Here is a 434,472-nt window from a genome sequence, read left to right on the forward strand (position 1 = left end):
CTTTCTCAGAAATATTCAGGAAATGGTTTAGACCACTTGGACCACCCACAAAAGCCATCTGTGCGTGGGAGGAGCAGAAACATCCATGCAGGTGCTGATAGCATTACTCAGAACCGTGGAGTGCAGCAGAATCAGACCAAAAGGACTCTAGAAAGGAAGCTGCATTCTCCTTCCTGCCGTGGATGAGAAGGTACAGCTTTATCATAATCTGCAACTAAATCCAGGGAAATGCTCCCCAAACAGCATGTGGTTAATAGTACATACTCTGAAGCCTAGGTTCAAACCCCAGCTCTGCCACAAATGAGCTGTGTGACCTTGAAGGAGTTCCTTAATAGCTCTGTTTCAATTTCCCCATCTGTAAAAGCTGGGTTAATATTAGCACTTTTGCTGCTATTGCTGTGAAAATCAGAGGAGTTGATTTACACAGAATACTCAGGACATAGTATCCTCAGGCTGGTGCCTGGTATGCTCTAAAAGTGTTTTCTGTCTTAATATTGCTGCTGACATTATTATTTTGAGGAACATGAGCTTTGAAGTGGGACAGCCATGGCTCATATCATGGCTTTGCCTTGTACTAAAAGCCATCTTGGGCAAGTTACCTGATCTAGCTGACGTCTCAGTTTCCCCATCTCTAAAATAGGAGTGATAATATTCCCTTCCTCGTGTTGCTGCTGTGAGAACTGATCATACGTGTAGGGTGTGGACTGGGGTGTGCCTGGCGCATGGCACACGCTCCCCAAATGGTCATCATTGTTCCTGAGTTGAAATGCATTCAGCCCTATGAACCACATGCGGTTATTAATACTTACTACAGCCCCTCCAAACTTCAAGATCATGACCCGAGCTGAAACCCAGAGTCAGACGCTTAACTGACTGAGCTACCCAGGCAATCCATTACTTGGATTTTTAACTCCAAGCCCTGAGCATCTACATGTTCAACACTGGAAAGAGACATGAGCTATCTGCCAGTTTCCAGGAAGAGTGCAATTGGCGACAAGTCAAACCCTACAAGATAGACTAAGGAGGATACTGCATGTAGTACCTCTAAGGTGGCTGGGTTTGCTTGCAGTGAGCAACCAATTACTTGAAAAATCTGGGGGAAGGCAGAGCAGTTAAGATCCGCAGAGTAGTGAGAGGTAGCGCCCTAGGAGAAAATATCAACTCCATATGGGATTGGAGAAGCATCTGTATTGGGCAAGCTCTTCTTCAGTCCCAACAGTCCTACTGGGTGAGATTCAGTGGGTGTCACGGTGAGCCAAAGAAGGAAGTTTTTTACTTCCTTGCTTTTTTAACTTCAAGCACTGCTGTGTGTTAGCATATGGCATCTCCGATGTGTGAATGAACTGTAATTTGTATTTGTGATTTCTACAGCTAGAAGTGATCTATTTAGGAAAGAAACACAAAACAAAACAGATGCCGAATAGGATAAAGGCGTGGGTGTTTTTAAAGGGGCTAGCCTTTGGGGTCCTAGAACACAAGCTCTGACATTCAGGTGCTCCCTTGCTGAAGGCATCCCAAGCCATCTATCTCCGCAGGTCTGCCTCAACGCTTGGCAGGAGCGGTAATGAAGCAAGGCAGAGTCTCTACTGTCTCATGCTTTGCTGGTATCAACAGATGACATCATCTCTTACGAGTTCCCATTTTCTAATAATGGAAATCAGACTTGGAAAATCAAGATGACTCAGAATCAGCTATTTATTCATTCAAACCCTTCTCCCATCTGTAAACTTATACAACCAACTCTTCGACCTTAAAAATTATTTTATTTCTAAAGAGTATGCAGTAGTGAAGTGGTATAAAAGGGGGAGAGGATAATATAGCCAGAAATATATATCCAGAATGCCCTTGCTCTCATCTGCAACCTCTCTGTCTAAACAACATTCTTTGTCAGAGTTTCCTATTTCTATGGAGGTGTCCTGGCTGTTCAGACCTGTTGACTTTTTTTTTTTTTTTAATCTGGAAATGATCGTTCCTCATCATGTGAGAGTACGTACTTAAAAATAATGCTCTCAAGACGCCTGGTGGCTCAGTCAGTTAAGCATATGACTTGGGCTCAGGTCATGATCTCACGGTTTGTGGGTTTGAACCCCACATTGGACTCTGTGTTGACAGCTCAGGGCCTGGAGCCTGCTTTAAATTCTGTGTCTCCCCCCTCGCTCTGCCCCTCCCTTGCTTGCATTCTGTCTCTCTCTCAAAAATAAATAAACATGAAACATTTAAAAAAATTAACACGCTCTACACTTTTGGAGAATTAGAAAGAGACAGTGTGGCCTGGATAATTTCCCCTGTTAAATTAATTAAACAAGGAGGCCATTAGATTGAGGTAACTAATGCCTTAGCAGCCGATGCAAGCAGACTGAAACTTAAGTCTATAAATGCCTCAAGGTTAAGAAATCAAAATCTAAGACACCCAATCACAAACAATGAACGAGTCTTTCCCAAATAAAGCAACTCCTTAAGCTATAGTCAATCAAACATTTCCTGATTCACCCCTGAGTCTTCTGTTATAAAAGTCTTGCCCCTCACTTCTGTGGGTGGAGATCCCCCTAAACACTTCCAGTTTGGTACCACAGATTGGAATTGATGTTGTCTCACACAAACTCTTAAAGAATTTTAGTATGCCTCAGTTTATCTTTTAGCATCCCCAAAAAATGGGAGGGAGGGAAGGTGAAGAAGACCATAGAATAGTGGGTGTCTCTAGCCTGACCCTCTCTATTCCACGGCCAGAGACAGCATCCACTGAAACAGAGTGAATGTAGTGTTAGCATCCTCCATGGTGGATAGCACCCATTTCCACCAGCGGTGTCTAAATATTCATGCATTCATTCATTCATTCATTCATTCAAGAAATGCCATCCTAGGCACTAGACAATGATGACAAATCAGACCTGGCTGCTCCTCTGTAGTAAACAGAAAGGTCCCTCAGTGTCACATATCCCAGAACAGGTCCTACATTCCCAGGCACTCGACAATCATTGTTACTGTCTGTGGTAAGCATGTGTGACTCTTTCTTGGCAGTTCAGCTTCTGAAGTGTTCTTCAATATTAAGGGCTGCTCCTCTTGATATGTCTTGGTGGGAAGCAAGCACCACTTTCCAATATCAGAGTCGCAGTTTCCTAGCCTCCCTTGCAGCTTGAATGAGGACAATTACAAGGCCCTGCCAGCCACAAGCATTCATGCTGAGCTGTGACTTAGGAGCAGGGATGTCAGCCCTGGCATCCAGCCTAATCCTTGGGGAGGCAGCCCTGAGGGTGAATTCTAGGGACTGTCACAATGACGAAGTGGTACAAGCAGTAGAGTCTTTTTAGGACCAGATCTGCTGTGATTTGGGAGGTTTACCTGGCCACATGGCCTCTAGCTCAGCTCTCTGCTGCTCCTGAAAATTCCAACAGTGGCCCAATATTTTAATACATTTTGCTCTGCTTAAATTATCCAGGCTTGGTTTCTGGGGCTTGTACTAAGCTCCTGACAGCTGTGTCCCCTCAGAGGGGACTCCACAGCATTGCTACCACAAGCACCTGAGAGCACAGAAGGGCTGGGGATCTGAAATGTGTAAGAAACCGGCTCTCTGCAATGCAGGGCTCCCCCTGGCCTCCTACTTCCCGTGCTATCACTGTTGGTTAACCATAACACATCATCACGCTTCAAGTTATGTAATTTTAAATGTTGGAGCTGCATTTTTGAAGCTGACTTTTGGAATTCCTGTTGATCCAGCAATCCCATTTCCAGGAATCAATGCTGGACAAATCAGCAATTGTTTCCCTTTAAGCATGTTCATGATAACGTTGTTGATAAAAACATCAGAGGGGCGCCTGGGTGGCGCAGTCGGTTAAGCGTCCGACTTCAGCCAGGTCACGATCTCGCGGTCCGTGAGTTCGAGCCCCGCGTCAGGCTCTGGGCTGATGGCTCGGAGCCTGGAGCCTGTTTCCGATTCTGTGTCTCCCTCTCTCTCTGCCCCTCCCCCGTTCATGCTCTGTCTCTCTCTGTCCCAAAAATAAATAAAAAACGTTGAAAAAAAAAAAAAAACATCAGAAACAACCCAAATGTGCATTGACACTAAAAATAATGTTTTCTTTAAAAAAATTTTTTTTAATGCTTATTTTTATTTTTGAGAGAGAGAGAGAGTCAGAGAAAGAGGGAGACACAGAATCCAAGGCAGGCTCCAGGCTCCGAGCTGTCAGCACAGAGCACGACATGGGGCTCGAACCCACGAACCATGAGATCATGACCTGAGCTGAAGTCGGACCCTTAACCGATTGATCCACCCAGGCACCCCAAAATAATGTTTTCAAAGAGCATTTGAGGTCAAAAATGGATACAAAACTTTATATAAAGTGGGACCCCCAATTCTCTGTAAAACTCTTGCTTTATATGGATGCTATATGTCCTTGAAGATGATAGATCTAAATACCGATCACCATTATCTCCACATTGAGACATGGCAGGTATTTTTTAAGTCTTTCAAAGGCTAGAAAACACCTAGGTACTATTTATTCTGCAGATACATTTTATTTTATTTGCTCTGAGTAATTTACAAATTTTCTGCAATGAGTGTGCACTAGTTTTTGCCTTAAGTAAAAGTATTAAAAACATAAACTATATAAATATAAATTAAGATAAATTAATACAGTTGGAATTCTGATTTTTCACTGAGTCTACTGCCCCACTCATATTTGTAAGTTAGCGAGGTTCTGCCCGATTGGCAACAGTGTGTCTAAATGATTCGAGTACAATAGGGAGTTTCAATATAGCCTACCTCTTATGTATTGTGAACAACCCTCACTTTCTCCCCCAAAGGCAACAAGACAGAATTCTGGCCTGTGAGGAACAGGACACATTATGAATTTTTAAAATCGTATGTTAAGGCAGAGAATGACAAGATAATGCCAGGTGACAGATGAGAAATACATACTTAAAGTCTATAGGAATTCAAGAAAAGTTTGCTCACTCCAATTGAATGGCTGGACATTTTCCTGAATTTGGGGGAACTTTTACCTTTAAGACAGTGGTGCTCACTTTTTGGCTCCAGAAATTCTTTATATGCTTAAGAATTATTAAAGGCATCAAAGAGCTCTTATTTGTGTGGGTTCTATATATAGTTATTTACCCGATTAGAAACTAAAACAAAAATTTAAAAAAATATTCATTTATCAAATAATTTTAAAATAGCAATATTAAACCCAACTACATGGTAACATAAAGAACGTATTTTTGTGAAAATAACTATTCTTTAAAACAAAAAAAAAACTAGTGATAAGAATGGTATTAACATTTTTCAACTCTCTTTAACGTCTGGTTTAATAAAAGACAGCTGGGTCCTCATATCTGCTTCTGTATTCAGTCTCTTGGGACATGTTTGTTTGTGTTGAAATATATGAATAAAATCCAGCTTTATACACATATACAGTTGGAAAAAGAAGAAGTATAGCCTTTTCAGAATAATTACGGGTATTTTTTTTCCTTTGATAAAACACGTCTCAACAAGTAGTAATTTCTTAAAGGTTTAGGTGCAGTGTGGAATCTGAATCGAGTGTTTATTCTGTCTGATAATAAAACCCACTGGTTTACATGTACTTTCAAATGGATCTTTTAGGGGCACCTGGGTGTCTCAGTTGGTTAAGTGTCCAACTTCGGCTTAGGTCATGATCTCTCAGATCGTGGGTTTGTGCCCTGATCAGGCTCTGGGCTGAAGCTCAGAGCCTGGAGCCTGCTTCCGATTCTGTGTCTCCCTCTCTCTCTGCCCCTCCCCCGCTCATGCTCTGTCTCTCAAAATTAAATAAACGTTAAAATTTTTTTAATTAAATGTTTCTTTTTAAATTTTTTAATGTTTATTTATTTTTGACACAGAGAGAGAGACAGAGCATGAACGGGGGAGCGGCAGAGAGAGAGGGAGACACAGAATCGGAAGTAGGCTCCAGGCTCTGAGCTGTCAGCACAGAGCCCAACGCGGGGCTCGAACTCACAGACCAAGATCACGACCTGAGCCGAAGTCGGACGCTCAACCGACAGAGCCACCTAGGCGCCCCTTTAATTAAATGTTTTTTAAAAATCACATTTACTAAAAATTACCATAGATCTCCTCAAAAAAGTTTTCAATGACTAGGAATCTGTCAAGTTTGCAATATCATTAACAACTTTTCCAAAATTCTAATTTGTGCTGGAAAGCTCAAATTTTGTCTTTAGCAGCATATGTGGCCAGTTGTTTTCCTTGAAGTGACAGATACAGTTCATTTCTGAGAAAAATGTTAGCTGAATCTCCAAATCTGGATAAATAGAATTTGCCCACCAGTTATTCTTTCAAATAAAAAAGCTGTTCCATGAAAAACGTGACAACTCGACTCATAGTTCAGTGGTACAAACATCTTTCCTCCAGACCATCGCTGAATATCAATAAGCAGCAGAAATGCTTTCTGCATAGTTCCTACTTCATCACACGGAACGTTAAAAAGATGTGTACTCAACGGTCAAGATTAAATAAAATTAGTAATTTTTGTTTCATTAAGAACATTTTTATATGAAACTTTTTTTTTTTCCCTACAAGCGGATGGTGAGGACACACAACAATTACTCTTTCATTTTGACTCACCAGTGCTTTTGCACCATCAGGGAGGATGTTCATAGAGTGAAAAAGGCAATCAGCATCTTAGCATTACTATGAAAGTAATTTTGACCTCAGGACCCTGCAAAAGAGTCTTAGGGATCCCCCAGGGTCAATAGACACACTTTGCAAACTGTTCTAAACCATGAAGGAAACTAGGGCTTTCATAGGTCATCCTGAAATAAGTGCCCACAGATGTTGGCCAGTTAGTGAGGGGACAGAGGCAGAGAGAGAAGTAGTGGCCAAGCTATGGAAGTCCTTACGTACCAGGGAGCAGAGCTTAGACGTCATCCTGTGGACAGCTGGGAAACTTTAATACCGTAGCTATCATGTGCCTGGCATTTCCCCTACAGTGTTGAATTTATACTTCCACATTAACTCTAGAGGCAAGTATTATCATCTTCATTTGGTGGAAAAGGAAGCTGAGGCTCAGAGAAGTCAAGAAACTTGCCTACCTCACACAGCTAGCAAAAGTAAAGGAGCCCAGGTAGAAGGGACTGCAAGGCTCACACAAACGTCTTCCATTTCAAACTTCCTCCCCGCGCACATTTTTCAGCTCTGCTGGGTAGGATCCTGGAATGCGTATGGTCCTAAAACATCTAATCTGCCATGAAACACCCTGGCTGTAAATCTTGTGTATTTCCTCTGGGTTCCCTAAGGGCAAGAGTCAAGTCTATTTATATGCCCAGCACATTATGGTCACTTAATAAATCTTTAACCATAAAGGTAGTGATTTTTATGGAGCCAACTCCACCCAGATCCCTTTCGGCTTTTCCTGAGTTTAAACTGCACAGGCCAGAATAAGAGAATTTTTTTTCCCCCAAGAGGAATTTGGAGGCCCATGTTTCCTGAACCTGACTATGGCCTTCAGTGATCATGACAGCTGCCCCTGCACAGCCATTACTGAGTATTTGTAAGATAAGCGAAGCTTGCCTACTTCGCCTTCCCACATCTTGGAGGGGCTGAGTATTATTGTGGAAGGAGAACGGGCTTTGGAGCAGTCTGACCTGGATTCAAATCCCATTTCCACGAGTGACAAACTGTGTAACCGTGGGCAGCTAATAGAACCCTTCCAACCTCTGCTTGCTGATCAAAAACATGACCAGAATAGTGTCTTCTTCGGAAAGTTGTTGAGAAGGTGAACTGAAATGGCATAAGGAAATCACTGCTCTGGGTGTCTTCTCTTTCCTCGGCATCTCCAGGTTGGTCCCACGGAGCCCTCCTGTAGCCCCTGAGGGTCCCAGGGCTTTCCCCGAGTCAGGCAGGCCTGGCCAGGACTCACCCATCTCACTCCCTCGACAAACTGCCCCCTTCGATCGATACCGTCTGTCTTCCTTCCTTAGATTGGTGTCCTCAGCAGCTAGTGCTCTAGAAATTATCTAGTAAACTAATGAAAACAACAAATCCCAAACCTGTATTTCATCCCAATAGGAATTCTAAAAGGTATTTCTAATTGCAGAAAGTATGAATGGGGTCGCTCGTCAAATAATTTGGGGAGACACTGAAGACTAAACCCCCTTCTTTATATGGCGTGGTTTAGCCTGTTCATGGTTCCAAGGAGTCCCACAGAGAAAGAAACCTGTGTAACATCAGATAACAGCCACGCAAATTATGTGCGCTGCTGGAGGCCTTTTCCTGATTATCATCCACCCCACCCTCAAGAAACGTTTTCCCTTAATATTATTTTGAGAAGCACTATTTTACTCTCAAGGCTACGATTCCCTAATGATGGCATCGTGGGCATCAGGCATCTCCATGTAGACTAGGACACATTGGCCCCTACCTGGGGAGGTCTGTAAGCACAAAACTCTAAAGGCTGGTATGGGTAGGAACTAACTTTGATCTGAGGCGAATTCAAATCTAATACCTAAACCGCTACAGCACTTTGCAGCTTACAAAGCATTTAAAAAATATATGACCTCATTCAAACATGTTATCTCAGCTTATCCCTAACAAAGCCTTTATGGAGCAGTCAAGATGTGGTTCTCTCCCTTTCTAGGTTATGAAGTTAGGGCTCAGAGAGCTGAAATGAGCCAGGAAATCTCACGACTGAGACGCAACACAGACTCTGGTGGGACTCCTGGGCCAGAGCCGCACGGGAGAGGCCAGAACAACGACAACAAATGGGGGAGGGGAGAAGGAGAGAAAGGACAAAGGCAGTTGACTCTTACGTCGTCCACTCTACGGTTGTGCACTGCGTCCACGTGTCTGTCTACCTCAGCAACTGCTTCTTCACCAACAACATTGCTCTTGTCTCAGGAGGCCCATGCAGAAGAGAAAGCCGGGACTCAAGAACTGCCAAAGACCCACCAAAGGTGAGGCCTGGCAGTGGCACTGGAGAGGGCTCCACCTCCCACACCCTCCCAGCTGCCAGCCTGGCAGGGAGACAGCACCTCCAAACCACCCCTCTTCCTTCCCCATCTTTACAGCATTTTTCCAGCCTCCCATTCGCCTTGGCCAGTGGACACGGGCCAGGGGACCGTCAGCCAGAACCGTGTGAATCCCACACGTCAGACCCAGTGTCTCTGATTCAAATGTTAGGTGTCCTCTTCCAGGTCACCTTCCCTCTTCCCAGAAGCCAAGAGAGGGGGAGAAGAGAGAGAAGGAAGAAAGAAGAAGTTGGAAAAAAGATTTTGAAAGTAATGACTTGTAGATTAGACTCCTTTTCTTTTGGGCTCAAGGGCATTTTCTGGGTTTTGTAAACTCTTCCTGCTAAGAGCTCCATGATGTCATCTTCTGCTCCAAATGCTTTCTTGCATTAGCTGTCACAACTCTTAAGGTGCTCTTCTCTCTTTAGTGGTCTCTGGAGCACTGTCACCTAGTAGAATCAACTGTTGCGAAGGTAATGAAGACAAACACTGCTCTTCTGACATGGAAATTCTTTTTTTTTTTTTGTTTTGTTTTGTTTTGCATTTATTTATTTTTGAGAGACAGAGAGAGACAGTGTGAGCAGGGGAGGGGCAGAGAGAGAGGGAGACACAGAATCCGAAGCAGGCTCCAGGCTCTGAGCTGTCAGCACAGAGCCCAATGCGGAGCTCTAACCCACGAACCGTGAGATCATGACCTGAACCGAAGTTGGACGCTTAACCAACTGAGCCACCCAAGCGCCCCTAACATGGAAATTCTAATGTGTGGTATCCCTGAAAATAAACGACACTGGTTATAGGCACTGCTGTGTTTGGGTGCTGGCCCAGAAACCTCCCATTCCTGGGAAGAGAGATTTCCCAATAAACGTCATCTTCCTTCTGTGTTAACAACACCATGCTTTTCTTTTCTGATTCTCTTGACAAGAACCTTTTGGATTTCTTTCCCAAGAATCAGGATTAGGACAGTTAGAAAAGATTTTGGAAAGTTATCAGTGCAGCTCAAGTTCACATTTTTAGGAAGCAGGGAGGGACTTTTTCTTTTTTTCTTTGTGTCTGGGATGAGAAAGCAGTTGCCTACACAGCAGTTAATAAAATGGTATTTCTCACTACAGAAATAAGTCAGATGCCTACATTAATCAAAGAATATCTAAAGTTAAGAATACTGAAAAATTATTTGTTGTTAATTTCTCCCCTTCCTACTGCAAGTTTTATAAAAAGTATTCACTATACCAAACTTCCATTCATTTCCACATTCCAAGAAATTTGCTTTGAAATCAAAGAGATGTTATCTTTTCTTAAAAGATTTTATTTTTAAATAATCTCTATGCCCAACGTGGGGTTAAGATTGATAACCCTGAGATCAAGAGTCACACACACCACCAACTAAGTCAGCCAGGTGCCCTGAAATGTGTCATTTTTATTTTAGGTATATCTTAGTTCCATGGGTGATGCTAATAATAGAACACAAAAGAGCTGAAGTTTTTTATCTCTGTTTTTTTTCTTTTTTTCCCCTCAATTAATTTTTAAAAATTTCTATTTTTGAGAGAGGGTGAGAGTGCACGTGAGTGGGGAAGGGGCAGAGAGACAGGGGGACAGAGGATCAGAAGTGGGCTCTGTGCTGACAGCAGAGAGCCTGATGTCGGGCTTGATTTCATGAACTGTGAGATCACAGTCTGAGCCGAAGTCAGGTGCTTAACCGACTGAATCATCCAGGCGCCCCTCCCTCAATTAATTTTTTTTTAATATTTTTTTAACGTTTTATTCATTTTTGAGACAGGGAGAGACAGAGCATGAACAGGGGAGGGTCAGAGAGAGGGAGACACAGAATCTGAAACAGGTTCCAGGCTCTGAGCTGTCAGCACAGAGCCCGACGCGCGGCTCGAACTCACGGACTGTGAGATCATGACCTGAGCTGAAGTCGGCCGCTTAACCGACTGAGCCACCCAGGCGCCCCAATTTTTATGAGGAATTGTATTAGTTTGCTAGGGCTGCCATAACAAAGTAGCACAGATTGGTTGGCTTAAACAACAGAAAGTTCTTGTATCACAGTTTTGGGAGCCCAAAGTCCAAGATCAAAATGTCAGCAGGGCTGACTTCTTCTGAGGCCTCTCTCCTTGGTTTGTGGATGGCCATTTTCTCCCTGTGTCTTCACTTGATCTTCCCGTCGTGTGTGTCTGTGTCCTAATTTCCTCTTCTTATAAGGACACCAGTTATTTTGGATTAGACCAACTTCTGATGACCTTATTTTAACTTAATTACCTCTTTAAAGATTCTATATCCAAACATAGTCCTATTATGAGGTATTAGGGGTTAGAATTTCAACATACGAATTTGGGAGGAACACAATCCACTCCTTGGTCCTAGGAGGTCTTGTGGGTGACAGCATAATGGATAATGGAATGAGAAATGGCAGAAGCAACTATATGAAGAAGCATAAGAACTAGCTTCCAGTCCCAGGATGGTTATTTACTGGTTTTAAGACCTTGTGCAATTTTCTTACCTTCTCTGCCTATCTGATCTCTCAAAGTCAAGTGAAGAGACAGAAAATGCACGTAATGATTTCTGAGGTACTAGACAAATCCATCAACTTGTCACGGTTGGATAGTAATCCAAGGAGAGGCAGAAGCAATAACACACTGCACTGATTTCTTGGTGGCCTGAGGGAGAAGTTTGCACCTCAATCAAAGGTACCATGGGAAACCAGTTCCCTGTTTCTTCCAAATGAACACCAAAGGAAAGTCATTGTAATGCTTTACACGAATGCCCAATCATAGTCAACAAAATCTTCAACAAAATATGCAAAATCTGATTCTGCACATCCTTGGGTAGCTCAAAAATGGCAAAGGACATGGAACACATTTAAGAATGTAAGAAAATGAAATTTCATTTAACTTTACATTTTTTTGTTTTTGCTTTTTATTTTATTTTTGATAGAGACGGAGCATGAGTGGGGGAGGGGCATAGGGAGAAGAACACAGAATCTGAAGCAGGCTGCAGGCTCTGAGCTGTTAGCACAGAGCCCAACGTGGGGCTCGAACCCACAAACCGTGAGATCATGACTTGAGCTGAAGTCAGATGCTTAACCGACTGAGCCCCCCAGCTGCCCCATCATTCAACTTTAACCTAAAAGTCAGTAAGTAAGGGGTAGTGAAAAGCAAATAAACTGTGATCTGGAGCAACCACCTCAGGGGAATTCCTACGAAGGCTTGAATCTCCTGTGTATTTCATTGAGATACCTGTATATATATTGAAATCCCTATCTGACTTGAAACAGTGTGTGAGACCTGCAAGGTGAGACCTGCAGAGTGAGTGCAGCTCCCAGAGGGGCCCACCTTCTCCTGAAGAGTTGCACCCTGGACCCCTCTCTCGACAGTGCTTACAAATGGAAAGCTATGAGTGCTTTAGATAGTCACAGAGTTTTCACCCACCTGTCTCTGTTGACCTTCACATCAACCCTCCATGACGGGCTGCACAACTTACACCATTGTCCAGACCAGGAACAAAACCCAAGCCCTGTGTCCACTATGACCTCATTGCCCTGCAGGAAGGATCCCAGTTCATGAGCATGTGAGTCAAGACCTTGACATTCTGCAAGAAGGAAAAGGGGCTGAGTGCTTGCAACCTTGGCTTTCCTGGATGCTGCTCCCAGCTGTCCACGGTTTAGACGCCCTAATCAGGCCATCTTGCTGGAAATGCTCCATGCTCCAGAACTGTCCCTCGTCTCTGCCCCCTTTATCAAAGTTTGTTGACTACTTATAACATGCCAGGCACTGGACTAGGCACTGAATAGGAAGATGGACAGATCTAGATGAAGTTATTTCAAGAGCTCACAGTGGTGGGAGAGACAAACCAGTAAATAAATCTCTTCTCCATCCCATGAATGCCACGTGGGCAGGGTCCTGAGCGATACGGATGAAGCACAGAGAAGATGGATGGGTGAAGAGTAATCAGAGGTCAAGGGTGGGGCAGGAGATGGAAGCATCCAGCAGGAGGTTGTACTTAAGCCTAGACTTGAAGGCCCATGGAGGCAGGCTAACAAGGGGAAAGGTGATCCAGAATCAGTTAGGAAACATCAAGTTGTTTGGCGGGTTGGGGTGGGGGCGAGCCTAAGGATTGATGTAAATGGAGGAGTCTGGGAGAAGATAAGTCATAAGGCTGAAGGTACCTTGAGAAACTGAAAGTAAACTGAAAGTCAGAGAGTCCAATCAGACAGCCCAGTCACTCATCCTGGTAGCATGATTCCAGACAAACTGATTATCTTCACCATGCCGCAGTCTCCTCATTGTGCAATGAGAATTATGATATGTCTACCTCATGGGGGTAGTTGTGTACATTGCCTGAAGTCTCCAGTGCAAAATCTGTGGTACATGAGGTCTTAGTAAATGCCATTCATTAGCATTATTGTTATTATTATCATCATCATCATCATCATTAAAGGAGTGACCTGGTAAACTTTGTGTTCTAGAAAATCTACTGGTTATTCTCTACTTGCCCCCACCAAATCCGCAGTCTTTCTTTCCCTGCTCATTTCTGTCCTGGGAGGCTAGCTCCCAAACCCTGCACTCCCATGCTCCCTTGCCTGCTGGCTTCTTGCTGATTGAGCCAGTAGCTAGCACAAGCAGGAGTTTGCAGAGCCAGAGAAGAGAGAGGCCGGGGTATTTCTTTCCACAGCTCCTCCTAATGCAGGGCAGCTGTTCCGGTCATGGCTGTGACTCTGCACATCTTGGATGGGCTTCCCTACAAGCAGAGGCTGAGGCAAGAACGTGGGTTCCAGAGATTTTTTTCCAAAGCTGATTCCAGAACTGAAGGAGCAGGGAGGGCTGGACAGGCGAGGGGGAGAAATGAGCCGAGAGCATGAATGGGATCACAGCTGTGAGTAACTGGCAGGGGGCCTCTTCGGGGACCTCTGAGAGGTACAGAACACCTCTGGGGATTTCTGTCAGAGGGCGGAGGCTTCAGCATTCATCCAGGAGCTCCTGGGCCCGGCCCAGTCTGCTGGGTGCCCCCGGGGAATCGACTCCCCTGTGCTTTCCAGCAGCACTGCAAGCAAGGCAAGCAGGTGCAATTGCTGAGAAGATCCTTCAAAATAAATCAGAAACACACTTGCCTCCATTCCAGGGGAGAGCTGTCAGGGTGAGGCGGCAGCTGCAGCTGAAGTAGCAGAGAGAGAGGTTGTGACAGGGACACGGGAGCATTCTCTGTATGTCCCAAACACGCTTCCTCACCTAGAGCTGGGCCACTCCCTCCTCTGCAGCTCAAGTCCTCCCTTCTTCCTAGTCTGGCCCTTTAGGCCTAGAAAAGTTTTCCCACCATGCTAATCTCTGTGCCCACACCCCTGTGCATGCCCTGGGCCCTGGCTCCACTTCTGTAAATACTTCCTTCATGAAAGTCCTTCCATTGGACCCACTGAGTATGATTCTGTTTCCTTCTGCATCCCGCCGCCCCCCCCCCACAACCCCGACAGACAGATTATTCTGGCTGTGAAACTAAGGTTGTCGGCATGAGGTGGCGAGGGACAGGGTCAGTTAGGTCATGTTTCTCTGTCATCCTTGCTGAAGATGATAAGATGTGAAACTCAACCAAGGCAGAGGGTGAAGGGGTGGCATGGAGTTAACACGCACCTTCCCGTAGGCCCTGCAGGGGGAGGCCTGGCTGACCTGAGAAACCATCCATGCTGATCAGGCCCTACCAAGGAGCCCCCACCTGGCCTATGGGCACTGAAACATGAGCCACCCAAAGACTTTGACGTTAGAGCAGACCTCTAATAGTGGATTTCAGAGATGACAAAAGACAGGAAAGTCTGTGGCGACAGCACTGTGTTCATCTTTGTATCCTTTCTCCTCAAATCCCAACCGCAGTCCCTGACCCTCCGCACCTGCAGGCAGACAGCAGATGTTTGCTGAATAAATCTCCATTTCTAGTGTTGCTGTTGTCCTCGTATCTGTCAGTAGCTATCTTGTAATACAAGGTTACTTTTATGGGCTGAATGTTTGTGTCCCCACCCCCCAAACTCATATGTTGAAGCCTTAACCCCAAGGTTAATGTATTTGGAGGTGGGGCTTTTGGGAGGTAATTAGGTTTAGATGAGGTCACAGGGTGGGGCCCTCCTGATGCAATTAGTGCCTTCTAAAAGAAGAGGAAGAGAGATCAGAACTCTCCTTCTCTCTCTCTCTCTCTCTCTCTCTTTCTCTCTCTCTGCCTAAAAGGTGGCTGTCTACAAGGCAGAAAGAGGGTCTCACAGAGAGCAGAACTTGCTGGCACCCTGAACTTGGACTTCTAGTCTCCGTAACAGTGATAAATAAGTGTATTTTTTTTAAACCACCCGGTCTGTGGTATTTTGTTATAGCAGCCGAGCTGACTAATACAGTAACCAAGGCAGAAATATATGTGCCATTTCATTGTATCTGAATGATTTGTCATATTATTCATCCTTTATGTAAACCTAACATGAAGCCATAGGATGGCTCCTATTAGCTTACAGAACACAATAGGAAAATGAGACCTTTCTGATGTCTGAGAGTTTGGGGCAGTGGTTCTGATGGCTGAGGACAACCAACCAGGGGCCAAGCACGCCCACCTCTTGAAGGGAGCTGCTGGGCTGTGAATGCAGGACACGCTGAGCAAAGGTGAGGCCAAGTCTGCCAGCATCGTGTCACTCAACGAGCATTTCCAGGTTGTAAGAGAGACAATAAAGACTTCTTTCAGAGCCCAGAGAGCCAGTAGACAGAGAGGACTGTTTTGCTGAAGATGTGGATATCTGTACGTTTTCCTCCCCCACGGAGGTAGAGAGGAATTCTTCCCGTATACCTAAAGCTGTGTGAGAGGCAGCTCTGGAGAACCCCTCACAAAGCCTGACAGCCGTCCCTTAGTGTTGGAAGGATATGAGCACTGAAATCTGATCCTCACCTTCCTTCCCATTCCACCCCCCCCCCCCCCACCCCCCCCCCACCCCCCCGGCTCCTTCTTTGCTCGTAGTTGTGCCAACAGCCCAGGACCTACACCCAGGGCTCCCCCAGCTCACTTGCAAGTAGTCTGGACCTGCAGAGCAGGAAGCGGCTCCGAGCACAGGCTGGGGGCCAGTGCGTCAACCCCGGTTCCGCCCCGCACCAGCTGGGGAACCTCAACTTCTCTGTGCCTCACTTTCCTCGTCTGCAACATGAGAATGCTAGTGGTCCCTACATCGTAGAGCTGCAGGCAGCATTCGGTGAACACCACACAAGTGGGTTTGTTAAGCGGGTGAGGCCTCTGGTCCTTATCGCTGCCCTAGTCCCCGAGGTCCAGGGGGAATATGAAACGCTGAGAAAGCACAGCGTCTCCCTTCAAAAGAAGCCTCGATGACAGGATCTTCTCCCCTGCGTCCCCCGCCCCCACGGCCCTGTTCTCATAGCTCTCCTCAGGAGAGTGTTAGAGGGATTTTGTAGCTATTTTCCCATCACTCTACTTAGAGAAAACAAAATCTATTTCCTTACAACTAATAACAGCCACCCTGTGAGGGAAGGAGGGGATATGGAAACACAAAGTCTGCTAACAGAGTCTGAAATCAGTCTCCTAAGTGTGTCAGGTGCTGGGCAGATGCAAAGAAGCGTGAGGTGCATGTTGGGTAGCATGGAGTTTACAGACGAGAAGGGGACACAATTCCAACAATACCGCTAAGATGCAATACAAGGCCACATGCAATTCAGTGCTAAATTGTGTCAGGCCTGGAGGTGCCCGAGAAAGAGGTTCCATGATGCCTGAAGCGGCCTAAAGGCCACATCCTGGCCATGACGCATGTCACCTAGTCAAGGAAACCAAGAGCATCCTGATTAGGTTTCTTCTTTCCCAGAGGATGTTGATCCTGGCCGTGTCAGGTCACTAGATGTGACGCACATCTTTTGGCTGGGGATTACCAAAATTTCAAAATCCATGACTTGAACGTTGACCAGCTTTGATAGCTCGTGGGTGTTTCCTTCTGACCGTGTCCCTCCGCCCCCCAGCCACCACCACTGGCCTGGTGCTCCTTTGAGGTCAGCGTGGATGAAAGATTCACCTCCCTGCGTTCACCTCCTTGGCGGGGATCTGCCCGAGCATGAGCAGAGCCGTTCAGAGGGTGAGGGAAAGAGGCCAGGCCTGCCAGACGCCCCCTCAGGTCTCTGCTTCCTTCCTTAGAGAGAGCATGTGCTTTGGAGCATTAATTTAGCCGCAGGGACCTCATCATGTGCCAGAAGTGATGCCCCCAGAGGAAATGGAAGTGTTTTGCATGGCAGCCTGCCACAGCATTCAGCTGCAAGAGGGGAGTGGCTCTCTTTGGCAACACCATGATGGCTGCCTCCTTCAGGACCATGCACTCATCACCCCAACTGCAGGGACTGCTAGCTACTGACGGCTCACCGCTGAGGCCCTCTTCAGGAATTGCCTTCTGCCAAAGAATTCAGGCTATCCTCTGGGAGCAGCCTGCATCCAAAGACTGGTCAATATGGGAGACAGAGTCCCATGCCGCTAGCCTCTTGTTGGGGCAGCCGTGAGGGACCATCCCAGCTCTAGAGCTCCCTTTAGGACCAGCTCAGGCCAAATGCGCCACAGTTCAGCTTCTCCCTTTGCCCAGTCTGGCTTCCCTCACCCCCCAACAGCAGCTTTTCCAAAGTACTCTCTAGTAAACCTGTGTGCACGGTACAGAGGCTCAGAGTCCATTTCTGGGAGATTCCAACCTGCACGCGTGTGACCCCCTGGAGCCTCTCTAAACCCCCTCTGCAGCCAGGCTTGGCTCCAGTGAGGATGAGGAAGTGTCCTCCAAGCGTCATCGGGACTTTTTTCTACCTCTAGGTCCACAAGACCTTGGCAGGGCTGATTCAGGGCTGGGACAGCCCGGGGCAGGATATAGGCCAGAGTTCCTTTTATTGATCACCGCCGGTAGTGTCTTGTTTTGACATCATACTGTCTCTTAATGCTTAAGCACCTTCCTTTATGACAGCCTGAACCCTTCCAGGGGCAGCTCCCTGAATTCCCATCACAGGCCTACAGAGCTCCGGAGTTCGACTCTCTGGTGTCTGAAACAAAATGCCAAGACCTGCAAAGTCCAAAGTCGCCATGTGCTCAAGGAGCCAGCCCTGCATCCTCAAAGGTTCAGGACATCATCCTAGCCCTGCACTGCAGCCGCACCCCAGCCCCATCTCAGCTTCTCACTGGCCGTGAGGGCCTGGACACGTCACCTACCTTCACTAAGCCCTAGTTTTCTCCTTTGTGGAGCAGGGCTAATGAAGAGCACCTGATCTGTAAGCACTTTGCAGAATCATCTAGTTCAATGCCTACTGAGGGCAGGAATTCCCCTTGAAGTACGTGGTGGGCCAGCTTCTGCTTGACTGCTCCCTGGCACCCCACCGTCTCACAAGGCCTCTCAGTGTATTGCTGCCTGCTCTAGTTCTTAGAAAGTTCTTCCTTATAACAAACGGGAACTTACCGCCCTAGACTCTACCACTGACCCTAGTGTTGACTTAGACACTATACAAAGTAACGTTTAAGTTTTGTTCTATATGAAAAACCCTCAAACATTACTCCCTTTCCCTACGAACCACCAAACACCATGTTTCTCTTTTCAGGCTAAACTTTCCCGGTCCCCTTTTCCCATAAATTCCAGATTCCCCATCATCCTGGTTATTTCCCTCCAGGAAACTTTCAGTTTCCTCTTTAAATGTAGAGCCTAGAATGGAATCCAATATTTACGATGCTATCTGGATAATAATTCCATTCATACATTTAAAATAATATTCAACTTACGGCAATTTAATTTACAACTATCTTTTCAAGAAGATGTTTGTTATATTTAATATACCATGCTGCCCCAACCTTAGTGATTTTCTTAGACTCATCGGGTTTAAATGGATTAGCATGCTTCTGGCTGCAGTGATAGAGTACCCAACTAACAGTGACTTAAGTAATAAAAATCTTTAATTATTTCACAAAATGGGATGGCTAATCAGAGATTGTTGATTTTTGTTTGATGAGGGGCTCAACAATGTCCATCACAGACACTGACTTTGGTCTGCATGGTAGTGAGACCACTGTTGCACTTCTAAGTGGCATATTTGCATAATCACATTAAAGGCAACAGAAAGAATCAGGCTTTCTTACCCCTCGCCCCTCTCTATCAGGGAACAAAATCCTTCTCAGAAATTACCCACCTTATTTCCACACATGTCTTATTGGCTATAACTTGCCCTATGCCTGATACTAAACTGATCACAGGTAAAGGGAATTAGGAACCCATATTTGACTGATACCAATCAAGGTATATCCTCCTTCTACCGCCCTACCCACTGATTTGGGGGATGGCCCTTTCTTCCCAGAACACGCTGCCTGAGGAAGAAGTATAGGCACTCAAAAGCATCTGTCGTGGTATCCTAGGATACAAAATCACTTTAAAGTTAATGCTACCTAGGGGCGCCTGGGTGGCTCAGTCCGTTGAGCATCTGACTTCTGCTCAGGTCATGATCTCACAGCTCATGGGTTTGAGCTTGGCGTTGGGTTCTGTGCTGACAGCTCAGAGCCTGGAGCCTCCTTCAGATTCTGTGTCTCCCTCTCTCTCTGCCCCTCCTCTGCTCGTACTCTGTCTCTCTCTCCCTCTCCCTCAAAAATAAATCAGGGTTAAAAAAAAATTAAAGTTAATGTTACCTAACCACCTCTGCAATGATCAAAGTTTCAACGCTTTACTTAAATAAATAGGGATGCTATTTTCCAAGAAACTATTAGACAGTTTATTCTTTAAGTTATTCTTTATGATTTAATTCTAAAGTTTTCTCTGTTTTCCTTGGGTCATCCACCTTTTTTCCAAAAAGTGGCCATTCCAATAGTTTAAAAACTTTTTTCTCCCAAGTTAAACATACCCAATCCTCTCTTCAGTCTTCATCATTTGGTTTTGAAAACTTGCACAATGCTATTCATTCTTCTACAAATGCCCTCCAATTTTTCTGCTTGGTGCTCACTGCATTCGTGCTTCCAGCATGGTTTAATTAGTGTAGTATAGAACCAAACTATTGCTTCTCTTGTTTTAATTTAAGTTAATCTAGTTCTAGTTGCAACAGTAATGTATATGTACTGCAAAAATAATTTAATAATTCTGGTGAGCTTTTGAAGATCACTATACGATACTATCCTCTTTCAAGTATCTTCTTCCCTAATCTACCCAGAATCTACCCATATCTTCCATTTCTTATTCAACTTCACACCAGTATCATTCCTCTTCAAAGCCAGCTCCCAAAGCCAAGATAAGATCCCGTATGTGTTTCCAGAAACAGTGTGAGCCCCAGATTTGGGAGCATTCTCCAAAAGCTGTGGATTTCTACCCTCAGTTAATTTTTCTCCCTTTGGAAATTTGGGAATTACCTTCCCTGTTTTAGATTCTATTTTTCTATTAATACAGCCCAAGATCACATCGGCTTTTTAGGCACCACATGTTTCAAGACCTCCCTCATTACATTTTTTTGATTCCCTGTGAGCGTATTATTGATAACCAGGATTCTGTGGGCGGCCATTCAGCAAAATCTCCTCCTTCCTGTAAAGTTTTTCTGTAGGCCAAGTACAAGACCTTTATTTACGACTATAACATTTCATCTTCTTGGATTTGACCCATTGTCTAACAAAAAGGTCTTTGGATACTGATTCTGTCACCCAACGATTTTCAGTATCTCTCTCTTAACAAACTCTAGAAACTGCTGTGAAGAATGTTCTGTAAATGTCAGACAGTAATATGAGTCATGGCTGCTGCCAGAATTTCAGACAATTTCACACTACATTTGTAGCTAAGCCTTTCAAACTCATGACCAAAGACGGCTGCTTTTTCTGCACCTTCTTCTCCACTTTGCCTACGTGTGTCGTGTGAAACTTTCCAGGAATTTAAAGACCATGGGTCTTCCGGGAATTTGGAAAAGAGAAATGACCACAATTCCAGGTGCCCAGATGTCTTGCCTGTATGCTGTTGCCTACTTGTCTTCTGTGTGCTTCCCTTGGTGAAGGCTTTGTTTCCGGGGGCATTTCCGTCAGCCCAGCTACAGTCCAAGTGCCCTTCTCCAGCTCCTTTCTGTAGCTTTCAATTTCCTGCTCTCCCAGACCCAAAGACCCTGTAATAGGCTTAATTGTGGCCCCCAAAGATATCAGGTCCTAATCTCTGGAACCTGAATGTTAACATACATGGCAGAAAAAAAATCTTTGCAGATGTGATTAAGTTCAGGATGAGGAGATGGAGATATTATTCTGGATTATCTGGGTGGGCTTGTAATGCAATCACAAGTATCCATCTATGAAGGAGACAGAGGAAGATCTTACTACACAGAGGCAGAAGAGAAGAAGGCAATGTGACCACAGAGGCAGAGACTGGAGTGCTGTGACCACAAGCCAGGGAATACTGCTAGCCATCCAAGTCATAAAAGACAAGGAACAGATTCCTCCTTAGAACTTGTAGATCCTGCCAATACCTTGATGCCAAGCTAGTGAAATTGATTTCAGATTTCAGGTCTCCAGAGCAGTGAAAGAATAAATTTCTGTCGTGTAATCTACTACTAAGTGTGTGTTAATTCATTAGAGTAGCTATGGGAAACTAGTACAGACCCTAAGGGCCCCTCTAGGAAATGCTCAAGTCCTGATCCTTTCTCCCCACTACAGGTCTGTCAGAGCTCCTTCTGCAGCCGCCATGTCCTAGGTTGCTCTTTCTTTCTTTCTTTCTTTCTTTCTTTCTTTCTTTCTTTTTCTTTCTTTCTTCTTTCTTTCTTGTTTATTTATTTTGAGAGAGAGAGAGAGAGTGGGGGAGGAGCAGAGAGAGAGAGGGAGAGAGAGAGAATCCCAAGCAGGCTCCATGCTGTCAGCTTGACACCTGATGCAGGGCTCCAACTCACAAACTGTGAAATCACCTGAGCCAAAGTCAGACACTTAACCAACAAAGAGTTTCATGGCTTCAGAAAGAAGAAAAAGAGCACTTCTTCCCAGAGTGATCAAGGGTATAAAGTCAGTATGTAAGCTAAAATTCCAACAGGTAGAATAGAGGTGTGTGTGTGTGGGTGTGTGTGTGTATGAGTGGGACACTCACACACCCACACACCCACACACACACACACACACACACACACACACATACATACTCCTCTATTCTATCTGTTGGAATTTTAGCTTTCTTCTTTCTGAAGCCATGAAACTCCTTGTTTGTTCTCTTATTAAGGCATTCCTATTACAGTTAACCTGGTTTTTGCCTCTCAGTATTATAAGCTCATAGGTCCCATGAGACTTTGTGTCCCTAGACACCTTCTCCATAGTTGGCCCTCAGTAGAGGTGAGACCTGGGTGTCAGTAGCCTGATGGTGGTCCTTCAAGACCCCTAGCTTTCCTGGCTTCAGCACCCTTTAGGATTTATTCAAGATGGACTTAAACTCCAATCTCACAAACAGTGGGAAGAGATGTGGGAAGATGTGAGGTAGGAAAGGCTGATGGTTCCTGATTGCTCTGAATTCCACTCCCTCTCCTGTGTTTCTCCTTGAGTACATCTCTTTTCTATATAACATCTCCCATTGTGCCTCTGAGGCACAATGTCTTTTCCCAAAAGGACAATTAATACAAGGTTGTGTATTCAGGAAACTTTTTCTGAAAGTTTGAAGGGAAAGGGAGTGATCAGTTATGTCCTAGTCTCACACAGCACAATGTAAACTTGAAGAAATACCAGCCATGCCTCTCCTTTAAAAACCTTTGGTCAAGACCACCAACCAAGGATGTCTGCAGGGCGGCCTCTCTGAGTACTGTCTAGGCCTCTGCTGTTTCCCTGCCCCTCAATATCTCTAAGTGAAATTTCTTATTCTCAGTCATGCCAAGAAATTGAGCAACCTCAAGCCTCTTCCTAAGCCTAGCCTCCAGCATATAACTTTGCCAACAGTCAGTTGAACAGGCTGTTGGATCCAGGACTCCACCCATAAGCATCAGAGCAGACGTTTGAAATTATAATTTGTCATTTTTTTCACAGACCACTTCGAATTCTTGGGCTGGGATGACCTCTCTCCAACCACCCTGCCCCCAACAAAGAGGCAGAGGGAACAGCCTGTTTATGCTTCGCAGCATTATTGGTTGATTAATGAATATGGGCTGTTCAAGCAGTCGACCTTTTGGGACTGGTTTTACTTTACCAAGAGATAATGACCCACGAGAAAATCTCACTGTTCCTTAATCTGAGTGGGCTGGTTTTCTTTGAAGTTTAATCAGAGAAAAAGGAAAGGAACTAATACAAAACAAAGCCCCCAAAGCCTTGGATTCTTGGGTTTTTGAGTCATCTGTGCAATACTTTCCTTCACTTCACAGGAAGGGAGAGAAAGAGCAAGAAAGTGTATTGGTTTCCTAGGGCCTCTGTAACAAAGCATCACAGACTGGGTGGCTTAAAACAGTGGAAATGTATTTGTCCAGTTCTGTAGGCCATAAGTCCAAAATCACAATGTTAGGAAGGCCTTGGTTCCTTCTGGGGGCTCTGGGAGTGAAGTCGTTCAACGCCTCTTGCCTAGGTTCTGCTGGTTTGCTGGCAATCCTCAGCATACCTGGGATCTACACCCTATTTCCATTCTGAGGTTCAGGGCATGTGAATTTGGGGTGGAGGGGCCACTGTCAGCCTAGCACAGAAAGGAATGGGCTGTAGGCATGGTTGGGGAACTGCAGAAGCTCTCTTCATTCCTACCCACGGGGCTCATCTTGAGCATGTATTTCAGAAGCAGGGTGGTTTCGACTCCTGCTCTCAGTAATAGCATCCTTGTGCTCCTGTGACCCCAACCTCTCACCTTATGAGTCTCTCCCCTCTCCTTACCTCTGACTCCTCACCTTTAAAATGGGGTGATAGTAGTCCTTACTTCAAAGATTTGTTGTGAAGATCACGTTCAATAATCAATGTGGAGTGCTTGGAACCGTTTTTGGCACATGGTTTGTGCTCAATAAACGTTACCAGCTGCCTGTATTTTCTGAGTGCTTTTTGCTTATAGGGGCCATCGGATGCGTTAGGGACAAAAAATTACCCAGCCAAAGCTTCCGCCCCAAAGGTACTTGCCAACTTATAGTGGAAACTTTAACAAGATAAATAACCATATAAATTTGTATAAACTAATGTGAGTGGTGAGTGGGTCAGCTGGCAATTGAGAAGGAAGACAGTTGTAGCATGACCCCTTTGGAGACAGAATTCACTGAAGCTTTTTCTATAAGGAGCAATGTTCTTCAGGGCTTATGGGTACACTCGAACAACATGGGGCATTTGTGCAGAACACTGCAATCCAACCAGCGCTTCCTCATAGATGCCTTGAGCAATCCTCACGATGACCTTATGCAACAGGCAAGGCGAATTTCATTACAACTGGAGAAAACTTTGAGTCAAAGAGGTTAATAAGTGATTTCTTTGAGGTCACCGAGCAGATCCAGGTATCAAATTCAGTGCTCTTTGCCTGATGCAGCAAATGACAGGTGGTCACACTCTGGGCCAGTTGACCAGTTGGTCAGCTGCATTAAAGGAGGAGACACTACAGGCTCCAGGATCACTGCATCTCCTGACAATGACAAAGATGACAATGAGGATGTGGTGTCTTGATTTATGTCTGTTCTGGATTTCAAAAGTGGTTTGGGAATTGCTGAGAAAACTAAAAACTAGATTTCAAACTGAACTTGGCTGCTCATCTGTTATTTGATAAAAGGTGGTTGTTTGGTCAGATAAAATATTTAATGCTGAGTGCGTCCTGACATTGGGAAAGGAGACTGTTAATCGTTTTACCTGACTTTGCCTCATGGAGCTTTGCCTGAAAAGTCAAGTGCAAATGACTCTGAACAACAGATGGCCTTCCCAGGAAGTTCTTCCTTCAGATTTGAGGACCAACACTTCTTACAATTTTAACTTTAAGCTCCTTTATATTTAGCCTTTCTAATTGTTTAATATCTGTAAATAAGCTTTTATCTCCCCCCTTTTTGAATTTAAATTTTAGTTAACATACAGTGCAATATCATTTTCAGAAGTAGAATTGAGTGATTCATCACTTACATATAACACCCAGTGTTTATCACAAGTGCCCTCCTTAGTACCCATCACCATCTATCCCATTCCCCACCCACACTCCCCTCCAGTAACCTGTAGTTTATTCTCTATTACTAAAGGTTTCTTGTTGGGAGATTGCCCTGGATTATCTGGAAGATCCTTAAATGCAATCACAAGTGTCCTTAGAAGACAGAGGCAGAAGATTTGACAAACATAGAAAGGTAATGTGACCACAGAGAAAGTTTGGAGGGAGGTAGCCACAGTCACCGGGAGCTGGAAGGAAGGGACAGATTCTCTTCTGGAGCTGCCAGAGGTAGCTGACACTTTGGTTTCAGGGTTACCATAATGTTAGTAGAAGCAGGCTTTGGGGAGTTACACACCTTTGGGACTGAATCCATAACACTGAAAGACAAAGAGATGGGTGTGTGTCTAACATTCATTATGGGTTTGTTTTTGTTTTTGTTTTGTTTTGCTTTTTGCTTTCCTGAAGAATTATATTTACACTCCCCAAGCTAGCCTACTTTGGGTCAATCCCTGGGTCTACCATTTTCTAGAATATTTAACCTGGTTCAAAACTACCCAGTTCCTCATAGCAAACTATGCTAAGCCCTAATCAATCCTAGGTGGCACAATTCAGAAAATAACTTATGGAAACTCATATAAATAAACTTTTAAAAGTATGAGGGACACTGCTTTTCATTTTTAAAAAGGAGGGTTGAAGGGGCACCCAGGTGGCTCTATCTGTTAAGGGACCATCTCTTGATATCAGTTCAGGTCATGATGTCAAGGTCGTGAGACTGAACCCCAAGTCAGGCCCCGAGCTGAGTGTGGAGCTTGCTTGGGTTCCTCTCTTTTCCTCTCCCTTTGACCCTCCCCCACTCACACACACTGTCCCCCCCTCAAAAAAAGGAGGATTGTCATGTAAACATAAGAATCCTTCCATAATGTACTAAGCCTGTCCACATAGATTTAAGTTCCACCTCCTTTACTTTGGCAATTATGTTTATTTTCCTTCATAAAATATGAGTAATAATATCTGCTTCTTAGATGTTAAATGAAAGATGCAATAAGGCAATATATAAAGACAGCAGTGTTTGATCTTTTACTTGTGGACAATCCAATGTTAGATTTTGTTATAGGTCTTGGGATCAGTGGCTGTGGTACACTGTTTATCAAATTCATAACAAACCACAAAAGACCCCAAATACGCAAAGCAATCCTGAGAGAGAGGAACAAAACTGGAGGCATCACACTTCCTTTTTTCAAACTATGTTACAAAGCCCTAATAATCAAAACAGTCTCGTACTGACATAAAAACAAGGAAATAGACCAGTGGAACAGAATTGAAAACCTAGAAATAAACCTTTCATATGTAGTCAACTAATATTTGACAAGGGAGCCAAGAATACTCAATGGAGAAAAGACCGTCTCTTCAATAAATGGTGCTGGAAAAATTGGATAATCACACACAAAAGAATGAAACCAGACTCTTGTTTTACACCACTCACAAATAATTTGAAATGGATGAAAGACTTAAATGTAAGAACTGAAACCATAAAACCCCTAGAAGGAAGTTTTTTCCTAGAAGAAAACTTCCTTGACATTGGTCTTGGCAATGATTTTTTGGATACGTTACAGAAAGCACAAGCAACAAAAGCAAAAATCGGCAAGTGGACCACATAGAACTAAAAAGCTTCTGCAAAGCAGCAGAAACAATCAACAAAATGAAAAGGCAACCTACAGAATGGAAGAAAATATTTGCACACCACCTCTCTGATAAGAGGTTAACATCCAAAATATATTAGGAACTCATATAACTCAATACGTTCTTAACAAGAGTTTTCTTAAAGGGAGGCAACAGATCTCCTCTCTTTGTGCCCTTCGCTGCCACCAGCAGGGTCAGCAGGCGCAAGTTGCCTTGGCAACTTTGGAGCAATGGTCGTCAGCTTCAAGACTTAGTGCAGCCAACAGAACTCTACCTGGCTCCGCTCCCTTCCCTGGGACCATTTATAGGTGCGTGGAGTCAGGTGGTTTGCAGAGCCGACCTGAGGAATTAAAGAGTTGGAAGAACCCAAAACAGGGGAGCAAAAACAGTGTGAGAAGAAAGCTGCCCCGATAGGAGCCTTTTGCCCTCCGTGGTAGTTTGGCTCCATCTCCCTCCACATCCACAGGAAAGCAATGTCCTGATGAAACACTTTAGGAAGACTGCCAGCGTCCAAACATCCGTCTCCAAGGCAGCAGGAGATGAGCTCAAAGCGAACCACTTAAAGAACGGCAGACAGGATCTTTCGAACACCACACAGATGCACCAATGACCCCCGTTCCTCTTCTTTGGCAGCTTCTTAATTAACAACCCTTTTAGTGAATTCAGTTGTGTGCAAGTCGTGGGCACATTTAATGAATTTTCAGTAATGATTTTTATAAAGCTAACATGAGAAATTAAATGAGAAACCTCTGCCCAAGCTTTTCATTTACAGCAATTAGCAAATGTCAGCCAAGCCGCCTGTGTGATTTACAGGGTCTAAGGACCCGATCCTCCTTTTCCCTGCTGGGTTTGCCCAGATAATTGGAACCTCTACAGGGAAGTTTTTTATTGAGAGGCTGATAGAACCACAGTGTCTCGCAGAGATAATTCAGCATTTTCATGCAGTTAGATGGAAAAAAGTTACAACTTTATTTTCACTAGCCTCAAATGGATATTTAGCATTTCCTTTCATTATAAAGATTGGCAAGTGACAGGACTCACAATAATCCCTAGAACTTTTTTTTTTACCAGTTAAGTTGAAGATATTTTCATAACAACGATAGTTGCTACTGATATCTTGAAATAGCATTTACTAACATCATTACTTCTAAAATAAGATAATTAATAGGCCCACCACTAGATCTGATTTAATGCATTAGCAAAGAAGCACCTATGTTATTATGTCACAAATTTGTTTTTTAAGCAGGTAGATAACTATTTCGAAATAATTATGGTCTGCTTTGTAACCCCATGAATTTTACTTTATGTGTTTAAGCATCTTATTCTGAGGTGACTGGGTGGCTCAGTCTGGTAAGTTCCCAACCCTTGGTTTCAGCTCAGGTCATGATCTCAGGGTCATGGGATCAAGCCCCACATTGGGTTCCATGTGGTCAGCACAGAGCCTCCCTGGGATTCCAAATCTCCCTCTCTTTCTGCCCCTCCCCACTCATGCTCATGATCTCTCTCTCTCTCTCTCTCTCAAAATAAATAAATAAACATTAAAACAAAAGGAATCTTATTCTGACAAAGGGACCATAGGCTTCACAAGGCCGCCACGGGTTCCATGGCACAAGTAAATTTAAGGCCCTCATAGCAGGAGGCCTCATCCCTGGTCCTCCTGCCCATCAACAGCACACCTTTCTTCTCTCATCCTCATCTGCAACCCCTTTTTGTCCTTCTCTTAGGTGCCCCAATTCCTCCCACCCCAGACACTACCCTGATTAGGGTAACCCTTTTCTGAAAACCATTCCTGAAACATAAACTAAAAGTATAGGCATTGCTTGATTAAGCCTGTAAAATGTGGTCCCGAACAGGATTGAGAGAATGTTCATCTGGCGCTCTCAAGTACCCAAAATGCTTTCTAAGTGCAAAAGAATGAGGCCATGTGGGTGGAACAGCAGGCAGAGGGTTCATGCGAGGGCGGAGGCCAGCCCCTCTTCCGGACGCTCTTGGGGTCAGTCCCCCACTAGGCTGAGAGGCCTGTGTCTACTTAAGCCAGCTGCAGAGTTCCTCGTAAGTCCCACGCCTTAACTGCCACACAGATGCACCATCCTGAGATGCAGCACTCGTGGGAGGCCTTTGGGTTCATTTTCAGCATGAGTGCCCTGGACCGCTGATCTTGTACACGACAACTTACCAGATTAAAAAAGCCAATGTACAGAAATATATTGCCTTTATGGTCAAAAGGTGGCTGACTCGTCAAAAAGGTGTCCCCGGCTCGTAGGGCCAAAATTCTCTAAGAGGCTCCTTGGCATTAAAACTAAGTTTTTAGATCCTGTTTCCCTACTTGCCTTTCTTTTTTCTCCTCTCTCTCCCTTTCCCCTGCCACCTCCCTGGCTCTCTTCAAGGTTGCAATTTGGGGCCTTTGCTGAAAGGGTTGCCTTCACTGGGGTTTATTCTTTGTTTCATAAAAGAAATGAGTTTTCAGAGGATGCCTAGGCCTGGACTTGATGAAACAGGAACAAGTGGGCGAAAAGCCCGGGGACGTAAAATGCAACAGAAGCTCTCATGGGCTTTGGGGCTTTGGGGCTGTGAGACACATGGGGCTGGAGACCAGCCCACTTAACCATTTATGAGAGAGGGGTCTGGCATCTTGGGACCCTTATGGTCCCCCAGAGGGGTTCTGCCTTGGGCACAAGGGAGCTGTTGCCTGAAGACCACATTTTATTTCATATCCCATTGTAAGTATAGAACAAGACTTTGCAGGGACTGACAAAGGGAGGCCTCAGCAAACCTCAGTTACAAGAAAAGGACAATATCCACTATTATTATGATGCTAGGAAGAAATAATGGAGGTAAAAAAAGAAAGTGCCCAGAGAAGTAGAATTTTTCTGCTCAAGTAGATTGTGCTTTTACATATATTTTTAAAAACACATTCTTTATGTTTGGCAAACTCATTCTCAAAACCAGTGGTGTCCAAGAGTTTTAGGTGATTCACCGACAGCAGTTAAAGGTCCCCATGCTTACAGTGAATAAAGTACTGGGTGAAGTTTACCCTGAGTTTAAAATTTTTTTTAATGTTTATTTATTTTTGAGAGAGACAGAGCATGAGTGGGAAAGGAGCAGAGAGAGAGAGGGAGACACAGAACCCGAAATAGGCTCCAGGCTCTGAGCTGTCAGCACAGTGCCCGATGCAGGGCTCGAACTCACGAACCGTGAGATAATGACCTGAGCCAAAGTCGGATGCTCAACTGACTGAGCCACCCAGGCGCCCCTACCCTGAGTTTTAGATTCTAGCCAATGGGGTCCAGAATGTAAGGTAAATCAGAGTCAGATGATTTTAAAACCTAATCAGGAGAATGAACTGGTTTAACTAGTAATGGGGAGCCATTGTACATTCTTGAGCAGAGGAGTGATATGAAGTACCAGTTGGGAGAGTAAACTTGGCAGGAGACAGCAAGCTGAATTGAAGGGACAAGAAACTGCAGTCACAATGGTTAAATAATGACTCCAATACTCCAGTATAAGGAGCTTCCTCTTCCTTGCCTGAGAGCTGGACCAGCCAAGATAAACTTCTGAAGTAGATGAATATTTTTATTTCTTACCCATCATCTCTTAGCCCCAGGGTATTGAGCACTCTCATGCTACTGTAAGAACTTTGATAAGACACACAGGGACATGTCCTATACCATAAAAGAGTCCCACCTTCAAATGTGCTCCCCTACCCTGTCAGAATTCTGTTGCTCCACAAGGGCAAAATGAGATTGACCTCTTGCCTCCAACCTGAGATTGACAGAGACTTGTACTTTCAAAAGAGAATTCAAGTCCATATCAATGGATCTGCAGTCAGTGACCTCTCATGCCGAATGACCTCAGATAGTCACAGAGGAGTTATATTCTTGGCAGGCAGCCTGGCCAGGACTTCCTCCACAAGGTGATGCCTGTGAGCTCATCCTGCACGTCATGGCTTCTTCCCTTCCTTTCCCGGAATTTCTGGCTTCTCTGACAGCTCATACATTCAGGGAAGGCACAGCCTTTAACTTGGAGAAGGCTGGTGCCCCATTTGCCATAATGAAAGCTGGGCTTTGCTGGGAGAGGAAGTCTTGTACCTGAAACAGGTTAGCATGAGCCCCAGTGGCTGGCATCATAGCTTCAGAGAGAGAAAAAAGCAAGAGGAGAGGCCGGGGCAGGGGGGTGGTTAGTCTCCCCAGGTTCTTGCCACCATCTAGAACCTTCTTCTCATTACAAAAATGAGGTCCTTTCAGCTATAACGTTCTAGGAATCATTGGATTTCTTAAGGTAAGCTAACTAGGGTCATTGTGGGTCACCTCCTGTCACAGCTAAAGGTAAAATTGAGCAATTAAGCTGTCACCTCTAAGGAGTTGTCTCCTGGGGCCATTGATCAGCCAAATGGTTAATAAATTTTGAGTATCTCTTCTATTGACTGGTGAATCTTACCAAAAAAAAAAAAATTAAAAGCTCAGCTTCCCGCCCATTGGGCTTTCACAGTCTGTCTGGGATACCAGAATCAGGGATGTGGAGCTACTTATCTAAAGGCAAGTGCCATGTAATGGAGTCTTGAGTCCATGAAGGCTCAGTCACCAGGACACAAAGGACCATCTAGATACGAATCGGGTTGATCTGTAAAGTTCTCATGAAGGACAAGGTCTCAGGCTGGGGTCTCTTTCCCTTTACTCTCCATCTACCAGTGGGCAGCATGAGATTTGGGGGGAAAGTTGGGGGAGCAGCCTCATACCAGCCACCACAGGATTATTTCCCCCTCAGCTGCCATCTAACCATGTCCGGTGGTTGCACAGGCACCCCCATGACTCCCCTTTTTCCATCAGAGCCTCTGGGGATCACCCATTTCCCTGCACACTCTGAGAAGCACCCAGGGCGGCCTCAGGCCACCGTGGAGCTAAAGAAAGGCAAGTCCAACCTTGTGCATTACAGAGTTTCTCTAAAATGACTCTCTCTGTCCCATGGCTGATGCTGTGGTTGGGGCTTTTTAATGGGCCCATAAACTATCTTTATAGCTGTTCTTGTTTGTTTTGAAAACATTGTAGTTATCAGCAGGATCCTGAAAGAGTTTCATTTCACTCTTCAAGTGGGCCCTATTTTTGGCCTGGTGAGTTGGAGAGCAGAGCGTCTTCATGAAAGAGAAAAGAAGGCAAAAAGAAATGGCTTTTCTAAAAACATTTATGTAGTGCTGTAAGCAAACCAGTGTCAAAGGTGGGTGTTCCCCTAAGGATACAATGGAGGCCAAAGGCAGGAGACAGCCCCTTCGTGGGTTCACAGGGCCCTGCCCTCACAAGGCCCCGTGCTTGGATCATGCGGGCAGCCACCATCTTCAAATCTTAACAAGTCTAGAAGATGGGGCTCTGTATTTTCATTTTGTACTGAATCCTGCAATTTATGCAGTCAGCTCTGGCCAGTTGGTCTGTTTTCTGGGAAGTTCTTCCTTATGTTCTCAGAGGACGAGGAGGGAGCTCAAGGGAGGAAATGGCCGCCTCAGATGTAAGAGTACAAGCCAAAATTTCTTGGGGCAAATCTGGCTCCAGTCTCACCTGCCAGCCATGTTCCATTTTGAACTGGCTGGTGTCCTCTGGGAAAATAAATCTGTCCTAGAGTAGAAGTTATGTTCCATTTTGAACTGGCTGGCATCTTCCGGGAAAATAAATCTGTCCTAGAGCAGAAGTTTTTGTTTGGCCAAAGGGTGTCCACAATGAGTACAAGAACTCCGATGAACGATGTTGGCCCCTCAGGTAGCAGGAGGTTTCTTGGAAACCCCGGAATTGGGCTGGGCTGAGGAGCCATATTTATTTCCTACAGCTGCTTTAACAACTTCCTACAAACTGGGAGGCTCAATACAACACAGACTTATTCTCTTATAGTTCTGGATACCAGAAGTTTGCACTCAGTCTTAGGGGGCCAAAATCAAGGTGTCTGAGGGCTCTGGAAGCGAATCCGATCTTTGCTGTTTCCGATTTCTGGTGGCCAGCAAGTCTTGACTCATCGTGTGGCCTCATCATCCCCGCCTCTGTCTCCATGGTCATATTGTCCCCCCCCCTTCTTTATTAAATTTTCCTCTGCCCCCCTCCAATAAGGACACTTATAGATTACATTTAGGGCCCATCGGGATAATCCAGGATAATGGTCCACTTCAAGATCCGTTATTTAATCACTTCTGCAAAATCGCTTTTGCCATATAGGGTAAGGTTCACAAGTTGTGGGGTTTCAGATGGGGCCATTATTCTGGCTACCACAGGGGCAGTTAGAGAAGCTGGTGCTCAGTTGAGGAGCTTAGGGGGTTTTCCTCCCTGCAACTCTCCCGGATCTGAATTCCAGAGGGATCCAGCAGCCGATCACCTCTGCAGCGGCATCTCAGGGGAAGCACAAGTAGAGAGAGGAAGGAGGAGGATGAGAGGAGGGCCCCCAGGACCTTGCTGTGTGCCTAGCTGGTTAATACAATAAATCAATTTGAGTCATGGCATGTATAATCTTAAAACTTAGTTTGACCCAGAGAAGAGACGAATAAAATGATTTCATGTCATGGAGAGGCCCATGAGGAGACATTGAGTTAGGCCCTAGGGATAAACCATATAAATTTACCAGTAGACAAGGGTGGACCACCAGAACCAAAAAGAGCAGCTTGAGCCCTATACAAAGCAGGGAGATGGCCTAAAATGAGCTCCACAAGGATGGGTCTGCCTCCGTTCTGCCGCAGAACATGACTGAGGCCAGAGCAAGGCAGGAGGGAAATGGGAACAGGTAGCCAGTTGTCTCAAAGGCTGCTGCTTGACTGCCTCCAACTGTGGACAGTTTACACACCAGGGAAAATGGCCTCAAATTATCACCAGCAATGAAAAACATAGGTAATATTAGTCCCTTGGAAATGGGCCTGGCATTGTTGGTGGAATTTGGCATGAATCAGGTGCTGTGCAGAGCCAGCCCGAAGCACCCATGAGGGGTATGGAGTTTCTCCTTTGTTTTTCTTGTCCCCTAAGAGCCCCTCCTAATCCCCACCTTGCCTCATCAAAGTCCCCCAACACTCAACTTGCTGTGCCCGATGCTGTCCCCATCTTTAGGGTTCTATCAGCAAGGGTTCCGGGAACAGCAGAAGAAAAACAAATTTCTAGAAGAAAAAGTGAGCAACATGTTAAAAACCAAATAAGTGATGCCCCTACTCTGTATCAAAATCCAGAAGGAAATGAGCTTTTTGCAGGGGGTGGTACTTGGATGTTACCTTGAATGGTGAGCCAGACTTAGGCAGAGGATGTGGTGGTAGATGGGAGGGCTAGAATCAGGGCCACCTATGGGGCCACAGGGCCACCATAGTCTGGTCTCAAAGGGACAAGGCCCTAAACTGAGGTGATGGCAATAAGAACAAAGGGCAATGAAAATAGGGGTAATATGGCCAAAAAGAGGGCTATCCACCCGCCCACCACCCAGACGTATTCTCTTGGCCTTCCCCGTCCAAATAACAGCACCTCTGTGCCCAAACCCAGTGGTCGTCCATGGTTCCTTTCTCTTTCACTCCGAGCCCTGTAGCTAAGCACCGTCAGCTCTATTTTCCAAACGCACCCTGAATCATGTAACTTCTAATTAGCTTCCAGAGTTACTGAGACAGACTGCTTTAGATGTATGAAATCACTCCCTTCTTCTCAAAAGACCCCACAAGTTAAACTCTATGTCCTTATCTTACCGACAAAGACATTGGGACACAGAGAGCTCACACAGTAGCAGAACTGGGGCAAGACCCATTATGCCAAGCCCTCTCCACCTCCTGTGACTGGTTAAAGTAAGGGTACAGGTCTAGTCGTGAACATGGAAATCGGCTCGGGATGCATTGCCAAGTGAGAAAATAAGACTTCCATGCACGTGTGTGCAAGCACACATCTACCTTTGAAGAAATGGTGTGTTCCTACGTGCAGAGAAAATAGTGTAAGACAATACCAACAAAACAGTGACATTAAAATGGGAGAGTAGGTACGTTCTGCGGTTGTTTTATACCTTTATTTTTAATTCCTACAGTAACCTCGAATAGGTCTTTGCTCCAATTCCTCCTTCTCAGTGAGGCTTCACCAACACCCTCACACCCACCCTCACACTCACCCCCTCCTACTCCTGCTTTATCTTTCTCTGTGGCACTTACCAGCATCCAATATGCCATACATTTTACCTCATTATTTTAGTAATTTTCTGTCTCTCTCCTCTAGAATATGAGCTCCATGAGGGTGAGATTGTCTGTTTTGTTCACTTCTATAGTCCTAGACCTTAGAACAGATAAGCCATAGCAAGCACTCAGTCTGTTGAATGACTGAATGACTGAATGAAAGAAATAGTTGAGCTGAAAGAAAAAGCTTGTCATATTTATAAGCAAACATCACAGACAACCTCTGCTCCTAAGGCAGACCCAGACAGGCGACTCGCTCCGGTGTTCCTGTGACTCTGGTGTTCCCACCAGCTTCCTCCTGAGGGTGCTGCTGCTGGTGGGCAGCCAGCCATTTGCCGGGTGGCCTGCAGTGTACCTGCCTTCCTGTTCTCTGCTGCATGTACAGAGCCTGCAGCCCCCGGAAATCTCATTCCCAGCCAGCTTCGTGTAACTTTGCTCCCTGTCCTTGGTGGAAGTGGTCCAGCTCTCTTCTGGGCCACAGTGAACGGCGGGTCAGGATACTGTCAACAAAGCCAGGTGCTAACTGCTCCCTGCTCAGTAGCTATGTTCAAAACAGCTCAACTCCCAGGCCTGAGAGTCCTCTGTGCCATCTGTGCACATCCTTCCAGAGACATGAGAGAGAAAGACATACAGTCCCCAAGGCCATTGCATTCGGGACAGTCGAGGAACTGAAATCTCCCTTCTTGCGACACAGCGAGGGGACGTTCCTGGTGCCATGAGGTTAACATTTCGGTTTTATAACCAACTGGGGAAAAACCTGGAGGATTGTTACTTTTTGAATCTCCTGGGAGACTGATGTTGTTGGTGTGTATGTGAGTGTTTTCACTTTGACTTTTTAAGATTGTTAGAATACCATTATATAACGTCAAAGAGAATCTATCAAGCATGATCCCACCATCCTAACATTATGCTTCTCAGTTTTCAAAGTTCAATCCTGGCCTGTAGGTACATAGCGTCATGACAGTCACAGTCTACACACAGGTTGGCACTCTGCTTTAAAAATTGTTCTTGGGCGCCTGGGTGGCTCAGTCGGCTAAGCGTCCTACTTCAGCTCAGGTCACGATCTTGCAGTTCGTGGGTTCGAGCCCCGCGTTGGGCTCTGTGCTGACAGCTCAGAGCCTGCAGCCTGTTTCAGATTCTGTGTCTCCCTCTCTCTCTGACCCTCCCCCCTTCATGCTCTATCTCTCTCTGTCTCAAAAATAAATAAACGTTAAAAAATTTTTTTTTAATTGTTCTTTATAAAAGAGTATGCTTAAGACTTCATAAGGCTGGGAATGCAAGCCAGTGCAGCCACTCTGGAAAACAGTTTGGAGGTTCCTCAAAAAATTAAAAATAGAACTACCCTACGACCCAGCAATTGCATTACTAGGTATTATTCAAGGGATACAGGTGTGCTGTTTCAAAGGGACACATGCACCCCCATGTTTATAGCAGCACTAGCAACAATAGCCAAAGTATGGAAAGAGCCCAAATGGCCATCGATGGATGAATGGATAAAGAAGAGTGGTATATATATATACAATGGAGTATTACTCGGCAATCAAAAAGAATGAAATCTTGTCATTTGCAACTACATGGATGGAACTAGAGGGTATTATGCTAAGAGAAATTAGAGAAAGACAAATACCATATGACTTCATTCATATGGGTATTTTAAAAGACAAAACAGATGAACATAAGGGAAGGGAAACAAAAATAATATAAAAACAGGGAGGGGGACAAAACAAAAGAGACTCTTAAGTATGGAGAAAAACAGAGGGTTACTGGAGGGGGTGTGGGAGGGGGAATGGGCCAAATGGGTAAGGAGCATTAAGGAATCTACCTCTGAAATCATTCTTGCACTAGATGTTAACTAATTTGGATATAAATTTTTAAAAATAAAATTAAAAAAATTAATTAAAAAAGAGAAGGAAAAAAAGAAAGAAAGAAGAGAAAACCAAAAAAAAAAACCAAAAGCAAACCTTCATAAGGCTAGAGGCGCTTGGGTGGCTCAGTCAGTTGAGCATCCATCTCTTGGTTTTGGCTCATGGTTTTGTGGGTTTGAGCCCCGTGCCGGGCTCGTGCTGACAGTGTGGAGCCTGCTTGGGCTTCTCCATCTCTCTGCCCCTCCCCTACTAGGGCCATCTCTGTCTCTACACAAATAAATAAGCTTTAAAAAAAAAAAAAACTTCATAAGTCTAGTTATTAAAGCCTGTATTATATTCTTAAAAATTTTTTTTAATTATTTTATTTTATTTTTGAGAGAAAGAGAGACAGTGTGAGCAGGAGAGCGACAGAGAGAGAGGGAGACACAGAATTGAAAGCAAGCCCCAGGCCCTGAGCTGTCAGCACAGACCCCAAACAGGGCTCAAACTCACAAGCAGTGAGATCATGACCTGAGCTGAAGTCGGACGCTTAACCGACTGAGCCACCCAGGTGCCCTGTATTTTTTAAGCGGTATGGGATGAGAGGGGCACCTGGGTGGCTCACTCCCTTGAGGGTCCGACTTCGGGTCAGGTCATGATCTCACAGTTCGTGGGCTTGAGCCCTGCATCAGGCTCTGTGCTGACAGCTCAGAGTTGGAGCCCACTTCAGACTCTGTGTCTCCTTCTCTCTCTGCCCCTCCCCAGCTCACACTCTGTCTCTCTCTCTCTCAAAAATAAATTAAAAAAACATTGAAAGGTATGGGATGAGAGAAGACAGGAGAGAATCCCTAAAACATCGAGTGGCCACACACTGCTGCTGGGGCCACTCCATCCCATGCTCACCAAATGCACTAGCTCCACGGTTTGCAAACCTTGGGTTTTGTCACCTCTTCACACTCTTAAACATGATTAAGGACCTCAAAGAACCTTCACGTGTGTGGGCTATAATGTTTACCGAGTTAGAAATTAAAACTGCGAAAAGTTCTAAATGCTTATTTCTACTTATTGAATATAATAGTAACAATTCCATGTTGTCATAAATACTGTATTTTTATGAAAAAGTAACTATACTCTCCAAAACAAGGGGAAATTTAGTGACAGGACTGGAATTGTTTTGCATTTTTGCAAATTTCTGTAAAGTCTGGCTTAATAAAAGACATCTGGATTCTCTAACTTCTGCATTCAATCTGTTGTAATATGTTGCTTTGGTTGCAGTATATGAAGAAAACCCAGCCTCTTACAGATGCGGAATCAGAAAAGAGGGGACTATTTTAATAGCTTTTTCAAATAATTGCAGATGTTGTCTGTTACCCAAAACTTGACAAGTGGGAGTTCATTAAAGATTAGTTGTAATGTGCAATCTGAAACGGTATCAGTGAACTTTTTGTATCTGCTACATTAAAATCTATTTGTCTATCTTACACTTGGAATGGATCTTTTATTCATGCCGGATTTTGAAACATCATGCGTGGGTCATTTGGGAAATATCCGTTCACTGAGATATACAGAGCTTCCTAATGTTGACGCATTTTATTATAAAGTATTTAAAAAATCACATTTGTTCATATCACCACTGACTTATCAGAGAAGTCTTTAAGTGTTGGGAAGCTTTCAAGCTCATAGTGTGAACAAAAGCTTCCCAAAAATCTATCTTTTGCTTAAAATCTTAAATCTTATTATTAGCAACACACGATATTAGTTGTTTTCCTCAAACTAAGAGACTCACTCGATTCACTTTGGAAAAAGTATCTGCCAGGTACTCTAACCTGAATTGTCATAGCTCGTCAGTCCCTCTGTCAAGTAAAAATGGTGTTCCATGAAAAATGTTGTTATTTCAGCTTGTAACTCAAACAACTGCAATGTGCTTTTTTTTTTTCTTTTTATGACAATCAGTGTACTTAGGTCTGCAGCAGAAATGCTTTATGGATACTTGCTCATGGCCTCACACATAATATTAAAAAGATGTTCTTAGGTGAAGCTGACTTTTTTTTTTTTAATTTTGTTTTAATGTTTATTTATTTTTGAGACAGAGAGAGACAGAGCATGAACGGGAGAGGGTCAGAGAGAGGGAGACACAGAATCTGAAACAGGCTCCAGGCTCTGAGCGGTCAGCACAGAACCCGACGCGGGGCTTGAACTCACGGACCGCAAGATCATGACCTGAGCCGAAGTCGGACGCTTAACCGACTGAGCCACCCAGGCGCCCCGAAGCTGACTTTTTTTTAATTGTGATTGTGTGCTGGTAAAATACATGGTTTTAATACCACACTGTGTTAAAGCGTAAAGCCAATGCTTTCATTCATGTGATGGTGCCAGCACTTTGTTCCCTATTGCTTTTGCCCCATTGGGTAAAAGATGCAAATAACATCATAGTACTATTATTATGAAGATAGTTTCAGCTTGCAAACCTCCCAGAAGTGCTCCAGAGACCCCCAAGGTCTGTGGATCATGCCTTGAGAACTGCTGCCTTAGGAAAAGTGAGATGTACCCCTCTGGGCAGAACAATACTTGATACAGTGTGTTGGCATCAGACCCCTATCTGGAGTAAGTTGGCTGAACACGTGTGAGTCACAGACTCTTTTAACACTTGACTCCACGCCACCCTGTAAGAGAACCAAGTTGTCTTTGCCTCCTTTTCCCTAGGTCACACCCTTTTCTTAACCCTCCGGTCTTACCAATCTGGTGGTGAGAAGAAGCTCCTAAAGATATCCTAAAGAAAAGACTTGTCCTTCAGGCCTGCAGCAGAGTCCCCCAAACTACTTACTCCCTCCCCTAGGCTACAGTTTGGTCTGGCTAGGTTTTCCCAGGACAGGGGATTTTCCCAAGAGGGAACAGCTCTCAGCTTGCCTAATCACCCCCCTACCTAAGGCCAAAAGGATTAAAAAGGGGAAAAAAAGGATGGAACAGTTAAAAACTTTTCCTTCTTACCCCAGATGCGTCCCCTATGAGCTTTGTCCAGCAACGTGCCCTAAACCTCTATTAGAATGCAGAAGGGGATAAGGGGAACTTAAAGCTCTCCCCATTTGTATTTAGTGAGTGCCACTCATACTAACAATACAACAACTAACAATTGTTGTGGGATGCTTCTGCTGCTTCTAATGGTTCACAATTATAATAACGCAGCAATAAACACCCCCAAATATATAGTTATTCACCTTCGGAATTCTTTCTTAAGGTTAATCATTCTACCTCTCGGTTTTAGCCAGTATACGCCTAGCATCTGGCAGGACAACATTTTTATATTATGGCATTTGGTTGGATACTTGGGAACCCTATGACTTATGTGCACCATTCCTTGATTCCAAAAAGAAGAGCTGTCCAGTTTCTATAGAAAGTGTTAGTAATACAAGTGGTATTAGCGAACAGATATTTAGTTGCTAAGACAAGGAGAATCAATGTAATGTTGGGGGGCAGGATCCAGACAATATGACATAGTCATATGCTATGGAAGGTTCTGAGGTTCTCTGCAAATTGGACTTTGTAATGAGGTAGGTGGGCAAGGAGTTAAAATATCAGATTTGAAAAAAATATCAGATTTGAAGGTTAAAACAATTTATCCTACAATTTATCCTACAGACAGAATCTAGTATAGTGGTTTACAGATATGATTTTAAAGTCACACGTGTCTAGATTCCGTTTCCAGCTTTACAAATTGGAAAAGTGACCTAAACTGTCTGAGCCTTGGTTTCTTGCCTCCAAAATGTAAAGTGTAAATGTTACACACTGACAGTGTTCCTATGTCCTTGGACTTCCTTTTGGGTTTGGACATTGGGAACACCAGCTGATGAGAAGGGAAAAGGAGAGTAGAAGTTCTCTTCTCTCATCGACAAAACATCACTACTCTTCTCCGGGCGTCTGCTCTACAATACTCCCTTCCTTCCCAGGTTCCAGTAACCTCTCCTTCCCCAGTCCCTTGGGCCTTAGAGATGCGCACCACTGTGCTTACTGCTAACCCCAGGATCCTTGGAGAGAGAGACAGGTAGGCAAGTCGTAGTGGGAAGCCCGCCGTCCCAGAGATCCTTCCAACATGGTAGATCAGAAATCCAAACAAGTAAGTCAGAGGTGGAGGCAAACACAATGGTCACTTGTCGCTAGGAAGCAGTGGATCCAAACTTTCATGGAAAACAGTGCAATGCTATACAGATGAAGGAACCATAAAGTGAGCATGAAACTGAGATAAGTTTACAGTCTGGTTAGGAGCTCCTTATTCCGTTTCGGCTGAAACAGGAAGCTGCTCTACCACTTATCATGCTGCAGAGTAAGAAAGGCAACTAATAAGTCGCAGGGGTGAAAGGTACAGCACAGAGACTGCAGTTGATGGTATTGTAATAGTGCTGCAGGCTGAGAGTTGGTAGCCACACTTGTGGAGAGCACAGCATAACACACAGACTTGTCAACCAGAAAGCAATGTAACGTTGTGTGCCAACTATACTTCGGTTAAAAAAAAAAACAAGTAAGAAAGGAAAATGGCAGCATCTGGTTGGAAAAGGAACAAAGGGGAGTACAGATGGCTAGTTCTGACAGAAGTGTTAGAGCACTTGTCATGTTCCTTGAGTCCAGTGGTTCGGATCACTTTCACAAGTCCTACTACATGGGGAAAACCATAGCCCTCTCTTTTTCTCCCTTCACTGTGGAGCTGAGTTTCTTGACTGGGCTATCCATGCTATCAAACCAACTAAATTCCAATCTTCTCCGGTCCTGGTGCCAGGCTCTGTCTCAGCCCAGATGAGCATGGCATTAAGGCGAACGCTCCACAGGAGGGAAACTGGATAGCTCCCCCTTCTCCCTGAAGCTGGTAAGGACTGGGCGGGTGCTTCTCATGTTCCTGTTGTGAAATGGAACGTACAAACAGGGGATGTGATTCATGTCTCTAGACACATAGTATTCCTGACAGCTAATCAGGAAATGCCTTTTTATGTCTGGTCTTGTAAAGTCTCTTCAAAAGTTTGATAGAGACTACGTGGGAGCCATCATTTTAAAGTGAGCACTTGTTATCTCTTCAAACACTGATGCCACATACTCACCGCGTCAGGTTCTGAGAAAACTTTATGTTGCCCTTCCCTTCCTCTGCACAATCACGCTGGCCCACCCCCATCAGCACCAACACACACACACACACACACACACACACACACACACACACAAATTCTTTGGAAGAAATGTCACACAACATGAGGCATACTTCAGACTGAAGTATGTTGTTTGCTTTCAAGGCGGAATAGCAGTTTCCTTTAATTTGTATAAAATAGAACTATTTATAAGGCTTATAAGAACAAATAAATCCAGCTCTCATCTGGTGAGATGGGAGAGGAGGGAAGGAAGAGGGAGATAGGTGGGGAGAAGAGTTATTTATAAATCATGTACATGTAACAACTTGAATTGAGGCTTCCCCAAAAGCAAACAAAAACTGCCCCTCTATCAGAGAAGCCAAGTTTATTATTTTATTTCATTAATTTACTTAATTATTCATTTTGCAAGGAGGCACCTTATTTAACAAAAGGACTTGATGTCAAGGAATGCAAGATCTTCATGGAAAGATTACGGAGTTCACAATTTACTGGTGGTAACAGTTTTCTGGGAACAATTCTTTGGACATCTTAACAAAAATGAAAGTGTGTATTTTAATGAACCTAGGCCAAGGGACGCTATGAATACAAATCCTTTCCAGGGTCAAAGGAGATCAAGATTTTTGCTCAACAAGTAAATAGTGTTTGACTGGTTGATTAATAAAGACCTATTTTGAATTCTTCAAGATTTAACAAGACAACAAATTGGACTTGTTTAGAATTCTCTTTTGGACCAGCAAGAACATGTTGGCATACCTCCCCCATGGAAAGCAGGGTGGGAAACCCTCCTTCTACCCATTTCCAGACTTCTGAACCCCCAGCCTGGAGTCATACACAGCTCAGGACATACGAAGAAAGCTTCTAATTTCAGAGACATTTACTCAAAGCCTTGCCTATTATCAGAAGGGGAGATCTAGGAGCTTTTTGTAAAACTCAATATCCATAACACCCCCCGCCCCCTGCCAGCAAATGAAAAGGTACATTTTGCTTCTTTAATTAGAGAGGAAGTTTTTATTTCCTTTTAGTGAACCTCCACTCAGGATGTTTAAATGACCAGAATGCACACATGACTCTTCTCTCCATCTGTCCCCTGTCCCCTTTATTGAACATGATGGAAACAAATGGAGTCATCCTTGTCTCATCCACTCTAGTTGCTCACCAAGTCTGGCTGGTCCTTCTCTGGAAGGGTGATTCAACTCTCTGTCTCTCATCTCAGTCCTTGGCATTTTGCACAAGCATGTTTTAATAGCTCTCTTCTCTTCGTCCCTTCCTTTACTCCTGAAGTCTTCACCTTCCTAACACTCTTCTTTCATTTGTTAATGCCCTCCTCAACTACCAAGAGGTCCTTTGCTTCCAGATTGAGTCTTAATTCCTCTTCAGAGCTCTCAAGACTTCCTCATTCTTCCTCAAACTTCTCATTATCTACAACTACTGTTATCAACTACTTCCTAGACCTCTCTCCTCTGGTTAGATCAGTTTCCTCTTCCACTGGCTGGCCTTCCTTCTGCCTACTTTCTTTTTCTCCCTGGACCTCCCATCCATGGACATTCCTTACCTCTCTCTGTGGAGCACATGTCCTCATCAAAGTGCCACTTCTTGATTACTTCTTATTCATATTCTCCCTTTCTTGGAGCTCCCACAACACATAGAGTTTGTAGTGTTCAGTTTAGCCCTTAATTTGACACACCTATGGACCATTTTCAAAATGCTCCATTTTGTGAGTCTTGTCTTCCACTAATATAATAAAATTTTCTCTTTTTTTTCCCTTTTCAGTTTTTTATTTAAATTCTAGTTAGTTAACATACAGTGCAATATTGGTTTTAGGAGCAGAATTCAATAATTCATCACTTACATACAGCACCCAGTGCTCATCATAACAAGTGCCCTAATACCCATCACCCATCTAGCCCATCCCCCATCCACCTCCTTCCATCAATGCTCAGTTTGTTCTCCATCTTTAAGAGTCTCTTATGGTTTGTTCCCCCTTTTTTTCCGTCCCCGATATGTTCATTTGTTTCTTAAATTCCGCATATGAGTGAAATCATAAGGTATTTGTCTTTTTTTGACTAACTTCCATGTCACTGCAACTGGTAAGATTTCATTCTTTTTGATGGCTGAGAAATACTCCAATATATATATATGTATATATACACATCTTCTTTATCCATTCATCAGTCAATGGACATTTGGGCCTTACTGTAATTGGTTACTCTTGATAATGCTTCTATTAACATCAGGGTGCATTGTGCCCCTTCAAATCTGTATTTTTGCATCCTTTGGGTAAATACCTAGTAGTAAATTGCTGGATCATAGAGTAGTTCTATTTTTAACTTTTTGAGGAAAATCTATACTGTTTACCACAGTGGCTGCACCAGTTTGCATTCCCACCAACAGTGCAAGAGGGTTCCCCTTTCTCTGCATCCTCGCCAACCTCTCTTGTTTCTTCTGTTGTTGATTTTAGCCATTCTGACAGGTGTGAGGTGATATCTCATTGTGGCTTAGATTTGTATTTCCTTGACAATGGACTCTGCTTTGTACCCCAGAGGCTAGCTTTTATGGATTGATTCAGTCTGGCTCCCTTGTACTGTGGATTCCAGTTGGGTTCAGCCACAGGGGGCTCCAGCAGGAAGCACCAACATCCAGGAACGGGTATTGTAATATCAGGACAGTGCAATAACAGTGACAATGTTCCTCCACTGAAAGCCACAGCTACTGCTGCGGCTCCCCTACAGGCAAATCTGTACTTGCTTTCCATTCTGGTGACACCCCGTGGCCTCAGGTGGCTCCTCAGTATTTCCAGGTCTGGGGTGCTTCACTGTCCCTTGTTAGTGTCCCCTAGTCGTGCCCACTTTTCCAAGTAGTCTCTTTATTAAATTCTTCTCAACTTGAGAATGCATGTGTTTCTTGCCAACGCAGTTTATGAGATAACCAAGATGGGACATGACCCAGTGATAGACCCACGATTGCTGCTTTGTACTTTCACACCCTAGCAGGCCACCTCCACAGATCAGGCTGGCCAGTTCTCAGTGCTCCAGGCCACAAAGCTCAGATTCTGGAGGTAGTGACTCACTGGCGACTGCCTCCTGCTGTAAGAAAAGAGCAAACCTCTTCCCAGGCCATTGTCCATTCAGAGCGTTCTGTTGTTATTGTTGTTATTCCTTGTTGTTGACCAAAACTTTTTAATTTACAACTTTAAGATGCAGTCTAAAGTCTGTAATTGCTTGAAACTCTCCCCTGGGGCAAGAGTGGGGGTGTGCTTGCCTACCTGGGACCAGTGGGAACAGAGCAGATGTGAGTGGAGGACCAGAAGCAGCTGCTAGAGTCCCCCCCTGTCATCACTCAGATCCATTCATGCGTCTGTCTTGTCACTGAGTGTTCAAGGTGGCTGGTCACAATTTGCAAGAAAAACCATTTATAACAGACATATGACTGAGACAGGCTACAGTATCTTCTACTGCGGTGAAGACCTAAGGCTCTGATTCTGCTGTTATTATCTGGTTCCTCTACCCCTGCTCTGGGTTCTCCTGAGCCTCAGCCAGTCTTTCCGCTGGTTCAGGCTGTGTGCCTAAGCTGCACCTTCATCCCTGAGGGGTCTAGCCTCCAGGTGTCTATGTCCTCATTAGGCTGTGGTTGCTGCAATTGCCCCATTCACAGTACAAATGCATCAGGGCAGGGAGGGGGCACCCCAGATGTCCTCTGAGGTCTTCACCTATTTCTTCCTGTTCCCACTATGCAGAAGTAAGCCTGTTCCTTTGGATAATCAGGGTCAATTATCCCTGCCAGTATGAAAACTTTTTAAATTTTTTGACTTGCTGGGACACCTCAGTGGCTCAGTCAGTTAAGGGTCTGACTGTTGATTTTGGCTTAGGTCATGATCTCACAGTTCATGAGTTCGAGCCCTGCATCTGACTTTGACTGACTTTGACTGACTTTGGTCTGACTTTGACCAAGTTACTTATCATCCCAGTGCCTTGGTTCCCTTATCTAAAGATAATAATAGTATCTACTATATAGGGTCATATTGAAGACTAAATGGGAGGTCCTAAAGTGTGTAGAATAGAATCAGCCAAAGTGAGCAGTCAGTGGTGAATATTCTCCTTTGGGATCTACATTCAGACCACAAAAACTATTGTGGAACTTCACATGATGGAGCCCAGGGAAAGTAGATCCTTGGCAGTTTTCAAGTTCAACTAGGTTGAATGCTGCAAGTTAAGGGCCAAAGACACAACGTTATCTTCCTTTGCAACTAAAGTGATTGGCCTCCCAGAGAAGAAGAAGGGAGAATGACATGGGCAAATTACTGTTTCTTAAGAAATATGAATTCCCGTGGTCGGACAAGTTCCACAACTTTAAAGTTCCTCGACTTATCACTGATTTTAATTCCTTTCCATCTTCCCATCACACAGCCATGTAGTCTGAGTCAAAGCTATACAAGAGATGGAGGTCAGAAGACCTGAGTTTGAGTCCCTGCTCTGCCATCAGCTCATTATCACACATTGAGTCCTTTTCTCACCCTGTCTAGACCTCAATTCTCCCATCTATAAAATTCTTACCCTCATTCATTATCTTACTGATTAACTAAGATAGCGTGTATATGTGAAGAATTTTTAAAGTTTAAGATGCTATTTAAAATGAGTTTAGGGTGGGGCGCCTAGGTGACTCAGTCAGTTAAATGTCTGACTTCGGCCTCAGGTCATGATCTCACAGTTCATAAGTTCAAACCCCACTTCGGGCTCTCTGCTGTCAGCATGGAGTTGCTTCAGATTGTCCCCTTTTCTCTCTTCCCCACCCTCTCTAGTGCGCTCTCTCTCTCTCTTTCTTTCAAAAATAAACATTAAAAATTTACATTAATTAATTAACAAAATGAGTTTATATTAAAAATAATTGCCAACCCTGCAAGAAGTAGAATCTGGGCCTTGAAAGAGTTTTTGGAGAAGTACAACTATGGGAATCACCTTTCACATGAGACTCTCGCTTTTGCTCTGGTCCCTGACACCTGAGCTGGCTAAACCTTTGGTCTCCCTTCTCGCCTGCAGCCCCCTCCCCCAGGCGCTGTCCAGATCTCCGTCCCCTCACTCTGGCCACTGACCCTGTTCATGTGTTTGTACCCTGCATTTGGTATATCGCCCTGGGAGTATCTTGTGTCACATCCCAGCACTGCTTCCCCCTTGAGGCTCCAACTTCAGCCTCTGATTTGGGCTTGAACGTCTGGCTGTCCTCCTACCTAAACTCTTCTCCCTTTGTCCAGCCGTCCATATGAGGACAATGACTCAGCTGTTAAGCATTTTTTTTTAGAAATATAGATAAGAAATATTAAGGAGAGAGTATGATTTTTAGCCAGCTCACTTGAGCCCCAGAGTCTAATTTTCAAATTACAAAAAAGAAAATAAATATTTGATTTATTAAAAGATGGGGTAGAATGCAATTCATAAGTCACATTCTTTTTTTAAAAAAAATTTTTAATGTTTATATAATTTTGAGAGAGAGAAACAAAGTGCGATTGGGGGGAGGGGCTGAAACAGAGTGAGACGTAGAATCTGAAGTACCCATAAGTGACATTCTGCCAGCCACAACCGCTAGCACTTCACTTCTCTTCCAGGGCATCTGGACATATCACACAAAGGGAGCCCATGCGTCAAGGAAGAGAAAACTCAAATCACAATAAAAACTCATATATTTGAAATTGATTCTGAATCAGCAAAATAAGATCTCGTGCAAAAAGCGTGCGCCTGGGTGCCTGGCACATATGGGGGCTCAATAATATTTGGGCTTTTTAAAATGTTTATTTATTTTTGAGGGGGGGAGGGCAGAATGGAGGGGGGGCAGAGGATCCAAAGCAGGCCCTGCACTGACAGCACAGAGCCAGTTATTGGTCTCGAACCCACGAACTATGAGATCATGACCTAAGCTGAGGTCAGATGCTTAACCGAATGAGCCACCCAGGCACCCCAATAATGTATCCCAATATGTAATATGTAATTTTTAGCATAAGCTTCATTGATAATTATTTACAGTATGGGCCTAAATAAAGGGCTTCACCTCCCTGGGGAACCAATTTCTTTATTTATATAATGTGAGCCTCTCTGTGGTCCCTTTCAGAGCTGAACTTCTCTTTGGTATAACTGGACCAAAGTTCACAACTGCACCACCAAAGTCACAGAGATTTTCTTCAGTTCTCCGCTTAAATGTCTTCTTGTCAGACAGAGCTTTCATGATAATTCTATATCAAATAGTGTCTCCCTCCCTCCCCTGTCACTTTCTATCCTGACTCTGTTTACTTTTCCTCGTAGCACTGTCACGTATTTACTCATTATTTGTTTATTGTCTGTCTCCTGCCACTGGAGCTTAAGTGCCTTCAGAGTAGAGATTTGATCTGTTGTGTCCACAGCCGTATCCCAGCACCTCGAACAACACCTGCCGCATAGGATACATACTCATTGAATTAATGCATGATCTAAGCAAGCTACAAAGAATATAACTGGGGAAAGAATATGTACCCTACTTAAGAAATTGAACTTTTCAAGTGCTTTTGACTCTGTTTCAGGATTATTCATTTGCTTTGAAATTAATGTAGCTAGCTTCAAACTACTCACCTCCCTTCTCAAAACCAAATCCCCCGAGACCATTTCCCAGGGAATGCTTTGCAGGCCTAGTTCTGATTATTCTACATCTTGAAGGTAATCTAATTACACACATTTGAAACTATTAAAATTTAGTTTCATTTGTTCAGGCTGGCTTTCCTTGATTATATTCCAAATTCACAAGTTTGGTAGCAGATCATTTACGGCCCCAAGCTAGGCTTCTATACCATTGGAGGACATGTTCTAGAACATAGTGTTGAGTGCTTCAGGTCTGCTCTGAGACTTACTGTATTTGAATCCTGGCTTTGTTACTTATTACCTGTGTGATTTGGAGCAAGTTATTTAGCCTCTCTGTCTCCTTTCACCATCTGTAAAATGGGGATAAATACTCTGTTTTTTTTCTCCAGTAGCCTTTGCCATTCTCTATCTGCTCTGCGTCTTGGGAGGCTGATCCCTAAAGACTTCAGCCCATAGGCTCCCTTCTGTTAGGCCATAGGGAGGCCCTGGGAAGGAGATTTGAAGACAGCAAGTAAGGAGGTTGGAGTATCTGTCCTCCATGCTATCCCTCCTTACCAGGTTGTGGGCAGAGGCTGTCTTCCTTGACCATGGCCACAGCACCTAATAGGTAGCCTGTCTGCCACGGCTAAAGATGTCACCCCATTCTGGTGACCTTGTCCTTTCTCCTTGTTCCCTCCAGCCTGGGACATTAACAGTTTCCTGTTCTTGCAGGTTCCAGGTGTATCCACATTCTTTAAAGATCCCCTTAATCCTATCTATACCTTTAATGAAGTAGTCCCTTCATTGAAATCTCTTCAGTTAATCTTTTGAGTTGTGCTTTCCATTTTCTTTCAAAACTTGACCAAAAAAGCAGCATGAATGCACTGTTGGGCATTAAATGAGTAAATACACGTAAAACAACTAGAACATCGCCTGACACACTGTAAGTTCTCAGTTCATGTTAATGATCATTATCCGCATAACTAGACGAGGGAAGATTATACAAGGCCATGTACGTGAAATTATTGTTCAGAACTGACTTACATCTGTCTGGTGGGAAAAAAACTGGCATGGTACACAGGCTCTTGTGTATGACCTTGAGCAAGTTAAGAAACCTCTCAGAGGTTCCTGGTTGCGGTGAGAATGGTAGAAGGTGATGCGCATGACAAAGAGAGGCCCGGTGGAGGCTAACTGTAGGCGCTCATGGATGTTAATCAAATGCGGGGCTAGTGCCAGCTTCACAGGGTCCAATCTGTACTTTGAAGGAGCCTCACGTTTGGTTTAACGCTTTATGGTTCCCATTGGGAATTCTTAATAATTTTTGCACAAGGGCTCCTGCATTTTCATTTTGTACTGGTTCCACAAATTATGTAGTCAGGCAGGGAGAGAGGGTTTACTTTATTTGTCAAATCACTGATGTTACTCTGTAATTGACACTTTTTTTTTTTGTATCAAACGTGGATTCACCAATATCTATAGGGAGGAAAATGAGGCTCTGAAAAGGTAGCATCTGGTGTTGAGACTGTATTAATCAATTAACAAATGTCTGCCAAAGAGCTCGTGTGTGTTAGACCCTGTGCCAATACCTCTTTGAACCTAAAATTTCCTGCTCTGTAGTTCCAAGCTGAGCTGATTGACGTGTGACAGGATGGAATTGCCCTTGCCATGAACCTTTCAGTCATATCTGTGGTTTGAGTCTCAGGAAAGAAATTGTTTCTTATTTCATCACGGAACTGTGGCTTGGATTTGGACAGTGAATCATAGAAACACAATCGGATGAACTGGGGGTTAAAATCCTCCAATTAAAGGATCTTAAAGTCCTGAAACATCATACCAAATTTGGTATGACTTGAGGAATGATGCCTAACTTTTCCAGCATCCCAAGGCTACAAAATTGAAAATACAAAGAAACACCCAGAACTCCTACTTCCTCAAGGTGACACTTTGTACCCCCTAGGGTGCCATGGCCCTGATGGAGGGTGGGGTAAAAACAGTTCATTGATGTGTCCACTTAAGGAAAAAATGACTCTGCCAGGAGTCAGGGAAGGCCGAACTGCTTCCAATGCATCCTGATGGAGCCTAACGATATGTGCAACCCTTGGAAAAGCTCTTTACTCACTCCAGAAGTAGAGATGCATCCTGAATGAAAGACACCTTCCAAACGACAGACTCAGTCAGCCCATGCTAATTTCTCAGGTGAGAGAAGAAAGGCTAAGAAACAGTCTTATATGTTTGGCTGGAATTAAAAGGGGTTAAATGGAGCAGAATCTAGCAGCATGGCTTTGTGGTAAGAGATAGGTTTTACTTTCTTAAAAACGAACCATTAAATGAGAGCGCTTCTCTCTTACATTAACACACATGCACACACACACTCGCATACACACACACACACACACACACACACACACAGCCAATGTGCCTACCTTTACACTAGTTAATGCCATATCCAAGAAACAAAGAAGTGAGAGAATTAGGGGAAATATGGGGAGTGGGAAATGGGGAGCTGATAGAGAATGTAGCTTACTATTTGTATAAGTGTTTCTAAAAACAAAGAAGTTAGTATTAATCTATATGATTTATAAATTCTCCGGGTTGTTTTTCCAGTAGGCTATGGGTTATTCAAGGTCAATACTCGATACAGAGTTGGTCTCCATATGGATTTAGGCTGGAGAAATAAATGTAATGCAATGATATTTTCAATTTTCCACGAACAGGACTGAAATCAGTATGTAACATCTTTTCCCCTCCAAATAGCCTTGGATATTCTGATACAACTGAATAAAGATGTCAAAGGAGAGCTCAGAGACACCAAGTGTGATATGTTCTGGGCTTCAAACTCTACAGGGCTGTCTCTAGATGGCAACCAGGAGATATATCTAAGTAAGCTCATGTAGTTTGTTATCTTAAACAACTTGGGGAGGCGGTACTGAGAGAAAAAAGGACCCAACCCAGCTACCAATCATGGAGCATCAGCCTTGGAAAACCGCAAAGGCAGACAGGAGTGGGGAAGCTCTCATGGACAAAAGGTCAATGGTGACTCAAAAAGGCAGCCTTATCCACGTGGCTATGGCTAAATGCTGTTTACTGCCAGAGTTTTCAGGTGGCGGTTGTGGTTTCTGTAATATACAATGAGAGATGAGTGTGATTACTCCATACACTAACAAATCATCTGATGATAAAGAGTGAAATAAATATTTTTTGAGTGAATGTCGTTGAGTAGGCAGGGCTAAGAGAATTCACATGTTCATTATTAAAAATACTAATCTGTCACTACAGGTTAATTCTTGTCATAAAGACTAGAATATCCCAACTGGGCTGGAAGCTAGGGATCCTAAATCTACCTTTCCTGGGGGGTGCAGTGGTTCTTGCCCTCCTTGTCAACCTACTGTTTTCTCTTTCTTTTTTTAATGTTTATTCATTTTTTGAGAGACAGAGAGAGACAGAGTGCAAACAGGGGAGGGGTAGAGAGAGAAGGAGACACAGAATCAGAAGCAGGTTCCAGGCTCTGAGCTGTCAGTCCAGAACCTGATGTGGGGCTTGAACTCATGAACTGAGAGATCATGACCTGAGCTGAAAGTCGGACACTTAACCAACTGAGCCACCCAGGCGCCCCTCATCCTACTGTTCTTTATTTACTTCCCCCTCTTAATTTCTCTTCCTTCTCCCTTTCTGAGAGAGGAGCTAGTGACAGAGTCAGGGTTAAAGTTTATTTTACCTGAAAGTCAAAGAGGAGGCAGAAAGACCTGCTCTATCTCCTCATTTCTTTTCTTTCCTCCCTGATCTATCAACTCCTATCCCTACGATCTCCATCTTCTCCAATACTTCAGTGTCCATCTTCTCCTTCATATCCGCTTGTTTGTCCATCCCTAGCTCTTCTCCTCGAGTTGTTTCATCACACTCAATGTAGGTATTGTTGATTAAGCTAAACAAAGTCATATGAACAGGCACATTTCATGTTCTCCAACAGATTGGATATTATTTGATTAATGGTAATATTTAAACATATTTTTGCTACCACTCTTCTGTTCTGACATTCAGGGATACAGTCCTTAGTCTCCCATATTATTTCCAAACTCAAATGCTAGAGTTTCTGTCATCAGGGTGTTTCAGCATATTTTTCTCCATTTGTCATAAGCTATTGTTGCCCAAAAACAGAAACAACAAGCACTATGGAAGTTGAAAAGAAGGAGAAATTGCTGAGAGCGGGGAAGCTTGTAGAAGAATTTCTATCGAAAGGCAAACTTGAGTTGACCTTTAAAAATGCATAGGGTCCAAGTCGGCCAAGAAGAAGGACAGTATTTTAGGTAGAAGAAACGATGGGAAACAAGGAACAAGCCAGAAATGTGTAAGGTGTGAGAGGAGGAAAGAAAGGAGAAGGATGTGAATGAAGTTCCATGCAGGGCAGCAGAGGGAGATAAAGATGAAAACCACATATGATGGCTAACCTGTGGATAGTGTTGAATATCAAGCCAAAAGCTTGGACTTTACCTTTATCTAGGCTGAAATGGTTTTGGATACAAATAACAGAAAGCTACTCAAAGTAGTGTAAGCCAAATGGAGTGAGTTAACCTAAAAGCAAAGAGACCTGGAGGAACTCTACAGCCAAGTGGGAAACTGGGTCTCTGCAAGGCCTGGAACCAGGAATTAAAAGGTTTCAGGAGCTAGTGCCACAGGCTTCCTAGTTTGGATCCCTCAACCCCATTCCAGTCATGTCCTTTCTCACCTCAGTTTCTCTCTGCATATCTTTCTCATCCTTTCCCCTCTGCAAAACAGATTTTTTTGTTCCCCGTGAATATATAAGACAATCCACCCCATAACTTACACATTTATAGCTCCTTAGTTCTAAGTTTACCAGCAGAAGCTACCAGCATCTTTGACTTCCAATCCAAAATTTCTGTGAAGGAGAATCTGTGTGTCCACTCCTGGTACAATGAAAGAATTGATGCCATATGGGATTATCATAACTTCTGGGACTCATCTCCGGGATAAAGGAACTCTTGGAGAAGGGATATAGGACTATAGCCCAGGCAGATACTTTAAAGGTTGTTTTCAATAGTTTTAGAGTCACATGAATGTTTTGGAGGTAAAGGAAGAAATAATGAAAGTGATGTTAGGAAGCTTCACCAGGGAGCAGAATGGGTTAGAAGGGAATGTTCTGGAGGCAGGAAGACCAAAGAGGAGCTATGTGAATCAAAGAATTGAAAGCTTGAAATAATGTGGCTATGGTCAACCTGACAACTATTATCTAGAAAAATATAGTTGGTCCGACAAATATAACTGCATTAGTCATGAGAGAGACGTTTCTTATTTCATAGCTCAGAGCTAGGCTTGAGTATATATAAACTATATAATACTTATATGCTGGCAGTTGATCTGTCTTTATCCAGTGGTTGCCCAACTTTCTGCTTTGAAGTTAGAATTTGGGGTAGCCTAAATTAGTAGGGGGAGACTCATAAAATGGAGTAGTTTTTTGCTGTCCTATTCTAACTACTACCTAGGACTTTATAAATTCTCATTCCCTGAAGCTGGTCAAAATTTGTTTTTCATCTGTTGCTAGTTAATTTGATTGGTTAGCTGAGGTCATAGTCATCAGTCTACACCCCTACATGGACATTCAGCTTCATTCTGTCCCTTGACCACTAACCATATCCTCATGAGGCCCCATCACCATGTCCAGTTATGGGAAGGCTGGGAGAACAGAGACCAAAGCCCTACCCTGGCATTCAAAAATAAGTGAAAAAAAGCCCTACCCTGGCATTTGAAAAAAAAAAAAAGTAAAAAAAAAAAAAAATGACCTGCTACTCCTTGCGTTTATGACAGTCAACAGGATGATTCTCTATGGTGTTCTGGTCCTCAGTGTTAAATGTTATGGCTACATCTCCTATCTTTAGACTTGCTTTCACTCTCAATAGAAAAACACGGCTACAGTACCTTTCTTGTGTGTTTTTAACAACTCTGTTAGGACAGGAAACCCCAGTCAAGTGACTTAAACAAACAAACAAAAAAAAAATCGTACAGCCTTATACATCAAGAAGGCCAAAGGCAGGGCAGTGTATTAGCTTACAAAGACTACGGCAGTAACAAAGCACCACAGACTAGGTGGTTTAAATAACAGATATTTTCTTTCTCACAGTCCTGAAGGCTGGAAGTCTGAGCTCAAAGGTGTCGATGGTATGGTTTCCTCTGAGGGCTCTCTCTTTGGCTTGCACATGAGTGCCTTCTATTTGTGCATGCATTCCTGGTGTTTCTTTCCATATGTCCTAATCTCCTCTTCTCACAAAGACACTAGTCAGATTGAATTAGGGCCCGCTCATATGACTAATCTGACCTTAGTTACCTCTTGAAAGGCCCTAACTCCCAATGTAGTCATATTGAAAGGTACTGGGGATTAAGACATCATCATACAAATTTTGGAGACCACTCACTCCCTAACAGGTAGCTCCGTGGTTGGTGAATTCAGTGTTTCAGTTCTAACCTCAGACCCCCAGGGTTGTGCCATCTGTCAGCTCAGTTATGCTCAACATGTGGGTTTCATCCTCGGGCCAGCCCCCCCCCCAACCCATGTTGTAAAGTGACTGTTACAGTTCCGGGCATCACATCCAGATGTGATAATGCCTAGTAGAACAACAAATTGTCTCTCCCTGTACAATCCTGTACAGTCCTTTCCAAAAGAACCCAATGTAGGCATCTCTTTCTTTCCTCACTGGCCAGAGAGGCCAGTGCTCACCTGCAAGAGAAAGAGACTGCCATGACTTGAGCTGATCACAGTTCACACCCCGAGACTGGGGCCAGCCTTCCTGGGAGCACAGGGTTGTTTTTGCAAAAGGAAGACACTCGCACAAAATCAGGGTCCTGTGAAGAAAAAGGAAGGGGATAAATGGAAACCAACAATGTCTGCTGCAATAGTTTGCCCCCTTGCCTCCCATGGACTGTGTTCCTGAATTTCAAGCATGACTATAGACCCTGGTGATTGCTCATCTAGGAGCACCAGGTAAAACCGATCTTTGCACCTGGAATAAAGAGCCCTGTTAATAAATAGCAGTTTCCCGGGGCTGACTGATTAGGAGTGGGCAGATTTCTCCAGCTTATGCCTTCTCTTCCTTCTGCCCATGACACCAACCCAAGTTTAGCATTGTCTTTTTGACACGACCAGCATCTTCTACTCAACTAGCAATCCAGATCTCAGTTGTTGTGTAGCAGTTGTAACAGACCTCTCCCTAGGCAGCCTTTTGGCAAATACGTACTACTGAGAACAAGAGCAACAGGAGAAGAGAATGGGGATCACTCAGCACAAACTCATCACCAATATTAAGAAAATAACTTGAAAGCTAAGTCATGCAATGATAGGTTACTAGTTGGAACGTCCTTTACATGTGCTGCTTAACATAGGGCAGGTATCAATATGATTCAGAAATTATTCCTTTACTGTTGATAATTTAATCAAACTTAGGAGGGCTTTCTACTTTCTTGTTACTTTCATTTTTTGTCTGCATCAAGAAAGAAGAATCTGGTTCTGCTGTGCTTTTTCCCCAGACCATGCAAGAACAACTTAAAAATCTAATATTTGCAATGAAAAACACACTATTTTTAATCTCCCATGTGTCTCTTATTCTTTTACAATTCAGTTTATTTGAGCTAGAAATGACTTTGCTTCCAAGAAATGAAGATTTTTTTGTTTTAGTTTTCAGTGAACAAACAGCAATCTGTAAATAAGTAATTTCTATTTAATATCATCAAATTCTTTCTGAATTTGAGCTTGCTATGTCCTTGATCACTTATTTAAAATCACTTTCCCTACCCAGTTCTCCTTCAGCAAATAACTGCTAACCAGGGCTTGAATTCCTCTCTATGTACCTATATATATATATATATATAGAGAGAGAGAGAGAGAGAGAGAGAGAGTTTTTCACCCATGTCAACCAATCACAACCTTAGTCTTCTGCTTTAGGCATTTGTCTCTGATCAGCACAGAGCAGAGAGATGAAAGAGCCCTTTCTTTGGAATGAATCGAGCCAGGAAATGTCAAAGAGAGTAGATCACAAGAAGCATGGTCACTGCCCTGGTGGCTGGTGAATCACATGGAGAGAAAGAGAGAGAGAGCGAGAGCGAGAGGGAGAAAGAGAGAAGCCAAGACATTAAGGGATCTGGGAACTAATTCATGGGTTTAAGCAATCAAAGAAATTAGCCTTGAGAAGGAATAAAAACCTTGATAACCTTTAGGTGTTTTTCATGAAGTAAAAAAGCCAATGACAATAACAATAGTAACAGCTAAATTTTCCTGAGGGCTTATTCAGATGAAGGCTTCAAAGAAGTAAATTATGCAGGATCATGAAAAACAAACATAGCCATCTGAAACCAGAATGAATGGGCTCCAGGGTAGGTTAGTGCCCCTGGGAGATTCAAATGCAATCCGGCTGCTCACATGTCAATAATGCCCTAGAAAGGACTTACCTCTTGCTGTGGGATGTGGGACTAAATGGTTTCTAATTTTCCTTCATGCTGAATCCATGGTCCCTTAACATCTAGGAAAGCTATTTGATTCATGGCATTTTCTTTTTTTTTTTTAATTTTGTTTTTAATGTTTATTTTTATTTTTGAGAGAGAGTGCAAGCAGGGGAGGGGCAGAGAGAGAGGGAGACACAGAATCTGAAGCAGGCTCCAGGCTCCCAGCTGTAAGCACAGAGCCCGACGTGGGGCTCGAACCCACGAACCGTGAGATCATGACCTGAGCCGAAGTTGGACGCTCAACCGACTGAGCCACCCAGGCGCCCCGATTCATGGCATTTTCTTAAAAAAAAAATTAATCCAAGCCCGCCCCTCTCCATCTCCTAGTCATCCCATGCCCAGCACTGACAGCTGGAAGGGGGAAGATGGCTCAATGGACAGTCCATTCCCCCAGACACATAGACCTTTCTCCACTGGCAAAATGCCCAAAGTCTGTCCCGAGTGAGCCTTGCTACTCCACCCTCAGCACCAAGATCAGGCTTCATAAATAACCTCCTTAAATCTTATGGGTTTTCCTGAGTTTCACAGACTGGCCTCCAATCTGTTATTTTTTGAAAAATAAGTGCTACTTAATCTCAGGATATGTGCTGTGCTTCTTAGTGATCCGCTCTATAGTTTTATGTGATAGCTAGTTGGAACAGAAATGTGCCAAATTAATGAACAGAGTGGTTGTATGACTGGTGATTATAAAACTAAATTGAAAGAGTAACAGAAGAATGGCCTGGAAAAGACTCTTACCTGGGCCCGGAATAGCCAGGTCGGGATGACTTCATGGGTTATTTCACTTCTAATTTCTAGATTGCTTGATAATTTCAATAAAGATGGTGCTGGGTAATTACCGAGTCAGCCGCACAATTGAGTTACAGCCTTTACGACGTGTACAGTGGAGAGGGGCGGTGAGTCACATTTTATTGCAGAGCACTTATGTCTGATAGAGCTTCAACCCATCCCACCCTGAAAAAGTCAAGCACGAAGGAAAAATATCCCCAAGATACAGCAGAAGGAAAATGATAGAAGGAGAAGGACAGAGAGAATATCATCTTTATCTCCAAGCACTGATTTGCCCCCAAATTATTCTTAACCTATCTACAAATGCTTTAGACAGCAAAGATCATCTCAAAACATGAAACCTATTGTTGACCTCATTTAATGAGATATAGCAAGGCATCTTTTTCTCTTTTTTAAACCGCCAACTTGTATTGGCTGAATCTTGTGTGAGATCTCTCAGTTGTGAGCAAATGCATAAAAATAGCTTTCCACTCTGTAGTTGGGTATGAGCCAATTAATGAGAACAAGGAAATGACTCAGTGGAGAGTCTGAGATGCTCTATATTTTAGAATTCACATTATCCCCCCCCCCCACCACCACCACATGCTCATTTAAGAATGAGCAAGACCTTAAAAAAGTATATGATGTTTCCCTCACATGGATACCTATGATCCACAGAGTTTCCCAAAGAGAGAAACATGTCCGGTGACAAAGACGCACAAGCAGAGTGAATGCTTCCCCATACAAACCACACTTTCTAACTATTCATTGCTCCAGAATTCTTTTTCAATGCCCCTTGAAGTGTTTTTTATTCTGCAAATGAGAGAGCCTCTGGAGGTGATAATTTGAATTTAATGCCTCTCTTTAAACATTTCTTGGGTTTTGATTAGTGAGCTGAGAGCTACTAATTTCCCCTTCAACAAAAGGGGCGAATTCTAGCCCAAAACATCTGTCAATAGCCGGAGCGGTGAGACAAAGAAAGGGGTGAAGTTGGTGATAAGGATGCTCCATCGTGTTCAAGAAAGCAACACTGGGAATTCGGAACAACGCATCTTGAACCTGCGTGTCCCTGGTGTGTTCTACACAGAGCACAAAGCTGTACCGTGACTGGGTTTACAAAGGATAGAACTGGGTATCTTATTCAAGACAGGTAGTAATCTAGAAGCTAAAACTATATAGCAGCACTTTCCTTTTTGAGCATGAGAAGAAAAGACTTTCTTCATCTTAACCACGCAGCAAACCTCAATTAAATATGACAGGCAGGGAGAGAAATCAGACCATTGGGAAGAAAATGAAAATAAACAGGGTTTGGTGGAAAAAACAAGGAGGAAAGCTAAGCAAAAATCACAAATGCGAAAAGAAATGTGTTGGAGCTGTTACAAAGAAAACTAAAAGGAGACGTGTGAGTAAGCTCTAAAAGCAAAGAAAATTAATGTGGGCGAGCAACTGGAAACAGAAAACAGGGATATGCACAGGAGAAGGAGAAAAAAGAGATGATAGCAAGAAAATAACGTATGCTATTACTAATGATAAATGGCCAATTCATATTTAATGCGTTTAAAAAGAATAAGCCATTGTACCCTGGGAATTCTCAGACTGCCCACTCCAGAGGTTGTATAATCCATTGCATTTTTGTGTAGGAAAGTAAACAAACCACAGACCCAAACCGCTAGTCGCTAGAAAAGACTGCCTACCACGCTCGCGGGTTATGGTTCTTCCTGACATTAGAGAGTATTCCTGGAGTATCATCCATAAGGCACAGGGGAGATTTATCTTTAAATGATGTTGCACATCACACCCATTTACTAGAAACACCTCATGTGATCTATAATTTTTAAGAATTCAGATTCTCTTCTGTATCTATCACAACCATAGTGTAATAATAAAATCTTTGTTGATTAAAAATAAATAAATAAATGTGAGGGCTCCCACAATTGACTGAACCTCCAAATTCCAGCTTTACTTCTGGTAGATTTACTGGCGTTTCCCTCATATTGATTTGTTTCCAGAAGCTCAGATGCAGGCCTGCTTTGTGGAAAAGGATTATACATGAATCCCTAAAGAGAAATCTGATTCCAAAAGAGACATGGAGATTAGGAGGCTCGGTGTTTATAAGTATGAACGACATCTGAGCTGGAATTTTTATTTACAAAGGAAGCTGAAGTTCAAGGAGCTCACTTTTGAATGGTCAGAACTACCATACAACCTGTGCTTCTCCAGTGGACAAAAAAGAAAAGCTGGAAGGGGAGAGGCGCATGGAATCCAAACCAACCAATGACTACTGACGACTGAATAAAGAACAACAACAAAAAAACAACCCACAAAGGCTCGTTTTGTTGTGTTTTGTTTTTCAAATTACAGGACATGGGTTTAGTGCAGTTTTTATAAATCTTTGATTCAGCACCATGTGATCGCGCTGTTACGTATAAGTAGAAGGTGCAATTATAGGCAAATAAAATATCTGAGCAACCTCTTGGCAGTAATCTCTTTAGGATAATTTTCACCCCACACTAGTTGCCTAGACTACAAATCATAAAATGACTGCCATGTACACCTCCGTTCTATTGACCCTTTGCAATTCTAGAAATTCCATGAGAGTCCAGAAGGAGCCTCTTTTGGGTGTGAATCACTACCTCCCACCCAGTCACAAAACCCAGGCTCTATAGGACTCTAAAAACACTTCCCAAGTTCACATATACTGCTGATGGGAATGGAGATTGGTACAACAGTCTTGCAAGGAAATTAGACAAGCATCTTTCAATATGTTCATATCTTTATTAATTTTTTTAAGTTTATTTATTTTTGAGAGAGAGAGAGAGACAGAACACGAGCAGGGGAGGGGCAGAGAGAGGGAGATACAGAATCTGAAACAGGCTCCATGCTCGAGCTGTCAGCACAGAGCCTGACGCGGGGCTCAAACTCACAAACCGGGAGATCGTGACCTGAACTGAAGTCGGACACCTAACCGACTGAGCCACCAGGCGCCCCGATATGTTCATATCTTTTACTCAGATAACTCGCTTCCAGAAAACTATTCTAAAACAGTAGACATGGGTGATTGCAAAAATTTAGCTACACACCTGTTCATCACAGAACTGTATAAAGTAGCAAGAAATGAAAATTAATCTAAATATCAAGCCAGAGGTTAGTTCAATAAACTATAAATGTGATTGCAATCATGGTAGATTTATTGTGATACAGTGGTGGAATATCTAATGGCATGCGATTGTATTCTCAAAATATTAAATGAAAATAAAAATTAAAATTAAAAGAAAACAAAATGAAATGAAAATAAAAATAACTATATGTGTGTATGTGTGTATATATATATATATATATATGTATATGTTAAAACGTTAATAATGGGGTACTTGGTCAGAATGGCTAAAATTAACAACTCAGGAAACATCAGATGTTGGCAAGGATGCAGAGAAAGAGGAACCCTTTTGCACTGCTGGTGAAAATGCAAACTGGTGCAGATAAACAGATAAAGATGTCATATCTCTCTCTCTCTCTCTCTCTATACACACACACACACACATTCATATATATACATATATGCATATACATATATATACATATACATACACATACATATATACATACATATACATATTTATACACACACACATATATGCACACACACAATGGAGTATTACTTGGCAATCAAAAAGAATGAAATCTTACCATTTGCAACAACGTGGATGGAACTAGAGGGTATTATGTTAAGCAAAATTAGTCAGAGAAAGACAAATATCATATGACTTCACTTACATGGGGAATTAAAGATACAGATGAACATAAAGGAAGGGAAGCAAAAATAATATAAAAACAGGAAGGGGGACAAAACGTAAGAGACTCTTAAATATAGAGAACAAACTGAAGGTTGCTGGAGGGGTTGTGGGTAGAGGGATGGGCTACATAGGAAAGGGGCATTCAAGAGGACACTTGTTGGGAGGAGCACTGGGTTTTATGTGTGGGGGATGAATCACTGGATTCTAGTCCTGAAATCATTATTGCACTATACGCTAACTAACTTGGATGTAAATTTAAATTAATTAATTAATTAATTAAAATAAATAGATAAATAATGGCGGTGCCTGGGTGGCTCAGTCGGTTAAGTGTCTGACTCTTGATTTCCATTCAGGTCATGATCTCACAGTTTTGTGAGTTCAAGCCCCATGTCAGGCTCTGCACTGACAGCATGGAGCCTGCTTGGAATTCTCTCTCGCCCTCTCTCTCTGCTCCAACCCCCCCTAAACTAAATTTTTAAAAATGTTAATAATGATCACCTCTTGGGAGTGAGACCATGGGTGATTTTTAAATTTTTTTCTGCTCATCAGTAATGAAATGTGTTTCTCAATGAATATTGTTTTATACTAAATAAAAATGTTAGGATTAAAAAAATCAAAATTCTTTCTAAAATAAAAGAGTTTTTTAAAAGTTCCAAAAGATTGTAGCCTATTGGATATTGAACATGCTTCCCATATGACCATGCCAACACTCCCTTAAGTAGGTTAAGTAGGTATGTGGGAAGAAGGTCCCAAATGAGACTAGTATTATATTCCTGGAGGCACTTCATATTTCCCTCACATTTGGGGTAGGAGCACCAGGCATCTACCTCATTGGCTTCAACTAAGCTGGAACCTTCTGCCAGGGGCTGGGCAGTGCCTTCTGCCTTTGCTGAGGACTAGAGGCTCTGTGGCCCCTGTGCTGTCCTGACCCTACACTTTTTTGGATCTGTCAGGAGTAGGTTGGCCTATCTCCAAGTTTTGGGGGAGACCTAAAACCTTGGAAGCACTCTAATCTGGCAGGATTACTATCTCTGAGGCTAATATCCTGCAGTACCAAGTAGGACCAGCTGCTTAATTTGAGAGACAAACACAAAGTGAGAAAGAAGAGCCCCTTGTTCAAACCTTAAGAATCTCAAGATGGCAACCACAAAGGATTCACCAAGAGCTTGGGGATCCTGGGCCACTATTCAAGTCGCACACCCAAGAGGCTGGCATCAGCCTCCTTTTTATTTCTTATCAAGTCTGTTCATCTGTAAAGTATGAACAAGTTAGTTTGTTCTTGACTCTGAAAATGGGACCCAGAAAGGGAGGCATTTAAACAGGGCCAAGATGACTCTCAAGCTAACATAATTTGTCTTCTGATATCCGAGGACCAAATTCTGTACCATCAGGTTGTAACAATGGCCACGCTGTTCCAGAGCGTGTCTGTTTGAATGGGGCGGGGTGTGGTCAGGGGCAAGGAAAACCTCACAACTATCAGATCAGCTTCCTTTTTCCCCCTAGAATGGCCAGGCTTAGGTTTCACACATCCTTGAGATAACAGCAGCTAACTTCCAATTATTGAGTAGCTTATCATCTAGTAGGAGGATTATCTTGGTCAATTCATTAACAAGCCAATTAGAAATTTGATACCAGGAATTTAGTGGTGATTAGGGCTCAAAAGTAATATGTAATTAGCATTTTCTCTTCCTCTAACGTGAACATTTCTGAAAACTCTACTAAAATGCTCTCACAAAGCATGGCAGTGGTGGAAAGCAGGTATTGTGGAGTCTGAAATCATGGTTTTAGTTCCTCTGTTATTGATACTCTGGGTGGCCTGGAAGAAGCCCTTTGATTGCTCTGGGCCTTGGTCTCCTCAGTTGTCAGCAAAGATAATGATATTCACAGAGTTGGTGGGAGAATAAAGAAAATAATATGAAGAACTTTGTAAACTGATTTTTAAAAAAGATTATACATACATCATAATTATTAGTGAGTTCTTACACTAAATAGTAGCTATTGGGACCTGCAACAAAAGGGAAGTGATCAGGTACTAAATACATATCCTGTTTTCTTCTGGAAGGAGATAGGTTACTTTCCTGTATCTAGGCTCACATTGTACATCGGTACAAAATGTTTCTTTAAAAAGGAAAATATCATCCCTTGTATCTTTCTGCCAAAGGTATAGGACAGTCTTTTGAATTGGACAAGCCTAATAACCCCTCCACTTGAAACACCATGATAATAAACCATGAGTTAGAGGAAAGATTGCCTGCCCATAGCTGTAGCTCATTTATTTTAAGTGATGTTTTATGCTTCCAACTGCATTGAAATAGAAGGCTTTGAGGATGACCTTGAGATACAACTTAATTTATACTCTGCGTAATTTTCACAGACACCTTTCCCAAGTGTAAACCTACATAACACACGCTCAGACCCCATGCGCAAATTATCCTTGGGTCACTGAGGTGGTATTAAAGGAGGGGGCTTTGTGCTTTTGTCAACACTTTGAAACCTATGGAAGAAAACAAATCTGTTCCTGTTTCAGGTGAACTGGACAGGTTCCACTGCTTTTGACTGGAATCTAATAAACTCCACATCAAAATGCTAGTGATCTAAAGAGGATCAAAAACTGATTTGGACCCTCCATGTCTGGGGGAATCCGCACCGGAGAAAAAATAACAGAGATCTTCGTGAGGGAAACTTCAGAAACCTTTCCTGAAAAAACACTTGAGTCTTCAGCAGGTTGTGAACTGTACTCATACATATGTAACTCCGTGCAGTCAAGCCTTTTGATCCTGTTTTACAGAGTTAGTCAATTTCACGATGAAAACAACATTGTGATGGTGATGAGGCAAGGGCTTTGGGACGTCTGGTCAATTGGGACACAGTTTGGGATTCCCAGCCACTCTGAAATGGTTTCCCCCTCTGTAATACGGGGGTCTTTTCTTCACTGACAGCTCCACGGGTTGTGAAGTTCAAGCAAGATCGATAATTCAAATGTGTTTTGCAAACTGTGAATATAGGCACACTGAGGAGGGCAGAGTCTCACGTTTGATGACTGCAATGGCATAATGCATGTAAAAGCAATTGAAATTCCTCTTAAGGTGAACTATATTTCTAGACCTTAGTGTTTCTAATAATAAGTATCAGAAGAACATATTTTCGAATCCTAGGTTTATGTAATATCCTGTCTTAAGAACCACAAGAGAAGCCAGAAAAAGAAGAGTGAGCTTGAGCCACACTTGGAATCAATTATCTGAAACACACAGTGGAGAGAGATCCAGAATACATGTCGCTGCTAGTGACTGGGCTGAGCAGTGCCATACAGACGCCACAACTGGATTTACAAAAGGGCAGCCCTCCATGGCAGTAACATTTTCCATTGGCTCACATTTATCGCTTGACACTCGAAGTTCTCATAACGTACTAGACCCTGGTTAAAGCACACTCCTTTCAAAAAACAAACCAACAAGCAAACAAACAAAAAACTCGTCCAAATGCAGACGAGAGTGATGAATAATGGTTCTAGGAGCAGGAGGATCCTCCAGGATTTAGAGTCAGATCCTGAAAGAGAGGGAGCGAGTTTTGCTGGGGCCTGAAAGACAAAGGGCCAAATAACTTGAGGGACTCGGTTGCTCAACAAGGATTTATGGACTTCCTACTACGTGCCAGCTCCGTGCTAAGGACGCTATGCTGTTCAAAATAAAAATCCCTCTCCTCACGACCCGACGTTCTGGTAGGGAAAATGGAACAATAAACCGGGAAAAATAAATAAAAGAAAGACTTGCAAACCCCGCAGATAATGACTGGGAAAGGGTTGCCACATCTGACTGGGTGGTCTGGGCAGGGGCATTGGGGGGGGGGGGGCTGAGACTGGAGGGATGACAATGGGGAGACATGGGCAGTGCTAGTCCAGACAGAGGGAACAGTGAGTGCCCAGGCCCTGAGGGGGGAAGGTGTGGCACGCTCAGGGAAGAGACAGAGGCCACTGGCGAGAGCCCAGGGAACTAGGAAGAGACTGTGTGAGGTGATGTGCAGGGGAAGTGAGTGGCCAGATGTTACAGGGCCTTGCAGGCTGAGATAAGGAGTCTGAGCGTGATTCTGAGTGTGATGGGTACTACTGAAATGTCTGAAGCAGGAAATTGCTTGATGGCATTCAGAGATGACTTCAGCTTTGGTGGTTGGGCAGGAGAGGTGACTGCAGGGAGGGGAGGATGCAGAGAGACTGGTGGGGGGCCCCGGGAGCCCAAGTGAGCATGGACACGGAGGGGTAGGACTCCTCAGGAGTCAGCCCAGCCACATGGCCGTTGAGGCCGGCTCTGCGCTGAAACCATTAGCCTGTTTGAATCTACTGTGCTGTCTCTACTGGCTGCCCAGTCTGCGACTCAGAGCCTCCACCCCAGGAATACCCTTTTCCTGACAATCTCCTGCCAACTGTATCATTTGGCCACATGCGTCTGGAAGAGATGATGGCCAAGAGAAGCCATTAACAAAAGAGGCTCCTGGTGAGAGACGACAAGGGGCCACGCACCCCTCCCTGGGGCCGTGTCCTTGGCACGACTCTGCACTGACAGAGACTCAGGAGCAACCCCCTCATCACATCCATTCGTTATTTTTACCTTCCTTTTCGAGGTTACGGATGGAAACTATTAAAGTTAGAGAAATGGCTGAAATAGTTTTTCCGCAGTCATGAAATTAAGTCCATACAAAAGCTCCAAGACTATTCGGCAGCCCCAAAGCTCACCGGGGCGGTGAGCCTGTACCTATTTGCTATGAATACATACGTGGGGATGGCTCTTTAAATTGATTGCTCACTGCGCCCAGAAATAAAAAATTCCCACTTGTCACTGATCTCTTACAAAATTTGGAAGAAGCTGCCTTCCTTTGTGTGCAGGATTCACATAAAACCCTTCTCATTCCTTTGTTCTCTCCGTGTTTGGTTGTAATTAAGTGTTTCATTCTTGAGGTTTTTGATCCACAGAGTCTCCATACAGAAGAAGAGTTACTAGAGACTGCGTTTTGCCTTTTCGAAACAGGGGAGCAGTCCCCCCACCCATCTCTGTCTGAGCATTAAATCTCAGGTGCCTCGAGTTGGACGGGGTCCCACTTTCTCATCCTTTGATATCTTTCCAGTATCCCAGTGTGTGAGACTCCAAAACCAGGAAAACTGTATTGTAAGTTTCTGAATTACTGCTGTTTGTTTATTTGATTGGCATCTATCACGAGTGCTTCTTTCTTCGACTTTCCTAGGTTGGGATAGACCCTGGACGGTAAAGCGGTGCATGGAGAGAAGAGTATTGTGAGAAAACCAAATATCCGAAGGGACTTATTTTTGGAAGTTTTGGAAATAGAGGGGAAGATGAGAGGCACTCACGAAGAAGAGCAGGAATTAAGATAATCTGGAAGAGGTTGAGGATTTCTCTCATTTAAGGAAACAGGATATCGCAATGACATGAGTTGGGTTTTGTGACTCTTGGCTGGGAGATAATAAAACGCAGTTGAGTTAGTTCAGAGCAAGTGGGTCCTGCCTCCCCTACAGGTTGGGGTGGGTCACCTATGCTGGTCCCTTGCTCAAGCTAATCCCATAAATATGGCAAGAAGACCTCCAAAGGGGGTGATTGGAAAGATGATACAGACCATTTAAATTAATACATCATGGCCCCAAATTAGGATAGAAAGTGAACTTGGGCAATCATTTAAGTGGTATGACTTTAGGGAAAAGCAGTCTGGCTCAAAAATGTCCTCAAATCAGCCCAGAATTCTTATCAAGATCCTCTTCTGTGAGTTAGCCCCTTCCCACCTCCTTAGAAAAAGGCATGACATATCTGGGGTGAATAAACACGATACCATTATTACTCAGTAGAATTTTAATATGACTTGGTTTCCCATATCAAGGGCATGAGGAAGAATGCAAGCAAGAGGGACAGTGCATTCTGACATTTTGATATGATTCAGGGGGATGGTCAGAGAGTGGTTTGCTGCAGGAGAGGACCTGGGACAGACAGGGGTTATCCCACTCAGAACTTTGCACACTGCTGGCCTGAAAGGTAAACTCTCTCCTAGGACTCACAAATCAATCATTAAGCATTTACTGAGGACCTACTATGTGCCAGACAGTGTGCAATGTTCTGTGGACCCAGAGTTATCAAAGATAACATTCCTTGGGTAAACAGACGATTAGGACACCACCCATCTTCCCAACTCTGCATTCAGTGACATTGTGATGATATACGCAGCATGCTGTGGGAACACCAGGTGGGGTGCTCAGCCCAACTCTGAAGAAGGAGCGAAAGATAACTAGGAAAGACCGAGGTGGTGGTAGCTGAGTCAAATTACTTTCTGTGTTACGAGATTAATTTCACTGCTTCTAAAATGCACTCTTCTCTACATTGTAACACCTCTGAAACTAGGATTCTTCTTATAATCCGTAGTAGCTCGTGGAGACATAGTAGCTATGGGCCAGGCAAGCTACAATGACATTAATTGTCATCACACCCACGGGAAGAAACTTGCTCATTTTGACATCAGTTCATTTGAGTTATTTTCAACATTTAATGTGGAGTTTAACTGCTGTTCAAAATGTCTTCAAGAGGGGCACCTGGGTGGCTCAGTCTGTTACTCATCTGACTTTGGCTCAGGTCATGATCTCCCGGTTTGTGGGTTCGAGTCCCGCATCGAGTTCTGTGCTGACAGCTCAGAGCCTGGAGGCTCCTTCGGATTCTGTGTCTCCCTCTCTCTCTGCCCCTCCCCTGCTCATGCTCTGTCTCTCTCTGCCTCTCAAAAATGAATAAATACTAAACAAATTTAAAAATAAAATAAAATGTCTTCAAGAAATTACATAGGATTTCGTGTTACAGCCGAAAGGTATTGTCTACACAGAAAAGTAGGGGAGCAGAGTGAAAGCCCAGACGCTGATATTAAGAAAGTAGATCTTCATCATTAGAAGAATGTCTGCAGCTCTGTGTTTGCTCACAAAGCAGTATTTTCCTAGATTCAAGAAGACACCCACAAGAAAATGAAGCTGTGTTACATTTTGTTGCTAAGATACTGAAGAAAGAATTGCCTACCACACACTTAGCAACACAGCTACCAGGAGGAATAGTTGCTAAGCCCAGACAAGAAAGTGTCAAAGGAGCAGCGGCCAGCGGGACTGGCAGAGGACTGGCCTTAAAGCATTATGGTATAGTTTAAAAAGTAGTGTTTTTCCCTTTTTTGTGAGACATAAAGTAGCCAATCAACAGTGTCTTAATTTAATATAGTACAGGATTTGGATGCAAGAACAGGAAACGTTCACTTAGCCTAAGCCCAATGTAGTGATGAGGTACAGCCAGTTCATACGCGCTCACGAAGGGCAAATATATGTGCATGTCTCCCCAGCTCTTCATTTGGTAACCTCGTGATAGCATGAAATAGGCCACAGTGGGAGTAGTTACACCCTAGGAATTGGCAAACACTAAAAATCAGGGCTTTGTTGTTTGTTTCTTTGTTTGTTTTTGTTTGTTTTTAGGGGGCTGGTTTACCAGAACACCTCTGCCAAAGGGGGAATCTGTGGATCACACAGGAGTATCTCATGGAAGCTAAGGATTTGGAACCAGGTGATATAAAGGTTATCAGGAACAACGTGAACTTCTTTCTGTATTTTCCTCAGTCTCTCCAGATTCTTATCTGTTCTCAGATCTACACAGCTCTTCATTTTCCTCTCTCCAGATTTCAAGGCCGTCTCTGGTCAAATCAGGTTTGGGTAAATTCATGCAGTATATAGACCCACCTTTTCTAGAGCAACGGCTAGGGTAGGTTTTTGAGAAAAATGATGAGCATCTCAGGCTCATTCTTAAAAAAAAGTTAGGGTGCAAAAAAGTAAATTGGAAAGTTGTTCCAAGCAGTGGTAACTGCTTTTCGAGTTGTTACAGCAAAAAGTAGAAACCCGGCATGACAAGGGATGAGGCTGAAGAGAGGGGCAAAGGACAGGGGTGAGGGCCTCATGCATCATGTTGACGGCCTTAGAGTTTGTTCTGCATACGACAGGGCTTCAAAGTCCAAAAGTATCAAGTCTGGGAAAACTGAAGTCTAGATGGTTCCAATAGACATACAGGGTCCTGAGAGGCGTCAGGCCGTGATGGGAAGGGCGCTGACAAGACAGTCAAAGTGTTGAGTTGTAGATGTGCCCATTGATTGCTTTCTTTCATGGCTTAGGCCTCAGTTTCTTCATCTACAAAGTGGAGATAAGTAATACCTACTTACTGACTATCTAAGGAGGCGTTGGGAAGACAAATGACATAATCTGTGTGGAAACCCTTTTAGGACTGTCAGACATGGTTTCAGCATAAGGTACTTACTCATCTGTAAAATGAGGGGGTTGGCCTCGATGGGATCTAATGTTCTTCTAGTTCTAAAGCTCTACAACTCTATTATTATCCTTATTATCTGACAATCATGCTAAAATTATGGGTTTTATGGATCTGAAACACCCTTCTCTCATCTTGCCAAGAAAACTTAATGTGAGGCTCGTAGCCTGGGAAATGCCACTTCCTAGGTGGTTGTTTCCACAGAAACACCAATAACCATAAAGTTGTGCAGGAATGTGAACCGTCTGGGTTTGAACAGGAAGAGGAAATTGATGTATAAGCCAGGAACAGAACCAAACCCCTAAAAAAGAATAGAATTTCTCTCTGTACATTACATGTAAGTATGTAACCTAATCCCCCAGCTGATAACTCTCTGCTTTTTAAAATACTGTACATGATACTACCATGGAAATGCTGAATGATTTTAAAGTGGTTTTAGAATACTGTGATAAAACACAGAGCTTTCGAACGATGAGGTCTAGAGATTTTTTCATTCCTAAATTGCCCTTCAGCCATGGTGGTTAGTGTTCAGTGACTCTCTTGTGTTTTAGAAAGGAAAGAGGGAACACAATCCTCTTTCTAGAAATATATCATCAGCGGTGGAGCAGTAACGATCGAATCGTTGCTGATGTTCACAGACGGCTTCCTGTGTGTCAGATCCTGGCGCGAGCGCTCTACTCACATCTTCTCATTTCATCCTCACAAAATCCCTAATGAGGCAGGCTCTCTTCTTGGCCCCATTATATAGACGAGAAATGGAGTCTCAGGGACGCCAATGGACTTACTCTGGGTCCCACAGCCAGTAGGCGGTAGCACTGGGATTCAAAGCCACAGGGCCTGGCTCCAGACTTCATCCTGTCATCACCTATGCTAGCTTGGCTCTGGCTGCTTACTATGATGTCCTAAAAACAGTTTTTCCAAAGCAAAAGATAACATGACATGTATTGCGGGGTGGTTGGGAAAGGATCTCATTAGAGACAGAGGCTCTGTGATACTTCACTGACAACAGTTAAGAATGAATAATATGTTGAACATTTTCCTCGGCACGTAAAAATGGTCCGTGTTTCCCAGAATGGCCAGGCTAAAACATCAGACGCATCCCGTGTCGGGAAAGGCTCAGACTTTCAAAATGCCTTTTGTCTCATAAATACATAGGAGGCCTCCTTACCCAAGCTAGCAAGGATTTGGAGAGGAGGCGGGAATTCTCCATCCCAATCTTGGTCTCTCCTTAGCAGTTGACTAAGGCATCAACTGCAGCTCTTTCCTCCCACAGTTTAGGTCACAAAACCATGGACAGTGAATGAGACCCTGAGCAAAGGATTCTCTTCCCATCTTCCACGCAAAACCCTTCAATCAAATGTCTTCTTTTTCTCTTGTACATTTAAACAGACTTTAAAAATACACTTAGAGAAAACCAAAAAAAAAAAAAAAAAAAAAAAAAAGGCATGAGATTCTCCTTTTCTTTGGTTAGCCATAAATGTTTGTGAGGCATAAAAGCCCATGGTAGGGAGGGAGATAATAAGGCAGCTCAGTAATATACTACTGCTATTTCTAGAACATAATTACCAAGGAAAGCAATCAAGTGGCATGCATTTATTGAGCATTTACTAAGCACCCGGCTGTGTGGGGTAGAAAATAAGGGCGGTAAGGTCTTAATGAACAGATCCCTGGGAACTAAACATGGTAAAAGCAAAGAAGCAAACAAAATTTCTGTGTAAACTGTGAAAGCAAAGCTACCTAAGGGTAGGAAAAAACAAAACATTAAAGGGATGGAGAATTGTAAGGCTGTTCCTCTCTTGCCAAGACTTTGGGGGCCTTTTTCTCCTCAGGAGAGAAATCTCCTCCCCCAAATTCTCTCCACTTTCTCTCTCACGCAGAGGACTGTGTATGGCTCCCTGCATCCCTGGCAAGGTTCTGAGTGCAGAGCCCCCTAATGAGCTCTACTCCAGCCAGCATTCATACAGGTTCTGTCACTCTGCTCCTGCCCCGGCCTGGCCAGGCACAGTAGGGTATGACCACCAGTCATTCACACTGATGTATGCATTGGCCAGTGATGATTCAGACAAAACCCATTCACACTAAAATGGAACTCTACTGTGCTTTTGCACTTGAAAGCTGTTTCCTCCAGTTGGGGAAGTGGAGTTTCAGATACCACTAAGCGGGTTTTAGGAGGAAGAAGGGGAGCCTAAAATCACCTCAGTTCTGCTTATCTAGCTGGGCTTGGAAGTCTCAGCTCAAATGTCCCTTCTTCAAGGAACCCTTCTGTGGCATCGGGTCTAATGTTGGTCCCGTTATGTTATGCTGTTTTGTTTTATTCACAGTGCTTACTATTATTGTAAATTATCTTGTTTATTTCTCTACTGGTTTGTTTGTTTGTTTGTTTGTTTGTTTGTTTGTTTTGAGGGGGGGCACAAGTGAGCAAGGGAGAGAATGAGAATCTCACGAGGGGCAGAGAGGGAGAGAGAGAGAGAAGCGGGGCTCACCCGAAGCAGGGGCTAGAACTATGAACTGTGAGTTCATGATCTGAGCCAAAGTCTGATGCTTAGTTGACTGAACCACCCAGGCACCCTGTTAATTTCTCTATTGTATGTTACCCTGCACTTTCCTCTAAGTCCCATGGGAGATGAGATCTCAGTTTTTTTTCTACTCTGTCCCCAGCACCTGACACACTGGCTAGTACATAACACGTTATCAGAGTATCATGGTTGAGTGAATGAATGAGTGAGTGAACAGCTGAGTAAATGAATATGTTTGACCACCTGATTTAGTTCCTCAGGAGTGGCTGATAGGACATATGCAGGCAGCTGGTATTTGAACCAAGAGTACCCCTTGGGAAAAGGAGAGTCTCTTCAATAAAATAAGTTTAGGGAAAACTAGGTAACCACATACAGAGAAGACTGGAACTGGACTCTTACTGTGTACCACTCATAAAAATTAACTCAAAACAAACTAAAGATTGGGGCGCCTGGGTGGCTCAGTCAGTCAACTTTCCACCTTCGGCTCAGGTCACGATCTCACAGCTTGTGAGTTCAAGCCCCGCTTCAGGCTCTGTGCTGACATCTCAGAGCCTGGAGCCTGCTTTGGAGTCTATGTCTCCCTCTTTCTCTGCCCCTCTTCTGCTCATTCTCTCCCTCTCTCTCCCCCACGCCCCCCCCCCCAACTCTTTCTCTCAAAAATAAATAAACATTAAAATTAAAAAAAAAAAAGAATTAAAGATTAAAATGTAAGACTCAGGGTGCCTGCGTGGCTCAGTCAGTTAAGCATCCAACTTTGGTTCAGGTCATGATCTCACGGCTTGTGAGTTTGAGCCCCACGTCAGGCTCTGTGCTGACAGCTCAGACAGAGCCTGAAGCCTGCTTCAGATTTTTTGTCTCCCTCTCTCTCTCTGTCCCTCCACTTCTCACACATTCTCTCTCTCTCTCTCTCAAATACAAATGAACATAAAAAAATAAAACATAAATAAATATAAGACTCAAGACTGTAGAACTAGAAAAAAAAATAAGGAGAAAAGCCTCTTGACGTGGATCTTGGCAATAATTTTTTTGGACAGGACACCAAAAGAAGAGGCAAAAGTCAAAAGCAAAAATCGACAAGTGGGACTACATCAAACTAAAAAGCTTCTGCACAGCAAATAATCAACAAAATTAAAAGACAATCTACTGAATGAAAGAAAATATTTGCAAACTACATGTCTGTAAGAGGTAAAATATCCAAAATATAAGGAACCCATACAACTAAACACCAAAAAAACCCCCCAAACAACCTGATTTTTTTTTTTTAAAATGGACTGAGGAACTGAATAGACATGTAGTGAATCATTATGTTGTACATCTAAAGTTAATATAATGTTACACGTCAATTATACCTCAATTTAAAAAAAAGCATACAAGTGGCCAACAGCTGTATGAACAGGTACTCACTAATGTCACTAACCATCAGGGAAATGTTAATCAAAACAACAATGAGATACTACCTAACACCTGTTAGAATGGCTACTATCAAAAAGACAAGTGATAACAAGTGTAGGCAAAGATGTGGAGAAAACGAAAACCCTCGTGCCCTATTGCTGGGACTGTAAGTTGGTACAGCCACCATAGAAAACAGTATAGAGTTACTGAAGATCTTCAAAAAATTATAAACAGAACTACCATATGATCAAGTAATGCTACTTCTGGGCATATGTTCAAAGGAAATGAGAACAGAATCCTGGAAATATAGCTGCACCCCCCACGTTCATTGCATCATTATTCACAATAGCCATGACATGCAAACAACCTAAGTGTCCATCAAGAGATAAGTGGATGAAGAAGATCTGGTTTATATACATATGCAGTGGAATATTATTCAGCCATGAGAAAGAAGGAAATCCTGCCATATGCAACAACATGGATGAATCTCAAGGCCGTTACGCTAAGTCAAATGACTCAGACAGAGAAAGACAAATATTATGGAATTGCATACCTGTGGAATCTAAAAAAGCCAAACTCACAGAAACAGAGTAGTGGGGTGGGAAGCAGTGGGGTGGGAAGGTGGGGGAATGGGGAGAGGTTGGTCAAAGGGTATAAGTTAGAAGAAGAATAAGTTCTAGAGATCTAATATGGAATGGGGAGAGGTTGGTCAAAGGGTATAAGTTAGAAGAAGAATAAGTTCTAGAGATCTAATATACTGCATGGTGATTGTAGTTAATAATACTGTATTATATACTTGAGAGTTTATATGAGTAGATCTTGTATGTTCTCACCACAAAAAAGAAATGGTAATTATATGACACGATGGAGGTGTTAGCTAAAGCTATGGTGACAATCATTTTGCAATATGTAAATACATCAAATCACTATGTTGTAGCCCTTAAACTTACAAAGTGTTGTGTCAGTTATATTCCAATAAAGCTTGGGAAAAGTGATTGGCAGGGGTTGGAGATCTGAAGGGTTGCATGCTGGTCTCTGTGCCTCAGACCAGGAGTGGGCAAACTATAGGCCAGCTTGTTTCAATACATAAAAGTGTAGTGTAACACAGCCACACCCATTAGTTTACACATTGTGTAAGGCCACATTTGAGCTCCAATGACAGAGTTGAGTAGAGAGAGACCATATGGACCACAATGTAAAAATATGTACAATCTGGCCCTTTACAAAAAGTTTGCTGACCCCCACCTAGATTTGCCCTAGGGGAGTTAAACTGAGGCTGTTAGATCCCCAATTTGTGAGCTCTTGGGGATGAAGGAGGTACTGCCTCTTTGTTATTAGTAAATGTTTCTCCCCCTTTATTAATATGCACTATCTCAAAATACAATTTTAAATAAAAAGTGTTTTTTACTTAAAATTTTTAAAGTAGAATGCCTAAAGACAATCTGTTTATTGTATTACTCAAGATAGGCCTGGGGCACTTGGGTGGCTCAGTCAGATGAACATCAGACTCTTGATTTCTGCTCAGATCATGATCTCACGATTTGTGGGTTTGAGCCCCACATCAGGTTCTGAAGCTGACAGTGTGGAGACTGCTTGGGATTCTCTCACTCCCTTGCCCTCCCTCCCTGGCATGTTCTGTCTCCTTCTCTCTCAAAAATAAATAAATAAACTTAAAATTTTGGGGGGGGGGGCGGCGCCTGGGTGGCTCAGTCGGTTAAGCATCCAATTTCGGCTCAGGTCATGATCTTGTAGTTTGTGAGTTCGAGCCCCACGCTGGGCTCTGTGCTGACAGCTCACAGCCTGGAGCCTGTTTCAGATTCTGTGTCTCCCTCTCTCTCTGCCCCTCCCCACTCATATTCTGTCTCAGAAATAAACATTAAAATTTTTTTAAATTTTTTTAAATTTTTTTAAATCATAGGCCAGGTTGTGCTATAGTTAACAAACCTGAAAACCTCAACAGTTTAAAACAACCAAGTTCATCTCCCACTATTACATGTCCCATGTGAGTTGGCAGGGGCTCTTTACATTGTAGTCACTCAAGAACCCAAGGCTGATGGAGGTGCATCTCCACTCTACCTCCATGATTTCCAAAAACAGGGGTGGGGGTGTGAGGGAGGAGAATACAGTGAATCATACACAGGATTCTGAGGTTCCCACCTGGAAGTGACACAGGCCGCTTCCATTCACATTCCGTTACTCGGAGCAAGGCTCATGGCCACATCTCAGTCCACCAGAGTGAGGATATATAATCTTCCCACAGGAGTGGGCGTTGAATATTTGTGGGAACTTTATAACTGCTATCTATAATTGTTCTTTAAGTACTTGAGTTAAGGAAAAAAGTAGTGGGTTAGGATTAGGACCATAGATTCTAATCCCAGGTAGAATTGGACCCACAGGAATTAAAGCGAGAATGAGGGGCCCCTTTCCTGAGTCCCCACCCCCTGAGGTGCCTTGAGAAACCACAGGCTCCAAGTCCCACTGTTTAAAAAAAAGGAAACCCTGGAATTTGACATAGGCTGCAATATTCTATTAGAGATGTTATTAACTTTAACGTTTAAAACTCTATTGAGACCAAAATAGTCCAGCTAATCATATCCAAACAGTACTCAGGAATTTAGAACTTTTTGAGTTGCTTTACGTTTGTCTATAACTCTCAAGGCTAAAAAAGCTCTTTGGATGTCTAACTGCAGTGGGAGTGTTCTGCATTCCTCCACACACTGCAGCGTGCCTTTGGTGCACAGCGTAAGAAATGTTTGTCTCCTGAAGTTTCCATATCTGGGGTGGGGAACTGTCTGGCCTGGGCTTTCAACATCTTATTCATCTCACTCCTAGGAATCACTGCAAGCCCCAAGAGCCAAAAAAAAAAAAAAAAAAGAAAAGAAAAGAAAGAAAGAAAAGAGAGAAAGAAATGAAAGAAAGAAAAGAAAAAAGAAAATGGGAAAGAAAAGAAAAAAGAAAAGAGAAAAGAAAAGAAAGAAAGGTGAGAAAGAAATGAAAGAAAGAGAGAAAGAAAGAAAGAAAGAAAGAAAAGAAAATGGAAGAAAAGAAAAGAAAAGAAGAAAAGAAAAAGTGAACGTTTGTGGTATGGATGGTGTAGGAAGCATAGATCATGACACGGCTGGGGAAAATCAATCTTCTGCCCCACGGGAGGCCTGAGTTAGAAAAAGAACACAAGGAGGAATTCTATGGAAAGAGAGCAGGGAGATCTTCTTTAGTGCTCCGGCCCAGGACTGAACTTGGTTCCGGTCAGTCAGCCAAGGTGACTGACGGGCTGCATCACCAAGCAACACGTGGGCATCCTGGAGGAGTCGGAAGGGAGAGCATCAGTCCATTTGGACCACGTGGTATCAGTTATCCAGTTGGTTGATTCTGACCCAGAAAAAGCAAAAGCTTCATATTCAATGACAAAAAACAGAGCCTTCTGATGAGTATTGCCAGCGGAGGGAAGGGGGTACTTACTGAAGGGAGAGAAGCGGGCTTAGTTCACCCTGGCTGTCATAGCAAAATACCGTGGACGGGGTGGCTTAACAGAAATTTCTTTTCTCAGTTTTGGAAGCAGGAAGTCCAAGATCCAGGTGCTGGCAGGATTGGTTTCTGCTGAGGCGTCTCTCCTTAGCATGCAGACGGTCTGTCTGCCTCTGCACACGGTTGTGTCTCTGTGTGTGCATTTCCCTGGTGTATCTCTGCACCCTGATCATCTCTCACTATACGGACAGTATTCAGGTTGGGTTAGGGCCCACCCTAACTTACTTATCTCTTTAAAGTCCTGTTTCCAAAAACAGTCATATTTTGAGGAACTAGGGGTTAGGATGTCACCATATGAATACAGGGGAGACAAAATTCAGCCTAGAACATGGACTCTTAGAGCATATTAGAAAACTTGAAACTCCTCACTCTGTTCATATCAACAATGAATATCAAGTATAACTGCCCTGAACTTCCTGTCCTTCACAAAATCTCCTCTGGCAGCTCCTCCCAACACTCTGTGTGTGTGTGTGTGTGTGTATGTGTGTCTGTGTGTGTGTGTGTGTGTGTGTGTGTGTGACTTTGATGTTTTGCTCAAAAAACATGCCAAAAAGCAAGGGTGCAAAATGCATCTAGAGATTAGCACACAGTGTCATCTAACCTGAGTTTTCCTTTCCAGGAACTTGTGCACTTGAATAGTGTTTTTTTAAATGTTTATTTATTTTAGTTTTGTGAGAGAAAGAGCATGCAAGCAAGGTAGGGGCAGAGACAAAAGAGAGAGAATCCCAAGCAGGCCCCACACTCAGTGCAGAACCTGACACGGGGCTCAGTCTCATGACCGTGAGATCATGACCTGAGCCGAAATCAAGAGTTGGACACTCTACTGACTGAGCCACCCAGGGACCCTGCACCTGAATAATTTTTTTAAATGCTGCCAATGTGACAAAATGTAGGCGCAGCAGTTTCTATAATTTTTATGACCATCGAGATCTGTTCGATATAGAGACAGGCACTGAAGATCCCCTGAAGAGGCTTAGGAGTTCCCAGAGTATGAAGATACCTTCCCACATTCTATTGAAAATGCCTTTATGTTGTCCCTTGTCTTGGATGACAGTTTAGCAGGGTATACAATTCCAAGGTGATTTATTTTCTCTCAGCACTTTGAATTGTTCCCCTGGATTCTGGCTTCTCTTGTTGCTGTTGAGAAGACTGGTATCTAATTGTTGTTCCTTTTTTGGCTTATGTTCTCTCCTTTCTCTCTAGTTCTTTTTATGATCTGTCTTTAGCTTTCTAAAGTCCTCATTATAATGTTTGTAGTAATGGACTTATTTTTATTATCTTGCTTGGGATTTGATGTTCTCCAATCTGAGAAATCATGTCTCTCACCAATTTATGTTTTTCAGTTTTGCTTTGAATATTGCCTTTACTTCCCTCTGTCTATTATCTCCTTCTGGAACTCTAATTAAATATATTTTTAATATCTACATCTTTCTCCATAGCTCTTAGCCTCAGTTACATACCTTCCATACTTTTATTTCTCTGTATAGCATTACAAGGTGATTCTTCAGCTTTTTCTTCCAATTTGTTAATTCATTCCTTAGCTGTGGCTCAGCTGTCATTTAATCCATGCTTTGCATTTTATTTAAAATTTTTTTTTTAAATATGAAATTTATTGTCAAATTGGTTTCCATACAACACTCAGTGCTCATCCCAACAGGTGCCCTCCTCAATACCCATCACCCACCCCCCCCACCCCCATCAACCCTCAGTTTATTCTCAGTTTTTAACAGTCTCTTATGTTTTGGCTTCCTCCCTCTCTAACCTCTTTTTTTTTTTTCTTCCCCTCCCCCATGGTCTTCTGTTAAGTTTCTCAGGATCCACATAAGAGTGAAAACATATGGTATCTGTCTTTATGACTTATTTCACTTAGCAGAATACTCTCCAGTTCCATCCATGTTGCTATAAATGACCAGATTTCATTCTTTCTCATTGCCAAATAGTATTCCATTGTATATATAAACCACATCTTCTTTATCCATTCATCAGTTGATGGACATTTAGGTTTCTTCCATAATTTGGCTATTGTTGAAAGTGCTGCTATAAACATTGGGGTACAAGCACCCTTATGCATCAGCACTCCTGTATCCCTTGGGTGAATTCCTAGCAGTGCTATTGCTGGGTCATAGGGTAGATCTATTTTTAATTTTTTGAGGAACCTCCACACTGTTTTCCAGAGCGGCTGCACCAGTTTGCATTCCCACCAACAGTGCAAGAGGGTTCCTGTTTCTCCACATCTTCACCAGCATCTATAGTCTCCTGATTTGTTCATTTTAGCTACTCTGACTGGTGTGAGGTGGTATCTGAGTGTGGTTTTGATTTGTATTTCCCTGATGGGGAGCGACGTTGAGCATCTTTTCATGTGCCTGTTGGCCATCTGGATGTCTTCTTTAGAGAAGTGTCTATTCATGTTTTCTCCCCATTTCTTCACTGGATTATTTGTTTTTTGGGTGTGGAGTTTGGTGAGCTCTTTATAGATTTTGGATACCAGCCCTTTGTCCGATATGTCATTTGCAAATATCTTTTCCCATTCCATTCGTTGCCTTTTAGTTTTGTTGATTGTTTCTTTGCAGTGCAGAAGCTTTTTATCTTCATGAGGTCCCAGTAGTTCATTTTTGCTTTTAATTCCCTTGCCTTTGGGGGTGTGTCAAGTAAGAAATTGCTGCAGCTGACATCCTTTGCATTTTAAATCTCAATTTCTATAGTTTACATTTCTAGAAATTCCGTTTGGTTATTTGCAAAACTTCCCATTTATTCTTGATAGTCTTTTGTTCATGTCTTATGTCTATAATTTTCTCTGTTTCTTTGCAAATACTTCAAACATACTTATTTCACATCTTGTATTAGATGATATTACACCCCGGGTTGTTATAGTCTAATTATGTTCTCTTTTATTCTGCTGAGCCCAATTTATGATGGCCTAATTTCTCATGTGTTTCTAATTTTTTTTAAATTTTTGGTTCATATAAGGCTCCTCTTAAATGCAGGAGCCCTGAGGAGTCTGGATTGAAGGTGCATTCCTCCATACACCTGGTGCCTTGGGGTATTATGAACTTGAAATACTTTTAAGATAATTTTTCTACCTGGGGATTCCCAGACCCTATAAGTAGAGTAAATACTTAACCTCTGTGAGGCTAGGCTTGGAATTATAAATTCTCAGGAAAGACTTTTGGTTGCTGTTTTGTTTTTCATCCCTTTGACCAAGGCCTGAGACAAACACATTTTCTTGTTGGGTTTCTTTTGCCAAAGGATGAACTCTTTTCCCAGCCCAACTTTTTCCTTGAGAGTATAGATGTTTGAGACCCCCAGCTTTTTTCAGGAACTCAGTTCTCATTCCCACAGGACTTTAGTTCCCCCATAAAGAACGGAACTCCCTGGATCAACTCATGCCCCCAAAGCAGCTCTATGCTTCAGGGTTTGCTGACCACTCTGGTTTCAACTTTTTTCTTACCTCCTGTGAATCTCATTTACTTTCTTATAAGTTTAACTGTGCTTTTAACCAAACATTTGGTATTATTATCCAGTGCTTTTGTGTTTTTGTAGGGGAACATTTTCCAGAATTTCCAGTCAGCTCTTTTGCTGAGGCAGAAATGTGTTCCTGGGCTCTGCAGGCTGGGGCTTCTGTAACCCCTGAGGACTTCTTCAGTTGTCTGTGAGGCAGTGGTGTTCTTGCTTCAGTTTAGTGGGACAGAGAGCCTCTTCTCTTTTCCTTTCTAATCCAGGTGAGACTCCAATAACCCATGGAAATATTGTATTGTTTGCTATAAGCAATTGCATTGTAGCAAACAGGTCATGGGGCTGAGACTCAGAAAACCCAAAACTGGCTTCTCATTTTGGCACTGTCCCTTTGACAAATCCCTAAAACTCTCTGTAATTTGTTGTTTTTTTCAATCTACAAATAGGAGAGTATTTACTTACTTATTTTTTTTGTAATTGGGACGTAAAATGGGATAAGTGGCTATAAAAGTCCTCTGTTAACTCTAAAGGTGGTATCAGGGCAAGCCACTCTGAGGGAAAAGTACAGTAGCAAGTTCACCTTCTAAAGGAGAATGCACTGGTGTGCCTTCTGGGGTGCATCGTCTGTGCTCCTGGGGTAGCAGCTGCCTAATTAGGAATTCAGACTCAATTTGCAAGGACTAAAAATACACTTTTTAAAAGTAAACTAGTACATAATATATACCAATCTCTTCCTTCCACTTATAAACAATGCAATACCACAGTAAAAAGCAAGCGTTGAAAGAAAACAAACTCTTGAATACAAATTGTGTATTCTTGCACCTTGGGAGTTCAGCTCCTCTAAACATCTGTGTTCACTTAGTTCAATTTCTCAGTCTTTGAGATTCTTTGAGCTCTTTTCACAGCACCTGAGATCCTCAAGGCTGGACTCATTAGAAAAACACCTTCATAAGTGCACCTGCCTGTCTATCTCACCTTGACTGTGGAAGCCCACTCTGAACATCGTTAAGCTCCCTCTATTGCTGCCACACTGTCTTCTCATAGTGACCTCTTTGGAAAGAGCAGTGACATCCTGTGGATGGCAGTGGGTACCCCTACCTTCACTCCCACTGTTTACATCTGTCTCCTCACTTTTTAGCCCAAAAGCGTTTGTTCTGTTTTTCAGTGTGATTCCTCGGACCAGCAGCATCACTGGGAATTTGCTAGAAGTGCAGAATCTCAAGTCTTTCTTCCGACCTATGGAATCAGAATCTGCTTTTTCAAGAGATACCGGGGATTCACATGCACATTAAAGCTTGAAAAGCACAAATTTAAAAATCATCATGCTAGGGGAGCCTGGGTGACTCAGTAGGTTAAGCATCCAACGTTGGATCAGGTCATGATCTCACCATCCATGAGTTCGAGCCCTGTGTCAGGCCCTATGCTGACAGCTCAGACTGGAGCCTGCTTCAGATTCTATGTCTCCCTCTCTCTCTGCCCCTTCCCTGCTCATACTCTGTCTCTGTTGTCTCTCTCTTAAAAATAAAATAAAAACATAAAAAAAAAATTTAATCATCATACTGAAAGAACATTTTAAATCAATAATTTGGTAGCTTATTGTATGTAAGAGTCACTTGGAATGTTCCTTAAACATGCAGTTTTCCTTTTTTTAATGTTTCTTTATTTTGAGAGAGAGAGAGTGTGGAGGGGGGGGGCAGAGAGAGAGGGGGAGAGAGAATCCCAAGCAGGCTCCACGCTGTCAGTGCAGAGCCTAACTCGGGGCTCAATCCCATGAACCATGAGATCATGACCTGAGCTGAAATCAAGAGTCAGATGCTTAACCAACTGAGCCACCCAAGCGCCCCAAACATGCAGACTTTCTGACTGACCCACTGGAAATAGAGTCATAATTTCTGTGGACGAATCCATAAATCACACTTGGAGAAACATACTTTCAAACAAAGTATAGTGTCTGTATTATGATTTGCATAATTTGGAGGTGTTTTTAGCATATTAGTGAGATTCACCTTTCTCTTGTCCAGGTGTGAGTCCATTAAACTTCATTTTCACACCTTTCAGAAACCCCTTAAAGTATTCCTTAAACAAGACTCCTCCATGTCAAACTTCTTCCTCAGGTCTTTTCAAGGGCAAATGTAGCCATCTGACTCCTTCTGCCTAACCGGTGTCTTAACCTCTGACTCCAGTTACGTACTCTTGCTGAAGATGGTCCCAGTACACATCAGATCGCCTGACAAAGAAGTGAGTGGACATCCTCTTGATATAGTCCTTTTGCCTTAACTCTGTACCTGCTAAAGGAGAGGAGGAAAGAGAATGGTGTTTAAAAACATGAAGACAGGGGTGCCTGGGTGGCTTGGTCGGTTAAGAGTCTGACTTAGGCTCAGGTCCTGGTCTCACAGCTCGTGATTTTGAGACCCACATTGGGCTCTGTGCTGACAGCTCTGAGCCTGGAGTCTGCTTTGGATTCTTTGTCTCCCTCTTTTCTCTGCCCCACCCCGCTTGCTCTCTGTCTCTCTCTGTCTCTCAAAAATGAATAAACATTTTTTAAAAATATAAAACGTGAAGACAATCTTTTAAAAATAGCTAATTTCATCAGATCCCTGTCACTTGATTTTCTACCATCTCCCTACAATCAGACTCTGCTCCCAAATTGTGCTCCCAGCTGAACATTCAGGTTGGGTTCAAGTTCCAGCCCTGGTGGTTTCTTACTTTGTGACCTTGGGCAAGTTTCTTAACCTTTCCTAACCTATTTCTTCATCTCTAAATGGAAATCAGAGTATCTACCCCTTGAGGTTGTTGTAAGAATTTTCAGAGTTAGTGATTGCAAAGTATTTGGCCTACATTTGCTGCAGAATAAGCATTGATCAATTTTTTTAGATGTTTATATATTTTTGAGGGAGAGAGGGGGACAGAGGATCTGAAGTGGGCCTTGTGCTGACAAAGCACAGAGTCTGTGATTCGAAATTATGAACTGCAAGATCACGACCTGAGCCAAAGTCAGACGCTTAACTGACTGAGACACCCAGGTGCCCCAGCATTGATCAATTTTAACATATTATCAAAAGATGCTTTGGAGATGGCTAGATGCCCACCTTCAGTGGTCTGGTACTTTGGTGGTTCCCAATGTACTATGATTCCTGGCATATATGTTTTTGTGTAGTTCCTTCCCATTTTGACTCTGGTCTTGGCCATGTGATTAGCTTCGGCCAATGGGACTATGGCCAATGGGACTATGATGTAAGTGGAGGCTTAATAGGCCCTTGCACATTGAGGCTCATCTTCTTGGGACACTCTTTCTTGGAACCAAGCCAACCATCCATGCGGAAGCCCAAAGAACCATGAGAAGAACTGAGGTCTCAGCCAAGATTCCTTACTGAAATCCAGCTAGGGACCAACACTAACTATTTGCTGTAGGAATGAGGCCATTTTATACCTTTTGGCCATCCTGGTACCCCAGCCTATACCACATGAAGCAAATGAACCACCTGGTCAGCCCACAGAATCATGAGAAACAATATATTGTTTTTGTTTTAAGACACTAAGTTTTGAGCTTGTTTATTTTACAGCAACAGATAAATGAAATATCCATTCTCCCCATTTTCCTATTAGTCAGACCCCAATTTCATTTTGTGTACAATGCACCCAGCTATATTTCCTTCCCTTCCTTTAGGATGGGAGTGGCCATGTGACACAGTTTGGCCAATAAAATTGAGATGTTGGTTGGGGCTTTCAGAAAATTTCCCTATAGAGCAGACTCTACTGGCTGTCTACTCTTTCCCTTCTTCCTGCCTGAACACAGAATGGATGCTGTAAGTGGACAAGCTGTCCTCTAATAATGAGGGAAAACCTAGAGAACCACAAAGGCCTCAGACCTAACCACCTTGAACCACTGATCTGAAAGCAAGCGAGTTTGCAAAATATGAGGAAAACATGCCCCTATTGTGTGAAAGCCACCATTATCTCGTAATAGGCATTGTTATCACTAGAACAGGCAGCTGATTATGACGCCGACGGTGTTTCAATCCCAACATTATTTAGTAACATGGAAGCTGCATAGCACAATCAATGTCAAGCCAGGCTGCATGTTGTAATAGGAACCTCTGTGGGTACGGATGAGTTACTTATATTTTGGTTCCCATAACACACTGCTTCCTAATATTTAAGCAGAACAGAATGTCTCACATTTTCAAAGGCACTGTTTTCCAGGCAACATGGCTTGGCAGAGCCACAGAATAGTGTCAAAGAACTAGAAAGCAACATGGTGACTCTGTCCATGTAGGTCTATAGACCATCTCTCCAAATAGGTTGGAAGTTCCTTGAAGACAGAAAACATCTCCTGTTTTTTCTTTCTTGGTGTGTTCAGTGCTATGCCTTACAGTTTAGTTGACAAAGTTTTCATATAACTTTCACTTTCACTTAACAGAGCGGGGCGCCTGGGTGGCTCAGTCGGTTAAGCGTCCGACTTTGGCTCAGGTCATGATCCTATAGTTCATGGGTTCCAGCCCTGCGTCAGGCTTTGTGCTGATAGCTCAGAGCCTGGAACCTGGTTTGGATTCTGTGCCTCCCTCTCTCTGCCCCTCCCCCACTTGATGGTGGGCACGCACTCTCCCTCAAAAATAGATAAACATTAACAAAAATTTTAGGGGCGCCTGGGTGGCTCAGTCGGTTAAGTGTCCGACTTCGGCTCAGGTCATGATCTCGCAGTCTGTGAGTTCGAGCCCCGCGTCGGGCTCTGTGCTGACCGCTCAGAGCCTGGGGCCTGTTTCAGATTCTGTGTCTCCCTCTCTCTCTGACCCTCCCCCGTTCATGCTCTGTCTCTCTCTGTCTCAAAAATAAATAAAAACGTTTAAAAAAAAAAATTTAAAAAAAAAAAAAAAAAAAAAAAAAAAAAAAAAAACAAAAATTTTAAAAAAGAGACTTAGCAAATAGTACCCTAGAAATGTTTAAACTACAGGCTTTGGCATTAAAAAAAATTTTTTTTAATGTTTTTATTTATTTTTGAGACAGAGACAGAGCATGAGCAGGGGAGGAGCAGAAAGAGAGGGAGACACAGACTGGGAAGCAGGCTCCAGGCTCTGAGCTGTCAGCACAGAGCCTGACATGGGGCTCGAATCACCGAGTGCGAGATTGTGACCTGAGCCGAAGTCAGACACTTAACTGACTGAGCCACCCAGGCACCCTGCAGGTTATGACATTTTTAATAACAGTTGAGTTGATTTTGATATATGCCACTATTTTATTTTCCTCAGGCCTCTATGAATCTCTTACTTTTCTCCATGTAGGTAATAATTATCGATATTATTTTTTTAGCTCTTGCTCTGTGCCAGGTACTGTTGTACGTGTTTCATATGTATTAATTATTTAAGCTACAAGATAACCCAAGAGGCAGGTACTAATACTACTCCCAGTTGGCCAATGAAGAAACCGAGGCTAAGAAAGATTAATTGACGTGCCCCAAATTGCACAGCTTGGAAGTGGAGAAGCCAGGGTTCCAACCAGAGTATTTCTTCTTTGTTTTTGTTTTTAAAAATTCCTTCAATTCTCATTGTTACTCCATGTTTAAGAACAAAGAGAAAATAAAAAGAGGCCAATCATGACTTCTGCCCAGTAGGGGACAGTTGCTTCTGGCTGGAGAAACCCATTCCCCAGGCCACACTGGGAGGATTCCTGCCCCAATACAGATCCTCTGTTCTCACTGGTTCGTCCACAGAAGTGGCCTCACACACTTCTAAAATTTCTTCAAGGTGCACTTACCTATAAACTTGAATCCTTTTCTGCCCCTCCGAATCACACATGCAAGTAAAAATGCTCTGACTTGGAACAGAAGGCAGTTAGGTCAGTGAAAGAGCATCAGGATAAAAAGAAACACACTGAATGTTCTCATAATTCATATTTCTTAATATGAGTGAGTTATGTTGGATGTGAATGGAGAGTCCTCTTAAAGCCAAAGTTTAAATAAAAACGTTTTAAAATACTTTCCAGAAGCCCACAAAGCAAATATGAGACCCACTCAGACCTTCACCTCCCTCTCTTCGTCCCAGAGCCCTGGGTCTCTTGGTGGCAAATTTCCCAGACTAAGTCAGTGCCAACTGAGTCTTCTGGTTCTCTCAAATGGCCTCCCAAACCACTTCCTTTTAATGTAATTCTAAAGAACAAACTCCCCTCTGGTTGGCCAACAGTGACCTCGATATCCTTAACACCAGAACTCTGCCCTCCTCCCTTTTATTGGTCTATTATTGTGAAGCCAATTTGTCTTCTTGGCATTTGTGTTCTAAAGGTTCTAGGAATCCTTTGGAGGAAGTCACCATGGCCCTTTTCTGGCTTCTGCTTTTGCTGGCTTCTGTGGATTCTGTGGACCTTCCCTGTCCCACTTCATCTCTGTTGAAGGAATATTTCCACGGTGATCTCTCTGGCTCCCCCAATTCTGTCCCTCTCCTCTCTTCTGGTATATCACAGGACAGTCCAAAACATTTTCATGGTCTGAATCTTGTTCTGAAACTCAAGCAGGAAGTCTAGAACAATAAATTACAGGGCTGTCTTTGAAATAGAAGCCAAAGGAAGAATGATAATTTTACCTTATAAGAACCTCCATCCTGAATGTGAGAAACCTGCTTGAGGTGCATATTTTTGGATAGTTGAGGAATTTGTATTAAGGCAAAACAAACAAAGGACTTGTGGAATTTTGTTAAATATCTTCACAGCAGTGTAGTCATATATCTTAAGTACTAACAGTCTGCTGTGCAAAATGAATCTTAAAAATGTGTTCACTTGCAGAGTTGAAAGACCAATTTCGAAAACAAGAATCTAGTTCGTGTAGTCTACTGAGGATTTTAAAGAGAAGAAACACAAATGGAAAAGTGAAAATGACTAACAGAAGTTAAATGACTACAAAGCCTTTGAAACACACAAGCAAGAAGCCTTAACAGATGCAAAATAACTCATCAGCCAGAGTCATACACAGGTTTATTATGGGTGCACTATTCGGATAAGGAAGGAGCATGAATTAAAATGTCTCACGGGCAGGGGTTGATCTCAATGAAGAAGACAAAAATTTCAGAGCTCAGGTTTAATGCTGTAACAGAAAACAAGTGCACTGGGCCAAGAAAAACAGTGGCTTGGTTGAGAACCACTCTGTCGAGAAATCCTTCTGGAGCACTGATTCCTGTAAGGCCCACTGCCAGAGCCACCCCACCTTCTTCACCCAATGTCTTCTTTGCTTGCAATGCTAAACCAAGAACCAGGTGCTCCAGGCATGGCTGCAACAGCCCATAAAGCCCAGCCCCACTTTATGATAATCTAGGGAGAGAGTATAAAATACCAACGCCTGGGCCCCACACCAGACCACTTTAATCAGTATCCTAGGGCATGGGGCCAAGGCAATTGGTGATCTTTAAAGGCAGGTGGTTCTAACAGGCTGCCAAGATTGTGACCCACCGTCGACGAAGGAGAAAAGGTACACACGTCACAGCTGTAGATTTACATCCCGTAACACTGCTTCTGCCTGGGGAGCTCTGTGAACATTTTTTCGCTTAGATTTCTGGCAACAAAGTAATTGCCTTCTCAATTTTCTCGAATTCCCGTGATACCCTCCTCCACTACCTTACTGGGAGAACATTTTCTGTCATTTCTAACACGTCTAATGACATTTTCTGTCATTTCTGCACGGCAGACCCACCATCCTGGCAGCATGATGGCTATTTGGAGCATCATAAAATGGAGAAAGGAGAGGCCACTAAGATTGAGCTTTTGGTGGCTGTTGCCTGTTGTAAGGTTAATCTCACCCGGGTTCCAGTCCTTTTATCCACCAGGCCTTTGCCAGAACCGGGAGAAGTCATAAGATCGATACAGAAGTGCTTTATAAGTCAGTGTGGCCTGAAGGCAATATGGGGTAGTGGTTAGGAGGACCACTCTGGAGTCGGGTATCTCAAACTTTGATTTTTGCTGCCTCTATTTCTGGCTCTATGATTTGGGCAGTTTACCGGATCTGTTTGAAACTCAGTTTCTGCGTCTTGTAAAAATAGGATGATACCCCATCCAAGTTGCTACATTAAGAAAAACTTTGCATCTATTAAATTCTCGATCTATATTAGGTCTTAAGATGACAGTATTGTATAGCAGTCAAGAGTGAAGCCTCTAGAGCCAGATTGCCCTAATTTGAATCTCAACATTGCCACCAGCTGTGTGACTTTAGGCACGTTACTTAATCCCTCTGTGCTCCAGTTCCCTCAAGTGCCAAAAGGGATAATAATGGCACTTATAGGGTTGATGTACCGGGAAAAGAGCTATCAACAGAGATTCCTTTTTACCTAAGAAACTTATCTCCATGAGAGGGCAACCTTGTTCTCAAAAAGTCTCCTCTCATCTTCCTGCTAGTGGTCTTCCTGTCTTTTGTGTCCTCAGTCCCCTACCCCTCTCCTTGGCTCATAGAAGCCTCATGTTGCCCGGCTGTCTTAGAATTTCATGTCTGTGTGGATTCTCTGGATGTCCAAAAATAAATGTGATTTTTCTCCTGTTAATCTGTCGCATGTCAATTTGATTCTTAGTCCAGCTAGAAGGACTTTGAAGAGCAGAGAGAATTCTTTCTCCCCAACATAAAGATTAAATGACCTAACATTAGGGTGGCCTGCCATCTCAGTTTGCTCAGGACTGTTCCAATTTATGCTTTTTGTCCTAGTAGCTTGGCTGGTTTAGAATTTGCCTGCCCCCTTTCATTCTCAAAAGTGTCAAAAGTGTCCCAGATTGAATAATTAAGTATATGGCCACAGTGGTTATGTATATACCGCTTAGCAAAAAGCCTCATATGGAGCGATTGGTAAATATGTCTTAGATGCTAATAATTAACCCCTGTGGCAGTTTTATCCAATAGAAATAAAATGTAAGCTACATAGTAATTTTTAACTTTCTAGTTAACCACATTTTAAAAAGAAAAAAGTGGGGTGCCCATGTGACTCAGTGGGTTCAGCATCCAGTTCGTGGTTTCAGCTCAGGTCATGATCTCATGGTCATGGGACTGAGCCCCAAGATGGGCTCTGCCCTGGGTGTGAAGCCTGCTTGGGATCCTCCTTCTCTCTCTGCCCTTCTCCCTCCTCTCTCTCTCTTTCAAAATAAAATAACCTTAAAAAAGTAAAATCTTAAGGGACACCTTAAGGGTGGCTCAGTTGGTTGAGCATCAGACTCTTGATTTCAGTTCAGGTCATAAAACTGGGGTCATAGGATTGAGCCCCTTGTTGGGCTCCATGCTAAGCGTTGAGCCTGCTTGGGATTCTCTCTTTCGATATGTAATTAATATAAACATTATTAGTGAGATGGGACGCCTCGGTGCCTCAGTTGGTTAAGAGTCCAACTCTTGATTTTGGCTCAGGTCATGGTCTCATGGTTCATGAGTTCGAGCCCTATCTTGGGCTCTGAGCTGATGGCAAGGAACCTGCTTGGGATTCTCTCTCTCCCCCTCTCTCTGCCATTCCCCCTCAAAATAAATAAATAAACCTTTTTTTAAAATGTTAAAAAATTATTAGTGAGATACTTTTCATTTTTTTTCTCATCCTACATCTTTGAAATCTGTTGTATATTTTGCATGCACAGCACAACATAATTTGGGCTAATGACATTTCAAGTGCTGAGTGTTTGTGGTCTACTTTATTGCTATGGTCTTACTGAATTATTAAGATGCTTTATTAAAGTTATCTTATTAATTCTCCCATGTCACAATTTCCTATTCAGAAACATCCCTAAGAAAATACAAAAAAGTGGTTTTTCTATGAATATATAGGGTCTTTTCTGTAGATTCTCTCCCTCCAACCTTTTGATTGTGTTTTTGTTCCATTCTCTGGACTGGGGCCAATATCGCCACATTCCTGTAAATCATGCTGTTTCTAACTAGACCCAGAAGTGCAGTCAGATCCCAACCAAATGCCAAATAAAGCAAAGGGTTACTTTTTGGCTCTGCTGTGATGCCTATCTCTATTTCTCCTATTAGGGACAGTTTCTTGTTACCCCAACTAGCCTTGGTTTCCCAGACTTAAGACGTTCCCAATCCGGGGAGAAACAATACTGATAAGCAAGGGAGCAAGAAATAAGGAATGTGACATTTTTTAATCTCAAAAATGAAAATTTGACCCTACCAATCAATGAATTTCATGGATCCTGGATGGCAACCCTCTCAGGAGTCTGGAATCTTGTCGGTATGAGACTGACCTGCTAAAACAATTAGAGAATGATGCTTTGCCATAGAGTGTAACAACAAAATAGCTTGCAATGGCTCTTCAAATTAAGAGAATGGGCTCAGGATGTTAGATCTGAAAAACTTCTCAGAGGCCATGTATTTCAGTGTTCTTTTTTTACTGATTTGGGAAGTGGGGCCAAGAGAGATTCAAACATTTGGTGAAGTTCAAATGGCAAGTTAGGAACATGGTCTCTGTTCTTATTACACTACAGTTACCTTGATTTGGCAGTAACACCCCTATTAAAATTCAACATGTTGTTCTTCCCAAAGGGGTTTTACCCACTTTTTATGCAGTTTAGATGATCATTTTATCCTTACTGCCTTCTCAAACCTTTTCACATGGGCCTGCTCTCCATTAAAGGGCATATTCAATGTACCCTAAATGAGGTAGCATTTCTAAAAGGCCTGGGCAAAGAGCACACAAACCCCCACCAATGAGAAGTTTCTGTTTCAAACCATACTTGACCATCAATTCCTCTGCAGATGGCAGAACTTCAGCTGTGGTCTGAATCAGGTGTTTGAATTTTCAGGGGCAGGAGGGATCTGGAAAAGGATCTTGGCATATCAGCCTAACTATGAGTCCTTCCCTCCACAGCAACCCCACACCAGAGTTGGACTTGCTGATGTCTGAGGGTGAGGTTATATGCTAAGGAGAATAAGCATGCAAGCCACCCACAGGAGCCACAGAGCTGACATAGGCAGGCGCACTCAGAGGTAAGTGGCTGGGGTGCTGCATTGTGGTGTAAAAGAAAAATAATTGTTTAATGTTGTTCGATATTAACTTCTTCGACTTGTCAACTGTTCCTGCAGGATACATACACATGTTTGCTTTCCAAGGGGGCATGGTATACCCTGTACCATATTCCTAAAGCCCACCTTTTCAGCTGTCTCTGAAGGAGACTGATCTGCTAAAAGCAGAACAAAAAGCCCACAAGTGGCAGGGTCTGTCTCCCCCGCTCTCCTACAGTACACCTGAAGTGTGAACCGTAATGAAAAACCGTATTGTAGAAATTGCCAGCACTAAACAAACAAAACGTTTGCCGGTTCGCATTTCTCTTAGAGTGTCATTTTATTCACGAGGGGTAAAGGACAGGAAGAGGAGTGTGTGTCTTGCTTTAAACAGGCTATTCATCACTTTTCGAAAGAATCTCTGATGTATGATTTAGGAAGACCATGCTGCAGTTACTTCACAGTTCATAGTTGCTTCCTATGTGATAAGTTACCTGTTAAAGCTAAAGAAGGCTGTTCCCTTGGGGGGCGGGGAAGACAAATTCTAAAGTCTAGACCATCAAGATACAGCCGAGACGTTAAAAACTGAACTATGCTGGGGTGAATTTCACTTCCGTTGGAATTAATCTTTTTTTCTTGAAGTTCAAATGACTTACAGTGGATCCCACAAGAAAGGGCTCGTGTCATTTATTCTAGAAGGCTTCCTGCCCCGCGTTAAGGAGGCAGAGTTAACCTGGGGAAGGGAGGGGCTATGGTGAATAAAGACTTTCTAAGCCGTAGCTGGTTAGCCAGACTAGGATGAATGGAAAAGCAGCCCCAAATTAATGAGTAGGTGGAGAGCCCTGAAATCCTTGGAATTACAGGAGGAGGCCATTAAGATTCAAACGCCAGTTTTAGCCGGCTGGAGAAGGGAGAGACGCTGCGGGGATGGGGCGGTAAGACCCTCCCTCGGAGCATCCCGGACACCGCTCTGAGGACGTCCCCCACTCGTGCCTCTCCGTTCAGGCGGTAGATTTCTCCTAACTCCCGAGCCGAGCAACCCTTCACGCCTGTAGTTTTCTCTTGCCACCTGATGAGCGTTAGCAGTCACTCCAGCCAGTCCAGAGAATGAGCGGATTCTAGTTCCCTTTCTGTTCAGTAACTCTGGAAAATATACCCGATTGGACTGTGGTTAAGTGGGCGCTTGGATCGGTGACTTTTGGAACAGCCCCACGACCACAGACGACTTTGGAGGTTGGCCAGAAATGAATACTATTCGGGATCTCACGCGTCCCAAACCCGGGGGTGCGAGCACGGGTGTTTCCCAGTAAGTTCAGGTGACGGTGATGATGATGGGACACGTCCGCGGTGAAGGGGCCACGATCCCGGGAAAACGAAAAGTCCGCAGGGAACGGCCGCAGCACCCCCCGCGGGTCCCGGCCGCAGCGCGGGGCCGGGTCACCTGACTCGCGGAATTTGGGGCCGCGCGGGGTGGAAGGGGAGGGGAGAGGCGAGCACCTCCCTTCTCGCTCCCGCTGGATCCAGGTCGGCGGGGGCCGGCGCCGGGCGGCCACGTGGTGGTGCTGCCGCTGCCCCCGCCCCGCCGGCCCAGCCCGGGAGCCGTGGCGCCCACTGACCCCCGCAGCGGGGGAGGAGGAGGGACCGAGGCGCAGGAAGCCGAGCAGGAAGCGAGCCCGGCGGCCGCGTTTTCCTGGGGAAGCGGCGGGCCGAGTGGCGCAGCCAGCGCGGCCCGGGAGCTGCCGCCGCCGCCTGGATGGGGTGAGTGCGCGGCGCCGCGAGTCGGGAGGCTCTTCCCGGAGCGGGGAGCCGGCTCGCGGCCCCGCCTTTGTGTCTGGGGCTCCGGCGAGGGACGGCGCGCCCGGTGGAGCGGCTTAGCGGGGTGGCAGCGAGGGTCCCGCCACCACTCCCTTGTCTGCCGCCGGCCGCCCGCTGTCTGCAGAGGGAGAGGAGGATGTGGGGATCCGAGTGAGCGGGGAGAACGGGCCAAGTTGGGAGCGGGCTTTGCTGCTGCCTGCCCCCCACCGCCCCTCGCAGGCCGGCAGCTGCGAGGCGCGGGGCCGGGCGGGCCGAGGGAGCGCGGGCGAGAATGAATGGCCAGCCCTGCAGGGCGTCCTGGGGGGGCGGCGAGTCGGCACCCTGTCCCACCTGCCTGGTGGCCCCGCGCCCCCACCCTCCCCCACCCTCCCCCACCCCCCGGGTCCTCGCTTCTGGGCTCGACCCGCCTCGGCGCTGAACTTGGAGGAGCTGGGTGGGAGGAAGGTGCAAGCTGGAGATTCTGGATGGCTCCGGCGACCGAGGCTCCGCTATTGTTCCTTTTCCGACTCTAGGGAGCCCTTTGGCTGGCCCAGGGGTGCAGGCGAAGCTACGCCGGGCCTGCTAGAGCCCCTCGCTCCTCGTGTCCTTTTCCCCGCGGCAGCTTCTAGGAGGGCCGGGAGGCGGGATGCTGGAGTTCGGGCGCACACGGGGCGACAGCTGGGACTTCGGGCGAGGGGCGCTCGCCCGCCATCTGTCCCCACCTCTGCCCAGGTGGGTGGGTACCCACTCTAACCTGCCTTCCCTTCGCTGCGGGCTTGAGCAGGTTTGTGTCCGCGCTTAAGTTTCTGCAGTTTTTAGGGTTCGTCTGCTGCCTTCTGGTTCACGCTCTCCTTTTCGTGTGGACCTCTCCCCTTTTGTGGGGTGGGGGTGGGGTCCCGGAGCCCGGGGAGGCAGCAGACTGAACGGATGGAGCCCAGTGTGAAGTGGAGAAGTTATAAGTGACCTCCCAGGGGTTGGGGCCTGGGCTGTCTGTCCAGGCTTGCGCTTCTCCAGGGAACCCAGTCAGCGCAACTTTATTTCCAATGGTCCGGGCATATCTGGGGGCTCAAGGCCGCCCACCAAGACCAGCTGCTTCCCGTGGCCGCAGGTTCCCAGGTGATTTGGCAGGGTCTCGGCTCTCCTTCCGCGAGAGGAGAATGCTAAGCTGGCTGGGATGCGGACGTTGCCAGTTCTCTGGAGAATGTGATCTCAAGACTGTAAGGGCCTGGCAGGGGGAGGAACTGGTCTTTCCATCAGTAGGACTCAGCAGATGCTGCTCTCAGGGCCTCACCTTGTGGTTTGCACAAAGTTGGAGAAGGGCGAGTTCATCACAGGGAGGATTTTGGTTGCCCTGGCCCCCACCTGTTCACAGGTGTGGCTGGGAGTTTTATTACTGATGGATGTCATCTGATCATCTTTTCTTAATGATGCCTAACCAGTGTCATTTTTTTCCTCCATGGCCTTTTGTAAGATAGTAGACTTTAATGTGAGAAAACTTATCCAGTTCTTATAATTTTCAACCAGTGTTTGCATAACAGTTGCATTGGGAAAGGTGGTCCTGTGCTGGGAGATCCCAGGTTTTTTCCTCTCCATTCTTTGAGATGCTTCATTAACTCATTCATTCATTAATTTATTGTATCCTTTACACACCTTAGACTTGTTTTATGACTCTTTTTTGGGGGGGGGGGTGGTGATGGTGGTTGTAACCCTGTTGTGAAAAATCTTATTGCTATTTGTGAAATTGAATAGAAAGAGTGGGTGCTGGGCCATGGGGACTAAATAGGGGCATGATTGTGCCCCTGACGTTGAAGCACTGTCTCCAGGCCACCGCTTCCCAAATCCTCTTTGAGGCAGGCACACTTAGTGTCACTGACATTTTAAAGGTGAAGAAACTGAGGTTTGGAGGTTAAGGAAACTTGGCTTGCAGTCAATGGAATATGATGGAGGAGCTTTGTCTCTCTTCTTTTTTCCTTTCAATATAAAACTAAGTAGGAAATATTTCACACATAAAAAACGGCCACTACTTATGTTTGAAAGTTGCTGATATGTCCATTATTTGTTTCATATCGCCGCCAATAAAACTGCAACTGAAGTGTTTTATCCACTCTTCCTCCACTTCCTCCTCTTCGGGTGACCACTAAAGTGAAGTTAGATACGTAGTTTCCAAGCACGTTTTGGTATTTCTGTATATTATATGTCCATAAGCAATATCTGTGAGCTTGTGTATTTAAAATTTTACATAAATGGCATAAGTCTATGTACACACCCCTTGCATTTTTAAGTGTCATTATGTGTTGAGGTCCATGTAACTCTTATTGAGCTGCTACAGAGAATTCCAGCATAGAAATAAATGGTAGTACACTAATCCCTTGCAAAGAGAAAATTAGAATGTTTCCAGTTTTTCACCGTTACACTTTTTCTACTAAGGGCAGTTGATCTGTTTCCACTTTTTTTTTTTTTTTTTTTTTTTTTTTTTTTAAGTGTAAGGAACAGTGCTATTATAAACTATTAGAGACCGGTTTCTGTTCTACACCTATCCCATGAATTGCTGGGTGATCGGGTCTAGGTAATGCTGCATTTATTATTTCATTCCTCACCAAAAATTTAGGGTGTACATAGGGTCTCTCTTATCTGTTGAGTGAAAAAAGTGAATTTGATCTATTTTCAGCTCTAAGATTCTTAGTTAGATTATTTTCTTTTTTATAATTTCATTTTTTTGAGGAGGAACAGAGCCTCTTAATTATAAAGTTGAAGTCGGAGACAGACTGTGGTGCTGAGTTTGGGATACTTGTTCCAAAGGCTTTTCTCAGGCGTCACCAGTGGTGTAACCTTGGATTACCCACTCAAGCTTCTCTTCCTCATTTCTTCAAGCTTGGTAAGATTAAGTAGTTTTAGCAGGCATTTGCAAAGGCATGTTCTTGCTCTAAGAGTTTATGAAAATGTGTTGACATTTTGCCCCAAATTGTAACCCCTTAATCTGGAAGCAATTTAAGGCATTTAAACACTTGGGCTTCCTCATTATCCCTCCAAATTGCCAGGCACATTCCTGCCTCAGCGCTCGCATTTGCTGTCCCACTGTCTAGACCACCCTTCTAGATCCTCTCCGTGGCTGTGCCCTTCAGTACCCCAGGTCTTCACTCAGGTGTGTGTCACATCAGCTCCCAGCATGCCCTGCCCCTCTTCTGTCTTTTTTTTTTTTTTTTTCTCCATGGCGCTTAACACCTTCTAGCTTGCCATATATTTTGGTACATATTCGTCTAATTAGGAGAACACAAGCTCTGCAAAGGCACGGATCTTGTGTCTTTTGTTGCTGCTGTATCCTTAGTGCCTAGAGCAGTGTTGACAAATAGTAGGTACTCAAATGTTTGGATGAATGGATATAATGCTCTTTGTAGGTTTTTCTACTTAGAATTTCTCTTTTAGTACATTGTGGATATCCTTAATGGTGCTGGTGGTTCCACAGCTGTAACTGAGTCCCCCAAGATGTGCTAAGATAAAAAAATATATACATCTTAGAAAGAAAGTACTCTATTTAAATCTGTGTGATTTATCCTACAGAGTACTTGTCTTCCTATTTTTTTCTGCCAACATTTGCCTAAACCTGAGTTCAGATGAAAACGTAAGTAACATTTGGAAGCACACCCATCTTTGCTTTTCTTGCTAACTTAGCTTTCCAACATTTTAAATGTGGAAGACTGACTCTCCTATCCACACAGCATCTGTACAGACAGCCCAGGAATGGTCTCAATGCCAACTACACTGAATTTCCAAGAATAGAAAGTGTGTTTTTCTGAATTGTTTGTGGAGGGTATACTCATCATCGCTAACTACATTCATGGTGAATTTTTGTTGGGGGGGAGGGAGATGACCTTCATCTGAAGATCCAAAACCAACCAATATATAGTAGGGTACCTAGAAATACTTTTAAAATTGTCACATCATAAAATCCTTAATTTTATTATAAACACTGTTCTAGTGTCATGCTTTATTTTGCTAGAAGCCAACTGAATTTTCTCTACCTTGCATGATGAATATAGGAGCTGACAAAACAAAACTAAATATATCAAAGGCCTCTTGGGTATATTTTAAGTGGGTGATAGAGAAAAGGAGTCTAGGGTTTTTTTTTTCCTGTTAACTATATGGGTATATGATACTGATGGTATCCTTTACAAAAAAATAACTAGTGTATCGAAGTACAACCATTGTAGCCTCTGTAATAAAATGATACTGGAAGAAATCAGTTTATTATGGACCCAGATAGGGTTACACTTCAAGCTGAAAACTGTAAGCATACAATAATTTGATTAGTCTCAAGATGCTACATGATTTAGAAATTTCTTCCTTTTGGGTTACTACCCATGAGCTGAAAAGTGTAGGTGGTTTAATGAAGGAGAAAGGTTGTGTTTTTGTTTTAATTTTTTGTAATGTTTATTTTTGAGAGAGAGAGAGCCAGAGCATGAGCAGGGGAGGGGCAGAGAGATGGAGACAGAATCTGAAGCAGGCTCCAGTCTCTGAGCTGTCAGCACAGAACCCGACGCGGGGCTTGAACTCCTGAACCAGGAGATAATGACCTGAGCCAAAGTCTCTTAACCAACTGAGCCACCCAGGCGCCCCACAAGAGGATTGTTAATCAACCATCAGTTTCCCAACTCCAGCCATCTACAGTGAACAAAAAACTAGTCTTCAACATCAGACTCACTGATCGGTATCAGTAAATTTAGTCAGTATTTTAATAAGTAACTTTATAGACTTAACCATGTATTTTAAAACAAATTCTATTTGAATGAAAAAGTCTGCCTCATTCTTCAGTTTTATATTCCATGTGTCCAGTAGCATATCTGTCACATAGTAGGTGATTAACATTTATTGAATTACACACACACACACGCGCACACACACACACACTCATGCACAGGTGTGCATAAAGCCTTTCATGGAGGTCATCAGATATTTAGCTGTCCTAGTCTAGAATTTAATAATCAAGAAGAGTGGAGATAGCAAAACGCAGGTTGAGGTTCAGAAGATGCAGGTCTCCTTTCTCCCCACACAAAGCCATTTCACCTCTCTAAGCCTTTGTTTTCTCCCCTGTGTTCAAGAAACATGTCCACCGTTCAGAAAAGTCTGTGCATTGTGTTTTGACTGCTACTCTAGTGGGTTATGTGTGGTGGGTCACCTCCTCTAACCTCACCTGCTCTCTAGTCCAATTTCTTCTGTAGTGAATGGTGTTCATTGGATATACATTGTTGTGCTATGTAAATACCATGACCGTTCGTCACCACAGAATCTGCTTGTGAGAAAAGTTGGTTGTAGTCTAAGAAGTTTACTTGTACGGTGGGAGAAAACATAGACTATTTTTATTTTCTCCTTAGATTGATATTTGCTGAACACCAAAGTTTATTATCAAGTAAGCTAACATAAGCAATTCATCCTCTACTTATCAATTTTCCCTCACAATCATTATATTTTTTATACCGCAACTCAACTTTTCTTATCCCTGTTAGGCATGGCGATTTGTAACAACAAAATTGGTCTTCTCTTTGCTTTTTTCTTTATGATTTCTAGATGAGTTTGGTTTGCTAAATCTGGAATGTTTTTTTTTTTATAATAATGTCCTTTAAGTTTATTCATTTTGAAAGAGTGTGTGGGGGAGAGGCAGAGAGGGAGAGAGAGAATCCCAAGCAGGCTCAGTGTGCATGTGGAGTCCGATGTGGGGCTTGAACTCAGGAACTGTGAGTCATGACTGGAGCTGAAATCAAGAGTGTGATGCTTTACTGACTGAGCCACTGACGTGCCCCTGTTTTTTTCATCTTAAAGTGTAAATGACTACAAAACAGCCACAAAGGCATCTATGAGACTGTTCACTACATCTGTCCAGTTCTTTTGTTGGTGGCAGTGATGGAAAGTCAGAAAAAGGAACTCTGGCAGAGTGTGCTGGTAATGAATGTAAGGCTGAACAGCTTCCCTTTGCTCTAGGGCAGCACAGAGGAAAATGTTTTCCTCCAAGAGGAGTCCATTTTGCAAACCAGAAAAGGCCACTTAGCAGTGATTTCTTTTTTTTTTTTTAATTTTTTTTTCAATGTTTTTTATTTATTTTCGGGACAGAGAGAGACAGAGCATGAACGGGGGAGGGGCAGAGAGAGAGAGAGACACAGAATCGGAAACAGGCTCCAGGCTCCGAGCCATCAGCCCAGAGCCTGACGCGGGGCTCGAACTCACGGACCGCGAGATCGTGACCTGGCTGAAGTCGGACGCTTAACCGACTGCGCCACCCAGGCGCCCATGATTTCTAAATGTGTTGTACACAATTGCAAATCTGATACAGGTTTTGGACCATTTTTCCTAGGGAGAGTTTCACCTATATACAGGGATGCTGTACATTCATAATCTTTGTCGGTCTCAAGAGCATGGAACTCCCTGCATTAAGTACATTTATGAACCTCTTTGGACTCCCCAGATTAAAAGCCCAAGATCTAAGGGCCCCCAGGTGGCTCAGTTGGTTAAGCATCCAACTTTGGCTCAGGTTGTGATCTCGTGGTTGTGAGTTCAAGCCCCGCGTTGGGCTCTGAGCTGACCAGGCAGAGCCTGCTTGGGATTCTCTCTCTCTTCCTCTCTCTCTCTGCTCCTCCCCCACTTGTGCTCTCTCCTCTTTCTCTCAAAATAAATAAACTTAAAAAAAAAAAAAAAGCAAAACTCTCAAGATCTGTTGAAAGCACCTGGAAAACCACTATCGAATTTGTGCTGTTTACCTTTAGCAGCTACCTCTTAGGGATCAAGAGCATAATTACAAGGGTTTATTTTCTATCATGTGCCACTATCCCCAGACCTGATAACCTGTCATACGTGAGTGGAAAGAATTACACCTTCAGTCAGAAAACCAGTCACTGGTTGCTATGCCGACCAGTTGACATGCCACTGACCATTTTTAGGAACTGTTTGGACTGGATGCAATAAAATGCTATTCAGAAGTAATGAGTGGATCAGTAGTCTGACTATATCACAGAGCTCTGATGAATTCTAAGGAGGGTCTTGAGTTTCTTGCCCCAAGGACCACCTGTTTCTTGGTCTAGTGTTGGGTCTGGATGGTCTTCTGCTTTCCGGGGGCAGCACCTCCCTCCCTTGCTGTGGCAGTATGGAACTAAGATGTCCCTGGGCCACACCTAACAACTCCCCAGCTCACAGGATAAATCTTTGCTCAGTCCAGTGGAGGAAATGTTCCCAACACACTGTCTGCTCATCCTGGCCTCCCAGCCTGATGGGGCTTCCTCCAGAAAACCTGAGGAAGACAGGGAGCTGACCCTCAGCTGGCTGCCTGCGCTCCCAGAGAGTCGTCCTTCTGTGGGAGGTAGCAGACACCGGAGCAGATACTGCCATTGTTAGCCCCATGCAGGGAGCTTATTCTGTCACTGTTCACCTTAGGTGACATCATCAGTCTCTTCAGTCAAAATTGGGCCAAAGGGGATAACATACCTGCCTGTTACAGGGCAAGCGATGCAGCCTCTATGAGTCAGTTTAATTGAATTGAGCTCCTTCGGTGCACCAGGCACTGTACTCCTGGCTGTTGGCTTTTCGAGGTCCAGGCTGGTCTTCTTCATTGTCACATGGACTGTGAGCAGTCCATGTTGATAGAATCACTGAGTGTTAGAAGATTCGTACGTGAAGGATGATACCTGCCTTCAAGGGGCTTACGGTTTTAACCAGGTTAACCCATTTGCAATCGACTATAGTACAGGGCAGACTACGGTTGGGATAAAGTGGTGGGGGAACTCCTTCCACAGCTGGATTGGGGGCTGGGGAAGTGAAATGACCCCTTAGAAGGTGGCACATTAAGAGGTAGAGCCAGATGAACCTCCATTCTGGCTGCTCATAGCACAGGGCTTCTAAATGTTGTACTTTTGTCTCTGTGATGTGGACCGTGACCTTAGGAGTCCTATATGTAGCTAATTACTTGATGTCCATGAAGAAGACTGGTGTAGACTTGGACAACCTGGTTTGGATTCCGGTGGGAATCCCGGGAGGCAGATGGCATTGAGCAGGGACATGAAGGTCAGAAGGTACCAGAACCCAGTCCCTTAGCATACTGCTGAGCAAGAATCACCTGAACAAATATTTGTCAAGCTTTTCCAGTGAGTTAACTTCTGTGCTGAGTCTCTTAATTGGACAAGACTGCTCATTTAACTTGACCATCTCCTCCTATGAAAGTTGACATGTTGGTGATTGATCATTTTTCAAAAATGGAGAGCACTAACTTGCCCTGGATGATTATGACCGGTAGTCACTTCACTGCTTGGCGTGGTCTCTTCCCGGCCACCCAGAGGATGTGGGAACTTGTGAGCCAAAGCTTTCTGGACAGTGGGTTGCCTTTTCCTTCTGTAGAAGGCAGCCAAAATTAAAATGCAAGCTAGGGCCTGGGCATAAACATATGCTGGGGCCCTAGGAAGCATCGAAGGGGCCCTGAGGTCCTGGGTCAGCCTTGTCAGGAGATCCTCACGCAGGGCTGGGTGGTGGTGAGTAGCCATTCTCTCCAGTTGAATCTTCTTTCAGGGCCACCCAATCCACATTTACGATGGGGGCAATGCTTTGAATGCTCTCAGAACCTTCTTGATCTTTGTATTTGTGAACTTAGATTGGAGAAGGGCGTGTGGGGAAGAGGTGAAGCTATATTCTGTCTCTCTCCTGATTAAACAAAAGTTTCACATTTCCTTCCTGTGAGCTTTTTGTAAGTTGGGAAAAACTATTTATTTTTTTTATTTTTTATTTTAATTTTTTTTTTTAACGTTTATTTATTGAGACAGAGAGAGACAGAGCATGAACGGGGGAGGGTCAGAGAGAGAGGGAGACACAGAATCTGAAACAGGCTCCAGGCTCTGAGCAGTCAGCCCAGAGCCCGACGCGGGGCTCGAACTCACGGACTGTGAGATCGTGACCTGAGCCCAAGTCGGACGCTTAACCGACTGAGCCACCCAGGCGCCCCGGGAAAAACTATTTAAAATATAGGCAGAGAAACTATGACCAATCCTGTATACCGTTCAGGATTTCCTAGGAGATCTTTTAAGAAGAAACTCCTTTCTGCCACTAACCCCCATTCAGCAATCTTGACCAAATCCTCTAATTAGTTTCTTTCTGTGTTATACCACTTTATACCATGTTTGGTGTGCCCTTTGTTTACTTTCTCTATTATTTTCCTCCAGAGCCACCGAAAGCCAGAAAGAGATTTTCTCAAAATGACTCCTCTCCTTGCCTGTCTCGGGGCCAATCTGTTGATGGCTGTGTTGCTGTTAGTGTCTTGTTTGGCAACAAGCTTGCTTTCTTCCTCTTCTTTAAAACCGCTCCTGATTATTTTAAGTGCATACCCCTTGGAACAAAGCGCATTTTATTCTCATTACCTGACAAGCGGGTGTTTATATCCAAGGTGGCAAGGGAAAACAGAAAGAGTGGCTCACCCTATCCTGGTGATATCTGCTTCAAGCTCGGGTGGCCGCCTGCCGGGGGTTGCGGGTGCTTCAAATAACAAATAACACCTGTACTCTCTGCCCCATTCCTGTCTGGTTGGGCAATGTGTTTTAGGATTCCACTTTTTAAAAAAAAATTTTTTAATGTTTTATTTATTTTTGAGACAGAGACAGAGCATGAGCAGGGGAGGGTCAGAGAGAGAGGGAGACACAGAATCCAAAACAGGCTCCAGGCTCTGAGCTGTCAGCCCAGAGCCCGATGTGGGGCTCGAACTCACGGACCGCGAGATCATGACCCGAGCCAAAGTTGGACGCCCAACAGACTGAGCCACCCAGGCGCCCCTAGGATTCCACTTTGATTATACTCTTGGTGCTTTTAATTCTGAAGAATTGCAATATTTCATTTTTTATACCTTGGCAAGAGCTGTTACACAGGATATTAGAATAATTTCTTAAGGAGCAGAAATGCTGGAATCACAGGGACGCATCTAAGTATCTAGAAGTTCTGCTTTTGCAAATTGTTACCAAAACATGGAAACCTCCACCCAAATCTGTAGTTTCCCAGCTCAGTGGAGTATAAAGATAGCCACGTCACTGGTCTGTAATCGTCTTTACACTTTCACTGTTACTGACTTGGTATCTTTAGCAAAGCTATATGGAAAAGGGATTTTTGACTGGTGAGTTCCTTAAATTTTCTTGTCACACATATGCTCTGCAAATGAAGAAGACAAAGAAGTAAAAATGCTACCCTCCCCTGGAATGAGGCAGGGGTGTGTGAGTGAGGGCAAACAGCCAGAAGAATGCCTTTTTCAAGTTGCTCCACTCAGACTTCTTAGAAGGAGCTCCGTATGTGGCAGCAGCAGATCTGAGCACTGTTCCATCTTTAAAGGCAACTATTTTTTTTTTTTTTAAGTAGTAAAAAGGTTGGTCTGTTGGCCAGACTTTGTTGTTGTTGTTGTTGTTGTTTGACAGTTATTATTAGTGCTGCATTTCATATGCAGCCCCGTGACCTGTTTTGGGCCTGGAAGCTGAGTTTAAATCCAACTTCCTTCATTTATAAACTGTGCCACTTTGGCAAAATCAACTTTCTGGATGGCAGTTTCCTAATCTGATGACAGCATCTAATTCCTAAGTGGTAAAAGCATTAAATGAGAAAATACTCACTTATAATTAAATAGTCAAAAAACATTTTTTTGCAAAGTAAAATAAACTTTTGCAAGGTAATCATTTAAGTAAATGACCACTTGTGGCTGTTACTCTAATTGCTAATGTTAATCATGTTCTTTATCAACCTACCTTTAATTTGTTTTTAAATGTTTGTTTATTTTTGAGAGAGAGACAAGCGTGGGGGGCGGGTGGGCAGAGAGAGAGAGAGAGAGAGAGAGAAAATTGGAAGCAACCTCCAGGCTCTGAGCTGTCAGCACAGAGCCAGATGCTGGGCTCGAACTCCTGAACTGTGAGATCATGACCTGAGCCGAAGTCGGACGCTTAACCAGCTGAGCCACCCAGGTGCCCCTTTATCACCTACCTTGAAAGAAGTGCTGGTAGACTGACCATTATGATTCTACCTGCCGCTGTTCTAACTGCCATAGCAACAGAGAGGGGTTGCTTCATCTCTGCTTTGCGTCTTCTGTGTGTTTTTCCTTGTACTTCCTCCTTCCTTTAGTCCTGCTCTTGTCACACCACCAGGTGTGAAGATATATTTCCGTCTGTAGTGACCAGTCTTCTTCCAAATTGCATCAACAAGTTCCTCAAGTTCCACAAGACAACTCGTGCTGTTTCGGTCCTAATCCAGGCACAGAACCGTAACATTGCGGTGAAAGCGAAGTCAGTGGCACTTAGAACAAACTGATGAGGAAGTGAAATTCCCTATGGAAGGCTTTGGAAAATCGTCCAGCTGTTGCTAGACAAAAATCTATGTTCTGAACCGCATGGAACAGAGTACCGGTTGAGTGTGTGCAGAGGTCCGTCCGGCAGTCTGGAGTGAAGTGAAGCAGTTGGACCATCTTTCTTCCTCCTGCATGTGACAGAGTGAATCTTTTAATGTACAGCATTCTTTTTTTTTTTTTTTTTTTAACGTTTATTCATCTTTGGGACAGAGGGAGACAGAGCATGAGAGCATGAACGGGGGAGGGGCAGAGAGAGAGGGAGACACAGAATTGGAAGCAGGCTCCAGGCTCTGAGCCATCAGCCCAGAGCCCGACGCGGGGCTCGAACCCACGGACCGCAAGATCGTGACCTGAGCTGAAGTCGGACGCTTAACCGACTGAGCCACCCAGGCGCCCCAGTACAGCATTCTTTATCATGAACTTGGAGTATTGGCCAGACCTGAGTTGTATGAGTTTATGGTATTAAGTGCACCTTAAACGTGACATGGTAACATAGACATTTTCTGCCTGCCTTAGTAGTAGCAATAAGGTGCTGCTGTCACTGAGTGGATGTGCCATCGCAGTCTTTTGAAGGGAAAATCTTCAGTCCTCGCTACCTAACAGAAACATAAACGAGCCACAAATACAAGCCACGTAGGTCATTTTGAGTTTTCTAGTAGCAAAGGAAGCAAATGAAATTAATTGTAATGATATATTTTATTTGACCTGGTGTGTCCAGAATGTTATCAATATGCATTCAATGTAAAACTTACTGATGATATAGTTGACATTTGTTTTTCCTAGTGAGTCCTTGAAATGTGTTGTGTGTTTTCCACTTACAGGGCACACCAGTGTGCACTAGTCTCATTTCAGATGCTCGGTAGTCACATGTATTGGACAGCACTGATCTAACACTATGTCATTTTGTGGATCCTGTGACCTTAGCACACCTGACACCTGGAATGCCTTCAGTAAACACATTTCAGCTTCCCTGTGTCTTTACCCAGTTATCTGGGATTTTGCCCTTAGCTTTCAGCATTTCTTTAGAGGTAAATCAAAAACTGATTACATGTGCTATAATGGATATTGTGTGTTGGGTGTACAAATCTGTATGTCTGTGCTTCTGTGCAAGTGCATTGATCTACATAGACCTTTATTTTTTTTATTTTGTTTATTTTTTTCCCCTCTTGTAGGCAGGATGGTGTATGAGCCACATTTCTACATCCCCTATGTACTTGGCCGGTAGTTGGGATTCAGTGCCTAAGAATAAATAAAACAGCATAGGTTTCTTCTTTTTCTCCTTAAATTGCAAGCTCTTGCCTAGCCATGATATTTTTACCCTGTAAACCCTCCTGGTGTCACATATAAGGCATGTTGGTCTGTGGATGTCTGGGGCGTGGGGGGAAAAATGTTTCATCTTTGTTACCGTTAATGGAAGTGTTCCCATCTTTCATGTGAAAGCTGTTTGCTTCTTATCCCTAAACACAGAAAGTGGTCGGAAATTGATAGAAGGGCCAGGGTTTCACATTCAGTTAATAGTTTGTCTTCACTAGGCAGGTGGTTCTAGGGCCCCCATCTGGCACAGGCACGGAACAGGCTGGGGCTTCTAATGGGAAAAGGTTGGAGAGGCTCTCCTTGCACGCTGCCAGGGCAGGGGTGTGGCAGATCCAGGCTCGCATAGCCCCTGGGGTATGGTGCCTTGATTGAGCCACCCCATTCGGCTTCTCTTCCAGATGTCTTGTTTAGAATAAATTGGGGTGACTGGCAGCATGTTTGCATATTCCATCTTCAGCAATATTCAAGGATTAACTGCCTGGAGGATTATCCTTGCGCCCCGAGGCCTCCCGGTCCAGCTGAGCCGCCCCAGCGCCCTGCTCCTTTCCCCTTGTTCCCACCTATCCTCAAGGTTTTCCTTATTCCTCCTTAGCCTCAGCTCCGAGCAGCTTCCCGGTCCCCCTCCCCAGTCCCCCTCCCCAGTCCCCCTCCCCAGTCCCCCTCCCCAGTCCTCCTCCCCAGTCCTCCTCCCCAGTCCCCCTCCCCAGTCCCCCTCCCCAGTCCCCCTCAGCTCTGTGCAGCCAGGTCCCCCGTGGAGCAGAGGAGGTCAGGTGCACCTCATTGGCAGCACGGGGTCCCTCTTGGACCCAGCTGTTACGGTGGCTTTTTATTTCATGAGGGTTTTAAAATAGTCTAATGCTATTCGTGTCCAGTTAATTGTGATTCTTTTCGTTGTTGGCTGGTTCCTGTAGAAGAGTCAAAGAGCAGCACAGCCTTTCGGAATGGAAATAGCCCAAAGACCCACGCTGGGCCTGCTGCAGAGGTCTTCTGGGGTGATTGCAGTGTTGGAGGTGAATACAGCATGGAGTACATGGGGTGGGGGTGGGCCAGGGCCTGCTGCCTGGGGCAGAATACACCAGGGAGCAGCTGACAGCCAAAGGAATGAATGATAAAATTGCTCTTCCTTACCTGTGGGTTCAACAGGGGACGTTGTAGGTCATCTGTTGTGTTCAGCCCAGTTTGACTCCAAAGAGTGTGTATTTCGCTTCTGGAGGTCCCTGAAGTGAATTTAGCTCCTGACTTCAGAAAGGAGGTGATCAGACAGAAATGTTGAAGTTCTAGGTCCCCTTTTACTGTGGCATCCAAGATGACAGCCTGAGCAAGATCCACTATGAGGATTTGTCTCTTTGACAGACACCCAGCTTGGGCTACAAGGAGAGTGTCCTGACTCATGTGACCCCAAATCCTGTGCTCAAAGGGTAGAAGCCCCTTCAGGCCCTCAGGGATCCCTGGACCCAGGCCCTGGACCCAGGGCCCTTTTTGGTTCTTTTCTCAAACCAGCTCTCTGTACCCGGCTGGGGCTGCTGCCAGGCCCATGCTTTCCCATTTCTCCACCAGAGAGGAAGGTCTCTCCCTCCTTCTCTGTTACCCCCTTTCATTCCCTTCCTGTCTCCCTTCCTTTTCCTCCCTCTTCTCTCCCTCCCCTGTCCCCTACCTCTACCCTCCTCCTGAAATCCCAGGGAGAATCTCCTAGTAGCCTTGCTGAAGACACATTCCCATCTCTCAGGGAGCACCCATGGTCAGGATACAGCCAGGTCGGAGGAGGGTGGCACCTTGGAGGGATGTTTTTTTTTTTTTTTTTTTTAAAGGAGGTGGGGTGCGGTTGTCAGAAGAAGGCAGGGCACTGCAGCATGCAAGGTAACCCCATTATGTCAAAGGAAATGAGCCCTGCCTTCAAGTGAGCAGCCCCCGCTACCCCTGTTGGACCGAGATGAGGAACATTCTTTTTTGAATGCACAATGTTCAAGTAATGTCCAAACATGACCATTGGGCAGCAGAAATAATTTTTGTGTTCTGCATCTACCCTCTAGTCCTGCTCCTGGGCCCTAAGACATGGAATCTGCGTTATTAACATATTTTTCCCTTGTTCTGAAAAGTATTTGAGGCCCTGGATATATGGGTAAAGAAATTGAGCAGTCCAAACAAAACCATTGTGATCTCTGTAATGACATTTCCAACATTCCAGAATGTGGAGTCCAAGTCCTCCCCATTTTGAAACTAAGAGAACCGATGAAATCTGCGGTAAGCCAATGTTTGACAATTAAGTTTTTCTAGCGTAAAAACAAGAATTAAATATAACCATAAATGGAACCCTACCCTCTCACTTCCTCTAAAGACATTTTTCACTACCTAACTTGGCAGATGGCCCCCTTTTTCACTTTATGTATTTGATAGTTAAAAAACTGGCTTCATTGACCCATGAGTATATTTCATAAAATTTACCAATTTTAACCTACAGTTTAATAATTTTGGAAGCTTATTGTTGTACAGCCATTACCAGAATCCAGTTTTAAAACCTTTCCCTCACCCCAAAAAGATCCCTCATGCCCATTTGCAATCTGTTACCACTTCCAGCCCCAGGCAACCACTAAGCCACTTGGTCTCTATAAATTTGCCTTTTTTAGACATGTCCTACAAATGGAACCTTATAATGTGTGGTCTTCTATGTCTGACCATCACTTAGCACAATGGTTTTGAGTTCCATCCATGGTGCAACATGTGCTGATACTTTGTTCCTTTTTAGTACTCGACAGTATTATTCCTTCGTGTTGGAATGCCATACTTTGTTTACCTGGCTGATAGCTATTTCAGTAGTTTCCACTTGTTGTGCAATTATGAATACTGCTATCAACATTTGTGTACAAATCTTTGTGCGGACATATGTTTTCATTTCTCTTGGCAAGATCCCGCAGGAGTGGAATTGCTGGGTTGTATGGTAAGTTTATATTTAGCTTCGTAAAAACTGCTTTCCATGGTGGCTTTTTGTTTTCCACATTTTATATGTTCACCAGTAATGTTTGAGTATTGGATGGAGATTATATATATATAAAAGTTTATTTTGAGAGAGAAAGAGAGCGGGGGAGAGGCCGAGAGGGAGAGAAAGAGAATCCCAAGTAGGTTCTGCATGGTCAGCACAGAGCCCACTGTGGGGCTCGATCTCCCCAAAGAGAGACCATGACCAGAGCCGAAATCAAGAGCCAGACACTTAACTGACTGAGCCACCCAGGTGCCCCCTGGATCTGTATTTTTAAACTCAATTGGTTCTTTTGGGTTTCAAGATGGGTGAGGCCAAAGGAGTAGACTGAGAGGAAGAAGCTTAAGTTCATGGCACACGTGCCTTGCCATTTCGACTTGATTATTAGCTCTGCGCGGGGCATCTTTTTTTTTTTTTTTTTTTTTTCTGGAAAGATGAACACAGCAGTATGTTTAGACGGTGTTATTGACATCAACATCAAAGATCAAGAAAATGCAGAATTGGAAAGGCATTTTGGGGATCTAAAAATAGTCTCAACATGAGGGATAATCACATGGAATTTCTTAGTCTTAGGATGATTTTTGTATTCCAGAAGTAGTTTGTCTTGATTAAGCCCGTGCTTTTTAAATTGGATGGATTTAGGGCATGAGGTAACCTTGGGGCTTTTCTTTGGTAGGCTTATTGGAGCATGTGAGTAGCAGATTTGACAGACGAGATAGTAATGTTGCCAGAGCACTGGCCACTTTTGTATCTGTGCTGCTGGCCCCGACTGATTCATGGACCTAGATCGGTTCTGGTTGATGGCAGGTTCTATTTTTAAGGAAGAATGATGTATTTGTTTCACAAGAGAAGTGTCGTCCTCTGGATAAAGGCAAGTTGTGAATTTATTGAAGGAGATTAATGTTCTCAAGAGAGTTTTATCACATGATTACTATGATATGCTATCTGAAAGACGTTTACAATTTAAAAAGAATGCGGTCATTTATTTTCTTGGGGGAAAAAAGTGAAATATTAGAGTATTTTAGAAAGGATCCACTGCCAAAATGAAACTATTGCTTTTGTCTTTTTTCCCCCTAAACTTTCTCTTCCTTATCATTTGAGTAATCATTTAACAAGCCTGCACCTTAGTTCGTAAGAAAGAATACTATATGAAAGCACCTAGCCGGTAATTAATGCCCAGTAAAAGTTGCTTGTTTGCTCATTCATTTATTTATTCATATGTATCTGGTTTGCTGAATAAATATGCCTCCTAAGATGTAATCATAAAGCAGCTTTCTTTAATGTCCCTTCACCATGGGTAGTTACAAAATACTTTTAAGATGGACTTTCTTAGCAACTTTCAAATATGCAACACGATGTTATTAACTATAGTCCCCATGCTGTACCTTATGTCCTCAACAACTTATTTTAGAACTGGAAGTTTGACCCTGGTTTGACTTGTTGATCCCCTTCGCCCATTTCACCCACCCTTCACCCCTGCTAAATACCCTTAATTTAGAACTTAGAATGTTGAACTTAAATAATAATAAAAAGTTCAACTATGATTTAAAAGAAAAGATCTCTTTCCTCACTTTCTCCTGGTGGCTCGCTGCTTCATCTAGCTGTCAGGGCTGCTGGTCTCCCCAGGGTTTCCGTGGCAAAACTGGGGGTAGAGTGGGCACAGTAGGGGGAGATCAGTGTCTGGTTCATCCCAGAGAAAGAGCCTCTCCAGTCGCCACACACATTGATCCTGTTAGACTCCAGATGTAAGGGCTTCAAGAGTTCTTTTTTTGGCTAAATCCTTTGAAAATCTGCATCTTATACTGGCCACTTGCTTTGGAATGAAATATCTTTTGTATCTTTGTGTTTCCAACTTAGCACTTAGTGCCCATGCATTCATTCATTCCTCCACCATTCATTTGCTCAGCCATAGTGAACGTTGAGTGTTGACTATGGAGAGAGTCTTGCTGAAGTTAGAGTTGAAGGCTTGGACCCGTTTGGGATGAAGTTAGAGTTGAAGGCTTGGACCCGTTTGGGATGGACTTTTTCCTTATTGAGAAGCTCCTTGACTAGAAGTGGTAGAATCTCATGCAAAGTAACAGAGCAGGCATGTTGATCTGGGGGGACTCCTTGGCCTGACCCATAGCTCTCTCCTATGGGGCTGGTAAAATCTCTATTCTGAGAACTTGCCCCCAGGGTTCTACCTGATGGTCCTTGCTCTCTGTTGACTCTTACATTCCTTTATTCAAAATGGGTGGTTCTCATGGCTGAGCTCAAGTATGTAGCTGGGGAGGTGCTGGATATGGAGTGTGACCCAGAGAAGAGGGCAGGCAGGACAGAAAAAAGGGCAACCTAGTAAGACTTCATTGACCAAATGGTTTTTTGTTGTTGTTTGTTTGTTTGTTTTACTTTAGTGCTTTCTTATGTACATGGTGAAATCTAATCATATTGCCTTTCCTCGGATCCCAGTGCAGCTAACCCAGTGCCTTTGGGACCAAAGAGAGCTTTGCTGAGGTCAAAGGTGAAGTCTGTTGGCTAGTCAGGCGCCTAACCTATGTCTTTGTTCCACACATACATTTGCGAAACATTTACTGATTGTATGCTGATGGCCAGTGTCCAAGTGGAAGCAAAATGAAAATCCTACTGGGAAAACCCTCCACCCTAAAATAAGTAAGCAGCCTGAGATGCACATTTTCAAATTTGCTGAAAACTGGTAATGGGACTCTTGCACCCCTCACTCACGTCCAGGTTGTAAAAGGGTCGGAGCTTGTGGAGATTGGGGGAAGGTCCTTCTTTGGAAGGAGCCATGCAATGATTCCCACCATGCCTACGCAACCCCCTGAGAGAAGCTTCTAGGACTGCTTAAAGAGATCAGACCAGTGTCTGACCTTTGCCTAGAAAATCTAAGGTGGACATGCCCCGTCTTGTGGGAAAGGTTAGACAAGATGGCCTTTCTTCATGAGGTTGCCCAAATCCTGAGTTTCCTTTAAGGCCAGTTACATCCCTACCCCTGCTGTAAAGACTTCTCTGATTTTTCCCAGGCCTCTAAGATTTCCACTCTTTGAATTCCTGCAGTATTTGACACCTAATTATTAGCTGTCACTCCCTTGGTCAGTTTTGAGTCCTCCATCGTGTCTGCTGAGAGTTCTCATAACCTAAACGTATGTTTAAAATCCTATCTTACTGAGATAAGAACATGTCAGCTGTGGATAAAATCAGGTGACGGGGAACAGGACTTACTGACCTCTGGTTCCCATTTGATGTTCTTTATTCCAGAAATAGTGACCTAGTCCTGGACACAGGCAGAGACTTGCAGCTTCTAACCCCAGGAGCAGTTCGGATAGCATGAGGTGCTGTGTTGTCAGCGTCAACTTACTGGGAAAGTTGATCTGGAGAGACCTTTTGCAGAATGTATTTGTTTTGCCAGATTGAGAGAATTGAGTGTTTATACAGCTTTTGGTTAAAATTCCATCTTTGTTGCAGAGAGATTATTGTCTGAGGAAACAAGTACTTAAGGGAGAAGAGGTAGGTGCTGGCCAGGAGAGAAGTATTTTAATTTTAGTTCCTTACATTTGTTTCAATGCATTGTTCAGTGCTGGGGATTTTAAGCCCAGTGTTCCTCAGAAAACCCCCTGAGGCCCATCTGGGGTGTGCATTAGTGTTGCAGTGTTGCTAAGGATTCATAGAAGTATCTCCACATTCCATGATGGGAGGAATAATTAGGCACAAGACATTGTTATTTATTCTGCTTCTCTAATGTTGCAGTGATTCAGAGGGAACGATTTTAAACCACTGCCCTTGAACCCTATGGTATGGTGCCTTAGATGCGGATGTATTCTTGGGATCCAGGAAAACATACATGTGTGTCCAGCTGCCAGTTGCCTTTGCGAGTTAATATTGCTCCTGGTGGCCATGGGTAGCCAGCTAGCTGCTCTTGTAGGATTTCAAATATAGAGGGCTCCCTTCCACACCCTCATGCTGCACACCCCAGTATTGTGAAAGATTCAGACACATTCAGTGAACACATACCTACTTGTATAATGTCTCCAGTTTATTAAAAAAAAATTTTTTTAACATCTATTTATTTTTGAGAGAGGCAGAGCATGAGTGAGGAAGGAGCAGAGAGAAAGGGAGACACAGATTCCGAACCAGGCTCCAGGCTCTGAGCTGTCAGTACAGACTCTGGGCTTGAACTCACAAATCGTGAGATCATGACCTGAGCCGAAGTCAGATTAGATGCTTGACTGAGCCACCCAGGCGCCCCTCTAGTTTATTTTTTTAATGAAAGTGTCAGTTATAGGTATAATATCACTGAGTCTAGGACAGTGTTTCCCCAATCTCGTTGAGCATCCAAATCACCCGAGGAGTTTAAAAAAAAATTACAGATTTCTGAGTCTCACTTGTGATTATGGAAATAGAATACTGGCTGGGGCTCCAAGAGGACTCTCCTATGCTGATGTAATTGGCAACATCGCCTTATGAAATAATCCCTGGGTCATATGTGGGGGTGGGAGTGAGTGGGAGTAGACGTAGCTGGAAAATAGAGGAACGTCTTTCTGACCACTTCAGTTGGGTGGGTTGTGGTAGAGAAATAGCTAAATAAAGAACATCTAGGAGCAGCCACATTTTAGTGTTATGGGTATTGCTGGTTAACCCTTGTTCCTTTCAAGTTCTCTTTCAGTTCAGTCCAGAGATTTCTAACCTGGAATTTTCCTAACTCTAAGGATTGGAGAAGGTAGTGGAGATTAGTAAGGTGTGCTTTGTTGAGATAGAACTCACAGTCTTTTCTGTTAACCCACTTGAAGTGTATAATTGAATGGTATGTTCACAGGTTATGGAGGCATCATGACAACAGATTTAGAAGATTTCATCTCCCTAAAAGGAAACTCCATATTTGTTCTGAGTTATTTTTAATAAAGAAGTCTAACATTCATAATAAAGCTCTATAGGCTCATACCAAGGTTTCTTGATTCAGGCTAGAATTAGCAGATAAAGGTACCTCCGGTTAAGCTTTGATTGAGAGCTTTAAAGGGAACATGGATTAATCCTGTTTGTTGGATGCAGTCTTTCAGATGAGAAGGTAGTAAGTCTGTGTGTCCCTGCACTGTTCGTCCTCATCAGTTGACTTGATGTGATTTGATGACTGGTGATAGCGATGGGAGCCATGTTCCAGTGACAAGCAAATGTTAGTAAACGAATATTTCTGCTTGGTGAGTGGGATGTGCTTTATTCTTGAAACGGGAGTACTTACAGTTTTTCCCATATATGTGTCACATGTCACCTGCTTTTTGTACTATCCAAATTAGGCTGGTGCACAGTTAATTAAGGTTCACTGCAGCCCTTTTGAAGTAAGTCATCTTGATTAAGTGACTTGTCCAAGGACGGCCATCAGTGTAGCCTAGATCTACTGATAGATATCACTTGTGCTCAAGATAGGCTATAACCCAATCTGAGCTTTGGAAGTCTGGATTTGGGAATTGGAGCAGTAAGATTCCAGCTGACCCAAGGAAGGCAAGTCCCTGATTTACTTGTGGGTCTTCTTGGGGAAGAGAAGGTGCTGGGGCAGACAGAACCCAGCACCCTGTCAGGGGCAGGTTACTTCTCATTAGTCATGACTTCCAGATGTTAGATCCTCTTGTGAATACCAGGAAGACAGTGACCTATTACTATCATTACCCCCTCTCCCCAGCTACAGTTCCTGTGTCTAAAATTACTATTCTGTAGGCTTCCAGAACCTCTTTACCCTTGATCCCTATCTCTATCATCTGGAAGTTGTACCTATGGACCACCCAGCTATCACACACCCAGACCCATGACTCCAGGAAGACATTCATTTCACAGCTAATATCTGCCTGCCTCTGGGAATTTTTGGAATTAAGTGCTTTATTTACTTAATCCTCCTCAAATAAGAGTTTGCATGTTCTCATTGCCATGCTAAAAAAAAAAAAAAAAAAGTCAAAGAAAAACACACAAGAAAAAGCACAACACCCACAAAAAACTTAATGAGCTCAAATAATAGTCTTACCCACCATTGCCTAAGACATTGTGTTCCAGAACTGAAGGAATGCTTTGGGTGGTTCCACCTTGGTGGGCTACACAGTTTATGGCCTTTGAAAACCTTGTCTTCCCTTTCTCCCTTTCCTCTTGCATAGATTTGGCTTCTTTCCTTGGTTATTAGCACTTCACCCAAAGGTGGAAGGAATTGAACTCAAAGGATGACTGCCATTTTCGGGAGAACCGTGAGCCAGTGGCAGTTGGGGAATATCTGATTATCGTTATTTCTACTTGGATTCATCAAAAGGTGGTTTGCACTGACGCGAAAAAGCGTTGTTAAATGATGCAGCATAACTTTGATGAGTGTATTCCCTGCCTCATCTACCTTACTTCAAGATTCTCGGGGCGCCTGGGTGGCTCGGTCGGTTAAGCGTCCGACTTTGGCTCAGGTCATGATCTCACGGTCCGTGAGTTCGAGCCCCGTGTCGGGCTCTGTGCTGACAGCTCAGAGCCTGGAGCCTGTTTCAGATTCTGTGTCTCCTTCTCTCTCTGCCCCTCCCCTGTTCATGCTCTGTCTCTCTGTGTCTCAAAAATAAATAAACATTAAAAAAAAAAAATTTTTTTTTTAAATTAAAAAAAAAAAAAAAAGATTCTCAAAGCTCCGGGTGCCTGGGTGGCTCAGTCGGTGAAACATCCAACTAGGGCTCAGGCCTTGATATCATGGTTTGTGGGTTTGAGTCCCACCCTGGGGTTCTGCACTGCAGGTGTGGACCCTGCTCGGGATTCTCTCTCTTCTTTTCTCTCTGCCCCTTCCCTTCTCACAAGTACAAGCGCATGCTTGTTCCCCACCCCCCTAGAAAAAAAAAAAGATTCTCAAACCTTACCGAGCAAAAGATTCAACCAAGGACATGCCTGAGCCCTGCTTCCTGAGGTTCAGTTTCCATAGGATGTGGACTAGGATCTGGCCTTTAGCAAATTGTCCCCATGTCCTTGTGATTCAGATTAATGAGGAGCCAGTGGTGAGAAACACTGTCCAGGAGTTTGCACTTTGCTTTTCAGGTACCAGCCCAGCCTGTGGCTAAATACTTGGCAATTAACAAGGGCTAATTATAGCGTGTATGGTTTCCAAGGTAACACACATTCAGTCACTCCTGCCCAGGCCGGGAAGATTGGAAGAGACCACGGTGAGGCTGCAGTAATGGTGTGGCCTCCAGATTAATGTCACTGAAGGGCTTTCTGATGACTGGGCTTTTGTGCCCTTCATCCAAAGGCCCTGCTTAATGACAGCAGCGAAAATGAAAGTAAACAATGTTTGAAGCCAGAGAGTCGCTGGACAACTTCTGGAGGCAGTGATGAAGATACAAGGAAGGAGGAGTACAGCCATTCAGTGGCTTGGTTTTTTTCCCTTTGTTGCTTCAAATCCGTTTAGTCCAGAATGATAAGGGCAATAGAGGAACAGAGATGGCTTTGAAAGGCTTTTGAAAAATAATGTCCAACAAGGGTAAACATGGGACCGCTCTTCCTTCGTGCCCAAATGGACAGTACTGCTAAGGTTCATCTGTTCTCACTTTGTCAGGTGAGGCTCAAAGTTACATTTAGAGAGTGCTTGCTATGTGTTGGGAACTTGCACGCAGATTTTCTTGCCCTTTTGACCTAAATGCAAAGGTTCCACACTCTGTAATTTTCCAGTTTTAAGGGTGAAAGAGACAAAGTCTGTACCGTATTTTAGCACAGGATTCTGCTTTTGGGTTTTAGTTTTAAAGCTACAGGGCAGTGGGAAAAGCGTTCAACTACTGCTCTGATTCTCAATTCCATCATAAGCAGGATTTTGGCCGGTGACAAGTTTCCTGACTTCTCTGTGGCTCCACTGCTACCTCTGAAACATGAGGCACTTAGCCTGGATCAATAGTCTTCACTTTTGAAGGGTGACAACTCCTTGCAGGATCTGATGAAAACTAGGAACTGTCTTCCCTGGGAAAAAAAACAAAAAGTACATATATAATACTTTAAAAAAATCACGTTCACTTTGCAGGGGACCCCAGAATTCCTAAATGAGGGGATTTCTTAAGACTCTGCCAGCTCAAACTTGGAATTGCTGGGTCCCACCAGGACCTTGGGGGTGGGGGAAGGGAGCCTTTTTCATTGTTTAGAGCAGCTTCCTGCAGAATGAGGTATTTGAAGAGGGAGGTTTTGTTGTTCCTGGCATTTTTTTTTTTTACTAACTGCCTTGTGCGTGCATTTAGGAGGAAAGAAGAAACCACACTGAGAAAAATAAATATGGAATGAATGGCATCTGGAATATGAACTGTTTTCCTTCTCATTCTTTTTACTATAGTGGCCCTTCAAAAGGAGGTGGATGGTAGGATTAAAACATGAACAGCACGTATAGGAACTCATGCTGCACGCAGATACTGTATTTTGTACAATGACAGTTAAACTTGTTCTGTTAACGTTTTGGAAGTTGGGATAAAACTTAGATTCGGTTAACTTGAAAATGTCCGAAGCTTCTAGAGACTATATCGTGAGTGAAACAACACATTCTTTACTACTTCTTAGGTTCTAATTCTGAACACCTTTCTAACTCAACCCCAGTGGCCCATGGCCAAAAAGCTGTAATCCTAGCAGGAGGGAATATCTGTAGTGTTTATCTGGAAACCTAAATAGTTAATTTCTTTCTTTTATTCATTCTCTGCTTAGGTGTTGAAAATCTCTAGAGCTTTGGAAAGCTGAATGGACTAAACATGAAGAGCTTGAAAGCCAAGTTCAGGAAGAGCGACGTAAGTATGCTGCGTGACTCACTGTCTGCCTACTCCACTCTCACTCTCCTGAGGCGGCAGGAACAGCCCTCCATTCCTACCTTGATAAGGCACTGGGTTAATCAACTACAGGAGCCAGGAACACTCTGGGCCTCAACTCAGCGTGGCTTTTGTGAATGGCATGCTCTAGGTTCTTTGCTGTTTGTGCGAACAGCTTTCAAGAATGACTTCTTTATTCCTGGCGTCTGTGCCTTGTAGAGAAAGGAAGAGTCAAATTAAATATCTTAAAGAAAAGAATCAGTAAAAACCTCAGCATTTCCAAAGTCCCCCGAATCTGATTCGGAATGCCATTTTTGGAGGAAGCTAGTCTCGTGGGAGTAGTTAAGGAATGACATATTAGCTTGGTTCATCTTTGGCCTTAGGAAACTTTTTTTTTTTTTTTTTTTTTTTACTCTGTTAAGGCTTTTGTGGTAAAACAACACCTTTACTCCCCCTGAATTCTTGGGGTTCTCACTCATTTGTTATCCATCATAAAAGATTTTGGATTGGAGGAACCAGTTATGATGTCAGGATTATGAAACAAAGTCTCCCACAGGAGAAACTGGAGAGGATTATACACATGATATCTTAACAAATGGTCTTCTCATAAACCCTGCTGGGACTCCGGTCTTGTACTAGCTGAACTCCCATCCTTTGGGCAGAATTATTGAATGGGAGAAGCTCATGGAAGAGTCTCAGGTGGAAGCCCAGATGTGTCACCCTTACAATGGGCTTGCGTGGCTATCCTTTCCCATGAGGTAATTAAGGTGAACCTGGATTTTATTGTTTTGCCGTGAGTTCTAAGACAGCTTGGCACACGTGCATTTTTCCAGTAAATGGAGGCTGCATCTTTTGTGGCTCACATGTTAAATGCATACACCTCCTTTTGGCTGAAGCTTATCTTTTGAGGCTGCATCTTGACATGTAACTTACTGCCCTGATAAAGTCCAGACTGGTCGAGATGCTTGTGGGATGGTTGCAAATTTTTGTCTCGCTTAGAGGTTAGAGGCAGAAAGGGATTTTAAGAAAAAGTTGGGTTTCACCTTAAGTGAAAGTAACTTAAGTGGAACTTAGACAATGTGAAGTGACTTGGCCAGAAGCATCCAATTTGTCTTTGGCCACTGAGAGCCTCGGTTGTCGTCGGTCTTCCTTAGCCCTTTGCCCCTGTTACTCCCCTGAGAAACCCACTTCAGCCTCCTCATCTGCTGGCCCTATGATACTACGGCCTACAGATCTCATCTGGCTTTCAGTGAGAACAAAAAGGCAATTAGATGGAGAGTGTTGCCCAGATATGGATGGGTTAGTACATTGTGTGACCAGGTTAACAAATGTCTTTTCCATTCTAGGGGAATTTGGGTAGCTTCCATTTATACAGTTGAGATTATTTTAGCAAAATTTAATCAGTCTAGAGTTCCATGATATATGAACTGGGGTAGGGGGAAGTGATAGACACATAAACTTTTGGTTTAAAAAATTAAAAACTGGCGTCAGTTGGGAGTGTGTTGCTGGAATCTAGTTTTTAAATAAAAATGGAACTGTTGCAGTGATTAAAAAAACACAATAATAACACTATTAAAAGCTTCTGGGATTTGGCAGCAGAAAGACTGTGATTTTGGAAGTTAGTGCTAAGAGAAGAAATGTTAGAGGAGCAGCTTGGACGAGTGAGCAAAGGAAATTGTTACCATGGGGCCAGACAATATCGGATTGCTTTTGACATTTGATCAGAACATCAAATTTTGGGTCTGTTTGTCCATTTGTCAATCAGCCGTGTGATAATAACTGTTAGGAAGTAATTTACTCTATATCAGGTACCATCCAAAGCTCATTGTGTGAAATTCATTGAATCTTGCCACAAACCTTATGTGGTAGGTATTACACTTAGATTCATTTTACAGATGGAAAAACTGAGACCTAGAGAGGTATGGTAACTTGTCTGGGTTCTTAGAGCTCTACTTTGTACAATCAGTTTTTCTGACATCGGAACCCAGTTACAGAGCACAGGCTTTCTAAAAGGAAATTTGGATGGAGATTTGACCTTGAAAACCATTTCATCCAGTCAGCAGTTTGGAAAGTGACTTTGGACCTAGGCTGGTGACTTTGTGCAAGTCTCTTACCTTTCCTGACCCTCAGGTTCCACACCCAAAAAGTGGAGAAAATAACATTAGCCTTCCAAAGTTGTTGTGAAGGTTCTATGTGCTAATGTATGTAAAACACATTAATCTTAGGGCCTGGCATTCAGGAGATGATTGTTAGATACTTCCTTCTCTTAATCAGAAATCCATGATCAAAAGTAGGGTTTGAAAAGTGTCTATAGCCAGGAGGGCAGAATAATCTGATAATAGCTGCTGCCTCTGAGGAGGGAAACTGAGAGCTGGGGGTAGCTGGGGGAGGTCGGCTTGCTTTGCAATGTGTGCCTTTTGGTTTGAATTTTTTTGGTATTGTGTATGTTCACATGCATGTCACTTATTACATGAAAAACAGGTTTTAAACTGTTCAGTTAAATAAGCTGAACTGTAATCTTTACCTAAAGTGAGTGGTCTTTCTGAAATAACCATCCTAAACCATCAGCCATCAAATTTTCCTTCTTGTCTTTGTGTGAGTCTGAAAGGAGAAGGGGGAAGAAAGAGTTCTTTGTATTTCTGGGGGGTAGGAAGAAGAGGGACAGCAGATCATGTTCATGCTTTCATAAAGAGAAGGCAGGTGACCCACTGGTATGATCACGTTTCAGCCAGCCTGTGTCTGGGAGGTCTACAGCCAGATCAGTTTGAGGCCACTGAGAGCAAAACCCAGGAGTGAAAAAGGACAAGAGTGACCCAAAGGAGACCCCTGTGGTTGCCTTTAAGGTCACTGTGCTGCTCCGGGACCATCATGCCGGTAGAGATTTAATCCAAGTTCCTTTCTGGAACACTTGACTCATATGGCTACCAAATCAAGGTCAGGTTTATGTGAGTATAATAGGGGGATGAGCCCAATTCTGTGGGCTGTGGTTAGATTCTGTCATTGTCTGGTTGCTTTAGTCCCTAAACATACTTGGGAGCCTACCGTAACCCACAGAGGCTGAAGAGAATCATGAAGCTAAACCCCTGCCCTTCGGTAGATGACATTTTTCATTTGACATGTGTAACTTTATTTTGGGTATCCTTAAACTTGGGTTAGATACTAGAGAGCATATAGGAGAAATGTGAGGTATGATTCTTTAATAAGCTCACAAACCAGGATGGGAGGAGAAAACTTACATGCAGGAAATAACTAAGGCAAAATACACATCATATATACAATAGAGAGTAAAGGGGTGACACAACCAGTTGTTAAATTGTGGGGTCTGGACGATTCATGCTATCGATTTTCAGAGGGGTGAATCACTGGAAATGGGAAAAATTGGGAGAGCTTAACAGGTAGAGCTTTTTCTGGTCCTTGAGGCTGGGTAGGATTTGGAATACTGGATGGGAGAGGAGGGGAGGGTCATGCACGGGAGTCTGCCACTAGCTCAGTTTCAAAAACTTGCCCTTGACATGCAAAATAGTAATACTTGAAGAGCCCAGCAGAGTGCCCACGCCATGACTCGAGTCTTTTAATAAAAACACTATGAATTTTCATTCTAGTTTTAAAAATGGATATACTTGACTTTTATGCTTATAAAATGAGCACAGAGCTTTAAATCATCATTATTTATATCTTTTATGACTACAGTCTGAAAGTGGCTTCTTTACCTCTTTACATATTTGCAGCAACTAGCATGTGGTTCCACATGGAAAAATGAGCTGTCATCATGAGAAATGAGGCCAAGAAGGTTGGGATTTCCCTTTGTTAATAAAAATGCTCAGGCTTCTGGAATTTCTTTGCGAATGCCAATTTTTAGTGCCTTGAGTGAAATGGGTGGAGGTTGAAGGATGGGAAATGGGATTGAAAGATCTTTGTAACAAAGCTTGAGAAATGCCTCTCAAACACGATTGAGGCCTTCAGAGTTTACTCTGTGGGTGTGTGTTTAATTTTATGTAAGATTTGTTCCCAATTATGTTTTTCATTGTAATAGGGAAGCAGCGGACATTCCATTAAAAAAAAAAAATCAAGGCAATTCAAAATGGCTGGCTCCATGAGATATTAAATTAGCGGTACTTTTTAGGTAGTAGCTACTAATGATGGCAGCTTTCAGCCAAAGAAATGCACACACCCTGTGAATCTTGAGGAACCAGACACATCCTGCTCAGACAGGAGTTTGAATTTGTTGCCTGTTGAGAGAGCTGCTCTTGTGAAGGTCGATAATCGCCATCTCTGCCAAGGTATTTTTTCAAGGAGTGTTTGGTCATTTGCAATAAGTTTTTACAGATGCCCAAGTCTCTCTTCCACACCACGCACACACACACACACACACACACACACACACACACACACCCCATGGGAGTATTTAAAATCCAAGTCTCTGTTGACAGAGGAACCTTGGCCAAATCTACCGTAAAGCTAAGTCTCTTTTTTTTAATACACATAATGTCAAAATACATCAGAGATACATCAGAGATGATCTTTTTTTGGGTTGGAGGTATGAGACTCTCATAAACTTCTGGGGAGAAATTCAGTCAGGTTTGTGTCATAGTACATATTTTCCAGGTCTTGTCAGCCCTTCCTAATGGGGAATCTGCCTGCTGCCTGATTTCACCTTGTATTAGTTTCCTAGGATTGCTGTAAACACAGACCCAGTGGCTTAAACAACTGAAATGTATTTCCTCACAGTTCTGGAGGCTGGAAGTTTGAGCTCAAGGTGTTGGCAGGGCCCCTTCCTGGGAGGGCCGTGAGGGCAAATCTGTTCCAAGCTCTCCTGGCTTCTCCTGGTTTTCTGGCCATCACTGGCTTGTGGACACGCTACCTGATCTCCGTCTTCCTCTTCACGTGCCCGTTCTCCCTGGTGTGTCTCAGTGTCCAAGTTTCCCTTTTTTATGAGGACACGATCCTATTGGATTAGAGCCCACTCTAATGACCTCCTTTTGATTTGATTACCTCTGTAAAGACCCTGTCTCTAGATCGGGTCCTATTCTGACTGACTTCAGACTTCAACTTATCAGTTCTGGTGGGGGTTTGGGGAAGTGGGGGGAATGGAACACAGTTGAACCCAAAGTGTACTTCCTGGCTTTTCCATCCCAGAGAAGTTTCTCGGAAGCCTTGCCCCAATCCCCCCAACACTCCCCCCATGCCCCGCCCACCTCAGGATGCATGCTTATGACTTTAGTGCCATAGTTTCTTTATCTTGTGGACTATTTTCAGTGTCTAATAGAGGCCAGAGTATCACAGTTTTTTAGTCTGCCTAGTACATAATATGAGTAGCCAGAGTAAACGCATATCGATTTCTGACCTACAGCAGAAAGGAGGAGGAGAGGCCTCATTTATCACCTGCTGACTACATGCCAGGCACTGTACCAAGCTCGTCACCTGCTCTTTATCACGTCATGCTTACCAGACTTTTTCCAGTAAAGACCATTGTTATAATAACATTTTACAGAGAGAGAAATTAAGGTAGGGGAGTGAAGTAGCTTGCTCAAAGTCACACATCTGATCAATGGCAGAGAGATACACACCCCGGTTTTCCTTGCCACCAGAGCTTGCCCTGTCACCCGCTGCACACGCTTGCTGACATGGGGCATTCTCATTCCTAAATTCCAAAGCTTTAAACTGCACGAGATAAATTCTGTTCTACTGCCCTAAGCACAAAGACCCAGGCAATGACTGCATTGTATGAACGCTCCCGATAGTGGCAGAGCTCACCAACGTTAGTGTTATTCCCGTGGCAGAGGAGGGTCTGGCAAGATCTTGGGTTGTTTGTTTCCTGGGAGGCAAAATACACTTCGACCTTAACTTTTAAAGCAAGAGAGAATAGATGCTACTTCTGCTCTTCCCCTGGAGCAGATAAAAACGTCTATACCTAAAAAACAAAACAAAAAAGTGTATTTCTAAACAGAGCCTCATTGCTGGCTACTTGGATCCCAGCTTTATTTAGTTATCCCTGACAGTAAGTCCAGGAACTCTTGGTTAAACCTGATCCATTCCAGATGCAGCTGGAGACGAGTATGAAACTCAGAACCTGGCCCCTCCACTTGGGGAAATCTGATAGTCTACACAAGCAGTGAATCATCTAGGTTATTACTTCTTATCACTTTATTCTGAATTAATTACCTAATCATTTGGAACTCTTGCTGACCTCAGTGTTTTGTGTGTGACAAATTCTTGTATGTACCTTCTCCTTGGGAATGAAGTGTAGGAATTCCTTCTGAGTTCATCCCATGGTGCTTTTCAGTTGAGTTTCCACCCAAAGATGTTTTCTGTATAGAGGTGGTTGTTTCCATTTATTACTGCACCAGGTGTCTGCATTAGCTAAAGGCCCAACATATCTATAAAGGTGACGTGACTAGCCTTGACTTTCCTTTTGTTTGAGTCCCTACCTCCTTTTAAATAAGGAGAGTCAGCATGTTGTGATCAACTTGGTTGTCGAATTATTAGGGTGGTTTTGCGTTAATGAAAAATATTTTAACTTTTTGGCAAGTACTGTCTGAAAGGGTTTCATTTTTATTTTCTTGGGAGGCCAAATGATCTGATGGTCTCTAACTCCTGCCTTTCCCCTGGGCTATTCCATAGGCTAACGGCTGAGAAATGGAGAGATTTATAATGTGGGAATAGAACAAGGAAAGCTCTGAAGAACCACATGTTCTTCTTGGATGGGCTTATTCTGAGATGTATTTCCCAGTGCTGAGGATGTTGCCATGGCAGTTTTCAAACTGGGGCTGCTTTTTTGGTGGGGTTTTTCATGGGAGTCCACATGACTTCATGGAAGTACCCATTCTTCTCCGTTTCATAAGTGAGAAGCCGCAGGGTCCTCTATGAGGTCCAGTAGACATATTTATTATGGTATGGGATAAGCTGTTATAACAAATACCCTGAAGTCAAATAAGATAGAAATTTTTTGTTTTGATGTTTATTTATTTTTGAGAGAGTGTGAACGGGAGAGGGGTGGGGAGGCGTTGGGGGCAGAGGATCTGAAGCGGGCTCCGCTTTGGAACAAATCTAATTTGTTTGTCATTTGACAGGAGTGAGCCTGACACGGGGCTAGAACTCATGAACCGTGAAATCATGACCTGAGCTGAAGCTGGACGCTCAGCTGACTGAGCCACCCAAGCACCCCTAGAAATTGTTTTCTTAAGTTAAAGTTTTAATCACTCAAGGGCCAGCTCAAGGATAGCTCTGCTCCATAGATGCATCGGGGACCCAGATCCTTCTATGATGTCCTTTTGCCACTGTCCACAGCTGCATTGTGCACTGCAGTAGCCAGTGGCCACACGTGGCCCTTGAGCATTTGAGATGTGGCTAGTTCAAATTGAGATATAGTATTCTGTAACTATAAAATACATACCAGACTTCAAAGGCTTAGTACCAGAAAAGGAATGTAAAATATTACTATTTTTGTCATCATTAGACATTGAAGTGCTAATATTCTGGACATATTGGATTAAGTAAACATTCATTTCCCCTGTTTTATTTTTTAAATATGAGTCCTAGATACTTTATTTTTTTTATTTTCAGAGAGCGTGTGCAGCAAGGGAGGGGGCAGAGGGAGAGAGAGAGAATCTCACGCTGAGTGTGGAGCCTGATGGTGGGCTCAATCCTGAGATCATGATCTAACCTGAAAGCAAGAGTCAGACGCCCAACCAACCGAGCCACCCAGGCACCCCAAATATGGCTCCTTAGAAAGTTGAAAGTCTTGCCTTATAATTCTTTTGGACTGTGCTGGTCTATGTTGCTCTTCATGTTGCATAGTCTTTTTTCTGTCTCCTTAAGACTTGAGTAGAGAGAAATGGAACACAAGCATTTTTCTTCTGAAAGGCTGTGATCCTGAAGGTGTACAAATCCGTGCCCTCACATGGAACCGTCCAGAGCTTAGTCACATGCCTCTACCTAGCTGCAGGGGAGGCAGGAAACCTTTCCTCTAGCTAGGCATCCACCAAACCAGCTAAATCCAGAGAGGTGAAAAGGGAATGGACCCTGGAGAAGATGAATTCAGTGCTGTGGTTGAGTTGCCTGCCCCCACTCTCCCCCCTCCCAAATATATATTGAAGTTCTCACCTTCAGTATCTCAGAATGTGACCTTATTTGGAAATAGCATCTTTACAGAGGTAATCAAATTATATTAAAGAAAAAATGAGGTCGTTAAGGTAAGCCATGATTCAGTATGACTGGCGTCCTTATAAAAAGCAGAAATCTGGACATACAGACCGATGTGCACAGAGGGAAAACTGAAGGACACAGGGAGAATGCCTTGCATAGATGAAGGCAGAGGTTGGATGGTGTCTAAAAGTCAAGAAGTGCCAGAGATTGCCAGCAAACCACCCCAAGTGAGGAAAGAGGCATGAACAGATTCACCTTTACAGCCCTCAGAAGGAGCTGACCCTGTGGGAACCTTGATCTCTAGCCTCCAGGACTGTAAGACAACAGATTTCCGTTCAGTTTGGGGTACCTTTTTGTGGCAGCCCTAGAAAGCGAATATACTCAGCCGCAGGTGATATCCACCGTGAGCCTCCATTTGGGAGTTGGATGATAAAGTGTGCCAAATGTTCTTAGCTTTGATTACTTCTACCCCAGGAGGGAATAGGGGCTGCTCTTTGCCAATTCCCCATTGTCCTGTTGGTGCAAGACTGTTGCAACATGCTGTTTCAGTAAAATTAAATGCCTTTTCCAGGTTAGAAACGGAAATTGCCCCTGAGTGTTGCAACTGGTGACATTAGGTTATCAATCAGGCTTTTTCTTTTGAGTCTAGTAATATGTTGTGTGACCTGCCTTGATAAAATGTGGGATTAACAGGGGCCTGATTAAGTATACCATTTTACAGCCATCATTCTGGGATTGTTTACACAGATAGGTCTCTGTCGAGACCTGATCCATACCTTCATAGGAAAGTTTGGGAATGACGTTAGCCTACAATTACACGTTATAAACTTAGTTTTAGGTTATACCGAGTGCATGCATTCATTCAGTCGACATGCAATTTATGAACCTGTGAAATCTGAGGATTCTTGCGTCAGTTAATTTCCTCTTACCATGTATGCCACTCTGAGTCTCAAATTGTGGGGCTTAGAATTCTGAGTGAATTAGATTTGTTCCAAAGGAACTTAAAATAGTGGCATTTCCATTTCCCAGGCATATAGCTTTCTTGACATAACCTAAGATCATATTTTTTCTGCAGCCATGTCCCCCTCTTGATTCATACCTGTTTTTTTTTTTTTTTTTATTCTTTTCTACTTTTGCTTGCAGAGCCCTGTCTTTCTCTTCATGTGCTTGTTCTGTTGGATGTTTGAACCCAAATTCAGGGCACTGTATTTATCCTAGTTAAATTTTATTTTGTTTGATACATCTGTTTCTCTAGTTTTTGCATCATTTTAAATTCGGGTTCTTAGAATCACAGAGTCATCTACAAACTTGTTAGGCATGCCTATTTAATCTAGTCATTATAGTATTGAATAACTAGCTCTGCCTTCAGAGATATATATTATATAGATATATAGTTATATTTTATTTCTAGAATCAGATACCCAATAATGTGGATTAAGGCATTGTCGTTGTCCATTTGGAAGGATGTCAATTTGTGTGTTTTATGTGTATACATATACATGGGTGCTATATATGTGATAACTGTTGACAGCCTTCCAAATGGACAATGCCTTAATACACATTCTGTGGGGTCTGAGTATAGTTGACCCGTTGTACTATTTCTTAGTCCTGCTTTCTGTCTTGTCCCAGTTTTGTCTCTTACTGCCTACATGCTATTAGGCAAGTTATACAATCTCTCTGATCTTAGGTTTTCTTATCTGTAAGCCAGAGTGATGCAGCACCTCCCTTAGCATCATCATGAGGATTAGGATAAAATCTGGTCCACTGTAGCTGATATTAGTTGACCCAGTGCCTAATACAGTGCCTGGCATTAGTAGCTCCTCAGTAATGTGGGATGAATGCATGGTCTCAAAAGTTTACTCTCTAGGCAACACTGTGACTGATGTGCATGAAGCATTACAGCGGTACAAGGCTTGTGTCATTTACAAGGAGTGCAGGTGATAAATACCATAGGAGTTTCACAGAGGAGATGAATTTGGGGTTGGGCTTCTTGACTGGGTAGGTTAGGATTACCAGAGGAAACCAGTACTGGTGGGACTCTGGGGGAGGGGGGGAGGGGTGGGCCTAAATGAAGAGGGAGATGAACACGGACAAAGAACGGGAAATAAAGTCAGATGATGGGAGGGATGGACGGCATAGCACTGAAAACTGGGGGTGGGTGGGTGAAACTAAAGAATGAGGTTTAATGACTTTGGGCAAAAGGACAAAGGGGGTTTTGAGAGACCAACCAGAGAAAAGGGCCAGGACTAAGGCCAAGGCTGGGATGAAGACTGCTGTGGGGAGGGGGGGAGGGATGTGGTACTTTGTGTGGGTGTAGATGAAGAGCAGGGAGGAAATCTGGATTCCTGTTAATACACCAGGGCCACACCCTGTTCTGGGCATGCCAGCCAAGTGTAAGTGCCTCTCCTCTCCTGAGAAATCTAGTGTGGGCTTATTATTGTACTTGTGTTTCACTAAGCAGTTTGGTGGGAAGAGATGGTAGGAAACTTTGAAAAAAAAAAAAAAATCTGGGGCACCTGGGTTGGCTCATTTGCTTGAGCATCCGATTTCAGCTCAGGTCATTATCTCTCAGTTTGTGAGTTCGAGCCCCGCATTGACCTCTGCTGTGGGCGCAGTGCCTGCTTCGGATCCTCTGTCCCCCTCTCTCTCTGCCTCTCCCCCACTTGCACGGTCTGTCTCCAAAATAAATATAAAAAAATTAGAATCTACTTGATTTAAAAAGAAATGGAGGGGCGCCTCGGTGGCTCCATCGGTTGAGCGTCTGACTTTAGCTCGGGTCGTGATCTCACGGTTCACAGATTCAGGCCCGCGTCAGGCTCTGCGCTGACAGCTCAGAGCCTGGAACCTGCTTCGGATTCTGTGTCTCCCCCTTTCACTGCCCCTCTCCTGCTCGTGTTCTCTCTCTCTCTCTCTCAAAAATAAACATTTAAATTTTTTTTTAAATATTGAGACTATTTACATAACATTAAAATGCACTTCTGTGTCAGGCATTATCTAAGCAACGTAACAAATTGTGATTTATTCCTCTTTATTAGAGAACTAGCATTTTTATCGCAACTTTACAGACGAGAAAACTGTGACATAGTGACTTGCTGTGTTAGTTTGCTAGCACTGCCATACCAAAGTAAAACAAAGTAGTACAAACAGAGTGGCTTAAGCACTAAAGATGTATCGTTGCACAGTTCTGGGGGATAGACAGCGGAGATCAAGGTGTTGTGAGGAGGTGTGAGGCTTGAGGGAGAATCTGTTCCCTGCTTCCGGTGGCTTACTGGCAGTCTTTGCTTTTTCCTTGGCTGACCTCTGCCTTCGTCTTCTCATGGAGCATTCCCTCTTTTTGTCTCTCTGTCCAAACATGTGCTTTTTATAAGGACACCAGTCGTTTTGGGTTAGTGTCCCACCTTCCTCCAGAATGGCTTCATCTTCACTAATTACCTCGGCCACAGACCGATTTCTGAGCCATTGTGAGGCATGTTGGTTAAGTGTTAGGACTTCAACATGCATTATGGGATTCAACCCATAATTCAGTTAAACCATAATTCAGTTCAACTTCTGGCACTAGTCAAATCACAGAGGTGAAGTAGGAGCCAAGACTCGTGCCTGGGGACTCTGGATCCAGAAGTCCTACCTGCCTGCAGTGTCTGTGGTTGCTGCTGTGCCCAAGCCTCTGCCCTCAGGGACGCAAAACACGATTCCAGCCCATCAAGTAAAGGCCTGTAATTGGATTTCAGATTCTCCTTTGCAATTTTCCGGTGACAGCTGACAGGTGATAATCATGGGTAAACTTTGACCAAAACATGTTCCAGTGAAGCCAGCTAGCCAGATGCACAGGACTGGTTTGAAAGCCTTTGGTGCCAGAGATAAGAGCTGGGTGGAGAACATGGAAAGCAAAGTGGTTAGACCTGTTTTTGGGAGGTTGGGCATTGGAGAGGAGGCTCTCAGAGGCAGACTGGACCCTGAGACTCACAGAATGTTTGTATCGTTTTCTGATGTGAAAATAACAAAGAGCACTGCGTAGACCAGGTTGGCTATGCTTGTACACAGCTGTCCCAGTGGTGGCTCTGGCGTTGTGACAGGTGTCGGGGTGCTGTGACAGGTGTCAGGGCCCTGGCTGTGCTCTGGGAATAGTGGGAAGGGGGGTGGTTTCATAGGCTCTGGTGAGGGTTCAGCGAGCGGTGGGAGTCTGGTACTGTAGATTCCTGCCTTTTTGAGTGTTATTTGTAAAGTCACGTCTGCCCTTCCCCCACAGTGAACATGTGGATTTGAGTGGCAGGTGGCAGTCTGGGTCACGATAGGATGAGATCATGGTCCCTGCTTAGTCTGCAGCATCTAGACTAGTTCCGGGCACCAGGCACTGTGTTGAGTGAATGAGTAAGGGTGGCATGAAAATACAGTTCATCGTCACCCCTCATTCGTCTGCCCCCTCTTCACTAAGTATTTACTATTCTCCCATGCCCTGGACTGAAAACAAAAGGACAGCAGGATTTTCCAGATGGGTACCCTTTAGCGTGATCTGAATGTCCTCTCTGCTGCTTTTGATTGTGTTATGTGACATTAAGGAGCATTATGGGAAGGCCAGGCTTGTTAGATACAACCCACTCTTGTACTCGCTTTGCATCCAAACTGTGAAATGATTTTGTATCCAAGGCTCCTTAGCTCACGTGCTTTGAGAGCCACATGACCAAGACCAGTCATGAGCTTTGGTGTAGGCTAACTAGCCTGTGTTTCACAGGCAAAAATTATCCACATTGAGACCCAAGTGTTATTAAGAACAGGCCTACTTGTTACCGGAAACAAAACAGCGTTTGTGCCCCGGTTATGATGGGGCAGCTGTCCCAACCTCATTGAAAGGATGCTGGGATTCTTATTCCATTTTTATGGGTCAGTGACTCAATCTGTGTGTCATTTTGCTATCGTTTGTCAAAAAGATTCTGGCCAACTTGTTCCTAGTTTTGAAAGAATTCTTCAGAATGGTCCAGTAAGCCTTGGAGACAGACACAGGTCTCATGTTTAGGCCCCGGGTCGAATGTAGTGACTATTCCTTATCTTTGAGATTCTGATACTTTCAGGCCCATTGTGAACCCTGTTTATACATTTCACTTTTCTACCACAAACCCGTGTTTTGTTTACAGTACTATTGGGTTAGCCCTTGTTACAATTTTTGGCCTGCTTAACGGAAGCTAGGTGAAGGAAGTAATCTAAAAAATGGAGTTTTTTGGGGCACCTGGGTGGCTCAGTCGGTTGAGCGTCCGACTTCAGGTCAGGTCACGATCTCGTGGTCCACCAGTTCGAGCCCCGCATCCGGCTCTGGGCTGATGGCTCAGAGCCTGGAGCCTGCTTCCGATTCTGTGTCTCCCTCTCTCTCTGCCCCTCCCCCATTCATGCTCTCTCTCTCTGTCTCAAGAATAAATAAACGTTAAAAAAAAAAAATGGAGTTTTTTGTAGTACTGTACTACAAGGAAAAAATGGAGAGTAACACATATGTTGCAGAAGTAGGCAAATTAGGGGCGCCTGGGTGGCTCAGTCAGTTGAGCCTCCGACTTCGGCTCAGGTCATGATCTCATGGTTCGTGAGTTCGAGCCCCACGTCAGGCTCTGTGCTGACAGCTCAGAGCCTGGAGCCTGCTTCGGATTCTGTGTCTCCCTCTCTCTCTGACCCTCCCCCATTCATGCTCTGTCTGTCTCTGTCTCAAAAATAAATAAACATTAAAAAAAAATTAAAAAAGAAGTAGGCAAATTATTCTGTATCCATAGAGAGGAATGTTCTAGAGTCCTTAAAAATGTTAAGCTTAAAAAATTATGTAGCAGCTGGGAAAGTGCATATGAGAAATTAAGTGAAGAGAGGTTCAAGTTACAAAATTACATGACATAATTAAAAGAAGTGAAAAACATGCATTTGGTACGTATCAGCACTTCTACTTAGAGGAACACTGAGGACATAGGGATGGGCAAAAATATTTAGTTTTAAGGATATTCAGCAGGACGATACTTTTAAATCTATAAAAACTGGAAATCTATTAAAACAGTGTCATATGTTACTATTAAGGGACAAAAACATTAAGTGCTAAACACATTTGTGATGTTTGAAAACTTTTAATGTTTTTCTCTTCCTGGAAAAAAATCTGGAGGATATGAACAGGGACAAGAGGTTTCCAAGGGCAGATCCATTGTGGGGAGCCTACAGTTTATACAAAAATATAAGGGAGTCCTTGTTTTAAGAAATACCAAAAGATTTTGTGTCTGTCTCTCTGGCTCTGTGAGCATATTTCTAGGCCTTGGAAGAACCCATACACGTGTGGGGGCCCTGAGGTTTCAGCATGAGTTAGCTTGGAATAAAAAGGTCTCTGGGCCCTAGGTCTACATTTTTGCATCTTCTGACCTGAAGGTAAGAGGAAGCTACAACCTGTGACTCCAGCACATCTCTGCTCCCAGCAGTGACTTTCCGGCCCTTTGCTAATGTTGTCGTAAGCCTAGTAGATTGCCCTAATGAAGAAGGTTAGGAGAATCTGTGGTGGTTCTTTTCTTCACCTCATTTAAGTACATTTATCTTTCTTATAGTTCAGTGGTTCTCCAAGCACGATGCCAAGACCATCAGTGATCTTGGGGAATTGGCAGAAATTCTTGGGTTCATCCCAGGTCTACCTAATGCTGGGAGTAGGGCCCAGGGAAGCTCTCCCCACCCCCTGCCAGGCCACCCTGGTACAAACTGAAGATTAGGTGTAATCTGGCTCCATAAATTGTCAGCCTCACTGTTCAGCGCAGTCACCTGGAAAGCTTTGTCACAGCTGGTCAGTGGGATCCACTCCCGGGCACTTAGTCCTAAGAGAGAAAGTTGTGTGTGTTACTGTAAGGGTTTTTAGATCATGACGTTTTCATTAAAAATGGAGAGCCATGCAGATGCATGCTCCCAACTGTCTTCTCCTGACCTCTCTTAGGGGGAGGCAGGATCCAGAATTACTTGACTGGCTGGGCTGCATTTTGTGAACCAAAGCCAGGAAATATTAACCTAAGGGTTAATTTCATTCATTAGTTAGTCTCAAATTCTCTGTGCCCCACTTAACTATCTCTGACTTCCCTGAGCCTGTTTCCTAGTTAGTAAAAATGGGTATTTTAGAAAAATAGGTCCCTTATAGGGTATTGTGAAGAATAAATAAGACAGAAATGCACACAATCTTCACTTTTCTTTCCCAATATTTTCTATCCCCAGTTATAGATCTCCTGTATCAAATTTGGTTTTTTAGGAGATAGTATTTGTTCCATTTCTGTATTCCATAAGCTGAAGTTCATAAAGGTTTTGGATAATGAAGAAATTATTTTTATTTTCCTGTGGATTGACTTTGAGTTTGTTTTATTGCCTGACTTGTGTGAGAAGTTGGAAACAGAAATGACTCCGTGAGGGTAGGAGACTTTGCCTGTCCACTCTTGTGGCCACCTACACATGCATGTGTCGAGCGCTTGAAATGTAGCTTGCATGACCAATAAAGTAATTTTATTTACTTGGATAAACTTAAATTTTAAAATCATTAACTCAGATGTTGGAAAACTTGTTTTTTTATGTTTGGAACAACTGGAGTATGAATGTTTTAATCTGGATTTCATGAAATTTAATTACATGTTAAGTGTTTCTGATAAAAATGTAGTACCAGAATGGAGATGTACTTCCTATAAATGTGCATGATTTTGAAGATGTGGGATGAAAAAAATGTAAACTATCCCATTAATAGTTTTCATGTTGATTTCATGCTGAAATGCTACTATTTTGGTTTTGTAGGGTTACATAAATATAATTTCAGGTTTCTTTTTAATTTTTAAAAATGTGGCTATCAAAAAATAGAAAATGTGGCTTACATTAGATTTCTCTTGGATAGTGCTGTATTAGACCCTGACAAGAAAACAAAGCTGAAAACGCACACCTCACATCTATAAGACTGGAAGTGAAAGGATATTGATCACCTAAGTTATCTCTCCCTCAGCACTGTCCGGCCCTTGTCTTTATGCTTGGGACGTGGCCAGCCCACTTAGGTTCTTTGCCTGTGGAACCAATTTATGACCACTTTGTTTTTTCCTTCTGATGTGTGCAAACCACCTCTGTATTTGAATAAGTGATATCCGACCATTTACCGTCGAAACTTAAGAATTTGAGCTGTGGCTGCTGGTTGAACAACACTAACTTCAATGTGGAGCATCCCAATGAAATGCATTTTTTTAAATGTGATTTTGGCCTTTGTGGTTTTTTTTTCTGTTAAGTGTTCTTGTAGCATAGGAATGTAATTGTTCCGCCCCACTGTGTTTCTCTGTCCATACAAGGGAGTTACCATTCTTGGAACTCAGATTTATAACCACTTCCTTATTTTTGTTATGCCTCCTAATATACTTTTAAAGAGGGACTTGACCTTCACATAATTCATACTTTTCCTTGAAATGTTGGATCGCCCACCTCAGCAGCCTTGGTTTTGTATGACCCATGGAATGAGTATGTCTTCCCATATTAAAAGTTACCCATTAAACTGGACACAATGAGATTTCTGATAAGGTAAACATAAATATAATGTCACTTAAGGATTTTTTTTTCCTGCTTTTATGATTTTCCCCATATTTGGTGGGCCCTTACTCAAAATATCTCAGGCTGAGTAATGGATTGGAGGCTGATATTTAGACACTATGTTGACATTTTATTTTTTTAACTTTATTTATTTATTTTGAGAGAGAAAGAGAGAGTGAGAGGGTGCATGCACACAGCTAGGGGAGGGACAGAGGGAAGGAGAGTCAGAATCCCAAGCAGACTCTGCACCATCAACACAGAGCCTGATGTGGGGCTCGAACTCACAAACTGTGAGATCATGACCTGAGCTGAGATCAAGAGTCGGAAGCTTAACCTAAGCCATCCGGGTGCCCCAAAGACACTATTCACATTTTAAAGATGATACTTGAGGCATGGAGTTCTGGATTTGTGGAAGGAGTTTTTCATTTCAGAATACCATTGCATTGGTGTTGGGCCTGTTGTCCATTATGCTGTATCACAAAGTACTGGTAAACTTTTTTTCCTGATTTATGCCTTGTACTCTCTTGCTGGCTCCCATTACAGCAGGAGTGCTTTTCTCAGCTTGAAAGGCCGGGTTATCTGTGCCATCTCACGGGCACAGAGGTCATGCTTGTGTCCCTCTGGATATGCAACATATGGTTCTTTGACCTTGAACTTTGGGCTGTGGATTGCATTTCATGAGAAGTATCCTCTTCCCACTGCAGAAAACTTTTCATGTTCTTAACAAGAGGCGGTAACTCAGTCAAGACCTCTAGCTTTCAGCACCCCCCATCAATTACAGCATATTAAGACATGATAAATATGTAAAACATGAGGCCAGAGAGGCAAAGAGGCTGGCTCAATGTCTTACTTTTTCTTCCGGATGGCGTCAAGACTTGGCAGGCGATTTTGTGGACAGAACAGCGGGCTGCGTTTACTGACCTTGGCTTTGCCAGTACATGTGTGAGGCTCCTGCAAGTCCGTGCCCCTCCTTGGGCTTCCGCATGGGTAAAATAAGATGCTCTCCAAAGTCTCATTAAGCTTTAAAGTTCTGTGTTTCCTGTTCAGGCCTCTTTCCAACCCCCTCTGCTCCCATCCATCTCTGTGTCCACTGGTAATTGCTTCTGTAATGGAGTCCGAACGCAGTACATTTATTTTTACTGGAGTTGTGCAAAGTCCCACGGGCATCTGGAAAAAAGAATGCACTTCTTAATTGGAGCATGTTCAAGGCTCCCTCCGACTCAAAGTGTATCCTCTTCTTCCTCTTGCCCATGACATTTCTTGTAATCTCCATTGGTTAAGGACAAACAAGGAGGAAAGAATGTGATCCTATTGTATATAGTGGCTATAATGACCTTCTTTGAAATATGCAGGGCTTTTTTTCACGTTTCCTTAAGCACAAAGCAGAGCTGTAGACAGGAAATCTGTCTCTGACCTTATGTCCAAGGGGAAAATCAAAGCTTTGAACAAATGTCAAGAGAAGAGAGATTGAGGCAGGAAGAGAGAGAGGAAGGAAGAAGAAAAAGGCTCTTGATGTCTTCTTTGTCTACTGTATTTATGAATTTTTGTTTCTGAAGTGGAGGAAGGAAAAGTTAGCTTGTCAAGAAATTAGGTGGTATAAAAAAAGCTAAGCTGCCCTCTGAGTTTTACATACATGTAATTGAAGATATAATTTAATATACTCTTCAGAACCATATTTAAAGTAACAAAACAGCTAAGAAAGAAATTTCAGTGTTTGTAAGCAGTCTGCAGAGTTCTGACCATATAATCATGTCAGCTGTTGAACAACTATCAAGTAATTACCTTACCCTTTTTACCAAAACAGAAAAAGTTTTCTTAAATTTACTTAAAACATATTTCATTGGTGGTGGGTATTTTTGGATGTAGATATTTTGCCAAGTTAAAATAGTGAAAATATCAGTTGCCTTTTTTTTTTTTAAACTACAATAAAATTTTACTTTCTATTAAAACCTTGGAGGGGTAGGATTGATATAAATGACAATTATGCCACAGATAAAATTAGGTGCCTGAGAACCTGTGTGGAGTCATCGCCCATCAAATAGTGATGTTATTCCTATAGAAATTTGATTTCTAAAGTCAACTTTCAAAGACAATGGATACTTAATGTCAACTTCACAGAGGATGGGTTTTCCTAGTATTTTGGAGTTGGAGGGTTTTCTCTCCCATCTATTGTTTGGAAAAAAACCAAAAACCTTTACCCCTATAAACTTGGCAGTTGTTCTTAACTCCCTCTGCACATTAAAATTACCTGGGGAGTTAAAAAAAAACAACAACAAACTATTACTGTTCTTCATCCCACCCACTCCCAAACCAACTGAATTCATATTCTGAAGAGGAGTGTGGCCTGGGTATTTTTAAAATTTTTTTAATGTTTATTTTTGAGAGAGAGAGCGCGCGAGAAGTGGAGGATGGGCAGAGAGAAAGGGAGACACAGAATCCTAAGCAGGTTCCAGGCTCTGGGCTCGAACCCACAAACCATGAGATCAGGACCTGAGCCAAAGTCGGACAGTCAACCGACTGAGCCACCCAGGCTCCCCCTGGCCTGGGTAATTTTAAGGCTTCTGTGAAGATTGTCCTGAGTAGAAAGTGTTTAGAACCAGGTTAACAAGCAGTCATGTAGTAAGGAAGCAACGTTGTGGATAGTCCCTGATCTTCGAGGCAACAGAATACCCGACCTTGTCATTAATAATAAGTGAAGGAACCTGGGTTTCAAACCATCCCGGAGAAAAGTGCAATGTGAAGCCTGGCTTAAAGGCAGTTTAAATTATTTTCACGTGGTCCTGCATTTGTGGTTCTTTTGTTCTCCACTCAGTTGTATAGGCAAATAGCTTCACTCTTAAACTGAGGTTATTGAATTTGACCTTGGTGAGGAAATGCATCCCCACTAACCAACTGTATTCACTTACTAGGGCTGAAATAACAAAGTGCCGTAAACTGGGTGGGGGCTTAGATGCAACAATAATGTCTTGTCTCGCAGTTCTGGAGGCTAGACGTCTGAAGGCAAGATGGCGGCAGGGCCATGTTCCCTCTGAAGCCTATCTTCCTTGCTCCCCCCTACCTTCCAATAGCCTGCGGCCATCTTTAGCAGCCTGGCTTGCAGCACCACGGCTCCAGGCTCCAGTCCTCCGTCTTCAAGTCGGCTGGCTTCCCTCCACGTGTGTCTGTCTCTGTCCGAATTTCCCATTTTAAGAAGGACACCAGTCATTGGACTGAGGCCTACCCTCATTTTAACTCTATTTCCTCTGCAAAGACCCTATTTCCATATAAGGTACTTTCTGAGGTACTGGAGGTTAGGACTTCCTATCTTTTTTGGAGAACATAATTCAGAACATAACCCCAGTAGGTGAAAAGGAATCTCCCTTTAATACACTTCATTCTTTTATTCGTGACATTCCAAGGATTAATTCCTCACTCATAAGGAAACATCAGACCAAATATAAGTTTGGAATCTTTTTCATCCATGGAAAGTTCATGCCAGATAGAAGCGGTTTCTGGTATCATTAAGCCCTCTTCTCCCCCCACCAGATTTTCTCAGTATTAGCCTGGGTGAGGGAGCGAATGAAGTCAAAATCCCCTGCAGTCCTAGGGTTCATCCATCACATTTGTCCTTAGGTCCCCTGGGTTTCAAAGCTGCTAGGATGGTTAGAATACAGGTAACTAACATGTCCTCAGTTCCTTAGTTTGGAGGCAGAACGAACATGGAGCCTGCTTAAGATACTCTCTTTCCCTCCCTCCCTCATCATTCTCTGCCTCTACGCTGCCCGGGGCACTTTCTCAAATAATATAATAAAAATCAGGGGCGCCTGGGTGGCTCAGTCAGTTGAGCTGCCAACTTCGGCTCAGGTCATGATCTCGCGGTCCGTGAGTTCGAGCCCTGCGTCCGGCTCTGTGCTGACAGCTCAGAGCCTGGAGCCTGTTTCAGATTCTGTGTCTCCCTCTCTCTGACCCTCCCCCGTTCATGCTCTGTCTCTCTCTGTCTCAAAAATAAATAAATGTTAAAAAAAAAAAAATCATCCTAAAGCTTTCTGTAAGGAAATGGGCTGATTTTACATGATCGGATTTGTTCATGTGACAGAGATGGCCGGTTAAAACACTTTGTTGCTTGATTCATAATTGTTTTTGTAATTTCTTTATGGTGAAGCACCCTTGGTCCCTTCCCACAGGGCAGGCCCTCTGACAGAAGTTCCCCCAGTATGAGAAAGAACTTCCGTGTCTCTGACTGACTGCCTCTGAGGCCCCAAGTCTCAGGAATTTGCTGAGACGGCCAAGTTGGTTGGAAGATTGGATTTCATTGTTTCCCATACTTGCTCGATGATAAGAATCACCTAGGGTACTTGCTAAAAACAGGGATCCCCGGGTCCTCTCCCTGGAGATTCTGGTTCAGTAGGTCTGGGTGGAGCCTGGGAATCTATATTTCAGTGAGAATCTCCTCCCACCCTTTCACCACCCATCCCTTGCAGGTGATTCTTATCAATGAATGGGCTTGGGAGACATTGGGCTAAATAACTTCTGACCAGCATTTGAAGGTAGTAGGAGTCTAACGTCTTTTTCCTTCCTTATGGCAGAGATTACTAGTAGACTGCCCAATATCCTTCCTCCTGGTCTTTCTTAGTGATAGAACTCCACTTAAAAAATTGGAGATGCAGCATACTCAGCTAAAAGACCACACTTCCCAGTCTTCTTTGAGCTGGTTTCAGCTGTGTGACCAGGTCCTCGTCAACAAGAAGTGACGTGGAGGACTGGAGAAGGGCTCTAGAAAGACTTTTATCACTCTGCTGAAAGCTACACATTTTTTGCCTATTCCATCATTATCTTTTTCCCCCACTGGGATGAGTACTTGATGGTTAGCATTCCAGCTGCTATTTTGGGCCCTGAGGTAATCTTTTTTTTTTTTTTTTAAGGTTATTTATTTTGAGAGAGAGAGAGAGAGAACTAACACAAGTACAAGCGGAGGAGGGGTAGAGAGAGAGGGAGAGAGAGATTTCCAAGCAGGCTCTGCACTGACAGTGGGAGCCCAATGCAAGGTTCAAACTCAAGAACCAAGAGATCATGACCAGATCCCAAGTTGGACACTGAACTGACTGAGCCACCCAGGCGCCCCTAGGCCCTGAGGTGATCTTAAAGATGGAAGCCTTGTGTTAGGTTGATGGAACAGATAGACGGAGCACTGATCTCAGGTGTCCTTGGGGCTGTCCTGTCAGCTCTGGGCTCCTCTCAAACTGTATGTAGAGACTTCTATCTTGTTTAAGCCACTGTTATTTTGGGTTTTCTTCCATGTACAAACTTAATCCTTATTGATATAACTCTACGTTTGGAACTTTACATTTCCTTTAAGCTAAGGTTTTATTATTAATCGAGTCACCTAATTTCTCTATGTCTTCAAAGTAGATTTCCTGATGCTAAAACCTACCTTTCTTCCCCCAAGAGTATAATTTGGAGTTTATACCTAAGGACCCTCTCAGTTCTAATAAGCTGGAACAAGCAAGTCCCTTAATGGGAAGAATAAATTGGGTCCCTTGTATCCTTAGTGTCTCACAGTAACTGAAGAAAAGGAGATTTCAGTTGATTTCATGCACAGAGGAAGGAATGGAATGTTGAGTAACAAGTAGAGGGGATTGGAGGAAAGCAAGACAGTGAGATTTTCCCTTCTTTTTCATTTCCTACTTACAAGTCTGTGTATTGAGGGAGTGCAGTTGTAATGATGTGTTGAAAATGTACTATAAAATATAAAATGTCTTATATATGCGATTTGCTGTGCACTTAGTTATGCATAGGGTGTTGCTTCAGATACTTTAGGTTGATTTCTCCAAGTGGCACTGCTGTATATTAACAGATTTATAAGCAAGAAAAGTTTTCCTTCTCAAATAAGTTTAGAAAATGTCCTGCTTAGGTTTCTTTATTATGGGACTTCTCAGTGCCTTTGAGATGTTAATGTACACTGTAAATGTCTAAGAAAGGATAAGATTGTGTGTGTGTGTGTGGGGGGGGGTGGTATAATTTTTTTACTATAAAACCCTGGGGTGTGTACTTTGAGGAACAGAAAACCTTGGAGAAATGCAGCTTTGTTGGGGGAATCACATAAATATTGTAAGAATATATATTTAATACCTATTAGATGCAAGTTCCTGGATCCATTCATAAAAATGGAGACCTGGTTCTTCAGAGAACTTGTACTTTTCACTGAGGATACAGGACATTTGCATGTGGAATAATTAATATTCAAGACAGAATCCAAGTACTGTATAAATGATATAAAGTACATGCTTTAAAGGTTCAGAGGAGGGGCACCTTGGGTGGCTCAATCAGTTAAGTGTCCAACTTTTGGTTTCTGGCTCGGGTCATTATCTCACGATTCATGAGTTCAAGCCCCGCGTCAGGCTGTGCGGAGCCTGCTTGGGACTCTGTCTCTCTCAAAATAAATAAACTTAAAAAAAAAAAAAAAAGGTTCAGAGGGATGCATAATCCCTGCAAAATGGATTTTCAGATAAATTGAATAAGCATTTTTGAGTGTCTTCAGTGAGTACTCCAGAAGATGCTAAGGTGAGCAATCTCCCATCCCTGTGTCCTGAGAGGCTAGAATGTAGGCGGTGATGGTGATAGTTCAGGATGGGGAAAATGGTAACACAGAATGAAATTGGAGAAAGAGGCAATGGTGAAGAGGTTCTAAGAAAAGGAGGGGTTAGGGAGGGGAAGGACAGATTGACAAAAGGAAGAATCTTGTAAGATGGGGAGAATTCTGAGAGAGGTGTGGCTGAGGTCATTCTTGATAGTCAACTCTAGCCTTCCCAAAGGTGTGGAGGTGGAACGCGTGAGATGTGCTGCCTGTGGTCCACTCTATCTCTAATGACGTGGCCTTGTGGGAAAATAGGGGAGGAAACTGATTTGGGGGCATCTAGGTCCATGACTCCTGGATGAAGTGATTATATTTAATTTCTTTAGGGAATCATTAAAGGCTTCTAAGTGACCCACCTGGGTGCTTGCCTCCAGGAAATTGATCGCAAGGGCTGTGTAGGTGACTTGGAGTGCGTTAGGTCTGGCCATGGGAGAATGGGCTAGCCGGTGGTTATTTAGGTGAGAAGGGATAAAAGACTAAAGGAAAAGAAGGCCACACATGGACAGAAAGGACCTGGTAGATTCAAGAGGCATGTTCAAAGTGGACTTGGAAACTTTTTGGACATCCAGATGAGAGAGAAAGAAAAGACGATGGGTAGTTTTATTAGAGGCGGGCGAATGATAAGAGTCAAGAGGAGGAAAGTTAATTCTTTGGTAAGTTAGGGATGGCAGAAGAGGGTTTGACTGTGGTTTTTGCCTTAAAGAAGGGGCAGTGAATGTAGCAATTGAGGCTGATAGATTTTGGCCACAAGTCCTGTAGCACACTTGGCTTTGTGACTTAACATCTCTGTGCCTGCCTTTTGGGCCATCATGAGGGTTAAAGGACATGATGCGTGGATTTTGGTGCACCTGAACTCTGGCTGCTGATTTCTATTTCTGTTTCTATTCATGAGAGAAGGGGGCTTATGTGAATGCATTTTCTTCTACAAATAAATAAAACATCTGCAAAGACACAGCAAAGAGTGACTTTGTAACATTGGCATTAAAAAAATAAAACTTTTAAAAAGGAAGATCCTCAGGCTTGACTTCTTTTTTCATCAATTAACTGTTTAATATTTTCATCTTCTCTGGGTATAATTTCCTGACGTAATGCTATTCTGATCTACATTGTCCTATTTGAGTTTTCTTTTGTCTTTTTTTTTTTTTTTTTTTTTTTTTGAAAGCGGTCATGAGCAGGGGAGGGGCAGAGAGAGAGAAAGAGCCACAGAATCTGAAGCAGGCTCCAGGCTCTGAGCTGTCAGCACAGAGCCCAATGCGGAGCTCTAACCCACAAACTGTGAGATCATGACCTGAGCCGAAGTCAGATACTTAACCGACTGAGCCACCCAAGCGCCCCGAGTTTTCTTTTTCTTCTTCTTCTTTTTTTTTTTTTTTTAAGTTTATTTATTTATTTAGAGAGAGCACTCACAAGCAGGAGAGGAACAGAGAGAGAGAGAGGGGCGGAGAGAGAGAGAGAGAGAGAGAGAATATACTAAGCAGACGCCACACTGTCAGTGCACAGCTCGAAGCGGGGCTCAAACTCACTGTGAAATCATGACCTGAGCTGAAATCGAGTCAGACGCTTAACCGACTGAGCCACCCAGGTGCCCCTTATTTTCTTTTTGAATAAGGAGTTATGGTTCTGTTAAAACTGTGAATTCTTCAAATAGATTTCTAAGTTTCAACTATAAAGATGCTATTTCAGATTTTTCTTATCATTTTAAACCATCTAATGTCATTTTAGATCTCTACTTTATGCTTTCTGTTCCTCGACCCATTGTATTTAGAATAGCCGTTAAGTCACATTAAACGCAAATGAGATTTTCAAAATAACTTCATGTTTTTAGCGAGGAAACCATGCAAATGTGGCAATGGGTTAACTGGGATGGGGAAGTGGAGGGAACACAATTAAGTGTATTGCACCTTTTACTGGGCATTCCAGCCAGGAAGGGAGAGTGATTTTCTATTTGATTTTTAGGGCTGAGTGGTTTCACTTCTTGCTGGACTCAAGGTCATATGATCTCGATCATATGTTGACATAAGTTAGAAACACTGACCTAACTGTAATTACCGGGACAGGAAAGAAGGCAAGAACTCCCAGCTTTAAAACCTAGTAATATATAATAATAATTAGCCATCTTTTGTTGAGTGCAAGAGTAGAGGTTTTGAATTTGCAATTGGAAATACTATTCCAAATACCTTCTGGCATTGTCAGAAATTCTTTGCCCCAGGATTCTGTTTTTCAGGTAATGTTTCTGTCCTACTCTCTGATAAGGGGTAGGATGGTGTGCTGATTCTATTAAGATTAGAAGTGCAACAACCCAACCTGGAAAACAACAGCTGTGCTGAAAGTGTAATGAAAGTCAGTTCTGACCATCAGAGAAAGGGTGGATCCGAGAAGGGGACCTTAGGACCATGAAAACTCTCCTGACATCTTCCCGCAAGACAGCGGTTTTGTTGGGGTTGGGGGTTATTTGGGTTAACCAGGGATAAAGAAGAATTTTTTTTAAGTAATACTCAGGTATTCTAATAGGTGCTTCTATATAGCACTTCTATATTTTTGCGGCCAAAGTGGTGTTCTTCCATTTTACGGGAGAAACTGAGACTCAAGTTAAATCTTTCCCCCAAGGTCATGCAGTTCAGGTAGGTGGCAGAGTTGGGATTTGACCCTACCCTCTCTATTTCAAATGGCCTAATATCTGTCACGTCAGCAAAGCCTACTAGTTTTATCTTCAGAAGAGGTCCCCAAACTGTCTCTCATTGTCCTGTTGGCACCTGGTCCAGGCAACACCTGTCTCTTACTGAGATTCGGCTCGCTGCTTCTCCTCTTGTTCCTGGTGGCTGCGTCGATAGATCCTTTCTGTCAGTTCTGTGGCCAGAGTCCTTCAGTGGCTTCCCAGACCAGGTCCAAAAGCAACCCCTCCCTGCTCAGCCCCCTCTGGCCTCAGGTGGTGTGCTTGCTCAGTAAACAATCTCATTTGCATTTCCTTGAGCCCCCCCCCCCCCCCAGCCCTTCTTAGCCTCAGGGCCTTTCCTGGCTATTCCCAGCCTGGAAGGCTCTTCCCCACCCTTCTTCAGGGCCCCCTTTCCTCAGACCCTAGAGAAGTCTTTCTCGATGCTCCTGCTTCCCAATATAAAATTCTCCTGTCCCTTCTTTTTCTCACTTTGACTTATTAAGTGTGTATTACTCTTGACATAATACCTGTTTGTTTATGATATATTTGTGTACGTCCTGTTTCCTCCCCTAGAGCAGCCGCCCTATGAGGACATAGGCTTTGGCAAGTTCACTGCCAAATCCCTGGCCTAGCACATAAGCCAGGCTCAGTAAATCCTTGTTGAATGAATGAATAAATGGATGAATGAATCACAGTTACCTCACTTAATAAATTAAGGATGTTTTCATCAGTCTCCCCAGAATTCTTATGAGGCCAGACACTTTAAAGGAAATGAGGATTTTTTAAAAAAGGACTTCCTGGTGCAAATTTATGTATCTGTATGCAGTATTTGGGTAGTTGCAATACAGTACAAGAAAAACAACCGTATTTCCTGTCCTCTAGGAATTTGAAATCCATGAAGAACGATGACCTTAGAGAGGCCTGATAACATACATCTGGAGTTTGGGGCAAAAGATGAGACCAATAGTCAACTATTCTGTATTATAGGAAAGGCAAAGGTTTTAGAGGATAAGTATGGGTGGATTCACATGGCCCCATCTTTTGAGATAAGTGGGAATTTGGATATGATAATCTAGGTGAGGCAGAGAGGCTCCTTGGCTGGGACCAGTTCCATTGGGAACATCCCCTGGTATATCCTGGGTCGGCATTTCTGCACCCATTCAGAAAAGACTCTGAGGAAGGTCAGCAGTTTTTATCATGTGGATAGCTAATTATAAATTTGGGGTTAGTTTCTTAAAATATCTTTTCTCCCACTTTTAGTACCCTTCCACTTCCTCCTCCTGCTTTCTACATCCTTTCTTTTTAAAAGGAAAGAGAGAAAGCCTGGTGAGACTGGATATCCATGAGAGCTGTTCTCTTCAGCCTTCCTTCAAGGTTGGGAGATTGGTGAGGTTCTAGGGAAGAATGGGGGACCCTCAGGCTAAAGGCTTCTCCTCCTCCTATGCCCAACCATAGATTTCTTGTCATGGGTGCAGTGCTTCCTCTCTAGGGTCGGGAGAAATGTTCTCTGACTGCCCGTGGCCGATATGTGACTCTTAAAGTCGTACATTTATTGTGTGGGTGTAATGGATTCTACTTGTGCACTTAATAAGATGAAAGACATTTCTTTCACTTATGAATTAAACCCTGGTTAATTGGTGGGTCATTTTGAGACTATATATTTTAGAGTTACCAAAAAGAGTATCTTTACACTGTTCACATGCCTAAAATTAGTAAGGCTCAAGAGTTTTAAAAGCACATTTCTTCTTTTCTTCTTTCCCCATTTAACCAGAGCTGAACAGCTTGCAAATAGAAAACATAGACTTAAAAAATCTAGATGTAATTTCACTGTAGTTTTGTGAGTGGGAATTTCTTAGTTGTTTTGACATAAACCAACTTTAGTGGACATTGTAATTTCCTTCCGTTTTCTCCCCCCCCCCCCCATTTGGGGAAGAAAAAAATCCTTGTGGAATGCAGTGATTTAAGAGCTTGGTGGTGGCAGGAGAGGAGCCTGGGGGTGGTCACGTGGTGGGACTTGCATCCCCAAGGCAAGGCTTCCCCCGTGAATGTGAGAGCAAAGGCCTCCGGTGGAGTTGTCAGTCTTTTGTTGAAGGAGGCTTTTCTAGGAGGTGAAGTACCAGCATTCTTGCCTCTTTAGCCCAGATCTGAGCTGCACTGGTTCCCATTTCTCAGGGAGGGCAGTGAACTTGCTCCGCGTTCCTGATGGTTAATGAAGTTGTTCCCAAATCTATCACCACTTCCTCCCAGCCCATGGGAAGTGAATGCTTGCTTAGTAGGATATCCTGAAGGACAGAGGCAGGGCAGGGAGAGGACAGAGAAAGGCTCATTCTTCTCTGCTCGTCATCCCTGTCACTTGCTGCCCTGTGTGCAAAGTAGAGTGGAAAGGCACATACATCACCATTAGCTAAAGACAAATGCTGGCTGATGCACACTGGGAAGAGCAATTAGCAAATTAATGAATTATGGCTGAGGGGACCTCTCCTCTCAAAGCCACTATTTAAGAGTGATCCCTTGGTAACCACCTTTATTAAATACACACAGATGGAATGTTGGTCATTCACAAGTGTTTTCCTGTGGTAACACAGTTATCCAACCTACCAGGCAGAACGTTAATCACACACAAGGAGGTGTATAGTCTGTGATTCCCAACATTTTTAAGCGTGAAAACCCTGTTCTAATATACATACATAAATTTCACGGACCTTTAACTTCTAGGAACTATTTTATTATTATCTGTTGATTGAGAGGATATATAATCAATACCGAGATCAATAATATGTGAAATGAATTTGAATTGTTATTTTGGAATTTACTGTATTTGAAAATTGTGTGTGGCAGGGGGCATGTTACACATAGTGACTAGTGCTCATGGACTATTGGAGTTTTTTCATTCCGCACCAAATTGAAGTCCTCCTCCCACCCCCCCCTCCGCTTCCAAACACTAGGACCAACGCCCCCAGGGTGGGCTCTGCTGGGAGAGCAGAAGACTGAGTTTTAGAGTCAGGTGTCAGATAATGGGTTCACACTTCCAACCCTGCTACTTTCTGGATGATCCTGGGTAAGTTACTAAAACTTTCAGTGCCTCTGCTTTCTCATCTTTAAATGGACATCACATGGGGCGCCTGGGTGGCTCAGTCGGTTAAGCGTCTGACTTCAGCTCAGGTCACGATCTCACGGTCCGCGAGTTCAAGCCCTGCGTCGGGCTCTGGGCTGATGGCTCGGAGCCTGGAGCCTGCTTCCAATTCTGTGTCTCCCTCTCTCTCTGCCCCTCCCCCTGTTCATGCTCTGTCTCTCTCTGTCTCAAAAATAAATAAACGTTAAAAAAAAAAAATTAAAAAAAAAAATAAATGGACATCACAGTTAAATCTCATAGGACTTTGGAGGAATTGAAGTTTTGAAGTTTTCTTGTACCACACAGGGTATGTGGCACAGGGAAGGTGGCACGTAAATGTTTGTGGTTCCCCTCCTGCGTGCGCTTCCTTATCTCCAGGACAGATCCAAGGCCAAAAATGTATAAAACCACATAATTTTTTTTGCGTCTGGGTATTAACTTGGGCTATAATGTGCATTCCAGTTACTAGGTCTGTTTAACAAGTCACAATTAAAGTTAGTGGCACAAAACAAACATTTATTACACTCACAAATTTTCTGGATGGGGTGCACAGGGACAGCTTGTCTCTGATCCATGACGTGGGACTTCATCTGGGAAGCCTTGAGGCCTGGTGGCTCATTCGCTCATTGTCTGGGGGTGGATGCTCGCCCTTGTCCTCACCTAAGACCTTTGCCGAGGCTTTTGGCCAAAACATTGCTCTCTCTCCATGTGGCCTGGGCTTCCTTGCAGTGTGATAACTGGGTTCTAAGAGAAGCATCTTGAGAGAGAACCAAACAGAAACTGTGTCACCCTTTATGATCAAGCCTGGAAGTTGCATGGTGTCACTTCTGCCAGATTCCATCACTTGAAAGTCCTACCAGGTGAGGAGAAATGAACTCTGCCTCTTGATGCAGGTGGCAAAGTCCTGGAAGAGCAGATGGGACCAGAAATCTTGCAGGGCCATTTTTGGAAGACATAATGTGCCACAATATATGAGCGGTCTGTAAGTTTATAGGCAGAGAAGCTTCTAGAGTGTACTAGCACTAGTGTTCCCTGGGTTATTGCAGTAGCGTGCCAGGAGGTGCACTTACCAAAAGCCAAGACCTTAACCAAAAGGCCTGGGATGCAGGACTTTGAACTCTGTCCCAGGAAAGGTATCACTTTGCAGCTTTGAACTAGATCCTGCGTTTTCATCTAAAAGTCACTGAAATGTCTGGCTGTCAGTGGCTTGTTGGTAACTCAACTCAAAGGTGCAGGACACACACAGGAAGACAAAGACTGGCTCTTTCCTTCGTCTAGTGCTAGAATCTTCTTTCGTGACAAAAGCTCTGTTACTTATATCCCACCTTGCCCCCCTTAATAAAAAGTCATCAATTATATTTTTTCCTGAGATTTATTTTTGACTCTGATTGTTCCAGAAAAGTTGTAGTGTTTGGAAGGTCACCTCTGGAGAAGAATAACCAACTTCTCTGGGATCAGAGTTCTTCTGGTGTTATCACTCTCATGTTTCCCAGTAAATAATCCTTTCTCTACCACTTCTCCCTCAGCTGGTTTGAAGTGAGATCTCCTTAAAGCTGAACAAACTAAGCTCTTAGGCAGATGAGCCAAAAAAGCAAGTGTAGAGAAAGAGTGAACACAGGATTTAAAAAATACATATATATCACATAGTTCAGTTATGTGTGAAGCAGAATGTTTAAGGGAGGTATGGTGGGGTGATGAGGCTCTAGTTGTTGATCAGTAATATGGAATGGGGTTAGCCTGTAAAACGTTCGAGTGCTTCCAGACTCTGCAAGTCACTTTTGAATGACTGTCTCAGATTTTAAATCTGTCAGATAAAAATCATAGTACTTCTACGAGGTCTCACCAGGCTCTGTGGGGTGCATGAGGGGTAACCGAGACAGAGAGTCTTTGGAAATATCCATGTGCCGTTCACGTGTAAATTCTGGCATTTTTGTTTTTAGTCAGAGGTGGGACTCTGACATGGTGCGGTGTCATTCAGAGAAGGGACAGAGACCTGCCTTCCCAGCCTTCTCCTTTCTATTTCTTGTCATTTTCTTCTGTCCTTTCTCTCACCTGTTTTCTGTTTTCTTCTTGGTCTTCCCGCTGCCTTGCCTTTTTTCTCTCTTTTCTAAGGCCCACAGTGTCCCTTGGATTCCTGCAGATCATTGCCTGTCAGATCTGGAGAACTGAACAGCTGGTGGTCAAAACTACGTCTTTAATCTATATTTATAAGGATTTTACATCATGCCCGGCTCTGGGCTTAAAGAGGGGTTTGGCAGCTGGTTTCATGGTTACTGGCCAGCCTGTGGGGAGGGTCATGAAGCAGGCTCAAATAAGTCCCTGCTGCACCTGAGCAGGACGCAAAATATTGCCCATGTGACAAATCAGGGCCTCATATTCAAAATGTCTGTCTTTATGCCTTGGATTTGTGGCCATTATTTAAATCACCTCTTATTTTCTCTGCCAATCTAAGTATCTTTGTATGTTTTTTCTTGATGCTTTTCTTTTAATGTTTATTTCTTTTGGGAGAGAGTGAGCGAGTGAGCACGCGAGCGTGTGAGTGTGCATCCCAAGGAGGCCCCGTGCTATGAGAGCAGAGCCCCATGTGGGGCTCGATCTTATGGACTGTGAAATCATGACCGAAGTTGAAATCCAGAACTCAGATGCTTAACCGACTGAGCCACCCAGGTGCCCCTCTCCTGGACACTTCTGACTGCTCTAGAGGAAGCTAGAGCACCTTTAGGTGCCCCCTCCCCAAAGTGACTTTCATGCATGCCGTGCAGCCTATATAGTAAATCAGATTTTTCCAACTAGACGCTCTGTTATGGGCTAAATTTTACACCCCCTGCTAATTCATATGTTGAAGCCCGCCCACCCCCAGTAGTTCTGAAGGTGACTGTATTAGGACCTTTGAAAGGGTGAGTAGGTTAAAATGAAGCCTTTAGCCTGGGCCCTAACCCAGTCTGACTGGTTTCAGAAATTTGGACACATGAAGAGACAGCAGGGGTACACAGGCATATAGAAAAGACCATGGCGGACACCGTGAAAAGGTGGCCATTGCAAGCCACGGAGAGGAGCCTCCGAAGAAACCAAACCTGATGGCTTCTTAATCTTGGATTTTTCAGCCTCCAGAACTGAAAGAAAATTTATTGGTTAAGCCACCCAGTCTATAGAATTTATGGCAGCTTTAGTAAACATGCCCTAGAATTTTAATGGAAGTTTGTAAAGCCATGTTTATAGGATGTGGAAACAACCAGATAAATACAAACTTAATTTTACTTTTATAGGTCAGCTATACAGGGTAGTGATGATCTGTAGTAGTTATGGCTCTCTAGAGGACCAGAACCAATAACACCTCTTCCTCTCCATCTGCCTATCTAGAGATTGTTTTCATTTTTTTCTATTAAAAAGAATTTTTTTTAAGGTTTATTTTTGAGAGAGACAGACAGAGTGTGAGTGGAGGAGGGTCGGAGAGATCCAGAGACACAGAATCTGAAGCAGGCTCCAGGCTCTGAGCTGTCAGCATAGAGCCCAACGCAGGACCTGAACCCACAAGTTGTGAGATCATGACCCGAGCTGAATTCAGACACTTAACCAACTGAGTCATCCAGGTGCCCCTGCCTATCGAGAGATTCTAACCGATTGGTTAACACACTTATGGGACTGGCAAGTCCAAAATCTACAGGGCAGGCCAGCAGTCTGGAAAAACAGGTTAGAGTTATTACATTTTTTAAAATATTTATTTTGAGAGAGGGAGGGAGGGAGGGGGGAGAGGCAGGGACAGAGAGAGAAGAAGATACAGAATCTGAAGCAGGCTCCAGACTCTGAGCTGTCAGCAGAGCCCGACGTGAGGCTGGAACTCATGAACCGTGAGATCATGACCTGAGCTGAAGTCAGATGCTCAACGTACTGAGCCACCCAGGCTCCCCGTGGAGTTATTACGTTTTCAAGTCTGGTGTCAGAATTCGTCTTGGGGAGCATCCCAGTCTTTTCTTTTGTGGTCTTCAGTTTATTGGATGAAGCCCATCCATATTCTGGAGAGTAATCTGCTTCAAAATCTGCTGATTTAAATGTTGATCACATCCAAGAAATACCTTCACAGCAATATCTAGACTGGTATTTGACTAAATATGTGGGCGCCAGAGCCTAGCCAACTCGACACATACAGTTAACCATCGCATGGTGTTAATGCAAATGTGGTAGGCTGGGCTCACTTCATAAGTAAAAAAAGTGGGATTTTAGAAGGTGATTTGATAAAAGCTCACTTTCAAATAGAGGTATTAATAATAATCATGTGCTTTTACATATATAGCCTTTCTTGATGCTTTCAACCAACCTTTTGTTTTAATAAATGAGTGAATTGAACACACATTCAATCATAGTGTACTCATTACCTCTACATTTCTGTTGATGGTACAAGCATTAAACATGACGTCAAGTGTGGACTCCATTGTATTTACACAATGCTTCAGAATTTCAACACGTCCTACACTTGTTCATAAATCACTTGCTCTATGCTTTTTTGCCTGCGTATCTTCAGCAGAATATAGAAGAACGATGAGACCTATAGTTTAGTTTTTTTGGGGGGGGTGGGGGGGTGGATTTTGCATCATAATCCTACTTTGCTACCGTGGGAATTCCTGCATAAAAATCTAGGACTGTAGTTGAGGTAATGTTTGAATTTTACTTTTCTTCTGTTACTTCTGTCCATTTGATTGAAGCTTAGAAAAGTAGCCATCTATTAAATTGAAGCTCCCTTTCTGAGGCAGGAGGCTATGGCTGAATGGTGAGGTGGGGTCTCCTAGGTAACCAAACTTAGGCAGCACAAATGCCCTCCTTTTAAAAGGGCCTGGGTCTATTTAAAACGTGTTGGTAACTGTTAAAGAAGAAACCATTAAACCACCCCTCCCCCCACCATCTTCATTGTGATTTAAATCAATCCCTACTACTTTTCATTCTTGTGCAAAACTAATTAACACACTAATTATTTAGAGTGCTTTAAAACCAGGTGACAGGGCTCCCCTTTCTCTAGAAGGTATTGACATTTTTCTTTAGGAGCAAATGGAAATATATTTATGGGTAGTTTGCAAAAGGATTCAAATCATTTAGAAATAACACCACTTTTTTGAAACTCTGTTTACTATCAGTGTCTGTGATTTAGGGATCATGGAAATAAATTTTGGATTTATGTAAACCAAGTAGCTTCCTAAGAATATAAGACCTGAATTACTTAATGCAGATTACTTAAAGGAACTAGAAGAAAATGGAATTGAATATTCATTATATCTTTGAAAGAAGGAAGGCATTCTGAGCCTAGAAGCAATAGAAAGAATCACAAAGTACACTTAAATTAGCTTAAATTCACCGGGTATTAGATGGACATGAGGGCACACTGCCCCTCCCCACCTCCCATTAGTAGGCAAAGAACAGACCCAGAGAATATTTGTGAGAAAAATGGCCATCAGTCTTTATTATTGTCAACCCATCAACTCAATTCAAAACAATCAGAGGACACCCAAAGACGATTCACAGCCAGTAACTGAACACGTTGAATGTGTTCTCAACTTGCCAGTAATCAAACCCTGTAGGTTAAAATCAAATGCCAAAAACAATATGGTCAAAGAAATGTGAGATCTGATCAGATATTTGATGATATTAAATTATTCTTAAAAGTCTTAGGTGTAGTAACGGTATTTTTAAAAAATCCTTATCTTTTAGGGATATACACTGGAATATTGAGAAATGAAATTATATGATGTCTGGAATTTGCTTCAAAGTTGTCTAGGTTGGGAAGGAAGGGAAATGAATGAAGGCATAGATGCAGACAAGGGAGAAGGACATAAGCTGGTATTTGTTAAGGCTGGGTGATGTTTACATGGGGATTCATTATATTCTTTTCTGTTTTTTAGTTTGAATTTAAAAAAAAAAAACATTTGTAATTTTTTATAATAAAAAGTTAAAAAACCCAAAGATCAAACTAACTTGAAACAAGAGGAAACCACACATTATGTGCTTTCTAATGGAAGTACCCAGCCCCTCCCATGAAGTATTTATTGCTGCCCCCAAATTGAATTTAGAGGAAATAAGGACATAGAGGAACATGTTAAATGTTCTAGTGGTATTCAGTTAGTATAAACTCTGTAGGTCAGTGACCTCATTTCTGAACTAGTAAATTAAAGAAAAACATGGTAGGAGGGGAGGAGAATTTACAAATTAAGAGACTTGAAGGGACAGAACCACCATTTACAATGCAGAAAACTTGTTTGTATTTTGAGTCCAAAAAACCAAAAAAAATTTGAGATGATGGGGACTTTGGATGTTTGCTGCATTTAGGCATTGCCCTAATTTTCTAAGATATGATATGGTATTGTGTTCATGTTCTAAAACAAAGTTCTTACTGTGTAGAGCCATGCTGAAATATTTATTGAAGCTGTGTTATGTGGTCTGGGATTGACCATAGAGGATCTGGGGAAGGAAGTATTTAGGGTGGGAATATAAATGAAATGAGACAGCCATCAGTTGGTAGTCATTGAGGAGGATGATAAGTTACTTTCTTTACTCTTGGATATGTTTAAATATTTCCATAATATTAAAAAAAACTGCGTGCTTTTGCCCGTTGTTATATTACTGTGAACATTTTCTACAGGATGATACCCAGTGGCCTTGCACTTTTCTAGTGTGCTTTGTGGAAAACAGTCTTATCGAAGATAGTTTTGAGAATGATACGCACAAATATGTTTCTGGCTGTGTGCTTTATAGCCCCTTCCTGAAAATAACTTAAATGCTAAGCAACAAAAGAATGTTAATTTTTTCCAAATAACTTATGGAATTTTTTATGTCTTATAAAATGACAAGTTATTGCCCTACAAAGTTGTTTTTAATTATATGAGTAAAAGAAAACAGGACAAAAGTCAGTTTACTGGAAAAGAAATACTTGGGAAAGTTGACCAACAGGAAATAAAGCTCAATGTTTAACTTTGTTTTTAGGAGAGTATCAAATTATGGATATGGATGTTCCTCATCTCTTTCTATAGTTTTCGGTTGTTATATTTTGTTTTTAAAATCTTATGGGGCGCCTGGGTGGCTCAGTCTGTTGGTTGTCCGACTTCAGCTCAGGTCATGATTTCGCAGTCCCTGAGTTAGAGCCCTGCGTTGGGCTCCGTGCTGACGGCTCAGAGCCTGGAGCCTGCTTTGGACTCTGTGTCTCCCTCTCTCTCTGCCCCTCCCCCGCTCATGCTCTGTCTCTCTCACTCTCAAAAATGAATAAATGTTAAAAGAAAAAAAAATCTTAAGCATAGGGGTGCCTGGGTGGCTCAGTCGGTTGAGCATCCGACTTAGGCTCAGGTCATGATCTTGCGGTGAGTTCAAGACCTGCGTCGGGCTCTGTGCTGACAGCTCAGACCCTGGAGCCTGCTACAGATTCTGTGTCTCCTCCTCACTCTGCCCCTCCCATGCTCATGCTCATCTCTCTCTGTCTCTCAATAATAAATAAATGTTAATAAAAAAAAGTTAAATCTCAAACATAAAAATATGTAATGTTGTAGATTGAGACAATATACCCACATGTATTTAAACTACATTATTTATCTTCACCTAAAACAAGCATATTTTGTTAAAGTAATATTTGTGGGGTTATTTTATATTTTAAGTGAATGGTCAGTTATTTTGCAATTGTATGCTCCAGATAAACTCTTGTAGGACACACTTTATTTGCATATTTATACATTTACTTATTTATTTTAGAACACGTGAGAGAAAATAGCCCCGGTGCTTTTGACCTGTGGGAGGTTTTGTGTTTTCTGACCTGTCTACACAGAGGTTGGCAGGGTTGTCTTACCTACTCCTTTTCTGTTTTCCAGTCTCTTGGCACTGAACTGCCTAAGTGCTTCCCTCTTGCAGAATTTTAAAAGAAGTACGTATATTTTTAATGTTTATTTCTTTTTGCAAGAGAGAGAGAGAGACAGACAAAGAGAGACACAGGATCTGAAGCAGGCTCCAGGCTCTGAGCTGTCAGCAAAGAGCCTGATGCGGGGCTTGAACCCATGAACCGCAAGATCATACATAACCTGAGCTGAAGTCAGAGGCTTAACCGACTGAGTCACCCAGGCGCCCCCCTCTGCAGGATTAAAATGAAAAAGGAAGAAAGAAAAAGAAAGAAATAGCCAGCAACATCTTACAAAGAGTTCGGGAAAACAAATTTAAGGAAACGACTAGTTAAGTCGCAGATGCTCTGGTGATCTTTCTTTGTGAACTTTGTCTTCTGTGTTGACAGAAGGCAATTGAAAGCACTAGGATCACATGGGCCGGGTGATGTTTGCACAGGTTCAAAGCAAGAAAGGTTAGGATTCAACCCAAGTGACGAAGAGCCTGACGTCCAGGAGTCCAGACATGACCAGGGTGGCCACGTTGTGCTAAAGGACTAAAAGTGGGGGTGGGGGAGTAGTGGAGCGAATGCCTCACCCTCCCTCTCTTTTCTGCCTCTTCACTTTGTGGTAAGGAGGGAATCACAGGCCCCAAGGTGGAGGTGTCTCCTGAAGCAGCCTTGGTAAGAAAAAGTCCGACACGTGTGCTACGGGACAGTCTGCCTTCCGGGGACTGCCCCAGAGGCCTGTAGTCAGTGAAGGTGGGATCTGGGCTTTGGGGATGGGGTTCTCTGTCTGCTCTACAGCAATGCTAAGCTATAGCCTGTGGACGAATGACCAGGACGTGTCTCACTCTCTAGAAATAACCAGAAAAATCTGGCCCATGGATTGGATGGTATAGTGGCTATAGCGGTAGTACTGGGCGTGTTGAATTCTTATTGCTACTTTTACTGACACAGTTCTTCTGAGTCTCACCGTACAAAGTGCTAGCACTTGCTGCTAATTTTGCAAAATATTTACACAGCTTTATATTTTAAAGTTATTAATAGAGCCTTCTTTGGTACTTGGAAGATTTTTCTTCCTGCTCTCTAGGAACAGTGATAATAAGGCTGTAACTGACACCTAGACCAAGCTATTATTGACTTCCTCTGCATCCGCTTAACCGTCCTGCACTTGAGAGCCCGCAGTAACTCCTCTGTGTTTAGAAGCTTCCATGTGGCTTGTGCTTGCTTTTCTGTAACACAAGCCATTTGTCTCCGTTTCATTGTCTAAAGTGTGTGTTGCTTAAAACAAAACAAAACAACAGCAAAAAATCCTGTTTGTTTTATTATACTTAATTTCCAGGACTCTTAGAAGTCAGTTGGCGGGGGGGTGGGGGTGGTGAATAGGAGAACAAGATGCCATGAGGAATCTGAGGCCTAGGAAGGTAAAGGAAATTTTCCAGAATCACACAGGCACCCAGAATTTAACTTTCCTGAGCACAGGGCCTTTGTAACTCTTGTGCATAGCTCTGTCCAGTGCAGAGAAGTTGCTCAATAAATATCTACTGAGTGAATGAAAGAATGGGCCAAGCCAGATTCTGAGCCCACGCCTAACTCAGTACTGTAACGCCCCTGTTGCACACATGCATTTAACTGTATTCAAGATGCAGCTGAGCTATTGAACGGTCTCAAGTCCATGAGGCATGACTTTGAAAGGGTCTTTATTTCTTCATCCATGCCAGGCTGACTCTCCCGTTCCTGTCTCTTCACAACGTGCAGTTTCCATAAACTTCCAGAGGTGAATCTAGTTGATTTAAGTCTTCTCCCTTTTCCCCAGTGCAACTTGACCCTGACTCTTAGCCCTTGAAGTAAAGGGAGAGGTGGGGTATCTTGCTCTTTCACCCCTTCTTCCCCTTCGTCATCTGGGGTCTACTGCCCCTCCCCCAGGTTGGGAACAGAAAAGAAGCACTGGGGGTAAGGAGGGAAGGCAAACCTGTCTACACTTTGCTGCGAGTGTATGCTGTCCTTGAGGCTGTGTCTTGGGCTGGTAGCTGGCTCAGTACATCCCCAGTCTCTGCTCCCTGCCTCAGGGAGGGGGTCTGCCTCTGGCTGGACCTTTCCTAACCCTTCTCTCTACCCTCTTGCTGGTGGGGACCTCTTACCCCATGGCAACCATCTTGGTTAGGTATCAGCAAGCTGGTTCGAGTCAGGCTTCATAGCATGGTGTTCATTTGAGTCCCTGGAAGCTTACTTGACCTGCCTCTCCAAACTGTGGGTGTGTTGGCTTCTTCCCTGATGTCACCGCCCTCCTCTTCTACCTTCCCTCCTTTCTCTCCAGTTCTCTTTTCTCCTGTTCAGAAGGACATGGGGGAAATCAGCCAATCCACTGCGTCAGTAAATGGCAACCGGTGAAAGAGATGTTGGTCTTTGTTCTTGCAGGTACCCCCAGTCTCTCTGTGTGGTCACTCGATAACCCTACCAATTGGTGGGCAGGGGAGTGAGCTGGAAAGGCTGTGTACCTGGAAGAATAAGCATTGCCCTCTCCTCAAGGGACTCTTGCACCCCCACCCCCACCCCCACTCCGCCCAGTGTTCTAATGGAGACTAGGAAGCTGATATTAACTGCGCTGGCTCTGTTACCTTGGAGGAAGTATAGGGCCCCAATTTTATTAGAAGTTGGGTCAGTTCTCTGCCTCAGCAGTGGGCTTTGGTCTCTAATGCTGAGGTGCTAGGAGAAATTATACCAAGATTTTATCATGACACTTAGACATTAAAGGCATTTTAGTAGAAGGAAAAGCACATATGTTGAGTTACATCGTAAGTTGTCTGAAGGATTAAAAAAAATTGTAATCTTATGAACTGGGGAGATGAGCTGGTAGGCTAGGAATATTCCAGCAGCATTTGTGCATTATCTCATTTATTCTTGAAAATACACTATACTATACCAACATGAATGTTCAAAGGTGTTCAAGACAGAGCTGCTTATAACTATGTAAACCTAACATTACTGTTACCATTTTAGCTATTAAAAACCTTTGATGGAACTCTTTACTGATATAGGGAAATGTTCAGCATATATTACCTGGTAAGAAAAGTAGCTTACAGAGCATAACTTTTGCTGTATGCGTAGGAAAAAATTGGGCAAATACAAAAAATTAATAGGGTTATTATTCTTGAATTGAAAGCGATTCTCCTTCATTTTTACCCTTCTGTAGTTTATGAACTTTTTAAAATAAGGAATCTTCTTTACATGTGTAAAAATATGTTTTAAAAGAATTGTACAATTAATGAAATCTTAGAAAAAATATATACTTGTATCAGCTCTTTTGTCTTTCAGGTGTCTTATGTCCTTAATTACTGATGATTTTTTTTTTTTAACGTTTCATAGTTTCCGAACAGTAAAGCTTCTAGTTTTTTTTCCCCCTTACTTGACCTACTAAGTATTACTTCATTCCACAATCTGGCTTATATTTCAACAACTGGATGTCCTAAATACTATTTGGCATTTATAAATGCATGTGGTAATTTGGAAAAATGCCTTTATTAAATGTAAATCTTCCAAGTAACTTTAAAAGTCTAGCCTTCAGTTTGAAGACTAGAAAACATGAATGCTCTTAACTTGTAGAAAGAGCTTCCAAAAGCTATCTGTCTTATATCCTGACTGTTTTGTAATTTAATGGAATCACTAAAATGTTTCAGGGAAATTATTTCCACAGGGTTGAAGTGCCTACAGTTTCATAAATCAGAACGGAGGTTTAACAGGCAAAGAAATAGTGGCATCGCAGATCTGTGTCTCTTAGTCTAGACATTTGAATATCAGCCTCTAAGCTCTGTGGGTTAGGAACCTACCTTGGGGGTCTAACTTCCTGTGATACTTCCAGGCCTAGCACAGAGCAAGGTGTATGGTACAGGTGTTCATGATAGCAGCAAACATTTAGTTAGCACTTACTATGTGCAAGGCACATCATATGTGGTTTTCACACATTATCTTGTTCTACCCGCACGATGGCTCTCTGGGATAGGTGGTTTTTAACCTCTTCTGAAGGGATAAGGACAGATCTGGGGTATGCATAGTCATGTGTGAGAAATCTAAGTATTTTTGATGCCAAGCTGGCCTAAAATTCCATAGTTATGGACTCACTTTGGAAAGCCTTTTGATTGGGTGAAATTCAGGTTAAATTAGAGTATATTCATAAAAGTCTGTGTACAGTGTGGGTTTGGCACGAAAGCTCCTTAGTGTTACACGAAAAATGTTCTCAGTAAGAATTTTTTGTGTGTCACATTTTACTTTATTGTATAAAATCTGCAGAATGCCGTTTATGTGCTAAGTATTATAAGCCATATGGTCAGAATACTAAATAGAACAATTCAGAGGTAGGATCAGCACAGAAATCGTTCTAACATAGTGCAGGATGTGCTGGGGGGTGGGTGTACTGGCATCTAAGCTGGGCTTGACTTAAGCAAAGTAGAACTAGCCTAATATTTTGGAGGCAGGTCCTGAGAATGGTTTGGTTTTTATAAATACTATGAGGAATCATGGGGTTATCTGAATTAATACCTGTCATTCATTCCAAGGGGATCACCACCTCCCAGCAGAGTGTTTATGTAAGGACACTGTATTGGAGGAACATATGGGGTCTTACGTTTTGAAACTTGGAGTGTAAAAGTTTAGTTGAGGGGCGCCTGGATGGCTCAGTCGGTTGAGTGCCTGACTCTTAATTTCGGCCCAGGTCACGATCCCAGGTTCGTGGGATTGGGCACAACGTTCGGCTCCGTGCTGAGCATGGAGCCTGCCTGGGGTTCCTGTCTGTCCCCCTCTGCCCCTCTTGCTGTGCTCTCTCTCAATCTTAAATAAACAAATAAATATTTAGTATAGAACGACAGCAGTCAACCTTGCATTCTTGTTTTCCAGGTCCAAGTGTGTATTTTACATCTTCATTGTTTGATAGCCACATCAACGACTTTTCTCTTTGCTATGTAATGTGTATCAACCAAAATTTCTAGATTCTTGTGTTCTTATTTTATCGATGTCTTAGTTAATCGGACCGTGTCTTTGAAAAGTCTTACAGGAGGATTTAAGTAAAGGCATATTGGGTTCCTGCGTGTTTGAGAACGTGTTCATGTTTTCCGCACAGCCAAAGGACTGTTGGTCAGATAAAATTCTGTATGTCGCTTGATTCCTCTCAGAAATCTGATGGCGGTAGCCCATTGTTTTCTGGTATTTAAAGTTTTGGAGAAATGTGAGCGGCCTGACTTGGGGAGCCTTTGAAAATAACCTGTTTTCTATCTGGATGGCAATAGAGTTTTTTTCTCTATCCTTCAAATTAAAAAAATAGGGACAAAATGTGTCTAGAGATGCTGGTCTCTTCTCTCCCGCTCCCCCCCTCACTAATTCTAGCTGCTACTTAGAGACTCATTTAACTTTATAGTTAAGCTTTTCTTTATTTCATAGTAGTTTGCTTTTATTATTTCTTAATTTTGCTCAGATTTCTACATCATGTATTAAGTTGCTTGGATCCCTTTTTTTTTATATCTTTTTTCCTCTCCTTCTTACTGTCTTTTTTCTTTTCCTTTGAGTCAAATTTGTCTTTTACTTTAATTTCAAGTTTCCTAGATTCCTCAGTCTTCTCTTCACCGTTTCCAACACATTTTAAATTTGGCATCTCCATGTAGTCGTCTTTGATTCCAGACTGTTCTATAGAGAAGTTTCATAGACTTATTTTTCTCCCGAATCTAGCTGAAAGCACACATTAGGAAACCTCTCTGGTTTCGTAAAGACCAATTCTGTTACAGGAATAAATGTGCTCTGATTCTCAAAGACGTTCTCTTCCTTTGGACTGCGGGAGCTTTTCTTAGGGCCTGTGCTGTTTCTCTCAGCTAATATTTATAGAGGAGAAGGCTGTGATCATTGGGAACTGAGGAAAGAGATGGTTTCTATCAGATATTTTAAGATTCCTATTCAAATATTTCTGACCAAAAAAAGGTTGGGGGGGGGGGGGGCTGCGGGGAAGCAGAAGGGAAATCTGCCTTTGTCAATCTCCATTTTGCCATTCCAGAAGTCTGGTAGCCTGAGGAGGGTGTAAGTCTGAGTGGGACTTTTGGCAGTGGGCAGTTGTCTGTGCCAGAGTTCAGTGAGTGAATGGCAGCCTCGAATTCACTGGGGCAGTGTCCCCTTCTTGGCCGGGCGCAGTTGCTTTCCTTAGGCACTGGCCACACGTGCCTGCACGGCTGGTCTCTCATGGTTTTCCATCGTCCTCTCGGCATGTGACGCACTTCATAGTGACCGACCCTCACCATTACTGTTTGCTGTCTGAGTTAGGTGTATGGAGTTTTGTTGGGATATCTTCCGGGCATTTTCCTGGAGGGTAAGTGACAGCTTGTCCTTGTCCTTGGTCTATTTGGCCTTTCTTCAAACTTGTCCCATCTGACCTAAAACTACAAGAAATTCCCCAAAGTTTCTGGCTTGTGGATATCATCTTTCCATGGTTTCCTGTGCAGATACAAACTTTCCATTAATTTTATAGTCTGCAGTTCATTTTAATGGGACACCGATAAATCGTTCAAGATATTAAGACATTGATGAATTTTCCCGGGGTCCAAACCACTTTAGTCGCTTGGCTCAGAGGATAGTTGCAGCTGGATCTCCTGGATGTGCATACAGTCTGCAGTGCGTCTCATCTGTGCCGTAGCCACTCAGCAAACCGGGGCTTGCCCGTGGGTGTACATAGTGGATGTGAACATCAGCCAATCCGAGAGGAAAAGACCCACTGTGCAAACTAACAGAATGGGCATTCCCTCAGGAGTGTGAATAATAACCACATTAGCTCACACTCACTGAATGCTTACTATGTGCCAGACACTGTTCTAAATATTTCGCAAATATTTGGTTCATTCAACTCTCACAACTCTACGAGAGAGGTTAGTCGTAGGATTTCTCATCTTACAATTGAGGCACACAGGAATTAAGTCATTTGGCCAAGCTCTCACTGGTGGAACTGGGCTATGAATGCAGGCAGTCTGGTTTCTGGGTCCGTGCGTTAAAGCACTATATTATACCGCATTTCGAAAAGTGGGACTGAGGTTGGAGATCTGATAGTGTAAGGAGTTTGGATTTGTTCGAATAGCTGGAAGGGAACCAGCTGATGCCTAGCAGTGTGGGTAGGTGGCAAGATGAAAATGTCAAGATAATATTCAAATAGTTGTAGTGGAGAAGAGGGAAGACTATCTTGGGGGAACCACGAGGGCTGGCTACTTCCTTAATATTTTTACCGGCAACATTATTTGAAAAAATTCAGTGCTTTGCTGGTGTCTTTTACTCAGGCAAACATTCATTCCCTTGACAAACATTTATTCGTCACTGGCCACGTCAGCCCTTGTGCTAGGTGCCAAGGATGCAGATGTAAAGACCACAGTCCCTGCCCTTGAACTCAGAGTCTATGGGACAGCAGTAGATGGGTACACCAAATGACTTTTAGTAGAACTTATTTCTAAGTGGTAATAAGCTGTACATAACGTGTCCTGGAAAATGGAGCTTCAAAATTTCCAAAGCATCCATGTTTTTATTATTATTATTGTATTGTTTTAATAATAAAAGAACTAATTCATTTTAAGTGTGTGTTTAAAATTTTTTTTAAGTTTATTTATTTTAAGAGAGAGATAGGGCAAGCAGGGGAGGGGAGGAGAGAGAGGGAGAGAGAGAAGCCCAAGCAGGCTCTGCACCATCAGTGTAGAGCCTGATGCAGGGTTTGAACTCATGAACCATGAGATCATGACCTGGGCTGAAACCAAGAGTTGCATGCTTAACCAACGGAGCCACCCATGCACCCTAATAATTTTGAATGTGTGTTTAGACTGCAGATCCCTGACATATATGTTAAAGTCCAAATCCATAGCCTAAGAAGATGTATTAGAGTTCCATATAATATGCTTAACTAAATTTTCTCCCTTTTAGTGAATTTTCTGTGTGTTCACTTGGCATCTATGTCCATCATAAAATTCTAAGGCAAGACATTTTGGGGGAATCCCTTGTGGGCTCCAAAAGGAAAATGAATGAGGCTTCACAAATAGGAACATTGATGAGTTTTCCAAAGTTCTCTGTATTTGCTTGTGTCCTCGGTTTTGGCTTCTCTGTTGGTCTAAGAAGTGTGCAGTAACAGAGTTAAGCATTCTTGGGCTTTCTTTTGGGGCCCTCTGTCTTCCAGGGACTGGGGAGATAACAGTGCAAGACAGCCATCAGCAAAATCAGACTGATGATAAACATCACAGCCCCTCATCTTGTGCTCTTAAAAAACGCTGCCCTCTGCCTTTAGATGTCAGGCAGAAATAATTTCTTGGAACCAAATTTTTTCCCCTGTGGGTGGATATTGGAGTTTATTTTGGGTTTGCTATTATTGGAGTGTAGAAAGGCTATAACAGATATGCCCTTTCTTGAGAACTATGAGTTTTGGCATAAATAAATCAGTGGTGTCTCTTGCCTCAAATATATTAAAATATCCAGACTACTTAAAATTAACCTCTGATAACATTAGACGTGTGCTTAGATGTGTATAGTATTTTGATTATTTAAGTTGCTTTAGAAATTTGGAATGGTAATGATGAGTTGGAACACTGGAAGTTCCCCTCCAAGTTGGAGAAAGTTCTATTTTATTTACTTTTAATTTTTTACTTTTATTTTTTTAAATTTGTTTATTTTAGAGAGTGCAAATTGGGGAGAGGGGCAGAGGGAGAAAGAGAATCTTAAGCAGGCTCCACGCTAAGCGTGGAGCCTGATGTGGGGCTTGATCCCGTGGCCCTAGGATCATGACCTGAGCTGAAATCAAGAGTCAGACACTCCACTGACTGAGCCACCCAGGCGCCCCTAGAAAGTTCTAATTTAATGTATCGAGTCATTAAAAAGTATCCAGATATTTATTAGGAGGGTCATTATGGAAGAATATGAAAATTTCTGCCATCAAGTATGAACTGTTAAGAGAGCCAAACATTTTTAAATGTGCTGTTATCTCCTATTGTACAAATGAGGAAATGGAGATGAACAAAAATAAATACCTTCCCCAGGGTTACACAGCTAATAACTTGTAGAGCTAGGATTTGGACCCAGACACTCAGAATGTAAGCTCTTGGCCCTGCTATATTGCCTCTCTGTAAGAAGACGTAAAATGGGAAAACCACATACTTTGAATGCTAATGTTAAACTTTGTTAAAGTGAAGGGCATGGAACAACGTTCAGCCTTGTTAGCAGAGCGATGGCAAGATAAAAATGAGAGGAAAAATTACTCGAGTAGTTACAACGTTAGAAGAGGAAAGAATATCTTGAATTCTGGAGCCAAGAGCTTGGCCAGAGCTCCAAGCTTTAGTGTGGGGTGTGGCAGAGGCCAGAGGAAGAGGTGGGCAGAGTGGAGTTTAAGGTTTGTGCTAGATTAAGAAGAGCCTTCAATTGTGCATGTGTGTGTTTGGGGGAGGTGGCCAGGGGGAGGGGCACTAAAGAATATGGGGTCTCTTGTTGGCCGTGGACAGCCATAGATGATTTTGCATAGGAAAGTGAGCTAGAGTGGTAGGCAGGAGTAACCAGCAGGGAAGTTGACATGGGAGAAAGGAAGTGGGGGCAACTGGAAGCAGAAAGGCCAGTTAAGAGTTAATGATTTTCTGCTTAAAAAGTGTATACCCCCTTTAGCCATTTCTCCCACCCCCAATGAGTAAAGGGGGTATACATTTTTTTAATGTATATTTTGTGGGGGGGCAGGCACAGAGACAGAGGGGGGGACAGAGGATCCGAAGCAGGCTCTGTGCTGACAGCAGAGAGCCCAGTGCAAGACTCAAACCCAAGAACCATGAGATCATAACCAGAGCTGAAGTCAGACGTTCAACTGCCTGAGCCACCCAGGTGCCCCACATTTTTTAAGTAAAAAATAAAAACAAAACAAAATATAGCTTACTCTCCCTCTTTATCAGGTTAAACAAACAGACAAACATTATTCCTGTTTTCTGGATGGGCAAGTGAGTCCGGCATGGTGAGTTGGCTTGGGTGAAATCACACAGCGAAAGGTGCCACTACACAGCGTTTTCTGTTGTAGTAGATTACTAAAGAAAGGAGAACGAAAGGCGGGACTTCTGAGCCGCAGCTCCCTGCTTCCCTGGTCTGCATTGATTCTCCGTCCTTCATGCTCATTAACTTTGCAGATACACTGGGCACCAAATAGTTTTCTTCATTTTAAGTTTTTATTTTATTTTGAGAGAGAGAGAGAGAGAGAGAGAACGAACAAGTGGGGGAAGGGCAGAGAGAGGAGGAGAGAGAAGCTCAAGCCTGACTCAGGGCTCAAACTCACAAACTGTGAGATCATGACCTGAGCTGAAACCAAGAGTTGGAAGCTTAACCAACTGAGCCATCCAGGTGCCCCTCTTCATTTAAACATTTTTAAACAAATATGTAAAATGTGAATCTGCTGTAATCTATAGAAATAAGCATTTATATTTATATAAATCTGAATATAAAAGAGCAGTACAAATCAAATGTGGACCTTGTTCCCTCAAATCAGCATCCTGATTTTGGAGAACTTTAACCTGTTCATAAAAACTCCAAGGGGTGCTGGGTGGCTCAGTCTGTGAAGCGTCTGACTTCGGCTCAGGTCACGATCTCACAGTTCACTAGTTGGAGCCCACCATCAGGCTCTATCTATGCTGACAGCTCAGAGCCTGGAGCATGCTTTGGATTCTGTGTCTCCCTCTCTCTCTCTGGCCTTCCCCTGCTCATGCTCTTTCTCTCTCTCTCAAAAATATATATCAAAAAAAAAAAAAAATGCAACTCCTAAGACTGCCTCTGTACCAGAGCAGGGTTTGAATAATCACTAAATTTGAGAGTCATGTTTTATTAGCCCGCTTTCTACATAGGAAAGAATGTGGGCGACCAAATACATAGCCAAGTATCTCCAATGTAGGAAAAGGACTTATTTCACATCCTTAAACTTGTAGGAGCAAAAGTGTAGTTAAACTAGAACTTAAAAGAGAACTAAAGAACCGGGACAAGAGTTCAAAAGCTTTCCTAAGCATTAAACCACAATTTCGGTACAACACAGCTTGGATGGCATATAAATAGCTGCCTTCTACTTGAATTGAAAGAATATTGGACAAAGATGGTCTCAGTTACTACTTACTATTGCTGTATCACAAACGACCTGGAATTTGGTGGTATAAAATATCCTTTGTGTTATGCTCATAGGTGATGGGTCAAGTGTTTGGACGGGATGCAGTAGGACTGGCAGTGATGGCTGTCGGTACTTTAAGATGTCAGGGACTCAGTTGGGAGGGTTGAAGCCTGCAGGTCCCTCGCAGCTTGGAGGCTAGAGTCATCTGGATGGACACTTCTTCGTTCACATCTATGGCAGAAAAGGGGCTGAGAAGGTCAGATGGTGTGCACTCACCCTGGGACACCTGTACATGGGTTTGCCTGCTCCTAGCATGACGATCGGCAGAGAGTGATGATTCCTAGAAAACCTGATGGAAGTTGTACGACATTTTCTGACCTTTTCATTGAGAGTCAAAGAGCGTCATCTTCGCCACATTCTGTGACAGGCAAATCAGCTCAGAGTCAAGGAGATGGGACGTGGATACCACCTCAAAGAATTAGCATTGGTAATCTGTTTTCCACAGTTAGCAGGGAAATAGGTAAATTAAATCAACAAAATCTCCCTTATCTTTGTTAATTTTTATGTATTTATTTTAGTGTTTATTTTCGAGAGAGAGAGCATGAACAGGGGAGGGACAGAGAGAGAGAGGGAGACAGACACAGAATCCAAAGCAGGCTCCATGCTCTGAGTTGTCAGCACAGAGCCCGACGCGGGACTCGAACTCCCAAACTGGGAGGGAGATCGTGACCTGAGCAGAAGTCGGACGCTTCACCGACTGAGCCACCCAGGCGCCCCTCCCTTAATTATCTTTTTTTTTTTAATTAAAGTTTATTTATTTTGAGAGACAACACACATGCACAGAGAGGGAGAGAGAGACAATCCCAAGCAGGCTCCACACTGACAGCATCTTGGGGCTTGAACTCCAGTCAGATCATAACCTGAACCAAAATCAAATTCAAATGTGAACATTTACTGCCTCCAATTAGAAAGACAAATGGTTTATTAAAAATACCAATAGCTAATGTTTCTAAACTGAAATTAAAAAAAAAATTAAGACTATTAAAAAGTTCATTTTCTTTTTATAGTATTCTGCTGGGAACTTATTCAAGAACGACCTTGCTTCACTCCTGCTCTCAAACTTTGATCCAGTACTTTCTATTAACTCAAAATCTGTGGGGCCACCTCAATAGCAGGATAATCTTCTGAACTTACGAACAGTCCTAAGGAAAACAGGAAAAGGGGGGGGGGAGGGGGAAGAGGCTGTTGAAGTGTCTCTGATGAACAGTGATTAATGTCAGAACCTCTCTCCTGATGCTCTAAGTCTCTATACCTTTTAGTGCGCCCCAGGAGCTTGGTAAAGAGGAGAGCCCAAAGCATCTAGCACGATGCCTGGAAAAAGTAGAAACCAAAAAGGTGTTGAACTGAACTGGATTAAATAAAGATATTAACTGTAGGAATGGAAAGCAGGTTAATGCAAGGGAACCAGGGAGACATCATCAACAGCCAATTGACTGCAGAGACGGAGGGAGAGGAGAAGAGAGCCAGGGCTTACATCTGGGATGACCACACCACTAACCAAGGCAGGGGCATCAAGATGAGGGGCTCATCTGAAGGAGGTTGCAGGGAGCTTGGTTCAGGCCCTGTCTCTCCATGGGGCATCTTTGATTGCCTGTTGGTGCTTATTAAGTCTTTATGTCCAGTAAGGTCTGAATGTTGATTCACTGAACTGTCTAGTTTAGTGTTTTAGCAGATACAAGCTTGGTTAATACCAGGTTGGTTTGTGATCTTTATTGTCGTCAAGGGAGAAATCATTCTGGCTGAACAGAATCACATAGGGAAGTTTTAAAGTTTGCATTCATACCTGGGTGATTCCGATGTGCAGCCAGGTAGGCATGATGCCTGGGCGTGATCAGGGCGAGAGGCCACCCTGATCCTCTGCTCTGACCATTTAGACACTTAAAGAGCACCTAAGCATTTGACTTAAGACTTTGTGTATGAAATCATTTCATCTGGATACTTCGTGTGGAATCTGTCTTGTTCCACTTGGCTAGAGAGCAAAGCTCAGGGATTGTGTCTGCTTATCAAACTCAAATACATGCCAAAAGTACTTACGGTGTGTGCTTGAATTCTAGCCACACATGTCTCCAAGCATCCCCTGTGCAAGGAAAGCCTTGCTCAGGCCTTGAGATGATCATTGTGACACATGTACCTCCCTTTAAGCAATGAATATATCTTTCAGTAAATCAAATCTCATTTATGCGCGTGTATAATACACACACATACACACACACACACATATAAATTATATAATTATATAATAAACTGTATTAAAATTATAAAAGAGCTTACTGTACAAGGAAGTTCACTGTTCTGTGAACATGGTTGCAAAAGTAAATAATCATGCTTTAAATGCTTTTGTAGGACTGTATGTTTCGTGTATAATCATGAGTCTGCTTTAGGTGTGGTTCCTGCATTTAATAGGGACTTAGAGCCCTGAGCTCTTCGTGTCAGTGCCACCAGTTTTGCCCTCTGGCCCATGTGGCCCACCACGCTGTGCTCTGTGTTCTGCCCGGTCTTCCTCAGTGGTGGTGCACATCCATGGGTCGGGGGAAGGGACGAGAGGGGCAGGACTGAAGTAGAAAGGGCCCGAAGGTCTGGAGTTTGAATTTTGACTCTTCTTCTTTCTGGCCTTGTCACTTTGGGTGAAATCCTTCTACTTTCTGGACCTCAGTTTCCTTGGCAGTTAAACGAGGATAATAATACCTACCTCCAGGGATAGTTTATTAATTTCTTTGCTGGCTTAAAATAACGATGAGAAATGTATTCTCTCACAGATCTAGAGGCTGGATGTCCAAAACCAAGGTGGTGGCAGGGCTGTACTCCCTCCAGAGGCTTAGAGAAGAACCCTTCCTTGCCTCTTCTGGCCCCTGGCAGTTGCCCATCATCCTTGGTTAATGGCAGCAAACTCCAGTTTGTGCTTCTGTCATCACATGGCCTTCTGTCCTGTTTCCGTGTCTTCATCTCTCTCTCTCCTTATAAGGAGGCCTTTCACCAGACTTGGGACCCACTCTAACCCAGTATGACCTCATCTTAACTTGATTACACATGCAAAGACCTTATTTAAAAACAGGGCTGCATTCTGAAGTTCAGGGAGGGCATGAATATTGTGAGGGCACTATCCAACCCAGTGTAGGTGAGTATAGTGACCTGAGTCAGTTCTTTATGGCACCTGGAAGGAAAGAGCGCATAGTTGACAGCAAATCACAAGAAGGCATTTGTAAGGCTTGGCCCATTTGTTCTCTAATGTCATGACTCTTTTCTTGGTTGACTGTCCCTGCTGTTTGGCCATGCTGGGTCACTTTCCTCTCGTTTTCTCCGCTATCATTTGGGGACTTCTAGGTTGCTTCCTGATATTTCTCCAGGATTTGGGTTCACAGCTTCAGTTTTTCCTTTCTGTCATCACTCTAACAGTCATACAAATGACCCCTCTAACAACCTGCTTCTGATATATAGGACTGTGTCCTAGACCTCCTTCCTATCCCTGATCCCACAGTCATTTCAAATACCTGCTCATCGGCACCTACCATGCTCTTGATCTCAGAATGTCTGCTTTACCTGTCTTTCCGGTTTCCAGCCATCAAGCTGACTACCCCTTACTCCCATCCTTCCCAGTGCTTCCAGTGAAAAATCACACAGCACTACCAAATGATTTGCACATGGAATTAACAATTCCTACTTTTGTCTGGATTTCTGGGACTGCTTGAAAACCCCTTTACTCATTTCAAGTGGGTTTCCTTTCTCATTTCCCCCTGGAGCTGTTGGGAACATTGTTCAAGCTTCTGAGACCACCATGGACCCTGCACTGTACCCTTGCTTTCCCAAGAAAACAGAAGGCATAAAACACAAACTGACTTCCTGTCTCCCACCGTATCTCTGTGTGCCCTCCTCTTCCTCTTTTACTGCTCAGAAGCAGAACGTGACTGGTTTACAAAGATCAGCCTTCTGCCTGGCTGAATCTTCAGTTCCACTACTCACCCCTTATTTTCTTCATTCTGTCTCCGCTGGCTCCTTGGCTTCCCTCAGACTATCAACACTGAAATCTTGTCCATCCTGAAAAGTTCCTCCATTTTCCTTTAAATTGAACTGCTTAAGCTTTCTCCTCCTGAGAGAACCCAACTGTACTGTATATTGAGTAACTTTACACATTTCCTAACCTCTGTGCCTGTTTCCTCATCTGTAAAATGGACTAATAGTGCATATCTCATAGGATTATTGTTTAAGATTAAGTTACAATGTAGTATGGTTCCTAGGACATTGTTAGCTATTTTTTAGTAGTAATCATATCCTCACTGGGCTTTCATAGGTCTTGGTTCATTGCACTGGTTTAGCACTGACAAGCAACAATGTTAAGTATTTATTGGATGTGTTTCTGCTCTCAGCAGTTGTGAACTCCCTAAGGGCTGAGCTGGCTTCATAGCCATCTTTTTAACCCTACACTTCCCAGAGTATCTGTCCCCTCCCCCACTTCAGACACTAAATAAATGAATGCTTCAATTCCATTGAATTGGTTGGAATCATTTTTTTCCCCCTGAGGGGTGAAGTTGGTTTGACCTATTCCCAGACTTACCTCTGCCCCCATGGGACTGCTTTTACCTCTTGTGACAAGATTTTTAAACGTAATGTTTTAACGTTGGTCCAAGAAAGGAATTTGGTAAGATTATGGAGACTTTAAGTACATTTGTAGATTGAGACAAAGACATCAGTAGAGAAGGGTTTAATCAACAGTGGCTCCCAAGAAGTAGGAAGAAAACAAAGCTGTTCAACGAACAGCTCTGAATTGAGCCCCTACCATCTGGCAGACAGTGGGCAAGAGTCCAGGGGTTTAGTGGTGAACAAGGCAGATGCTGGCCATTGGCCATATCCTGGAACTCCTAGTCCAGTGGGAGGTCCACAGACCTTTAAAAATACTTCAGAAATACTATTTAGTTACAATTGTGTCAAGTGCTATGGACGAGAAGCATGAGAGAGCCTAACAAGGGGAGCTAACCTGGTCCAGGTGGCCAGGGAGAGCAATGGGCAAGGGGAAAAATGAGTAGGGTATCTTCGTGGAGTGGGAGGGGCAGCGAGACCAGCCTGTTTCTGGATGGAGGTGTTAATAATTATGTATTATGTCCATGACACAAAATTTAGTGTTTACGTGGAAAGACTTCAGGAATCACGGACATAGTCCATTAAGGGGAAGGTGATGGATGTCAGGGTGAATGCCAGAGACCGTGTAACCTGCACATGTGAATAATCTGAAATAAAGATGTAGGGAGAGGGGAACTCATTTTAAATGAACTTCTTAAGTATTGGTCTGAAGCAACATTAATGGAAAGCCCTTTATGAAACTTCTGGTCTCGTTAAAATGGTCCAATGTTTGGGGCACCTGGGTGGCTCAGTCGGTTAAGCGGCCGACTTCGGCTCAGGTCATGATCTCGCGGTCCGTGAGTTTGAGCCCCGCGTCGGACTCTGTGCTGACAGCTTAGAGCCTGGAGCCTGTTTCAGATTCTGTGTCTCCCTCTCTCTGACCCTCCCCTGTTCATGCTCTGTCTCTCCCTGTCTCAAAAATAAATAAAACATTAAAAAAAAATTAAAAAAAAAATGGTCCAATGTTTATTTCATGATGTATTGGTAATTTTCTTGGTTTTCCGTAAACTCTAAGGCCTCTCTTGGACTAACTCCCTGTTTACTAAATATATCTTGTATTTTTCAGTTGTTGTGTCTTCTCTTCATTAACCTAAATATTACTCATCGCAAGGTCTAGTTCACTACCTAGTCAAAAAACCTTCCCTGTCTGCCTAGGTGAAAGTTGACCCTCCTTTCTTTTGTGCTGATTCACCATGTGGCTCACTTTATCATCCTGTCCTGTTTTGTGTTGTTGGCATATTTCTCATAGTGTTCTTGTTAATCTATATATAAACTGTATGGAAAATTCTGGAAAGACTATGGCAGCTATGTAAAAAGCACCAAATAAATAGTCGTTGGGTGAATGAATGAATGTAACAACTATAGGTTCTTCTGTATAGTCACCACGGGAAAATATCATTTGGGCCTGAAGCTTGATGGTTTCTTGTCCTCTGTCTTAAAATATGAGGTGTGTGCTCTTTTTTTTTTTTTTTTTTTTTCCTGGATGGTACTAATCTGAAAACTTCCTAGTGAAAACACTGTCTACTTTGTGTAACTTTCATCTTAGACTTACTGATTATATTGGCAAAACAGTCTGCACTTCATAAACTAGAGGGAGAAATGCAGCATTTCCAAAGATAATCTCTCAAATAGACTCCTCCAGATGGCTGCGGAAGCAGATCCATACAACAGGAGCTATGCTAATTGGTGATGATTAGGGTTTTAGAGTCCTTCCTAAAGAAAGTCAAAGAAACTCTTTCTCTTCCTAGATTGCTCTCTGCCACTGGATTATTTTGGTTGGGTTGATATATTCCAAAACTCAAACCTGCCTACTAGCCAGATGTCTGTGACCACTGAGTTTCCACTGGTTTTCCAGTTCCCAATGATTAAACCAAAATAAAAGAAGGTGATGCCATGTCTGGCCAACAGCAGACATTGTCAATTGCCAAAGCTCCAGCGTCCATCATGCGGTTGACATGGTGTGTGCCACCCTCACAGGAGGCAGGCAAGTCCTTCCAAAGGCCAGGCTTCAAGGGAAAACTCTTAAGCAAGTAGTGTCATTTGGAAATGATTTGATGAATAGGAAACTAACAGGCCAGCCATTGAAAATCTCATTTGTGATAAATTAGCAGGAATGTTTGGAGCCTACATTGAAGGTAAAGTCTGCCTTTCCCACGTGCTGCCCTTCATAGCTGACACATTACACATGTCTCTGGAGCGTAACATATGGCTTCCTGAACTTGCAAATGTGGCTTAAATGTGCTCTGTTGAAATAGCATCTGTTTAAACAGTCTCCTGGAAAACTGAGCCATGTTCAATAAAATAGTTAATTTCATGTCTGTGAATGTTTCCTCTAGAGCCCTTTAAAATGTTATTTTTAGGGGCTGTACTAGAAAATTTGCAAATTTAAATTTGCAGGAAGGCATTAGCTGCCTCTGAAAGGGTAACGGCCATCAGTCCTAAGTTGTAAATATTAAAAGATTCATACAGCATGAATCATAAACGGACAGTGTGAAAGATCTAATTCAGTAATAATAGTCACCAGTTTTTGAGTGCCTACTGTGTTCCAGGCTCTTCATGTACATTATATTTAATTCTCAGGATATTTTGCAAAGAGGTGGGATCCCTCCCGTTTTACAGATAAAGAAATGGAGTCTCAGATGCCCATAACCTGCTCAAGACCACTTAGGTGGGAGGTGGTGAGCTCGAATTTCAACTCAAAAACACTAAAATCTGAAGCCAGTCTCTTTTTCTGCACCAGGAGTTCTTAGCTTAATGGATGGACTGGGAATAGGGGTTTAAGTCAGAGACCCCTATGAAACTGTATGCAAGCTCTTGTGTGTTTGTGCATTATTCTGGGGAAAGTCCATAACCTTAGCAGATTCTCCAAGGGATTTGTGAGGCCTTCTAAAGAAGCAGATTTTGACACCTGGCTGCCTTCATTTTAGACAGGAGGAAATAGCAAGTGAGAACACAGACCGTCCAGAGGCACTTGGTTCGCAGTTGATTTGACCAGAAAGCGAACCACAGGTCTTCTTTCTAAACTCTGTGTGTACGTGCGTAATAAATTACATATAGAGAAAAGTGCACAAAACAAGAATGTAGCGTTTAACAACAAGGGAACCTCTGTGGAGCCACTAACCAGGTCATGAACTAGAGCATGGGACCCTAAAGTACTCCCAGGTGTCTCTCCCTCCTCAGATGGCATATCCTCACTCCCAGCGCTTTCCTGACTTTTAGGGTAGCCCTGTCCTTGCTTTTCTTTATAGTTTTACTATCCAGGCATGCGTTCCTAAACCATATGGATCCATCTTTCCCGTTTTCATCTTCATATACATGCAGGCATGCTATTGTATTCTTCTGTGTCTTGTTCTTTCAGCAATATTGTTTTTAGTATCCATGTTGTAGCATGCAGTTGTAGTTCATTCCGTTGCTTGATTATATTGTACTTTATCTTCTATTATTGGATATTTGATTAGTTTTAATTTTTGCCTATTATGAGCAATGCCTTTGTTAACATTCTCGTACTCATCTTATACACGAGTTACACATGCAACTCCCCCAGGAAAGCATAATATGGATTAAGCTTTTGTTGGAAACAAAATACCTAGCACTACAAAGAAAAAGCCAAGAATTTTTCTCTTCTTTCACCTCCTCCCTTCATGCTTCTGTGGTAGCCTTTGCATATGTTTTGGTTGTCTCCAAACTTGGAATAAGAATCAAAGAGCACACTTGACCCCGAGTCCAGGGGTGCCAGAGATCACTGGGATTAGAGTCTCCAGGATGAGGCATGGGCATCTGCACAGTTAGCATGTCCCAGGTGATTCTGGTGACTGGGAGACACTGGATTCGTGCCAATGAATTGGTAAGACCTGGCTCCTTCGTTATAAAGAGATTCAGAGAAAGTGTACCCGTGATTAAAATACTAGAAGATTGGCCTTAGAAGATTTAAGGGCGTAGGAAAGTTAAGGGAGTTGGATTTATTAGCCTGTAAAAAAATGGAAACATGATTAAATAGTTATTTGCAAAAGAATGAAAGTTTTATAATTGAAAAAAAAATTTGCTAAGTCAAGAGAGATTTATGTTCATCAGGAGGAGGAAAATCCTGCTAAAATGAGCGGCAGAACCAGCATTTGCTAGGTACGACAGGGCGAGTAATAAAGGCTGTCGTCAGTGCCTTCAGGGAGCTGAAGACAAGGAAACAAAACAAGCACGCACCGCGCTCTGGAACAAAAGCCGGGACGCAATATTTCATCAAGTCTAGACTGTGGGCTTCAGTCAGCTGAGTAGGCGGTCCTCTGGGACACAATGGTGGAGAGAAGCAGAGAGAGGTCACCATGAAAAAGTTGACGAGCCTACAGGGCTTGAAGTAGGCTTTAGAAGGAAGCCTTTTCATAGGCGGTTGGGATGACAGAATATTCTAAAGCAGTGGCATCCAATGTATTTTATTGAGATTCCCCAGGAAAAATACTTATTTTATATCACCACCCAGGACACACATACATAATCAAAAGTTTCATAAAACATTTAACTTTATTAAATATGATGCAGCTGATGTTCGCTGTTTTTTTTTTTCTAATTCATTGTTTTAAATGTTGGATTAACCCGCTCGTAGGTGGAAAATGCCATTCTGAGGGGACCAGGAGCCCAGTGTGGAGGCAGAGCTAATCACGAAGCTGCCCTATGGAGGAAATGCCATTTAGAGGAGGGGATTTCCGTGGGAGGTGGTGAGGGGGGTGGGGTATTGTTTGTGTGGCGGTGGGGTGGTGGTCTCTAGAAGTCTTCCCCAATTCCAGAGCATGGGTGAATTACTTTGGGTCGTTATGGTAAAATTTCACACTTCACCTATCATATGCCCTACTTCTTACACAAAACACCTCTGACACCAAATGGTTTTCTTTATACCCACAACCAATTCTCCAACTCTTCGGGCACCAACTAGGTGTCTGGTGATGCAATTCAGTTCTGACACTAGTGGTCTGGAGGTAGCATCAGACCCCACAGTTAAGGACTCAGTCCCACAAAATTGCTCCCACTTCAGATGCCATCTGAAATTTCTGGGCCAACTGCACGTCTGACCAATTAGCTATAAAGTCATAGTCAGGGAGGTGGAGGTTCCCATAGCCCACTCCTCAGGTTTGATCATTTGCAGAACAGCTCAGAGAACTCAGAAAGGTACGTTTCTTACTATTAACAGTTTATTACAAAGGATTACAAATCAGGAACCGCCAAATGGAAGAAATGCACAGGGCAAGATAGGGGATGTGTGTGTGGGTGCGTAAGTGAAAAGCGTCTGCTCTCTCCAGGATCATCTTCCCAGCACCTCCTTGTGTTCATCACCCTGGAAGCTCCCTGAACCCTATGGTTTCAGGGTGGTTTAGGGCTTTTTATGGAGGTTCCACTTCGTAGGAATGATGGATTAGATCATTGGCCATTGGTGATTGACTCAGTCTCTAATCCCTCTCCCCTCCCTGGAGGAGGGGGTGGGGCTGAAATTTCTAACCCTCTAATTTATATGGTTGATTCTCCTGGCAACCAACCCGCATCCTGAAGATGTCATTAACATAAACTCCTGTAGGGGAGCTTATTATGAATAACAAAAGATACTCTTCACCCTTATCACTCTGGAAATTCATGGATTTTAAAAGCTCTAGTGCTAGAAATCAGGGACAAGGACCAAGTCTACAATTCTTATATCACAATATCACAACCTATTTATCTGACCAACCCTACTGTTGGACGGTATATTGGCCAAGGTAGCTTTTTAAGATTCCTTTTGATGCTTGGTTTCAATTTAGTACCACTCAGCAGAGGGATAGAGACAGGTGAAAAGAATTTGCTTGTAGATTCTCAAGAGCAATGTCATTAAAAGTATTTATTAAACATCTGTTCTATTTCATTTTGCAGATGGCCATGGAATCTTTGGTATGGAATGTGGTGCTGGGTAGAATGGTTTTATAGGAGAAAATATAGGGACTATCTCCATGGGCAGGTATAGGAGAGGAAAGCGATAGCACCTTGAAAACCATGCTTTCTGGAAGAAACATGGTATATAGCCTGTTGTGCATATCAGAACTACCCATAAATATAACCAGCTGCCTGGCCCAGGACTAGAGAGCTCTGTCACATTAGCATCCCCTCCTTATGAGGGCTGGCCAGCAGTCTGGGTAATGTGTTTTCAGAATCTGGATTCCTGGCTTAGAGAGAGGACAAATTGGGATACCTCTTGTCTCCACTCTTAGCATAACTTGTGTGAGAATTTTAAGAGTAAACTCTCTCTTTCTTTCCTCATTTTCTGACCAATGATCTACTTTCTCCCCCAGTTTCTTCTTCAGGTGTGCCCTTGTTTTCCTGATGGGTTCTGAACTGGTCTCTTGGCTCAGACTCTAAGGCCAATATATAGCACCCATCCGTTTCCTTCCTCCTGCTTACTATGAATCCTGTCTGCAGCATATCCAGGTTGAATGGTGTTATAGGTTATTTATTAAATCTTTGTGTGTGTGTGTGTGTGTAACCTTGTTCTCTTTGCCTTATCTTTTCTAACAGAAAAGTAACTTCTGGCCTGCAGTGAAGGGAAACTAGATAAAAGAGAAGTATTTTAGACCTCAATGTGCCATTGACCTTGTCCTCCAGAGGGTGGGGGAGAAGGGATCTTTCTTGCTGTGTCCTATAGAAATTGAACTCCCTAAATATCCACATGTAACTAATTTTAGGGAACCCCTACAACTAGATTTTTCTCTACCCAAGAGTTGAGTTTCTTAGTGGCACTGAAAAGGAAAATCCTTTCATGTGGCTTTTCTTTGCTTAAATACTTTCGATCATATCCTCTGGGGTTTAATATCCTTTTGATCTTCCCTATCCAGTTTTAATTTGGTCAGTTTAAATTAGGGAAGGATTTAAAGACAACACTAATAATGTACCTTGGGGGTCATGTAAATGGGAATCATTGGTCCTGAATGTACTTTATAAATTTTTTGTTTTGTTTTGGCTTGTAAAATGCTGTTTGGAGGAAGTCTGTTTCTTGGTGTTGGCTACATTTTGTTCTTAGGTAAAGCTTCCCATTCTACCACCAAATGCTTGTGCTTAGGGTAGTGTATTTACTGTGTATTGTGTTCTTGTGCAGTAGGAAACCTGATTTGCCTTTGTGCAAAGACAAATCTCTAGCAAAGTTTGGTTGGGGGGCATTTTATAGATTACATATTTTGAGCTCTAGGAATCACAGTGGTCATCGGTCCAAAACCTTGAAAAACTGAGGTACTGAGAGGTTTTGGGTGACTTGAGGTCTATAGCATGGAAGTATCAATCTAGAGTTCTGGAATTCTAGTTCGTGCAGCCTAGCGGACAGACTTCTGATTTTTGTTTAAACCTAGCTCCTCATTCCTGTGTTCTTGCACTCAGTGGTGGCCATGGGGAGGAGAGAATCCTGAGAAATGGGAGCGGCCCAGTCCTGAGCCTCTCTCAAAGTAAATTCTGTACCTAAACCCTGTACACGTCAACTTTACCCCTCCATGGCCTTTGGCTTTCTCTCAGGCGCTGCCTCTACGCTGGGGTGGAGAGGTACCTGGGACATCTTGCAGATCTACCCTTGCTGTATCAGAAGGTGGAGCCCTACTGGGTTTCCCAGTTCCATCAGCGCAGAGAGATTGGGAACATGCTCCGAGAGTTGGATGAGTGTAGTCCTGTAAAATTCTCTCTTGTTAACTGTTACATTCTCACTGTCTCCTCTCTCTGCCTCCATGCAATGGTGTGTGGCAAAGCCTTTAAAATGAAATGCCTAGAGGTTCTTATCTTCAGAGGCCACAGGAAGCAGAGAAACTGTAGAGCTGAATGTAGAACGTTTGGGGGAGGGAGAAGGAATCTCTTTAAGGGTGTTGGTATCCATAACAGGAAGGGCCAGAAAGTGGGTTTATAGGAGAGGTCTGGAGGGCAGGCCGGCCTGCAAAGTGACCCAGGGGCTTTGATGTGCCCCCCGGGATCTTTTGTCCCTGCATTAATCTTGTATACCTCATACACCTCTCTGTCATAACTCTTCTTCAGTCACTGATTTTATTCTCTCACTCCTCTGCTCCAAAACCTTCAATGGCTCACTGCTGCCTTTTCACATGTGAAACTTCTCGGTCTTATACTCAAGGCCCATTTGCTCTTATATGGAGATCTTCTCTTTTCCTTTGTAAAAGTCAAAGCCAGCTTTTATACACATGAAGGCTTTCCTGTCACTGTGGTTTGTAGAGTTAATTCTGTTGAGGTTGGGGGTTTATCAGTGGTGGAGGCTTTGCTCAAAGCTGTTTGTTGTCTAATAGCTTGCTCAGGAAGAAGTTTTGTTTCTCATGAGACTTTGTAGAGGCCGTAGCCTGGACAACTACTTAAAATCATTATACAGCTCGAAAATCTGGCCAGTGAACAGGCCAGAAAGGGTGGCAGTGAAAGCGGATGAAGAATTGTGTGTAAATAAACCATCGAGTAACCTTGAGCTGTTGGCCAGTTTGGTTGTCTACACTGTGGGCCCAGTGAGCTGTGGACCAGGTCAAAGGCCAGTATTCTGAGGAGCCAGCTGTCAGGGTTTAGCTAGAAACAAGCTAATGTGTAAACTGGCCTTGAGGTCTTTTTAAGCTGCTTCATTTTCCCAGCGTCGGTGAAAAGAGGGGACTTTATTTCAGAGTTTGCTGGCCAGCTGCTGTTTCATTGAACTGTTGATGTTTTCTTTTGGGAAGCCGGTCTTCTTGAGTGTCTCCACAGTGAAGGGGAAGGTATCTGATCTGGGGGCAGGTTTTGATTTCAGTGACGGGAGGACGGGGGTCCTGCTGGTCAGTATGGCTGCGGCCACTGTTGTTCACTAGTTCTGCGTCTCCCCTTTGCTCCACAGACCAACGAGTGGAACAAGAATGATGACCGGCTGCTACAGGCCGTGGAGAATGGAGACGCGGAGAAGGTGGCCTCCCTACTGGGCAAGAAGGGAGCCAGTGCCACCAAGCAGGACAGCGAGGGCAAGACTGCGTAAGCTAAAAAATTGGTTTCTAACTGTAACGGTTCTGGGTTCTCAGAGTGTTCTCTGGAAGCCCTGGGATCCATAGGGGAACTTCACAAGTGTGTTTAAGGGGACTTTGTGAAACTACTGTCCCCCCCCACTCCTCCTACCCCTCGTGTCAAAATATGGAAGATGCTATTTTAATTTGGTCCCTATTTCCTCAAGTTTCAAGTTATACATTGGGCTTTACCTTGGATGGCTATATTTGTTTTCAAGTACCATTGGAGATTACACCAGAGAAGAAATAGCATGAGGATTATAACCCATTGATAGGTGGAAAAGGAATTCTATCCTCCATTTGAAGCAGCCTAAGAGAGGGTATTTTTTTTCATAACCCTCAAACCTTATAATTTATATTATTACTTCTTTTAAAACCCTTTCCTTAATGTAGATCAGTAATTACATGAGTAGTGTGAATTTTGCATTATGATTTGCCATTTATGGTAATCTTGCCCACCGTAATTAAAATTACATATTTAATGTGTGTGTGTGTGTGTGTGTGTGTGTGTGTGTGTGTGTGTGTGTGTTTATGTTTATTTGTATCTGCTCTTACTCTGGTCATATTGTAGAGAGGTCATTGACTTTGTAGCTAAATAGACTTCTAATCTGGACTTCATCACTTATGAAGTGTGTAGTCTCCTTTTAAAATTGATTTATTTTGAGAGAATGAGAGAGAGAGAAAGAGAGTTTGGAAGGGGCAGAGAGGGAGAGAGAGAATTCTAAGCAGGGTCCGTGCTCTGTGAATGAGCCCAATGTGGGGCTTGATCTCATGAAGTATGAGATCATGACCTGAGCCAAAATCAAGAGTCAGATGCTTGACCGACTGAGCCACCCAGGTGCCACGAATTGTGTCATCTTTGAATCTTAATTTATTCAATTTAAATTGGAGATGACGATATTTGACCACTAGGGTAGTTATGAATATAAAACAAGATACTGAGTTGGGTTCGGTGCCTCCAGAAGCAGGTTCTGAGACAAGGATTTGAGTGTAGGGAGTTTCTATAGCCACTGATCCCAGGAGCATGCAGAAGAGGACTGAAACCTACATGGTGTGTTATTGACAGGTAACTGCTGTGGGCAGCTGGAACCCAATCCTGCTGAAAACCTCTGGGAGTCTTCTTAGACTCAGAGCAGGGGTTGGCCAACTGTGGCCCGCAGTCTGCCTTTGTAAATAAAGTTTTATTGGGATGCAATCAAATCCATTTATTTAGCATTGTGGCTGCTTCTGTACTGCAAAGGCAGATTGGAATAGTTAAGACAAAGTCTGTGGCTCACAAGTCCTAACATATTAGCTCTCTGGCCCCTTGCAAGAACTAGTTACCCTACCCAAGGGGGTAAGGAAACTGGGGTGCCTGTTCCCATTCACTTGTCCCTCCAAGGTTGAATGCTGCTCCTAGGGCCTATAATGCTCATGGGCAGAACAAGCCCAAGAGGTTATGCAAGGGGCACCTGTAGCTCTAGATACCATATGTAAAGAGTTAGCAGTGGCCCACAGTAAGTACTGATAAACCCAGTTCCCTTTCCTTCTCCTGGATGAGTAGTTCTCAATCCTGGCAACTCCTGCATTAGCGTCACCTGGGGTACTTAAAAAAAATATATTGTTCCCACGCCCACCCCACATGTTTGGAAACATTTTGTGGAGAGGCCCCAGAATCAATATTTTTAAAAGTATCCCATGTAGGTTTAACCAGAGAGAACTATCGTCTAGAAACTAGATGGACTCTAGATTGAAGGATAAATAGAAGAAAAGGCAAATTTTCCTGAGATTGAGCATCACATTTTAGCAAATTTTGTCAATGAAACCATCCCCCTGGCACCCATTGAATCCCGTAGGATACATACCAGTTCTATTGTTTGAGGAGCCACAGGATGGCCTACAGACCTATGCTGTATCTGGGGAGCAGGCTAGTTGGTACACAGGGGAAGAGGGAGGTGGGAGGTGTTCTCACTCAGATTAGGGCCAGGTCCTCTAGGAACTGGGCTTGTCCTCTCCGCCAAAGCCCTGGGTTGGGCTCCCCACCATCAGCAGCCTCAGCTTGACTTTCCACCTTTGCAGAGGCCTGTCTTTCAGGTGTGGGGTGCAGGACCGCATCCCCATAGGTTCTGACTTGGTAGTGAGGACTCCAGATAGCTGGTGGGCTTTAGTTGTTGGCTAATATTTTGTTGCCTGAGCTGCTTACTCAGAGTTCTATGATTTTTGGTTCTCAACCCTCTTGCACTCCCGATTGGAGTTTCCTTGACAAAAGGGACTGTTACTTTGTAGCTCATCTACCCCAGTGCTCAGCTTGTACATAGGTACTCCCAAAATATTTGTCCAATGAGTTAATTACCCTTTTCCCAGGATGCCACATTTGGAGTCAGTGCTTTCGGAGCCCCAGTGACAGAAGTCATGGTGTTAAACGTGTCCTGAGGTTTTTGGTGGTAGACTGCTTGTCCCACCGTACAGCCTTCTGGACTTCTGCTCCCAGTTCAGCTCTGCAGATGCCTGCACAAAACAGACTGTGATAGCCATCCCAGAGAGAGGGGGATAGAGGCTTCTGATAGGCTTGTCCAAGACTGTACTCACTAAAAAGAAGACAGAAAATTTAGGTTAGCAGCTTAGCCACAATTGTGATCACCTTCATAGTCTTTTGGGCGTCTGGGTGGTGGTTAAGCATTCAACTCTTGATTTCTGCTCAGGTCATGATCTCACGGTTTGTGAGTTCGAGCCCCGCATTGGGCTCTGAGCTGACAGCATGGAGCTTGCTTGGGATTCTCTCTCTTTCTGTCCCTCCCCCACCCCTTCCTCCCTCTTGCTCTCTCTCAAAAATAAATAAATATTTTTTAAAAATTGGTACCTTTTGTTAGTAAGACATTTATCACATGTAGGGTAGAGGGCCAGGCAATTGATTTCTCCTTTTTTGTTGTGGGAAAATATACACAACATAACTGTACCACTTTAACCATTTGAAAGTATGCATTTCATTAAGTACATTCATAGTGTTGTGCAGCCATTCATCATTTAGTCCAGGAAATTTTTCATCATCCCAAAAGGAAACCTTGCACTCTGTATGCAGTGACCCTCCTCAGCCTCCTGCCACCTCCCCCTGGCAAACACTCATCTGCTTTCTGTCTCCCTGAATTTGCCTCTTCTGGGTATTTCATGTAATGGCATCAAACCCTTGTGTGTGGTTTTTTTCACTGAGCGTAGTTTTCAAGGTTCATTCTTGCTGTAGCTCCGATCAGCACTTCAGTCTTCTCTTCTGATGGTGGAAATGCACACAGCAGTTGCACACAAATCACCACCTGCACTTTGCAGTTGATAAAGACAAGACTCGCATGATACAGCTCTCCCTGCATTGACTCCAGAACCAGTTCTGCCTTTGCCTTTGAACTTGTAAGTCTACCATGTTTTGCTGTGGTGACCCCTGTGGAGAAAGTTAGAGGGACTATAAAAAAAAGGAAGAGGAAATACTTATTTTTTCAGTGTGAGATTTTTCATAAATAACCATCTGGTAACATTTCATTTTTCTGCTTGGACTATTCCTTAGAATCAAAGTTGCTAAGTGTTAGCCTATAAGAATTTAATTTTCAGAGGCACCATGGAGTTAAGTCTATCTGGCTCCATATTTTCATTCAAATCTAGTGGTCTTAGTATTCAGAACGAGGGGGCACCATGGGGTCTGAAACCATGCCTCCTGCCCCTTTGGTATCACGGAATCCCGCAAGGCCGAGAACTCTGTGGAAACAGAAACTCCAGGCAGTGTTGTTCCCTTGGCTTCTGCCCTGTCTCCTCTGGACGTCTGCACTTCTGGATTTGGATCAGTCTAATCTGTGCACTCCTGCCTGAGTGTATGTGTATCTCCCTCACACTTGGAGATTTTTCTCAAGCTGTGGAAACTTTTCCTGTCTTGTTCTTTCCACATGCGTCACTTTGGTAGCGTGCAGACCGGTAATTTCCTAGGAGTAGTTCTGGGTCCATGACAGGCCGGTATCGTGTGTCCCCTCTTCTGAAGCTCTTGGCTCCATTGGCCCCTTGGACGTTGCTGGGCCAGCGTGTGTTTGTGGATGTGTATGGAGTGATTTGCAGTGTCTCTAAAGGGTAAGGCCAGGTCACACACTGCAAAGTTAGGTATTTGACTGTACTTGGTCTCATTCTCTGCCTACGTGTTTGGGTTTAATCTTTGGGTTATACACCTCCCTGTCCAAATTAGGCTGGAAGCCTTTTCTAGCGAGCTTTTGCAAGAACTCATTTTGTAATTTTGTTCAGTAATGCACACTGTTTCCCTATTGCCTGACCACCTAGAGTCCTGATTTGGGCTTTCAAGGCCCTCTCACCGGCCCTGCCGTTACTTCACTGAATGTTCTCTTGCCCTTGCCTTCCACTGGTGGTGGGGGTGTTGGCTCCCAGACTTCCTCTTATGTTTGCCCGGGTTCTGTGTCCAGTCCAGAATGCTTCCTCTCTGATGGTCTCAGTCATCTAAAAAAAATTTCCTTCTCTTTGAAATACTGGAATCTTGATTTATAACTTGATACATTTTATCATGTTGAAAGAATAAGAACAACATCAGAAAAGTCTCTACAGCTTGAAACAAAAACTTTGTTTTCTGAAGACTTGAATCCCTTACAACAACAGTAAGCTCCCTGAAGACCAGGCTCACGTGATTGTTGTTGTTGTTGTGTTGGTCTCTCTCACAGTTCCAGGCATAGAAGATAGGCATTCGGTCGGCATTTGTGGACGTGACTTTTCAGCATGAAGAAAGCATTCTTTTTGTTAATGATCTGTCACGGGTAAATTAATTAGGAGTGGATTAAGTTGGGGTTCAAGAAGAAAAGGACTATCCTGGTGAACGTCACAACCTGACATTTCTCTTCTCCCAGCTTCCAGTGCAATTTAAATAAACACTCAGCCTTCAGTACCTAGAGAACCAGATGACTCAGAAAATCCCAAGAATGAAGTGGCAAAGGCAGCCAGCCATCTTGGCGGACATTCTCCAGAAGCTTCCTTAACCCAAGGTCAATAACCAGAAGGGTGGTTTGGTTATTCTTCAGACTTTCAGTTTCTTTCTGGCATATTTCCATCAGGGAAAGATAAGAAACTTTGAAAACTTTCTCCCTCTAAAACCGATCGAAGAGCGATTAAAAAAAAAAAAAAAGCAAAAGCAATTGAATGACTGGAATTCATTTAGGAGCAAGTAAGAGAAGGGTGCTGTCTTGGGTCAGAAAAGAACAAAATAGAGCAAGGCACAGAGTTATAGCTACAGCCTGTGTTTATGGAGTCAGGCTTGGCTTCCCTTGACCCATCTGTTCACTTTTCCTGGTGGAGGTAAGGATGTGGGAGGATATCATTACCCTAAAACCTCTTACCATGGAACAGTCTAATTGTTTCAAGATGTTTTCCCCTACTTTTAGATGTGCATTTAATTAAAGTTATGTATGTTTGTCTTAGGAACAACCAGACTAAATAAAATCACTGCTGGGACTATAGTATTTGAAGAAATACCACCCAGGCATGTGTGTGTAGATGGACACACACACACACACACACACACACACACACACACACACACACACACACAGTCTGCATACATAGCCCACATTTCAGATACCTGATCATTTTGGTTTTGAAAGCAAAAACTTGTGAAAGTATCTTTAGATGACTCTGTGGAGTTTAAGTATAAAATAAGGGAGGTAGTCCTTGAACTCTGCAAATCAGGACAGTAAGGGGCTTCTCTGTCTGCTGGCTGGTTGCACTCTTTTCGTGTTTCCTCAGAGCAGGGATGTAGCCATTCGGTCTTAGAAATCAAGTCCTGCCATCTGGGCCACTTTCTCCAGATCTCACGTAAGGCCGCCGCATTAGTTGACCTAAAACTACTACATACTTTATGTGTAATCGCGTCCTCCTTCCCGGCAAAATCACCCTGTGTCTTTCCTAAAACCTGCTGGTATTTGACAGACGGATAAACTAAAAGGTATAATTGCTGTATTGCATATCCACTGAGCTTTTCATCATGTAGATTTTTGAAGATGACAGAACCTCTGTTCCTACCTTGCAAATGTGCCCAGATGTTTGTTTAATTAATCTACTAGTTGGGGAGGCACTCCCTTCCCTGCATCTGAAATGTTCCAGAGGGTGACTGGGTGACTTAGTCGGTTAAGCGTGTGACTCTTTGGCTCAGGTCACGATCTCATGGTTTGTGAGTTTGAGCCCCACATCAGGCTCTGTGCTTACATTGTGGAGCCTGCTTGGGATTCTCTCTCTCTTCCTCTCTCTCAGCCCCTCCTGCTCTCTCGCTCGCTCTCCCTCTCTCTCTCTCAAAATAAATTAAAAAAATAATAAAACATTTAAAAATGTTCCAGACTCTTGTAAACATATCCAGGAGGAGGAGGAAATATGGTCTTTGCCTACAAAATGCATAGCATCTAGCAGAAAGACCAGTGAGAGCACTGGAGAATAATTAAGTGCTAGCTTACAAAATACTAACTGGAAGGGGTTCAAGATGAAGGGAGACGGTGAATCACTGGAGTAGCCAAGAAATGCTTCCTGCCTGAGGTGTGATGTGGGATGGCCTTGCAAAGTGAACTGGGAGGAGAGTGGGGATGGGGGGCGAGGAAGACAGTATAGGTCCTGGTCACAGCATGAATGGAAAAGAAATGCAAGGACACCATAGTTATTGTTTCCTTCCCTTGTCCAAGAACGTATTATGGTTTCAGTTCAGGACCCCACTTGACACTCGGTCCGTGGTTCTTAACTTGACTCCTGTTACAGTCACCTGGACAGCTTAGAAAAATGCTGGTGTCACCCACAGACACCTCTATATAGTTGAGGGGGGGGGGGTGTAGTGTGGGTAAGCGTTTTTTTAAAGCACTCAGGTAATTCGAATGGCCAGCCAAACTGAGAACTCCCGTTTTAGACACACTGCAGTGACACTCCAGGTTCCTTGGCCCATGACTTCCCAACAGGCTTTGCCCAGTGCTAGGTTCCACATGGGCTGAGGAAGGCCCAGGGCCCCCAGGTGATTTTTCTCCTAGCATACACACATGTACGAATATGTATCCATAAGGCCTGTGCACAAAATAAAATGGCAAATTTGGGCTTAAAGTAATGTAATACACAGGGGTTTTAAAGAGAAACAGTGTTGTATGTTAAAGCTTAACAGACCTTATTGCAAAAATTGTGCTTTAGAAGGAACACTCGAGGGGCGCCTGGGTGGCTCAGTTGGTTAAGCATCTGACTCTTGATTTTGGCTCAGGTCATGATCTCACGGTTTGGTTTGTGAGATCAGGCCCCTGGTCGGGCTCTGTGCTGACAGTGGGGAGCCTGCTTGGGATATTCTCTCTCTCTCTCTCTCTCTCTCTCTCTCTCTCTCTCTCTCTCTCTCTCTCTCAATAAATAAAATAAACTTAGAAGAAAAAAAAAGACTTGAAACCACAGTAGTGCAAATTGACGAGAATAGATTTGGAAATGAAGAGCTACATTGATAGGGGCACCTGGCTGGCTCAGACAGTGGAGCATGCGACTCTTGATCTCAAGGTTGTGAGTTCAAGCCCCACATTGGATATAGAGATTGCTTCAAAATAAAATCTTTAAAAAGAAGAAAAAGAGCTATATTGATAAAATATTGGTGGGATCACAGGATTTTTCATTTTAAAACTGTTCAAAGCTAGGTTAAGTATTTCGAGAATGAAGGACTTCAGACACTCAAATAGGTCATCGTTGCTCAGGGTCGAAGCAAGTCTGGCTGTGCCTTTCCCTCCAGTTCTCTGGCCACGTCCTCCATTGGCTGGACGGGTCCCCGTGTGCAGAGGTCAGGAGAGCCTGGGAAATGCAGTTCTCTGTGACAGAGAGCAGAGCAGGGGTGGAAGGGCCTGGATCTCGACCCCTGCGGTGACCTCCACCCATCCTCACCCCATGAGCAAGAGCACCTGGAGGAGGTTCTCAGGCCGGCAGCAATCAGGCAGCTTAAGGGTTGAGGCACGTAGGATCGCTTAGCATGTGCCTGTCCCTTGGAAACGCTCCTGCTTTCTCACCTGGGGCCCTGAAATTCATGCCTTCCAAAATTCCACCACCATCACCCATCCGCCGAGTTTTGGTACCATTCAAGGTCCAGTTCGCCGTATCTTCTGTGAAGCCTTTCCTCATTTCCAAAGTGGCTGAGCTTGCTCTAGTTATTGCCTCTCTTAAAACCACTGGGGATTTGATGGGTCTGGTTACCTATGTACTTAATCTTATTCCTGAATTAGACTATCAGAGTTAGAGCCCAATCTTCCCAATTGATAAGAAAAGAGTTGCTGTTAGTCGTATTAACATTGAATGCCCCACCACTGGGCTAGGGGCTTTTATATGGGCCATTCATTCAACTAACAGTTCATTCTTTCACCCATTTTATTTTATGTAGAGAAAATTTTTTAATGTTTATTTTTTAGAGAGACCAAGTGTGAGTGGGGGAGAGGCATAGAGAGAGAGGAAGACACAGAATCCGAAGCAGACTCCAGGCTCTGAGTTGTCAGCACAGAGTCCGATGCAGGGCTCAAACCCAGGAACCATGAGATCGTCACCTGAGCCTAAGTCAGACGCTAAACCGACTGAGCCACCCAGATGCCTTTCTTGAACCCATTTTAAACTTTTTTTTTAAATGTTTATTTTTGACAGAGAGAGACAGAGCATGAGCAGGGGAGGGGCAGAGAGAGAGGGAGACACAGACTCCAAAGCAAGCTCCAGGCTGCAAGCTGTCAGCACAGAGCCCGACACGGGGCTCGAACTCACAGACCGCGAGACCATGACCTGAGCCGAAGTCGGATGCTCAACCAACTGAGCCACCCATATGCCCTTCTTGAGCCCATTGTGAAGACCATGCCCGTTTCCCATAGGTTTTTCTTATGTGATGCTCCCAGTCACCCTGGAGTGATCTGTGAGTGGCAAGTGTGGATCAGAAAGTTTTGGGAATTAGTACAAATCACCCTCATTCTAGGCTCTAGGTTCTAGAGTCTGGGGGTCTATCATGAATACAAGAGACAAATCATTGTCCTAATGGAGATTTCATAATGCCCAAGTGCTATTTCCAGACCACATTTATGAAACCAAACAATCCTGAAGCCAGAGAGCCAATGCTCAGCTTAAATGTCACGGGGTTTCTTAGCTCTGAGCGTGTGGTCTTTCATCTCATTGTTTCCTCCCCCATGTCCCCAGGAGAGCTCTGTCCCCGAAGCCACGCTGCGGATTCCATTAGCACATTGTAGGCACTTACAGGACAGGGATCCTATTTTTACACTCTTTATTTTCTTTATGCCAGTCCCCTTTTATTACATGTACCTGAAACATTCAGCAAGAGAAGGCAACCAGCACTTTCACTTCTCACACATTCTGCCAAATCAGCTCCTATCAGAAGTGGTGATCAGAGTCCCTGCCGTAGCTGCCTCTGAAACGGCTGAGCCACACAGCCACAGCACTTCTCTGCCTGCAGGACTTTCTCTCTGGGCCCATCAAGTGGACCCCTGGGATAGAGTGGAATTCCATTTTTCAAGGCTTGTATGACTAGAAGCTATTAGTACTGCCTTCCTAACCCTCAGTTTACAATCTGAAATGGGAATCTAGAGTTTGTGGGATTAAGGATTATTCCCCTGTAATATGTAGTGTGACCCAAGCCTCATTTGATCATATGGACCAGATAAGGAAACTGAGGCTAATGAATTTCAGTCATTAATCTTTCGTTTGGGTCTCAACTCTGCCAACCCCAGTATGGCACAACAAACTTCTTCCTACCGTGCAAATGTCCTAAAAATTGAATATGTATCAGAATCAGCTGGGAGGGAGTTGTTAAAACCTACTGCTGACTCCACCACAGAGTCTGGACAGGATCCTAAGAATCTGTATTTCTAACAGGCTTCTGGGTGCTGCTGCTGCTGCTGTTGCTGTTCTAGGGACCAGGCTTTGAGAATGGCTGTACAGTGTGATGTTGGGAAGAAAAAAAAAAAAAAAAAAAAAAAAAAAAATGAAGTCTTCTGTTAACATAAGTTTTGAGAACTTACAATCTGAGAAAAACATGGTTATGCTGGTTTATGTGTGTGCCTTAGTTTAAGGCAACTCAGAGACTTCAGAGTAAAAAAGCAAATTCAAAACTACAGATTTGCATTATCAAAACAATCACATCTGTGTGCCAGGAAAATTGCGTCAGGGAAGACCAAGTTTCTCGCCTCATAGAAAGTACGGTCAACTGGGACAGATGGCACCTGCTTTTTTTTTTTTTTAATTTTTTTGAATGTTGTATTTATTTTTGAGAGAGAGAGAGAGAGAATATGAGTGGGGAAGGGGTAGAGAGAGAGGGAGACACAGAATCCAAAGCAAGCTCCAGGCTCTGAGTTGTCAGCACAGAGCCGGATGCGGGGCTTGAACTCATGAATCGTGAGATCATGACCTGAGCCAATGTCAGATGCTTAACTGACTGAGCCACCCAGGTGCCCTCAGCACCTGCTTCTTTAATATAACATCAGGTGTGTCAAAGAGAAACAAGAGACCAGAGGCCTCTTTGAATAAACTTGGAAAAGGAAAGCCTTTCTGAGAAGACCCCTTCTTTGAAGCAGATTCCTGGATAGAATGAGGGGTTGAGCCTTGCACTTTTCTGGAACTATTGTCCTGGTGGAGGAAACAGCAAGGCAAAGGCCTTGAGGTAGGAGGATGCCCGATGTGCCCAGTGAATGGAGAGAGAGCTACAGGTGAGGTCAAAATGGAAGCCAGACATACTCACGTAAAGCCTGGTGGGCCATTGGAAGGACTTTGGATGGAACCCTGATTCTGAATACTTCGTTTCCTTGATTTATTTTAATATGGTTTAGTATCCTTCTTTCCCCCTCCAGAAATAGGTCTTACCAAAAGAATGCAATTAAAGGATAGGTGATTTTAGGTGTTTGGGAGATGCTGAAGCTCTCAAGGGATTGTGGACAGCTGGTTATTTTCATGAAGTATTTCTGAACCTCACTGACCATAGTGACCCCTCTCTGGGAAATAAAGGGGTTTAGAAGGAAAGGAAGAGATATGGATTTATTAGGGACAAACTGCTCTTAGAGTCAGAATTCAAGTCCTGCTCTTTTACACTTTTCCTAACCTCTGAGCCTCAGTTTCTTCATCTGTGAAATGAGGATGGTAGATCAGCCCATCCTTCTGGAACCTTCTAAGACTCTGGGATTCTGGGACTCTGGGTGTGGCTAGTGCCAGAGTTTGGTGTGTGGTCATTTCTTTGTTAGGCATGGTGGTTTGCTTGATTTGGGGAGTGAAAATTGATTGCAGAGACATTGGAAGGAATTGGAGGTCTGGTGAGGTGGCCAGCCTGTTGCATTCTTGACCTTATCCTGCCAGCCCTTTTGGGACTGGGACCTGGGGCAGCGGAGAAGGGCAGCAGTTTGGTTTGAGAGAAATTCTCTATGAATGAATATGCTGAAAAAAATCAACGTCTTCTAAAAGGAACCTTGTGAGTTTGTATTTCCTCCAAATATATGTTTCAGCTGGTAGTCAGAAACCAGAAGAATTGTTATTACTCTCAAAGATAGAAGGAACTTTCCAGGCCATCACTCACAGGCTTCTGAACAGCAACACTCAAATCCCCTTCGGGTTAAGAGCCCTGAGAAATATTCCAGCCTTTCCTAGCCACTGGAGAGTACCAGCAACCCTAGTCTGCCCCAGTGAGAAACCTGTATTTGTGTTTTTGGCCAAATACTTCCATTTTTTAGTTTAAGCACTATTTTTTAAAGAGCAGCACAGCCAGTAAGTTATATAGTGCTTCACAGTTTGCAAGTGATTTAACAAAATAGTGGAATTTCTCAGCATGGTGATAAAGGGCCAGTTCTGAGGCAGAGTGCCCCGGTTAGAATCCAACCTCCCTGCCTTGTTCGTCCTGGGAATTTGGCCAAGTTACTAAACTTCTCTGTGCCTTAGTTTCCTTCCTTTTCTGGAAAATGGGGATGATAATAGTTACCCTCCCACAGGCTGGTTGGGGGATGTAATGAGTAAAAACCATAATGCATTGTGGAAGGCAGGGGTGCCCGAGGGAGAGAGAAAGACACATTGGGAGCCACAAAACTCTTAAGCACAGAAACCTTGGGAACTTTCCAAGTGACAAAAGCAGAGAAATTCCTAATATCAATAAGCAGCAAAGGGATCAAAGTAGTATTATGTAAATCTTCAGGCTGTTCTGTTTGTGCCTTTCAGTTATTTCTCTGCGATGGGCCCAGCTGAGTTTTATAAGCAGAGTTAAACATTTCCTATTATGATGAAACTTAAAACAGCATCGATTCCTTTTTTGTGGAACATATCCACGAGATTGTTTTTAAGGCTCAGGGAAATCATGTCTTCAAAAGAACTTTGAAACAATGGGCACCTTGGTAAAAATGATGGTGGGAGCTTTGCAACTTGTCCTCCACTTAGAGCAGCGCATCTCCAGTTGGAATGTGCACGTGGCTCAGCTGGAAACTTGTAAAACAGCCTCGGGTTCTGTGGACGTGGGATGGGAACTGGGAGCCTGCGTTTCTAATGAGCTCCTGGGCCGCCAAGTACTCTGAGTCACCAAGACGTAGGCTCTCGAAGAGCGGTCACTTCGGCTACACTGGGATCCAGAGAGCCACCCTGCTGTATCCCTGGGCAGTGACGCCTGTCCCTGTCACTGGACCAGGGATCAGAGGAGTGGGTAAAAGATTTTCATACCCTTCCCTCCACTGAATTCTTGACCCATCTGAAGAGAGAATCAAGTCAACAAAATCTCTCAGAAGATTCACTGCCGTATAGACTCTTGAATGCCCTCTCTTATCTTTAAAAGGAAAGGCTACACTTTTTAATGAGTAAAAGTCCACACAAAGACAAAGCCAGCGGATACTCCAAATTTGTTTTGCATTCACTCTTTTATATTCCTCCAAGGGGAAGTTTCAGCCGATAATTAACTGAAATAACTACTTCAAAGGGTTCATTAAGAAAGACTTAAATGTTTCTTCTCTGGAAAATTTAGGTTGCAGTTAAATTCTCATCTCTTAAATTAAAATTTGCCAAACAGTAACAAGTCTCGGCTAGAACGTAGAACAACTGGAGCCCTTGTGTGTTGTTGCTGGGATTTTGAAATGGTGCCGCGGCTTCAGAAAATAGCTTAGCAGCTCCCCGGAGAGTTCAGCAGGGTTACCACTGGCCCAGCAATTCCACTCCTAGGTATATACCCACTAGGATTAAAAACTGGTATCCATACAAACACTTGTTAGGTGAATGTTCTAGTAGCATGGTTCATAGTAATCAAAAAGTAGAAACAACCCAAATGTCCATAACCAACAAATAGATAAAGAAAATGTGATATATACATACAATGGAATTTTAAGTTTATTTATTTATTTAGAGAGAGAGTGCTCACTTCAGGAAAGCAGAGAGAGAGAGAGACAGAGACAGAGACAGAAAATCCCATGCTGGCTCTGCACTGACAGCCCCAACGTGGGGCTCGAACTCATGAACCATGAGATCATGACCTGAATCGAAATCAAGAGTCAGACACTTAACCAGCTGAGCCACCCAGGTGCCTTAAGGAAGGAAAGAAGTACCAATAGATGCTACAATACAGATGGACCTTGAAAACATGCCAAATGAAAGAAGCCAGGCACAAAAGACCACATATTACATGATTCTGTCTTTGTGAAACATCTAGAATAGGCAAATCCATAGAGCCATAAAGTAGAGTAGTGATTGCCAAGGGCTGGGGGTACATGGGAATAGGAAGTGACTGCTGACTGACATGTAAATTTTTTAGGGCAGTGAAAATGCTCTGGAATTAGATAATGATGTTGGTTGCACAACTCTTTCAATATACTGAAAACAACTGAATTGTACATTCTAAAATGGTGAATTTTTTGGTCTGTGAATTCTGTCTCAATAAAAAGATTAAAATCTGCTCATTTTGTTTTCTCAGTGTTTGTTTTAATAGAATTTTAGCATTATACATTTGTTTTTAATGGTTCATCAGAGTTTCTCAACTATTGACATTTTGACATATTGACATTATTGACATTTTGGACTAGATAATTATTGGGGGAGGGAGGGGGCTGTCCTGTGCGTTGTAGGATTTTAACAGCGTCTCTGGCCTTTCTGCATTAGATGCCAGTAGAATCTTCCCACCGCCCACCCCCACCCCCACCCCGTGAATAATTAAAAATATCTCCAGACGTTGCCAAATGTGCCCTGGGCGGGACAAAATCTCCCCCAGTTAAGAGCCACTGGTTTATCTTTAGACTTCCCACTAAAAGCCGAGATCCATGAGGGCTTTGTTTTATTTACCACGTGTTTCTCAGTGCTTAGAATAGTGGCTGGCATGTAAATACCCTGGTATCGTAATACAAATGTATGAATGATTTGGTATATTTAGCTCTAGCAGAAATATGAAAACTATCCCATACTTGGGTTAGCTCCAGTGCCCTAGAATTAACATTGTCAAGACTACGTTTTGGGGTGAGGGGTGGCGTTAATCAACCTATACGACTTTGCCTACCCCCTCTCACCCACACCTGCAGACTCCCTTTAGAGGTGTTTTCTCATACCAGCCGTCCAGCACACAGGCTATCGGAGGCCACCACCCATGCTCTTCGTTACTTGTGTGCTGGCCTGGGGCACCATCTGCGCTCTAAGCCTGCAGTAACCCCTGGGGGCCCACCTGCAATCCGGACGGGGTGGTCCCCAACCCACCAGTCACCTGGCCTGCCACCACCGAGGATGGCTACACCTATCAGTCACTGCATAAGAAAAGAAACCTACTCACTGTCATTTACAAATCCAGATTCTGCCAATGACTAATCATGTTTTTCCACCTGACCGAACCCAACTTTTCACTGGAGTCTCTTATTAAAAGTTGGCTGTGCTTCTTGTTCACATTCAGAGACTAAATGCTAATGATTCACTGCTGCCAAATCCTGCTTTGAGGATTATCACTTCCGTCAAAGGTGCCAGAATGTTAGCAGCTCAAGTGCGAGCTTCGGACAAAGCTGGTCTTGGATGGCTTTTTTGTCTGTGGCTGCCTACAACTTTGTTCCCTAGAGTTTCCATTCAGGAGAGATGCACATAGGTTTTATTCTTTCCCTTTCCTTTTTTCATTTCTTAAGCACTGGTGGTTCTAATTTAACCTCTATTAGCCTGTCTTTTCTGAACGTTGAAACAAATCCTTTTATTAAGCAACATGACCTGGACTCTCTGACTTGCCTTGTGTTGGTGAGGCTGTAACAGTTGGTGGTTTTTTTCTTTTTTGGTGATGGTGGTGGGGGGAGGGCGGTATTTACTATGTGCCTCACATTTTGCTAAGTGCTTTTATGTAGAAGTCGTTTACTCTTCAAAGCCCCTTTTACAGATGTGGAAACCGAGATACCAAGACCTTGCCTGAGATCACACGCCAATAAGTGGCAAAGCACAGATTGAAACCCAGTTAGTCTGAGTCCTTAAATAATTACATGCCTTACCTCCCCAATATTACATTTCCTGTTAAACTTTCTCATCTGATTACATCTATACATGTCCTTCCTCCAAGTTTTAATAAAGCTGTAATGTTAGAAGTTTTAATTTTTCAAAATCGTGGCTTTGAGGAATAAGGGCCAGATTTTCTGAGGCTAAAACTAAAATGACGGGTTGTCCAAGTTAAATACACCACCAGCACAGCAACACCGATGCAATTTTCCCATCTTGCCCTTCTGTACAATGGCATTTACTCTACTCCTGATTAAGAGGTTTTTTTCTAGGCACAGGGAGGGAGCAGTGAGAGAAAGAAGACGCACTTTATCTTCCAGCAGCTTTCTCTCTGAGGACGATTAGCAAAATGACACGTCTCTTGTTGGTTGTTGTTCAAGTGTAAGGTAACCAGATCTTAGTGCTACCATTTATGTTAAGGAGATGGGTTGTTGGGGAGTTGCTGACAGTCATGTCATTGTCTGGTTTGTGCCTTATTTCTTCTGCATTTGTACAGCTTGCATAAAAACAAGACAAAGCTAGGGGTATCTGATAGCATGCAACTCTTGATCTTGAAGGTGTGAGTGCAAGCCCCATGTTGGGTGTAGAGATTACTTAAAAATAAATAAATAGAAGTTAAAAATTAAAAAAAAAAGAAAGCTAAATCAGTACACTGACCATTTTGGTTTTCTTTTATGTGGTTTGGTTTAGCATACTCGGGTTATAGATCCTTTGTCCCAAGTTAGGTAGTAAAGTGATTTTCGGACTAAAATTCTATGGCAATGACACATTAATAGATAAAAAATAGGTTATTTTAAGGAGTTAATCAGAGTGGTCAGTAGATAACAAAATACATGTCTTGATGGTTATTTTATATTTTCTCTTTCTAAATCCAAACCACAGACTTTTTTTTATAGTGCGTTAAAGAGTGGTATATATAGTTAGTAGATATTGATTGTATAGAGTACTGTACAATATACTATATATACAGAGAGAGTGTAGAATATAGCATGTGCTATTGAAGATTTTACTAGACCTTCTTTTACTTCCAGTTCACTACCAAGAACCTTGTTATTCCACAGGATGTGCACATAGAAACTTTGGAAGGCTTTCCCAATTTGAGAACACAGTTGTAGCAGGTACAACTGTATGTGCTCACATATGTTATGGATAGGGTATTGGTTATTCTTTCAAGACCAAATCCAGTTTAAAATCTGAATTTTAGCATTTCTTTATTGCATTGTGACTTATTCTAGACTGCGTGTGGCTCACATTTAAGTCCGTTGTTTTTCTGATCCTTTGAGAGGTGTATTCTTGTACCTTTTAAACTAATTCCTACTCTGGCCTAACATTATATCAGAAGCCCCATATCATATTCTGTGTAAGTTAAGTGATTTGGCACATTCTCCTGTCAAAGCATTTTAGCCCAAATGCCCCAAACTCTTAAGTAAAGCTACTCAATTACATGTGAGGTGAAACATTTTTTTTAAAGCCTGAATTTGCCTGTATAAATATTTAATCAAATAATATCCAGAGGAACCTGACAGTTCGTCCTGTGGATGATCACACACAGAATACCCAACATTCAAGGTCCCAGTAGGAAACAGCACCCTCTGACAGGATAATTAATTACCCTCTAAGAAAGGAACTATTTACAAAATCGTGGTCAGATTTAAACCAGCAGGGTTGGGAAAGCAGCCCTGGGCCAATAGCAGTGGGATCTATTTCAACGTCCTTGTGCTCCCTGCCCCCCAACCTGCAAGGACCTGGAGAGAGAGCAGTTACCAAAACCCAGACAGAGCTGCGACTGTAGCTTTAGGAGAACCGGCCCCCAGAGCTGTGAACTTCATGGAGGAAGTAGAGGAGAGCCATGACTGCCAGTGTGTGGCCTGGCAGGGGGAGAGTAGAGGGGATAATGCCCCGAACTCTTTCTTCTCCTCTTCCTGTCTCTTGTAGTGCCTCCCATTCATTGAACCCAACTAGAAGCCAACGGACGAGGCAGCCCATTGGATGCAGTCCATAAGAGATCTGCTTCCTGGGCCACTGACCCAGGGGATAAAGGTGGAGGGCAAATCTGGAGGGGCAAACAGATGATGCACAGCATTAGTAATTATTCCCTGCGAGCAAACTTACGTGTCATGTTTCTTGGCTTTGCTCTCGTTTCCTGGAAGTGCCTTCTCAGAATAATGATACATAGTGGAGCTCCTTGTCTGTCTGGAAAAATGAATTAGAAACTTCGGGCTAAAATGGTCAACTCTTCCTTTTTCTGCTTTTCATGCTTTTATCCCCTTTCTTTGAGAAACATCTTGAAATCGTGATATATTTAATTGAATCACATCAATTAAGAAAGATTTTACTAGCTCAAAACATGAGATTATGCAGTGTAAAATTAGAAGCATGAATATCTTATATAAGCAGCTATCTATATAAGCAGCCATTTCTAGTTATTTGTACTTTGTTGATTTTATTTATAAGAGTGGTGAGTGCTTAAAGTTTACGTGAAATATATGAGGATAAAATTATGAATTGTGAAAAGACTCTTATTATTCTGTTTTCTCCATAGGACACAATATTCTACAGGAGAATTAGTTGGAGAGTTCCTAGAATAGAAGGGAGAAAAATCACCCCCTGATCTAAACTGTAATGAGAGAGACAGGGTGAAACAAAGCCTCATACACACACACACACACACAATTTATTAAAGCATATGCAGTGACACCATCATTAACTGGATCCCTCAATGAAATGTGTTACAGCCATCAATCATGTGTTGATTTGGGTTGATATAAAGGCTTTTGTTTTAAAAAACAGAAATGTCCAAAAAAGTTTCTATCCTAGGATTGCATTTTGAACCCACCTGCCTAACACGTCACTTCTCCTGCCTTGTTACAATTATTAACCTTCCAAATAATGATCCTAAAACCCTACAGCTCCCAAGTCATCCAGAGAATAGCATGTTGCATTCATTAGATTCCACCTATCAATGTACAGTAGTAGCTTGCAGTAATGCATCCTTGTCACATGTGTCTGCAATTTCAACCCCTGATAACTATAGTGTGCAATCCAGAGAAACTCCGAGAAGCCTCAGAGTAGAAAAAATATAAAAAATGCGGTGGGAGGTGGGAGGTTATAACTAGAAGGGACACGTGGAGAGCTTTCTGGGGTACCAACAGGAGATGCGAGGAGAGCTTATGGGTCTCTGGCCAGGTTCTGTTTCCTTGTATGAAAATAAAATGGGCATGTTCCATTTATAAAAATTTAACAGCCCATACAATTGTGAAGTTTTCTTTTCATACGTTATACTTCAATCAAAAGCTATATAATCTACACATGTGTATGTTTGTGTGTGTGTGTGTGTGTGTGTGCGCGCGCGCGCGCGTGCATGCATTAATTACTTATCCCTGTACTTTTATCTTAAACATAGGATATGGCTGTCTTCTTGTCCAGATAGTTTTGATTTAGTTCTTCCCTGGTCATAGTTGATGGCAGAGTAGACATCTTAGAAGCAGACACACAAACATTAAGAAAAGATAATATTAATGAATATTAGGTCTTAATAATCTGGGGCATTTAGATTAATAGCTCGAAAGCAGAGATCGATAATTGAGGCTCTTAGTGGTGACTTCATGTCTTCAAGGGCAATTAAATTATGTGACATACACTGTTCCTAATGCTGAAAAAGTTTTAGAGACATTCCAACAAGATCAGTTAAAATAAACCATTCACAGCTTAAATGCGAAGTTTACATAATGTAAATTGAGTGTGCCCAACAATGCTGAAAGCAGAGCTACGGTACTGCCTTTTAGGGAGGTTCTTTCGGTCCTTGGTCCTTGTTGAGTTGTATTTAATCAGGAATTCCATTTAAACAAGTTACCACATTCCCAAGTCACTCCACATGATCCAGGTTTGACTGTAATGTGAAAACACCTACAAAGTAGATTTGGCTGTAAGGAAACATTACACGTAAATTGCTGCACAGGGGCAGAAGTAGTTTGTGTGATTAGAGCCAATCAAGCTAAAATAATAGAATGTTGTCAGAGCTGGAGGAAACATCAGATATCATCTGACTCAATCCTCGTAATTTACAGTGAAGGAAATGTAGGTTCAGAGAGGTTAAATTGACTTACTAAAGGTACACGGGTAAAGTATGGCTGATTTGCAATCAAAACTGAAGTGTCCACATTTGCTGATCTGTCCACATTCACTGAGCCTCATCCTTCAGAGAAGAGGCGTGTGGTCAAGATGACTTGGGTTTTAATTGTGTAGCTCTTGGATTTGCTATTTGGGTGTGACCCTGGGCCCCAGTTATAGGTTCTTTCCTGTGAAAAAATACAACCTGGTTGTTCACTGACAGGTAAGATGCCGCATGGCAAGTAAGCTGAGAAAGTAACTCCCCAAAACAGAACTGGGGCAGGAGAAGAAATGGAAGGCTCATTAACCTCTCTCCATAGGAAGGAGCCCTTCCCAAGGTTCTTGGCCTTCTCAGCCTCTGGGCCTGAATGCCCAGTGGAATTATGCTTTGCTTCTGCCTGTAGAAGTGCCCTTCACCCTTGGGATCTGCAAAGGATGATTGGTATGGCATTTGGATGTTATCCCTTCATTTAATGGCAAGTCTATACATGCCGAGCATGGTTGTTACGCCCAAGTGTCATTGAATACTGGAGCCTAATTGTGGGCTTTCTTTCATGTTGTTTGCACCTGCCTGGGCATAGACACCTGCCATATAATGGAGATAGTGATAGGACTCATCTTAAAGGCTGTTATAAGATTGAAAAGGACGATGTATGCAAGTGGGTAGTAAGATGGTTGGCACACATTAACCACTAACAAAAGTTGTGTCCAACTGCTGTTATTCAGCTACAGCACAACAATGGATTTGACATTAATCTTGTCCAAGAACTTTGGCCATCGTTTGACTCAGACAAGTTTCTCTTTATATAGAGTATTACTTGAAAATAATGGCTTTGCTGAAAGCACTAGACAACAGAAAAAAAGTTGAAAAATTACTTACTATTTAGGAATTGAATCTGGTTTGAGCTCTCTTGTTTCTTAAAGAGACAAATAAATAATGTAGTTGAATCTTTTTTTATTATTATTTTAGAGACAGCACAAAGGGGGAGAGAGAGACAGACCCTCAAGCAGCCTCCATGCTCAGCATGGAGCCCAATGCAAAGGCTTAGTCCCATGACCCAGGGACCATGACCAGAGCCAAAACCAAGAATTGGACTCTCAACCAACTGAGCCACCCAGGCACCCCATAAAGACCCCAAGCCTGGTCTTTAGGTTGGAAAACCTAAGATCTAGGTCCTGCTCTATTACTTAATAAAAAGTGTCAATGAGCAAATTATCAGACCACTTTGAGCCTCAGTTTCTTCATCTTTAAAATGAGATTGATAATAATATCTACTCCCTAGGTGGTTGTGGAGCTCAGGTGAGAGAAAATGTACATGAGGAGGCAAAACAAAACATTGTTGGAGATGAACTCCAAAGAGTGGAAATCTTAAGGCAATTGTGTTTACCTCTTTTCCAGCTTTCATCTTGCTGCTACCAAAGGGCATGTGGAATGCCTCAGGGTCATGGTTACACATGGCGTGGATGTGACTGCCCAAGATACTGCCGGTACGTGGTCTTTATCTCTTAAGTGAACAGGCCAGCACAAGAGTAGGTATCACAAAGATGAGACATATTCATTGTGGGGAATTTCCGATCTACAGACACGCCAAAAGAAGAACATAGAATCACCTCTAATGACTAGGTTCTGACATGGTTTCATCATTTGTGCCAAGTATTTTCTTCTTATATGTGCTCAACTAGAAACTGTATGCTTCTTATCCTCCATTTTAAAATATTATTTTTAAGGTTACATGTATGGACCAAGCAGTATTTTTGTTTTTATGCATCATAGCATGAGATGATAAATGCAGTGAATTGTGGTGTTGTTTTTTTTTAATGTTTATTTTAGAGAGAGCACACATGTGACTTGGGAGAGGAGCAGAGACAGAGGGAGAGAGAGAATCCCAAGCAGGCTCTGCACTAATAGCTAATAGCGCAGAGCCTGATGCGGGGCTCATCCTGACAAACTCGTGAGGTCACGACCCAAGCCAAAATCAAGAGTCAGATGCTTAACCGACTGATCCACCCAGACGCCCCAATGCAATGAGTTGTTCAGGAGCTCATTTTGTTAGCTAACTGAGATGTGCTGTGTGAGAGAAGCTGTGATCCTCGTCTGGACCAGCTGCCCGTGGTTCTCACCCCTTACTGTGCTTTAGTGCATCTGAGTCACTTAGGAACTGGGGAAAGGTAAGGCTGGGAGAGAAAAAAGAAGGAAGAAAAGAATAAAGAGCACACACACACACACACACACACACACACCCCACACACATATATACCCATGCTCTATCCTCTGAGATTCAGATTCCATTGTCTGAAGGTTGCCAGCGACCGGTATTTTTATTAAGTAATTCTAATGTGAAGCCAGTGTTGATAAATGATGAACAAAGCAAATGGAGAGAAAGTGTAGTCCTATCTTTTGTGAACATTGTTCTACAGGAAGGAGCCCACAGGATCTCCAGCCCAGGGTTCTGCCCCTGCCGGTCATACCAAAGGATCAAAGCAACTACTGATGGCTTTTCATTTCTCTGTTGTACTTAAAAATCTATGCCTTCTAACAGGGTTTTGTTAGTTTTTACTGGAATATGAAATCAGTCTATTTTCATAGTCTTTATCTAGACCACGCATTAATTCATAATGGATCCCTTTTATTCCCCCCAGTACCCTGGCCACCTGAGAGTAGTCTTCTTGGAGGGGGGAGGTCAGTCAGGTATTGTGAGAGTGCTCTTATTACTCAAAATATGGTTGGAACACTTTGTTTCAGAATTATTTTCAAAAAATCTGTGGCATTATTATTACTATTATTTTTTTTTTAATCTCAGTGTTAGGGGAATTTTATCCTTTGAACAATAGATTTGTTTTTTTTTAGGACAGGCCAAAAGCCACTTGAAGTCAAGTCAGGTAAATGAGGTATCAAACTGGTGAGACCATTTTTGTCAAAAATAGGGAGTGATTAAAGTAAAGGAATGATTTTCCTGAGCAGTACCACAGAAAGTTCCAAAAAAAATACTTTGAGAAATGGCAATACCAGTGGAAAAATGGTTTCCTTAAGTGACTATCTTAAAGGAAATACTGGGGCGCCTGGGTGGCGCAGTCGGTTAAGCGTCCGACTTCAGCCAGGTCACGATCTCGCGGTCCGTGAGTTCGAGCCCCGCGTCAGGCTCTGGGCTGATGGCTCGGAGCCTGGAGCTTGCTTCCGATTCTGTGTCTCCCTCTCTCTCTGCCCCTCCCCCGTTCATGCTCTGTCTCTCTCTGTCCCAAAAATAAATAAAAAACGTTGAAAAAAAAAAATACTTAAAGGAAATACTAATTTATGTTGCACTAGTTAAAGTGATCTTTAATCCCAAAACCTATTTTGTTTATTGTTTTTTTTTTTTTAATTTTAAAAAATATTTATATTTGAGAGAGACAGCACGAGTCGGGGAGGGGTAGAGAGAGACAGAGACAGAATCTGAAGCAGGCTCTAGGCTCTGAGCTGTCACCTCAGACCCCGATGCATGGCTCAAACTGACAAACCGTTAGATCGTGACCTGAGCTGAAGTCAGATGCTTAACTGACTGAGCCATCCAGGCACCCCTGTTTGTTTATTGTTATTACCTTAAAAGTCATGCCACACACACACAAGGGCAGTACGATTAGGTAAAGTACCCTTGATGAGAAATATGTTTTCTTCAGTAGATGGGGTTTCCTCTCTAAGAAAATCCTAATCTAAAGGAATTAGCTTAAAGTAAATAAATTGGAACTATAATACAGATTCGCTTCATTATATTTGATGTTAAGAAATAGATCAGCCAGGAGTGTCATTATTTCTAGTGTAACCAAATGTCTCTTCCCCTCTATGTTTTTGTTATAGGGAAAAATATGTTTCTCTAATGCTTGTTGTAGAAAATTAGGGAAATACAGAAAACTACAAAGAAGTTAACCGGTGCCTCTACTCCTAACAAGAGAAGTTTTACTCTTTTGCTATATTTCCTTCCAAATTTTTCCTGGCACATTTTTACATAGTTGAGATCACATTATATAATAAACTCTACATGCTTGTCTTTTTTTTTTTTTTTTTTTTTTTTAAGTCCACCAGTATCATTTCTAACACTTAAAGCTCTTAAGATTTTTGTGCCGTATAACACATTGGGTAGAGTCTGTGTTTCCTACCAGAGCCCTAACTCCTGACACCAGAGCTTGGTAAAGTGTCGGGCCTTGAGGCCCGGACACCCCAGTGTGGTGCCAACTTGCTAGCCGACTGAGACGAGGAGGGGACACTGCAAATTACTCCAGCCTGCTTCTCTGCACCTGGCAGTGGGAACTGCCACAGTCCATCCTTTTTTTTTTTTTTTTTTAATGTTTATTTTTGAGAGAGAGAGAGAGAGAGAGAGACACACACACAAGGAGTGTGAGCAGGGCGGGGCAGAGAGAGAGGGAGACACAGAATCCGAAACGGGCTCCAGGCTCTGAGCTGTCAGCACAGAGCCCGACGCGGGGATCGAGCCCACGAGCTGTGAGATCATGACCTGAGCTGCAGTCGGACACCCAACTGACTAAGCCACCCAGGCGCCCCCATCTGGTTTTTTTAATGTTTATTTACTTTTGAGAGGGAGAGTGTAGCGGGGGAAGGGCAGAGAGAGGGGGACAGAGGATCTGAAGTAGGCTCCACACTCAGCAGAGAGCCGATGTGGGGTTTGAACTCCTGAACCGCAAGATCATGACCTGAACTGAAGTCGGCCACTCACCTGACTGAACTACCCAGGCACCCCTCCATTTAAAATGTATATATGTATGTATATATATAAATTGGTGGACTCCACGGCACTTATGGGCCCAGAACATTGTCCAAATGTACGATGAGTTGAAAATGTCTCAGAGCCACCAGTCACTTCCCTCCCCGCTAACATTTTCAGCAATGAGGGTACACTGTGGTCTCTGGACTGATTGTTTTCCTTTTGTCTGAATGAGGCGCCAACTTCTCATGATTTCTTAAAAGCATGCAAAGAGAATGTAGGAACGAAGGAAGAGGCTTCAAGGAAAATGTGCATGGAAATGTTGATTGTGTTATCTAGACCAGTGCTTCTCAGGCTCTTTCCCATCACCTACCCCTTTCTTCTTCTCTCAAGAAAGCAGAGCAGAATCCATCAGTCACCATGCCTCACCTTAATGTGATCATCATTAGTCCAAAACATTTTTTATGGTGGTTAAGGGATGAATTAAATGGCTCAGCTCTTAGAGGTCTTAGAGGTCTTTTCAATAAACCTACTTAAATATTGACACGCTGTTACTGAGGAACGGTCCTCTTCAAAAATCACTGACAACTGGTACAAAAATCTGTGACCGTAAATCTTACTACCCTGTAGAATTTTCAGAAAAACAAAAACAAAGCCTGCTTTCAAAATATACACTGACCCTTTTTATTAGTTGTATCCACCAAGCATATAGGATGGTCAAATCGGTATAATTTCCCACTTTTTAAACTGGGGACTAGATTTAAGTTATAAAAGCAGAGCGTTTTTAGCATCTATTTTTTAACAACTATCTTTCCCTATGAAATATTTGGAAGTCTGACCAGAGAATTTTTATGGCTGCTTTACAAGCAACTTATGAGCAAAGCACTGTCAGAGGATAGGGCCTTGGTATAGTTTCAATACGACAACAATCACATCATTTTCGATGGTCTTTGAGGCTTCCACAAGACGGTCAGTGTGGGCATCTCCACACCCAGGGCACAGTGAGAGCTCGCTGCATTTGGCTCCTCGATTATCATGATTATTGCTACTTTACCCACATCACCTTATCACCTTTATTATCTTTTACACATGAGGCTTTTGAAAAGGTTTCACATCTTTATTTATTGTTTTTTAATTTTTCTTAATGTTTACTTTTGAGAGAGAGAATATGAGGGGGGGAGGGGCAGAGGGAGGGAGGCACAGAAACTGAAGCAGGCTCCAGACTCTGAGCTGTCAGAGCCCAGTGCGGGGCTTGAACCCACGAACTGTGAGATCATGACCTGAGCTGAAGTCCAGGGCTTAACCGACTGAGCCACCCAGACGCCCCTATTATTATTATTATTATTATTATTATTATTGTTATTGTTATTGTTATTATTATTATTATTATTATTATTTTATTTATTTTTTTTTACAATCACCAAGCCAACAGCTCTCGTTGTACAAATCAGAAGAAGAAAGCCCAAAGACTGGTAGAAGCTCATAACAGGTTTTTGGTTTTGGGGGTTTCCCCCTTCCTTAATCGCCTGTTTGCCAGGCAATACCAATATATAGTGGTCACATGGGAAAGTTGGCTTCTAAGCTCGCTGTGTCATCTCTGAACTGGACCTACGTTATTTGTCTAACATCCTTTCATTGTTTTGTTTGCTCTTGTTCCTCACTGATGTAAGAATTGGCATTTCTGGCTGCTTTTTTAGAAAACACTCCTCCCAGACAAATAGTAAAATTGACTTCTGGCTTTTTTTTTTTTTTTTTTTTTTTGGAGGGTGGGGAGTGGTGGTGCCTGCATTTAGCACCCTGGAGTATGAGACAGGATTAAACAGAAGCATTAACGGAAGATTGAAGAAGACCAAAGAATCTTCTGTTTTTACCAATATGCTTCTACGAAGCATTGGCTTTCACACACCCTTGATTAGTGAGTGTATACATTTGATGCAATGTGACAGGATACCATAATAAGAGTGGCTTCAACAAATAGAATTTTCTGTCAGTTGAAAGTCCCAAATTGGTATGGCAGCTCGGCTCCACACCGTGAGGGATTCAGACTCCGCCATCCAGGGTGTTGCTGTGGTCCTAATAGCCCAAGATGGCTTCCCTGGGATCTGCATCTCAGCAGCAGCCAGGGGCAGGGCAAGTATGGCCCATGAGTGGGCCTCACAGCACAGAGTGGGATCTGTGGCCACACTGAGCCTTACGGGAAGCTGGGAATTCTGGGCAGCAATTTGTCCAGTTAAAAATACTGAAGGTTTTGCTGTAGAAGCAAGTAGAAACAGAGATTGGAGGAGAATGTGCACTTTGTATTTCACACCCATTTTTTTTTTAATTTTTTTTTTTAACGTTTATTTATTTTTGAGACAGAGAGAGACAGAGCATGAACGGGGGAGGGGCAGAGAGAGAGGGAGACACAGAATCGGAAGCAGGCTCCAGGCTCTGAGCCATCAGCCCAGAGCCCGACGCGGGGCTCGAACTCATGGACCGTGAGATTGTGACCTGAGCTGAAGTCAGAGGCTTAACCGACTGAGCCACCCAGGCACCCCTCACACCCATTTTTTAAATTTTCTCTCATCCCTTTGCACACTTAACCTTCCTAATACAACATCTTTTCTCATAGAAGAGGGTCTTAGGAGAGCGAGAACTGAGGTACGGAAACATCATAATGCATAGTCCTCAGAACGGAATGCTTGAGAACCCTGACTTTTCTCTCTGCGGTTTCCAAGGACTGGTTTAGTTTTTGTTTGGATTTCAAGGTGGACTTTCATTCCATTATGCCCCCTAATCCCACTCGAATTTGATGCCATGTAAAGATATGAAAGGTAATATTCATCTTAAAACTCAGACACTTTGACAATGGGTCATTTAAACTGTAAATTATAGCCAATAAAATGCATTTCCTATTTTCATTTGGGATAAAGAAAAACAAAACGATTGTATGAGTTTCACACTTGCTCTTGACTCGTGTATAAGCAAGAAGGGTCAGCCATATGCAATGATCAGCATAACGTGGGTGTGAAAATATTTCAGGTGATACACATACATGCAAAAAAAGCCTTTTAATTCCTTATAGAACACTATACACATATATACTGGGGAGACTAAGGGTAATTCCATAACTATTTAGTAGTTACAGTAGTGGTTACTAATACGTCTTTAATTCTTGGGTCTTCTCCTGGGGTTCTAACAAGGTAAACAGACTTGTGCCTCAGTGATGAAAATTTGATGAAAAGAAAATGAGGATTACTAAGGATAATGGTGTTTAAATATGTTTAAAGTTGTAAATAAGAACCAAATTTATACTTCTATTGTTTAAATATAGTCAGCATTCTGAAACTCTGATTTCTAAGAAAATGTTTTAAATCTTATGTAGTTGAATGTTATTTAATTCTCTTTATTTTTCTAAATGCTTTTATATTTTGATCTAAAACTGCAATTTTTCAGACTTCACCCTTTGGTATTTGTTAGCCCTGTATGTGTCTTCTGACTTGTTTTCAGATTTTTTCACATATACTTGAAGAGTACATCAGTAATTCCTCTATTAAATTAGCTACTTCTTCTCCATTTTCTCCAGTGATCTTAAAGAATTGAATAAATGGTTATTGTCTGAGGTAGTTTGGGGGGAAGTGTTCCATGGCTAGAATGTCTGGGCATCCTTTTTATTTTTTATTTTTATTTTTTTAAAGTAACCTCAAGTAAGGCTTGAACTCATGATGCCAAGATCAAGAGTCACATGCTCTACTGACTGAGCCAGCCAGGCACCCCTGAGCCATCCTTTTTAGACTCCCTTTCTTTTTTTTTTAAAGCTTTTTCTAATTTTTTTTTTTTTATAGTTTGTTTATTTATTTTGAGAGCGAGAGAGCACACGCATGCAAACTTGAGTAGGAGAGGGTCAGAGACAGAATCCCAAGCAGGCTCCACACAGTCAGCGTGGAGCCCACGAGGGGCTCTAACTCATGAACCATGAGATCATGACCTGAGCCGACCTCAGATGCCTAACGGACTGAGCCACCCAGGTGCCCCTAGACTCCCTTTCAACAATAGGTTTCTTACACTACCTGTTATAGCCCACAACCCTTGACATAAATAACACTGGTCTTTTTACTCACAGGCAAAGTTCTGCTGGAATGCACTTGAATTAGGGTTGCCATGTTATGTGAATTGTTTCCTGATATTCCAGACAGATCCATAGCTGAATAGGGGCCAGACTTATGCACTGTCTCATTACACTGAGATTCTGCCACTAATACAATGTATTCTCTCCAGAAAATTTTTGCTTTTGGAAAGAGAATTTTGTGTTAACATTAACAGTAAGAGACATCTCACTTCGGTGTAATGTCCAGGGCATGACACATTATTTGGGTTTTGAGAACGTTTTAATTGAAAATACTGTTGTGCTCCTGGTTCAGGAAAACATAGCTCAGGGCCAGGGAATAAAAGAATTGTGTTTCTTTAGAAACATGGCACTTACTTCCAGGTATGAGTAGAACACTTGGAATGAAATGAAACCCTACTGTTTATTTTCTGCTGGGTTGTTTAAATCTCCCTACCATCTCGTCTTTGGAGAATTGTGTCTTTTTCCAATGGGTGCTCTTTACTCTAGAACCGCTTTTGTCCACAGCAGAGACAAAAAGCTAATGCACTGTATACATGACATAAACAGTCTTCTACTTACAATCAGGATGGCTTCCAAAAGTTCATCTGCAAGGCATTTGTTTAAAACTGAAAACGTGTTTGTCCTTAGAAACACTGGTACAGATGATGCTTGGGGGCCGGGCTAGTGCACCAAAGCCTATTTAATGCATCCTGTAACCGAACTGATACTATTATGCATTATACATCCTGGAAAGAGGAGGGTCTCAGGAAGTTAAAGGAGGAAGAAGAAGAGATTTGTCTTCCTACTTCCAAGGGCCTTAGTTCCGACCTTCCTCATCCTCATCCGTTTGGGAGGGGTTCCTGCCTCTGTGTTCTGCTTCACCTAAACAACCCCCCTCACGCATACCCTTAAAATCCTTCAGTGCAGCTGGTCTCAGAAAAGAAGGAATCTGATCTTTTGACCTTACACATGCTTTTGTGCAGCTTACTGTGATCCTAAAATCCTCTAATTTTTAAATATGGTCTTTCCTAGCTGTATGATTCTCTAATAATTAAAGATTCCCAGTGCATGTTACAGATTGAAGACTATTTGAAAAAGGAGAAATGATATTTGGAGGCTGGACCACCATATGAAAGAAATTGTTTCTGTAAGCCAGTGGTTCTCAACTGGGGTGATTTTGCCCCCAGGTGATATTTGGCAATGTCTGGAGACATTTCTGATCATCACAAATGGACATGTAAAGGGTAGAGGCCAGAGGTACTGCTTAATAACCTAAAATGCATAGGACAACCCCCCTTCTCTCAACATACACACACAGACACACACACTCACGGCTTAAAATGTCAATAGCACCAAGACTGAAACCATGCTTGAAGCATGTCCCAAAGTATGGGTTGTTTACAGGTATGACATTCGGCACATCTCGGCCGAAAAGTTTGGGAAATGGAGGATTTAAGAGTTTACCATGTGCTCTGGGTTGGCTGGCAGGGGCAGCTTTGGTCCTCTGCCCCTAAACCTTCTCCCCAGACCTTTGAAATGAGCATACCCTCTAATTGAAATTAACAAGTGTATAGTAAGAGCCTATGATGCATCATCAGTGCTGGACTAGGGACACAGCAGGGAATGAGACAGAACTTCCTGTCCTCAGTGAGTTCATATTCTAGTGGGGAAAGAAAAACGAGCTCCATAAATTGTGTGTGTGTGTGTGTGTGTGTGTGTGTGTGTGTGTGTATTGTGTAGAGTGGGGTGGGGTGGAAAGGAGTGTGGGAAGGTGCTCAGTGCTATGAAGAGCAGGAATGAAGCAGGGATTGAAGATTAAAAGGGCGGCGGAGGAATGGGAATTTTAAAAGGGGAGGTCAGGGCAGACCTCATTCACAAGGCACTCTTTCAGTTGCCTCTGAGGTGAGAGAGCAAGCTGTGTGGTGATCCTGGAGGAGGAGAATCCAGGCTAAGCGCAGGCTCCAGCGAGGTGGTGAGGGGCCTCAGATGGGAGCCTCCTGGGCTGGTAGCCATACCTTCTGCCCAGAAGCTGCCCCCAAGCCCCTCTTCCTTAGAAATTCTCTAGGCCCGTTAGGCTGTGGAGAGAGTTGGGTACAGCACTAGGATTTCCTAAAGCTGACTGCTGAAACATCAGAGTGCTTTATGTTAGGGTCATATTCTCTGAAGGGAACGTAAAGAAATGTGACTTTAGTAGTGTATTATTGTTTTTACCACTCTTTTCCTTCTTCCACATAAGGACTTTGAATATCTGAAAAGTCCAGGTAGTTTCCGTGCAGGGGCTGGAGGACATTTGGAGGAGAGGGAAATGAAAAGCCAAAACTAGGGATTTAAGTGATGGGTGTTTAGGATGTTCTCAGCTGGCATACAGGTGGCCTTTCCTGGGTTCCTGGGCCTGTGGTAGTCGTAGCCTGGTGTGGCTGGGGTGGATGCAGGACGTTTGGCATGCGTGGGGACCGCTGAAAGCAGAACTGAGCTGTGTATCATGAGTCACCTGCCAGCTTTTAGCTCAGAGTTTAATAGCACCCCAAGAGAACGGCACTTGGAGTAGACCCTGAATATTATGCAGTGGGCAGGACGCTCTGTGTCCTCTGCTCATTTGTCACACTGAACTTTACAGATAAGAAGCTGAGACCTTACCAAGAGTAACAATTCTGCCTTTGTTGGAGAACAGTTTATTTCCTCATAGTTGTCTTTGTTACAGAGATAAGAAAGGGATTTAAGATGTGTGGCCTCTTTTTCCAAGATTTTTTTTAATCCATTTAGGACACAGTGCCTTGCACCTCGCAGCCAAGAACAGCCACCACGAATGCATCAGGAAGCTCCTTCAGGTAAAATGGAACAACTTAAAATTATAAATTTTTAAAATTATGTCATCTTTTAAACTTAACAGTAACTGTATCTGTGAAAGAATAACACACACACACACACACACACACACACACACACACACTCCCTTAAATACCATCCCAGAACCTGGGTTTCCTAAGAAGCATCACAATTTAAATGACAGCCAAGGAAAAGATTATTTCCATAGCAATTGCACTGATAGGGAAGAAGATCCTCATCAGAATTTGGAGTGTCTTCCTGGGATCCAGCCTTTTTCTTGCCTTTATTCAGCAACCTGCGTCCTTTTCTGAGAGACTTGTACCCTTTACATAATCAGTTTAAAAACTGTTTTTCATGCGATTGGAGATCCTTGCAATATAGGATCTCCAGTATCCTAATAGCCTTTCTTTCAGTCATTGGTAGAACACAACTCTTTTTGAGAAACAAAATTTCAACCTTTATTTCCTTGTGTGTAACTTTAAATGTGCCTTTAGTTCTTAGTTTTTTGCCGAGGTTCTTGGTTTTATTCCCCTTTATAATGTGAAGCCAGCTCCCTGGTTTGATAACCTTGCCAGTTTATAATGATCGCTTAGGGGGACGACATCTGTAAATCTTGAAAGATGAATATTTAATGAAAGCCCAGTAGCGGTCCATACTGTAACATCCAGCCATTGCCAGTCAGCGTGCAAGCTGGTTGTTTTCAGGAACAGCACAGAGCCATAAAATATGTGTTTGGAGTGCTGTCTCTTCTGTTGAGCTGTTGTCTCAGCCTTCACAGGCACTGTGTGGGACCCAGCATCTTGCTTTAATTTGGCTCTGCGATTCTAATGCAGAAATGTGGTCACATTCTTCAACTTGTCCTGCCCTGTTGGTCACACAGCTTCTTGTCTTGCGTTATGTGACGCAAGCTGCCACCACTGCCAGGAATGCAAACCTTAAGAGGCCTTTGAAGTGAAATTCAAGAAAAATAGATCAACATCTGTGATTATTATTATTTTTTTTATTATTATTATGAGGCTCCTCTCTGAGAACAATTAAAGTAGAACTTCCCTGCTTTCTCTGAGGCCCGGCACCTTGAATAAATGACAATCATGGACTTGCCCAAGTGCACTGCCTCCATACCCTTGGTCTTGCCTTAATTTTTTTTAACTTATTTGTATCTTAAATCTCTGTTCTCATTCTGGCTTGGCTATCCAGGCTTTGCATCTGGCTCTGATTTTCAGGAAGAATGAACTTGACAGGCTGGAAATCCTCATGGGCAAGGACCAGATATTCTAGCCTCTAATGTAATTTTATATCTGGTTATGCAAATGGATTGGTTTTTCTCTGGAATCTTTGAAGCCTTTAAACACTTCCTTGTGCTATTCTAAAATTAGGCCAAAGCATGGTAAGTCGTAACTTGATCTCCGTTCCTCTTACCACTGAAGGGCAGACAGACATTTCACTCTTAACATTGCCTGTTCTTGCCTCTAACTTGCAGACTTGCTGTTCTTCTTTCTGAATAGTTGTTAAAACCTGAGGCTTTGAATTTTTTTTTAATGTTTATTTATTTCTGAGACAGAGCATGAGCAGGAGAGGGGCAGAGAGAGAGGGAGACAGAATCCGAAGCAGGCTCCAGGCTCTGAGCTGTCAGCACAGAGCCCGACGCGAGGCTCGAACTCGCAAACCTTGAGATCGTGACCTGAGCTAAAGTCGGTCGCTCAACCTACTGAGCCACCCAGGCGCTCCTAAAACCTTGAGGCTCTGATGTCCTCCTAATGGGTCACTTTCCTTGGGTCCTGGACCTCTCCAGCCAGCTTTTCACTTCTGTCTTGGCATCCTCTGCCCTCTGTGATGTGACCCTTGTTGCCTCTCGCCCTCCCTCACTCTCTGCACTGGATCCTTTCTCTGAGCTCTCTAGGCCTTTGCTCTTACTATCTGTCTGCTGGAGATTCTTCTCTTCTCCAGTGGCTACCGTTTTAAAGTTTGCCTCCTCAAGGCAGTGAGCACAAACAGACCCTTGTGAGATTGTTCAAATTCAAATGAACTCTCCTCTTCCCCTGATAGCCCACTAGTCCCCCCCCCCCCACTTTTAACAAGTGCCTCCTGGACACCATGCCCTGTGTCAGGCATTGAGTATATTTTCACAAGCAGAACATCCCTTATCCTGATGAAGCTTGCAATCTTGTAAACAAGTCCCCAAATGCATGTTACAAATTGTACCACATCAAGAAGAAAACTGACCAAGTACTGAGAGAGCTGGGTGTGGGGTGAACAATCAGGGAAGGGCTCGTGGAGGAGGTGATATTTAAGCCGAGAACTTTGGAAAGAGCCAAGGGGAAAGCATTCCAAGCAGACAGAAGAGCAAGTACAGAGGGCCTCGGATAGGAAAGGCACTGGTCAGGGAGGAAAGAAAGCCTGGGGCCGAGTGAGCATGGAGGAGAAAGAAGGGCATGGAGTGCAGGCCTGTGTGTCATGGCAGGCTGTAAGTCCTCTGAGCACAGCATGGAACTGTGGAGGGCTTTTAAGGAAGGACTGGTATTCACAGTTTTAAAAGATCAGTCTAGTTGTATAGAGAATAGAGGCGAGAGCAGAGCTGTGGAGCCTGCCAGGAGGCTGCCCCAGCTGTCTGCATGAGAAGATGCTGGCCTAGACTGGGTGGTGTAATGGGGAAAGAAAGAGTAGACCAGGTATGTTTAGGTCACAGAATTGGCAGGACATGGTGGTGAATTAGATGGCAGAAGAGGAGGAGGAGAAGAAGTTAAAGGTGACTCAGTGGAACTTTAGGACGGTTGCATTTGAGGTGCTTACATCAGAGCAGAAATGTGAAATAGGCAGTGGGTTATCAAGCCAGGCGCTCGGAGATGATGTTGCATACAGCTGAGAACATATGCTCTAGCCCAGCGCATCTGGGTTTGAATCCTGGCTCTGCCATGTCCTGTGACTTGAGCAAATTATCACCTTCGCTGTATCTCAGTTTCCCCATCAGAAGATGGGAGTGATAATAGTGTCTAGCATTATCAGGAGCCTTAAAACAATGAAGAGTGCCCAGTGCGTAATAGCTAATATGTACTTAGGTTTGTTATTGCGAAGGTACACATTTGAGTCTTTAGCCTTTAGATGACATTTCAAGCTACGGGCATGAATGAGATTACCAAGAAGGAGAGCACCGAGGAACCTCAACATTCTGTGTTTGGCTCACGGAGGGGGAGTGGCCAGAGCAGTAGTGGGAACACCAGGCTAGTATGGGCTCTAGGAGCTAAGTGGAAGGACTGTTTGGAGAAGGGGGTGGATTGCGGTAAGAGGAGGACACAGATGTTTGTTATCGTGGGAAACACAAAGGTTACTGGTGACTGTGGGGCCATCTCTGTGGAGTCTGGAGAACAGCACGCAACTGCAGTGGGTTTGGAAACGAGTGGGAAGCAAGGCAGCATGGATCGCATGTGGGCAGTTCTTTACAGGAACTTGGTTTTGTGAAGGGGGACTAGAGAATTAGGCAGGAAATGTGGGGGGAAAGACGGGACCAAGATGAGAACGCCTGGAGCGCATCTGTCAGCTGCCAGTGATGGGATGCTAGTGTGAGAGGGAGGACAGGACGGCCAGCGCAGCAAAGAGGTGACCTTTTGCCTGGGTCCCGATTACTTGGAGAGGAGCTCCCCTCCCCATAGGAGACTGTAGGTCCTGGAGCACAGCAATTGGGGCCTATTCATATTTATTCTCTTCCTGATAAGACACATCACAACCTTGCAGGAAAAGGATGAACTCAACAGAGCGGAATGTTTATTATGTGTATTTATTTATTTTTTGTCTTCTAGTCAAAATGCCCAGCCGGAAGTGTGGACAGCTCTGGGAAAACAGCTTTACATTATGCAGGTGACTTTCATTCTCTTACTGATCCTTCTGCCATAAGAAATACTCAGTTGTCCTTTTCCTCTTTCAAGCCATTTTCTTTACCATTTTATTTCTGAGGCTGTTGTCTGTCATCATTCCTGGAATTTCTGTCTCCCTCAGTTTGCAAAATGTGTAGAGTTTTATCAAGGAACACATCTAAAATTCATCAGTTGCCTGCCAAACTGTAAAGATTGCCATGGTTATTATATTTTAATTAATGTAAGTTTCTTGTTTAAGCTAAGAGATTTTCATAAGCATTTAGAGATTTCATGTAATATGTGATACAGATTTTTTTGATTTGGGGATTAAAAGAAACTCCCATTTTATTTCTCAGTGTTCTGTTTTACTATCTTGTCATTATCTGTCACACGGCTCCCAAGTAACAAAACGTCAACACCGAGCTCAGGGAGTGATGAGATTTATAAATTTCTATTAGTGCTAGCTGGAGCAAAGCTAAGTCCTACAAAATGCCAAACCAAATATGTGCACAAAGGCAACTGGCAGACAGTGGCTCTAGGTCTGGAAATTAACATTGAAATGTAACACTAATTCGGAGCACCTTACTTAACCTTCGGGATACGACTTCTCTTCAGTGCAGCTAGTATAACATAGCAAACTGGGTGGAACACGAACTTCTCTGTCCTGGGTGCGTGTGATGCCCCTGCTGGTGAGAGCTCCTGTGTGACGGGCTGTGTCTTTGTTTCCTTCCCTCAGCGGCACAGGGCTGCCTTCAAGCTGTGCAGGCTCTTTGCGAGCACAAAAGCCCCATAAACCTCAAGGATTTGGTAAGTATCCGGTGGCTGCTAGATGTGGAGATGCACACTGGTGTCTAGAGCGCTGTGGGCTACCTCTGCAAGTCACTAAGACGTTTAGAGACCTCAGCATTTGGCGAAAGTCTAATGCGTTTCAACCTGGATCCTCTTCTGCAAAACGGATCCAAGTATTATCTCTATTGTTCTCTGAATTTAATGACACATTGAGAAGACATTTTGGGACATGCACTTCCTGATGTGTATATTTGTTTCTCAGGTCATCTGCCATCAACCTAAATGTATTAATAAGGCTTAATTTCTTGACTTTTAGAAGAAATAAGTCTAAATAGAAGTTCTGTCATTTCTGTTAACTTCCCGTGTATCATCTTGGGTACTCCTGGTTAGGATTTCCCAACTCTGAAAACCACTTCTAGCCTGTTTAACCTTGCTGGGCTACTCTGAGAATAAATTTACATGCCAGTCACTCCTGACTGCAAGTTTAAATGTCCTGCCATAGCATAGAAATTATATGCTATGCATGCATTATATGCTACGCATGCAATATACCTAATGGGAATATTGTTATGTGAGTGTATAGAATTGTAGATAAATTCCTACTCCCTGAATCTCAGTACTTCATAACCAGAAAGTATTATAACTTCGCAGAGATAATTTTTTAGAAATGTGTCTGAAATTCTATTTTAAACGGAGACTTAATCTTTAAGCAGCAATTGTATTTTTCAAAATAATTGGACATATTGTAATTTATTTTTTTCCTTTGCCTACTTGAATACATCTACCTTAAAAGTTACTATCAACTGCATTTGGGAGGTATGATCCAAGGAATAAGCAGAATACAAGCTTCTCTTGAAGCTTTTGTACCATTTGAGTTAGGACCCCTTCACCCTAAGATTGTGGAAATAGTCACCTATGTATTCTTCTAGTATTTTTTCACTTTTTTTCTGTTGTAATGTTTACATTCTTCATCACCTTACATGGTTTGTATATGAGTTGGGATCTCATTTTCTTATTTTACTTTATTTTACTTTATTTTTATTTTTATTCCAGTGTAATAAACGTACAGTGTTATATTAGCTTCAGGTATATAACATAGTGATTCAACATCATTTAAAAAAATTTTTTTAATGTTTATTTATTTTTGAGAGGGAGCAAGACAGAGCATGAGCAGGGGAGGGGCAGAGAGAGAGGGAGACACAGTATCCAAAGCAGGCTCCAGACCCCGAGCTGTCAGCACAAAGCCTGATGCAGGGCTTGAGCTCATGAACCACGAGATCATGACCTGAGCTGAAGTCAGATGCTTAACTGAATGATCCACCCAGGTGCCCCTCTACAGCACTTTTTTAAAGGATTGCCAATTGTCATATTAAATGATTCTTTCCATTGATCTTTATCTAGTCATGTGCCAAGAATAGGCAAACTCTTAATGTTCCATTCTGGTACTTGTAAGGTTATGAAAGCATGTACTTTGCAAGGGAATAGTAGAATGGATGGTAGGATGCGTGTAGTTTGCTTGGAAGAAGCTGCTTGGAGGGCAGCGGACCTACTGCTGCCCTGTGGAAACAAGTCCTCCTGTTCTTCAAAGCCATCCCCCAGTAAACATGATATGCTTGCCTGGAGCCTTTACATACTTGATGTTCCACTCTCTGTCATGTCGCTGCCAGACTGAGGGATGGTCACTGAAGGGAAAAAGCAGCCCATGAGGCTGAGGTTCCTGAGAAAAAGCTAACAGTCAGTGCAATTCCTTAAGAAGAGGTCTGTTGAACTACTAGGTGTTTATCCAAAGGATACAAAAGTGCTGATTGGAAGGGGCACATGCACCCCAATGTTTATAGCAGCATTATCAACAGTAGCCAAATTATGGAAAGAGCCTAAATGCCCATCGACTGATGAATGGATAAAGAAGATTGGTGTGTGTGTGTGTGTGTGTGTGTGTGTGTGTGTGTGTGTGTGTGTGTGTGTGTGTAATGGAATATTACTCGGTGATCAAAAAGAATGAAACCTTGCCATTTGCAGCAACATGGATGGAGCTAGAGTGTGTTATGCTGAGAGAAGTAAGTCAGAGAGAGACAAGTATGATATGATTTCATTCATGTGGAATTTAAGAAACACAACAGATGAACATAGGGGAAGGGAAGGAAAAATAAGATAGAAACAGAGAGGCAAACCATAAGAAACTCTCTTAAATACAGAGAACAGTCTGAGGGGTGCTGGAGGGGAGGCAGGTGGGGGGATGGGCTAAGTGGGTGATGGGCATTAAGGAGGGCACTTGTTGGGGGTGAGCACTGGGTGTTATATGGAAGTGATGAATCACTGGTTTCTCCTGAAACCAATACTACACTGTATGTTAATTAACTTGAATTTAAATTAAAAAAAAAAAATGCTGTGCTGAGAGGTCATGGCAGCCCTATCGGGACACAAACTGTCATGGTGGCAGGACAGTTCAGGAATAAAATGTACAAAGAACAAGGCAATTCTGTATGCAATTCTGGCATTTAGGATCGTAGTTAAAATCAATCTACATTTGTCTCCTAGGATGGGAATATACCACTGCTTCTTGCAGTACAAAGTGGCCACAGTGAAGTCTGTCACTTTCTCCTGGATCATGGAGCAGACGTAAATTCCAGGGACAAAAATGGAAGGTACCACCAAAGTAGAAATCATGGGATTTCAGTGATATCTACATTCTGGGAGCCTCAAAATATTACAGCTATATTTTAGATCATTTGTAATAAAGTGTTTTTAGTTTTTTCATTTTCTGCCTTTTTTTTTTTTTTTAAAGTTAGCCCTATACCCACCATGGGGCTCGAACTCATGCCTCTGAGATCAGGAGTCACACGCTCTACTGACTGAGCCAGCCAGACGCCCCTTCTGCCTCTTTTGATAATCAAGAACCTGTTTGACGTAAAAAAAATTTCCCCTAGACCTCTGTGATGAGATTATTAAATACTGAAGTGACTAGGCCATTTCCGATGGCTTTTCATGCAAAATTAAACATATTGGCTGCTTTTAAAAACAGTCCTAATGATGTATAGGTACTTTAAAATGCTTGAGGTGAAAGGTGCCATCATATTATGATTGGTGCCAATCATATTAAATTCCATCATATTTAGAAGATTATGTCTATATTATTTGACCTTATATGGTTTAATGTTTTGATTTAATCTGAAGTTAAAAAAACACCCCTAGTTTCTTCTCACTAACAGTCCATTAAGTGTATATATTTAACTGTACTTCATCTTTCTTTCCTTGTTTTCAGGATAAGTGATTTCTCAGAAAAGTGTTTCCCCATTTTGGTTGTATTAATTTGGTATCTCCTTTTTTTTCTTTAGAACTGCTCTCATGCTAGCCTGTGAGATCAGCAGCTCTAATATTGTGGAAGCCTTAATTAAAAAGGGTGCAGACCTAAACCTTGTAGATTCTCTTGGACACAATGCCTTACATTATTCCAAACTCTCAGAAAATGCAGGAATTCAAAGCCTTCTATTATCAAAAATCTCTCAGGATTCTGGTATGTGAAAGAAAATAGTCAGTGTTGTTTTAAATTTATCCACTCCATTTTCCCCAAAGGGTAAAGGAATGTGCACAATATGATCTATTTTATTATTCTTTTAAACATATTCTTGAAGAAAAATGTAGTGTTAAATACTGTGTTTGTTGTGTGTATGGGTGTGAGTGTGCGTGTGTGTGTGTGTGTATCTCCCACCCAAAGTAGATGTGAGTCATGGTTCTTACCTTTATTTATTTATTTTTTTTCCCACTTTTTCCTCTATAGATTCAAAGACACCAACAAAACCAAAGCAGGTATTTATCTTTGGGGGAGAGAATTTTTTTTGGCCATCATAGCTTGTGGGAATTTGAAAATGTTCTGATTAAACCACTCTGTGCTCCACTAGAAAAGTGATAAAAACTATGTTGAAAATGCTTAAGGAGTAAAGTATCTTTAGAATAGATGATTCATTGTTAGAAGGTGGTAACTGTTTTCTTAATGGTTTACCCTGTTTCCAAAGCATGTGACTTTAAACTTGCTACTTATATATTCATCTTTTTCTGAAATGTACTAATATTTTCTGTTGTTGTGAAAATGTTTGGTTAGCTCTGCGAAGGAACAACAACAATATTTTAAATGCTTGTGTATCCCATGGATTATAGACCTCTATCCATGACAGTGTTAGATATTTAATGAATATAAGAGGGTTAGCTTTTCCTTTCATTTTAATTGGAACTTTTCTAAAATGTTGTTAGAGTTCTAGATAGAAATTGAGAAGATTGCCCTATTATTTTGGAGTTTTTTCCTAAAAACATTGTCACCATTGTTTACTTTTTTGATGAGATGTATAGTTGGCGGTTACATTTATTTACTTACACATCAAAGGTTTTGAAAAATTATCATAGACAGGAAATAGCCAATACTGAATTTATTAGGTACTAACTGTGTCACTTATTTATCCATAACCTTCAGAGAAGACGTTTCCGCTTGCCCCCATATTGACATTCTTTTTAAAAAGGAGTGGAAGTAATGCAAAGGTGGAGGAAATACCACTGCTTTGCATTAAGATGGCTAGACTATCATTGTATTCTGGGTTCTAAACTGGGGCAGGCAGCTCCCCATCCTCTACTTTCCCAATTCTCTACACCAACTTAATCTGGTTTTGTCTTGTGTTTTTTATTTTCTGGCTATTAAAGCATGGGCTGCTGGAAGAAAACTCGAAGCATGCATATTACTTATTTTTATGTTGGTAGCAGATGTCAGATCTTATTGAAGTAAGAAATGCATGAACTGTTGAGGTTTTTCTCATTTGTTTGATGAAGCTGTTTGTTCAGACTTTACTAACCGAACTAACCCACCTCCATTCTTTGGACTGTGATAACTTCCAGCATGATCAAGTCTCTAAAATAAGCTCAGAAAGAAGTGGAACTCCAAAAAAACGCAAAGCTCCACCACCTCCTATCAGTCCTACCCAGGTAAAAACAAAAGTAAACCAACATTGAACAAACATATGACAACAACAAGAAAAAGCCATGATTTTGTCATTTTATCTTTAGGCCAAAATGAAATGTTTAGAATTGACTCTTAAATGCACATTTAAAATTTTCTTTACTGGTTTTAAATTACAGATAATGGCATGAAAGATTTTGATTATTAGTATGTAAATAATGTTGATTCTTATTTAGTGCAAGGCTGGGGAATTGAACAGTATCTTTTTTTAAAGCCTCCAGGAAAAAAAAAAGAAAAAGAGAGAGAAAGAAAGAAAGAGAGAAAGAGAGAGAGAGAGAAAGAAAGAGAGAGAAAGAGAGAAAGAAAGAGAAAGAAAGAGAGAAAGAAAGAAAGAAAGAGAGAGAGAAAGAGAGAGAGAGAGAAAGAAAGAAAGAGAGAGAGAAAGAGAAAGAAAGAAAGAGAAAGAGAGAGAGAGAAAGAAAGAGAGAAAGAGAGAGAGAGAAAGAGAGAGAGAGAGAGAGAGAAAGAGAGAGAGAAAGAAAGAAAAGAAAAGGAAAGAAAAGAAAAGAAAAGAGCCTGAAGGAAATTTCTCAAAATCTTAGGACAGAAACTTTTTCCTTAAGTGAAGCTCAGTCTACTTTTAGTAGCTCACATGAACAGCTCAAGTGAAGGCGGGGAGAATGGGTAGCTGGTGAGGCAGTTAATTAAAAATGAATTTTAGCTGGTTTCTCAAAATTCTGTTCAAATATATTTGCCTTTCTAATTACATTGAAGGTTGGCTAATATTAAAAGCAGCTTTCATTTCTGAGCTTATAGTGACTATTGCATATAGGAGGAAGCTCGAATGTCTATGAAATCTCTCAAATAGTTGAGAGGAATATCTCCTCTGATAAGTTATGTTAAATATGTTAGCATATTCATCAATAATATTCCCAACATGCCACAGAAGTTTTATAGATTTTGAAAATTGCTTCCAGTAAATATAGGAAGAAAGTTATACTCTGCAAACTTTCAAAAAGTTCTTGAGGTGCCATATTAAATAGAAGATACCCTTGGATTAAGTGAAACTAAGGATGGTTACTGTTAGATTTATTTGCATTGGTTAAATAGGCTAATCCTTTGCACTGGAGAAGAAAAGTCTTTGAAGAAACGTTCTTTATCTGTGATTTTCATTTTGTTTTTTTAAGTTGAGTGATGTGTCTTCCCCAAGATCAATAACTTCAACGCCACTTTCGGGAAAGGAATCCGTGTTCTTTGCTGAACCACCCTTCAAGGTATTTCCTGTCTGTGTTCAATTTATTTTGAATTTTAAGATACACGATAGACATGATTTAAGTGGTACAACATCGGACAAAACAGAATAGACTTCCCAGTGATTGATTGACAACCTTTTCATCACGAAGCACCCCTCAGTTATTTCTTCTGGCATGGACTCCACACAAAAAAAGTAGAATGAATAGATTACATTCCGTAAGTAATACCTAATTTTCTTGATTTTATAAAAAGGGACAAAGATAAGAACTTAACTGATAACCAATCTTCTTACTAAATCGAGTTGATATAATGCCCATCAAAAAGAAAGAAATGAGGATTGTTCTCTGGTGTCTTACTGACAAGTAATTGTATATTTGTAATTAAACTTTTCCTGACTATAAAGCTAATATGCATTAATTTTAGAAAATCCTTTCTACCTAATTCTCTAGATTTCTTGTTGGAAGGTATTTTAGGAAATGGGAGGATATTTTCATTTACTGTCTGTTTACCTAACCATCACTAGGAAATTATGCTTGGAAAGAAAATAAAATTTCTAATTGTTAAAATGAAATTGCAGTGGAATAATTGTATACTTCTTTCCCCCATCTAAGAATTACTGAAGATAAATTACCTTTTTTTTTTAAGTTTATTTATTTTGAGAGAGACAGAGATAGCGTGTGTGGGAGAGGGGCAGAGAGAGGGAGAGAGAGTATCCCAAGTAGGCTCCGCCCTGCCAGTGCAGAGCCCCATGCAGGGCTTGAACTCACAAAACTGTGAGATCATGACAGAAGCCAGAACCAAGAGTCAGGTGTTTAACTGACAGCCACCCAGCAGCCCCAAAATAAATTATCTTTTAACTTGGATGTACAGTGATCTGAAAAAGATTCCGTCAACCTAACATTTCCCGCACTTTAACTAGATTTTATTAATAAATGCTTAATATGAATACCTAAACGAGGGAAGGAAAGGAAGTTATACTTTTACAATTAGTACCCTAATGTCTTCTAATGTGATTATGGCTCAAAGGATGCAGTGCATTCCAGAGAAGAATAAATTAAAATTTTCAGCAATAGAGTGTAAAAAACCTTTCATTTCTTTTTAAAAAAATCTCAAAAAGATAAAAAGTGACACCATTTAGAATGACTAAAGTTTAAGAAGTGTATTTTTACATGGTGGTGATGATGTGGAGGAACTAGAATTATCATAGTCTGTTGGTAGGAATGTAAAGTGGCAAAACTACTTTGGAAAACTGACAGTTTCTTTAAAAGTTCATCACACACCTAACATATGATCTAGCCATCCACTCACTGATGTTTATCCAAGAGAAATGAAAATTTATGTCTCAAAAATTGTATACACAAAAGTTTGCAGAGCTTTATTCACATATCCCCAAACTGGAAACAATCCAAATGTCCTTCATAAGCAGCATCATGGGTGAATCTGAAAATCATCAGGCTGAGTGAAAAAAGCCCGACACATATTCATACCCATGACATTCCATTTATAGGAATTCTAGAAAATGCAAAAAGGAGAGTGGAGGTTACCCGGGGATAGGGTGGGCAGGTATTGGCTGTGATGAAGTATGCAGAATCTTGTAGACCTAATGGACACCTTCTGTATCTTGGTTATCGTGGTGGTTCCATGAGCGTGTACCTGTCAAAACTCAACCTGTAAACTTTAAATGGATGCCATTTATTGTACTTTAAGATAGTTGAAAAAGAAAAATAAACGTCTATTTTTATAAAGCGAAAAGGCAGCTTTTTGTAAAGATAAGCACTTGCCAAAAATGAGCCACTTTATTTTTAGCATTTGGGCTTTTACAAAAGTTCCTTTGCTGAAAACTTCTCTCTCTTATCATACATAGTCCACCGCTCATCCAGATGAAACATAATAATTTCTGGCAACTCATTGCATTTTGTTTTGAAATGAGAGTCTGGCTTTGAAGTTGCAAGAACTTTTGCAATGTATTTACAGACACATATTCAGGGGCAAAGGTTTAGAGGAGATCTTTAGGGGATTGTCAACTCATGATCATAAAATTTTGTATTCCCTTATAAAATTACCTTTATCTTCCCTGACAGGTCTTATTTACTACAAATTCTCTTAAAAATATTAATAAAAATATACTAATAATGGTTAATTTATAAAATAGTGAAGCTAAACCAGTATTTCTAATGTATTTTAATCAGTATATTATCCAGATAGGTAAGACTTGTATTTGACTTCATTATGAAACTAATATTTGCCATCTCAGGTTTTAGGACACAGCCCACTAAGTTCACTATTACATAAAGTTATTATAATCTTAAAAGATATTTGTATTTTACTTAATAAAGTTCCTGGAAACTATTTTGAGATTACACGCTCTGGAACCTCACGTTTTAGAAATCATACCTCAGTAGATCATCGTCACTTTTATTCACTTATATTTTAAAATATTCCCTTTCCTGGCGATTTTCTAACTTTTTTTTTTTTAGAAGGAAACCTGTTCTGTGTAAACCCAGGAAAATTTGCTTGCTTCTTTTGTGGAATATCATATTCAGGAAAATTCTTTGAAGTCATTTTTGTGTTCCAACAGGCTGAGATCAGTTCTATACGGGAAAACAAAGACAGACTAAGTGACAGCACGACAGGTAAGAGGAAGGGGCGTCTGTTTGTGTTCCTCCGACAGGTCTCTAGTCCACGTCCATTTACATACATCAAAGGCCCACCCGGAGGAAGGGTGAGGAGGTCCGAGAACCCCGGGGGTGCCACCCTGGAGCTGCCAATACCACACAGGCTGACACTTTCCCCTGGATTTTAAGGAGCCCCTGAGCTTGGATGTGAAAACAAAAATATCTTGTTTTCATTTGCCCCCAACTACTGTTAGCACTTCCTTCAATTACGAATATAGACAATAACGCCCAGTGGTATTAGCAGACCAGTGACTTTGCCAGCAGGAGAATTCGCAGGTAATGTCCTGTCACCTTACTGTTATCGCGGGTATCTTGAAATGTCATTTACAGTCTCTCTACTAGAAATATGGCATTAGACCTGCTGCTGTATTCTTGTTATTGGCACATTACAGAATCAGCTCTTAAAGTACGTAGCCTGTGTCTTGTCTTTTATGTATTATAAAGCACTGTTTTGCGGTGAGGTCTGGGGCCACGAGCCGTCACAAGGGGCACTCCTCACCGCTGAGCAACAGGTTATTTCCTGAGGGAGAGCCAACTGAGCACTTCCGTGGCTGCACAGTCTAACTTTCCTACTGTGCATCTTATATAGAGAAATGCAGACAGAGTGTTGAAATCACACACCGTCATCCTGTCTTCACCAAGACAGGGTTTAATTCATTGTCTTCAGAATCCATCCTAAGGTTTACCCTCTAAGAATATAGTTCAGCACCCCCAGAATCCATTTAAAATGTTGTGTAGAGGGGCACCTGGGTGGCTCAGTCGGTTGAGCACCCGACTTCGGCTCAGGTCATGATCTCACAGCTCGTGAGTTCGAGCTCCGCGTGGGCTCTGTGCTGACGGCTCAGAGCCTGGAGCCTGCTTCGGATTCTGTGTCTCCCTCTCTCTCTGCCCCTTCCCCGCTCATGCTCTGTCTCTCTCTGTCTCTCAAAAATGAATACACATTAAAAAATTTTTTTAAAAATGTGTAGATTATTCCATTTTACTTTTTTAAATTTTTATTTAAAAAAATTTTTTTTAATGTGTATCCATTTTTGAGAGAGAGAGTGTGAGCGAGAGTGAGCAGGGGAGAGGCAGAGAGAGAGGGAGACAGAGGATCTGAAGCAGACTCTTCTGAGAGTGGAGAGCCCCACGCAGGGCTCAAACTCATGAACCTTGAGATCGTGACCTGAGCCGAAGTCGGAAACCCAACCAACTGAGCCACCCAGGCTGCCCCTCATTTTACTTTTTCAAAGTATATTTATTTTAGAGAGAGAGTGAGAGGGGGAGGGGCAGAGAGAGAAAGGGAGAGAGAAAGAATCCCAATCAGGCTTCGCACTGTCAGCACAGAGCCTGATGTGGGGTTCGAACTCACAAACTGTGAGATCATGCCCTGATCCAAAACCAAGAGTCAGACCCTTAACCAAATCAGCCACCCAGGTGCACCTCATGGAGATTATTTCAAAAGCTCCTTTTGCTTCAGCATTTAGTTTCTTAGCCTATGATTTCATAGGTATTTGGAACTTTTAACTTACAGAATTTAGAAATGTTAAACTTTCTAATTCTTGGCAGAGATCCAAGTTATTTGAACACTTGTTACATTGGATTCTTTAAAAAACATCCACTGTATTTTAGAAGTAATTTCTATTGCTTAGAATTACAGTCATGCTCTCAATCCTCTGGTTTATTCCAAACTTACCAGACATCATGTCAAGGGGACTCCTTATAAAGCTGTGGGTTAGGAACCTGACATCAGAAGTAAGCATTTCTATGAAGAAATGTCATTTTGCATGCTTCCAAATTAAGATGAAAGTTTCCATCTTTGCATTAAATGGCTGTGAGAAAATAATAAAATTATAGTAAAAAATGTGCATCGGTGCTATTCAAGACTGTGGTCTGTACAACTGTTCTGAGTTTGCACCAGGAAGTCATCCAGCTATACTGCTAAGCACACTGTTTTGTCCAGCAGACACTTTTTTCCCCCCATAGAAAGACTTTGTGCGTGAAGGAAGCGGTGCACTGAATGACAGTCTGAAGGAAGCGGTGCACTGAATGACATTCTGGGAGCTAGGCTCTTGTCTCAGTGAGCACTTTGAGTGGCAGAGCTTTAGATGCTATTTCAGTGTGGTAATCAGTAGGATGTCAAAAAGTTGTGGTTTACCAGCAGTGGGATTGTGGGGTTAAGAGGAGACGGGTGCACGCTGGGGTGGGCCAGCAAACGCTGTAAGGAGGAGGCAGAGTTTGCCGTGGGTCCTGAAACCTGCCTACAAGGGACTTAGCCAAAGAGATGCTGCAAGGGCTATCAGATGGATGAAAGATTAAGGAAGCAGCCTTGTGTCGAGATATAGAGTGTATGATGGAAAGTTTGAACCTGAGGAAGATGTGATGCTAGAAATCATGAGTCAGTGGCACCTAGGTGGCTCAGTCGGTTAAGCGTCTGACTTCGGCTCAGGTCATGATCTCATGGTCCGTGAGTTCGAGCCCCACGTCGGGCTCTGTGCTGACGGCTCAGAGCCTGGAGCCTGTTTCAGATTCTGTGTCTCCCTCTCTCTCTGACCCTCCCCCGTTCATACTCTGTCTTTCTCTGTCTCAAAAATAAATAAACATTAAACAAAAATTAAAAAAAAAAAAGAAATCATGGGTCATACACCTGAAAAAGTACTTTGGGACCAGATTATGGAGGCATTAACCCAGACTAAGGAATCTGGAGATTAATTTTGAAAAGAGAGTGATTAAAGCACTGGAACCACAGGAATGAGCCTATCAAAGCACATTTTAGGAAGATTAGCCTGACAGTGTTAGGTAAAGCTATATGTTTACTAAGGAGAGAGACAGAGCTTTGTTACGAGGCTGTTTGCAGGGCTTCTCAGTCAGGTGATAAAGTTGAAACTAGAGTAAGTGTGGTAGGGATAAGAAGTGAACCAGATTGTAGGATATTTCTAAAAGGATTCACATAAATGGCACTTACTAGGCATGATATGATATGGCAAGGTATGGTATATTAGGTATATCATAATATGTGTATTAGGCAAGGTATAATACTTAATAAGGGGAATGGAAAACATATGACCAAATCCATCAGTTTTCAGATGAGCTTCTACGCATCCACACTTATGCTAGGCATACCCCAATGAGGGAACTGCAGGACCTGAGGATTGCTGTTCATCTAACCAGGGGCTTTGCTAGGGGCTTTCATTCTTCATCAGAACCAGGAAGAAGCACTGGATTGGGTAGAAGTGACTCGGTTAGAGGTCAGAGAAATATTAGTTTAAGAAAATATTATTTAAAATTACTTTTCTCTTTTCCAAGGTGCTGATAGCTTATTGGATATAAGTTCTGAAGCTGACCAACAAGATCTTCTCGTCCTGTTGCAAGCAAAAGTTGCTTCTCTTACCTTACACAATAAAGAATTACAAGATAAATTACAGGTAGGTACATAGATTATTACCACGAACTATCCTGTAGGGTCAAACTATTGGGTTTTTTCAGGTTAGTCAGGTGATATTTTGTTTTAAACCTCTACATTAGTTTCTTCTTCCTTTTTAAATGTAGTTTGCCTTTAGCGTTTTATAGTTTCAAATTAGGTTTGTTGAGAGAGTAATTCATTAACTCTATTTCTGTAAATTGGTAAATTATATATAATTATATACTTAGTGCATTTTATATATTACTATATATACACATGTTTGTGTGTGTGTATAAACAGCCATTCATTTAGTAGAGCTGATCGTTTAGCAGATTTAAGAACTTGATTGAAATAGCTATGCTAAGCCCATTGCCCCTTTTTGGCTACTGGAATAATATGAGAAGCAAAGGAAAAATTATGAGTCAGAGGCTTTAGAGCCCAAACAAATCTAGTGTTTTTAAAGTGGCAGAAATGAGCTGTCCTGAGAGAGTACAGAATAAGCTTAGTGTCGTTAACCCAATTCTCATGTCCCAGACCATGGTTTGTCATGGGGCAAAAGTACCCATAAAGGGATGCTGCAGCTCTCCCCTATGTAAGCTTTGGATTTGTTCTCTTCTATCAGTTGCTTGCTCACCTAACCACACCTCTGGCACCATTTCATTCTTGCCTTTTTTGCAGGCCAAATCACCCAAGGAGGCAGATGCAGACCTGAGCTTTGACTCCTACCATTCCACTCAAACTGACTTGGCCCCACCCCTGGGGAGACCTAGTGAAACCCCTCCCCTAGACTCCAAGTCATCTCCATCCGTCTTAACACATTCCTTGAGTAAATCCACTCTCGACAGTGACGGGCAAATTCAGCAACTGCAAGAGATTCTGCAGGACTTGCAGAAGAGACTAGAGAGCTCTGAAGCAGAGAAGCAGCAGCTGCAGGCTGAGCTCCAGTCCAGGAGGGCCGAATTGGTGTGCGTGAACAGTGCAGAGATTTCAGAGAATGGCTCCGACCTCAGCCAGAAACTGAAAGAAACTCAGAGCAAGTACGAGGAGGCCATGAAAGAAGTCCTTAACGTGCAGAAGCAGATGAAACTGGGCCTTGTCTCTCCTGAAAGCGTGGACAGTTATTCACATCTCCGTGAGTTACGGATCACTGAGGAGGAAATAGATGTGCTCAAGCAGGATCTCCAGAACGCATTAGCCGAAAGTGAAAGAAATAAGGAGAAAGTGAGAGAGTTAGAAGAAAAACTCGTAGAGAAGGAGAAAGATTTGGGTATTAAGTCTCCTGGGGAAGAGTACGAGGAGATGAAAAGTTCATATTGCTCTGTGATTGAGAATATGAATAAGGAGAAAGCTTTTTTGTTTGAGAAATACCAAGAGGCCCAAGAAGAAATCATGAAACTAAAAGATGCCCTAAAGAGTCAGATGACACCGGAAGCCGGCGATGAAGCTGGGGATATGAAAGAGGCCATGAACAGGATGATAGATGAGCTCAACAAACAGGTAAGCGAGCTGTCCCAGCTGTACAAAGAAGCCCAGGCCGAGCTGGAGGATTACAGGAAGAGGAAATCTCTAGAAGACGTAACAGCCGAATATATCCATAAAGCGGAGCATGAGAAACTGATGCTAGTGACGAACGTGTCCAGAGCTAAGGCAGAAGAGGCATTGTCCGAAATGAAGTCTCAGTACTCAAAGGTATTGAACGAGTTGACACAGCTCAAACAGCTCGTGGACGCACAGAAAGAGAACTCTGTCTCCATCACAGAACATTTGCAGGTGATAACCACACTGCGGGCTACTGCGAAAGAGATGGAGGAAAAAATAAGCAGTCTCAAAGAGCACCTTGCAAGCAAGGAAGGGGAAGTAGCAAAACTGGAGAAACGACTCCTGGAAGAGAAGGCCGCGATGGCGGACGCCATGGTGCCCAGGTCTGCCTACGCAAAGCTCCAGTCATCACTAGAAAGTGAAGTGAGTGTGTTGGCCTCAAAATTGAAGGAGTCCGTAAAAGAGAAAGAGAAGGCCCATTTGGAGGTCTCCCAGATTCGAAGTGAGGTCTCACAAGTGAAAAGGGAAAAGGAAAATATTCAGGCTCTCTTAAAATCCAAAGAGCAGGAAGCAAACGAACTTCGGCAACAGTTCCAGCACGCTCAGGAGGAGCTCGCAGAGATGAAGAGACAGTCGGAGAGCTCTTCCAAACTGGAGGAGGATAAAGATAAGAAGGTTGGTGAGACTCCATTGCTGTTAAGTTTCTAGTTAGCTAGACACTAGTTTCTAGTTAGCACTGGTCTCTTGTGATTGCTCAGAAGTTCTGCATGTGACTCCATCTGTCCCCATGGCCACATTAAGATTAGTAGTTTGGACATTTATGTTTAAAAAAACAAAACAAAACACTGATCGTCGATCACTCCCCTTATATTGAAGCATTTTCACATATGTGGTGCATATTTTCCCTTTTAAAATTATTTTACAGAAGCTGTGTCAAGTGTCAGGGATCAGAAGCGAACCCACAAACTGAAAGGCATTTGTAACCCATCTTGAACTTCAACTCTTTTGGAATCCAAACAGATTCTTCCATCATATGGAAACCCAAATACTTCCAGACTTAATCCCGCTTCCCTAAGTTCCATGAGCTTTCCCCTGAGTCAGTGTTAAGAACCGCCCTCCGTGGCACTCATTGTCAAAGATGTATATAGGAGGGGAAGCAGGGAATGTGGGGAGCAGGTGATTAGAGATGGGCTGAGCATGGCTTGGTGGAAGGAGGGGAAACAAAGGGGAGGGGGGCGTAAAAAATGGTTCTGTGCCTGAATCTGCTCCACGTCCCCAGTCCTCTGGGTCAGATTTTCCAAACAGCATTGATCAGAGCACTGTTTATCATTTATTCCTTTAGTATGATGAAAATTTCAAAAAGAGCTTCCAAAGCCAAGGGGGCAGAAAGTTAGGAGGCAGAGGTCAGGTTGCGGGGAGGGGTTATGTTTACTTTAAAGCAAGATGCCCAGAGAAGTCAGGGTTCCTAGGACTCATTCCTGATTGCCCATGTCAGCACTACTGAACAAGACATAGCCTTCTCAAAATAAAGAATGCCTAAAATCCTCATTCTGATAGTACCCCCTTTCACAGTAAAATAGGAAAGCATCCTCCTAGCTTTTGTTTACCCTCATGCCTCGAAGCACAGTATTGAATCTGGGGCCCTTATTTGAATATAGTGGCCTTAGAGGGCTATGTGGGTTTGCTGATTTTGTTACCTATTTCATCGTATGGGTTTTCTTTAAAAAATAAAAGAGAAATTGTTCCAAAGTCTCAAGTCCCTGAGGCCAACAAGAGGCTGTGTTGGAGAACTATCCAGAATCTTGCCTACCTATTGCTGATAGTTTTCCTTTCTCGCCAGATAAATGAGATGTCAAAGGAAGTCACCAAGTTGAAGGAGGCCCTGAACAGCCTCTCACAGCTCTCCTACTCAGCTAGCTCGTCCAAGAGGCAGAGTCAGCAGCTGGAAGGACTGCAGCAGCAGGTCAAGCAGCTACAGAGCCAGCTGGCTGTGAGTGGGCTTGTTTCTGCCTCCTGCTTGGGGGGGGGGGGGGGATGAGGGGGTGGGGGGGTTGGGGGTGGAGGACGAGGCAGATTACACACCAGCTCAGCTAGGTGGGGACAGGTTGGAGTGAGAAGAGCCCCAGCCTGAAGGAGTGGCTGAGTAGCTAAAGATTTGTTTGGTGAGGGCAGGAGGAAGTGGTGGGATTTCCAGTCATCACCTGCAATGAGGTGGGTGACCTGGATCTCTGAGAGGGGGGAGGCAGCACGGTGGCACATAGGCGTCACATTGACACATCCACTAACTTTTCACCCTCTCCATTTTTTTTTTTAATGTTTATTTTTTGAGAGAGGGAAAGAGAGACAGAGTGTGAGCAAGGGAGGGGCAGAGAGAGAGGGAGCCACAGAATCCAAAACAGTCTCCAGGCTTCCAGCTGTCAGCACAGAGCCTGACGCGGGGCTCAAACCCACAAACTGCGAGATCATGACCTAAGCCGAAGTCTGACACTTAACCGACTGAGCCACCCAGGCGCCCCACCCTCTCTCCCTTTTTTTTTTTTTTGACTGCAGTCATTACTGTCTCTGGAAGTGGCAAGAACTTTTTCTTATTAGGGCCCAGGATCTCTGGTAATTGCATATCTGCGCGTCTGAATCTGCTTATTGGCCCCTCTCCTCATTTCACCCAGGAGAGTCCTTCCATATCTGTATTCGTTTCCTGTGGCTATTGTAACAGATCAACACAAACTTGGTTTAAAACAACACAAATTTGGGGCACCTGAGTGGCTCAGTTGGTTAAGTGTCTCATTCTTGATTTTGGCTCAGGTCATGATCTCACAGTACGTGAGTTTGAGCCCCGAGTGGGGCTCCATGCTGAGAGTGCTGAGCCTGCTTGGGATTCTGTGTCCCTCTCTCTCTGCCCCTCCCCTACTTGCACACTTGCTTGCGCTCTCTCTCAAACTTTTTTTAAAAACTCCACAAATTTATGCTTTTAAAATTCTGGAGATCAATAAGTGTGAAATCAGTGTCACCAAAGTCAAAGTGTCAGCAGAGCTGGTTCCTTCTGGAAGCTCTAGGGGAGAATCCATTTCCCGGGCTTTGCTAGCTTTTAGAGGCCACCTGAATTCCTTGGCTCATGGCCCCTACATCCACCTTTGAAGTACATCACTCCACCTCTGGTTCTGTTCTCCCATCTCCTCCTTTCACCTTTGGCCTTGCTTCTCTAAGGACCCTTGTGATTATGTTTAAGAGATACCCAGATAATCAGAATAAACCTTTCCTCCATCTCAAGATCCTTAACTTAATCCTACCTACAAGGTCCTTTTACCATATAGGTAACATTCCACAGGTTCTGGGGTTTAGGGTGTGGACATCTTTGGAGGGCCAGTATTTCACCTATCACAATATTTGTTAAGGTTTTTGTTGACATGGGTAGGTTATGTTTTCCATGTGAAATCAAGGGGTGGTTCAAGACAGATCTCTAGTTTCTGTTTACAAACAGGACCTGGATTTCATGATGTCTTCAGTACAGACTTTGATACGGGTGAATTCAGGTTTCTGCAGTCCAGACTCTGGCTGGCCACAGAGTATAAAACCAGCTTTTTTGTGTTATCATCTCTCGCAGCAAAGGAATGATCAGGGGAGAAGAAGATGCTCCCTATTGTGTTCTGCAGGTCATTTTTCTCATAAAGTGGTTATCACAGACTTATAGGTAAAGTGCTGATGGTTTATACAATCATTTTAAAATTTTCAATGTTTAATGAGCTCTTACGTATCAATATTATATAAGGTGCTGGTGGTATAAAAGGAAGACACAGTCCCTGTCTTCACTGAATTTATACTTTAATATAATGGCTTTCCATATTCTCTGTGTGGTAAGCACCGACTGATAGATGCCCAGCATGCTCTGGGCATACAGAAGAAGTGTCTCGAAAGGCTTCCTGCAGGAAGTGATGCTCATGCTGAATCTCAAGGGGATAGGGAAGAGGCAGCAAGGACTGAGATGTGGGATTTAGATGGCCCTTGGCAGCCGTGGCAAGGACAGTCCGAGTGGGGTGGTGGGGTGGGATCGGGACCCCAGTAGGCTGCCCGAGAGAAGTGACCAAGTAGCTAGGAATCTGATGGGGCTGAAGAACCACAACAAGAGGCAGGAAAGGCTACAGCACATTTGCTAGAAAGGTAGCTGGTGATCAGAAGGTGAGGTGCTTTCATTTGAGATTTCAGAGGTAATGACAGAGGCAGGGCTGTGACTGTGAGTATGTGTGGCTGGGAGGAGGAGGAGGAGGAGGAGGAGGAGGTCGTCCCTGGGGAACTGAGAGGCCAAAGTGTCACGTGGCTCATGCATGTGGATGTTGTGGCCATCCAAATGATGACAGAAATAGAGATGTAAAAGAGGGCGATGATCAGAAGATGAAGTTTTAAGTGATTGAGTGGAAGTGTGCAAAAGATGGGAGGAAACAATATGAAAAAAGGTACTAAGTACACCTTCTAATGGTGTGAACTTCAAAGGACTGAGGTTTCATAGGTTGTCCTTGAATAGGAAGGACAGCTTATGTTCTGACACTCATAGGAAAGAGGTGAGAAGGGTATTGATGGACTTTTGTAGATTTTTAAAAAAATGTTTATTTGTTTTTGAGAGAGCATGAGCAGGAGAGGGGCTGAGAGGGGGTACAGAGGATTTGAAGCAGGCTCTGTGCTGACAGAAGTGAGCCCGATGCGGGGCTCGACTCCACGAACCATGAGGTCAAGAACTGAGCCAAAGTCAGACACTCAACCAACTGAGCCACCCAGGTACCCCTGTAGATTTTTGGAGTGATCTATATAGGATCAATTTTTATCATGAAATTGGAGGAAAACCATCTTAGAAGAGTTCAGAGCTAAGATTTTTGAAATCGTCACTGAGGGGAACTGCAACAGTAGCTCCACAAGCAGAAATAAAAGCATCAACAGCTGTACTGAGCAACATACAGCGATTTGGGATTGGTGCCACCACCCTGTTCATCACCATTGACACCTAAATAATTGAACTCCCTGGGGGGCTCTAGGACGGGCTATTTTGTGAGAGATCAACAGCTCCTTTTAAAAGACTAGATTTTAAAAATTAAAGTAATGAATACTTGGTTATTGTAGAAAAGTTGGAAAATACAGAAAACTCTGGAAAATTTCTATAAATAAAAATTGCCCATAATTCAACCACTCAGAGATAGTCATTTTTTGCATTCAGTATGTTTCTTTGCACCATTTATTTTGTGTGAATGTATCTGTGTATTTGCATAAGTATGTATACGTAGGGTTTTTGCAACAAATGTGGGATTATATAATAACTAGTTTTTACGTGAATTTTCTTCTAGAGTTGTATCAAAATATGAAATAGGTAGATTTTCTCCCCCTAAGAATATTGACAGATCTTTCTCTAAGAATTTTGACGAGTGTTCAGAAATCTACATCCCAGTGAGCCCACAACAATTTTTAAGTCCTCATATGCTAGCATTTGGTGGAGGAAATCACTTGGGTGGTAGCATTTGGCCACAGCTTTCTTACCGTTTTTTGTTTTTGTTCTGTAAAGGTCTGCTAAACAGTGTCAAATTGTCTCTTTCTAGGACTGCAAGAAACAACACCAGGAGGTGATATCTGTTTACCGAATGCATCTTCTGTATGCTGTGCAGGTATGATAACAGCCTATGAAGTACCTGGATATCCTAAAGAAATATCACAGTGGATGTCACCCCAGCTCCCGTCACTAAGCCAGTAGAACAAATGAAAAGTCGAAGAGAATCTTTTACATCGAGAAGCTTTAAAACGCCTTTTGCGTTGCTTTGGATTTGTCAGGAGCCCTGTGCCATTTACGGAGAACAGCCTCATCCTCTGTTGAGGAATGAAGGAGGATGTGGCTGCTACCCCCACCAGGGGGAGGAACCCAGGCTTGCTTTCTCAGGCGTGCCAATGTTCTCAGCCGGCAGCACTGTCTCACCCCACGACTGTTGGCCGCTTGGCTGGCGGGGCTCACATTTGCAACTGAGACCCAGAAACCCTTTGCTGGTGGCTCTAGCACACCCAGCCTCATCATCCTCCAGAGAGACGAGCAAGGCCCGCTCTCTCAGTCCCTCCTAGAAACGTCAGAATCACTAGGGTTGACATTCCTTTGGAAGATCCAGGGGAAAGCCAAGGGCTTCATGTCAGCCGGCCGTCGCGTTCCCTGGGGAAGACTGCCAGGACTGACCTTAAGTTCTAATGATTGTCTTTTGTTTGAATTCCTTAGGGCCAGATGGATGAAGATGTCCAGAAAGTACTGAAGCAGATCCTTACCATGTGTAAAAACCAGTCCCAGAAGAAGTAGAATGGATTCCGTGGCAGGACACTGCCCCCTTGTTGTCCATCTTTGTGTTAGATCTGGAGTTGTCGGCAACCACTGCCATTGTTCTCACTCGTGGTATGCACCGTGGCCCAGCCTAGCTTTTTCCCTTTCCTAAGGCAGCTTTCTGAGGACTGGGTCCAGGAGAGGGCTGTCCTCCCCAGAGCTGCTTAGAGACTTGAGAGCAGCACAAGTGAAATGCCCTGGTGTCCCTTCAGATTCCAGAGCCGGAATCTGGAACCAGGGGTCTGGTCCTGGTCCTGGTGCTGGTGGGTGGGCACCTGCTGTGGGACCCGACCAGCTGAGGGGCTTTGTCATCACTGAGCAATATGTTGAGACCTCCCCGCTCAGCGAACGTTGCTTTAGTTCCTACACTCAGGCGGTGTCAGTCAGCACCCGAGAGCCCCTTTGCCTTTGGTTTCCAAGCCCAAAACATGATTTAACTTCTGACCAAAATAGTATGGCACTCGTTATGTGGTGCATACTTAAGAGCCTTTATCATGACATCCTGTGGACTTAAAACATGAATCCCATCATTTTCCCCCCTCTGCCTTATATAGCTCATCACCCTGCTTGTTAGTCTCAGAGTTTGATGAGCACTCTTAACTAAAATACGAAGTTGAGAAACAAAAGCAAGTTGTCCTTAGAAATTCTTTTGAAGCAAATCGTTGACATATTGCAAATCTTCTATGCAAACTTGCCTCCTGTTATCCGTGAAGCTCAGGAATCCAAACATTCGTGTTTCAACAAGGGACAGTAAACTGCGTGTTTACAGCCAAAAAAAAAAAAAAAAAAATGCCTCATAGTTCTTAACCTCAGTTTTTTAAAAGTGTTTTTTTCTCTACAATATTTTTATTGGCTCTTAAAGATGTTTTCATAGCTAAACCCCTAAATGAGTGAAATTTACATTAGACTCTATTAATAAAGTATTTTTAGATAACCATGCTTATGACTTTTTTAAAGCATAACTTCTTCCTCAGAGTTTGCATCGATAGCCAAGGTAGTTATGTATTCCCTTTCCAAACTCTACACGAGCTGCCACCGGCCCCCTAGCCTCTCTGCCATCGTGTCCTCACAACTGTAGCACATTTCTGAATATAGAAAATCTTCCTTTTACCCACTGAGTATTTTTGAATACCCCAGCTCTACCAGTGCCCATAAATGATCTCTTGGAAGGACTGTTAGCCAATCACTTTTCCACCTTTGAAACCAGAATCCTAACATGGTACACATACATGATGGTGCATAGCAAAGGTCGTGGGGGCAAATATTTCTGTTCCCTTGACTTTCAGGTTAAAAACGTTTTGAACTTGCTTGCAGCTTCCTTATGGCATTGTTTTTGTTGAGAGATGTAAGCTAAATACAGACGTCTCCGAAGTATATAACGCAAAGCATAGGCCTGCTCTGACGGGGTCCACAGACCGTAGGGTGCCTGGGCGCACAGGGTGATGGGCTATATTGGAGGATGTGCTCATCTGTATTGGATGAGGACCAACGACCACAAAGCAGAAACGGCTTTCAAGCTTGGTGTTCCTTTTCTTAAGTTGTTTATACTTCACCAATTTAGAAAATGCTCCAAAGAAATGTGAAAGGACCTTTTGTCACAGCACTTAAGAAAATACAAACAACCCCCCCTCCTGCCCCCATGCAGAAATGCTGCAGAGTATAAAACTTGAGACATTTTGTAGGACGCCTGACAAAGTGTAGCCTTTTATCTTGTTTCAGGATGCGTATTTATTATAAGTACTCTGGTTAAATATTGAAAAGTTATATGCTGTAGTTTAGCATTTTGCCTTTGTAATTTACAGAAGGTATTGCAGAAAATAAACTTTTGTTTCATTTTGCATCTCTGTTGACTTTTGGTGCCTTCATAAGCATATGTGTATGGCTTCTTAGGATCAGGTCAGAGGCGTTGGGTATAATGGTGCTTTCCACCCCAAGTCACACTCAGTGGCTGCCAGTGGTCCACGGTCTCTCGCTGTCACCTCATTTCCATCTCCTAGCATCTTTAATGTCGGACTCTGACACCCCCCCCCCTCCACTTTAGAAGACCCCTCCGATTACATCACACCCACCCAGATAACCCAGGGAAATCCTTATTTAAGGTCAGCTGATTAGCAACTCAGCCCCAAGCATCAGCCACTTGTGGGCAGTGGCATCATGGTTCTTCAATTCAAAATTGCCCCTCAGTTGTCTGTTCTCTTTTTAACTATTTAAAAAAATTTTTTTAATGTTTATTTTTGAAGGATAGAGAGAGCGTGAGCAGGAGAGGGGCAGAGAGAGAGGGAGACACAGAATCTGAAACAGTCTCCAGGCTCTGAGCTGTGGGTACAAAGCCTGACACAGGGCTCAAACCATGAGATCATGACCTGAGCCGAAGTGGGACAATTCACCAACTGAGCCACCCAGGTGCCCTCAACTATTTAAAAGCTTCCATTAGATTGGTCGTTTCTCTTCTTACAAGAAAAAAAAAAAAAAGATACGTAAAATATCTTGGAGAAATACTGTTCCCCATCACACATTTAATTCTTTTTAACTGTTGCATAATATTTCATAGTTCGATGGTGCTATATTTTTATTAGTTCCTCATTGATGCTTCCAGAATTTTACAGCCCTAAAAATGATGTGATGACTGTCCTATATATAAATGTCTTCATGCACACATGTGAGGACTATTTGGGTAATTTTCAAATTGCCTATTTTCACAATAGCTTCCATCATGTGATACAAGAATGCAGAGAACAAAAGTAGAACAGCGTATGCACCATCACAGCGTGTGTGAGAAAGAATGGCCTTTTTCTTCACACTGGTTGAATAAGACTCATCATTTTGTTTTCCTTACGTAAACTTGAAGACAGACTGCAAAGCCTTTAATAATTAAACCCACCCAACTTAAGATAAACACATAATACACTGTGTGGGGGAAATGTTCCCAGAACGTGTTGAAGCACAACCTTGTGCAACGTGGCATAACTGTGGAATGCTGGGTGCTGACAGCAGCAGGAACACTCTCCAGCAAAGATGGGGATGATGCTTTCTGAGCAGTTAAAAGGCAGGCTGCAAAGCTAAGCGGGGGCTGGGAAAAGCAACAGACCAAGGCATTCACAGAGTGGCAATTTCTGTTCAGCTTTGGGCAAAGAATTCAAGCGTGAGAGTTGCATATTTGTGAAACAGTCAAAGGACAAGAGCTCAACTGTGATGGTTGCCATGAGTAAGCCATAGGAGCCTGTCGGTTGAGAGAGCAATCAAAGTGGGTTTCAGCAGATGGAAAAGCTCCTCTGAAGAGGAAGAGATAGAAGTGAGTGGAAGGGAAGACATCCCTGCACATTCATTATAAACCAAGCCCTACCATGGGAAGAAACCGTATATTCAAGTACTGTAACTAGATGTACTAGATTATAAATGGAAGATGTGTAGGGGAGAGAAAGGAACAAAACACAGCCAAATACTGTAAGTTTTTAACGGGAGGAGAAGTAGCACGGGTTCCCTTTGTGTGACCTCTGGATGTTTTCAAACATATGCAAATTAAGTCAGGTTAAACACACTGAGTAGGCAAAATAGTGGACCTACCCCCTAAGAGGTCTATGTCCTGATTCCTGGAATATGTGAATATCTTATGTAATATGGCAAAGAAAAATTAAATTGGCAGAATTAAGATTGCTAATCAGCTGGGTTTCAATAACATTGTCCTGGGCTCTATGGTGGGGCTGACTTAATCAGAAGGGTCTGTTAAAGTGGAAGGAGACAAGAGTCAGAGATTTAAAGATGCTGCACCGGGGGTGGCTGGGTGGCTCAGTCAGTTAAGCATCTGACTCTTGCTTTCGGCTCAGGTCGTGATCTCATGGTTTATGAATCTGAGCGCCCACGTTGGGCTCTGTGCTCACGGTGCAGAGCCTGCTTGAGAACCGCTCTCTCCCTCTCTGCCCTGCCCCCTACTCGTGCGCTCTCTCTCTGAATAAACAAACATTAAAATAAAGATGCTGTGCTGCTGGCTCTGAGGGTGGAGGCTGAAGCCACAAACCAAGAAACGCAAGTGGTCTCTAGAAGCTGGAAAAGGCAAGAAAACACGATTCTCCCGAAAGCTCCTAGAAAGAACCAGCCTCGTTTACACCTTGTCTCTAGCCCAGTGACAGCCACTGCAGACTTCTGACCTCCAGAACCATGACATAATAGACTTGTGTTGTTTTAAGCCAATAAATTTGTTGTGATTTGTTACAGCAGTGATAGGGAACTGATATCCATACTGAGGAGCTAGAGTCTCTGCTACTGGAGAGTTCCGCAAGATGACTCCAGGCTTCTTAAATATTGCAGAGCACTGATAATAAGCCAGGCACTTTGTTGAGTGCCAAAGGCTGAGTGGTGAACGTAACACCTCCCGCTCACAAGGAACTCACAACTGATCAGACCGGGGCCTGCCACCTGGTAGGGATTCAGTATTCACTGGGTGGGTGGATATTTAGATGAATGAATTGTCTAGAAGGCCTTGCAATGCTCTGCTCTTTCACGGACCCATTCTTCAGCCTCCTCACTCTTAATTGCCATTTTGCTCTTCCTTGAACCCACCAAACTTGCTCCTGCCTCAGGGCCTTTGTACTTGCTATTATCTTAAAATGTTCTTCTGACATTTGTATTATTTCTCCTTTATTTCCTCTGCTCAATGCTACCTTGTTAGAGAGGCCCTCCTTAACTACTAGCACAATCTATATGTCCACATCACTTTCTAGATCCTTTATCTGACTTTATTTTTCTCCATACAATTTGTCACTTTCATGTAAGGTGGTTCACCCAGTTGAGGGAGGAGGGGAGTCCTAAAATCCAGCCCACCCTCTAGTCCCAAAGCTTAACCACTTAACAGGGGGCCTGAGTCTGGATGAAGGAAGAGGCTTTTTTTTTTAATTCTAATTCACACAAAATTGTTGCCTATTCCCTCAGCTCTGTGTCTTTTTCTAACTTGCAGAGACATCAGACTATTTACTAATAGCCCTGTTTTTCTTTACCTAGTAGAATAGAAGCTCCAAGAGAGCAAAATCTTTGTCTATTTATTCGCTATTGCTTCCCTAACGCTTAGAACAGTATTGGGCACAGAATAGGTTTCTTCAATATGCATTTTTTTTTTCTGAGTGGATGGAAAGATGCATGGAGACTGTGAGAAACTCAGAGAGTGCCAATATAATGGTGTCAAGAGGAGATTATGGATGGGATAGTGTGGGAGCTCAGAAGTAAGGTCTCTAACCCATTCTAGAGAGGACAGATGTGTTTTAAGAAATTATACAGTCGAAGGGAAATCTTATTTACATTTCCTGTCCTTAAGTTTCACAGTCTTTGAAGCTGAAATAATTAGGAGTTAATCACAGTTTATTTGGGGATGGAAGAATCTGGAATGACCCTGTGCACATGCTTCCTCTGTGTGATTCTGTAACAGTGATGCTTGTTCAGGATCAAGGGAGGGACCGTGAGCCAACACACTGAAAGCAATGTCTGCCCAGATTACTAGCACCGCATTTCAGTTACTGAACAAAGTTTCAGCACATTTACCCGTGACTAAGGTTTACATTTGGGGACAGGGTGAAGATGGCAAGGAAAGAAAAAAACCACACACAGGTTTGACCTGTGTCTTTAACCTTCTTTAACCTTCTTTTAATTTAACCTTCTGAGTCTTTAACCTTCTTTTAATTTTACAGATGAACTACTTCTGGTCAGAGCTAATTAAATGGAGGTGGAACCAGAGTGTCATTCTTAAAATGGGAATTCAGTGCCTGTTCTGGTACCTCACTTCCCTTCACCATGATGGGCAAAAGCCAGGGTTCAGGAAGGAAAAGTTACATTGAATACACTGAGAAACAAACTCCCAGCCAATTCCCAGAATGACAGAACATTAAAACTTTTCAATTTGATGAAGACCAACTTAACGGTAAGGGAAATGAGAATTAGAGAACAGGAAACCAGTTCTTCCTTTTTATCCTCATATATGTTAAATACTGTTCATAGTAACAAATACTCTTCTTGCATAGAAAATCGAGACCCAGGGGCTGTGATTTGCCCCAGGCCACACGGAGTCAAAACCAGATAGGGGAAATCTTGAAGCTAGTTCATTGCTCTCATCCTTGTTCCATGTTGGGAGATCTCTTAAGAGACAGAATAAAGGGGGTGGGCTCTTTCTAAAATTTTGACTCAGGATCTTGAGCCAACAGTTTTAAACCTTAAGTTAAAAGGCTGTCCAGGTTTTCCTTAAAGAGATATTTAAGCAAACTCATTTAAACAGCTCCTCCAACCTATCTTGGTTGGTCTCTCTTGGCAGTCTTGGATCAGTAGCAATTAAACTTCATCCTCCGAACTGGAAAGAACAAACACCAAATCTAAACACCACCTTTGAAGTTCTTAGTAAATGTTTTCCTTCTCTCTCTACCGAGCCTGCTTTTTTGAAAATGAGGACACATCACCTTCAGCTTGACTTGCCATGGGTCCGTCGTTTATTGTAGGGTTCGTGATCATACTCTTATACACAAGGCTACGGAGCCGGTGCTGTTCCTTCAGGTACTAGCCACAAGCGCCCCTGCACCTGTCAGATCTGAATTATTGTTACTGTCTATGTCAGGCCACTGAAGAGGAGCGGTGGTATAAGAACACGTGCTGCATAAATCAGGGCTGTGTGGTGTTTGCCAAATGTGCCCCACCCCCTCGAAAATGTTCCTGGAACTGCTAATCATTAGCAGAATTAGTGGCCCATTGCTTAAACTACTCATTTCCTGCACTCCGCGTTCCTGATTAAGCATGGCTCAAATCTCACCGGGAGAGGCAACACAGACGGTGCCGACACCGTCAGTCATATCTGAGCCTTTTCTCTCCGCTCCCGGAGAGCCAGAACACCCGGCGGCGGAGGGGGTGCAGGGGGCGCGCAGGGGTGCGCCCATACAGCCGGGTACACCGTACACTACTGCTTTACGTAGGTAGGGTCGTGGAACCGGGCGCTCTCTTCCATCCTCCGATGGGATTTGTCTCCTCTTCCCGCATCTTCAACCCTGACAGGTAAAGTCCCTTCGAGAAAAACACAGGTGACGTTTCCGCCGCAGCTGAGGGAAGTTTTGAAGACAAGCCTGAGGCTGTGCGAGTCGCGCCCGGACAAAACAAAAAAGACCGGAAAGCCCAGGTTGGCCCCAGCGGCCCTGAATTTTCCGGGGCCGGAAGTTCCCCGCGTGGCTATGGCTACAGGCGCCGACGCTCCCGGCTCTGTTGGCGGCGTTCCGTTCCTATGGCAACCCCATTGTCTTCCGAGGCGGAACCTGGGCTGCTGGCGCGCCGCAGGCGGACCTCTCAGGGTCTCGCTTCCGCCAGGCACCTTTGCGGCTCCCTGAACGAGGTCAGTCGAGGCCAGGACGCTGACGCCGCTGGAGGAAGCTGAGCTCGCCGGCTGAGGGAGACGGGAAGGCTAGTTCCGGGGCGTGGCTTCTCTGCCCTAGGCCGGGTCGGGAATCAACCCCTCCTTTGCGGCGCCCCGCGTGTGCTTTTCCACGTGGAACCTCTGCGGCGGGGACACCGCCCGCCAGACAGAAGCCTTGGGATGCTCGCCTGGGGCTCGGGATGTGGCGTCAGGGTTTACGAAATTGCGGGGAGAGAAGAAAGGGTTTTGCGTTTGAGAGAGGCGCCAGAGTTTGGTGTTATAATTTATTCAGGGACGTATGGTACCTCGTTGAACAGAACTCAGGAGTTTGAGAACTCACAACTCCTCGCCCTGGCCTTAGTTTTGAAAGTCGAGATTAGAAAGAGAAATTAATGAAGTTTCCTTCTGGTTTTTGGATTGTGGACGTTCCGGAGCCTGGGTCAGAGAGAGCTGCTCAGGGCTCAGGTGGGAATGAGTGACCTTCTGCAGGGTGAAATGAAGAGCGACTTGGCGGGTGTTAATGTTCAGTACAAAACCGTACATTCGATTTGGATTTAAGCGATGGGGAGAGCCGTGAGAATTGAATTTCACAAATAATTATCAATCGGATTTTTGCCACGAGTTTTCAACCATTTCCCCCCATCAGCTAACGACAATACCAAAATAGACGCGTGTGTGTTCCTTAACTGGGACTTCCTATTAAATAGTGGGAATGCCCTAGGGACAAGAAGAATTAACCGATAAACTGGCTATACCTCATTTAATACTAAAAGCTCCTCCTTTGCTTGCTTCCATCTTGCAAAAACAATATCAGACTTGAGCAGAACATAGTTTTGGTGATTCAGGAGCTGTAAATGCACTGGCTTTAAGGGGGCAAGAAAAAGTCAGGGATTTTGGAGGTACTATGGAGTAGGAATTAGAGGAAAGAACTTTTGGGGCGCCTGGGTGGCTCAGTCGGTTAAGCATCCCACATCGGCTCAGGTTATGATCTCACAGTTTGTGAGTTCAAGCCCCACGTCGGGCTCTGTGCTGACAGCCTGGAGTCTGCTTCGGATTGTGTCTCCTTCCATCTCTGACCTTCCCCCACTTGTGCTCTGTCTCTCAAAAATAAATAAATGTAAAAAAAAAATGTAGAGGAAAGAACTTTAATTCAGAGGTTTAGTTTGACGAATGTCTTTAATTTCTGCTTTCCAGGTGTCTCTATGCATGAGTGTGTATAGTCTATTTTTGAATTTCAGATGGGTTATATATTTAGGCAGTTTCAGTTTGATGTTAACAGCATCCAACAGAGGGAAAATAGGATAGCTTTTTTTCCCCAAAGCCGACCTCACCTGTGATTCTTGGTAGGAAGAAGATGCAAGCCAGCCCCATCCGCATTCCAACCGTCAGCAATGACACTGACTGGGACTTCTGCTTCCACTTGTAAGTAGCTCAGAACCTTGACGTCACACTCAGTCACTGGCCTGGAACACAGGGACCTCCCACTTCAGGCAAACCTGGGGTGAGGAGCTTTGAGCGCCTGTTACATAGAAGAGAAGGTTGAAGTTCTGTGATGTGTTTTAATTACGATTCTGCTCTAAGATCCATTTGTATTTGTGCAACCTGTGCAAGAAGGAAAATAATTTTTCCCTAACCTATTTTTTACAGATAGGTTAATTATAATTGTAACAAGATTGGTAAAGTCATGGAGAATTCAATATAACAGAGTTAATGAGCAAATTAAAATTGTGTTGTGAAATAGACAATAAGTAAATTAAACTTTCACATCATAATAGCTAATACTTATTGAGCAAATACTGTGTGCCAGGCACTGTTCTAAGTGCTTCTGTATATTAACTCATCTAACTCCCAACGTCCCTGTAAGGGCGGTGCTATTATACTATTATAATTTTATAGCTAAGGAGTATGAATCAAAAACAGGTTCGGGAATTTGCCCAACACGGAGCTAGTGATTTAAACTAAGCGGTCTGACTCCAGAGTCAATTCTTGAACCATTCCTTTGTACCAAGAGTTCCCAACCTTGGCATTGCTGACATTTTGGGTTGGATAACTCTTTGTTGTGGGGGCCTGACCTGTACACTATAGGATGTTTAGCAGCATTCCTGGTCTCCACCCACTGGATGCCAGTAGCACCGTCCCAGTAGTGAAAAGCTGAAATACCTCCAGAGGTTGCCAAATCTCCCCTAGGGGAAATGTCACCCTTGGTTGAGAACCATTGCTCTATGCCAATGCTATCAAATAGAAATATAATGCAAGTCATAAATGCCAGCCACATAGATAATTTAAAATTTTCCAGTAGCCGTACTAAAAAACAAAAAAGAAATAGGTAAATTGAAGTTTAATACGATGTTTATCTTAATGTATCCGAAGTATTTTATAAAATAACTAATGAAATATTTTATATGTTTTCTTTAAACTAAGTCTTTGAAATTCAGTGTGTATTTTACACTTATAGCACATCTCAGTTCAGGCTAGCCACATTTCATATGCTTAATAGCCACATGTGACAAGTGGTTAATAGCTTAGTAATTCTGTCCCTCCTCATGAAATATCTTGAGGTTAAGGTTTATGTAATTTTTTTGTATAATATAAAAATTGAAATTAAGATATAGAGTTCATAGTAGAGTATCTTGGAAGTAATCAGATAATTCATATTTATTATTACTAGTCAGAATTCATATTAATTATGGCAACATATAGAATAAGTTACAAACCTGGCAAGGCAGACCTTTCATCCAACCTGCCTATTCTTATTTATTGACTTTTATTTTATCTTTCAAGGTATCTGACTGGCAAGTATTCTCCAGTCGTCTTATCTTTCATGACAAGATGTTTAATCCAAAGCCAGTTTAAGGTTTTGCATTCTCATTTGTCAAGACCTCAATGTTTCTTCTCCCTTTGAGGTCCCTGCTGTTCAAGCTTACTGCCTTTGGTCTCGGCTTAATTTCATTGAAGGGTGAACTTCAAATATTTAGGGCGTGGGTCACCTGGGTGACTCAGTTGGTTAAGCATCCGACTCCAGCTCAGGTCATGATCTCATGGTTCCTGAGCTCGAGCCCCACATTGGGCTCTCTGCTGATAGCTCAGAGGCTGGAGCTGCTTCAGATTCTGTCTCTCTCTGTCTCTCTCTGCCCCTCCCCCACTCACACTTGGTCTGTCTCTCCAAAATGAATAAACGTTAAAAAAATTTAATAAAAATAAATAAAATAAAATAAAATATTTAGGGCTTATAATTTTTAAGATCCATAATTGACAATCTCTTTGGTGACCCCGATATATTGAACTTCTGCTCCAGATCTGTGAAGTCTGCAGCCTAAGCAAACTGAGGGACTAAATTTTCTTTTATTTTTCTTGACTCACGATCTCTTGCCACAGACTCCCTCTATCTTCAGTATTTTTCAAGTATCCTAAAGACTACCGTTTCTCTTTTCATTCATTTGTTCATCCTTTAACAAGTCATTCATTATTTGTTGTTACTGTAAGCCAGGTATCAGGGTTTCAGAAACAAATGAGATTTACCTCTGGCTCTGGTGGAGTTTATTTGCTAGAAAGCGAAGACTCAGAAACAAAACAAATTTTGAAAATGAGACTATAATGTGATTTGCAGTATAGTAGAAATTTGGAGGAAATTTTTGCAAGCCCTTCTGCTTACTACTCCAGTGCAAGACTCCAGCAGAGGTGACGCCTGAGTTGGGTCTTGAAGGAGGAGTATGGAATTCACTAGGCAGAGAGGAGGGAAATGTAGCACCTACCTTCTGATCACATTACATCAGCCATGTTCTCTGGCTTTTCCATTGAGTTTGTGTGTCTTCTGAAAGCACACTTCTGTTTCTTGCCTGAAGAAATGTTGCTCTCCTATCCACTTGACCTGGTTTGCTCATATACCTCTGGGTAGGTTATTTAGAACAGGAAGTCTGGATGGATATTAACATCTCATTTTTCAAACCTAATGTGAAAGATTACACTTGACATTTGTTTTTCTTTCTGTATTTTTCTTTTTTTTTTTTTTTTACAGTGAACATTCATTACTTATCAGTGGAAAAGGAAGATAAATTTTATTCTTAAAACTATATAGGGGTTGAATTTTTAAAAGCTATTGTGAATACAGAAGTGATTCTTTTGGGGGACTTGTTTATAATTAATTGAACATTCTGTTGTTGCACTTAAGATTTTAGAATTCCATTTGTTCTGGATCACTTTGATTTTTCTGGCCATGTTAGGACATGGTTATGTCTTTGGTGTGTATAAGATTAACTCTTGACTTTTATCTTTACCGTTTCCAATCACCCATTCATAATTATGTTCAGCTTTGAAGTCAGAGATCTACATTGAGCAAGTGAGAAAGGAGAGGGGAGAAGGAGGGTAGGAGAGAGAGAGAGAGAGAGGTGAGTGGAGAGGGGGAGATTTTCAACCCACTCAGCTCTTTTTAATACATTTATCTGTAACACAACTGAGAAGTCCATTTTGCTTCTGAATCTGCTCTTGACTGTGTGGAGTTCCCTGGCCTCTCCTTGGTGGGGCCACATTTGCTTTAGTTAGTTGGCCACTACTTTTAAGAAATATGGAAGAGGACACGTGAAGTCTAGCCACAAACTGTTAATTCCCTTCCCATTAATTCATTATATCCGTTTTCTTTCCTGGTTTGAATCAGAATTTTAGAATATAAAAGATCTTTGAAATCTTCCAATTCACCACCTTCATTTTGTAGATGAAGAAACCAAATCATGGAGCTAATAAAATGATTATAACTAATGCTAAAATAGTACTTACTAAATAGCAGGCACTATGCTAAGTGATTCATGAGTATTATCTGATTTAATCCAATAATCTCATTGGATTGACCTCATTTTACAAAGAAGCAAATTACGTGATAACTTGCTTAGGGTCATGTGGTTAGTAAGTAGCAGAGCTGGGACTCTGGTGTAGGTGGGTGGTTTGCCAAATCTGTTTTATTTGAATCAACACATTGCCATCCTGATTCTGGGCTTCAAGGGTGACAAGAGACTTTATTCCTTCAAGTTTATGTTAGCATATCCCTAGCCCCCGGCTGGGAGGGCTCTGTCCTTCAATTTTACCTTGTTTGAGATATGCAGAGGTCAGATCTGAATCCATGCCCCTCGCTGGTATCTACAGGTCACAGCAAGCCAAGAAGCCAGCATACCAGCAAAGAGATGAACTGTATTCATCTAGCGGGTCTGGAGAGAGTGAAGAAGACACTAAGGCCACGGAGGAGATGGCCGTAGGCTGCATGTCTCTTCCTGAAGACAAATTGGCCCAATCCCAGAAGAAAATAGCTCAGCTGATTAAGAAAAAAATGGTAAAACCAAAAGCTCACTAGGTTTTAGTTTCCCTTTAAAAATATGTCCATGATTACAGAATCTCTGCCTTAACTGAAGATTGAAGCGCTCAAAGTAGAGGAAGTTGTATTTCTTTATAGGTGGAAGAAACGAAAGCAGAGCATAGTTGGGTAGCCAGCCTGGCCTCAGGCTTCACACAGGGCTCACTGTGCATTCTTTGATGGAATAGCTGTGCTCCTGGCTTTAGACTAAAAATGCTTTATTCTTTGTGTTGATGTTTGATGGATGACCTTTCAGTAAAAAACTTTTCAAAAAGTCTCTCCTGAAAGGTTTCAGAATGGTATCTCTTGGGTGACAGGAAAGGCCAGGCTAGTGAGGCAGGAGGCTGAGAACAAGAGTAGCTGGGCTGAGGTCCAGGCCCAGAAGCAGCAAGGATATAAGTAAGATGCCAGTGGTTTCAGTGGACTCATAAGCAAATGAAAGCACCAGAAACAGGAGGTAGCAGCAGAGGTCGAAGTCCAGGTATGCATTTCTAAGAACAAGGCAAAGACTTGTAACTAGGACCTCGCTTAATGAGAGTGTTCAAAATGCAGGAACCTGAGACAGGATGACAGTGACCTTCACTATTAGAATGCGGGCACCCGTCTGCTCCCAGGGCATGATTTATCAGCAGAGGAATTCATGCAGTGACTTCCTGGCCAAGGGAAAAAATGAGCTTAAAATCATGTATGGAGAAAGGTCTGTAGATGGCTTTAGGAAAGGCTGAGAGACACCTCACAGGCAGATGATAGAGGCTGATACCCCTCGTTGGATCTACCTATACATTTACCCCACCTTTGTAAATTGTTCAGAGGACTTGCAGAGGACGGCCGCCTTGGCCTGTACCCATTAGTATCTCACAGACCCAGGCCAGAACCTTCACTTTTAGAGACAGACAAGTACCATCTGCCAGAGTCCAAGTATGGGTTTTTAAGGCTTCATAACTCTGTGGCCAGTTTAGATAATGACAAAGATTTAGATTTAGGAGATAAACGAGCCCCACCCAGCGCTCACAGGCCCGAAGGGCAGGAGGGTTGGCAGTAGGTGCAGACCTCTAGAGCCCACGTTGGTTATCTCCGTTTTGCCAGGGCAGGGAGTTTGAGGATGGATGAATGCAGAATGTCCAGAGCCAGGAGAGCACGCAAGGCTTTGTACTCCCGTTCCAGTGACTTTTCATGGTATTCTGCTTCCTCCTCAAGATGAAACTTAATAAATTCTGTGGTGAGCCCATGGAGAACTCTCAAAACTTCTGACGGAATGGGTGTTTTTAAAGCACGAAGGGGCCTGTGCTGTCACCCTCTCTGCATGTGTATGTGTGAGCCGGGGACAGGTGAGGCGGCAGGTGAGGAGGGACACAGGGATGAGGCGGCAGCTGGAACCCAGGGTGGTCTTGCCCAGAGCACCACGGTCAGTAGACACTAGAACCAGAGCTGAAATGCCAAGCTTTGAGTCTTTGAAGTGCTGCTTTCACCTCACCAGGAGATACAGGCTTGATTTTGTCAGTCAGTGCAGCCATTTGATAGCTGTCTTTGTAAAGTCACTGAAATCTGTGACTCCAAAATGCAGTTCTGTGACTTCTTGGGGAGCTCTGCCTGTGAGTTCTACAAGCAGCAGGGGCTCTTTCCCACCCTATCCTCTTCTCCTGGCTGAAAAAGAGATGACTCATTCAGCGCATGTTGAATGAGCATCTCCTCTGAACTGGGCATACGGTAGTGAACATGAGGAATAAGCTTCTGTTCTCAAGGAGCTTCTATTTGGGGAGACAATTAATAGACAAAAAAATAACCATTAGTGTAATATCAGAGAGAGGTAAGTGCCATGAAGAAAAAAATAAAAGAAGTAATGGGATAGTAAGTGACGGGGGTGAGAGGCTGTTTTTAGATAAGATGCCAAGAAAGGCCTCTCTGAAGTGAACAAAATGAAAATGAAATGAGAAAGTGATTACGTATTCGAGCGTCCCAAGCGGGAAACAGTAGGTGCAAAAGCCAAGTTAGAAATTAGTTTGCCATGTTCAGGAGCATCAGATAGGTTTTCAAATCCACGCTTATAATAATAATAGTAACAAACTATTTGGTCACCAGTGGAGGATGCTAGTGACTGAACTCATTACTTTAAAAGCTAGCAAATAAAGGGAAAGAATAAGTTGTGTATCTTGTCCTTCTATTATAAACTGTACTATTGGGTAACCAAACAGGAGATGAGGGGAGAGTTGTCTGTAGAATTAATCCAGCTAACACATGAAGAAACACTGATAGAATTGGATATTGGCATTTTATAACATTTTATGAGTGAATCCATGTAGTTGTGCCAATAATCAGAAAAAAAGCCAACCAAACATAGGTGTCTTCTGATGGAAAAATGTATGAGAACTATGAAATAGTTTTGCTTAAAAAAATAATAAAGCTAAAGTAAACCCAACTTCTTTTTTTTTTTTAATTTTTTAATGTTTATTTTTGAGAGAGAGAGACACACAGAGCATGAGTAGGGGAGGGGCAGAGAGCAAGGGACACAGAATCTGAAGCAGGCTCCAGGCTTTGAGCTGTCAGCACAGAGCCCAATGTGGGGCTCGAACCCACAAACCAGACTTCGAGATCATGGCCTGAGCCAAAGTCGTATGCTCAACGGGCTGAGCCACCCAGACGCCCAAGCAAACCCAACTTCTAAATCCAGCTACCAATATAAAGGCAAGACAGGGAATGGAGGGACGTGTTGAATGACACCATAAGAATGCATTCAAAAAATTTACATGTTTGGAAAACAGAATTTACATGTTTGGGAAACACTATCATCCAAATGACCCAATTTCTTCAACATACAATTTTCAATAAAAAGAACTAGAGGTGGAGATGGAATCTACAGAGGAATGAGACTCAGGAGACTGATCTCTATGTGCAGACAGACAAATTATCAAAAAAATACTAGATTTATGAGGTAATTATTAGATTTATGAGATCATAGATATTTAACATTACAGAATTACTGTTAATATTTTGGTGAGAGTGATTTTCTGGTTATGTGTCTAAGTCTGTGTCTTTTGGAGATACTTATGAGATATGAAATGATTTAATACTGATTTTCTTCAAAATAATAGGGTGGGTGGATAAGAAGGATGGATATGAAACAAGACTGACCATGAGTAGATACCTCATGAAGCGAAGTGAGCCATTCTCCATGCTATTTTTGTATATGGCTGACATTTTTCACAATAAAAGGCTAAAGGAAGTCACTCTGGCTGTGATGTGAAAAGCAGACTGGGGGAAGGGGGACAGGAGTGGAAGCAGGGGTGGCTGTCATGGTCAGCCAGGTAAAAGGTGAGGGTGGCTTGAGCCAGGCACTCGTGGCAGAAATGAGGAGAAGAGCTTGGTTTAAGGACTTAGGAATAAGGGACAGTCAGCAGGCCCTGTTGGATTGGGTGTGGGACGGGAAGGGAGGAGAAGAGACAAAGACAACAGGTGAATTCAGTCCTACATTCCCATGAGAAGAGAGTGGGCTGGAGCTGTCCCTCCTTTCCAAAAAAACATACTGACTGATTTGCTGTCTGCAGAATATCCAAGCAAACAAGGAGCTGATTCGCTGTGTCATCCTTTCTCGGATTATTTTTGGGGAAGAACACTGGAAATGTGCACAGGCTCTGGCCAGCCTGGCTTATGGCTACCTGACACTGAGAGGTACTTGGTTTCCCCAGCTGGGTCTGGGTGGGCCAGCTCGTGAGAGCCAAACTAAGCCAACCCACAGCCGTGGTGGGGGTGGGGATGACCGGGGGAGAGTCCTTCCTGCCCCCAACTCACACCTCCTCAGGAGGTGGGAAAGTCCGTGGATGAGGCAGTGTGTCAGGGATCTTAGAAATAATGATGATAATGATGATAGTTAATTTACTGAGTACTTAGCATGTGCCAAGCTAGTCTCATTTAGTCCTCCTAATATCCCTTGGAGGGAAATACGCTTATCATCCGTAGTTTACAGATGAGGGCACTGAGGCACAGGGGGCAGAGGACAACATCACGGGTTCCAGCCACAGGTCCACGGGGGAAGGCCAGGCAATTATGTACGCTCAACATCAGGGTGGCAGACCCAGTAACCGGACCTGAATTCCATGGACAGCCCTCAAGTTCCTGGAAAGTCTGCTGAGGAAAAGACAGTCCTCATCCTAGAGAAATGAAGCTTCTGGAAGGTATTCTGTACAGAGGAACAAGATAGGAATGCATTTGCTAAAACTGAAACCTAAGTGTAAGATCCACAAGGGCAGGAATTTTGCAGTAGAGGCTCAGGAAATATTTGTTCAGACGGACTGAGGCCAAAACACATCTCTGGAACTGAGGACACAGTCAGCTCAGGGCTCTGTGCCCCTTGGCCCGCCACGTCCTCCAGCAGGGACATCTCTACCATGGATCTCTTTGTACAAACTCACATGTGCTTTGTTTAAATGCCTCTGTCCCTGAAACAGAAGCTCCATGAGAGCAGGGACTGGTCTCATGTACAGTGCCTGGTACACAGTGTGGATCAGCAGATGTTACCACTGGGTAGAACTGAGCCTCTGGCCCGGGGCTTTTTCACATACCCCTTGGACCTGAGTCTTCAGGTGGGGCATAGCTTACGTAAGTGAGTGACTTAAGGTCTTGAGAGATTTGAGGGCTCCAGGGGAAGGGAAGCAATATGCCTGGGCCATAAGGAGCCTGAATATCAAAAATCAGAGCTTTTGGAAAAGTTGAAATGGAATCCAATTTATTAACCACTATCATAAATTCTATTAAACTCAGAGCGTGTGTTCCTTCTTAGGGCTCCTTAGGCCCTTTTGAGCTCATGTTTTACATGAAACTTTAGATTCATTGACTACTGATGTGGCAAGCCCATGAGTGGTTGACACTGGGGCCAGTGAGGTCACAGGCTCCTTTAGGCCTTAGAACACATCTGTTGTGTTCTGAGAGAAGGCCGGCATGGCTAAAGACAGGAGGGGGTCCTCACCTACTGGCAGAACGGCAGCCACTTGTCTGTGAGATTTAAGAGATGCCAGGAAGGTCTTCAGCAAAAGGCAATTTTCTTCTAGAGCTACACTGTTCTTCATTTGGAATTTCTCTATTTCATCCTCATAAATTTGTTGCCTTCATGATAACAGTCACATTTTAGCTTTGTGCCACTTTAACACTTAGAGAATTCCTGTTCTAAGTCTGGTGGCACTGTGGTAGGCACCAGGGATACATAAATGAATACTGGTATTCTATAAGCATACAGAGATCTTATACTAGGCAGGAACAAGTTATAATAGAGGCGGGAACAAAGTTCTGGAGAAACAAATGAGGCAGGTGAGTGCCTCTGCCACTGGAGAGGGAAATCAGGGAAGGCTGCAGAAAGAAGGTGACGTTTGTCCTGTCTTTGACAGAGGAGTACAAGTTTTCCAAGTAGATTTCGAGAGTGGTAGAGAACACAGAGTTGGGCCTCCATATGTGTTGATCTGAGGAGATGGAGTGAAAGGGTGTTTTATTCTCTATGAAACTACTTGCACGGAACACTGTAGTTTCCCCCTGGACCAAGAAGTTAGGGTAGAACAGGAGACACCTTAGGACAGACAGGTCATGCCTGGTAATAGGACTGGAAAGTTAAGTTGGCCCCACATATCAAGGACTTTAGGGAATTATTAAAAGTTTCTGAGGGAGGGGCACCTGGGTGGCTCAGTGGGTTGAGCGTCCGACTTCCACTCAGGTCATGATCTCACCCTCATGGGTTCGAGCCCCGTGTCGGGCTCTGTGCTGACAGCTCAAAGCCTGGAGCCTTGCTTTGGATTCTGTGTCTCCCTCTCTCTCTGCCCCTCCCCCGCGCGCGCTCTCTCTCTTTCAGAATAAATAAACATAATAATAAATTTTAAAAAAAGTTTCTGACTGAGGTGGTGACATAATCAAGCTTCTGTTAGAGACTCTGGAGGACGGGTTGGATTGATAGAAAAAGTAGAGGTGCAGATCAGTTAGGCCTTTATCCTGCCCAGACAGGAGTCAATGAAGGCACTGGCCACGGCAGTTGGAATGCAGAAGAAATGACTCAGAAGTGGTGATGTTTAGTGGGCAATTCTACTTGGAGCGAGAAGCTGAGGGAAGAGCTGAGGTTGCACAGGGCATGACCTGGACGGTTAGCTGAAATGGAGAACTAGAGGGGAAGAGCAGGCGTATGGGGGAAGGAGGAAGAGGATGCCGAGTCTGGTTTCAGAAAGGCTGGATCTCAGCCAGCGTGAGGTACTCAGGGGACATCGTGGTGGGATGGTCAGTAGGCAGCTGAGGAGTGGTGCTCGGGCTCAGGAAAGATGTCGGCTTGGGAGGGTTAGCACACAGGAGCAAGTTGAGGCCATAAGAGCGGATGAGCTTGACCAGCAAAAGGATGTAGAAAGAGAGGGAAAGAAGGCAGAGGAGAGAAGATAGGAGGATGAGAGCATCGGGAAGGTCCGCGGAAGCAGAGTCGGCAAAGGAAATAGAATCAGGAGGGGCTGTGTCGGAGAAAGGGTTTCTTTTTTTTTTTTTTTAATTTATTTTTGGGACAGAGAGAGACAGAGCATGAACGGGGGAGGGGCAGAGAGAGAGGGAGACACAGAATCGGAAACAGGCTCCAGGCTCCGAGCCATCAGCCCAGAGCCTGATGCGGGGCTCGAACTCACGGACCGCGAGATCGTGACCTGGCTGAAGTCGGACGCTTAACCGACTGCGCCACCCAGGCGCCCCGGAGAAAGGGTTTCAAAAAGAAGTGCAGTGTCAGGTGGCAGAGGGAGGTCAGATGACATGCGGGCTGAAGAGAGACCCATGGATTTGGCTGGCAGGTGGCAGATCACTGGTATTTGCTTTGGCACCGACAGGGACACTCTTGGGCCCTGGGAGAGCCCAGACTCGGCGAGACTGTCTAGGAGACTTGCTGAAACTGAGACTTGAAGTAATGGAGGCTCGAACTGGTGGGGAAACCCCACGAGTGTTTGAAGGGGGCATTTGTCTGAACGTGGGCCAGGCCACAGGTCCCTCCCTGTGTTGGAAGAGGTTATGGTGGTAGGTCTGTGGAAGGAAGTTGGCCGTCATCTTCTGAAATCAACCCATTCCATGAACGGTCACAAACAGACTCTGAGTTTTACTTTTCCAGTTAGGTTCCAGGCTGAGTCAAGATAGGTGAGTCGGTCCTATCACAAAAGATGGTGAGAACACCATCCTTTTTTCCTCGATTTACAGTTCTTCCTGTCACACGAATGGTGAACCACATTTGGGGTAGTATGTTGGAGGGAGGAAAAAAGTTTTCCCGTAAAGGAAGGTTTTGTTTATTTTTCCTTGATGGGAAAAACAACTTCCTGATCAGACCAAGTGCCTATGTAGTTTAACAGTGCCCAGCCTTGAACCCAGACTTTCTGAAACCTAGCCTAGAGTTTTTCCAGAATAGATTATGATCGTGACCTTTTCTTGAGAAAAACCTCCTATTTCAGTTATAATATTTACCCAGTCTCTTTACTTTAACTCTTTTTAAAGTCTGTGGTCCACGGAATAAACCATCCAAAGCTTTGAGAAATCACAAACCTTCAAGAGGGATGAAGTCTTGCTGAGCTCCACTTAGTTTTGTTGTCATTAATCCTCAGCTGCTGTAAAATGGGTGGAATTTATGAGCCAGCCTTCTGTGTAGGTGGGATGTATGCATCTGTGAGTGTTCATGCTTCACTGCACATGTGTGTTTTACAGCCTTCAGACCTTCTTGCCTCATTTCCTTGTGAGCCTCTTCCAGAACTGGGGGGTGGGGGTGGGGTTCAAGCCCAAGGGCTGACTTCTCTCAATAAATAGTCTTCCAGTGAGTATTTACTGAGAGACTTACATATTTGAAATACCATGAAGAGCATGCTGGGAAATTTAAGGTAGAGAAGGCACAGTCTTTGCCCCAAAGAACTTACCACCTTGTGTGGAAGGTGAACTACATACAGACATAGTTATGACAGAAGGCACCAGAAGTCAAATGCCATGTAAGTGATTTAAATACAGGGCTTTGGGGAAGTTGGGTGGAATAATTTCTGACTGAGGTGGTAAGTGGTAGACTCAGAGGGCAGGGGTCATTCAGGAAGACCCTTAAAGAATGTGCAGAGCTTGGGCAGAAGGAAGGGGTGGCCTTCTGGTGAAGAACAGAGCCTGGAGGGACAGCACAATGTGTATCTTTGAAAGCAGTGAGCAGGCTGTTGGGGTGAACCTGGAAAAGAGGGTGTGTTTGCAGACTGTGGTGGGTTTTATATATAGGCTAAGGAATTTGTGATTTGTTTGGTAGGCAAGGAGGACTCCTGGAGATTTTTCCAGCAAGGAGATGAATGAAGCAAAGTGTGCTTTTAGAAAGGTTAATCTAGCAATGATGCCAGAAGGTAAGCTATCCAGTCATCTAGGTGTATGTAGTAATAATGTGCTAGTGAAGTGACAAGTGGGATGACGAGAAGGTAAGGATTTAAGAGTCTCTGAAGGACAGATGCATTTATCTTTTATCTTCTTGGGACTTTTTCTTGAATACATACTTATAACATATGGATAAGATCATGCTTGGCAGCACTATTTATTGTCGTAAAAGATTGGGAAAAAACAGTGCCCTCACCACTAGAGGACTAATACCCACGGCAGGTTAAATGCAGCTTTAAAAAGGGCATGAGGAAGTGCCATACTACTAGGAAAAAAGCTCCTGGATGCATCGTTAGGCAAAAGAGAATGTACAATATGGTATGGTGTTTAATATGCCTCATTTTGTGAGGAAAAAAGAAGGGGAGAGAGAGAATCTGTGTTTATATTTACATAAACACTGAAGGATACACAAGACAGAAGCAAAAACAAATTACCTAGTGGGGGATTGCAGTGAAAGGGAAGATTAGAAGTGAGGCCCCTCAACATTGACCTTCTCATACAATTTTAACTTTTGAACTGTGGAAATGTATTATCTATTCAAATATAACCGTTAAGCTTTTTTTTTTTAAGTTTATTTATTTATTTTGAGAGAGAGAGGAGCAGAGAGAGAGGAAGAGAGAGAGAATCTCAAGCAGGCTCCATGCTGTCAGTGCGGAGCCTGATATGGAGCTCGAACTCATGAACTGTGAGACTGTGACCTGAGCCGAAACCAAGAGTCGGGTACTTAACCGACTGAGCCGCCCAGGTGCCCCCTCAAACATAGCCTTTAAAAAAAAAGGCTGTGAAGGAAGAATTGGCAGGATGTGATGTTCGATTAGGGGTTGAGGGGAATCGAGGCCCAAAGATGACCATGAAGGTCCAGCCCCGGCAGGTGCCATTTGCAGAGGGAAGTAGGTCAGGGACAGGAGCGCACTGGGGAGAGGAGTGGTGTATCCAGGTTTTGGTGATTGTGAATTGCAGTAGAGAAATCCACTAGCACGTTTTTGGGGCGCCTTGGTGGCTCAGTTGGTTGGGCGGCTGACTTTGGCTCAGGTCATGATCTCGTGGTCTGTGAGTTTGAGCCCTGCATCGGGCTCTGTGCTGACAGCTCAGAGCCCAGAGCCTGCTTCAGATTCTGTGTCTCCCTCTCTCTCTGCCCCTCCCACGCTCACGTTCTGTCTCTCTCTCTCTTTCAAAAATAAATAAACATTAAAAAAATTTTTTTTAGAAATCCACTAGCACATTTTTACCTGGTGCTGGAAATTTGGGACTAGAACTTGGGAGGACAGGAGGAGAGTCGCAAGCATGGAGGAGTGTTTGAGGGCAGACCTGGGAAGGGGACGTGGAAAGTTGTAAGCTTGGAGGCCAAGGTGGAAGTGCTAGGAATTGCTCAGACTTCCAAGAGGGAAAGAGAAGAAAAGGAAGACACTAAAAGACAGACCCTTGGAGAAGGGAGCAAAGAGTTATTAGCAAGTTATTAGTTATTAGCAAGAGTTATTAGCAAGGAAGCAATTAGAGAAGGTTTAGAAAGGAGAACTGGGTTGGTGCAGTGTCCTAGGGGCCAAGAGGAGAAGCCAAGCAGCTAAGAGTGTCTGAGAAACTGTGACTGGATTTATTTAGTAGGAGGTCTTTGGGGGCCTCAGGAGAAAAGTGCCAGCAGAGCGGTTGGAGCAAAAGCCAGATCCCAGGCACGAAGGGACTGCGTGGGGGCCTGGGCCCTGCATACTGAAAGGAACAAGAGAAAAGTGGAGAGTAACTGGCCGAGCCAAAAAAGTCATGTGAAGATGATTTTAGAAGAGGAAGATTGTAGAGTGAGGAAAGAGCCCTTTAGTGAGAGCATTTGAAGGTTTTAAAAAAGAGGCGATTGATGGAATGGGATTCAGGAGTCGACACGAGAGAGCACAGAGCCTTTGCAGGGCACAATGTGAAGGCTGCCATATGGTGGACTAGAGCATGGGCCGGGGGTGGGACCCTAGTGGCAGCAGACTTGGGGACGAGCCTAAGGAGCCTAGCGCTTCAGCGGGTGAGCAAAGGGCAGGCACAGAACAACAAGGTGCTTGTCACCTAGTGGGGAAGTGTTGGCACGAGTTCAGGAAGAAGAATGTAAGTGCATAGATAAGCAGTTTCCTGATATTTTGGTTATTATTAATAAAGCAGTAAATTAGCCTGTTATTGCTGAGACCTTCTAGGTATCCCGGGCTCTATTATTACAAGTGCCATAAAATACAGAAAAAAGAAGCGTAAGTTATGAACTCTACCTTCTCTGTCTAGTTGGTAAAAAAACAAAAGCAAAAACAACCCACACTGATACAGGGATAACAGGGAATGATAAAAACCAGGTGACCTGACCTGCAGGAAACCTCATGCCTGCCTGCAATGAGATTGCATTTGAGAATGCAGCCTTTTCCAGGGATTCTGTAAGCAGCTCTATGAAACATGTCCAAAGCAAGGGCACATTTAGTAAATGGCTTCAGAGAATGGACGCTGGTAGGAGGAGGAGGAGGAGTTTTCTCAAATTCATTTCGTTGCTATGTGCCAGGCACCATTTATTTTCATGAATTAATTACGTTCTTACAAGAACCCTACAGGGTAGAAAGTATTTTCATTACCATTTTATAGGTGAATAAACTGCAGCATAGATAAAGTAACTTGTTCAAGGCCACAGGGATAGTAGGAAGTGGCTGAGGCAAGATTGGTATCTGGGAAGTCCGGCTGTAGGCTGACTTCTTAAATATAGATGATGATCAGAGGTGACAGCAGCAACTCCAAAGACTGGGTGTCTCCGAGCAGATTCCCTCTGGCCTGAGTCAGAATAACAGACATCAGTTGTGGAATCACATCCCAAACTAAAGCAAAATGCTTTGATATGTTTGGTGGACAATACTGGGACCCATTTCCAATTCACCAACATCCCCTGTAATTTCTGAATCTCAGGCTCCAGGAGCAGGTCTGATTTTTCCCTCTGTAATTGCCGAACTGTTGGCGCAGGGAGAAGGATGGTGTCCTTGGCTTGGAAGAAGGGCAAGTAAAGGAAAATGACTTGGTCTCTCAGAGTTGACATTGGAACTAGGGAGATGGGGCTTGGAGTTCAAGAACAAGATCATCACTCTGTGAGCCTCCTCCAGAGAGGGTTGACATGAGATTCATACATATACATCTATGCAATGTTATCTTTACATCGAAGAGGGTGTTCTTGAAATCAGTAAAATGCAAATCTATTTCAAAAATTATTATTGACACTGATTCATAGTACTTTTTGTCATCATGAATTTTCTCACGTAGGAAATGCCAGAAAAATATCACAAAGTGAGTTTTTTTTAACATGAGACGAGCTCTTTCATAGTTGAAAATATTGGAAAACGTTTGTTTAGAGCAGTGATCTCTTAAACTCTTGAGAATTAGCTCCCTTATCACTACAAAAAATTTGAGTACTCTGCATGTGTGTGTATTTATGATAAGTTATGGCAGTAGTATTAATATCTTATATAATATATATTCATAAAAATAGAAAACAAAAATTTTAAAAACAGAGACATTTAGTTTTTTTCCCTACATCATTATGGCATCTTGCAAACTGTAGGGCTACATGCACCCCACTTTGGAGACCAGAATGGATTCTGGGAACAGTAAAGGAGTGACTTTTTCCTTTGGGGTTGACTTTAAGGAGCCAATTTATTTATTTATTTATTTTTTGAAATAAAAAAATGTTTATTTATTTATTTTGAGAGACAGAATGTGAGCAGGAGAGGGGCAGAGAGAGAGGGAGAGAGAGAGAATCCCAAGCAGGCTGTACACTGTAGCTCAAAGCCTGACATGGGGCTTGAACTCATGAACTGTGAGATCACGACCTGAGCTGAAATCTAGAGCCGGATGCTTAACCGACTGAGCCACGCAGGTGCTCCTAATGAGCCATTTTAAATTGAGATCCGTGTTCAGTTTGTTTAAACCCAGTGGTTACACAGCTCAGCTTTTTCATCAGAAGGACCACACTGTGGGGCATGATAAAGTGGAGAAGAGGAACCCGATAATTGATTGGCTGCTGAACTTAGAGGAAAAGTATTCCTCTGGGGGTTTCACAGCCAGAACTGGACACTTAGGTGGGGGTGGCTGGCAGGGCGGACTTGCAAAGCCTCGGAACTATTTTCTCATTAGTTTCCCATTCAGGAGCCCAGAAGCAGCATTGTGCTGATTCAGGGGTGGTTTTCAGTGGCTCAGCCAGCTTCACTTTGCTCCTTCCTACAGACAGAGGGAAGCATCTAGATTGGGTTCCTTCACTTCTTGCTGGCACACTTCCAATGGCCTGTGTGGTTGTAGAAACAGCCTATTTGGTAAAAAGACTTCCTTAGTTTCAAGTTTTATTGTCTTTGTCTGATGTCCTTGGCAGGTTTTTCTGTAGCTGCTCCCTTCTTCAAGACCTATAAAGACTTCCCATTACCCACCAGATCAAATCCAGCCTCCTCAACTTGGCATCCAAGATTCCATTTTTCCCATCCAATTCACACGTTGGGTGTCTTTACATTTAAATCTCCCTTTCAGTCAGGCTGGTTTCCTTACTGCCTTCCATGGTGCTCCTATATGCCCCCACCCCACCCCACCAGCATATGCATGCACATGGGTGTGCCTGTGTGCATGCACGTGCACACACACACATACACACACACACACACACACACACACACGCTTGCCTCTTCTGTCTTTATGGCCTCAGGCTGTTTACTACAAGTGGAAACCCCTCCTCATTCTTCTCTATCAGTCAAACTACCTACTCTTCAAAGTAAGATGAGTCCCACCTCTTGTATAAAGATTTTACTAAATGCTTTTCTAAGTGTGGTCTTTAGACAGCCTGCATCAGTATCACCTAGGATGGTTGTTATGAATGTAAATCCTTTGTTCTCACCTCAGAACCTGTCAACCATAACTACTGGAAACAAGGCTCAGGAATCTGCATTTTCACAGGGTGTTTATGAAGTGCAGTGCAATTTGAGGGGTGCTATTACCTGGTAACTTAGGGCACAGCCATCTCTTTTGCCACAGACTCCATTTATCTCTTAAGTTGAGACCTACAGAACAGGAATCTCTGAGTGTTCTACAAAGACTTCTTGGCTTCCAGGTCCCTTTTAGGGCTCTTCCAGGGAAACTTTGTTCCCCCTACCTTGTAGCGACTCATTAAGGAGGTCCTGCACATGGAATGTATGAGGGCCACAGGCCTCAAGACCTTTCAAGATCATCTTTGTGGCCATTCATTCTACCTGTACTGTGAAAACAGGCTCTAAGGGCCAGAGGCAGAGCGGACTGAGGGATGGGGCTGTGAAGTGAGAATTACGGGTGCAGTGGGCCTACCTGGCAGGGGTAAATATGTTTACCAACCCGCAGAGAGGAGAGCTGAACGTCAACACCAGCCCTAACTGTCTTCAGTAGAGCAGAGGAGATAATGTTCTAGGATAATATGTTCTCTGCTGGCCTTTCTCTTTTCTCTGGAGCTACTCTTTTCCCATCAGGGATCCCTTTGTCTTCTTAGTGGGGGCCTCACTGCCTTTAGCAATTAGAGTGTGCATGTGTGTGTGCATGTGTGTGTGTGTGTGTGTGTGTATGTGACCAATTAGCCTATCCAGACTCATCTTGGATTGAAAAAAAAAAATCCCCAGATGGAAGTAATTGTATTCATAAGCCCTTGTATTTTTAGAATGCTTTTTCCAGAAAGCTCAAAGCGTAGCACTCTGTGGCCTAACCTAGTTTGTTCCTGGACTAGCTCCAGGTGTTTGGTAAAGGCACAGCTTCTATAATTATTGTCATTTTACATTTGGAGGATGGAGAAGCTTTGTGGGTTGAAAAGGTCACATGGCATTAACGGCAGGATTGGGAACAGGATACTCAGCTTCTACTCCTGGTCTACTAGTGATTTCCAGACTGGACCCCAGATAAATGCTCTGATGGCTGCATAAGAAGCACTTGTGGAATTAATTAAAAATATAGATTGCTGGACTCTATTCGTCTAGAGATTCCAACTCAGTAGGTCTGGGGTGGGGCCCAGGAATCTATATTCTCTACAAGCATTCCAGATCATTCTGATGCGCAGCCAGCTTTGGAAACTAATACTATAGAGCACATGACAGACACACTACCCACCTATTTCCTCCCAGAAATGTCTTTCACTGAAACATGACTTTTTAAGGTTTTTCTTCTTGCCACCCACCCTCAAACTTCCCCAGGCCTCCCAGCTCAGGCCAAGAAACATGCTGAATCTGCCAGGAGCACGCTGCTGACCTGGAAGGAAAAGACGACCTCAAACACGGAGAAAAAGGAAATCCTGGAAGCTCTGGTCATGCTGTACTACACCGTAGGGGTGGCCTGGCTCCTACAGAACCAATATCCTTCCTTTCCTGGCTGGGCCTGTGATCAGAGCTGGGGGGGGGGGGGGGTTGGTTGGGAGCACATGTCCCCAGGCGGGTCGTCTCACCTAGGAGCAGGGGAGATTGAACCAGGCTTTACAGCTCTATTCTGACATCCGGGGCCCCCCACAAGCCTCTTACCTCCATCTAGAAGGGTATGAATATTCCTCCTGTATCTGTTCATATAAACTCTGAGTTGAGCCATGAGAGGGGTCTCACTGGTGACCTGTCCCCTAGCCAGCTGAAAAGTTTTCGGAGTGTGTCCTGCTTGATTGAGCACCCAAGAAGACCAGTTTTAGCAGTGAGGACATGGGTGATAGTGGGTGGGGGGTGGTATAGGAGTGGGGAGAGCGGGTGGTAATTTAAAGCAATGTTTGTCAAACTAGGCAGCACCTGTAACACCTGGGGAGCTTTAAGAATTATTGCTGTTTGTGTCCCACCCTAGAGATTTTGATTTAGTAGGTCTGGGGTTCATCTGTTTATTGAGATTTTTTAAAGTCCCCCAGGTGATTGTAACCTGCAGTCAGAAGTCTCTGATTTAATGGACTCTTGATCATTTTTGTTTTTCTGAAATGCTGTTGAGAATACTGCCATGAAGCTGGAGGCCAAGCAAAAAAGACAAAAGAAATAGTTCTCTATGTCCCCAGAGGCGGACCATTACTCTTCAAAAAGCGTGTGATTTTAACAGCCTTTTGGTACTATCTCTACTTGAAAACTGTGCATGGTATTTCGTGTTCACGATCGATCATACACTAAAGTTGGAACAATGCAGAGATTAGCGCGGCCCCCGAACAAGGATGATACGCAAATTTATAAAGCATTCCATATTAAACAAAATTAACCATGAGTCTTCTTTGAGACCATGTGTCCTTAATGTCTCCTCTTTACCACGTTCCCCTCTCTGCTTTTTTGGTCTTGGTACTCAACTTGTAAAAACTGATTCGTTGCCTTTCTCTGTTATGCCTTTAGAAAGGGCTACTGACTATGTGGGAAATAGGATATTTGGGAATTAAGGGGATTTTCTTTCTTGCTGTTTGCCTTTTGCCAAAAATTTGTTTTGCTTGGACTTTCTAAATGATCCAGAAAGTCCCTTTCAGCAGAATTAGTTCCTCTCTTTTACCATTCACAGGAAGCAACTTGGGAAAAGTGAGTATTGTCACACCATGGATGCCTCTAAAGGAAATCTGGCATAATTTACAGTTTCTGTTCACTTCTCCAAATGCTCACCACCCACCACAGCCCTGGATTCAGGCTACTGCCATGAGAAACCCAGGTCTCTGTTTATTTTCTAAAGAATTCTTGACCACATATACATCTAGAAGATAAAGAACATAGTAAAGTGCCTGTTTTTCAAATTCTGCTTCATTTTCTCAAGTGGCCCTTTTGTTTACTTATCAACCGTTGTCCCTGGGAAGTGGGGGAGTTTGTGTGCCTAGCATTTTCCTTGACTGTTTCACTGGCAGAGAGGCTTATTTCAACCTGCAGAAGGCAGAGAGAAACATGAAGGACCTGAAAGAATTATGTGAGGGAAGTGTTCACAGATTACAAGTCTCGGAGAAAGACCTGACAATTGCTTTGGGCAGGTAAGATCTGGGCTTTGAGAGGCTTAGGCTTTTGTGAATGAGGCCCGGTATCACATGATTGTTCTGTGCTCTTCTGTATAAGGGGAGAAAAAATCCTCAGGGCAAAAAACCCAGATACTCAGATGGTGATAAAAGAGGCTTTTTATTTACCAAACGCACACACCATGGTCTAAGCTTTATGTGCAGTGCCCATTGAATTCTCATAGACAGCACTGAGGTAGTTGGTGCAATTATTGTAGAGAGAGAGAGAGAGGAAACTGGGGCTGAGATTAAACAAACTGTCCACGGTAACAAGTGTTGGATCCATGGTCTAAACTCATGGACTCCTCGCCCTTATTCTGTCTTTCACACCTAGTCTCAAATTATGTCTTTTTCTACACTTGATCTTAGCCAAAAGGCCGAGAAGCGATTAAATTATGTCTTTTTCTGACATTTTTTAATTCATTTGTCATGAAGCATGGTATCTTAAAAGACAAGGAAAGAGTACTTAATGAAGACCGTTTGTTTATTGGAAGCCTATGAAAGCTATGCACGGCATATGCATTTTTAAGGAAAGTTCTGTTCCATATGGAAACCAAGTACTTGGGATGTGTTCAAGCCAGAACAAGACTTAACTGGTTTGCAGTTGAGTTAGGTATCCTTAGAGAGAATCACAGTATTTACATATAAGGGTGGGCCCAGCAGATTATCAGGAGAAAAAAAGAATAATAAAGCGTTTACTGTTCCTTAGATTTTTAAGATATCTGCACATCCACAATCTGGTTCCAAAACTGTAAACACTTGGCATGGTAGGGTCGATGACGGAATGGTAAGTAAATGAAATACATGAGTCATGCCTACCTGCTCTAAACAACCATGAACCTAGAAATCAAATGGGAAATGGTGGGGAGGTGTTTGAATGCCCAGTGTTAGGTCAAACTATTGATATAAGTCCACGGAGCCATAAATTAGAGTCTAGTGAATGTCTGCTGCTGTCACATGGGTCAGTGGCTAAGGTTTTTGTGCCGTATGTGAAAGATAGCCTTGTTCCTTTTTCAGAATAAATACTAGTGCGTATTTCACTCATTCATTCTACAATATTTATTTAGTATCTATTTTGTACCTGCACCGTTCTAAGTGTTGGAACAGTGTAACTATCTCCAAGAACTATTCTAAGTGCGCTACATCATTTATTTAGTTCAATCCTCTACCGCAAGCTATGAGGTAGGTATTTTTGTTTTCATTTCACAGGTAAGAAAATTAAGGCACAAAAAGAGGAAGTAACTCAAGGTGACAGAATGACTAGTAGAAGATCCAACACTACAGATGGGTCTTCTTAATCCATGGCTCACCTTCTGTACCACATTGACTTACATTTCATACTGAGCAAATATCTATTAAGGGCAAATCCCCTTTCTCATTTTAAAGGTAGGGAAAATACACTGTGATTGTTTAGGCCAGACAACTTGGCTAATATCTCCCTACAAGCTCTTGATGAGAGGCATTTTCATTCTGTAACTTCTGCTGTAATAGTCAAAGGAAATAGTGGTCTGATTGATCAAATATTTTTTCTGGAAAGAATTACCGGATAACATGCCAGTGCTCTTTTGATTGTTAATCCCAATCTTCAGAGGAAGGATGAACCTTTCAGTTTAAAATAAATTGTAACTTGTGGAATGCCTTATATAAAATAATTTCATATACATACATATTTTTTTCCACTTTGGGAATACAAAGATGGAAGAAGCAAAGGGGGAGGGGAAGTAATATTGATTGTGTATCCACTATATGTTAAGTGATTTCATGTACAATTTTTTATCTAATCTTTATAACAACCTTATAATTTAGGTATTCTTATTGTTTTATTTGGAAGGAAATGTAGACTCCTGGAATTTGACCATAAAGCTAATAACTGAGGGGGGCACCTGGGTGGCTCAGTCGGTTAAGTGTCCAACTTCAGCTCAGGTCATGATCTCATGGTTTGTGAATTCGAGCCCCACATCAGGCTCTGTGCTATCAGCTCAGAGCCTGGAGCCTTCTTCAGATTCTGTGTCTCCCTGTCTCTCTGTTCCTCCCCCACTCACTCTCTGTCTCTGTCTCTCTCTCTCTCTCAAAAATAAATAAACATTAAAAAAAATTTTTTTTAAAAGCTAATAACTGTGAGAACCAGCTTTGCACTGCCATGTTATTTGCCTGTGTCTTGCTGTCTCTAGAGGAATAAATTTTAATGAAATGCTTTTTTATTCTCATTTTTTAAATTATATTTTGTTTTGGAAGATTTGAAAATATAGATATGAAGAAGAAAATAAAAGTTAGTTTTAATTTCACAACCCAAACATAACTGCTATGGATATTTTAGAGATAAAGATTGATCAATCGATAGATAGATATGTCAGGGTCCATTTTAAGTAGTCCTGTCACTTTTTAAAATTTGCCACACTTTTAATTTCTCCTCATATTATTTAGTCTAAAACGGAAGCATGATTTTTAAAGCCTGAAGTATTTTATTATATGATGTGCCATAATTTATTGAACCACTGTCTTTTGGAAGGAGTATTTACATTGTTTTCTCTATCCTCATTTTTAACTGAGGAGGAATAAACTAAATCAAACAAGACAAAGCAATGGCTTTGTATTGGTCTGAAAGAGAGGGAGTCAGAATAAAATTTTATTCTGATTCTAGAAAGTCTGTGTTTATGGGTAAATAACCCATCTTGTGAACCACTGGAAGCCATTTTATGCTTTTTTATAAAATTAGACTATAGCATGCTGTATTAATGGGAGTGAATATTAGTCAGTGGAATCTGGTGGGTAAAACGCAGGTTAATGGGAGTTTGTTTATAGCAAGACTGGATTTTGGTCAACCACTCAGATAATTGGCCTCTAAAGGCCAAATCTTAGAATCATTCATTCTAAGAATGATTCACTGATTCATTCTTAGAATCAGTTCCTTTTGTGTCTGCAAAGTAAGGGGCCTCTCTGACTTTGCATCTTTGTCCCTCTTCTTATAGAGCCTCCTTGGCCGTCCACAGATTGAACCTTGCTCTGGCATACTTTGAAAAGGCAATCGGCAATGTTATTGCTGCTAGGGGTGATAGGACATCAGATCTGGTCAGTCTGTACGAGGAGATCGCGCAGATCGAGCAGCTGAGGAGGAACCATGATCAGGCCATCCAGTACTTGCAGCAGGTTGGTGAGTTGGCTGGAGCACCAGCCTACTGGCCTTCTTTGGCCCCATGCCCCGTTCCCAGGACCAGGGAAGCTTGGGCTTCTCAGAAGAACTAGGGGGTGGGGTGGATTTCCCGCCAGATCCACACAAGAGCCCTTCCTCAACCTGAAACAACGTGGGCAGAGAATCCTGACTCAGGATGAGTGTATCTGTTGTTTGACCTGATCTGGGACCAAATTTCCCCTCCCAGGCTTCCCCTCATCTCTGTGGGTGCTGGGAAGAGGTAAGCAAGTGAGTCTGCTCCAGGGAAAAAAGCTGTAGGGGCAACCAAACTTAAGGCTTTAGCAAACACAAAGGGCTTTTTTAAAATGAAAAAAAAAAAAAAAATCATGATATTTTGGTGTGATGCTGTCATTTGTCCTCTAGGCTAGCCCAGCTGGTTGTATCAACAAGTCTAAATTTAAACCGACAAAAGAGTATTTCACTTGGAGGTAACTAATTTGACAAATGCCCAGGGGAAAACAAAACAAAATAGGAAGGAATGTTGAGTCATTATAATGAAAACAGTGTGGGGCTTTTTGATGCATCCTGTACTTGAAACTTCCCTTGAAACTTATTAAATTCGCCTTTTCTCTCCTCAAATAACCTGTTTGTGGCTTCTGGTACCTCCGGAAGCCAAAAGTGGATTAGATTTCCTGTATCATAGAAACCGTGCAATGCAATTCAATGGTATATGTGAAAACAGTCTGATACTGTAGAAAAGGCATTGCAGGTGATCACACTGTGGAGAAATGTTAGGGGATGTTGGTCTGAAGGCAGGGAGTCCACTGTTTACAGAGCAAGCCATCAGCTTCTTGTGTCCAAGACTGTGCAAGCGGTGGTCAGATCAGGATTGCCAAAACAAGATATAGTCAGTGTTTCCCAACAGCAACACAAATAGTTAACATTTATGGACTGCTTTTACTATGTGCACTTGAGGATATACTCATTTAATCCATGCAATACGCCTATGAAGTGGAGGCATTATTATGATTTGATCTCATTTTAAGGATGAGGAAACGGAAGCTTAAAGAGTTACAGCTAATTCAGCTGAAGTTGTGTCCCTAACAAGTAGGAGAGCAGGGATTTGAACTTAGAGAATTTGAGTCCTCAGAGCCCGCACACATACCAGCTCTGAACTCTACCTTAGCTCCATAGTGTTGTCTGAAATCTCTGGGGCTCCTTGAGATACCTCACAGTGTCTGACCCGTGTGAACTATGAGGCACGGGGGAAGGGGGCTTTTTTCTTTCTGGTGGGTGTGGGCCAGGGGTTTCTCTCTTCTTTCTCCTTCCACTTTAGTACGAATGATAATAGTAATAAAATCTCCACTTCTGTCATGCTTAGGACATTCCAGGTGGTATCCTAAACACTTTACACATATTAATTCATTTAATCTTTACAGCAACTGCTTGTAACAGTCATTTTTGTCATTCCGGTTTTATATTTGAAGAAGTTTGTGACTTGCCTGAGTCATCAGTGGCTGAGCTGGGATAGGAACCCAGGCAGTATGGTTTTAGGGTCCATACTTAACTCTCCTGAACTTCCTTTGATAACGAACCTTTGAGAAGCGTAGCTAAAGTTGTGATTTTAGTTTTGCTATGACACCTAATAAGACATCATAGTGGCTAATATTTATTGAGAACTTACCATGTGATGGTATTATGTGTGCTTTGCATGTACCATCTCATTAATATTTTCCAAACCACAATTGATGGAAACTATATATTTCTTTTACATGGGAAGGTGAAGTTACTTGCTCAAGACTAACAGGAAATAGCTGGGACTCAAACTCACCTCTCTTGTAACTCCAAGATTAGCTATCCACAGCTCTCAACTAGCAATTTCATGAGAGCTATTAGAAAATCCTCTGGGGGTGCCTGGGTGGCTCAGTCGGTTGAGCAGCTGACTTCGGCTCAGGTCATGATCTCACAGTTTGTGAGTTTGAGCCCCACGTCGGGCTCTGTACTGACAGCTCAGAGCCTGGAGCCTCTTCGAATTCTGTGTCTCCACCTCTCTCTCCCTCTCCCCCATTCACACTCTGTCTCTCTCTTTCTCTCTCAAAAATAAATAAACTTAAAAAAAATTAAAAAAAAAAAAGAAAATCCTCTGAAATACTGTCATTTGGGTACTCTTGATAATGATTTTCTCTATTCCAGGCCTATTCTATCTGTGTTTCTTTGTTCACTGAAGCCAGCCCCCAAACTGCAGAGGCAAGTGCGTTACTAGCCAAGGCTCATGCCCTGTCTGGAGAGGCCCAACACAGGGGTAAGTAGAAGAGGTAGCTTGCAGTTATCACCATTTCCCATGGTGGGGGGAAGCACACTGGCAATGGTCTATCTATTGATGTGAACAGGTTATAATTAGCTATTCATGACTGTGATGGAAAAATTAGACTGGAAGCCATTTTGTACAAAAGCATTTACACATGAATTTAGGCACAATAATATCTCCATAAATTAGTTGGGACATCAAAACCAATAAAACCATCTGGTTTCTATTTCCTTTATTCCCTTAGAATCTCAGCAGAACTCACCTGCATAAAGAGTAGAGATCATACACGCTATGAATGTGAGCTGTGAGATATTGGTTGATGAGGAAATCCAGTGATGAAAGACAAAAACATTGGCTCCTTCTTTCTTCCTCCTCCATTCTCAACCTCCTGGACTCTTTTCCTCTGACTGTCAAGAGAGAACGCTTGTAGCAGCTAGAATTTTTATGACTATATTCACAAGTGAGGTATTGGGGCTTCTGGAAGAAAGCCAGGTGATGAATTCATCAACAGTAGTCCTTTCTCAGACAAGGTCATCCTTTGGAAAGTGAGTAGCTTCAGGAGAGACACAAAAGAACGGATGAGAAAGGACTGTGTGCCGTGCTCAGCTGACTGGGTCAGATTAACGGACACTAATGGATTCAATGGCCCATCCGGAGGAATTTGAGATTTGTGAAAAATATGACTTAAACATTTTAAAATGTTGATTATCTCTGCTCATAAAAGGAATCCATTTAGGTGTACATTATTTTTCAGTCTTTTATGAAAAAGAGAGAGGAAGAGTGAGAGAGAGAGGGAACGAATCGCAGGGAAAGTTTTGCATCCTACTTTTCTCCACTCTTCTATTTTCCCAAGTCATTAAATAATTTTGTTCAGTTTTCAGAAGTTATTTTCATATTTTGATTACTGTTTCCTTTAGCATGAATGTTCATTGAAGACTTCCTGATTCTGTGTTTCCTAGCTAATCATCTTCTTTAAAAAGTTTTCTTGTGTATACTCAGAGTATTTGTACTCCATATATACATCTGATTTTTTAAAAATAGTCTTCATGGTTATAACACATTTAATGTATTTGTGAATATGTAAAAATTTTGTTCAAGTGAGAAACTTCTATGCTTCTGGGTTGGGAGGTTCTAAGGCCACCTTATTCTTTTCTTGTATACTAATTTTTACCTGTAAAGATTTGGATCTTCACCTATCATTCACTAAATTCCAGATGGATCACATCTGACTGATCATAACTGAAAATATGAATTATCCCAAAGGAAATACAGCACTACAATCAAAACTCCTAAAATTAATAATTTAAGGAAATAAGAACTTTCTGAGCACACAAAGATATACTAGAAGAGATTGATAGATTTAATTTTAAAAAGATCTAAAACCTGTGTCTGTCACAAAGTACCATAAATAAAATAAAAAACAGTGTAATCCAAGATGAACAGATAATTTGAATAAGCCCTTAATTATTGGAAAAAAAAAAGAATTTGTGAGAAAGATACATCAACATCCAGATGATTCCACTGGATAATTCTACCTAATAAAGTATTAACACCCATCCTGCATAATCTTCTCCAGAAAATTGAAGAGGAGGGAAAATTTCCCAACTCATTTTATGAGGCTTGCATTACCCTGACACCAAATCTAGGCAAAGACCTTACAAGAAAAAAAACAAAACAAAACTACAGAACAATACCTTTCATACACATAAACCCAAAAAATTCTCAAGAAAATACATAGCAATGTATAAAAAAGAATAATACACCATGACCAAGGGAAGCTTTTTTCTTGAGAGTGTCAGCCTGGTTCAGTGTTTAAACCTGAATGAATGTTCTCTACCATATTAACAATCCAAAGATAAAAAGTATGTAATCTTATCAACTGATGCAGAAGAAGCGTGTGAAAAAATTCTGCATCCATTCACAGTGGAAGGGGAACTTTCTCAATCTGATAAAAGACATGTACAGAAAACCCATAGCTAACATCATGCTTCATGGTGAAAGACTGCTTTGCTCTTAAGATCAGGAATAAGGCAAGGATGTTCATTCTCACTAAGCTTATTCAACATAGTACTGGAAGTCCTAGCTAGTGCAGTAGGCAAGAAAAAGACATACAGCCTAAAAGAAATAAAATGGTCCTCATTTGCAGCAATGCAGCTGTTTCTGCTGAAAATTCCAAGAAATCTGCAAAACTCTTAGAACTAGTAAGTGAGTTTAAGCTTAGCAAGATCACAGGATATAAGGTCAACCATAATACCCAGTCACATTTCTATATATTAGCAATTCACAACTGGAAACTGAAATAAATATTACTTACAATAGCCCCTCCTCCCAAATGAAACACTTAGGTATAAATCTAACAAAACATGTACAGTATCTGTATGCTAAAAACTACAAACTCTGATCAAAGAAATCAGAGATGATCTAAATAAATGGAGACAATGTATTCTTAGATTGGAAGATGTCTAGTAAAGCTGTCACTTCTATAGAAATTGATGTATGGATTTAACACAAATTATCAATCCAAGATCCCAGCAGGAATTTTTGTAAATATAGACAAGCTGATTCAAAAATTTATACAGAAATGCAAAGAAGTTAGAATAGCTGAAACAGTTTTGAAAACTAATAAAATTGGAGGAATCATACTACCTGATTTAAGATTTATTATAAAAGCAACAGTGGGGCGCCTGGGTGGCTCAGTCGGTTAAGCGTCCGACTTCAGCTCAGGTCATGATCTCGCGGTCCGTGAGTTCAAGCCCTGCATCGGGCTCTGTGCTGACCGCTCAGAGCCTGGAGCCTGTTTCGGATTCTGTGTCTCCCTCTCTCTCTGACCCTCCCCCGTTCATGCTCTGTCTCTCTCTGTCTCAAAAATAAATGTTAAAAAAAAATTTTTTTTTTTAATAAATAAATAAATAAATAAAAGCAACAGTAATCAAGAGAGTTTCGTATCAGTGAAGGGACAGAGATCAGAGTCACTGGAACACAAAAGAGAGTCCAGAAATAGACCTGTGTAAATATAACCAATTAATTTTTTTTTTTTTTAATTTTTTTTTTTTCAACGTTTTTTATTTATTTTTGGGACAGAGAGAGACAGAGCATGAACGGGGGAGGGGCAGAGAGAGAGGGAGACACAGAATCAGAAACAGGCTCCAGGCTCCGAGCCATCAGCCCAGAGCCTGACGCGGGGCTCGAACTCACAGACCGCGAGATCGTGACCTAGCTGAAGTCGGACGCTTAACCGACTGCGCCACCCAGGCGCCCCATAACCAATTAATTTTTGACAAAGGTGCTAAGGCAATTCAATGTGGAAAGAATAGTCTTTTCAACAAATGGTATTGGAACAATTGGAACAATGGTATTCACATGCCAGAAGAAAAAAGAGAAAAAACTCAACTTTCGTAACATACGACATAGATCATTGTCCTACACGTAGGAGTTAAAATTTACATTTACTTTCCAATAGAAAAATAGGGAGAAAAATAATACCAAACATTACATAAAGAAAACAAATGGCCAATAATCACAAAAAAAGGTTCAATCATAGTAATAATGAATCAATATAAAACAGCAAGGATACCAAGTTTCCATCAGAATGTCAACATTTAAAAGAAATGATAACATTTAGGATTGATGAGAGCAATTTGACACAAAATCTCTGAAAGATAATTTGGCAGAATGTTACACATCTTAAAACTATACAAACCTTTAAAATCAGTTTTCACCTATCCTATGTAAAAATTTTTTAAATATGAAAATATCTAGTATTTGCCAGATTGTGGAAAAACAGTTCTGCTCACTCATAGATGGAAGGAGTGATAAGAAATTTGGAAAATAACTTGATAAGACCTAGTAAAACCAAAAGGAAACATGTAGAAGGATGTTTACTGTGGCACTCAGTCTGTAATTGTAAAAAAATTGGAAACAACCTAAATGTTTATCAATTAGTGAACGGAATATTTGATATATTAATTGCATGGAATTCTGTAGTCTGTAAAAGGATTAGACTTTATAAATAAAAAGAAAGTTAAAAACAATATTAAGGAAAAAATACCTTGCATTTTTAGGACATAAAAATACTATTGTTTATAGTCACACACACATATGTATATATACATGAAAAATGAACTGCAAAGTAACTAAGACCGCATCAAAATGTACATCAAAATGTAAACAGGTAGAGACTTCTGGCTATGCCTTTGTGAAGAGATCTGTGAATCAACACACACATACACACATACAAATTAAGATGTTCCAAAAATAACCATTTGAGGACACTGGCAAGAAATAAGCAGACAACAAATTGGAAAGCATTCTTGCAAAACTGCTAGAGCTTTGGGTAAAGAGAGTCTTCTTGTCTTTTTGACTGAGGCTGCTCCCATCCACCCACAGCACCAGCTCAGACAGTGAGAATACAGCCATTTGATCAGCAGGTGCTCGCCAAGAGAACAGCAACTTTGTGGCAGAGGCTTTGGACTCCATTTGGAGCAAGGGGCAAACACATTGATTCATCAGATAAAAGTGGCAAACTCAGAAGAAATGCAAGGAGGGAACGCCTTCATACTTGGTAGCCTAAAGTTGCTGTCCTGGTTTGTAGGCATTAGAAGCCCGTCAGAAATCTTAGGAAGAACCTGGAAATGAGAGCCAAGAAAAGGCCAGAGAAGCTCTCCCAACATCCCTTGCCAACTGGGAAACTATTTACATGTGTAGGGGAGATATGGCAAATAACAACCAAAGAAGACTTGAAATGTGGCAGAGCTTTGAATGCACACCCTAATCTACATACAGATCAATCAACAGAGGATAGAAGTCATACATCGTAAAGGTTTTTGAGCACAACCTCTTTTCAAGTCAGTCACTTGGGTCAGCACTAAGCTATGCAGACACAGGGGTAACCCCAGGAATCCAGACCAAATTTTTAAAGGATAATCATTAGGGGCACCTGGGTGGCTCAGTCAATTGAGCATCTGACTTCAGCTCAGGTCATGATCTCACAGTTCGTGAGTTCGAGCCCTGCATCAGTCTCGATGCTGTTAGCCTGTCAGCGCAGAGCCTGCTTCAGATCTTCTGTCCCCCACTCTTTCTCTCCAACTGGCATGCTCTCATAAAATAAATAAAACATTTACAAAAAAAATAAGCATTAAACACAAAGATTTTAGATTTCTAGTCTGGCATATAGGGGCTTGGAGGTGGTCACTCCATCCTAACTACTACTTTTTACTAAAAGTAAAAAGCTGAACAAACTGGAAAATCAACAGCTCTTCTCAGATCTGTCAGGGAAGTGAGGTCACTGGGCAAACTGATGCCCCTGAAATTGGAGAGACAAATAAATACAGAGAATCACAATTTGCCTGAGCAGATACCTGTCTACAGGAACCAGTACTGGGTAGGAATACCTGAACTATAACTGATAAATTTCTGGAAGCTCAGTGTGATTAAGACTGAGAGTTAAAAATTCCAAGTACCCAGTGACGGGGGCCGGGGGCGGGGGGGTGGTCTCCACACTCTTGTGAGATTTACCTCCAGGAGCTTGACCAGGTTCTCAAAGTGAATATTGGAGAAAAATGCCCCCTTGCTGCCAGGAGAGAGAGGGGGAAAAATAGCCAGTTAAAATATTCCAGAGCTGGGGCCCCTGGATGGCTCAGTTGGTGAAGTCAGTGGCTGACTTTGGCTCAGATCATTCTCATGATCTCACAGTTCAGTTTGTGGGTTTGAGCCCCTCATCCAGCTCTGTGCTGACAGTGCAGAGCCTGCTTGGGATTCTCCCTCTTTCCCTCTCTCTCTGCCTCTCCCCCGCTCACACTTTCTTTCTCAAAATAAATAAACTTAAAAGAAAAATCCTTTAAAAAATATGCCAGAGCTTTCTACTAAACAAGGCCTGTCCTCAAGAGAAATTATTTTACCAGAGCCTAAACTGTTGTTGTTGTTGTTGTTGTTGTTTCAGAACCTAACCAACCCAAAGGGAAGGAAATACCCAACTTTAGCCCACTCTCGCTATCCCTTCCCACCTAAGGGAGAAAGGGGCTGAGAAGCACTTGCGAAGTTCACAGTCCAGGGGCACAGGCTCACTAAAAGACTGAGACCTAACATAGGATGATAGAATGCCTTCCCCTCAAAGCCCACATCTTCCCACCACGTAGCTAGTGGCCTATTTAGAGCATTTTTTTTTTACCCAGTACATCATGTCCACCTATCAAGAAAACTTCAAGGCTTAGTAAAAAGCAAAAGCAAAAACAAAAAACAAAACAAAACAAAAACAAACAAACCCACACAGTTTCAAGAAACACAGCAAGCATCAGAACCAGACTGAGATATAGTAGGGATATTCGAATGATCAGGCTGGGAATCTAAAACAATTATGTGATGTCCAAAGGCAGGAGGTAGACTTCCTAGCTCAGGATGAGCGAGAGAGAATTCATCCTTCCTCTACCTTTATTATTATTGTTTTTATCCTGTGAATCCTGGCTATTGGAGAAACAGCACCATATATTGGATGCTGATTCAGAGTATACACAGCCTTTGGGAGAACTCAAGTCTTGCAAAGTATTGCCCCCTAGCTGGCACTGTAACTGTCTTCAAAAGACTATACCACTGTTCTATCAAGCTGGCTGCTTCAGTATGGTGGAGAACATGGTAAGACCAGTGAATTTCTTGAGCATGGGTCCATTACGGCCCTTCTTTTGCTGTGAAGTGAGTTCCTTGATCCAAAGCAATGTTGTGTGGAATACCATGATGATGGATGAGGCATTCTAAGTTTATGGCTGGTAGTTTTGGTAGAATCATTGCATGCAGGGAAGGCAAATTTATATCCAGAGTAGAAATATTTCAGTTAAGGACAAAAGGCTGCCCTTTCCATGAAGAAAATGGTTTGGTGTAAGCAACTTGCTACCAGGAAGCTGGCTAATCACCGTACATAATGGTGCCATATTAGAGGCTCAGTGCTGCTGTCTGCTGCAGATTGGGCACTCAGCCATGGCTTTGGCAAGTAAACGTCCTTATTCTTGGGCTCATTCCTGGTTAATCAGGGTTTTCCAGAGAAATATAACCAACAGGAGTGAGGGGACCCCTGGTATAATATGTCTCAGAATCCAAAGGCCCAAGAACCAGGAGTTCCAATGTTTGAGGGCAGAAGAAGATGGATTTCCAGCCCAAGAAAAGAGTGAGAGAAAATTCATCCTTTCTTTGCACTGTGTGTGTGTGTGTGTGTGTGTGTGTGCGCGGGTGTGTGTGTGAACTTGGTGAGGACAGATCTTCTTTGCTCAGTATACTGATTCAGTTGTCTATCTCTTCCAGAAACACCTTCACAGAGACACCCAGAAATTGTTTTATCAGTTATCGGGACATCCCTTAGCCCAGTCTAGTTGACATTGAAAATTAACCATCCCAAATGCCATATGTGGGCAAGTTATATGAAAAATCTCTGTACCTTCCACTCATTTTTTCTGAGAATGTAAAGCTGCCTTAAAGAATAAAGTCTATTTTAAAGAAATCAAACACCTAAGCAAAGACATTAGCATTCAGACACCATAGAGGAGACAGATTCTGCCATTTGAGTCTAGGCAATTCACTAAAACAAAACAAGCAGGGGCACTTGGGTGACTCAGTCGGTTAAGTATCTTGACTCTTGATCTCAGCTTAGGTCTTGATCTTAGGGTTGTGAGTTCAAGCCCCACATTGGGCTCCATGCTGGGTGTGGAGCCTACTTAAAAAAAAGAAAAAGAATAAAACAAAATAAAAACCCACAAAAATATATCAGTCTGTTGTTGCTACTATATAATATCTAAAATGTACAGTTTTGGGGTGCCTGGGTGGCTCAGTCAGTTGAACATCCAACTTTGGCTCAGGTCATGACCTTGTGGTTTGTAAATTTGAGTCCCGTGTCAGGCTCTGTGCTGTCAGCTCAGAGCCTGGAGTCTGCTTCAGATTCTGTGTCTCCCTCTTTCTTCTCCCTTGATTCAATCTCTCTCTCTCTCAAAAATAAACATTAAAAATTTTTAAATAAATAAATAAAACATGCAGTTTTGGGGGTGACTCAATTCAGTCAGTTGAGTGTCCAACCTTGGCTCAGGTCATGATCTGGCACTTCATGGGTTTGAACCCCATGTTGGGCTCTGTGCTGACAGCTTGGAGCCTGGAGCCTCCTTCAGATTCTGTGTCTCCCTCCCTCTCTGCTCCTGCCCCATTCACACTCTGTCTCTCTCTCTCTCTCTCTCAAAAATAAATTAATAAAAAAATAAAAAAGTAAAATGTACAGTTTTCAACAAAAGAAACATACAAAGAAACAACCCATAGCTTATACTCAGAAAAAGAGCCGTCAATAGAAATTGACTCTAAGTGGGTTAGATATTGGGTTTAGAAGACTTCAAAGCAGCTATCATAAATATGTTCAAAGAATTAAAGGAAACTGTTAAAAGAATTAAAATACAATGAAAATTACCTAGCAAATAGTAACTATTAATAGAGAAATATAAACTATTTAAGAGCTCGCTTTTCTCCTTCTGCCATCTTGGAACCTATGGAGGCCTGCTGGAAACAGGACTCCTAAAATGACAAATATGTCTGGAAGGCTGTGGTCCAAAGCCATTTTTGCTGGCTATAAGTGGAGTTTCTGGAACCAGAGGGAGCACACAGCTCTTCTTAAAATTGAAGGTGTTTCTGCTTGAGATGAAACTGAATTCTATCTAGGCAAGAGATGTGCTTATGTGTACAGAGCAAAGAACAACACAGTGACCCCTCATGGCAAACTGAACAAAACCAGAGTGATCTGGGGAAAAGTAACTTGTACTCATGGAAACAGTGGCATGGTCCAAACCAAATTCTGAAGCAAGCTTCCTGCTAAAGCCATTGGGCACAGAATCTGTGTGATGCTGTACCCCTCAAGGATTTAAACTAACTTAAAAGTAAATGAATAAAGGTATAGATTTGTTCTCTTGTAAAAAATAAATAAATAAATAAACTAAGAAAAAAAACAACCAAATGGAAATTCTAGAGTATATTACACTGTACGTTACAGTGTATATTCTACTGTATATTACAGTAATTGAATGAAAGAGTCATTAAATGGTCTCCACATCAGATTTGAGATGGTGGAGAACAGAATAAGATAACTCAAAGATATCTCACTAGAAATTGTCCAATCCAAACAGCAGACAAAAAAGGCATTGAAGAAAAACGAACAAAGCATAAGAGATCTGTGGAACAGCTGGTGTACCAACATATATGTACTAGGAGCACCAGAAGAGGAGGAGACAGAATGAGGAGCAAACTATCTAAAGAAATAATGGCCCCAAACTTCCCACGCATGATGAAAATGTATCTACAGATCCAAAATTCTCAATGCCAAGTAAGATAAACACAAAGAGAACCACAACTAGACCTACAGTCAGATTTCTGAATGACAAAAAGAAAATCTTGAAAGCAACAGTGGAAAAATAGCTCCATACAGGGAAACAATATGATTGATGACTGCTTTTTCATCAGAATAAGGGAGGCTAGAAGGTAGTGGAAAAACATATTCAAAGTGTTGCAATACAATTCAGCTAAGAATTGTATATCCAGGAAAACCTCCCTTTGAAAATTAAGGTGAGATAGGCATTCCCTGATAAACAGGATCGTTGGTAGCAGTCTTGACCTAAAATAAATACTAAAGGAAGCCCTTAGGCTGAAAGAAAATGACAGCATACAGTAACACAAATCCACAGAAAAGAATGGAGAGAATTGGAACTGATATGTGGATAGGTATAATAGACTATACACACAAATGCAAATAGTCATCACCTTGGGAATGAGTAAACAAAATGTAGTGTATATCCACACAATGGAAAAGTACTCGGCAGAAGGAGGAATGAAGTACTAATTCGTGCAGGAACATAGATGAACCTCAAAGACAGCATGATGCATGAAAGAATCACAAAAGACTACATGTGTTGTATGAATCCACTTATGTGAAATTTCTAGAAGAGGCAAAAACATAAAGATAGAATGAAGATCAGTGACTGTCTGAGATGGGATGAGAGCAGGCATTGACTGCAACCAGCCATGAAGAAAATATTTTGGGGGTGATGGATATGTTCTAAAACTGGATTTCAATCATGATTATATAATTATAAGTTTACTAAAAGTTCATCAGACTGGGTAATTACAATGGTTGAAAGTGTGGTATGCCAATTATACCTTAATACAGTGGTAAAAAATGTTAATGGTGCCTGCTTCTGAGTAGTGTGTGTGGAGATAATTTTCATTTCTTTTTTTTTCTTTTTTTTTTTTGCTTCTATTGCATTTTCTAGACTGATTCCATAAACATCTATTATGTTTGGAATAAAAGACAACATTAAAAGTAAATTTTTAAGCAATAACAACTACATTTAAAGTACTTTTGAAACAAAAACTCTCTAACACACATAGGCACACACACACACACACACACACACACACACACACACACACCCCTAACAGGAATCCCAGTAAATAATACTCTCTATCAGAGTTTAATTTAGTTAAATATATAGTCTTTCATTACAGTTGGGAGTTTAATATGGTGACCATTTTGGGTCTTGGGATAAGCCTGTTCAGATGTAGCTTTCTTTCCCTACAGAAAAATCCATGCATTTAATCAAGAGAATAAAATTACATCAGTTGATGCCATCAAATTATATCTCAGACTTTCTGAGGGTCCTTATGAGACCTGGAATGAGAACAGGCATGGACTTGAAGTATGAAAAGCTGGTATTAGATACTTGGAAAGGCTAGCAGGTTGCCTTAATTAGTGTTTCCCTTTTTTTGCAGATGCTGTGGAGATATATTTTATAAAAAGTATCAGTGCATATCAAGCAACATTGGGCCCAACGGATTATGAAACACTGACAACCATTGAAGAATTTTGCAAATGGTTTGTCCAAAATGGAGAAAAACAGGTAAATATGAACAGGCAAATCAACTAGAGGCAGTGTGATCTTGGACAAGATCCTCAGCTTTTACTAGTGTCCATTCCTTCATCTATAATATGAGTATAATAATAGTTCCTCTCTCATAGAATAGCCATGAAGATTAAATAATTATTTATGAGTTAACTGTTATTATTAAATATAAGCATGAAATTTCAACTCTTCATAGAAACGCATTGCTTAGGTGACATATCACAACTGACAGATCCTGGTAAGGCATACAATGCCACCTCCATAGAGTTTACGGAATAGAACTGGCATATTACTTCAGAATTGCCAGGATTATTTAAAAACTTTTTTTTTTTTAATTCCCTAGGAAGCTTACAGACTGCTAAAGGCCTCACTGAAGTCTCAGGTCATCAGCTATGGTGATTGTAGTGAAAAAGTGGCTGAAACTTTTTACAACATGGGCAGGATCTGCTTTGCCAAAGGAGACCTCAGAAAGGCGATTCAGCTGCTAAGGAAGGTGCATGCTGGTTGGTTTGTGCATTTTCTCCTGGGCCTGTAAGCACTATGTGAGGAGTGAGGTGTGTGTGTGTGTGTGTGTGTGTGTGTGTGTGTGTGTGTGTATGTGTGTGTATGCATGCATATGTTCCCTTCCTATCACCTCCCCTCCTGTTTCCCTTCACTTCCTGTCTTTCTTTCCTGCCTCCTTTCTTCTTCCTTCTCTATTTCTTTTTTTTTTTTTTAAGTAAAAATTCACTTTCTAAGATGTGCTGAGGGAGATACAGAAACTTACTGTGCCTATGCTTGCGCCAGAGTCCTAAAAAAATAACACCCCACGGGCACCTGGATGGCTCAATCGATTGGGCATCTGACTTCGGCTAGGTCGTGGTCTCATGGTTCATGAGTTGGAGCCCCACTCCAGGCTCTGTGCTGACAGCCCAGAGCTTGGTGCTTGCTTTGGATTCTGTGTCTCCTCTCTCTGCCCTTCCCCAGCTCATGCTGTGTCCCTTTCTGCCTCTCAAAAATAAATAAAAAACATTAAAAAATTTTTAAAATAAAAGAGTAATACGCCAGTGTTGGAATCTAGGTACAGCCGTGGCAGCACCCAAGGTTGGGCAGAGTCAGGAACACCTTATATAAGCAATTCTTACCCAAATACTGATTGCCCTTCCAGGGGGCTCAGACAACACTGGAAGTTCATGTCTTGTAGTAGGATCTGGCAAGAGGTGTGACCAAACAGTTGTTCAGCTAGTCAGTCTACTGACAGACCAAGGCTAAAGACTTGGTAAGAGTGGTCAGGATGTCTCTGCATAAAATCTAAGTTTGTTCAATGTTGGAGAAAAAGTTGGTAAAGATCACCCAATACTCATGTAAGCAGAGGGAGGAGTCAAAAGCCATCCACACACATACATTGGCAAACATCAGGTCTGGAGAGATTTTTGTCTCATTTCAGGTTAACTAAACATAATCAGAAAATAAGTATGACAATAGTAAATAACAGGAGAAAGGGGGTCTTATTTTGAAGATTCTGAGAAAAAGAAAGCCTTCTGAAAATAAGTTACAGTGACCAGAATAGTATCTTCAAGGAAAGCATGAATTTATGGATAGGAGCAGAAAAACCTATAAGGAGAGAAAACTTAAAAATGAAACGGTGAAAGGGTGACAACTTGAGGCCAAAAGATGAGATGAGATTAAAATGTTAGGAGTGAAATAAGAAGGGACAAATATAAAATTCAAATCTACATGGAAAATGGTAAAGACTGTCTTAACATGTCATAGTGATGGGGAGCAACATTTCCCAAGTCTAAAATTGCAGCATTCAATAAAAATCAAAACAAAAATGAAACAAACTAACAAAAAATGATTCCTGAGCCCCACCTCACACTCTTAAGTCACAAGTTCTAAGAGGTTGGTCTAGAATCTGTATTTTTAATACTTCTAGAGCTGCAATATCCTGCCAGTTGAAAGAATCAGAGATTTATAGGACAGACTTGAAAAGCTGTCCTAGAATGCTGACAAAGGGAGAGAGGCGGTATAATGAGAAAGTAGTCGATGTAGAGGGCAAAGTAGAGATTCACCTAAAGAATTGTATACATTTCTGAAAAAAGAACTTTAATACTTGGAATAGAAACAGTAATCAAAGAAATCATTGAAGACAACTTTTCTGAAATGAAAAAAAAAAAAAAACAGCACACCTGTTATAAGGGCTTACCATGTTCTACACAAAATGGAAGGAGAGCCTGATCTAGATTTTACCTGGCAGTGGCTGTTTGATGGCACAGCTACATCATCCATTTGGAAAGGGACTCAACTTGGAGATTTAGGATACTGTAAGGTAGGTGGGGCTGCATCTTTGCCATGCACTTTTATCCTTAGGGCTTTAGTCCCTACTTCAATGTCCCAGGCCAGAAAGGAGGAGAGGGATAGAAGGGCATGCTGGCAGTAAGGCTGTTGTTTCGAGGCTTGAACACCTTCCTCATGCTGAGTGTCCACCATCAATGGGATGCTGGTGATGAAGCTTCTGAATTAGACTATGTTAATAGATGCTGTTCTGGGGATTGGAAACTGCTCCTGGAGCTAAAAAGAAGGTAAGATGCTGAGAGGAGACCCCTTTGGCAGACAGAATAGAGCACAAAGGGGGCCATACATACAGAATCCTGGTGACACTTTTGGCTAATGTTTTTTCTTGAGCAGTTCAGTTTTCATGTAAAAGCAATCAAAGTTAAATGAAGTAGGGTGGGGGTGAGAAGGTAAAGAAAAGACAAACATTAAAAATTACAATCTGGTGATAGAATACTTTTTATTCACATACAGTAAGCGGCACACATTTTACAGTGTACAATTTGATCAGCTTGGACATCTCTATTGACCTGTGGAACCATTATTACAATCAAGATCATGAATGTATCAGTCACCCCCAAAAGTTTCCCCATTCCCCTTTGTAAATAATCAGCTTCACCCCTCCCCCACTCCCACCCCCAGGCAATAACTGATTTGCTTTGTCACCATAGACACATTAGCATTTTCTAAAATGTATATAAGTAAAAAATGTATATAAGTAAAATCCTATAGTTACACAGTCTTGAATCATTCAGCATAATTATTTTGAGAATTGTCCATATTATTGTGTGTATCCATGGTTTACTCTTATTGCTGAGTATTACATTGTACGGATGCCATGATATTTTTATCCATTCATCTGATGATGAACATTTGGCTGTTTACAGTTTGGGTTTCTTATAGATAAAACTGCCCTGAATGTTCAAGCACAAGTCTCTGTATGGATATATACTTTTTTCTCTTGGGTGAATACTTAGGAGTGAAACGGTTAAGTAATATGATAGGTGCATGTTTATCTTTATAAGAAACTGTCAAAATTTTGGAAAATTATTACATTATATTATATATTCCCATCAGAAGGGTATGAGAATTCAGTTCCTCCACATTTTTGCCAGTAGTTGGTGTGGTCAGTGTTTTTAATTTTAGGCATCCTAATAGGTATATAATGGTATCTCATTGTGTTTTTTTTTTAATTTTTAAAAAATTAATGTTTATTTTTGAGAGAGAGAGACACACACACACAGAGTGTGAGCAGGAGAAGGGCAGAGAGAGAGGAAGACACAGAATCCGAAGCAGACTCCAGGCTCTGAGCTGTCAGCATAGAGCCTGACGTGGGGCTCAAACTCACCAAGAGTTTGATCTCAGCAAGGATGAGATCATGTCCTGAGCCAAAGTCCAACGCCCAACCAACTGAGCCACCCAGGTGCCTCTCATTGTGGTTTTAATTTGTGTTTGTCTTGAGCATCCTTCTGTGTACTTAATTTCTCATCGGTTATCTTCTTGGGTGAAGTGACAATCCAAATCTTTTGCTTACTTTTCATTAGTTGGTTGCTTTCTTATGATTAACTTAACTTTACAAGTTCTTTGTATATTCTAACCACACTGTATATGATGCCTGTAGACTTATATATGACTCCTTTAATATTGTAAAGTTGCCTCTGGTGGGAATGTAAACTGGTGCAGCCATTCTGGAAAACAGTATGGAGATTCCTCAAAAAATTAAAAATAGAACTACCCTACGACCCAGCAATTGCACTACTAGGTATTTATCCAACGGATACAGGTATGCTGTTTCAAAGGGCACATGCACCCCAATGTTTATAACAGCACTATTGACAATAGCCAAAGTATGGAAAGAGCCCAAATGTCCATTGATGGATGAATGAATGAAGAAAATACACAGATACATACATACATACATACATACATACATACATACATACATACAATGGAGTATTAGTTGTCAATCAAAAAGAATGAAATCTTGCCATTTGCAACTATGTGGATGGAACTAGAGGGTATTATGCTAAGTGAAATTAGTCAGAGAAACACAAATATCATATGACCTCACTCATATGAGGACTTTAAGATACCAAACAGATGAACATAAGGGGAGGGAAGCAAAAATAATATACAAACAGGGAGGGGAACGAAACATAAGAGACTCTTAAATATGGAGAACAAACTGAGGGTTACGGGAGGGATTGTGGGAGGGGGATGGGCTAAATGGGTAAGGGGCACTAAGGAATCTACTTCTGAAATCATTGTTGCACTATATGCTAACTAACTTGGATGTAAATTTAAAAAATTAAAAAAAAAAAAAAGACTCTGAGACAAGATGAAACAGGGAAAGACTAAAAGGGAATGTGTCCAGAATAAAGAGAAGAGCAGTACAAGATGAACTGGGAGAGGCAGGGGTTTATAAGGAAGGGGAGACCAGCAGGGCCTTTTGCACTAGAGGTTTAGGAAAGTGATATGATCAGGGGTGCCTGGGTGGCTCAGTCGGTTAAGCGACGGACTTCAGTTCAGGTCATATCACAGTTTATGGATTCGAGCCCCACCTCAGGCTCTGTGCTGACAGTTTGGAGCCTGGAGCCTGCTTCAGATTCTGTGTCTCCCTCTCTCTCTTCCCTTCCCCCACCCCCCCTCTGTCTCTGTCTCTCTCAAAAATAAATTTAAAAAAACTTTAAAAATTTTAAAAATAAAGTAAAAAAATATCATAAAGATGCCAATGTACAATTGTTGTGTGTTTGTGTAAACACGTTATGTTCCTAGTTCATGCCATAAATACTATAAAGTGGGAAAAAAGTTCTTCATATATTCTAGATACAAGTTCTCTATCAGATATATGATTTGGAAATATTTTCTCTTGGCATGAAGTTTGCCTTTTCATTTTCTTAACAAGTGTCTTTTGAAGAGCAGAAGCTTTGCAATTTCATGCAGTCTAGTTTATCAATTTGTTCTTTTGTGGATTGCGCTTTGGTGTTTTACCTAAGAAATCTTTGCCTGACCGAAGTCAAAAATATTTTTCTCCTATGTTTTCTTCTAGATTTTTTGTAGTTTTAGGTTTAACATTTAGGCCTATGATCCACTTGAATCAGCTTTCCTGTATGGTACTAGGAATAGATCCCAGTTTGTTTGTTTGTCTAGCATGTGGGTAGCCAGCTGTTCTAGCACCATTTTTATTGAAATGAAATCCCTTTCTCTACTGAATTATCTTTGCACCTTTGTCAAAAATTCAGTGTGTGTGTGTGTGTGTGTGTGTGTATTATTTACGGACTCTTGTCTGTTCCACTGATCTGTTTTTCCATCTTCAGGTCAATACATGCTGTCTTGATTATTGTAGCTTTAAAACAAGTCTTGAGGGGCTCCTGGGTGGCTTAGTCAGTTAAGCGTCCGACTTCAGCTCAGGTCATGATCTCACAGTCTGGGAGTTTGAGCCCATGTCGGGCCCTGTGCTGACAGCTCAGAGCCTGGAGCCTGCTTCAGATTCTGTGTCTCCCTCTCTCTCTGACCCTCCCCTGCTCATGCTCTGTCTTTGTCTCAAAAATAAATAAAAACATTAACACAAGTCTTGAAATCAGGTAGTGTTGTTTTTTCAACTTTGTTCTTTTTCAATGTTGTTCTGAGTATTCTCGGTTCTTTGCGTTTCCACAGGAATTTTAGAATCACTGTATCGGTTTCCCCAAAAACATGTGCTCAGATTTAGCTTGAGATTACGTTGAATGTGTAGATCAGGTTGGGGAGGATTAACATTTTAACAATCTTGAGCTTCTCACCCATGAACACGTGATATTCTCCCATTTGTGTAGGTCATCTTTAATGTCTCCCAATAATATTTCTTGTAGTTTTTTTTTTAACGTTTATTTATTTTTGAGACAGAGACAGAGCATGAACGGGGGAGGGTCAGAGAGAGAGGGAGACACAGAATCTGAAACAGGCTCCAGGTTCTGAGCTGTCAGCACAGAGCCCGACGCGGGGCTTGAACTCATGAACCGCGAGATCATGACCTGAGCCGAAGTCGGACGCTTAACCGACTGAGCCACCCAGGCACCCCTATTTCTTGTAGTTTTTGATGTACAGGTCATGTGCACCTTTCCTTAGATTTATTCAGACTGATTTCCAATTTTTGCTATTTTAAATGTATCATATTTGAATTTCAATTTCTGATTGTTGATGCTAGTATATAGAAATATAACAATTTTTAAATATATAATTTTGGGTCCCGTAACTTTGCTAAACTCACTTATTCTAGTAGCTGTTTATAGATTCATCAGATTTCCTACATGGATGATCATGTCATCTGCAAATCAAGTTTACTTCTTTTTTTTTTTAATGTCTTATTATTTATTTTTGAGAGAGAGAAGTAGAGCATGAGTGGGGGAGGGGCAGAGAGAGAGAGGGAGACACAGAATCTGAAGCAGCTCCAGGCCCTGAACTGTCAGCACAGAGCCTGAAACTGGGCTTGAACCCATGAACCACAAGATCATGACCTGAGCCGAAGTCAGACGCTTAACCAACTGAGCCACCCTGGTGCCCCTCAAGTTTACTTCTTTCATTCCAATTTGGATGCCTTTTATTTCTTGATACATTGACCAGAACATCTAGTACAATGTTGAGTGGAAGTGGTGAGAACAGGCAACCTTGTCTAATTTCTGTTTTCAGGGGGAAAATTTTTAGTCTTTCATCAATTAGGTTTGTTGTTAGCTGTTGACTTTTTTATAAATACCTTTTATCAGGTTGAGGAGATTCCCTTCTACTCCTGGTTTGCTAAAGAGTTGTTTTTAAATCAGGAATGGATGTCGGATTTTATACAATTGGGTGTTGGCTATTGTAAAAACTATTTTTCTGTACCCACTGATATAATCTATTATTTTTCTTTATGGATAGTTCTTATTCTTGTGCCTTTAGGTTCACTAATTTTTTTCTTCTCTAATATCAAACCTGCTCTTAATCCCTCCCATCCATCTTTTTACATTTTCATCTCCAGAAGTTTGATTTGGATCTTTAAAAAAAATAAATTTTTCATGTCCTCATTTAATTTCTTTAACATATGCAATGAAGTTATAACAGTTATAATATACTTCTCTGCTAATTCTAACGTCTATGTCAGTTTGGGGTTGGTTTTGATTGATACATTTTTCTCATATGGATAACACTTTTCTGCTTCTTTACGTGCTTTTGCAATCTTTGTTTGGATGCCAGGTGTTGTGTATTTTACCTTATTGGGTGTTGGATATTTTTGTATTCCTATAAGTATTCTTGAACTTTGTTTTGGAACTCAGTTTAATTATAGTGTAGTCCTTTTAGGTCTTGCTTTTTAAGATTCAGTAGATGAGACTAGAGCAGGAGTCAGTGAAGGGCTAATTATCCCCCATTACTGAGGCAGAAGCCTTCTGAGTCCGTCACCCAAAGCTCCATGAGCCATGAGGAGCTAGATTGGCTGACTGAAACAGGTCCTGTGCCCAGCCCTGTGTAAGCACCAGGCCCTGTTCCCGCCAGCCCCTTCAGCTGATTCCTTTCCCAGCTTTAGGCAGTTTTCTCACATAGATGTGCTAGTCAGTACTCTGCTGAATACACAAGGGGGATCCACCACAGATATTCCTGGATCTTTTTCTCAGCTGTCTCCTCTCTTTTTACTCAGCTCTGAGGGTCTCTGGGGACTCTCAACTCCTTATCCTCAACTTAAGGAGTCTGCTGAGCTTCCCTCTGTTCCCTTCCCTGCATCATGACCTGGAACTGCTCTCAAAGCAATAATCTCGGGGCAGTTTTAGGATTTATCTCACTTGTTTCCCTCTCTCAGGGATCACTGTTCTTTGTTGGCTGATGTTCAGTGTCTTAAAGATTGCTTCATATATTTTGTTTACTTTTTCATTTTTTGGTTATTTCGTGTGCAAGTGTAAATCTGATCCCGATTATTCCATCTTGATTGGAAATAGAGGTCCATAATAAAATTTTAACTGGAAAACTGCCTAAGAGTAAAGTGATATAGGGGCACCTGGGTGACTCAGTCAGTTGAGCGTCATACTCTCGGTTTCGGCTCAGGTCATGATCTCGCGGTTTCATGGGTTCGAGTCCCACATCAGGCTCTGCACTGACAGTGTGGAGCCTGCTTGGGATTCTCTCTCTTCTTCTCTCTCTCTCTCTCTGTCCCTCCCCCACTAGCACTGTCTCTGTCTCTCTCAAATAAAAAACTTTAAAAAAAAGAGTAAAGTGATACAGCTTGAGAATGCAATGCAAATTTAGGACCCATACACCAATTTCATTTATATCCATCCATTTGGTCATAGCTATTTGGAAAATCTTGATGGAAACCACTACTACAGCCATGTTTGGGCCCTGTTACTCTCGTTATCCATAGCCACATGGTGGTGGCAGGTGCAGTGGGGTAGAATGACGCACATAAGGCATGGAGGTGTGCGGAGCCTTCCGTTCAGTCTCCTTTTCCTCCTTGGCTGGGAACCAGGAGGGGGGATGCAGGGCGGGAATTTGACATGGAAACTCGTGATACCTCAGTTCCAGTGATGCTCTTCTGAGTTTGGTTTATAAAGAAGGTGCTGGCTATCTGATTCTCTTTAACCTATGTTTCTCAACTTACCTACAGTGTCTGATGATTCAAATCCTTTTATATGGAAGAGAGCACAGTAAAAGCAGAGACACAAAAGACCTCCTTACCCTAATGCAGAGGTAAGTTGTGGCCCTGGTCACCAACCAGGTCATCAGTATGGATTTGTGGATAGCATGGCCTTGCCCAGATTCAGTCAGTTAGGGGGTGAGCGCCTCTGCGATTCTTGCTAGGGGGGCATAATGCCAACCTGGACTATGGATGTGGCCAAATCCTGTGGAGTAACTAGTCGATTTCTAGTAGTCTGTCAGAAACCAATGCCGTAGGGGTCTGCTGCAATAATATTTAGTACTTATAGTATCTCTTTCAATGCTGAGCATTAGACCTAAGTCCTATAAGAGTATCTCAGCTGTTAGCCTGTGACAAGGTATTCAAAGTAAATGAATATATTCAATTGAGTATATTCAAAGTAAATGAATATATTCAATGAATATATAAAATCTAGGTCCTTAAATATAAGACAAGTTTTGGGGGGATTTAATTAGCTCTAAAATTAGTAATAAAAGAGGCTCTTGAGAATCTTTTTTTAAATATTTAGAATTTAAGCTAAAAGAGTGTTTTGTGAAGATTTGCATCCTTCTTTATCTTTGTGTTCATCTCAGAATGACGTTGACCTTGAATTATTCTCTTCTAAGAAAGATGAAAATTAAAATTTGTTGAGTATATACTAAGCCCCTATAACTGAGCTAAGTCATTTTCATAAAGAATTTAATCCTCACAAATACTCAGTATGATAGCTCTCATTTGACAGAGGGTTTGGATCTAAGTAAGTGTGACTCTAACGGCCACATGCTTTCCCCCTAGAGCCTAATAAAGGGGCGGGGGGGGGAGGGGACATTGTTGTGGAGCGAGAGTCAGGACCCTGACTGTAGTTCACTGGAGGCAGCTCACAATTGGTACCTTTCTCAGCAAGCTGGGCAGGTGAGGGACAAGATGAGCAGAGAGAACACATTCGGCCCATCATATCCCCACCTACCTGAGTCAGAGCCACACCTAAAGTAGGCCCAACAGAAGACTGTCTCCTGTTTTATCACCTTTCAGAAGGGGGTTCTCTAGTCTCCCTAGTGATGCCTGTGTTAGGACGGTAAACGGGGAACTTGGCCCCCTACCTGCTGGTGCGTATGAAAGTATATTTTCCTGGTCGAGAGCCATAACGATATTTAAATAATGAGTATAACGTAGAACTTTTTCCAATTCCCTGGCATTGTAAAATACATCTACTATTTCTAACCCACAAATATTCCTATTAGGTAGGTATTTTTGCCTCCCATGTTCAGGTGATGAAACTGAGAATCAGAAAGTTTGAGTATCTTTTTTAAATACCTAGCTGGTAAGTATTAAGTAGTAAGATTTGAACCTACCTCTATCGTATTTCAAAAATGCACTTCCATTTCCTATAGAATAAGGGTTTTGACTCTCATGTACTTGAGAATATATATGGAGACACCTGGTTAGCAGGTAAGTCTCCAGAGGTGCATTTTACATACAGAGAAACTGAGGACCGATATGTTCAAGTTAATTTACCCAGGAAGAGGCAGAGCTGGGATTCGAAACCAGGTCTCTCTAACTCCAGAATGTGCTCCCTGTAGGCAATGTAGCTTACACTCTGAAGGTAGGCTGTCCGGATTTAAAACTCAGGCTTCAACATTCAGCTCTCTGACCTAGGTGAAGTTACTTAGCCTTTCTCGGCCTCTGTATATTCATCAAGAAAGTAATAATACCTTCCTCAAAAAGTGGGTTTTCTGAGAATAAGATCACATATAATACAGCACCCCTAGATCAGGTCCTGGCAGGTCTTCAATGCTCAGTGAATGTTGGAATCATCACCTTCGTCACCATCATCATCACCATCATCTCTCTGATGTGCTAGAGGTAATAGGTCCGAATGTTTAAATAAAAAGCTTTTGTATATCATGCAGCTATTATTATTTTACATTAGGAGTAATGCATAAAGAGTAGACATCTCACCCCGTGACAGGATGAAAGGATTCATCCCTGTCAACTTAAACTGCCCCTGCCACTTACTAAGTATGTGGCCTCGGGAAAATCATTTAACCTCCTTGAACCTCAGTTCCTCCATCACTAGACTACAGATAATAGTATACCATAGTAAATCATCGCGAGTTTTAAATAAAATAATGTATATAACATGCATAGGACAGTGCCTGGCAGAGTATGTGCTCAATAAATGTTAGCAAAACACCCTTCACCCCCCCTTCTCCCTCAGAACTGGAACTAAAGTCCTACTCAGCTTGTATTTAATAAGAGGCACTTTGCAGGAGCTGGAGTGAATCCACTTCCACCGTAGCCTGAGGTTGCTTCTCCTCCCAGTCTTTTACTGTTCCTTGTCCATGGTTCGAAAAGAATCATAGGAGGAAGAGGAATTGGGAGGGGGGTGGTATAACCTAATTCAGACCCCAGGTAGGATGAATTTCTCTGGGTATGGGGAGATTAATTCTCTGTGTAAATGACAAGAAGACCTGGACCTGCTAAGAAAATCCATGTAAGAGGAAAAGGGTCTTCTGGAGGCCTCTGCTGTAGGAGAAGTGGAGTCACTGGAGGTTTTTCTTCCACTGAAACAAGCCATATCTCACTCCTCAAGCACTGCTGAGAAAGCCATAGGGGTAGCTGCCAAAGCCCAGATGTCAAAAAAACTAGTATGAGAATTGTTCTCCTTGCTCGAGCAACTCACTGGAATAATCAATCCCAGATGTTCTGGAGCCCCGCTAGTTTTCCGATGTGCTCTTGTATTTTTTACCCCACCTCCTCCGGAAATCCAATGACAACACTCGACTGGCCGTTCATTGCCAAGAGCCCAAATGCTTGGCTTTTAAAGCCTCTGCAAAGAAATGAAAGCAGAAATGGGCCCTTGAAATCGGAGTTAATTCTAAGGTTAAATGATCATTGCAATCCTCAAGTAAGATTTTAGTGTATCAGAAAGGCACAGAAAATCTCAGCTTTGGAAGTAAACTTTGAGGCAGTGTAGTCTTTTACCTAAATCACAAATGAACTCCAGTTTTAATTTTTTACATATTAAGCTTCTTCTAAGCACTAGAAATACTAATATATATATTTTTTAATTTAATGTTTGTTCAGTTTTGAGACAGAGACAGAGTGCAAGCAGGGAAGGAGCAGAGAGAGAGGGAGACACAGAATCCGAAGCAGGCTCCAGGCTCTGAGCTGTCAGCACAGAGCCCGATGCGGGGCTTGAACTCATGAACTGTGAGATCATGACCTGAGCTGAAGTCAGATGCTTAACCAACTGAGCCACCCAGGTGCCCCAAGAAATACTAATATGTTTAAGATTGAGTCCTTTCAGAAAGACAGACACATGTGACGAGATTACTAGTCTATAGTAAAGCATTAACAGAAATGTAAACAAAGAGGACAAGTAATAAATTGAGAGGCTAGAGATAAGGGTGGAAACTGTATGTACGTTGGGGGCAGCATGCTGGGTCTTCAAAGAAAAGTAAAATATCAGCAGGTAGAAGAGAAGCCAGAGGCGGGCATTTCAAGTAGCATGAACAAAAGCATAGAGGCATGGAGATATCGATAGTTCTGAGAAAACACAAGTGATCAGGGGTGGTCATAGTTTAAGGTACATGGGTAAGAATATACTGCAGATGAGTTTGGAAGGATAAATTGGGGTGAGATTATGGGATGTTTTATGTGCCCTGCTGAGGAGTTTAAAACTTACTACTGAGAATATAAGCAGGATATGACATGATCAATTATTAGCTTTACAACATTACCTCTGACAGCAATGGGAGAATAGATGGGACCTAGGGAGAGATTAGAAGTAGGGAGATCAGTTACGAGCAGATACAACAGTCTAAGGGAGAGGTGTCAGGAGCCTTAATTATCTAAAGCCCTAGTAGGAGGAAGGTGGAGAGGATGGATTGAGAAACAATTTGTGGTCTCTTGTAACAAAGCCTTAGAACCAGTTAGATGTGGGGTGTAATACAGGCAGGAGTCACAGACAGCTTTGAAGTTTCTAGCTTGGACAGTTGAGTGAATGACCATGCTATTAAATGAAATAGTGTTGACAAGTGGAGATCATCCTGGAGGATGTCTAGGGGTTGTGAGGAATATGATTTCTGTTTTGGATGAGTTAAGTTTGAGGTGCCCACAGTGCATCCACTTGGCAGTGTCTGATGGGCTGAATGGACCAGGAGCTCAAGGAGACAGATTCTGAAGTGAAGGGAATGGATAAGAACCCCATGGAATATGTAAATGTGAAATGAAAAGACTTAAGAAAGAACACTTACACTTACTTTAGAAGTGTGTATGCAGTGTGATTTGAAATCAAAACAGGGCTCAAATTTGAGCTTTCCCATTTGCAGTGAGACTTCCTATGTCTTCCTTTCTTCGTTGGAAAAAAAAAGCGTGAAGGGGCATCTGGCTGGCTCAGCCTGTAGAGCATGACTCTTGATCTTGGGATTGTGAGTTTGAGCACAGAGAGTTTACTTTAAAAGATTTAAAATAATCTTAAAAATGTGAATAAGGGCACTCTATTATTTTAAAGGTTATTTATTTATTTTTGAGAGAGAGAGAAAGAGCACAAGCAGGGAAGAGGCAGAGAGACGGGAGAGAGAGAATCCCGAGCAGGCTCCATGTTGTCAGTGCAGAGCCCAGTGCATGGCTCGATCCCACAAACTGTGAGATTATGACCCGAGCCAAAATCAAGTTTTGGATGCCTGACTGACTCAGCCACCCAGGTGTGCCTGAGAGCATTCTATTTTAAGTGCTTTACTTAATGTATGACACATAGTAAGCTTCCGTGAAATGTTCATTCTAATTATTGTTTTTGTATTATTTGGGGGTAATGCAGAAAGAGGGTCTTCTGCCTTCCTTGTAGATTTTTTTTTAAATAATATCAAAACAGTAGAAAAAACTCAAATGTCCACCAGTAGAAACACCAGTGCATGTTTATGATCAATATAATGAGGTCCATGTTTATGATCATATAATATGGTCATTAAAAAGCATGTAGTAGAGCTTTGAAGAGTTATGGAAGAATATTGCAGATAAATTGTTAGGGGTAAAAACATGAAAAATACATATTAATGAGCATTGTCTATAGTATAACCCATAAATAAATATATAAATGTGTGGTTAGTGAAGGTAATGGTAATTATCTCTGAGACATTGGATTATGCGGGACTTTCAACTTCTGTGTTATATATTTGTGTTGACATTTTTTTACAACAAATATATATCTATGATAATAAAAAAGATAAATTTTTAAAAAGTATGGCACATGTATCAAACAGTAAGAGACAGTGTAATGTACTACAGCCAGATGCCTGGGTTATAATCCTAGCTCTGTTACTTATTAGTTGTCTGACCTTGGACAAGGCACTTTGCTTCTCAGGTTCCTTATCTACTAAATGGGGATAATAATAATAACTACTTTGTAGGGTAGTTTTGACTAAATAAATTATGTAAGTAAAACTGCTCAGAAGGATGCCTGACACATCGTATGTGCTAACGAGAGGTGATGATGACACTGATGATGATAAGAGAATGAGGACTCATAAGAAGCCATAACGCTGGCAAATAGGGAATCATCACAGACATTAGAACGAGCTATATTGGTAGAGCAGATTTTTGAGATTACTCCGGTAATCCAGTACCTGATTAAACACCTCTCCACATCAGGAATCGCTCATTACCTGTCAAAGTGGCCCTTTCCAATACTGGACAGTTGAACTTGTTAGAAGAATATTAAATAGTCAAGGTCATGGACTTTAGAGTCAGATGGACCTGTGTGTGAATCCAGCCTCTGCCATTTTTTACGTGTCATTAGGCAAGTTATCCTAAGCCTCAGTTCCCCCTGAGGACTAGAATAGTATCTATAATATGGAAACATAATGAAGAGCAATTGAGATTATTAACCTAAAGCACTTAGCACAGTATCTGGCTTATGGTAGCTGCTCAATAAACATTAGCTGCTTTTACAACTCTAGCTTTTCATCCAGATGTATTGGAAGTCTGAGAGTATGGTGCATCAACTTCATTTTTGTTATTTTTAAATGTTTCTAGGACAGCCACATGCCAATAAGCTATTTTTATATTACTTTTGATGGGTCTTAACATGTAGAAGCCAACAGAAGCAGCAAGGAAACCCATCCTTTTCACAATAGGGGAAAGAAAGAATGCCTATTAAAAAAAATGTTTTATTTTTATTTCTGAGAGAGAGTTCCAGCAGAGGAGGGGCCCGGGGGTGGGGGGTGGGGGGACAGAGGATCTGAAGTGGACTCTACACTGACAGCAGAGAGCCTGATGCAGGGCTTGAACTCACAAACCGTGAGATCATGACCTCAGCCACCCAGGCGCTCCAAGAAGGAATGCCTATTAATCGATTAGTGGCCTCCTGCCCTCTCAGTCATGTAAACCAAACAGAACAGCCTCTTCTGGGCTGAGGAACTAAGGAGGGAAAGCCAAAGAAAGTAGGATTTGGGGAGGTTATCTCCAGAGAGAAGTGCAGTGAGGAGGAGAGTAGGTGATGTGCTGTGTCAGCCAAATAAGCCTCAGTGATGAAATTTATGCTCCATAAGCTGGTTTCCTGGCTGCTGCATTTATCTTCTTTTCCTATCATTTATCAGTAAATATTCCAACACTGCCTCTACAAAATTAGAGGGGGAAATGTTTGGGCAAACTTGGTGTGTGAGTCGGTGAGGGGCAAATCCGCTCTCGCATGCTGATGCCAGGGGGCAGGAGCTCTCCCAAATCAGGACGCCGGGGAGGGCTGGAGGCATTGGGGCAGATGGAGGCATTGGGGCATTAGGCACCTTTAGCTCCCCACCCCAGGGCCCCCCCGAAGAGGAACAGAGGCTGCTAAGTGACAGTTCAGAGTACCCTGTCTTTAGCAGAACAGAGGAGGGATTCTGCAATCTACAGCACTCTGCCATGTCCACAAAAATAGATCGATCGGAGGATACCGTGTGGACGAGGTCAAGGAGATCAAGTATTTTTCATTGCATGGGCCAGCTCTGTTAGTGTTTTCCTAGAGCGATGCTTGAGGTTTCTTGAGCAAAGGGCTGAGCTTGGTGGAGTTAATTTATTAGTATTGTCTGCTGTGGGGCACGGGTGGCGGTAGAGCTGAACTGCCACAAATTTGCTATTCGGGCATAGACGAGAGCAGTATTCTTTGAGGCCCAACTCTGCTATGAAATACCCATGTGACCTTTGGTTGCCTAAACATTCTGAGTCTCAGTTTCCTCATCTTTATTCCTTCCTTAACACATGTTGTGAACAACTACTAAGTGCTAAGTATAGAGATGCAGGTGCTAATAAAGATAAATACACCACGGTCATTCCTTTGAGACAATAATCAAGTAGGAGAGGCAAACGTGAAGAAATAATGCAAACATGAGTGAGTCCTGTAGTAGAAATCGCAATGCAGTGTGAGTGGGAAGGAGACAGAATCTAAGAAAGCTGGAAAAAGACTTCCTAGGAAGCGTTACATCTGAGTTGTTTCTTGAAGGGCAAGTAGCCATTCATCCAGGTGGAGAAGAGAAACCATTCCAGGACGAAGGCACTGTATATGCAAAGGCACTGAGGCATGACAGAGGAGAGTGTATCAAAGCAATGGTAAGTTCTTTATGGCTGCCGTACAAGGCAGCATTTCCTAAAGGGCATTGCAAGGGTTGCTGATTCCAAGGGATGTTGCCCTGGCCACAGGGAGGAGGCAGAAAGGCTCCATGGCAGTTCAGTTTAGGAAAAAACAAACTAGGGTAAACGAAGTGACACATTCATTTCCCGGACTTCTCAGAACTTTTCAAATACTAAACTTCCCTATTGGCATGTTGAGAACAAATTAATTAAAAAAAAAAAAAACCAACAACTCACTGTATTCATATATACCTGATTTCTTTTTGAAAATGATCAGTGACTTAAATTTTGGCAAATAAAACACAGCCTTTAGAACCAAAGTAGAGAAACTATCTAAGATTTAGTTTTATTAAGAGCAAGGGGTGTAGCACATGCTTGAACTGAGGGTACAAGAATGCTTTTGTAGTTTGGCAAAGAATGTGGGCCCCACTTCAGGACATAATAAAGTCTGTGAACATGACTATCTCACCAATGAACTATTTTATCTGATCATAGAAACCATGACTTCAATGCATCCCTGTGAACTAATTTTTCTGTATGATTCATGGTGGTTAAGAGCTAGCTCTGGAGACAGACAAGCCTGGGTTCAGACCCCAGAACCACCACTTTCTATCTGCATGTAATCCTGGTTTGCTCACCATAGAATGGAGGTGAGAAGAACACAGGTCTCTTAGTGTTGCCGTGAAAACAAAATGTATGTAAAGGGGTTAGCAGGGTGCCTGGCCCCATAGTAATCATGTAACAAATAACATCTATTTTTGTTTTTACTGAAGCCTGGGCTTTCTTTTAAGTTTATTATCTTCTAGCTACAACATTTGATGCATGCAGCACAAGGAGAGAGGGGCTAGTAACTATTCTTGGTAAAAAGCTACCACACCAAGCTGGTGTGGAAAACACTTCACTGGTTAACATCCCAAAAGTGAGCTGGATGGAACTTATCAGCCCTTGGAAACGACAGTCTGATACAATTACTCCAATCCAAAGAAGATAATGTATACTCAACGGATGGAAGTCAGTGTCCTTTCAGTGACCTGGAGATTTCAGGCCAGGGGAATCCTGCCACCTTGTGGCGGGAGGGTGAAGAGGCCCAGGCGGATTTCTAACTCCTATGATTGGAGTGGGATGGGAGTTCCTATTCCTAGCAGAGGCCCCTCAGATTTTTGCCCCCCTCAGGTTTTATGAGACCCTGAGCAATTGACTTAATTTGTGCCTATTTCTTCTTCAGATCTGAAATCATATTATCTCTTGGTTTACTGAGAAGGAAGTTAAAGCGCCAGATAGCTTTCTGTATTTTATGCAGTCAGTAGTAGAGAATGAATATAAAATAGTGGAACTTGAATATAAAAAAAAGCCTCATAAAATTTTGTATCTCGTATTTCTGTGGAACAAATATTTTTTTTCAGTCAGATAGGGGCCATGAAAACCACACTTAACAGTCTTGAGGTCTAAATAGGAGATGACTGAAGAACACTTAATAGAAACCAGGTTTCTGGACCAGATTTCTTTTGGACCAGATTACTTCTAACTCCAGCCCAGCTTCTCCAATATTAGGAAATCAGTGTATGGGACTCTTAATGGCTGGAAATGGGGAAGATAGATCCTCTGTGTAGCAATTAAGAGGGCCCTAGGCCCTAAAATCTGTGTATTCATGAGAAGAGATCCCCTGAAAATTATGAACAATATAAAAGACCCTAAACTAGGTACATTTTTTTTCAGCTGTGATTAAAAGCAATCCCGGTATCTTAGATATCCTTAGCTGCCATATGTATCAAAGGAAGAGTTCCTGCTCCTCAGGGAGAAAACCCAAGACTCGAGTACCATTTTAGAGGCCTGTTAGAAGAGTCAACATTTTAGGGGTATGGGCACATGGTGAAATAGTTGCCTCAGACTGAAGTTCAGCCATCTAGCTCAATAAAGCAGTGATTTGGAACTGGAAGACAGGCAAGAATAAAATAAAATGCACAAATGTGTCTCCTTTCCTTTAGGTCTTCTGTTATCAGTAAAGAGAAAACCTCTATACTGGATAGCCAACAATAAAGCCAACCTTGTTGATAACAAAAATTCTGGATCACAAGATAGATTTATCAACACTGATAACAATGGCAGATCAAAAGCAGAACTAAGAACTCTAAGGGGGGGAAAAAGTCTACTTAGCAGCAGCATTACAGGTAAAAATACTCAAGAGCCATTAGAAAGCAGGATTCTGATCTGTAACTTGGGGTGGGGGGGGCAAGGGACAGGGCAAGTGTAGAAATCTTTTTTTAGATACACGCTTTTAGTTTCTTAATGACTGGGGACTCTAATACCTTTTGTACTTCCCTTTTTATAACTTATATTTCATTTTTTTCAGTTCTGGTTTTTAAAGAAGATTCTGCAACACCTAAGTAGTTTATTAGTGACCATTTTAATATACTGTTTGGAAATACTTTTAGTTGTAACTTGTTTCAGGTCACTAAAACTGCCTTGTGAAGAAACGTTTGATCTCCTGAAAACATTTGCCCTGGTCTCATGCCATATTAGAGTCAGAGAGGGCTTTGATTCTTATAAATGAAGAAACTAGGGACAAGAGAGATGGATTTGTTCAAGGTCAGCTGGGTGATTATAAAGCTGACTTCCTGAGTCACAGATGATTACTTTCCACCCCACTATGCTGCCCCCAACCCCAAACTGGATTAAAAAGGCTTGTTTTGTGGAAGGAATCTTAACCAGGTTTGTTTAGAAAAAAAAAGCCCTTATCTCCTGAACAAATGTGTGTCTAGGAAAAGAAAACAGCAATCTCAAATCTCAAATATTCCTTACTGTCTTCTTCACGTATTCAGGGAGAAAAGAAAAATCGGATTCGTGTGAGTTTTACAAAATAAAAAACTTACTTCTCTCTTCATCGTTTCTGTTACCTGAGCTGATTTAATGCAGTTCAAAGACTGTGTCTTTAGGGATCCAAGCGTCTTCTAACATCTCCATATCACTTAGTGCTTAGGGAACTACATTTTGGTTCTTCATGCAAAAAATTATTTTTTTATTTCAGTCATTTGCTCAGTCTGTAAAACCTAATGATCAACCAGTAGCCAAGGTATGGTGGTGAGTGGCGAGTCATTGCCTGGTCTGTAGACTGGAAGGCTTCCTCCTGGCGGCTGTGTTCTGAATGCTTTCAGCTCAGCTCTCAGGACCAAGGTCTCAGGTTGCAGGCCTGCCTGAAGGCAGCTATATCCCACTGACCTTTTCTGCAGTGCTTATCAACTGGTCACCGGTCTGTCGTTGCTAATTTTAGCCCTGTCTGGAGATGGGCCTGCTGTCCTTACCCAGAATATTCTGCACTGACTAAAGCAGCCTCAGAAGAGTTGCTTCCATTTTCACATATCCGGACGAAAATGGATTTTCGACAATGACTGTGATAAAAACCAAAGTACCAGCCAGACAGAAGTGGCCGTTTGGACTCTATTTTGTGTAGCACTAAAAGTTTTAAAAATGTTACTACTTTGGGAGACCCCAAAGTCTTAAGATCTCCAGACTGACAAACCTGTATCAATAAAACAATAGCATAAAGTGTTAACATTGTAAAATAAAATGTTACGGTGTGATCTTGATATTGCATCTGAAATTAGTTTTAAATATTTAAATATATCCAGTGTTTATTGTCAGTGTAAGGTTACTAATAGTCCATTTTCTGAGATTTTGATGTTAAAATGTTTAATGAAATGGTGGTGATAATGAATGGTAGCTATGGTTTTAACATCCTCGTATCTGAGAAAATAGTAAGTTGTTACTTATGTTGGTTCCAAAAGTTTTAAAATTTTGGTATTCTGTGAAATCCTTGAGTTTAAGAAACCACCTTGGAAATGTTTGACACAGTAAAACCTAATGTAAAGTTACATTCTCTCTTGGAAAACTGTAGATGAGAACTAAGCTACTTTCTGAATTCATTCAGTGGGAACCAGCAATTTGGATAATCTACCCCAAACACTTGATGTTCCTAACAGACCTGAGTCAACAAGGTCATTCACAACTTTCGGATTCTTTTTAAATTAGCTAACAGGAACTAAAATCTTTGAGGTGGATGAGGGTTAGCTATTTCCCTACAATCTCTACCAAATTAGAAAAAGAAGAAAAAAATCAAGCCTAGATCATACTGCCCCACAAACAGACTTTAATAAACATTTATCAGCAAGCATGCAAATGCCCATGCAAACTGCTCCCTAAGATCAGTGAAGCCCTACTTCTGTTTTGGTAGTTCACCCACAACTTCCCACGAAAGGTCTGCTTGAGGCCGACTTGACAATACTCCAGAAGTGAGGCTGTCCTAATTTAGTTAGCAACAAGAAGCCAGAAATCCTTGGACAAGGTGGCAGGAAGCCAGACCATTTAGGGGTCAAGCCTCAGGCCCCAAGTCTAAATGTCCAGGTCACAAGCCTCACTAGACTCTTATGTCCTTTTCATGCAAAGGTGGGGAATTACTCTTTAGTAATTTAGTCATGTCACATGTCCTGAATACTTCTAGTTTTACCAATGAGAGCCGCTATTATATTGATTTATCTATTATATTGATCAACAAACTATTAATTTCAAAAATAAAACCTACTTCAAATATTACTAATTACCGCAGTCTCTGGCAGTGACTGAGACACGGACAGCACAGCAGAAGCACTGGGAACAACTGTCTATTATGGCATCTCTGTCCGCTCCTGGCGTGGGAAGTCCAGGTTAGAGCTGCTGGCGGCCTCGGGGGTGCGTGTAACCTGACTTGTGCCTGAAAACACTACTGAGGACACAATTAGGAAAAGAAAAAATGTTATACAATTTCCCCAATTTCTCAGGACCCTGTAGTTTTTGTTTCAGGTGGGGCCAAGGGGAAGTCAGTGTGAAGAAGGTAAGGGAAGAAGGGAGCACCCTGTTCTGAAAAATTCCCCACCCTGAACTGTGAAGAATGCCACATGCTGCCCTTTCCGCGACTGTAACCAATTCTTACTAGGACTACTTGATGCACCATAGAAACTCTGTGGCTTCTTATGAAAGTGGTTGTGTTATAAGACTTTAACTTTATTAGCAAAACAGAATTCAAAAAATCATTTTTATTTTGAATCATTTCATCAATTGCAGGTGGAAGCACAGTATCATCAAACGGGGGAAAAACATTAAAAACGGAGAAAAAAACTACACATTCCCTTAGTAAGCACAATGAAAATAAAATGAGATAAACTGCAAAAAAGGAAAAACTAAAGGCCTTCAAAATAAGATTGTATTTTTTCTGTGTGTGACACATGAAATGAATTTGTAGTCACCAAAGTGTCCCAGTCTGCCTGAGGAAGCACTCCCCCTGCTGGAATTTCAAGGGAACTTGTACAAAGTAAATTCTGAGGTCAAAGAGAAACCACTAAATAGGAAATTCTATATTAAATCAGTACCTTGGTGGGTGATGTAGAAAGAATTACACTCATTAGCTTACGAACTCTAAATAGTTAAAGATGTGTGCAGCTAAAATGACGATCTTAAATGTGCAAAAATGTCAATCTTTCCCTACTGAACCAATATACATTTTAATTTCTTCACAGGTTCAACTTTTAAAAAATACTTCAGATCAAGATCAACTCAGAGCTAAGTAACTGAAATTAAATAGTAATTAATAAAATGCTAAAAGATAATCTGAAATGGAGGTTCTTTCACCTAACAAATATTTATTGAATAGGCACCATTCTAGGTACAGGACGTACCAGTGAACAAAAACCAAAAGTAACTGCCCTATTTTAAAGGAAAATTATAGGGGGCACCTGGGTGGCTCTGGTGGGCAAGTGTCTGACTTCGGCTCAGGTCATGATCTCATGGATGTTGAGTTTGAGCCCCAACAGTGCAAAGTCTGCCTGGGGTTCTCTTTCTCTCTCTGCCCCTCCCCTACTTGCTCTCTCACTCTCAAAAGAAATCAATAAACTTAAAATTGTTTTTAAAAAATAAAGGAAAATTATAGTCCTTGAAATGCTGACTGATTAAATATTTTCATAATTATGTTTTAGATTTGTTCTGTTCTTGATGTAGATTCATTCATTTACTTCTTGAACATACACTATACTTTACAAAACTCCACTTTTTGTACCAGCTAGCATGCTGAGATTACTGGGGGGCTTCGTAGTTATTAGGTAGTCACTCTGCACTAGACACCAGAATCGCCCATGTGCCTGGGAACGGTGCCCACAGCTGTTCTGGGGGATCATTTCCCTGAAGTTCTTGCTGAACTGCTCTCCAAACCAATTTCCTCTAATGCCAAGTGGCCTATTTTAAGGTAGGCATTCCAAATATACCCTTTTGATGAATATTATTCAATGGTTCTTAGCCATCAATAACATGGGACATTTTTATTGGGGTGGGGAGGGGAGAATCGCAGGTCACAATGACTGGCACTAGTGGGGCCCGAGGCCAGGGAGGCTAAATGAATCCTGCAGTGGCATGTTTGTTCCTATAAGAACTATCATACCCACAAAGGCCAACAGTGCTGCCCCACACAGAGCTGTTACCACATGTATGGACCTTTATTTTGGTTATATATTTCTCTGTTACAAACAAATCAGGTAATTTTAGTATTGTATTTTATTAAATATTTACATGCCATAAAAATTAATTGAAAATGACCCAAGAAAGTGAAAAATCACTTGATAACTGGTTTTCTACACTTGGTTTGGTTGAGAAACGTGTATAAGCAAATAGAAGGTATCTAAGTACTTACTTGCACTGAACAGTTGAGAGCGAGAAGAAATTCTGTAACTCTGAAGACTTTTATATCTTGTTCATAGATTTCTTTAAAATGTATACTTTAAAGGTAAATCATACAATTACTCACACTTGTTTGGCAAAGCGTAAACTTCTGAACATTTGGGAAGAAATCACATGTAACAGCATTCACTTCAATGCAATTGAATGCTATAAATGCAAAAAAATAAACGTATCCTTCAAAATAGTGGTTCTCAAACTTGAACATGCATCTAATTTCCTGGGGGAAATGACTGAAGCTACAGACGGCTGGCCACCCTCCAGCATCTCTGACAAGTCTCCAGGTACTGCTGATGCTCTCGGTCCAGGCACCACACTCTGAGGACCACCGCGTTAAGACACAGTCCGGAGGTCAAACTAATAATCAGTGCCCAGATGCTGCTTTTTCTAATGGTAAGTAAATAAAAGAACATTGCAGGTACAGAATCACCAAACTTTATATTTTTAGACTCTTGACGTGTCCTACTTAAATAAGTTGTTCATCTTGGCTCAAAATGAGTCCCATGAGTTCAAAAGACAGAACCACAGTCCAGTCCAGTACTGGTTAATCTATGACTACATGAAAACATTTACTTACAAAATACACAGCAACTATTAGGGTACATGGACCTTGTTCCTATCTCCTCCATGCTTCTTCCCTTCAGAAAACCCAGTATTCTGGAGAGTACTATACCCAGAACGAGAATGTGACTGATCATGAATGTCAAGATAGCTATCACAGCGAATGCCATACTTAAGACTCTGATTCAGGAACCTCTTCGTCAGGGCAGCAGTAATATTCCACAAAACATATCTGTCCATCTTCATTCCTAATCATATACTGTAATGAGAGGAATCCTCGGTTATCTGTTCGAATAGACACCTTACAAGATAGGACTAATGCCTTTGTAGAGGGTTTCAGTAAAGAAATCTTGTATCTGTAGAGGAGTAAATAAAAAGCTGTTGTTATTTTGACACACTTAAAGCAGTGCTCCTAACTCCAAGTGAAGGACAAAAATGATCCCAGAACTAACAAGCAGTAAATGTAAGAATGAAATCAAATACTTGTCCAATTTGCTAATATTTTTCATTTTAAAAATGTCATCCACTCTCACAACCCCAAATCCTCTAGCACCCTACTATTTATAGCTTTAGAATGTTATACATGTAGCAACAAACTGAAAGTTTTAACATTTATTTAATAGATACATGACATAAACCTCACCTTCCTGATTAATATATTAAGAACTGACCTGTTGACCTGGGTCTGATTACATTGAAATGATTCCATCAAATCAGAATCTTTGGGATAATCAAGGTGGGAGCTTCCTGCATTCCCAAAAGTAGATAACCTACAGTAAAAAAAAAAAAAAAAAAAAAAAATGAGCAACTCATTTATTCACTGGTCCAACAATAAGCCACATTAGGATCCCAATAAAGACACTTCCTTGAAAAGCTAATCGGCAGAGTGAAACAGATATGTAAACAAATGCTGACAATACATTGTAACACTTAACAGTAATAAAGATTCCTCCAGGATGAGGTGGGAGTACAGGGGAATTAGCAACTAATAAACAGCTTTGGAAAATATCAATCACAAAAGGAATCCAGGGGTGTTTGCCTCAATTTTCGTTGCCTTAATTCTACTCTGATACTCACTTTTCCACATCCTTAAATCAGAAATAGAGGCGCCTAGGTGGCTCAGTCGGTTAAGCATCTTGATTTCGGTTCAGGTCATGATCTCGTGGTTCGTGAGATAGAGCCCCGAGTCAGGCTCTGTGCTGACAGCACACCTGCTTGGGATTTTCACTCTCCCTCTGTCTCTGCCCTCCCCCACACTCTCTTTCTCTCTCAAAATGAATAAACATTAAAAAAGAAATAATATAAAAGGACAAGAGAGTTGAAGAGTGATGGAAGGCTCTGATCTACTTCATCTGCAAGCCGGGGTCCTGTTCCCTCTCTACTGCCACAGCCAGAAATTACGGCTCCTCTGTTTTGTTTCTTAGGCTGCTCTTCAGGCTGTTTCATGGCTTTTCTTGCTTGGTGATATCAGCAGTTTGTGTGTAGACAATTTGTAAATGTTTATATGTTTATTTAATCTGCAAGAATCTATTGATCACTTGCTATGGGGTTAACACGTCGGTAACCGCTACGTGAGCACAGTGACAGAAGACCTACGTGCTTCCCAGGTTCCATCTTGTTACTCCTCTGATGTAACCTCCTTCTCTGAGGCATCTCATCCATACCCAGCCATGATACTGACTCCCAAATCTAAATTTCCAGTCTAGACCGATCTCCTGAACTTCCTATGCCCAACTACTCCCTAGTATCATAGGTGCCTCAAATTTAACAAATCCAGAAAGAAATTTCAACTCCCAGTTCTCCCCACCAAGTTATTTCCCATACCAGAGATGAATGATGACACCATGATCCATCCAGTTACTATGCTGAGACATCATTTAAATGGTGGTCCTCTGAAATATACTGTAAAAGTGCCCAGAATTTTAATTCATGTCACTGCTTAGGGTTTGATTTCCATTTTGGTTAACATTTTAACCAATCTTGAGCCAAATTTTTAACTGCCTAATGTCATGATAAGGGCCTTCAGTTCTTCTAGAGTAGATGTAAAAAGAACATCTTATACGTCTCATTCTGTATGTATTTAGCTCCTTTACTCTTTAATATTCTTATGTATTTCAAAAGAGAAGAAATATTTAAATCTTCTCTCCAAATTTATTTTAATTCTGAAAACTTCATAATTTGTTGGTTCAAAATATCAGGAGCAATTTGAGAGTTTCTGATACTATATTCCTGCTGAAAATTGCCCTTCCTTAGGAAGCTTACCTCGACCAATCATCCCTAAGAACTCATGTTCTGTTAAAAATCTGTGCATTATTTTGGTACTTAAATGGCATGCAATTCTGTTCCTTCTATGCTGTTTCACATATCTTCTCTTTAACTTGACTTTAAGCTGTTCCTTTCCAAAGTGCTTAAACAGGGGAATATGCACACAGTAGATGACTGATAGTCAGTGAATGAACCATGTATAGAAAACATCTGCTTCCTTTTGCATCCTGTACTAACTCGAAAAGAAACAAAAAGAGATCTATATGATACAAACACCTTTTCCAAAAGTTTAAACCCAAATTTTCCTTATGATGTAACTTGACCTACAACAGTACAATGAAAAGACCATTTAGTTTATGAAGTAAGAGACTGGGCTACTGATCTACAAACCAACACTATGAAGCTTTAAGTACTGAATTCATCTTCCTGGACCTTTAAGTTTCCTGATCTGTAAAAATAAGAGTAAAAGCTCTAAGATCTGAAAATTCTAGGAACCTGGATAATACAAGTTCTGCATCCTAAGTAAATGTGTAAGTAGGGAGATGGAGCAGACCACATGAGCTATAATTGTGCTGTGTTCAAGCACCTGAAATAAGGCTTGTTGGGAGACATGGTGATCTGTAGGACCTCACTCGTCATATCCAATTCGGAAAATGCTTCACGAAGCCCCTCTGACTGCAGAATAATTTTATTAATAACATTGGTGCTGCAGAAATCAAAATCCAGAGTCTCCTCAGGCTCCTGAGTATTGATTTTACAGACTGTCATCACCCCTCCTTCTTCCAGAAAGAGCATCAAAGGGTAACCATAACCTTGGTAACACATCCGCAGTGCAGTTAAAGTCCCTGCAATGGAAATAAATCAAAGTTTGAGCTTAGCTTTATAGTACAGGTTCAGCTTCTCCTTAAATGATACATGAAACTCCTGAAGATTATTTTATTCTGCCCAATTTTTAGCACATATGTATTTCTTTAGAAGAAAGGATTGTATCTTGGATAACTGATGACAGTTATGTGTAGACAATTCGAAAAATAACTGTAACAAAATGGGGAACCAGAACGAAATATAATGTAACTCTTTGAAATTGTTTTCCAGCTTGCCAAAAACACCTCAGAAACAGCTTACTGATTTTATAGCTTTACGATTTCAGGATGGAGAATCTACATGGACCAATACTGCAAGTAATAGACTTATTGCCAAATAAGCTATGCTATTTCTTAAAGGTTCAACGTGTGCACGCAGCAGTGGACTGCTTTGGTACTGCCTGTAGTATAATGTCAGCGTATTCGTTGTGTCAGTGTATTCTATTGGGAGATATTATGTACACTTCCACAAATTTTAAGATCAAATCAGGAAAAAAAGACCGGGTGGTTAATGGTGGTGTGGGTTTTAACACTGCAAACCACTAGAGCAGAGGAGGAATACGACTGGACATCTTAGGCTCCTGTCCCTTACTGGATGGAGAGCCACAGTACAGAAGAGGGTTAGCAGATGCTTTTATGAGAAACCAGCTGGGGAGTGCTGCATTAGAAAAATGGATAATTAGCAATGATAGAATTGTTGGTATAAAATTAAAATACATTTTCTAGAGAACCACAACCTAATTTTCCCTAGATTATCTCCAGATTCCTTTCCTATGAAAGAAAATCATTCTTCTGGTGTTTCCTTATAGTCTTATATCCATAGCAACTGAATTCGCTATTCCTAACAACAACAAAATATATAAATATTTTTAAAAGAAAACATTTCAGAAAATAGACAATTTATGAACAGGGCTTAAGGAAATAAGAGCAAACAAATTTTGAACAGAGTAAATTAGGAAGTCAGGAGCACTGGTTTTCCCTGCCACTGCACTGTGCGAATTCTGAACAAGTTAGGGAAAAGAAGCAATACATGTTTCACATGTTTTCACAATGTTAAATAAAGATAATTAAGACATATTCAGTCTCCTCTTGGCCAGTTCAAATTTAAAATCCCCAAAACTTTGTAAATTAAAAAAAAAATTAATGTAAATATTTTTGCAAATATGTAAAGACCCATAGCACACTTACTATTAATATTGCTAGAAAAGTTAGAATCCGTGACTGTGACCAATAAAAAATGAATTTGCAATTTCTAAGATATATTTATTACTTCTATTCTAATGATTTTTCCTGTATTTTCTGATTATTCTGTATAATGCTTTTGTGTCATTATAATGATAATAAAATGGTTCACCTGGCATAGGACTTGATCCAAATATAGATAAACAGTCTAAAAGGACAGTTAAATTTATTCGAAAAGTAACAGACTCTTCCTGAACTATAAACTCTTGAAATATTCCAGCCTGTGAAAAAAAGGAAATATGAAAATGCGTATGTATTAATGAAAACTCAGAAGGTTCTATAGTTCACTTTATGTTTTAAAAATAATATTATGCTAATTCCATCAAAATTTCTGATTACCAAGAAAAACATCTTAAGCTTTTTCAACTATTATCCTTTAGAATAATACTACTCAGTAGTTAACGGTGTAACAGTGATTTCGGTACCATGCAAAACTTTATGAAGGGTCCTTTATCTAGTTTCTTGGATCTAAACTATCATCCACATGACTCCCTTGTCTCATTTTTATGCCCATCAATAGGGCTAAAGTCATTTGGAAAATAGCCAAACATTTGATAATGCGTAAGTGATACTAGTTTTCAACTTCTTTTGAGGACAGAAAACATATCTATCCCCCTATACCTGACATCACACTGTGCATTTAGGTGTTCAAAAAACGCTGGATTAATTCTGAAATGCTATCTGAACCACAAAAATATTACTTTGTAAGAATAAACATTTTATTATCACCAATAAAAGGGAAAAGCGAAGTAGTGGCCAAGAGCATATACTCTGGAAACAAATGTCTGGGCTCTCAGCTCAGCTCAGCTCAGCGACTTGCCAACTCTGGAACTGATGGCAAATCACTTAAACTGTGCCTCAGTTTCCACACACATAAAATGGGAATAATAACAGAACCTACCTGATAGGACTACTGTATTAAATGAGTTAAGTATCTAAAACACTCAGTGTAGTGCCTGGCCCATAGTTTAGCTTAGCAAAATTTAGACATTATTATTACTAACCATTATCTCTATAAAACAAGAAGAGAATTTGCCAGGAGAAAGAATTCAAATACACTGTTCTCTAACTTAAATGATGTCTATTAAGCCCTGTGGTATTCATTAAACTGGGTGAATTATATCGTATGTCACAGGCTTAAAGATACCTGTTTGCATACCTGAATAAAAGCATTTGCTTGCACACACTTTGCATTTTCCACTGTAACCTTGATTCCATTTTTAGTAGCGAAACAGGTAGCGTGTTCTCGGAAATGAATAGCCTTCAAGACAGTGGAGAGATTCCTAACGTTGTCAAGGCTGGCCACTAAGCTGTAATCATTCTCATCTTGGATCTGTGGAGTTAGGAGGGGCATGTCCACTGCACATCTGGCCCCAAGGGACGTTCCCGGTGCCGACACCTGCTGCTGCGGATCGCGAAACACCCGAGGAGACTCGACAATAAAACTCCGGATCAATGCCCGCAAGGCTCGCGAAGTCAACCTGCGCTGAGGCGAGGTGGAAGAGGCCTGGGTATTAAACTCCGCGGGACAGGGACTGGACCCACCTCGGTCACTGCAACTCTCTGTAACTCTGGGGGAAATTACACCTGTCTCTACGCTACGGTTTCCTCGTCTTTAGTAAGGGGCCAGTAACACAGGAAAAGTTGTGAACACAGGCAACAGGCAACTACCACGGTAGTTCTACTTGAGGCCAGTTTTGCCACGCCAAGCTGGGGCTGCGTGTCCCCGCAGAGTCGGGTTTGAGCTGTTCGGCGCCCCCAACCTTGCCCCAACAGAAAAGGCGATGGGGGGGGGGGGGCAGGCCCCAGTTTCTCGGAAGATCCTCCGGCCCCTGAGGCGCGGAAACCTTACCTTTGTGGCGGGGTCCGGGCGTCCGACAGCCCTTCGCAGCCAGGGGGAAGCGAGCCGCGCTTCCCGAGTAGGTGTGGAGGGAGTAGAGCGGCTCCCGCCACTCTTTTCAGACCAGACAGCCACTACGGCCACCGTCACCACAGAGCTAGAGGTGGCCTAGAGAGGCGCGAGTGCGTTACGAGAAACCGGAAAGAGGTACCATAGAGCCGGGGAACTGCAGAGCCGAACGCACGGTATCATAGAGATCGGAAAGGGGAGCGAGCGGCGGAGCCGGAAGGAAAGCCGAGACCGAAGGAGATCGGGCAAGATGGCGGCGACCAAGAGGAAGCGGCGTGGAGGCTTGGCTGTTCAGGCGAAAAAACCAAAAAGGAACGAGAAAGATGCCAAGCAGCCAGCCAAGCTGCGCGACGTGGCAGAAGAGACGAAGGAAGAGGAGAGAGACCGTATTCCAGGCCCCGTTTGCAAGGTAGAGGAAGCTTGCCTCCTGGCTGCACCTGCAGCTGCGGCTCTGCGCGCCGTCCCTGGGGCTGTCTACCTGACGAGAGCCCTGCTGATTTCGGAGTTGCCTGTCTGTGAGGCGAGCTCGGTCTCAGCTCACCTCCCAGTCGGACAGGGCACCGCGCTGACAGCTAGCTCTCATGCACGTGGCCGCCCTCCGGGAGGCGGCCGGCTGGGGAAGTGGGTGGTCTTCGGAACACTTACCCGTTCTTAGGAGGCGACTTACGGGGTACTCAGCCTCAGTATTCTCTTCTAGTAACTCCATTTCCCCCCTTGCGGGTGGTATTACTTTTCCTTAAAGTTATTTCTCGCTTTTGAGTATATTTATTCCAGTGGTTAGGATTCCCTCATTCTGCGTTAGTTACTGTCCGTCGGAGATCCTGAAGCTTGTTATGCGGTCCTTTGAAGAGTTCATGTCCTTGGGATATTGACTTTGACTTCTGTGATCAAGTCTTTAACTTTTAAGGGATGATGAAAACTAGACTGGATACAATGAATTTTTCTTTGCATTCAAATTTGTAATATGTCAGGCGTGCACGAAGCTAATATGTTAGCTTTGGGGTTGCTAAATTAGAATGTGACTCCTTTCTGAAGTGTTGGGAGTTTAGAGAGAAACTAATTCATGGAAGTCCATGGTTTGTGTTCAGAAGACGGTGAACACAAGTTGTTGGGCCTAACTTCCATTCCTTAAGCTAGATCGAATACTGTGGAGACAAAGATGGTCTTTGATTTATTCCTGTTTTGATTGTGTCTACTTTCCTAACCCTTAGCTTAGTACTCTAGCAGGTAGTAGGTGATAAATGACCACATACGGTGGTGGCAAGCGCTAGGAAAGGAGTTAGCTTTGAGGGATAAAAAACGAATTTAAATTCTAGCCCTGCAGTTAACTCATGGCTTCATTTTGAGCTCTTTTCTCATCTGTAAATTAAGAGGAAGAAAATGTGTTTTACTTTTCGTGAAGAATAAGATGGACTTCTAGAAGATGTTCAGTAAATGTTAATGCTCTCACTCTCCTTCAGTTGGAAAGAAATATGGTAGTTATCTATGATCTGAGCCATAATATGAAAAATTGTATGGAAGTGCTTAAGATAGAGGTTGCTTTTACTCTAGAACAGCGAGGTCGTGAAGGATTTAGCCCTTGAGCTGGATCTCAAAGTGAAGGCACAATTTCAATATTCGATATTCAAAAATGAATGATCAAAGGCAGTGAAATGGAGGGAAAATGCTGAAAATTAAAAAAAAAAGCCAAATTAACTGAAAGGTAGGGTTGATTTGGGGCAGAGTGAGGTAAAAAATATATTTTATAATTTAGTGTTATAGCGATGTCATTTTGGAGTTTGATTAGAACATCCAGGGAGGTTAAGGATGTGATCGAACCAGTGCTTTAAAAAGATTAAGCTGTTGCTATAGTTCCCCTGCATCTATTGGAGAAACCCCTGTCTGGAAAGGCTAGCATTTAGGGGATTTAAGGTGATAAGGCTCTGTTGAGAATATGACGCTCAGGACACTGAAGCAATCTGCTTAAGGTCGCACAGTAGCGGCTCTACTTACAATACACACATTTTTGGTGTGTTTTTCAATACTTCTACGTTAATTCTCTGTAACCTAAGGGATGTCTTTGTGATAAAAGTGTTAAACTCAAAAAAAAAAAAAAAAAGATGATAAGGATCTGAATGAGGGTGCTGTGAAAGGGAAGGGAGTAAGAGTTGTTGCAAGGAAAAATTGACAGCATTTAGAAGTGCTTATGATATAGGATAATAGGGCAAATGGACAATTTCAAGCTTGGGGGATGGAAATGATGGTGGCATCATCAGAAAAATAAACAAGAAATTTACTGTATTTAAGGTTTAGTATTCCTAGAGTTGAACTTGAGGTATTAAGTCAAATACTTGGATTACTAGGAGTGGGGAGAGTTCCTTACCTTTCCATAGATTTGACGATTGAAGCTATGGAATGATTATGAGAACTCTGTCCTGGACAGAACAAAAATAAAAAGAGGGCTAGGAATCTTTAGAGTCAGGAGGAGGAATTGGAGAGATGGAAGAAGAAAAACCAAAAATGAAGAAAGTCAGAGAGCGTTTCTGGGAGGCAGCCGTGGTCAGTGAATACCACTGAGAGATTGTCAGGATTGTTCGGTCTGCCACCTGGAAGCTTTTTATGAATGTTATTGTGTCTCTCTACTTACCATATATTACTTTTTTTGTTGTTTTTTTAGGAGTTAACTTTTCCATTGGCTGTATTCTTTTATTAGAACCAAGAGCTACCTTTAGCTTGTTTCTTTAGATAGAGGATCCAAATTTTGTCTGTTAGATAAAACAGGGACATTTAAGTTTCCTTTTTTTTGCCTCATCACATGATGCCCTGATGCTTTGCCACTTCTGTCTTATATGACAGATAGTTGTGGTTCTCTAAGGATTTCATGCTGTTCTTGCCTCCATGTCTTTACTGATTTGCTTGCTTGTTGACTGTCTTCTCACATAAGAACAGTGCCTGACTCCTGGTAGGAACCTAGTAAATATTAAGTTAATACTAAAGTTCTCTTGTGAAAGAAATATTGACTAGAGTTCATTCTGCTTTCAGCAGTGGAAAGATTCTCTAGTGAAACATCTGTCTGAATTACATGGGAGAGAGGCAGAATTAAGCATGTAGTATGGATACATTAGAGGATAGTAGAGTACTTAAAAACTGGATACTTTTAAAACTATCTTTGAAAAAACAAACAAGGTACGTTCAGTGTGAGATTTAAAAATCTTCACATTTTCTTTTTCTTTAGGGCAAGTGGAAAAATAAGGAACGGATTCTTATCTTTTCTTCTAGAGGAATAAATTTCAGAACAAGACATTTAATGCAAGACTTGAGAATGTTGATGCCTCATTCTAAAGCAGGTGCCTTTACATCCTACATTTTAAAAGTTCTTATATGTTTATGTATTTTTATTTTCAATCATTGTTCAACCTTGTCATTTGTTCAGCTTTATCAGGTAAAGAACTACGTCGCCTCAGAAGTTCATCTTTTCAATAATGGGATTTTTCCAATTAACATTTTGTTAGAAATTCTTTGCAAAATTCGTTAAACATTCCCTTCACTTTCTTAGATATCCTGCTATTAATTATCAAAACATTTTTCGAGGATCCTTCATTGTAATGCTCTCAGAGCTTACAAGCTGGTTTGTCCTTCTAAATAATTCAGGACTGCCATGTATTGCTATCTGCATTTTTTTCTAACTGTTCTTGGGATTCCTGGGTGGCCCAGTTGGTTAAGCCAACCCTCTTAAGCCAACAATCTGGCTCTTGGTTTTGTCTGTTGGATCGATTCCCATGTCCAACTCTGCGCTGACAGAGCGGAGCCTGCTTGCAATTCTCTCTCTCCCCCTATCTTTCTCTGCGCCACCCCTGCCCTCTCTCTCTCTCTCTCTCTCTCTCTCTCTCAAAATAAATAAATAAACTTTAAAAAAAAAAAACTGTTCTTATTAAAAAGTTAATGGACTGGAGTAGGATTTGAAGCACCTTTAATTTGGGGCTCAGCCTACTTCTAAATGCCAAGATACTCTTTTTGGCAATGATGTATCCTGCAGTCAAGTGAAGTTTTAAGCTTAGAAGTGTGGCAGTACCAGGGTGCCTGGGTGGCTCAGTCGGTTAAGCATCCAGCTTTGGCTCAGGTTATCATCTCATGGTTTGTGAGTTTGAGCCCCATGTTGGGCTCAGTACTGACAGCTTGGAGCCTGGAGCCTGCTTCAGATTCTGTGTTTCCCTCTCTCTCTGTGCCTTCCCCGCTCACAACTGTCTCTCTCTCTCTCTCTCTCTCTCTCAAAAATAAAACCATTAAAAAAATTTTTTTTTTAATTAATAAAATCTCTTAAACTGACGATTGTAAAAACAGTACTTTTTTAGAAAGAATGCGATTTGTTTGAATTAGCTTTGAAATCTTATTTACTTAATTTTTTCTTTTTATAGATACGAAAATGGATCGTAAAGACAAGTTATTTGTGATTAATGAGGTAATTTTAGATAGTAATTTAAGTAAAATATTCTAGGAACACTAGGAACAATATTTTAGAACACTAAAGATAGTTCATTTAAAGAATAAATCTGTTATTCAGTGACTTTTAAATTGTTTTGTAAAAGATACTCAAATTTTATTAACTCTTCAAAAATCTGCCTTACAAATTTTTATATACTCACTGTCTATATCTCACAGTTTAGTGCTTCACTATATATATTTCTTAATCATTCTTATATTTGTCTTATCTCACCAAACATACTGAAATTTCTGGAGGACAAGGATTTTAACTTATCCTTTTTTTTCTTATCATGTACAGTACAGTGCTAAATTCACAGTAAGTGCTTGTTAAAAAAAACTGTCAACATGTACAAAGTAAATTAAAAATTCATTAATTATTTTTAAAACCACACATTTTAAAAATGTATTTTGCCAGTATTAAAAGTGAAACACGTGGTATTTGCTCTTAAGATACTGTAAGTTAATAATAGGTTACTTTTCCAAGTATTGTTGAAGATACTGAGCTTAAGTTTTTAAGCAAATTTTTTAAGATTTAGAAGTGTTTTCAGATAATTATCTTTTCCTATTAGAAAGGCTTATTTAGCACAGATATTTGAACCTCTGCTATATATTCTAGTGCATTATTCTAGTACTGTGGAAACTGTTTAACAAAACAACACCACTGTGTCCATTGGGGCTCACATTCTAATGGGGGGATTCAGTTTATGAACAAGTATAATTTCAAGTGAAGATAGGTGAAAAAAAACAGCGTATGAAAAAAAACAGTTTCCAGTAACTGAGGCTTGACTAGAAAACAACCAACTTAGTGTTATTGTTCTAAGACCAATAAGAAACAAAAGCATTGGACCTATCACTTTAAGTTGTTAGGTTAAAAGTCTCAAGTAGTTGAGAATTGATGCATATATATTGATTTATGAATATTACAGTAATATAAACCTTCAGGATGTTGAAGTTTAATTCAACTTGAAATAGGTTTTCTGTATTTCTCCCTTTCACTAGTCCCTTAGTGACTTTGCAAAACTGAGTACAGATGAGGAAAAAAAATCTTAAATTTCTTGAGCTTCAAATCAAAACGCTGAAGAGTTAAAAATAAAAATAACTAGGGGCGCCTGGGTGGCTCAGTTGGTTAAACGTTCCAAATGCAGCTTAGGTCATGATCTCACGGTTTGAGTTCGAGCCCCACTTCGGGCTCTGTGCTGACAGCACAGAGCCTGGAGCCTGCTTCAGATTCTGTGTCTCCTCTTTCTCTCTGCCCCTATCCCGCTCTCACTCTGTTTCTCTCTCAAAAATAAAAACATTTAAAAAAATTAGAATAACCATCATAGGGGTCCCTGGGTGGCTCAGTGCCTGACTCTTGATTTCGGCTCAGGTCACGATCCCAGGGTTGTGAGATCCAGCCCCACATCAGGTTCTGTGCCGAGCTGGAGCATGCTTAAGATTGTCACTCTCTCTCTCCCTATGCCCCTCTCCCCCACACATGCACTCTTTCTCTCTCTCTCTCAAGTAAAAAAATAATAATAAAAATAGCCCTTATAAAGGATGTATTTGGTTCTTTAAGGACCATATTTTCCTAAGATCACTGAGCTGATTGTAGTGTGCTTTATCCCTAGGGCATCTTTTTTTTTTTTTTTTTTTTTTTTTTTCACTTTTTGTAGGCTGTACCTGGGAGTATGGTCGGAAGAAGAGGTTGCCAGTAAGCAGAGAAGAGGCCAAAGTATCTAGTTTACCTTAGGCAGAATACCTAAGAGGAACTTTAAATGGGTGTTTTGGTGAATTTACCTAGATTTAGACATTTGTAGCCTATTAATCTGCTTAAGTTTTTTGGAGGAGTCTAGATATTAATTGTATTGAATTGCTTTGGTTCTCATTTTTATTGTCTATTTCATTTTTCTATACTTTGTTTAGGTTTGTGAAATGAAAAACTGCAATAAATGTATCTATTTTGAAGCTAAGAAAAAACAGGATCTCTATATGTGGTAAGGGTATATATTAAGTAAGATTTTGGTGGAACTGTTCTTGTAAATGGATTATTTGCATCTCTTAGGTTATATATCTCTTTCAGTCTTTTATATAAAAAGACTGGGCCAGGGGATGAAGCAAACTCATTGATTTCACAAAAGTCAAAACTTTTAACTTTTTTTTTTTTTTCAACGTTTTTTATTTATTTTTGGGACAGAGAGAGACAGAGCATGAACGGGGAAGGGTCAGAGAGAGAGGGAGACACAGAATCGGAAACAGGCTCCAGGCTCCGAGCCATCAGCCCAGAGCCTGACGCGGGGCTCGAACTCACGGACCGCGAGATCGTGACCTGGCTGAAGTCGGACGCTTAACCGACTGCGCTACCCAGGCGCCCCAAAAGTCAAAACTTTTAAAGAAAATTAAATGTGTGGATATTACAAGCACGTTACGGTGTTTTTTAAACCATGAGGTAGTAAGAATTTACCACATTCTAAATTCTAATTAGTTGAAAAAACTGCATATTTTTCAGGCTTTCAAATTCACCTCATGGACCATCTGCTAAATTCCTCGTTCAAAATAGTAAGTTGACTCCATTTTAAGATTTTTTTTAATGACAAAATTGAAAATGTTCTTTTGGGATAATTGTGCTAAACTTATAACTGTTTTTATTGTTATAATTTTTCTAGTTCATACCCTAGCTGAACTAAAGATGACTGGAAACTGTTTGAAAGGTTCTCGGCCCCTTTTGTCTTTTGACCCTGTAAGTATCTCTAGTGTATGAGGTCTAATTTTCTTACTTTGCATGGTTGTTTTTTAGTGGATATAGTTGTGTAATTGAGTTAAAATTTTTTAAAAATCCACAATTTTAAACAAAACACTGTTGTCAAATAATATGTTCACTTTATTTTTTTAATAGGCTTTTGATGAATTACCGCATTATGCTCTGTTAAAAGAACTCTTAATTCAGGTAACTATCTTTTCTAGAAAGTATTTTTAGTAATATAAATGAGTATCTCCTTTGGACTTTTTGTTAATTTAGCTATCTAAAACGTACATGGAATGTGGCAGAATAAGAAACTGACATATCATTTATTTTTATCTTTACTAGATCTTTAGTACACCACGGTATCATCCCAAAAGCCAGCCATTTGTGGACCATGTGTTTACTTTCACCATTTTGGATAATAGGATATGGTTTCGGAACTTTCAGGTTAGCTTTAATTAATTTTTAGTTATACTTTGAAATGAAGTAGGATATATAATGTTTGTGAAAATGTAAATAATAATTCGTTTTGTTTTAAATAGCTTTTTGCCCCCACAGACTTGTAGCAATTAACTACTGTCTCATACTTCTCTACACGGCTATCAGTTGTTACGGAGTAAGGTTTTTCTAACAAGCAACTATATATTCAGTAAAATATAAGTTTCTCTCCAGAGGTTGGAATCTGAGGGTAGAGGGTGTTAAGACTTCGAAAAACATGATACCTGTCGAATTCATTCAATGAGAACTATAAGATGAATCATACAGTGTTTTAGGAGAGGTGATTCTGGAAATCTTGAAGCAGGAGTTTGGCAGGATGGTAAGTCTGCAGAAAAGTGGAGAGGTAGAAAGAAAAGCAAGACCATTTCAGACAGCATTGAAAGTAACCTAGGCTGTTTTTTGGACACCTGGGTCGTTCAGTCAGTTGAGCGTCCGACTTCGGCTCAGGTCATGATTTCCCAGTTTCAACCCCGCATCCAGCTCACTGCTGTCAGCCTGTCAGCACAGAGCCCACTTCAGATCCTGTCTCCCCACCCTTCTCTCTGACCCTCCGCTTGCTTACTCTTTCTCTCAAAATGTAAAAAACATTAAAAAAAACATTAAAAACCAGTTATCTGGTTGGCTCAGTCGGTTATGCATCTGACTTTGGCTCAGGTCATGATCTCACGGATCATGAGTTTGAGCCCCACATTGGGCTTGCTGTTACAAGCGCAGAGCCTGCTTCAGACCCTCTCTGCCCTCCCTGCTCCTGTGCTCTCTTTCTCAAAAAAAATTTTGTTTTTATTTTCATTAATTTTTAAGTTTTTTTAAATGTTTATTTATTACATAGAGACACATAGAGAGACAGAGACACAGGATCCCAAGCAGGCTTCAGGCTCTGAGCTGTCAGCAGAATGCTCAACGTGGGGGTTCCAACTCATGAGCCATGAGATCCTGAGCTGATGTTGGATGTTTAACCAACTGAGCCACCCGGGTACCCCTAAAAAAAAAAAAAAAAAAGTAAAAACCTAGGCTGTTTTCTGCATTGTTGTTCTAACAAACTTATCCCCGTAACCTCTGAGGATAGACATACCTGAACCAACACTGTTAGTATTTGTAGCTCAGAAGTTGCCTCTTAATTTGACAATCAGCAGCCATTCAAAAATAAATTTGGACATTTATCCTTTTATAAACCTCTTAATCTAATTTGAATTAGGCGTATAAATACAATTTAGGGGTTGGCTTAAATTGTAAAAGGCTTCCCCCATACGGTGCTTTAATACATTTTGTTATAGTGGTCGCAATTTTAAACATTCATTTAACCAGTTTTTCAAGAATACGTGCATTGTGAGAAGCTAGGTAAAGACCAAATTGAAATTACTCAATTTTAAAAGAACACACTGAAAAAAATGTAAGTATTTTCCCATGACAATTACCAGTACCTAGTAATATATTTCAGAAAATACTGATAATTTGGCTACGTTTTCACTTCCACCTTAATTGGCTTTCACTTCTTTTAGGCATATTTGTAATGAGGTTAGAGCCAGGGTAACTTTTAGGAATAGTATATCCAAACCAAAATGAAGTATTTCCTTTGTATTAAAGATCATAGAAGAAGATGCAGCTCTTGTAGAAATAGGACCTCGGTTCGTCTTAAATCTGATAAAGATTTTCCAGGGAAGTTTTGGAGGACCAACTCTATATGAAAATCCTCACTACCAGTCCCCAAACATGGTAAGCTATTTTTATTGTTTAGTGGTTCCTCAGTGCCCAGGGAACTCTGGCCAAAGTAATTCTGTCAAGTGATTTCTGTTAAGCCATGAAACTTAATTTGTTTTTTTGCTGCATACAGCCTTGCAGATTACTACTTTTTTTAATGACATGAGTGAAGGGGAAAATACGATTCATAAGTGAATGTCCTCATCGTATATGTTTATTTTTAGTTTGAAAATATCTGATGATATTTTTTTGTTTTTTAGCATCGGCGTGTCGTAAGATCCATCACAGCTGCAAAATACAAAGAGAAACAACAGGTGAAAGATGCACAGAAAATGAAAAAGAAGGAACCAAAGACTGTTCTTCCACACGATCCCACTGCAGATGTTTTTGTTATACCAGCTGAGGAAAAGCCAATAGAAATACAGTGGGTAAAACCAGAGCCAAAAGTTGATTTGAAAGCAAGAAAGAAAAGAATTTACAAAAGGCAAAGAAAAATGAAACAGAAGATGAACAGTGGGAATACAAAATGAATCCGTGGATAACTAACTTTTCAGTAATTTTGTATTTATTTTGTATTCAACATGTAAATACTTTTATTATCCAGGACTACCTTATATCTTATTAGTGTGGCATGTAAGACAAAGAAAAATCAAAATTTGTGGCTTCAGTGGTGTGTGTGTGTGTTTTTTTTCCTAAATATCCCCAGAACTCATCAGTTAATTCCTGGGGTTTTTTTCAAAGCTTATTTGGTATTACTAAAAATTTAGCACACTTAAGGTTTAGGCCTGCTGTCTTGGATTAAAATTTGGGGGTTAACAAAGCTGAAATTGAAACAGATTTATTGGGTCGTTATTACTTGTAAAACAATGCATTAGGCACTTTGAGAGCTTAGTTTTAGATGGTAAAGTGCAGGTAAGGAAAGCATCTTAACTGAAGTTGGAGTCACCGAGTCCCCAATTAATGAGGTGTTGGAAAAGCCAATCTCTGATCTTGTTTTCTCACCTCAAGAAAGAATACAATTAAAATTCTTAGATTTTGAGAATCAAATGGGTTAATACATGTGTTGAAAGTATTTTGTGGATTAGAGATTTAATTTAGAAGCAGTGGGTATAAATTAATAAATTAACAGGAAGAAAAATGGAACGAACAGTAGTTAGAGGGCAGCAGAACATCTAAGTTTCTCCCCTTATGAAAGAGCTGTTTGACCATCCTGCAACATTAAGACCTTGTGGTTCCCCTAAATACTGTACTTCACCAAGTTTAGTGTTCATTTATTTACTTTTACCCTTGACAACAGGGAAAATTTTTTGTTTATTTGGTAGGTTAAAAAAGGAATACCTTTTTTTTGGCTGGGTATTTATTTTTATTTTGTGACTAACCTTGTTTTTGTGTGGTAGTTCTCTTTTACTAATTTGTCAAAGGTTACACAGCAAGGTTATCCTAGACATCTTTCCTAGTTCCTCACTTGTATTTTAATTTTGTTCTGTATTTTAAATCTAGGCAGAACAGTTTTCCACTATATTTCATTTTTTAATTATCTTCAAAGAAACGTCTTGAATGTGCAATTAGGCTACTTTATTTTGAAATAGTCTAAATTAGGCTATCTTGAAATCTAAATCAAACAGGTAATTCAGAGGTTCACATTTTTTTGTTAATTTATTTTGAGAGAGAGAGGGATAGAGGATCCCAGGCCGGCTCCAGGCTGTCAGCGCAGAGCCCAGTGTTGGGCTCGAACCCACAAACTGTGAGATCAAGAGTCAGCTGTTTGACCCAGGCGCCCCCCAGAGGTTCCGTTTAAATACTTGTGTGTGGTTAATGAAGGCTAAATCTGGTTAAGTGCAGGGGGGAGGGGAGGAGGTAGCTTATTTATTTAGGCAATTAAATATATCCCAGGATGAAAAGAAGTTGTATTCATGATTTGAATTTAAACACCCATATCCTCTCCCTCTCTCTCTGCCCCTCCCTCGTTCATGCTGTCTCTCTCTGTCTCAAAAATAAATAAACGTTAAAAAAAAAAAAAAAAAGGGGCGCCTGGGTGGCTCAGTCGGTTAAGCGTCCGACTTCAGCTCAGGTCACGATCTTGCGGTCCGGTCCGCGAGTTCGAGCCCCGCGTCGGGCTCTGGGCTGATGGCTCAGAGCCTGGAGCTTGCTTCCGATTCTGTGTCTCCCTCTCTCTCTGCCCCTCCCTCGTTCATGCTGTCTCTCTCTGTCTCAAAAATAAATAAACGTTAAAAAATAAAAATAAAAAATAAACACCCATATCCTAATAAATTAATTATAGGTTATAAGAAAAACTGGCTCAACAAGTTAGGAGTTTGAGTGAAGACCCAAATTTTTAACACTTTTGGAGGTGTTTTAGAGTTGTAGTGGAATTTCCATTTAACAATTTTGATTATCGGTTTCTACATATTTTCCTATCCCAAATTACCTTTCACAGTCATTTATGTGGGTGCCTCATTTGAATGAGAATTCCTCTTTCAAGTCCTGTTCATTTAGAAGTCAACTTACATAATAAAGGTAATCCTTTAAACAAATTTATATCCAGTGTAATTGTCTTTACATCTCTATACAATATTACAGGAAAAACATCCCTCTTCTTTCAGGAGAAAGGCAAATGACTGGCAGGTTGTAAGCAAAACCAGATGTAGTCGGAGGAAGAAAAAAGTTCTGTGTCAATTTTTGTCTCCTTGCCCCCAGTCCCATTCTCCAAAGGGGAAAGTTTCCATTTCTCCCTGTAGTGAAACTCTTCAATCCCTCTCCATTGCCAGTTTACAAACTAAGGCTGTATAGTATCTTCCTTCTTTGAAAAAGAGGCAGGAGTATGAATTTTGAGTGTGAGTGGGGAAAATGAGGTTTAGGGTTGGCTTGTTTTGATAAGGTGCAGGGGGCAGGCTATTAAGCAAGGGACAACCTTGTACAATAGATCTTAGCAATAGAGCCACCCCCTTCTCTAACTGTACATGGTTGACAAAATCTACGCCTAACAACTGATGTACGTAAACATTCCACATTACAATGAAATAATGTTGGTGTATATATTTCACCAATATATTTTAATGACAATTAGGATACTATTTTGACACCTCAAATTGGAGCAGTTGTACAGATCGTCCATCCTGTAATAGTGTACCGGTCGGATTAACAAAAATTGGTTAAATACGATCCCTTAACTGCATTCTTTACCAATCTTGGAAATGTAGGATGAGAAGCCAGAAAGTTAGGATTAAAGAGTGATGGATGGATGGGTCAGCACAATTTTATCCATACTGGTGGTAAAACATTTGGTGTGTTACTTAAATGTCTTGGTGCTCTCTCACATTGTTCCAGTTTAAGGCTTATATTTACTGTTATTTCTCTGCATGTGGGTCAGGATGAACAGTGTTAGAGATTGCGATAACTGGCAGCTGAAAAAGAGAATTGAAGAGTTAAAAAACCTGGTGTTCCATCCAACTGAATCCAGCCATTGATTAGTTGGGGAGGCCTGAGCAAGTCACTCGACTACTTCGAGCCCGGGTTGCCTCATCTGTAAAAACAGGCTCCGCTGAGAAATTATCTTCAGAAAACAAGATGTTTTCCAGAATCCCATCAGACTCCTGTCAGCCCTCAGGTGGGCTGCCCAGTAGGTGCACCTTACACTGACCGCCTTCTGTGCCCCTCACAATGACGCCTACCGTGACCCCGCCTCCCACCTGCGGGCGGCCCCGCCTTCATCCCGCCGCGGCCCCGCCTCGCACCTGCCGTGGCCCTGCCTCCATCCGGCCGCGGCTCCGCCTCCCACCCGCCGTGGCCCCGCCTCCCTCTCGCGTAGCTTTTCCCGGAACCGAGCCCTCCCCCCGCCCATGCGGAGCCGCGGCCGCCGGCACCGCCCCCTCCTTGCGCCCGCGTGCCGCAGCCCGCGCCGCTTGTCGCCGCCGCGCGCCTCCGCCGTCCGGCGCCGCTGCCGCCGCCGCGCTCGCTGGCTGGCCCGGTGCGGGCGCCGGACCCCCGCCGCCGAAGAGAATCAGCAGCGCCGTCGCCACCACTTCGGCCCGGGCCCGGGCCCCGGCCCCGCCCCGGGCCCCGGCCCCAGCCCCCTGTCCGGTCGGGCGATGAAGTGTCACTACGAGGCGCTAGGGGTGCGGCGCGACGCCAGCGAAGAGGAGCTCAAGAAGGCCTATCGGAAGCTGGCCCTGAAATGGCACCCGGGTAACTACTCCGCAACCCCCGCAGCCCTCGCAAAAGCCCATCCACCCTTCCCACCCTTCCCACTCTTCCCACCCTTCTCACCCTTCTCACCCTTCTCACCCTTCTCCCCGGAATAACTCCGAGACCCTGGCCAGTCTCGACCTACCGAACCTGTAACTTCCCTCGTCCTGGAGACCGGCCCGGTCCCCGCCAGGTGCCCCTGCGCAGTGCTCCTCTCGCTGGGCGTCCGCTCCGCGCCTCAGTGGATGCATCCCTCTACCCTAGGCTTCGCTGGAGCCCCCAGCACCCCGTCCCCTCCCAGGCGCCCCCACCCCACCCGACGCTTCCCGCGAGGCCACCTGATGGGAAGGACAACATTGTACCGACTTCACCCGCTCCTCCCACCCCTTCGCCAACACCACCGAAGGAGGAGTCGTGGGTTCTCTGGCTTGTCCCTTGCTGGAGTCCCGGCCGCTCAGCTAGCTGGATTTTAACTTCATCACGGAGTCCCAGCTACCCACGTGTAATTTATGGACCCTTATTGAAATTTAGACAAACTAGTAAAATGTCTTTTAAATAGCTGTGCCTTTTTTTTTTTTTTTTTTCCCTCTCCAAGTAAGCTGTTGAAGTACAAACCCTGTACTCCACTTCGGATGTTCTGCAGATTGAGTTTTAATTGGGTGTCTTCCCTAGTGAAGTTTGTATGTGTACTTAGAAGTATGTTTCCTTTGGATGTTTTATTTGGTGGTAGTTCAGGCCTGTGTGACCTTTGTGAAGTAATCTGATCTTACAGACTGGGAAACTAAGGCTGTAGTCGAATGTCAGCTTTTTGAGGTTTATAAGAGGTTTACACATTAGCACTAATCAGTAAGCGCATTTATAGAGTCTCCAGTACATGCAGGTCACCATAGTAAGATTCTGAAATGCTAAGAGACTTCAAGAGTGTTGCTGGGAAAATATGCCCTACACCAGGAAAAGGCAGCTACAAGTGCAAACCAAACAGCAGAACATACACAATTGGTAGTTGGATTGATAGAACAACTTACAAATGCCCCAGGGATTCAGGGGAGGGAGTTTTCACTGTGTCTTGAGAGGCAGCGAGGCTTCCCGTTGGCACAGAAGCCTGGATTTTAGCTGGATCCTAAAGGAATGGAATTGGGAAAAGTGAACTTAACAGTAGAGGGAAAAGGAAGAGCATCATGGTGGACAGAAGATGGCCCAGGGGATGGTTTGAACGAAGGCAGTGTTTCCTGGAAATCTGAAAATATGGATTGGGAGAAGAGCTGAAAGAAGGGCCTGGGACTCAGAGTCGGAAGGTAATGTCTGTAGGTGATGGAACAAGAAATCAAGGTATGGGTTTGTTACTTAAAGTGGTAATGATTACCCACAGAGGAGCTAAACATGTGTATTGGAAAGGAAGAAGTAAGCTAAACGTTTGTTACAGCAGGAAGTCAGTAGCTATATCCAAAATTAGTAAATACAAAAACAGCATAGAAACATATTCTTAGAGTAATAGAGGTTGTCATCAGAAATTGAATTAGGAATTAGAAGGAAGTTAGGAATTCCTTGACTCTCTGGCTGGGAAAGTGTGAGAAAGGATTAATGCTTGTGACCCAATACATACATTTTGATGACAGTGTTCCGATGTTTTTGAGAAGTAGTTTTAAGATTAGATTGTAAAGGGTCTTGAATGTTAGGCTAAGGACTGTGAAATTTGTTTTTCTGATAATGGAGGGTTGAAGCTGATTTTATTAAGATATCTTGAGGAGGTACTGTGATGGGAACTGAGTGGATTAAAGAGAGACAGAAGTCCGTTAGAGTCCACCGTGACAAATAGGGGCCCAAGCCAGGTTGGGGATCAGTGTGAGGGAAGGGCAGGGCTGGGTCGAAGAGATGCTGTAAAGGAAAAATGACCAGATTTGGTGATTAATTGGAAATCAGTGCAAGGAAGAAGTATGCAAATGTTATTAAAAACATCAGTTAACTATTTTGAAACCAAACCAATTAGTAACTAAATGTGAATATCTTCTCTGAATGCCATCATAAGTCATAGCATCCTAAATATCTCTTGGTTTGAAGATGCTTATACCTTTAAAGGATACATACTCTTCCAGGAGATACATGATTCTGATATACTTTGCTGTGCTGGCTTGTTAATTTGTTCAGTTCGTCACTCGGCAAATGTTTAATTTCATTCTATGAGCAAGGTCCCATGTTAGATGTTTCTGAAGTTGATGTATGGACTTTTCTTCAAAGAATGATTTGTACCTCAAGGTGAAAGGCTGCTCATTTTTCATTGTTAAAGGTAATTTCTTCTGTTTTTTTTTTTTTTTTTTTTTTTTTAATCAACTGAAAATAATTCTCAGGGTGAACAGTACTGCCTAGTGAAGGGAAGGCTTTTATCAGATGACTGCCCTGAGCACTTTACTGTGTAAATGAGACAGGAATGGTCCCTGCCTTCTGCCGGCACGTATAGTCTTCAAGGAGTCACAGGAAAACAGGCAATTTCAGTCTGGTGAGATAAGAGCCATATGAGAGCAAATAGAAGATGCTTATCAGCACACATACATGACCTGGACTAAGTTTGTTATGGGTGGGATAGATGTTCATCTCTGAAGAAGGGACTTCTAAGGTGAGACCTAACACCAGAAAGCAGGGAATACAGGTGGAGGGAGGCAAGACAAAGCATGGCAGAGTGCAGGAAGGGAAAAGACATAAGCATGGCCAGGTGGCCAGCAGCCAGGTCTTGGAGGTTGGGGTAAACTGGATTAGGCAGATTGGATTTTCACCACAGGGCATTGGGAAGCCACTGAAGAGTTGGAAGCAGGGGTTTTTGTTTTTCGAGCATCTCTCTGGCTGTTATGGAGAGAGTACATTGGAGCAGGCAAGACTGGAGGTAGGGAGACCAGAAGGTCAAGGTACATTGAAGACCCATGGTGATGATGGGACCTGGGGATGGAATTTGAGCCAAGTGCCAGAATTCTCAGTGAGTTAAGTGGAGGAGGGGTTGAGAGATGCTTGGACAGTGAGAAGGGGAAGAAGGTGGGTGGTGGCCAATGAATAGTCTGGAAGGAATGCTAGTTTGCCCTCGGGGATGAGCAAAGGACCAGAGGCCAGGAACCAGGAGGATGCGGCTCCAGCACCAGCCCTGCCCTGTGAGGGCTGCAGCTGAAGGGGCCGAGAGGGAAGCCTACGGGGAAGTGGTGTTTTAAGGGAGCCTGGCCTCCGTCAAGGCAGGACGTAAAAGGCTCAATCCATGAAATCTTCCGGAAGGCACTGTAAAAATGTTTAGGAGGGAATAGAAGAGAGTGTCAGGGGATCAGGAGAAAAGCACAAAGAATAGTGTGAGAATGTCTTTTAAACTTTTTCAGCTGGATTTGCAATGCCTGTGGCCTTTGCATGTGGCTAGTAATAAATGTGGGCTTTCTGTTTCTTTATTATTGCTTTTTAACTTACTGCATTTTTTATTTTAGATCCCAGTTTAACATGGTCAACCCTTTCAGGTATATTTAAGTGAAATAAAAAGCCATATGACAGACTGAAAAAAATATTTAAGAAAGATGCTTCAGTAAGGGGTTAGATCTTATTTTCAGCTGGTGCATTGACGGACTTCATGTGTTTAAAAGCTTGAGCTTTCTCCACATTTCTTTGGGGGAGGAAGGAAGGGAGTGGGAAGAAACGGGACAACAAAGTACAGTACTGATTAAAAGGTGAAGAAGAACCACCCACTTACCTCCCCCAGTCACCTTTTTTGTTTTATGTGGGAAGGTTTATTTGCTGGCATTTTCTGCCACCCCTCTGTAATTTGGACTGTGCTTTTTTATTTATCTGACAAAAAGTTTATGAATGATTTGATGAAGATGTAGAAATCATGAGCGTTTTTAGCTGGACTCTCCCCTTGAAGGCAGATCAGGACTGTGTTGAGCTGCGTGTGACGGGAGGCTGGCTGCAGTAACTAAACCAAGTAGTTTTGTTTTTCTCACCTAGCAAGGAATCCACCGGTGGCCCAGCTTGGTAGCCCCGGCTGCTTGATGAAACCTTCAAAGACCTGCTCCAGGGTCCTGACCAGAAGGCTTGAGCGCTCGCACCAAGTATAAGCAATTAAGCCTCAAAGATAGTTTGTTGCTCTCTCGCCTCGCGGAGAGGTGCTGAAACAGGCAGGCTGCCATGGAGCAGTTCTCCTCCACCGGGTCCATGGACTCTGCTCAGCCGCTCGTAGGTGGGCCCTCACTTGCTGTCCAGGGTGGCAGTTGGGGATCCCAGAGAGCAGAGTGGAGGAGGACAGGAGAGAGCAGGGACAGAGAGTGCCTGCCAGTTGCCTTTCAAGGAAGACTTTTAAAAGCTGTCATAGAGCACTTTTACACGTGTTCAACGACAGCTTAGTCATGGTCCTGGCCCCAGCTTCAAAGGAGACTGAGAAATGGAGTTTTTATTACAGGACCAGATGCCCACCACAAAATCAGGGTTCACTTGTTACTGGGAGAAGGGGATGAACTAGCAGTCTCTGTCTCAATCCTCAGCATCACCTGTAGGCCTTATACCCTGGCTTTGGGCTGGGTTAAGGGCAAAAAGTGAATGCCACCAAAGCCCATTCGTTTCATGGGGAAAATAAAACCTTTCCTGGGAAGTTTCAATTGGTAGGCATGTGTTTATATCTCCTTGGCTAAACCTGGGTCACCCGATATCCCCAACCTCAAGAAATTCTGGGGCGGTGAATTCTTTAACTGGGTACTTTACCACTGTGAACAAAATCAGGGTTTTGTTAGAAGATGAGACTAGATATGGGGTAGACGACTAGTAGTATCTTTCGCAGAGTGGTAATCAAAATTTAAAATAATTACAACAGGGCACTGAGTGTCCTGTGTTACCTAAAACCTGATGCAGCAGGGCCACAACAAAACAGAATTTGGTAGTACAGTAAAGCCTTAGCTTGTGAGCATAATTTGTTCTGGAAACATGCTTGTAATCCAAAGCACTCCTATATTAAAGCGAATTTCAGAAACCATTGGTTCAGTTGTGTTCATGTGACCTTTGGCATCATGTGCTACTTGTATTGCAAGACATCACTCGTTTGTCAAGTTAAAATGTACTAGAAATTTTTTCTCATCTTGTGGAACACTCGCAGAACGAGTTACTTGCCATCCAAGGTTTTATTGTGTTCATTGGAAATAACAGAAAACCTAGCTGCAGTGGCTTACAAAAAATTAAGAAGGTTCTCTCTCTCTCTCTCTCTCTCACTCACTCACTCACTCTCTCACTCTCTCACTCTCTCACTGCGAGAAGGCTTGGAGGTAGGTTCCTGCTGGCATTGTTTCAGTGGTTCATGTTTCGGTGGTCTCAAGATGGCTGCTGAAGCACCAAACATCATGTCCACATGCAAGGAAAGAAAATACACTAATAGACTTCTGCTGTCATCTCATTGGTCGGAACTGTGTCATAGGGCCATTCTAGCCGCAAGGGAGGCTGGGAAAGTAAGTACTTTCGCTTATCCAGCCTCCACAGTAGAGGCTGCAAGAGGAAAGGGGAGAGGTGTTGGACGATCTAGCATTTAGTGCCTGCCACAGAACGGATTAAGAGCTTTATCTGAGTGGGTTTTGTTTTTTTTTTTAAGTTTATTTATTTATTTTGAGAGATTGTGTGTGTGTGAGAGAGAGAGAGAAAGAGAGTATGAGTGAGGGTGGGGCAGAGAGGGAGAGAGAGAATCCCAGCATGGAGCCTGATGCCAGCCTGACTCAGGCTCAATCTCCTGAACCTTGAGATCATGACCTGAACCAAAATTAAAAGTCAGACGTTTAACGGACTGAGCCACCCAGGCGCCTCTTGAGCTATATCTGAATTTTAAAAAGTCCATTATATAGTTAGTTGGCTTATCAGTAATATGCAAAAGACTTGCAACTTTGTTAGCTGTAAATTCAGCATGAGGTAATGATGTCACTGAAGGTTAATGCAATGAGCTGTAGTGATTAAAAGTAGAGTGTGAAGAAAAGGAGTAATGACTGGCTCCTTGATTATTGGTGCCTGTCTTCAACTGCATCGGAGGTAGGGGATTGTGGTGTGCCCTAAGAAATGGGAATATTTCGTGCAGGGAGAAGGTTGACTATGAGATGACCGTTGGCTGTCTTCAGATGGACTACGCTGTGGAAAGGGATTTAGACTTGCATCATATTACTTTTCATTTATAGTTAGGCTGCAGGGATGGAGATTTTTTTTCTTTTCTTCCAATTTAACGGGGCCGTGATTCTAAAATAATATGGAAAACTTTTTATGTTAAAGTATCTTTGGGGTGAATGGGTGGCTCAGTTGGTTAAGTGTCTGACTCTTGGTTTGGGCTCAGGTTATGATCTCATAGTTCATGAGTTTGAGCCCCTCGTAGAGCTCTGTGCTGACAGCATGGAGCCTGCTTGAGAGTCTCTCTCTCTCTGCCCCTCCCCTGCTTGCACCCACATGCTCTCCCTCAAAATAAATAAGTAAACATTTTTTAAAAAGTATCTTAAGAGCCATGGCAAATTGGTGCATTTGAGAAAGTATCGTCAGTGATAGTTGAGCAGAATATCACCTGAAGGACTGGGCACCAGTGTGATGGTACCTAAAAAGAGGAGGCAGGATGTCCTTGAAGGTCTTATTATTCTAAGGCTGCAAGATTCATCGTAGGGAGTATGTTTCTATCACACTTTTCCTCCAGTCTTAGAGGGCAAGTATTGAGTTGTAGCTTACGAAATTTTGGAATGCTTCATAGTAGATTCAAACATTTAACTTCCTAAGCATATCACTGATCTGTTACTACATAACAAATTACCAAAAACTTAGGGCTTAAAACAACAGACACAGCAAACATGTTCATCATGGACTCAGTTTCTGAGGTTCAGAGTGTGGGAATGGCTTAGCTAGTGGTTTTGGCTCAGGGTTTCTCATGAGGTCATATCTTCAGTGGGAAAACCCACTTTCAATCTCACATGGTATTGGCACGCCTCCTTTCCTTGCTGGCTACGGGCCACAGGCCTCCATTCTCCACGTGGGCCACCTGAGTGTCCTCATGCTGTGGCATCCGGCTACTCCCAGAGTGACCCAAGACAGAGCAAGAGTCCAAGATGGAAACTGCAGTCTTTTTTAAACTAATCTCAGAAGTAACTTACCATGCTGTCATCCTTTCTTCTGCCCACTGTTGGTCACACAGACCATCCCTGGTGACCTGTGAGGGGACTACACAGGGTGTGAATGCCAGGAGCTGGGCCCTTGGGGGCCGTCTTACAAGCTGGCCACCTCCCTGAGGCAAAGATGTTCCCTGAATTCTGTAGTTAAGGAAGCACAGCTAAGGGAAGAATAATTAATATATATATTTTAAAGCTTTATGAGGTTTATTTTGATATATGTTGATGAGAAAGAAAAACAGTGTGAAGAGTAAACATAATACTAAGTAAGTTGTCTATAACTGGTTTGATATATATGTTTTGCTTTTTCTGAAAATGTGTACTAGTCAGGGTTTTCTGCTGGTGGCTATCCAGTTTGAGTACTCAGGGATGCACCACGGCTGAGGGGAAAGCATGAAATTTCCACTCAAGTAGATACTTCTCACAGATTCTGATTATCAACTCTCACCCAGGTCTCTTGGCCTTTCCCTGGTTGTTTTCCTTTGTTTTGTACACGCCTCATCTGTTTATGACATTTGTGATGAAAGAGGTCCCTTTCAGATACTGTCCTCTACTTGTTTGATGTCTAAATATCTGCGACTTTATTTTCACAGATAAGAATCTGGATAATGCCGCAGAAGCAGCTGAACAATTTAAGTTAATCCAAGCAGCGTATGACGTGTTGAGTGACCCTCAGGAAAGAGCATGGTGAGTGTCACACTGTCCCTCCTATCTTCGTGTGTTTTCTTGGAAGGAGTGATCAGTAGAGGATTTAAAAAATACATCACATATAGACGTGGACGTTAGATGTTTCGGTGTGTTCTGAGGCGTCTCTCAGCTATTCGTTATATAAAATGTAGTATTAAGGTTGAAGGAACCTTAGAGGTGATTCATTTTATGGGTGATGGGACAAAGTTTGGCAATATTAAACGGATTTAACTTTGATACCGGTGACGTAACTTCTCATTAAATGGGATCTCTTTGGTGTATGACAAACTTACTGGTGTTGGACAAGCATATTGACTTGTCCTTAAAAAACACATACGTGTCAATGCAAGAATTGCAAGGCTTCTCTAAGAACTACTTCATATGAAGAAATTGAGTTAAGCTACTACATCTATGATGGATACTTTTACTTATGCTGACCTGATACAAGAATTTTTAAAGTCGAGTTTTCAGATCCTTGATGAACTCTTTCCTACAAAGGAATAGGTTTTAAGCCCCGACGTAACTGTGTAAGAGCCTGCTGTTACGAAGAGCACCTGGGGGTTGGGTGCTGTTGTGGGAGTCTTCTTTGTGTTAAAAAACGTACAGCACACGGCTGGCTGTCAGGGAGAAAGGCTGTAAAGAAAAATCGTCACAAATTGTCTTTTATATAAAAATCAGAGAGAATCCTACATGTTTCTCCTCCCTAAGAATTTGGAGATCTGGCCTTAGAGAATGCTTAAATTCTTTCCTGACTTCCTTGGCTCTGTGCTCTTCTCCTTGTCCTAAGGACTCTCTTGTCCTTTCTTCTGAAGCCCTTGTCTATTAACAGTCTTGCTGCCTGCAGGCCTGGCTGCACTGTGGCTGGGAGCACAGCCCTTCGGGTGCAGGAGGCCTGAGCTTTGCTACTTATTGGGTTTGTGATGATGGACAGCAAGTTATTAAATATCGCTGAGCTTCAATTTCCTCTTCTATCTTTAGGGGTAAGAACTAACGTTACAGAGTTATCATAAAGAGTGATTGTGTGTGTGTGAAGCTCCTAGACTGTTTACATAACCCTACAAAGAGTCTTGTTCTGGTCGATGTTGGTGGTAGATCTGATCACGAATGTATAAGGAGTCTATAGAGCAGGTTATGTCCAGTGCTGACTTCAGTAAAATGCAGCTGCTTTTCTGGGAGTGTCCTGGGAATTCCCTGGCTTGTTAAATTCCATCGTTCGGATGGACTAGTACTGTGTAATGCCGCGGCATATTAGAAGTTGCAGTCATAGTTTTAATCAGCAGTTTTGTGAAAGATTATTCTTTTCATGTTGATATTTAAAAAATTTTTTTTCAGTTGTAGACTGGACATAATAAAATGTATAATAATAATAATATTTGGTCTATTTCAGAGTAAGGAGTCCTTCTGAATTCTTACTCAGCACTCACTGATGATGCTAATTTGTTTTGTTTGTTTAGGTATGATAATCATAGAGAGGCTCTACTGAAAGGTGGGCTTGATGGAGAATATCAAGATGACAGCTTAGATTTGCTTCACTATTTCACTGTTACCTGTTACTCTGGTTATGGAGATGATGAAAAGGTAAGATAAGTGAACTCACTCTTAATTTTGTATCAAGCACAAGACTTTCAAACATAAAGAGAATTCCCTTTGTTTTTTTGAAGCGTATTTATTTTGAGAGAGACACGTGCATGAGTGGGGGAGGGGCAGAGAGAGTGGGAGACAGAATCCCAAGCAGGCTCCACACTGTCAGCTCAGAGTCCTGCGTGGGGCTCAGACCCATGAACTACGAGATTCATGACCTGAGCCGAGACCAAGAGTCGGACACTTAACTGACTGAGCCACCCATGCGTCCCACAAAGAGAATTCTTAAAATTATAACAGGTGAAGCAGTGTTCATTTTGGAAACTGAAAACACATTGGCTTCATATTTAAACTGTCAGCATATGAAAACCTCCAGTTGAAACCTAAATGTTCTTGCGGTGACAAAGCTCGGGTCTGTAATTCCTTAACATTAAAGGTTTTCATGTTACATTTAATTTTTTAATTTTTTTTTAATGTTTATTTATTTTTGAGACAGAGACAGAGCATGAACGGGGGAGGGGCAGAGAGAGAGGGAGACACAGAATCGGAAGCAGGCTCCAGGCTCTGAGCTGTCAGCGCAGAGCCCGACATGGGGCTTGAACTCACGGACCGTGAGATCGTGACCTGAGCCGAAGTCGGACGCCCAACTGACTGAGCCACCCAGGCGTCCTTTCATGTTACATTTTAAAATCTTATTCTGTGGATAAAGAAATTGTGGTTTATATACACAATGGAATACTACGTGGCAATGAGAAAGAATGAAATATGGCCTTTTGTAGCAACGTGGATGGAACTGGAGAGTGTGATGCTAAGTGAAATAAGCCATACAGAGAAAGACAGATACCATATGGTTTCACTCTTATGTGAATCCTGAGAAACTTAACAGAAACCCATGGGGGAGGGGAAGGATAAAAAAAAAAAAAGAGGTTAGAGTGGGAGACAGCCAAAGCATAAGAGACTGTTAAAAACTGAGAACAAACTGAGGGTCGATGGGGGGTGGGAGGGAGGGGAGGGTGGGGGATGGGTATTGAGGAGGGCACCTTTTGGGATGAGCACTGGGTGTTGTATGGAAACCAATTTGACAATAAATTTCATATATTGGAAAAAATAAATAAAATACACAAATAAAAAAATAAAAAAATAAAATCTTACTCTGTGATCAGACAGAAAAGTGATAAGAATTTGTGTTTCTGCTACTGTTTTTTTAGGGCTTTTATACAGTGTATCGTAACGTTTTTGAAATGATTGCGAAGGAAGAACGAGAATCCGTGTTAGAAGAGGATATGGAGGATTTCCCAACTTTTGGAGACTCTCAGAGTGACTATGACACGGTAAAAGAAGATTGCATTGCCATTTTATAATTAGCATTTTATTAGTGTCTCCCCCCGCCTCTATTTAAAAAGACTGGTTCCTAGTTCTGGGTCCTGTGCTGTAACTTTCTTCCTCTCTCCTTCTGGAGGGGCTTTCAGCTCCCTCACAGCCTCTGTTTTTACTTTTCCCTGTTTATTGAGCGTGGTCCCATCCCATTAATTGCCTCCTTCAGTTTGTTCTGGAGAGGGATTTATTCTGTAAAGCCTTAAAAGGATTGTCTTCTCCATGGATTAGTAGTGATACTATGTATATGAAAAAGATGTTTTGTGTCACTGATTTTTGCTGCCTCACTGAAGGAAAAAATCTTACACCACAGCATTTGACTTGTTTTCTTTGTCTCTAGGTAGTCCATCCTTTCTACGCTTATTGGCAGAGTTTCTGCACTCAAAAGAACTTTGCTTGGAAGGAAGAATATGATACACGACAAGCTTCAAACCGCTGGGAGAAGCGAGCCATGGAAAAAGAAAACAAAAAGATCCGCGACAAAGCAAGGAAGGAGAAGAACGAGCTTGTGCGCCAGCTGGTAGCTTTCATCCGGAAGAGAGATAAAAGAGTGCAGGCGCATCGGAAACTCGTGGAGGAACAGAACGCGGAGAAGGCGCGGAAGGCCGAGGAGATGAGGCGGCAGCAGAAGCTAAAGCAGGCCAAGTACGGGATGCGGGATGCGTGGCGGGGCCCTTTCCAGGTAGAGGTGTGGGGCCAGACCTGACGGGTGCTTTCCAGGGGGAGAGGGGGCCAGATCGTCATCCTGGCTTCGTCTTGTTTTTTTAAATCCTGGTGTTGACAGTTTTTCATCTACCATGAAAATGTATTTCTTTTGAATCCCTTTATTCTTCAGATCCTTTGCAGACACTTGTGAGATGTAATGATAGTGACTGTTAATTTGAATTCTTGCTCCGTGCAAGGCCCTGTTCTAAGCTCTTTTCTCACAGCAGATCTGCAAAGTAGGTTCTGGTTTTGATCCTCGTTCCTTTGAGGGAGCGAGGCAGAGAGGTCCAGGATCCCGTAGCCGGGAAGTCACACAGGCAGGAATTGGCCCCGAGAAGCCTGTGCAGGGCCCTGGCTTTGCACCCCACTGCAATGCTGTGTCTGTCGGTGTACTCCAGATATGTAGTTCATTCTCGTGCCTGTAAAGTTTGAGTTAGCGTGAGAGCATCGGGTCCAGAGCATTCTTCTAAAAATTACTCACTTCTTCAATTCTACCCACCCCACGCTTCATCTTTGGAAAATTAGCACTTTACTTGACACTTAGAATTTCAAAGTACCTCAAGACTTTTAATAAGTTGCTAAGAGTTCTAGGTTTCAAAGCCCATCATCTAATAAGCAGTTTGAATCACATAAGCACATAACAGACAGATCAGTGACTTTGCCCCCGCTGGAACTAAGCCCAGGTTTTAAAAGTGTGGAAGCGCTGACGGCTTGGGAGGAAGGAGCTCTAGGGGATGGATTGTCAGCCCAAAGAGCAAGTCGAACCGTGTGCAGACCTGCTTCTGAGTGAGAGACTATGCTGTGTGTCTAGACTGGCTGGCCAGTACAAGGAACAGAGCTGGATGACCACGGCCGACCTGGAGAGGGAGCTCAAGGAGATGGAGGCGCGCTACGAGAAGGAGTTTGGAGACGGCTCAGCCGAAGATGAAATGGAGGGGCCTGAGCTCAGAGACGGGCACGATGGTAACTTCATTCGTTAAGAAACTTTAGAAAGTAAATGTTTTTATGCGCGGATGAAAGGAGAACAGATGCAAACCTGGAGACCTCGGAGTTCCAGTCAGCTGTGGCTGGTGTTTTCATGCCTGTCTGCTTTTTAAGCAGAGCTGGAAATCCGGACTTTTATGTCACGTCTTCCAGTTTTTAAAGGTGGCAGATGATTCAGATGAAAAACAGTCCAGTATAGGCCAAGCAAAGGTAGTCCACTGAAGTAGTCCGATCCCTATAATTTGATTAGTAAACTCTTTTCTGGCCATGTTTTGAACAGTTTGTGCTTCTGACTGCATACATGATCTGCCAAGTGGGCACAGTGACAGGTGTGACTGCTGGTTACTTAAAAACTGCAGGGAAGCTCGCAGTAGGTCAAGTTTTAACATCAACTCTTCCCAGAAAAACTAATGTTGTACAGGAGCCTCTGTGAGCTATATAAATTCTTCCTCTCATTTCTCACTTTGTTGAGGGTCTCCCCCTGGTGTGCTGTAGTGTGTCATTTCTGTGCCTCTCTCGTTACAGCACAAGGGACGGGACTGCCGTGAAAGGCAAGGTTAGGCCTTGTTGAGAGTACCTGACCTTCCGCATGGTCTCTAGCTGCTCCACGAGAAATAATGTGGAATGATCTACACACAGCTTAGTCAGTTTCACCTTACCTACACGTGGGTAGCCCAAATGATAAAATGGTGGATTTTTATTTACTCAAAATGATCAGGAAATGAAATGTTTTATTAATGACTTAGAAGTAGTATGTGTGAAAGTCTCTTGAAAATTGTAAAGCAGTCTATAAACGTGAGGTGGCATGATTAGGTAGAATTATATAATTTTTGAAGTGCTTTTATATACAAGAGTGTGCTTGATCCCCACACAATACCCTTTAAATGTACGTTTTGCTCATAAAATGATAGCAGTTTTACTGAAGCGGAAACTAAGACTGAGAAGCTAGGACATAGGCCTGAGAACATATGGCCATTTTTAGATCCAGATTTTGACTTCAAATCCAACAATCTTTATTAAATATTTGATTAATCAAAGGTTATTTCATTTACACGATATATTGAAAGGGTACAGGGAATTGGACAATAATACTATTTGCTAAATGTTAATATTAGGATGTGTTTTGATCATTTATGATTTCAGTGAGAATGTCCTTCAAAATCATATTCACATCACCTATATATAAAGAATCAAAACGTAGACTGTAGAAGAGTACCTTGGGATCTTTATTGATCTCATTGCATTTATTGATCATTTGAGTACCTTGGGATCATTTATTGATCTCAGTGGCAGTCAACTTACTTGTTTTATTCCTTATAAAGATAGATTATGAGATTTTTCAAAGACTTTGAACTCAGTGTTTTAGTTGCTTAGATTTTGCGAACTGTATTGGTAGTAATTATTTGTTGTAAAAAAGCCCTAAGCTTATGAAAAAACAGAGTGTAAGGACGTGCTAAAGTTTACATGTAATATGCTATTTTATGACCAGCCTGTCAAATAATGATGGAGTGTTACAAGCTTAAGTTTATTGAAGCAGTTAAGAGTAGGTTACAATTATAAATGTGTTTGCATCAAATCTTGCTCAAGAAGTAAACTAAAAAACCTTTGTTGAAAAAACTTCTTTGTGGTAAAACCATGAAAGCGGCATTTGGTTTTCTGAACTTAGCTCATACTGAGAACTTTGAGAAGATTTTGAGTCTTTTCAGTGTATTTGTGAGAAGGACTTGAAAGATAAAATGGTTTATTTGGAAGCCTTCCCTTATAATTCAGGGCTGCTTTTAAAAGGTAATCAAATCCTAGGCACCTGGGTGGCTCAGTAGTTAAGCATCTGACCTCGACTCGAGTCATGATCTCACGGTTGGTGAATTCGAGCTCCGCTTTGGGTGAGCTTGTGCCCGGTGAGCTTGTGCCCGGCTTTGGGTTAAAAAAAAATAATAACATGAGCCCCAGGTGAGCTCTGCTTCTTTCTCTTTCCCTCCCTCCCAATCTCTCTCTCCCCCCCCTCCCTCCTTCCCTCTCTCTGTCCCCCCCACCCCTTCTTTACCCCTCCCCTGCCTTTTGTGGGATTCTCTCTCTCTACCGTCTCTTGCACCCTCTAAATAAATAAATAGACAGTTAGATAGATAGATAGATAGATAATAATCAAATGCTAGTAACATTGTTTGTTTTGTCTCCAGAAATGCAGTTTCTAATTTGTGTGTGATGTTAGATTGTTACTAAAGAGATGTTTTAGATCTGTGTTCTACTCAGCCAGGATTCTTACTGCCGGCTTCCCTCTTGTAGGTAGAGACAGTGATGAGGTCGAGGATGCTGAGCTGTACGATGACCTTTACTGCCCAGCGTGTGACAAATCTTTCAAGACGGAAAAGGCGTACGTTTAATATCTTTAAACTCCCCTTTTCTTCTAAGGGTGAAGTGTAACTCTGAAAGTCCTAAAGAGAAAGTGCTTGTAGCAGTTGGACACCAGCCCTCCCATGTCTTCTTGGGGGGTTTCTGTCTAACAGAGGAGGAAGAAGGATCTGTACCAGCAGTTAAGCGTGTTGTACTGATTCTCATGCATGCCAGTATTCCTGTGTAATAGCTGCTTTTTAAAACATCGATGCATCTCCAGAAAGAAATGTTGCTTGTTGTGACAAAGAAGGCATAGTCACACGGACAACCAGAAGCTAATCTAGACCAAAGCTAATCTCTGCTGTTGCAGGCAGACTCCCTTCCCGCCCTCACGCTCCTGTGCGGGCCATTGCTGCCAACGTAGGAACGTGTCCTGCCTAGACCATATCTGCTGAAGCGGAAGGACTCTGCCTTTGGGGAACAGCGAGGAAAAGAGAAATGTTTGAAAGGATTCGATTATAAAGGGCAGGGGGGGGACCAGGGCAGAAAATGAAAGTAGAGGCAGCAAGGGACAAAGAAACAAAACACACGCAGTGAAGGAGACAGGAGACGAAAGGATGGCAGTGGTGCTGTGGGGTCATCAAGGGAGTTGGTGTGTAACCCCGAGGGAAGGGAGAAATGGTGGAGTGGCGAGAGAAGTGGCAAGGGCAGGAGAGTTAGAAACAAGCAAGAAGACAAAAGCAGCAGTGAGGAGATTTGGAAAATTATTTTTTTAAACAGATTTTTTAAAATAATTTTTTTAAGTTTATTTTGAGAGTGAGAGCGAGCACATGGAAGGGGCAGAGAGAGGGGGAGAGAGAGAATCCCAAGTAGGCTGGGTGCTGTCAGCACAGAGCCCGACGTGGGGCTCGAACTCACAAACCGTGAGATGATGACCTGAGCCAAAATCAAGAATCGAACGCATAACTGACTGAGCCACCCTAAAAAGTTATTTTTCACTCGGAAATAATGTCAAACTTACAGGCAAGTCACAAGAATAGATACAGAGCACCCAATTCACCTGTTGCTAACATTTTGCCCCATTTGCTTTAACGATTCTCTTCCTCCCTCCCTCCCTTTCTCCCTTTCTCTCCCCCCTCCTCCCTTCCCCACTCTACACACACAGGTTTTGCCTGACTAATTTGAGAGCAGGTTACATCCATTACATCCATAATGCTCTTTTACCTTTCAGTACTTCAGTATATGTTCCTTAAGAATAAGTATATTCTGTTACGTGATCACAGTACAGCTGTCAACTTCAGGAAGTTTGTAACATTGATATTGCTTCCCTCTCCTTTACTGGCCTGTACTCCACTTTCAGCAGTAGATCTGTGTTAGTGTCCTGTACAGTTTCTTTTCTACTTCAGCACAGAATCCAGTTTAGGATCATGTGTTGCATTTATTTAGTTAGTCTTGTTTAATCTGGGCCAGTTCCTTTGTCTATGCCATTGTTACTCCAGTATACTGGCCCTTTAAAATATTTTTTTATTAGAGTAGTTATCCTTTTGAGTTTGTCTGTCTCCTCATGATTAGTTTCAAGTTGTGTATCTCCAGCTGGAATACCACATAGACATGTTGTGTTGCTCTCAGGGTTTCCTTTCTGGAGGCATATGATGTCTGTCTAACCTTCCTTGTGGTAATGATTTTGATCACCCAGTCCAGGCATTGTCTAATTTTTACTCTGTAGAGTTAGTGTATTTTTCCCTTGCAATAGATTTTACCTTATAGGATGTTTATCTGAGATACTTTAAAGTAGGCAAGTATCTGAGCACCTGGGTGGCTCACTTGGTTGAGTGACTTCAGCTAAAGTCATGATCTCATGGTTCATGAGTTCGAGCCTGCGTCGGTCTCTGCAGACACTGAAGAGCCTGCTCGGGATTCTGTCTCCCTCTTCCTGCCCCTCCCCCACTCTCACACACTCTCTCTCAAAAATAACCGATTAAAGTTAGGCAAATATATTGCTCCTCATCACAATTTTCTAGATTTGGCATTCATTGATGATTGTACCTTGTACCAGTTGCCACCGTAATGGTCCCAAAAGGGGGCTTTTCTGGTACCAGTGCTCCTGCTATATTATTAGTCCTCATTTGGTCTTCTGCTATAAATAAGAGCCTTGCCTTTCCTCTGTCTGTCTATTATCAGTATGAATTTGTGAATTTTTTTCAATGTTTTATAATTTATTACTGTACTTTTCATGCTCAAACTTTTCCAGATATGGTTAGTGAGAGTTCCTTCAAGGTGGCTCCTTGAAGAACATCCCGGGCGTTCTTTTGAGCACTTACCTTCTGGTACAAGATGGTCCAACTTCTCCAAGGAAACATGGTCTGAAGGAAAATTTTAGTGGAGAGGAAGAGTAGCAACTCAAACTAGAAAACCACAACTCTGAACAAATGAGATGAAGTTGATAGTGACATAGTTTCCCACTTTTCTTGTTCATCTAACAACTCGGTACTTCAGTGTTGTCAACTCAGTTTTGTGAAGTGTTACTTAGTGGTCCACAGATGCACTGAAAGAGACGCGGCTCGTGGAGTTTTAGGCAGAGGAGGACAGGTGTGTGTGAATTCACACTTAGGATGGTAGGAGTGAGGAGGGAGAGCCCTCTGGAGGAGGTGAAAGACAGTTACTGATAAAAGCAAAAGGAGGTGAACTACTCTTGTACTTCAAGCCTTCACGTCATAACCCAAGGGGCCTTCCTTTTTAAGTTGAATGTCGTCCTATAATTTCCCAGGATCTCTCGAAGCCCACAGCACACTCTGGAACGTGTCAGCGCTTGGCAGATACTCGGTGATTAGGAGGAAATGGTGGAGAAGACTTGAATCTTAAGGACTGGAAAATTAAAATAATAGAATTTGACCCCCCCCCCCCAAAAAAAAATTTTTTTTTGAAGAAAATCTGTAGATGGAAGGACAGCTGGAGGGGAAATACTGGATACAGGGAAAAACAACCACTGCCTGACAGGTCCTGACACGGTCTTTCTGGTTCTCTCTCTGGTATCACCAATAGTTTGCTTACTTGGAAAAATAAATTTTAACATGGTTGTACGTATTCAGCCACATGTTTGGGCACATGTGACTTCTCTTGCAGTTACTTACAACAGATTGTTATTTCAGGATGAGGAATCATGAAAAATCAAAGAAGCATCGGGAAATGGTTGCCTTGTTAAAGCAACAGTTGGAGGAGGAGGAAGAAAATTTCTCAGGACCTCAAACTGATGAAAATCCGTTGAATGCCAATTCTGAAGACGATCTAGAAGATGCACCAAAACAAAAGTACTTCTAAAAATGTTATTAAACATACTTATAATGTTAGAGATGAGATTGCACTTAAATGCTATCTTATCTGAAAGAAGTTATTCTGTTATGCTAATATTTTCCACATGTTTTTCTACTTAAGGGAACTTACAAAATTGAAATGGGTAAAGCATGATGTCAAGAATAGTTTGTATAGAATTTTTTGACCATTAAAAGCAGTTTTATACCTAGGTAATTGACATGTTAATTACTGTCAGTGGAACCACTGTTACAATTTTCTAAAATGATAATATGAATGTTTTCTTTTTAATATCTTATAGTATTAAATACTTTTAGTATTTTACTTCTCTCTGTATCAGTAGTGTTGTAGTATTTTTTTTTTTTTTTCATTTAGCAGGTAGTCACAGAGTTAAGTATTTGATGTTTTGATTTGTATTTGTTCACAGGCTTTCTAAAAAACAGAAGAAAAAGAAACAGAAACCAGCACAGGTATGTTGAAAAGTTTTATTGAATATCAAATTTAAAGATAGAGTGCTTTTGTTTACTCAGTAGAGTCTGCTTTAAGGAGAGGGACTTTCAGTATAATTTTGTTGGTTATAAAATGGTTTGAAGGGAATTGAAAATATTTTCTTTTGTCATCCCTTTTTCTCCATTAATATGCATGTAGCTAATTTACTTAATTTCTGTGTCAGTGTGTTTTAAAATTTGTCAAGTGGAATTAATTCCCTAATAGTAATTAGCTGAGTGATCATATTTAAAAAATATTGGGACGTGTGATGACTGGGTTTTTAGATGAGGACAACAATTAAAACCAGAAATATGTGAAAATCTGAGGTTTGGTTATTGTATATCTAAGTTTCTTTTTCTGACAACATAAGTGGAATTTTGTAAAAGGAATATTTGGTTAGACATGTGTAATGATTGTGATTCTTGAAAAAATGTTTCTTAATACTATTCAGAAATTTAAATCATTTAAATATTTCACACCTGACATCTAAATCCAATCTCTCTTAGGAATATTTTTAAATTGTGGCACCTGAGTGGCTTAGTCGGTTAAGTGTCAGACTCTTGATTTTGGCTCACGTCATAATCTCATGGTCATGAGATTGAGTCCTGCATTGGGCTTGGAGCTGACAGAGTGGAGCCTGCTTGGGATTCTCTTTCTCCCTCTCTGCCCCTTCCTCACTCTCACTTTCAGATAAACATTTTAAAAATATTTTAAAATAAAAGGTTATTATGTTGTTACATATGTGTAACAGTCCTAGGGATGTATAAAAAGAGGGCTTGTCCATTTTACTAAGGATACTTGGTGGGTCTAAAGGGAATAGAATTGATTCCTATGCTATTTTAATATAATCTAATTCTATTAGTTTATATTAGGTTTTAAACGTTATAGTTCTTTTTGAAAACTGAAAATATTTTCTAATACGTATTTTTTAAATGTTTATTTATTTTGAGAGAGAGAGAGAGCATGCATGAGTGCTAGCGGGGGAGGGGCAGAGAGAGGATCCCAAGGCTCTGCACTGGCAGTGCAGAGCCCGATGTGGGGCTTAAACTCAATAACTGTGAGATCATGACTTGAGCCCAAATCAAGAGTCAAGTGCTTAACCAACTGAGCCACCCAGGCGCCCCAGAAGCTAAAAATATTTTTAAGAAAACTTAGTTAACAAAACTTTAATTTGGCTTATCTATTTAAATGGTAATATGTTTGAAAATTTTTGTTTTATGTTCCAAAAATGATACGTGACATGTGAATTAATCACTGTTAAAATTTGTGACTTGGAACTTTTCCTTCAATTATAAAACCACATAGCAAGTTGTATGTTCCTTCATAAAATGACTCATCTTCCACCCAAAGATTACAGTTATTAGAACACTTCCTCTGGCCTTTGTGTGTGCCAAAACTACTAGAATAAGGACAAAACAAGAGGGATTTATACCTAAGCCAAACCTACCTTGTCTTGAATCATGAAGGCTAAGTCCTATAGATTGCCGTAATAGACACACGTATCTTTATATTCTTACCAATGGAAATGTTTTGTTTACTACCCCATTTTTCCTCTCCAAAGCTGTGTTTCTTTATACTAATACCTCGTGTTGATTTCTCATTCTATCAGGAAGAAAGCCCCAGTTCAGACTTAGTTTTATGTAGTATTTTTCCTGATGTTTTCGCAGTTCTTTCTGATGGGAGGGTAGCACAGAGACATGAACTGGTAGATTGAAGAGCAGGAGGCAGCAAATACAGAGAATCAGGAGGCGTCAGACTGGAAAAATTTTCTGTATGGTCAGAAAAAGAAAACAGCATGAGCCAACAAGATTGTGAAAGAAAACCCAGAAAACTGAGATTGAATGTGAACAAATGGCCCTGGCTGGCAGAAAGGAGGAATCCAAGTAACTTTTGAACACAGTACTCTGACACCCTCCATGAGACACGTTCTAAAGACAAAATTAACTACAAGATAAAAAAATCTTGAACTCCACTTAGTAGACATTTTGGTAGTAATATTATTACTAGAAATGTGTGACCTGAGTCTAATCATGAGGAAACAGGCAAAGCCAAACTGTGGGAACAAAGCAGCCATCCAATTGTCAACATCATGAAAGACCAAAAGAAAAGAAAAGAAAAAAGGAGGGCTCTGGTTCTAGAGTAAAGGAGATTAAAGAGATACGACAACTAAGCACAACATGTGGTCCTTGACTCTAGCCCCTGTTGGGGCTTACAAGGAAAGGACATTATTGGGTTGTGAATATGACTTATGTAGCAGATACCATCAGTGCTAAGGTCTTCAGTATGAAGAGGGTAGTGTGGAAATGTAGGAGCATGTTTTTGTTCTTACAAGATACGTGGTGAAGTGTCATGATATCTGCCTGCAACTTACTTTCATAGTTCTGGGGTGGGGGAAAGTGTGTGTTCAGAGACCCACAGGAAGGGATAGGGGAGAGCAAATGTGGCAAAATGTGGCCTCAAACCAGAACAACAAAAAAACACAATAGCAGGGGTGCCTGGGTGGCTCAGTCAAGTTAAGCGTCAGACTCTTGATTTCAGCTCAGGTCATGATCCCACTGTTTGTGACATGGAGCCCCACATGGGACTGTGCTGTCAGTGCAGGGCCTGCTTGGGATTTTCTCTCTCTCCCTCTCTTTCTCTCTGCCTCTCCCGCGATTGTGCGCACTCTCTCTCTCTCTGTATCAGTCAAGAATAAGGAAAAAACAAAGCACGGTTGCACTTAGTGAGGATATGTTTGCCAAGTTTTGTCTTTTTTTATAATGCTTATTTTGTTTTTTTTCTTCTTTCTTTTATAACTATAAAAGTAATAGTTGGGGCACCTGGGTGGCTCAGTCGGTTAAGTGTCTGACTCTTGATTTTGGCTCAGGTCATGATCTCACAGTCATGAGATCAAGCCCTACATGGGGCTTTGCTGGGTGTGGAGCCTGCTTAGTATTCTGTCTTCCTTTGCCCTTTCCCCACTTGCTTGCTCTCTCTGTCTCTCTCAAAAAAAAGTAATAGTTGCTCATTGCAGATCATCTGGATACCAGAAAACGATAAATATCCCTAATTCTGCCTATAGATATTATTTACTATTGAATTAAATTATAACCAGACATTATATACAATTTTCTCTTTTACATTTTTGCTAACAGGTTGTATTTTTCTACAAAATTGAATCGGTAACTTTGCAAACGTGATTTTTTAAGAGCTTCATCATTCCCTTCATATATTCAACCATTCACTTAATGAACATATGGATTGTTTCCAATTTTTTCCTAGTTTAATATTGCTGTAATGACCATTTGTGTTTTTTGTGTTGGTTTTTTTTTTTTAAGTTTATTTATTTATTTTGAGAGAGCACGAGCTGGGGAGGGGCAGAGAGAGAAGGAGAGAGAGAGAATCCCAGGCAGGCTCAGCACCGTCGGTTCAATCCCACGAACCATGAGATCATGACCTGAGCTGAAATCAAATCAGACGTTCAACTGACTGAGCAACCCCAGCATCCTTCACCCCTCATGTTTTAAATTGCTAGCTGTTTCTCCTTTTTATTTCCTGAAGATATACTCCTCCAGAGTGTACGGGACCTTATAATTGATTATAACTATTTGGCAACATAAGAAGCTGGGATTATTATTTATTTTGTAATGCATATATGTTTTACGACCTAGAATTATGATGATAATTTCAATGAAAATGGAACTGGAGAAGGAGTAAAAGTTGAGTCAGAAGATACCAACTTAAATCAAGACCATGCCAAAGAATTCGAATGTAGTCCCCAAGAAAACATCAGTGCCACTGAGACTGTTGAACGATGTGATGACCCTAAAAGTGAAGCTAAAAAGTAAGTCACGTTGATGGTGTTTTCTAATTAACGTTGGTAGTAAGAATGCCTTCTCATAGATCAGATAACATCCCGCCCGCAGTTACGAAGTAGATCATGTATATCCGTGACTTCCACGTTACCCAGACAGACAGGTGCAGCATGTGGGAAAGAGGATACTGGAGGAATGGGCTCACGGACATTTCAGCAATATGGCCCAAATCAGAAAGTCGCTTTGATCCAGTTTTCATCCTGTTGAGGTCTTATTTTGTCCCGAATCTGTAATACTTGGCACTCAAGTGAGAACAAGGCTCCTGATGAGGCCGCACCCCGCTTGCCTGCAGCATTGCTGACTGTGTCTTCATGCTCACGGTGGTCCTCCTGAGTCTGGCCCCACAGTGCAGGTCATTAGGATTTATACTGCAGCCTGGGGCCTTCCTGCTGGAAGGAGCCCTGGAATTTTGGTGCTGCACAAGGTCTTAGTGGCTGGTTCTTCTCAAGGGAGGAAGGTTCTTCTCAAGGGAGATAGCATACCTTGTCCTCCCCTTCCTGCCTTGTCTTTCTTCTCTCCATCCTCTGTTCCTCTAGAGCAGAGAAGTAATTTCTTATTCCTTGAGGAAAGATCTGAACAGTAAGTAGCCTCAGGTCCCTGTCTAGGACCATGAGAAAGGGTTCAATTGACCCAGTAAAGTGGGAGCCTGAGTTGCAAATGCTGAACACCAGAGCACCAGTGAAGGGGCGGTGAGTGCATTTGGGGGTTTAGGAATTCAGGGGGCGTCAGTGAGGGACACAGGACAGAGGCCTGGACTAGGGCTGTAGCTGTAGGAAAAGGAAGGAGAGGAACCACACAAACCGGTAAAGTGTTTCAGCTGTGTTTCAACTGATTTAAGTAAATTCGTTAGTGTTTGTGTCAACTTTTCACATCTTTTTTTTAATTAATTTTTTAAATTTAAATCCAAGTTACTTAACATATAGTGTAATAATGATTTCAAGAGTAGAATTTAGTGATTCATCACTTACTTACAATACCCAGTGCTCATCCCAACACGTGCCCTCCTTAATGCCCTTCACCCATTTAACCCATCTCCCCACCCAACACCCCTCCAGCAACCCTCAGTTCTTTGCATTTAAGTCTCTTATGATCTGTCTCTTCCCTTCCCCTGTGTTCATCTGTTTTGTTTCTTAAATTCCACATGTGAATGAAATCATGTGATGCTTGTCTTTGACTAATTTCGCTTAGCATCATACACTAATTCCATCCACATTGCTGCCAATGGCAAGATTTCCTTTTTTTTTTTTTTGATTGCCAAGTAGTATTCCATTGTATATGTATATACACCACATCTTTATTCATCAGTTGATGGACATTTGGGATCTTTCCGTACTTTGGCTGTTGTCAATAATGCTGCTATAAACATTGTGGTACATGTGCCCCTTCGAATCAGCACTCCTATATCCTTTGGATAAGTACCTAGTAGTGCAGTTGCTGGGTCGTAGGGTAGTTCTGTTTTTAATTTTTTGAGAAACCTCCACACTGTTTCCAGAGTGGCTGTACCAGGTTGGATTCCCACCAGCAGTGCAAAAGGGTTCCTCTTTCTACACATCCTCACCAACATCTGTTGTTGCCTGAGTTGTTAAATGTTAGCCATTTTAACAAATGTGAAGTGCTATGTCATTGTGGTTTTAATTTGTATTTTCCTGATGATGAGTGATGTTGAGCATTTTTTCATGTGTCCGTTAGTCATCTGGATGTCTTCTTTGGAAAAGTGTCTGTTCATGTCTTTTGCCCATTTCTTCACTGAATTATTTGATTTTTGGGTGTTGAGTTTGGTAAGTTCTTTATAGATTTTGGATCCTAACCCTTTATCTGATAAGTCATTTGCAAAAATCTTCTTCCATTCCATCGATGCCTTTTAGTTTTGCTGTTTTCTTTTGCTGTGCAGAAGCTTTTAAGCTTGATGAGATCCCAGTAGTTCATTTTTGATTTTGTTTCTCTTGCCTCTGGGGACGTGTTGAGTAAGAAGTTGCTGGAGCGCCTGGGTCGCTCAGTCGGTTAAGAAGTTGCTGAGGCCAAGGTCAAAGAGGTTGTTGCCTGGTTTCTTCTCTAGGATATAGATGGCTTCCTGTCGTACATATAGCTCTTTCATCCATTTTGAGTTTATTTTTGTGTATGGTGTAAGTGGTCCAGGTTCATTGTTTTGCACGTCGCTGTCCAGTTTTCCCAACACCATTTGCCGAAGAGATTGTCGTTTTTCCATTGGATTTTCTTTCCTGCTTTGTCGAAGATTGGTTGGCCATACATCTGTGGGTCCATTTCTGGGTTCTCTATTCTGTTCCATTGATCTATGTGTCTGTTTTTGTGCCAGTACCATGCTGTCTTGATGATTACAGCTTTGTAATACAGCTTGAAGTCTGGAATTGTGATACCTCCTGCTTTGTTTTTTTTTTTTTTTTCAGGATTGCTTTGGCTATTCAGGGTCTTTTCTCGTTCCATTCAAATTTTAGGATTGTTCTAGCTCTGTGAAGAATGCTGGTGTTATTTTGGTTGGGATTGCATTGAATATGTAGATTGCTTTGGGTAGTATCAACATTTTAACAGTACTTTTTCTTCCATTCCATGAGTGTGGAATGTTTTTCCATATTTTTGTGTTGTCTTCAATTTCTTTCATAAGATTTCTATTGTTTTCAGTGTATGGATTTTTCACCTCTTTGTTTAGGTTTATTCATAGGTATTTTATGGTTTTGGGTGCAATTGTAAATGGGATCAATTCCTTGACTTCTCTTTCTGCTGCTTCATTCTTGGTGTATAGAAACACAACCAATTTCTGTACATTGATTTTATATCTTGTGACTTTGCTGAATTCATGGATCAGTTCTGGAAGTTTGTGGGTGGAGTCTTTTGAGTGTTTCACACAGAGTATCATATCATCTGTGAAGAGTAAATTAAAAGTTTGACTTCCTCCTTACTGATTTGGATGCCTTTTGTTTCTTTGTTGTCTGATTGCTGAGGCCAGGACTTCCAACACTATGTTAAACAACAGTGGCAAGAGCGTACATCCCTGTCATGTTCCTGACCTTAGAGGGCAAGCTCTCATTTTTTCCCCATTGAGGCTGTTATTCGCAGGTGGTTCTTACCCTTTCTTTTGATGGGATGTATCACATTGATTTGGGGATATTGAACCAGCCCTGCATCCCAAGAATAAATCCTACTTGATTGTGGTGAATGATTCTTTTAATGTATTGTTGGATCCAGTTTGCTAGTGTCTTGGGAATTTTTGCATCCATGTTCATAAGGGAAATTGGTCTGTAGCTTTCCTTTTGAGTACGGTCTTTGAAGCTTCTGGGTGAAGCTGGTCTGCTTCGTCAATCCTTGCCATTGTGGCATCCATTCAAGATTATAACATTTTGATTATAACATTTTAAATTCTGGCTGACTAGATTTTATTTCTTTTATCTCCGCAGAAAGGGATTCTCTGGTGTCTTCTATGCGTTTTTCAACCTTAGCTAGTATTCTTATTATCGTGGTTCTAAATTCTAGTTCAGACATCTTGCTTATTATATGCATTAAGTCCCTGGCTGTCGTTTCTTCCTGTTCTTCCTTTTGGGGTGAATTCCTTCATCTTGTCATTTTGGAAGAAGAAAAAAAATTAATAAAATAAAACATTGAAATTGAAAAATTTAAAAACAAGAAAAATAAAGGGAAGCTAGATCCTTAGGTGTGTTTTGGTCTGCATGTTGAAAGAAGCTTGATAAAATAGGGAAAAAGGGGAAAGGAAAAAAAATGTAAGAAAAAGTTTGGAAATTAAAATATAATAAAGTAAAGAAAATGAAATAGAATAATAAATTTAAGAAAATAAAGTAAAAAAAAATTGAAATAAAATTTTCTCTTTTGGTATCCAAGAAAGAGAAAGAAAAGAAAGGAAAAAAAAACAGAATTTAAGCAAAAATAGAAGCAAAGAAAACAAATAAATGAACCAGCAAACAAAATGAAACCCGAATGAAGTTCCATCCAGTTTCCCCTAGAACTGAAACTATGAAACCTTCTAATAGCCTGTACACTAAGCAGGTGGTTTTGACCTCTGCTGGTCTTCTAGGGGATGGCTTGGGCAGTGTGGTTGGGCAGGGCTTGGTGTAATGGCTCCATTCTCCGGTATGTGGCACCACTTAACTTATTGGAGTGGATTGGTATGGTGTGCATGCATGTGCACACATGGGATGGCATGGGAGAGGTGAAAGTGGCTTCACCCAGCTCCTAGTCTCTGGAGCAGGAACTTTGTACTCTCACTGACCCATGATCAAGCACCCCTTCTTTGTCTCAGGCCTCTGTCCACAGCCCACCTCTGCCCTGTCCGTGTCCAAGCCGTCCACCTGCCAGACAGCACCTCCCTCCAGAGTTTTATCTCAGATGGGGTTGTGTTTCAAAACCCTGCACTTCAAAGACCCCCATGGCTCAGACCCACTCCGACGCTATGGGGGAAGGTCTTGCTGAGGAATGGCCGGGTGCTGGCTTGTCCCAGAAAACGTTCATGTGATGGCGCAGCAGCAGAAGTTCAGAGGTTGTGGCAAATCACAAGACACAGCAAGCACCAGGTTTCACTGTACTCTGCATCTTTGTCCCAATACCAGCAAATATGGCTGCTTTCTGGGGTCTGCTGGGACCTTTGCCTGTGTGGAAGCCATATGCCCTCTACCAAATGCTCTCTAAGCAGGGGACCCACTTCTCCCTGTATGGGACAGAGACCCCTGAGACCTTGCTGCCTGCTCCTGGGGATTCACCCTGCTTCCTCACCTGACCACTGCCAGGTACTGAGGTCCAGATCTTCAGACTCTGTGCTCTACTGTTTATAGAATCCTAATGGTATTGAAACCCCCTTCTTTCTCCCCATCAGTAATTTTGGGGAACAGGTTTCCTGTTCAGTCCTCTACGAGTGTTCTCACTCTCTCTTTCTCTTTATCTCCAGCTGCTTCCGGGGGAGTGCTTTTATTGCATGCTACTGCTGTGCCACACTCTCCCCCTTTCTGTCCTTTCTCTGCAGAAATGGCTCCCTATGCTCCACGGCTTTTCTCTCCCCCAATTCATGTCTCCGCAATGCATACCTGCCTAATTCTGTGGCTCAAGTTACTGTTGTGTTAATCCTCAGATCAGTTTCCTAGTTGTTCAAAATGGTTTGTTGCTGATCTAGTTTTTTGTTTTTGGAGACGAGACGAGCTCAGGATCTACATACTACTCTACCATCTTAACTCCCTCCTCAAATTTGACATCACATGTGATCTCTAAATTTGCTCTTTAAAGCAGTTCATTTGAGATGTGAAAATTAATTAGGTTGGCCATAAAAATTAGTGAATTAGCCCTTAAAGTGCATGTCACTCTTTTGAATCTTCTTGGGAGCAAGGTAGCAATTAGGGATACGTTATTCGGGCACCTGGGTGGCTCAGTCGGTTGAGCGTCCGCCTTCGGCTCAGGTCATGATCTCACAGTCTGTGAGTTCGAGCCCCACGTCAGGCTGTGTGCTGACAGCTCAGAGCCTGGAGCCTGTTTCAGATTCTGTGTCTCCCTCTCTCTCTCTGACCTTCCCCCGTTCATGCTCTCTCTCTCTGTCTCAAAAATAAATAAACGTTAAAAAAAAAAAAAAGGGATACGTTATTATTGGATTATACAGAATTCTTTAATTTATTTTCCAGTGCTCCTAAACCCAAAGGAAAGAAAGCCAAAGATATGAAGAAATCTGTCAAAGTACCTGCTGAACAACAGGCAGTGGTAGGTCAAAGTCATATTGACATGTTTTCAGTAGACCTTGTTTAAGTAATCTAAATTCTTAATTCTGATTCTAAAGACATAAGTATTTGGTGAACCGTTCTGCACCTACTGTATATATAGGTGTGGATCCATCAACAGTTTTTCTTGGTGGATGTAGAATGTATAGATAGGTGTGTCATTGTTTTTCTTTAAAAAGCACATTGGAAATACCAAACTGTACTAAAACAGTTACTGTTCTGTTTTCCATTACTTGAAATCTAAAACCTTGATCTGGTCCATATGGTACATGCTATTGAACGTCTCAGGACTCTTTAAAGTTGATGGTGCTGGCTGATGGGACTTAACTTCTAAGAACAGCTGCCTCTTTGGAAGCCTGTCTTGGTGGCTGTCATTTTGATAAAAGTTCTTTATTTTGAATTATTTGATATTTAATCTCAGCGTGAAAACATAAATCACTGCACTCAGGTAATAACACTTTAATTGATGTATTTTTTTCTCTCTTCAGAGTGATGTTCTTATCAGCTGTACAACCTGCCATAGTGAATTTCCATCCCGGAATAAACTTTTTGACCATCTGAAGGCCACAGGTCATGCGAGAGCACCTTCATCATGTTCTTTAAACAGTGTAACAAGTAGTCGAAGCAAGAAAGAGAAACGTAAAAACAGATAGAAATTCTGTCAACACTTTTTCTTTTTGATTGTTTCTAGATTTTAAAACCAAAAACTGAACTGAAATCATCTAAACAGTTAAAATTTCAGTGATCTGCAATTTATTGCATTGTGGAAGATTATTTTTTATCTTGTAAAAACATTTTTTCGTTTAATATATATATTTTTAAACATTTCATTAATGGTTGAATTCTACTTTGCCATCTGAATTGACTTGAATGTCTCAAAACAGGTAAATATTGTAAAGTATGCATTCTTGATTTCTCTTGGCTCATGTGAACAGAAATGTACAGGGAGAATTAAATTATTTTAACACATACAGATGCTCCTTTCTGTTTTGTTTTGTGGAATTCACATAGTATTTTCACATGATTCAGTGCTTTTGTATTGTTATACTTCATGATCTGTCAAAGACAGATTGTTTTAAAATCATCGTAGAGTTTTTTTTTTCCCACTTGATAACATGACTCCAGTTCTGACTTTCAAATTATTTCTAAACTATTGTTGATTACTGTATTTTTTTCTTCAAGGACAGTGATAGGTAGAAACAAATTGAGCATACATAGTTATATTTCAAGACTAATACCTCTTCAAGGTGTCACTGTTGATTTTGAGATTTTATAGGTAATTATCAGTAAGGTAGATCTTTGGTGTTTTGCTCTGATTTAAATCGTGGAGGTGGGGTGCCTGGGTGGCTCAGTCGGTTAAGCGTCCGACTTCGGCTCAGGTCATGATCTCACGGTTCTTGAGTTCGAGCCCTGTGTCGGGCTCTGTGCTGACAGCTCAGAGCCTGGAGCCTGCTTCTGATTCTGTCTCTCTCTGTCTCTGCCTCTCCCTTACTCACGCTCTGTCTCTGTCTCTGTCTCTCAAAAATAAATAAATGTAAATTGTGGAGGTGGAAGCAAATTAATGAAGATGTTGCTTCCTTCTTTGACACAGTGACAGCCATAAAGCATTATGGATCAAGGTGGTGGATGGTTCAGATTTTATACCGACTTTTTAAAAAAGAATATTCTGCCTTGGGGTTTGTTTTTTCACTATTTTCAAAAGTTTTTAATTTTGTTTTTTTCAGCATTTAATGGAAGACACTTTTTAATAAAAGTTTTTTCATAGGGCTGATATTTATGCCATGCATTCTATAGCAAAGATGAATATTGACTCAAAGGAAATCTGGAGAATTATTGAAAGTGAGTGTGGTCAAGTATATGGACCAGTGATGAGCCAGATTTTAGGATGAGGATGGATTAAGTAGGCAGTTCTTCTAGTTGGCCTTGAGAGTAACTCTGAACTCACTAGCTTAAAATATATACTTTCTGTTGAGCAAAGTTCTCTCCTTATGTCCTTGAATCCTCAAATGAAGGAATCTTCAATTATGCATGAGCTCTAGAACCTGAATCTCCGATGGCAAGGACTTTCCTGAAAGTCTCATGGGATAGTATTGAGCTCAATCATTCTGTGTGCTTGACTTGAAAATATGCATTTGTATTTTAATTTTTAATTGTTTCCTTCTTCATTTAGAGATATAAGTAGATTCTCTTTATCTTTTTTCCTTTTTGTTTCTAACTTCTATCACTAACTTCTCCTAATTGACGTTTCTTGTCCTTTTCTTGTCCCTTCAGGGAGAATAGCAGCCAGGTCAGAGGGCTCTTCCTCCCAGGCTTGATCTGAAAACGTGCCCCCCTCCTCTAACAGAACGAGGTGGATTGGCTGTAATTATGAATAGGAATATTGATGAGCAGGAGGACATACTGATTGCATGTACACTAAAAATGTGAAGTCCTCTTGAAATGCCCTATAAATGCCCTTCAGACTTCCCTTGCTTTCGCTTGTAACCACCATGCAGGTGTTCAGTTTCTGCTTCATGTGAGGGTTGGTAGGGCTTACTTGTCACTTTTATTCTGATTGGCAAAACTCAACCAGATTTTGAAGGGATCTTCATCAGCTGTGATTAAAAGTTAGAGCTCATTTGTAGTCCTGTGCATGTAATGCTGACCAGTTGTTTAACTTCTCCGAATTTCTTTCTCCTCATCTCTAACAGTTCTTAGCATAGTATTGTCTCCCTTTATCTTACAGGATTATTACAAAGGGCAGATAAGATAGTATTATGAAAGTGCTTTCTAAATACAAAAGCTTTATATAGAATGTTGAATTTAAATGCGTTAAATCTTTTTTAGTTAAATTTAGTTGAATTAAATGTGTATTAAGTTTTTTGGGAATGTCCTTCCTATATACTAATCTACTTCTGAAGAGGAAAACAGCAACATGTATTATGCTGAAGGTAAAAGGTTATTTTTGGTGAATCATAGACATTCTATTTCATTTGTCTGAAGGAAAACAGAATAGTCTAAAATACACGAGCACATACCTTACATTGATCTCATTAAAGGTCAGTGGTAACCATCACCTTGACTGAAATAAGTTGAGGTATGGAAGATGGATGGAATGTGGGTTCTGTGAGGAGAGGGTTAGGGCAGATCCCATATTCTCTCCGTAATTCATTGAGTGGCGCCAAAGCTGGGGTTCTCTAGAAAGCCCAGTGAGACTTTTTCTGTTTCAGAATAGGAGCAGTATCCTTACTTAGCAAAAGTACACGATGGGAAAATAGAACTGCATCAAAATAAAAGCTCTTTGTAGGATGGTAGGCAGCACGAGTAAAAAGACAAGTCTCAGACTGGGAGAAGTTGTTTGCAATATGTATAAGTGACAGGATTAGTATCCAGAATACATGAAAAAGTCCCTCCTACAAATCAGTGAGCAAATGACAACCATGTATTAATTAATACCTCAGTTCTCAAACTTTTTTGGTCTCAAGACCTCTTCACACACTTAAAAACTGAGAACTCCACAGAGTGTGTGTGTGTGTGTTTAGGTTCTATCTGTTGATACTTACTCTCCTAGAAATTAAAATAGAAGAATTTTTAAAGTATTAAAAATAGTACAGGTTATGAAATTACACAGTTATGAAAAAGAACTTTCAAAGTTTAATGAGAGGAATTGGCTTAACATTTCTGAAAACTTCTTTGTCTAGCTTAATGAAAGATAGCCAGATTCTCAAATTGGCTTCTGCAGTCGGTCTGTTGCTCTGTGTTTGGTTAAAATATATGAAGAAAATGGAGCTTCACATGGGTCGGAAATTGGAAGAGGAAGGACCTTGGGGGCCAGTTTGGAATCCCCAGGGTCCTCACATGACACCGAGACCACATTAGAAAAGTGAATAAAAATTTGAACAGAAAAAACTTGAATAGTTTAAAAATATGAAAAGATGATCATCGTTACTGATAACCAGGGGACTATGACTTAATTTTTGTTTCATGCTTTCAGACCGGCAGAAGGCAAAAAGTCTCACAAGATCAAGATTGAATGTTAGGATGAAGAAATGAAAATTGATTTCTTCTGAAGTAAAATTGATTCAGTTCGATGATGTCTGTGAAAGTTGAAGATATGGATAGCCTGTGACCCTTGGCTCTGTGACCCTGGGCACATAACTAGAGTCTCCCTTCTCAGAGTCCACAGAGCTGCAGTGTGGACTTCACCTGGGAACTCTCTCTGGAGTGCAGCTCTCAGGTTCCGCCCGGGACTTGCCGTGTGACCATCTGTTGTTAGCAAGATTTCTCAGGGGATTCCTACCCTCCTTGAAGCTTGAGGAGCAGTACTCAGGGACCCTTGCGTGTGTGTACAGGACACATTATTACTACATGGACGCTCACAGCTAAATTGTTTTAAAATACTTAAATATCCATGAACGAGACAATGGGTATGTCCATGAACAAGACAACTGAGGCCTATTTATAAGTGGGCAAACAATTGAGCAGTTAAAATGAGGGAACTTGATCTGTAATATCAGTGGATAGCTGTTGAAAAAATGTTGGGTGAGAATAAGCCAATCAGAAGATGAAACGTATGCCATTTATAAAGTTTTTAAAAATACTGTTGTTGTCTATGAAGAGAAAGTAGAGAAACCTCGCTGGGAAGCACTGATGAGAAAAGTAATCGCCTCCAGGAAAGAAGGGAGAGTAACGGAATCGGTGCGGCAGCAGGAGGGACCTCATCTGAGTCCTTTTTTTTCCTCAGATCTGGAGGAAAATATTAGCATTTGTTATTTCTGGATGGTGGGTAGTGAGGGTTAAGCCGATTTTCATGAAATACTTCAAACAGAACTCTGAGTTAATGTTTCCCTTCTGGCCAGCAGAAAATACACCCTCACGAAAGGGGAGAGGAAGGGTTTAAGATCTCCATTTTACTCCTGGCATGTTTTGTAAGCACATGGTGGAAGAGGCTTTTACAGCCTCTCAGTCCCCTTCTTCCCTCAAACTCTGATATCTTGTTGGCACAAAGCCACCCAGCACATAACGATCATCTTCCCAGCCTCCCAACAGCTAGATATCAGTAAGTTCTGGCCAGTGATTTGAGCAACTCTTGGGACGTGCCCTTCAAGGCGTGGGATGTCTTTATTCCTTCCTCTTGCGGGCTTACAGGAAGAGGTAGCAGCCGGAGCTCTAAGCCCAGTCTGGGACCATGAGTCCTTCCGGGGCAGAGCAACTAAAGCACAGGAGCTTGACGCCTCAGAGGGACTCTCCAAGCCCCAGACTACCTACCTCTGCACCCCAGAGAAATCTCCCACGTTACAGAAGCCTCTGTTGTTTGGGGCTTTGGGTCACAGGTGACTCAAGCCCTGACTGATTCGGCATGTGCACGGTCACCTAAATGAGAGGTATGACTTCAACAGTGGCCAGGACATGGGCTCTTAACTCTGGAAGGGCTTAGATCAAATTCCAATGCCAGCATTAACTAGATGACCTTGGGCAAGTTGACTATTCAAACACTTTAAGGCTTTTTTTTTTTTTTTTTTTAATCCGTAAACTAGAGATGAGACCAACCTTGCAGAACTACAAAGGTTAAAGCTTTAGGGGTGAGCACCACGCTTGCACATCCTAGGCATTCAGTATCTGCTAACCATTACTTCTTTCCAATGACCTCTTCTGCTTTAAGTTTTCTTGCTTTAGCGTCACCTGGGTGGCTCAGTCAGTTAAGCATCTGACTTTGGCTCAGGTCATGATCTCATGGTTCGTGAGCTCAAGCCCCACATTGGGCTTTCTGCTGTCAGCAGAGAGCCTGCTTTGGATTCTCTGTCTCCCTCTCTCTCTGCCCCCCTCCCCCAAGTAAATAAACATTAAAAAAATCGTTTTCTTGCGTTAACTGTTGTCTTTAATTTCTGGAATAATCCAAACAATGAAGTGGTAATGTGGAGAGAAGTCCATGATTATATCGATCCTCTAGTGTATTAAAAAAGAAAAGTACTACTGTATATGTTAAAACTTTCTGGCCTAATGGGGAAAAAATCTGTACAGGCTGAAGCTGACAATTTGCTATTTCAGTGCTGTTGTGTGACATCAGTGGAAACTGTCCTGAGGATCAGTGATTTAATTACGTTGGAAGGCTCAGCACATTTGTATACAGATAATTACTTTGCCATTAAAGCCACTCAGGGCCCCAACATCATGAATGTCCTTTCAGATACAGGGTGCCTTCTGAAAATAGAAAAGGCTCAAATTATCCTTTGCACTACAAATCATTTGGATGTCACTTAGAGAAAGCTTCTAACGATTTCTAAAATTGGAAAGATCCTCTTAGCATTTGGGTGACATGGTATCTATACATCTCTTCAGGGGCTTTTTTTTTTTTTTTTTTTAACATTTTTTAATTTATTTTTGAGAGACAGAGATAGAGCATGAACAGGAGAGGGGTAGACAGAGAGGAAGACAGAATCCGAAGCAGGCTCCAGGCTCTGAGCTATCAGCACAGGACCCGATACAGGGCTCAAACTCACGGACCGCGAGATCTTGACCTGAGCCAAAGTCTGACGCTTAACTGACTGAGCCACCCAGGCTCCCCTCTCTTCAGGTACCTCTATTCAAATTTAATAAGAACTCCTAGTTTTGTGAATCCAAAGGTAACCATATTCTCGGCGTGTCCTGAACCAGAATTTCCAACAGAGTTGCTTGTCAGAAGTGCCAGAGGAGGATGCCTGTGGCGGGGCGCGGGAGCGACCCTAAGTGACAGCGGGGGCCTGGGCTGGGCCTCTCTACCTGCACTTCCAGAGAAGGCCAGAGCAAGCTGGCACCACTCCACCCGTCCCCACTCCGGGCTCACTCCAAAGCTCTGTTTCCCAGCAACCTAGTGTGGAGGACATCTCTGTTTGTCCTTCATTCCCGAAACGATCCTTCTGTTCCGATGTGCTGGGAGCAGGTGGGAAGCACTTGCTGAGTGTCTTAGTCCTGCGTTCATGTTGCGGCCAAGACTGTCAGGGCCGATTTGGCCTATTTCTGTTGTGGAGCTTGACCTTCAGTTTTCAGTAAGGAGCAACGGTTTCTCAAACATTGACTCTGTGTTTGTTTGAAACTTGTGTGTTTGAACAACAGAATTATGAAATGCTGTTTGCGGAAGGTCCAGAATACGAAAAGGAAGACAAATGTCCCCTGAGGTCCCACACATACCAACATTGTAATATATCCTCCCAAGACTATTTCTAAGCACGTAGAGATACTTAGGAAAAATAAACCAACTGAACTTGTCCCCTAGATACTGTTTTATAACTTCCCTTCTGCTTGTGCACATGCTCTATGTCAACTATTATATATCCTTATCACTTTCAAGACTGAATGATATATGATTATATATGGTTGATATAATTGATCATTTAGGTTTTAATTTTTTTTTTTAATGTTTATTTTTGAGAGAGAAAGAAAGAGTACGAGTAAGGGAGGGGCAGAGACCAAGGCAGACAGGATTGGAAGCAGGCTCCAGGCTTTGAGCAGTCAGCACAGAGCCCAAAACAGGGCTCGAACTCACAGAGGGCAAGATCATGACCGGAGCCACAGTCGGAGGCTTAACTGACTGAGCCACCCAGGTGCCCCAAGGGATTACCCATTTAAAGCATTGATCAGCACTGCCCGACTGCCTTCTCCAAAAATTGAATCTGCCTATATTCTACTCATAGTGCATGAGAGAATGAATAACTTTCGTCAATATGGCAAGGTCAAACCCTAAAACTGTCACAATACATCTTCAACATAAACTGAGCCGGAAGAGTTGAAAATTGTTTTGAGAGACATCATTTTCTTCTGTATATCAAATAGGCTTGTCCTTGCTTTCTGCTAGTGACATCAGGATGCACCATGACAGCCGCAGTTGGCCTTTGGGAACAGGGTGAGTGAGTGACACGGTGTGACCAGCAAACTGTGACAGGGCAGCATTGGAACCTCACAACAGCCTCCCACCATGTTCACATCCAACACCAAATATTTAGGCTTCAATGTAATTCCAGGATACCAACATGGATGATGAGATATTTGGGGGGTTTATTTTTTTTAATATTAAATATAATTTATTGTCAAATTGGTTTGCATACAACACCCAGTGCTCATCCCAACAGGAGCCCTCCTCAATGCCCATCACCCACTTTCCCCCTCCCCGCCACCCCCCATCAACCCTCAGTTTGTTCTCAGTATTTAAGAGTCTCTTAATGGTTTGCGGATGATGAGATATTTTGATCGTGTCCCGCTTTGACCTGTTTCTTCCTGGTCTTTCTTGGTTACCTTCCCTGAACAAAAAGCAAGCCCACGGCAGCCAATGTTGAAAACGTCTTTTGAGGTCCTGGTGGTTTTGCTTTCATCAGTCTGTGCAAAGTGGAGCCGTCTCACTTCTCAGGAAGCTTTGCTGCCAAAGGAGCCGGAGATGCCCCCTGGGTCCTCCGGGGAGGGGCCAGGTGATCTCAAAGTCCTCGCTCACTCAACAGCTGAAAAAAAGCTCGGTACTGCGTGCATTTGCTTTCTCCCCAGACACGAACTGTGTGTTGAAAAGGTAGCACAGATGAGGATTGCAAACCACTACAAGGAGTTTTGAGGAGAAATCCCCTCATGCAAGGTGGGGACGCCCAGCCGCAGCTACTTACTGGCTGAGATGAGTGTGTTCTGCAATCTGGTCACCCCGACAGAAGCTTGTGCGGCTGGGGAGACATGTCCATGGGGCTCTCCTCTCCATCCTCTGCAGGTACCGTTAACTCGGGCCCCCTTGGTTCCAGTGTTCAACACCCTCAGGCAGGATCCGGTGTCCACCCCCAAATCCTGGAATCTCCCTCCTGGGTCCCTCCTCATCCTGTTGCCCAGGGATCCCGCCCTCCTCATTTCCTGGAGAACAGTGAGTAAATCCTCAGACATGGTGGCCATTTGAGAAAGCAGGTATGTGAGGAGCCTTTTGAGATACCTCAAAACCAAGAGGTAGGGATAGCTCTTCCCTCCACTTACGATCAGGGTTGAGGGTGGAGGTGTTAGATCCACGTGGGTTCAAATCTCAGCTCTAGAATTTCATTTATGAGGTTTGTTAACCATGGAACATTAGTTCAGAGCTTTAAGCCTGTTTCCTTTAGAGTAAAATAGAAGTGACTAATGTTACGTCATGGCTTAGTGGTTAAAACCATGAAATCTCAGGGCGCCTGGGTGGCTTAGTCGGTAAAGCCTCCAACTCTTCATTTCCGTTCAGGTCATGATCTCCTGGTTCTTGAGTTCGAGCCCTGCAACCGTCTCTGTGCTAGCAGCACGGAGCCTGCTTGGGATTCTCTCTCTCCCTCTCTCTGTCCCTCCTCCCACTCTTACACACTCTCTCCCAAAATAAAGAAATAAACTAAAAGAACCTCATGAAATCTCATATACAAATGGCCTAGCAGAGTGCTTGGCAGAGATGCTTATTAAATCCTGGTTTCCATTCTGGTTCCCTTCCCCCTGCGGTGCCCTAAGGAGAATGGATTTACTCACCAATCAATGTTTCCCCACATCTCCCTCAAAGCACGCATTCTTCTCTGGATCTCGATTTCTTTGCCATTTTATGAGGAGGCAGAAGTGTGACCTGAGTTCTCTCGTCCTGGGGCCACTGCAAGGGGCAGTTATGGTGACCTCCAGCCCCGGGACTCCAGCTCCGCGTCCTTAGTGGCCCTGCGCGAGGGCTGAGCATCCCAGAAACATAGAAAACCCAGGCCCTCTCCTCCTACTGGAGACTCGGAAGCCCTTTTGCTTTGGAAATATCCACCAACTCCCTGGGATCCTCAGCGAGAACAGGCATGTGCAAAAGCCAAGGAATGTCTGTTTTACTTTGACCCTCGCTGCCCTCGTGCCACTCTGTAATTCACTGCACTGCTCTCTACTGCGTGGAGGCCCGTGTGCTTCAGGGAACGTGGACTTGAATCCCAGCACTGCCTCTCACCAGCTGTGTGACCTTGAGTCAAGTACTTAAGCTCACTGTGCTCTAGCTTCTCCTCCTGTAAAACGAGGGTAATGGTATTTTATTACTTTCCTCTTCTGCTGTAATGAATGACCACAGACTTGGTGACTGCAAACGACCCAAATTTCTTCTCTTACAATTCTGGAAGCCAGAAGTCTGCAGGGGGTCTCATCGGTTGGGGTCAAGGCATCGATCGGCAGGGCTGGTTCCTTCCGGAGGCCCCAAAGAAGTGTGCGTTTTCCGGCTTCTAGAGGCCGCCCGCGTTCTTGGCTCGCAGCCCTTACCATTTTCAGAGGCAGCAGCAGCAAGCTGTCACCCCCCGACTCTGATCTTCTTCTTCCACTTACAAGGACCCTTGTAATGACGGACCTGCCTGGATCACCCGGGATGATTTCTCATCTCAAGATCCTCGATTACCTCTGCAAACTCCCTTTTCTCGTATGAGGAAACATATTCATGGGGCTCGGGGATGAGGATACAGATACCTTTGGGGCAGCAGGCACGTTACCTGCCTACCACAGGCACCTGACTCAAGGCGCCGTTGCAGAGACTGAGCCCATTGATAATGTCTGCGAGGCAGGAAGCCCCAGGCACTCAGCCCAAGCCCGATTGCCCTGGGCTGCTGAGTCTTGGGCTTCAACTAGACTGTAGACTCCTTGAGGGCAGGTAGGGGCTCTGTCCTCCTTTTCTGTCTTCCGTTGTACCTGACATAGCGCTGGAACCACAGGACCTCTTCAGAAATACTTCCCGAACTGGATTCCAAGCAAATGCAGAGCACACATAGAGAAAGCGGAACGTGGTAACAGTGCCCTGGCCACTCACTGTGTTACAGTCTGTGGAAGACGGATGGGCATCAGCAGAGCGTTTTCTGGATGTAGCACATGCTGAGTCCTCGTGTGGTTTCGCTCAAGGCTGTACTGATGGGATGATTCCTGTACGTACTCTTTCTCAGTAGAGCCGAGCTTGGCTGAGTTCACACAACACAAAACCATCTAAGGAGACTGCTCTGTTCTCCATCAGCAGAGCACAGACCCTCACTTGCCCTATATGCACGTGATGAGAAGTTGATCCATTAAAACCTGAATATCCAAGCCAGGAGCATTGTGCTAGCCTAGTGTCCTCCATCAGGCTCGGGATCGAATGCCTTTCCTCTGTCAGTATTGACATGGCCCTTCTAATGTGAAATCACATGCAGCTTTGGGATTAGGGAAGCATCCAATTTTTTTTTTTTTTAAGAAATTTGAAATTTACCAGCTTCCTAATATTTTTTTCAGACCCTCCTGTTCTTTGTAGGAGACAGATTCAAAGCAGCATTATACTAGGGCAAGTGTAGGGGATTCACTAATCTCCCAGTCCTGCTGAGTGAAACTGTCCAGCCTCTCTCTGCCCCTGACCTCACTCTGGAGGAGAATGTGTGGTTCTTTGACTGGAGGGTTTGGCAGAGGACCCGGGCGTTGGCACCTTGGCCCTCTGCTCTTCTTCTCTGGGTTGGCCAGTGTACCTGTGCAGTGTGAGCGGTCCGGTCTTCCAGCCCCACGGTGAGGGGAGCAAATGGGTGAAGCCTCTGCTCACACAGCAGGGGTGGCCGTGCAGTGCCGCTGTGATAGATGGTCTCTAACTCACTCTGGAGTTCGTCAATGAGGAGCCATTGTTGCCATGCACCTTCAACTGATGGATAACAAAGCTGATATTTTGATGCTCATTTGCTTTGGTCCATTTTCTCTCAATTGGTTTAGAACCCAGTTGGAAAAAAGAATGCTATATAGTGGGTTCCCCCTAAGGCTCAGAAGTCCAAGGGTGCCTTTTGCACTTATAATTAGGCACACCCTAGAATTTATGGCACCTGAGAGAAGAGAACAAATGGGGCCCCACACGCCATAGGTCTCAAAGTTATAAATCAAGCTAACAAACTATTAAGTTAAATATGGTTTATCCTCCTACCCTGTTATAACTTTATAGTGACCTAAAAGGTCGGGTTCAAAATTTTTTTTAATGTTTGTTTATTTTTGAGAGAGTGCAAGCAGGGGAGGGACAGAGAGAGGGGGACAGAGGATTTGAAGGAGGCTCTGGGCAGACGGCAGTGAGCCTGATGTGGGGCTCTAACTCATGAACGGCCAGGTCATGAACAGAGCCAAAGTTGAACGCTCAACCAACTGAGCCCCCCACGTGCTCCTTGGGGTCAAATTTTGAGTTCTCAGGTTCTTCATTCCTGCATTCCCTACCAGAGATTGGTGGCCTGGGAGACCTGACCCCCGACCTCTCATCCCCATCTCTCCCCACCCTTAGCTCCGTCCTGCTTTGTGCAGATATCCCAGCGCTCATGTCCACGTTCCATCTAAACTCCTGCAACCAGTTGCCCTAGGAGAAGACCCATGTAGACCCCGCACATGAGCTTGGAGATATTTGTGCAGGGGATGTCGGGGTTCTGGGGAACTGGGTATGTGGATTATAGCCTAGAACTTCAGAGCCTTGTGGATCCCTTGATCTCCAGGGAGGAGCATGGCCAAAGGAAGGCCAGACCGGGACCCCTCTGCAGCTGAGGGCCCAGAGCAGGAGCCCCTGGTTCCCCTCACATTGCTTCAGAGCAATGTTAAGTGACTCCTCTTCCATGAAGGTTTCCTACTATCTCCTCAGTCAGAGTAAGTTTTTCTTCCTTTGAGCTCCTCTACCATTTGATACTTACATTCTTCCCCCAGAGCCAAACAAGGGAACTTTTGGAAGGGTACACTCCATTCACCACTTTCAAGGAGCCTGCTCCTGAAGTCAGTCTATACTGCACAACCCAAGGCAGCAGAAATACTTAGTGAGGGGGTGTTGCCTCTTTTGATCCCCTCATCCATTTCCAAATGGATACTTCAGCTTCTCAGACTCAGGTCTTATTTTCTTTAAAATTTAATTAACCTTAAGTGTAATTCTTAGTCATTGTCAGTATTACAACAGCATCAACTCATGAACGAATGAAGTAATACCCTCTTCCCGTTATCACCCTTTCGGGGTGTATGTGGGGGGGAGGGTCTGATAATAGCATTATAGATTTTTAAATAGTCTATTTTGGAATTTTAGAAGTTGGTTTATTTCTCCTGTGGAAGCCTTAACATCTAAAACTTCACTGTTATTTTTCTAATGCCTGGCAACCTTGTTAAGCAAAATCTCCCCATCTCCTAACCATTTATCATTTGCACCTGACACTTTCCTTATGTGCCATCAGAACTTCATCACGGGATGGAAAACGACGTAATCTAAGAGCAGACTGGCTGGTAGAATGCGGAGAAACCATAATCAGTACGGATTTATTGAGGATTGCTCTGAGGCAAGCCTAGGTCTGGTCTTCAAGTGGCTAAGGGAAGTCTAAGGCGTTTACTGATACCTTCGAGGAAAGAAAGTCTTCCATGTTCCCAGGTCTGTGAGACTCACTTTCCAACTGCCCACATCATCATCCTTACAGCCACTTAGAAACCTGCCTGTTCTCCAGAAGACCTTAGACATTGGGGCTGACCAAGTCTGCAACAATGCCCCGAAGTCAGAGAGCTCAGACACTTCAAAAACACTCCCTTCATCTCTGTTTCCAGGAAAAGCTATACCAAAGCCCTCTCAATGTATCTGCTGCTTCTTAAAAGTTTCAGGGAGCCGCAAAATGCTAGAGCTGATAGAGATCTTCAAGTTTATCTATCTAGTTCAACCTGCTCATTTTACAGATGAGAGAACTTGCTTCAGGGAAAAGACTGTCCCCTACTTTGGCAATGGCGCTCCGTGGACAGTGATCCGGCATCACTGCTGGTATTTCCATTTACTTATATGTGTCTTGGTACCTTTCCTTGCTCCAAGAGGCATTGGAGACCAAATGTGTGGTACTGAGAAACCCATACATGAAGAGAAGACATGGATTTCCTGTGCTTCAGTGAATGTTTATCTCTCACCCAGATACGGAGAAGTGAGTCCTGTTTGCTTTAAAGCAGCCGAATCCCTGTGTCATTGCCTTCCTTTATGTAATACAAATCTCTGTATTAATCCTTGACTCTGTGCCTGCTGGAAGAAATGTCCCCTATGCGCAAGCATATTCTTTTCAAAAATGTTTAAACTCGTAGCATTTACCATTTTAATCACCTCCAAGTGCACAGGTCGGTGGCGTTAAGCACCTTCACAGTGTTGTGCAACCACCCCTGCTCTCCATGTATCCGTTTTCATCATCCCACATGGAAACTCTGTACCTGCCAACCAGTCATTTCCCATTCCTTCCTCCCCCAACCCTTGGTAACCTCTTTTACACTTGCTAGCTCTGTGAATGTGCCTGGTCTAGGTTCCTCACATATGCGGAACCATGCAATATTTGTCCATTTGTGACTGGCTGATTTCACTCAGCATAATGTTTTCACGCTTCCTCTAGGTGGTGGCAGGTGACAGGATCTCCTTCCTTTTTAAGACTGAACACTATTCCACTGTATGCATATGCCACGTTTTGTGTATCCATTCATCCAAAAAACACTTGGGTTGTTTCCACCTTCTGGCTATTACGAATTATGCTGCTATAAACATGGTTCCACAATTCTTTCAATTAACTTGGGTATATACTCAGAAGTGGAATTGCTGGATCCTATGGTAATTCTGTGTTTCACTTTTTGGGGAGCTACCACACTGGTTGCATAATGGAAAACATTCCCACCAGTAATGTACAAGGTTCCCGATTTTTACATATCCTTCCCAATACTTTCTATTTTTTCTTTGTGCGTGCGTGTGTGTGTGTTTTAAATAATAGCCATCCCTACAGGTATAAGTGGTATCTCATTGTGGTTTTGATTTGCATTTCCCTAATGACTAGTGATCTTGAGCTTTTTTTTTTTTTTTTCATGTGCTTATTGGCCACTTATATATAATCTTTAGAGAAATGTCTAGGTAAGTCTTTTTCCCATTAAAAAAACTTTCTTTAATGTTTATTTTTTTTGAGAGAGCACAAGTCGGGGAGGGGCGTAAGGAGAGGGGACAGATTATCCGAAGTGGGCTCCAGGCTGATATCAGCAAGCCCGACGTGGGGCTCAAATTCACGAACCGCGAGATCATGACCTGAGCTGAAGTCGGACGCTCAACCAACTGAGCCGCCCAGGCACACCCTTTTGCCCATTTTTGAATTGGTTTGTTTTGTTGTTGTTGAGTTGTAGAAGTTATTTATATACTCTTGATACCTAGTCCTTATCAGATATCTTATATGCAAACATATTATCCCATTCTGTGGTCTATCTTTTCATTCTCTTGATAGTGCTGTTGATGCACAAAAGCTTTGCATTTAGAATAAACCCAATTTATTTTTTCTTTTGTTACCACAACTAAGAAATTGTTGCCAAATACAATGTCATAAAGGCTTTTATCTGTGTTTTCTTCTAAGATCTTTAGTGTTTTAGCTCAATGTTTAAGTCTTTAATCCATTTTGGGTTGATTTTTGTATATGTTGTACGGAAAGGGTCCAGCTTTATTCTTTTGCATGTGCGTATCCAATTTCTCCAACACCATTTGTTGAAAAAATTATCCTTTCTCCATTGAATGGTCCTGGCACCCTTGTCAAGAATTAATTGACCATATATGTGAAGGTTTCTCTCTGGGCTCTCTATTCTATTCTATTGGTCCAAAAATGTGTCTTCATGCTAGTAATAAGTTGTGCAGAAAACAAGAAACGTGAATTCTTCAACTTTGTTCTTCTTCAAATATATTCCTTTAAAATCGTGCACCTAGAGAGCATACATTTCTGAAAGATATTTTCAAGAGTGGCAAAATCTGAATCTTCAAAACTTTAATACAGAAACTAAACTGTTTCTGTGGTTCCCTTGTTGCACTAAAAGGATTGAATGAGGTGCTCCTGGGTGGCTCAGCCAGTTAAGCATCTGACTCTTGGTTTTGGCTCAGGTCATGATCTCAGGGTTTGGGAGATGGTAACATGGACCTCCATGCCAGGCCAGCTCCCTGCTGACAGGTCTGTGGAGCCTTCTTGGGATTCTGTCTCTTCCTCTTTCTGCCCCTCCCCTGCTTGGGCATGCTTGTGCTCTCTCTCTCTCTCTGTCTCAAAAATAAATAAATAAACATTTTTAAAAAAGGATTGAAAGAAAATACGTCTTGCTTCCTTGTACCCCAACCTACCAGCTCTCCCTGCAATCCCTCTGGAAGGGTTAGAAGAGTAAGGGAGGACTTGATTCTGGGTGTAAAGATGCTGCTTAAAGAAATACAAAAAGAGGTGTACAGGTAAAGGAAGGCAGTGCTCCTGGGAAGGGAAAAAGCTCCCTGCTCAAAAGAAGGTGGAGGGTAGAACATTGCTACAAAGAAGGAAGAAGGGGGGTTACTGGAGGCAGCTCCCAGGGTGTAGGGGTTGACTCCAGAGATGTTCCCAAGAATAAAGAGGGCCCTGAGGCCCAGGTTGGGGAAACTGACTCAGAACCACCCAGAGAGCATGGATCAAGCCCCTGTGCCAGGTCCTGGTGGGTAGCGGTGCTGAATGGAACTAGCTGGAATGGTGGTTTTTAATGACACCTCTGCTAAAGTTCACTTACTATACTGATGTACCCCTAGCACCATCACAGGAAGAAAAAAAAAACCCTAAAAATATTTTATTTCTGGCATAATTTCCATGCTCTCCTCCTACCTTTTGCTTTTTAAAAATTTGCTTCAAGTGGCAATCAATGATGCCTGCAAACTGGGACTTTTAGCTAGAGCAGAGAAAGAGTTAGATAACAGGAACAACCAATGGTTTAACTCTTGCATGGGGGAGGATGAGAATGGCTGGCAGGCTGGGCAAGATGACAAGGAAGGGAACAGACAGCAAGACAAAGAAGGCCCAAAGTGTACCAAGGGCTAGTGATGAAACTCCCAACCAGCCATGACAGCCAGAGACAGGGCAGTTGGAGGAAGTGAAGAAGATGTAGCCAGCAGGTGCAGGGGGCAGCACAAAGGGATGGCAAGGAGGCAAGCCAGAATCAAAAGTTTGGTTAGGACTGGCTGGGGTAGGCTGGGAATTACAGGCACCAAGCACTTGAGAAGCCAGATGGATCAACTTACACCCCCTGGGGCCCGGAGAGCCCACACACCAGGGAGGAGGAAGAGAATGTAGGAGGAACCCACCCAGGGAGAAAAGTGCACGGAGCCCCTGACAGCAAGAGGCTGCAAGCCAGGGGAAGGCTTCCCTGGAGGCATGTTTGGGAGTCTTGGCATCTAGATAGTAAAAAGCCTGACATCATGGATCATGGATCTTGGATGAAATCACTCAAAGTATACCGGGGGGGGGGGGGGGTGGGGTGGGGATAAGAGTTTAAGGTAAAAATCCCTGGGATATAGCAGCATTTGGAAGCAAACTAGACAAAAACCAGTGCATGGGAATACTAAAGACTCAAGAGGTAGTAAGAGGATGGGAGAGTGTGGAGCCATTAAAAAAAAAAAATTGGAAGAAGAGAATTTTTAGAAGAAGAATGTGACCAACAGTCTCAGCTGCCACAAAGCTTCCAAGTAAGGTGAGGGCTGAAGACATTCTGTGGAATTTAGCAGGTAAGGGGTTGTATTAGGGTTTTCCAGAGAAACAGAACCAATAGGATCTAGCTTGTTAACCATATATCCATCTATATAGATATATGTGTATATTTATATATGCTGATATAAATGTATCTATGTAGACAGATTTTCTATATGTATACATATATCTACACAGATAGATATATAGCTAAATCTAGAAAGAGACTCATTATAAGTTATTGGATCACATGATCAGGGAGGCTGGGAAGTCCCACAGTCTGTCATGTGCAGGCCGGAGACCCAGAGAAGCCAGCTGTATTTCGAAGGCCCAAGAACCCAGGAGAGGAGCCAAAGCTGCACTTTCCAGTCTGGGTCTGAGGGCCTGAGAAGCAAGAATGCTGGGCAGGAGGAGATCAATGTCTCAGCTCTAGTGGTCAGACAGAGACAGGGCACATCCAATCTTCCTCCACCTTTTTGTTCTATTCTGACCCTCAGCAAATGGCATGATGCCCACCCAGGCTTGGGAGGTCCATCTGCTTTCCTCAGTCCACCAATCTAAAGGCTAACCTCTTTGAAATCACTCTGACAGACACTCAGAAATAAGGGTTTATAAGATATCTGGAAATTTCATGGCCAGTCAAGTTCCCACATAAGAATAATCATCACAGGGGTTACCGGCAACTTTTATAAGAACAGGTATCTGGGAGCCAGCCTGCAGGGCACTGAGGAAGTGGAGGTGGGAGGTGAGGAAGGGACGGAGCAGCACCCCGGCAGCATAATTTTAGGAAGAGTGTTTGCAGAAAGGTTTTTTTTTTTTAACAGGAGAGAGAAGCACACTTAAAGGTTGAGGGGAAAGAAGGAGAAGAATGTAGAAGGGGAAAATCCAGCAGAGAATAAACAATTCATGCAGCAAAATCCTAGAGGACATGGATGCTTGAGGTGTGGGGGGGGGGCAGGGTAAAGGTTTCTGTGAAATAACAACACACCATCAACGTGCATGTGGTCTCTGTGATGGATGAGTAGGTGGTAGGTAGTGAGGCCTCGGGGCTCAGGAGGAGGGCAGCACTGCGGGTGGAGGACAGGAGGGTGAGCACAAGCCCTGGGAGTGGGGAGACTAGTGTGAACTCCGTGGTGTGAGTTGGGGACCTGAGAAGGCTAGGAATTGGGACATCCCTTAAACAAAGAAGGGAAGGTATCCGGGAACCATCTTGATTCCTCCTGTGCAAACTATGGTCTGCTCCCAATCATCAAAGGGCGACTTTCTTTCTTTCTTTTTTTCTTTTTTCTTTTTTATTATTTTTTTTAACGTTTATTTGTTTTTGAGACAGAGAGAGACAGAGCATGAATGGGGGAGGGTCAGAGAGAGAGGGAGACACAGAATCTGAAACAGGCTCCAGGCTCTGAGCAGTCAGCACAGAGCCCGACGCAGGGCTCGAACTCACGGACCACGAGATCGTGACCTGAGCCGAAGTCGGATGCTTAACCGCTGAGCCACTCAGGCACCCCAGGGCGACTTTCTTTCTAAAATACTCGCAGGTACTTTATTACTTGAAATTCTACGCTGACATAATGTATTTCCAAATACGTATTTCTCTATGTTATATATGTTTCCAATTATATATTCCACATGTTTAAGAAGATAAACCTAAATATATAGGTTTCTTAATACACACACACACACACACACACACACACACAAAACCCCGTATCACATGACTCATCGTTTATTTCAGATGCGCTCCTTGCTGCCTTAAACTGTTGGTGACATTGTAACATCTATGGGTAAAATGCACACATCACCAAGGGGAGTTGGTTTTTGCCTTTCCGTAAGGTGAGCTGTTAGGCAGATATACGAGGATGGAGAAGACAAGGTCAGTCTGCCAGTAGTTTAGAGTCCAGTAAGGGACATGAGTTGTATACACAAGAATAGACATTAGCCCAAGCACCAGCTAAGGAAGTTCAGTGTCAAAAGGAAAGAGATGCCAAGGAAAGAGTTAATATTAGTTGAGCAGATGCTGGTGTATTTTCTTATTTATTCCTCTTAAGGGTTCCACGACGTTATATTATTCTCTTTGGAGACAGGAAGCTTCCGCTTAGAGAGGTGAATTTGCTGGAAACAAATCAAGCGGAGAGTACGCAGACTCACTCCATTGCATCATGTTGTTCCGACTAATTAAAAGTTTCTGTTTTCACTAGTTGCTGTCCGCAATGACCCTCCCAAACCAGTTCTTAATTAGATGGTTTTCTTGACATCTCTTTGTATGGCTGCTCTTCGTCATGTAATGCGGAATGACACTTCCAATTCTACCAAATGCTCCCTACGTCTGAATTGGTATAATGAAGACTTTGTTTCTGTGTTTTCACTCTTACGAAATTCGGTGGACCTTTTGCTTTTGTTGAGGTATTTTGTGGAGTTGGATTGTACTGTGCCCATTTTTAAAGGGACAAAGCTATGGCCCATTTTTACTGCTTGTGCCGTGTTGGAAGTGAGCCTTCTGCTTTAAGTAACCCAGAGCAAGGATGGATGCAGGGCTCAGTAGCCTTCAACCTGCTTCTAATGATGACTAAGAAAGATGTTCTGGCATTGACATTCTGATGACAAAGTAGCAAATGTTGTGATGTTCTCTGTTATGCTTTTGTTGTTCTCTACAAGAAAGTGGGATTGAAAAGGTAGAAGAAGAATTCAGTCCTCCTGTGGTTTAGAGACACCTTCTGAGGTGAGCTTGAATTACTTGGAAGTTAAAAACTACACTGATGTAAAAAAATGGAGTTTTATAAGGAAACCAAAAGCATAGTTTGTGACTGTATTGTCTCTTTATAAGTGTTGTTTTATATCACTTTATAATTATTATTAGTGGCATAACCAAAGCTTGATGTAACGTGGTCTTTTTTTTTAATTTTAATTACTCTCTTCTGAGTGGATTGGCATTTCAAGAATTTTTAAACAGCTGCCAGCCTTTTACTTTTATATTCTGATCACATGATTAACTGTCAATATGTTCCTTGTGTGGAAAAAAGTTTACTTGAGCTGAGTGTTCATTATCTTCACTTTAGACCATTTTAACAAGTAAAGAAGTAAAAAAGAGCTTGGCAAGAATGTGGGTTCCTTGCCTTATATAAGCTGGCTTGCCTCCCACCTCCTGTGGGTAGAGCAGAAAATGGAAGGGAGGAAAATGGTGGTGCTAAACTCCTGCCCACGGCTCCAAATGGAAAGAAGTAGAAATCCATCATGTTTATGAACTAGTGAAAGGGATGAATGACCATACGTGCTGTAAGGGCATAATTTTTGCCTTTTTGGCTCCATTCCTTTGATGGCTTATACATCTTAAATCCCCACCTGCTCCTCAAGAAAGAGGACCTGGGATGCCCTGGTGGCTCAGTTGGTTAACAGCCTGACTTCAGCTCAGGTTATGATCTCACGGTTCCTGAGTTTGAGCTCCAAATTAGGCTGTGCGCTGACAGTTTGGAGCCTGCTTGGAATTTTCTCTCTCTCACTCTTTCTCTGCCCCTCCCTCACTTGCATGTGCTCTCTCTCTCTCTCTCTCTCAATAAAAAAATAAACTTAAAAAAAAAAAAGAGGAGCAGTTTCTCCTGATCAATAAGCATTCAGATAGAGCCATGAAACTCTCAATATTAGGAAGCGAGACCCAGAACCCTGCTCCCTGGCAGAATTCCACAGCCGGCTTTTACTCTATAGTGATCCCTGGAGGTGAGAAAGTAACAGTGTACACAAGGTCCTATAGGACTCAGGAAGCCACAAGGAATGTGTTCTATGAATTTATCTGAACGACGAAATCTCTCTAGCCCATTCCTTCCAGGAGAGGATGTTTTGGCATTGGCAGGGACCTGGGCTTGAGCATGAAACATTTTGTTTTCTTGTTTGCTTTGTTTTGGATTTGTGTTTTATTGTTTCCTCTTCATGTTTTGCTAAATTCCCAAATGGTTATTATAAATTTATTTTCAGTGTTTTTCCCTTTTACTTTATTTTAAAGGAAAGGGATATTGAAAATGAGAAGGCTTTGAAGAGGAACAAAGAAGTAAGTCTTGGCTTCTTTGTCTAAACTCTTTGACCCCATAATTTCCATTGACAATGAAGAAAGGAAGAACCTACCAGGTAGAGTGAACTATAGGAGCAAAGAACTGATGTGCATAGCATGGAAAGAACAGAAGTAAAGTGCATAAAGGTGGTTGGGGGACAAATTATGAAGGCCTTTTAATGTCATAATAGTTGGAGTTTGGACTTTGTTCCATGGACAATAAGGAACCCTCAAAGTCTTCAAGAGGTGAAAGATGTGAACATATTTATCCTTTAAGTAAGTAACTCTGGTGTCAGTATAGAGAATGGATTGGGAAGGAGTCCAGAATACCAGTTAGGAGGTAGTTTAGTTTAGAGGAGATAACGATGATGGCCCAAATTAAGGTAGTTTTGGTTGAAGTGGACATATTGAAAAAGCTGTTGGAGAATGTATTCATTAAACTCAGTCATATGAAGGGAAAAAAAAATTACTTGGTGGAAAATAATGCCCTGAATTGTGAGCCCTAGACAAAATGGTACAATTAATCCAGGGTTTCAGTGGAGGAGAGATATTCAATGTATTTTATGTCTGATATATTTTAAGGGTCCTTGTGACATCCGAATGAAGATCCAGACAGCTAGAATCTTTGGGCTGGGGCTCAGAAAAAAGGTTGACACTGAGGATGAATATTTGGAAGTCATCAGCATAGTCAGGACAGGTGAAATTCCTGAAGCAGATGAGGTACTCGGAGGAAGAGAGCATAGCATGGAAGAAGAGATGGCCCGGGATAGAACCTTGAAGTTGAGGAGTTGCCAGGAAAGAGACTGAGAAGGAGCCATCAGAGACAGAAGGACCACACTGCAGAAACCAAGGAAAATCCTATTCAAAAAGGAGCAGTTGTGGGGTGCTTGGCTGGCTCGGTCACTAGAACATATGACTTTTGATCTCAGTGTTGTGAGTTCAAGCCCCACATTGGGTGTGGAGCCTACTTACAAAAATAAATAAATAAAAGAGCAGTTGTTTAGGAAGAACATTGAAAGGAAACGTTACATTTTGGTCATAAGGAAGTCACTGATGGCCTTCTGAGAGGCAGTTTCCAAGGAATGAGAGGCAGGAGTGAGATCCTAGTTGTTGAGACATGGCCAGGAGGCAAGGAAGCATAACAGAAGCACAAAAACTGCTCTTGGGAGATATTGTAGTAAAAGGAAGAAGAGAAATGTAGCTTGAAGGGAAGAATTTCTATTTGCATAGTTCATGGGTTTATAAAGTGCTTTTAATTCATTAGCTTACTTGATCCACAACACAACTCAGGAGGTAGGAAGGGCAAGTATTGATACGCCTGGGAACAAAATGAGGTTCAAAAAGTGGCTAGAAGGCTCACCCAAGGTCATCTAGAATAAATAAGTGATGGAAGAACTGAGTTTAGAATTCAGATCATTTGGCTCTCAATTCAATGACCTTTCCACTTTTCAAAACAGAGCACTTCTAAAACGTTTGCTCTGTTTGGAAATTGGATACAGGAAGGAATTGAACTCCTTGTTAAAGAGGTTTTGATCTTATCCAGGAAACAATGGGGAGCAACTGGAAGTTTCTGTGCAAGGGGATGCCATGTTTAAATCAATAACCAAGGGAGAAAAATTTGGCAGTGAGGTATAGGATGCGTTAGCAGAACAGATACCTCAGGGGGTAGGTTACTAGAACATGGCATCCAACTGGACACAGCTCAGATAAACATCTATGCATGCTGAGAAAGTTATTTCCTTTCAGTTCTGCAGATCCTCTCCTGTTTGTGTTAAGGAAAGGATATCAGTTTGCCAGCAGTTTTTGACAGCCCTCAAATACTCTTGAATCTCCCTTTTGAACAAAGAGAGAACAAGCCTCAGACTGAGAACATCTGCAAGCAATTGCATTTTGCTAAAACTGAATTACATTGCTTTGTGTTCATTCTATTTGTAGGATTATTTTCCAGTTATGACAAGTAGTACTGATTTCTCATTTGTTCTTATTATAGAAAGGTTACTATCAGTTCTAAGTCAGGTGTTTTACACATATGGAGGAAAAACATGATGAATGTGCATTTTCTAATGACTAAAGTTTGGGAAATTCTGGTCTTGGAGACTATTGCAATAGGAGTTACAAAGGGTTTAGTTCAGGGTGAGGGGATGGAAGTGGAAATTGAGAAGAAGGCTCTGATAAATATTTTAATGGAGTTAAAAACGAAGGGGATGGCTATCTTCCTAGGATATCTTCTGCATCATTTCTTGGGATGCTTATGGCTACAATAATAGAAAGCTTAAATCAAAAATGTGTAATACAAAGAATTTATTATCTCATATAGCAAGAAGGTCCAAGGTAAGAATCTAGGTTTGGCTAAGTCAGTGGCTCATTGACATTACTAAAAGCTCAGCTTCTTTCTCTTAAAAAAATTTTTTTAATGTTTATTTTTTTGAAAGAGAGAGAGAGAGAGAGAGAGAGCATGAGCAAGGGAGGGGCAGAGAGAGGGCAATACAGAATTTGAAGCAGGCTCCAGGCTCTGAGCTGTCAGCACAGAGCCCGATGTGGGGCTTGAACCCATGGACTGGGAGATCATGACCTGAGCCAATGTTGGCGCCCCTAGACTCGGCTTGTTTCTACCTTCCAACCCTAGCAAAGAAGTTTTGTCTTCATGGCCTGAAAATGGCTGACATGATTTGAGCAGTTCCATCATGACATAAGATGCCCAGTTCAAGAAGACGTGTCTTCTGATGATGAAGAATGAAGGATAAAGAAACCTTTGCCTGAAGTCATGTCCATCAAAATACTTTTCTTCAGGATTTATTGTCCCCAAATATGTCAGATGTCATGCATAAACCAACTGCTGGCAAAATGAAATTAAATTACCATTACTAACCTAAACTAATTAAGATTCATTCTCTGAGCTAGGGATAGAGATCTCTTCCTGAAGGACAGATGTCTCTAGATAATAGGGGCTTTGGTAACAAATGTGGTTGGTAGTCAGTCAACCATGTCTTGGACAACATATACCAATTATATAATTGAATTCCTCAAATTAACCCTTGAACATAAGTGGGAAGTTCTTGAAGCTTATGGTTTTTTATCTTTAAGAATTTTGTTGAGCTCTTCTCTCCATGTGTTGGATTAAGGCAGACCGAAATACTTCCACTGCAAAATGAACATCTGGTTTAGTGATGCACATCGAGGGCGCGATGCGGAAGGTCTGGGGAGACAAAGGAAAATAGAGCAGCAGATCATCCTAGAATCAAATATAACTCTGAGAAAATGCACTAAGCTAAGAATCTAAAACCTTATTTTTATGACATTTCTTGCGTTTCCCTCCTGGGTTGGTCTCCTTCCTTCCCAATGCCATACCCAAGCCATTCATCTTTTAGTCTCATAAAAATTCTGGTACCATCTGGCTCTGCCCCTCTTCCGTTTTTTGTCATCTGCTCACCTCCTGGTTTTTCTACCTCCTTCACTGAGGTCTTAGGCACTGATCTACACTCCATTTCTGCAGGCACTGAGGGTGACCTCCATGTCCCGGATACAGCCCTACAAACTAGCATCTCAGTTTCTTGATGGCCACAACTCCCAGAAACTTCATCTCTGCATCGGTTCCCACCCAAGGCCAGTGCTGCAAGCTTCCTCTTTGCCAGGGATAACCCAATTTCTGACTCCCATGACATCTACCCTTTTCATGAAAACTTCAGTCTCCTCAATCCTCCATAGCTTCAGGTCTTTGCCCCACTCAGTGTCTTCCCTTTTCCTGCCCAGCCAGTGTCGTTGATTGTTGGAACTACTTTCTCACTTGCCCCCTCATTTCGTGTGCACCCCACCTTCTGCTGCTGCACCCACACACACAGGTTCCAACCTTGGTCAAAGCTGTGATTGAACCACACGGCTCCAACATGGCAGGCGGGAAGTGTTGGAGAAAACCTTACTGCTGGGGAGACTGACACCATTAGATTTTCAGTCTCCAACTTCTGCTGGTTCAGAAATTTCTCTGGTCTTCTGTCAGCTTCCTTCCCCATTCTAAACTTTTATCATCCTTCTCAATTTTCTCCAACTCCTACGCCTCTCACTCTGTTTCATAGACAACCTTGCCTCATGCTTCTCAGAAGCTGTCAGGAAAGATCTTTCTATAAACTTGTTTGCTCCCACATCCATTCTTCCATCCCCGCCTGAAGGTGAACAGAACTAGGTGTCTTTACTATTTAACTCCAAAATTTCTGCCTGTGCCCTTGGCCCTGGATACTCCTGATGAAGGAGCAAAAGGCAAGCTGAGGGAAAGGCACAAACTAACACCCTGTAACCCTCTCTCTCCAGGTGGGATATATGTGTCATTTCTCACGCACTCCTGGCTGCCCAAGAACAAAGGAAAGGGAAAACATGGTTAACTGATAGAGATCAGTTAACTGATGATAGTCTCGTCAGTCTGCAACCGTCTTAATGATTTAAAAGAAAAACGACAATCTCCAGAAGCCTATAGACTCAATTTCCTGGAGCCTTAACATCACCCTCCCCTCCACAGGATAAAAATTCTTTTTTTTTTTTCTTTTTAATGTTTTAATTTTATTTTTGAGAGAGTGCAGGCAGGGAAAGGGCAGAGAGAAAGGGACAGAGGATCTAAAGTGGGCTCTGAACTGAAACAACAACAACAAAAACCTGAAAAACCTCTTTGTGAGCTTTTCATTTTATTTTTTATTTATTTATTTATTTTTATTTCTGAGCTTTTTAAACAAACTTCCCCAAGATTTAACTTGTAAAGGAAGTCTTTTTGCCCAATTAGGTTTACTTTATTTGTTGTGTTAATTTGCTGATTTACGTATTTGGTGTGATATTTAGTATCTTTAAGATCATAAAACTAAAATGGGTAAGAATTTCCAGAACTAACTAAAAGCTGCATTCAAACTGAGTAAGAATTAGTAACATGGAACTAAATGAACTGAAGAAGATGCTGATTGATAGGTTTTTGTGACTCTGGTTTGAAACATTGCTGGTTCTCTAACGTTTGCTCTTCCAGATTAAGGAAACTTTCTCTTAAGATATCCATGAAATACAGAAATGTGATAAAGTATTCCTTTGTAAACAAATTGAAGCATTTAACTTTTCTTTCTACCTGAAGCCTCTGAAATTCAAAAAGTCTCAGTGAGTATTCTTTCTTCCGTGGCAAAATCACAGTTATTTGCATTAAGTTCAATAAGCATCTGTTCTCCTTGTAACAGGACACCACTGGATACATTGGTCATTTTATCCAGACTTTGACTGGAATGTCATGTTTGAGAGACATGCATAGACTCAGCTATGACCAGACAGCTTTAAGGAACTAAGGTTGACTTTATGAAACAAGGAGCCATAAATCCCCTTGATTTTTTTTTTTAATATATTTTTTTTTAAACGTTTATTTATTTTTGAGACAGAGAGAGACAGAGCATGAACAGGGGAGGGGCAGAGAGAGAGAGGGAGACACAGAATCCGAAACAGGCTCCAGGCTCTGAGCTGTCAGCACAGAGCCCGACGCGGGGCTCGAACTCACGAACCGTGAGATCGTGACCTGAGCTGAAGTCGGATGCTTAACCGACCGAGCCACCCAGGCGCCCCTAAATCCCCTTGAAATATTGGCCTGATACTTTGCTTACAGCAGCCTCACCAGGTGAGTAAAGAAGGTCACTTCCTGGCAGGTGCAGGAACCTCAGGATATTTGGGGACCTCGAGAAGAGGAATCTGCCCACATCTGCAGGTACTGCAGTCCTGTCTGATGGCCTGTATTTGGCCTGGCTTCTGCCTAGAGGGGCTACTAAAAGTTCAGTCGAGATTCCTTACGAAAAGTTCCAGCAAAGCAAATTTTAAAAGATCTTTATGATCCATCACTGTACTTGCTGAGCTTGTGTATATCATTTTACAAACAAATTAGTCTTAATTTTGCAATCTATGAAAATGAGGGTAATTATAGAGAAAAATTATGTTTCAATAACACATCTCCGTAGATATTAAATTTTAACACTATTTATTGTAAACTAGACTAGATCCTGAATTCTTCTGGTTTCCTCACATATTTGGCTATGGCTCTCCAACTAATATTTCTAATCTTCTTCTATTCTCTTGACTTAAAGTCATTAAACACTAAAACTATCTTTTTCTTAAAAGCCCTAAGAACTGATGCTGGACAACGAGGTAAATTTCAAAGAAACTGCCACAATAGCTCACAGACAGACAATTTTCTTGCTTGTCATTCTCTGAGGATAATAACAAGACCCCATGGGCATAGGATTGTTTGAACAACTGGAAAATGGGATGGATTCCCCCAACAATTGTATATGAAAGGCCTTTTTTCACCATAGACCTATAAGTAGATAAAGACCATAGTGCTTTATTAAATTAGTCGCTTGAAGCCAGGTTAATGAATAAAGCTCTAAATGAATATGCAAACCATATCCTCCCTAAACCTGACCTGACAGTAACGAGCAACTGACCCCATATAAGCCCAGGGGACATGGTTTATTTAAAAGAGTGGAAATCTAATACAGCAGGAGACTTAAATCTGAAATGGGAAGGTCCCTACTGGGTCGTATTATGTACCCCCCCCAGGGCCATACAACTAAAAGAACAATTCATGGGGTGCCTGGGTGGCTCAGTGGGTTAAGTGTGTGACCCTTGGATTTGGCTCAGGTCACAATCCCACAGTTCATGGGTTCCAGCCCTACATCAGGCTCCATGTGAGGACGCTTCAAGCCTACATCTAAACATCTCACTGGCAGCGCTCGGGACTTTGACACTGGGCTTGTAATTTGCTCCAACCATTAACCTATATTTTTCTTTTGTTTCTATAAAATGCACCTCTTATTAATTACCTGATTGCTTACTAAACAAAACAGAGACTATATGATGGCTAACATGAACTGTTACACAATTAAAGCCTTAAATGACTCTCAAAATAGCATTACATTATTACACACTGAAATAACCCAAATGCATAAAACAGTTCTACGAAACAGAATGGCATTAGATGTTCTAACTGCTGCACAAGGGGGAGCTCGTGCTCTCATAGCTACAGAAAGCTCTGTATACATTCCAGATTGTCACAAAAATATTTCTGGGTTTCTAACTGACATGAATACTCAAATTAGCATTTTAAATGATCCCACTCTTGCCTTTCATGATTGGTTATACTCCTGGACTGGAAGAGGATTTTTGTCCACTACCAAAGGACTCTTATTTGTGCTTTTTGTTATTTAATTATGTTTTGCTATTTTCTCCCACGTCTCCCTTCCTGGTGCCAAGACTCCATCGCTACAGTATCTTCAAGCCAACAGATGATCCTTTCTACTCAAGGAGGTTCATGTACGTTGCCCATGTTGGATTCAGCTGCCTCTGTCCTTCATAACTTTCCTATACATTCTCTGACTGACCAATGTTGACCTGTAGATAGAAATGTCTCTATGCTCCCACTCAGCAGGAAGAAGTTACAGAAGATAAGACCTTCCGCCTTCAACAACCGTAAAGATTTAAGGGTCAGAATTGTTCAGGGGGAAATGCTGAGGGAGCAAAAGTCAAGCTGAGGGCAAAGCACAATGTGTGACTTTCCTCAGGCACTCCTGACTGGGCAAGAACAAAAGAAAAGGAAAACCAAGTGGTTAACTGATAGATATCACAGTCTGGCAGCACGTGAGTCTCCCTCAGTCTGCAACTGTCTTAATGATTTACAAGAAAAAAAGCAAACTCTAGAAGCCTATACACTCAATTCCCTGGAGCCCTAACATCACCCTCCTCTCCACAGGATAGAAAATCTTATACAACCCCAGTGCAGCTCTTTCTGCCCATGGGTCCTTACCCTGTGCTTTAATAAAACCACCCGTCTTGCATTGAAGATGATGGGGTTTTGGGTGATGGTGGGGTTTGGAGCTGACGGCCAAGAAAGAATTCTTGAAGACATCTTTGGTGCAAAAAGGTGAAGAGTGAAGAATGACCAGTTACATACTGTGAAGTTGGGGGAGGTAAAGTCAAGAGGAAGTTTCTTAAAGGGATTTTCCATATGCTAAAGGCTCATAGATTTCTGGAAGCCTAGCCATTGTCAAGTTAAGGTTGCTTTTCCTCCTGCAAAGCATTAAGACAGTGGGGGGGGGGGGGTCCTGGACTTTAGGGTATTGATAAGATTGCCCCCCTTTTTTGTAATTGTACTAAGATATTAGTACTGATGGAAATCCTATCATTTTAACCATTTGTTTTCTGTCCTTTCCTTTGTTCTCTGGCAGCCAGGAGCTCCTGAGGAATATTACACGTACCCCACATGCCGGGTGGGGTTGAGGGGTGGGGGTGGGGTGTGTGATAGCTTGTGCTTTTCCTTTAGCTTGCCTTATGCTCCCGCATCAACGATGTCTCAAGCATCCCGTTCTCTTAAATCTCCAATTTCTCAATCCTCCTCAGCCTATAAACAAGCAGACGTAAAGCTCTGCTAACACAAATTCAAACCACACCAGATACAAATCTGTCGACCCCCCCACCCCCACTTCTAGCTACCATACGAATGCTATTGTCTCTTTTCATCCAAACTTACTAAAAAGACTGGTTAATGCTTATTAGGCACTATTTTTCACTCTGCCCTCCATCCCAACCCACTGCAGTCTGGCCTCTGCCTCTGTCAACCTTCTGACAGCACTCCAGCCAGAGCTGACGGGGTTTTGAAGTGTTGGTGGGGGTCTGGAGCTGACAGCCAAGAAACAATCCTTGCGATGTCTTCGGTGCAAAAAAGGTGATTTTATTAAAGCACGGGGACAGGACCGTGGGCAGAAAGAGCTGTGCTCGGCTTGTGAGGAGTGACTGGTTACATACTATGGAGTTGGGGGAGGTAAAGGCAAAAAAAGGAGGTTTCCAAGAAGACTTTCATATGCTAAAGAGGACTCTGAAGATGCCAGGGGCCTTGCTATTGTCAAGCTAAGGTTGTTTTTCCTTCTAGCAAATCATTAGCATTAAGACGTTAAGGAGTTCCTGGAGAATACTCTGTATTTGCCTCAAATATTTGTCAGGGGGCTGCAGGTCATAAGGAAATTTGATTTTATCTACCATTTCCTTCTTGCTTTCATCCCCCACCTCGCTATGGAGGGGAGGGTCATGTGATATGGGAAACAAAGGCAGGAGAAAATGGCAGATGAAATTAAATTTCCTTATAACCTGCAGCCCACTGACAAATACTTGAGGCAGGCAGAGTAAAAGGTCTCTCCAGGAAGGCCCTCCTGTCTTAAGGCAGCATGTTCAAAGCTGCACTCATTCTTGCCACCTTAAAACCACAGCTCCACTACACCATCAGCACCCCCCCCCCCTCCCGACTCAAGGCCCCCAGGCTTGCCCCCTTGGGTTCTTCTCTTCAGAGCAAAGATTCAGAGATCAGACCGCCTGAGTCTAGATCCTGGTTCTGCCACTCACTGGCTGTGTGACTGGGGTAATTTACCTGACCTCTCTGTGCTCCTTTTGCTTCATCTGTCACATTAGAATAATAGTATTTCTTTCATAGGCTGGTTGAGAGCATTCGCTGTGTCAATGCAAAGTGTTTTCAAGAGTGACAAGCATTAAGGCTTTGTGTTATTACCATTCACTGCCTCCCTTCTGCTTCAATCACACTGGTGCCCTCGCAGCTCTTTGCCCTCTGTAACGTTTCTATACATGCTTTGAGTGTTTATCTCATTGTGTAACACAGGCTCAGCTTAGCTAGAAAGTCTGGGCTGGGAGTCCCTTCTCTTTCCTCCTGTAATACCCCTTTCTATAGCTGTCCATGAGTTTACTACATTGTACTGTAATTTGCTCTTTCTATGTCTTTCTCTCCTGCCAGCTCCAGTGACTGGATTTTATTTATCATTATAACTTTCGTATCCAGCGTAGCAACTGCTGTCTAGCACTTAATTGTTTTCCATATAACTAAGAAATAACTAAGTAGGTAAACAGTTGTTTCATGTTGATAAGTTACAGGTCTTAGGATTTCTAATCATTAAATTGCTCTGATCTGTACAGAAAAATATTTGTGACCAGGTCAAGGAAAAAAAAGTATCAAGACTCTCCCAGCAAAAGTGCTCATTCTGGTTTTGCTTGATGGCCTTTTTTGGGGGGCTATTTCTTAACAGGCTTCAGGGGAAGTTAAGGAAAACTTATAGACACAAAAGAACACAGTGATGTCCCCTTGAACAAAGGTAGAGAGTGTCAAGGGTCAAGAGCACAGGTAGAAGATCTAAATCTGAACAGGAGAGACTCCTCATTCCCCGAATCTTCCAGAAAGGAAGTAAACAATGGATGTGGGCTGGGGCGCCTGGGTGGCTCAGTCGGTTGAGCTTCCGACTTGTGCTCAGGTCATGATCTAATGGTTCATGGGTTCGAGTCCCACTCAGACAGCTCAGAGCCTGGAGCCTGCTTTGGATTCTGTGTCTCACTCTCTCTCTGCCCCTCCCCTGCTCTCTCTCTCTCTCTCTCTCACACACACACACACACACACTCTCTCTCTCTCTCTCTCAAAAATAAATAAAAAATTTAAAAAATGGAGGTGGGGACAGATGAGTTTACAGAGACCTTCTTTAAGAGCTTCCATTTTCTTGGAGAAGTAGGAGGCAAGAGTGTTCACTGAACTAAAGAGAGAAGTAGAAATGGAGCAGGGAAACTGGGAAGAATGATTGACGTTGAAAATGGGAAAGAAAGAAGACAAAGGACAAAAAAAATTAAGGGAGGAGCAAGAGCTACCCTAAATCTTAAATTTCTGCCCTGGAACCACGTCAGGGGGAGGGCCCCGCTGGTATAAGAGATTTGGGAGAGGGCTCCAGTGACAGCAGCAGAGCATGCCCACAGGGCAGGGTCACACCAGGGCCCACACCTGACTGGGGCTGTACTTGGCCTTTCCAGGAAGCAAGCAGGGAGAGCTGGTCTCTGCATCTCCAGCTTCAGGGTGAAGGGCACTGCGAGTGGCAGGTTCTGGGTTCTCATTAGGGACCCAACCAGTGTGGTTCCCCACCTGTCTAGCAGGGTCACCTGGGCCAGCACGTTCAGGTTGCTCCTGGGCACAGTGGCCACTATGTCCCAGCAGGTTTAGGGTCCTCAAAGTCAGAGCCCAAGGCTGGGTTAAGAAGGACTAGCATTGCTTTTACAGGATTAGAACCAATTCATACAGGAGACAAACTAGTTATTGCATGATTGTGATGACTGTACTGTGACCTATACTGGAAATCCTCTGCTTTGCGGGTGCATCTTTTTGTGCCTTCTAAGACCCTCCTCGGAGAGCTGCCATAATGAAACCTCTTGGACACAGCGCCCTCTAGTGGTCTGAAGGCCTCCCTGCACTTTTCTCTTGAAAATACCTGAGCTCTGTGCCCAGAGGAAGTGGGGCCGGGTGGTGAAGCAAAGTGACCAGCACTGGGACATCAGGGAGACGCCTAACTAAAGGGGTAGGTAAAGACCGGTCTTACTCTTACCTGGGCAAAAATGCCACCTCTGCCAATTATAAGCCCCATGCGTTTGCAGTCCTCATGGATTTGATTTACTTCTTCCTGGGGAAGTGGTTGGCGACCCATCTGCGAACAAAAATATCTCCTATTTGGATTTGAATTGTTAAAGACATCATCTATCAGAGAGAGAGAGAAAAAAGCAACTCAAGCAATAAATATTAGTTTTTATTCCAATTCATCCCAAATTCTCAAAAATAAAACTGAAGGCGAATGCAGATGGCTAGTGACTCTTAGCTCTGCTAACAGTTATCCCAGGAGCTTGGTTCTTTCCTAGCCAGATTTGGAGGGGGCTTTATTCTCAACTCTTCGCTTTGTTTTGCTCATGTAAAGGGCTCATTTCAAAGTCCGGGAGATGGCTCCAAAGTTATACTGGGGCAGGAACAATCCAGGCCTTCCCTGGGCCACAGCTTGGCCTGGGCGGCTGGGGTGGGAAGACTGTCTCATCTCCCTGGCTTGTGGAATTTGCTCCTTCTCCCCCAACACTTAATCCTCCAGGGTTAGGAAAGGTAAGCACTTCGGGGTGGGGGTGGGGGGCAAGAAGCTCTTTCAGGTTACCAGGTATCTGAAGTTGGTCTCTCCCTGGGGGTCCAGACAGGCCAGTACTGCTTTGGTGGCACTGGGCTGGGGGCCGGTGCCCTTTCTATGTGTCTGTCTTCTGAGCCTGATTACAAATGCCTCCTGTTGACTTAGTCGTTTCAAGTCTGTGTATCTGCCTGACCTGGAGGTCTTTTCAAACCGCAGACATTCGGGGCTCAGGCTCAGCCTATGGGATGAGGAGACTTGGGGCAGGCCTAGGCATCTGGGCTTGTAAAATGCCCAGCAGGTGCCCACCCTGGGAATTACTGCTGCGATCCTGTCTTGGGTGCTGAGCACGGCCACCGCCGCGGGTCTCTCTTCTGCGGCACGGCTGTGGTGAGACATCAGCAGGGGTCTGGTTCTCTGGTTTCAGATGCATGAGGCTTGATCCTGGCTCGTGGACCAGCTCCTGCCATCCTTGTGAGGCAGAGGAGAGCTCCCTCCAGGGGTCCCAGCTTTGTGCTCCTCGGGTCTTCCTACCCACCCTACCTCTAAAGTTTGGTACACATCCCCTCCCCGCACTGTCCCCCAAACCTTCATTCTTGCTTAAGTCTCAGTGTCCCAGCAGAGTAAGGCCACACCTCCTGGAGATGCTCACATTTTTGCCTGACTCAAAGCTTTAAGATAAGGAAAATCATATTTAAACTTGCAGAGTGCTAGTAATGAGGACCTGGGATCAGGGACAAGGCCAGGATCTTCTCATTGATCCTGAAATGTCATCACACACTCCTGCCTGTCGCTGATGTTCTCATCTAGTAGACAGGGAAGACTAAAATATGACAAAATAATGGAGGCAAACTGTGAGAGCCATAAAGTGGGCACACGTGGTGTGGGAATAATGAGAGGTCAGAGGCGCTCAGCACCCTCTGGAAAGGTTTCCTACAGGGAAGCTGCGGGGAAGCTGGGGCCTTGGTGGCTAGTGAGGATCTGGAAAGGTGACATTTAGCCTCTGGACTGGGCCAGCCCCCTCCCTGCTCCCTTGCCCATTTTCTCATCCCCTGGCCTCAGCTGCTATGACTGAACATCTTGTACGCATGCCGCAGAGAAAAGCAGGGCTGGAAACTCTGCGGCAAAGCCCAGGACAGCCTGCCCAGGTGCCGTGCTCAAGCCTATGTCCCAGCTGCTTGATAACCAAGTGGGAATGTTAGTAACGGACCTCTCGTTGGGTGTGGAATGTAGCTTCATGTTTATCTTTGTTGCTGTTGTTGTTAATCAGCATTTAAGTAATTATAAAAGTAATCCATGGTTATGGAGAATAAAGCCTTATACCAGAATGGAAGTACATAAAGGAAAAATGGAGGTTCCACTCCCCCAATCGTCCTCCTAGGTTCACCTCCTGTTGATAATTTCATGTGAACCAGACTCTTTTTCTCTCTGCACAAATACATCCCTATGCATATTAAAAAAAAAAAAAAGAAGTCATACTTTATAATGTCTTTCAATTTGCTTTTTACAATTTACAATATATCATGGACATCTTTCCATGTCATCTTATTTGGACCTCAGCTTAAAGGTTACCTAGTATTTCAGTTCTTTGGTAGAGTAATTTGTTTCATCGTCTAACATTGGACAGTTATGTCATTTCCATTTTTTTTATGATTGTAAACAGTCCTGCAAACAACCCTGCTCGTCTATATCATCACACACTTCCGTGAATATTTGTTCAGGACATATTTCTAGGTGAGGAATTGCCAGCTCAAAAGGCATACATTTAAAATCTTGATAGATTTTTAGGGGCAGGAGTTAAGATGGCAGAGACGTAGGGGGACCTGGGCTTCCTGCTTCCCTCAGACACAGCTGTGTTGAGGTCAGAACACTTGGAATACCCAGGAATACAGTCTGCGGAGTGACAGAAACATCTCCCCAGGTGGACGGAGACAGCCTGGCGGGGCAGAGGTGCACGTATGTGGATTGGAAGAGATAAAACAGGTGGGGTAGGAATGGAGGGGAGGTGACCCCTTCTGTGGAGTGACAAAAGGGAGAGAAAGAGAAGCTGTGGATTGTGGTTCTGTGGTTTTGTTAAGACGAGAGAAAAACCTCTCCACACCATGGACCGGGGAACAAGAAATACAGAGGGAGCCTTCTCTGTATTGCTCTACTTTGCAAATGACCATAGGAGCTGAAGATCAGAGTTTTCAGGGGTGCCTGACTTTCTCTGGACCAGAGCCACCACCATGTGTGGGGGCCTGGGGCGGGGAGGGGAATAGCAAACTCAGAGTGCCCAGGGAGAGAGCAGTCCCTTCCCTTGAGTACTGTGGGACTGGAGACCATTTGTCAGATGGGCAGAGTGGCACTACCCCAGAAACAGGTCCTTGTGGAGCAGGATCCTTTAAAACATTGGGTTTTCAATACCAGCCGAGTGCCTGGCAGGTGCTGTAGATTGTGGGGGCTGGCCTTGCTACACAATCTACAGCACCTGCCTGCACGATTCTGTGAAGGCTGCCTGAACGACGTGGCTTGAGACACCTGGTCCGGGGAGAAGAGACTGGGGTGTTGCTGTCTTTCTCCCCGTCACCAACACGGGGGGCTTCAGGGAACAGGACAGTGGCCCTCAGTGGAGGTGGGACCTGCTTACATGAAACCCCACCCCTCCGTGCCTGGTAACCACTTATCTACTAGAGCAGGACTGGTGCTGACCAAACCAGATGGCCTCTCCTCCAGACCCACACAGCCACTGGTTCCAGGCACCAACAGACAATTGTCCTGTGGTTTTGCATGTTAGTCTGTTTTTTTTCTCTTTTCTTTTCTTTCCTTCTCTTCTTTTTTCCCTTCTTTTTCTTTCTACCCTCCTCTTTTTTTTCTTTCCTCCCATTGGAATCAGGCTCATACTTTCTGATTTGATTTTTTGGCCAATTCTTAATATCTACCTATTTTCTTTCTTTCTTTCTTTCTTTCTTTCTTTCTTTCTTTCTTTCTCTGTTCTGGTTTTTTGTTTAATCAGGCATTTTTACTCTATTATTATTACACCTTTTCTGTGTCTCCTTCTTTATTTTCCTCTCTCTCTCTCTCTCTCTTGGTCAAGCTTTATAGTTTCTTTGATTCTCTGCCTGGTCTTTTTTTCCCTTTCATTTTTCTCTTTGTGATGGGATAAGGTCCCCCCTCCCCTTACCTTTTTTCTAGGGTTACTTCAACGAACAAAGCAAAGAACACCTGATGGAAGATGCAAACAATCCACCATCACAAGCAGTGGGATAGAGCAGCCAAAGTCACAACAAGAGAGTGCATGCAACACACTCCAAAAACACTTCCTAAAGTGCCAGACCTTGGACAATATATGACCCTTTTTTAATATAGTAGTACTCACAGATGCAGGATGTATAACAAGCTATTAAAACACATAAAATACAGAAACCTAGCCAAAATCTTGAAATGGAAGAATTCTCTTCAAAAGAAATTCCAGGAAGAAATGACAGCCAGAGAATTGCTCAAAACAGATATAAACGATATATCTGAACAAGAATTCAGAATAACAGTCATAGGACTAGTAGCTGGGCTTGAATAAAGCATAGAAGATGGCAGAGAATCTATTGCTGCATAGATCAAAGACCTAATAAAATAGTCATGATGGATTAAGAAATGTTGTAAACAAGTTGAAAAATAGACGCAGTGACAGCAAGGATGGAAGAAGCAGAGGAGAGAATAGGTGAAATAGAAGATAAAATTATGTAAAATGATGAAGCTGAAAAACAGAGGGAAAATGAATTACTGGACCCTGAGGAGAGAATTAGAGACCTAGTGATTCAATGAAAAAATAATATCCCTATCACAGGAGTTCCAGAAGAAGAAGAAAGAGAGAAAGGGGCAGAAGGTTTATTTGAACAAATTATAGATGAGCTCTCCCCTAATTTGGAAAGGAAAGAGACATTCAAGTTGAAAAGGAACAGAGAACTCCTTTCAAAATCAACAAAACAGGTCAACTTCATGACATATTATCGTGAAACTGGCAAAATACAAAGATAAGAGAGAATTTTGAAAGCAGTTAGGGACAAACAGGCCTTAACTTACAAGGGTCATAGTTTCTTAACCTACAAGGGTAGTCACATAAGGGTAGTAGCATACCTGTCCACTGAACTTGACAGGCCAGAAAAGAGTGGTAGGAAATGTTCAATGTGCTGAATAGGAAAAACATGCAGCCAAGAATCCTTTATCCAGCAAGGCTGTCATTCAGAATGGAAGGAGAGATAAAGACTATCCCAGACAAACAAGAACTAAGCCAGCCCTGCAGGAGATCCTAAGGGGGATTCTGTGAGTGGAAAGCATCAAAGACCACAAAGGACCAGAGACATCACCACAAACACAAAATCTACAGATAACACAATGACACTAAATCTATATCTTTCAGTAATCACTCTGAATTTAAATGGACTAAACGCCCCAATCAAAAGGCATAGGGTATCAGAATGGATAAAGAAAGAAGATCCATCCGTAGGCTGCTTACAAGAGACTAATTTTAGACATGAGGACATCTGCAGATTGAAAGTGAGCAGATGGAGACCATCTATCATGCTACTGGATGTCAAAAGAAAGCTGCAGTAGCCATACTTATATCAGACAAATTAGATTTTAAAACAAATACTGTAACAAGAGATGAAGAAGGGCATGATATCATAATTAAGGGGTCTATCCATCAAGAAGAGCTAACAATTATAAATATTTATGCCCCCAATGTGGAAGTATCCAAATATATAAAACAATCACAAACATAAATACATAATTAGATATAATACCATCATTGTAGGTGACTTTAATACTTCACTTACAACAATGGACAAATCATATAGGCAGAAAATCAATAAGGAAACAATAGCTCTGAATGACACATTGGACCAAATGGTTTTAACACATATATTCAGAACTTCTCATACAAAAGGATCAGAATATACATTCTTCTCGAGTGCACAAGGAACATCCTCCAAAATAGATCACGTACTAGGTCTCAACAAAAAAGGATTGAGATCATACCATGCATGTATTCATATCACAACTCTATGAAACTTGAAGTCAACCACAAGAAAAAATGTGGAAAGCCCCCAAATACATGGAACTTAAATAAAATCCTACAAAGAATGAGTGGATCAACCAGGAAATTAAAGAAGAAATTTAAAAATATGTGGAAGCCAATGAAAATGAAACCATGACCACCCAAATCTTTTGGGATGCAGCAAAGGCAGTCTTAAGAGGAAAATACATTGCAATCCAGGGCTATCTTAAGAAGAAAGAAAAGTATAAAATACAGAACTTAACCTCACACCTAAAGGAGCTAGAAAGCCAGCAGCAAAGAAAGTCCAAAGGGCAGAAGAAGAAGAGAAATAACAAAGATTAGAGCAGAAATAAGCTATATAGAATCTGAAAAGACAGAAGAGATCAATGAATCTAAGAGCTGGTTTTTTGGAAGAATAAACAAAATTTATAAACCCCTAGCCAGAGGTCACAACAAGAAAAGAAAGAAAGAGGACCCAAGTAGATAAAATCACGAATGAAAGAGTAGAGATCACAACCAACACCACAGAAATACAAACAATTATTAGAGAATACTATGAAAAACTATATGCCAACAAACTGGACTATCTGGAAGAAATGGACAAACTCCTAGACACCCACACACTACCAAAACTTTAAACAGGGAAGAAATAGAAAATTTGAACAGACCCGTAATCCATGAATAAATTGAATTGGTTATCAAAAATCTCCCAACAAATAGGAGTACTGGGCCAGATGGCTTCCCAGGGGAATTCTATGAGCCATTTAAAGCAGAGTTAATACCTATTTCCCTCAAGTTGTTGCAAAAAAAAAAAGAAATGGAAGGAAAACTTCCAGACTCATTCTATGAAGCCAGCATTACCTTGATTCCCAAACCAGACAAAGACCCCACTAAAAAAGGAGAAGTACAGGCTAATATCCCTGATGAACATGGACACAAAAATTCTCAACAAGGTACTGGAAAATCAAATTCAACATTATATTAAAAGAATTATTCACCATGATCAAGTGGGATCCATTCCTGGGCTCCAGGGCCGGCTCAATATTTGCAAATCAATCAATGTGATACATCACATTAATAGAAGAAAACATAAAAATGATATGATCTTGTAAATAGATGCAGAAAAAGTGTTTGGGAAAATACAGCATCCTTTCTTAATAAAAGCCCTCAAGAAAGTTGGGATAGAAGGAACATACATTAACATCACAAAAGCCATATATCAAAAGCGCACAGCTAATATCATCCTCAATGTGGAAAAACTGAGAGCTATCCCCCTGAGGTTAGGAACACAACAGGGATGTCCACTCTTACCACTGTTGTTTAACATAGAGCTGGAAGTTCTAGCCTCACCAATCATATAACAAAATGAAATAAAAGGCATCCAAATTGCAAAGAAGTTAATTTTCTTTACAGATGGCATGATACTTTACATGGAAAACCTGAAAACCTCCACCAAAAAACTGCTAGTGATACATGAATTCAGCAAAGCTGCAGGATATAAAATCAATTTACAGAAATTGGTTGCATTTCTATATACCAATAACGAAACAACAGAAAGTGGTATGAAGGAATCGATCCTATTTACAATTGTACCAAAAACCACAAGATACCTACCTAGGAATATACCTAACCAAAGAGGTGAAAAATCTGCTGAAAACCATAAAAAGCTTATGAAAGAAATTGAAGAAGACACAAAGAAATGGAAAAATATTTCATGCTCATGGATTGGAAGATCAAATATTGTTAAAATGTCGATACTACCCAAAGAAATCTACAAATTCAATGCAATCCCAATCAAAATAGCATCAGCATTCCTCACAGAGCTAGAACGAACAATCCTAAAATTTATATGGAAATAGAAAAGACCCTAAACCAAAGTAATGTTGAAAAAAAAAAAACCCCAAAGCTGGAGACATCACAATCCCGGACTTTAGCCTGTATTACAAAGCTGTAATCATCAAGACAGTAAATTATTGGCACAAAAAGAGACACATAGACCAATGGAATAGAATAGAGAATCCAGAAATGGACCATAAATATATGGCCAACTAAACTCTGACAAAGCAGGAAAGAGTATCCAGTGGAAGAAAGATAGTCTCTTCAGCAATGGTGCTGGGAGAACTGGACAGCGACATACAGAAAAATAAAACTGGATCACTTGCTTACACCATAGACAAAAATAAATTCAAAATGGATGAAAGACCTAAATGTGAGACAGGAAACCATCAAAATCCTACAGGAGAAAACAGGGAGCAATCTCTTTGACTTCAGTCGCAGCAACTTACTTGACATGTCTCTACAGGCATGGGAAATAAAAGCAAAAATGAACTATTGGGACCTCATCAGGATAAAAAGCTTCTGCACAGCAAAGCAAACAAAACTGAAAGGCAACCAACGGAGTGGGAGAAGATATTTGCAAATGACACGTTGGGTATCAAAAATCAATAAAGAGCTTACCAAACTCAACACCCGAAAAACAAATAATCCAGTGAAGAAATGGGCAGAAGACATGAACAGACATTTTTCCAAAGAACATACCCAGATAGCTAACAGACACATGAAAATATGCTCAACACTGCTCATCATGAGGGAAATACAAATCAAAACCACATTGAGATACCACCTCACACCAGTCAGAGTGGCTAAAATTAACAACTAAGGAAACAAAAGATGTTGGCAAGGATGTAGAGAAAGGAGAACCCTCTTGCATTGTTAGTAGCAATTCAAACTGGGCAGCCACTCTGGAAAACAGTGCGGAGGTTCCTCAAAATATTAAAAATAGAACTACCCTACGACCCAGCAATAGTACTACTAGGAATTTATCCAAAGGATAAAGGAGTGCTGATTTGTAGAGGCACATGTACCCCAGTGTTTATAGAAGCGCTATCAACAATAGCCAAATTATGAAAAGAGCCCAAATATCCATCAACTGATGAGTGGATAAAGAAGAGGTGGTAAATGTATAAATGGAACACTACTGGCAGTGAAAAAGAGTGAAATCTTGTCATTTGCAACAACATGGGTGGAACTGGAGGGTATTATACTAAGTGAAATAAGTCATTCAGAGAAAGATATCATATGATTCACTCATATGTGGAATTTGAGAAAGTCTTAACAGAAGACTATAAGGGAAGAGAAGGAAAAGTAAGTAACAAACAGGGAGGGAGGCAAACCATAGAAGACTCTTAAATACAGAGAACAAACTGAGGGTTGATGTGGTGGGGGAGGAGGTTGGAGGGTTGGAGAAAATGGGTGATGGGCATTGAGGAAGGCACTTCTTGGGATGAGTACTGGTATGTAAGTGATGAATCATGGAAATTTCCTGAAGCTAAGACTACATTGTATGTTGACTAACTTGTGTGTGTGTGTGTGTGTGTGTGTGTGTGTGTGTATAAAATGCTGATTGACACAAATTTCTGTCTAAAGGGCTCTACTAATTTATGTCCTCACCAACAGGAAATGGGGGTTTTAGTTTTGGTGGACAGTGGACAGCGTTAAGGCAAGTTCTGAGCTACTTAATTACATGAATACGGTCTGAAGTGTTGCAGGACCAGAACTCACTCAATAAACACTTTGAAAATACTTATCATCTTCGTGATTCCTGGACTCAAAAGTGTATAACTTAGGAAAAGAAGTTATCTGTACATGAAAACCAAATCAACAAATACATGGTTTGAAAGATCTTTTCAAATGAGATTTTTAGGCAGTGGATGCTACAGGGATTCTCTGAGGCCTGGAGCCCCTGTCTAGGGGAGAATCAAAGGCAAGCTTTAGGGAGGAGGTGTGATGAAGAACTGGATCTTGAATAAGGCTAAGATTTCCATAGGTAGATATAGAGAGGAGAGTCTTGCAGTCCACGCTTGGAGAACAGTTTGGGTGACATTGGATGTAGGGAAGTGAATGGCATTGAGCGGGCGTTGAACGGAACTAAGGAATGGACTAGCTGGGATGTAAATCTGGGTGGTCTGCCTTCAGAGTCCATGCTTAAAACTACCAAGTGGCAGAGGAAGAGAAAAATAACTCATTCAATAGATAGTATCGTATAGCCTATTTTATTCTTTTCATAATAGAGTTTGCACATTTTTCCATGTCACACATATATCACTATTGTGGGATGGATGTACCATAATTTAGCTTGGACTGTATCAATGGCCATTTAGGAGGATTCCTATGTTTTACAATGACAAGTGAAGTCCTGATGAACTTTTTTGTTCATGAGTCTCTGAGCACACAGAAGCTAGATTTGGAACAGTGGGAAAGAGAAGAACTCTTCCTCTCTTGTTGGGTTTTCCTCTGTGGAGTCTGGACTTTGGAGCATAGATAGCTTTGAGGGGAGTCCTGGGTTGGGGCCTGGGATGGATTCCCCTGAGCCTTAACACAGACCTTGACTGGGACACAAGGTGAAGATAAGGATGCTGTGACCTGGGAGCCAGAGGGCCGAGTCTCATTTTACTCTCATTTTGCTGTTGTCTTCCCTTAGCTTTAAAATCTTGTTTAAACATTCCAGCCTTGTATTGGCCCCACTGTGTGGCATTAATGGAAGAGTCTTATATCCATGGTCTGGTGTAAGCCCTAAAATAATTGAGCATCAACCATCCTAAACTAGGATGCTGTGTTAAGACCAAATAGCAAGAAGCCACTTAGGAGAAGGCTAGAAAAGGGGTTAGTCTGACTCTTCAGCTTGGTGCTAAGATTCTCTCCCTGTTGCTTGCCTCAGTGAGTCTAGACTTTGTGTATGGAGGGGAGGGACTTGGGTTGTAGGGGAAGCAACGGAGACACAGGGAAGTATTTGAGAAACATGGTCAAGAAAGGATCAACAGGACTTGGCACTAGAAACAAGGGAGAGAAGGAGTCCCAGGCTATTTTCTGGCATGGAGGCTGGGGAACTGGGAGAAGAGTGGAGGGTAAGAAACAGAAACAGTGAACTTGGAGGAATAACTGGTTTGGGGGAAAATGCTAAGTACAGTTGTTGCTATATTGAGTTTGAGGTCACAGTGGGGAATGTCATCGGAAAGTCACACCCTGCCTGGTTACTTGGGAGATTGAAAAATATTCACAAACAGACAAACACAAAACCTTATAGATCCTTAACATCCTCACCCCAAACCATCACCACAACCCACTCCTGGCCTTCTCCTTTACTTCCATGAACTCTCCGGGTCACCTGCCCCTCCCAAGATAGCTTCCTCTCTTCCCCATATGTCTAATTCTAAATATTCAGTCATCACCAATGCTCTCTGCCTACTCTGGCAGGAAAAATACCAGCTCCCTGTTCCAAATGCCCTCGCTCACTCCCCTAGAACTCTTGATGACGTGCTAGCATTTTGTACTCCCTACTTATCTCTGATGGGCTTTGCTGAGCGTCCCTGGCCTTGTGTGTTCTCTCCCTGAGAATGAATGAAGTGACCTTGTAGAGACCATGCTTTCGACTTTAACTCTTGCTGTCCCCAAGAAGTCACAGAGAGCACAGCAGATCAAAACCTACCTTATCCTTCACCATTTCTATTCCTATCATGAGGCCTTTGCCTCGGACATCTCCGACAATCTCAAATTCATCCCGCAGCTCAGCAAGCTTCTGTAGCATGTAGGTGCCAACTTCTTGACTGTTTTCCTGTAGATTTTCTTCTTTAATCACCTGTTTAGAGAAAAGTCCCAAGTGGCCTTGCATTAAAAAAAAAAAAAAAAGTTTTAAATTGACTGAGAAACACTGAACAGTAGATGTGCATGACTTTCTTTATGGAAACTTGACCAGACAAATGGAACCCAAAGTCTAGTGTGACCATGCCATGTACTACAAAACGATTTGCTGTAAGGTGCAAAAGAGTTTTGGTATGGGGAATACTTTCCCCAAACCCCTCTCATCTTCAGGGGTGGTTAAAAACTTAGGAAAGAATAGGGGTGCCTGGGTGGCTCAGTCTTGAGGGTCTGACTCTTGATTTCGGCTCAGGTCAAAGTTCTGGGGTCATGGGATCAAGTCCCACATCGGGCTTTGCACTGAGTGTGGAGCCTGCTTAAGATTCCCTCTCTCTGTCTCTGTCTCTGTCTCTTGCTCTTTCTCTCCCTGTCACTTTGAGTTCTTCTTGTACTCTCTCTCTCAATTAAACAATTTTTTTTTAATTTTATAAATTTAGGAAAGATAAAGACATTTCTCAGCGCAGTGTATAACACAGATTCCATAATCCTGAGGCTCATTATTGCCAGGCTGCGCTGAGAACTGGGATACAGTGATTACGAAGACAAACTCTCTGAGGAAAGATATGTCACAGGTTCTTGCCCCACTGGGAGTTTACTGACCTTTGCTTCGTCAGCCCTCAGTCAGACACAGGCTGTCATTACCCAATTGTCCTGCCACAGGGCCTAGGCCTCGTGAGCTGAGGGGAGCTCTGTGAGGGCCCTGAAGATATAAAAATATTTTCACCTACTTCCACTCATGGCAGAGACCGTGATTCTTGACTACCCACAATATACTACATCTAGATTTAGCTGATAATAATTGCATGAATCCATGACTCTCGATGTTTTTAACCTATTTGTTCACCTATACCCTCTCTACCTGGTCAAGGTGACACAACAGTTTTAAAAAGTTGGCAATATGGGGCGCCTGGGTGGCTCAGTCGGTTGGGCGTCCGACTTCGGCTCAGGTCACGATCTTGCGGTCCGTGAGTTCGAGCCCCACGTCGGGCTCTGGGCAGATGGCTCAGAGCCTGGAGCCTGTTTCCGATTCTGTGTCTCCCTCTCTCTCTGCCCCTCCCCCGTTCATGCTCTGTCTCTCTCTGTCTCAAAAATAAATAAACGTTAAAAAAAAAAATAAAAAAAAAAAAAGTTGGCAATGTCTACAAAACAAAGTCAATGACACATTCCTGACTGCACTTTTTCATTTTGTGATTTTATCGTATTTGAAGATACTTTTTAATTAGCAAGGGAAGCTTTTACTTACTTATTTTTATTTAAAAATACTTAAACAAAATAAAAATACTTAAAAATTTTTTGAATAGGTGAATCATGTGCCTAGTTCAAAAATCAGTAGAGGGGCGCCTGGGTGGCTCAGTCGGTTAAGCGGCCGACTTCAGCTCAGGTCATGATCTCACGGTCCGTGAGTTCGAGCCCCGTGTCCGGCTCTGTGCTGACTGCTCAGAGCCTGGAGCCTGTTTTAGATTCTGTGTCTCCCTCTCTGTCTCACTGCCCCTTCCCTACTCGCACTTGTCTCTCTGTCTCTTTCTGAAAAATAAACATTAAAAAAATTTTAAAAAATCAGTAGAATAATTCTCATTGACCCCTGTCCCCCAGCCACCAAATTTCTCTACCCACAAACAACCATTGTTACCCATTTCTTGGACATTCTTTCAGTAATACCTGACACTTTCTTAAACAAGTGCTGTTGTGCATATCAGCAAGGGCACTTAACAGATAAGATACCAGGGAAAATCAATGGAGTAGGGCTGAACAACAGCTAAATTATGTAGTTTGTCCCATAAAACTCAGTTTCTTGTTAGTCTTTCAGCTGATAACTGTACAAAAAAAGGAAGGAAGAATATATAAAGAAAAGGACCAAAATTAACCTGAAGTCAAAGATGGCAGTTGGTAACTATCCATCGAATACCAGAAATATAAAAAGGAAATGTCAGTGTTACCAGCCAGCTAGCTTTTCTTATATTTCCTAGGCTTGTGAGATGTATTATGTATTATTTTGTATCTAATACTTCAAGCATCCCAAATAGATCTTAAAAAAGGGGTGAAGGGGCAGAATAAAAACTGGAAATCTAAATTTGTGGAGTGGTAATGAACTCTTCACGTTAATAATGGGATGTCATAGAGTTTGGATAATGTGTCTCTGGTGCTGAAGTAGTCATTTTGTGAAATGAGAGGAATGACGTGGCTGCTGGAACATACCTCAAGCACGGCTGATCCAATGGCACAGGCCATGGGGCTCCCTCCAAAGGTGTTGAAATGATACATGCATTTAGCCAGAGACTTGGCTATCTCTAGAGGGGGAGAATGAAAAGTGGACAAAGAGTGACACATTCCTATCTATAATCTCCCACCACATCACTTGAATTATATTTATTATCATGTCATATTAATAATATGTTTCATGGCATCGAATCCAATTCATTCTTCATTCACCAGATAGTGGATGTTATGAATGGGATTATGTGTGTGTCCTTGCCCCCCCCCCCCCCCAACTCCTCTTCCTATGTGAAAGCCCTACTCCCATTGTGAATGTATTTGGAGATAGGGCCTTTAGGGAAGTAATCAAGGTTAAATGAAATCATAAGGGTGGGGCCCTCATAATACTGGTGTCTTTATAAGAAGAAAAAGAGACACCAGAGCGCTCTCTCTCTCTCAGAGGAAAAGGACTTGCAAGTACACAGCAAGAAGTTGGCCATCTGCAAGAGAGATTTTACCAGAAGCCAACTTTGCTGGCACCTTGATCTTGGACTTGAGCTTCCATAACTATGAGAAAATAAATATCTGCTGTTTAATTCCCTCAGCGTGTGGTGTTATGTTATGGTAGCCCCAGTTGACCAATCCACTTACTCCGTGGATAAGGAAAAATTGCTTATTTACTGAATTAGAAGTGTGATAACAAAATCTTTAATGTGTTGTGTGAATTCAAAAGTACTTTAACACTTGATTTATGGGAATTTACATGGGACCTTCACTTGGTAACCTTCTTTTCTGTATTATACTCTTGGTTTCAATCTTTAAAAAACCTCGCATCGAGGTTTTAGTAACATAATTCCTGGATTGTTTCAGGGTGAGCATATATTTGGTTCATTACATTTCCCTTTCTACATCCACATTTTAGTACCTAGAACAGGGAGAAACTTAGCATGTCTGACTCCATGTTGTTTCTATTCCCCTTGCTGCTGTAACCTGTATCTTAGAAATTTCTGCTTCACTCTGCCAGTAGGCATGTTAATCATAGAAGGAATTTTGCTTATAGCTGAGATTTGCAAAGACTCCTTTTTTGTTTTTTCACTGGAAACCTACATCACTTGAGGAGATAAGGAAGTGCAGACAGAAATGACTATGCTATGTTCAAGATTTACAGGAATGGCATGACCAGATTCCTGTAGGCAAAGATCAAATGACCAAAGACAAAGAGTTATAAGACCTCTTCAGATGTCTATAGACATCAGTCACCTTTGTCTTCCCCCTTTTGCTAACAAACAAGAAGTTTAAACATTGACCCGAGGGGAGAAGTTTCTTTAGGATGATAAGCCACCATCCTCTCAGTTTGTTGGCTTTTCTGACCCCAACATCTGGCCACTCAAATGATTGGTTTGTCAGGCAGCGAGCATACCAACTTGGACTCAGTATCATACCTTTATTCATTCAATAAAACAGCGAGATATCACAGGGTACTTAATTATCCTTTAGTATCGCTGAAGCGGATACTACTGGTGGAAAAACGGAAAAATTTAAAGATTTTTAACAATAAACAATTCATAAAAACCATTTTCTGTAAAACCTCACCAACATTGAAAATATGGCTCATTCTTGTATTCACTTTATAGAATATTCTGGCTAAGTGAGATTGTACTGCATTTGTCTGTTTTGTTGATTAGACGTAAACAGAAACCTGTCACTCTGGACCTTGAGTTTATAACATATTGGCGTAGTTAGGCCAAGTAAGAGTCTCCTTCAGAATAAGACTCCTCTGGAAATTTCAGTTAGCTCCAGGTTGGTTAAAAAGGATCTCTTGTGTGGGATTTGTTTTTGTGGTACGGTTGCTGATACCTTGTCAGTGCGCAAGAACCTTGCGCTTCATTGTGGGGGTAGGAGAATTCATCTTCCCTACAGCAAGATCACAAAGGGATGGCATTCTTCCATCTCTTCCACAGTCTGACAGGCTGTTTCTCATGATCATTGCTAGGGAAATGCACGTGTAGTTCCCATCGCTGTCTTCAATCCACAGAAATTCCCAACCACGTGTTTTCTGCCGTCACTGTTACAGGAAACCCAGAAGCAAATGCAGCCTGCCCATAGGCTCTACCTGGAGTTGTCACAACTGCTGCCATGGGAAAGCCATTTCCAATCCCTTTAGCCATGGTGACAATATCCGGCAGGATGTCGTGGGTTTGGAAGCCCCAGAAGTGAGAGCCCAGCCTTCCAAATCCCGTCTGCACCTGATAGAAACAGATCCAAAATTATTTGAAACGTTTCAAGTAATGCTGGCTTTTCTGACTCTGGTCTCTTCCCTTTCCTCCGCTTCTTCTTAAGTATCATCATTGCCGGCCATCATCTTCACCATCTTTGTACAAACATGGACACAGCACTTAATCTGGGTCTGAGCTTTTAGTTACCAGAAACTGTTTACTAGGTTTTTGGATTTTGGATCCCCAGTGCTGCACAAGTTTCGTTATTAAGATGAATGCTGTTAGGTTGGTTTATACTATTTTGGCAAATCGAAGTTGAAAACTTGGTTATGAGGTGAAGTTCTCTATGTGGGTTTTGAACTGTCCCTGATGCAATCCGTAATGGGAATTTAAAAAGTGTGTTGACTGATAGCATGTCACCTGTGATGACAGCATCAGCTGTGCCTGTTAGCTACTTATTTGATAGACTTCATTTTGGATATTTGAGTTCTGTGCTTGTTAAAGTTCTATACTTGTTAATCTACTAACCAACCAGTCAATTAGCAAAAGCTTCATTATCTTGGGTTGCAGAGGAAGGTTTAAAAAGTTTTCTCCCTATGCCTTTCCTGTCCTGGCTGCCCTATACCACACTTATTCCTCAGCCACTCACCTCATCCGCGATGCACACGCCTTCCCGCTCTCGCACCAACTTGAAGGCTTCCTTTAGAAACCCCTTTGGGTACTGAACAACTCCATTCACCCCCTGCAAAAGACCAAACCAAGGAGTCCTATAACAACAGCATAGCCCTTTGAAAAGAGTAGAAAGAAAGAAAGAAAGAAAGAAAGATCATTATCATCATTAGCATTAGTAATACTAGCAATTTTTAAAATGGTCTTTAGAACTGTTCCAACAATGTGTGAAGAGAGGGGCCATTACTCTTATGCCAAGCCTTTTGGGAAAAGGATGCAAATGTTTATTCTCTTCTGAGATTAGAAACAAAGTAGATTAAGGGGATTTGGTAACACTGAAGAAAATCACCCCAGGGCAGTGTGGGTATTAAAGCAACTAAACATTGGTGGGGTTTCCTTTTGTTTAGAATTTTAGGAATTCAATAGTTTCATCTATCTTTTCAGCCGGGCAATGCAGGAGACAGTTTTTGAAGGTCAGTTGAAAATCAGGGCCCTTCGGGGCACCTGGGTGGCTCAGTCGGTTAAGCGTCTGACTTCAGCTCAGGTCACGATCTCACGGTCTGTGAGTTCGAGCCCCACGTCGGGCTCTGGGCCGATGGCTCAGAGCCTGGAGCCTGCTTCCGATTCTGTGTCTCCTCTCTCTCTGCCCCTCCCCCGTTCATGCTCTGTCTCTCTCTGTCTCAAAAATAAATAAATGTTAAAAAAAAAAATTAAAAAAAAAAAAAAGAAAAGCAGGGCCCTTCTCTTTCAAGGGGACTGAGAGAATGAATTGAATTTGGAGAGAGACACGGCAATGGTCACCTAAATATTTTGGAATTCTCTAGAATGTATGAATGTATGAATTAAAATTCTCTGATAATTTAAGCCCAATTAACGTCTAAGGTCAATATACCCACTTGAATTGGCTCTGCAAAAAATCCAGCAATTGATTTGGCCACAGAAGTGTTCAGAGTATCTTTGAACTGTTCAATATACTGGTCTCTTGCTTGGCAGCAGTCTGCGAAGAACAATAAAAACCACAAACAAACAAACAAGCAAAACATAGCATTTGAAGACGTAAGAATGACATTCAGAAGAATGGGAAGAGCACAGAAAAAAAGAATATCCGATGAGTAAATTGACTAGAATCTTTACAATACAGTAAACAGGATATGAGGGTATAAATTTCTGAAGGGTGAACTTTCTTTCAGAACAACCTGTACTTTGGTTTGAGCAGAGAGACGAGGATAGCTGTAAGGCATAAATGAACCACTTCAGTCATGTCCATCTGGGGGAAAAATGCCCCAAAGTGTCACTGAGTCTGATATACACAGCTGTTTCACCTAAGGATGCCATCTTCTCAAAGGGGTAGATTTAATTCAGATGTAATTGGGGAGTGGATTTAATCTATGTGATAATAACTCTATTTACCTTTTATTGCCACTTAATCTGATGTACAATTTTAAAGCTACAAAGCGTCTCAATCTTTCGAGATAATAAATATGGTTACAGAAGAATTAGAATCCAGTCTAAAGAGGAATGCACTGGAGCCGGATAAATTCCATCCATGGTAGCAAAGGAGAGGAAGCCTTCTCTGGAATACTAAAGGTCCCAGATCTATGGCATCCATACGTGACTGAAACTTCAGAATTTTTACCCACACCTCTAATTTGATTCTAAACAGCACCACACAGTTTCTGAACTTAAACTCGTATCCTTGAACAGCAGGAGAAGCACAGAGGGAGATGTGGATGTGACGGACGCCCTGGGCCCAGTAACCATGAGAGCAATTTGAGAGGTGAGTCACCACATACCATCCTAGTGCTTGCTTAGACGCATGGACACAGACCTGTTTCCTGAAGTGGAGAGATTAGGGACAGAAAATATCCGTCATCGTCATCAAAACTGAAGCATAAATATATTTTATACTTCAGCTTTTCATTTAAAACTGGAAAAAACACTACCTGGCCCCAAACATGTTTTAAGGTACATGTGATGTTTGGGAAAACTCGCGTGGCTAGGTTAGTTGGAATTAGGGGCTGGAAGTGTGAAGAAAGAAGGAAGGAAAAGGACACCAAATCCAGAAAGCATATTTTTAGCATCGCTTATGTTGCTTGAGGAGAGGATATACTAGACAAGTAAACCCACGCTTGTAGAGAGTCCATTTTTTAGTTTTTATTAAGGCAGAGAGCCTGGGATGACTCTAAAGGATGGATCACATATGAAAAGAAATAATTTGGGAAATTTAGCACGCCCATCTGTAAGGAGAGAGGGGGGAGTGTGAAGCAAAGTCAACCCCGATGGCTGACATCTGGCCAAAACCAAACTGAGAGCAGGCTTTGTGTGAACCTGTGATAGACCTTTCATGATTTGTCCCCCGCTTGCCCACGAGTTCAGTGATGAGAGGGGTCACCTCCTGTAATCAGCTGTTTACTTCATTTCACATTTACTTCCTGAGCTCATTGATGTAACTCCAGGTCAGGCTGCCTCTGGAGAGAGACATGGTGCGGTGGCATCACCATGACAATGAGGGTGTAACGAGTGGATGTTCCCCGTATACCATTCGAACAACTGAGTGGAGATGGAGAGTTTTTATTTTAGCTGGTGGTATAGAAACAGTTAAATAGAGTGAAGAGCCAAGGAAGAACAATGTTGCAGGAAAAGGGAGCTCATCTTGCAAAAGGTGAAGAACAATGACATGACGAGGACGAGGTCTGGGGCATTGTGGGGCAGTGGGCTTTGGGAGGTGGATGTCATCACAGCTTCCGTCCTAAATTCAGGGCCCGGAATGAACACTTGGCAAGACAAAATCCCGGCAAAAGGATAGAGGAAGGTGATGTAATCTACCACAGAAACATCTACATCAGCTTCACAACCTGGACTCCTCCTTATGCCCATGTGGGCAATGATGACCTAATCCTGAACTGAAAGGACTTCCACCAAGATTGGTACCTGTAAGCGCCCAGTGAACGCACCCTAAGAGGAACGGAGAACCGGAATCTTCTACACTCAAAGTACTTTACGAGCTGGGTTGCATTTGCAAACATGTGACTACACCTTTTTGCAACAAAGACCAAACACTGCGCAGTTCCCCAAAGTGCTGGAGGAGTGTGAAGTCTCTTTTTGTATTGCAATTCTGTTTGAATACATATATCAGTTGTGTCTCTTGAGGATGTGAGTTAAGAAAACAGCTGACTTCAGATATGCCAAAGACAACAGTTCAGAGGAGCAGAAGGGTATGTCTGTCACTATCATTAAGCCTCCGGAGGCCACTGGAGAGATGACCATGGGGTTCTAGTATTTTCAAATTGGCCTAAGCAGAGAAAGCCTCGAAGAGGGAGGAGGCAGAGAGGATGGAGAAAGGCAGGGACACAGAGTAGGGACGGAAGGAGATGGCCAGCTCTTGAGTGCTTCTGCTTGCTAGGCTCTCTGCTGCCCGCGTTGTGGTCAGATTGAGGTCGATGAGGTGCATGAAACCGAGTTTAGTTCTCGATGCCATCCAGGTAGGATATGTGGGTCCGGCTCTACAGGTACCCTCGGTATTGCTATTATCTGCCTTTCTGTACCCAAAACTCTCCTCTCTTGATCTCATGAAGCCTTGTAGTGAGGGGTTGGGGGCAGCTGCTGCCATCTGTATCTTACAAATGAGAAAGCCGAGGTGACAGATGGAGCCTTTGCTTGCAGCTGAACCAGCTGGGGCTGGGAGTGGAATCCAGGTCTCCTGACTTCGTGGGTCCCCTCGATCCTGGCCAGAACAGGAATTATTTTTAAGCCTGGGTTCATCCTGCTGGCAAGACAGTGTGACAGGGGTGGCCATAGGTAGGGAGCAGTGGTTTGGAGTCAGAAGGCTTGGGGTCAAGTCCTAGCTCTGCTGCCTCTCAGGTGTGGACCTTGGTTTCCTGATTTTTTAAAGTGGAGAGGGGAGGGTTTTTTTAAAATATAGCTTTAAATTTCCTTAGAGTTTTAAGTTCTGTGACCATGGCATCCTATTTCAATGCTCATTCTTTTATCCCCCTGTCTCCATTTTGCCATTATCCTATCTGAATTTTAAGGTGACTGTGAATCTTCTTTCTTCCTTTCAAAGCTGATTTCTAAGACTTCCATTTGCATTTTTTCAACCCGAGTGACTCAAAACTGTTCCATTAAGCGTCTTGGGCAGAAGCATTGAGCTCTTTCTTTCAGCACTACTTAGAAGCAGCTATTCCGAGGTCCTGAACTGTGCCGACAAGCACAGGGGAGACTGCTGATTAGCAGAGAATTGCTGCTTCCATCCCTCCCCTCTGGTAAGAATAGGTAGAGAATGCAAATATAAATGCGGTTGGTAAATGGGAACTCTCCTTTTGAGAATGCCTTTAAAACATTTGCCAGAGATGTCTACAGACTTTGGCAATGGCCTTAAGTTTTGACAGATGCCCTCATTTTGGCTGGCATTCTGAGTCCCTTGGGGGAACTTCCTGACAGGAGTTTTGAAACGGCTGAAAGTATTCTTTTCCCTCTCCCCCTCCTCCTTTGGGAATTGGTAAACAATCCCACCAACCTTGTTCTCTTTTCAAGCTGATAGCAGAGCTATTGCTAACAGAGCTGACGGAACTCCTTTAATGAAGTATCAAGTGGGAGTTTGTTTAGCTTGGCTCTGATGACCAGAGATGCTCCCCTCACAGCCAGAGAGCACAGCGGTAGTAGGCATGATGCATGTTGACGCTACGAGGCCTTGCTTTCCAGTTTTGTTTCCTTTGGCTCTTCCCTTTTCCATTGGGTCAAATCTGTTCACTGAGTAACGGTTCGGCCTTTCTTGGTTTCGTTACCCACCCTCCCGGCCACCCCGCATCCCCCTCCCTGCCCAGTTGAACCTGGTGCACAGCTGCATTTTCTAATTGTTTGCACTGGAGAATCTCGACAGTGGCTTCCTCCCCAGGGGCCCCGGAAAACATCTGGGCACATTGTCTGCAAATGACAAAAGAAGGCATTTGGCAAAACTGTGAGGACAAGACACATATGATACCAGTCAGGATAGGAGGGCTTCTTAATTTGATATTGAGATTCCTCCCATACTCCTCTCCCACTTAGGACAAAAACCTAATACTTTGGTTTGAAAAGATAATTTTTTCTTAGAAACCAGTTATGTGCGCACTTTACAAAGGAAACTGACTTCAGTGCCAGCCTGGAAACAACTTGCTCAAAAGTTATATGGGTAAGGGCATCTGAAAGAATAGGAATAATTAGGTATCTGATTTGATGTTCAGGTGGGTACAGCAAGTGAGAACAAAAGGTGAGTACAAGGATGGGTCTGTAGAAATCTTATGCATTCGAGGCTCTGAGAACTAATCTCAATGCATTTATTTGCGGTTTACCTGATTTTATTTTCAAGCAAAGCGAGTTGTAAAAATCCCTGTAATTAATTGCTCAGAGTCTGAAGGCCTTTCTACTAAAGGTTTCCTCCAAGGGGGCTTTGGTTCAAGTAAGTAAAATTTGGCCCCTGATGAATGATATTCTTCATATGCGTTTCTGATCCTGATACTGGGAAAATCTGATCAGTCATACCACGTGCAGAGCAGACTTTAGAGAAACCAGACCAAAATCTCAAAACTCACTGATTGGCAGCCCAGCCCACTGGGGAGCTCCATCCTGAAGGGCCCTACGTTTGTCAAGCCAAGTGTGTATGGACTGCACCCATGGTAGGCACCTCTGCAGAGAAGAAACAGTGAGAAGATGGGGTCAGGTTCAGTTTTCTTTGATTGCTGGCCTGTGGACTATTGTGTAGGACAAAAGAGAAGATCCGTGAAGCCTATGGAGACAACATAGAACACCATTAATGTGTAACTCCAATGATTTCTAAGAAACCTCTGAGCCTATGCCAGGAGAATTTACTTATTTGTCTTTTCTGATGGTGTCATAGACATGAAATTGTGAAAGGAAGATCTGGAGAGTATCTGGGCAAGAACTTTGACCTTGGCACCTGCCCTACTTAGTCACTCTTAAGCAAAGAGACTCATCTTTTAGCAACACGTCCGGAATTATATCCAATGAGTATTATTCTTTTAAGCAGTCACCTTGAGAAACCAAATATTTGTTCTGTGATGTCGCTGTCGTGCAAATGCCTCATGAGCCACTTTATCTGGTGTATAAAAAAACAACAACACAGGTTTTGTTTCTTTTTGAACCTGAAACTACCACAGTTAGTATAAATCATTCTGATCACCCATCTTGGCTTCAAAAGGGTTTTGATAATTCTCAAATCAAAATCACCCTTAAATGAGGATTTAGGATTATTAAGGCTATTCAAAAGGATGGTCATCTATCTTGAAAGAGGAGACACAACTGTGTGTTGAACCCTAGCAACACATGTCCACTTTGAATAGATCAATACTTATCTGGACATGTATATTCTGGGAGGTTTATTTGGGTAAAACATCAGTCACATTTTTTATTGCCATATTTCTCTGACAGTAAATGTTTCCTTATGCCTATAGTTACTGTGGGGCATATTATATGGAATGTGCAGTATTGGATGTGCTGTGGTCATCAGATCTTCTTTGGAAATGAGACAGAATCTATGGCCAGACAGGTAAAAGAATGAGACTATCTCTTCATTCCATGTACTTTTACTATAAGTCACCCTCTGACATAAACATTAAAAGATAATGCTTGAAAGTGCTATATAGGGGCACCTGGGTGGCTCAGGTAGTTAAGCATCAGACTTTGGCTCAGTACGTGATCTTATGGTTCGTGAGTTTGAGCCCCACATCAGTTGTCCGCTGTCAGTACAAAGCCCACTTCAGATCCTCTGTCTCCCTCTCTGCGGCTCCCCATCTCATGCTCTCTCTCTGTCTCAAAAATAAATAAACATTAAAAAAGGTGTTATATAAAATTACCCAAAGGAAGAAACTGCAAACAAAATGCTAAGTTTTCTATTGTTTTTAATGCTAATATAGCTACCAAGGGTTTATAATTAACCTGTTACGTTGTCAATTTTCAAAAGTCACCCAGAGAAGTAGAAATATACAGGTTCAATATGTATCCTCTGAACTTAGGGAGGAGAAGAGGTGAAAATTTGGTGCCACTGGCACTAGGAAGTAAGTAGAGGGCTCCTGATCATAAGCAGAGATGAAAATGTGTCCACTGTCATATGGTAGAGCCGTGAGCATCTACGCATATAGACCAGTTATTCACCACTTGGCATATATCGTGGTCAATACCACACCTTCAGAGTCCAAAAACTGTCAAATGACCATCTATTTAATTTTATCAGATGATCTATGACATAAGTAGTACTCCAAGCTGTTTACCCTTGTCAGGGACCCCAGTCAGGGACCCCTACCTTGAATGAGGCCAGTTTAGATGGGGTTATCCAGTCATAAAATTCATTTCACTGATACTGCTCTAAAATCAGAATGTCACTCCCGGGAAAGCGCCCCTCCGCCTTCCCCATGCTACATTTTAAAGACGCACATTTAGTATTGGGGTAAGTCAATGTTATCAAAGTTGAATATTCCAAGGTGTGATTACCTGAAAGAAATAAGGTCTGTGCGATTTGTGTGTGCTCTGGCCATCAGCATGGCTAGGTCATTGGCTTCGGAGCCACTGTTCACAAAGAAAATGACCTGGAGGGAAACAGAAGACACAAGGCCTCATACATTAATTTATGTCCTTCTTCCCCAATTAATGCAAAATTGCTAAGACTGTGTCCCAGCCTCTAATTAGGAAGGAGGGTTCCTTTCAGAAAAGCAGCTCTATCACTCAAGTACTATATTAATTCTACAGCTTTTCAGTGAGCAGCTGCTAAGTGCTAGAGATACAAAACTGGCTAAGGATTGTCCCAGTTGTGAAACTTCTCGACTTTCACTGGCTTTATTCAATGCTCTACAAAAATGCCAAGATGGGGAGACCCGCTGAAGGGTATGTAGTGGTTAGTGGGTGAGTGGATCTGAGGACCAGGTTGCTTAGCTCCTGAACCACAACCACCCGACAGGGTTCTGAAGGCTTGGACAAGGCAGGCTCCCTGGTCCTGTAGCCCCAGAGGATGTCTCTGCTTGTCTGTTTGGTGTGTGTGAATGTTGAGAGAACAAGCGAACACACAAAACACGAAGCTCCTCTTGGCTAAGAGAAAGGGGAGAACTGAAGGGAACTGGGTCCTCTGGGCTCGGGGCCTGGGGAGCATGAGCTTGTGTCCTTGCTGATGTCCCTGCTTCTGCGCCTCTGTGAGCATGACTGGGCTGGACTTAGGTTGCCTCTAGCCCAGCTTTCTTCATCTCTTGCAGAGGGTGAAGTAGATAGAGAAGCTATAGTAAGAAAAACCAATACCAGGTACTGGGCACTATACGTATATTATATATAGTACTATATTTACATGTTATACATCTATATTATATATATCTACAGGTACTATATATATTCTTATATATATATACTAACTTATTGAAACCTGAAGTGCAAATCTTGGCGACATTTTAACATCTCAATTCAGTTAAAAACCAGTCATTTCTGATGCAGAAAAACATCTCGTTTAGCAAAAAAATGTCTAAGTGCATCTTAGAGCAAATGAACTGAAAAGGATATTAATTTTATCAAAAAATGGCTCCACTTTGGGGGCGCCTGCGTGGCTCAGTTGGTTAAGTGTCTTACTCTTGATTTCGGCTCAGGTCACGATCTCGTGGTTCGTGAGATCTAGCCCCACGTCGGGCTCTGCGCTGATAGCCCAGAGCCTGCTAAGGATTCTCTCTCTCCCTCTCTCTCTGTCCCTCCCTTCCTAGTGCTCTCTTCGTCTCTCTCAAAAATCAATAAATAAACATAAAAAAATTGGCTCCACTCTATAACAGGAGACATACAAATGAATTCGTAGAGGAGCCCTGGAGCAAAGAGATGAAAACCTCTTGAGGAACATAGAGGACAGTGTCCATAAAGGAGGGCTGGGGCTTCTGCTAAGTGATTTTGCAGAGATGTGGCAGTGAGGAGAACTTCGAGAAGAGGCAGAGGCTTGGAGGTGATGAGTGAACACTGGCTGGCTTCACCAGCAATTCATAGTTCCCGCTTTCTCCTCGATTGCTCTCAGAAATGGCTATTAGCTCGCTATTTCAGATGTTCGATTCGTGGACCAAATTCCCTGTTCATATTCCTGCTTCCTCGGGAAGCTCTCCTGGGGTCATGAGACCCCTGTTCCTTTAAGCTGGGATCATACCTTTAGAGGCTCTGGAAGAAGTGCCAAAAGCTTCTCTGCGAACTCATGGGTTGGAGAGTGGAAAAAGAGGGCGCTTGTGTGCCACAGGCGTCCAAGCTGCTTTTGTGCCACTGCGTTCACCTTCCTGGATAAACACAAGAGCTGAGTTCCCCATGCAGCCAGTGGGCACGTTCCTCCAAAACACACACACACACACACACACACACACACACACACACACCAGCCATTGACCCTGAATCTATGGCTAGTTCTCAAATAGTTTCAGGAGGCTGGTTTCATCCACATGTGAGGAAGAACTATGACCAGTAGAGCTGTCTGGCAATGGGATGGGTGCCTTGAAAGGTAATGGGGTCTTCACCAAGGGAAGTGTTCAAAAGGAGACCAAATGATTATCCCTTACAGATTTTAGAAAAGAAAGTCCTATTTTAGGAGGGAGTTTGGGACATAGATTCTCTTCTGATTAGGATTTCTTATTAAATACCCTTTGAACAGTTTCCAAACTAAAGAGGACTACATCTAAGCCCAGGTGTCTTTTCATTTTATTCTTCTAAAGAGTTACAGATACATCAAACACATGTATACAAGAGCAGGCCTTCTTCCTTCAGAGGAGATTCCAATATCTGCTTCCTAATAGTGGTCACTTTGGATGAACGCTTTGTAACTATGAAACCATATCCTGTGAAGGATCAGAAGGTTGGCGTTGAGGGATAGTAAGAACTTAGGGTACATAGAGAGGTAGGACCTGACTAGGAATGCCTTGAAAACATAAGCCAGGATGTTTAAACTTGATCCGAAGGGCATCAATGGCTAAAGGTACACACCAGTTCTGTTTGTTACTAATAATTTTCTCTCAAAAAAGAATCAGTGAAGTGGTTAAATAAATAATGATTCAGTGATTTTGAGAAGTACCAGTTCAAACAGATTTCTTTACTGCAGGACTTGCCAGTGCTTTTATTAGACAAATACATACTATTTCTCCCCAGAAGGGAGATGGAGTTTACAGGGCTTTTAAAACTTATTTTTTCATGGGGCACTTTACCAACTAACTTCTCCTGTGGTCTGGGTTTTATGACTCATTTTAGAAAATTGCAGACAATCAATGAACTCTTACAGTTAACAGATAATTGATGAAAGCATTTTTTTGCAAAGTAAATATGTGAGCCCCATGAGGGTAGAGTGAAAAGGGTAAGACTGGTAATGGTGAATCCAGTCATGAGGGCAAGGTAGCCTTCCAGGTGTGCCAGAAAGAGAGGTTCTAGAGACTGGGCTTGGTGGGAAACAGTAGGGGCCAGTAAGAGAGGCATTTCAGTGGAGGGAAAGCTAGATCTCAGTATCAGGTTGCCTCTGGGCAGGGAAGAGTCAAAGATGACTTCACCATTCTTGCCTGTAACATTGGGGAAACTCATGGATTAGTTGAGACATGCAGCCAGTGGCCGCCCAGCTCCTTCACATGGTAGGAGGCTCACTTGTGCACTTTGAATACATGAATATGGAAACAGAAATATTATAGTAGAGGGTTTGATGGATTTGGCGCTAATGTTGGATTTTAGCTGATGGTGGAATATCATGGGGTGTGTGTGTGGGGGGGTGTTCTGGAGGCTGCAGGAAATGTGGGGTGCCTTAATGCCCACTCTGGGCCTATTAGAGTTATTATAGTAGCTTGGCGAGGGAGCAAGATGAAAGAGAGAGTTGGGGGAGGCTGCTGAAAATGTCACAAAATGATCAGGATGGGGAAAAGGGGTGGAGCTGAGACTATGGGCAGAGTATTAATGCACGAAGAGGATATAGAGAGAAGAGCAGAGGGCGAAGGGAAGAGGCTGGGGCCCCTTGAGTCAGGGGGTCAGAGGGCAAGCTTCAGGGTCAGAGGGAGATCAGGAGAAGCACAGAGGTCATGAAAGCAGTGAGTGGTGGACTAACGGGGACGATGCCCAACATTATTCATGAGAACGTGTAAAACGTTTCCCTACTTTGTTTATCTTTTCCTTCCTTCATGTGTGTTTATTGTATGTTTTAGACTGCACCAGAATTTTATTTTACATGCTCCTTAGAACCTTGCATGGGACCAGTGACTCCCGGAGACAGAAATAGGAAGGCTGTGGGAGGAATTGGTGAGGCCAGACTCTGGGATTACAACTCACTCCTACCACCTGACAGCGGCTCCAGAAGACCCTTTGCTCCTACTTTTGACAGAAGGACCCAAACTTATTCAATTTATTTTGGCTTGCTGTTTTATTTTGGTCCCGCTTCATGTGAGTTTTGTTGGTCAGATTATGAAAGACAAGAGAAAAATAGGCATTAAAATGAGATAATGGCATCAAAACCAAGAGGACCACGGAAGACCCTGCCGAGAACATTTGTGTGGGTGCACTGATGACCAAAGATCCATAGAATCTTAGGATTGATGCATCCATATGTTTCTAATGTAAATTTCCAGCTCTGATTCCATCTTTCTCTTACCATCCTTTCTTGCCTCATCTATCAGTCGGGGTGATGGAGAGACTTAGGCTAGAAGTGATTTCTCATTTCATCACCCCACACCCCACACACCTGCCCCACAGCTCTCTGAGAACTGCCTCCCTTCCCTTCTTTCTGCCTATTCCTCAGTGTGTTGCCTTTCTTTGGGAATCTGTTTCTAGCGAGGGCAAACACACACATACACAGCAATGCTCCCATCACGTGGTACATGCCATGCTGCCTGGGAATGAATAACCCTTGCCTTGTCAAGAAAACAGAAAGTGCGGTGCGAAGATTTTTTTGTTACCCAGGAAATAGCAGGGAGCGTGTCAGCCAGAAACTGGGATATGCCTAAGGAGAGAGAATTTTTAACCAGAGTTCTGGATCATGAACATGAGCATTAGCTTGTACTCCATATATTCTTCTGGAGTAAAAAGACTGGAATTTGAGGACACTCACGGGTGGCAGTGACCAACACTGACGGTGACAATCCCAGAAAAGCAATCCAGGTATCTGTTTCCCTCATGGTCAAATAGCCATTCCATGTGACCCTGGTGGAGCAGCAAAGGCTTCGGAAAATATGCAGTCGGGACAGGAGGAAGATGCAGCCTGTGGACCTCCAGGACGCGGTCATAGGCGAGGGACTGTGAAAAGGCAAGATTTCAGTGTTTAAGATCTCCCTTTTCCTTAAGAGCTCCACATCTCTTACAAGATCAACAGCAGGTCACATGCTGTGTGCCTGCCTCTCTACTGACAAAGCATTAGGCTGCTGTGATGTGCCCACAAGTGGCTGTATTTGCCCCATGTCCCCTTTTTGCCCCAGGTCCTTTCTCTCAAGTACAGGACATTATTAATGTGTTCCTTCGATCCCTTTCTAGATCATACATGGAAGAAGGATGCTGAAATATTCTACCTCTAAATGGAAAGTCTTGTCTTTGAATTCCTTTTAGCTGTAGAATAAAATAAAAAGACTTTGGAAGTAAATGTCTGCAGTAATGTCTTTTCTCTCTTTCTTTTTTTCCCTGCAGTTTTTTTTGAGAATAAACAAATGAGGCGCTGGTGGTGTTCATGTCTTTAATTATCAAAATTTTCTCCTATACTGCTCTTCTTTGTGGGCCCGTCCCGACTGCTGAATCTACAATTTCTAATCTATGAGTGTCATGTAGAATAAAGGGTATGGAAAAGAAGGGAGGAAGGAAGGGAGGGGGGATAGACAGAGGGAGAGAGAGCATGAGAGCGCCTGATATTTCTTAGTCTGAGAGCAAAATTATAACTTCCTAGTTTGGCGGGAAGGACTCGTGAAGGTCAGATCGCGTAGTGCCATATGAGGTAATCAAAATCAGAACATTTTATTTATTTATTTTTACAGTTTATTTATTTATTTTGAGAGAGAGACAGAGAGAGTGAGTGGGGGAGGATGTGCTCTGTTGGTGCAGAGCCTGATGTGGAGATCCAACACATGAAACCGTGAGATCATGACCTGAGCCGAAATCAAGAGTTGTAGGCTTAAATGACTGAGCCACCCAGATGCTCCCAGAGCAATATTTTATTTTGATTTTTAAAAATGTTTTTACAGGGAGGGAGGGAGGCAAACCATAAGAAACTATTAAGGACTGAGAACAAACTAAGGGTAGATAGGGGGGTGAGGGAGAGGGGAAAGTGGGTGATGGGCATTGAGGAGGGCATCTGTTGGGATGAGCACTGGGTGTTGTATGGAAACCAATTTGACAATAAATTATATTTTAAAATGTTTTTAAATGTTTTTATTTATTTGTGTGTCTGTGTGTGTGTGTGTGTGTGTGAGAGAGAGAGAGAGAGAGACAGATAGAGCGAGAGAGAGAGCGAGTGAGGAGGGGCAGAGAGGGGTTTGTGGACAGAGAATCTGGAGCTGGCTCCACACTGGCAGCAGAGAGCATCATGCGGGGCTCGAACTCACAAACTGTGAGGTCGTGACCTGAGCTGAGATCACGAGTCAAGCATTTAACCGACTGAGCCCCACATGTGCCCCTAGGACATTTTAAAAAGCAAATCTGTGGCACCACAAATGTGATATATGTATTTGTGTGTGTGTGTCTACATCTGTATCCTTGTGATACAGATGGATCGCCTCTTTCTCGTACTCTAGGTCGCTCAGTCTCTGCTCTGTGTCTCTCACACACACACCCATTCATGCAGCAGCACGGAGCAGAGTCAGAGGGTTCAGATGCTCCTAGTGACTTGTAGGTAGAATATCTAGGATGCCCTGGCTAAGCGGCAGGCAGGACCTTGGCGGGTTTTTCTTGAGGAAACAATTTTGCCCTTTCAAGAAGAACCACCCTCTTGGGTTTCCCTAAAATTCTGAGTCTTACCTGGTATTTTTCAGGTGTGAAGTCACATGGAGGCATTCTGGGTTTTGTGTGGAGACCAAGCTTGGTCACAGATGTCCAGAAAGCACCTATTAAGGGTTAAGTGAACTTAGGGCCCACAGTTGAACAGCAAACTAGCCTGCTTGTAAAAATCACCTATACTAAGTAATCTGAATCAAGACCTTTAGGCAATTTTGTTTATTTCTTAGTTTAAAAAAATACTTCAGGGGCGCCTGGGTGGCTCAGTTGGTTAAGTGGCCAACTTCAGCTCAGGTCATGATCTTGCAGTCCGTGAGTTCGAGCCCTGCGTCGGGCTCTGTGCTGACAGCTCAGAGCCTGGAGCCTGTTTCAGATTCTGTGTCTCCCTCTCTCTGACCCTCCCCTGTTCATGCTCTGTCTCTCCCTGTCTCAAAAATAAATTAAAATGTTAAAAAATAAATAAATAAAATAAATTAAAAAATACTTTAAATCAACCTTTAGTTAGGACCTAAAAACTAAGGTATCTCAATGACACATTTTCTGGAGGAAAAAAGGAGAATTTCTTTCAACTATAGTAAAAAAAAAATCATGGGGGATATTGGAAGAAGCCATCATTTTTCCCACTGTGGTCCCTCACAATCTCCCCCCACACCCTGCCAGGTGGACTAATCTCTCTCTTCAGTTGGTCAGACTGCTGCCACTGTGGTGCATGGATTGAATATATCGTCCGTGTCAATAGAGGTGCTTTCTAAGCTTTGAGCTGCTTGGTGCCTGAATCCTGGTGCCAATTTCAGTTCCTGATGCCAGGTTGGCTCTCTGTAAACAGTGAACGAATGGCTGTTGACTAGTCTTGTAGAGAATCAGGAGAGTCAGGCGCTAGGCAGTGTCCCATAATAACAAATGCGTGCATAGCGATGTGCAAGACAAAACACAACACAAAGACCTTCCTCCCGAACACAACACAAAGACCATGAGGACCCAAGACCAGACCGTGGCAAAGCAAAGATGAGGTCAGTCAGAGGAATCACTTAATATTTGGGGCTGGAAGGGGCCTCAGGTTTTTGTCGTCAAAATGCTTATGTTCTAGACGAGGAAGGCAGACCCAAGTGGTAAATTAATTTGCTTAAGTTTGCCAAGCTAGCTAGCTGCAGAACAAGAATGAAACTTCAAATTTCTGGCTCCCAGCCTACTTCTCTTCTCATTCATTGGCCACTTTCACCCTTCCTTTCCAGCACAGATCTTGACCTGTGTATAGCAGTGGGATGGGACAATAGAGTTAAAGAATATCACAGTGGGAAGAGACGTCTAGAAACCTTGTGGAAAAGAATACAGCTAATTTTGAAGACTTAAGGTCAGTGTCAAGATAATATTACATGTGGAGAGAGCTGAGAAAATGATGTCTCTTACTCAGCATAAAGGTCTGAATCCGTAGATGAAATGTTGGTATTTTGTGTGGCTGTGAAGTCACAGTCCTGAGAAACACAATGAACAATTGTGTTTTAAATGAAGCTGGAAAGGAAAAGCTCTGAATATGTTTTATTTCAAAGAGATCCCATTCACTTTTCTGCCTTAAATAATCACTAATGTCATTAATTTGCTCTTACTTTAAAAACAAATGGCTTTCGGCTAGCCAGAAAAGAAATGAGAAAAAAATAACACCTTAAGTTTTCTGAGAATTTCACCTTTTGAAAAGCTTTTCATTGTGTCTATCTACATTAATTACTCTTCTGAAACGGCAACAAAATAGACCGAGTGTTTCTACGAATTCAAATTCCCTTCACTCCTTCAGTCCCGTATTTTCCTGCCTGCACAATTGGAGCAGCCCATTGAGAAGGCTGGAAGCTCTCTTGACTCCAAACCTATAGCAACTCTGATAGTAGGCTGGCAGTGGGGACAGAGTTGGGAAGAAGGACTGCATAAAGAAGAGCCTAGATTTTAAACAGTCAAGGCAGGTCGATTCAGTCATTGGTTCACCTAACTGAATGGAATGTGACGGTGGAGTGAGAGCTCCAAATGGAATACATAAAATCATGTTGGAAGCAAGGAAGGAAGGGAGGAAGGGAGGAAGGGAGGGAGGGAAGAGGAAGGAAGGAATATTTGAAAATACACAATGGACATAGTTCATAGAACATTAAGGTGATTTATTAAAGTACTAACTATGCCTTATTCCTGCATAGTGTATCAGGTAACCTTTATGTATTTATTTTTTAAGTTTATTTATTTTGAGAGAGAGAGAGAGAGAGAGAGAGCATGTGCAGGCAAGGGAGAGAGAAAGAGAGGGAGAGAGAGAATTCCCCACAGGCTCTGCACTGTAGGTGGGTGCTTGAGGCAATGATACTACCTCCTGGGGCATGGTGGACATTCATGAGGAGGCTTTATGTCTTTTAAAGTCATCACCCTTGAGTATCTGCTTATTGCAGTTAATGCTTAATTTTGAATTGCTTTCATTTCTTCTTTATATTACAGCCAAAATACCGCATTGTTTTCATTCTGAAATTGTGCATAGTTGGGTTTTATTATCCATGGGTTTCATTTCAGGGCAAGAGCAGGCCCTGAAAAATACTGGGCATGGACAGGGGGCATGGGGCTGCTCGGGGAAGGATCGCTCTGTCAGATGGCCTGAATCCAAGCCCCCATGCAGGCCTAATCCCAGAATCCCAGGCCACAGACTCTGAGCCCAGCCCAGCCCCTCTCGCCAACCCTCAGCTCACCCCCGTGCCCCTGGTTTCCACTCACGGCTCAAGGAAGGGCACATCTTGGGGATCCTGGAAGAGGAGGTCTGCAGGTGCAAAGCTCACAGCAAGTGTCTCCCGGCGGGAGTCCTCCCTCCCAGCCAGGGAGCCAGTGCCTGTGGAAGCAGGTCGGGGGAAGGGCTCGAACTGCTCACTGGCCGGATGGACTTTGAGTTTAGGACGGAAGGGGAGGAGCTCGAGGGGGGTTCTGGAGCGGTTGCTGCCTTCACTTGGGCCAAGCCCCAGAGCTTCCAGGGCAGGCACCGGTGCCTTAGGGAAGAGAAAAGAAAACGAAGTGGGAGACAGAAAGGAGAAAGAAGGAGGGCAGACAAAGTATAGGTCTTCTGGACTAGTTTTGTTAGTTTTGTGTTCCAGCAGGTTCTCATCAGGACGCGCGTCTCTCTGTGAGGGTGGTGGCTGTGGGGAAGGCTCAAGGTATCGTTGAAGGGGATAGAGGTTGAGAAATGAGGGGTGTGAATAAGAGAGAGAGAGAAAGAGGATGTGCATGGAGTGGGTAAAGAAATGGGTGTTGGTATTGGGGTTCTCCTGGAAGAGAAGGAGGACAAAAGTGAAAGGAGTTGGTACTCTCCAGGGAAGGAGAAGGGAACCCAATAGCGAGGAAGGCCCTGGACAACTGTGCATCTTAATAGGGCAAGAAGGGGAGAGCTGAGGAGTTAGGTTGTTTTAATTTTATTATATTTCAATTTCTAAAATTCCCACTTGGCACTCCTGCTGACCCCACCCTGAATCTCCATGGGCAACTATTTCATGGGGTTAATATATGTCTTTCTGTTGCTTTGTACTCTTGGGAAATGTCCATAATGTTTGCAGCAGAGGCAGTTTTAGTTTATCTAAATGTATGCTTTCTTTTTCACTCACAGCTATTTTTTTAAGACCCATCCGGGCTGCTATAAGTATCTCTCTCCCAGGTTTTCCACCGCTGTGGCCCAGGAGCCCTCGTGCCTGGGCGTGGCAGTGACAAGTGGGGACAGCAACGAGGGCAGGTGGAGCTTGGTGGGGAAAAGGTGTTGGTTCACAAACTAGCCCCTGTATGCGGAGGGCGCAGACAGACTGATGGAAGAGGCAGGCTGCTCCAGATTTTTAGGTGGCATGTTTGATGCGAGGGGGGTCACTTAAGAGGCTTGTTCTGCGTGGCAGCCACGAGACCAGTAGGTCTCTACCTCTACCCGCTGGAGTCTTGGAAGTTTACATAGGGGCCTTAACTAGATTCACTGGATTCTTTCTTAGAATCTCCATGTCTCAGGTGTCCCACCCAGATGCTCTCAACAACACTCTCTCGAGGCAGCTGAAACCTTGGCTGTGTTCTTTTTTTCCTCCCTTAGGTGAGGTAGGAAGCAGAAAGACGGCTGGAGTTGGAGAGATGCCCTTCTCGCAGCTGATGCAAGGCTCTGTCCAAGCCGTTTCCCCCAGAGACTAGATCTTTGGGAAAGTGAAGTCTCTGGACATATTTCACAATGGTTACTCTTCTGCTTCCCCAGCCAGCGCGATGAAGGGACCTTCACTAGGACAGCCTGGCGATATTCCTACTGTAGGTACGGCTCATAGCACTTTGGGGTCATCCTCTGACTCTGGCAACCAGCGAGTTTCTCACTCTCATGCTGGTCCACCCTCAGCCCCCAGCAATTTGTTAAAGTTACTGCATAAGGTGTTTCTACCAGTAATGGCTCCAGTGGCAGCTGCTCCAGGTAAAGAAGGTCTAGGCTGTGACTTTCAGGATTTGCCTGTATCCCTAGATTTCACAGTGACAGGTCACTCGGCAACTTCCCTTCCCCGATGGGTTCCAGAAAAGCCATTGGCTTTCAGTTTGTCCAGCTTCCTGTTGTCAGGGTGATGGTGACACTTCCAAACTCTTTACATGTTGAAGTGGAAACTGGAAGTCTCTGTATACTTTGCTTAGTGAGTCCCTATTGACAGACAGTTGTGTTTTCTGCATCATCCTGGGGTGTAGAATCTTGTGCTCTAAACTAACTGTTTTGTTTTTTTCCCTTGGGATGAATCCTTGAAGAGAGGTTTCTAGGTCAGAATGTATGTACATTATGCTAAGCAAAATAAGTCAGTCAGAGAAGGATAAATACCATAGGATTTCACTCATGTGGAATTTAAGAAACAGAACAGATGAACATAGAGGAAGGGAAGGAAAGGAAGGGAAGGAAAAATAAGATAAAAACAGAGAGGGAGGCAAAGCACAAGCGATTCTTAAATACAGAGAAGAGACTGAGGGTTGCTGGAGGGAAGGTGGGTGGGGGGTTGGGCTACCTGGGTGATGGGCACAAGGAGGGCACTTGTGGGGATGAGCACTGGGTGTTATGTGTAAGTGACAAAACACTAAATTCTACTCCTGAAACCATTATTACACTACATGTTAACTAACCTGGATTTAAACAAAATTAAAAAAAGAAAAAAAAATAATGTACGTCCATTTTAAATGCACTCCAGTTAGATGTCATCAACTAACATTGCACAAGAATGTTTTCCAAGATGTTGGGTCTTTGGATCACTTTAGACTTACAGTGATGTCGCCGAATCTGAAAGCTAGGGAGAGGGAGAAGTTTAGACTCCCTCAGATCTTCACCGTCTGTCCGGGAGTCCCTTGAAATAGCAATTTAAGATCTTACCTGAGGTTCACAGGCAAAATTAGTATTCAACAGATGTTACCTCTGACTTATCAGTGACTTTAAGAGACCTGTGCCCTGAGTCTGTTTCTTCTCTTCCCTTCACGCAAATTAGTATAATTTTCTCCATGATAAATGAGACCAGAAAGATGAGGAACGACCCCAGTTTACATGACTGGTCAATAGGAGGAGCCGGACATCAGTTAAGAGGGTTTTGCCATCACTATTTCTCAGATAATGAATTACCTTGAAGCTTAAGAATATGTATTATCAGCTAGGGAAATATTAGAATCTCTCTTGAAAAAAGATAATTCATAATTATGGAAATAATTGGGAAATCATGGGAAAGTAAGGGGGAAAATTATTAACTTGACAAATTCGGTTGTCCAGTTAATAATTGTAGGGGATTGTTTTTTTGTGCACAGGTTCACTAACAATTTATCAGTTAACTGTGAGTGAACTTTGCTCTTTGATCCAGTGACACAGCAGGGTCCCTGAGAATGACTGAGGATAAATAACAACTCTTGCAAAGTGATCTTTGAGCCATGGAGTTGAAGAGGAGGGAAAATTCTGGAGGGATTTCAGATAAATCCAATTTACTTGAAATCTCATATTTCAGGTGTCTCATTTCATGGTGACAGCATGTTCAGAATGCTCAGAATGAGGGAAAGAGATGGTTGTGTTCGAGGAGAATAGCTGTGTGGAGATGTGCTCACATACTGTGACCCTTAGAGTTTCATGCAGCACTGATTTTCTTGAAAAATGGTGCAGAGTCCAAGTCTTTAACTTATTCAGGAGGAAGAACTCTTTGGACCAAGTTCATTTGGAATTATTAAACTTCATATTTTTTTAAATTCAATCATTTATTTTTTTAATTAAAAAAATGTGAAATTTATTTATTTTTGAGAGACAGAGAGAGCCAGAGTACAAGCAAGGGAGGGGCAGAGTGAGAGAGAAGGAGACACAGAATTCAAAGCAGGCTCCAGGCTCTGAGCTGTAGTACAGAGCCCAACGGGGGGCTTGAACTCACAAACTGTGAGATCATGACCTGAGCTGAAGTCAGATACTCAGCCAATTGAACCACCCAGGCTCCCCTATTTAATTTTTATTTAATGCTTATTTATTTATTTTGAGAGAGACAGAGAGAGAGAGAGAGAGAGAGGCAGAGAGAGTGGAAGACAGAATCCTAAGGAGGCTCCGCACTGTCAGCACAGAGCCCAACACAGAGCTCAAACTCAGGAACTGCGAGATCATGACCTGAGCTGAAATCAAGAGTGGGTCACCTAACCGGCTAAGCCACCCACGCCCCCCTGAGGCTTAATATTTTTTAGAAGTCAGTCTGGAGTGCTGGACACACTGTGATTACCCCAGCCTGCCGTCTAGACTAACGCCCAAGAGGGCAGAGAGAACACTTACAACGCTTCCTGTATCCTGATATAGTGTCAGGCACAATGCTCATCAAGCGTTGCTCAGTAATGGGTATGGTCAAGTGATTGACAGATGATTGAGGAAGATTCGTATTTAAAAGGAGGCTCTTGAGCATCCAAATTAATCTCTTTTTGGTAAAATGTATGGAACACAGTTTTTATTTTCTCATTTTTTTGCATAGGCCACTTAGCAACTGGACTTCTCAGATTGTTCATTCCCTTGAAAGTTACAACTAGACCAAGAGTCTTTTCCAGCTGCAGCTGGATGAGGCTCACTAGAATTTGGTTCGCTGTGACAGTGGTCGTTCCTGACTGGGAGAAGAGCCACCCCCACTTAAACTTAAGCCCTCAGATACAGTGCATTATCTAACTAAGACCTTTTATTTACATCCCGTTCTTATAATTATTATTACAAATTGGCTGATTAAATTGCAAATTGCAAACTGATTCACATTGCAAAATAAAAACTAAGGAAGGGTGCATTGGAAGAGTGAAAGGAACTGACTTATCCCCTAAAGGAAAAAGTTCTCAAATATTATGGGAAAACAAAATCTACCTATGTGCTGTTCATAGAGATGCCCTTAAAACATAGTGACATAGGTCAAATGAAAGTAAGAAAATTGAAAGAAACCCACCATAGAATTAACCAGTGGAAAGAAAGCTAGTGGAACAATATTAATATCAAAAAAGGAGACAAAGAATCATTCAGGATAAGGGGTATCATTCTTAACAATGAAAGAGACAATTCATTAGGAAGATTGAATATTTAAAAAAAATTTTTTTTAACGTTTATTTTATTTTTGAGACAGGGGGAGACAGCATGAATGGGGGAGGGTCAGAGAGAGAGGGAGACACAGAATCTGAAACAGGCTCCAGGCTCTGAGCTGTCAGCACAGAGCCCGACACGGGGCTCGAACTCACGGAACGCGAGATCATGACCTGAGCCGAAGTCAGATGCCCAACCGACTGAGCCACCCAGGCGCCCCAGGAAGATTGAATATTTAAGTCTACATACACCTAATAATATACCCTCAAAACAAAAACTGATAAAATTACAAAGATTTTCTTCTAAAATTTTATTTAAATTCAAGTTAGTTAACATATAGTGTAGTATTGGTTTCAGGAGCAGAATTTAGTGATTCATCACTTACATACAGAACTCAGTGCTCATAACAAGTGCCCTCCTTAATGCCCATCACCTATTTAGCCCATCCTCCATGCCCCTCCCCTCCTCCAGAAACCCTCAGTTTGTTCTCCATAGTTAAGAGTCTCTTATGGTTTATCTCCCTCTCTGTTTTTATCTTATTTTATTTTTCCTTTCCTTCCCCTATGTTCATCTGTTTTGCTTCTTAAATTCCACATGTGAGTGAGATAATATGGTATTCGTCTTTCTCTAACTTATTTCACTTAGCATAACATACTCTAGTTCCATCCAGGTTGCTGCAAATGGCAAGATTTCATTCTCTTTGATGTCTGAGTAAAACTCAATTTTGTGTGTGTATGTGTGTGTGTGTGTGTGTGTGTGTGTGTCTTCTTTATCCTTTCATCAGTGGATGGACATCTAGGGAGAAAGAGGAATTTCTATAACCCTAGAAGATTTTGACTTACTTATAAATCACCTCAGAAAATTATATCTCAAGCAGCAAAAGAGATGAAATGAATGAAGCACGCTTTGTAAAAATATACCATGATGAAGTAGAATTCACTCCAAGAATGTGAGAGTAAGAATTTTCTCCAAATTAATTCTCTGCAATAATTTGTATATTAACTGCGTAAAGGAGGAAAGCCACATTTTTGTATCAGCAGATATAGAAAAAAATTGGTATCAGTAGATGTAGATGTGTTAACACCCATTCAAGATATGGAATTATTAGCAAATTAGGAATAGAAAGGAATTTCCTTAATATATCTAAGGGTGTCTGCAAAAATACACAGGGAGCCCTATACTTAACGGCAAACTTTTAGTAAAATTCTCTTTAAAGTCAGGAATAAGAAAGAATATCCACTACAATCAATATTGTACTGGAAATCCAACTCCAAGAAACAGACCAAGAAAAACATATGAGAGGTATAAAGACGGAAAGAAGAAACAGAGTTTTGACATTCCGATGACATAAATAAAAATGGAAAATCCAAGAAAAAGTACAAATTACCAGAACTAATAGATTAGAGTTCAATGAGGTTTCAGGATACAGAACCAATATTTAAAAATCTGTGGTTTCTATATATAAACAACAACTTCTCAGAATACAATAATTTTTAAAAAGATACCATTTACAATAGCAACAAAAGTTATATGGTATCTAGGAATGGATCAACTAAAACACATGCAGACATTTATGAAGGATAGGATAAAGTGTTACTAAAGACCAAAGTAAATGAAATGATAAACCATGTTCATCATTAGGACACAATATTATAAATTATAATTAAATTATAATATATTAAATAATATAAATAAATATTTATAAATATTTATATTTTATATATAAAATATATTTTATATTTATAAATATTTATAAAAATTTATAAACCATGTTCATCATTAGGACACAATATTATAAATTATAATTAAATTATAATATATTAAATAATATAAATAAATATTTATAAATATTTATATTTTATATATAAAATATATTTTATATTTATATATTATAAAAATTTATAAAAATTTATAAATAAATATAATATTATTATATATTTATAATATATTAAATAATATATTATTATATTATATGTAATTTCTCCCAGAATTCACACATAAATTCAATGAACAAAATCTAATTTCCAGCACAATTTTTAAAAAAAAGTTGATAGGTTTATCTCAAAATTCACATAATGAATAAATGGCCGAGAGCATAGCCAGAATAGTTCTGAAGAAGAGAGAGAAGTGTGGGAATTAATTTCCCTGATAACAGGATTGCATAAAACTAGAGTAATAAAACAGGGAACATCAAGGCAGGGATAGATCAACCGACCACCGACGCAGAGTAGAGGTCCAGATGCAGACATATGGAGACAGACAAATGGAGAAACTGAGCAGATGACAAAAGATGGCATAAAAGATAAGCAGGTAGAGGATGAGTTATTCAGATACTGAGGGAATTCATTAGGACAGTGAAAGTTAAAACAGCAACAATGTATCCTTTATTGCCCATCAAGTTGTCAAAAATTAAAATGTCTGACAACCTCAGGTAATGATTAAGGAAAAAATGGAATCTCCTGCACTGCTGATGGGATATTTATTGTCACAGCTGCTTTGGAGAACAATTTGTCAAGTGTGAGAAAATGTTAAGGTGTGTGTTCCATGTGACCCAACACTGACACTCCTAGATGTATATCCTAGAGAAAATATGGCAAATACTTAAAAAAATGAAGCCTGCATAAAATGTTCTTACATGGCTATCTATTTATTTATTTATTTATTATTTTTTATTATTTTTTTCAATATATGAAGTTTATTGTCAAATTGGTTTCCATACAACACCCAGTGGTCATCCCAAAAGGTGCCCTCCTCAATACCCATCACCCACCCTCCCCTCCCTCCCACCTCCATCAACCCTCAGTTTGTTCTCAGTTTTCAAGAGTCTCTTATGCTTTCTTACATGGCCATTTATAATAGTGGAAATGAAAAGTTGATTAATAGAGGGATTAACAAAAAAACCCTGTGTATATATCCAATAAACTGGAGCTATTTGGATTTCAAAAACCCAATGCTGAAAGAAAAAAATCAACATGCATATGGCATATGTTGTTACCTATGTAAAATAATTCATAGGCACCCACAATAATTATATATATATTTCTATGGGTGCATATATTCAAGGAAAATGCATTTTTAACATGCCAAATAGGATAGACATCTGTAGGAATGTAGTTGCCACTGGAAAGAGGGAGAGAATTTGATTATTAAGATATGAACTACTGCATCTGTGATGTTTTACCTCTTTTTTTTTAAGGTATGGAACAGATATGGTAAAATGTTAGTATTTATGAAATTTGGGTGTTGGTAAATCAAAGACTCTTTTTGATAACAAAGACTTTCCACCCTCTGGAATTTTCAAGCTGTGTGAAATGTTTTATGCAACAAATACGAGATGAAAAATGGAAGATTAAATTGCAACTGAAGTTTTAAGTGAAGACATAGGATAACTCGAAGTAGCAAGAATCAAACAAAAGAAAATATGGGTATTTGGCACTGAGATTTGTGGTTCATGCTTCATTTGGGAAAGCTGATCATATATCAGATTTGGGAACTCTGTTTTTGGGTATTTCTTGGTTGTTCCTAGAAGGCCCAAGGAACTTCTGCGAGCTTCCAAGCCTATTTGCATTTTTTAGGCTCCCAGCTGGCAAATGGATGACAACTAGGGGAACTTGAGGGCAGTGTAGAGGGAAGGAGTAGTAGTTAGCTGAGTTGGGAGCAAGATGTCCATTTTGATTTAGATTTAGTGACAACAAAACAAAACAAAAACAAAACAGAGAAGGTGTTGAAAGACCAGCATAAAGGGCATGCCTGAAAAAATGCCTTTGAACAGTGTTCTCAGACAAATATTTCAGCATCTGTATGTATTTTATCTCTAGAAGGGCCTTGCATGCCATTTCCTTCTTCTCTTAAAAAACCTGTCCTAATAAAGTTTGTTGAAGCAAAGAAAAACCTTCTCAAATTTGTATTTTTATAAAAAAACATGTTTCACATGTATATAAAAAGACCCTCCAAAACCATTGTTCAGGAAGTAATTTATTGATTCCGTTTAAACTAAGCATGGTTCCCACTGCCAAAGGAATTGCTCTGAAGATAGAAAAATACATCAAAAGTTTCCAAAGCTCATTGACAATCTCAAAACTGATCAAATAAAGTAAAGCTACTAGCAAGTGTCATCTAACCTCATCTTGTAATGTTTAATAATTTATGGAGTGAGTGCGTGTCACCTTAAAAAGTCCCTGTGACATTTACAAATTCTTTCAAACACATTTATCAACATAGTAATAAAAATTCCCAAGCTCCCTTTTCTTTTTTTTCTTTTTTTTTCTTTTAAATGTTTTTATTTATTTTTGAGACAGAGAGAGACAGAGCATGAGCAGGGGAGGGGCAGAGAGTGAGGGAGACACAGAATCCGAAGCAGGCTCCAGGCTCTGAGCTGTCAGCCCAGGGCCTGACGTGGGGCTCGAACTCACAAACCACGAGATCATGATCTGAGCCGAAGTCCACGTCAGACGCTCAACCGACTGAGCCACCCAGGCGCCCCATCAAGCTCCCTTTTCTTAAACGAGTGTTCACCAACCAACATCCACATGGTGTTTTATTTGACTGATATCTTCTAGCCTTTTCTAAAAAAAAATTGTCACATTCGCAATAATATTTGTGCTTCAAGTCCATTTGTCAGCCTAAGTTTTATGTGAACCTGGTCATAATAAGAGGAAAATGGTTAATATTCGTGTGGCCAGCAGAAGTCAGGGGATGCGGCACGGTGGGTAGGAGAGGTTGTAGATAAAAGAATTCCAATATGGGTGTCAAGACCTCCAAAGTAGAATGTACTTTTCCAATACCAAGAATGGGTTCAGTCTCACCTGTGTGGTTTGGAGGGACTCTCAGAGGTAAATGCTTTCCCTGGCCAGTGAGGTCCCTTTTGGGGCCTTTTCAATAACCCCATTTCCTATATTCTTGCCCAGTCATCCCTACCCCCAACCCCAAACATTTCAAGATTGCTACTAGATGGAAGCTGTAACTTTCAGTCTGTAAAAAATAGGGAAGATTTAGAATGTATAAAACTTGGTTAGTAAGTTGTAGGAAGTTTGGTGAGGTTAAGGTTTCAAATGTGATTCTGGCAAGAATTGACCATATATAATTTGTTTTCTTTCAGGAAACACATAACAGTAATCTTGGGAAATTGGCTCCGTATTTCTTCTCCAGCTCATTATTAATGATATGAATGTTGTGTCTGGTAAGTGACACTCCACATTTTTTTTAGTTTAGAAGTAAAAGTGTGCCCAAGAACTAAAGGCAGATGGCACCAACATAAACATGGGATAGTCAGTGGTTCTTTGATGGGAGTCATTTTAGAGCATGATACTCATGTAAAAAATTCCTCATTGCTCCTGTGAGACATTGTGTGAAAGAACTAGGAGGCAGAGAATGATCTGTAAAGCCAACCCCCATACTATTTCATTATTCTTAACACAAGCATGAACAGTAGGTGAAGATTTTTAGATATAGATCCGTGAAAAATAAAAAGGTCATCATTTTACATTTAATCCAATGGATTTTGTCCAAAACGGTGTTAGTAATGTGGACGAATCATACCATTCAAAAGGATCCCATTCTTAAAAAAAAATGGTTCAGTCTCTCCTTTATTTCACAATATTTAAATGAGCATCTCTGGTTTGATCCCCACGTTCCTCATTCTGTGTCGCTCTATTTTTATCAGGTTCTCATGTGAAAGTGATGGGGTGAAGGAAGGAAATTATGTTTTGCAATCGTATGGAAGGATAAGGATAAAGGAGGAAAATTGTTTTGGTCCAATTTATACCAACAATTTCCAGATTATAGATCCCTTAGCAGCAAAAATGCTTCAAGCAATTTGCTTCAGACACACACATATTATTCTGCTTATTTCCATGTCAAATAAAAATAAAGGAAGGGTAGGCAAGGGAAATAAACATTTATTGACCCAGGCACTGAACTAAGTATTGTCAATAACAGGAATATAAATATAATGACCATATTATGCTGGGATGTCTAAGATTTTGTTTGGCAAGCATTATTTTTGGCGTGCAGAAAAAATGAAAATATTATGACAATAGCAGCATAATCTCCCACACTACTAACAAGGATTTAACTGTCCATGTTATTCCCTCAAAATAAAAGGAGGCAAATGAATAAATCCATGAAAACAGGAAGTACAATGTGCAATAACCAAAGATTTACAGAATTAAAAATGCAAGACCAGTCAGCCTATAGTCCTCTATAATTCTTTAAGGCTAAAAAGACAAAAAAGTAGTCATTACAATAAGTACATCAAGAAATGTTTTTAAATAAAAAGAAGACTATTTCTGATATATGGCTGACTTTTCCCATACCATAATATATTTGATGGCTAAAATCAAATAAGGACAACATTTATTTCTAGGGGCATTAGGAAAATAAAATTGTGAAAAATATCATTACCATGGCTTAGGGTAACCATCTTGAGGTGACTCATTGTTAGGAAAAAATCTGCACTCTATGGTTTTGTTGGTTTTTCATCTGGGGACTTACTAAATATTCTTTTCAGTCTTCATTTGCCAGCCAGTTTTTATAAAATGTAAAAATGGTTATTGAGAAAACCTAGCATAAAACTACAAAGTGGTGAATTAGAAGGTATATTTTCCTATAAAAAAATCTAGCCCAAACAACCCCCCAGCAACTATTGTAACAATCACTTTGAATTTCCCACCTCATGTTGAAGAGTTTTGCTTGGTATTTTCTAGGGAAAGAGAAAAAGTGGAGGTAGTGACAGCCTTAAAAATATGGAACCTTTTACTATTATATAGTCTTTGCTTCAATATGGCTTTACATAAGACACAGATCACACAACACGCTGGCTCTAGATTGCTGTGGTTTCCACATGAAACTTTTTAAGTTGTTTAAAATGAATAATCAAACACAAAAGCAAGCCTCATGATACAAATAACACTCAAGAAGTTATCAGAAGTCACATGAAGCAAAGCTGAGGGTTGACTTTTAAAGGGTTTGAATTGTACTCTAAACACTTAACACCCCAGATCAGCTGTACAATGGCATATGATACTAATTCCAGACAAAGCTTAAGAAAAAAATTAGTACATTCACAGTCTCAACAGAAATATATGATTACATTTTTTTCAGTTTTGTTTTACAGACACCATCATATTGAAATACATAAGGATAGATTATAAGTCATTATATAATTATTTTCATCTGTATTACATGATGAGTTTCACAATATAAGGAGTATATATTTCAATGCATCATACAGTTTTGAACCACATAAAGCAATATAATATAAAATAATATAACAGTTATTTTAAATCCAGGAATGTCACATGACAAGTACATCAAATATGCCACTGAAAAACAGTCAAAGCATTAGATGTGATATCTTTTATTTCTAAACAATAAGCAGCTTTGAAGGAAGGACAGTAGGACAAGAAGGGGGGGTAGTTACTTTTAAAAGTTCAAAATCATCTTATCAGAAATGTTAGAAAACAAATTATTTTTCAGAGGTATCTTTGCCATAGAGAGTTTTGATTTCAGATGACATAATTACAGGGTTTATTTTCTCCAGGATGTGAAATTTGCAAGGAAAAACTCAGACTGTATTTTTTTTTTAACTCAGACTGTATTTTGAAGTTTATCCAGGTGAGGCATAATTTAACAGAACTCGTAAAGGTTATTTTTCATATTACTACTTCACTACCTAAAGGTTTTTAGGGTGCACTGTCGTTTTTTTATTTAATCAGGACCAGGTAAAAAGTTAATGAATAGAATACAATGATCTAAGGGTCTCTCCATTCACTGATCACAGCTGCATAAAACAGGATATGTCCGTCCACTTTACATGTCTCAGTGCTTCTTGAGATCAGAGCATAAATCAGAGGAATGGAGGTGGACAAGACAGTGGCGGGCATACGGTGTTGTGAATTATGGATATCTCTTAGCTATAAACTCAGAACACCGAAAAGATTACAGATTTACTTTGTCCAGTAAAATTTGCGTTTAGCAGGCTATGGCTGGCATTTTGTGGAATCCTGAGATGCCTAAACCTCTGGAAATGTCCTATTTTCTATTTTTCTCCTTTCATTGGAATAGATACCATGACGGTCTCAGACCAAAAATCACCAACTGAAATACACAAGCCTAGGGAGAGAATTTCTATTTGATTATTTAACAGGAAATTGATGGCTAGAGTTTAAAGGACTTGCAAAAGGTCACATAGCCTGTTTAGTGGTAGCAAGGTGGCCTAGACCTGGAAATTGGGTGCTCCGCCCACACTACTCCAGCAACAATACTATTGTGCTTAAGCCAAAAAGGCAGAACAAGGAATTCGTTCACTGAAGGACACATGAGGCTTTCATCAATGACAAATGAACGTTAACAACACCGGGGATGGTAATCCAGAGTCATTTACATTTTCTTGCATGTGTGCAAGGTTCCACTGCATGCATTGTCCTTTTCAGGCCCAGGGATGCAATTCAAAGCCGTTCAAAAGCATATCAACATGTTTTAATTTTCTTCTTATTATTAGTATTTTATTATTTTCAAAATATTTATTTGAGAGATAGGGAGAGAGAGAATGCACGTGCAAGCGAGGGAGGGGCAGAGACAGAGCGAGAGAGAATCCCAAGGAGCCTCCCCACTGTCAGCACAGGGCCCCATGTGGGGCTCGAACCCACAAACTGTGAGATCATAACCTGAGCCAAAATCAAGAGTCAGATGCTTAACTGACTGAGCCATCCAAACGCCCTCAATATGTTTTTAAATTGAAGAGTATTAAATCACAGGGTGGCAGTCATATCCCCCCATCCTAGCCAGAGTCACTTTCTTATCAGACAAAGTAAGTTGCACTATTCACATCAGCTCTGTGGTAATTCAGTTAAGCAATAAATTAAATCCACCAGTTACTGGTTGGACCTTAGAGCATTCTGTCATTCCCTTTCTGGTTTCTCCAGTTATTTACAGAAAACAAGTAAAATTTACTTTCCAATCAATACACTTTTCTTGCAAAAAGAAAACAAATTTTTTAAAAATAAAAGTAAAGAAAGGCACTTTGTAAAATATGTACAAATCTGTTTCTTTCTTGTCTACACTAAGGAGATAGGGAAATGAATAAAGGCAGGACTTTCTGCAAGTGACCACAGTGGTGAACCTCAAGAAAGAGCCAGATTTCCCCACAGCCAAATTGCATCCTGGAGTTAACTCACAGGATTCTCCAATTCAGTTGGGTCCTACGGGACAAGGGTCAAACCCTTTCACCTCATACAGGTGGTAAGGGATTGACCCACTTTGGACCAAACCAGTGAGAGCAAGTTTTTAGTACATACCCACCTACCAGGATTGGTCTTAGGCACTTAGGAGAATGGACAGGGACGCAGCTGTCCCTGATAATAACTGTGCTCACATTGAGATGCTTTAAACCCGTTCATTAAAACTGACGAGAGCACATTTTGGAGTTTGGGTTATAAGTTTCCAAAAAACACGCATTGACTAACCTGTCTCCATGTGCTTTGTAACTTGAATATTTAGGTGTTTGCTTATAAAAATACGACTTTGTATAATTCAGAGCGTATGGCTCTTTAAACCAACCTCGCAGTAGTGGTTTATAGTTCATCAGAAAGAAAAAAAAAATCAGCAGTCAGATATAAGAAAAGAGATTTGGGGCTGCTGGACTCAGCAAAAAATAAGCATAGTTTGATTCTGTAAAAGATCTTTTTTTTTTTTAAATTAGAGCCTCATTCAATATGTCTTTAAAAAAATCTCATGCTTCTTCTCTCACATATATTTGCACATTATCTTAGACTATGATTCTGTACCTACATAATTTATAACGTGTGTGCAATATGTTAAGTCTGCCTGCAACTGATGATTTAAAAGTGGAAATGAAAAAAGCACATCACTGAAGAGTACTTATATTTCTATGATGAAGGGTGATTGTTTGGTGGCTTACTTAAGATCAAGGCGTTGGTTAAATTATCTTTGCTGGAAAATATTCAGTGAGTCATGGAAGCAAAAGCCAGAGTTTAAAAGGATATTAGAGACTGTTTGCCCAACATGTCCTTCAGAGGAAACTGAGGCCCAGAATAGGGAATTGTTCCGTCTAAGGCAACCTAATTAGGACAAGAACCTAGGTGTCTTGACCCCCCCCATTCTGCATCCTTCCATTGCACTGGCTGTCTCCTTGATAGAAAATATGCCACAAGATGAAAAAAAAAAAAAAAAAGGAACTTAGTTAAATAGAGTGTTAATTGGCCAGAGAACTGTAACCTTGGCTCTACTTAATGAGTGGCTAATTGGGGTATTTTAGGGATTTAATTCAAGTGGAGACTTTAACCGTAACATTTTTTCTTCACACACGCTGAATCGTTTGTCAAAACAGATCAGTTTTGAATTTTCAAACTATCGGAGTCATGATACACAATTTAGAGAAGGATGGACTATTTTGTGAAAAGTTTGGTCTTGGACTAGGTTTGAAGGGCAGAGTCTTTGGCAGAGTGCTTCCTAGGTGGAATATATTCACTGGCCCTCTTTTTTTTTTTTTTTAACACTTCGTAAAAAATGTTTATTTTTGAGAGAGAGAGAGAGGAGAGAGCACCCACGAGAGGGGGAGGGGCAGAGAGAGAGGGAGACACAGAATCCGAAGCAGGCTCCAGGCTCTGAGCTGTCAGCACAGAGCCTGATGCAGGGCTCGGACTCATGAATGGTGAGATCACGATCTGAGCTGAAGTTGGACGCTTAACTGACAGAGCCACCCAGGTGCCCCTATTCCCATGCCCTCTTTAGAGTTGTGTGTACTTTGCAAGTCGTTCTCTATCATTATGTAAATTTAACCCCCAAATGGATTTTTCAAAAAGTATGCCTTCTCCTTATGAACAGTGTCATTCAGTGCAATTTAGACTTGACCTATATTTCCAAGAGAGGATTGTTTCTATGCACTAATATAACCTTTAGTGGAAATGGTGACCTAGGGCAGTGCTTCTCAAACTTCATTGTGCACGTGAATCATCTGAGATCTTAGTAAAGGGCAGATTCTGATTCTGGAGGTCTGGGGCAGAGGAGCCGAGATTCTGCATTTCCGAGCAGCGC

General features: G+C 42.4%; 6 protein-coding genes and 2 pseudogenes across 18 annotated transcripts; 6 read left to right on the forward strand and 2 right to left on the reverse strand.

Moving 5' to 3' along the window:
• The first annotated feature begins 93,251 nt into the window (after positions 1-93,251).
• RAI14 (retinoic acid induced 14) lies at positions 93,252-237,256 on the forward strand. Of its 5 annotated transcripts, none has more exons than XM_019450679.2 (18): positions 93,252-93,363; positions 117,696-117,775; positions 179,327-179,457; positions 200,446-200,534; positions 210,591-210,655; positions 214,448-214,505; positions 215,238-215,308; positions 217,829-217,935; positions 218,626-218,804; positions 219,069-219,097; positions 220,172-220,258; positions 221,420-221,506; positions 224,065-224,119; positions 227,447-227,565; positions 228,222-229,757; positions 230,923-231,072; positions 234,659-234,724; positions 235,318-237,256. In XM_019450679.2, exons 2-18 carry the CDS (start codon positions 117,740-117,742, stop codon positions 235,393-235,395), a joined length of 2,943 nt encoding a protein of 980 aa, XP_019306224.2. In that variant the 5' UTR covers positions 93,252-93,363; positions 117,696-117,739; the 3' UTR covers positions 235,396-237,256. The 5 variants fall into 5 exon arrangements, with proteins under 5 accessions (XP_019306224.2, XP_019306225.2, XP_053762889.1 ...); XM_019450680.2 differs by lacking the exon at positions 93,252-93,363 and adding an exon at positions 108,269-108,292; XM_053906914.1 differs by lacking the exons at positions 93,252-93,363; positions 117,696-117,775 and adding an exon at positions 155,204-155,378.
• A 4,971-nt stretch (positions 237,257-242,227) lies between these two features.
• Positions 242,228-300,964, forward strand: TTC23L (tetratricopeptide repeat domain 23 like). Of its 5 annotated transcripts, none has more exons than XM_053906915.1 (14): positions 242,228-242,436; positions 244,136-244,210; positions 247,922-248,105; positions 251,669-251,792; positions 262,694-262,850; positions 264,331-264,456; positions 267,447-267,624; positions 269,801-269,909; positions 280,695-280,822; positions 281,169-281,318; positions 289,743-289,825; positions 297,253-297,359; positions 299,366-299,548; positions 299,731-300,964. In XM_053906915.1, the coding sequence occupies exons 1-12, from the start codon at positions 242,396-242,398 to the stop codon at positions 297,332-297,334; spliced, it is 1,437 nt and encodes a 478-aa protein (XP_053762890.1). In that variant the 5' UTR covers positions 242,228-242,395; the 3' UTR covers positions 297,335-297,359; positions 299,366-299,548; positions 299,731-300,964. The 5 variants fall into 5 exon arrangements, with proteins under 5 accessions (XP_053762890.1, XP_053762893.1, XP_053762891.1 ...); XM_053906916.1 differs by having other exon boundaries at positions 242,229-242,839; positions 244,140-244,210; XM_053906917.1 differs by lacking the exon at positions 242,228-242,436 and adding an exon at positions 242,858-243,253.
• Positions 263,613-263,705, forward strand: LOC128778445 (U6 spliceosomal RNA; annotated as a pseudogene).
• Positions 278,396-278,843, forward strand: LOC109267721 (60S ribosomal protein L35a-like; annotated as a pseudogene).
• A 1,467-nt stretch (positions 300,965-302,431) lies between the features above and the next one.
• On the reverse strand, positions 302,432-311,083 carry RAD1 (RAD1 checkpoint DNA exonuclease). 4 transcript variants are annotated; one of them, XM_019450670.2, is made up of 6 exons: positions 310,917-311,083; positions 310,224-310,466; positions 309,177-309,285; positions 307,546-307,804; positions 305,366-305,464; positions 302,432-305,050 (listed from the first exon to the last, which is right to left on the reverse strand). In XM_019450670.2, the coding sequence occupies exons 2-6, from the start codon at positions 310,416-310,418 to the stop codon at positions 304,867-304,869; spliced, it is 846 nt and encodes a 281-aa protein (XP_019306215.1). In that variant the 5' UTR covers positions 310,419-310,466; positions 310,917-311,083; the 3' UTR covers positions 302,432-304,866. The 4 variants fall into 4 exon arrangements, with proteins under 4 accessions (XP_019306215.1, XP_019306214.1, XP_019306211.1 ...); XM_019450669.2 differs by having other exon boundaries at positions 310,224-310,469; XM_019450666.2 differs by having other exon boundaries at positions 310,224-310,545.
• Positions 311,084-311,178: 95 nt separating this feature from the next.
• Positions 311,179-321,019, forward strand: BRIX1 (biogenesis of ribosomes BRX1). The gene is made up of 10 exons (XM_019450671.2): positions 311,179-311,382; positions 314,188-314,299; positions 315,368-315,411; positions 317,340-317,410; positions 317,923-317,972; positions 318,080-318,153; positions 318,310-318,360; positions 318,502-318,603; positions 320,239-320,367; positions 320,613-321,019. Exons 1-10 carry the CDS (start codon positions 311,224-311,226, stop codon positions 320,880-320,882), a joined length of 1,062 nt encoding a protein of 353 aa, XP_019306216.1. The 5' UTR covers positions 311,179-311,223; the 3' UTR covers positions 320,883-321,019.
• A 3,229-nt stretch (positions 321,020-324,248) lies between these two features.
• Positions 324,249-357,281, forward strand: DNAJC21 (DnaJ heat shock protein family (Hsp40) member C21). 2 transcript variants are annotated; one of them, XR_008423681.1, is made up of 13 exons: positions 324,249-324,537; positions 332,258-332,351; positions 333,806-333,929; positions 335,141-335,263; positions 335,647-335,951; positions 336,823-336,974; positions 339,279-339,366; positions 342,476-342,634; positions 343,063-343,105; positions 346,775-346,947; positions 352,609-352,684; positions 353,190-353,585; positions 356,675-357,281. XR_008423681.1 is itself a non-coding variant. In XM_053906920.1 (12 exons), exons 1-12 carry the CDS (start codon positions 324,441-324,443, stop codon positions 353,352-353,354), a joined length of 1,599 nt encoding a protein of 532 aa, XP_053762895.1. In that variant the 5' UTR covers positions 324,249-324,440; the 3' UTR covers positions 353,355-353,672. The 2 variants fall into 2 exon arrangements, 1 of the variants encoding a protein (XP_053762895.1); XM_053906920.1 differs by lacking the exon at positions 356,675-357,281 and having other exon boundaries at positions 353,190-353,672.
• Positions 357,282-376,907: 19,626 nt separating this feature from the next.
• AGXT2 (alanine--glyoxylate aminotransferase 2) lies at positions 376,908-418,747 on the reverse strand. Its single transcript, XM_019450664.2, has 14 exons — positions 418,596-418,747; positions 415,884-415,969; positions 413,995-414,179; positions 411,082-411,205; positions 409,413-409,507; positions 407,498-407,591; positions 406,757-406,850; positions 402,824-402,924; positions 401,908-402,000; positions 401,156-401,288; positions 399,046-399,137; positions 396,641-396,790; positions 385,566-385,664; positions 376,908-377,341 (listed from the first exon to the last, which is right to left on the reverse strand). Exons 1-14 carry the CDS (start codon positions 418,612-418,614, stop codon positions 377,225-377,227), a joined length of 1,482 nt encoding a protein of 493 aa, XP_019306209.1. The 5' UTR covers positions 418,615-418,747; the 3' UTR covers positions 376,908-377,224.
• Positions 418,748-434,472: the final 15,725 nt, after the last annotated feature.

Source organism: Panthera pardus, unplaced genomic scaffold, assembly GCF_024362965.1.
Source record: "Panthera pardus isolate Hobbes unplaced genomic scaffold, ASM2436296v1 HiC_scaffold_2, whole genome shotgun sequence".
In the NCBI taxonomy this organism is placed as follows: Eukaryota; Metazoa; Chordata; class Mammalia; order Carnivora; family Felidae; genus Panthera; species Panthera pardus.

Coding starts and splice junctions, on each gene's coding strand:
- AGXT2 (XM_019450664.2), bottom strand. Junction 402,925..406,756: donor AAAATGCAGCTGTGCACCAG/GTTCAACTGGGC, acceptor TGTTCTTCGCAG/ACTGCTGCCAAGCAAGAGAC. Junction 396,791..399,045: donor TTGGATCAGCCGTGCTTGAG/GTATGTTCCAGC, acceptor TTCTCTAAACAG/GTGATTAAAGAAGAAAATCT.
- RAD1 (XM_019450670.2), bottom strand. CDS start 310,418: ATGCCCCTCCTAACTCCACAGATCCAAGATGAGAATGATTACAGCTTA. Junction 309,286..310,223: donor AAGCAAATGCTTTTATTCAG/GTATGCAAACAG, acceptor TTTTTTTCACAG/GCTGGAATATTTCAAGAGTT. Junction 305,051..305,365: donor AATCAGACCCAGGTCAACAG/GTCAGTTCTTAA, acceptor ACTCCTCTACAG/ATACAAGATTTCTTTACTGA.
- BRIX1 (XM_019450671.2), top strand. CDS start 311,224: ATGGCGGCGACCAAGAGGAAGCGGCGTGGAGGCTTGGCTGTTCAGGCG. Junction 311,383..314,187: donor TTCCAGGCCCCGTTTGCAAG/GTAGAGGAAGCT, acceptor CTTTTTCTTTAG/GGCAAGTGGAAAAATAAGGA. Junction 320,368..320,612: donor ACTACCAGTCCCCAAACATG/GTAAGCTATTTT, acceptor TTTGTTTTTTAG/CATCGGCGTGTCGTAAGATC.
- DNAJC21 (XM_053906920.1), top strand. CDS start 324,441: ATGAAGTGTCACTACGAGGCGCTAGGGGTGCGGCGCGACGCCAGCGAA. Junction 342,635..343,062: donor GAAGATGCACCAAAACAAAA/GTACTTCTAAAA, acceptor ATTTGTTCACAG/GCTTTCTAAAAAACAGAAGA. Junction 343,106..346,774: donor AGAAACAGAAACCAGCACAG/GTATGTTGAAAA, acceptor TTTACGACCTAG/AATTATGATGATAATTTCAA.
- TTC23L (XM_053906915.1), top strand. CDS start 242,396: ATGGGATTTGTCTCCTCTTCCCGCATCTTCAACCCTGACAG. Junction 242,437..244,135: donor CGCATCTTCAACCCTGACAG/GTAAAGTCCCTT, acceptor GATTCTTGGTAG/GAAGAAGATGCAAGCCAGCC. Junction 281,319..289,742: donor CGATTCAGCTGCTAAGGAAG/GTGCATGCTGGT, acceptor ACTTACCTACAG/TGTCTGATGATTCAAATCCT.
- RAI14 (XM_019450677.2), top strand. CDS start 179,157: ATGTTTTCTTTTGGGAAGCCGGTCTTCTTGAGTGTCTCCACAGTGAAG. Junction 179,211..179,326: donor TCTCCACAGTGAAGGGGAAG/GTATCTGATCTG, acceptor TTTGCTCCACAG/ACCAACGAGTGGAACAAGAA. Junction 214,506..215,237: donor AACAGCTTTACATTATGCAG/GTGACTTTCATT, acceptor TCCTTCCCTCAG/CGGCACAGGGCTGCCTTCAA.